This window comes from Cydia strobilella, chromosome 18, assembly GCF_947568885.1.
Source record: "Cydia strobilella chromosome 18, ilCydStro3.1, whole genome shotgun sequence".
NCBI lineage: Eukaryota > Metazoa > Arthropoda > Insecta > Lepidoptera > Tortricidae > Cydia > Cydia strobilella.
In genome coordinates this window covers 5833669-6268376 of record NC_086058.1, presented here as the reverse complement: position 1 = coordinate 6268376, position 434708 = coordinate 5833669, and the positions used below count along the sequence as shown (strand labels likewise).

General features: G+C 36.7%; 22 protein-coding genes, 1 long non-coding RNA gene and 4 other non-coding genes across 36 annotated transcripts; 13 read left to right on the top strand and 14 right to left on the bottom strand.

The window, feature by feature from the left end:
- Positions 1–15075: 15075 nt before the first annotated feature.
- LOC134749585 (actin-related protein 3) lies at positions 15076–16816 on the bottom strand. Its single transcript, XM_063684586.1, has one exon. It carries the CDS (start codon positions 16637–16639, stop codon positions 15383–15385), a length of 1257 nt encoding a protein of 418 aa, XP_063540656.1. The 5' UTR covers positions 16640–16816; the 3' UTR covers positions 15076–15382.
- A 2793-nt stretch (positions 16817–19609) lies between these two features.
- LOC134749441 (leptin receptor gene-related protein) lies at positions 19610–24275 on the bottom strand. Its single transcript, XM_063684376.1, has 4 exons — positions 24172–24275; positions 23106–23181; positions 22532–22718; positions 19610–21953 (listed from the first exon to the last, which is right to left on the bottom strand). Exons 1-4 carry the CDS (start codon positions 24185–24187, stop codon positions 21840–21842), a joined length of 393 nt encoding a protein of 130 aa, XP_063540446.1. The 5' UTR covers positions 24188–24275; the 3' UTR covers positions 19610–21839.
- A 291-nt stretch (positions 24276–24566) lies between these two features.
- Positions 24567–240014, top strand: LOC134749439 (DNA-directed RNA polymerases I, II, and III subunit RPABC1). 3 transcript variants are annotated; one of them, XM_063684375.1, is made up of 7 exons: positions 24567–24733; positions 24925–25013; positions 26691–26869; positions 27241–27403; positions 27695–27773; positions 28212–28280; positions 240004–240014. In XM_063684375.1, the coding sequence occupies exons 1-6, from the start codon at positions 24677–24679 to the stop codon at positions 28275–28277; spliced, it is 633 nt and encodes a 210-aa protein (XP_063540445.1). In that variant the 5' UTR covers positions 24567–24676; the 3' UTR covers positions 28278–28280; positions 240004–240014. The 3 variants fall into 3 exon arrangements, with proteins under 3 accessions (XP_063540445.1, XP_063540443.1, XP_063540444.1); XM_063684373.1 differs by lacking the exon at positions 240004–240014 and adding an exon at positions 40551–40563 and having other exon boundaries at positions 28212–28299; XM_063684374.1 differs by lacking the exon at positions 240004–240014 and having other exon boundaries at positions 28212–28305.
- LOC134749407 (uncharacterized) lies at positions 93037–105693 on the top strand. Its single transcript, XM_063684325.1, has 9 exons — positions 93037–93292; positions 94953–95096; positions 95630–95740; positions 96176–96309; positions 100015–100153; positions 100937–101202; positions 101604–101717; positions 101926–102219; positions 102299–105693. Exons 1-9 carry the CDS (start codon positions 93175–93177, stop codon positions 104672–104674), a joined length of 3696 nt encoding a protein of 1231 aa, XP_063540395.1. The 5' UTR covers positions 93037–93174; the 3' UTR covers positions 104675–105693.
- On the bottom strand, positions 96068–96139 carry Trnae-cuc (transfer RNA glutamic acid (anticodon CUC)). The gene has a single exon. It is a non-coding gene; the product is annotated as a tRNA-Glu (tRNA).
- On the bottom strand, positions 123915–124614 carry LOC134749452 (uncharacterized). The gene is made up of 2 exons (XR_010128491.1): positions 124375–124614; positions 123915–124139 (listed from the first exon to the last, which is right to left on the bottom strand). It is a non-coding gene; the product is annotated as an uncharacterized LOC134749452 (long non-coding RNA).
- On the bottom strand, positions 125630–125703 carry Trnai-aau (transfer RNA isoleucine (anticodon AAU)). The gene has a single exon. It is a non-coding gene; the product is annotated as a tRNA-Ile (tRNA).
- Trnai-aau (transfer RNA isoleucine (anticodon AAU)) lies at positions 126836–126909 on the top strand. The gene has a single exon. It is a non-coding gene; the product is annotated as a tRNA-Ile (tRNA).
- Positions 133689–133770, top strand: Trnal-aag (transfer RNA leucine (anticodon AAG)). Its single transcript has one exon. It is a non-coding gene; the product is annotated as a tRNA-Leu (tRNA).
- On the top strand, positions 135050–239981 carry LOC134749445 (uncharacterized). Its single transcript, XM_063684381.1, has 10 exons — positions 135050–135348; positions 164175–164211; positions 223961–224111; positions 224599–224730; positions 230905–231015; positions 231551–231684; positions 233082–233250; positions 233482–233936; positions 234072–234293; positions 235455–239981. The coding sequence occupies exons 3-10, from the start codon at positions 224015–224017 to the stop codon at positions 238008–238010; spliced, it is 3876 nt and encodes a 1291-aa protein (XP_063540451.1). The 5' UTR covers positions 135050–135348; positions 164175–164211; positions 223961–224014; the 3' UTR covers positions 238011–239981.
- Positions 174270–180337, bottom strand: LOC134749659 (uncharacterized). Its single transcript, XM_063684675.1, has 2 exons — positions 179433–180337; positions 174270–174351 (listed from the first exon to the last, which is right to left on the bottom strand). The coding sequence occupies exons 1-2, from the start codon at positions 180335–180337 to the stop codon at positions 174270–174272; spliced, it is 987 nt and encodes a 328-aa protein (XP_063540745.1).
- Positions 180596–206306, top strand: LOC134749658 (uncharacterized). Its single transcript, XM_063684673.1, has 2 exons — positions 180596–181722; positions 206291–206306. Exons 1-2 carry the CDS (start codon positions 180596–180598, stop codon positions 206304–206306), a joined length of 1143 nt encoding a protein of 380 aa, XP_063540743.1.
- Positions 206297–208248, top strand: LOC134749657 (protein FAM200B-like). Its single transcript, XM_063684672.1, has one exon. It carries the CDS (start codon positions 206662–206664, stop codon positions 208246–208248), a length of 1587 nt encoding a protein of 528 aa, XP_063540742.1. The 5' UTR covers positions 206297–206661.
- Positions 213801–218880, bottom strand: LOC134749496 (uncharacterized). The gene is made up of 4 exons (XM_063684436.1): positions 216104–218880; positions 214794–214931; positions 214490–214710; positions 213801–214210 (listed from the first exon to the last, which is right to left on the bottom strand). Exons 1-4 carry the CDS (start codon positions 216231–216233, stop codon positions 214124–214126), a joined length of 576 nt encoding a protein of 191 aa, XP_063540506.1. The 5' UTR covers positions 216234–218880; the 3' UTR covers positions 213801–214123.
- A 1078-nt stretch (positions 240015–241092) lies between the features above and the next one.
- LOC134749345 (uncharacterized) lies at positions 241093–254960 on the bottom strand. Its single transcript, XM_063684264.1, has 5 exons — positions 254219–254960; positions 245223–245320; positions 244251–244561; positions 243447–243690; positions 241093–241916 (listed from the first exon to the last, which is right to left on the bottom strand). The coding sequence occupies exons 1-5, from the start codon at positions 254882–254884 to the stop codon at positions 241496–241498; spliced, it is 1740 nt and encodes a 579-aa protein (XP_063540334.1). The 5' UTR covers positions 254885–254960; the 3' UTR covers positions 241093–241495.
- Positions 254961–275747: 20787 nt separating this feature from the next.
- Positions 275748–345434, top strand: LOC134749423 (carbohydrate sulfotransferase 13). 2 transcript variants are annotated; one of them, XM_063684347.1, is made up of 8 exons: positions 275748–275977; positions 301113–301358; positions 304429–304500; positions 332044–332231; positions 333294–333594; positions 335308–335481; positions 337395–337549; positions 339804–345434. In XM_063684347.1, the coding sequence occupies exons 2-8, from the start codon at positions 301206–301208 to the stop codon at positions 339880–339882; spliced, it is 1122 nt and encodes a 373-aa protein (XP_063540417.1). In that variant the 5' UTR covers positions 275748–275977; positions 301113–301205; the 3' UTR covers positions 339883–345434. The 2 variants fall into 2 exon arrangements, with proteins under 2 accessions (XP_063540417.1, XP_063540418.1); XM_063684348.1 differs by lacking the exon at positions 304429–304500.
- A 533-nt stretch (positions 345435–345967) lies between these two features.
- Positions 345968–355315, bottom strand: LOC134749428 (putative GPI-anchor transamidase). Its single transcript, XM_063684354.1, has 7 exons — positions 355158–355315; positions 354803–355081; positions 353820–354028; positions 352835–352952; positions 352384–352494; positions 351221–351402; positions 345968–346095 (listed from the first exon to the last, which is right to left on the bottom strand). Exons 1-7 carry the CDS (start codon positions 355227–355229, stop codon positions 346023–346025), a joined length of 1044 nt encoding a protein of 347 aa, XP_063540424.1. The 5' UTR covers positions 355230–355315; the 3' UTR covers positions 345968–346022.
- A 330-nt stretch (positions 355316–355645) lies between these two features.
- On the top strand, positions 355646–357496 carry LOC134749437 (ras-related protein Rab-43). Its single transcript, XM_063684371.1, has 4 exons — positions 355646–355927; positions 356004–356088; positions 356193–356449; positions 357217–357496. Exons 1-4 carry the CDS (start codon positions 355718–355720, stop codon positions 357316–357318), a joined length of 654 nt encoding a protein of 217 aa, XP_063540441.1. The 5' UTR covers positions 355646–355717; the 3' UTR covers positions 357319–357496.
- On the top strand, positions 357247–402199 carry LOC134749433 (uncharacterized). 4 transcript variants are annotated; one of them, XM_063684362.1, is made up of 7 exons: positions 357247–357330; positions 396317–396582; positions 397980–398009; positions 398883–399090; positions 400208–400354; positions 400688–400825; positions 401324–402199. In XM_063684362.1, the coding sequence occupies exons 2-7, from the start codon at positions 396324–396326 to the stop codon at positions 401406–401408; spliced, it is 867 nt and encodes a 288-aa protein (XP_063540432.1). In that variant the 5' UTR covers positions 357247–357330; positions 396317–396323; the 3' UTR covers positions 401409–402199. The 4 variants fall into 4 exon arrangements, with proteins under 4 accessions (XP_063540432.1, XP_063540433.1, XP_063540431.1 ...); XM_063684363.1 differs by lacking the exon at positions 357247–357330 and adding an exon at positions 369905–369965; XM_063684361.1 differs by lacking the exon at positions 357247–357330 and adding an exon at positions 385075–385575.
- On the bottom strand, positions 360950–369787 carry LOC134749414 (RING finger protein nhl-1-like). Of its 3 annotated transcripts, XM_063684337.1 has the most exons (10): positions 369280–369551; positions 368618–368742; positions 368034–368305; positions 366595–366714; positions 366140–366355; positions 365643–365857; positions 364186–364346; positions 363954–364019; positions 363223–363389; positions 360950–362990 (listed from the first exon to the last, which is right to left on the bottom strand). In XM_063684337.1, exons 1-10 carry the CDS (start codon positions 369453–369455, stop codon positions 362514–362516), a joined length of 1995 nt encoding a protein of 664 aa, XP_063540407.1. In that variant the 5' UTR covers positions 369456–369551; the 3' UTR covers positions 360950–362513. The 3 variants fall into 3 exon arrangements, with proteins under 3 accessions (XP_063540407.1, XP_063540408.1, XP_063540406.1); XM_063684338.1 differs by lacking the exons at positions 363954–364019; positions 369280–369551 and adding an exon at positions 369644–369787 and having other exon boundaries at positions 364120–364346; XM_063684336.1 differs by lacking the exon at positions 363954–364019 and having other exon boundaries at positions 364120–364346; positions 369280–369550.
- Positions 393619–395552, bottom strand: LOC134749656 (uncharacterized). The gene has a single exon (XM_063684671.1). The coding sequence runs from the start codon at positions 395539–395541 to the stop codon at positions 393625–393627; it is 1917 nt and encodes a 638-aa protein (XP_063540741.1). The 5' UTR covers positions 395542–395552; the 3' UTR covers positions 393619–393624.
- A 260-nt stretch (positions 402200–402459) lies between the features above and the next one.
- On the top strand, positions 402460–403470 carry LOC134749443 (uncharacterized). Its single transcript, XM_063684379.1, has 3 exons — positions 402460–402588; positions 402667–402774; positions 403075–403470. Exons 1-3 carry the CDS (start codon positions 402580–402582, stop codon positions 403246–403248), a joined length of 291 nt encoding a protein of 96 aa, XP_063540449.1. The 5' UTR covers positions 402460–402579; the 3' UTR covers positions 403249–403470.
- Positions 403471–403573: 103 nt separating this feature from the next.
- LOC134749424 (peptidyl-alpha-hydroxyglycine alpha-amidating lyase 2-like) lies at positions 403574–409500 on the top strand. Its single transcript, XM_063684349.1, has 5 exons — positions 403574–403772; positions 403851–403996; positions 404347–404545; positions 405034–405549; positions 405966–409500. The coding sequence occupies exons 1-5, from the start codon at positions 403641–403643 to the stop codon at positions 406080–406082; spliced, it is 1110 nt and encodes a 369-aa protein (XP_063540419.1). The 5' UTR covers positions 403574–403640; the 3' UTR covers positions 406083–409500.
- Positions 409485–413650, bottom strand: LOC134749435 (vesicle transport protein USE1). 2 transcript variants are annotated; one of them, XM_063684368.1, is made up of 6 exons: positions 413352–413650; positions 413051–413147; positions 412648–412774; positions 411644–411846; positions 410579–410720; positions 409485–409764 (listed from the first exon to the last, which is right to left on the bottom strand). In XM_063684368.1, the coding sequence occupies exons 1-6, from the start codon at positions 413543–413545 to the stop codon at positions 409715–409717; spliced, it is 813 nt and encodes a 270-aa protein (XP_063540438.1). In that variant the 5' UTR covers positions 413546–413650; the 3' UTR covers positions 409485–409714. The 2 variants fall into 2 exon arrangements, with proteins under 2 accessions (XP_063540438.1, XP_063540437.1); XM_063684367.1 differs by having other exon boundaries at positions 411644–411849; positions 413352–413635.
- A 1582-nt stretch (positions 413651–415232) lies between these two features.
- LOC134749263 (proteasome subunit alpha type-4) lies at positions 415233–418042 on the bottom strand. The gene is made up of 6 exons (XM_063684155.1): positions 417886–418042; positions 417743–417785; positions 417337–417666; positions 416616–416746; positions 416222–416345; positions 415233–415430 (listed from the first exon to the last, which is right to left on the bottom strand). Exons 1-6 carry the CDS (start codon positions 417886–417888, stop codon positions 415288–415290), a joined length of 774 nt encoding a protein of 257 aa, XP_063540225.1. The 5' UTR covers positions 417889–418042; the 3' UTR covers positions 415233–415287.
- An 843-nt stretch (positions 418043–418885) lies between these two features.
- LOC134749343 (probable peptidoglycan muropeptide transporter SLC46) lies at positions 418886–425912 on the top strand. Its single transcript, XM_063684262.1, has 8 exons — positions 418886–419172; positions 420492–420752; positions 420920–421094; positions 421429–421606; positions 421987–422218; positions 423008–423154; positions 424343–424583; positions 425760–425912. Exons 1-8 carry the CDS (start codon positions 419034–419036, stop codon positions 425845–425847), a joined length of 1461 nt encoding a protein of 486 aa, XP_063540332.1. The 5' UTR covers positions 418886–419033; the 3' UTR covers positions 425848–425912.
- A 1436-nt stretch (positions 425913–427348) lies between these two features.
- On the bottom strand, positions 427349–430832 carry LOC134749344 (uncharacterized). The gene is made up of 3 exons (XM_063684263.1): positions 430166–430832; positions 428700–428892; positions 427349–427876 (listed from the first exon to the last, which is right to left on the bottom strand). The coding sequence occupies exons 1-3, from the start codon at positions 430517–430519 to the stop codon at positions 427578–427580; spliced, it is 846 nt and encodes a 281-aa protein (XP_063540333.1). The 5' UTR covers positions 430520–430832; the 3' UTR covers positions 427349–427577.
- Between the last annotated feature and the right edge of the window lie 3876 nt (positions 430833–434708).

Sequence of the window (434708 nt, the reverse complement as noted above, 5' to 3'; positions counted from 1 at the left end):
CAGAGTGCCCCTGCCTAATGCGCACTCGTGACTTGATCCTGGGTGGACATATATTGCGCCCGGAGGAGTTAAAGTCTCTCGAAACCAGAAAAATCCTGCAGCTGTTTGAAGTTGCAGGTTTGGATCGAGAGTTCTAGTAGGTGGCGATCACAATAGATCAGAGATGGTCGCAGTGATACATAGGCTCTGGAGCCTTACATAGCCCCTAGAAAAAGAAGAAGAAGAAGGGGGTGCACTACATATATGCCTACATTCAAGTGAATGCAATTTAAGGGACGATTGACATTTATTTCATTAAATAATTGTTTTTATTGATCTTTCAATCTGCCTCTTCAGACATGAGAAAATAACAGAGTAAATTCCTTAATTATGAAAACATTTCATTATGTACCAGCCACCGCCCGTGATTTCGCCATTACGTCATCTCATCTGATTATTAAAACCCCGAAATTTTTCATTTGACCGAACGCGTTTTTTCTAAAAACCGTTGAGTTTTTAGAGGGGTCACCAATCTTACCTAACCTAAGCCAATGGCTTCGACGGGATACCTTTGTCAAGTTTGGAAAATTTTACTGTTTTTGAAAGAAACCGTGTTCGATCAAATAAAAAATCGTCAAATGAAACATCGGGCAAACGTATTTCGAAGTTGCGACATGTTAACCAAAATAATGTTTTCAGCGGAGATCTATAACACATAAAGAATATAATTTCAAATTTCAAGGTCCTACCTTCAACGGTTCGGTTTTGCGGGTTTTGCATTAGGGCAATTATAACTTTCTTCATATTTTTTGTCGCCCAGATTCGTAGTATCCAGTTTTAGTTTGGAGGGGCTTGAACTAAAACCTACCCTGGTTTAGGTAGGGACCTAAATATCTTTATGGAAGTACATAGATGTTTTTGGGTGGGCTTGAGCCTTTTAGGTACCCCCCTAAATCTGCCTGACTGGTTGGAGCTGTTGTGTAATCCATGTCAGCTCCTAAAACAATTGATCCAATCAACCAATAACAGTAACAAGTTTGTACTAAAATAACAGTTCTGAAATTGGAACAATCGAACCACCATTTAACTATCTAAAATATAAAAAACAGGGATAAGGTACCTATACAATTTCAAATTATCGAACTTTTTTATTAGAGGTAAACGCTCATATTAAATCCCTAAGGCCCACTTGCACCATTCCACTAACCCGGGGTTAACCGGTTATGCCTGGAGTTACCATGGTTACTAGTACTATTTGACACCTGGGTTAATAGTTTAACCGCTTAACCCCGGGTTAATGGGATGATGCAAGTGAGCCTAACCTAATTGTTCTTAGAGAGATTTAATTAACAAAGATACGATTCTTTGTCCGCTATAATTAGTGACTAAGTACACAAGCAGTCCAAAACAGCTGTTACTGCTGCTCTCTTAGTAATTAATCTCTTCAAGTTGTGCAAAGAAGCAAGTTAGTAAGGAGTTAACTCTACACTATTGAGAAAACTGAGCTTTCTGTACTACAATGTCGTTTTGTAAGTTCACTCCAAACCACTGTTTTAGTTTGTTGTAGGATTTTTTCACTCCTTCAGGTAAAAAAAATGTTTCCTACGTCGTCTGGATCACAAAGTAATATGCCTTTACTTTACATTATATTGATTAGAACCAAAAAAGTGAAGTAAGTACCTATTTAAAAGTAAATCCAGAAATTTTCATCAAAGGCATATTAAAACATTGATTTAAAATAGTGTCAATATTCAAAGATCCCATTAACTCCCTCTAACGATCTATTCACGGGGCGTTTTCATTTCAAGTAATTTAAAGCGTGTATCCACTTGCTAAAATTTGGGTCAACGAATGCAAAAAATCAAGTACAAAAACCCTCAGAGCCGGCTGCATCAAAATTTCACCTCGAAAATCTGCCGACGACACAGTTGCATGCCGTCACTAGGCTTTCCTTCCCCCTCTTTCCCTTCTCCCCCTTTAAAAGGGGGGGGAGTCATTGTGCTGTCACAGGTGAGAGCAGACGGGTCGCGGAGCCCTATTCTGGGGGGATAGCGACCGCGAAAAGGTTTGCTTTCTGAAAAATAGACAGTCATTAATTTTATAGCATCTCAGAAAGGTGATTATGACTCGTTTTCGTCGAGCTTAAGTCGTTTTTGCAGCTTGAAGTCATTGTAGCTTCGTAAAAAGAAATCTAAAAATGGAGGCCGTTAGCAGAAAAAATACGTTTTTTTTCCTTTATCAATCATAGTTCCATAAAATATGAGTCTTGTTCATCGTTAAGCTAATTTTACGGTGTAACTCACGTACTTTTACTCACTGGCGCGACATGTTTCGTGAGTTAAACCGTAAAATTTGCTAATGTTAGTATAACTCACGACAGTTTAAATTCAATTGTTTGTCATTGTCGTGAAATTAATAATTATTTCGTTTAGGTACTTACGTATTATATTATATCTCGCGTTGATTAAAAGTGATGACATCTTTCATATTTTGAATAGATTATTAATATTTATTCCGAAGTCTGATAAAAGTTATAAAAGGTACCCACACAAAAGGCTAAGTAGGTAATATGTACGATGCGTTTATTAATTTTCAGAATACGTATATATAATAGGTTGTACCTAGTCTACGAAGTTTGAAACCTGTCCGCCTCGACACTCGATGGCACAAACGGGGAAATTGGCGCTCAAACAATAATTTAATACCCACAACAAAGTTAGCACGTCATAAGGTGCAGCATGAAATTCGCATTAGGTACCTATGTTGTACAACATTCAGTTTAATAATTGTGCTTTGACGGCCTTGCTTGGCTTGAAGTTGGCTGTAGTTGGTTGTGATGCCTTTGATTAGAGGTTTCAGGAGACGAGGCAGCGGGAGAAAAACCCTAATATGATGAACGGATAATACCTATTGGATTAGAGCAGCATCCAATTTATCTTTATGGAGATTATTGAAGGTTATTGTCCGGCAGAGGAGGTTTGGTACTGATACGATTATGATGTTGAGATATTCCCGTTATAAAAAGCTTAGCAGAAAGGAAATAACAACACGTTTTTGTTCTTTACTAAGAAAGTCAACCAGGTATTACGCATTTCCAATATGAAATATCTAAAACGAGAAAACTGAAGCAATTTTTCAGACGGTAACACCAATATTTGGCAAAAGCTTTTTTTTATCTACTAAGGGAAGTGAAATGTAAGACTAAGATTAGTTAAGCTAATTCAATAATCAGTAATATAGATTATTCACTGTTCCTTTTATACCTATACAAATACCTAAATTGTACCTACTTGCGACAAGGGTAACAGGTACCTTTTAATGTTATAAATCATAATAAAGTAAGTTGCACGAAACTCATTTTTGTACAACATTCAATCTAATTAGAGCGGTTTGTCGACATTAGAATTACAAATAACATCCTAAAAAGTCATCAAATCGTCTAAATAGTTTTAAGTTCAGTGGTTTAAGGATGACTCACGTTAGACCGGGCCGTGACCGGGCCGGAGCTTCCGGCGCTTCGTTTTCGATGGAAAGCATCACGTGATCACCTGTCATGTCATAGAAAAGTAAGCGCCGGAAGCTCCAGCCCGGTCACGGCCCGGTCTAACGTGAGTCATCCTTTAAGCGTGAATTTAAGAGGTAGCAGATAGACAGACAGAGATATTTTCGCAAATTATAATATTAGAAAAGATAGTAGGGATGAACTGAAGTGAGTATTTTTTTTAAAGTAAATTTTGAATTTGAAAATATATCATTCATAGACAAATAAGCCCGATTCTGTAATAGGGGGTATTACTGCAATGTTCTGCCACCAGAGTGCAGCACTAGCCCGTATAGTAAACCATAGAGTAACTTATACATAATGTAACCTTTAACAGGTTTTTGACAAGTTTTCAGACATAATAAAATAATATGACATTGATGCATCAAATCAAGGCGGTTTACAGAGGACCTACCGAGAAACGCGAATCCGAAATTTCACTATCTGCCTCTTTATCGCTCGAATATGCAAAAGTGACAGAGATGTTAGATAACGAAATTTAGATTTTCTTGTTTCGCGATGGACCCTCAGATTGTGGTAGTGGCGCCCCCCACGCAGAGTTTCGCGTTATATTCCTTATTATCCTATAGTAAAATGCGGATAAAAATTTCTACCTATTTTTGGGCCATCTATGTTGCTAAAAGTGTGAAAACTATAAAAGCCAATGAAAATGTCCTAAAGCCCCGATAGCCTGATATAGAATGCAATTTATCTGGCTAAGTGCATTAAGCTAGTGGAATAATATTCAAGCGTAACCCTAGAGAGATATGTGGGTTTAGGTACAAACCGTGGTTGTTGTGGAAGACCTAAACTTTATCTTGAGCTGTTTACGAGTACATACGATACGAGTCATACACATTTTATTGTATACTTAATGTCCTTCACGTCATTCCTGTATACATCGCAGTTAAGAGAAAACCGACAACAAAGTTAGTACCTACCACGTCATATAGCCAGGACAAAACATAAACATTTTGATGTTTTGACCACAGACGTGATCTTTCTCTGAAATGTGTTTGACCCATACTTAATAAATAAGCAACTAGCTGTTACAGTTTTTGAACTACTCAGGCCCCAAAAATGGTACACGATACTGTACTATTCAGGCGTCTGGCAGTTGTTGATCGGTGGAGGTCAGAGAATAATAATAATAATATAATGTAAATAATACAGGTCACTTGAAGGATGCAAGTTTTAGAGTCGTCTGGATTCAGTAATAAGGATAGTACTTATATATAGCAAATTAACTGTCAAGTTTCTTTGTTCTCATTATCATATACCTACAATTTTCCGGAGTTAGGTCCGGTCCTAAAAGCTACATTGTAAGTTTAGCTCAATCTTGCATATACATATAAAAACTCGTATAGCGGTTAACGGCTATGTATGATAAACCCTCGTGAACGTCAGCTGCCGCTCCGTTGGTGGGATGAGGAATGGAATGGCAGCCTCCGAAACGCGTAACACGGTCTTTCCACCGCGATACAACCGGCTGACGATTTGTTTTATTACCAAAAGCATCGAAACTACCATCTGACAAAGTATCAAACGGGAGGCGATGACGCCGATGACTGAAAATAATTTTCTTTTTTTCATGTTCATGTGACCAGCTGACGGTCTTTCCACAGCGATACAATCGGCTGACGATTTTGTTTATTCATAATAGCATCTAAACTATCATCGGACAAAGTATCAAGCGGGAGGCGATGACTAATTTTTTTTATAGACTTTATTTGCTGCCATTCCTCAACCCACCAACGGAGCGGCAGCTGACGTTCACGAGGGGTTATCATACATAGCTATTAATCGCTATACCAGTTTTCGCCCGGGAGGCGATTGGTCATGAAATCTGTTCCTGGCCCGCGGTCTAGTACAACATCAACAAAATGTGTTTCATTTACAAGACCAGTCCAAATAATTATAACTTTATAAGCAAGCAAAGACGCGGGTACGTGAGTAAATGGGTAGGTACGTACCGAAATTATTATTAATCTTCGTAAGTTTGTTCAGGACTCAGGCCCATCAATCAGAACGTCTCTTGCAGATTCCGACGCTGATACGTGTTTATAGGTAACTTTAAGAATCTTGTTTGCCGGTAAACTTGTTGTTTATTCTTGACTTGATTAAAAACGATTTTACCGAAAAAAGCTTTATGGAGAAATTGTGTTTTGTTGTTTGTTACTAATAATTAAGTAAAGTAAAATCAGCGATGTAATAAAAAGTACAAACCCTAACACAATATTATAATCACTATGTCTTATATAACAAAGTCCCCCGTCGCGTCTGTATGTTCGTGATAAACTCAAAAACGACTGAGCGGATTTTCATGCAGTTTTCTCCTATCAATTAGGTAGAGTGATTCATGAGGAAGGTTTAGGTGTACCTACAGGTCGCTAGTGGTCAATATTTAATACATTTTTTTGCATTTTGTCTCCCTGTGAATTTTAGAACTTCATTTACTATTTCTGTATGAAAATTTATAGACCTATTAATTAATAATACCTGCCGCATATTTAAATTAATATTGCAATGACATAAAGTTATAAGAAAAGAAAGATTGCGTTAATAGTGTAACTAACTAACTAACTAACTAATTATTTTGGCTCGGTGATCCAAAGAGAACCTTGGCCTCCGAAACGAGAGCGTGCCAGTGCCACCTGTCTCGATCCGATAGTGTAACTAAGTACCTAATTCTTAATATTATTAAGCTTATTGAAAGAGTACTTAATTAAAAACTTAATTCAACATGACTACTTTTTTTGGTTATCATTGCTGAGAACTGTTGGGTGAGGGCAGCGCATGAGCGGTTGTTTTGGAGATCTGGGATTTTTATGTCTTTTGAAGTTTTGACTGATATTTTTATTATTAGTTTAATTCATTCACGAAAACGCTTTTAATTTTACACAAAAGTTTTTATGAAACGACTACCTATTAACTTTAGTGATCTAAGTAACGGTAGAACGGTACACATATCTAGGTGCCAGGCAAGCACAGCTCACTGCCCAGATATTTAGTAACAAACGTTTTCACAGATTCAGCAACACAATGTTTTTATTGTTTTATTTATTTGATAAAGGACACTCCAACTCAATTCATCTGCATCTCACTTCGAATAAAGCTTAAATTCAAACAAAACGAACACCTCCATAAACCAAACATGATTTCACCGCTCGGAAGTGAGCCTTTATGGCCATAGCCGTTGGCCGTTACTGCACATTGTTCATAGTCGCCACTTTAATCAATCCACCCCTCTCCTCTCTCCCCTTCACAAATATATATAAACAGGGGCTCATCTAACGCTCCTAAGAGCTCCAGTAACACTGGTCAGGTTATGAGCGTGCTACGTTTAAGCCCCCATTTTATTTAAGGCAGCCTGCCAATGAGCAGGCGCGAGATAACGGCCCATGTTCGGAAAACTAGCGCCAAGGCAATTAACCAGAAACTACGGTATTACGATACACGAGTATAACACCTTTTCTGCGCGAACAACAGGCTAATGAAGTGGAATTTGAGTGGGTCTACCAGTTATGAAGGTATCTTGAGAGGTGTAAACAGCTGGCGTAATCCACGCCAATAATGAGTTAGTCACGCATGAGTTGGGTGCAGGTAGTTGGTGTTATGTGAATTCAAGATTTCTGGTTTACATAGGCTAGTTTTTTTTCAGAAGTTCCATGTCTGAGAAGTGCCTCAAAAATACCTAAATAACTTCATAGCACACTTCCTCACCTTTCGCATTTGCCCTATTTTTCTAAGTAATTTAGACGTACCCAACATATAACAATGTCTGACTTGCTTTGAAAATTAAACAGTCATCAAACATTATATAATATGTAATTACTTGTAAGCTAATACGTGGATTTCGGAATCTTAAACATATAAGTATTATAAAAGAAGGAACAGTACCCAATCCTTGACTTGACTGAACGACATGGAATTACTGGTTCACTATGAACATTTTACGATAGAGTCGGACCAAGCTAACTCTGCATTGCATTTACAATAACAGAATGTGGCAATGTCATCATTAATGTCAAATTTCTATGAAAATATCATTTTTAGACTGACACACGTTCACCTTGTTCTGTTCAAATTGGTGCAGTGGCTATAAGGAGCTTTATTCATAGATACTTCTCGTATTGTATAATTAAGTCACATACGCTCTACATCTACAGTCACCAGCCAGCAGCTATTGATTTTAAAAGATATTTCGGTTGTGCTAAAACGAGCAGCGGAGCGGGTCGGTCATTGGGGCTCTGCGGCGGGGCTAACAAAACGTCTGTCTGTTAAACTTACGTAGATATATTCTGAATTTAATCGAAGAATTTCAGATACGAAATGATCATTATATCGTCATACCTAAACCTACATGCCAAATTTTGTATTTTAGTATTAATGTTTCATCCCGGATTGCTTCGAAATGGGAACCACCGTTTTCTAAAAACCTAAGTTAAAACATTGCGATTATAACTATAGAAAAAACAGGACATATGTTTGAAACTTCAGAAAAATGATTATTTCCGGTAATGAAACCTACCTCAATCAAATTAACAGCCCTTATAGTCCCTATACCCACCTAAAACTTCTTTGAAATCGTATCGTTTTACAATTATTTCTTTGATTTATTTGATTCTAATTTAATTAATTAATTGATTTAGTCTTCCTTATGTTACATAATTAAATTTTTCATTTTTATTTCTAATTTGACGTGTCCTTACTAACATTAGCATATTAAGATTAATTTTATTGCATTACTAACAAATAGTATGGGCTGATGTCTAAAATAAATGATTAAATTTAAATTAATTTAATTCATCAGGTTAAATTGTATATTATTATGTAACCTTGTGTACAAAGTTGATAAAAAACTTCTGTGTTCTTCCACCTCGATATTATATCCAAGCAGACATTTTGCGTCTTGTACTGGTAGGTATGGAGGTATATAGCTAATTGCAGAGTGCAAGCATTGTTGTCGCGCCCCAGGAATTACCCCGCCATGGGTTTTAATTATTCTGTGTGACTTTTTGCGTTTCTGTATTTGTAAAGGTACTTAGTGGGGTATGTTGCTGCTAATGAGTGATGCTGATTACTTTGCTTTTCTTATGAAAATTTACGTAACTGATACAGTTGGTGATATGTATCTAAAGTTTTCGTGCAGTCTTGTATTATAATTTTCTAATATTCCGCATATATATCACGAGCGAATCCTTTGACAGTTATCACACTGATAAGGTTTCTGGGTGTGGTGACTATGTAGTAATTGTAGTAACCGCCTTATTCTTCGAAAGCTTCATGCTGTCACCAACGCATGAAAAACATATAATATTCCACAGGCCACAGGAAAACTGAATTCAATCATTAGAGCGGCCTAAAGCGGAGCAGTAAAATTAAGTACAAATTTTCAAATCTTAATTTGTAGCATTATTATTAACGTCAGCCTAATTATTATTTACAGCTCTTTGCATTCCAATATTACCTTACTCGTATTCCGTTTTATGGCGTCTATGTACAATTCAAACAGGTATGACTTATAGCCCGTTCTCAATCGGTTTTTAGAAGGCATTAAGTCTTTACCATTGCAACGTCACTTAGGCTGTTTTTAAATAAATTTTCAGAGGAAATGCTACGCATTTCTCGACTGAGTAATGCCTCCCGGCGCACCTGTGCCTGAAAATGTTACGTACAGCGGGTGATATGGCAGATTGCAGTAACTGTGTGACGTTTAGCGTCGCATAAAGTAGGGTTAGGTAGGTTAAAAAGAAGTACAAAGATAAATTTACAAAAGATATTTAAATCACCAAAAATTTAAATTTAGACAACCGGCCAGCACAAAGCGCCAATCGCGAACGAGGTTTTATAGCAAACCGTTACAGCTAAGAGTTATTAATTTATAACTAATTTCAGTATTTCAGGACGACTTCATTGTTTTGTGTTGAAAATCTAAACTAAATCGTTATTAAAAGAGTAAAGGGGCCCACTGATTACCAGTCCACCGGACGATATCGGCCTGTCAGTTGTTCGGAACTGTCAAACTTTTGTTCTAATTGACAGGCCGATATCGTCTGGCGGACTGATAATCTGTGGGCCCCTTAAAATAAGAAAAACAGGTAGGTATCTATACTGAGGATTCATATAAGGTGCGTTGGGGTAAGATTGAAAGGGTTTTTCATGAGGGTTAAGACAAAAAATCGTCCGTATGCCGAAGCATTACGGGCGACTTTTCACCTTACTCCGCATGAAAAACCCTTTCAATCTTATCCCAACACACCTTACCTCTAACAGTCGAGCCCGTAGGTAGAAAATTCGGGTGTTCTTCTAGAAGCACTTAGGTAAGTAACGCTAAGAAAGCAGATGCTTTCCAATAAAATTACACGATAATTTCACTAAATTACTTTTTTATAAGTAGTGGGTATCCACTCAATCCGAACTCATAACGCAGCACTACTGAAGGCTATAACTAGTTCCATTTCAAATATCTACCACCAAAACCAATTGAGTGGGATGTAATGGAACCTTTACCCGTACCATAACTCACTGACAGTGTCAAAACTGACATATACTCTAACGTCTACGTAATTTACTTTCTATACATCTCGCTCGCACTAATATGTCAGTACGAGCGAGATGCATAGAAAGTAATTTACGTTTACGCTAGCGTTTATGTCAGTACCGAACTGGTACCGAACTACCCCGTACTTGTAATACAAAACTAGTTTCACAAATCACTAAGCTAACGCGAATTTTATCTGACTACGAGCCCTGAACATGGTGCAGTGAACAAGCACACACATAATGTACACCATACGATTATAAGTTATTATGTTTCATATCAAGTGGTAAAGAGCTTCTTATTTAGGTACAATGTGCAAAATATGATTTGATATCTACAAATGGCTCGTGGCAGAAAAACATCGTGATGAAACTAGTCCCATTAAGGCCTAGTTCTCTTATGGGTTGGAAGGTCACATAGCAGTCGTTTTTATTTAAAAACTAGTGCTCTAGGGATGAGATCGCGGACCCCTGGCATCCCAAATGAGCCGTAGCATAATGCCGGGACAACGCTAGGAGGGTGGATGATCAGCCAAAAGTCGTGACCTGCTGGATAAAGGACTTCCTTAAGGATCTCCGTAACGTCCACTCGCTGCGCTGCCCGCATTCAACGATTTCTCGCGACTAGAAGCCCTACCGCGAGAAACCGATATTTCGCTTCAAAATAACGTTTTTCCATGCTGGCCAAAGATAGATATAACTCCGTAATAGATGGATACAGTCTAAGGAAAAAACGTGCCTCGAAAATCACGTAAATTTGATTCTCGATCAGATATCGCTACTACCTTTGGCCTACTCTCGTATAGAGCGCGTTGACGGTTTCGTGTTTTTTAAAAATTTTAGCGAATATCAGTAAAAGAACATGGGTCAAAATAATAAAAATAATTAATGCAAATAAAAAAAACATTTATCCATATTTAAATACATTTTATCGTATTTTTACAAATCTTCATTTTTTAAAGTGTGTCGATAGATGGCAGTGAATTTACTGTGGTTACAAAATTTACTATGACAGTACCGCTCTATAATATTATATCCTCTTTGATGCTGGCGATAGGTCCCAGACCCAACTAGATGGTTGCCTGATGGCTTTTGTATTACTTAATATGAATGTATCTGACTCGAACAGGCGGCTTGATAGTTAGTGTAGCTTTGTACCTACTCGTATTTAGGGGTTCCCTAAAAAAATATCATACCTATAGTACAAAACCAGCAAATACTTGATTATCTAAATTCTTCTTCAATTCATCAACAAATTTTATAAACATCGAATAATACCTATACCATTCTATAAAACAATACAGTCATTCGACGAAGCCGTCCACACAGGGCAATCGTGCGCGCACCCGAGCTGCATACATTTGCCATTGTTAGTAGCTCGGTACACGTCATAGTCATCGGTCCACTGTATACTTTTTACACTGTGCCTATACTATGGGTATATATAGCTCAACATCGATTTTATATTCAGAAACCTCTGTTCTTTTTTTAATAGTTGAAAAATTGTCCCATTGCTAGACAAAGGACGCCCTTGTCATTCGATATTTGATACAATGAAAAATCTGTCAGATGGCGTCTGTGGACTCCACACGCTATTTTATTTAAGCTAAGTTTCAAACTACACTTGTTCTCAACCTTTGAAGTTGGCGGGATTTCCTACGCCTGGAAACTTATGCTTCACTTCTATTTACTTACAACTATACCTACCTATCCGTAAGCGTACTGTCAGTGAAACCACATAACTTACTTCAGTTCACTGTTATATTTAGGTAAGTAGGTATAGGTAGGTAACTTATATAAGTTCTAATATCAGTGACGCGTAAAATAAGAGGTAGTTACTAGGTATACAAAGGCGGAAAAGTGGATCGGTGCCTATATACTTTACTTAAGTATAAGTATGTTAGGGCACCGACCTGTAGGTAATTACCTACATCACGAAATAAAATGATGCTTGTAATATGCCACCGTCTTCAGCATTGTGCGTAATCTTTTAAGGACCCATAGGCACCATGATTGCGAACTAGATATTTTTTTGCAATTTTTCGGGTGGTCTGTAAATTTTCTTTAATATTTAACCTCATTATTCATTTCGTGTAGTAGGTAGTACGTAGTACCTATCTATTAGGCAAACCTCGAATAATATTCCTAAGGGCCTCCCGCTAACATCGAAAATCGTTTACCTCTCTGTCGCTCGAATAAGCAAGAGCGATAGAGATGCATAAAACGATTTTCGATGTTGGCGGGAGGCCCTCGCCCTCAGGATGTTTTCTGGCCTAAAAACCTACTCCGAAAATCGAAATTTCGTTATCTCGATCTCTCTCGCTCTCGTATTTGAGGAATAGACAGACAAATAGACGAGCGAACAAAATGGTTCGAAAATTCGAAATAGGGCCTCTGTATACATATTCCATGTCTGGTATCTGAATAGCGCCCGCTGGTAACTAATTAGGGGAGAGTGGGGGAATTGGGAACACTTAACTTCAAACGCTCTAAAAAGATATAAAAATATCATAAGCCGAATTATTTTTTATTCTCACCGTTAGTTTGGTTATCTCAATCTGTCTATCTAATTTTAACAAAATAATAATTCTTAGTTTTATCCTACAAAATTTGGGCGAAAACCAGAACCTTGCCGTTCCTTTTTATCCGAAACCGTATGGGGTAATTGGAAACAGTCCGCGGGGGAAATGGAAACACTGAAGATTTTCAATTTAGTATCACTTTTCAAGGACCTTTTTTTACCTCACAGGATACATAACAATTTACAAAGTATAAAAATATTGGATTTTTAATCAGTATGTAGTAGGAATTGGTAGGAATGCTTGAGAATGCAAGGGGTAATTGGGAACGCTCTCGTTTCCTTAGTTCCTAATTAACCCAATTGAATGATATCAATAAAAATGAGTATCACTCGTGATTGTAATCTCTAATCTAATATGTCTCACTGTGTTTATTTATCCGCCGTCCCCAATTCCCCCACTCTCCCCTACAGGAGCTTTGTAAAACCGGGATCACCGCTTAATTTTAGGCCCGGTTCGGATTCCGTATTGAATGGGGAAAACTTGGTTCGCAACTAAAATGGAAGGTGTTATGAAAGGGTAGGTAAAAAGCCGTTGAATTTAAATTTTAATTAGAAATGAATTATATTCTGTGGTTATTCGGTTCGTTAGATTTGTTTGTTTAATTTAATTTGGACATAAAGAGTAACTCACTGAAGATTTTACAAACAAAATGTTTTACCCGATTTTTCTAAATGTACAAATCTCCAGTTCCTTATCAGAGTAGATAGTACAACTGACATTATGGAGGATAATAACATTAATAACTAAATTTAGAACTGAATGACATGTTATAAAATCAGCTCGGTACCTATAACAATGTTTTACTTTCCTCATTGGTTTCCTCAAATTATTACTAAAAGCTGTATATTCCTATGAAGCCCGAAATATAAGTTGGGCAACCTTAGTAAATCTACAAGACGAAGTTACCTAGATACCTTGTGGTAAAACGAGATCTAAAATAAGGCTGGAATGAAAATAAAGACTTGCCGAGGTAGGCTCAACTCTGGATTGGGCTAAATGAAATAATTAGGTAAAACCTAGATCAATAAGTAAGTATTCGAATAACTTTTATATTTGTGTTTTTATATCCCGGATAGCAATACCTATAGCTATATATTATTGATGACGTATTGCTCATCAATAATAGGCACTCTTATTGATTACATGCGAGCAAAATTATCTTTAAATCGGCTGGTTATTGATCTATCCAATTAAGCTGAATTTACGATACTGCCTCGAGTGGATGTTGTAACTCTCGGTACAATTCGAACCTTATTGCGAAGCAATAGAGTACAAAAATATATACACATTTGCTGACAGTACAAGATTTCAATTACCTACCCCTACAGCCTGCTATTCAAGGCAATTCCATTCAAAAAATGTCAATGCTCTTTTCAGCTCCTAATTAAGTAAGCTTAGAACACGAGTTATATGTACCACATGGTAGTTGCATTAGTTATATGTATACACATAGCAACAATTAAGACGGTAAAACTGAAACTTGGAAAATAAATGTAAGTAGGTAGGTAGAGAAAGCTGTCTTAAACCCGTTAAATGGCATTGAAATCTAGGCATTAAATTATTTATCTCCCTCCTTAGATCTAAGGCTGCGTCTTATCATAGAGTAACTTATACTAGAGCGGTACTGTCATAGTAAATTTTGTAACCCCAGTAAATTCACTGCCATCTGTCGACACACTTTAAAACTAAAAATAAATATTTTTAAAAGTACGATAAAATGTATTTAGATATGGATAAATGATTTTTTTATTTGCATTAATTATTTTTATGATTTTGATTTTGACCCATGTTCTTTCACTGATATGCGTTAAAATTGTTAAATAACAAACGAAACCGTCAACGCCATCTATACGACAGTTGGCCAAAGCTAGTAGCGCCCTCTGAACGAGAATCAAATTTTCTTGATTTTCGAGGCACGATTTTTCCTTAGACTGTATCCATCTATTACGGAGTTATATCTGTCTTTGGTCTTATGTAGGCGAACGACTTGCGAACGCGAAGCGAGCGGCGCGACGCGGAGAGGAAAAAACAAACCGTTGATGCGTATGGAAGTGTCCTAGGTGAGCGTTCTTCGCGCGAACGCGGGCGGCGCGGCGCGGCGCGATACGATGGCCTTGTCCGAACTGCCCGGGACTATATCTATGCCAAATTTCAAGTAATCGGTTCAGCGGTTTAAGCATGAAGAGGTAACAGACAGACAGACAGACACATTTTCGCATTTATAAGTACACTAATCTGGATACCTCGCCCGCTTGGCTAATGTTGATGCTAACTGTATGAGAGTGAATGAATTCAATGAATGCATGTGTAAATTAAATTGCTCACAGAACAAATAAACTTGAGTTGATAAACATTGACAAATCTTTTCAAACTAATGTTTACAGCATTTTCAAGTGTCAAGAGGATGTGGTATTAAATAATAGTCCAACATAATAATAGTTCTAAGTATATTTTAAAAAGCTGGAATGCTAAAATTAAATGCGTATAATTTACAATGGTGCCTCCAGCTTAAAATAATAGAATTAAAATATCAACTAAGGAAATAGTTCAAATTAAATATCTTTGAGAACATATTTTGCAGCTATACTTCCTGTTGGTGTATAGAATAGTTATCATTTTAAAATAATGATCAAAAGTTAATAGTTACTTATAAAAACAATGGTTACTTAAAACTAATAAGTAGTAAATAAAACTGATAATACATTATTTTATTGTAATTTCATGGTGTTTGAGCACATTATGTCATGGTTCCAAAGACCGGGTTGTGCCTGCAGATGCTTGGGCCGTACTCCATGTAAGCCTGCTTAGTGTGGCACACCTGGTAGAACTCGGGGGTGGATCCCAGCATACTTCCTCCGAACCAGACCGCATACCTCTGCATGTTATGAGAGATCACCTGAACATCAATAGGCTTAGGCGTGATCCGGCCCTCAGAAAGCATAGTTGAGAGTTTTAGTCTTGCATCAACTGTGCGCTTAATGTCACGCTGCAGTCTCCTACCAAAGTCACGGAACATAGTTGAGCCACCAGATAACACAATGTTTCCATACAGACCTCTCCTCACATCGATAGGGCAGTTTTGAATCACCTCATCCACCATCTCATTCAACGGCACAGTGAAGTCTGCATTAGAAAACTCAGGGTGGAAGAAAATCTCTGGTCCCAGGAATCTTTCATAACCAACATCTACACTAAAAGGATTCTTAGTAATAGCATTAGTGCCTGTGTACTTCTTCATCCACTTTGCTGGGTCACTATCATATTTGGCAAACTCTTTGGCAATATCGGGGCAAATGTAGCTGTATCTCTCCTTAATAGCTTTTGCTGTTTCTAAGCTCTGTTCCGGTGGGATACCAACCTCGCGCTCACGCAGGAGTGACTGGATGAATGAGGTAATGTTTCTACCAGCTATAGGGATGTGTTTAATACATGATCCAATGACATATCCTTCAGCTACAGGCACTATGTGGGTGACGCCGTCGCCGCTGTCGACTACAATACCCGTGAAAGTGCGTTCCGCTGACGTACGCGACTTCCACGACGCAGCGAGCGCTAACACCGCTTGCACGGCGATATACAACCCAGGCACATTAAATGACTCAAACATAATCTCTGCCAGATATTCACGATTCTCCGGCGTGTTTAGCGGCGGCTCGGTGAGCAAGAAATGATGATCTTCGGGCTCAGCGCGGAGATATTTGAAGATGCATTGCTCTATGTAACGCTCCATGAGGTCCCAGTCCTCTACGAGACCGTGGCGCACGGGATACTTCACCGAGTACCCCGTCGCGTCGAACGCTTCATCGCCGATGAAGAAATCCAAGTCCTCGACCGCTTTCGTCATGCGCCTGGTACTCTGATCGCCGACTTTCGCCGTTTCCTTTATCGCTATGGCTGACGGAATGATAAACTGAGGTTCCTTGTTGCCGGCGAACCCCAGCTTGGTGTAGCCGGTACCCACATCGATGACACAAGCAGGCAAATGGTCTCCCATTGCGACACTGTTATTTATATTTTTTAAGAAATCAAAAATTAATAGATATTAATAATAGGGCTTAAATGGGTGCGGACTTCGATAAAATATTGCTTAGGTTCTTTGACGTATGAATGAATCACAGATGTGTCAACTTCAGCCAATGAGAAAGCACAAGTGTATTCGGAAACCTATTCATGATCGGGACTGAGCAGACTTCGAGAGTTTTGGTAAAACCAAACTTGAAGGTTTAGTGGTCACGTTAAATTTCAATATTAGAACGCATTATATGTATTTATGATTGATTTGACTACATTAAATTTTGTTTTAAATAAACGAATATAACATATGATATGATTGTGTTCTATGTCTTTGTACAATAAAGAGTTTATACATACATACATACATGATTGGGTTTCAGAACGCTTCCAAGAGTATAAAACTGTTTGAGCAGCTTGTTTAATCGTTACTTTAATACCGTGTCAGCAAAGTGTCAGTGTAAAAATATAGCACTTATTCCGTGTTAAGGGCCCTCCACACTCGTGCGCGAATCGCGGCGCGAAGTCTGGAGCGGCTTTAAGTTTTGCACTCTTCCTGAATTTCATAGACATAGTATATACAAGTAGTTATAGACATGAAACCATATATATATATAGCATAATCCTTTTTACCTATGATGCCACCCGGTCGGTGATAAGGATTCCCGTGCTGAGGATCCGGAACCACGGCTGAAGACGTCTATCTCCGAGTGCAACTTTCTGCAACGTAGTGCAGGGAAGTGACTCCTATCAAAGACTTGTTTCGCGCTAATTTACTAATCTGCTAGCTCAGAATTAGACTCACGGCCCTATCTTCCGTTTAGTTAGTTTTTAATTTAAATACATTTTGTAATTTTAATCCGGGTATTTTTCTTCAACGTATCCTATCCTACTAAATGCGACTTAAAACGTCACATTGGCATTGCACTATTTTCTCTTATAGGAATCGCAATAAAACTATCCTTCTCTGTCAAAGAGACACTAGCGCCCCTAGCGGTGAAATTAAACGCAGTAGCCCTCATTAATTAGCAGTGGCGCTAGTGAGCACGTTGATGTGCTCTTACATACTTACACTCTTTGGCCCTGATAGTCAGGGGGCCCCTTTAGCCCATTTTTTATACAGGGTCAATAACCTGTAGGGAACAAGTGCGAAAGTGACGCATGACGACAAGTGATAAAAATGCGACCATGATACCGCTCCTGTACTTTGAAGTTTGATTCAAAGTGTGTTCAAAGTTTGAACACACTTTGAATAATCCAAGGTATAGTAGCCAATAGATGGTACATACTTGCCTATATCAAAGAGGATATAATAGGATAGAGCGGTACTGTCATAGTAAATTTTGTAGCCACAGTAAATTCACTGCCATCTATCAACACACGATTAAAACTAAAGATAAAAATATAAAAAAATATATTTAATATAGATAAATGGTTTTTTTTTATTTGCAATATTTGCATTGTATATTTTTATATTATTTTGACCCATGTTCTATAACAAACGAAACCGTCAACGCCATCTATACGAGAGTAGGCCAAAGGTAGTGGCGCCATCTGATCGAGAATCAAATTTTCTTGAATTTCGAGGCACGTTTTTTCCTTACACTGTATCCATCTATTACGGAGTTATATATCTATTTTTGCCTATATGCAATAAGCTCCCTGCCAGATTGACCAGCGCTAACGCGATTTATAGTTCGAAAAATGAAACAACTGTTATGATAAAGCAGGTAATAGTTATTTAATGTGACCTGATACTAATATTATATTTACAAAATTTACATTACAGGAATGTAAAGATAGAAAGTATCTACTATTGATACTTTTGACGTTGTTTTCGACTAAATTTTATGCCAATAAAAATATTGAAAATAAACCTTCTACCTAATTAAGGAATGATACCATTAAATTGTTAGGTCTAACAAGTAGTATACATTAATAAGTATTTTTTTATGAAAGTCGCCAGCTTAGAATGCATTAAATTAAGTCTTCGTTAATAGTGATACTATCTAGTGATCATTAGCAAACCTAAGGTACTGTCAAACAAAATCCACTGGTCAGGAGTCTTCGAACCAATGGCTTTTTGGTGTAGCAAAACCTCTTAAGGAAATCTGACTAATCCCACATATCCCAATGAGCCCCAAGTATCACTGTGCATAATGACCTGCCAATGCCTGCTGTGTGCAATGTGCCTTTGACCGCCAGTCGTCAACTGACGCGCTGGGCTACAATGTAATATCAACCTAACTTGGTATAAAAGGCGTGGGGTTCAGAGTTACGGTAAGATAGTAGTCATTTTCGTAAAAAACCTAATGTATGTGCCAATCCTTGGGATTAGGTTGCCTATCAGACCCCAAATCAAATCAAATCAATTTCTTTAATGGCTTTTGGAAATAAGGGCGTGTTTATATATGTTAATTTAATAGCCGCCATCGACAGTTGATTTTGTGTAAACGAGCCCTTAGTTTACAACTAATAATGCTAACAGACGAGCGTGCCGGACCGCGACCTCCTTGGTCCGGTAAGCAGATCTCTTTCTCGCTTTCACTCAAAGCTGCTGCAGCTGCGTCCTTAACGGACATAGGTACGGCGAACCACCCGAACAGGCCTCAAACCGTACCAAGGTCACGGTCCCGTGCGCCCGTTTGTTAATGCTTTTGTAAACATTACCATATCACTTTAATATTTTATAGCCAGATTATACTTAATTACTTCCACTTTCGTTTCTAAGCTTTCACATAACGGTATTACTTTATTTAAGGCGTGTCTATCTGACAATTTACAATAAAAAAATAAAATCTGTTCGTATATATCAATTATTCAGATAGAACTTTGGTGGTTACATTGAGTGAGAAATTTCAACAGAAATAACAAAATAGGTAATATAAATAAAACATCCTGTATACTTACACTAAAATTCCTTAACCTAATATAATAATCAAACTGAGATTGATTATACTCTTTCAGAGTGAGTCTGAATAACGAAAGACGAACCTTTTAAATTCAGTTGTGGCAATACCATTGGTATCATGTATCTAGTATATAACTGGATCAGGTATGAGGGGTGGGGGGGAAATAACCGAACGGGATAGTCTTATGTATCTTTCAGTAGGAGTAGCAGGGAAAGCGTTATTATTGTTTGTCCTTGTTACAGGCTCACATATTTTTTGATTCCCCACCGTAAATTTGTATGGTTTATGGTGGGCTGCTACAAATCTATTCGACTAATCATATTGTCGCATTGCGTATGTTCTGTCCCTCACGGGCGCACGCGTATAGCACGTCTATAGGATCCTACCATCTATGATTGATATTCACCCTTTGACTGCCAAAGACGTCAACAGACGGCTACAGCCCAATATCAACCTTCGTGCATTGCGACAAGGTTCACAATCACGCGCCGCACCCCATAGGCGTGGCTTTCATATTAGTTAAATTTGCATTATTACACCCAACCTAACAGTTGTCTGGAGGAGATCGCTCTTTAAAGATAAGATCTCATCTCCTACGTTTTTAACTAAATTTTTGACTCTTTTCTTTTTGTTTTTTTACCGGGTGGCTAAAAAATAAGTGCATTCCCGCCAGGCCTGTTTTGGGATTATACTGAGCAACTTTTACTATGCGACCAACCACGAAATCGCTAAAAAAAATTTAGCCTGCCATAGAAAATGGACCAGCCAAAATGTATGAAACAGGCAAAAAAAAATTCGCGATTTCGAGGTTGGTCCCATAGTAAAAGTTGATCAGTATAATCCCAAAACCTCCATGGAAACGGGAATGCACTTATTTTTAGCCACCGTGTATATGCAACTACGAGTATTGTAATGCAAATAGTTTTCTGTGGCGCGAAATTCAATTTATAGGTTTAAACTCTCGTTATTCAGGCAACCACATGTTGTAACAAACATAAGTCAAACAAAAAAGACTTGCCAAAATTCACATGTTATATTATATGACTGTATATTATATGTTATATGACTTCATTCTAACAAAATCTAAGTGAATTCAAAAATTTGAACAGGAGCCCGATTCAAATTTAACCTTTTCGACGCCAACGACAGATATATCCGATCTAACTGCAGGTCCAACGCTGATGACGGAGCAACATAGGCCTTTTTTATTCGTAATTATGGCTTCTCTGATACCAGGGAACTTTGCCAACGTCAAGTGTATTAGATATATGTATATAGTAAGTCATCAATATTCAGTCATGCGTCGAGGCCTTCACGATGCACTGGAGGATAGCTGGAGCAGCAGTACAAGCATAATGGCGACCTAGACGACGAACCGCCGAATGATGTCCAAAAAATTTGGCATAGGCCTCTCCCATATTCCTCCACGAGTCCCTGTCTTCGCCACAAGGCTCCAGCCACCTGCCTGAACTCGTCTTCCCCATCTCATTTTTTTGTCTTCCATCATTCCTTTTTCCATGGGTAACCATGTTGTGATGTCTTTTGACCAATTTTCTCTATTGTCTCGGAGCATGTGGCCAGTCCACTTCCACTTCGACTTTAGTTTTTTGTGTGGTTTACATCAATTATTTTTGTTCTCTTTCTAATGTCGTCCAGTTTTAATCTCTAAGTTTTATATTCAACATGCTACTCCATACTATTTTGGCAGACTTGAAGAGCTTTCCTCTCCTTGACAGATTAAAACCGTAACAAGTTGATGAACTTTATCAAAATCGTAACAACTTGTTGAATTTGAATCGGGCTTCTGAAGTGTAACTGACCAATAAGCAAAGCATCTAGATTTCTCTTAGTTGAACTTATGTTTGCAATGTCTCCTGATTAAGCATATATATGTAACATTGAGATACAAATTGTAGAAAATGACACTTTCAAATTAAATATTGTCTGATTACATCAACTAACAACAATATAATCAGTATTATAATTTCTCAGACTTATAAACATAGACAAAAAACACATTTGAAGCATTCCACGGGATGTCCCGTACAAACGGATTTTATTTTATGAATTAGAACCTTTTTTTCAGTGTTTAACTTTAAAGCCAATATTTAAGAGCATTTGTCGCAGAAAATAAACTCCTATAACTGCAAATCTTCACTAAATTCGCGTTTGTACGGGACAATGGTAGGCAACTTCATGTAATGCTCCAATTCTTTTGTTAGATTTATCATTTGCCCTAACATTGTCCTCCGTGTCAATGTTCTAGATTTCTCACCACATTGCATAATCTGAGTCCTCCATGTCAAAGATTGTGAAGAATCCAAGAATGGTCAGGTACACTATTACATTGCCTGCCAGGGTCAAGTAGCATGCTCCCGCTGCAATCTGGAAAAGATCAAGACGGTTTTTGGCAATTTTGTTTATTAGGGAACCTTTTTTTGCTTTGAAGTCCGTCGGCGTCTAGTCAGCGGTATGGAAAATGGCGGCGCTGCGCGGTTGCGCCAATGTTGCGTCGAGCAGCAGCCATACAGTTGACTAGACGCCGACGCTCGAGAGACGCTAGTACGACTAGTGTGGGATTGCCCTAAATGATTTAATTGTGAGTGTAAAAAGTAATAGTGGTATAAAAATGTTAACCCCAATAAAAGCTTCATGCCCCAACAAGATAGACAATCATTCCGGTAATATTGTAAGGAACCCTTGGATGGCAGAGGGCAAAATACGGCCAGTCGTTGGTCCTTGGAGGAAGCATATGTCCCAGCAACTGCACTGAATGGTATTGTATAATTGTTACTAAATTTTGCAAGTGCGGATATCAGTTTTCAGGTTGCAAAAATAGCTTGGCCTTACTCTGCCACAAATGCAATATTTTCTTATTGAAATATCTTTATTATATAAAAGATGTAAACAGTGGTACTACTTTTAATACACATGCAAGAGAAAAACAACACTATTTTACTTACAGTGCCTACATGGGCAAGCACAATGGGTAGACCAAACGAACTGACAATTAGGCCCATGGTCAGAAAAACTGCTGTCTCCATACAGGGTGAATTACCACCCGCAGTGCTGTCTGTGTGTCTGCGTGCTATCATCGTTGGGATGGGGCACAGCACGTAAAACAGGACTACGAAGAATGGCCACCATAGTCTGAAAGTACAAACAAAATTGGAAAATTGTATGTTGTGTCATTTGGTACACATATAGTAATGACTTGGATGTGTAAAAGGTTTGGTGCATCATTTTTTTTTATCTGGATGGCTTTTTTATTAAACATTATTTCAATCACCAGTATCAATTTATCTAACGAAAAGTAAGGGTAAAATCAATATTCTTATTTGGTTCAGCTGTGAAGTAAAAAGAGGTCAAGGTTTGAAATGCTAATGCTTGTACCATAAAAAGTAGTCATGTCATAAATCAATTTAAATCTGCAATATTCTAAAACTTTTAAGGGTTTTTTTTTTATCACAACACAATCCTACTTGTAAAGTAAATAATCATAATAGTAAAGAAACCATAAAGTGCGAAAATAATTACCCGTATTTCGGTAAGGCACACGCTAGTATAACCATGGTCATACCAATGGAGCCAGCAAAAGCCAGAGCTATCAACCTGAAATCAGTTAACCAAAAAGTTATTACAATCCTAATAGAAAAATACACACAGGAAACTATAGGTCTATATTGTAATAAATTCTAGCTGTCAGCTTATTCACCTACATGTTTTATAAGACTGTTTGTTTCTAAATAAATAAAAAAATAATAAGTAACCTTTTTGAAACATCGTTTTTACTTACAGCACATGGATATAAAATAAAGCTATTCATTTTTAGAATAGGTAGGGATCCAAAGCTTGTATGGTTGGCTCGAGTAACTCCACTAGAGTTGCAAGTGCCCATAGGCTGGGGTGGCTAACACATTTATTTGCCACCGTTGTGGTACAAAAATAAAGGTACTCAGAATCAGTAGAACCGAAAGTTGTCAGAAAAAAAGTTCTGTAAGACTCGTCACTATAAAAAAATACATAGAATCTGAAGAAATCAATATATTGAAGGAAATAAATTCATTTTGCTATAAACGCTACAATCTCTATCAACAGACATATTTTAAGATACCATAAAAACACCATACTTAGTTCAGAGTACATACACTATGACGTCTATATTTATTGACATATATATATACAATAAAATACCTACACAAAGATTAATTTGAACATTTTTTGTATAGTTAATCTAAAAATGTGGAAATATTTTTTTATCGTAAGTTTGAACATCTAGTTGGCATCATTTCTTTACATAATGTTGACATAGTAGCCAAGATATTACCTATAGTGTAAAATCTCATTAGAGAAGTACCTACAGTCTGTCCTACTTAGAAACAATTTTGGTATTATCAATAAAAGCTACTGATATAAACAATGAACTTACCCTGTAGTTCATCCATGAGTAAAACATGAAAAGAGAAAAATAAACAAATTAGACTTGCGGTAAATTAAAATTAAGAACTTATTTGTAAATAATAGAAATGAGTCATTGAGACTGACTTTCATGAATTTCTTAAGATTGCAAGACTGTTATACGATATAAAATGTATCCTATTACCTTTAACTCCTGCCATTGTTGTAAATTACACTCACTACAAAGTGGACAATCAAGTGTTTGGAATTGCTAAATTTTACAAGGGCAGAACAAGTCGAGTACACATACCATGCAAATCATGCAATTTATGTACGAAGAAAAATTAGATACAGACTACAGATTAGCTAGAGAAGATAGATATTAGAAATTCACCACAGAGCAAGCAAATTCATATTCTAACTTTGTAATGTTGGCTGACTTGTTTATGCGTTGAAATTAATACTAACAAACCAATAATAAATTAATAATTTTATTAAATCTACGCGTTTTTACTGATGTATCAAACAGAACCATGTTTTGACATTTTGCTTGGCTGTTGCTATTGCTATTGCTTTTCAGTCAGTCGGTTTTGGTAATTTTGGTTGGACTTAGTTAGGGACACTAGCTTTGATTAACGTTTATTTGCCGTAATAATTGAAATTAACAATAATACATAATCCGTACAGAAGTATATTTTATTTTATTCATAATGGATGATGATGCGGAAACCTACAAATTATGGCGTATAAGAAAAACTGTAATGCAAGTAAGTTTATAGGTTATATTTAATGTTTTCTGCAGTAAATGTTTGTATTTTTCCTGACAATAGTTAATCGATGTGCTTACTGCCTTTGATAATTTGTTTAAATCGCCACACTTCTTTTTTTCATTTCATTTGGAATTGTTATTTACATGGGGTTTACTCATGGTTTACTGGAATGTAATGATATTTTTCAGTTGTGCCACGACCGTGGATACTTGGTTACACAAGATGAATTGGATCAAACTCTCGATCAGTTTAAAGAGCAGTTTGGTGATAAACCCAGGTTTGTCCTCCCTTTATAATAATTCAATAGTGTTACTTCTTGCCTAATCATAATTTAAAAATAATAAATTTGTTTTACTTTTGATTTTATACGTAGTTTTTATTTTTATACAGAACAGTACATAACTCATACTAGTATAGTGTAACCAACTAAACTATAAAATTGTTTACATTCATACTTTAAACTTTAAATGTAGTGAGTATTGAACTCTGGGGAAACATCTATCAGTATAATAGTAACAGAGCTCATAAGAGCTCTGAATACAAAAGAGAGCAGTTTATTTATTTATTTAATCTTTATTGCACAAAAGAAAATACAATCGTACAAAAGGCGGACTTAATGCTATGATGCATTCTCTACCAGTCAACCTTCGGGCAAAGCAGAGAATTTGTAGGCGGCAGTTCATACTATAGTTCACATACCTCCATGGGTTTTGTAAAGACATTTTTTCAAAGAATTAGGAATTCTTGCAGTACCCAGTTTGTATGTCTTGGTGCTGCTCACAAAGCCTCTTAAAAACGAGTCTCGTAATGAATGCTTACTTACATGCACCAAAACTATGAGTTAAGTTTTGTCCTAGACTCGAGGTTGCTGCACACTCCGCTGGTCCCCAAGCCATAAGCTTTTATAACAGATTGCCTACTGAATAATTTTGATAATGTTTAAGATTTAGGCTTATTATATTATGATCTTCTCATCTCACTAAGTTATTAATAGTTTTAGTTTTAAGGCATGTATTTCATCAGACACAATACCTGTATTGTTTTTTTGAATAAATGTATGACTGACTAGTACAAGTAATATTGATAAACTAGTGTTTTCCTACAATATTAGTTAAATAATAATAATAAATAATATTAGTTAAATGTAAATAAATACAAACTCATAAATGTTACTTACCCAAGTGCAATCTTGTGTTGTCTGACAATGTTTGGTTTATTAATGCATTTTTAACTTTCTCATCTAATACTTGTAATACAGTAGGCTGCATTGTTTAAACAGTTTACTTGTGATTTGTGCAAAATATTACCTAGCAAAACTTATATACTCTCCATGAGCAAAACAAATCTGAATCTGATTGCCAGAGACAAGACATGTCATACACATGTCAGTGTTTGATATGTTGACAGTATATGCCAGTGATACTTGTTGTAATTGAAAAGTTATAGAGTAGGTCATAAATAAGTAAAATAAGTGATAATATACCTTTGGGTGTTATAGGAATTTCAATACTTCAACTCATTTTCTGATTTCTAGTCTAGAAATGTATTGGTTTGGGCATAGACTTATATGACTGTATAAAATGAATAGTCTAAGGAAAAAACGTGCCTCAGAAATATACCAACCTTGGCCTATTCTCGGATAGATGGCGTTGACGGTTTCGTTTGTTTAACAATTTGAACACATCAGTGAAAGAACATGGGTCAAAATCATATAATAAATACTAATAAAAAAAATATTTATCCATATATACATTTTTTGATATTTTTATTTTTAGTTTTAATTGTGTGTCGATAGATGGCAGTAAATTTACTGTGACAACAAAAGTTACTATGACAGTAGCCCTCTATCCTATATGTATATATTCTCTTTGGTTTGGGTAACGTGATATTTAGTGACCACAAATCTCGAACTCAGTACCGAACATGACTCATCATAAACTTTTTATATTTCAAGTGAAAAGCGGCCAGCTAGGAGTGATCTGATTGTGCTGGTGGCCCATAATGATGACCCCACTGATCAGATGTTTGTGTTCTTCCCTGACGAACCCAAGATTGGCATCAAGACCATCAAGACTTATTGTACTAGGATGCAGGAAGAGAATATTCACAGAGCAATTGTAGTGGTGCAAGCAGGTAACATTCATTTATTTATTTTATTTTTATTTCATACATGGAAAACCAACAGCTACATTCATATTTCATGCTGTGTTAGTAGGCATTTTAACTTAAAAGTGTACCGTTTACTTTTTACGAAAATCCAAACACTATAAATTATAAACTGAAATAAATGTCATATACTAAGAAAAAGTGACAAAGGCGTCCAGTGCCCTAGGCTGGAATCGACCTATGCCTCTGTGGCCTGGTGGCCTAGTGGCACAGGCACCTGCCGCGATAGCAGAGAATGCTGGTTCGATTTCAGCCTGGGGCACTGGAGGCCTTGGTCACTTTTTCTTAGTATATGAAGTTTACTTCAGTTTGTTATACTAACTGTTATCATTTTCCAGGAATGACCCCATCAGCCAAGCAGTCGCTAGTGGACATGGCTCCCAAGTACATTCTTGAGCAGTTCCTTGAGTCGGAGCTGCTCATCAATATCACTGAGCACGAGCTGGTCCCGGAGCATATTGTGCTCACCCCGGATGAGAAGCAGGAGTTGCTGGCGAGATAGTATCCTTTACTAACTGAAACAAGTTTTAAAAGATCAAAGGTTTAATGTATTGGGCTGTTTTCTAGGTTTGTTAAGAGTTGCAAGAACCTAACTACCGCGTACAGACGCATTATTGCAAAATATTGTAAGATTTGACAACTTAAGTACAGCACTAACTATTTCAGCAGTCAAATTTGTAGCTCCAATATTTTGCAATACTTTAAAATTTATTGTGCAACTACTTCTTCTATTGTTACAAGATTATTCCAGAATTAGGGTTCTAATCTAAGTTCCTTAACCCACTCTCTCAGTAAATTGAAAGAGAACATGTTAATGAGAATACAGGCTGGCGACCCCGTCGCACGGTACTTCGGGTTGAAGAGAGGACAGGTATGTCAAATAGTAATTTTGAATAAAATACAGTATACAAAAAAACACCATGTCTTATACAAAAACGTGACTCATGCGCCAAGATCATAGGCGCAAGGGAGCTAATATAAATCTTATTTGAAAATATGAAGGTTACAACAAATATATAAACGATTTTAAGCGTCGGGGGCACTTCTCACCACGACAATTCCTACACAAAGATAATCCGTTCAAATATCGAGCCTACAAAAGGTCCTAGAAAAGAAAACTGAATATTTTATAATTTTTTTCGGGTTTAAGCATGTTGAAACTTTTGCGTAGACAGTGGCGCCGCGCTCACTTTTGTAATCAGTGACAGTGTACGGTTAACTTTATAATGGAGGGTGTCAATGATTATCCATAGATGGCGCTATTGGTCGTAAAGGCAAGTTTATTTATTTGATTAACATTTTTTTTCAGGTAGTGAAAATCATCCGATCTTCAGAAACAGCGGGAAGATACATTTCCTATAGATTAGTTTGTTAGATATAAAAAAGTAATTAAATAAGTTTCTAAAATCTCCAGTGTTTCATTTGTTTACACCCTTAGCCGAATCGCCAAACGATAGGTACGATCGACTTCGGTTTATTTCATTTAGAATAATAGTAAAGACTTCTGCGTACCTTGCAAAAACTGGCATGCAATTTGAGATCATTGCTTGCTAAGTAGGAGTAACGAATTTAATCAATCGGTGGAACGGCGCAATGTATCGCAGATCGCTTGCGATTATCGGCGACGTTTGGAAAGGCCATAACGTTCAACCAAACCAACGTACTGCCAGCGGATTTAAAATTTAACTGCAAGAAGCCGCTATCAGGTCATGTTTTGACCTTTGTAACCTGTGTAGTCGGGCCGTTATTACTACAACCAGAGAATGAAGAAGACATAGAGTGCTCACTCCATATATATGGGTTTGGTTACGATTATATTCGTAGTCTACATCTAGCGTCAAGTAGCGGAACCCTTAGTACTGCTACTCGACAATAGATGTCGCGGCAAATGGAAAGTCTAATGATCAACGATTTTCAGCTAATATTATAACCGGATTAACCGGAACTCTATTTTCAACTCCTGCTTATAATATTAGTTATAATTTGTTGTTTCTTGTCGCGACACATGTGACATCTAGTGTCGAGTAGCAGTACTAATAGTTCCGCTACTTGACGCTGGATGTAGACTACGAAAATAATAGTCTTGGTAACAAAACTGATTTATGGACTGAGCATTCTATGTCTTCTTAATTCTCTTTGCTACAACCGTAACATATAATAATCGTTTAAAGCGCCAGTGAGCCGAAAATTGGTAACTTTTAGAATGACTAACGCTACGCGTAACAATATGTAACTTGCGCACGCAATGCTATCGTAACTGCGAGCAATTCTGACAAACAAGATTAGTGCAGGTGCTTAAGAGGATAGTCGACGACCGCTATCGATGTACAAATGTAGTCTTGTGTTCAAAAGTGCTCCAAAAGTTTGCCGATTCCTGGTTAAGTGATAGGCTAACAATACGTTTCAGTTGGAGAAAAGAATGTGGGTATTTAACTGATCACCAGATATAGTAAATTGAAACATCAAAAAATCCTTTTTTCCACCAAAAATAGTAAATGATCACTAAAATTAGAACTCCATTTTTATTAGGGTTCCGTACCCAAAGGGTAAAAACGGGACCCCATTACTAAGACTCCGCTGTCCGTCTGTCTGTCTGTCACCAGGCTGTATCTCATGAACCGTGATAGATAGACAGTCGAAATTTTCACAGATGATGTATTTCTGTTGCCGCTATAACAACAAATACAAAAAAAAGTACGGAACCCTCGGTGCGCAAGTCCGACTCGCACTTGGCCGGTTTATAAATTTTACTCTTCTATTAAAGAGAATGACACCAAACTAATCATTGTTAACCCAAAATTAGTAAATGATCACCAAATTTGAAAACCAAATTTTTTACATCTTGCTATCTTATTAAAGAAAATGACACTAAACTAATAAGTACCTAATTGTTAACCCAAAAATAGTAAATGATCACTAAAATTCAAACTCCATTTTAATGTAAAATTGTAACCAAAATTTTATCATCTTGCTATCCTATGAAATAAATAACTGAATAAATAAATAAATAAAAGCAAATAACTCCAAACTAATCACTGTTAACCCAAAAATAGTCAATAATCACATTTCATTATAATTATTTGGTTTTTAATACAATTTGAAGTGATTGAAACAGCTGGCACTTTTGTAATTTTAGACCTTTTTTTTTGGTAAGATTTTTTTATTTAAGGTACCAAAGTATTTTTTGGTGGTCATTATCTTTGTAGCCGAAAAGAAATGGCAACATTATTGCGAAAAAAAACCGCAGGCGTTGACTATGAATGACCTTGTTGCCGGACCGGCTTTGTCCTTTGTCATATTTTTAACAAATTTTACACTTTGTCTTAGTAAGCGAACGCAAACGCGGGTGCGGCGGGCCCTCGGCGTTCGCGTTCGCAACGAAATCGCCCACGTAGGGCACTTCTATAGGTATCAAAGGATTGATTCACCCTGCGCCACATCGCTTCGTTTCGCGTTCGCGTGTTGTTCGCTTAACGAGCAAATGCCATGAGTTAAATAGCTTGGTCCGACTCTATTACACGGTAATGAAGTTCTTCCTTAAATCAAGGGCAAATCGTAAGAAAACGGAGTGAAATTTGGTTGCACCTAAGTACCACGCCTGTTTAAATACCTATTGTGCATCGATTACCGCGTGCCTTATATGTAGGTAATATTAGCTTATTCGGTAGGATATCCTGATGACTAATTAACTTTTTCAAGGAATGCACATGATGAACAGTCTGAGCTAGGCGCCATTCATTTATTACGTAAGACGATCTAGGGGTGGAGGGGGATCCAAGATGTCTTATTTTTTCTTACAAGGGGGTGGGGGGAGTCTTAATGGTTCTTACGTAAGATCACAAATATGCGAACATTTTCAAATTTCTATGAAGTTATGACGTTTAAAATAATACTTCCGTACTATGCTGTGAAACACGGTGCAGAGTTAGCTTAGACGAACTTTAGTACCTCTGTTAAGGTATGAATAAACGTTTAAAAATATATTTTTTTAAAGTAAAAACTAATAAATCAAACCAAACGTGCAAGTATTCGTTTTTCCTTTAGATTCTTGCGTAATAAACGTACCTAGGGGCGCGAGGGGGTCAAAACCTCAGAATAATGACTAAAGCAAAGAAGCCGGGCAAAAATAAAAGCTTGGTAAAAGATATCGTATTCACAACACGTTATTACTTTTTGTCTATGAGTGAGTGAGACAACAATCCGCAAGTTCTTTCGTTTTGTTCAGTATTGTCATAAGATAAACTGAGGGAAATGTCAAATGGTCCTATGTGGTTCTATAATATAATCCAGCCAAATAAAATATATGTTCGTTATTTCACAGGTAGGTGTCAACTGTAACAACTTGACATAGTCGTATTATTTTAGTTGAAATATTTCGGGATGTTTCAGCGGTCATCTTGGTTTATTTTAATTATATTTTTGCTATTCCTGAAAGATTGTTGGAATACGTGCTGAGTTTTTATTTGTAATGGTTTGAAGTTCCCTTTGTGATAATGTCTTGTGTGATCGAGGGCTGTAAATCGCATACAGGAAGAAAAGAAAATACGCACGAACCGATAACCTTTAATCGGTGAGTTTTGTTCAATTTTGAAGAAATTTATTTATAGGACCTGACCCTAAACATAGAAATCGATATGTTGTTTATGTAATTATTACTTGCATTCAAGTCTATATAGATTTTTGCATATATTTTCGAACTTTTCTGCTAAGTATGAAAGGTTATATTTTTGGCATAGTGATGTATCGACCTCAGATCAATAACCTATCGACATTTACAGCTTTCTTATAGTTTGGCCCAGGACTGTCTCATTTTAATTGATGAGTACAGTCAAGGGCATAAATATATATACATTCCCAGTCTCAAAAATATGTGTACGCTCAGACAATAAAATCGTGTTCACATATTTTTAAGCCATTTGTCTGGATCGATATTTTTGCCTTCGACTGTACCTATAGTTTTCTTTGTTCTTACTTACTGACAGATTGTGTTTGCCAGACTATAGTTTAATACTAAAAACCGGTCAAGTGCGGGTCGGACGCGCGCACCAAGGGGACCGTACTTTTTAGTATTTGTTGTTGTAGCGGCAACAGAAATACATCATCTGTGAAAATTTCAACTGTCTAGCTATCACGGTTCATGAGATACAGCCTGGTGACAGACAGACGGACAGCGAAGTATTAGTAATAGGGTCCCGTTTTTACCCTTTGGGTACGGAACCCTAATAAAAAAGACATTAATGATCATTGATGAATGTTCCTTTTATTAATATTGTTGGTCACAAAACTCAACTTTTTATTTCAGATTTCCAAAGGACGAGGAATAGGGGATATTACTGCAATGTTCTGCCACCAGAGTGCAGCACTAGCTTTTTTAGTGCACCGTAGAGTAACTTGTTCATACTGTACCTTTAACAGGTTTTTGACAAGTTTTCAGGGGACCTACCGGAAAACTCGAATCCGAAATTTCGTTATCTAGCTGCCTCTTTATCGCTCGAATACGCAAGAGTGACAGAGATGTTAGATAACGAAAGTTCGATTTTCTTGTTTCGCGATAGACCCTCAGATTGTGATAGTGGCGCCACCTACGCCAAGTTTCGCGTAATATTCCCTATTATTAAATAATAAAAAAATATTACACGAACGTTTTTTTTATTATTTCCTATTTGGTACAGTCAGCTGCAGAGAAAAGGTACCCCACGTCCATACTAATTTACAGAACTTTGTATGCAGGGGGGTGCCTTTTCTCTGCAGCTGACTGTACATGACTAGAAACTATACTTAGTCTTTTAGCATTAGAAAAAACGGTAAACCATTTCCACGTGTCTTTTTATTGACAAGTTTTTTTATAAATATAACAATATTTTACTTATGAAAGCAAAAGTATGTAAATGATCGTATATTATATTTGTTGTGACTTATTTTCAAAGTGTTTTTCGATAAAACGACACGTTAAGATCGCTCGCCTTCTTTCTAATGATAAAAAAACGAGAGGTATAGTTAGACGGTTCTGTAGACTGCAAATGAGATAAAAGCTATATTAGGTACATGCATTAATCCTCATATCAGGCGGCTCTTGGATTCCAAGGATTGCATAATTTTTATACTTTTTAATGATTTTTAGAATATGAAAATTATAAAAAGTGTAAAAGTTATGCAATCCTTGTATTCCACGCATTTCATTTCAACGAGCCGCCTGCTACAGATTTCTTGAAATTGCCGCGTTTTTTCAGGTTCAACTTTCATTAGCCAGCTATTATCAATTTGCCAATTTCGTGATTATTATTTTACACGGCACATAAACTTATGCATAATTTATCGATATAAAAAGTCGACACAGTTACATCCCTAGCAAATTATCAGACTTATGACACCGTACGTAAATGAGAAATAACAAGCATATATGCATCTCTTTTCGGCACATTATCTAATTCGTAAGGAAGTAAAGTACGGGTATACATATTTGCGAAGCATTTTTGCCCGACTTCTATGCTTTAGTCATTATTCTGAGGTCAAAACTGGCAAAAATCGTCTTACGTAATAAATGAATGGCGCCCTAGCGAATCAGCCTATGCTTCAAAAGTATCTACCATTCTCTATTCAATCAATCTCGAAATGCAGACCTACCTACTTACTTTATTACTCTTTGATGCAGACTTACAGCAATTAGACTGTGACAGATAGGTACCTAACTACCTACTTCTAAACGCGAACCTACCTACCTATATGTATCTCTATTTGGAAAAGTATTACCACCCTGGGTAGATTCTTTTGGAGCGTTGCTTCATCCGTTACTATTGATGCTGGCTGTAGGTATTTACCTACTTATAGTTTTTTTACTCCACACTTCACCAACTCAAGCCGAAAAGATCAGGTGAACTTTTCGGTATAGTAGAAGATAACTGCTATAGGTACCGAGGTGCGTAATATTTAATTTTCGTAGCAAATGGCAAATACGTCGATCTCAATGTGCCCATGAATGAAACATTCCAAACTGACGTTTCTTATCTCCGCAGAGGTATGTTTCAGTCTCACTGTTCATTAACTACAAAAAATCTTAGATTAAACTCTCAAGCATGAGCATCATGCAAACCCGTGCGTACGCACGCGACGCGCTATTTCACACGTCTTGCGCGCATCTCGCTCGGTGCACGTCGCGAAAACAACACATTCTCAATAGCAATAACCGGCAACGAAAACTAACTACCTAAGCGTTTGACGCTGGCTGAAAATTAACTCTTCAGAAAAAGTTAAAAGCGCGAGAAAATTTTAGAACATTGTTTTAAAAGTTTTCCACTTTTTAGTTCAGTTCTGTTGTTATTTCCGTTTTTTTTTTTCGTAATCGCTTAAGACTGAATTGTGTTTTGTGTCCTAGTTCTGCCCCCCCAAACCACCACCTTGTACCAAATGGTTCAAATTAAATAGGTTTTAACCTGGTAAGTACCTAAACATTATTTCTTTTAGGTTCGAGTTTGACGTCCTTTCAATTTTATTGTTGTGTTTACAACCAACCAAGCCTCTATTACTTGACTAGGGAACAAACCAAATTATTTTATGAAATATTTTTTGATTTGTTTTTTTAAGTAGTCACTACTATATATAAATTACAAACTGAAATACACTAAAGAAAAAGTGACCAAGTTCACCGGTGGCCGAGGCGGGAATCAAACATGCGTCTTCAGCTTACGCGGCTAACGTCCTGACCACTAGACCAGCCGGCCACACTACTATTTAGCTGTAGGTGTTGGTATCTAAAACGCAAAATAAAGTTTGTATAAGCCATCTTACTGAAAAAATAAATGAGTTCTTTAAAATCACCTCCGTCCTTTTGATACCAACATGATTAAACTTAAAGGAAGAATATGAGATCAATGGCATTATACAGAAAAAAGAAAAGCCAACCATCGAAGAAGATTCAAACGTATAATTTTTTAGTGGTAAAAACGTGAAAACGAATTGTACTATAATAATTTAATGGGATTGAAAGTTTATAAACTGAACGAAGTCGCGCGGGAGGAGGCTTAAGTTTAATAATATAAGCTTATAATAAGGTAGGTAAGGTACCTATAGATAGGTAGGTATCACGTTTTTATGCGATATCCATATCCACGTACAATCTTTTTTATTTTATGGACGTCGCATAAAAACCCAAGGTATCCCACTTATTTACTTACCTACCTACGTCGTTCGTTCGTACTATACAGTAATGTTCCCAATAATATTTAATTTCAAAACACAAATTACTTACCTACTCGACCACGATCAAAGCAGTTTTACTTACAAACTTTCGTTTAACTCCAACACGTCGTAAAATAGTTATCTTTTAATCTATGAACGCTTGTGCTTTTTTAGGGCTCCGTTATAAAATTAATGCTTATTTAATCCATTAGAAGCAACCGTACTTACTAAAGTTCAGTAGTACGTTTTTAGTATCGTTAAATGTTCAATTTTATGGTAGTTTTCTCAGTACAAAGCAAGAAGGTCATATGTATAGTATAAACGTCTTGCTGCTTGGTTCAATTTAGTTGAACCATATAGTTCTAACAGGGGTCAAATTGGAAGAAATAAGTAAGGTTTACTAACCACTGTTGTACTCTTAGGCGATGGACATTGATGGGTATGCAGCATGGTGGACAGCATTTATTGCACCAACCTACTTTTATAAGTACCGTGTACTACGTTAATGTATACCTACGGTTATTAGGGTTCCGTACCCAAAGGGTAACAACGGGACCCTATTACTGAGACTCCTCTGTCCGTCTGTCTGTCACCAGGCTGTATTTCAAATCGTGATAGCTAGACAGTTGAAATTTTTAGATGATGTATTTCTGCTGCCGCTATAACAACAAATACTAAAAAGTACGGAACCCTCGGTGGGCGAGTCCGATTCGCACTTGTCCGGTTTTTTCTTATACTTACCTTACGACGTAAATAACATCACTGGTACCCCGAGTCGTGAATATTCGATTTAAATTCTATTTAGTTTTCTTAAAACATAATTAGTTGGGTAGGATTGACGTCCTTGCTCTTTAAAAACTGGAAATATCACCGATTCTGTCAGAATGGAGACGCGATAATATTTATATCGGTGTCTTCCTCCAAAAAAACTAGTCTGCATTAATTCATGCATTATTAATTACTTAATTCCAAATTACTTAATAGCTGCATATAAATATCAATAAAAATGGTTCACATTGCAATAAGTAAGTAAGTAAGTAAGTAAGTAAGTATTTATTTGCAAAGAATAAGTAGGTACAATACAATAGTGTCTTAGGTGGTAAGTGACAATTGGTTGCTTATTCTGCTATTTGCTAGCACCTACCTACTTATGTATATATGTTATGTATGTAGTTTTATTGTACGTACTAACATTTTATGAGCCACGAGCTTGAAATAAACGTTAATTTAATTTAATTTTAATTTTATGTAGCAAATTAATAACGCGATTCAAATATTAACCTGACAGAGTTAGACCAAATAAGTCTGCAGCGTTTTTGATAGCGCAGACTGTGCAAGTGTTATTTATAAGTACGTCACAATTTCATAGAAGATAGACGTTTAAAATAAGACTTGCAAAGTCTGGGATATTAAAATAGCTGCAGACTTACTATCTTGTTGTAACTCTACCACAAGGAGAAGGTTTTTAATGACTAATATAGATTACCTAAAGATGTGCAAAACTTTCAATAAGTTGGAGAATTTCTTTCTGATTTTTTTGGTATAATAGGTATATAATGTTTCCACTTTAGAAATATACATACCTAAATTGTGACAAGCTTGTCATATTAAAAAAAACCGCAATGAGACATGAAATTATGTAGGCCAACCAAGAAACAGGAAAGGAAGCGTTGGCTCGCCCAAAAAAAAATCCATTATCTAATCAGCCAAAATGTTAGAAAGGGTAAATTTTTTCGCACGTTCAAGTTATAATTAAAGTTATTTAATATACCTACATTATATCACATATATAGGTACATTCACCTCTCTTGGGTAATGAATGGCTAAGGGTTGAAAAAAAAAAGCACTGAAGAGAGAGATACTCGTATGCTAATTTAGCTGTGCGAATAGGGTTACATACTCGGCATAAACATATATTATGACCTATATATTTTATGCTCGTTTCATTTATGCAAGATATTGCAAGTACGTAATATAGTGTATGATAAAATTGATAATGGCTGTCGCTTTCGACAAATTGCATAAATAGGTGTAAGGTGGCTCTAACGTAGGGCTATAATGTATGAAAATTTGAAATGCGTGTTGTCGATATCACACGAAAGATAACGAACACTTAGGTATAGATACCTAGGTACTCCAATCAAACAGTTCTTGTAAGTGCAGTTTGAAATAAACCAGTGACCAGAGGGCTGGCCAGTATTTTGCTCAAAGGATAAGCATTGCCATTTAACGTGGCAATGCAGCCAGCCTTCTGGGCACACTGCCCATTGGCAGTGACTTGGGGAACGTTTTTTATTTATAAAGCCTTTACTTTAGTTTATTCGTAGCTTATAATATTATTTTCACCTCAGCTCGAGCCTACTTTCCAAGTGCGACTTTCCTCACTCCAGGGAGTGAAACAATGTAGCTTTTTAAATTAGTGAAGGCCATGAACTTCATACTACGGTGCGGTGCGGTGCGGTACCGTACGTATCTCGTATCGTATCGTACATATTATAATTCTTTTTTTTTTCTGTTTATTCTGTGTAATTCGAAATACATTTTAACCTTTAATATGTTCTCACTACTGAGGTGAAAAATTATGTGTGCAACACGAGAGCAAAGTTATTTTACATCTCGTGTTTTTGAGTCCCTCGCTACGCTCAAGATTCTACCTTAGGATCACTCGCTTCGCTCGTGATTCAATTATAGAATCTTTCGCTTTCTCGGGACTCAAAATAAACACTCGCAAGAAAAACCAACTTTCCTCTCTTGTTGCACAAATAACTATTTTAAGTTTATTTATAGTTTACTGTTAATGTGATGTCCTAATGTGTAATCTTGTTTGAAATAAATAAATACTTAGTTACTAACTTATAATAAATAATAATAAAATGATAGGTATTTAATTTGGGTGTTAAGTTTTTTGAAATAATTTTGGGTTATGGACCAGAAATTGTTAATAAATCTTATAGCGAGGAATATGTTGGTTCTTTCTTAACATAGCGATGTAATAGATAGAATAAGAATAAGTACTATTTACAACTCTTTACAAGACAACTGGCAGTCTTTTATTTTTTACACAGATTTATCGAGCTTAGCTGTAGAACATAAGCCTATCGTTTGTTATGACTTGGGAAAACGAATGAAAAACGATGAAATAATGCTATAAACGCTGATGGATGCTTGACTTCTTTCTTCTTACGTTACGAAGTTACGATCTCCTACCGGGCTGAGCTAAGCGATCGTCAATGCATATTCCACTTTGTTTTCTCTAAACAGAGACCGTGAACTAATCCTAAATTATTACGAAATTATTTGCCATCGCGAAAATATTGTTTGTCTCCAATTGCCTCCATTTATTGGACTAATGGAAGGACAGTAAGTAATTCAATCAGGAAAATATTCTTAGCCGTAACTGCTCCTTTCATTAGACTAAATAATAGTAGCTAAGCGTTCTCATATTAACTTACGACCTCACTTAGCATACACAATATTCACAGGCAATCAACTCCCTTGCATATGGCTGAATACCTACCGTCTGAAACACTATAGCCACGACCACAACACACTTTCACCAAATGAGATTCTCTAAAAACAAAGCGGATGCTACTGCATGATAATATTCAATTTCAATACTTTGTTGGAGCTTGGAGTTTCCTTAGAATTCTTGTTGTTTGTAATCTTTAATATACAGGATGGTTTTAAAAGTCGGACACCTATTCTATCGGAGAGACAATTAAATGATACGTCTTAACTTAGAGATTTAGTGTATTATTAAATCTTTAGCTTTGACATTATAGCGTATAAAGCGTATGACATTGACATTGCTATTGTTATCAACGGGTCAAAAACGTTCGGGAAAACCGGCGTCTTTTCAGTGGGTACATTACAAAAATTAATGATTTGGCTACATTTTTAAAAGACTTTTATTGTACAATTTAAACAAGTGGGATATCTAGTACGAACATTAGGCTTTTTAGTCCGTATATTTTATGATGCCCACAGGAAATTCGCACATTAGGTATAAGTTAAGTACCTACTAAATAAGTTTATACCCAAATATTTTATATACATTTAACCTGAAAACTGGCTGAGTTTCAAACAGCTCTGTGAGTGAGTGCACTCGCTCTTAAATCGCAGCCACATACATAATAGCTACACAAATACATTTTAACTGATTGCTATTAAATTTTTCAATTATAAAATATATAGGTAAGGTCCCTGACCCTGGTCCCTGAATATTTCTGAATCCGTCGTTATTTCATTATATTAGCCTTAGTTCATCCTGTATGAATGCATTGCAAGTTGCAAAGGTGTGCTCGAATGTGCTCGGGTATAATTATGTAAAACCCGGTCAAGTGTCAGGTTATGAACTTGTGGAGAATAAGATCAAATTTTATCGGGTTATTGAGCGTGCACTTATAAACGGTACGTAATAATGGTAAGATGTTACGAGATCGTATTGAAATTTGAAACTTCACAAGCTTTTCCGTGTTTATCATTGGATTTTAACCTCATAATGTACCTATGTAAGAACCCTGTCTTCTGTCTTCATACCCGCATACTAAACTTGTGCAATCTAGTTTTTAACTGAAAGGGGGAAAATGATAGGCACCTACCTAGTTAAATCGTTTAAAAACCGCTATGAGATTTCTTATGAGGTCATGAAGTATTTACAATTAGAAGGACTAGTACTTAAAACTTAAGGGAATATATTTTTAAGTTAGGATATACATAGATACAGTCGCCATCAGATATATTGGAGCGGCCAAGGTGCTCAAAAATATCTGAACAAGCACTCTAACGCCTTGACAATAGGGGCGTTTGCAGATATTTGTGAGCGCCTTGGCCGCTTCTATATATCTGATGACGACTGTACCTAGAGCGCTCGTGGTGACATAATGTTTGTTTCAGTTCTGACCGTTTCTATGTAAAAGCTAAAAGAATTGCTATGAAAGCCTCATAAAGTTTGCATTTTTCTTGGCTATTTTCTGACATAGAAAGCATCATTGACAAAAAGAAAGAATAAAGAATAAAGATCATTTATTTTCAGCTAAGGTTACAGACATTCCAGGGGTCTCCGCACTAGGCAGTGCCTGTATCGCGGGGAACCAATTACAATTTAAATATCAGACTTTGTTACAATTAAAAACTATCATTTAGTAAGAAACTACTAACTACAAACTAAGGCTTAATCTACAACACAAGTACGTTATGTTATGATATGCAGGCCAGAAGTCCTATCCTCATGTGAAATCAGAGAGTAGTTTCTTCGATAGCTAAATAAACAAAGAAGTTGTAAATGACCCGTTAACCCGTTATCAATCAATACCTATGTGCTAATTGTATACTATAAAATTAAAATTTTAATACAGTATCATAATAATAATAAATTATAGAAAGTAGTAGTAGTTATAGGTCTTATATTTAGACTGACTGACTTTGGAAAGTTCATGGACATACCTACCTATTTCAGCAAGTAGGTAAAAAGTTCTATAAAAAAACAGCACGGCTACTGCGAGTTGGCGTTTGACATTTACGTTAGCATCTGCGTGAACTCGATCGCATTCCCTCTCTATTGCACCAAATCACCAATACATCAGTGCGAGAGGGATTGACTGCGATCGAGTTTACGCAGGCGCTAGCGTAAACGTCATGTGTCAACTCGTGGGACGGCTACAGGACTATGAAAACATTGCTGCTTCAAAAATATATTATATTTAAATTGAAATAATATTATATTTTAAAATTTAATCGGCCAAGGTAATGAAGGTAACTCTGCAGCTATTTTGATAGCACAGACTGTGCAAGTGTTATTTAAACGTCAAACTTCTATGAAATTATGACGTTTAAAATAACACTTGCAGTGTGCTAGTGGCTAGTGCAGAGTTAGCTTGGTCTGACGCTAGCAATATTTTCATTGAATGGTACTGCCGGCCTAGCTAAGGTGGCAATCGCTATCGCTACGGCAACGAAACGCTTTGTGTCTTCCTATCACTCTTCTATATTAGTGCGACAGTGACAGTTGCGTTTCGATCGCTACGGAGCGTAAGCGATTGGCATGTTCTAATTATAGGAGCGCATGTAACTAACAATGTACTTAATATGTGAAACTAATTTATAAGGGTAGACGAGTGTCAGGTCGTCCACGATCGGTCACGGAATTCGAGTTAGAAAGTTAGTTCGTGATACTGTTTAATATTACTATAAATATTTAAATCAGACCGGTTGGCACATCGCAACGAAATAGTAATTAATTATTTAAAAAGTTTCGATTTATAATAAATTCTAATTCTGAAATAGGGTAGGACGGGGACAATTGAAACACGTTATGATTGAAACAAGTCAAATTTCTTAAAAATGACAATACCTATGAATGTGACAAGTAGCCTCATGCATGAAGTTTACATTTGAACGAAATATGTTTTATTCGGATGTTTGTTACCGTTATGTCATGTTACAAATGCATTTCCGTTTTTAAATTACCATTTAATTACTTAAAATTATAAATAAAAAGTACAAAAATTTGCCCGCGAAAAGCTAGTGAGCGAAACGCTCGAAACGCCACGTGACGTTGCGCGTTCGACAGATTAGTGTCATTAGTAGCAAACGTCAGTTGGGCCGCCCAACGTGTGACGTCATCACGCTCTGTCGAATTCGCGCCAAAAATTATGAGCGTTTCAACAGCTCAAAAATTTTCAACATTTTAAATATTTTTTAATAAAATAATGTTAAGGTTTACAAAAGTATTTTTATTATTTCCGGTATTCCAAAGATATAAATTATGAATCCAAAAATAAAAATAAATTCATGCATGGAGCTAATTGTGTCACATTCATAGGTATTTAAGAATGAGTGACCGCATAGCCTGAGTATTGACTCAGGCTATGCGGTCACTCATTCTTAAATCCTGGACCAATAGCGCACGAGTGCGCGAGCAACGCAGTATAGTCTTGGGGAGCCGTTCAAAAAATTCGCGGTATAAAGTGAAGGACCTGTGTTCGCATACTTTTCCGTTTATTTATTTTTTTATTAGGTATTTTGACTACTTGAATTCTTTTGGTGTTTTGGATGGGAATTATGGAATATTTTAACTGCCATTAAACAGCGATGGAGTGTAGTCTGTAAAAAATATTGGTCCTTGAAGTAAAACATGTGACGCGGGGACGGTTGAAACAACGTACTTGGGGCGATTGAAACGTTTCAAACGTCCCCGCGTTTTTCACAAGCCTTACAAATAGTTGATTATTGATATTTAGCCCTTTACCTACGGGGACTTTGAACACCCAGTTACCGCTCAATACGGGCATGTATTGGCGAGAGTCAGCGGTTGGACATAATTTCACTTACTTGTAACTTTTGAAGTACTACAGCTACGTGCTTGAAATTTCACACACACATTAAGTATAATATGTTTAATTAATAACTAATCACTTGGTGTATTTATATTCACTAATATTTCTTATTTCACGCTTAATATTAATCACTAAGAAATTGAAGAATTTTAAGTTACTATTAGCGAATTTCTCAAGATTAAGTTTTAAATTATTAGTTTATTATATATGTAACACAACTAAATACTTAAATGATGATAATTATTGAAATATTGCAAAAACTCAATTACTTGAAATGTTGCATAGAAACAAATCTCTGCTACTGACGAAAAATAGTGATGTACGCATATCGATACAACTGTCGATATTTCTGTAAGTACGGGATAGAAGCTCAGCAAGTTATGTTTTTAGTAAAAAAAATATTATTTTCCAATTTTGTAACTTTTTGGATAAAGAAAATTCAAAAACTAAAAATAACATTCAAAACACTCACACGTATCACTCCTACAACAAGTCGATGAAATATTAAACAACACTAGGACGGCCATATTGAGTTCAATTATTTGCGCTTCTGCAGTACGGGTGTCAACCCCAGTTGACAGCAAAAAAGCGGTAATTTTAAAAATATGTTTATGTCAGAGCCATCTACCGAAACATTATGATATTTTTTTATTTGCACCTATATTAATCCCAATGCATAATGTTACCGCTATTACCAAGACACAAGGTCTCGTTTTGATTAAAAAAAATATTGAACATGAACATATCTTCGATCAACTATAGTTGACACCCGTACTGCAGCGGTGTTGCCTTACTGGCAACTCTGGTTGACACCCGTAGGTAAAGGGTTAGACTTCTTTTTTTTTTTCAAATTATACATGCTTTGTGAAAAAGGGAGTGAGTGATTTTATTATTGTCATGATTGAAACATTGTTATAATTGAAACTTTTGACTTATGTATGAAACATAATTATGTATTTCTACTAAAATTCCTTATCGTCATATCCTGTTGTTGTATTAAAACACATTTGATTAAGCTATATGTATAAGGTAGTCAGAACAAAGAAGTCTAGAAGTCTTACAATTTTTTTTTGCAACTTTCTTTGATTAAAGTTCAAGATCTTCAGACGCAAATAAATTGTGAAATGTTTGTAATTTCTTTGCGTACTTTAGTTGATCTCATGGATTACCGTGATAGTTAGAAATAACAAAATATCTTTCATTTAGCCGAATATATTTAGGTGTTTCAAACGTCCCCACAGTGTTTCAATTAACACACATTTGGGATCAATTGAACCACTCTTCCACATGCTCTTTAATTCTCTATCATTACGTAACCATGGGCGATAGGCTTTTTAAACACATTCTATTTAAAAACTAATAATAATACAGGCACATACCCTTCTAACTGTAAAAATTAAATAGTTACAGACGGTTAAACATAGTGTTACAAACGTCCCCGTCCTACTCTACTTACGTGTTTTAGACGTGGCGCAGAGGTGATATCTCATCATTGATTAGGTATAGTAACGGGATTCGTTGATTTGTGATTGTGGCTACGCCACGGCTACGCCCTCGGATCGATGATATCGGCGGCTTTGCGTTTAAAATGCTATAAGTAAGTAAAACTGCGATTTAAAAGTGGTGACCAGTAGGTAGTAACCAATTACTCTTAGTAGCACATAAGGATGCTAAATATTTGTAAACAAGAATGTCACTCTAAATTGATTATACCTAATAGAGTAATAATAATAATAAAACAGTTCTAAGATCTAAATTCTAGTCCTTTTTTACGCAGCAGAATAGACCGCATTTATTATAGTGCGTTCACAAGGCGGTGTGGGCGTAAATTGTATAATAAACATAACGTGTCTGCATCTAATTTTCAGATCCTTGGACGGCAGGCGATGTCAATTTCGTTTAGTTTTGACGAAAAATATATCAAGTGTATTGTCTAAAACTCTAGAATGGTTTAATATTTATTCAGCCGATTACCAAACGTTAGTGCAGAAAGTAGCATTTATTAACAATGGTGGATATTGTTTTTGGAAGGTCATAGTGTTCTTTAAAAAATAAACGGTTTCCAATAGAAAAAAAAAATAACAGTTTCTTGGTAACATCGATAGGTACCCACTTTTACAAAATGTCACTAAAGTTCGTTATGTTAAGAACTGTTATTAAAATGAGTTTTTTTAATACTACGTCGGTGGCAAACAAGCATATGGCCCGCCTGATGTTAAGCAGCCTCCGTAGCCTATGTAGGCCTGCAACTCCAGAGGAATTACATGCGCGTTGCCGACCCTAACACTCCGCCCGCATCCTCGTTGAGTCAAATTTGTTTCTAAGCTATTATACAAGGTGGCTAAAAATAAGTGCTTTCCCGTTGCCAGGGAGGTTTTGGGATTATACTGAGCAACTTTTACTATAGGACCAACCACGAAATCGCGAAAAAATAATTTACCCCCCCCCCCATAGAAAATGGACCAGTCAAAATGTATGAAACAGCCAAAATTTTTTTCGCGATTTCGGGATTAGCCACCGTGTATATGACAAGTCTATTGAACACGGTAATTTGATACCAAACATTGTTGTCTCCATTAGTTATTAAAAATGGCCGTTGTCGAAAAATATTAAAAGGAACATTAAACACTTCAAACTCTCGCATTCTCTGTGCCGGTTCTATACGTTAGTAATTTCAATGCAGCAACATGGCAAAGTAAAATTCCAGAAATTGGGATTGGGCGTAGTAAGCGATCCATATAGATTTTTTTATACTACGTCGGTGGCAAACAAGCATACGGCCCGCCTGATGTTAAGCAGTCTCCGTAGTCCGTAGCCTATGTAAATATATATCTAAGATGTCTAATTACACTAATAGATATATGTTCTTTCTAAAATTCGACCGTACTATACTCTAATGTTCTTAAAAAGCGTTTTACCGTTCACTCCACCAGTCTGGTGTACTGGTCTTATATCCATGATTAGCTTGATCTGATGAGATGATCTGGAGATAAGGTGAAAATGCTAGCAATTCCACAGTGAAGTTGACACATAATCGAGTCGCAAAGCAGCAGGCATCCGTCACGGCGGTGCTCGCGCCCACCTTGCCATGCGATGCGAATGATTAAAAACCAAACGTTCGAAAAACACGAAAAATATATGCACTTACCACCTTCTTCCTTTAAACGCATATGTTGAAAAAGGCTGTAAGTACATGTGAAACTCGTGCGCATTTATTGCGTTGTTCTGTTGATTGGTTCAGCAATTCTATTAGCATCTATGAAAGCAATTAATTCTTATACGATGTCAGAATTTTAAACCGTTCAGTAGAACTTGTTGAGTTATGTATTGAGTTAGCAAAAACGGATGTGATTGGACAGGCAGTGCCAGTGGATAACATGACTATGTGTACTGATACATTAAGTAAATACATACCTATGTACAGTCGAAGGCAAAAATATGTGAACACCACTTTATTGTCTAAGGTGTAAGAGCGTACACATATTTTTGAAACTTTGGGAATGTATATATATTTATGCCCTTGACTGTACCTGCATTTACTTACATTAACATGGTAAGAAAAGCGTCTACGAGTATGCATCTGGTAATCTATATAAACTTATGTGACTTGTGTGAAAGACGCAATAATCGTTGCATAATCACAACGCGATATATTTGCATTAGGAGTTCATTGCGTGAGTTTGGACTATTAGTCTTCCCTTGATTATGTTCGAGCGTCTTCAGTAAACGTATTCGATGATCGGATTATGGGCTTATATCGCATATCATTACTTGAAAATTTCAAACATCTTATCAAATACTTAGTTTCATAGTAAGTAGGTTTTATAGCTGCATTTGTCACGAATAAAGCAAACCCATGTATGCATGTTCAGATTAACATAAGTAAAGTAGCTCCAACGCTATAGGTATATCCCCAATGCAAGTTATTTCGAAAATGTGGTAAGTAATTTGAAATTTTAAATAAGAAGTTTTTTTTTTCAATTACCTATAAAATTGTAAACTCGTGTCATAAAAACCGAGGAGCGCAGAGTCCTCACACCTCCTTATTTGCACTAGTAAACTTAAGTGCAAGCATCTTTGCATACAAATATGTATGTAGGTGCGATAAGTTGCTAGTTTTGCTGACTGTACCTACTATTACACTATTACCACGTAACCTTAAAACTACTTGTAAGTACTTGTATGTATCTTCACACATTAATTTCATTTATTATCCATCTAGCAGTAAAAATCGTAATTACAATGATTACAGCATTAAATAACAATCATAGGTCAACGATTTTAAATACGTCGAGTGACCAACTACAATAGATTGATTCTAAAAAAAATATTAATACAGTTAGTGCGCGTAAAAGTGTAAGGAACACCATTCGATTATCGATCAGATTTATGTGTCAATATTTACGGGTTTCTAGGTTGCTTTGTGTTCGATTAATTTCTTAAAATTTTATGTCATCGTCTGTAATTGAATTGTTGATGGTAAAGTCCTATTTAAAAACCCTCATAGTGGCAGGCGGTAGAATAACGGTCGATTAAGTTAATCGAAGTTAAAATTATCGTAACTATTCAAACACGATGTACCGTACCGTACCGGGTTACTTTGATTTGCGGGTCGCCTTTGATATCAACTTCTATCCACTACTAAAGTGCTTGTTTTAACGAGTTGAACAACACCTTAGCAGTTATTTTTAGGGTTCCGTACCTCAAAAGGAAAAAGCGGAACCCTTATAGGATCACTCCTATTTTTTTTTTCTTTAAAGGGGGGAGGGAGGCCTTTGCCCAGCAGTGGGACACTATAGGCTCATATAAATAAAATTATTATAAGAGTTAGGACATTTAAAAATTTATATGAAATCTGTTTTTCACTCATAATTTTTACACAAACAAGAAAATCGAAAAAAGTCAAACATAGGGGCATAGCTATCTATGGTTAATATACTAACATCAGACAGATACTTGAATTCTAGTACTTATAACAGTTATTAATATGTAGCATGTATATAGCTACAAAAATAATTCATCAAAATTTGGTGCACTGATTTAATATTCATTTCGTTCCGTCATAATAGCGATGTTTCCTGTATTTATAATAAAATATTTCACACCATACACGCAATAAAACAACAGAAAATTATTAGAAAAACGTAGACAGTAGTTCTTTTTGACACGAATTTCTATTGAATAAATCAGATAGAACTATAACGAGTAACTTGGCCGTGAAGCCACCTGTTCTGTGTTTCATATGCCTATATTCCATAGTGGCTAATCGCTTTAACAGTTCAAATAAATTTACTGATTTGACTAATCAGTCAAATGCCTTAGTCAACGTGAAGTTCAATTTTGATATGCATGGACACATTTTTATTTCTTCAACTTTTACTAGCCGTGACAGTGTCGGCGCCAAAACCGCGACATTTGGCAAAGAACCATAAACACCATAATGCCGCACGTTCCGGATGCTTATCAGAGCGTCCGTCTAATGACAGCGACGTGATTGAGCATCGGACACCGCTGAGCTGTTCACTATTACCGATTGCTTCGCTACAGGCAGACCAGTGTAAGCTCACCCTTCGATTACAGACAGTTTTTTGCACAAGGAACCTTTAGATCGGTATAGTTTTGCTATGCCCGCGACAACTTTTCGCCTGTCCTCGGCTTAGCATAGCTACTTTTAATACTAGAAAGCTGTAATTTGGCGAAAAAGGTTAAATAATATCTTGAAAATTAGAGTAAGTATATATCTAGTACTTACACGTAAAGTAGGGCGTCTTGTCGTAGGATACATGGGTTATATAGACAAGAATGTTGTTCAATTCAGGTAGGTCATTTAAGAAATAAAATACCCTTTAAAAGCTCACTGGCTATTATCGGACACGTCAATTGCCTCGTTGATTACCTAGGCACCTGTTTTTGTCACGAATCTTGAGGTCAGCTTATACTGTGATGATCTCTTTGATCTCACAGTCGAGACAGTGTTTGCTGAATAGGAGAGCGGCTTAGGATGAAAGATGGCCTATGATTTACTTTCTTTCTTTATCATAGTAAGTCCTGAGTCCCGCCACATAGGGTGTCAACAAATTATAACGGCTCTTTAGAACAAGGAATTCAATGTTCCAAACATAAGATTCATATGTAATCAACGTTGTGATTTATGGCTTATGGATGTACCTAACATATATTATATAGTAAATGAAATGCCTGTGTGTCGTTTAAATTCGACTGTTATGATTATGATACCATAATTAACTTATAGTTAAATTCATATGTATTATTTGCTTTCAGGTACGATCGTTTAACAATAACCTGAACTGCACATATTAGTAAAACGAAGGAATTAAGCATCATCATCATCAACATCCGTTTTTACCATGAGGGCACACGGCCCAGGGCCCCCATCCTCAAGGGGCCCCGAAGGACAGACAGTAACAGTATATTTGATTAGGTACCCATAATAAATAGAAGATCATAGTAGAAAAAAAATTTGTTTACCGACCAAGAGCCCAGCATAGTTTAAAAATAAAATAAAAATAAAAATCAAAATGAAGTTTAAGACGGCCTTGTCAACATCAGCTCATCAACTGAGTCACCAGACATCTCTGATTATATGTGTATCCATAATTTACCTGTGAAGGCAATCCATAGCTCGACGTTAGCCCTTTCCCATCTTCTGACCGAACCATCACTTATTCTTTACCTGCGGCGGCCGGCCCTAACCGCAATTTTATGTCAATAATAGGGTCTACGGTTTGCCGGTCACAGATCCGGTGATTTTCACAATAAAGACATTCTAGATTCGGATCACAAAGGAATTTGTTCAAATGCATACAATTTACGACATTACAGGGTTGTGGAGACGTGCCGATTTGTTACTTATAGGGGAGATGATCTTAATGTGTCGTAGGTATCAGATCAAATCGGTTGACAATAAGGAAGTGTACTAGATGTTTCTATCGGCAACAGAAACAAAGTTTTATTTTAGTTTATTTCAAAACAATAGGTATTACTTTTCAAACCAAGCGACTACTGCGTTGTTCGTGCGCATAGCGCTATTGGTCCAGGATTTAAGAATGAAAAATGAAAATGAAAATGAAAAAAGTTTATTGTGCAAATTTGAGTATACAATAAATCACTTGTTATTATTATTATTATATATTGGTACAAATTGTACAGAGAGTTACTTTGAAACTTACAGATAGCTGTGCATACTTTAACATATATGTTATTATGACTGACTGCATAGCTTTATCTATCTATTTATCTATCTATTGCGTCACATGTATTGTAATTTTCAAGAAATTTGACTTGTTTCAATTGTCCCCGTCCTACCTAGTTTATGTCATGCCCATAAGTATTATATTGTATTATATGTATATAGAAAAAAAATCTATTGTCGTTCACGATTTTTTCAATTATGATGTAGGTAACTGATGAGAAAATAAAGTAATTGCAACGCAAAGAGGTACAGAAACTTCTGGGCCTTTCAGGTAGGTATCATCGCGTTACGTACGAGAGAATGGTCACGTAAACCTTATTTGTAAGAAACAAGGTCTCTTAATAGTCAGTTAAGTGTGTTACTGTTAGTATACCTGATTTTATAGCAAGCTGGTTCCGTAAGCGGTCATCTATATAAATCGTTATATCACAGTTTGATACATCACCTACCTTATCGTGTCATTCGTGTTCTATTAAAATCATTCAACATCAAACTAGGTCTTCATTGCGTCACCGTAATACAACATCAACACGAATTCAATTACAAACTCATGGGTTTTTGATGTGAAATGAAGATGAAGTTATTAAAATGTCGTTTTGTGTTCTAGTGCAATTTGGGCATCATTTGTCGGGTAAAACAGTAAATCATCACTTTCACTGGTTTCATAACGAATCCCCGGTCTAATTGGTGCTGTCGGATGTTACCAGTTATTACACTGTTGTACGTAGTGTAGATCATTAACGTGTTAGATGGAGCATATGAGATACTACTGATACTAGCGAAGCCGCAGGTCGAGCTTGCCTAGGTATATTCTTTTAAAACTGTCCAGGAGTGAAAAGGTAAATAGACATTTACTTTTTCATGTTATCACGGAATGGTATGGATGTAGGAGATGTACCTATCTGTGCCTCGCATTCATTACCTACCTATGTTATGGATACCGTTTTCATCAAATGCGAGGCGTCCATGAAGCTCATTTCACACCGATTTAATTTGATGAAGACAAACAAATAATTAAACATCTTACCACAACTTTCCGGAAGAAAACCTCAATCAAATTAAGCTTTCGTTTGACAAAGATACCTAAAACATGTTAAAACCTTTTTTTTACTAGCCTATTATAGTGTCCCACTGATGGGCAAAGGCTCTAGTCTTCCACAACCCCTCTTCCCGTCAGTTGTTGACAAAGGTGTTTAGGTCATCCCGCCATTACCGTCTGGGCCTGCCGCGTCCGCGCCCTTTTCCTGGCCACCTATCCACTAGCCCATCTGTCTGGATGCATACCGCAGAAGAGACCGGCCAGGTCCCATTAAATACATACGTCGCGCTGTAGGTATTTAGTACATACTTAATGAATTCTACAGCTCTACTATTCTTGTGCTCATGAATAGCGCAAACCTCCATAAATTCCTTACAATGCGGAGTCTACGCGAGGTAATCTGTATTTCTACGTCTAGAACAATCTGCGTGCTGCTATTTACATTCATACACGTCAATATTTACGATGGATTTGTAAACAGTAATTAATTATTCAAGTTGTTGCAAATGTTTGTTTATTTACAGCCCTTCGCTTGATTGATTTCTTTATTCATGAAGCTAATGTTACTATTAGAACAAATTACATAAATTATTTTTGAAAATATTTTAATTCGCGTTATTTCGCATATTTAATGACGTTTTTTAAATGATGTAGCAAAATAGTTATTTGTTATACAAGTGTTTCAACACACGAGAAGTAAAATACATTTGCGCCCGTGTGTAACACAAAACTTTTCACCTCACTATAGCGAGGAAAGTGCAACATCCACAGGCGTTAGATCATCTTCATCACTGGAATCGCTCATTTCTTTAGATATTATAACAGAAAACTCTGCAAGTTGTGCCGCGAGTCGGTGAGAAAAGGTTTTAAGTAAAAAAATTGTTGACAATGTTGACATTTCTGATGTATGAAATGTCAACGATGCGTTTTGAAATTGCATCGACTCAACTTGTGCGTTCAGAATTATATTTAACATCATTATAAAAAAACAAACTTTTCTTATGGAATTTTAAGGTTTATGACTTAAAATCATTAAATAAAGCTAAATTTGGTATTTTTTATTAGATTCTCAAACCATTTATTTAATGATAATTAATATCGAACGAACCATTATCATGAGCGTTTTACGTTTTGTTATCTGTCAAGCTACTTAAACACGCTCCATCCAAGGTCAAATTACTTTCCCCACTAGTAGATAAAACGCGTTTTTCGCCGCTTGTATTGAAGGATAAACGACAACTTTCCGAGCTAGTGAGGGGAAAATAAATTTCTATATGTCAAACATCTTGCCCAGCATTACAATATTTATTAGATATCAGCTGCGCACATTACTTCTGAGTCACTCGTGGCAGTCGTGCACCATATACGTGGATGTCTGGTCATTTTTGAGCTTTTGTCAGACATCTACAGATATTGTAGTTCGTTAATTCGGACAGACAACGTGAACTGAGTAATAAAAGGTAACTAACGACCTATTTTTGGCTGCTTCAATGACAGATTCTCGGCTCCGTAATTAAAATTTACTTTCATTGCTGACGAAATACCAAGTAACAAATCCGTGAAACATTTCCAAACTTTGCCTGAATTACTGTATGTTAAAATTAATTAGCTACCAATATGGCAAAGACACAGAGATTGCTGAAATTAGGCCACATTAACAATTTAACACTCGATTCGATTCCAGTATTTGCTCTGTACTCTTATAGGCACAAGCGCATGTGAGTCGATTTCTTGGATGATCCCGTGTAGGTAAAGAAAGAACGCTTGGCACGACGAATTTCGTACACTGTTCCTATCTCTTTTGCTTGCGCGTAATTATATTGCTATCCCGTCTTTTAATATGAGATAGCCGTACATATTTTTCGTTCTAACTATATCTGTCTGTCAATGGTTGTTTTGACAAATTAACGTTTTGCCTCCTCCTTTTTGGTACGGACGGCTAAGGAATGGAATGCGCTCCCGCCATCTGTATTCCCTGATCAATATGACCTCGGTCTCTTTAAAACAAGAGTGAATAGGCTGTTACTGAACCGGTGAGCTCCATCTTAGGCCCTGTCTTCACTTTCCATCAGGTGTGACTAGGGCCAATCGCCGATCAGTTTATAAAAAAAAAAAAAAATTTAGTGTTCAATGCGTAACGTAACCTTGAGCTCACAAGTTTATTTAAATCAGTGCGTGTGCACATATAAATTATCATCAATCTTATCAGTCTAAATTGTCGACTGCTATACAAATACTTGCTAATTAATAAGGGTCTCCAAAGCGACCGGGGGGCGTAAATAACAGGTTATATGAATTGGATCGATTTGTTATGATATGATCTATCAGTGTCAAAAGTGGCATATCTTTAACTTCATAACTTGTTATTACAATTAGAATATGCGTTCTGTCGTGTGCTGCCTTCGTCCAAACATTTTCTGCGATCTTGACCATCGTCGGTTTTACATCTATCCCGCCTATAGCCACTCAAATCTGGTAACCCTGTCCACATCCTCAATTTTGCGGATTTACTCAAAATATTTTACCACATCCTAGACAAAAAAATTAAGTGCACTGAGCGAACTGAAGTAGGTTTACTGGTTTGTTCGACTCGCATTCTCTGTATTGTATACGAATGGAACATTATTAAATGCTTGTTAAGACGATAGTCGCTGATGTGTCCTTGAGTGTCTCAGCGTCTCTGTACCCGCACCCCGCTCACTGCGATCGCTATAAAATTGACTTTTATTGCCACGCCAGTATTCTTTAGTGTATTATCTTTTCGAACAAAGTATTACCTAATGAATTTAGCGTAGGTAGCCTTGAAGGGATCCAGTTTTCTCCTTTCCAAATGTTTTACTTGCTTTGGCATTTTAATTAATTAATTAATGTGCCAATTTGACCGCTTTATGTTTATTTTTAAAAAGGCATTGTACCTTTCATGTTACTTGCAATTTGGTATTACTTTGTTTGGGCTATACTGATATATTAGTATAAATATTTATTTGGAGGTTACTTCGCAAACCGTTTATTTCTTTTACAGTTTATTTTTGAGATCTTAAACTTGTTGCACAATGCAAGTCCATGCGTGGAAGACCGGCATACTTTATTTACTTAAAATAAAGTTTGACTAGATAAAACTAAGGTATTATATAAGTCTAGGATAAACGACATTGTGTAAAAAGTATTATACTTTACGATGTTGTTATAATAAATTGACAAAATAAGGTAAATTTACGTTAAAAAAGGTTTTTTTTAAACTCGGCGGCAAGGTGGTCTTCTCGCGCTAAGTAAGGTAAGACCGTCTGGTGCTCATTGATGCGTAATTTGATAGATTAATAGGTGTTGCTGCTAGGGGATTTTTTCTTTCTCTAATACCTGTGAAAAGTATGTTTGCTATTCAGGGAAATAACGTTGCAATTTTAATATTTGAGCATTTTTCTGTTTTTAAGGTAAGATCGGCATATGTCTCTTAAATGGGATTCGAAACACGAATACGGAAAAACTGCTATACCAACCGAGTTGTAAGTGGCGTACGTATATAAACATAAAAGTTATAGTGAGTAGACGGACTTGCCTGACAAACGGTCTAAGACTCCGCATTGACCAACAACAAAACACATTATTGAAACAGAGAAAGGCAAAATCATACCCCTTAAGGGTTTCTTCCCGCTAACCTATAATTATATTCTTCAAGTCTTATAAAATGTGGTTTGTTAGTTAATATTTGTGTTAACAATAAAATAAAATGAAAAACCACAGTTTCAAAAGAACAAAACATCATGTGGTAAAAACTGTTACAGTTACACCCACCAATCGGCAGTAAGGCGCCATTCATTTATTACGTTAGACGATTTTTGCCAGTTTTTGACCCCCTCCCACCCCTATGTAAGAAAAAATAAGAAAAGGCTGACCCCTTCCCCCTATGTTGGCTATATTATGTAAAAAGTTAATAAGTACACGTTTGGTTTGTTTCAGTTTATTCTTCAAAAAAAAAAAAAACATTTTTGTAACGTTTATTTGTACCTTCAAAGGTACTGGAGCCCATTTAAGTTATCTCTGCACCGTGTTTGATAGTTCAGTGTTATTTTAAACGTCATAATTTCACAGAAATGAAAAAAAAAATCGATCTTAGTGATCGTACGATTCGTACGTAAGAACTATGAAAACCCCCTCCCACCCCCTTGCAAGAAAAAACAAGATATTACGTTCGACCCTCCTCCTCTTCTAAATCGTCTTACGTAATAAATTAATAGCCCCTAGGTATACCAATTTCTCCCGCTTTCGAACTTGAAATCGTGGGTAAAGCCTTAAAACCAATGCGTCATGATATTAATTTCAATATATTATTGCATGTCATGATACTCACAATATGACAGTGTGGGTGCCTCTGCCTCGTTCGTCAAAAATTAAGAACAACGCGCATTTATTTTTATTTTTATTAACAAGTATTTAAAGTCATAATAATACACTTTTTGATCGTCATTATCATCAAATATAAGTGGACTTGACGGATAATCTTTAGCTTGATACCTAATACATGTATAATATATGTACATACTTACCTACTTTATTTAAGTGATATTTAAAATGTCTTCTTCTTCTTCTTCCTCCTTGACCTTTTTCCCATTTACTTGGGGTCGGCCTTTCTTGCCCTTTTCTTCCATAATACACGGTTTTTGGCTATTTCAGCGTCTGTATTAACATCTTTCATGTCTTTTTCGACTGTCGTCAGCCAAGTGGCAGGTGGTCTTCCACTTCCTCTCCTTTGTGTCGGTAAATTTAAGGCTAACTTGACCATATGATCTTCTGGGCGACGTAGGATATGCCCGTACCACCGGAGACGATTTTCTTTAAGTTTCTCGGATATAGGCGCGACTTTAAAACTTCCTCGTATATAGTCGTTGCGGATTTTATCCAACAGTGTGACTCCTCCCGACCAACGCAACATGCGCATTTCTGTGACATGCATTTTGTTTATGTGTTGTTTGCATGTTGCCCAACATTCCGAGCCGTACAAAAGAGCGGGTCTTATTGCACTTTTATAGATTTTTGAAACAGATGATATTTAAAATGTCGTCAAATAAAATTTATCATGCAAATATTTTTGTCAATATACGCCATGGCACAGAAATACATAGGTTGGTTGTTGGTTGTAGGTAGGTTGTTGTACAATTGTTGTTTATCCTCTCGTGCTAATATTGATACCCGAGCAAGCGAAAACTGGGAATCTTGAGCGTTGCGAGGGTTTCAAGGCACGAAGGATAAACAAATTTTGCCACCGAGTGAAACAACATTTTTCACCACACCAACGCAAGGAAAATACTAACTGAAAAAATATCAATCAAAATCAAACCAAATCAATTCAAAATGAATGTCATTCAAACTCATAATTTAAGTCAATTCTACATTCAAAATTTGCATTCGATTACTTTGCCACTAGTTTTTGAACAATCAAGAGACAATTCAAAACATAACTATCGCCTTCCCATATTAGTCAAAGATATTGAAGAAGTCGTGGTCAACCCTCGGACTCGGTACGTCATCAAGAATCGGCATTACTCGTAACTTCTCGAAAAGCAGCAAGCAGTAACGTTTATCATCTTTTATGGTTAATCTATCGAGCTGTGCTTTTTGCCCGGTAATCGTATGATTTCTAGGATGTTAATGCGTGTGGGGAAACATTTCCGTGTCATCGCCGGATGGAAATTGTTTGCAAAAAGCATTCTCATCGGCATTACATGGTAATGTTGACAGTTTAGATTGATTGTCATCATATTGATTGTTGTTGTTGTTAAGACAAGTAATTATGTTGTTCCTTCATAAACAGATAGATATCAAAATGATTTTTTATAAGTAGAATTTCTCTACATTTGTAGTAATGTGCCTAATTTACATAAATTAAAACGACTGAGATCTTTTTTTATTCTATGCCTTAGTTATATTGTGATCTCTCATAAAATGTGTGCGCTAGTTTCAAATATTATTATTTTTGTTCACCCAAATAATTTATCCAATAATACATACAAGTATTTAGATACATATCAAAGGAGTTATTCGGCTCCATAACATATATCAAATGATTTCTAGAACTATCCAAATGTCAAGGAAATACTTCTCACACCATTATTAATACTGTTTAATGTGGTTATCTTATAGTAGTTATGATAATGTTCTCTTGTAGCCATAATTGCTTGCCGGTTGAGATTGCTTCTTCGAGAGGCTGATTCTGTTTCAAAATTTTGAAATTATTTTTATCTTGTTTTGACATGACATTGACAGTGTGCACCAATCAGCGTTAGAGGCTCACGCTGATTGGTGCTGACAAAAGGCAATTAGGAGTCGTCTCATAAGGCATTTCGCTCAACCAAAAAACCATATCAATTTGTTAAAGCAAAGTCGGCTCTGAGCCTATTTTAATTTAATGCACCTCTAGTTTAAAATCGTTTAACCACTGTAACTGTCACAAAGATAATTAGTATAATTACGCTAAGTATAGAGCGTGAGAATTTCGTCAAGTAGGAAAAGATTTTTTAATTTTAGTAGAACAATAAGTCGGTAAAAGATTTAGTGACCAGTGTTTTCGACCTGAATTAAACAATTTAACCAATATTATAAATAAATTGTGATGAAAATTCAATATGAATCAGGTAAACTTAAGTAAATTATAGTGCAACAGACTTAATCTCTAAGACGTTGAAGTTTTAATTTCACAGCAATTAGGTTCACAATTCTCATTATGCAAAGTTAAGGGCTAAGAAGCTTAATCTATTAACCTGCAAGATATAACCATTACTATAATTATATATGCACATAAGCTGTTTACTGTTGTTCACAGGACCGAATGACAGATTTTGTTCAAAAGTCTGGTTGACCCTTAAACGATATGAATACGGTTAGTTTTAGCTAGTAAATAATTTATATTATATAATCTTGTGGCATTTCATGAACGATGTGTTGTATGATGTGGTGTGGTCAAAACATTTAACTACACATTCAACAAAAATGTAACTTTCTTTTAATGATTTCTAGCACACACCTACTATATAAAATGTAATTATAGTAATTTAAATTGTTTGGGCGTGGTTCTTTAAACTTATAAACAACAAAATGTTAAAAGCAACGCAGTGTGAAATTAAAAGTCAACATTAGTTTCTTTATAACAGTATTAAATACTCATATAAAAAAGTATATTTACAGGAAATAAATACAAATGGAGCATAAACGTCTTTATACCTATAAATATAGCAAATTTTATAGATACGGGTTACACTAATGGATTTGAAATCATTATTTCGAACTAAATTCTTACAAATATGGTTTTGCTAAAAATATTAGTCATAATTTACTCCGAATTATACTTAATTGATTTTTCTTCAAGTGGAACGATAGTACGAAGTCTCATTTGCAAGCAAAACACTTCATGTTTTCCCATAGTTAGGAAGGCATTTAATTTACGCGATCGACAAAGAATGTTGCTGGATACCGACTTCCTTCGCGCTGTGTGAATTTTTACCAGGAAGTATTGTGTGTGTTACGTGCATAGATTTGGAAGTCATGAGTCGAATAATGATAGGTTATGAGGTACATACTATCGCTACTAATTCACAGCATGTAAAGTCGGTAAATTTCATTATACTTGAAACATTTACAGCTAATAACTAAGCACGTTCATGGTCTCGATCGAGATGTGATTTGTGATGATTAAATCTCTTTATGGTATTTTTACTGTATTAGTATTAAAACAAGTACAAAAACAAGAAAGTACGTACTTTTGCTTTTAATAGAAATATTGCTTTTAAATATTTTTTTTATCGATCGCTACCTATTGTTTAATTTTTTTCTGGGATACAAAATGCAAAACCATCTCCACCGCTTCACGTTTCTGTGTTTCTATGCGATGCTTGTGAAATTTATTCAGTGTCTTGTCTGTCAAGCCATTTTCTCAAGGGCCTTTTAATATAGGTAAAGTTTTTTGTTAAATGCAAAATAATACTTGCCCTTGTTTATAAACCGGACTACGAACTCATCCTACTCGACCGTAGCTAATAATTTCAATTTAAGTCAATACTTTGTGGATGCTGGAGATCGTCGGATTCTCTTGGATGATATTATTATGATGCCGTAAATCGTTAATAGAATATTATCTTTCGCTGCGAGGACAGATCATGGCCCGAGGGAGTTTTTCACTAATGAATAGTTGCTTTGAAATGCAACTTTCTTAGAATTTGTGTCCCTTATTTCTACTTAGAAGAATAAGAAAACATCGAAACCGGCAATATACCTATAGTAACTAATAATGCTCAAAATTTTAAACCTCAAATCTGCATATCTATAGGACTACCATATATAATCATTAATCAAAACCAATCACTTCTCATAAATCATTATCAGTGATGCATACAAACTGCATAGGTACCTTCTAATAAATAGAGTACCTAATTAATTGGACGTGCCAGTCCGATCCCTTATTTTAATAGTTTATAATTACAAATAATAGTGAATCACAGCAAGAAATGTTTTCTTAATAAAGAAAACGTGGTAATAAAGTTCATGACTTAAATAAAAAAAAATGACTTATTAAATCTCGATGGTTTAAAGAAGCCAGCAAATTATTAAATCTATTAAGTGGTTTACTCATGCGAGGATTACGAGTACAATAGCAAAAACGGACATGTACAGAGGCATTATATCATCATCACTGAACCGCAACATTATGATAAGTTGATACGAAAAGTCGTTGTACAACATGCGCCATTGACGGCGCGTCTTGCAAAAACTGGAAGTTCATTATAATCTGCAATGCACATGTTGTATGTAAACTTATTTAGTCAACTTTGGACTTGTATATAGTGCTAGGACAAAAAGTGGTACGACCTTCTGGCTTAAGTGTAAGGCCTGAGTGGACGCTCAAAGCGGAGCGTTCGGCGGGGCGTGCAGCGTGGCGTCGGGCTCACAAGTGATGTGAGCAGCGTGCACTAAGGCCGCTCTTATACGTTTGCATTTGTTTAACATGCACGCCGCACGCCCCGCCCCGCTGCACGCCCAACTCGAGCGTCCACTCAGGCCTTACACTAAGACGGCGGTGTATCTAATGTTTGTATAAACACATGTAGTTATCAGAGACAGAAACTAATGAAGATTGGTAATCACAGTCAACAGTCAGTACTGTGCATTCATTTAAAATTGGCATTTGTTGAGCATGACCCCGTGAAGAGCGTAAAGATAGTTACAACAGGTAGAGGGCCCCCTTACCTTACCCTGCCTTATTTTGTATCATAGAGTAACTTATACTAGAGCGGTACTGTCATAGTAAATTTTGTAACCCCAGTAAATTCACTGCCATCTGTCGACACACTTTAAAACTAAAATTGAAGATTTGTAAAAATACGATAAAATGTATATAAATATAGATAAATGATTTTTTTTATTTGCATTAATTATTTTGATGATTTTGACCCATGTTCTTTCACTGATATGCGTTAAAATTGTTAAATAACAAACGAAACCGTCAACGCCATCTATACGACTGTAGGCCAAAACTAGTAGCGCCCTCTGAACGAGAATCAAATTTTCTTGATTTTCGAGGCACGTATTTCCTTAGACTGTATCCATCTATTACGGAGTTATATCTATCTTTGTTTTGTATACAAAAAAAGATGTAGAGACATATTTGTAAATAACACGAAGTGAACTACCATATCATACGAGCTTCGTAACCAGCACGCTATGAAGATTGACAGTCTTTACTATTTAATATTCCTACAGTTATAATCGTACGCCTACGTACAGCCAATCAAGTGTTAGATAACGATCGTTCGTATTTTATATAATCACAAAACGCATTTTTCCGGAACACAACATTACTAGCGCATGGCATCACTTGAGTTATGGATTTGGGTTTAAAAACATTAGCATTTTGATTTAAATCTGAAATCGTAAAATATTTTTTTAAACACAATTTAGGTGACAAATTAATTATAGCTTTATGGATATTCGTATTTAGCCTCATTATGTGACTTTGCCCCCATAGCGATTTTCCAATTTTTATTTTATCTATCAGGACTGTTAATGAATTTAATATGAAGTACCTAAATCTTTCAAACAACATTCTAAGTAAGTAGGTATAAACGATTTTTAACAGGAGTTTCAAGCAGTTGATGGTATAGTTAGTAGTTTACCATCTTTGACAAATTAAAATCTACTCGTTATCAAAATTACGAAAATTTCCAATAAAAAGTTAGGCGCAAAAAATCCTATCTCTACGTAAAGTCTCCTTGTTCTAGTACTTACCAATTAATTCATTTGATCTACATAAAATGTTCCCAAGATGATCAAATCAATTGTTATTTAAATTTATGCTATATATCTACATCAGTAACGATCCTAATTCAAGTACCATGATTGCAATTGCCTCGGTCAAACAAAGATACATTATACCATTGTACCCTATTTTGTACCATTTGGCGTTGAAACTACTTAGTTCCATGGGGTCCCCGCGCGCACAAGTTTTTTGCAGAAATCGCGAAATATCTGGTTGATGTAACTGGTGACCGAAAAGCTGGCGGCTTCCTCGCACAACGTATCAGCATAAAACTAAGAAATGCCGCCAGCATCCATGGTACAATGCCTCTAGGGCCTATTTTAGATTTAAGCTAGTTATTAATTTAGGTTAGTATTTAGTTTAGTTTTCCTCTGCAAATATCTTTTATGTAAATAAAGAGTCCAACATAAAAAAAATTGCGTTAATTTTAAACTCCATATGTCATAATCATAACGCTGATGGTTATTAGGCAGTCAAATTGATTAAAAGTTACTGTAACATTTTAGGGTATTAGGCAAGTATACATTCGTAAAAGATAGACATTTATAAAAAACTTGGCGTAATTTGTAATGTTCCTACAGCTCAGCTCAATTTTAACTTGTACTTAGTTACTTATTGTTTTTAGTAAAGGCGTCTTTCTTAAATTTTCTTTTATTTCACGTCAGGTATAATGTTATGTGTTGTCGCAACAAGCCTAAAGGGGCCCACTGACTATCAGTCCGCCGGACGATATCGGCCTGTCAGTTAGAACAAAAATTTGACAGTTCCGAACAACTGACAGGCCGATATCGTCCGGCGGACTGATAGTCAGTGGGCCCCTTAATACTGATACAGAAACGCGATCTAGAGCCTAATTTTATAAAGCCAACAATATTACAATTCTAAACCGGCAGTATAGGCTAAAAGGTCTCTTATCATTGGTCAAACGCATGTCGACGTCATTAATGATAAACAACTTTGACTAATATGACATCAGTCCTATTAGTTAAAGAGTGCTACTATTCTTATAGTATTATGGTAAACATAAATCATGAACATTCACATAATAAACTTATTGAATGTTATTAGCCATAACTAAAAAATAAAGAATCATTAATTGGTATCATATTTTACTATCACAGCTTGAGATATAGGGTCAAGCAATAAACCGCGAAACAAGACAATCCGCTCGTCAGTTCGATTGTTGCTGCGATCTCCCTTGGAGATAACGAAGGTCATTAAGATTCTTCGCTAAACAGCGGTTTAGTTAATTATTTAAAAGAAAATTCCTCATCTAGCAGTAGTGATGTGCCATTCAGAGGAATGTTACTGCCACAAGTGAATGTAGGAAAATATTGAAACGTTTTGATGTTTATTCGCTAATATACTTTATTTAGATACATACTTACTCATTAGATGCGCATATATTATTATTATTATCAAATTTCGGAATTATACAGGGGTTATGGGATGACGAGCAAGAGATGAGGACATCTCTAGCTTTAGGTATAGGTAAAAATAAGTATAAAACTGAAAGTAAATTTTAAGCAATTGTAACGTCTTTTAGAGCAGTCTTTCTATAACCTGTTTTGACCCTTATTATTAGATCAGTAAAGTTGCCTTTCGCCAGTTTTAATACTTTCTGAAGTGTTCGCGACACTAATCACCTGGAAACTCGTTCGAGAATGATAGTTACATAATAAAATACTGTTACATATAAACATAGTTCCATCATGAACATGTTTCAATAACAATTAAAAATACTTAAACAGTTATGTTAAAGATTATTAAAAATAATATGGCTATTAATTAAACCACAAACAAATTATAATATAGTTGTAATAATAACGAGGTAGGCCTCCAACGAGAGGGAGCGACGACCTGGTGAAGGTCGCGGGAATTCGGTGGATGCGAGCGGCACAGGATCGGTCGGAGTGGCGAGCCTTGGGGGAGGCCTATGTCCAGCAGTGGACGTCTATTGGCTGACATGATGATGATGATGATGTAATAATAACGTATTCGTTGCAACGTTTTGTACGATCACAGTACGTACGTTCCCGTGGAATGTGTCTGACGCACATCACTAATATAAGCGACCCTCTATAATTCTTAGATTTCTCTATAATAGTGTGTAAGTGGCTTTTAATAGTCTTACATAGATTATCGACAACCTACCTACTTTACTGACATATAGTTAATTCGATTCAAAACCTTAGCCGATTAAACGTTAATAAAACGAGTGATAAAATTTGGGTACACATTGTCTTAACATCAATAAGAAAATAATGAATAATTTTCAGGGCCTAAAAAATACTGATTGAAACTACGGGTGACCCAGGGCTGGCTCATTCCTACGCCAAAGAATAGGCATAGCGTCCCATATGGGAATGTAGTATAGCCAGCCTTATGGGCACCCTTCCGCAGGGGACAGATTTAGGGGACTTAAGATAGGTGGGTAAGTTTTATTTATTTTTTTAGTTTTAATTTACTTGGTTTATACTTAATTTTAATAATAGTTTATAAGTATTGTTATTGTATTTATACCTCATTCCTTTAAATAAATACTTCAGATACGAAAATTATTTATTCTGATAGTATAGAAAGAAAGTTTATATATGGGTACGTAGAAATTTGGTACCATACCGAATCTACATATTTCATTAATGCGTATCGTTACAAACCTTTATAAAGAAAGGATCCCACACATAGCAATTAGAGGCAGATTTTCTCTCGGTTGCTTTACTTTTAAATTATATTAGGTATCTACGTTGCAATTGAATTCCAAACCTTTTCCGAAAAGAAAGGCGGCGGTGACCAGCATTGGTTGTAAAGGTTGGTAATTACGATGATAATTCCACTTTGTGTTTCCTGATCATGAATTGCCACCAAGTAGCACCAAGCCAGGCATAAAATTGTGTATAAATCTTTCGAGGTCTTGTTGCTTTCTCTTGGTGTCATACCAGCTTATAAGGTATATACAATTTTCTTGTTATGTCAATTGCGTCTTCTAACTCCGCGGAATCCGTGGTACGAGTAAACGTGGCAGCAACGGTGGCCATACGACAAGTCAGTGTATTTGTTTGTTTCGTAAATATGTGAATAACCGTCGAATGTAAAGGAAATGGTCTGCAAAGTTATGAGAAAAACACTTTCCGGGAAGTCATAGCCGACACCGTAATCAATGGAATAGCTGCATTGTTCTCATACAACAATCTTCACAAAACGAGTGTCGAATGTAAGCTGGTATCCAATATAACTAGAACTCTGTAACACTAACAATTATGTGTAAAAGAAGATCTCACTTATTTAGTTTGCTCCTTTCCGTTGCCCAGTAAACCCTCAATAATAGCCAAGCGTCAAAACTTCGAGGAAAACATATTATCTCTATTTTATCTACATAAGTTGTTCCATGCTATGCCATATGATAGTATGGAAAAAAGTATAAGTTATAATGTAATAATTATATCGAAATGGCAATGACAACCGACACATACCTAACGGTTAACCTCACGTATTTTCAGTCACTCGAAATGTTTCTGAGCATTTCACATTTTCAAGCACTAACAGTGCGGAGTACGGACAACGTGAACCGGTGCTCAGCCTTATTTCTGCTTGAAAATGGAGGCTTTGACTCCTAAACACGTCGCACGATTGACTTAAATATGTACTAAAATATAGCTCGAAAATACCTGTTTCACGAAAGTTTAAATTGGATAAGTTAGTTGAATCGTAAAATAAGCTTAAGTATGATTAATTATAGTTTAAACTTTAAGCGCCACTTGCAACATCCCACTAACCCGGGGTTAAGCAGTTAAACCGTTAACCCAGTGTCAAATTGTATTGGTAACCATGGTAACTCCAGGTTTAATCGGTTACCCCGTGTTAGTGAATGGTGCAAGTGACCCTAAGTAAACCTATTTATACAACAGATATGCCCAGAATGACTATGATATTTATTGGTCCAAGTTTCGAAGTAGCGAGTAGCGACAATAGCATAACTAGCGCATAGCATAATAAAGCTTGCTCAATAGAAAACATATTAGAAACTGCGTAACATGTTCTAACTCGTATAAAAAAATATACACGTAGTAGCATTATGCAAATTTCATTAGCCAAGTGTAAAGTGCGCAAATGTATCAAAACTTCAAAACACCTTTACGCAATGAATTTATACGGCTCATGCAAGCTTAATGATGTTTTCCGATAAATTATGAGCTGTTAATAATTGATCCAACCACAATTCAACACATGTAACTGAGAATAGGTTAGGTTTTTATAATGTGTTTATATATTTTTTTGTGTTTTTATATTGTTACTTTTGTACGCACATTGTAAAACCCTAACCCTAACCTAAGACCCAAGTTAAATAAAGGAAATAATAATAACTCCACGGCCGATTCGGCATCGGTGACTGCTATCAACTCCGTTGCTGTCTCTGGTGTGCTCGCAAGTGGCTGACGTAGCCGATCTTGTTTCCAAAAGTTCGTTGGTTCGTGTACATTGCGGGCATGTGAGCCCACCATTTGTGTAATTATAATGTTTTGCCGCAGGTTGCTGGCTTTTATTTCGTTGCGCTTGGAATCCAGCTCTAAGCGCCGTCGCGATTCAAATTCAGTTATCAACCTCTATTAAATACAGGCAGGGTAATTTTGAATAATATTTAACTACCACAAGATGCATAAGATGATAATCTTGAAATTAACAAGGATGTTAATTACGACTGTAAAAAAATTAATATTATCACTAATTATAGAAATGTAATTATTAATTTAGGAAGCAATTCATTTATCGATATATGTGACGTGCTCGAGCAAAATGTACCACTTTGTCGTTTGCTATAAGGATGCTCTGACAGGTTATCCGTATGAAAATACAAGCAACTTTCGTCCTTATATTTTCTTCTTAAATGCAATACTTCTCCGTGCGGCACCATAATCATAATAATACAAGAAATCAAATATTCTCATATTAGTTTCATCTTAACAAGTATTTATAACATTTCTCATTAATCAGTATTAGAAAACATGAAGGGCAATGAGATGCATTCGTTGGCGCAGGGTTCTTATATTATCATGGGTTTCCGAGATAGTCCTCTCAGGTCTTGGGAAAACCAGTATAATAAGGCAATTTGGCTGTGCTGTGTCGGTGGATTATATGTAAAAGAAGGCATATTAACATCATACTGACCACGTGATTTTTGATTTAGCGCATATGAGTCTAGACAATACTGTTACTGCACAAATAGATCTCCCAAGAAATTCCATATACTTATTATCAGTTGGTCGTCTGCTCATCCAACGGTAAAATGTGATCTTGACAAAATCGCTAATACATGCACCTAGCTGGACCTTGTTCGAGCGCCTTACAGAAGTTGATTTATTAGAACAATATACGTGTCCCACCCACTCCCTTCTTATTGTAGTAGATATATTCTTATATATCTACTACAATACCAACCAGAAATACAGGGCGTCGAGTTCATTACTGATGAAACGGAGGCTAATGATCAATGAACTTATATGCTACCGATACCCTAGGGCAATAGGGTATGCTACGATTTGACTCCCATTCAGCGAAAATTTACAGTGTCAGAAAAATCGTCGATTTTGTATTCTTAAGGTAAATTAGAACACAAAATATACCGACGATCGAATACGAGTATATTAATATGGTATACCTGCCCGAGGAGTATGCATGAATCTTTTCAAATGATTTTTATATCTAAGACCCTAATCTGTTAAACAAAAGCCATTGTTTCTTTTATGTGAGTGGCCAAAGCAACAATGTCGTTTAAAAAGCGGCTGTATCGTGGTGGTTTTAAGGTTCAAATTTAAGTACACGTAACATGTTTTGGTAATGTAGGTAGGACCATCGACCACCTCAATGTAAGCGAGCGCTCATATTATTACATGTATTTTTGTATTTGTATTTGAACCTTAAAACCACCACGATACAGCCGCTATTTAAACGACATTGTTGCTTTGGCATCCGTTCAGACACGGTAGCCCACAGCTCACACAAAGGAAACAATGGCTTTAGTTTAACAGATTAGGGTCTTAGGCGTAAAAATCATTTGAGAAAATTCATACTATACCTTCGCCTGCCTCGCTACGCTGTGACAACACAGGTTCTAGATCTAGAGCTTAGTTTTTGCGCACGCCATCATTTGTAGACGCTGATGGCCCCCTTGATGGATGGCGGTAATGACGGCGCTCGAGAGTAATTGAAATTATACTTTATTGTTCAACCAGTTGTTAGGTGTTGATGGTTGATGGTGATTTTTGTAAAAAGGTTGAGGACTCGTGTCTAAGTGATCATACATTTTTTATCATCATCGGACCCAGTGTGTAGGTGGACCAAAAGTCAGGTACAAGTGGGTAGGTACTTGTGGTAGCCCTACCTAGCGGTACTATTACCTAGTGGTAGTCCTCATTATAGAAAACCTTATATACCTAATAAGTCTAAGGTATCTTCAACTAAGCTTTTTTGAAATGTCTATGCTAATTTTGGTCTGTTGCGATGGGGCCTTTTAAGTTAACTCATGTACTGTCATGTGGCTTAAGGCGAAAATGGCTCTTAGTTAACAGTTTAACTGTTGAGCTATTATCGCAAACCCAATTTTTGTGAACTTAAACGTTGAATAACTTCCGACGCTGACACGAGGTTTCCAGTAACTGAAGATAACTTTTAGACGCCACAATGAAACATACTAGTTTTAAGCTCTCTCTCTCATAGCGAGGTGACACCCTTTATTTGACTGGGTTATTTATACTGACAGATGTAATATATTTTATTACTTTTAATTATAGTTAGTGACAGGGGAAATCTTGCAGACTCCTGCATAGACTGACGATAAAAGAGGTACCTATTCATAATAATTTATTTAGATATTCTGAATGTCCTTTCAGCACAGCCCGGCACCCACTAGACGAAGTACGCGTACTCGAGACCAGTAGGTACACATAATTGCTTAGGAGGCAGTCCTCAATTGTGCGTTTCTCTAGAAACTTCCTGCCTCGCATAAGTAAATTATGGAATGAACTGTTACCCGCGGTATTTCCGCAGTATTTATATTAAGAAAAGGCGCGTAGGCACTCCCATCTTTGATGCCGGTAACGCACCGCCAACCGCTTTGGTGTTACGACGTTTGCTTCATATTATCATAAAAAAAAAAATATAGTCAAAAACGAAGTAAGAATAAGCCTCATGCTTCGAGGATCAGCAATAATATGAGCAACATTTGAACGCGTGTATTAGCTTTTGGCAATCCCTAATAAACTGATTCATTGCGGAGTCTTTCGGAGGTAGGTATAGTTAAAGTCGTCGTCAATAGAAGTTGCAAATAATGTAAACAAACCATTTTACCTTCATTACTTCATAATCTCGCTCTTTAAAAGGACAACCATGGCCTTATCAACAATCTGTATACTGAAATATTATATTTATATATTTTTTAGTTAAATTAAATGTTAATTATTAATATTCTTATTCTTGTTTCCTTCAAGAATCTAAAGCCACTTAAGGCACCAAGCGGAGAGTGCACAGCACCAACCAGCGTTAGGTAGGTATCTAACGCTGATGTAGCAGTAGGGACTGCTACAGCAAAAATGAAATTTTATCAAGATATTTATATAAGAACTTGACGTTTTCTGCCGTAATGCAGTCGGCTACATTACTGGTACAGTATTGAAGCGCGACATCGCTGCTACTTGCATTGCTGCTGTAAAGGGACATTTTTATCGGTCGGTTAGCAATCGTCACAAAACTGTCGGTCAATGTCAAACCTCAAACTTTTCGTCACAAGATTGACAGCTAAACGTTACATAAACAGAACTTAAGGTCCCGTAAGATTGTGTTCTTCTCTCACACTCAGACTCACTGAGCTTAAGCGTGAGCGAGATGGATGTTCGTGATCGGGACCGCGGATATCATGTTTTTTTTTATTTGTTGTGTGTTAACAAAACAAAATGTAATCGATGAGTTCCCGCAACAATAAAATTGCGCATTTTTTGAAACAATGTTCATATTTTTAAGCCTGTTGCATAAATTGTTACAAATTTTTAAAGTGCGTTTTAGACCTATGTTCGTGATTTTTTTCTATCGTGCGAAAGCCAAATAATCAGGCCGCGTAGCCAACACGCCAATCGTAAGCTCCGTAGCGATCGAAACGCAACTGTCACTGTCGCACTAATTTGGAAGGTTTGGAAGAGTGATAGAGAGACACAAAGCGTTTCGTTGTAGAAGCGATAGCCATTGTCACCTTGGCTAGGCCGGCAGGGTTCAAATCGATGAAGTCACTAGAGAAAATCCTCAAGATTGGTAATAATTTTTTTGGCAACCCTATTGTGATCGAAAAAAGCGGTACGTTAAGCAGCGCCTTAAAATTGAAGTTAAAATGAAAATGCAGTAATGTCGTGCCGCAATACTGCAGCAGTAACGAAACGCTGTCCTTAGCTTGATATTTTATTTTTATTTATTTATTTAATGCTTTAGCGTAATGAAGCTAAAGTTTAGCTTCATTACGTTTGGATGTGCATCAGGCTAATATCACGTTTTCTCTTAGTATGGTAACGTGATCTTTTACGACTAGATTATGTCTATTAAGGGAAGGTCACAGTCACATGATCCAATCCAATCGCCATTTTCAAGTAGGTATATGGTTATTGGATTGTAAAGAAAGTGGCAAACAACAAACAGCGGTTTAAAAGGTCTTTAACACCTTTTAAATATAGGTAAATAGATAGAGGTTTATAGATAGGTAAATACTTATTAACGTTGTAACGTTCATATGTTATTATTTACGCCACAGTATGAAAGTGTTGGAGAAAATTACAGTTTTTTTTTTTCACGAAATTATCTTACGTATGTTTACTGAAGCACCAACATTCACTTACTGCGATAATTATTGGATTACCATATTAAAGTTGGCTATATCCGGATAGACAAACAAATTAAAAGGAACGTTGTTCTCTGTAGATATCCTTCGACTTATACCTATATAACTCTAGGTATGTAGCGACAGAAGAAGGTTGAACTGTAAAATTTTGCAAAACCATTATTTTATTATTATTAGGAGCCTATAATGTCCCACTGCTGGGCAGAGGCCTCCCCCACTTTTTCCAGTCTTCCCGCTCCTGTGCAGTCTGGCCATTCCTTTAAAAAGGAGTCTAATTCGTCTCGCCATCGCCGTGGTCTGCCAAATCCTCGTTTTGAGCTGGGATTTTGGCCCACAGCTCGCTCGGCATTCGGCAGACATGACCAGCCCAGTCCCACTTTAGCCGGGCCGCTTTCCGAGCTACGTCGACTACTTTTGTTCTGGAGCGCAGCGTGGTGTTCCGGATACGATCCATTAATTTCACACCTATTATGCTGCGCTCCATAGCTCGCTGGCAAACCCTTGGTTTGGACCTCTGACACGCCGTCAAAAAACAAGTTTGTGCACCGTAGGTGAGAATTGGAAGTATGCACTTGTCCATGAGTCTCCGCTTAAGTGAAGTCTCTGCACATGAAGCATAAGGACCCTTCTCTGATGGAACACCACATATCGCCTTATTAGCTTTCTCGAGTCTAATCGGGCCGCTTCAAGCGCAAATTATCTATCCGGTATAAACATTTTGGAGTTAAAACTTATTATTTACCTATTTGAACATCAATGCAATATAAAAACAATACATCATTGTCATATATATTTTGACGACCGGTCTGGCCTAGTGGGCAGTGACCCTGCCTGTGAATCCGATGGTCCTGGGTTTGAATCCCGGTAACGGCATTTATTTGTGTGATGAGCACAGATATTTGTTCCTGAGTCATGGGTGTTTTCTATGTATTTAAGTATTTATATATCGTTGTCTGAGTACCCATAACACTAGCCTCCTTGGGCTTACCGTGGGACTTAGTCAATCTGTGTAAGAATGTCCTATAATATTTATTTTATTTTAAAAGAAAGTACAAATTGCAAACATGTTCAACCGTGGGCGAACTTATTCTTACAAAAAATACTGTGTACGAATTTATAGTAAGACAGTATCTTATTTCTAAGAACGACGAAGCAGTTTTTTTTATCAAGTATCTACCAAAATTAAACCATGAATTATGTATGAAAGAAATGCATATTACTTATTAAAAAATACTTTCACAATTCACATGTGTCACTTAATCAATAAAACATGTCATCAAACTCTACCATGTTTCTCCTCGTATACCTTCTTGAAATTCACATACGTTTACGAACATCCATCTAACGTAGTCAATATAAGGCATTTACATAATATGATAATCAAATCAATAGGCTACTTCATAAACTTACCGTTTATTTAATACCTACATTACGCTGGGAATCAAGAGAAATCAATTTTTTTTAATCACTGTGATGAAACGTAAAAGCATTAATGATAAAATTGATAAATGAAAGTAATATGCGTATGAGTAATGTAATATTTTTGTTGTAAAGCCCAATACAGAAAACATTACTACAACTAAAGAGTCAAATGATTTTACATTAGCGAGTATAATTAGATCAAGAACAGCTCATTGACTTAATGAATTCAGCATTGATAATATATAAACTCAAACTCAGACATTTATTTAGTAATAACTTATGTACATAAAAGCAATAAAAAAAACGGAAAACAAAAAAATACTCCAGACCCTTGATCACCACTCTTATTTTTTTTAAGTTAAATTAACCGTGTAGGTATGTACAACAGTTTGAATCCAGTCCAATATATTGTATTTATTATGTATTTGTAAAAAATATGCAAAATAGTATCCGTAAGAACACTAAACTTGAAGACTCAAATTGTATTGAGGATCACCAGTAAAAATGCTCTATCCCATAGTATAGTATAGTAGCTACAATATTTATTTGATTTTTCATTAATCAGATTTTAAGCATATTATGGGCTGATCCTATAGTTTCAATTTCCTTAAATTCCAGGAACCATATCGCCAGGTGAGTACTACGAGGAAAGAATATTCTTTTTATCATTTGTATTTTGTATCACTACTTTTACAAAGTTAAATTAAATATACCTACTTACAATTTTATTTAAACCTATCATAAGAAAGTGACACGTCGCAAATAGCCTCCAAGCAATACTAGTATGTACGATGGCGGGACGTGGGCAATATGATTGGATAAATGAAATATAGGCAAATAATAGGTTGAAGTTACGTGATTAGAAATATGTTATAAATAATATCCGGTGAGTCTCAACTAGTAATAAATCAGTAAGTACTAATTATAATCTATTCTACTACCTGTACAAATTAATTTTTTACGCATTTCGCGATTTATTAAAATTACAGAACAGGGGCCCATTCCTCGAGGCCCATTTTGCAGGGAACGATATTAGTCTAATATTATTAGTTTGTTGTCATGGCAACCCATAGTCTAATATCTTTCGAGAAATGGACCCCAGTTACCTTGCGTCCATGCTTGAGTCGCTTGACGGATAATATCTACGTCCATCCTACCGTTTCATCGTCTAATGTTTTTTTTTAATTAGCTTTCTGAGTGTCTAACAGCAGCTAATTTCCATATTAGCAATAAAATATACAGTGAATTAGCATGCAGTTGTATGCAACTTTATGACGAATACCGTCCTTCCGCATCAAGTGTGACTAGTATTAATTATGCGTCATTTAAGATAGATGAGTCTGAAATGTAGACGCAGCATTTGGTTACATGTGTGAGATGCATCTGACATATGTGTCGCTTAACTTAAAACTGGTAAATCCACCCTCTCAGCACAAATCTACCCTAATACCTTTTGTTAATACCAAAATCACATAATCTGACAGTTGGATTTACCCGAGTTTGAAGTTAAGCTACTCATATACACTAGTGCTTTCAATATACCTATGAAGAGAAGGCAATTTCTTATGCTTCATTCCTAATGCACATCAGTCGAGAGGACATGACCTACAGGTATGTAGCACGGACTTCACTAAATACATATCTACCTAATATAATAAATAACTTGAAATGGAGAATTAATTTCGGTTGTTAATATTGGCTTGATCATGAGAAAGCAGTATACTCATTAACAAAATTGATGACTAACTTACTGACTGGTACAAAGCAAATTCGACTTGTTTTAATGACAGCTCGTGACATTGGCATCTGGCCTGAGGGCCTACCGCGAATCACGTTCGACGTGTTGCCTCCCTGTCACACTTACGTACGAATTTACAAGTGCGACAGAGAGGCAACACGTCGAACGTGGTTCGCGGTAGGCCTTCTGACTCCGACCAGAACTTACAGCTTTTGCTACTAGAAATAATTTTAAAAACATTTTCAGTAAGCTCGGCAAACTTTGTCCGCAGAAGGATATTAATAACATCTTTTATCGAATAAATCGAATTTACAAGTACGAACGTCACTCATTAACCTTATGCTTACAGGAAAAGTACCCGAGGACGTTATCGATATCCTGTACGGCGCAAACCTATGCGCCCTACAAAATAAAAGACGGCGGTATCCGACCAATCGCTGTTGGATGCACTTTTCGCCGCCTAACTGCGAAAATTGCCTGCCGTGCCATTCTCGAAAAATTAGGCAGAGAATTTAGCCCCTTCCAACTCGGTTTTGGATCCAAAAGCGGTTGTGAAGCCGCCGTCCACGCCGTGCGTACTTACGTGGAGCGTCGGGCTGGTGAGGTGCTGCTGAAGGTGGATGTGGCTAACGCTTTCAACTCCGTGGACCGTAGCGCCCTGCTGACCCAAATCAAAGAAAAAATCCCGGAAACTTACAATTATTATCTATGGCAATGTTACAGCTCACCTACGAAACTTTTATATAAATCAAACCTTTTGGCCTCCTCCGTTGGTTGTCAGCAGGGTGATCCTTTAGGCCTAGCCATTTTCAGTCTCGCCATTCATCCTATCATAAAAAATCTAAATTCTAAATTAAATATCTGGTACCTGGACGACGGAACCCTTGGAGGTGAAGCTGTATATGAATGAATACTGTTTTAGACGATTTAAAAAAACTAACATCTGAGTTGAAATCTATCGGCCTAACTCTGAACTTTTCGAAGTGCGAACTCTTAATTTTGAACCCTTCCTCCGATCGCAAAATTATAGAGGACAGCTTTGGTATGATAGCCCCTGGAATAAAAATTATTAGTGGAAATCAGCTCCACCTTCTTGGCTGTTCTATTTTAGATCAATCTTTCGACGAATATGTCAATACCAAAATTCAAAATTTCAGTTCTGTTTCGGAACGCCTACTGAAAATTAACATGCATACCGCCTTTACCATCATTCGATACTGCCTTTTCGTACCCAAATTTACTTATGTTCTCCGCTGTAGTCACCTCTGGAAGCATCCCACCCTACTTTTAAAACTTGACTCCTTAATTCAGGATACTCTGTCATCTGTACTCAACGTACGTTTTGAAGAAAGGTCCTGGATCCAGGCCACTCTACCTATTCGGCACGGTGGCCTGGGTATCCGAAAGATTTCCAGTGTGTCGCTGCCTGCCTTCTTGTCCTCGGTGCATAGTGCTCAAAACCTGATTGGAGGTATTTTATCTCGCTCTCTCGGGGCCATAGGGGCAGCGCATTGCACCGAGGCCAAGAATGTTTGGTCACTAACCTGTGGCAACGCAGACCCGCCTGCCAATCCTTGCTCGCAGAGGCAATGGCACGAGCCCGTAGCCCGTAGGTCTGGCTAGGGACGATGGCAAGAGGCCTGACGGTATGACGTTGGTGCCTTGGAGGATGGGACGGCCTCTAGTCTGGGATGCCACATGCGTTGACACCCTCGCGCCGTCCCACCTTCCGGGCACCAGCAGTGATGCTGGTCGTGCCGCGTCCATGGCAGAAGACCTCAAACGCCGCAAATATGCCACCCTTGGCAGCAGTTATATTTTTGAGGCGTTTGGGGTCGAAACGCTGGGGCCGTGGGGGCCAAGCGCGCGCCGGGTATACAAAGAGATAGCGGCGCGCCTTATAGACGCCACAAGGGACCAGAAGGCTGGCCAGTATTTTGCTCAACGCATTAGCATTGCCATTCAACGTGGCAATGCAGCCAGCCTTCTGGGCACACTGCCCATCGGCAGTGACTTGGAGGACGTGTTTTATTTATAGGGCCTTTATTTTAAGTTTATTTATACCTAGTTTGTATTATTATTTTTAAGCCTATTTGTATTTGTATATTCATAGCTTTGTTATTAAAATGATTTGCTGATCCTTTATGAAACTCAAAAAAAAAGTACGAAGTATGTAGCCACATAAAACCTGATAAAGTTTATTAAACCCACTAAATATTTCCGAACATACATCAAAGTCATTATAGCAAAAATATAATTAAATCCTATTGAGTCCAGCAATTAACTGTCCGAGTTTGACAAAATAGTTTCTAATACCTTTAAGAAATTAACAAAGATAAATATAGAAGTTGCTAATAGAAAACATTAATATTTCTAACCGGCAGTTTGGACCTCGTTTGGGCACAACATGGAATTATTTATGACTACATTTACCTAAGATGAGATTTTTACATCTTACCGAGACGATAGGGAAAATACTTCCCGTCTTTTTATTACACATTTTCAATTAATAGTAAAGTATATATAAGTAGTTATGTAGTTAACCAAGGACTAAGTTTTGCATGGCTTACTAATAAAAATAAATTTATGACTTATTAAAATACAGTGTTCAAAATTAAGTTTAGGGTTAGAGTTAGACCAAGCTAAGTTGGCAGCGATTTTGATAGCACAGACTGTGTAAGTTTTATTTTAAACATCATAAACTTCTATGAAATTATGACGTACATATTCAGTAAGTAAATACACTTAATGAACGGTATTCATTTTTAATTACTTACCAAATTGTATTTTACTACCTATTTGCTGTATTTTACCAACTAAAGTGCGAAAAAATTATGAAAATTAACCATTCGTAAACACATTTCGATTTTCAGAAAAACTCACGACCTTTACAGGACGAGCGAGACATTTAACGACCTAGAAATGCGTAACGCATGCAGCAGAAATAGTTATAATTTAAGCAAATCTGTCCCCGAAGCCATTACATATTTATGTCAATAGATCACGCTTTAACCGTGATTCATTTCATTAATTTCGTGATCCGAAAGGTCCGGATTGTGTTAAGCGATATGGCGTTGCCGCGCGGTGCGCTTCTATGTAGATTGAAAACTTTACGGCCGTAGGGCGGTCGTGTCGGACACGAACGCGGGAATCGCGGGAAATCGGGCTGTCTATGATCGTTCTGAAGTGTTTTTTTTCTGTGAACGGATTATGGATTGGATTGAATTTTAGTGGAGTTTTAGAATAACGGAGTTAAATGCGATGCTTAGGTGAGTGTAAATTTCAAATGCACTGATCCTTTATTCGCTGTGAAAAATACTAACTTATTATTTCAAGAACTTTCGACAACTACTCTGTGAATAATTTATTAGGTACTGTTATATGTATACCCTGATAACAATTAAGGATAACAGTAAAAAGGTTTAATTGTCGCATTTATTTATGTATATGTCAACATTAACATCATCATTCATCGTCATCATTTATCACCATAAGACATTAGCAATCGCATGAATCGAATAATCTTTGCACTTTTCAAAATAGAATAAGTTTTCTATAGGCAAAGATAGATATAACTCCGTAATAGATGGATACAGTCTAAGGAAAAAACGTGCCTCGAAAATCAAGAAAATTTGATTCTCGTTCAGAGGGCGCTACTAGTTTTGGCCTACAGTCGTATAGATGGCGTTGACGGTTTCGTTTGTTATTTAACAATTTTAACGCATATCAGTGAAAGAACATGGGTCAAAATCATAAAAATAATTAATGCAAATAAAAAAAAACATTTATCTATATTTAAATACATTCTATCATATTTTTATAAATCTTCATTTTTAGTTTATAAAGTTTTAAAGTGTGTCGACAGATGGCAGTGAATTTACTGGGGTTACAAAATTTACTATGACAGTACCGCTCTAGTATAAGTTACTCTATGCTATAGGTAACCATAAATCTTCTTATTCACCTTTCAGTCTTTCAGTTAGTAAGACTTGCTTTATTTGTCTGCCCAAGCTTGTTTTGCTATATGACGTATTATTTAGAATGTTTACAACCTTTTTGTTAATAATAATGTTAACTTTATTTTCTCATTGTGTTGTATCGGAAAACTACATTTCTTGCATGGTATATGAACAACTATGACAGATCATAAAAATAATTGCAACTCGTTAACAAGTACTCAATTAATCCGTGTATACAGTAAAACATAAGTTATTAGCTTATTTATATAGTGTATCTATTTCATCTATTATCTATTTGATCTATGTACTTACCTATTTTCTTTTAATAACCTATCAATTTCCTACCCTGTGATTTACCTATGTAATTATGTTTTTTTATTGACTAAACCCGGTTTGTGAGCAAAGAAGAGTATTTAATATTTTTCGGGTGTATATTTAATAATATTTTCAACACACTTGCTTAAAACGACGTTTTTATTCCACCGATTTTTGGCTCATAATCCTAGATATTAAACACGCGTGCTCTTTCAGTGTATTATTCCACTCGTGCTTTTTCATTATATTATCCGACTGAGTTAAGAAGCTAACTGATTGCTAATAATATGCATGGAAAGGGAGCCTTCTTTAATTGGTCGGACTGGCGGGCACGGGCGCGCCCGCCCGCCGCGCCGCCCGCGGCCGGGGCGAGCGAGGGCCGGCCGGCAGCACGAGTATGACAGATGAACTAACTGTTTTAACTATTAACTGTTTTAACACAATACTAACTATTTTAACTATTAAAATTTGATTAATATGAAAGTTTCTTTTTTTCGCAAGTGTGTTGAAAAACGTCGTATGAAACACGTGTGCATTGGTCATTACACACATCGGCTTTCTTATTGCGCGCTCGCTTACAGCTCGCGTGCATAATATGGCCTCGTGTGTAATGACCAACTTAGCACACTTGTATCATAATGTACTTCATTTATTTCATGTCATTGTAAGTAGTTATCATTTTGAACCTCCTAGATCATATTATATATATCTATATTTACGACTTATTGTTTACACAACTATCAAGCACTCCTATTGTTTGTTTTTTTTAACTAAATAAATCAGTATTATACCCTGTATCAGTTTCCTAATATAATTAAATCTAAAGTCTTGCATAATATATTTTTTAATACAGTTGCTCAAAAAGTGCTACTTTACGTGGCTGTTTAGCGTGCGGAAAGTTGGTTTTCGCGAACTAGTGCTTTTTACTTTTCCAATTTTTTTAAATTTATACTTGTAACAATTCATGACTACTTATTGTATTAGTTTCCTTTAAACGTCGTAATCAACATAAACTCGCCTACGGCTCGTGGCAAGATGTCTCGGTACTCGTGAAGTAATGACATACTTTCCGCACTAGCATCGAAATGTACTATTACAGTACATATGGTGCTACTTTACCGCACTAGTGCGATTGCACATTACGCAACTATGTCGAAAATTTAAAGGACCATATGTACTGTACTGTAAAACGTTGTACGATACATGTGCGAATTTCCTATTTTTCGCAATGCACTATTCTCTTTACAATTTTATTATGTTCCATTTGACTTGTCAAGAGCTAAGGTAGCCTACAAAAAGGCGTTATATCGCAAAATATAATAACTGCATCTTCAGCTCGTGCGTGCGAAAAACGGAATAGATTCCTACGTGTAAAACCTGAATTCTTTATATTATATTATACTGCACAAGGTGTGCATTGAACTATTAAAAACGTTATTAAGCAATTGCCTCGGAGCAATTAGTTCTCGAGAAAGGGGATTATGCGTTTTTGCACTATAAACTCGATAGGCGCTGTAATTCTATTATGGCTTTCTTTACATAGTTCTCACCTCTCATTTATCTTCCGCGTGCCGGTTGTCAACGGTTTTGTGTCTTGCCTTATTTTTGTACGCTATTTTAAAACACCAAATCATATAGAGCGTTCTAAAATTCTTGTCATTAGTATATATTTAATTATCGCTATCGCGAATTAACTTAAGTGAATGTCCTAAATGTTTCACAGCCTGAGTCCAATAGTTGTTGCCAAGCAATGGCATGTTGTCTACTACAAAATATAAAGTATAAAGTGTGCTCAGTAATTAATAAAGACTGTAATGAATTGTTGAGTAAATTCCTACTATAGTATATGATTTTTTTTTATGAATGGTATCAGTCGATCAGGTTTGTTTTGAGGATCAAAATGTCTGAATGGGACCCATTGTCTTAAAGCAATACAAAAGTCACAAATGATAATTCTTATGCAAGTAACAACTGTAAAACTGTTAGAATTAAGTAAATGGGCCAAACACATTTTATAAAAAAGGTCACTTCTGTGGACAATACTATAAAAGTTAACGAGTCTGGTATATATACGTAATAACTATATATCCCGTGTTTTTTTACTTGAGTCTCAAGAACTGGAAAAATGTATCGCGCTGGGTGCAGCTTAAATTTCCTTCATTAGCTTTAGATTCCCTTAACCTTGCGATGTCTACAGGAAAGACGCCAATGAGGCAACCATGCTATACAATGTGTATGACCCAAATAGGTTAAGTTATTAGCATAAAAAAGAGCGTACCTCTCGTCATCAAACTTCACAGTTTGGCGAGTATTATGTAATAAAATTTATAAAATGTATTTGATTTTTCATGAAACAAATAATAATAGTTATGTTATACTTATATTCGTATTCTCTATGTCGCAGGAAAAAGCGAAACGCATCATTCCCACGTTTCTGGAAGCGTAGGCTCCTAACAAGTGACAGTCACGTGTGTCCTCAGGCTAGACGAATGCGTGAAGTTTCACAGTAATACCTGCCAATTTATTCTCAGAAGTGCTTATTAGACCTTATCATATTTTAATAGTTTCTGAATGGTCAGTAACAAATGTCGCCTATACTTGTACATTTTGCCATTATGTAGTTTTACTGTAAGTATCACAATCACTGATGATCAATTGGGGGTCGACATCGATATACACTGGTAGTACTGGTACATACCTGTGTCTGCGAAATGGTCGACCACTTTTTGATAATTTTGCTGATCATGAAAACATGCGACTAAACCTTTAAAAAGTTATTTGATAACTAAAATAAAAAGCCAATTTTTATTTTATTTTAACGATCGATTGATCAAATTAAACAACCAGTAATTCTGTAATGTATTTAGACTAAATTAAAACACCTTTTTATTTTGCTTTTATCGGCTATCATGCACTGCAAAATATCGACATGTTGGATGTCGTTTTCTGAGAAATTGATCATTAGAGAGTCGTCGGTGTTAATATTGCAATCTGGAAGTCTAGGCTATTTGTTATCTTTTCGCTCCGTTGAACCAAAAACGTATTTGTTAAATAGATGCAAAGACACATCCGAGAAGAGATCATTTAGAGAGGCAACCATTTATTACCAATGTCGTGCAGTTAAAAATAATGTATACTGCCGAATCTGCACAGTGTTGTGCATTCACCGGGGCGCCTTAATTAAAATTAGCTACAGCTACATTCACATATTTCGCCGTTAACCTTTTGACTTTTAATTACCTATAGTCTTATTGCCACAAAAGTTCTGCACAAGGAAAAAATATATAAAACTACGATGTTCTATGACGTTTTTATACCTACTTAAGTACAATATAGATTACCTATGTATACCTACCGTATAAAAGGGTTAATTAACTTATCGTGTCTCTTGCGTGATTTAGATTGAAACACCGGATGAGTATGACTATTGACCTACGGTAGCCGACACAAGTTGTAGCGTAATTCATTATTTATGATTTATGAGCTACCTTATTAATTTTAGTTTAGGCGCTGATTAATGTTGAGACCCATTTTTTGAAAACAACGATGAGAGTGAACGTGTCATTCATTACTTTCATTAGAAACTGCTAGGTAGGTAACAATGGAACTGTTAAAATACAACATCGGAAGTGAATATGAATGTCATTACCTCTAAAAGTTGAAACTGTAAAATGGAATCAATGGCATGCTTTGCTTATTGCTTACCCATACTCATTTCGTTCCGGCACATCATGGGCACATCCAAGGCAATTTCAAAGCGACGTGACGCAATCTCCAATTTACAGTACGGTTTGCTACACGACAACGTTAAAAAGTTTATAAAGATGTAAAAAAAGATGTATTTTTTTTCTTTACGTAGAATACGCAGTTCTGTATATTTTATTTACCACTGCTTGCTTAGAAATATTAATAGACCTAATCCCAATGAAAACCGTTAGGGACCATTTTTATTACACGACAGCGCAACGCAATGAAAGTAAAGAGTTTACTAGTCTATGTATGTATGTTTATTGTTCCTTCGTGGTACTCTAGAGACCAACCACTTGTGGTGATTTTGATGATTCTAATGATATAAAAGTAAGAAATAAACAACATTGCTACAATCAGACGCTTGTATTGTGAAAAAGAAAAAAAATCCCGGGTAACATATTGTAGGAATTTCAAAATCATCTTTAGTTTTCATTGGTTGTTTTTACTTAGTTTTAAAACTTTTGAAGGACCATTTGGGATCTAAGTATAGCGATTTTATGTTTACCTATCTTTGTCATGTTTATTTTATTTGACAATACAATTTTACTTGTCTCGAAAAAAAGGGCTATCTGATCATCAAAGCCAGTGGCGAAAAAGGAATCGTCGGGATTATTCCGAGCTCATCATTCCAGTTTTCTTTCATAGAAACAGAGCCGAGGATCGAAGCACGACCTTTGATTTGTAAGTCGAACGCATCACTGCTCGGCTACGGGTAGAAATATATACCTCTTTATATATATATATACGACTATAAGAAATTGATATATTTATTACCGCCATAAATTTCTGTGGCATATCGCCAAATTAAAGCAACGTATTTGTAGCCTATGCAAATTTTGGCATAGTTTGCGGAATTCTACCAATATTTCACCATATACGCATATTTGACACACTTTTACTGATCATTCCGTATTAAGATCGAAATTTAAATGTTTCATAGGTAATTATGCAAAGATCTAGCCGGGCGGGCGCCATGTTGGATCGATATCCGTAGATCATTAGAACGCTGGAATTCGTGTGTTTGAAATAACGCCTCTAAATCGATTTCCTTCATCAATGCAAAATTGCTATTTGGCCAAACTTCTATTTTTAAATTAATTTATCTTTAAACCTTCAGAATTATCTTTATATCGCTGCTAACTATAGGTGCCTATATTTTATAAATACCTATTAATAATATGGCAAAACCTCGGTGCGACCCTCGGTCCGGATCGTACCTGGTCCAACAGATTTCGTTGGCCATTCAGCGCTGTAACGCTGCCAGCGTAATGGGGACATTTGAGCCAGGTACGATTCGTGACGGTTATTTAATTTAAACAAAAAAATGACGAAGCCTGTTGCGGATATCATCATTGGTATTTTTGGGACGAAGCATGTTGCTGATTTGCATTTGTAGCCACCTGACGAAGCCTGCGTTGCGGATTTTTTACATGTTACTATATTATTTTTTAAGATTTTCTCAAATTCTGTATTGTATTTTTAATGTAGTGTGCAAATAAATATTTCATAAGTGTTGTTATTAAAGATATACATGTAAATGTAAAAAAAAGGCAAAAATATTTATCACCTACACACAACATAATCTTTTTGTTTTGTTCTTATGCAGAATTTTTGGACTTTAAGAAGGATATGAGGCTTGAATCGTGTATCTTGTTAATTTTGACTTAATGAATAAACTCGATGGGCGTTCATTTTTTTCTTTTTTTTTAGATTATCGACATAGTTTCGTTCAAAATAAAAAGTCATCAAAAAAGTGATATTGATCTGATATTGCAGAATTTCCATCTCGTGACATTAAGCATTTTTAAGGATTACAAGTTGTATTGTCATATAATGTAAGTATTTAATAATGGCAAATATAATAGTTCCTACTGGGTCACTGATTCCCGCTCTGTTACCGGTTCACTTAAAAATACAACTTTATTCTTTTGTCTATGAATTTCATTAGATACGATTACCACAACAGTTACATAAAGATGTAATCGGTACGCACAGTTTTAGGTACCACTCGTCAGACAAGTAAGTTAACGCTCCACATAGTTAAAACTCCTCCTATTGTCTCGTAACTATGCTATGCCATTATAGGCACATGTTTCCTAAGTCTGGAAAAACTGGTTCTTCACTAAATATAGGTACACATCTATATATTTACTATTTAGTGAACGAAAATTTTATGAACTATCAAAAGTCATTGTAAACAGTAATATTCTTGCATTTAACGTGAGGTCGATCTAGGTAAATGTTTCATATTTTTGAGGGAATTATATACAACTAGTCGCTCTAATATATAGGTATGCTCACAAATAGAGCCATAGCTATTTAATTACCCTAAGGCAGTAACGTTCCATCGGTGTGCTGCTATCACTGTCACATTTCGCAAGAAAGAACGGGAAAGACCGTGCGCGCCAAGTGTAAATTTTGATCTAATTTTTTCGATTTTTATTTATTTTAAAAACGTTACCTTACAATATCGAAATTTGAATGCTGTCAAATTACTAGTTAAGTTAAGATTGTTTTTTCTTCTTTTTTTGTTTATAGTGTCACATAATAAATAATAGAGTAAAGTTTGATTAACAGTCCGAGTTAGAGGTTACTTTGGGAATTAATTGTATCGAGCGAAGTTTAATAATTCGTGTATCGGAAGCTGTGTTATTAAAGATAATATAATCGAGAACTACATATATTTTTTCCACGTCTACGAATATCAACGTCTCTTAGAAAAATATGATTATATGAGGAGATTTCTCGCCTTCTGGCTCAGGGAACAGCAGGGTTAAGATTACATGAAGCTCGTTAATTAAAATCGAAGCAAAAAATTTACATACCAAGTGTCATGGGCAAACACACCTTGTATTCTAAACATTGCTGTTCAAGTTACATTTTCCTTTTTTTTTATTCCCTCCGTTTCGAACTTAATATATTCAAAGCATTATGTTTTTCATTATAGGTAGTTTAAGAGCCCATCAATCAGTAACGCCACTGCTAAATAATTGTGATTATTTAAAATTAACGATAGATATTTTAAAAAACCGGCCAAGTGCGAGTCGGACTCGCGCACTAAGGGTTCCGTACCATTACGGAAAAAAACAGCAAAAAAAATCACGTTTGTTGTATGGGAGCCCCACTTAAATATTTATATTATTCTGTTTTTAGTATTTGTTGTTATAGCGGTAACAGAAATACACCATCACGGTTCATGAGATACAGCCTGGTGACAGACGGACAGACAGACGGACAGACGGACAGTGGAGTCTTAGTAATTGGGTCCCGTTTTTACCCTTTGGGTACGGAACCCTAAAAAGGGCCGCCAAGTACTGTATTTTGTATTTAAGTAGGTACCTTTTGAATACATCAAACTACTTTTTATGTTGCTGGATTCTTTGGCCGCATAGATTGACGAATCCAGCAACGTAAAAACTATTGTAATGTATTTAAAAGGTACCTAAATACAAAATACAGTAGAGGCCCCCTTTTTTGAATATCTATCGTTCAATTTAAATAATCACAATTATTTACCAGTGGCGCTAGTGAGCACGTTGATGGGCTCTTAATAGTCGAACCACTGCTGAGTTTGATGGCAATCTTAGTGGTTTTATAGTCAGTATCGCGTGTCTTACCAAGCGCCGCTGTTACCTATTTACATGTTTAACACATTGTTGTGCATTGGTTGTAGTATACAACCAACTTAGTATATAGAAAAGGTCTTTATAATGATTTCGAATACGTGTTATAAATGTTACTGATGTAACGAAACTGGCCATACACGCTAGAGTAGGCCTGCGCAGTTTTACCTGTACAAACTGCACAGGTACACAACTGAGAGTTTGTGCAGGTTTACCGCTGCCGTGTGTGCTCCACCAAGCTAGGGTTTACCTGTGCAGTTTAACTGAACAGGTAAAACTTTACCTGTGCAGTTTAACTGAACAGGTAAAACTGCGCAGGCGTACCCTAGCGTGTATGGCCAGCTTTAAAAATCCGTAAACAATGGCCAACATTAAGATAAACTGTTTTGTTACAGCAATTTTCTTTTGAGGTTATTGAGGCTTGTAAAGTTTTATCAAAGATAGATATAACTCCGTAATAGATGGATACAGTCTAAGGAAAAAACGTGCCTCGAAAATCACGAAAATTTGATTCTCGATCAGATGGCGCCACTAGTTTTGGCCTACACTCGTATAGAGGGCGTTGACTGTTTCGTTTGTTATTTATAATTTTAACGCATACCAGTGAAAGAACATGGGTCAAAATCATATAAAAATAATTAATGCAAATAAAAAAATAATTTATCTATATTTAAATACATTTTATCGTATTTTTATAAATATTTATTATTAGTTTTAAAGTGTGTCGACAGATGGCAGTGAATTTACTGTGGTTACAAAATTTACTATGACAGTACCGCTCTAGTATAAGTTACTCTATGGTTTTATGAATAAGAGGGTATCAAACTCGGGACTCGTATCAAATTAGATCTTAGTAAACAAGTTTCAATATAAATATAACTACCTATATCACATTATTTCTTATAATACTTACAGATCAACATTGCACAAGAATGCACAATTAGCAATTCATATAATTATTATTACAACCTCATTCGATTGGACTAAAATATCAAATATTTACGTAATGGCGCATCCAAACATCCGCGGCACGGAAAAAAATTACGTGTAAGAAATAAACAGTCGTTTAAGGGTAATTCAGAACTGGTGCACTTTCCTTTTGACTTTATTCTGTTGCAATCTGCAAGTTTATCACTAGAGTATTTCTAAAAACATTGGCAAAATCAAACATGTAAAAAATTGGATCTGAAAACTTTTCTAATCTTGTTTACACACAGGAAAGTATTTGATCATGAAATCTACTTTTCTAATGTTATTAAAAATAGTATTAACAAAATTTTACGGAGTAAAACAGTGGTTGAGAATTTTCTCACTTGATAAATGCCTAATATGAGAACTCTACCTATATTTAATTTTACATTACAATATCGAGTATTATTTATTTTCTTTGTTTTATTCTGCGGATTGTGTACTTAAGGAGAGTAGTAGTTTGTGCTGAAAACACGCTAGTTAGGTATAATTAAAATAGAGTTGGAGGTGCTTTCCTTCAGTCAACCGGACTAGGCTCTGAGAATATTTCATTTACTGTATGAATAACTTGACACAGCCAACCTTTACGATGTGAATAGGTGAAATTAGCAACTCACAATCGCGTTTACGGCCAATATAAAATTATTACATGGGTCCAAACGTAAACTATTTAATTTATAGCATTTTCAGTTACCTGCCAAAAGCAGCTGTAAAGTGATGGTTTATTATTATAGCGTCTGAATCTGCGACTAGCTTCAACCTCTGAACTTTTTAAGTACCCCTATAGATAAGTCACTATTAAAGGAATATTAAGATTTATCACACCTGGTTGACCTAACGGATCCCAAATTGCTAAACGTTGAATATTCTTACCACTTTCTTTTATATAATATTCATTGAAAGTTCTACTTTTGATAGGCTCTAGATAATGTAAAAGTTGACTTATACCAAAACTATGTGATGTATGAGAGCACGAAAGTGTCGATTTAGATGTCAAATATATTATTATAGTTATTTACATATTTTTCTCATAGAGATACCTGGCGGTGCTGGTACATTTCTAATTAATACATTCAACGAATCCATAAAATTACGAGGTTTCGGGTTCTATATATATAGGTATATATTGATGACAAAAGTTCGGCGTATTAAAATTCTAAAGGTGCTTTTAAACTTGTTTTGTGAAACTAATCTGTAGGTGGCCAAGGTATGTTCAGTTCAATTTAAGTTTCATTAAATTCAACAAATTAGATATAGCTACATCTACATTTTCAATAACATGTATGTTAAATAGGTACCTGAGATATTTATTTAACGATACAATATGTATGTACTCGTATGTACCTACAAAATTTTTATTTTTAAGTTCTACAACAAGTTTTTACAGACGTGTAAGAATTGTAATTTACAAAATCCTTACTTATTTATGCATTGTCTTCTTATCACGTTATTCTTACCTATAATTATTTTTATAATATTATTTTATTATTTATTACAAAGTAGATAACAGAGTAAACCTAAAATGCATCATTAACGAATATTAGGTGGTCAAAGTTCACGGCGTTATAAATTTGTGTTAATTATTAGCGGTGAGGAGTTCAGTCGGGTTTTTTAAAAGTGAAAACACAGAGAGATGTATATAATATTAGTGCGAAGTAATTTATTACTACCCGGATCGACATCTTAAAACGACGGTGGTTAATTACGAAGAGGTATTGATAAATAGTCTAATAAATACTTTGCCTGCCAATGCCTGAGTGGTTTGGGCGGTACGGACGCAAATACAGGCATATTCACATGAATTACTGGTTCTCAATTGGTGGTTTCCATCAAACGCGTCTGTAAATACGACCGTTGATGCGTGTGTAATATTTCGATTAAAAGTGAAAATAGATGGTGTGGTCGTTGAAAATTAATGCTGATTTTAAATAATAAAGTAAGGTATGATGCCGTATATTAATTTAAGCTTTCCTAATCTGACGCGGAACGGTAATTTGGCTTGGCAGAGATTCTGTAGGATTTAACGGAACATAGCTGTTCCTGCGAATTCTTTGCAAGCTCAGTAAAGTACTGTAGCGTCAAGCATCTTTGTATTACGAATAAGGAGCGCGTACGACGTCTGAGTGCAGAAAGCGGAAGGATATGCTCAGGAGCGGGAATGTGAGGGTTAAGCGGAGCAATTCTTTTATAATGGGGGAAACTTGAGTCCCGGTTAGGTAATGTCCCCGAAGATGGTAATAACACTTAACCTGTTCATGCCTCGAAAGCTGCTTACGAGCAACGCTGCTCTCATTAAAAAAATAATTATGTGATCTTTGACCCCGTGAGATTGTTTTAGCGAATAAAAACGGCCTCTGACCCCAATTAAAACGAAACTACAATGTTTATTGACCTTTTGATCAACGAAGCAGATTATCTATAATGCAAGATAGAAAAGGGTGTTCTTTGTTTAGAGTTGACGACGCATACGACATTTTATACGAGGAAAACAAGGATAGAGATAATTATGAAGGTTGCGCGTTTTTAATTTTAAAATAATAGGTACCCAAAATACCGACTAGTGTAAATTAAGAAATTAAGACAACGGAAACTATAAGATATAATTTATAAAGATCACTATCTTTATAAATTATATCTTATAGTTTCCGTTGTGGGAAGCAAGGGAAGTATGTTTTGTTAGTTCTTTAGGGCTATTCATTAATTACGTCTAGACAATCTTGGCGGGTTTTGACCCCACTAGTCCAGTGTAAACTACGTAAAGTATCTTAAGGGGCCCACTGACTATCAGTCCGCCGGACGATATCGGCCTGTCAGTTGTTCGGAACTGTCAAATTTTTGTTCAAACTGACAGGCCGATATCGTCCGGCGGACTAATAGTCAGTGGGCCCCTTTAGACCTCAACTCGCGTTATCCCGGCATTTTTACCACGGCGCCTGGGAGCCTGGGGTCCGCTTGGCAACTAATCACGAGAATTGGCGTAGGCACTAGTTTTTTTATCATCCATTTCCAACAAAGTTCTTAAATAGCTACAGTGAATAGCAGAAGTATTGTAGCCGAGCAAGCGGACTTCACGCTACTTTTTATAACTTTTACATTCTCCTCGCAGATTTAGTTTATTACTCATTTGAACTTCTTAACCTCTTAGGTCCACTTGCACCGTTCCACTAACCCGGGGTTAACCGGTTAAACCTGGAGTTACCATGGTTACCAGTACAAATTTACACTGGGTTAGCGGTTTAACCGCTTAACCCCGGGTTAGTGGGATGGTGCAAGTGGGCCTTAATGACTCCGGCTACTTGCTGCTAATCAATTATTTTTAGATTTAACCTGCATAAGCTGTCGAGAGTTGAATGATATAACGAAACTTTAATGAGCTGCCCTAAAATCGATAGAGATATAAAAAATAGTTTTAACGTCTATATAAATGATGATGAAGCCAATAATTAATCGTAATCATCGATTTAAATTTCAATAAAAAATAACGGTCTGCAAAATAGGGAAATAAAACGAAATGTATGGCTGACTACTTCAAAATCTTCGCAGTTTACTCAAAAATACTGGGTAACAGAAACAAGAAGAGAAAGATTATATTTCAAAAACAGGTATAAACGAAATCTAAAATTTACAATTAAGACTTATCTAACGAACGAAACCTTATAGGTAAGTACATTAAAACCCGGCAAGTCATTTGAAAGGAATACATAAAAAACATGTAAGTATAAACAATCATTAGGTACACTACAGTGCAAACACAAAAAACCGGCCAAGTGCGAGTCGGACTCGCGCACCGAGGGTTCCGTACTTTTTAGTATTTGTTGTTATAATAATAATAATAATAATGCCTGCTGCGACCGGTTCATGGGTGTCTATTGTTGCGCCTGTGAACGGGTTCCAGCAGGCGTTCTACATGACATTAAAGCTCTCCAAGGGGCCTCTACGTGTTGGATCTATATCCCCACGCAAGCCTATCAAAAGACCGGGATTTATAGACCCGTGATATCCAAGGAGATACAAATAATAATAATAATAATAAAGCCATTTATTCCCACAAAAACATAAAATTTAGGCAAAACAATTACAACCAAAAGAAAAATTAAAAGAAATTTTATAAAATCGATTATCATCAATTACCTAAAGCTACTTAATCATAACTTATCTACTTATATTATATCATGCAATTTTTCAAAATATTATTGATTCCTTTTTTTTTTTTTTTTATACAATCTATGTACAAATTAATAATTACACATTTAAAACAATTTAATGATTAAACATTTTATATAGGTACTTTTGCATAGTTTTACTTTGAGAATTATCAATTACTTTAGATTATAATTTATTCAAGCATCTTTATTTTCATTTTGCTTTTAATTTATTCGTGTAAATAAACATAGTTGTTAAGTTTTGAAATAAATTATTATAGTTATGTATTTCATTATATAAGCATATTAAAATTTACATTAAATTATGTTATGTACTTACTAAGAATGAATATTAGTAATATTATTTAATCAGTACATCAAGAATTGCAATAGGAATATAAAGTTAAAATTGCAAAATAATTAAAATAAATTATAACAAATAAGTACTAATTATTTTAAAACGTAAAATATAAAAATAAAATTAACTAAAGTTTTTGGGGACCCAATTCTGGGTAAAGGCCTCCTCCATGCATGACCTTTACCCAGGCCTTTACCCAGAATTTGTTGTTATAGCGGCAACAGAAATACATCATCTGTGAAACTTTCAACTGTCTAGCTATCACGGTTCATGAGATACAGCCTGGTGACAGACAGACGGACCGACGAACAGCGGAGTCTTAGTAATAAGGTCCCGTTTTTACCCTTTGGGTACGGAACCCTAAAAAGAATCACAACCACCGATTTAATCACGTTTGAGATGCCTAAGCGCATCAGACAAGATTATCTAAATAAATTAGATAAATAAAAAACAGTATCCACGATCAATCTTGTCATCAATGAATTAAATTGTATCCACTGATTAATGTGAAGGCGTCAAAGGTTTAAAGAATAAAACAATAAAGACAACAATGCAGTAGCTCGACTCGTGACCGGGGTCGTAAATATCGGTGTTCGAACAACAAATCGACGAGATTAGTGTTAATGTATGCGCGGCGATTCTTTCTGTCAACGCTTCGTGTTTCTAAAGCAAGATGAACTTAAGCTACTAAATTGTAATAAAACTGTATTTATGGGATCCCATTCGAACTTGAGCATCGAAATGATGTTTATGCGTGTGGTGCGTGGGTTTCCTTGTTTTAAACGCACCTTTTTAAAGTTTAATGTGTTATAATAAAATTTATTTCCACTGTTTCCGTATCTATGTGGTCTGCATAGACAAATTATAAAATTTTATTGTAGGCGTGCAAGATGTTTTGGCACAGTTTTAGGAAATAAGAACCGGAGTAGTGTTGAGATTTTTTGCATTGTGTTGATCAAAAAAAATCGACTTAAAAAAACAATTCTGTATAATTTTACATACTTTGGTTTATTTTGTTGTTTTAATCTACCATTTCTAAAATTATGTACCGGTTGATAAGGAGTTATTTATGCAAATGTGCTCCTTGAAGATATGCGTTCAATTAGTCAAAATGTACCTATAGGTAATATAACTAAAAAGCATGTTTAGATATAGTTGCAGTTCTGTACAATTTACAGATCTACATCTATTGTAAAGTAACCATTATGTAATATGTATGGGTAGTCAAAATCATCAACCACTAAACATAACTTTAATTCTTCAAAATAATCACTGAAATTTATTTCTACATATTTGCAAGTCACGATATCCTATTGGCATAAAAATAACACTAATAATTTTCTGCGCCGCGCCGGGGATCCTAATTACCTATATCGCACAAATTATGCGTGGTCTATGGATTTGACACACCTACCAAATCTAGAAAAACTTGAATTTTATTTAATTTAGCATCGAAAACGCTACAGATGTTCATTATATATCATGCATTATTCATATTTCATAGGCTAGCCGATTTGTATAAGTTTTCGAAAGTAGCGTATCTATGTGATAACTGAATTTTTCGCGCACATGAATATTGATTAGCCGTATGAATTTGTGTTTAATTTTTATTTATTCACCTGGGTCACCCGTTAGCATAAATAAACCGTTTTTATATGTCTAACCGAATATAAATGAGAAGTATAAATTATAAACTGAAATAGATATCACACACTAAAGAAAAGTGACCAAGTCCACCGGTGGCCGAATAATTCATAAAAATAATGTGATTTATTCCCTAGTTGGAGAAGCATAAAGTTTAAAGTTCGTATCGGATTACATGGTCGGATCTCATGTAACTCAATGAGTACTTCCAGCAAATGTAGTTTTAAACCTCATAGTTAAAACAAAATCATTTGAATGAAACCGTAGGATTTTAATCAAGGAAATTGCTAGGATTTTAAACTGATATTGGAATAATTAACAGCAACAAAATAAAAAATAATAATTTTGCTGAGGAATGGAAGGTCGGGGGCAGGTACCTAATTATCGAATCTTTTTCAAGTGCTTGTATGCTATGTTATTGGAGCACTAATTTATAAATTATTTGCTATACCGACTTATTTATGTCACTTATGCTGAACTAGTGTCGGATAGACACCGTGACTATAAATAAAAACAATAATTGAAACCCAATTTAGGACATGTGCAACACACATGACATTAAGTGCAAATAAAATAATGTTATGATTACGATTATTATAATAAAGAGCTAATATGATACCTAATTAAACAATTCTGGTTAAAGGAATGTCATTTTTGACACTGACGGATCATAGAGGTATATCTATAACAAAAACTCGGGTAAATCTATTTGACCCTCTCAGCAAATATCTACCCTATTACCTCTTCTTAATACCAAAATCGCATAGGTAATCTGACAGATGGATTTAGCCGAGTTTGAAGTTAAGCGACTCAAGTTCATATCAACTGTGATATTTAACCTGTTATTATATACAATCAGAATAAGCCTCCCTGTCGCCTAGTGGCGTTATTCATTTAGTCATTTATTCAATATTGCATTGTCATGTACATAATAAGGTGTTACATTTTATATAGCCAGTTCATGACACCCGCATTCATAAACGCGTTACTGGCCTGAATTAGGTATGAATCGTTTGTCTTTATGTGTAATTTTGTCTTATGTATTTGTAAGAAAGGGATAAAACATAATTTAACTAAATCAGGCCCGTAGTTTTATGAATAAGGGGGTAAATGCTTGCTTGACGGGTTGTAGAGTAGATAGGATAGGAGTGTCGTTTAAAATAATTTCAATAGTATGAGTGACAATGGATCTATTATTTAAGAAAATAGTTCAACAATATTATAATATGATAAAGTAGTCTGATAAACAAAATTTTCTCTCACAGATTGGGCTGGAATACGAAGATGATTGAGCACGAAAATTTAAAACTTCCACAAGATGCGATTCCAAAACTCGGAAGCCACCTAGTGACAAGCAGAGAATGACTGACCGAGCGTATCTGTGAATTAGTTGCGCGTACTCCAACAGAGATGGCGCTGGTATTGCTTCTGGTGCTGGCGGTCGGTGCTGGCGCTTCCACGCCGGGCGGAGAGGTGGCGCTGGCGAACGTTACGAGATTCGCTACCGGAGATGCCTTTGCCCTCGTCAGTAAGTATCAAAACAAAATTGTAATAATATCTTGCATGCAATTTACGTTGCACTGCCGACTACTAAGGCAAACTGCATTCAAAATGTTTATCAGATACCGCAATGTAATGAAAATTGCATGCAAGTTCTTGCTAGTCTAAACCTCGCTTAACATTTAAAACCTTCGCGCTTTGAATACATATATAAAATCACATTAAATTTGTAATTGGGTCTATCGCGAATTTATTTTGTTACCTTTATTTAACGTCGGTAAATAAAGGTAACAAAATAAATTCGCGATAAACCCAAATAAAAATGTGATTTAAAATTAAATGGTGATTTTATTTATTTTTAAATATATTGCGTCTATTGCGGATGCCTATAGGTCACTTTCACTTTGACCCACATGTTTAACTGTTTTTTCTAGGGCTGATTTATCGGTGAAAGGCTGTTAAGTATCTAAATAAAATTTGAATACTTTATTTATTTATTTTATGTATTTTTGTAGAGGCTGCGAAAAAAGTTTTCATTAAATTATTTTTTTAGTTTAGGTAACTACTTACATACCTATTATTATTAAGTAGGTATTAGCAAATTATTTTATTAGGTACGGCCAATTTTTCTAACTTCAAAAATATACCTAATATTATGTTGAAAAACTGCAAAATGGGACACTAGACCAAGCAATAAGAAGGTATTGAAGGAAATGCTATAACTTTGTTTGGACTAGTTAGGTGAACATATCAAAAGTCCCCAGCCCTAACCCTGATGCCGGAGGAGGGGGGGTTTGAAGGTCCCATTTTTCGGTTTTTCACATATCTTGGAAACTTTGCGTCTTAGCGACATGACTAAGTAGTCATAAGTCAGTCGTCAGTCATGAGTAAGTAAGTCAGCCATTAGTAGTGTATAAGTATACAAAATGAAAAGTGATTTAATTTGTTACAAGTTTTAAATAAGTAGTTCTTCGATATCTTGTAGTGTTTGAGATATGCGCACTTGAAGGTTTCTTTAGGGCTCTCGTTTTATCCTGATCTCTATCTATCTCAAAAACTGTACAAGATACTGAAAAACTTGACTTAATAAAATTTGTAACAAATTAAATCACTTTTCATTTTGTATAAGTGGTCATATCGCTCAGACGCATAGTTTCCGAGATATATTTAATCGAAAAACCGAAAACTGGAACCTTCAAACCCCCCTCTCCCCCCCCCCCACTCCGCTCCGCAATAGGGTTACGGCCAGGGACTTTTGATATGTTCACCTAACTATGAGCTCCCTGCCGAGGTTTTCCCGAGGGGCTACAGTATGGGGTTCTTCAAAAAAGGAGTGTACAGGTTTTTAAAGGGTCGGCAACGCGCGTGTAATATCTCCGGTGTTGCAGGCGGGCCGTATGCTTGATTGCCACCGACGTGGTATAAAAAAAAAACTAGTCCAAACAAAGCTACGAAGTCAAAATTTTTGTTCCAAGCATTTCCCTCTATAACTTTTTTTGAGCATTCATTTCCTGGGCTACACGGAAAAGGGGGGAAAAACATTACAATTTGTTTCCACTTCTATTATTTTTTTCTGACATGACCTACATGCATGCCCACTTGCCCAGTTTCACTTTAAAAGTCGGGCCATATAATATGGCTCCTAATGGTCCAGTATAATTTCGGTCCTATATATTTTTGTATTCCAGGTTCCGACTGCGGAATGACGCGCTGCATGGAGGAGTCTCACGGCACCGCGCTGCCCATGGGCGGCCAGGGCTGCGTGTGTCAATGTGGCCAAGATACACCCGCGTTTCGCGAGGACCAGAGGACGTGTGTCGGCCATATAGACGGTATGATCTGTGCGGGTTTGTGCGTGTATAATGCGGCCAAGATAAAATTGAATTGGTCTCAATATCACTCGTTGCGAATTTACTACTTTTTCCACTTGTATCGTACTAAGTATTACGTGCTTAGCTTACTTATAAATACTCTCGCACTGCCCCATTTGTATTAAACAGTGTAAAAATAAATCGAACTGCTTCGTCGTTTCCTAGCTCTAGCTAGTTTTATCTTTACCTATCTACTACACTTAGGCCCACTTGCACCATTCCACTATCTCGGGGTTAACCCGTTAAACCTAGAGTTACCATGGTTACCAGTACAATTCGACACTTGGTTAACCGGGTTAGTGGATGATGCAAGTCGGTCTTACAAAATGACGGAAGAGCAGAGGAGCGAAGAGCAAACCTCTTCCTTGCTGACTGTGTCTGAGCGAAGTACACGCATTCAAATACGAGAGTTCTTGCCCTATGAAGGTCTTCGCGACCAAAACTTTTATATCCCGGTCTTCTCCACATTCAACTTAACCGCGATATATTTTCAGAATGCGTGATGGCGAGCTTCGGCCGCGGCGCGACGAAGCCTCAGATCCCGCTGGTGTTTCTTCCGATGAAGGGACAAATCATGTACCCTTCGAAAGAAATTATTTTTACGGGTAAGTTTATTTCTTACTATTTTAATGTTTAGAAGTTTTTATCTTATTAAATAACTATTTTTTGTAATTGTAGGTACAATTTCAATTCAAAACAATGATACACGTTTGAAAGAAAGTAGGTATGCACCTAGAACATGATTGATGAATATAATGTTGTATCCGTTGATGAAGACGTATATTAGTCGTATTCTGTAATTAGTTCACTCATAAAAAATAGCAAAATTTCAGGCAGCGAACGTTAAAAGCAATCACTGATTTCAAGTCAATTTAAAATTAGAATGTTCTGGCACTGGAATATTTATGTCATTGAAAACTAGCAAAAGACAATTCCGGTACCGGGAATCGAACCCGAGCCTCCTGGGTGAGAGCCAGGTATCCTAGCCACTAGACCATACCGGACTTGTCGAAGCTGCTGAAATTATCCTTCTATTTTAGACGTGGAAGACGCAGTGTGCGCAGTAACCAGTGCGCAGTACCTGTCGCCGTCTGGGTGGGTGACGCTGCGAGATCACCTCGACAATGATGTGCCGTTTGGGCTATATCGGGACGAGGGAAGCACTTTTTTGCAGGTGAGATTTTTAAACAAAAACTGAGAATTTATGAAGTTCATACAATAAAATATTCAATAGAAAACCTGCTAAAGAGACGCTTTCCACAAAGCTTTTCGTCGTACATTGACCCGCCTGTTGCTATCTCTTTCATTCATTCATTCTTTTAAGATTATGGCTTCAGTCTAGTGGGACTATTTCGCCAGTATCAAGGTCTTAGGAGCTTTAGATACGACTAAAATTGTACGGTTAGTACAAGACAGTGTACGGTGAATTTATTAGCTCTTGTAAGGCGGTAGCTGGACTTTACAAGGGCCACGTGCTACTTGGCGACTGGCGTTGGCGCCAGAACGGTGCTTAAACTCGTATCAAGATTAATTCGTCTTTATCACTTCCACATTAGTTTACTACATAATAAGCTATCAATATTACACTTTAAACAACATTAATGAGCAAAAAGAAAGAAATTAATCACGACCCGATATCACCAAGATGGCGGTCGACAAACAACTTCCGTTGCTATCTCTCTCATGCTCGCACAATGACATTGACAACCGGCATCATGGGCGATAATAGAGATAACCTCACGCGGGTCAATGTACGAAAATCTATGTGGAAAGTGTCTCTGCTTTAGCTATTAGGCTATGCTGATTTTAGGCTATTGTTGACGATAAATTTACGTGGTGAATAAAATTTACGTGGTGAATTAAAGCTTGTGTGGTGGGCGTCTCGGAAATCGTCATAGCCATGGATTTCGTACCTACTAAAAGCAGTCCTATTGATAATATACTTATTTAAAAACAGAGCGCTGAGTTTCCCAACATCTTGAATAAATCGATATCGATATCGATAAATAATCCAGTAACTTTGTCGCCTTTTGTAATGGGGTTCGTTTGCGTCAAATCCGGTAGTTCTGATTTTTTTCAGACTTGTTTATGATGTTGGCTCAATAAATAATCCAAGTTAGAGACCTCGAGCGCCGAACGCAACTCGAAAAAACCGCAAAAATTTCGGTCATTTAGATTTGGGCGATTATAACCCTAAAGGACTAGTTTTTGATGGTAACTTCTCAAGACGTTTTTAAAGTAGACTAAATTTGCTACAATACTTGTATTCGTAGGCTAACTATGTAAGTTGAGTATGCACTTTTGTCTCAGGCGATGCTGCTTATTGGCATGATTGTTTCTAAGGGCAAACAAAGCTGATTTGGCCCGGTAGCCATGAGATCGTACCGTGCCTAACCCCCAAAAAGGAGGGGGGGGGGGTCGGCTCCCCAGGTCCAATCTATGCTATATTTCTTCCTGTTCTTAGAAAGCCTACGAATACAAGTTCAAAAAATTATAAATTTTGAAAAGCTTTAAGTATCTCAGAAACTATTAAATATACAGAGATAACTCTAGCCGTCTCGTATCTTCTTCTTGCCCTTATCCCACGTTATGTGGGGTAGGCACAATGTTTTTCTCTTCTATTCTCCTCTATCTTTCGTCACCTCAGCACACTCCTTTCTTTCTCATATCCTCTTTAAAAATAGGCTGATATGGATTGATAGATTCTGATGTTTAAATCATTTTCAAGTACCTACATATTAGTATGGTTTATCTTGGAAACGAATATCGACTGTAAAAAAGTGCAATTTAAATTTGAATACTTACCGAACAAATATAGACAAAGATTAAATTAACAGAATAAACCATTAGATTACAATTATATATCTACTTTTCATCCAGCGTTTACTAAAATGTACCTACGGGTCTATAGAATTATGGAATGTACATAAAGTAAATGTGTTTCTTGCCATGGTACGTGCTTTTCGGTGATCTAACTCAATTATGTGTCTGTTATGTGAAATGGATGGCACACATTTAAAATTTAAAAATTCATAACATACAAATGACTGCTTAAGTCATTTGTATGTTATGATTTTTTTAATTTTAAATATGTGCCATCCAAATTAACTGCCAAACGAGTTGGTTTCTGGTTCAAGATTATTTTCGAATGTCGATAATTATCTCAATAAAAAGGAAAATTTATATTCCTATTTCATGGAATTAAGACTTTCTTTAAGATCCAGTCCAATCCATGAGAAAATCAAAGACGTATCAGGAATGTGTTTTTAATAAGACATGTCCTGAAAATATGGTTACAGAGTTTAAGCGTGCAACGAGCAGGGGGCCCATTCGACTTATTATATAGAGTAACAGAGGTCATTTGAGTAGTGGCTACCATTATGTCTACTTTTCTCATTCATTTCCACAAAATAATAAATATGCGAGACACGTCACGTGGTGTCAAATACCCTAGTTATTTTTGAAAACTGTGTCGGAGAAAGATCCAATTTTTTTATAAAATTAACGCAAAAAGAAAGTAACGAGTAAGTAATTTACCCTTACGCTGTCTTACCTAAGCAAACAACTCGCGAACGCGAAGCGAAGCGCTAAGGTATCTAAGGATTGATTCACTCCGCGCCGCATCGCTTCGCTTCGCGTTCGCGTGTTGTAAGGCTACATACAGTACAATATAATAAGTTAAACATGGACCAAACAAACTATCACGCAGTAGACTTTTTACTCATATAATCGTTACATACACATGTTTTTATGATCAGATCTAAAGTCAATGAAATACTCGTACAACTCCTTGAGTTTTTGTACCGCAAAAAACGTGTAGGGTCCTCATAAAATCTGCTGCAATTAATAACGTTGTAATATTAATGTCATCGCAGCCGTTTAATATCACTTATGTGGCCAAAAAAGTTGCGAACATTCGTTTGATACCTACTCGTTGATCTTTAAGTTGAAGTTGCTATTCTACATGCCTCGCCAAGGGCAGCAAGTGGACCAGTTTATTTAGTTTAGAATAATAAAGGCTAAAATGCGAGTCCATGTAACATCGCAGCGAGTTTGTCAAAAAAACTGTATAAGTTCGGCGTCCTTCCTTTTTGTAAATGCCTGATCCCAGTGATCTTACTTATTACTTAATTTTATTGCAGGCTTATAACGTGTTTAATTAATACGTTGTCTTAACCATGATCTGTCTGGGATTGTAGCTAATTAAAGTTCTGACCTAGCCAAACTCGTCATCAATTCACCGTCATTAATTTCTCGCTTTAAGGTTACACTTAAGCTGGTTGGTTCTTACAAGACAAATATTCGCCTGCATTTGGGAAGCCCCGGCAGTAAGACTCCTGATACGGTCACATATTTTATCGCGGTGCAGACATCTAAATGCCGTATATTTGGAAGGATTGTACAAATTGCTCCTTCACGCCTTGTGTTTATCTAAAAGTTCATCAGCGCTGCATTTCAACGCCCGACGTTCTGACCGCTGTCCGATTGATGCCACAATGGTTTGCTAAAGCCGCCCGAAAAGGAATAAAATTTTCCCCGAAGATACCATCTTCACACTTTCAAATATTTGCCAGCATAGCCTAATTTGTAAAAAATCTTTTAAGTCTGCTTTCTTGGTCTAACTCTAAACTCTAATCCAACTAAACTCGATTCGTGTGTAAATGAGAAAAAATATCAGACTAATTATTACATGTGAGCCTAACACATTGCATAGTTTTGCTATGTAATAAGCACGACCTTGGCTTAATTTTGCTCCTAGTATTTTCCGGCTCCACATTCAGGGTCCGCTTGAATAACTAGTGATCCACCATATCGTGTCTAATCGGCGCCTAATCTGTAACCGTTGACGATACTGATAATGGCATTATTTTTTCACCAGTGGCGAGGCTCGACAACGCTTCACAACCGTCTGGAGGGCCGGCTGGTGGCAGTTCACGTGCTGTGCTCGGCCCCGACACCAACCCGCCTGGCTGCCTCCTGTGCGGCCTTCCGCGTGGCTGGCGCTTCACATAACATCGGTCAGTATCTTCAAATAATACAATTGTCTTTAAACCAGCGGGCAAGGGATACTCCTCGGCCTTTCAGTTAAGCTCTTGAAAGAGCTATTTTCCAGATAAGTTCTTTTAAGACTCAATATGATAAATCACATCTCCATCACCTAGATGAGCTCTTCAAGAATGTGTATGTCCAACACTGGTGTGATAACTACCTAACATACCACGGTAGTCCCACCTACCTACCTACCTATCAGCCACACGGACGTCCACTGCTGGACATAGGCCTCCCCCATAGATCGCCAACGGGAGCGATCTCTAGCAGACTGTAGCCACCGGCTCCCAGCGAGGCGTACGAGATCATTCGTCCATCTAACTTTGTGGGTGTCCGACACTGCGCTTACCCATCCGTGGCCGTCACTCTAGGACTTTCCTGCCCCAGCGGCCATCGACTCTTCGGGCTATGTGGCCTGTCCACTTCAACTGTGCAATTCTGCGGGCTATGTCGGTTACTTTGGTTCTTCTACACGGATATCCTCATTTCTGATTCTATCACGTAGAGACAATCCCACTACTCCGAGCACTCGACACGGTAGTCCACCACCACGCTACTACGCTAGTCTTGCCAGCTGCATTGCTGAGTGGAGACTATTTCGGATTCAGATCTCTATTTCGACTGTTTTGTGTAGCTTTGTTTTAAATTTGCTATGTGTGTTATTTGTATTGATGTGTTGTCTGAATAAATGATTTCTATTCTATAACTCGGTTCTATTCTAACTTAGGTATCTCTTGTTTCTTTTTTCACAGACGTCCGTTCGATACCGTTCCATGCCGGAGAAGTTGTAACAGCAGAGCCTGCGACACAAAGCCAAGGTCTAAGCGTTCTGGAATCCTTAGCCATCGGAGTTTGTGTCTTAATGCTGGTCTTCGTCTACGCAGCAGGCATTGTTTTCTATGTTCATTATAAACAGAGGCAGAAAAGAAAGGAGAAGGACCCTGAAATGAACTACTCATCGACCATGTCCACTGATAATGGTTCTACGTTAGATTCTAGAATAGGATTGGATAGCATGGTAAGTAAATTAAAAGATTTTATCTTTGATTCATTAACTAACACTTCTATAAAATTATATATCGACTAGTAGTCTACCGAGTACCTTACGATTGCGTTATTAGACCACTTAGAAATCTACGGAAATTTATTAATCAAAATATTTAGATCAGTACGGTTTTTACTCACTATTATTTTTAGTCGCTTTTGGCGACATGTTTCGGATTCTTTGGGAAATTTATTAATGCACAAATTAGCGAATTAAACTGAAATCTAATCTTAATTTTACATGTAAGACACTATAAGTTAACTAAATAAGATCAGATAGGGCAAGAGAAAAACTTGTAAGGAATTCTCACACTGCCACTAGAAAAATAAATTATGTACCTCTTACCCATCACCTTACCTATTTTGTCGTTTCAGAGAATGAAAACAAATCCCTTAATGAAAATGGATGGAGATTTCCTAAATGACGCTGGACTCTCAGATGTTAGTGAACGCACTGAAGAAACAATGGATTCATATACTTCAGAAAAGGTAAACAAGACTGACCCCCGCAGAAGTTAGTGAACCCAAAACGCAGCAAGCGTCCTGGGGACGAAACCCCATGCAACTTTAGGTTTTTAATGTGTTTAATTTATCTTGTAAATAATTATTTGAAAATCTAAGGAATAAATAAATAACAAAAGACTGATCTAAATTGATCACTATTATATACAACACATTACTAATAATGCTTTATTAGTTCCAGAAAATGAACCCCAACGTGGTGTCTGCGATGGTTCACAATAGTCGTATGAAGAAAAAGCCCATTCGGCCTTCAGTGCGAACCACCACGACATCGGAGCGCGTGACAGAACGATTGCAAAGACGTTCTGCGTCTCCGGACACCTTCGAGCGAGCTCCGCATTCGGACTTGTCTATTGTGGACTATCGAGTAGAAAATGCGACGAATCAACCGCCCCAATCGAATGGTGAACCGGCCATTAGAAGGAAGTTATACTTTAATCCTGTATTCTTTGAAACAGAACATTTGAAGGTACTTGAATCGTTATTTTAATTGAGATAAATATTGTACGAATATTAACAGAACATTAACACCTGTTTCCTTTTTTCAGAATCCGCCTCCAGCTGCTCTTGAATTCCTCGTGAAAATCCGAGAAGTCATGTCCATAGCCAAAGAGAAGATGACATCTAAAAGATTTATCCCGATTTTGTCAGATATTCCAGAGGAAGAATTGTATCATACTATTGACCTAGGTTGGGATATTCCATGCGCGAGGCGTGGGCGTCGATTCAGTGCTATTAGTTTGAAACGAGAAAATAGTCGAAGAGCCGTCCACTGCGGTGGATGTCCAGGATGCAATAGTAGCGAGAAAGAACAGAAAGCCAAAGTTGATTTGGCTCGATCTAACTCGTGCAAAACGTGCGTTAGTGATGACTACAAGCAGAAGATTGTGCGTAAATGGTTAGATGATGTACCTTTACCGCCAAATTCAACAAAATCCGTTAAACCAGTTGCTGTAGCTAAAGTGAGTGGAACTCCGAGAGTTAGTGAACCCAAAACTCCTGAGCTACATCGTCAAAACCCAGAACCAATCAGGATTGAGGTACCTAAGCCTATCAAGGTCATGGAAACCAATTTAAAGGAAGCTTTACATGCTATTTCCCATGTGCACTTAGACAGTAGAAAAGAAGTTAGACGGGGGTCTGATCAAAATATTACTAAAGAGGATGATGCGATAGACAGTGCAAAAGAAGAACCAAAAACAAAAGCTCCTACAATGGTTACACTAGATAAACGAAGTCCATCTAGTCACGCTACTCGACGTGTCCGAAAAAGATTACCGCCACCGCCTCCGCCTCCTGATATGGCACCACCCATTCCGAAAACTGAAGAAGAACCTGTCGCCCCTGAAGTAAAAGCTAAAATGCAGGCCGTTATACAGGAACTAAATCGGTGTCGTCGAGGCGAGCCCAAAGAACTAGAAGAGCTAAAAAGTGAAACGATTGCTCCAATTGCCCCCAAAATTGTTATTCCAGTTTTAGCAGCTGACTCGCATTATTTCAGTGACGATAATCTCTTAGAAACGAGGCGACGTGAACCATTCATCGATTTTGACAGTTTAGAGCGCAATAATTTATTGAAAAAGAGGAGGTTCTCGTTAGCTTGCGGTCCTGAAATATCAATGAAAGATATAACACCATACCAGCCACATTTATCTACCCCTAAACAGAGATTGTCACAAAGCTGGCGCGATGTCAGAAAAGCGGTGGAAGGTTATCAAGTATCAAGCGCGGCCTCAATTGATTCTGAATATGAAAACCGAAGTCTACCAGTGAGCGAAGTCTTTATAAATACCATGGAGCCTTTGTATAATAACTTACCAAAACCCGGGGCATTGACTATTCAAGTGAGTGGCTCTCCAGTAGAGAAGAGGCGTAACCTAAATGACGACTTTGATCCTGATACACTAGACAGAAAGCCAAGGCGCGAAATCAAGAAGCGCGTGGACAAGATTCTTCTGAAATCTGGAGGAAGCTTCAAGCACAAATTTACGGAGATAGATAGTAAAGACAGTAAATCTCCCGATATTGGGTTCACGAGAAAGATTGGCAGCCTGAGACAAATCTATGAAGCTAAAACAAAGGTACAAGATGATTCATTACGCTTGTCGTTCTATGAAAGGCGAGGTAGTGTACCTTATGGAAGCGAAGAAGTATCAAGATTCGTAGCTGCTCTTAAGACCCCTGATCTAATAAGGCAAGTCAATGTGCAAGACGTTAGGCCACCGGTGCCACCAAAACAGCGGCAGCCAAATCTTTCTCCTAAATTTTCCACTCCAACCCGAGAAAGTCCACCAGGTGAAAGGAGAAGAGCTTTAGAAGAGAGGGATCGATTCCCTCCATATTCGAGAGCCGAGAACCTTAACGCCCGACGATCCGGACGCAGACTACCCCGAACCAGATCGCGTCGAACCGATCTGAGAAAACTTTACAAAACCGAAGACTCTGGATACATGAGCACAGACTCAAACGAATCCAAGCGCAGAGCCAGATACTTGATGCAACTGCGACCACCAAAAACTGTTGTACCTGAACATACAATGCTGCCATCTATAACCGTAACTAATAAGACACCGCCTCTACAAATCGAGTCTGATACTGATGATTTAGAGTCGCTTTGCGACGGTCGTAGTGAATCTGGAGGAGAGAGCGTTGAGACAGATTCAGTTTTCTTCGGTAACTTTGACGAATCCAAACAAATGCTGGCTGAGTTAGGAATGTACAGTTATGAAGATCAGAAAAGGATACAAAGTCAAGAGCAGATTGACTCCGGGTTCATGGGTGAGACGAATATAATTTTAAGTGGAGACAGTGACTCGGAGCACCGAAGTGTTATTTCGATAATAGCGGGTCGCGACGGGCGCGCCTCGGCCGCCTCCATTGCACAATTAGATGACCCCCCATTCGTTCACTCTGTTGAATGTTAATGAACACCAGAGATGAGTAAATATTAAAGATTGCTAATCTGTAAATTCTGACGTTGAGTTTACTAACAGGGATTTAATTTATGAGCAAAGTTTTAATCCAACGCTATACAAAAAGGTAGGTAGGTACAGCCACCTCGCTTGGTGTCAATTAAATCAATTGGTGTCATTTAGCCAACTCTATACTCAGCAGTTAGAAGTATGCGGATTAGGAGTCATTATGTTCTTTACTTTTTCGTGTCACAATTATGTACAGAATACTCAATGTCTAAATGTAAATAATGTTGTAATGTAAGTGTCAAGTAGGTATGAGATTATTTGTGTCATCATTTTTATTCATCATTTCATTATTTTTGTTTTATTTATTATATTGTTGTTAACAGAACTTAAATAAGTGCCTAGTGAAGGAATAGATAAAGTTCGACTTTACCTCAATATACGTACGTGGTTCTGGTTTGGAAGAGTACTCAAAATAATCAATGAAATTGTATAAAATATTAGTTTATAATCATACAGCCCACCATTGACGTAATTGTATGTTCTTGTTTAAACATAATTAAATAAATAAATTATATCATCGAAATCGGAGATTGTCATAAAATTACTTATAGTTTTCTTTTTAATTTTAAAATTAATTGTTTACCTTAGTTGTCTATGTTGTTGATAATGATGTATGTATATTCAATAACCGGCCGGTTGTGCAATTAAATTATATTTTATATCTAGCGGATCCGAGATGGAAATTATTGGGTGGATTTAAAAACTATTGTGCATTGTTAAGACCCTTTCTTCAATTTCGATAAATCCTTTGAGCAACGCAAAAATAGTCATACATTTCAATAGGTCTTTCGTTTTTCAGTGTAATTTAAATTATAGATAAAGACAAAAAGACAGTTCTGTACTATGTAAAATATTTTTTAAATTCATGTTTGATGGATTGTTCTTCGGTGTTTGGTACGGACTAGAGGCTCAAATATTTATTAGATTTATTACGTTTAAACAGTTGTTAATTATTTAGGGATAAATACTATTAAATACGTAGGTTAGAAAGATGAATACTTTCGTACTTGCTGTGCTTTTCTAGAAAGCAATTTTGAAAATATTGTTGTACGAATAAATGGTTTTATTTTTTATGATTTTAATTGTTTCTACTTACATATCCCGATACTCCGATACCTAATAGGTGGCCTCTGTACAGTCAGCAAAACTATTTAGCTTAACACTCCTGCAGCATATTGTATGCAGGCATAGAGTAACTTATACTAGAGCGGTACTGTCATAGTAAATTTTGTAACCCCAGTAAATTCACTGCCATCTGTCGACACACTTTGAAACTAAAAATGAAGATTTATAAAAAATACGATAGAATGTATTTAAATATAGAAAAATGATTTTTTTTATTTGCATTAATTATTTTTATGATTTTGACCCATGTTCTTTCACTGATATGCGTTAAAATTGTTAAATAACAAACGAAACCGTCAACGCCATCTATACGACTGTAGGCCAAAACTAGTAGCGCCCTCTGAACGAGAATCAAATTTTCTTGATTATTGAGGCACGTTTTTTCCTTAGACTGTATCCATCTATTACGGAGTTATATCTATCTTTGATGCAGGGGTGCTACGCTGACAGTTTTGCTGACTCTACCTGCAAAGCTCGCAAAATGAAGAATCTCATTAGTTTGTTCAGTCTACCTACATCTCGTCAGTCGGCTAAAATGCAGAATTTTTATATAGCTACTTAGTTTAGCATATCGTCTGAAAAACGGTAACACACTCAGCATTATCATAACGCAATATTTGCAAGCACGCCAGTAATTTTGCCTGTAATCTCAAGTAGCAAATGGCTTAGCCTTCCAGTCTTACTGGTTCTCAAACTTGTCACTTTTGGCTGCGTATACAGTGGCCAAAATACATGTTTGTTACTGTCACCATGAAAGTTAGGCTGCTTTCTCACCAGTGATGTACCTAGGTACGAAAGCTATAAGCTGCTACATGTTTTGCATATTACATGTGTGCCACAGTAGCGCTCTCCTTGTTGTTTGTCAATTGACAGGTGTCAATTATTATGAATATTGTAATTTTCTTATTCAACGTAATTTTACACTATTGCCACGTTAAGCGCGATCGTCGCATATAGTCTCTACTAAAGTAAGATGTGCTATGATGAATGGTGAGGCGCTAAAGAACTGTACGTAAAAGGGGAAGTTTATTCGAGTTGCCTGCTTGTTCTTCTAGAACTAATGTGCGTAAGTTGATGACTTTAGAATGGGTATATATCAACCGATAATGCCGTAAATTCAGGGAATGGGTACCTTTCATTACAATAAATATACTGACAAAAATCATAAGTTTCTAACAAACAAAGTAAACTAACAAATCCTATAAAACAAGGCGATGAATTGTTTAATTAACGGGTTTAATTTTCGGATGTCATTTCAATATTGAGTAAATTAGTGTAAAGGCAATCAATTTGTATGAATGTATCAAAACTGCTTTGGGCTCGCATCCAGAAATTCCATGCTTATGCATAACTCTGACATATCTAATAAACATATAAGACAAAATAAACTCAATTATGGAGATCTCTAATGGATAAGGGGCCTTAAGACCTTGCTTATCGGAATGCTATTACACGAGATATCCGCAAGTCTCCGAGTATTTTCGACTTATTTAAGCCAATGTTAGGCCCGAGCTGCGTACAAAGAACTACCATTAAGGTTGGGCGCATTATCGTAAAAAGAATGATTGTACTCAAATGAACTGGTCCGGGTCTAATTTCGCTTAATGAAGCAAAACGCCATTTATTAAGTATTGAGTTTACGAAAATATCCACTGTTTTCGATAACAACCATGTACATGCAGGGTGTATATTTTACAGGCGAATATTATTTTCCACGTCTAAAATAGAGGTATGGGCACTGTGAATGTCATCTCGCTTTGTGTGGTAGGGCACAGGACAGCGGATGTCGTTCCAAATCTAGAGCAGAGCCCAACTGGGGAAGTACCTCCACCTGACAGAAAACCGCAGCCAAATAACACTAGACCCTACTCATAGTGTTGTCTTCCTGCCGGTGAGTAAGTTTGCCAGAGCTCAACGAGGGTGCGGAGTGTTAGGGTCGCCGGTAACGCGCATGATGTAACTCCTCTGTAGTTGCAGGCGTACATAGGCTACGGAGACTGCCTAACATCAGGCGGGACGTAAACTTGTTTGCCACCGACGTAATATAAAAATAAAATATAAACCATAGTTAGTAAAAGTAAGAACAAAACACTACCTACTTACTTAAATAAATAAAAATAATTTTATAAGAAACAAGGGCTTTTTTGATTGGTCGAGTTTACAAACATCTGTATTCTTTATTAAGGTATTATAATTTATATTAAAGTAATATATATATATACCTACACTACCTTAATATATGGACAATAAGGTTGTGTATACATATTTTTGGCACTTTTTTGTATTGATATTTTCAGACGTGATACACGAACTTTTTTAGGGTTCCGTACCCAAAGGGTAAAAACGGGACCCTATTACTAAAACTCCGCAGTCCGTCTGTTGTCTGTTCGTCTGTCTGTCTGTCACCAGGCTGTGTATCTCATGAACCGTGATAGCTAGACAGTTGAAATTTTCACAGATGATGTTTTTTTGTTGCCGCTATAACAACAAATACTTAAAAGTACGGAACCCTCGGTGGGCGAGTCCGACTCGCACTTGGCCGGTTTTTTAGTCTTAGGGGCGTGTGGATATCTGTGGAACTTTGGCAAAGATGTTCGTGTCGACTGTAAATTCGATACCTACTAGTTCACTATTTAGTAAAAAACGATTTTATAAGGCATATTTGACTTAAAAAGCGTAAGCTATGAGCATATTAACATTTAATTATTTAAGCCTCCTGTAGAGGAACGGATCAAAACATGTCGAGCGATTATTTTACTAAAATTTCGTGTCCCGTTTAAAAAAAGTAATTAATTAATTTCAACATGTTCGAATTTCACGATACGCTATTTAACGGAAGTCGGTGAGAAACAGTAATCATTGCTGATAACACCAAATTGAAAGGTTAAACTCAAGGATTAAAAGAATCTTGACAAATAGAAACTGTAACTGAATAAATCGATATCGATGGTCCCCGTAGTCTTTGATTGCGCCGCCTGTGTACGCATTAAATTAAATTTTCACCATACCAGCTGATAATCTCTTGATTGTTCAAAAACTGATAAGTAAGTTGCATTTTATCCACATGTGGGGCAAAGTAATCAGATGCAAATTTTGAGTTGTGTCCTTATGTTAGCTGGTAGAATAATTGATATTTAAGTGATGATTTTGAATAGAATAGAATAGTTTTTGTCTTTCACTCGGGGGCAAATTTTGTTTAACCCTCGTGCTTTGAAACCCTCCCCTCCCTCTGAAACCCGTGTAAAACAAATTAACTTTTATCGCTTACAATCAATATGTGGGCCGATTTATATTTTTTGGTGATTTTTCTCGCAAGAATTAGTTAATTATATTGGTAAGAAGGCCTACTAATTCTGGGCATAGAATATAATGTTTAATAAGTAACCTATAGATATTCTAGACCTTATAATAAATCTTGAAATATTGTAGACGTACTACTATCTTCCCCATCGAGTTACAAAAATTTGATAATTACATACTTACGTTGTTGTTTTTTGTAATTTAGTGAAGGAATTTTAGGATAGGGGAAAATTATCCTTGTATAATGTACCTACGTTTGTTGGATGAACATAATTTGTTATGGGTTTCATATTTACTGCCATAAACATCAACAATATGGCTTCAACTCTCACAACTGAAATGAACAGCTGAATCTAGTGATATCTTGCAAAATTAAATCCGCCAAGTTACTAAGTTACAATGTTCATACAGCAACAAGCAAACAAATGTACTCAAAAACATATTGTCCGGTAAAAAAAGCAAAAAAATAATAAATTTATAAATGGCGCAGGAATTCAAATGCTGTCTAAAAAGGGAGCATTTCTGAAGTGAGTTAAGAACCCGCCTAAAGGTAGACACTCTTATTCAATAAGCATTAACATTAAAGATTATGATACCGAGCACACCACGAGGTGGCAAAGCCGGTTATTAAGTCTCTTAATTCATTACATCAAAATCATTATGCGCGAAAATTCAACAATTAAGTCTTATCCATAATGATATTCGTACTCGTAACTCTTATTCGAAAGGAATTGTGATCGTAATACCGTCACGATCGTAATGAGGGGAGGGCAAAACAGGCCTAAAGAGTTTTCTAGTTTTTTAATAGAATCAGGTATGCAGTAAAACTCTGCGATTTTTGATATAAATCCTTCGGCTAGAATAGCTTAACATCGGTAAGTTTCAAGATACGTTACATTGGTATTTTTGTTATTGATCTAGTAGTAAGGTAGGAACTTAACTTTTGTTTCATTGAAAATACTGCACAACGTGTCTGCAACAATCTATGTATCTGCATTTGTGCATATTTCTCTGTCTAAACAGAACATATAAATTATGAAGCAGATCATTTCGGACTTTTAGACTGATATGTCCTTACATTCCATAAAAGGTGTACTTTGTCGGGGACGCGTATGGCAGCTCTGTTAATATCCTGCAGAAGTTTGTTATATGTATACCTAATGTTGAATTTTAAGCTAAGTTATCAAATGTTATTATGCCAAATATCGGCTTCTTAGCGTTATTAAAAGTGTTAAAAAAAGTGTTATTAAAAGCGTTACGTAGGTACCGGACACTTTTCCGGGAAAATAAAGTGATAAATGGAATCAATGTAGTAGTGATCATCTAGACTGCTCAAGCTGTTAAACGGTTTGATGGATAAGATGGATTACTAATCATTTCAGCACAATTCAATCCCGCAGCTATCGAAAGGTATAAACAAATCTCAAACTAGACAAAAATCAACCGCGTTTCGATCGACGTGTGAATTCTAATGAGTATATACTAACTACCCAGTTAATCTTCATTACGCCGACGCGCTGTTTGTCTGTCTGTCTGACTAACGCCCCAACAACTAACTAAATCTAGCTGTCTTTTGAGTAGAGGCTTTAAACGTGCTATGTTTTATTTCACCGCAAGGCAAATGTATCGGGGGTCTTTCGATTGCTAGCAATACAACCTGCTGACCACTGCTGACGTAATTTTGTTGCACACCGACAAGAGTCCAAATATAACCCAAATAAAAAATACCAAACGCATTAACCTTAGTATCTACTGATACATAAAATTATAAAATAAATCTGGTTAAATAAACAGTCACACAATAGGTACATACACAGATAAAAAAGATATCTTAACTCAAAACGCAAAACTCTCTTGCGCACGGTTGCTTAAAGAAAATAATAAATTGCTTGGTCCAATAAATATGTCTCGAGTTAAAAACATCATGATTTTTTAAAGCAGAATAAAAATTATTTAGTTTTATCTTTACACATTTTTGAAGCTAAAGGTAGTGATTTGAGTTAAGATATTAATTATTCGCCGCAATAAAAAAACGTCTTAGCAAGAGATATTGCACGCTCTTAAAAAACGGTTTTAGCTTGAGTAACTCTTCATCAAACCAAAAATATTACCCAATTCCAAAGAAGAAGCACCAAAATTTTCCTTTGAGACTTTTAAGTTTTTAGGCAAGAGCGATTAATTCTTGATTTGATGTTTTCAACCTATAGTCAAGAGCCAAAGCTATTTCAAAGAAGAAGCACCAAAGTTTTGCTTTGAGACTTTTAAGTTTTTAGGCAAGAGCGATTAACTCTTGGTTTGACATATACATTCTACAGTCGAGATATAAGAAGTTCAAATAAAAAAATACACGGTTTTACGCCAAGATTTAGTTAATTCTTGGCTTGATTTTAATAATTCTTGGTTTGATGCTTAAAAACTCTATTCAAAATTCAAGTAGCTCTTAAATCAAAACTTAACACAGGTTTACGTCAAGATTTATTAGATTCTTGGCTTCATATCCCAAATTCTTGATTTAATGTCTACAAGATCCATTCGAAAATCAACACGTTTAAATCGAATAATAACAAAGTTTTGCGTCCAGAGCTAATACATTCTTGGCTTGATTTTAACAACTTTTGGTTTGATGCTTATAAACTCCTTTTAAAATTCAAAGAGCTCTTAAATCAAAAATTAACACGGATTTACGTCAAGATTTATTACATTCTTGGCTTCATATCCCATATTCTTGATTTAATGTCTACAATCTCCACTCGAGAATCAACAAGTTAAAATCGAATAATAACAAAGTTTTGCGTCAAGAGTTAATACGTTCTTGGCTTGATTTTACTAATTCTTGGTTTGATATTCTTGAAACTACATTGAAGATTCAAGATATTTAAATAAAAGAATAATACGCCATATAAAAAAGTCATATCTTAAACGGAATATTAAAAACATTAGAGTTTCTTACACTTTTCGTGGTGTTGCCACTGCACAAAAAATGTCTTTAAATTGGTAATTGTGATTATCCGTTTAGTTTGTATAGTTTGTTAAAGGACTGTCTCATTTCAAACATAGACAGAGAGAATCATACTATCTTAGTCTTACACCAGTACAAGCACCGAAAAGAAAAGGATGAGTATAGATTTTAGGGTTCCGTACCGAAAGGGTAAAAACGGGACCCTATTACTAAGACTTCGCTGTCCGTCCGTCTGTCCGTCCGTCCGTCCGTCTGTCACCAGGCTGTATCTCGTGATCTGTGATAGCTAGACAGCTGAAATTTTCACAGATGATGTACCTATTTCTGTTGCCGCTATAACAACAAATACTAAAAACAAAATAAAATAAATATTTCTTTCCAATCTCGAGGTTCTCGTCCAATCACCGAAGTTAAGCAACGTCGGGCGAGGTCTGTACTTAGATGGGTGACCGTTTTCATAGATAATGATACGGAACCCTTCGTGTGCGAGTCCGACTCGCACTGGCCGGCTTTTTAGGGGTCCGTACCCAAAGGGACCTATTACTAAGACTTCGCTGCCCGTCTGTCCGTCCGTCTGTCATCAGGCTGTATCTTATGACCCGTGATAGCTAGACAGTTGAAATTTTCACAGATGATGTATTTCTGTTGCTGCTCGGCTATAACTACAAATACTAAAATCTCGAGGTTCACGTTCAATCACCGAAGTTAAGCAACGTCGAGCGGGGTCAGTATTTGGACCGTTTTTATAGATAATGGTACGGAACCCTTCGTGTGCGAGTCCGACTCGCATTTGGCCGATTTTTTTGTTTTTATTTACTGACAATTTGGTTTGACCAACTAATTTGTGTTTGCCAGACTATAATATATATAGTTTGGTCAAGCCAGGCTGTCTCATTTCAAGCATATAGACAGAGAGAATCATACTGTCTTTGTCTTACGCTAGTACTAGCACCCTAAAGAAGGGGATCAGTATAGTTTTCATTGTTCTTACATACTGACAGTGACAAGTTGCGTTTGACAACGCGCGTTAAAAAGCGCTTTAATCCGTCCGCACGTTAAATTCGATTTAACGACCAGCGCTTAAAGTCGAAAATCCAACAACGCTTAATAAAAAGCGCCACCGCCATCGTGTGAATACTAGTTAATAATCTGTGGTGTGAATAAATACACATTCCACACACATTACACACACATTACACACACACACACACACACACACACACACACACACATTTTCACATGTATCCATTTGTGTCATTTAAACGCTTTTTTTTTTAAAAGCGATCGTGCTAATGAGGCCTTATATTGAAATATGGTTAGTCAAAAATCTTCAGTACACTGTCTTGTTATTTAATATAGAATGTCTTTGGCCTTAAGGCCCCAGTACACAATGGCCCAGCGTCGGCCAGTCTAAGGGACGCATTTATGCGTTAGAGGGAGCAAGTGATATTGCTATCTCAATCCACCGCATAGCTGCGTCACTTAGACTGGCCTACGCTGGACCATTGTGTAGAGGAGCCTTTAAAGTTCTTATTTTGACAAAAAAATAGGCCCCTTAATAAAAAGACTTCCCGGGAACCGGGAAATAAAATTTGTAAATTGGCAACACTCAACTGATAGTATCCTTTCCTATCGTTATTTTTTTCTCTCCAATCTCTTCCGGAACATATTCAACGCTTGCGCCGCTTACCGTTTATCTGTTTATGGATATCACGATTATCACGATAGTAGTTTATTATTATTTGTGTGTGATCTGCTGCTGTACGTGGCCACAGGGGACTCGAGTGCATTACAAGAGATAATGGAAGAAACGAGCGTGTTACTTCATTCGTGGGGCATGCCACCCGAAGTGGTGAAAAGTTTTCTTGGTAAGTACCTAGTCAGTTATTCAAGTAATTATAAATTCATTTACGAGTAGTAGTAAGTAAGTATTATTATAAATAATTATATCTAAATGTCACCCGATCTGTTTGGACGAAAGTTTTAGGTTGTGCCTATCAACTATCAATGGCGTGGGCGGCGTGGATATTTCCGTGGTAAAGCCTAAGCAAAGATAGATTACCTATATTTTTCTTTAATCTTGTGTGTCTTGTTGTCCTATTTTGTAAATATTGGACAAGCCGGCCCCCCTTTGGTATAGTCTGACCCATATTTCCCAATCTCGAGGTTCTCGTCCAATCACCGAAGTTAGCAACGTCGGGCGAGGTCACTACTTGGATGGGTGACCGTTTTCATAGATAATGGTACGGAACCCTTTGTGTGCCGTGTGCTACCACTGGTGCCGTTACTTAATGTTATTTTGTATTTTAGATAATGATCTTTCAATCGAAAAATTTAAAGACTTGACTGATGCATATCTCAAAGAACTGTGTCCTCATATTGGACAAAGAATAACATTAAAGACCCACATCCACGAGTTGCTGGATTCTTTTGCTGAAACAGAAACAACAGATACTACTATGGACATGAATAAGGATGCTAATTCTCCCAAGAGTAACTTAGGATTAGACGACTCAAATTTAAGTCTTTCATTACTCAATGACATCACTAATATTTTTGAAGATACAAATAGACCCCCGCTGCCTGAGTTTGATATGCACACATTGTTGCAAACATCGGCCCATGGCAATAGCGTGCTTAATTATTATAAGTCATTCAAGATACTCAATGCAAAGAAGCGCAATATACTGGTGGACATTATCATCAAACACATATATACATATATTGTCAACAAGTAAATACAAATTTTAATTAGTTTGTATGTAGTGCTTTGTAGATCATTAATCGCCAAGTAGTCAAAACTTTTGGTTTACTTTAGAGCAAACAAAAGATTTTTATATTTCAACCTAAACTGGTGAATATTATCATCAAACACATCATTATTTTAGTAGTTTTAAGTGGTTATTTATTTTATTTTTACTGTATTTCTTCTTGTCTTTTAAATTTATTGTATTTGTATTGTAAAATTATGTAATGGGTCTATTGCCAGAATAAATAAACATTCATTCATTCATTATAATATTATAAATGCGAAAGTGTGTCTGTCTGTCTATCTTTTATCATAGTGAAATTTATTATAGAGATAGTTTAGTATATTAAACCTATAGTATATTAAAATGGTTTAGTAAAAGTAAATTTCTCACAGAGCCCCTACAGAAGCTAGGGCTCCGCGGAGCACATTTTGAGAATGCCTAGTATATTATATACATAAATTGACAACAAGTAAAAATATAAATTTTAATTAGAATGTATGTAGTGCTTTGTAGATTATTAAAGGCTTAGTTAGTAGTCAAGTCTTAGTTTAGAGCAAACAATTCTTTTTAATATTTAAACCTCTGATGCCCAAACCGATGCCTCTTTCTAACAATCTTTCCTGGGTTATTTGGCATATTACGATTTTTGGCCCATCTTTGTAAAAAAAACACATTTTACTTTAACTGGATGGCATATAGCCGGAGAGCTGGCTACTAGGGCGGGTCATTTTTACTTTTTATTTTATTTTATAAAAAGTAAAAATGCCAAGACGAGACAAAGGGCAAAAGGCAGTGCATTTTAATATATTTCCAGAAGTTTCTGTTGGGAGGAAGTAGTGCCAAATGGCTCACCTCCTGTATTGGATTCTGAAATAATATGCAATGTTTTTTGTTACAATGGGAAAATATAGGCCGTCCTATATAAATAAGACTTTTTCCAAACTTATTTTTTTTTGTCTGTTATTCTGACCTCCACCCATTAAAAGCTTCCAGGTTTCCGAATCTAGTATTAAGGACAGTATAGTAATCTAACTATACGGGTTTGGTTGCTCTCATTGTTATGTCATTTCTGACGTAGCCAGCTCTTAGTCTAAAATAGTATAAGAGATAAGTTCCCCTTTGTGCATGTTAAATCAGTACAAAATACATATTTATTTAATAATAATATTATTATGTTACCTTTGTTTGTTTTGCCATTATTAACTGTGTTTTACTTAAACATATAAAAATGTTGCTTTCAGCAAATTGAAACCCGAGGACTACAATATACTCGGTGCCAAAATAATATCACTTTTTCCATGTGAGACTCTAGAAACTTACTACGTGAAAGCCATCCCCACTTGTAAGTCGCTTACAGGAAAATACGTTCCTGCAAAAGGAAAGCTAGTTGATAAAGTACGAAACCTTTTGTTCATTTCTGGAGAAAAACGAAGGAGTTCTGCTACTAAAATTGACACATTAACTGCGAGTGGAGAAGAATTAATTGAAACTGAATGTTTAGGTTTGTGATAAATTCTTATTCAATATATTCTACTTAGGTATCTCTCGGGAGACTCCAATTTATTATTTTATTACTTACATTAGTTAAGAAAAAAAAAAATGCAATGACTACAATATTTTGTATTATTTGTATTGTAAGTATGACAGGTTGATTTATAAAATGTGGTGTTTGTTTTCAGATGACGATGACGTTTTATGGTTGAATAATAATAACGAGCCTTGGGAAGATGTCATTAGCAAATGGAAGAAAACATTCAGACTGAGAAGGAGGCACACCAATTCATCTACAGTCCATGATTTTCTTGAAAATTGGAGCATTTTAAAAAGTGATAGAGGACATGTCCTGGTAAGTCCTTTATGCATTTTGAACTCAAACAAAACTGTTTTCAACTGACTTCAAAATTTCAAGAGGAGGAGGAAATGTTTTTTATGTTTGTTACCGATTAAAAAAAAATGGTTCCAGATTAGGCCCATTTTATTGTTGAGCGTACCTTACCTACTGTCATTGACACGCTGGGCTGGGCTGACATGTTGAAGTCGGTTTTTTTTTTTTTCATAAAATTATTTTCTCTTCTTCCTCGGTCCCTCACTGCTGAGGATTGCGACCATGTATGCTCCATCTCCATAGTGTGTGAATTGGTTCTGAAGTTACTTAATAGTTAATAAATTTTTTTTTAGATTAATTCCGATTTTGAAGAACTGTTCAAAGAAAAGTCGTTGAATTTCCATAAGAATTGGCATGACTTTTTTCAGAAGCTTCTTATAGCAAAGAAGGGCCAAATAAATAATAAAAATGCACTCTCTCTAATCGAAACATTGAGTGCCATAACAGATGAAGGTAAGCGGTTCCCTTTACCTTTTCGTGTAATATTATTAGGTACATTATTAATATAACATCAGGTATTATAATTCTGAAAGAGTTTAAAGTTTGTATTGTAAGATGTATGATGTAAAGCTGTATGATGTACGAATGTATTGCCACATATCAGCTCCTTTAATATTAATAGTTTTCTCCAAATTCTAATTCTATATTTTGTTAATAGATAAAAGGATTCCGGTACAAATAAGCTTATTGGCGTACTTAATCCCTCCAAAAGGCAGACTTTCAAGAACTGTCAAATACTCATCGACGGAAGCAACTGAAGGCATCATCGTACAAACAGACGTAAGTTACCTATGTGTATTATCAAAGATAGATATAACTCCGTAATAGATAGATACAGTCTAAGGAAAAAACGTGCCTCGAAAATCAAGAAAATTTGATTCTCGTTCAGAGGGCGCTACTAGTTTTGGCCTACAGTCGTATAGATGGCGTTGACGGTTTCGTTTTGTTATTTAACAATTTTTAACCGTACCGTACCGTACCGTAGTATGAAGTTCATGGCCTTCACTAAATTAAAAAGCTACATTGTTTCACTCCCTGGAGTGAGGAAAGTCGCACTTTCCTCACTCCAGGGAGTGACGAAAGTAGGCTTGTTCGAGCTGCTGAGGTGAAAAACTAATTTCAGACCTCATGTCATTGTATGTGCAAAGTTTCATTACAATCCAACACGTAACCTCTTCTCTACTGTATTCTTTGTATTGTTTCCTGTAATGAAGTGTACAATAAAGAGTATTTGTAGTATTGTATTGTATTTTTAAAATGAGAACGGAACTTCGTTTGTATGGGAAGGTGAAATTCGGCCGAGCTTGCCGGAGACTCTTAAGCCAACTTACTTGGGATTAGCCGGTTAAACCTGAAGTGGCTGGAGTTACCATGGTTTCTAGTATAATTTGACACTGGGTTAACGGTTTAACCGGTTAGCCCGGGTTAGTGGGATGGTGCAAGTGGCACTCATAATGCGTTTGTTTCTATTTATGCGTATTAATTTGAGTACTTTTTTATGTGGTATGTTATAGAAAGACCTCTCAATAATAGAAATATCAGTTAAAAAAATTACTTCTATATCATATCATGGGAGTTGTATTACTGGTAATTTGAACTTTATAGCAAACTTGTTATTCAAACGAATTGTTTAACTAATAATTCTTACTATCGCCGCTACTGTACGTCGTCTGCTTAGCATATCACTTATAATGTATTTGATTTCAGACCGCCGGAGATATCGACAAGAAGATACAAGAACAGAAATCTAAGAACTTGGCGCGGAAACTGTCAGTGCAGCCGTACGTCTTACTACAGGGCAGCTTACATAATTTCACCTGTTTGTACATGGTCATTGATGACATAAAGTATGTATTCGATTGCGCAAGCAAAGCATTTGACCTACTATTTAAAATGTATCATGTATTTCATGTGCGATACCCAAATGCTTCTGAATATTTATATTTAACAATACAAAGGAAAGTTTACGGAATAGTAACCAAGTATGATAGGGTTCCTCCACATGTTGTAGAAATTTTAAACATGAAATAGCAGGTCTGCTTTAAAATATTTCTTCTTTAAAATTGATATATTATATAAGCAAGCACATTGTATTGCTGAGAATCGTGCAAACCTGTCATTATGTTGTGTCCTAAATGTAAGCTAGACATCCAAAACTTCAAAAGGTATATTTTACACTTGGAATTAATTCATAGCATCACGAATTATTTTGTTTGTCCTATAGAAAATTGTAACCGGACTTATGATACAAAATATAATCTGAAAGATCATTTGTTTGGTTTTCACAAATTATTTAAAGAGCGTAAGCTCGACAGTAATGAAACGAATGAAGTAGTGACCTTAAGATCACAAGGCACGCAGAGCCAATCAGATGCCGCGTCTTCGTCGACTCAACACGACAAAGATAATTCTGACATAAAAGAAACACAGTCAACTTACAATGTCAGTAGCAATGCAGACGATAAATTACTAGAAATTCAAATTGTTAAATAACAAACGAAACCGTCAACGCCATCTATACGACTGTAGGCCAAAACTAGTAGCGCCCTCTGGACGAGAATCAAATTTTCTTGATTTTCGAGGCACGTTTTTTCCTTAGACTGTATCTATCTATTACGGAGTTATATCTATCTTTGATAATACACATAGGTAACTGCCTTCAGTTGCTTCCGTCGATGAGTATTTGACAGTTCTGGAAAGTCTGCCTTTTGGAGGGATTAAGTACGCCAATAAGCTTATTTGTACCGGAATCCTTTTATCTATTAACAAAATATAGAATTAGAATTTGGAGAAAACTATTAATATTAAAGGAGCTGATATGTGGCAATACATTCGTACATCATACAGCTTTACATCATACATCTTACAATACAAACTTTAAACTCTTTCAGAATTATAATACCTGATGTTATATTAATAATGTACCTAATAATATTACACGAAAAGGTAAAGGGAACCGCATACCTTCATCTGTTATGGCACTCAATGTTTCGATTAGAGAGAGTGCATTTTTATTATTTTTTTGGCCCTTCTTTGCTATAAGAAGCTTCTGAAAAAAGTCATGCCAATTCTTATGGAAATTCAACGACTTTTCTTTGAACAGTTCTTCAAAATCGGAATTAATCTAAAAAAAAAAATTATTAACTATTAAGTAACTTCAGAACCAATTCACACACTATGGAGATGGAGCATACATGGTCGCAATCCTCAGCAGTGAGGGACCGAGGAAGAAGAGAAAATAATTTTATGAAAAAAAAAACCGACTTCAACATGTCAGCCCAGCCCAGCGTGTCAATGACAGTAGGTAAGGTACGCTCAACAATAAAATGGGCCTAATCTGGAACCATTTTTTTTTAATCGGTAACAAACATAAAAAACATTTCCTCCTCCTTTTGAAATTTTGAAGTCAGTTGATAACAGTTTTGTTTGAGTTCAAAATGCATAAAGGACTTACCAGGACATGTCCTCTATCACTTTTTAAAATGCTCCAATTTTCAAGAAAATCATGGACTGTAGATGAATTGGTGTGCCTCCTTCTCAGTCTGAATGTTTTCTTCCATTTGCTAATGACATCTTCCCAAGGCTCGTTATTATTATTCAACCATAAAACGTCATCGTCATCTGAAAACAAACACCACATTTTATAAATCAACCTGTCATACTTACAATACAAATAATACAAAATATTGTAGTCATTGCATTTTTTTTTTCTTAACTAATGTAAGTAATAAAATAATAAATTGGAGTCTCCCGAGAGATACCTAAGTAGAATATATTGAATAAGAATTTATCACAAACCTAAACATTCAGTTTCAATTAATTCTTCTCCACTCGCAGTTAATGTGTCAATTTTAGTAGCAGAACTCCTTCGTTTTTCTCCAGAAAAAATTTCATAAAGTTTTTCACTAGAACAACTAAATTCGAGAATTAAGTATTTTAATTACAGCAGTTCGGAAGATAATCATCCACCGCCAATTAATAACAAACATTTAACTAATGGATCAATCATTATGTCAGCTTCCGAAATGCTATGTTTAGTAAGAAATTTTCGGTATATAATTGGTGACCTGATCGCTGATAACGATGAGATATGGAAATACTATTTGATGTTGCTTAGAAATAACTGATGTGTTAACAAGTCAAGTAATTTCCTTAGAACATTTACAAAATTTAAAAGAAGTTATCAAAGAACATCACGAAATGTATTGTCAATTATTCCAGACTCACTTGAAGCCGAAATATCACTTCTTGTTACATTATCCTTCAGTAATCAAAAAATGCGGTCCACCTATTTTTTACTCTGCATTCAAATTCGAAGCTAAACATAAAGATTTGAAACGAGTGGCCCAGTCTATAACATGTCGCAAAAATTTGTGTTATTCAATCGCGTTGCGGTGTGAATTGAAAACCAGCTCAAGATATATAACGAAAATTGGCTTTAACGACGCTATCAATGTTGGTAAAACGAGCCGTCTTAACATTCCAAAAGCATTAGAGGATGATTATCTTTCAGTTCCAACTTATGAAATCAACGGCATTATTTACAACACAAATAGTGTATTGCTCTTTGACTGCGTAGACGATAACCCGGATTTTTTAATGGTTAATAACATTTTTGTGAAAAACAATGATTTGAACTCGGTATTATTTTCTTGCAAAAAAAATACAAGTTTATGGTTATAGCAACCATTTTAAAGCTTATCAGGTCGAACGAGACTATGATCATTATAACTGTAAGTTAGTGTCCCTGACCGATTGTCATAGCCAATTGCCTATGACACTCCGCTCAGTTGGCGAAAGATTGTACATTTCATTGTATAAATAGTTGTATCAAGGTTCGACCATGCCGCTTCTTAAGTGACGCAGATGCACCGTAAATTGAGCTGTAAACTGAGTAAACCCACAACCACGAGTTGCTGAATTCTTTTGCTGAAACAGAAACAACAGACACTACTATGGACATGAATAAGGATGCCAATTCTCCCAAGAGTAACTTAGGATTAGACGACTCAAATTTAAGTCTTTCATTACTCAATGACATCACTAATATTTTCGAAGATATAAATGTCTACCCCCGCTGCCTGAGTTTGATATGCACACATTGTTGCAAACATCGGCCCATGGCAATAGTGTGCTTAATTATTATAAGTCATTTAAGATACTCAATGCAAAGAAGCGCAATATACTGGTGGACATTATCATCAAACACATATACACGTATATAAATACAAATTTTAATTAGGTATGTAGTGCTTTGTATATTATTAATGGCCAATTAGTCAAAACTCTTGGTTTACTTTAGAGAGGGCAAGGGCATGCGATAAAATCGTTACGCTTACGACGCGTCACTGCGATTCCGTACCCTCACCGTTTTTTAAGCAGCGGTGTGGTCGAACCTTTAGGTGATTACTGATTAAGTATTTAAATTAAGTATTTGAGGCCTGAGAGACGTTTATGGTTACTTTGTAAGTTTAATTTTATGTTGTGAATTTTTAAATTGTAATAAGTACAAACTTAATGAGGCAAAATAAATGTATATTCATGAGACTTTTAATAAATAAATAAATTGTACATTTCATTGTATAAATACATAGTTGTATTAGATGATTAAGTATATGACCTAATATGGCAGGTGCCTAACACCCTATACATATTTAAGTATACGTACAGTAAATTACTTTAAATTAAATATGACACTTTGTAGTTATAAAATTAGGGGTTTCTGCACAGAGGGAGCAACCTCGCGAGGAAATTGCCGCGCGAAGCAAACGACCCATCCTCGCGCGGCAGTTTGCTCGCTAAAATGGCGTCACTCTGTCAGCTGTTTATGGTTAAGGTCGACTGGGACAAATGCGTCAGTTGAGGTAAGTGAGTCTTTTTAGAATTACAAGAAGATGGATAGGTTTCGACGAAATTTTACCAAGGCGACAATTAGGCCATTTCAGGCATCGATGAAAGACCGCTTTTAGTATAATTAATTTCCTTTACACTTAAATAACATTTTCTTGTAATTGTAAAAAGACGCATTTACCTCAACTGGCGCAATTATTCCGGTTCACCTTAAATAGGTACCTACTTGAATATACTTACCCCCTTATAAACTTCTTTCCTGCCTCAATTAGTTAATTTATGTTTTGTCCTTATCTCTCACTTCGACAGTTGTCTTTATTAAAACGACACAAAGCATAAATTAAGTAATTGAGACCTGAGAGACTTATGAATGAGGGGGTTACTTTAGAAGTTTAATTTTATGTTGTGAATTTTTAAATTGCAATAGGTACAACCTTGATAGAGGCAAAATAATATTATGACTTTTAATAAATAAATACATGTTAATTATTTTGGATATTATTTATTAGGGTTACCCACTTTTCCTACATAAAATAATAAAAAAGTAGGTAGAGGTTGTGTACGTTAACATTATAATCTGGGTTTTTTGTTTGTCCTTGTGTGCCCTTGAGTCATGTTAACGTAGACAAGATTTTTGATGTAAAGGATTATTTTTTATAAACCAACATGACTATTGTAATTCGTTGAAGATGTAATGTTTGTTGTTTATTTGAATACAAAGAGATGTAACCACTTTTTGCGTTGTAATAAGGTCCAAAAGTGGATACATCTCTTTGTAGTCTACTGTTTCTATGTTTTAGAGCGAGATACTAATATTGCTTACGTCAATTCAGAAGTTACTTGAAATAAATGTTTATAATTAATTAAATCACATATTGTCTTAATCAAGGATAATTATTTTATGTAAAAGCTTGAATTTTTTTATCAAGATGTTTTACTGATAAACAAAACAGTATTGTATCGAAATACGCCATATGATTACGTACTTGAAGGAAAACCGACATTATATGCCTAAATAACAAACAAGCGTACTTATGATGTATTTATTAAAACTAATCATAAACAATGGCCTATTTCGAACAAAGCTGTTTTGTTTATCAGTTAAACATATCTTAATTAAAATATTCAAGCTTTTACATGAAATAATATTAATATCTTTGATGAAGAGGACAACTTTTGATTTAAAACATTCTAATTATTAACCTCAAGTAACTTTTGAATTGTCATAAGCAACAGTAGTATCTCGCTTCAAAATATGGAAAAGTTTAGAACTACAAACATTACATCTTCAACGAATCACGAAAATCATCTTGGTTTAAGAAAATTAATTCTTTATTCAAAACATACTAAACTTTGCGCTAAGAAATTTCTACTCTAGATATAAATAATATCATATTTTACATTGAGTAACGTACTCTTGAACCAATGCTTTTTCTTGTTTTCATGGAGAAATATAATTCTCAATTCAATTATGAGTATCTAACCCCAAGAAACAAAGTTTCTTGGCACAAGTTCTTTAAGTATTGCCCTGAGACACTTAAGATTCAATTCAGAAAATACTATGATTTGACTTAAGTTACCGGTTTCATACGCTAAGAAATTTCGGCTCTTCGTGTGAAAAAATAAAAAAATTACATTGAGTAACATACTCTTAAGCCAATGCGTTTTCTTGTTTTCGTGGAGAAATGCAATTCTCGATTGAAATTATGAGTCTATACCCCAAGAAACAAAGTTTCTTGACACAAGTTCTTTAAGTATTGCACTAAGACACTTAGGTTCAATTTCAAAAAATACAATACATAAAACAAAACGCAAACGCTCTTGGTGGGAATATTGAGCTTTTTAAAAAAAAAACTTTTTATAGCTCGGATAAAGTATTGATTTTTTTACCTTAAATAATAAAATTTGAAACCTTTTATATCTTGACGCAAGAATTTTATTGTTTCCTTATATAGGAAACACAAAATATCTTGACACAAGAGGATTTACTTGGCTGGAGAACTATTTTTTTTCTGTGTAGTTATATCCGTTTTTATAGTAATATACAAATGCGGATAAATTGAGACTCAGTCAAAGCCTATATTTATTTAAACATTATAACACAGTACATGAAAGTACAAATAGCGGACTTAATGCTAGAAGGAATTATCTACCAGTCAACCATGTAAGCCTTCACCATGTAAGTACCAACTTATTTTTCCAATTCACCCCTTCAGCTAAAATGATTACTTACCTAAGTATTTAAAGCTTAAAGAAAGGCCATTAAACTTGAGAGCTATGAACTATCTTTTTGAAGGTAAACAAAGAAGCAACATTGTTACTCTTGTTCCGACAACTATATAAACTACCATCGTGCGTGCGATTAGATTGACTACTTAATCAATTCATTAGTTTCATTACCAGCAGAGCTGACTACAGACGCTTCACACCGTATCTCTGCTTGACTGCTTTACTAGCTATGATATCCAAGAATGGATTATTCAGAAGCTCATTATCTTTGTATAGAGCCGTAGTAGACAATAAATTAAATGACTACTAAACAATTTTAAAAATATTAGAAGTACCTAGCATAATTTTGTATCGATATTTATAGCAGGACGGAGAAACGTTAATATTTACGAGTAAGAACAGCTAAAATAATGATAGACTTACTTTATAAGACCTGAAATAAAGACTTTCAATTTCAATAAAAATCAGACAGAAATTATGCAAAATTGAACCCTACCTATCACTTTGAAATTAAGTTCAAAATCAGGTGGAAAATATGTTCCCTCTGTTCGTATTTGAAGGATAAGGAGAAGCTGAAAATCTTAGCAACATATAGGTACTATAACGATGAGGATGAGGAATAAAGGGGGCTAAAATGGAATTATGAGAATGATGAGATCATTTAAGAATTCTAAAATGAAGTTCTAGAATTAATTTGAAATTGGGAATTGAAAAGGGTTTATTTGAAAAGCTTGCAAGATTTGTACTGCAAGACTGCACAACACAAACCGTTATAAAATAAAAAGCAAAAAGACGAGTGGCCCATGAGGGGATCGAACCCGCGACCTTCGCGTTATTAGCACGACGCTCTAACCAACTGAGCTAATGGGCCGGCGGGAGAGCGGCCGAAATACGCGACCCCTACCTGTGCTCGCGTTTTCTATGTGATAACAACCATGGTATTTAACTATTTATTAGACTATGATAACAACATAAAGTTGAAACAAAAGATCAATCAGCGTTTATGAAGATTAATTTTGTTTGTGCTGAATATTGCTTTGGCCTTGTTTTCTGATTTAAATTTTAAATAAATATGTTAACATTTTTATGTTGTAGGAATGTTAACATGCTGGTGTAGGTACCTAACATGTAGGTAGGTATAAAATATGCTAAGAAACATTCACACCGGCAAGTACTTACTAGATACTTTTTTTGACGGAGCGTTAGCGAAGGTCTCCGTTTCAGCTTGGGCAACAATGCTTTCGTATATCCGGATGTTCTGGAATAAATGGCCGAGCGAAAGCGAAGGTGTCAGTTTCAGCTTGGGAAAAAATGCTCTACAGCTCGCAATTCTCAACCGATTTTCCTGAAATGATATGAGCAGGTTTAATATATAATTAATATTTATAATTACACGTTGACGTAACTGGTGACCGAAGAGCTGGCGGCTTCCTCGCACAACGTATCAGCATTGCGATACAGCGAGGAAATGCCGCCAGCATCCTTGGTACAATGCCTCAAGGGCCTATTTTAGATTTAAGCTAGTTATTAATTTCGTTTACGTAGTACCACTGTATAGATCTTGATGTAAATAAAGCGTATTAAAAAAAAAATTAAATATACTTACAAAATTTATTGTGGATTCAGTTTTTAGATTTTTTTTTTCAAAATGGCGGTCATACATTTATTCAATTTTAAGGTCTGCTCGCGAGGTCTACAGCTCACAGGGCCACAAGCATAATATGTAAAAGCCCAACAATGACTATAGTAAGCCAAACAGCTCAATTCTTTAAAAAAGTAGGAAAATCGATTAGATCGAGTTCTAATAGACAACCGCCACTGTAATCTATACAAAGATCATTATTTCAGCCCGATATTTATACGCACTAATTATACAGCTCAAGTAGTACCAAAAAAATTATCTGTGTCTTGTATTAATTTATTATATTAGGGGTTTAAAAATATCTAGATGTAGATCACATTAAAAATAAATATATTATCAGATTTCGAACAATGTCAGCAACGGCCCATTAGCTCAGTTGGTTAGAGCGTCGTGTTAATAACGCGAAGGTCGCGGGTTCGATCCCCTCATGGGCCAAAATATTTTTTATTAATAACCGGCTTCAGAAGTCGGATACCTACCCATACATTTTTACGAAAATCGGTTGAGAAATGCGAGCTGTAGAGCATTTTATCCCAAGCTGAAACTGACACCTTCGCTTTCGCTCGGCCATTTATTGCCAAGCTACAACAGTAATATCAAGATGTTTTCGCGAAACTTTCTCAACACTTATTCCGTTTGTTTTGCTTTCATTTAGATGACTGATGTGTGTCTTATATTGACTTTTCACTACGTAACAACAACTTAATCATGTCAAGTCATCGCATTTCTTATAGACAATTGGCAAAACATTGATTGGACGTCATTAATAACACATTAGTAGGCATTTCCTACATTAGTAATATTTTCATCAGGCAGGTAACATGTAACCCTCCCATAATTATCTGAAAAAGTTGCTTTAAGGAGCATAATACATGAAAATTGCAATTAAAGTCGATAAATGTCTACTTATAATATATGTACAATATATATATATTAGTGTCTACTTAGCGACTTTAATTTCAATTTTCATTAAATTTTAACCGAATTTACCTACATTTTGCAGAGGCCGGGAAATGGCAATTCGTGTATTAGATTCGGTTTTATGATACGAAGCCGAGTCCGAAATAGACGACGAATCCACGAATTAGTATTCCCGCCGAGACATACAGGGTGTCCCAGAAGTACCACGTCACAGTCACACCGGAGGTAGGTCAACTTAAGAGGAACCTAACCAGCCTAACATTACGTCAGTAAAAGTTGCACGGTTTTCGAGTTATTACCGAAAAAAAAAAATCAGAATTTTTTTGATAACTCGAAAAATATGCAACTTTTACTGGGGTCATGTTTCGCTGGGTAGAATACCTAACTAACTAACTAATAGTAAACATATAAAAAAAGTCGTTAAAATGCACTTATTAAAAACTAACGACACAAGCTATGTATACTAAGAATCATACTTATGATAAGATATAGGATATAATATTGTTTTTTTTTTAATATTATTCTCGAACTCCCCATCGGCACACAAACCTCCATAAGGTTTTGCCTACGATGGGTCTTGTAATAATCTAATAAACTGTAATTTGTTTCCTTATTGAATAACAAAAAAACTACCATGGAGAAAAAAAGCTGGTTTGGTTCCTCTTCAGTTGACCTACCTCCGGTGTCACTGTGACGTGGTTGTTCTGGGACATCCTGTATATTGTACAGATGTAGTGATCAATCCTTTGGAAATTATTATATATTTGTCATCCTACTTTAGTCAACCTCAGTAGTTTTTGTACTGAGACTGACTGAAATAGCATAACACGTTCGCGCGTTTCCGCGAAAATACGATGGTATAGGGTTATGACATTGGACATGACATTTTATTTTGTATTTTGTATATTTTATTGACATTGCTTCATATTATTCCCGATTTTTTTTGTTTCCTAGCGTGCAAGTAAATTTGCAATTAGAATTTGTTTTGACATTTTTATGCGCATGTTTTTATAAGTATTTATGTTAAGGTTAGTTTTGGTTAGTTTCCATGTTCCTACTCATATCTGTATTCCTAGCATGTAAGTGAATTGGTTTTAAACTGTAAACTTACATTGTTTCAAAAAAAAAAAAAAATATGTAATTTTCTCCAAACATGCGAGGAAATAAGGTTAAATAATGACTTAAGCATCAAGCGAATCAAACTTTCACATCAAAAAAATCAAATAAATCAAGAATTGAATTGCTATTGAGTGTTGATTTCAGATTAGTAATACGATGGGATGGGCGAGTAAAGTATCAGCTTATTGCCTAGTGTGGATTAATAGTTATATTTTTAATGTGTGCTTGGTGAGCCTAATTGTACATCTAAAGTAAAACAAACGATAGCCTTTGATTAAATCATGTTAAAACAACAGTATCTTTTTAACCAAAGTGGCTGTTAAGACAAGAGATAAGGCGTGTTATTTTGTTTTTTGTCGGTAGCTAACTCCGCCCCGCGGTTGGTCCATCACGTTCCGAATCACGTAGAGTTGGCAGCGATACAAATTATTTGTAGAGCTATGTTCATGTTGTTCATGTAGACATGCTTACGCAACGTACACATGTAGGTACCTACCTGCACCAAAAACGTAGTACTTGGATCAACCCATTAAAGACGGTAGAAAAAAAAATCTTTTAATTTTAAATCTTTTTTTTGTCCACGAATGGATTTTTAATCTAAAAAAGGAAAAATGCTTTTTTTTGTATCTGATGACTAGTATTAGTCATTAATGGTCCTATTTCTATCTATTCATTTTAAGACGACAATTGAGATACCTATTTGATTTGAAATCAGTAATCAGAATGATTATAAACCAAAAGTATGTGTGTAACGATAAAGTATGCAATTATAAAGTATTTAATAAAGTATAACCAGTGGTGGTAAGTACCTCCAAAAAAAGCTTACCACAACGATCACCTACTTGTTTGATTTTCGGCCCATAATAACAAGGCAAGCGGACAACTATGTGATAATTTTTACCTGTCAGTAAGTTGATAACCATTTAGTTAACACATTTATTAAAGCCGGCTTTATACAGAGTTCCGATTACAATAATCGGCCAGCATGTAGTGCGTGGGAAGATACAGACTGGCCACTGTCAAACCGAAAACTTTTTATCACACGTACGTATTGAAATTTTGAGAATAATGGAAAAATTTGTTCAAAGAACGGAAACGTACACTGCTTAAAAATAGCATGACGAATTATTAAACAAAACGACGCTGACAGTTTCATGTTTAATTACATACTCGGTCGAAAATAATGATCATGGAAAACTGTATCTTTCCTTCCTACCCGAACTCAATCGTCTGCTATAAGTAGCTTTTTTCTCTAAACTGACAAGTTTGACAAGTCTGCCATATTTAGGGGAGAGCGGAGCTAAACGGTCCGCGTGGCGGTTAAAAAGATTCATTAGGCGTTTTTACTTCGAAAAAAGTCCGGTTACTGAATTGAATATTATGCGTTCAAGCCGTTCATGGTGGTCAGTAATATATACCGTGAAAGTCACTACCGGGTTGACAAGTAACCCAATTTTATTTCAATTAAGCTATTAAAAGTGATATCCCTTCTAAAATCTCAACCCAGTAGCTAATTGACTATAGTTGCGAGTGTTCTTAATTGTTGTAAAGTTATAGAAATAATGTTGATTTTTCAAATAGTATTTGAAAGATAAATGTTTACGGTGTAAGCGTCGGCCAACCAAAACACGTGCACATAATGTATAAATAATTATAAAGAAGCCGCTGATCAGTCCCGAGCAGCTAAATAATTTGAAAAAAATCACTAGGTCTGATCCAAAAAGGGCGTAACCGCCTTAGTAACGCGAAGACTTAATAAATTTTTCAAGAACACATTACAATAAAAAGGAATTAAGTGTCAAACTATGGTCTCGTTGCGCTTAAGACTCTCATTGTCAAGATTTTCTAAGCTTACGCTAGAGAAGATGGACCGTGTTACGCTGTAATTTAATTAAGATTACGGGTTCTGATACAGACCAGCTTCTTGGGCTATTAGCTTATAAAGTAAATTATTGTAAAATGATTAAGCACAAGAGAGTGACGCAATAAGGATATATGTTTTGCAGTGGTATAGAATCCCTAAAAATACAAGTAAGTAAACTGATTTTTTTCTTTTGTGGGCATTCGCATTAAATAATTATTCTATAACGACTATAACGCATTAGATAACAGCAATATTTCTATAGTGTTGCTGCCGGCAATGTAGGAACTTTACTTACATTACTTTTTGACAGCATGATAAGAAATGACAGAAATGGCACAAAATCCACATTATTATTGAGTTTGTGTAAGATTGTCCATATTATTTATTTCTACTTAATTATAAATTAAGTTCCTGAAATTCCATTGGTTAACGGTGTATATGTATACGATAGGTAAGTATAGCTACTTATGCTTTTTGTTAATATCCTAAGGCTACATTGTATACATTGACCTTCAAATTAATGTATATTTGAGAGTAATTGATTTTTAAACACGGGTACTTATCTCAATAAATATTCGACTTAATTTTGATTTAATAATACTTTTCTAGGCCCGTGTCAAATTAATTCCAGGAACGAAAGTGCTAATAAAATAAGTAAAATTATAAAGATTTTATATAAAGGAAAGACAATAATATATTTATTATTGTGTAGGTATGCACTAAGAATATATTAGGTGGACCCTAGGTACCATCACTCATCATACTACTCTTCTCATCAATCTACAATATTGACCAGTGTAAAAAAATATATATGTAAATAGGAACTTATAATATTGTAATTTTTTTTATTATATACTTCACTAATATTAAAAAAAATATTAGGAACAAGTTAGAAACTTCATTATTTTAATAGAAACTCTATTGTTGAAACGCAGCCGTTTCTACGTTTGAGGAACTTTTACTAGTAAACTAGGCCAAGTTTTAGTGGGAATGAATATTATAAAAATTTCTCTAAGCGCGTTCGTACTTACAAAACATAAATCTCTAAATTCAAACTAGGCACAGGTTACGTATAATGACTGTAATTTTGCATCAATGTGGCCACTGGCCACTATATTGACGCAACATTAACGGGTCCTGACAGCGCGGAAATTACCCCAATGCCGTCCAAGATCGGCTACCGTAAACTCGGTTTATGACGAGCTATCAATTATGTACCTAATATGATAGGTACAATGTAATGTTGCCAATATAATGATGGAGTGGATAAAACTCCGCTCACCTTTGAGAGTTAAAAAGTTTAGCTATAAAAGTATTCGTTCTGTGCATGACTTTGGCGCCGCTCTAGCGTCCTAGACCCATTTGAAGATAGGGGGTACCTATGTTCAAATGGGTCTAAGGGTTGAATATTAATTTAGTTCATATTGTAATCAAGATTACAATATTGCAAATTTGTAGAATTACGTAACGGTGGTATGACAATTTTTATTTGACCTCGCACTACACGTCAAACGAAAATTATTTCCTCCGTCAGACCGGGGTATGCCCATTTCATACTATTTGACCGTTAACATCCTTTAAATAGTATGAAATGTCCTACGAAAGTTCACACTTTTTCAGTCATTCGTTGTCTTCGCTTGTACGTATTGCCACCACTGACATGGCAAATGCTGCATTCATATCTAAGGTCCTGGCTTGGCAAAAATGACTGCGACATTATAACTCCTACCTGATCTATTATTTACTGTACAACTAACCCACTAGTGGACAAGGCCGTAAGGCTTAGGCATACTTTATTTCGTTCTCTACTTAAGTACCGTGAAACCACCCAAATTATAGCTTAATGCTGTAGCTACTACGACAGTCACAAATTCAATCAATACCAATATTGCTTTAAGTTTTGTCTGTGTTTTTTCTTCTATTTATAAAAATATTTTGCCTTCGAACTACGACATTCAGATAAGAATCACACCTGACCGAAAAATTGTAGTTTTTATGTTGAATTTTTACACGTTTTAGTCACGAGCAAAGTCATGAAAAAAATCACACGGAAAGTAGACTATAATTTAAGGACAGAATTCAAACCAAACCTTTTAGAAAGTTAAAGTTGGCTCGATTCGATAGAAAAAAAAAAAACACTAAGGCATATTATTATTACAACATCATATACCTATATATTCAGCTGTATATCGTTACCCTGCATACCATAGTAATATCATTTTAATATAAAATAGCTAGCGACATTGCCAAGGGATCTGAAGCGCAAAATTTGACTGAAATAAAAGGTAAAAATTCGCGCTACGGTCATATTCATATCTTTTTCACACCACCTTCTTTCTTCCCTGATAGGAGGGAACAAAATGGCACAATTTTGTTCTAAGACATTTTAGAACAGTATTAACACAATGAAATATGAAAAAACATACAGGTACAACTTAATATAGAGATGAAACGGGGGAGGGGCCAGATGACCGAACGAGATGCACATGGAACTTTGAGTAAGAGTATAACACTTTAAACTCTCGCGTTTTGAACACATATTTAATTATACGAACGGGTCTACCGCGATTTCATTTCATTGTTTTTACCTTAAATTCCGACGTTTCAGCTGAGTTGCACCAGCTGTGGTCACGGAAAGACTGACGTACCAACAAAATACCTATAGGATAAATGGTATAGCATCTATGATGAAAATATTATGCACATATTGATTACAATTTCTTTATTAATCGATTACCTACGAGCATACAATTTTTCCGCCCACACAATTTACTCTACTTTTGACAAAATCTACTATTGTTTCCTGCCTTTACGCCCCTTCTATTGCTGTTCGTAAAGCGCGAAGTCGCACATGCGCGTTTACAGCTTTCCACAGAAAACGACGTGTGCGCACTGATTCCGAGAATTATCGATACTGTAGGCTGTGTTTGACTTATTTCTATGAGAGCTTGTTACATGTCACTTATTATGACATGCATAGGTAGGTACTCCATGGTTTTCCTGAACCCGTTACATGTTATTCGACCGAAATCAGAATGGAATTCGAAAGAAACGTTAGCAAAACATTAAATACCTACTTATAATTTGTCGATGACACCTTGTTGTATTTAAATTTTTATACCTATGACATTTTAAATTACCAATTAAATAAATAAATGAAGAAAAATTATTTACATGTTCATTTATAGCAAGTACAAAACAGAAGAGAGCTAATCTATTATCGGATTTATCGGGTTCATTCAAAATGGGGTCAGACAAAGATAGAATGATCAAAGGCAACTGAACGCCTATTTCGACAAAGCTCGCAATAGGTAGCGTGGCCGAGCGGTCTAAGGCGCTGGTTTAAGGCACCAGTCTCTTCGGAGGCGTGGGTTCGAATCCCACCGCTGCCATAATGCTTTTGTATTTTTTTTTCTTTTTTATTACAGTATGTCTGAACTTTGTGGCCAAAATATATGTATGAAACGTAATATTTTGTTTAAACTTTGAACCGTGAACCTTTTATAAGTTAAGTACCTAACTAAATACCTGTTTTAAGTGCTTTCCTTATAAAAATATCGTGAGGATGCGGTATTTTTTTTATACACTTTTTTAGGGTTCCGTACCCAAAGGGTAAAAACGGGACCCTATTACTATGACTCCGCTGTCCGTCTGTCCGTCTGGCCGTCTGGCCGTCTGTCCGTCTGTCCGTCCGTTTGTCACCAGGCTGTATCTCATGAACCGTGATATCTAGACAGTTGAAATTTTCACAGATGATGTATTTCTGTTGCCGCTATAACAACAAATACAAAAAAGTACGGAACCCTCGGCGCGCGAGTCCGACTCGTAATTGTCTGGTTTTTTCTTACTATTGACAGGCATGGCACACTCCGCGATTTCGTCACGTCGCTACAAGTACATGCGGCTTACACCAATTTTGGTGTCTAGCCATAGTAGTTGCCGCGCACCGCTACGGAAGTTACGGAACGGACGCCTGCTGGCGCTTGCGCCCCCTAACCGTCACATCTGTAGTAATAAACGCGTTTTGTTAGAGAGTAAAGCTTCTGTACCAAGTACTATATTATTTATTCTGTGCTATTGAACAGAAACTAAATGCGCTGTCTACTAAATCTTTTTTTTTTATCCGACTACACTAATGCGTAAATCTAAGATCTAAGTTTCAAATTAATTTTATCGATAGCTAAAGGCTCAAAAGCTATAAAGTATATGCACTGTATGAACTGTATCTAGTTTTAAACGAGGACACATAGAAGTTATGAATGTTACCGTAGGTATATTTAATACGGCGACCGGCCCTTCAATCATGTTGTAATTACACTTTCTGACAGAAGAAGACATCAAACCTTGACAGCGTCAGATATGAATCTACTTACGTTTACACAAAGCGCTAATAACACAAATTGAATGTTGCTAGTTCGATTTTAATCCCGAATCGATCGCGCATTAATCATAATCAAATAGAGTTTTTTATTCGCCGCTGGCTAAATTGAATTACATTGTAATCGCAGTATTCCCGTGCCGTACTACACACGCTTGCTAATGTCATCGCTTGGCAAACGCATACGTACAGGGAAAACCGGTGACACAGTGATTTTTAGATCTGAAACCACTATGCGTACCTGGAAATCCAACTTATATTGGTCACTTTATGGGTATGAGTTAGGTAGGGTTAGGAATGAGAGACCGGCGAATGCACAGGTGCTTTCTGTGGCGCGGCATTTACACGACACACGCGACGCGAGCCACGCGCTCTCCCGGGACTTTCGCGAAAACCGCGAATCCGCACGAAAAATAAGCGCGTTCCGTTTTCAAATTATTATTTTTTGTATTTTTTTTAATGGATGAGTGTTTTTCAGTAATTAATAGTGTAACCAATTAACCATTTAAAATGTGTTATTAATTTGCTAGGACAACCAGAACAATGCGGTATTGTAATATTTGAAAAGTTCACACGCGGCGCTCGAGTCTGGGTAAGCCAATGCATATTATTTTGATTTACTTTAGTAGTAATATATGTTATATATCTATTATAGCTTTTGAATCTACCGCACATCGCGTTTGTAGTCTATAATGCTATTAACCTATGAATACTAATGTGACTTTTATTATTTTCGAGTCTTGAATACTATTAAATTTAAAATATTCAAATGGCCGGTGAATGTTCGGTAGCAGAGTATTAATTACGTATAGTAATATGACAAAGGGTGTTATAGAATATCAAGATAAATGACGATAAATATAATGAGCAGAAGGGAGAGTAATATTACTAGAATATGTGATCACTTTCTGACCCTTCTCACAACACTGAAATGGCTTGACGAGTTTGGGAAACGTGAGTGATTTGTCTTTGTTTTAGGTATGGTCATTTTCATATTCTTTAATTTGCCTTGGTAAAGTAATAAACAATTATGGCTCAAAGATAGACACATTTTCAGCTACTTCGCTGATGACACTGGTATTAAAGTATACCTCAACCTTAAGTTCAATATACTTTTAAAATATTCACAATCGCATAAATATTATAATTACTTAATCAAAGTCTATGTTTACGAATGTTTTCCGTGAAAGTTACCAATCCAACCCCGTTTGGAATATCATAGCGCCATTTCACTTTTATAAATATGCTTACTAATAATAAATCTGCCAATAGCAACAAAAATGTCACATTTTTTTAAAGATTGACGTGTTCCAATACGTCACGCTTATGCCGGTTTTGGTACGGAATAGGAAAAAGTTATAGTAAAAATCGCCAAAAGGCTAGGCGATCATTTAAATCTCTTTTAATAACGACTGCTATACGATGCATATAATTTATACAATAGACACAATAGTGTAAATCCAAAAGCGCAGTCCATTTTTTATGCATAAACGAAAAAACTTGCTTCTAAAACCATTTTTGGCCGTCGAAAGATATAGGCATGATTGCTCAAATCAAAATTGATGGAACGGTTATCTTAAGCTCAGCAGGAAACTATACTCTACAATGCAAACTACAATACAATTTTAGCAAGTCCCTGCTAATATTAACAACGCGAAAGTAACTTTCTGGGTGTCTGCCTGTTACTTCTTCACGCTTAAACCGCGAAACTTTAGATTAAGAGTATGGAGATACTTCGAGGGCCGGGGAAGGACATACATAGTACGGTAGTTTTATCAATTATTATCATCCACTTATCATCATTCCAAACAGATAAAGTCGCGGGCACAAGCTGTATATGTAATTAAGGTTGCAGACATTTTGTTGGAACCCTATATGGATCTAAATATTGAATGAATGAATGAATGATTTTTTTATTTGCTAGAGAAAGTTGTTAAGTAAGCTAGCCGTAAGCCGTAGCTAGGCTGTTTGCTAGGGTAAGTTGTTTGCTAGTAGTTTGTTTTTTTATTTGAAAGTTGTAATCACATGATTCACAGACAATCAATAAAGCTATGTGTGTACCTAGAACCCTTGCGAGCAGCCGGCGGAGAATGCTTCCGATAATATTGTTCCGGCGCGTTCCCACCCGCCGCAATAAAAAGGAGAGCTCTCGATAATAAGCAGAGATAATTGACACACACACTGCAATATACTCGTACGTACACCTGTGGTGTTTTAATAAGAATAAGGTTTTTGCCGGTCATTTGAAACGATCTCGTAATAAAAATTCCTTCGACATATCAAAACTTACTTAAGCCGAAATTGATTCCATCGTATCGTGAATTCAATTACTTATGTGACTATTATGCGTTAACTTGAGCATTTTTAATAAGAATAGACACAATAGACTTTATATTTATTTATTTATTTTAAACTTTATTGTACAAGAACAAGTAAAAAGTACAAAAGGCGAACTTAATGCCTTGAGGCATTCTCTACCAGTCAACCACTGGGCTAAACAGAAATTAGATAAGGTGGGTGCAGTGCGAATAAAAAATGGATATAATGTATGTGTATGTGTAATATATATTATAATATATACATATATCAAATTAATGTTATTTAATTTTTAAGTAAATACAATTGTTTGACGTCATAAAGAGATTGTAAAATCCTATTATGAAAATAAACGATATGATATGATGATATGATAGAATTATACGTCACCCGCTCCAAAAGTGTTTACAGTTCAAGAGAAATGTTTAGCGCCTTAATTTTAATTGCGGCAACGTGTCGAAGTATCGAAAATTAGCAATAACCAGTAATAATTAATTCTAATGGTCACTATTTAATTGTTCCAATTAGCACTGTTGCCCGCCGTTTTGAAGTCCATTTTAGATCAGAATTTCAAAAGATCTTAAAATTAACAATAGTAAAACAGGCACTAAAACAAAAGTAAAGTCTTGTATGAGCTCTTCTGTCACTTACCTTTACAATAGAGAAATAAGCTTAGGTACTTACTTATTGCTTTATGTCTTTACAAAACAACCAGTGATAATATTGATTTACTCGTACGTTATTGATTCATTATTGTTATACGAAAGCTTAATAATACGCACTGTATCTTATTTAACTATTGTGTTAGGTTCAAGTACCATAGCGTAAAGTGACTTTATGTGTGTAGTACGGACCAAATGTAAATAATATAAGACTTTTAGAGCCTGTTATAACAATACTAGTGCGTACACTGTTTTATGAAAATTACTTCATTTTTATTTGCATTGTACTAGTACATACTTACACGTTAAATTTATATGATGATCCATGCTTAATTTTAACAGAGTAGGTAGTTACTTACTCATTATTCATTTAAGAGTTATGACTCCGGTAAATAAATAGCGACTCGCTCATACTTAATGACTACATTTTCTATTAAACTACCTATATTATGATAAAAGCCTATAGCCGCTTATGTATATCTTTAAGTAAATCGTATGATTTCCCTCACGGGACAGGCTTTGCCTAGTGTGGGGGTCAGTATAAATTGTAAATGCTCTAATGTTTCTGGAAATAAACTATTTGTATTATTTGTATTTGTTGAAAAATTTTACGAAAATAGTTCGACCATGGTGTGATTTCGGTGGTTTTATTATTGAACTGTTTAACAATTAAAGATAATTATTAATTTATCGAATAAAACCAGAATCGTCGTTGAGATATAAGGCAGATATATTTTTTAGAATAGAATAGAATAGTTTATTTCAAAAACAGATTTACAAAATATATATAATAGCAAAATATATAAATATATAGCATATACCTATAGGTATTTCAACAGCTATTTACTCCTGTTTTTAATAATATACCTACATATTTATATAATAACTGATATGTTGTGTCTCAACAATCAATATAAAATCGTTACATCCATATGACTAATGCAATTCATGTAAGTATTTAAAATTTATGGACATTTTTATACAAATTACATTTACACCAACTTACTTAGTAAGTACTCTGCAAATGTCTCGTACTGTGTAATTAACACTAACGCAAACAGCTCTTAGCAATTTATCAACATGAAATCAGCTAATGCATTCCCAATTACATTTGAAACTGTGCTGAAACGGGGCCGACGAGAGAGCAAAGAAAGCGGGGAAATCAATGCGACGAGAACGTGCAAATGAAACTGATTTGAAGGATTGGTCCTAGTTGTAATAGTTGCTTAAATTTAAAAGAGACTTGTGATAAGTGATCTCTAATCTCTAAACATAATTCTAAACTACGGACCGCTGATGGCCTGCGAATTCATCATCATCATCTTCTTAGCGTTGTCCCGGCATTTTGCCACGGCTCATGGGAGCCTGCGATCCGCTTGGCAATTAATCCCAAGAATTGGCGTAGGCACTACTTTTTACGAAAGCGACTGCCATCTGACCTTCCAACCCAGAGGGTAAACTAGGCCTTATTGGGATTAGTTTCCTTACGATGTTTTCCTTCACCGAAAAGCGACTGGTAAATATCAAATGATATTTCGTACATACTCGTAAGTTCCGAAAAATGCATTGGTACGAGCCGGGGTTTGAATCCGCGTCCTCCGGATCGCAAGCCGGCTCTTACCGCTGGGCCACCTTCAAAGTCTGCTAATTCGGCCCGCGAAAATTGCCAAATTCCATACAATCCGAAAAGTAAGCATAGGCCTAGCTGCGGCTCTCGTGACAAAAAGCTTGGAGAACCCTGTTGTGCAAGATGTGCCCGAATAATCCGCCAATGCCAGTACCATGCTGAAATGAGGCCATTCGTGTCACTTTACCCGTTTTTTTACCTTACTATTTTATTATTCGTAAATCTTGTACAAACATTATTTTATTGATATAATTTAACATCAAGTAACTATGAAGCGATCATGCTCAGTCAAACCCAAGTAGCGTCGAATGCCTGTATATTTTATTACGGCTCGTAGCGCCCAGTGGGCAATGCATGGTAATAAAGAACTAACTGGGCTTGTATTGTCACTGCGCGAAGTGAGCGAGCACATCCGACAAGTCTTGCCCACACCCCACACCAGTGTAGCGTGAGCTTGACATGGATCCGTGACAGTAGGGTGCATTTTCAATTATAAGTTAATTTTGTCCTTTAGTATTAAACAGACTTTAGATAGATTTTTTAATTGATTGTGTGTGATATTTAAAACGATATTTGATTATTTTTTTTACAAAATTACAGGTTTAATGTAAGTACATATATGATTTGACGTCTAGTTAACATTAAGTGAAAATGCTTAATGAATCTTAATAAGGGAAACAAAAAAAAAATGTAGATGTAGTGTTAACATTTTACTCCGATATTTACGTACTTACATAGTAAAATATGCTAATTAAAATTAATATGCTTTTAAGAAAGTTCCCTTACACGATCCCTTACATAGGTTCAGCGATCAAATCGCAAGCGTTTGGAACAAGACACTAGTCAATAAAAACCCTCCATGTTCCGGTCCATCAAATAAGAGCAATCGACGTATACCTACTTTAGTATTTTTACTTAATAGGTACATTAATTATCCCTCGATTTTTTAGGGTTCCGTACCCAAAGGATAAAAACGGGACCCTATTACTAAGACCGCTGTCCGTCTGTCCGTCTGTCTATCTGTCTGTTTGTCCGTCTGTCTGTCACCAGGCTTTATCTCGCGCATAAATTTTTTCACAGATGATGTATTTCTGTTGCCACTATAACAACAAATACTAAAAACAGAATAAAATAAATATTTAAGTGGGGCTCGAAACCCTTCGTGCGCGATTCCGACTCGCACTTGGCCAGTTTTTATCACTAACCCATACATATTTATATTGTTTTACTTCCGCGCCTGCCTTTTAGTTTTTCAGTTGCAAAGGGCAATGCCCGAGTGCAGTATCATTTTATGAGCGCTGATTATAATCTGCATACTAATTTACTGCTGTTATTTCTATTATTCCTGCCTGTGGTAAATTGAGATTAATCATATGGCGGTAAACATGTTAGATAGTAACTAGACTTTGGAACCAAGTGAGTGAATGACTAATATAATAAGTACTGTTTTTAAGTGAAATTTACTGACGTTACTTTTATAAATGGGTACAAAATAAAATTAAGTGCAGAATGCAGACCGACAAAGTGGTCGACTATTATTTCACAGTGGTCGACTATTATTTCGAAAAAAAATATTTGCAAATGGCAATTTTACACAACTCACAACAATACATTTCTCAAAAACACAATTCGCAAGTGTTTTAAAAATTTTGTAAACGACATCTACAATATAAAATAAACAATTTATTTTGAGGTACCCAATGTTAACGTTCTTTGAAGAAAAGCAAAGACTGTTAAAATCTTTAACTACTTATATATGATCAAATAGTTGGTAGATACATATCATATGTAAGTAATAATATGTAGTCAGTTACTAATCCCTGCATACAAATTCCTATGCATTGGGTCAAATGTTTCTCAAATACAAAACAATTTCTTTACAGCTAAATGAATTCTTGGTAGCATAGCAACCTACTGAATGCCGTAAGGAGTTGTGTAAAATGGCAGTTTGGTGGAAATCATTGATGCCAATGAGTGTTTCAAACATTTTGTTCCGTTCCTGTCCATCCCTGGTTCAATTGAATGCGTAATTTATAAGAAACAATTGCTGTTGACATGTGAGATTCTAAAATTTAAATATTTCGCATAAAGGCACTCAGTTTGCCAGTCGAAACTGCCCACAGAATACAGCTAAATGAAATGTCGAGGGTCGAATAAAATCCGTCAGTGAATCTGTCAATCAATTAGGTCAATATCTTGATGTTTAATTTTGTAATTGCAAACAAATATATAAACATGTATAAATTATTTTTAACTTGAATCAAGAATTCTAGTACCTAGTAGGTATAAGTGTTAGGTGGCTTTTAATACCGAATATAACGTAATTAATTCCCAGCCTTTCTTGCCAATCAAAAACCAAGGTTTATGATATATTGGTTCTTTGGTAAGTAAGTAAGTATTTAAGTAAATACGCTTTATTGCACCACAAAAAAAAACATTTAATAACAGATTTACAATACGTACATAGTTTACTCCAAGAATCTTTATGTGATTGTGACCATTAACATACAGCAACCAAACAATGAAGTATAGAGTATACCTACCGTTTGAATTAAAGTGAGTGAGTAAGTGCCCTAAAGTTTGCGATAAACGGTATAATTTGTCATCGGCACCGCCTCCATCAAGGCGGTGCGGAGTCCGGCCAATGTGGACGAACGAACATAACGGTGCCTATGTAGGTCCCCTCCTTAACTATATCTACGGCTTTTTCGATTTTATTTTTTGTTTTAAGGTGGATAGAATAGTTTTTGTTAGAAACCTGTTTTGTAAGGATCAATCAATATACCTTATATACTTACATATTATTCACCATTCATAAGTGCTTGTTGCTAGGTCTAAATAAATAAAGTGTATTTAAACTTTGAACTTTGGCATCGTATATTTGGGCCACCTTGTACAGAATTTGTGGTTTATGTTTCATTATGGTGTTACGTCCATTATTGAGGTGCTAACCCCATATAGTTTATTTATGTTGCATACTAACAAATGCTAATATCAAGACTAAATAAAAGCATATAGGTAGAACTGCATATAGTGTATAAACACACACATAAGCTTAGAAATAAATGAAAAGTGGAATAATTTACTGTCTAGGGGTTCGAACCATTTCCACTTTTATTATAATTTATTCCTAAATCCTAAGCTTAACAGCACGTTTGCAGTTTGTTCTTAAGACGGTTCCCTGAGCCAGAAGACGAAAAATCTCCTTATATGATCATATTTTTCTAAGAGACGTTGATATTCGTAGACGTGAAAAAAATATGTAGTTCTTGATAACATTATCTTTAATTTATAAGCTACCGATACACGAATTATGACACTTCGCTCAATACAATTAATTCCCAAAGTAACCTCTAACTAGGACTTTTAATTTTTAATCCAACTTTACTCGGTTATTTAATTATGTGACACTATAAACAAAAAAAAAAAGGAAAAAAACAATCTTAACTTAAATAATAATTTGACCGCTTTCAAATTTCGATTTTTTAAGGCAACGTTTTTAAAATAAATAAAAATCGACAAAATTCGATCAATATTGACACTTGGCGCGCATGGTCTTTCCCGTTCTTTCTTGCGAAATGTGACAGTGATAGCGGCAAACCGATGAAACGGCCTTGCCAGAAAAAAGGAAGCAATATTTTCGACCAAGGGCTGAAAAAAAATCCAAATCAGATCAACAAACCCATTACTTAATAATAAAATTAAAATCCGAGCACGCGCCGTTATTTCGGTTTTCGTATGGTCACCGTAACGGAACCATACTCGTAACGAGTAACGGAGAACAATTATAACACGCGATGTATGTAGATCACTTATCCGAAGAGTGCCTTAAGTACCTATTCGTTTACTATTTTTGTACCACGTTGGTGGCAAATAGGTGTAAGACCCGATTGGAAAGGAGCGGATATCATGGGCATATAGGTATATAGGTGTTGTGGGTCATACACATCAACTAGGTTCACGTCTTTCCAGTGGACTAACGCATATTTTAAAATTAAATGATACATTAAAAACTCACCGTTTCGGGCAAAATTCGAACTTGCTACCTTGTGGAACACCGGTCCAATAGCTCTTAAGACTCTTAACTTACTGAGCTTACCACCGAAGAGCTCCGAATCGAATCGAATCAAATCAAATCGAATCGGGTAGGATGTAAGAACTTCTTGTAATATTTAATATCTTTCGTACCTACTACATGTATGCAATTATGAAAAAATAAAGAGCTTACAGAAGATATTTATCAGTACGGTTTTTACTCACTATTATTTACAGAAGCTTAATACCAGAAACGTGCGAATTTCGTAAGTATCGCCACAGGGCGGACACGCCATCAAAAATCACTTTGGTTTCTATGTGTACACGCGGCATGCGTCATTGTGTAAGTTGCTTAAAAACAGTACTGAGCGGTCGGCAAAAGGTCGTCAATCTGCTGTCACGGGGCGAGGTAATTCGAATCGGGGCGGGGCGGTGCGTGGCCGTTCTGTATTTTAAACATGGGGGCCACTTTTGGGAGGTAAATCAGAAAATTTAAAAATTAAGTTTCCAAACTATTCCGTGTTACATATCAAATGAAAGAGTGTGAGAATCGAATATATTTTTTATAAATATCTCAAATACCTATATATACTTTACAATTAGAGTTTTGAATGATTCACGGTTAGTTTCACTAGACTTATATTGACCGGGATATAGACCGTGATTACCTTTGGTATTATTTGTGAGCTCCCGATATTTCGACGCAGTTACATGCATCATGTTCACGGGTGACTGAAGATAGCGGGTGGGTGTCAAAGTTGTGTAGACAGCGCTCTGTCTACCCTCATTCTTGCGCGTCGGTTGCGTTCACTTTCAACGTTACTACGTGTATATTCTTTACAGATTTAGGATATACAGTTTAGAAGTTATTCAAGAAAATAAGCAAAAAATTACCCTTGACTTTAGAAGTTATTCAAGAAAATAAGCAAAAAAGGAGATAAGGGGGGGGGCTTTATCTCAGAAACTACTAGGTCTAAAATTTTGAAAAAAAATACACAAAATAGTTCTTTACCTATAGATGACAAGAAAACCTATTAGATGTGCTGATTATAATGTGCAGTCAAGCGTGAGTCGGACTTAATTACTTAGTTTTTGATCTACGCATTTAAATAAAAAGACATTTCACTCACGTTTCACATATAAAAAAATACATTGTTAAAAATTGTGTAATGTACGAAACCCTTGGAACGCGAGTCCGACTCGCACTTGGCCGGTTTTTTGCATACATGCCGTTCACTAATGTCGCAACTTTTGTCTGTCTATTTTTGTATTACCCGCGTACACTTCTTTTTTCTGCTTAGGTATCTACACCACACATATACATTTCCTAGCTTCAACAGTCAGTATCAAAATATTAGTAACAATGTAGTAACAATTGACAAATAAAGGAATTCTCATCATTCCCATTAATCATTAGCACAGTATTTCCTTGCGCGTTAACTACGTTATTTCTCATACAGATTGCTGATGGTACACCACAGCAGTCATTAAAAATACAATTAATATAGCTGATTAGTAGCGAGTATCCATGAGAATTGTTTTCAATACAACGGGAGTTCTAGGGAGCACTTTTTCTGGTACTTTATATGAATGTGTATAAATGAATTGTAATCAGTAGATTAAGCAATGCGCGTAGTCAAAGACTTAATTAATATTTACATAAAAACATCATATCATCAACCAGTTAAGATTTTTTTCTTAATACTTGCCATAAAAGTGGCACAGATTATATAATACTAGTACAGATACCCAATCCCATAGTAAAAAAGCGCACCGTCCTAAGTAGCATATACTTGTAGGCTATTTTTTAGTTCACAGTAACGAACTAGATGGCGCACGGAGCTAATACAACTCTTACGACTAACATGCGTTGAAACACCTCTCTTGCGACATCTGTTGTAGCTTCCACGCAATAAACCAATACGTCACATTCACTTTTAAGGTAAATTATTACTAGATGGCGTTTCAGATATCAGCGACAAAATTAAAATTTATTTGCATGATTTTGAAGTTTGATTGGGTACTTTAGTAAGGCGTCAAAGTTTCGTTACAAACACTAATTAATAAACTAGTGGATGCGAAATGACTGCTTTTAGTATAAAAACCAGTGTCGCTAAACTCACACATTCATAGCCACGTTAAAATACGTTACACACTTACACAATTGCTTTGATTCGTAGCAACTTTCCATACCAATAGGTTATTACCGGTTGACATTTCTCGAACGGTTATCAACTGTAGGCTACACGAGCGACGGTCTAAGATATAATGTCAAAGTTATAAGACATACGACTCTTTAATTATCTCATTCATCTCACAAAAGCTCGCTCATCGTTCACCTAATACAACTACTGAACACCAGATGGCGCTATTTTTTTATAGTTTTAAAATCACTTACTTATTATAGGCGAGAAAAGGGCTAAAGAAACCAGTATAAGTAAGATCTAATTACGCATGATTTGTTACGGATCTCACGGTCACGTTACACTGGTGTTTTCGAGATCTCTACACGCCTGCGAGTAGCTAACCGTTGGGAACTTCTTTCATTCGATGTAGGGAGGGGACAGTGTAATCCGAGTGTTTTATCGATATTTGTGTGTTCGGTTAGGAATTGATATTTCATTACCGTATGTTTTATAACATTTAGATTATATTTTATTTATGATTATAATATAGGTAGTGATAATCGTGATTGTATGAAAAATAATATGTAGTACAGTACAACAAATATCTAACTAAAAATTTGTTTCTTATTTATTGACCAACTAGGTTGTTAATGTAAACATTAAATATATCTTAAGGTTAAATAGATAAAATCATAGTTCTTTAAAGTCTATTAACTCGGTATTGTTGTTATTTTTGCAATCACAAATCTGCAATTACCTATGTCAGTATTCGTCTTTAATAATTTGTAGCAGCATTTAAGCCCAATCTAGACGGGACAACCTGATTCAATTGTCAAATTAATTGTATGGTGTGTAAGCAAACATTAAACTGGATCACCGATCCCATGCCTATCAAATCAGGAAGGGGCGCTGCAAAATTCCAATATTTGACGCTAGTTTGCGTGGTAAGATACACTTTTTATTAATTTAGTGAGCCCGAATGTCACTAATAATTACTAAATTAATAATTAAGTTTTAGGCGTGTGGACGCTAGATGAGATCAGATGTATGTCAATTTTATCCCCAGAAATCTTTCTCTAAGAAATGCTGCGAGCAAATGGTGCTTTATTTTTGGGGAAACTAATTTTCTTGCCCAGTAGAATTAAACCATTTATTTTTAATATCGGCATCTTTTGGAAATCTAAAACATTTAATAATAAAGAAATGGAAAATATAAATCGTTTATTCATGGCACGTTGCATGCATTGTACGCATAAGTACATTAAGTACCTAGTCTAATTATATTAACGATGAAAATATGATGGGTGTAAAAAACAAGAACAAATAAATGTATATAAAGGAATACAAAGGTTTGAAAGGTTGCCATGAAATGACCCCGACTTAACTTAGTGCTTGATGACCAGAGCTGCCATATTTACTTATAGACATTGATTATCCCAAATAATAATTTATTACCTACTAACCAAACATCAAACTTGAAATATCGTAACAGTAAGCTTTAACTTTATCGATATAAATATCGACATTGCGCAGCATTTAAGTAGCGAAGTTATTTGACATTTAGGATAGCGAATATTCCAGATAAACGTAAAGAATAGTGACAAAGGATTATGAACTCTTAAGTTCAAACAAATAAAATATAGTTTTACTTAACGAACATTCGTAAATAATGCAAAATAAACAGATTTTTCGTATTTATCGGATTATATTGAAAGAAATAACCACCGGTGATAGGAAATACCTCCACGTGAAAGGTTTTTTTAAACCGCTGTGATTTCTGCAGCTTAAGACTGCACAATATGGCATTTTAAATTGAATTAGGTATAAATTTTTGTTAGACGAGCGTACGTATGACGTGAATGTCATTCGAGCATGAAGTTTACACAACAAACTGAGCATAGTCTGTGCGTCTGTGCATAAAGTGAGTCGGCCGCTCGCTACTATTACAATTGTGGTATTTTCTATAAAAAGGGACCTTATTGTCGATGGCGCTTACGCCATTATTAACGATGCTCCGATATAAATGCAATGCCGCGCGACGTAAGCGCCATCGACAATAAGGTCCCTTTTCATAGAAAATGCCCCAATTATCGGTCGGTGTCGGTACCTACTACCTAGTACCTACCCATCGTTTCATCGTCTTAATTTGTGCAGTAGACACGCGAGAGTCAATTAGCGTGACTCGCGCCATAGAATATTGTGCTAGCCTCGGGCCTCGCCGCACTTGCCGCTCTCGCTCTCGCTGGGCGATCGGACGAACGGGTGTTGCTTTGCGTGGTTTTAACTCTAAGATTGCATTAAAAAATGAAACGCAGAAAACTTTTTTTTAGGATTTATGGATTTTATGGACTAGGTACCTAAGCGTGTTTTGTGGCTTATTCAGTGCGGCTACCATGAGTTGACATTAGAAGTTTATGCCGATCGCGGTCTATTAAGCTCGTACCCCTATAATATATTTTTTAATACAGTTGCTCAAAAAGTGCTACTTTACGTAGCTGTTTAGCGTGCGGAAAGTTGGTATTCGCTTCGCTTTTTACTTTTCCAATTTTTGAAATTAATACTTGTTTTAATTCATGACTACTTATTGATGAGTGTTAATATTAGTTTCCTACGTCGTAACCAACATAAAAACCTACTGTTAATGTAAGAATACGAAAAATATACATATTTCATTACTTACCTCTTTATCATTATAACACGTTTATTTTTTAATATTGAAAATTGAAAAACCGTTCTTAATAAGTTGTCTGTATGGAACGGAATAGCTCTGGAAGGTAGAGGTAGGAATAGCTGCCGAAACGCCTGTCAAAGAAGAAGCGTATTTTCTTACTGTTTCCAAAGGCAACATGCGATATTGTTTTCATTCCTTACTTGTTGTTTTTCTTATTTGCGCTTTCAACCAAAAGGGTAGTTATTGTCGGTTGTCAATAACGTTGGTTCTTCCCATAAAGCTTCAATTTGAAATCAACCTTATCGGCAACCGACAATGTGGTACCTTTTAGTTGAAAACGTCACATTTTATCGCAACTGTATTAAAAAAACGTCGTTCGATACACGTGCGGAAATGTCATTCTTCACTCGTCCCGAGTCTTGCCACTCGCCTACGGCTCTTGGCAAGATATCTCGGTACTCGTAATGACCTACTTTCCGCACTAGCATCGAAATGTACTATAAAGGCTCCGTCACACACGCGCGTTTTGCGGACGAAGCGGACGCCGGCGCGACGGGAGCGCTTTCATTGCGCTCCGCTCACGCTCCGCCCGCAAAACGCGCGTGTGTGACGGAGCCTTTATGCGGTTTTCACCTATGAAAAAGTAGGGTCATTCTCGAGGAAAGTTAAGGGTGGTTATGGCGTATAGTTTGTTAAGGTTTTGTGTAAATTGGTTGAAATATGAAGATATTTGCTAATGAAGTCAGCTTTCATTGGTTTATCTACTAAAAAGTCCGCGATGGCACGCGATGATATATGTCTATCTTTTAAGGATAACTTACTAAGTATACCCATTCTTATCTTCTACCAACAGAAACAGATTTCATAGTATGTGGTATTTGCAAAGCTATTTACACGGATACAGTATTAATAATTATCAAATTAAATACTTTAGTTCTATTAAGCATTTCATACAGATTACAATGGTCCCTTACAAGATACAATTAAAATGAATATCTCAGGAGTAATCGTAAATTAAAGTTTCATTTCGACCCATAAGTATAACTTGTATGAAATGTTAAAGACGCTAACGTCCGTTAGTTGCCATTTTTTACCACCTTATGCGCTGCGATCGTTTTACTTACCCCCACCATAATCTTCGCACGGTGCCAGTTAGCCAACATGAGGAAACAACTCAAAATTTGCATCAAATGCTTTGCCACTTTGCTCAGTAGATAAATAAAATACAACTGTCCCATATGTTTCTTAAATATATATAGAGCCTTCAGAACTGGTATGTCAAAAAAAATATCCCTACCTACTTTTAAAAAACCGGACAAGTGCGAGTCGGACTCGCCCACCGAGGGCTTCGTACTTTTTAGTATTTGTTGTTATAGCGGCAACAGAAATACATCATCTGTGAAAATTTCAACTGCCTAGCTATCACGGTTGATGAGATGCAGCATGGTGACAGACAGACGGACAGAGGAGTCTTAGTAATAGGGTCTCGTTTTTACCCTTTGGGTACGGAACCCTAAAAAAGCAAAACATGATAATATCAGGTTCTGTGTGATTCTATTTCTTAAAGATAAACACAAATTGTATTCCTATAAGTAAATTGCTAAAACATAGAGTTAAATAAAAACAACAACAAGAAGTTAAGGAGGATATGTTTATTTTTGATAGCTAAAGATAACCGTGGAGAAGACAACCTGTCATTTAATGCCTCAAATCCCTTATAAGCATTTGATTACCTTATTTGTGTTATAGGCTCGCTCGCTCACTGAATACATTGCAGGTTCAATATAATGACGCATTCAGGGTGCTGTTGCGGCTGCCGCGGCAGCACCCTGAACGTCTGGCATGTTTGCGCACGCGCACGTGGACGGCTGGACGGTTTCCATGCGACGCCACACAAGCGCTGCGCCGCGACGCTCTACAAAGTCTGCGTCAGCCGCCACACTCATAGCCTCCTGAGCGTAGTAGCGGGTAGGTGGGACAGTGGCATAGTCAGGAACTGGGCCTCGCTTCACAGACGCACAGCTGTCCATAGCCAAGACACGACAACGGATGATCGCCCTACACGGTGAGGCGCGACAGTCTCCAAAGCAGAAATGCGGACGAGAACTCTCACATGCACCCTTCCACAGGAAGGGTGTCGAATGATTAGGAATAGATTTAGCGCTTAAATTTATTAATTTCTTATTTTGAATTTTTTTCTGCGATCGCCTATGCTTCATTCTTTCTTTCTTTGGTATCTTCAATAACAGTTTTTAATCTTTTACAATTCGGTGTGTCGCTATCGGCTGGTCGCTTGCGTTTTTTCGGTGTCATAATATTTCTGTGTCATATAAATCGCCTTCCTCCTCATTTTTTTCTTGATTTTTAACACCAGGGTAAACTTTTTTGGTGTTAATACTTTTAATTCTGTCGGTCCTTGGCCTAGAAAAAAAATAGGTACATAATATTGTAACGAACTGCTATATAATAATATACCTACTATTTTTTAGGGTTCCGTACCTCTAACGGAAAAAACGGAACCCTTATAGGATCACTCGTGCATCTGTCTGTCTGTCTGTCCGTCTGTTACAGCCTATTTTCTCCGAAACTACAGGACCAATTAAGTTGAAATTTGGTATACATATGGAAGTTTGTGACCCAAAGACGGGCATGAAACGTAAACAAATACATTTTAAACACGGCGGCTTTTGGGGGGTAAATGAGAAAATAAAAACAAAAAAGTTTTCAAACTATATCGTGTTACATACCAAATGGAAGAAAGAGAAGAAATATTTCTTTATAATTTTAAGATAAACAGTTTAGAAGTTATTCAAGAAACGACCATTCCCTCCCTTTATCTCCGAAACAACTGGGTCAAAAATGTTGATAAAAAATACACAAAATAGATCTTTACACGCACATAGGAAAACCTATTATACATGTGCAGTCAAGCGTGAGTCGGACTTAATTACTTAGTTTTTGATCCGACCCCTACGGGTTTTTTAAAGACATTTCACATAAAAAAACATTGTTTAAATTGTGTAATGTACGGGACCCTTGGAGCGCGAGTTCGACTCGCACTTGGCCGGTTTTTTTTATTAGCGTAATTTAGTGTCCCACTGCTGGCTGGCCAAGTGCGAGTCGAACTCAAAGGCAAAGGCCTCCCCAAAACGCTGCAAATTGTGTTAAAGTTATGAAAATCGGCAAGATTGATCTTTAGTCCATATAAATAAATTTGACCCGAAGCACCAGAAAAAAAACAGGAGTAGAGTCCTATCGTAACGTGTGTAGTATTCAATAAAAGGGCATCTTGAGCCGGTTCTAAAAATATATCACATCATTACATTGCAGTGACGATAATTTTCAAAACATACCAAGTTTGGGCTCCTTCAGATACGATACCGTTGAATAATTTTTGATAAAATGTATCTCAAATAATACCTAATATCCAAGAAAGTAATTTTGAAAATAATTTCATTCCTTCTTTTTTTAAACTGGACAAGTGCGAGTCGGACTCGCCCACCGAGGGTTCCGTACTTTTTAGTATTTGTTGTTATAGCGGCAACAGAATACATCATCTCTAAAAATTTCAACTGTCTAGCTATCACGGTTCATGAGATACAGCCTGGTGACAGACAGACGGACAGACAGACAGACAGCGAAGTCTTAGTAATAGGGAACGAGACTTTTGGCACAGAATAACTAATAGTATGCTTATGGAAAGTCTCGTAAAATAGGTACTGAAGTAGAACTGTGTTACTTTGTAATATTGAAAATAAATAAAAAAAACAATGGAATTATTTTCAAAATTGCGTTCTTGGGGTTAGATATGAGGGTATCACGTATGATTTGTAGTATAGTATACAAAAAAAAACTGCCATATCGTATCTGCAGTATCGTATCGTATCGTATCTGGGAGGAGGAGGACTTGGTAGGTATTGAAAATTATTTTTATTTTTATTTAAAACACGTGACTAAAATGTAATGACGAGACATATTTTTAGAACCGGCTTAGAATGCCCTTTCATTTAATACCATACACGATATAATAGGTTTCTAAACAAAAACAAATTTCTCCTGTTTTTTTTGGTGCTTCGAGTCAAATTGATTTATACAGGGTGTCCCTAGCCATTGGACACAGCCGAAATATACATATGCATTAGGGTATTTAGAACCAGTATACTCGTACAAAGTAGGTATCATAACAACCGGTGTAGCGGTTACGAAGAAATTAACAAATTACGATTTTTTACTTTGGAGCAGCCTGTATGTGTTAGTAGCTCCTGAGGTAATAAATAGTATGAAACCTTCTTCGACCTTTGTGATTATCTTTTTTATTTATGACACTAATACGATTCTGACTTTTGACAAATGTCATCATTGCCTCACATTTTCGAACAAATTGGCAACAGCACTGCCAATGATTAATACAGTATGTTTATTTTTGTTGTCGATTATTGGAAATAACTTTTGTTTGAACATTTATTTTTTTATCTTTTGTTCTAATTAAAAAAATATTAACGTTATAGAGCATTAACAAGTTTTGGGAACAAATCAAATAATTTTATTAAATATTTTGATTTTGTGTTTTTTTAAGTAGTCACACTACTATATATAAATTAAGAACTGTAATAGATGTCATATATTTAAGAAAAAGTGACGAAGCCCTCCAGTGGTGAAGGCCGGATTCGAACCGGCGTCTTTAGCTATCGCGGCTAACGTGCGCCCGTCCGAATTTCTCGACTATATGCCATCTTAGTAAGACTAGGCGTCTTTAACCAGCTCTAAGGGCAAGCAGTGCGCGCTTGCACCTCCTAAACGAACTCCTTACGGATTTACGTTGTAGCGAGAGAGACTGGTGCCGCCATCTATCAACAAGTTTTGGAAGTTATATATATAACCCTACGTGGGATTTCAGGGTCTGTCAAATGGCTAAGGTCACTCTGTATAGACTAAATATCAATCATGCCGATGTTCATAGCTTTAACACAATTTGCAGCATTTTACTGAATTTCGAGGTGAACCGCCAGGACTATACCGCGAACATCGAAGTTCGCAAACGGGCATCTTTTTTCACATCACCAACAAAGACACTGAATATATACATACGATAGGTATAGGTAACGATATGCACGATCTAATTAATTACAGGTAATCACATACCTTCTGATGTTGATGCAACTGGTGAATCTGGGAAGTTCTCTGTCGATTGATCTCCTTTGTAATGGACAGGTACGGCTAACTTATTCAATGTTTACCATCTTCCTGTTGAATGAACCGCTTTTCGAAATGATCAATGCAGATATATTTGTGTCGAAGAGCATCTCGAGACAAGTGGGCAATGGTCATAATGTTACCTGAAAATTATATTTATTTAATCTCTATTTTTAGTTTTTTGTCAAAAATTTCATTTTTGATACAAACTTTTATTGCTGACTGTAAGTACTTCTCTTGCGTTGCCTGTGAAAAGCCCAAACCCAAACACAATTAGGTGGCGTTGTTTTATCTCAGAGTTCCAATGGCCACCTCCTGTCTCCATCATCAGATCAGCTCGATGGTACCACAATATTGCATTGTCACCCTTCTTACATATGTATGCAAATTTTCGGCTTCATTGGAAACCGGGAAGTGGGCCTGGGCCTAAGCCTAACTTGCAATACTTGAATACAGACGTCCACCAGACGTCTGTCTGTGTCTACACTACACAGGCAGCAACTAGACAGGTGAAACTAAAAGCTTGTATTAAAGAGGATTTAATGCAAAAAGGTATTTACTACTACTTATGCAAGGCAAACATTGTGTCAGCAAACAATTATTAAATTATAAGAACAAGAACTTTTCACTGGTATATGTAAATATCAATATAAACCAACTAAAATATGGCTACATACTTTACATATAGTATACAAAATATCAACTAATATTATTTCCATATAAATAACCGCTGGTAGCCTAGCGCTAAGAGCATGCCATTTTCCATCCGGAGGTTGCAGGTTCAACCCCCGGCTTGTACCAATGAGTTTTTTATAAGTTATGTAACTAACTAGCTCTTCGTTGAAGGACAATATTTATGTGATCTGTGACAATATTATGAGAATCAGCGGGATTGGAAAATCAGCGGGAAATCACTTTCATTAAAACTAGTGCCTATGCCAATAGTTAGAATTAGCTGCCAAATGTACATAATTTCCATTGTTTTTAAGGCTAAATTAGATGCTTGTAAAATGATGTAGGTGGGTATTTGGAAAACTTGATTTCCTAAACATCTATCCGTGTTGAATTATGTTCCATACTTAAAGTTTAACTGCCCATAATTAATACTTTCCAAGACAAAAGACAAAACTAAAATTTTAAAATGCAATGGATTGGAACACAACGATACACTAGGATTGTATGATCTGTGACAATAACATTATTTGTCACTGTATCTCTGTAATATGTAACATACCTGTTACACAAAAAATTATAATTTATTGAAACAAAATCTGTTTAGGTATATTTTATATCAATAGACAAATATGTACATTGTCAATACAACATACCTAAACTGCAAACACTTTTTAAGAGAAAAGGGGATGGCCGTATCTCCATACTATGTTAGTCCCCATTTTCCTCTCTGGATATTGACATTATGGAAAATATTTTTATATAATTGGATGTACATATGTATATTAACCATAGCTATGCCCCTATGTTTGACTATTTTGAAAATTAGGAGCGAAAACAGATTTCATACAAATTATTAAAAGCTTTTAACTCTTATAATAATTAAATATTCGAAAAAATCTAACATAGCTGTGGTTTATATACAAAAAATTGTGTCAAAATATTCTCAATAATGTTAATATCCAGAGAGGAAAATGAGGACTACGTTTGTATAAAAAGGCGATTTCGCGCGGGTCCTCCACTTTCGTCTTAAATCAATTATTGAATTGGTTAGAGGAAAGTTTAATGTAAGAAAGCTTTAAGAAAGTAGTAAAGACTTACCACAGTTGTCAATCCAAGTTTGCAATCGAGCACTGTCGCCAGTTGAGAAGCGGAACATCGACTTCTGACCGGTCAATTGCATTGGTAATACGAACACGTGGGCGACATTTTTCTGCATTACTTCTGTTTTCGAAAGCGTACGGTACAGCGTATCAAATCGTAGCGGATTTTCGAGTCCAAATCCAAGCCAGGTCGTCGTGAGTGCTGCAGTAATTGTCGGAGTCCTATTAATTGCCAGTCGCGTATGTGGAATGTCCGTCAAAAGTCCGTTTGAATGCCAGGTCGTCGATTGCAATTATTGGTTGCAGGAAATTAGTAAATAAAAAGGTACTTAAGGTGCGCGTTTGACTCGGAAACCAAGCGAAGTGAAAACTCCAATAACTTGGATTCTGTTTACAAACAAAGTATTCTTGCGTTTTGATAATGCAGTAGTGAAAGACATTGCGCTTTGCGTTTTTAATTTGTATTTTAACATCAGGCCTACTTTAAAACACCCATTTAGATTATATGTATTCACCGGTCCCTTTTTTACATTTTGTGATAATTTTCGTAATTTATAACTTATACGTAATTATTTGAAATCAAACATAACATCACACCTTAAAAACGAGATAACGAGAAACAAAACGCAGGATAGATGGATGAAACGGAACGCGAACGCACACACTCGTCCCGTTTTGATGAACATAAAAAGAGGACCTACCGCGAAGCACGTTCGACGTGTTGCCTCTCTGTCGCACTTGTAAATTCGTATGTAAGTGTGACAGGGAGGCAACACGTCGAACGTGGTTCGCGGTAGGCCCTCAGGGCAAAGTATGTTATCTTCATGCAAGGTGATACAACGCACCGCGCGCGGTTTGTATGTGTGCGCGACTTGTATCTATGGTCGCCGCACGCACACTCAAACAAAATCTCGACCCGCGTTTCTCAGTGCGCAGGTCGGCTCCATCTAGTGACAATATTCAATATTATTTGGAAAGCCCAAAAACTGTCGCATGCTGTTACTTATGTGTGTTTACGTCGAAGACGGTCGCCATATAGTTGTGATTTATAACTTTCTAAAATAATGCATTGAATTCGTGCTTTTATTGATGTTTGTATTTAATTTATAATGTTTTGAATTAATGACACTCTAAATACCATTAATTAAGTCTTAATCTGTAGGATAAAAATTTCGTAATGGTCGATCGTGACAGTTGGCGCCATCTATTGATATCGATTTGAAAATAATTATAACGCCTTCGGGATGGGAGGGCATGACCCCAGTTAGGTAAAGTTTCGATGCTATGTCTCACAGCAAAACGTAGCTAGTTACTCATGAAATACAACTATGAAAACGGATTCAATATAGGCGATATAATCCGTTTTCATAGTTTTAGACCTTATCCTATTGTAACAAGACTTACCAATAGTCAACAGTGTCCACGATGGTTCTAACATTACACAGTGAAACAGCTAGTTATATTTTAGCAAACATGTTGTTACGATCGTTCACGACGTGTGTTTAACTTCCAAGTGCCAAGTATAATGTGCGATCACGTATAGGACAAACAGCACTAGGTACATGATATTTTTTGTTGATTCATCCTGTTCCTTAATTGTGAGGACAAAACGGGCTAATTTGAATAATGATCTAGATATCAACTAGATATCCACTAGCTATGAAACAGAAACGATAACGACATATTTAAGAAAGTCATGCCAAATTTGACATTTTCGCGATTCCGAATGTCCTCTTGAACGATCTCTTAGACATCCAATGGATATCAAATGGATATCCCAAAACGTCACAATAATTGTAGCGTGAAATGGCAATTAGTTTCTCGAGTCGAACTGCAAAAGAGTTCTAGTTGAGAACTAAACTATAACGTGTCTATTAGATTTCGTATTGTTCTCTTATCTAGTAATTATCACGTTGTTCGAATTGACCGAAAAGTGTCCATACGGGACCAATTTCATTAAAGCAATACAAAAGTCAAAAATTACATTATTATATTTTTTTTACATTCTTAAAACATCCAAATATGGAAATACGAATCTTCCGCTAATTTGCGCGCTGTGGTTATTTTTCCATTCCGCACGCCCGTCCCCCGGGTGAAGAGGCCACTCCGTCTCACCCACGGTCTCGGTCTGCTAGTGTGATGGGGACCTTTGGACCCGGCATGGCTAAGAACGGGTTTTAGTTTCTAATTTTTTATATTTCTTGTATTATAAAATAAGATTCTTTCAAAGTATTAAATTTCAATAATTAATGAACTAAAAAATTATATGTACCTATTACTTTCATAGTTAAAATCTGAGATCCGTACTTCCTACTCCGGCTTGAAAACGCTTCTTATTACTAAATGAATAAAATGATACATAACGTGCCGTCATCACGCCTAACTATAGCTGTGTGTAAAATTACAAGAAAATTGATATTTTAACTTTAAAATAGTTTTGCGTTTAGACTGTATGATAAGATAAACACTATTACGGGGGATACGGGGTGTTTACCATGTATATTTGTTTTGGAATTATTCCGTGTAGATACGTGCAACTGTGCCAAAATATCGGGAACTCGTTAAAACAAATATACAAGGTAAATAGCCCGTATTCAATAGAATTTATAGTGTAAATGACCATATATTATTAGCTCGAAATAGTAGAAATATATGGTGGTTTATTTTTTAATAAAAGTAATTCGTTACATTTTTTTATTTTTAAGTTAAAAAAAAAATTGCCTTGTATTTTTTAATAATTTCCATATTGGTTTATCTTTTCCATTTTATTGTGATGTCTATTTATAGGCCCGCTTTAGATTATTTAAGTTATATTAATGTTTTTTTTTTTTAATTTTTATATTAAGTCAAGTCCCCGGCAAGCTCGGCTGAATTGCACCTTCCCATACAAACGTAGTTCCGCTCTCATTTTAAAACTACGTGTTGGATTGTAATGAAACTTTGGACATACGATGACATGAGGTACATATATCTAGGTCTGATACTAGTTTATATAGCTCCAGTTTATGAAACAAACGAAATAAAGCAAAAACAAGCTTTGTATGAAAAACTTAAATTAGCTGTATTTTTTTAACTATGGTATCTGAAGCTACATAAACTAATTACAGACATATACTTTATCCTATTGTAAGTTTCAGAGCAAACTAGCTACTCGTTTTAAAATAAGAGCATAACTACGTTTGTATGGAGAACCGAGCTTGCCGGGGACCCTTAATAAATAAATGAAAATTTGCCTTGTAATTTTTAATTTTTTTTATGTGGGAGGTCAAGCCGCTCACGCATCGGCCGCCACAGTCACCAAACCCGCTGTCTAAACAGCAATGCATAAACCGTCTGCAATAGACGCAAAGGCCTGTGATGTTGAATTTTTTATTCCAATATTGGTTTTTCATTTTCACTTTATTACGATGCCTAATTTTATGCCCACTTTAGCTTATGTATGTTATAATATTCAGCATGACTCATCATCCCTTTTCTGTAGACATGCAGTTTGTTCGAACCCTTCGAACAATGAAGTGATTCTAAGGTCCGCGGAACCTGGAACCTTGACAAGACAATATGTGCTTACGCAAGAACAAATTGTATATCATCATCATCTTCCTCGCGTTATCCCGGCATTGCATCCACGGCTCATGGGACCCTGGGGTCCGCTTGACAACTAATCCTAAGAACTGACGTAGGCACTAGTTTTTACGAAAGCGACTGCCATATCTGACCTTCCAACCCAGAGGGGGAACTAGGCCTTGTTAGGATTAGTCCGGTTTCCTCACGGTGTTTTCCTTCACCGAAAAGCGACTGGTAAATATCAAATGATATTTCGTATATGTTCCGAAAAACTTTCTTACAATTTGCAAGAACAAATTGTAAATAGGTAATTACTGAAGTGACCCTTCGAAGTATTTAATCTGGCAACAGACAGTAAACAAGTCAAATTATTAGGAATTTAGAAACCTCGACCAAGAAAGCTCACTTAAGAGCACCCAATTACTTCAGTATTTAAAATAATTAAGGTAATTACCGTCAAGTATCGGCAGTCAACACGTACATAATCGAACATATTTTTTCTATAAGACGTGTTTCCAGTAAGTCATATTATTATACTTATTTCCCAACACTTAAGAAGCAACCGCCGCCATAGGTAGTAAACTTCCAAAGCTTTAACTATATTTTAAATATGTTCAGTTTTATGCTAAGTAAATACCGCCGCCGAGTTCAAACACTATACTTACAATTTACATATGAAGCAAACCGCAGAATTAGTGTGTCTCGCTTAGTCTTTAAAATACCTAAAACTGCCCATAACATAATGTTAAGCATAATATGGCCATCTTTGAAAATGGTGAAGGTTGAAGTTACAAAACACAGTCAAAGGCAGCATAAAGTACCTGTGAAGATACATGTTACATCGGTACTAGTATAGTACATCCGCCAGTGATTATTTCTTGAACTATGTATGCCTAACTTACCTAAGAGTAAAAAGCTAGGTCATGTAAAAGAATACACTGCTGAAAGCAAAACGGCAATTTCACTGTATAGGGTTTTAAATTTTCGCACAGAGTTCAATAGTTTCTATACCTAATTCACTTTTTATGGGTCAGTCAGGTCAGTATGTTAGTTACAGGGTTCTTCTACTGTATCTCTTCTTCTTCTGTAAAGAACGGTCGTGCTTACTAGAAATTGCTACATTCAAAGGACGAAAACGCCGGAAAACCTCGTACCGAAACTGGTTGCGCAATATTTGATATAGTATTAGATAGTTGGTTTGATACTAAAAAGAGACGCTTTACAGTCACCCTGCAATCGATAATACAAAGTTCGGTAGTGCGCCCGAAGAGGCATCCCATTTAAAAAAGTATGAAGGGTCGCATTCGTTGGTGTCATGAAGACATGATTCTCCTTCATTGGTCTCCATAAATCATGAACATTGGCGTCAGTCAAGATTTTATATACGACTGTAATAAAAGGCACTGGTTTTTGGAGAAACAAAATGTAATGCCTTTTGAAATAAAACTATGAAAACGGATTATATCGCGTATATTGAATTTATAATACATCCCGACGTTTCGAACTCTTTACATCATTTCTCTTTACATTATTTTCGTTTTTTGTTTTTAAAGAGTTCGAAACGTCGGGATGTATTATAAATTCAATATACGCGATATAATCCGTTTTCATAGTTTTATTTCATGAGTAACTATCGCGGTAACCGAAGACAATATTATGTAATGCCTTTTATTAAGTCTGCCCATTTAGTTGGCAATCGACCACCGTGTTCTGCCTATAATTGCCATACCTATGTATCTCTACTCTGCAGTAAATGAGTGCAGTCATGCAGTTAAAGTTCAGCTCAAATCAAAACAACCAATTGTACAGTAAAATCGTGGCACGCCTCTGTTGTAACGATCGTGATGTGATTGCTCCATCGGCCGATATCACCAAATATCACGAACAGAAACATCTCTTGCGCATACGAATTCGTCAATTAAGGACTAACATATGTTTTACGTGAATAAGTGAAATTTTAAACGATTTTATCGACTGTACTCTGTACTACGAGTAGCATTAAAAGTAGCCAAAAAATCTATAGTAGAGTCTGGCCACAGCATCATGTTTACAAGTTTTTATTTAATTGGCCCGCTTTACATCCAAGTTTTTTGGCTCAGTTTTTGCTGTTCACTTAAGCTAATAAAATTGCATAGATACGTAACTGTGAAAGTTGGATGACAATGCAATAACATGACGACATTAAGGCGGTCTGACGGTGAATTCGGAAAATAGATATAGGAACTTTTTAATGACAACGTAATTCTATAGTTTCGGCTCATAGAATAGGAATATTTAGAATGGTTAATATATTTTTTTATAAAAACCTTTATAAATAAATACGTTTAACCCGTGAGTGAATGAATAATGAAAGTGCACAGCGTCTTCTTTGGCAGACTGTTTGCACCTACTGCTGTAAAATACGCACTATCAAATATATATACTTAATAAGATACCCATATACATAATATGAAGATTGAAGGGCCAATATTATATATATTAAAATTGGCATTAACTATAGAGGGCTTTATGTCATCATATGTTATTAATGTTTATGTATAAATTGGGTAAATGCTAAAGTGGCCCAATGTCTAGAAAAAAACACAATAAGTACAAATAAAATATACCTAATAGAAATGACAACATATATAAATATTATTTGGTGATGATGCAATTAACTTTTTCGCTACGCGACTATCATCTGACATCTAATCGGAAGGTTGATATCTGCGTTAGAAAACAAAACCCAAAGGGGAAACCAGCCCTTTTTGTGAATAATCGGGTCAGCTCTTACTCTATGATTCATTATTCATTGCAAACCAACACATTATTACATACACGATCATTACATTAAAAGCAATCTCTAAATCATTCCACGTGCGTGTAACTCGTGACCTGCTGTTCCCCTCACAGGAACTACGAACGGGTCAGACTGTCTGCTATTAGCATTTTAGTTGTCACTTGATCTCATTATGCAAAACGTGTTCATTTCAATATTAATTCAATTCAATTCAATTCAATTATTTAATTCGAATCATTTTGATCCATATAGTGTTAGTAAGTACAACAAGACTTAAAATTAATTAGGGTTAGTGACATACAATTTCAATAAAAAAAAATATATATGAAATAAATAAAAAGTTTGCCCTGTGTTTAAATGTTTCAGTATATTGTATTTAAAATATGTGGAGTAAAGTATTGGAACCGAGACTAAACTAGGTTTGGGGTATCATACACAATTTGGATTCAAAACAGTTCCGTCATCTGTCTTAAATACTTACCAAATTGTTTTTTTTCTGCATACAAGTCAATCATTATGGCAAAGGGTAAGTACCTTAAAAGCGTGGATCTAACACACCGACCTTAGTTTGGAATTACATACTTGTCGCACTTATTTACAAGTTATCTTGTTAAATCTTAAGGGACAAATATAGAAAAAACTTATCTTCTATTTCACTTAGGCACTACTCACATTGCGCCGCAATATCCAACTTCTGAGTCAAGACGTCACATAATCACGTAATTACCAGTGACATACGGCTTTCTGGCCTAGGCCTGCAATATTTTAAACGGTTTAGTGCACCGACGTTGCACGGCCGCTCATTACATCATATTAGCTGCGATGCGTTGCCCTTTGCGTCGCGTCGGTGCGGTTTGTGAATTTACTCAACTGTGGGGATGGCCACGTTGTCGGTTTTTCGTCCGCACTTCAAAGGTAGTGTGCCAGCGATAATGAGTACGCATCTAATAGTTAATCGCAGGGTCAAACACAAAACTATGTTCGTGTGTGTACAGTTCTGACGAACTCAAAAGTTTCTCATGTGGACAATAGTTAACAGCTCGTGGGCATATAGGTAATGATTTTATCATACTTATCCAAATAAAAGGAGTACCTTTTCATGTGGATAAGGGACAAATAAGAAAATTAACCTTTATAGCCCTTAACTTTTGGGTATGTCTACAAGAAAGACGTGAACACAGTTTTGTGTTAGACCCAGCATGTCGACATGGCGAATGGCAACCATAAATAATGTGTGAAATGTGTCACATAATTTGCAATTCGCAGACAAGTGGCCGTCCTTACAACGTAGTGTCAGGATTTTTTTAACTCTACCTATGTAGCTTCGTAATATGTATGTTTAATTTAAGTTCCTAGAGATAGCTCGAAAAATGTATACATGTTTATGATACTGACTATTTGTATTAACAGTTTAAGTGTCTTGGCATAAGTTGCTGTAAACTTATACTTGTGTTTGTTTGAATAAAGAATGTAAGAGTAACCTAATTATTATCTACACGCCTAGGTCCTATAATACCTGAAATTATTTCGTATTTTAATTTAAATATAACAAGCACGTCTTATTTATAATTTTGGTCAATAACCCAAATGTTTTTGACGTTTTGCTCACAAAATAAAAATCTAATTTTCTGCTACCTGATCTCCTCGAGCTAAAACGCATTCTTATTTTTCGTAACTTAGTTATATCACTTGCCTACTGGAGCGAGCTAATTAAGCCTGTGTTATTAAAAAAACTATGTATCTTAACAAAGACCTATGATTGTATAGATTAACAATTAATCTCGTTTCCGTTCTATAATAAGGAAGCAAAGCAACCTTAGCCACGCAAGCTTAGCAAAGTAATTCTTGGGCAGTTATTAGCACGGTCGAGCGGCCACCATCCTACCATATCGCACCGGCCAGCAATCATAAAGCACACGACGTTACTTTCCAACGTTAAAACACCTCTAAATACTAAGAAATAAGACACAAACGAAGAGCAAAAGCTTAATATCCATCATCGCTTTTTAAGTGAATGAACTATACAAATACTTAATGTATTTGTTCTAAGTAAATTACTTCAGGTATTGCTGATTATATCGAATGGAAGGATTCATTTTGAGAGCAAACATAAACTTTTTAAATGTCAAATATGACACGAAAGCGCAATTACAGTAGTGGACATCGTTTGCGTACCCAAGAGGTGTGTAGAAGAAAAAATATAGACACAGGAGTTATAATAGACATTTCTACTATTTTCAGACGACGCATATATGACGTTTTTGGTTAAATAACGACCGAAAAGTCAATAGAGATGTTTGTTGTTAGTAAAGTACCATGAATGGCTTGTGGGTACAACTGCCATTGGATTTCAATTAAGCATGGATAAGTTTTATTACAATGAATGGAACACACATGTCATGCTAAAAGCTCTAAACTGTTTACCTGAATATTAATGAAAAGGTATTGAAGTGTTTACTCTTACTGTTTATATAAATATTAATGAAATTTGATTCCATTGTTTTGAAAGGGATGGAAATTAAACATAATGAGATGGATGTTAGTCCATTTAAAAAAGATGAGACTTAAATTAGTCTTGTTGAGATTTGGCACAAGCCATGGAATTCTCCTAATTTTACATAGCTACTTAAATACGTAAGTATATTAATTACATATCCGTTTCTTTTACAGATCGCAGCGACCATGACACCTACAAGAAAGTATTAAGGTAAAACCCACTTATTCGTATGTGTACAGTGTACACTGAATCCAGTTATACAGATAAGAAAAATATTATTGTAATATGGACAAAAAAGACGAATCGGACTCGCATATGCACGATAGAGGTGTCAATTGTCCAAAGTATGGTTCTTTATAACAAGCTACTGGTGGCATTCATATATTATTATTTGTAAGTACCAACTCCAACAACAATTTTGTAGTCGATATTGAAATTAATATAATATATTATGTCATGCAGCTAAGTAGTTAATTTGTATTTATAAACCAAGGAGCAGAAGCAATCAAATTATAATCCGTTATAAAGTGCTCAATGTTCATTATCTTCAAAAGCTGGGTTTTTATATCTACAACACCCGCATACCATTATTGTTAACAAAAAAATCTTAAATCCTCATTAAATTTAATTAAGAGTTAAACGATAATGGTTTCTAATTAAAATTAAGAACACGAGATAGCATTGATGCAAAAAAATTGTTCATTTTTTTTTCTGGATGGTCAAGTGAACTGTCTTCTTAAACCACACCTTTGTATAGTGGTATTTTGTATGACCCCATATAATTAGGATAAGTAATCAATTATGTAATATTGTTCAATACAGAAAAATAACAAAAAATACAACAATAAATTATTAACAAAAGATTAATATTTAACAATCATACAGAGCAGATGTTATAAAACCTTAATAATCATTTTCCTTTTTTTTTTAATTGTTAATATCTATTTATTTATCAAAAATCTAAAATGTATATTGGCCGTGTGCATGAGACTGGCATCCACCTGACGGCCGGTAGAGCTTATTGAATATTGGAAAGATGTCATATGGTATACACATAAAATTGAGGTTACGAAACATATTTTTGCCGCATTTAACGCAATCATCGTTATAAATTCTCCCACCACGCATTTCGCATTTAGCCAATAATAACAAAGAAAATCAAATAAAGTTACAGTACAAATTAGAGCCTGATATGTAAAGTTATAGTTCGTATTTCAATTACCAACGATGTTTTATTGCATGCGATGCGTCCCACAAAATGATAGTTTTTAGGGTTCCGTACCCAAAGGGTAAAAACGGGACCCTATTACTAAGACTCCGCTGTCCGTCTGTCACCAGGCTGTATCTCATGAACCGTGATAGCTAGACAGTTGAAATTTTCACCGATGATGTTTTTCCGTTGCCGCTATAACAACAAATACTAAAAACAGAATAATATAAATATTTTAAGTGGGGCTCCCATACAACAAACGTGATTTTTTTGCTGTTTTTTTCGTAATGGTACGGAACCCTTCGTGCGCGAGTCCGACTCGCACTTGGCCGGTTTTTTAATACAAAGATTGCAAGAGATAAGACGACACATGATGTCACCAAGCACGCACGCGTCGGTCGCGTCGTGGCTATCACTACGGATTGTAACTTGCAGCATGCACACGACACGACGCATGCTTTCACCATGCATCGGTACACAACGACAGCTCATCTATTCTGAAGGTACCTTTGCCACGAATTGCTATCGAAAACTCGAAATAAGTACGTTATTATACTTAGTTGATACTCGTATCGAATAAACAGCTTACCATAATTTTGCGTCGATATACAACGTTTTTCGATTACATCTGTCTGAATTGTGGTACCGTAGAATTGTTCAAAATTGCCTACAATAGTATTTTTCAAAAAGCATGGGTACGGTAACAGATGTAATCTCCACACAATGTTTAACCTTAAAGCGCAAAATCTTGCAATATTATAGGACTCTTTGAAAAATACTACATGTCAAACATTGCCTGGGTTAAAAAACAGTTGTCTATATTTAGTTAAGTACTATTAAGTTTAATCAGATTCGCCGAAAAATGGAACATCACAGTGTTGGCGAAGGATGCTCAAAAGCAGCTGGACAGAAAAGCGCACCAACCATAAAGTTCTAGAGAAGGCAAAAGAGAAAATACAAATTACAAATTTATAGGTCCATACTCATACTCATACTCATTTATTTATAATAATATTTCATATTACACGTCACGACATCATACTCATATCGTCGTCATACTCCGACACGAAGGTAGGTATGGTCTATTGGGTGTCTCACACTTGTTTAGTAAAGAATCAGTTTTTTTTCAAGCCAGGCAATGTATGGCACGGTAGGCAAGCAAAGTATGGTAGTGGCTTAGTTTTATCGCCTTACATGGGTCTCTGAGCAGCTGTATAAAAGACAAACGAAGACTTACGCGTTCACTTGATGCTCGCGAAGGAATACAAAGTCGAGATTTAGTGATGCACAAACGATTCTCACTTACTTGCCTTTATATTCATTTTGAAATACTGCTGTTATTCATAAACGCCCTCAAATGGCTATACTTAACTCTTTTATCCTTATCTGTCACTATGAGATTTGTGTCTGTAATGTTGTAAAAAGATTACCCATAAATTAACTCTGTAGTAAAAAGTAACGATTGAATGAATACAAGTGTACTTAAAATTACGAGAACGCCTTTATATTTTCAGTAATTAAGGAAAGAAAAATTAGAACGAAATACTTTTAGGGTTCTGTTGGGGCATTTCACAAAAAGGTTTACTTTGTCGGGGACGTGACGCGTATGGCACCTTCATAACCCGCAGAAATCTGTATTATATACCATTAAATTTAAAGCTAAGTTATCAAACGGTATTATGCCAAATATCGGCTTCTTAGCTTAAGTAATCAGAAGAGTTAAAAAATAGCGTCAACGTACTAGACACTTTTCTGGAATGCCCCTGATATGCGTTAATTTAACTAAATTCGATGATGGTATCAGTTGATCATTAGATAATCCGATCAATCCTCAACATCAAATCGTCGATGTCAACTACACCGATGCACTTTATTCAATTGTAATAGAGCGTAAAATAAATTTTAACAGCAACCATAAAAATAGCGCCCGTGGCGACGAGCCATAATAGGCCATGTAATTGATACGGTCAGCTATGTATTTATCCCTTTATTAATTCATTTCGCGCGCAGTTTACTGTGTATTGAAAGCAATTATAACCAGGCATCGTAAACTGCGAGCGACATCGATTGAAGTACAAGGGTTGTTGTCAAGTCACAGTACGTCATTTCAATGGATTTCGCTCGCAGTTTACGATGCCTGACTATAACACTGCCCGAGGATCTGATAATAAGCGTCGGGTCTAATCCTGCTTGGCTGTGCATTGTGGCCCTTGGGCGAGCGCACGCGAGCGAGCCGAGTTCACTGGCAACTGGTCGTGCATCTCCAATATGTCTCTATCGTTCTTGCGTTAGAGTGAAAGAGGTGGAGATACAGTTTAGAGTAGTTATACGACAGTTAACATCTGTCAATATTTAGTACGAAAATTTAGGCCCATGTGTGTAAGAATGGCAAGTGGGCGTTCCCGTCTATCCGACAGTTAGTAGCGACCGACTCACTTTATGCACAGACTATGCTCAGTTGTTGTGTAAACTTCATGCTCGAATGACATTCACGTACGTACGCTCGTCTAACAAAAATTGATAATTAAATTTAAAATGCCGTATTGTGCAGTATTAAGCTGCAGAAATCACAGCGGTTTAAAAAATCTTTCACGTGGAGGTATTTCCTATCACCGGTGGTTATTTATTTAAATATAATCCGATAAATACGAAAAATCTGTTTCTATTGCATTATTTACGAATGTTCGTTAAGTAAATCTATATTTTATCAGTTAGAACTTAGAGTTCACAATCCTTTGTCACTATTCTTTACGTTTATCTGGAATATTCGCTATCCTAAATGTCAAATAACTTCGCTACTCAGATGCTGCGCAATGTCGATATTTATATCGATAAAGTTAAAGTTACGATATTTCAAGTTTGATGTTTGGTAGTTCGGTAATAAATTATTATTTTAGACACGTTTCTAATTATTATTTGGGATAATCAATGTCTTAGTAAATATGGCAGCTCTGGTCATCAAGCACTAAGTTAAGTCGGGGTCATTTCATGGCAACCTTTCAAACCTTCGTATTCCTTTATATAAGTTTTTGTTTTTTACACCTATCATATTTTCATCGTTAATATAATTAGACTAGGTACTTAATGCACTTATGCGTACAATGCATGCAATGTGCCATGAATAAACGTTTTATATTTTCTATTTCTTTATTATTAATTATTGTAGGTTACCACAAGATGCCGATATTAAAAATAAATGGGTCAATGCTACTGGGCAAGAAAATTAGTTTCCGCAAAAATATAGCACCATTTGCTAGGAGCATTTCTTAGAGAAAGATTTCTGGGGATAAAATTGCCATACATCTCATCTAGCGTCCACACGCCTAAAACTTAGTTACTAATTTAGTAATTATTAGTGACATTCGGGCTCACTTAATTAATAAAAAGTGTTCCGTACCACGCAAACTAGCGTGAAATATTGGAATTTTGCCGCCCCCCTTCCTGATTTGATAGGTCACAATCTTACAATCAAATCAAGTGGGATCGATGAGCCAGTTTCATGTGCTTTCACACCATACAATTAATTTGACAATTTAATCAGGTTGTCCCGTCTAGATTGGCCTTAAATGCTGCTACAAGTAAATATATTGTTAAAGACGAATACTTACCTATGTAAGTAATTGCAGATTTGTGATCACAAAATAACAGCAATACCGAGTTAATAGACCTTTAAAGAACTATGATTTTATCTGTTTGACTTTAAGATATATTTAATGTTCACATTAACAACCTAGTTGGTCAATTAATAAGAAACAAATTTCTAGTTAGATATTTGTTGTACTGTACTACATATTATTTTTCATACAATCACGATTATCACTACCTATATTATAATCATAAATAAAGTATCATCTAAATGTGTATATGTGTATGTGTACATACGGTAATGAAATATCAATACCTAACTGAACACACAAATATCGATAAAACACTCCGATTACACTGTCCCCTCCCTATATCGAATGGAACGATGTTCCAACGGTTAGCTACTCGCAGGCGTGTAGAGATCTCGAAAACACCAGTGTAACGTGACCGTGAGATCCGTAACAAACCATGCGTAATTAGACCTTACTTATACTGGTTTTTTAGCCCTTTTCTCGCCTGTAATAAGTAAGTGATTTTAAAACTATAAAATAACGCCATCTGGTGTTGAGTAGTTGTATTAGGTGAACGTTGAGCGAGCTTTTGTGAGATGAATGAGATAATGAAAGAGTCGTATGTCATATAGCTTTGACATTATAATTTAAACCGTCACTCATGTAGCCTACAGTTGATATTCGTTCGAGAAATGTTCACCGGTAATAACTTTTTGGTATGGAAAGTTGCTACGAATCAGAGCAATTTTGTAAGTGTGTGACGTATTTTAACGTGGCTATGAATGTGTGAGTTTAGCGACACTGGTTTTCATACTAAATAGGAGTCATTTCACATCCACTAGTTTATTAATTCGTGGTGTAAGACAACAATTTTTCCACCCGGTTATCGTTACTTTTAAATCCCCCACCACTTACTTCATGCAAGTGATAATGGGATACATTAGTTTATGACAGGTGCCAATAGCATACAAATGTGGACCTACGAAATATCCCATTTTTCCCACGCCGGATGTTGTCGTAGCTATAATACAATTTATAACCTTAAAACGAAAATTGTCATGAGATGACAGTTGTCAGTGTACCCAAACTATGTAAACAATACTACCTATACACACTTTTAACAATTGCCAATATTGGTTTTCCGGAGCTTTTGACTCGCCGACGCTCGTCAAGCGTTAGGAATGGCGCTGGTTATTCGTAGGTACATTTAATTGTAGCCTACCGTTTCTCGTAATGCTACGTTGAGGTCTCTATCTCTAGAACGAGTTGTGAAGTGGAATACGAGTGTTTATACGGAAATAAAATTAACTTACCGAAGTCATACAATAATGAAATCATAATCTGTCCTAATGTTATGCAAGCATGTTATTTTAATTTGGATTTATAAAGAGACTCTACATAAGGGTTCATCCAAAAAGTACGTCACAGCAACAGGGGGGGGGGGGGTGTGCCTATGAAAAAGTGTGACAGGGGCGGGCGGGGGTCTAAAAAATAAAATAAAAATGACTGAAATAGAGATTAATCTTTATCTATCAAATTATTTAACTTTATTACAACACCCTTACCCGTTGACACGTTGAAAATAAAATAATCCATAACTAAAAAAACTCGCCCGTCGCTTCTATAGCACTAGCACACAGTCACCGGTATAATAAACTTATGTTTTTTAACAAAATTCACCATTCACATTTTCCAAATACCTACGAGAACTGCGTAATTCTAACATACCAGAGATCAGTATCAAAACCAGGCATATCTAACGGTGATTGACGTAGGTGCTTACTTTTACAGCTTTTGCTGACCATATGGCCATAACTGTCAAAGTCAGTGACATGCCCGTTATCAGGGCGAGATCACGATACGCCTACCATTATAACTTAACCTCTATCTTAGTTATATGTATACGTGATTGAAGGTCAAACTTAGACTGGCTTGATGTGTGATGTGCTTAATCGTTGTGAATCGGTTTGATGATTCAGCGGTTTTAGGGGAGTAATAAATAGCTGTATCATGGTATAATGACATGTCACTCGAAGATCTTGTGGGGGTGATCTGTGTGACATGCATGTACAGTCAGCAAATTTAATTCGTAGGCCACTATACCTATAGAACCATGTCATAATGAATCAATTTGTTCACCTTCTATGACAGTGCTTATTTTGTCATGTACATAAATATGTCATGTTGAAGCGACAAGATTATATAGTGGCAGTAGGAATCAAATAGGTTGACTGTACCTAGTACTAACTGGCTACATAGTGACTCCAGGTCCTAAGTCCTAATCCGCGAAATAATTATTTTTTTACCACACCAGCTGGTAAAGGCTCTCTTGATTGTACAAAAACTGATAAGAAAGTTGCATTTTATTCACATGTGAGGCAAAGTAATCAAATGAAAATCTTGAGTTGTTTTCTTATGTTTGCTGGATAAATATTTAATAACATTCATTTTGATTCGATTTCCTTTGATTATGTTTGATATTTACAGTTATTATTTTCCTTGTGTTGGCGTGGTGAAAAAAATTGTTTCCCTCGGTGGCAAAATTTGTTAAACCCTTGAAACCCTCGCAACGCTCAAGATTCCATTTTTCGAACCACTCGCTACGCTCGTGGTTTAATTTTCGTTCCTTCGCTTGCTCTGCTATCAATATACACGAGAGGTTAAACAACAAATTTGCCCCCTTGTAAAACAAATGCCTATTGTTTGTTTCTTATTTAACTCTGATAAAATATTGGCTGTACCTATGTTAATTTATGTTATTGAATTGAGTTTTTTCAAAGGCAGGCGCATAATGTTTCTTTTAATCCTAGTTTTCATGCAATGTTACTGAAATCTGGGCGATTTACATGAACGTTACCAAAATTCATATTTTTTTATAAGATCAATATTTGTTTCGTCAGACTAAAAGCACGTACATGCAATTTTTCAGAGCACACGGATACAAGACTAATAGGATTAATTAATACAAGACTTGATAAGATTCAATACGGTATTAATAATCCCTACATTGTATAAAATCACATTTATAGTATAATTCCCTACAAGTATAAAATCATATTTATAGTATAATTCCCTACAAAAGGTGTACTTCCCTATTTTGTAATAAAATCTTAGAGGAAATTACTACGTACTTACAGTTGATTATTTTGCGACAGTGTTGCTTAGTTGCTACTAATAAAATCTAAATTAATTTATAGGCACTCGCATCTTGCACGGGATTAATAGATTATTGTTGTTAAAGCTAAAGTTAAATAAATACATTTATATGTATATTCTTACATTCGATCAAAATAAAAATATTAATACAGGCAATTACTAGTGACACCTAATCGAAGATAGTTATCAGTTAATTAATTGTTAGATTTACAAGCCATAGTTAAGAGCTTTTAATGTCATTGGAAGGTCTATATTAGTCCGCAGACACTCATTAATATGTCAACACCAGCATAAAGGTCCAATAAACCTTAGTGCGATGCGCGGGAAAAGTGGCAGATGGCAGATGTTAGAACTGAGAAGACCATTTATAAACCTTGGTACGATGCGCCGGAAAAAGTGGCAGATGGCAGATGTTAGAACTGAGAATACCATTAATAAAAACCGGCCAAGTGCGAGTCAGACTCGCGCACGTAGGGTTCCGTACCATTACGTAAAAATCGGCAAAAAATCACGTTTGTTTGTATGGGAGCCCACTTAAATATTTATTTTATTCTGTTTTTAGTATTTGTTGTTATAGCGGCAACAGATTTTTTTTTCTAATGCCGGCACTTCGTGCAATTGAGATAGGTAATTGTGATATTGTGCAGTGGATTTGGAGAAGTCATTCAATTTCAATCCGAGCGTTACATGAGAGAATGTGACATTTGATTACTATGTCATAATATATGGTTGTAAAATGGTAGACTAAGCCTAAGGCAAATTAAATACTGAAAAAGACGTGGGTGGTATATAACAAGGCGTCGTCGCGACAAAATAGTTACAATATTATATTATAACTTATAACGCGTTTTGAAGTAGAATACCTACTATATTTTTGCTGGATGATCTTCATTAAGTCATACAAACGATTGACCGATCAAGTGTTAAAAAAAGCCTAGCAAAAAATCAATAAGGCTCAAAATATAGAATCGCTGATTAAAAAATAAGCAGCCGTTAGGTGCTGGATTAATTCAGACTTACCTGTAAAAAATATAAAATAAATATATAGTAAGTATCTAGTATGGCAAAAACAGTAGAAGTTGTCGAGATGATAATTACTTTAAAATCGTAAATAATAATTCATTTAAAACAGCTATTCTCGTATTTTGTATAGTTGTGATTATAGTTTAATTATGGCTAGACTTTTTTATGACGTTCAAAACTAAGTATTTAGAAGAAGAGATTATTAGTCGTGATATTTTATGGTATATTTACGTTGTACTTCCATTTGGATTGTTTTATGATATCTATCAATTGATGCAGTTTTATATCTAAAACATGAATATTATAATATCACAACAAAAACATACCTGTGAAATAAGAGCCAAGTTCAATATTTAAGAATATGTGTCGTTGTTGACTCGCCGACAAGAGAATGGGGATCTATATGGGTGGCATGGGTGCCAAGTTCTGTGCTGTGTAGAAAATCCTGAAATTATAAAGGGTTCGACTTGGCTAGTTTTAAAAATTTTAGAAAAGTAACCAAATATAAATTAAATAAAAACGAAACAAAAAATAAGTTTAATTTGTACGGAACCCTCGGTTTTTTTTTATATACTACGTCGGTGGCAAACAAGCATACGGCCCGCCTGATGTTAAGCAGTCTCCGTAGCCTATGTACGCCTGCAACTCCAGAGGAGTTACATGCGCGTTGCCGACCCTGACACTCCTCTCCCTCGAGCTCTGGCAACCTTACTCACCGGCAGGAACACAACACTATGAGTAGGGTTTAGTGTTATTTGGCTGCGGTTTTCTGTAAGGTGGAGGTACTTCCCCAGTTGGACTCTGCTCTAGATCTGGAATGACATCCGCTGTCCTGTGCCCTACCACACAAAGCGAGAGGTCATTACAGTGCCCATGCCTCTCTTTTGGACGTAGTTTAAGGACATACCCGGTGGGCGAGTCCGACTCGCACTTGTCCGGTTTTTTTTAATTATGTATGGAGGACACTTTGTGATCTTGCGAATCATCATATCTTCGCGTCATTCTAGATACACTAAAATAAAGAGCGGAAACATAATATCTGGGTCCTGGGATGCGTCAATCAATATCAATCCGAGCGCCGTCGAACTTGCTCGTACGTACAAGTGAAATCACTTAGTTACCTGCATTGTACTTTGGTGCTAATCAAATATCACTTACTACATCTTAATTTATTCAGAAGCTTGATTGAATTTCATTCTCAACAATTACGTGGATAATTACGGTTTTCGGGAAACCCGTGTCAATATTGGCTCCACTTGATATCTCCATTCGATCGCTTGATGTCATAATCTATTTGATTTGTATTTGCGTTTAGAAACCGCGTGGTTGAAAGCCGTGTAGGAATCGAACGTACGATCCGGGTAACTGTAACGGAAAATCAGATATAATCACGCAAAATAACGAATATAAGAAAGAGTATGTAACAACTCAAATTAGCCCTTTTATAATCGAGTTTTGATTTTTAGGAAAAAAATCACAGCAGGCAGGCAAGGCATAAGTCGTCAATTCACATTTCTGTACCAATAGTACAAAAAAAAAACAATACCACCAATACCAATAGTAATAAAGCCATATATGTCATTTGGAAACATTATTTTTGTCTATAGTCAACCTGACAATAAATAGACTATTTAGCTTCCAAGTAATACAATGCTATACCTACTTAAGCACCCGCCCCGACCACAAGCCGGCTCGTTCGACAAAGGCATTGCATTCATCGGTCTCGCACATATGGAGCATCACCAATCGCATTTTTTCGCCACATGCATTACCGCACAATCCATTACGTTACCGAGATAATGCCGGCATTGCATTCCCGTTGCCAACCAGTCAAACCAGTGTAAATGTGACTAAGATCCGTAACTACTACATGTAATCAGAGAGCGCAGTTATTCTGGCCGGCTTGAACGTTCAACGCATCTGCGCTTCGAAGTAACATCCCTGGCACTGGCAGTGTATCCAACCACAAATGTGGACCATTAGCTGCGCATGATTCCGAGCACGCGATCTAAGTATGTCGTCGGGCGTGTGCGCAAGGTATGCGGTTTTTTACATCACATCTGATTGACCAGAAGCCCTGTCATATTTCTGCGAGGAAATGACTAGAGGTAGATTCGCATGTCTGCGTTTGGAAAGTTTTATAATGGTATGTAAGTTAGGCGTAAAGAAATGTCATGGTTGTATATTTATTTTGTTGTGTGTGATGGAGGTACCGAAAAAAGCCTCAGGAACGAGAATTCCCATGATCGTGTAAAGAGTAGAAGCAAGTACAAATGCAAATACTGGCCAGGATACGATGATGGGTACACAAATATTATTTTATATTGGTATTATATTAACGTAACTGAATACGGCCTGTAGGTTATACGTGATTCACTCAGATTTAGATCGGAAGATAAGTTTGTTCCGTGCTCAATCTTCTTGTAAGTAGCTGGTATTCTTTTTTGTAATTTATTTTCCTTATTCTAATCCAAACACACAGGTGTTATCATAAGTACTATTATGGCTTTATGTGTTTGAAATGTACGTCAAATTACCAACCTAAATTGAGATTGATTTACTATAAATTCCTAATCACGATTTTAAAACAGCTTATCAAAATTTTGCAAGTGAAGAAAGAACTCTAATGATATGTGCATCTTAGCATTAAAGACGCCGCGTCGACTTTCAATAGATAACCTTAATTTAAAGCCTATGCCATCTGATGTATAAGTCACTAGACAAAAAACAGGTGAAGGCAGGTCTTTTCATAAGCCACAGCAATATATTACATCCCACTAATAGATATTTGATTAACAAGTGTGATAAATCATAGTTTTACTCACCTACTTGATGCATAACTTGTTAGCTATTATTTTGCAATCTAACTTTTTTTGTTATGCCTTTCATTGAATATTCATTCAAACATTCAAAGTAGTTGTCTATCACTCTTATTTTTCTTTAAATATCTATCATTTGTGGAGAAAACGAGGGGAGGCATTTGTCCAGCAGTGGGACATCAAAGTAGGCTAGTAAAAAATAAAATAAAATCGACCAAAAAAGATGAAGGAGGTAATACCTCCGAGATATTAAATAGTCACTAATTTTTATGGCTTTTGAGAGGCTTGTCATATTAATGTCTGTCTTATTTTATGTTAATTTAATCGGCTAATATATCGAATGATTGTCGATTACTTGAAGCATTATCGACGGGATATTGTTATTGTAGCCCGGTACCATGCTCGCAAAATGACAGTTTTTTACGATAACGTTAGAAGACAGCAGTCCTATCACGCGCAATATGATAATAACCATTTCACGCGCAATATGACAAAAACCGTGCTAAGCCCGCTGGTCGCGATTTGGCAGTCTTTTAATATAGCATCTAAATAGTTGCCGTCGGAATATCGCGGAAATGAGCGACGCCCGTGTGTGTGCTAATAGAAAATATGTTTCAGAAACTTACAATTTAAAATAATCTGTCTACAAATTGACGATACATCAGAGGTACGTTTAGTGGTACGGATTGTACACTTGAAAGACGCTCGTGTGTTTAAATAGTGTAAAAAGTGTCTAGACTTTGACCACGCTAACTTTGCAAAAACTTGACAGTAAAAATGCATACATATCCCTATAAGCTCCATACTTGACGTATAGCACTTGGCATGAAAACTTAGCGTGATCCGACTCTAAGAAAGGTCCAATTTAAAAGTCTTTCTACAAATTGTCGTTCAAGCATCAGAGGGTGGCGTGATGTGATTACAGAGCCTGTGGCTGGCTATAAACACTTATTGTATATAGCATATAGCCTAGCCTGTGGATCGTTCAGAGGCTCAATTACGGCTGCACCGCGTCGCCATGTGACAGATACGGAATTGCAGCAAATTGCGTCTAAAACCGCCGTCTTCGCACACGAACGCCACATGTCGGCGACATTACTGTGATTGTGGCAATAGTATAAAATTGTCGCACTGCTTTCTCTTAAAAACCTCGAACGTGCGTGATTTCGCAGCTAAATTAAAACAAGTACTTTGTTAGAGGTTGAAAATTCGCGCGCCAGTTCTAGTCCGGCTAGAATTTCAGAATCAGCCGTGCCAAAATAAAATATTGCATTGTGTGAAATTGTAAAAAATGCTAATTGTTATCCGTAGCGTTTCTAAAGACCTAAGTGGGGTTGTTCTACATTTTTATTAGTTAACCGTTTATAAAGTACGCGGCGCGACTTTGTTATATTTTATCATGACTGTGGAATATTAGCTTTGTTATATGTTTAAATAAATAAATAAAAATAAAAATTAGGGGACATCTTACCTCAACCTAGCCCCAAACTAAGCAAAGCTCATACTATGTTAGAAAAAAAATTGTGTTCTACACACAAATAAATGCCCTTACCTAGATTCGAACCCAAGACCATCGCATCGGCTTCACAGGCAGGGTCATTGTCACTACTCACTAGGCCAGACCGGTCGTCGTTTATTCTCGAATTCAGAGTACTATTAACAAACTATTAAGTACTAATATAACATTTAAAACTTTCGCGGTTTAAACACATATTAAATCACATTTATTCACATTCGCGATAGACCCGTTTCTAAATGTGATTTAATATGTATTAAGTACTAAACCGTAGAGTTAGGTATAAACAAAAGTGACTGATCTTGTCAAATTCTTCTATAGTTGATCAAAATATTTAGTTTTTTGGGTCATTTGTAATACATAGATAACAATCACAATAGCAATCGACAAATGCGTACACTAGGCCTGGCATTAGGAGAAAAACTTATTTATGTTGAATGGGCAATTACTAATTGACTATTGTATTAGGAAACAAATTAAACAATGACGTCTCCTGAACATAATGCTTGTCTCGTTATGTGCATACGTTGATATTTTTATTGAGTATTAACTTGTCATTGTTGTTAATAAAGACTTAACCTTTAACTACTGGGGTCGTTGCAAAAATATTTTTATGACAGTTTCAATAAAGTTCAAATTTCTTCTAAAGTCTAAGAGCCGTAGAAATCATTGACTTTAAGATTGTATTGTCTATAACTACATACCTTATGTTTGTCTGATTGACGGTCAATGCGAATAGGTACAGCTAATCCGTGACTAATGAATCTAATGATACTTATCAGTATCGTCATCATGGTATCTAAACAAAAGAATGTAATGTCAAGGTGCTTATTGAGTGACATATTATCTACTTTTACAATTACATTGGGTTTGGTTACTTTCTTTTAGGTAAAAAACCGGCCATGAGTATTTCGGACCATGCTGAGTTTATGGTTTTGTAGTTGCCCGGTGATCACCACAGATAGACGTAAAAGGTGTTTTTGTAGATAACTATGGATATAATAAGCAAAAGGGGTCACGGTCTTTTTCTAGAGATTGGGTAGCAAAGCAACTTTGTCATATTTTCTGTGTAACTATATGATCCATTTAAGAGGTAGATACCTAGTGTGCTGTGTAAATTATGGAAGCGACAAAAAACACAATATTTGATTTAAACTTTCACGATTTTTACTCATTATTATTTACAACGACGGGACTTAATCGCGTAAAATAAGTATTAAACCCACCTCCGACGTTTCGAGGACGGCGTTGTCCCCGTGGTCTCGGAGAAGACTGGCTAAAGTTGACATCAACATCTTCTAGGCGCGCGAGTTTTTCGAACTACCCGCACTTGGTCTTGTTTATTAACTTGAACGTTTTGCGCACTAGGGATGTTACCGGGTCGACACACAACACTCACAATATTCGATTTTTCAACTTTCGATATTTGGTTTCGCTTACACTTACTAATGACTGGGTTCCATGTGGATGAGATCTTAAAACCTTCGTCTCGATTGAAATTTCTATGTTTCTTGATTTCAATGGCTTCACGGATTTTTCTACTATAAAACCCACGATCTGTAGAAAGTATTCTAGGGTTGTGAAGCTCAATCCAGTGGTTTGGCCCTGACTCTAGTAAATGCTCAGCAACAGCAGACTTGTTCACCTGACGGTTCTTGACAGCTGCGATATGTTCCTTAACTCGCTCCGCAATGGTACGTTTCGTTTCCCCGATGTAGGAACTACCACAACTGCAATCGATCTTATAAACGCCAGGTGACTGGAACGGGATAACGTCCTTCGGTGACCTCAGGTTTCCTGCAATTTTGGATAAAGGAGTGTATACCGTCTTTATAGAGTACCCCTCAAGTACTGTGCCAACCTTATCCGTTATTCCTTTCACATAAGGTAAAAATGCCGGTTGCCTGGAGACATCAGGACGCTTCACTCTTGCTTTTCGTCTGGGTTGCCACTTTCTCACCTTATACCCGTTCCACCTAAGTACCTCCTGAATATGCGACATCTCGCTCTTTAAATATTCAGGGTCACACAGATCTTGTGCTCTGTTCACCAGCGAGCTGACAACTGATTGTAAGTGTCGGGGATGGTGGTGAGAAAAAGCGCTCAAATACCTATCCGTGTGAGTTGGCTTCCTGTATACAGTATGCGTCAGGGTTCCGTCGACTCGACCAATCACTTTGACATCCAGAAAAGGCAAACTGCGCTGTGATTCTAATTCATACGTGAATCTTATCTTAGGATGAATTGAATTCAAATATTGGAGTAGTTGCTCCACTTCCTGCTTTCCACCTTTCATAACACAGAAAACATCATCAACACATCTCTTCCACAACTTTACTGCCCATGGCTGCAGGTCTATACTGGCTTCGATATGCTCCATCCAGATATTTGCCAAAACCGGTGCTACAGGGCTACCCATGGCCACACCATCGATCTGGAGGTAATGCTTCCCATTATACAAAAAATAGCTACCTTCTAAGCAGTTTCTCAGCAACACCATGACCGACTCCGATATTCCACCATCGCTCAGTTTCCCTCTGACCACTTCAAGGCACTCCTTTACGGGAACATTGGTAAAGAGCGACTCAACGTCGAAACTCACCATGATGTCGTCCGGTTCCAGCGTTATACCCTTGAGAATGTCTATAAAGTGACGAGAATCCTTCACAAAAGATGGCGTCCCACCTACAATTGGTTGCAATACCGACGCAACATGCTTCGCAAGATCGTAAGTAGGAGATGAGATTTGACTTACGATAGGCCGCAAAGGCACGTTCGTTTTATGTACCTTCGGCAATCCGTACAATTTAGGTGGTTGTACAATCTTAGGTTTGTACAAACGATTGAAGACATCTTCCTCGAACAATCCTCTGTTGTCTCTGATAACAGCCCTGATGCGACGAGTGACCCTGGCAGTAGGATTGTATGACACAGACTTGTAAACGAGACCGTCATCCAGTAAGTGTCGTATCTTGCTATCGTAGTCCGTTGAGTCCATCACTACAGTGGCGTTCATTGTATGTGTAGTGCAGTGTTGTCCCGTGATGATTTTGATTTACTCGATCGGATAACCTTTGAGCAAGCGGATCGTATTTTTGAGTCGAGTAGTGTTGTGCACAACAAGAAATATGACAGACTGTCTTGTCGATATGGGAAAAACGTGAGTGCGAGTAATTATCACGGCGACAAAACTACCACCACAGTTGTAAATTTATCAAGTGCTACCTTGGAGAATGCAACTGTCAGGGTACTGGAAAAAGGATTAAACTTTGCAATGACGCCTAAACGGGTTCCGTACGAAACTGTTATCTGTGGTGTTGAGGAGGCAATAACGCGTAACAAGGTGCCGTCGTGTGACGCGGATACGTTAAGACAGGATGTTGCCGTTATTCTAAGGAAAGCCAAACTGCCAAAGAGTAACATCACCGCGGAGGAGCGATCAGCCCTTGGGGATCTGAGGAAAAATGAGGACATCCTGGTTCTTAAGGCTGACAAGGGGAACGCCACTGTAGTGATGGACTCAACGGACTACGATAGCAAGATACGACACTTACTGGATGACGGTCTCGTTTACAAGTCTGTGTCATACAATCCTACTGCCAGGGTCACTCGTCGCATCAGGGCTGTTATCAGAGACAACAGAGGATTGTTCGAGGAAGATGTCTTCAATCGTTTGTACAAACCTAAGATTGTACAACCACCTAAATTGTACGGATTGCCGAAGGTACATAAAACGAACGTGCCTTTGCGGCCTATCGTAAGTCAAATCTCATCTCCTACTTACGATCTTGCGAAGCATGTTGCGTCGGTATTGCAACCGCTTGTAGGTGGGACGCCATCTTTTGTGAAGGATTCTCGTCACTTTATAGACATTCTCAAGGGTATAACGCTGGAACCGGACGACATCATGGTGAGTTTCGACGTTGAGTCGCTCTTTACCAATGTTCCCGTAAAGGAGTGCCTTGAAGTGGTCAGAGGGAAACTGAGCGATGGTGGAATATCGGAGTCGGTCATGGTGTTGCTGAGAAACTGCTTAGAAGGTAGCTATTTTTTGTATAATGGGAAGCATTACCTCCAGATCGATGGTGTGGCCATGGGTAGCCCTGTAGCACCGGTTTTGGCAAATATCTGGATGGAGCATATCGAAGCCAGTATAGACCTGCAGCCATGGGCAGTAAAGTTGTGGAAGAGATATGTTGATGATGTTTTCTGTGTTATGAAAGGTGGAAAGCAGGAAGTGGAGCAACTACTCCAATATTTGAATTCAATTCATCCTAAGATAAGATTCACGTATGAATTAGAATCACAGCGCAGTTTGCCTTTTCTGGATGTCAAAGTGATTGGTCGAGTCGACGGAACCCTGACGCATACTGTATACAGGAAGCCAACTCACACGGATAGGTATTTGAGCGCTTTTTCTCACCACCATCCCCGACACTTACAATCAGTTGTCAGCTCGCTGGTGAACAGAGCACAAGATCTGTGTGACCCTGAATATTTAAAGAGCGAGATGTCGCATATTCAGGAGGTACTTAGGTGGAACGGGTATAAGGTGAGAAAGTGGCAACCCAGACGAAAAGCAAGAGTGAAGCGTCCTGATGTCTCCAGGCAACCGGCATTTTTACCTTATGTGAAAGGAATAACGGATAAGGTTGGCACAGTACTTGAGAGGTACTCTATAAAGACGGTATACACTCCTTTATCCAAAATTGCAGGAAACCTGAGGTCACCGAAGGACGTTATCCCGTTCCAGTCACCTGGCGTTTATAAGATCGATTGCAGTTGTGGTAGTTCCTACATCGGGGAAACGAAACGTACCATTGCGGAGCGAGTTAAGGAACATATCGCAGCTGTCAAGAACCGTCAGGTGAACAAGTCTGCTGTTGCTGAGCATTTACTAGAGTCAGGGCCAAACCACTGGATTGAGCTTCACAACCCTAGAATACTTTCTACAGATCGTGGGTTTTATAGTAGAAAAATCCGTGAAGCCATTGAAATCAAGAAACATAGAAATTTCAATCGAGACGAAGGTTTTAAGATCTCATCCACATGGAACCCAGTCATTAGTAAGTGTAAGCGAAACCAAATATCGAAAGTTGAAAAATCGAATATTGTGAGTGTTGTGTGTCGACCCGGTAACATCCCTAGTGCGCAAAACGTTCAAGTTAATAAACAAGACCAAGTGCGGGTAGTTCGAAAAACTCGCGCGCCTAGAAGATGTTGATGTCAACTTTAGCCAGTCTTCTCCGAGACCACGGGGACAACGCCGTCCTCGAAACGTCGGAGGTGGGTTTAATACTTATTTTACGCGATTAAGTCCCGTCGTTGTAAATAATAATGAACACAATATTTTTTCCAATCAGTCAGGTTTACTTTCGATGTGACTTGTTCAGCGTGTCAAGTATTTGGCTTGAACGTCAATAAAGCCTGTTATAGACAGGAACGCTGTTTTAAATGAATATTACTCAAGACAGCTTTCAATAGAGCACACTCGTTTCCATATCGGGGTTTGTCTGGAAACGGACTTGATGTTACAAATAAAGGCAAGTAAAGGACGTGAAAGAAAGTAAATCAACAAGACGAGATTTTATTTTAACAAGGGCGTGTTGCAATTTGCTTAACTAATGAGCGTTAGATAACCAAAATAAATAAATACCTACCTAATAATAAAAAAATTAACTCAACACGTCGAGTGCGATTATCGCTTTTATTAATTGAAAATTAATAAAGATTAGTTATGTGCCTAAAGTTCTTAAAAACTTTTATACAATAAACTAGCGACCCGGCCCGGCTTCGCACGGGTAGCTCAACTAATTTACACAAAAACTTTACAAATTATATATATAAACCTTCCTCTTGAATCACTATCTTATAAAAAAGACCGCATCAAAATCCGTTGCGTAGTTTAAAGATCTAAGCATACATAGGGACAGACGGATAGGCAGACAGCGGAAAGCGACTTTGTTTTATACTATGTAGTGATAATATTGACCACTGGTGAATAGTAACTTGTTGGTTGCAAATTCACTGAACTAACTATTAGCTAATCAAAATACTGGTAGGCATATACTACTGGTGTGACCTAGAGATCTGTATCAACTAAGTAAATAGGTATGCGTAAACGGACATCACACACTGATTCGCGCGAGTCGACACGCTTGATTTCATGAGAGGAATAATTAGCACCAGCACTGATATGTTTTTACATTTCTATTAACCTCGTATCTACATCCCACCTTTCGATGATTTCAAGTTAGTAAATGTTTTCTAGTTCTCTAGTTACATATTTGCAGAAAACTCGTTTTCAACTGCATATTGAAGTGTAGGCATAGAATATTAGGTATTTATAGGATTCGAATAACATGTAATTAGATCATAAGGATCATATAGCTTAGCGGTACCATATACGGAGTCATGTAAGATGACTTTCTTCTATACAAGGAATGGAATTTAGGTAAACAACCATTTGACACCTTCCACGTGTAGACCTCCCAAGTAGATTCATAGTTAACCTAGATAATTTAGTATATAAAGAATTGTATCTTTTAAATTAAGGCATTATATCTTTAGTTTATACTCGACAGTCTTGTGTTTTACTTCTGTCTTGGGTCCCATCCTTACAATATGCTAGTAGTTTATAGAAAAGCACAGAAAATAAGCACAAATCGCGTGAATACTTAGCAGCACTTATTGTCTCGTTAAGTAGCGTTAACGTTAGCCATATTACCTTTTATATTCTAAAGAACTCTAAATTCCTAGTCATTATCAGCTATAACAAAAACCTATTTACATGTACAAAGCTACGGGTGCTCCATTTGCTTCAAAGTGTCTTTCCGTGCGTAAAAACTGAGAAGCTCGTTGTGGATTGCAGGGTCTCATGTGAAAAAGTTGACATCGAAATTGTAGACGACTCAGACGCCGACGGCGGCGGTTGTACAGGCAAACTATACAGTAGAGCTTCGGTAAAAGGAATCTTACGGAAAGCGTATAAAACGGCACGGTTAAAATAACGTGACTTAAGGTATGGACTATGGAGGCTTCAAACGATTATAAATATAATTAAAATACATATTACAGAAGAAATCTATAAGATACAAACTATGTAGTTAGACCAAGCTAAGTTGGCAGCGATTTTGATAGCACAAATTGTGCAAGTGTTATTTTAAATGTCAAAGTTCTATGAAATTATGAATTTAAAATAACACTTGCACAGTCTGTGCTATCATAATCACTGTCAATTTAGCTTTGTCTAACTCTAGTTAGGTTTGATTTGAGATTATGTTGTCTTAGATGATATTGACACGCAGTCAAATATAACGACTTCGAGTTAAGGAGAAAATTGGTATTGAAATAATTGATTGATTACTTCCATATTTTGAGTAGGTGTTGAAAAAGTACGAAATGTTTTTTGTGTAAACAAGTAATTAGTATCAAAGAAGTCCCTCTTATCCTGGTTCTACTGTATAAAGTTTTTGCTTTAAGCAAAAAACGCGTGTGCAAACGCGTTGATAATGAATGCACTATTGTGTGTTCAATACTACACATTAACTCGCAACATTACCGTTGTAAACGCACTCGGTTTAACAAAGTTTATGCGAACACTTAATACAAATATTACTAGTAGTTGGCACGAACTAAGAATACTTCACAGTTAGCATAAAAAGTGCAACAAACAAACGTAGTAATATTCATAAAACGTGCAAAAATGAAAAGAACATTAAGGGAAAGTCACTTTAAAAAAACTGGCCAAGTGCGAGTCAGTACCATTACGCAAAAAACGGTAAAAAAATCACGTTTGTTTTATGGGAGCCCCACATAAATATTTATTTTATTCTATTTTTAGTATTTGTTGTTATAGCGGCAACAGAAATACATCATCTGTGAAAATTTCAACTGTATAGCTATCACGGTTCATGAGATACAGCCTGGTGACAGACGGACAGACAGACAGACAGCGGAGTCTTAGTCCCGTCCCTTTGGGTCCCTTTGGGTACGGAACCCTAAAAAATGAAGATTTGACAATAAATTTAAGACTATACTCAGTTCTCAAATTACTATATGCAAGCCTTTTATGAAGGTACCTGGTGTTCAACAGAAGGTAAATCCTCAGCATTGAGGACTAAATAAAAACACGCATCCTGGTGCTTTCTGGTCTGGTTGTATGCTATTTTCAATACGATCAATCTTTGAATTCTATGATACGTCAACATCTGTCCGTATAGTTAGATTACGGTGAAGATAATGACAAATCCAAATTAAATTAATCAGGATGTAACCCTACACCAAGATGGATACAAACCTGTACGTTCATTGATAAATAAAAATCTAAACTTCCTCAATGTTGCCTAGGTACTTACTCATATTATGGCAATGATTGCATGGCTTCACAAAACAGTGATTCTCTGTCAAACAGCTGTCTAGTAGTTGTCATGTTGTCAATAATAGGAGAAATGCGGCTATTATTACAAATTAGAAACTGACCGCTGATTGGTGGAGAATCTTCACTGTTTTTTTTAAACTTGCCTAGTTTACGGTAGATAAGCTCATACGGTACAGTAACAATAGCAATCAGCAACCAACTTTACTCAATTAAAAACCAATATTGTACTATAAGATAAAATATTGCCTATACTTGTTAGTAGCGCTTTACAAACGTTATTCCTTACGAAATCAACGCTTATTCTGTAGTAATTGGGTAGATCACTGGGAGAGACATACATATTAGCAGGAACAACTTTTTGATATTTGAACCTTAAATAAACGCAATAGGTTTGCTAATTGATTGCCGTTTTGCAGAATAGACTGCTAGTTGTATGATTCACGCTATTCGCAATTCACAGATTCTCAATGACCGGAAATGTAAAGAACCAGAGTAAAAAAAAAAAAAAACTTTTTTTTAAAGATTTTATTTGTCACAGTTTATTTTATAGGTAAGTCATCTTTTTTATACAAAGCTACATATCCTAGTGAGTTTGGGAGTAAGTAACTCTTAATATTCTATGTAAGTAAAGAAGAAGGTTTTAATACGCAATAAAAAGCTAACGGATTTGATTTTAATTCGGGTTTTATTACTTGTGATTCATGGTCATTTGTTTGTTAATGCTGGGTCATTTTTGTCATAATGATGTTATTATACATTTTCAATCTGAACTAATTAGATTATCGAAATAACTGATGACATTTAAAAGAAGTATTTGCGCTTCCTTATCATCAAGTATAATAAATCAAAAATGAACTGCAAACATGAATAGGTTTCTGATGCAAAATAACCGGAACATTGATGTTGTTTAAATTAGATTTACGATTACGTTATTACACTGACTAAATTATTGACGCCTGGGGTTTATAAGTACCGATAAGAGATAATTATTGACATAAGGCGATCAGCTACCGAAAGGTTGTTCATGGTTCGGCTTGGCACCGAGTTCAAACATCAAACATATAGTATTTTATTTATGCTTTCTAAAGGCCGTTTTTTCTTGTTTTAAAGTATTTAATGTAGTTTACTCTTAATTACGTAACTATTTATTAGTTTAACCTACATTTTATAGGGAAGTCATTTGCAATTAAGAAGTAAAACTAGTGTAAATCTCTTAATCCCACGCTATCTAAGATAAGATCTTAGGTAACTAATGGATCTAATTTACTATCAATTAGCTACTTTAGGTACATCGTCCGCGTCAATATTTTTAATGGTAGTATTTACACGAACATTTCAACCCGTCAAATACTATTCGTAATCATGCAACAGCTAAACTTTGTCTGACAACTAATTACCATCAAAAGCCTTATTAGTAGCAAAATAAGGGTGATTTTTGTTTGATTATTTTGTAGTAATTAATGAGTTATGGTTGTCACCTGACGAATCGTATTCGAATTAGTTTTGGTTTTGAATTTGTCTTTCATCTATAATAATTTTTAGGGTTCCGTACCCAAAGGTTAAAACGGGACCCTATTATTAAGACTCCGCTGTCCGTCTGTCTGTATCTCATGAACCGTGACAGCTAGACAGTTGAAATTTACAGAGATGATGTATTTCTGTAGCCGCTATAACAATAAATACTAAAAAGTACGGAACCCTTGTTGCGCGAGTCCGAATAGCACTTGGCCGGTTTCTTATTGATTTACATGGTAAATACATATTAGGTCGGTAGGTACATGGGTACCTAACCTTATATGAGAGAAATAAACAAGATTGAAAATGAAATGAGTCTTAGACGTTTGTACTACTTTATTCTTTATGTTACAGTAAAGGTCACACCCGTAACTTAACAGCCTATATTCAGATTCAAAGGATGCCTTGCCAATTAAGATGTAAACATACGGCGTACATTGGAATAACACCTCGTTTGCCTAGCTGATCTATTCACAATACTATACTGGATTATAGTACTGAATTCTAGTAATTAAGATGACCCGCAGTTCAGAGGGAATGCATACACTGTTCTGTCTACGTTAAAGTAACCAATCAAATCTTTGGAACTTGCCAAACCCATCAGCGCATCGTTTACACGGTTGGAAACCAGCAAGTTGACCTCGGTGGGATTGTTGGCATCCGTATAGAAACCTGTATGGTTTAGTTGGTTCGGTGGTTGTTTCAGTAAGTGTTGGGAATACGCATGGGTTTGTTTGCATAGCCGGCCCTTTGTGAGCAAATAAGGCGTTAAAGGTTGTCGGCATGAGTTGAAAGTAGGCCCAATTTATGGACACAATTCAATTGATGTTCTGCTTGCGGAATACTGAGCAAGGAGGCGACAATGCGTTTTAACGCCAATGCAAGCCTTGGGAAGGGAACTCTGTTGCTGATGTGTTCATTTCCAATCCGGTGGCAGGCTAGTTAGTTTAAATAATTATAATATTTAAAAAAGCACGACCGCTTTTAAATTATAATTAATACAAGTCCAGTTATAACGAATAAAATGGGACTGGGCTGGTCACGTCTGCCGAATGCCGAACGAGTTGTGGGGCAAAATCGCTACAGAAGTAGTACAGAGTTGATCCCGAAAACTCAAATCGGGGATTTAGCAGACCCCGCCGGCGATGGCGGAATGAACTAAGTAAACTCCTTTTTGAAGGAGTGACCAGACACAGCATTGGAAAGAGATCTGAGGAGAAATTGGGGGGGAGGCCTTTGCCCAGCAGTGGAACACGTAGCAACAATAATAATAATATTAACAAGTCCAGTGATTTTATAAAGTCTAAAATTACTGCTACAATACGCAGTTCATAAAACGTTTGCGTTGTTTTTTTTTACATTTAGTGTCTACTAACGTAACTTGAATTTGGGGTATAATAATAAGGTACCGGCCAATAATATATCACTTTTGTGTTTTTTTGTATGACCATGTATAGAGTAAACAATATAGGTTAGTTTGTAGATTTCATATTTTACTAATCATTTTATACAAATTCATGATTAATACTGCAATGAAATACTGTGAATTACAATAGGAGACTTAGCATATTACTAAAAAACTCTAATAATAAAAAAATAAGCAGACTGCAGATTTTATTAAAAAAAAACCTCTATGAAAATCCATTGCATGAGACCAATTTTTCTCATCGCTCGTACAAAGGAATAAGTCTAGTACCTAAAGTAGTGAGGTGGAAATCATTTACAAATATAAAGAAAAAGTTCTACCGTAAAAACATGGTGATATATTATTGACCGGTACTGTAGATTTTTTTCCTGACAAGTGAGTAGTTATTGTACGTACGAGCGTGACTATGAGCCCATGTGTTTAATACAAACACATGGGCTCATAGTCATTATCATACACTCGACAGGTTAACTATTTAGTTTTTATTTAGTCCCGATGTAACCAATTCACGTTTATCTATTTTTAATTAAGTAGTTAGGAGTTACGGTGTATGCCGAGGTGTTAATGCTTTTAAAAAGTTTTTTGGGTTCCATACCCAACAAGTAACGATCCTTTCGTTTCGTCCGTCTGTCAGCGAGCTGTGCTACGTGATATATTAAATAGAGAATTAACTAAATTTAAATAATAACGGTTACACAAGAAACGGCGATTAAAAGTAAATTCTACCAGCCAACAAGAGAAAACAACTCAAAATTTGCATCAGATTACTTATATAAAGAGAGCCTTTACGAGCTGATGTGGTGAAAAAATTATAGGAAAATTTAAACCACAATTATTTATTTATTTAAACTTTATTGCACAAGCAAAGAAAAATGTACAAATGGCGGACTTAATGCCAAAAGGCATCCTCTACCAGTCAACCATTAGGTCAAACAGAGACATAAATGTTGGTGCAGGATAGATTCATGAATTATGACGAGAAATAGAACCAAAAAAAGTCAAATAATATGTATATATATATATATATATATATATATATATATATATAAACATAATAAAGTAAACTAACAAAATTATGATTTAATACTAATACTTATATGATATACAAAAAATAAACTAATACATATTAGTACATACAAGATAGAGAACATTATTTAAATTCTTCTGACAGAAGATGCTTGCGGAGTAGACGCACATTGTCTGAGTCCGATTCGCACTTGGACCGTTTTTTGTCGATATTTGTTTATCAAATACGAATAGTTCGACAGGATTGTATGACAGTAATTACGGGACCACGAAATTACTACCGAATCACGTACAGAAATCATTACTAATCAGAGTAGGCAGTTTTTGGAGTCATTACGCGGCATGATTTGATACAAACATTCACTTAATGCTAGTTTCGATTATTAATGACAGCTGTAGAACTCGCCTTATTTAATGATCGGCGATTAAATGTGCCCACTACACTAGCGTCTTATTTGCTTGAGCGATCACTTTAATGGTGGTTTTTACTACACTTTATTTCCGAATAGTATGTGCGGCTCCGTGGTTTCTCATCGGGCCATCGCCCAAACACGCGTGTAGTATCTCTTTCCTTTATATGGTGAACGAAAGTAACGCGAACTCTAGTAAATAACTCTTTTATTGACATAGTAACTATAATTATGCGAACCCAAACCACAAAATGAATTGCCGATATTATTGCACTTGGCGTAAATATGGCAAAGGCAAGGGTTTTCTTTACGTGTTCTTCTTCGATATCTGAGCACTTTTCGAGCTACATCCTGCTTATGGTTCGCTTTTAGGCAATTTAGTTATTGCAGCAGCTTGCAGTACCGACCCCGCTTGATAAAAGCCGGCGTCGCTTTAATGAAAATATGGAAGTTGATATCAAGCCACGAAGTGATTGGTCGGGGTAAAGGCGAGCGAAATTTTCAAGCGAATTCGCTCAAAACAATTTTTGTGGCCCCAAGTTAGTGGCGGACGAATACCGCGAGAGTGTAGCGAGCGCCATATTTACAAAATCGATAATTGTATGTGAGACGCGTGCCGACGATGGGTAAGTTGCAGCTTAACGTCACTATTAAATATGAGTGAAATGTTGATGTTTTAATGTCAATCTAATGAGTTTTAATGAGTATAAAGAACATCAAATATATATTTCTTATATTGTATGATGTATTGAAAGACATATAATATATTGGACAGCCCATCGTACAGGCTGGTCAAAAACGTTCCGTGAAATGTGTAGGTATTGGGTACATTTCCTAATGCATTCATCATACCCACAGCTTTAAAGAAGTAACAGTTTTAAACAATGCCTATATGGGTCCAAGAAGAAAATTTGGCTTTACTAATGATGTATGATGGAATATCTCCCTTACTCTGTTTTCCGTTGTTTTTTGACAGCGTTTCTGCTGCAAGTTCTACGACCTACAGTGCGACCGGGAAGAAGTCTAGAAAAGTAACGTTATCTCTGCCATCAGAATTTCCCGAGCCAATTCTCTGTTTTGTGATTATGATTTAGAACCTATTACCTATTATCAGAGACCGGAAAATAACACAGACTGTCAATATACATACCATTCCTTCAGTGTCGCATTCCTTATAATTATTGTACTTTACTATCTAGTTGTAGTACTTAATAACACGTCATTTAACAACAAAAATACATACTTATGAGCTATCAGACAAAGGGCTAAAAGAATATGGCACTTTATAAAATCCTATACTAAGCGCCTAGTTAAGTCATTAGCCATACGCCATCTACATGGATGATGATAACTAAGGGCCAGGAACATGGAAATGACAATGAAACACTTGTAATGTCACATTTCTACTATTTATGAAATAAGGTCTTAAGTTGCGTCCAGATCTATTAACAAATGCGCAACTAGCACAAATGATTGCTTTAGTTTAGATTGCGCCTAATTAGCGCCACCCACATCCAGGGCTTGCATAAAGTGGGCAGCAAACATACATTCCGCATTCGTTTTATTGGACGGGCCTTTAGAGAAGTCTTTATTATTAACTTGGTACCTACCTATTATCCACAGGAGCGGCCACCAGCGTCCGCGCAATGTCACGTCGGCACAGTGCGTGTGTAATCTAATCCAAATTATACTTCATCTAAAACAAGACCTAAGACTTATCCCTTCCAAATAGGGTCCATTGTCGGTTGATCAGATAGGTGTGCGATTCAGGATCACCGTTGCACAACTAATATCGACACGTAAATGCGTAGCAAATTTATCATGTCTACTGGTCTGTACCATACGCGGATTGTTAAGACTTCCTGGTCATTAGTTGCTGTTATTTGGAAGTATTTTATTTATTTATTTATTTATTATTATTATTTATTTGATACACTAGCAGCTCTTGGAGCTGATGCGTGTATTTTATTTTGCACTTTTCAAAGTTCTAAAATGTGTATCTAGTCTATTTTTGAAAGTGTTGTCTGACGGAGCATCGTTTATATCGGAGCATCAAATCAATAGTTAAAAACCAAAGATCATTTCAGGGGGGAGCCTGGTTAGTTTTCAGTCTTTTCACTAAGAGTAAACTACTGAGAGAAAAACGCTCCGGGAACTTCAAGGGAACCACTTTTCAGCCTGCCAACATCGGGTTTCTTGAAGCCTAGGAACACCACTACAAGGATTAGTATTCAAACTGCGGGCTTATAATTTTGTAAACGACATTATGTCGGCCGATATATAACTAAAAACATCGAAATTCTTCTGTCTTTGATTCGCTACACTATGTACGGGCTGACCTGTATGCTTGACCTTTTATTCTATAATTTATAGTCGAAATAAAAAAGGAGCTTAATAGGAATAATTAATAATATTGTAAGATAGATATAAGATATTATCTTAAAAAATATATTTTTATATAAGTGCATTTACCGCGCATTGTATAAAATAGACAGCAATCTCAATCTCAATGAGACTGAACTCGATATAGGTACCTATCTAAGCCAGTTTGCAAAAGCACAATAAAATACGCCCATCCCGGCTTTCGTTGGGAGTTTTATTGTTTCAGATAAAAATCTAAGGCTTCACCTTCACATACTGGTTTGACGACCAGAAGTCGTATGACGGCTACTAAAATGTTTAGCTCTATTTGGATTTTATTGACGTTTTGTAGCAGACTACTGGCCAATAGAATGTTTATGAGTTAAAGATTTAAGAAAACCCTTAAATAATTTGGAACTTTTATCGTTCCCAAGAAACATGACCCCAGAGCATGTGCCCTTAAATCATAATAGCATTTACATAGGCATAATACTCGAGCAAAAATGTAAAGCATGTCGTAAAAACCGAAGCTAGTTTCTCCAGTTCCCGGATCTTAGCATTAACAAAAAAATAAAACTTTGGGTCAGCGGGGCATGGCCGGCGTTATAGCTGCCTCGGCGGCTAACGATGGTCATTGTCCAGAACAATTTGACAAAATTCGTGCCAGTCCAGGCAAAAAACATGTGTCGTTCTAAGTTTACTAAGAAATCGTAAACGCCTGTTGTACACTGCCTGACCGGCTGTCTTACGAGTAGGTGCCTAGGTGGGCATCGAAAACAACGAGAATACGCGACGCAAAGAGACACTACCATCATCCACTTTATGAACTGGTTGACACTTCGTAAACTTTATTGCAAAGACATAAGAATCATCAGTGGTTCGTTAACAGTGTTATTATTAGCAGGTTTTATACTTGTCTACAAGGAACGAAGACCTTGTTATTGTCACTGCTGATGAAATCGCACTGTCGAGTTTCCCACTTTAGTTTAGAATTAGATTCAGAGTTGTTAGGTTGTTACATAACATAAATGTCTTCCTGCATAGAAAAGTAGAGGTCCTATATAGAGTATACATAATCTATTAAATATATTAATAACAGGTCACTCACGTGTTCACGTGCTCACGGAAGTTTTGTTATTAAAATATACATAATCTGTTTCTATTGTACTCACCCAAGTCACCCTTTTTGGTCTATGTCGGTTTGAATAAGGTTGTCCCATGATCTTTTAATTCCATTTTCATTTTAATCGTAAACCGTGCGGGACTGTTGTAAAATTAGTCTAATTTGATGACCGTTAATCTTTATTTGACTACAACCACTAACTAGTTTTATGCGGCGAGGTGAACATACAGCTTGTTTCCCACCCAGGGGACGAAAGTGTAAGTCGAATTTTCTGCGGTTAACCATGGATATATGCCACTGCTATCTACTGTACATATGTTAATACAGGCAAATTAACTATTGTACTGTCTATGTATAAATTGTAGATTAAGTTAAGTATACATCTTTTTTTTATATTGAGATCATTATAATGTAAGTACTTCGAATAACCAATGCCCCATAATGGTTTAGTTACATACAAATTTATGTAAAAGTAAAAAAACTAGCTGCTTTTGTGAGTGTCGAGCTGACAATCAATGCAATTAAAACGTAACGAATATGTTGGTGTGGGTTCGATGATGAATAAGATTATTTCTAATTTGCCTATTGAAAGAAGCGTTGGAAGTAAAATTATGACAGTTACGTCTTTAAAATTCATGTTAACCAATGTAAACTTTTTATAGCAGTCGCTACTGACTTTTTTCTTTACACGATTTTATGATTATTATGATCACGGTCATAGGTGATGTATTTGTAGAATCTGCATGTTAATACAAATTAAAATTATTTGTGGTCTTTCTACGTGTAAGATTTTTTTGAAATTCGATTTAGATGATTAATATTTCATATTTATTTATTTTGTATATGCACGGATACATTAATAATATAATTCAATTGTATATGGACATGGTCTGAATTAAAGAATATTAATTCATTCATTCATTCATTCATTACACGTCAAACCATTTTAAAGATAATATTAACACTTATTATTAATACATTTTCCATCATTGATAATGAGCAAATACATTCAAATCATACCATGTCAGATTAACTAGAATAATAAATAATAATAAATTTAAAAATTAAATTAAAGTAGATTAAAATTAAATTAAAATTAAAATTAAATGTCACAGAATTCGCGAATGTCATAAAATGCATTATTAATTAGCAAGTACAAAACGGCTATAAAAATACGAGTATTTTATATCTTTATTCAATTATCTTTTATGTTAAATCCATAAAATCTATATCACAACATAAATTTATTGGGTTTAACATTTGACGACCTAATAAGAACCTGGACAAATTAAGAAATAAAACTGAACATCGTAAATAACTAAAGTAACTTTAGCCACCTACACCACTTTTCCTTAGTCATTAGCGGTAATCTTTCTAAAAAGTTACGAGAAATATAAATAACACAGTTATCAATAATATAATAACTATAATGTACCAAATACTGCAGAATTGAAAACCGAAACGCAATTATTCGTCAGTTCGTAATTTTACTATACCTATACCAAAATATTTATGTATTATCCTAATACTTATAGGAAGTTATAACACACAAATTGCGAAGTGAGATTTTAACATTTGTATAAGAACAAGCGACAAATAACCAGATTCAATTACATCTAAATAAGAATTTGAATAGTCCCTAGACCGTGGAAAGACCGAAGCACCGACACACATAGCAAAATTTTAAGGAATCCTTTTTGACTACGGCGGAGCACGGAGCCCTAAAACGGTACCCTTAAAAGTCGAACGCGGATCTCTAAAAAAAGTAAACAAGATTAAATTGTCAACGATACGCCACAATAAAATGTCAACGGCAACGGTTTACCTTTTACGACCCGGTGGCTGACAGCTGAATGACATAAAAGCATTCCTACGTGACACTTACACACTTGATCTTTGTTAAACCTTATCTCCTTACACTAAGATTCACGAATAATCAGTTGAAACGACGATATTTTATTAATGTGTAGGTATTAAATTCGTTCTGTGATTTACAAGTGTTTAATTTATCTAATAGGGGTTGCTCCTGTAGGCTTATCTTTTGTGTACGGGGCGGGGTAGCCTATCGCAGTGGGAGGCACTATAATTTGCCTGACAGGCATACAATCAACTACAAAAATATAATCATAAAGCAATATACATGTATTGGAATAAACACTATTTTTAATTTGTATATACATGCATGCATGCATTACAAGCATGGGTGTTAAGTTAAGCTAGTAAAAATACTGAACCAGATAGTATTATTTTTAATAAAACTTGGCAAATATTGGGTAAAATTTGTCTCTGACAAACACAAATGTCAAAAGAATAAGAATAAACGAGAGAAAAGTTAATTTTATCTTACCTTTCCCATTGCGAAGTCTGGGGTGCAACGTGCAACATGTACCCGTACCATGAGTGACAGTGTCAACACTGACATATACCTACGCTAACGTCTACGTAATTTACTTTCTATACATCTCGCTCGCACTAATATAATGCGAGTACGAGCGAGATGCATAGAAAGATTATAAAGTAAGTTAGGTTTTCGATAGCGTTTATGTCAGTGACAAACTGGTGGTAGCCACAATGTTGTCTTAAAAGTATCATGTTTATTAACAATTTAACTTACTTATATCTTATATTTCCTGCCCATTTGATTCATATTGTTCTTATACACGTTAAGTATGAGAATCAACAATGCCTTTTCACTATTTAGGTTTATAGTAAGTCTAGTACTACATATCGTGCTCGCGCGAAATGCTTTCGGCGCTATCACGGGAAGGGAACCACAGACATATTTAATAAGTAAATACTGCATCCACCAATTTTATAAACACTAAGCTTTTTCATTCCTTACTTAGTCACATATTTGGATTAAATTTTGCCAGACATTTTGCTACTTTTAACTTTAGCATGTGTATCGAACAATTTCTTATTGAATTTTCAAACGGATTTAAATCTAATCTTGTTAAACAGATATATAATAATAGACATAGAAATAGATATGTTCATTTAGTTATGAAACAACCCATGTTTTGTCAATGCAAGGAATATACGATTTGATCACCATTGGAACAATGTTTGCATAAAGTTTGTTATTATTTGTTAGGACAAATGGCATGACGATGATGATTGTGAGGAAAGCAATTGTATTACAAGAATAACTGCCAAAATTAGGATAAATCGTGTTCAATAGGCTCATAATGAAGTGTGAGGACGCATGGTATATGTTTGCGAGGTCTAACATTGAAGTCTGTGATGGGAACTCCGTTCCACCAGTATCCCAACGGCAGCCGATTGACAATTGACGTGCCCCCATTCGACATACGATGAGACCGACGTTCACACGGCACCTCACAACACTTAACATACCATATCTGAACCTTATATCATTGAAATAGGGATTAGCTATAGTCAGGTGACAGTGTACACGGTACACGCTATCATCTATGACAGAAGCCAATTAAATATTTGGTATTCGAATAGATTGTTAGCTTACAAAATGGGTGGTACGGAGGTTGAATGATCCCTTTCATTATTATTGGGAGACAAATAAGTTTTTTGTAGGTGTATCGTAGGTAGTTTGTTATGACCTTATGGGTCAAGCTCTCGGGAAAAGCCAGATTGTAAACATGAGATTTTTGGGCATAATCAGTACTTCGACGCATGTCAAATCAGAGAATAAGATAATGGTTATGATTATTCAGATATTTTATTTAAGTCGAAGCCATGGAGGGTCGGAGTTCGTTATATCTTTTGAGACCAAATCAAGATGATAATCGTACAATCGACAAACGCCAAACGAAAGGTAATTGTTTTTTAATTTACCGGGATGACAGATGTCATGTGACTAATTCCATACATCTATTAACGAGTGTCATCTTGACTAGACCCCTTGGTACATACATATACGGTTTTACGAATGGTGTTAGGATTGCAGAGCGTGACAATGCAATACGCGACACATTTTATGTATAAGATACAATAAAAATATCACTCGTGTACCAACACAAAGACATCTTTCGCTGATCAATGACTGTCACTACAAATTATTTCTTAATAATATATGCCTAACAGTATATTAATAATGCAAAACACTTAACAACGGGGAACAAGATTTGCGATACCGACCTACTTAATACTTAAGTAGGTGACGTAAATATGTGTGCCAAATTAAATTTATAAAACACAATGCCACACTATTTAAAATGACAAAGAATTCTCCAAGCATATTTAATAATCCAGTAATTGTAATTAGACGTCTCTAGTGATTGATTCTAATTACTTTTGGCGAATGCGGCTGCTTACATGTAATCAATGTCTATTTGTGGTATGATTGATTGATTGAATGGTTAAAAAGAAATTATACCACTCTTCCGTGGGGCGCGTAAGGTTCTAAATGATTTGTCTTATTTGTCGTGGCATGCACACCTACCGGAATAAGCTTTGTAATGTCGGAAAATTACAAAAATCACTATTAATGGGAGTATCACTATACAGGAACAGATCTTTTAAATCTTCAAAATCAATTTGAGTAAATGAGTGGCTTTCTGAGTGTGGCTTTTGAAGAGTGATGTAAACTAGGACGCGTATTTGTTTCGCATCAAATTATAACGCGTCATTAGCGCAAGCGAGAGCATATGCTGAGCCCGCTCCTTTTGTCGCGCATGCCAATTTTTTTTTTTTTTGGTTATTTGTTTCCTGTAATTTCTCTTTTGTCGTGTGGCAATAAATGTTTTCTTATTCTTATTCTTATTCTAATTTTTTACTTTCTATGAAGTTTCTGTACAAGTGTAAAAAATCCACAAATTAATTAATATTGTTGCTTACATATAATTATCGTTCTCATCATCTTCATGTAAAAATCGTCAAGACGTTTTGACGGTAAGGTGTGCAAAAAAATAGACTTCCAATCATACACACACTGAAAGAACGTTGACACCGTACCGCAAATTTACCCAACATTCTACTTGTGACAAAATTAAATGATTTTGTCAGTATTTTTTACGACATATTTTGTTGGCGTTTTAAAACTTTTATGTTAACGATCGTCGCATCTCACAGCCCAAACTTATTATAACATCGATAAACTTTACAACCCATTACATTTTACTGCAATTTTAAGGGATTCCAATATAGAATTACTGCATGTTTAATTATGTCGCAAGTCGCAACGCAATTGACCAAAACCTCTTCATATGGAAAACATCAAATACGCAAGAACCCTGGGGGTTATTCAGATTTACCAATTCGGATTAGACTAATTGAGAATTCAGTAAGCCTAGAGTGCTCACTCCATACTTATACATAGGTTCCTGTTCTTACTTAATTATAATGCATGATGGCTTTTAAATATTTATGTAAGGAGTAAGGATTTGTTTAGCTACTCTATTAAGTTTGCTTGTTTCTCTATGACAGACCAACAGTCAGGATAACAGAACAAATACGCGTAGGTAAATTTTCATGAATTTATTATTATTTTACTTTTACTGATTTTCATCTTGATTTAGAATTATATTGTTATTGAATGTTCGTTTCCGAATACGAGTTCGGTATTCGATACCCATTGACATCAAGCCGTGAAAAATGATTAGCCGTTACCCATAATTACTGTTCCGCTTATTAACACGTACAGAGGTGCGAATAGGCACTAAATCGAACTCAGCAACGTGTTATTTAACTAAATTTTAAATTTGGAATTTGACTGCGGTAAAATTAGCTTAAGCAAGGCTGTAAGGTGGAAAGAAAGTTGATGACAAGGAAAACTGTACACGTATTCTAATTGGGTAAATTAAGATTTTAATAATGTATATACCATAAGGCCTTAACTACCAGTCTACCATATCGTAGGGCTAATTATAACATTTGGAGGAGGCATTCGAACTTTACTAGTTCTTATTAGATGAGATCTTTTTATGATTTGAGGTCGAATTGTTTACAACATAACAAACAGACTTAGGACTCGAAAGTAGAAGCTGACAATGCTATAATGAATTTAACGAGACAATAAATCAAAAACCTTTATAAAATTTATTTGGATTTTCCAAATATTCGAAGTAAAAATTCCTCTTCGGTAGGTAGGTCGGAGTCGTTACTCCCATTTTGTTCCAAATTGAGCTACACGGACGTAGTATCTTGCTCGGATAACAGGCTACAACTTAGTTTTTTACCATTTGCATCGTCTTGCTGGTTATGTACTAAGAATAAGACGAACGAAGGTGCCTCGACCTATCCTATCTCAAGGATGATCGATGAACGCACGACAATATCATAATATTATTAGCAGCAAAGAGGATATAATAAGATAGAGCGGTACTGTCATAGTACATTTTGTAACCACTGTAAATTCACTGCCATCTATCGACACACGATTAAAACTAAAGATAAAAATATAAAAAAAAATATTTAATATAGATGTTTTTTTTTTAATTTGCATTATTTGCATTAATTATTTTTATATTATTTTGACCCATGTTCTATAACAAACGAAACCGTCAACGACATCTATAGAGAGTAGTTAAAATGTATATGGATAAATGATTTTTTAATTTTCATTAATTATTTTTATATGATTTTGACCCATTTTCTTTCACTGATATGCGTTAAAATTATAAATAACAAACGAAACTGTCAACGCCCTCTATACGAGAGTAGGCCAAAGCTAGTGGCGCCATCTGATCGAGAATCAAATTTTCGTGATTTTCGAGGCACGTTTTTTCCTAAGACTGTATCCATCTATTACGGAGTTATATCTATCTTTGTTAGCAGCTACCGTAATCCTAATCTCGCTAACTCGCTGTTCATCAAGGTGGCATTAAGCTAACGCGGGTTTAATAAGTTGTCGAGCCTAATGGATGATAGAGGCAATACACAGGCAATATTAGCATACGCTATTAATTTGTTCGACGCCCACCCAGATGATTGTGGTGACGAAGTAATCGGGTTTTAATTGAGTGCGCTTCGTGATGCACTTATATGTACAAGATAGGTTATTTATACAAAGAAACCTCGACAAATGGAATCTCGGGAGATAATAATATTGTGTATGGAATTAGTAATGGTTTTATACTGCCTGCGTTTATACTGCCTTGACTTTTATATAAATATTTTATTTTTTTCAGGCAAGATACTTGTATCAGAAGTGTAAGTAAGACGGTATAGTATTATATATAACGGGTCACTCACGTATTTGAAGTCGAAAATGATACTTCTCGGTACGGAGTGAAACATTTCGAGCGATTTTCGGCTCACAGAAGTTTTGCTATTAAGACCGTGTATGTAGCAAATAATCTGAATAAGTTAGTAGTTTATTTAATCCTAAAGGACCTATCGAATATAGGTATTCAAAATATTCAAATAATTAAGGTTACTACTCATTGAGACCGTATATTTTCAGCATTCATGCTGCGGATAGAAAATAAGTAGGTACAAATAAAATATGTTTCTTTAGAAATTGACTGTCAACTTTTTCGCTCTAACGTGACAAGTGACAATTGCCATAAGCCCAGACAGGCCATAGACTCAACTGACTGGAATGTATTATTTAAATAGTCGGCTGCTTTTATTTGCATTCTCTTATAATTAGTGTTGAACAAAACTAGTTGGCCTTAACTAATGGTTTCTATGACTGTTTTAATACAGCTAGACTCTAGAGTAGTCTAGAGTAGGAAACATTTGCAAATATTGGGCCAAACACTTGGCACGGGCTCCTGTGTTGAACTTACAAACAAGCTCATATTTTATACTAATTTATTTGGGAAATCAATTGTGACCTCTTTGGCATTGAAATAAAGTCTACAAACGGGAGTATGTGTGCTCAGATAAGTCGTTATCTGCACGAACAGCGGTAACTCATAAGTACAAGTCATACAGATCAAGCGATGACCTGGTATTGGATAGTTTTTAGGGTTCCGTACCCAAAGGGTAAAAACGGGACCCTATTACTAAGACTCCGCTGTCTGTCTGTCTGTCGGTCTGTATGTCTGTCTGTCCGTCTGTCACCGTCTATCACGGTTCACACATGAACCGTGATAGCTAGACAGTTAAAATTTTCACAGATGATGTATTTCTGTTACCGCTATAGCAACATTAACAACAAATACTAAAAACAGAATAAAATAAATATTTAAGTGGGGTCCCATACAAGAAACGTGACTTTTTTGCCGTTTTTAGGGTTCCGTACCTCGAAAGGAAAAAACGGAACCCTTATAGGATCACTCGTGCGTCTGTCTGTCTGTCTGTCCGTCTGTCTGTCTGTCCGTCTGTCACAGCCTATTTTCTCCGAAACTACTGGACCAATTAAGTTGAAATTTGGTGTACATATGTAAGTTTGTGACCCAAAGATGGACATGTAACGTAAACATATTAATTTTAAACACGGGGGCCACTTTTGGGGGGTAAATGAGAAAATTAAAAAATAAAGTTTGTCAAACTATATCGTGTTACATATCAAATGGAAGAGCTCATAGTGAGAATCTCAAATATATATTTTTTATAATTTTAAAGTAAATAGTTTAGAAGTTATTCAAGAAAATAGGCAAAAAATGACCATTCCCCCCTTTATCTCCGAAACTACTGGGTCAAAAATTAAGAAAAAAATACACAAAATAGATCACCGGAAAACCTATTAGAAATGTGCAGTCAAGCGTGAGTCGGACTTAATTACTTAGTTTTTGATCCGACCCCTACGGGTTTTTTTAAAGATATTTCACATAAAAAATACATTGTTTAAATTGTGTAGGTAATGTACGGAACCCTTGGAACGCGAGTCCGACTCGCAATTGGCCGGTATTTTGCATAATGGTACGGAACCCTTCGTGCGCGAGTCCGACTCGCACTTGGCCGGTTTTTTACTTTAATTTAGTTGGTAAGTATTAAAAATAAATGGTTACAGTTTTCTTAAAATGACATTATTTTCATAAAAAGCAGTTTTCATAAAAAATCTGGCTTCTCAATTCGCCGGGTCTGTTTTTAGGGTTCCGTACCCAAAGGGTAAAAACGGCACCCTATTACTAAGACTCCGCTGTCCATCTGTCTGTCACCAGGCTGTATCTCATGAACCGTGATAGCTAAGACAGTTGAAATTTTCACAGATGATGTTGCCGCTATAATTACTAAAAAGTACGGAACCCTCGGTGGGCGAGTCCCACTCGAACTTGTCCGGTATATTTTTTAATAAATTCCCCGTATATTTCTCGGTTCCTTGACGGTGAAAACGCGACTTAAACGTAATAGTAGGTATGGTACCTAACAGGGGAAACATACTGCATCAATGTTTAAAGAGAACGACAAAAACGACTTCAACCCATAATGTCATGCATCATTAGGATCCTCAAATAAAATTTTGATTGTTTGTGTATAAACATAAACAGACGGATTGACAAAGCTTTAAACACACGCGCCATTGAAACCAAAGTAGACAGTTTGCTTTTATAAATTCTCATCCCGATAGAACAAGGCGCGTTGTGTCTAGTACGAGTAAGCATCGGAATTTCGGTATTTATCAAACAGGGCGGATTTCATTAAATACTGAAAGCGTATAGGATATAGGCGCGAGATGCCAGACCTGCTAGCATGAGTTGCGTTCTTGCGCGCGACACCATACATCTTGCGCGACTTCAAGTACCTGTGGACTCGCGCGCGAGAACGCAACTGATGCTAGACGGTCTGATGATGATAAGACTCAAGGTCGTATCAAAATGAGAATAAAATCATATCAACTTATTAAAGCACAATCGGCCTCATGTACGTTTGCTCTCTGTCACGCACCATTAAGTATGAACGGGATGGTCAAGAATCTTTTTTATTTCGATGGATTGTCATCCGCGCGTGCGCCGTTACTTGCACAAAATGGCGTATATCCATAGCCATATGGCGTCATTTCCGTCTCTGTAGGCCGTAGGTCAACAAGCGCACTTAAGAGCAGTTGTCGTTACTCAATTTTAAAATGATTTTTGGTTGACTGGTTTTCTAATTGTATAATAACTTTAAATCAGATGTATTTTAGGTATCACTTAACAAGGAACTCTAGGTATAGTTAGCTTATGTCCGTGTATCTGTCCACCCGTTATCCGTCCAAGTTTTTTTTAGGCCCGGCGCCCAGTATCGGCATTACACGGCAAGGGATCCTTCGAAATATTGCAAAGGCGTCCTCAGGCATGCCGAGGTATGCTTGGGGATGCCCAGGCATCCCTCAAGTGTTCTCAAGCATAACAAGGTGTCTTTGACATGACAAACATGCTAGGAACGCCTCGGCATACCTGAGGGCGCCTGGGGACACCTCGGGAATATGCCGAAGGATCGATCCCTTGTCGTGCTATACCGATAGTGGGCGCCGGGCCTTAGTTCTGCCATCATTGATGCACAGCTCGGCATACCTGAGGGCGCCTCGGCATGCCTGGGGACACCTCGGGAATATGCCGAAGGATCGATCCCTTGTCGTGCTATACCGATAGTGGGCGCCGGGCCTTAGTTCTGCCATCATTGATGCTAGAAAGATGTGTTGTATACATAATACATATACATTTTAATTAGATACGCCGATAGTTGTATTATAAAATATTGTATTAAGCTATTAAGAGTAATGCGCTAGGCTACCACGTGAAAAGATTTTTTTAAGTAGGTTTAAATGGTATGGATGTACTTAACCCTATACCAAGCAAGGCCTGACATGCTCCTAGCCGGTTTTGTATTCGGGTGACCTTACATAAAAACAAATTTGTTACTTCGGTGTTTATACAAATGTATTCAAATATGTAGTCCATTGTTTTGCAAAAGTAATTTATTTTTAATAAAAGGGTTCATTTTTGAGACGTTAACGATTCGTAACATTGGTCAATTTAGGATCATTTATCATAAAAAAGCGCGGATTAAATCTAAAGACCACGAGAGATAATGGGGCAAATAATACAAGATAAGAGCATGAGATGGGATCAGGAGTTCGGGACATTCATTAAAAAATCGATCGTATATGTATGTACTATCGGCCAAAGCCAGAGTCGACCACTTTCAAAACAGTATCGCTTGCAAACGTTGATTTTTGACTTGACCCGCCCCTAATTTGTTGACCAATGAGAAACAAAGATCCTTTTTTTTGTAAAGTAGCTGTCATTGTTCACAATCTTTACGTAGCTTGCACGTGTTTTGTCTAGCAGTGATGACAACTTAGGGGTTTTACCCCTAAATTTGGGGGGAGGAAACATAAACAGGGGCAGATTTAGGGGTAGAATTTCTTTAGGGGTATTTTTGGGGGGCCTGACAAAACAAAACTTGCAATTTAACAAAGCCTGCGTGACGTCTGTCTCGTGCGTAGAACGTAACGGCCGACACGAAACGTACAAATATCACGCATGTATTGCAGATGCAGTCATTCGTACAAACTTCACATCGTACGGTCCGTCCCTCTCATTCAAATGGTGAATAACAGGTCAGTGAGAGAGATGGCATGATACGACTGCCGACAACGTAATTTGTTTATGTTTTGTTTTGTACTAGTACTACTTAGTCTACTTATTAATCTGTGGTTCTTCTGTTATGAAAACAGTGTTTTCTGTGCTTACTTTCACTGACTTCACTGTTCCGTTTAAGAAAAAAATATAAGTTATTAGTGACAACGATGCCGAAAGTAACTGAAAAAAAGCATCAGCAGAAGTATACTAAACTATGGGAGGCCGATCCCGCATTAAGAGGTTAGTGTTGTTTTTAATAATTAACCCTGTTTTTCATACAGTTAGTTATGCGTAGTTAATTTCGTTACAATTCACTACAATTACACAGGATGTCGGATGTCCTGGCAAATGCTCAATCAGCTTAAATACATATGCATACCCAGGATAACGATGATGACTGATGACTTTAAAGCGGCGAAACGGCGAAGCGGTACGGATGTACGGATGTTTTTCTGCCATAAAACTAAAGTACGTATCAATTTTGATGATGACTGTCTAGTGGTCTTGTCTTGGGTCATGGTATTGTGTTGGCGTGTTTCCTGTCGGGTGATATAATATTTATGAATTTATGTGTTATGGTGGTTGTTTTGGTTGCACTAACGGTCTTTGTTATTGTCGCATCTTTTTTTTCTAATGCCTCAATTTTTGTTTGTGAGCGTGTGAGGGCGGGGGCAAAGATAAGATACTAATACACCTTGTAACAAATTCTAAATACCTACCTCTGTGTGCCAGATACTAAAATAGCAGTTCGATTTCGATTATCCAATTTCATGAGGCTACCTGAGGCCCTACCGGAAACCATTTCTACTGCTATTCTATTTGCCTCTTTATTGCTCAAACAAGAGCGATAGAGAGACAAATAGGCGAACGAACGAAGTGGTTTCGAAATTGCATGCTGTTTATAGAGCCCTTAAAGTACCTATAACCCAACCAAGTAAAGTCAGACTGATTCGGAAGAAAAGCTATAGAACTTTTTTGCCTACTTGACTTGGTTGGTTTGTTGGTGTTGCCACTACTAAATTAATGTTACTATAATAGGGTGTCTGTATCTACTAAAATGAATTGTTCTTGTATTATTTATTTATTTATTACTTATTGCACAATACAAAGGTAAAATACAAATAGCGGACTTAATGCCAAAGGCATTATCCACCAGTCAACCACTGACCTAAAAAAAAAAAAATATTGTTTGCTATATAAATAAAGAAACGATATATTTTGTTTGTCTACTTATCTTGATCGACGAATACCAGGATTAGATAAAAAAATGTATCCTCTAATTTTTTTTTTTTTCAGATTGGATTGCACCTGATCTAAATAGCGATGTTTATGCTACCTGTAAATACTGTCGTGTAGCTTTAAAAGCGCATAAAAAAGATCTTTTAGAACATGGAAAAACCCGTAAACATTCAAGATCGGTAGAATTGAGTCAGACAGCTAAATCATGCAAAAAAATAACAACTGTTATTAAACCAGTCTTATCAGAGGCAACAAAGATAGCAGAATTAAAAATTGCCGCCTTCATTGCAGAACATACCGCAATATTAACTGTTGATCATTTAATGTTAGTAGTTCCTCAGTTAGATCCTCAGTCAGATATATTGAAAAGTTTAAAACTTCATCGCACCAAGTGTTCCATGTTAATTAAGAATGTGCTAGGCCCATGTATGCTTAATGATTTACTTAAAGAAATTGGCGCTACTCCATTTTCGTTGATAATAGATGAGAGTACTGATTTATCAACACAGAAAGTACTATGTGTTATGATTCGATTTTTTTCTATCAAGGAAAAACAAGTTGTATCAACTTTTTACAGAGTAATACAATTAGTAAATTGTGACGCAATAAGTGTTTACAACGCAATTAAGACTCAACTAGAAGAAGATGGCTTAAATTATCAAAATATGGTTGGGATTGGCGCTGACGGCGCAAGTGTAATGGTCGGCAAACACAATTCGGTCACTGCGTTGTTTAAAAGAGATTTAGGAGATTTAATTGTAGTGAAGTGTGTGTGTCACTCTCTACATTTGTGTGCGGAGAAAGCTGCAGAGGAACTACCTCGTCAGTTGGAGTTCCTGGTTCGAGAAACACATAATTGGTTTTCCTATAGCACCAAACGTTTAGAACAATATAGAGACTTGTATGAAACTATAAACGAAGGAAATCGAAATCCTAATAAAATTCAAGGGCTAAGCGGCACTCGCTGGCTTGCGCGGTATGCAGCTATTGACACTATTTTGAAACAGTGGGATGAATTGCAATTGCTTTTTTCTTTAGCGAAAACCCAAGATAAATGTTTTATGGCTGAGCAATTGCATGACATAATGAGACGACCTGCGTTTAAGGCATACTTGGTTTTTTTGAGAGACGAATTAAAACATGTTACTCAAATTAATATGCTCTTTCAAAGCGAGCACTGCGAACCAACCAAATTATTGGAAGATTTGTTTCTGTTATACAAGAAGATACTCCAAAAGCTTGTTGTACCATCTCAGTTGCAGAAAATACATGACAGTGAATTAGCTGAATTTAATTTTCAGCTATACTTAATGCATACAGCATCTTTAAATCTTGGATATGACTTTGAAGAAGTTGCCAAAAATCTGGTAGAAAATGAGTTATTAGATGTTAAGGAGAGATGCAAAAAATTTCTGTGTACTTTGGCTATGGAGATGCAACAAAGATTGCCAGAAAATTTGTCCACCCTGAAAATGATAACTGTTCTCAAACCCGAAGTTGCGACATCGCAAGTAAAGCCTAGTTTAAATAATATTTTGCAGAGATTCCACCGAAATTCTGTATACGGAAACAAAAATGACATTGAAGCAGAATGGAACCAACTACAAAACAAACTATGGACAAACACGTCTGGGTCATCTGCAGAATTTTATGCTGAAGTTTACAATGACTGCGACGCGGGGAATCGGAAACGCTTCGAAAATATTTCTAAATTTGCAATGGCGTTATTGACGCTGCCTGTATCCAACGCATCAGTAGAACGTGCTTTCTCCACCTATGCAATTATAAAAAATAAGCTGAGGAACAGGTTATCACTGAAAATGTGTCAAAACATCATGATGGTCCGATTTTCCTTGCAGCGAGATTATAAATCCTGTGTAAATTTCTCACCAACGAGCGACATGATAAAAAACTTCAACGTGCGAATGTACGAGTACAACAAAAAATCGTCACATGAAGAAGACGATCTCGATGACGATACAGTGCTCGAAATAATGAACAATATTGTCTGTTAATTATTACAAGCACTGTTAGTCTGTTACTCCTAACCTAACGATTTGGATGCCGTTTTTTTTCTTAGTAAAATTGTATTTTCAACATGAATGTGTTTTATTTTATGAAAGGCTTTTCCAAATAAGCAATTGAAAGAAATGCAAGCATAGGTTAAAAATACATACTTAGACATAGCTGCGTGCGTTTCTATTGGCTGTTGTAATAATTTGCAACGTGGAAGGCCTTGATGGGCACCACAATACATAAAATACAGTTCTAAACTGTATACTATGTCTATATAAAAAAATAGAGACTTTATTTACAATGCATACAAATGAAAATTAGGAAAAAAAATTTACTTAGGGCTTTTTAGGGGGATTTGAAAAAATAATTGGGGGCAAAATTGGGCATGGGTTGGCAACACTGTTGTCTAGTCTAGTCAGTTGCATCTTGCGCATCTAAAACGCACCACGTGTCTTAACCGTCGCAATTATGAATCACGGCAATTTGTCAACGTATGTGCGAAACCGTATAATTTCTTTAAGAGAAGAAGGATATAATATTAGTCAAATCTCGGAAGAATTACAAATTACGGTAAGTGAATATTTTTTTATTTATACAACTAACTACGCTGTGCAAAGATAAATAAAAAGTATTTATAGTATTATTAGGTTATTAAGATTTAGTTTTTTTTATTCATATATCCTGCTGTTTTAAGTTAAAAATTGGTTTTCAGTATACATGTGATCGATTACCTCACAATACTTCAACTACTTAATTATTAAAATTTTAAATAATATTATTCGTTGACTTATAGAGTAGAATTGTGTTATTTACATATACGCTTTATCACCTTGTAGCAGAAAACATTTTAGCTGTTTACATGGAGTGTTTAAACATGTAGTAGATATTAGTTCAATACGCAAAGGAGGGTTGCAAGCAACATATTTTGATCATTACATTTCTTTTTTTTAGAGAAATTCAGCACGCCGCTGGATTAAACGCTACGACGGAGAAGCAAGTTTAGAAAATCAACCCCGTCCCCAACCGCAACGCATTATTGCTGGCCAGCGTTTGGACCAACTGATCACCACCTATGAAGAGCATCCATTTACGCCTATTCGGCACTTTGCGGCGGCATTTGATTGTTCTCCGCAAACCGTGCGAAACGCTCTTCATAGGGTCGGCATCCACCACCGAAAGCCGGCAAAAAAAATTGTTTTGACAGATGTTCAAAAAGCAGCGCGCCTCAATTTCGCTCGAGATATGAGGGATTTTGATTTTTCACATGCCATATTTTCCGACGAGAAGTCTTTTAAGTCGAGCCAGGTGGGTCGCAAGAATTTATGGCGTGTGGATAATACACGATACGACCCGCGGAATGTGGTCCCATGTTTAGAGTCAGGAAGAGTTGTAGTTAACATGTGGGCGTGGATGAGTGCAGCTGGGCCGGGAGAGCTCGTATATTTACCCGAGAGGGCCAATGGCGCGAGTTATCTGGAGGTTCTGCAGGACACAATGGTGCCGTCAGTGAGGACAGTGTATCCGGAAGAAGACGTGCCTGAAGTAATATTCATACACGACAACTGCCCTATACACAAATGTCGCCTGGTGCAAAATTGGCTTCAACAGAAACCCAGTGGCATTAAAGCAATACCATGGCCCTCGCGCTCTCCGGATCTCAATCCCATTGAAAATCTTTGGTCCGTAATGGTCCAACGCTGGGATACGAGATCCGAAAGGACCAAAAACGCACTCGTCGCACATGTTAACGAGGTGTGGGACTCGTTGCGCGGATCAAATTTGTGCGAAAACCTTGTAGCCTCGATGCGGAGGAGATTGGATGCAGTCATAGACGCTGACGGGGCACTAACAAAATATTAACCGTGCTTTGCACAAAGCATTGAGGTAACTTTGTTTAAACAACGGTTAATATCAACGGTTAGTGGTTCATCGGTGTTTTACGCTATAGTCTTAAGTCACCTATGTTATTTACGTGTCAATATATTTATTTACGTTCATGCTAAAAATATTTGTTTAAAATGTCAGTTTTGTGTTATTGAGTATTAATTTGTTTTTTTTTTCTTGACGAACTTGAGACATGTGTTTGTTACCGACTGTCTTTCATGTGACCGTGTGTTGACTTTCATGTGTTGTTTACACTACGATTCATAAGAAAATTTGTGCAGTGGTTCATAGGTGTTAGTAATCTTGGCTGTAAGTATAAGTAATGTAGGGTTTAAGATCACTTAATTAATAACGTGTCAAGAAATTTAATTATGTGTATTTTTATATATAATTAGCATAAGTAGTATTATTAGATTAATTAGGTTAACTAGAATATATATTAGCTCAGGGTAAAATTTGGTTATATTTTGTTTCGAGTTGATGTTAATAGTGAGTGTGATAGTAACTTTAGTATAGTAACATAACTTAGTATAAGGGTATATAACTAAGTATAAGGCGAAAACAAGATACACTAGCTGATTCAATCTTACAAATTTTACAATATAATATTTTACGCCATTTATTCATTTTTTTATTCGACCCGATAATGCTCGATAGCAACGCAAAGGGCCCACATTGTATAGTGATTACGGTGTATCTGGGTTCTTTTTGCCGCCTTGCCCCGACTCGTAACCCATATTTTACTTGTTTAACCACATTTTAAGTTCGACACGCTGTAACAATCGGTATGATCAACACGTGCAATATGTTCACTTGGATTACTTGGATAGTTATAGATACAGTGATAATATGTGCTAGTGTGTGTTCTTCTTCAAATATTGTTGATTTATATTAATTTACTTTCTCTCATTTAATTTGGTGAAATTAATTAAATTAAATGTCATGTAAAATAAAAACAATATATATATAACTAAATAAGCCTACCCATTTCCTAATAAATAAAATCTTACATTTAAGACTTATATCTATAACCTATTTACTAATCGACTGAAGTACTGACATGTACTGAAGTAGGTCCATTTCCGCCACCGAGGGAAGACGATATTTTCATTGATATAGTAAATCTGAACCGTATTTCTGCATGGAATAGAGTCTACATAGCTCGCACATTTGCACGAGATGAACCACTCTATGCAGCAATACGGTTGCAAAATGCCCCAATTGGTCAAGATTGATGCTAGTAGTATTCGCTCATTTTGGAGTTTTAGCGAAGGAAATGGTGGTGACACAAATAACGTAACGTTTACATTTATTAAGTCATCTACGGCCTGTTTATATTTAAGTAGGTATATTATTTAAGTTGTTTTTGTTAAGTATTATTGTTAATATTAGTCTAGTTTATATTATTCTTGTATATAATAAATGTATAAAAATAAATACTTTGTATTTTTTTTGTTGGACCAAATTACGTAAGAAAGTAACTCATTTATTTGATAATAAGTGTTATAAAATAAATATTAAAACTAAAACTAACTACAATTATAATAACTAAAGCTAAAAATTCAAAATACCTAACAAAAATTTGTGCCCTTGGTAGGGTGCCCATCACGCAGGCAGCGTTCCCGCGCTGGATTGCTATGATTTTACCATTTTTTGCTAGAACTAAATATTGATTATTTGATCAGCAAAGTAAAAAACGATATAAGACTTGCATCGTATAAAATTTCAGTAATCGAACTATTTGAGTACTTATGAACAGACGGGGTATAGTTAAAAAAATAGTCGCGGCTAATACTCGCGGCATTTTAGTTTGGTGTGAATCTATTGTCTCATATTTTTCTTTGACAGCATGCCGGCACTATAACTTGCCTAACATAGCAAACACCTGCAGAACAATTACGCCGTGCACCAATTACTGCTTGCCTGATGAATGCAGCCCGGACCTAATATTCGAAACCTAAGCAATAAACTAACCCAAATGGCAGTTTAATGCGTTCCAGATGCGTCTCTTTTTCTTAATAGTACGCAACAAAGTATTGCTGCGTAAATGCGAGCGCTTAGTTTTTTCTTTTGTCTCTCCTGAGTCCTTACTCCTTATCCTTAAACCTTGTCGGCTAGCTTTGAGATAGCTAATAACGTGAAATTTATCACAATACAATAGAATAAAAATAGTTTGCCGGGAGTAAAATAAAAATAGTCCATATAAAATGATTCAAATTTATTAATAACTTAAACATATACCTATCATGCAATACAGTAAATTAAAATAAATTAACCTATAAGTAAAATTAAGGTGTCGGCATGGTCGCTGTGACAACTGAAAATAAAAATTAATCGTTTAATGAAGATGATGGTGTGAACGTAGTAATAGGGTCCCGTTTTCACCCTTTGGCTACACAGGCTACACTACACGGTACACGGTAGCACGGCATTGAGGATCGGCCATAGATAAGTTTTCGAACGTAAAAAACTCAACACGGACCCCACCAGAATTATGCGGTTCTCATAAGATATTACATATTTGATATGAGAAACCACATATGTTTATCTTACCCTGTGTTCACATTCCTTCTTGACCATCTCTGTATGCTGGTTTGTATACAGGCTGGCTAAAAAATAAGTGCATTCCCGTTGCCAGGGAGGTTTTGGGATTATACTGAGCATCTTTTACTATGGGACCAACCCCGAAATCGCGAAAAAAATTTGACTGTTCCATACATTTTGGCTGGTCCATTTTTTATGGGAGGTATATATAATTTATAATATTATAATTTATAATATAATAATTTATCATATTTATATTTGATATGTTGCATCTTGAATAAATATCTGGGCATGCCATTTTCATATTTATATATGCCATACGGGGACCAACATATTTTGAGCTTTCTGTTCCAACAGTTGGTATACTAGTCTAGGGCTCAAAAATATTATGGTTCTCGCATAGACTGTTCAAACAAAGGGCTGTTTGTTCTTTGAACGAACCTAATATTTATATATGTATCAATATTCAACACTGGCTTACTATAATCTAATACTTAGTATAAGCCCATTGTTGTAGACTCTCAAAACGCAAAGGCAGTTGCTTGAGGACTTTGAGAGAGACAGGCAAGGCAGTGAGATGCTGTAAAGAGTAGGTAAATGTAACATTAGTAAATTAGGATAGTGACTTTCTAGTTTCAAAATGGTGATATTTATGGACGTAGAACGTGTTTTAGATAGGTATGATTATATTTTTATGTTAGATATTGGACTTATTTGGCCGTGGGACCTTACACATTTTGTTTTGAGGCGAGAGTGTTATTGTGGATTAGAAATCGAGCGACAAGGACAATTGGATCATTTTATTGTTGACATTAGTTTTGGAGTTAATGTTTTAATTTTAGTTGACCAACCGTACTTTTGGTGTAGTGTGTGTCGAAGGTGCATATACGACCACCATTTACCGGAGGAGTGCGAAGTGTGTGAAGAAAAAAGTAAGGGCTAAACTGCGTTTACCGGGTGCGTATATATATATTTAAATGTATGTATTTATTTATTGGACCAATAAACTATCCTACCTATTTCCTAATAAATAAAATCTTGCGTGTTCAGATCACGTCGGGGTCACCAATGTGGCAGTCGGGGTTTGGTAATGTGTTGGGATTGTTAGAAATAAAAGTCCATACGCGGTAACAATAATTAATCTATATTAAAAACTAAAAACTAAACTTACACAAATAACACAAACAAATTACACTTACACAAGTCGCATTTAACACTTATATCTAAAACCATAAGCCATTATAACAGATTGCCTACTGAACTAAAAATCATTACGGATCACTCGGTGTTTCATAGGGAATTGAAAATATTTTTATTGAGAGGTTGCTTTTACAAAGTGGATGAAATTTTTGATAATATTTAAGATTTAGGCTTATTATATTATGATTACACTAAGTTTTTAATAATTATAATTTTTTGAATAAATGTATGACTATAAGGTTATACTCATACATTTATTAAAAAAATATAATAATAAGTAGGCTTATTTACTAATTTAATACGTGATGGCCGCGGCTTCACGGCGGCGGCTGTCTGCAATAACAAAATATATAGGTTAACATTGATGCTATAGTAGTATTCGCTCATTTTGTAGTTTTAGCGAAGGAAGTGGTTATTTACGTTGCCAAATTTAAAGCATAGACCTTCACTCACTTTCGTTCGCTTCGGTCCAATTTTTTTGTCGAGATAGTTTTAGGAAATTATTTAAAATGGCGGAGTTGACACAAATGACGTAGGTGCCATTGGCATCTATTCTAAGACGCATAGAACCATTGCGGCTCGTTACAAAAACGATCGTGAATATCAACATACCCTAGTAGGGTTTTCTGCAAAGCATGCACCCTGGCGCCGCGCAGGGTAATGCTGCGGTCGGCGGCCGGGTGCGTCGGTCTTGACGCCCCGGAATAGCAACCGGCCGCGACCTGGTCCGCCCCGAGCCCGGCCTTGAGGGTCGAATACGGCGCGCAACCCCAACCGGGGTCGGTGGCGGGGTCGGCGGTATTGAAGCCGCCGAGGGTTCCATCTGAGGCCCTCTAACAAAAAGCGAAACAAAATGAAAATTTCAACGATAATGTCACGCAAGGGGAAACTAAGACTTAGTACTGAACGTTCTTACCTAAGGCAAAGGCGCAGGGGCATGCCGCACCCCCAGCATGTTTCAGCTGCCGGCGACGACGCCGGCTGCTCTGCTGCTTGTGCCTCTGCGCCCTCCGCCTCGTCCTCCGCACCCTCTCGCTGTCTTCGTGTCCTGAAGCTTCAAGCAAACATATCCCATTATGAATTTGTAAATTTACATAACTCGAATATGTATTATATAGTTACAGAACTTACCTAAGGCATTGAAAAATGTCTCTCAAAAAATCCATTATTTTATTTAGTTATATATGTTCGGTTCGGGCCTCGTCACTGAACTGAACAAGAGCATCGTAGAGATCGAGCTTACAGTTTACCAATTATCATTTTGTTTATTATATCATATTTCTCAAAGAGTTGTTTTGGGAACTCTCAACACCGCCGAATAACGAAATAGGAAACCCTTTAAGGTCCGCCACACCGCCATCTTAATACTTACAACAACATAAGGGTCAGCATAAATTATAATCAAACTAGCAGTTTCCCGCGACTCGTCTGCGTGGAATAACCCTTTAAAAGCTTCCAACTTTTCTGGGATAAAAACTATGCTATGTCCATTCCCGGGACTCCAACTATATACGAAATTTCAACTTAATCGGTTTAGCTAGCGCTAACGAGTGCGGCCGAGTCAAACAGACATTCAGTAAACAGAGTTATTACGTAACTTACTAATAAAACTTAAGCCTAAATAATGGGTTAAAGGCGCGGGCGCTGTATCCTAGAACTCATTATGGCTTGTTTAAAAAAAGCTTCCAAGTATGGTCGAACAATTATTTAACGGCCACCAGATGTGTATCTTTCTATCATAGAATGACTTTTACCTGACCCATAATTATTATTTGCAAACAGTTATTTTAGTCATGGTTATTTTTTTTACCAAGACACAAACAGATATGCTCTTCTTAATTATGCTATATTTTAAAGAAATAGTTATAATTATACGATTATTATATTTACCCATGATTATTTTAGTACAAAGTTCATTTTTTATTTTATTTTAAATGTTTATCAAGTCTGTTCTTAAAACTGTTCACAGAGGGAGCACTTATAACTGTCTTTATTACCTTAAACGTTAAACTTATTTATTACCGATCCTCAATACCGTGTAGCATTCATATACACTTTTTTTTAACATCATTTTCACAAGTAATTTTCCACCCATTGGAACCATATTAGCGGATTATCACAAACAAGAAGCATTTACTATTACAGTAATAATAAAATAACTAGGCAACATTAGAAAACAAATTGACTTAACTACAATAGGTAAGTAACTAATTATTTAAAACAAACCTCGTGTGCTCTTCCGATGCGTTATCTCCTTCCTGCTAGAGTCCTTCAGTCCACTTTCGCAAACAAAAAAAGGTCCTCGCGCCGTGATCATAATATTTTTTATAGCCATTGCTTCGTGTTTCAGAGTCATCTACAATAAATAAGTGATAAATATTAAGTAGTCTTTATAGTTAACATTATCGACTACCATCAGCATCACGTGTCGAATAATTTACTTACCATGAAATATCACAAATTCACAAGACAGCGGAGTATTAGTAATAGGGTCCCGTTTTTACCCTTTGGGTACGGAACCCTAAAAACGTGATTTTTTTGCCGTTTTTTGCGTAATGTTATGGAACCCATCGTCGGTTTTTATTGTAGTTTCGATGTTATTACTCACATATAAATGTAAAAGAAAATTGACATCTTTTACACGACTGCCCGAAAAAGGAGAAAATTGTAATCATGGCATGTCATACTAACATATAACATAAGTCAGAGTCCCTAGACTACAAGAAAAAATAGCTATTACAGAAAAGCGCGTTATTGTTATGCAAAAGAGAATTGTGGTAAACATTTCACTCTTATGTTGCAGAGGGAATTGATTTGTTAGCTGTTATCGACTGAACTTGAGAGTGCCAGAACTAAAGTGGCTAAAACTTAAATTTATTAACACTTCGAACAATCCAAAATATTTTAACATCGTCTCGACGTCATTTGGTCTTGTGAGATCTTACGTGAAACAGGAGACTTGTGTTTGTGTTCTAAAATGGAAAGAAAGTAAGTACTCATGGAATAATATTGTATTTAAAAATAAAGTTAAATCACCAATTTTGGATATTGATACCCTAGTGCCCATATGACTGTGCGGAAGTTCCGAAAAAAGTTAAGATTTCAGTGAAATGGTGATTACACTATAGTATGCTCACTGGTGCAAAGATATTTATTTTTCTACAAAATAAGTCACAATTGACCACTAGGGTATCGATATACGTAGTATTAATACCTTATCATTTGCACATATTAGGATTTAGACATAGTGATTTAGTTCTAATTAATGACGTGATATTGGAAGATCAAAATTAAGATAACAACTAACTGCCACTGTCAAATCTGTTCTAATTTTATTCTAGATCGGTTATATTTTTGGTCTCTATTTCTGAGCGCTCCCCAGCGCTTACACATTTCTGTTTGGCGTAATGGTTGACTGGGAGAGAATACGTTAAGGCATGCCTTTTGAACTCTTTTTGTGTGCATTGTGCAATAAAGTTTAAAATAAGTAATAAACTGTTTATTCTGTTTGCAGCGGAATTAATACGCCACCACCGTCATCGCCGGACGGTGTAACACCACCGCCGACACCGGAGGCGTCGACTTCGTCGGCGAGCGAACTGGACTCGCCGCCGAGGTCACCTACACTGCCGCCAACACCACCACCTGACCTTGTGGCGGCTGTTATATGGTGGCCACCGGCTCCTCTGCAGGAGCGGAGGCACAGCGCTCCTTTTTAATTTACTATGGGACCACAATTAAATAATAAAACAGTTCTATAGTAGTATTATTTCTAATTCTTTGTTGAACTTGTTCCTCCATTGTTGTTGCTCCATTATTTTTTTTTGAAATTTTCAACCTAACCAGTCAGTAAGATAAAAAGGTGGCTCGACAAAAGGCAAATACACACCAGAGTTCTTTAGATTTAAATTTACAACGTTTGTTGTATGGGAGCCCCACTTAAATATTTATTTTATTCTGTTTTTAGGATTTGTTGTTATAGCGGCAACAGAAATACATCATCTGTGAAAATTACAACTGTCTAGCTATCACGGTTCATGAGATACAGCCTGGTGATAGACGGACAGACAGACGGACGGACAGCGGAGTCTTAGTAATAGGATCCCGTTTTTTATTACTGTTTGGGTAAGGAACCCTAACAATTGAATTTTTAATGAAATGTTTTATTTCATGTTTTATAGATGTTTGTAAAATTTGGTAAGTAATTACCTACAATTATCATGAGTGCTATAGAGAACTTGAAACGTCGAAATTGAATATTCCAATAATATTCAAATATGTAATACGGATAGTAATCCGTGACACAATCTATTTATTTATTTAATTTTATATTGAGGTATGGTGGCATATTAAAATGATGTAACAATCCTTTCCAGGGCCACCGTAAGATATCATGATATAAAGAAAAATAAAACCCATCGCGGCTCAAAGGATCGAAAGCCAGATGGGTAAAGCCGTCGAGATTGTTAATTTTTGTCTGAACCAAATCTTCCAGTTCGTTTTCATCGAATATGTAAGCACTACTGGCGTTGTTGTTAGTTGATTCTATAAAGCAATGCTTGTTTCCCCATTTCGCAAACTTAATAAAAGTTGGTGTTTCTATAACATTTTTGCATTTTCATCAAACCCTCCTAATTTTGGTTAAAAATGCCGTGGCCGTATTCTCCGAGTGCTTTTAAACTATCAATTATTTTCATATTTAAACATTTACAAAAATACGTTTAAAACGTTTGAAAGATTAGACACACTATCATTTTATTCAATTTGTAATACGCATTTGTAATACGTATTAATATATTTATAACATTTTGCTGTTATTCTTATTGGACCACTGTTTACATTCTGACAGAAAATCACAAAAAACTTCAAAAGAAATTCTAGTGGTCCGCCCCCAAATTTCATTGGTGGACAAAAGCTGACGAGCCTCGGGCAGATGTTCCCGCTTCAAACAAAATGCGCCTTTAAGGTGGTCGACTCTGGCTTTGGCCGATAGTACCTATACTTACGTACGTACGTATTTTCTGAATGGTACCGGAAAGCGCTCATATCCTAGTTCCACGTAGGAATCCGCCTAATTGCAAGAACTAGCAAGCCCTAACCACTCATTAATCTTCATAAGACGAACTAGAAACAAATACTAGGCATTAACCAGTCAGACCGGTGTCACTTGCGCCCTGGGCCTTTCCCACAAATACCGTAATCCCCTTAACACATGACAAATATATGGGAGGATTTGGGTCAACCTTAATACCGTGGGATTGAAACTAGGATCACATAAACTACGTGTCATTTTAAGTTTGTAAAGACACGACGTAAACTGATCTTATTTCAATCCCTAGCAACAGCATAGGTCGTCGAAACCGGTTTTTTTACTTTCAGTACTTAAAGGCGTGAAAATTCGGGAAAACCAAGTTTCATGGCAATAGAATATTGCTAAAACTATTAACTAGATCGATAAGCCTACGTAGTCACTAAAAGCCGCGTTTATAAGCTCTAAATTTTCGAACGGGTGCAATGGTTCGTTGGAAATACTGAATCGATTGAAACCATAAACATATGTTTTCCGTACTCATACGAGTCCTAAGCAACTGAATTGTCTCAGTATCTGCACGCCGCATCTGACAGTACAGATCTAGTTGCATTGGTCGTTATGCATCAATTATTATCTTTACGTTGGATATCGACGGATAGATCAGAGCAGGCCCGTTTCCGGGGCGGGCTAGTAACAGCACCCTGCAAAGACAGGTATTTGCCGTGCCGTATATGACTGTCCATATTTGCTATATTGAATATTGAAATGCGATCGCGCCGCCGTGATAAGGCTATCGATTTGTAGAGCCAAGGGAAATATATTGAGGTTTAACTTTGTTTTGACTTTTATTGCTTATAGTAAGTAGTAATAGAAAATATATGAACGTCTGATTCCATCCGGACATTATGTTTTCTGAGACAAATAATTAAAAGTTAAAAATAACATAAAGTTTTTTATATATGTCCCATAATATTTAGTTAGTTTGCTGTTATTTATTTATGGATTCCATTCTTCAGTTAAATGTTAAATTCAAAAAAGAACCGTTCAAGAGGTTTAGGCAGCGGAACAAAAAACTAAAAACAGTTCAAGTTGGTCTACAAGAAGTTACAAATTAAAAAAAACTTACTAGTTGCCTCAGTCACTATATAGTCACTTTTATTAACTAGTTACTAAAATGATTAAATCTGCATACGCTAAACGTCACCAACACTTGCATCCTTCGCTTCTCAGGCTTAACAAGCTTAGCATTCTCGACAACCTCAAACTAGAAGATTATCTTCATCTAAGCAGTTATACCTGTGTTAGGAGTGATAAGACCTTAATATTGTAAGATGGATCGTGTGCTTTCATATCAAGTTAGTGCAAAGACGTGCGAGATGTCATGGGGGTCCAGGGTATCTTCCACTTGAGTTAAGAGATATTTCGCATGATATTGATATTGATTCTCTCGCTCACGCTTACGCAGCATAAGTGAGAGTAAGAAAGACGAACTAACTATGGGAAGTACCCCGATCCGATTAAGTAAGCGATTCCTCGGACCAGCCAGTATAAGTGCGATCTTAGATTGCTCATAGTCGACAGATCAAAGTTACGCTGGCGTTCGACTAAGCTCAGTAATATCATATGATATGACCAGTTACAGAGAAGATGCCCACCGCCGTGTGCGTCGCGTCGAGTTAGCCCAAGTCATTAGTTAACACCGTGGAAAATTAACACTTCAATAATATATAAAGCCGTTGAGTTAGAGCGTGTTTGCGCGAGACAGTTAGGCAAATCTGTGGTAGGATTTACAAAAAGTCAACAATTTGACGTGTGCCTTGACAGTGAGAGGGCTAGTCCATTGACATTGCCACCACTCTTATTCCTGTTTGGACTGGGTAAACTATAGATCGATATGTTCCTTTTGGTCGGATTTGACATATTGGGAAATGTATCAATGAAGTAAGTTAAGTACCGGTTGGTTTGTACCTTTTGATGGCCTATTGTGAGTGACCTGAGTAAATATCTATTAAGTATTGTGGGTTAAGTTTTTGACACACTGAGATTTCAAAGATTTTGTGACCCATCGACATCGGGGACCAATATGGAAGTTTTTTAGTACAAAGGTAGACAAGTGCTCATCGCATCTCTAAACTTCGCATCTCTAACTGTCAATAGTGGCAGCAGTAGGTGTCAGTGTCAGCTAATGGGTAATAGCTTAATAGGAGCATTTCACAAGGTCTTCTATGTCGGGGACTTTACGCGTGCGGCAGCTATTATCAAACGTTATCATGCCAAATATTGTGTTCTTAGCTTTATCAGAAGTGTTTAAAAAACTTTCTGCAATGGTTGTTTTATTTTACGCCTATTGATTGCATTGGACAAAAACGAGGAATGCATTGTTTTTTATAGTATTTATAACAATTATTATTTACTTAGTACCTACGTAAAAATAGTTATCGCAAGGCAGTCTCCAGCACTTTATGACTTTGTTCTACCAAGTTTAGAGATTTATACTCTGGCTATTCCGATCACTTCTTCTTTTAAAATTATGGCTTCAGCCCAGTGGGCTATTTCGCCAGTATCAAGGTATTAAGAGGTTTAAAAACGACAAAAATTGTACGGTTGTACAAGACAGTGTACGGTGATTTGTTAGCTCTTGTAAATCGATAGCTAGACTTTACAAGAAGCACGTGGACTACCGGCCGTTGACTCCAAGATGGTGGTTAAATGCGCTTCAAAATTAATTCTCCATTCACTGCACACTACCACATTAGTTTACTGTATAATAAGCTATCGATATTACACTTTAAACAATATTAATGAGCAAAAAACAAAGTAATTAATCACGATGCTAACTATCAAGATGGCGCTCGAACCGGAAGTCCTCTATTCCGATCACTGGATATTACATTTATGAACTGTCATATCAAAGCGTACGGGTTTACATAACATTACACACTTATAATATTTAATAGTCTAATACCGTTCTAGGTTAAAGGGTAAAATGGGTTTATCCTGTAAGCCATACGCAAATAATTTAATGAGGTATTGTGGTAATAAAACACCAACGTGTATACCGTATACCTCTTTTCGGAATAGATAAGCTTTTATTTGACAGCCACTTAAGTGCACGGGTAATCAAATTTTACTAACCTGTACCCTAACCTATTAGGCATATTAACTGCCAATAAAGGGAGCTAACCATATAACAAAGTAATTTTATTTATTTTTCTAATCTCAGGGATCACACTCGAGTCGAACGTAGGTAAACCACTACAGATTATGCGCGAAATACTTGGTTCTGAATTTTTTTCTTGCTAACATCCCAGATCCCATTCCATCACATACTTATAGTACCTGTAGTTAGGCAATAGACCTTTGTCAAACGAGCATAGGCAGAAATAATCATACTTTCTTTTCCTTGTGCTAGTATTGTAACGCCAAAAAGAGGGATGAGAATAGGTAGTTTATTTCATTTTTCTGTTGCTGACAAAACTTGTTTTTCTGACTATATATGTCCTATCCTATAGCTAGTATAGTATGCGGGCAAGTTACGCGGGTTTAGAAATGTTTGGCTATATCCCTGTCGCCTTGACCCGGCGGGATTAAAAGACGAAAGCCCTATTTGGTGATTGAAAACAGGATACTGAAAAACCGTGCGAATTGCTTGATCCGGTGCGGATCCCTGTCTCCGAAGCAGTAACTGGGATAAACGGTAATGGCGTTGTTCATAAACGCCAAGGGCCTGACACTCTTTGATAGAGAAAGATGGTCTTATTGCGATTCCTATAAGAGGAATGAGATAATCAATCAATCAATATTTTTATTTCAGGCAAAAAACCCATAGATAAAAATAAAAATAACCCATAATAATTGTGCCATGCTTTGTCCTTGTCACCGACCGGGTGGCATCATAGTTAGGAGGCGATGGCGAAATACCGAAATTTATAAGAGTGAAAGAGAAAAAATCCTATTCTGCCCAAATTTTATATGAATATTCTTTCTCTTACCCCCGGTGGCCCCGGTCGCTCGGTGGCGCGTCTATAACTGGGTACTTGTTAATACTATGTCTATGATAAACGCGTTACTTGCCTGAATTAGCTATGTATCTTTTGTCTTTATCTGTCATTTTGACTTACGTATTTGGAAGAAAGGGATAAATCATAATTGAACTGATCAGGCCCGTAAAGTTTTATGAATAAGGGGGAAACATGACCCAGACGTAGATAAGTCCGACCGTCAAATCTGCGCCTACTGATAAGCAGATTTTTTACCTATCTCAAAGCCATATTTGACGAGTTTCCGACTCGCCTACGCTAAGTAGCAAATTGGAACATACGGCTAAGTGATCAAGAAAATAATTACCCACCACAGCTCCCATATCCAAGGTAGAGGAAATCATGTGAACCGAGTGAAATCGCCCATCAACAATGAATGAATTTTTGCGACGTTGCGAGCTTTCACTCACTTCTTTTTACCTTTTACTTCGCTTCAGCGCTTGTTTTCACTTATTTAGCCTATTCAGATGTCATGCAAAATATTAACTTTGATTCCAACGGAAAGTGATCGTTAAGTGTATGGGATACATACTTAGTTGCGGTAGGAAAACAGTTGAATTTATTTTAATCATAACAGGTTAGGGTTAGATAATGCTAAGATGAAGCTTACATACTATTTTGGTTTACCTAATAAAAAAACTTACAATTAATTTATATAAACACATATCTACATAACACGTGTCTAATAAAAGAGTTTCAAGTTGAAGAGAGCGGTGCATTTTCACACTTTTACAAAATAGAATATAACTTTTGAGATGTGTAAACTAATTAATAAACAGGTTGCGAATAGATTTACTGGTTACTAGACTTACTAGTTTACATTAAAAGATACAGTCAAATGGTTCCAACATGACAATTGCATTGCCTAAGTATATATAATATTTTGAGCAAACACTCGTTATTATCGATTCGCCAAGGAACTGTATGGAAAATGTGTTCGTTTTATATATAAATGGTAGACTTTTGGTCATAAAGGTACAAAGATACTCAAAGGTTATTTATTGTTTACAGAAGCGGAGTGAGCGATGCGATTGGTCGAATGGCCGGGCGCGAGCGGGGGCTAGCATGCTGCCGCTGGTGCTGCTGGCGCTAGCGAGCGCGGTCGGCGCCAGCGTGAACGAGCTAGCGCGCCGGGACACTGGCGACGTGTTCTCGATCACTGGTAATGCTTGTCTATTTTTGGTATTATAGTACATTTTTGCCAAGGGATGGAAAGAAAATGCATGTTTCCACCGGGGTATACATAGTGCTTTTCTAAAACATGTAAGGAAATACTGAAATATATAATACCTATATATTTAGCGAATGTGGCATTATGTACACGTTCGTTCCGCGTAGTTGCGCGCACCGCGTCCCCGGCAGCGGCACCGCGCGCAGGACGCGCCGACTGCGCGGACCAAAATGAAATTTGTATTGGTTATTTTACCCCTAAGAGTAAAATGAATCATACGAATTTAATTTTAACCCGCTGCGTCCGCGCCGGGCGCGCGGAGGCCGTGCTTTGTCGTCGCTGGGCTAACAATTAGGCACTTTGCGTTTTCTATTTACGAACAAAATGCGACCATTTCCGAGCATGTTTGAGAAAAATATATAAGTATTCCTCTCACAGCAGTTTCCGCTCGTCAACATTTAATTTCCTCATATTTCAGGTGTAGAATGCGGACCCGCACAATGCGCAGAGCACGGCGCGCGCGTCGCCGACGTGGCGTGCACTTGCGCGTGCCCGCACCGAGCGCCGCTCTTCAGGGAGGACCGGGAACTGTGTGTCGACGACTTGCCAGGTACGTATTTCGTCATCTCACCCAACATGTACAGCCGTATTTCTTTATTGTCCTCTTTTCTAGCTTCCGGGTATCGAGAACTTCTTTCATTCAGGTTATTTTGAAGCTTCCCCGTATGCGCACTCGTCACCACTTTCTATCTTCGCTGGCTATTTGGGCTGGGCTGACATATACCATACCTTGTTTGTTATTTTTTTCACCATTATTTTGTCACTTACGGGGACCAAGAAATAAAATTAACCAACAGCTTAATTTTAGAATCTAAGCGTAGGATCCTGAGTGGACGTAATAAATAAAATTTCATCTGTTTAGAAAGAAATCACCTTATTTTTAGCGAGCTAACGTCAAATGACCGAACGTTCACACTAATTTCTAGTTACGAACAAAAAACAAGAAAGTGCGTCATAATCGAAGTCGCGTTACGGGTGATGTCATCTCATCTACTTAGATGCTTGTCTCACGAGCACGTCTCCAACGCCAAGACACCTGCTTTTTAGGGTTCCGTAGTTAACTGCTCCTACTTTCCGAGATGTATCCCTTCCGTTAACCGACCATCTTGAGCTGCTCGGAATCTCGCTGACCTCGAAACTCAACTTCGGCCCGCATATCGAGTCGAAGGCACAGTTAGCGGCAAAAAAGCTAGGCATCCTCAACAAGGTGAGGCAGTATTTTACATCTAGGCAGCTGCTCGACCTTTACCAAGCACAAGTCCGATCGTGTGTAGAATACTGTTCTCATCTGTGGGATGGCTCTGCAAAGTACCAGCTTGAGGCGCTCGAGTCAGTTGAGAGGAGGGCCAAGAGAATCATAAATGACAGCAATCTGACGAATGCTCGACTCCAAAGTCTGGAGCATCGTCGCAAGGTTGCCAGCCTGTCGATCTTTTATAGGATACATTTCGGAGAGTGTGCCGAGGAACTGCACAACCTTATTCCTCCGTCCCATTTTTACCATCGGACCACACGACAAACGGCACTCCGGCATCGCTTCATGGTAGGAATTCCAAAAATACGCACGAAGCGTTTTGCTTCCACATTTCTTATGCGAACTGCCAAGGAGTGGAACGCCCTGCCCGAGTCTGTGTTTCCGCATGAGTACAATTTGGAGCTCTTCAAGGCAAGAGTTAATAGGTATCTCATAGGTAAGCGTGCTCCACCGTAGACCACATCATCACTTACCATCAGGTGGGATCGTGGTCAAACGCCTGCCTATTCATCATAAAAAAAAAAAAAAAAAAAAAAAAAACTAGGAACCTTATAGTTTCGCCATATCCGTCTGTCCGAGAAGCTGAAATTTGGCATGGATATGTAAATCAACCAATCCGGAAAAGTCGTAAAATAAAATCGTCAAACAAAAGCTTAATAAATTACTTTCTATTAAAACTATAGCGAATAAAATCGGTCCAGCCGTTTTTGAGTTATTGCAAAAAGACTTCTCTTAGTAAAAAGACGTACAAAGCGCTGCCAAAGTATACTTCCTTTTGCTTGTAATGTACATGATAGGTACTTACTAATAACCCCCGATAAGCCTATTCTGACAGAATGGTAACTACGGAACCCTACGCTGAGCATGGCTCGACATGCTCTTGGGCAATTTTTCTTAAATAGACACAGTTGAAAGTCTCAGTTTGCTTTAAAGACCCGTATTTACTCACCGTCTCAAAATACTCGAGTCATTTAGGTGTTGGCCAAACATTGGGATACTCAAAAATCCGGCAAACATAGAATTTTAGAGTAACAACTCACTTCGACGCCCATCGATGTCGTTAAGTAAATAAGTTTAGGTAAAAATTACGGTTTTTAAATGGAGTGTTTATGATTATTGCATTGTCATCGTACTCATCGTAGTTGCGATCAGTAGGGCTAAGATGGTCGGCTCTTTATCATTTGTCACCATGCCTGTCACGTTCTAACAAGTATATAAGTGCGAAAGCGACGCATGACAAGACAGGTGATAAAAATGCGACCATGATACCGCTGCAGGTGTCGAAACGAACGTTAAACGGATAAACAGAATGGGGTCGATGATGATGTTGTTGTTTAATGGCTCCTCTACACGATGAGCACTAAGATGTGCCAGCATGTACCTAGAGAGGGTAGTGGTCTCGGATGGCTCAACCATCGCATGGCCATCTCGCTGGTCCAGCGCTGGGCCATCGTGTAGAGGAGCCATAAAAAGATCCAAAGCATTGGTATGTTACTGAATTGCGCGCGCATTTGACTCCCGACTGCTCCTACAGTCGGACCAAGCTAACTCTGCATGGTATTTGCAATGACAAAGTATGGAGATGTCATCATAAACTCCCTCACTTTGCTCTATTCATGTTGGTGCAAAGTTACCTTAGACGGATTCTACCAGTCATTAAGGCAAAAATCAATACGGTGCGTTGGAGTAAGATTGAACGATGATTCAATGGGTTTTTCATGCGGTGTAAGATGAAAAGTCGCCCGTAATGCTTTGGCATATGGACGATTTTTCGTCTTACCCCTCATGAAAAACCCGTTCAATCTTCCCCGAACTCACCCTATTGCAATGAGCAAGAAAGACAAAGCATCGGGGGAACAGGCAACTCATACGTTAAAGCTTTGAATTGAAACAAGAGTTTTGTTTTTGTTGGACAGTGAGAATCCTGTACTTATCCTGTGACCATTGCTTTAACCCTTTTCCAGGCATAGTTCGATTTTCGAATTTTAACTAGTAGGTATTCCTGTTTAAGGTTCAAATTAGATTGCACTTTCGGGAAATGTGACTTGTTTTCAAATGAATCATCAAAGATGGATTAATTGGAATATATTTGGATTGTTTGGGAATACCTTGTAGATTATTTATTTATTTATTCATTTTAAACTTTATTGCACATAAAAATAGTACACAGGCGGACTTAATGCCATTATAGGCATTATCTAGATTGGTGCGGTGCGGGTTGAAAAATGGTTAAAAATAGCTGAAATATATTTTGTAACCGAGTAAATATATTTTCATAACAATAAGAATTAACATTGGAAATTCGTGGTATCTGCCTACCCCTCCGGGAAATAGGCGTGATTATATGTATGTATGTATGTATGTAAGAATTAACATTTAATAAACTCAATAACGAAACTCCAAGGTGGCCGAAATGTATTTAAATATCTAACCGACCGCATAAAAAAAAAACATCCTCGGAATATCACAACACCTAAATTTGCACACGGAAATTGATAAAAATATTTATGAACCGGATGAATTATGTATCTGCGTTGAGACGCACAGTGGCTGTTTTTGATAAGCAAGAAATACAAAGATTGAAAATTCATTTACAAAATAATGTTTTTTACATTAAAAAAACGGACAAGTGCGAGTCGGACTCGCCCACCGAGGATTCCGTACTTTTTAGTATTTGTTATTATAGCGGCAACAGAAATACATCATCTGTGTGAACATTTCAACTGTCAAGCTATCACGGTTCATGAGATAAAGCCTGGTGACAGACAGGCGAACAGACAGACAGACAGACGGACAGAGGAGTCTAGTAATAGGGTCCCGTATTTACCCTTTGGGTACGAAACTCTAAAAATTATAACCTTTTGTAGGTATTTTGTGCATTATTTGTGGGGAATTGATTTAGTAGTACTGATTGATATATTACATGTGTAAATATACCTACTTATACAAAATCTACTTATAAATATATTGTAATGGAACGAACTTGTTGTCACAAAATTAGGACCATTAAAGTGCATCCATACCACAGTTAACCTTTATCAAAGATAGATATAACTCCGTAATAGATGGATACAGTCTAAGGAAAAAACGTGCCTCGAAAATCAAGAAAATTTTGATTCTCGTTCAGAGGGCGCTACTAGCTTTGGCCTACTGTCGTATAGATGGCGTTGACGGTTTCGTTTGTTATTTAACAATTTTAACGAATATCAGTGAAAGAACATGGGTCAAAATCATAAAAATAATAAATGCAAATAAAAAAAAACATTTATCCATATTTAAATACATTTTATCGTATTTTTATAAAATTTCATTTTTAGTTTTAAAGTGTGTCGACAGATGGCAGTGAATTTACTGGGGTTACAAAATTTACTATGACAGTACCGCTCTAGTATAAGTTACTCTATGACCTTTATGGAGCAACACTGTGTAACACGTTAACATTAGGTAGGTAACAGTTTTGAATGATTCACGGTTAGTTTCAGTAAACAGTTAAGTTTTACAAAAGGTAATCACGGTCCATACCCCGGTCGATTAATGTTTCACAGTGGTACTCCATTAAAGTTAACTGCAATGAGGGTGCAATGCAACCTTTACCTATACCTATTCAGCCAACAAAATAGACACATCTATATTTAGACCAACTACCGACGGTATTAGTTAGACACATGAAGGCTCTGCTCGACTTGTGCGTTGCCTCCCGCTGTGATATCTATTATCAAATGCCCTGCGGCATAGGTTGTATGTGAAACATTACTACACGTTCCGTTCGCCCACATTATCGAACCCTTCCGTGTTACCCTTCAAACTGTCCATTATAAACCCGTCTACGGTACAGTCAGTTGCCATTAGATATATCGAAGCGGCCAAGGTGCTCAAATATCTGAGCACGCCTCTATTGTCAAGGCGTAAGAGTGCTTGTTCAGATATTGTGAACACCTTGGCCGCTCCGATATATCTGATGGCGACTGTACGCAAAGCACTAATGAAAATCTTGACCTTATTTTATAAAGCTACACGGTTAGCCTTGTAGCCACAATTAACAGGACCGAACTGTACTTAGTCAGGTCATAAGTTCTCACAAAGATTTTTTCTGATAAAAAAGTTATATTAAGTAGGTACAGATCCCTTATTATTCATGTATATGGGTTAGAAGCTTATTTAATACAGAATTACATACAATATAATTTAACGTAAATTGCTGTCTCAGTTTTGCATAATTCTATGTAATATTCGGAAAAAAATTATAAACAAAACATGTAAAAAATACGCGACCTGTTAGGTTAGGTAAGGTTGGGACCTGAGGTGATTTTGATCCCTATTTATTTATTTTTCTTTTTTACATAGTTGAAACTTACATAAAACAAAAGCTGGATCTTTTATCTTTCTTAAAATATATAATTATTGTGTACTGGACTGCCAAAATTGCAACTGTTCATGTTTTACCAAACCTACTCGTTGGATGATCAAAAATAGGCGTGTTACTGAAAAGTACCCTAAGTTTAAAGGGTAAGCTGAAGTAGTAATGCTGGTGATAAAATAACGTTCTAATAAAGTAGGTTCATACAAATAAACAATTGTACCTATTTTATTAATGTGACGCTGATTTTTACTCCCTTTTGTAAAGTATAATTTTTCACAATCCAGCCGCGTATTTACAATAATTCCAAAGTAAACGAGTATGTAGCAAATAAAGTCGCGATCTAAATTTTAAAATAATTAATTATATTACGTTTTCATCAGTATAAAACAAGCTTTCAAATCATGGCTAACTTTGTTTTATTATAAGCTTCGTCATTTTATTAGTCAAAATCAAAACCTTTGTGACAAAACTTATGACCTGACTAAGTAACTTTGATGCGAATGACACACGCTTGATTAATGACCGGAGGCCTTTTAACCAATGTCGCTGGTGTAGATTTTCATAAAGAGGCAACAGTAAAATTGCCACTATATGAAATATGTAGGGCCCTCTTCGAAAATATTTTAATGCATACGATAAGACACCACAATAAATTGTATCATAATAAAAGATAAAGCTTTTATAGGACATTTTAATAGCACACTCCCAAGTATTTGTCCAGTGTTTCGGCGGGACACTTTTAAAGCTCGCGATAAAAAATATTTTTAATCTGCATAAATTAGAGTCGTAATCGCATCAACTACCTTACCGGATCCCGTAAAATATATGCTTTAATTTATACCATTAATAACACTGAATTTCGGAAATAAGCTTATCTTCTGCAAGGTCAGGTATTAGTCTTAATTCCATTACAAATGAGGAGCTTAATAAGCGAAGACATCAAAAAACAACGCCATAAGCGACTGTATACTCTTAAGGTTTTGTGTCATTGAATTTTATGTGTATATTTAGTAAAGCGCAAAAAATTGGTAGCTTAATCGGCTTCGACAATTACATGTGTTGAATACGAGCCTGAGCCTTTGTTATGAAGGGATTCATTTCATTTGCAGAATGTTCGCTGGCGAGCTTCGGGACGGGCGTGGGCGTGCAGCGGATACCGTTCGTGTATCTGCCGCTGAAAGGACAAATCATTCATCCGTCGAGGGATATTACGTTTCAAGGTGAGGATTTATGGCGTTATTCATAAACGCGTTACTGGCCTGAATTAGCTATGAATCGTTTGTCTTTATCTGTCATTTTGACTTATGTATTTGTAAGAAAGTAAAGTAACGTAAAGTTTTATGAATAAGGGGGTTATTAGTCTTTATTTGTGTGACAGCGCTCATGCGTTGAACTCTGCGCTAAGCCTGCCGTACCAAGCTTAAACCTTAGAACGTTCTTCAGTGCATATGTGTTTCTTAACTAAGCCTAAGTTTATTAAATAGGTGATATGTACCATAGGTACCTATAGACAAAAGAACTTTGGTTACTACAAGTTGAATCACATGTACATCTAGCTTGATAGCTGAACTAGATTTCACTGCATACTTTTTAATTCCTATGTAAGATGTAAGTATTTAGGTTATATATTATATAGCCTCCTTGGGCTTACCGTGGGATTTAGTCAATCTGAGTAAGAATGTCCTATAATATTTATTTATTTATTATTTATTTATAGCACATTCGAAATGATTATATTTAAATTATGATTGACAGGTGTCAAGACTCCTATATGCGCAGTGTCTGGTGCTCAGTTCCTAACTCCAAAAGGCTTCGTAGATCTTCGCAACACGCTTGACGCAGACGTACCTTTCAGTCTTTTTCGCGATGAGGGACGGACTTTTCTACAGGTAATCAATTTACATGTGATACACTTTTGCAAGCAAAATAGGCAGCTAAATGTCATAGTGTAATACACCGGCCACATACTCGACGAGAGGTATGGGAAGTAGGCAGAGATGTAGTGTGGCCGTTTTACTCGTCATGCCGCTCGTCACGCTCCTCGTCGTGCCCACCGCTCCCTATTTTGTCGGTTTTTTGACGCGAGTCAAAGGACCGGCAATATCAAGTATGGAGCGTCGCGATTAATCGCGCGAGTAGGGCAGTGTGTGGCTGGAGCGGGCAACATCGCGGCAGCACGAGGAGCAGAGCAAGAAGCAGAGCGAGGAGCAGAGCGAAAAGCAGAGCGAGGATCAGAGCGAGAAGCAGAGCGAGGAGCAGAGCGAGGAGCAGAGCGAGGAGCAGAGCGAGAAGCAGAGCGAGGAGCAGAGCGAGAAACAGAGCGAGGAGCAGAGCGAGGAACAACGCGATGAGTATAGTCTGGCCGAGGTAACAAACAGTAGGATAACCTCTATCTATTAAAGATGACTTTACTTCACTCTTGCATTTAACATATAAATGGAGAATCGGTGACACGAAATAACCTCCTCAGATAAGATAACGACGGCAAATTGACAAATAATGTAATTGGGCCAAAATTATTTTCGTTGTCTTGTTTCTGACCACTCTGTCACATTTCTATTTTTGTCTTTTTGTCAAAAAAAGTTGAGTGCTATTGTGTGTTCTTTTTAACTGTAGATTATTATTATCTTGAGAAAAATTAATAACTAGATTTCATCCCATACAAAAAGCACCACTCCGTTACATTTTTTGGGAACAAAAAACAAGACTACAATAGTTATTTGTTTTACAAGGGGGCAAAGTTGTTGTTTAACCGCTCGTGCTAATATTGATACACAAGCAAGCGAAAAAAGAAGTGGAATCTTGAGCGTTGCGAGTGTTTCAAAGCACGAGGATTAAACAAATTTTGCCCCCGAGTGAAACACAAATTTTTTTACCACACTAGCCCAAAGAAGATAACGGTAAGATATCAAACAAAATCAAACCAAATCAAATCGAAATGAACGTCATTAAATATTTAATTTATCAAATAATTCATTCATAATCATCATTTAACAGTCAATTCTACCAACATTCTACTAACACAAGGAATCAACTCAAAAGTTTTTAATTAATCAAGAGAGCCTTTACCAGCTGGTGTGGTGAAAAAGAATTGTGACCCAATTGGCGTGATGACGTCGGTTTTTATTTTTAACCATATATCATAAAGATCTTTATAAAAGCCCCGAGCCGATGGAAACTAACTGTCCCAAAAATATTTAGCAATGCGAATTTTAATTTTTTTGTCCCTTCACGCAAAGAAAGTGAATAAGAATAAGAATAAACGGACCAACTATTATATTTCCAGTGGAGCGGTGAGGACGACGTGCGAGCGAGCATGTCGGGCCGAATGATGGTGGTGCGCCTGCTGTGCCGAGATGTTGCCGCAGCTCCCGCCTCCCCTCTCGACTTGAGGGGTGTTTTCACGCCGTGCGTCGCTTTCAGGGTGCAAGGGACCGCTCCTAAACCACTCTCAAGTAAGTACAAACTATTCAAATATATAAAATTATTCTGCCAGAGCATAGAACAAGATTCAAGGATGACGTTAAAGTTCGTACGTTAGCAGTAGCACGAATGATGGCAGTGCACCTCCTGGACTTGTTTCACGAAGTGCGTCGCTTTTATAGTACACACTATTATAAAACCTAGAGAAAACATAGCTGAGAATCGAAAAAACAGTATGAATACACGTTTTATATCTATTTCAGATGTAACTGAAGTCCAATTTGCTCCAAACGCGCAGACATCACAAGCAACCACCACCTCAGGACTAACTGTCACAGAATATGTTGCGATCGGCATCAGCTCTCTCCTTCTCGGTCTAATCTATATTGCATCAGTCTTCCTTTACCTACACATACGGAAAAGAAAGAAAGGTTCTGAAGCAACCGAAGCGAGCTCGAGACGATTGAAAAGTTTGAAGAATAAAAATGGTTCTATCATAACTGAACGCGACATAGTTCGAATCAACAATGAAAGAGTACAGTCCATACCGACTTCTTTGGATACGGATGATGGTGTAGTCAAAAATAATCCATTGATAGGAATGAGTAGATCGTTTCATCAGATCAAGCATAGCTTTCCAAGTGATTCTGGTAGTACCATGTCTGATTCGGAAGACTTTGCTGAGAGTAGCGTTAGAAGCGAAGATCATACTTTCAACGTAAGTAGGAAAAAGAGATAAGAAAGTTATTCCCGCTTGTCTCCCAGAATGAACTCTTACGAACAAAAAAACGTTAAAACAATTCAACTAAATAAACGTATGCTTAAAAGGTTTAATGGTACGTTTTTTTTTCAGGATCAGACGTCAGCTCTTATACATTCCCACTATTCAGAAGTCAAGATTAGAAATAGTTGCTCCGACGTAACTCACCGAGATGAGTCGGGAATTGAACGCCTTCCAGACGAACATGTATCCATCGTGGAAACAACTGACGACCGGGAAATAGCACGGCCAGTCGGCACTACGAGAAGAAAGCTATACTTCAATCCGGCTTATTTTGAACCACACCTCATGGCGGTCAGTATCATTTTTAGAGTTCCATACTCAAAGGGTAAAAACGGGACCCTATTACTAAGACTCCGCTGTCCGTCTGTCTGTCTGTCAACAGGCCGTATCTCATGAACCGTGATAGCTAGACAGTTGAAATTTTTCACAGATGATGTATTTCTGTTGCCGCTATAACAACAAATACTAAAAAGTACGGAACCCTCGGCGCGCGAGTCCAACTCGCACTTGGCCGGTTTTTCTAATGTTTCAGATTGGAGGTTTTTTAAATGTTGAAGATTTAGAGTTAGATTCAAGATTCAAAGATTTATTTGTTCAACATAGGTAAGTTACAAGATGTTAAATACATATTTCAGTATCACTATGTCGTGCCTATTGGCATACAAATGGAATAAAAATACACGGTAATCATAATATCACAGAAAAACAATAATAGTCAAAACAGGGTTATGTCATGCAGTAAATCTTAATTAGGTAATTCAGTCAAAAATTCTATAATAGAGTAATATGCTTTCTCGGTAAGAAAAGCTTTTAGGTTTTTTTTAAAAACATTATTCTTGTCTTTACATGCAATTATATTCGCCGGTAACTTGTTATATATTTTGTGAGCCATTCCAAGTATGCTTTTTTGTAAAAATGCCGTTTTATTTAGTACTTTTTGCATAGACTTTAGTTTGTTTTGAAGGCGAACGCTTTTAAACTTACTAAATAGGCTGTGGTTTGTATTTACAAAATTGGCCATTTCGTATATATACAAACATGGCAATGTAAGAATTTTGAGACTCTTGAAAAATGGTTTACATGGCTCACTTTCTTGGACACCGCAAATTGTTCGTATGCATTTCTTCTGAGCCTTAAATATAAATTCTTTATTGGTGGAGTTTCCCCAAAAAAGGATACCATATCTTAAATTAGATGTGACATAAGCATGATAGGCGGTTAAAAGTGTCGATTCGTTTGCGATTTTTTTCAAATTGTACAACGCGTATGAATATTTACTTAATTTATTACATATATTGTCAGTTTGTGTTTTCCATGTCAACTTATTATATATACTTAATCCTAGAAATTTCGTTATGTCCGTTTCATTCACTTTATGTCCCTTATAAACTATGTTTAAACTAGTAGATTTGGTTCTTTGCTTAGAAAACTAAATTAAATTTTCTTTTACAGGAGCCACCACCTGCTGCGTTAGAATTCCTGACTAAAATTAGAGAAGTCATCTCAGTCGCTAAACATAAAATGGCAGCAAAAAGATTCCAGCCAGTTCTAAATGAGATACCAGAAGAAGAGACCTATCCCTCTCATGGAAACAGTTTAGACATATACCAAGGCCTAGGCAGTCAGAGAAGTGAAAGCGTTGTCAGCCTTAAGAGGGAAAATAGTAGAAAAAGGTCTATAAATTGCGTAGGATGTCCAGGTTGTAAAACGGAAAATGGCAGCGAAGTACATAATTTTATAAAATATAACATACCTGCCTGCTCAAGCTGCCTAAGTAGTAAAGGAGACAAGCAAAACAGCATTCGCAAGTGGCTAGAAAACATTCCTACTGGAAAACAATCGTTCTATAATGATTTTCAACCAGCAAGCCAGAATGGTCTAGTCAACTCTCTTTTATCTCTTCCAAGTGCGGAAACAAATAGTAAATTAAGAAAACAAAACAGTTTTACAGCGTCTAATCCTATGAATTTAACAGAAAACATTACAAAAATTAAAAAAACATCAACTATGTCTGTGAGATCTGAACCACCATTGAGAACATATAGCTATAATCTACCTTTACCTGAATTTGACAAAATTACACATAATAACAACAGGAGCTATTATGGACAGACTATTTCCAGAATAGATGATATCAGACCAATTGGGTTGTGCGACTATCGTACCAGGAGTCTAAGGAGTAACCCTATCACTAATCAACACAAAAATAAGTTTATAACCAATAAGAATTCTCTACCTGATATGGTAAATGAAGCTATAGCTCTTGAAAACTGTAGCAAATCCTACAACCACAACAGTTCTGACGAAGAAAGAGTCGGTCAGGAAATTAAGAACACTGCTAGAAAGAACTCTGAAAGCCCACCCATTAATGACTATGAAACTGATAGTTTAGAGAGAACATCTACCAAAAAGGGGCTGGCAACTCCACCTGAATACCCTGACGTGCCGTCTTCTCAAGCTAGTCCAAGCTTGAGCAATGCTTTACCATTAGAAGAAGAACTTACAATGACTAATGCAGTTTATAAGACGCATTCGAGAAGCAACAGCAACACTCCATCCCCACAAAGAGATGTATGCATCGAACAAAATCATTATGAAATAATAGAGTCCAAGAAAGTAATAAACAACGTCAGTAACATAGAAACTAACAACAACAGCTATAGTTTAGTAAGCGAGGTATATGTTAACAATAATTACAACTTTGGTAGTACTCCTACTTCACCAAGTGGGTCAGATTGTTCAATGGGAAGTAGAAAATTACGTGGCGCAGGAAATAACTCCGAGGAAAAACCGGGCTGTCTTACGATTGAAGTTAAAGATCCTCCTGAAAATTACATAAAGATTCATGAATCAGATGGATTTGAACCCGATACATTGGATCGCAAACATCCCAAATATAAACAGACAGACGAAAATAGCCAATTCAGTAGAAAGGACCTCATTAAAAACATTGATATCGACGGTAGTCCTGTCAATCAACGCAGTCAATTACGGAGCAGCGGGACGTTCAAAAAATCAGAAGCAATGGTCAGTGCGTCAAAATTCAATAGTTTAAGAAACGATTGCGAATCTCGAAAAAATATTTATGAACGCCCTAGACTATGTCCGGCCACATTCAATGATTCTAAAAGTCTAGATGATACATCGGAAACTTGGGAAGAGGTCGCAGCGGACTGGGCTACAGAAGAAGGCCGTATCCTTACTCTAGAACTCAGGCACTCGAAGAGGCAACGGCAATGTACACCGCCAACTGTAAAGCAAGTGAAAAGTCTAGCGAGACCAGATATTCTGCCTCCACTTCCACCAACAAATGACCATCCAATATATGAACAACCCACCTTTCCACCCCGGAGGGTAGAAAGTGCAAGGTTACCACAAGAAAATCTATCAAAAAACTTGAATGGCAGAAGCCTCAGTCCGAGAACATTTACGAAGAATACGACAACTGACATTAGCTTTAGAAATGGTAACGTTCGTAAATCTAGTATAGGACATCCTTGCCGTCCAACGAGAGCTTCTGCCCAAATGCCATTCTCGGACTACGAAAACATTGACACTGTCGACGCGTGTGAAGGAGGAGCAAGCCAGGCTGAAGATTTATGTAGGATATCTATTAGAAGACGGACAGACGGAAGATACAGCAGCAATTCAATAAACACCAACACATTTTTGAAAGAACCTAAAGAAACTTCTGGTAAAACTTTTAGGATGAAACGCAAAAAAGGACATGTTGAAGACTCAGGATATCTCAGCAGTGACTCCGCTGGCTCAAGGCAAGTTCAAAGGAAATTAGTGATAGCTAAAATAGTGAGTTGTAGTGAAAGTGATGACACTGAAAACGAGGCTAGAAGTGAATCAGGTGCGGAGAGCGTAGAGACACATTCGGTGTATTTCGATAGCTATAGAAAGCAAGAAGTAAACGTTGTAGAAAGTGACAATAAATTGCTAACGTATGACAAATGTGCAAGAAGTAGTGGAAGACGTTTTAAAAACAATTTTCAATTATAACAACACGCAATAAATAATATTTGTGCAATATAATGTGCAATATCAATTTGTAAGTAATTATAAAATATATTTCTAATTAAATTTTACTTTTATGTTTGTAAAATATACAAGTACTGATACACGATACCTCTCCTCAGAGTTGTTAATAGTTATTATTTATTTACGTTGCTAATAAGCAATAGTATTTAGGTAGTTATAATGTAGATAATTAATTGGCCGGTTGTGCAATGCAATAATAGAATAAGCTTGTTATTATGATGTTGTAAACAGGGTTCTCATCTGATTCCTATTCTTACTTTTGTGAAAGTAAACACAAGTGTGTGTTTTTCGAAGTGAAACTTTAAAATAATGTATTATAAGTAGGTATGTTGGCGCCCATACAATTGCCAATTTAAACTTATTTCAAGGTAATTATTGTATCAATCCTGTATTGGGTGTCAATCACTGGTGTTTGTGACTAATTAATAGATTTCTTTACAAGTCCATTTATAACAAGTTCTTAAATAACGAGTATAAAGTCGATCGTGATAAAATATTAAAGATTTCACCTTTCTGGCATTAAAATAAATTTAATACATATTTAATTATTTATTGGAAATAGGTTCGCGCGGGCGCCTTTAAACAAAAGATTAATAGTTGCTTAAGGATAAAATGTACAGTCAGCAAAAGTATTAGCTTTGAAACTTTGAACTACAAAAAGCTAATACTATTGCTGTCTGTACAAGTGTACATTACTCGTAGCGCAGGTAGCCAAGCCCGTAAGCTGGCTATCAAACCAGACCAATGTGTTTCTAGGAAGTTTTGTAAGGAAGGAAAGCATAGGCATAAATCTGCGAATAAAATTCAAATGCGTGTGTGTGTGTGTGTATGTGTGTGTAAAGTCCGCATTAGGCATGCGTAGCATGGATGGGAACAAAAGTCCAAATCCCTTTGGTATTAATGAAAGACCTTTGCCCAGCAGTGGGACATACATAGGGTGGTGATGATGAATTTTTAAACTCCATAGCATAATGGAAATAATAATTAAATACATAGATAGAACACAAAGGGCGATTGCAATTTTCACCCCGACCGAACATAGGCGGTATATCCTTTGTTGGTGCGCACGAATGGATCTTCCCATCTGTCTCCAAAATCTCTTTTATTTGGAAAGCAAACAGAAATAAGTGAGCAGGAGATGAGTTTACAAATACACATTAAGGACATTCACTTATTTCCTTAACAGCTCTCACTAAAACATGTAATGGAAATATACTACACTTAAACTACTCCGGCCTCTTGGCCCAGTTAATTGCAGTTTTTCAAATAAATTACAGAACAGGTAAAATTTCAAAGGTACGTTCGAAATTGCTACATCACATGTTCGGATACATAGATATTACAGGTTACATGATAGTTTTTAATCAAGTTTTAACGATATTCACGGTTTTTAAACGAAACATTTAATCCGAAATGTAATTCGGACTTTTAAACGTTTTCACGCTATTATTATATATAAGTTTAGCTAAGCAATTGAAAGAGTCAGGCAGCTAATGCTTCCTAGTACCTGACATAAATTGGTGCTCCGGAGCGGGAGCCAATCCTTAAAGGAATGGATAGTCCCCTCTGTAGGTTAGAGCACAATGGGTTTTGGTTATGTTGTTGGCAACAACTAATATTGTTCTTTGAACCTGATAGGTGTTTAAGGTGCAGTGAGTTCAGGTCCTTCTCCGAACGCAGCTCGCTGAGCACTAAGCGGACCGCCGTGCGTGCCCGCGTTATTGAATTGTTATTTTTAGTTACCTAAATTGAACAAAAAAAGTAAGTTCAATCAAAATTAATAGTGCGTTTTAGACCTTTATCAGGTTTCGAAACGATGAAGTTACTAAAGAAAGGCCTCAAGATTTATATTCTTTGCCAACCGAATACGGTTTAATAAAAGCTGTACGATTTTTCAAAAAACCTGCTGGCTGAACCCACTGCACCTTAAGAACGACATTGAAGAAAATCGGACAAAATTTAATTTACTTACCTCCTGATATCTCATGACATGATTATAGGTCCCTCGATAGAAAATGACACTGAAAATACCTCGAAAATATAGGAAGCATCTAAACAAACAACAAAAGTTTTTATAACCTTAGTTGTTGCCAATAGTTGCTATAGTCAGTTATTTTAGGTATTTATTGAAACGTATAGAAACAAAACCACGTGACTCGTTCTATGGCTATATGTAAAAACTGAATGGACTAAAAAATACCACACATTTATCGAACTTGCTCACAAAATTTCACCAGAATTCGAAACGTGTAACGCTAACCTGTAGAAGAGAATAGCCAGACACAGACAGGCATACGAAAGAAATTTTGCCCGAGCTGAAAAACTAAAACGATTCGCTCGCGCGTCGCGTTCTTTCGGTCAATAATACTATGATTGGCTGAATAAACGAGTCCTGTGGTTTAATAAACTAAAATGCACATTCTGGGGCCTATTGCATAATAAAATACACGCTAATACTATTACTAATTTTGTATGTGAAATTACTAATAGTATTACCTTGTATTTTATTATGCAATAGGCCCCTGTTTGTTGCAATATTATTGTTTTACCTAAAATAATACACTATAGATATTTTTTTCGGTTGTGGGTTGTTTAATTTATTGATATTTTAGTTTGTATTTAGTGAATTAATTTTGTACAGTTTATTTGTTATACTGTTACTTAAAAAGCTGATGTTATGGTGCTAATCTAATGAGAACAAAGGTAAAACCGGGTACTTAGTATACTTAAACAATTATGCAAGTTGTTCTTGTGTATTTTGTATTATAAAATTTATAAGGATATTGTTTAATTTTAATAAATAATTTTAAAATAGGTAGTAGAATATGTGAACATTTAATGCTCAAAACAAGAAATCTGTTGTTATAATTTTAATGAAGTTTTTATTGTAAAATATTTTTGTATTCTAGTTAAAGGTTAAATTTTATAAGTAGAAATGAAACAATATTACAATGCTTCCGTTTTTATTGTCTGACTGTAAGATTTAATGTATGTTAATGTACAGTCGAAGGCTAAAATATCGATCCAGACAAATGGCTCAAAAGTATGTGAACACGACTTTATTGTCTAAGGTGTAAGAGCGTACACATATTTTTGAAACACTGGAAATGTATATATATTTATGCCCTTGACTGTATCAACAAATCCTAATTAGAATTTTAAGCATTTTTGTATTTATTATGTTATGTAACATAATTTTAAATAGGTTATTATTCGAAACAGTGATGAACAAGAATTAAAATTTATTAAACATACCTTTCTTTTATTTTAACTTAGAAAACTATTATCATGTTTTTAACTTCATTTATTATAAAAATAAACCGACTCATAGTCAGATTTATAGTAGGTAATTCTTAAGTATAATATCACAGGCTACATGCAAAATCGACAATACAATTACGCTATTCTAAACCTTACTCCGATCAATATAAGGTATCAAATTAAACTCACTCAGTATCCAGAAACATGCTCTCACTATCCACTGGTTTCATTTCACACTGTTTCAAACACTTGGCACCTTTGCTTGATTCGGTCAGCAATTCACTTCTAAACTCCGTAAATAATCCTAATCCTCCGGCAAATAAATCAATCTCTTTCCCTATTTTGCTTTGCACTTTAGCATCTTTGCTTTCATTCATTTTGACTATACAACTATCTAAATACTCTAAAATCGTAGCCGTTTGGCGTAGCATAGACGGAGCGTAGCTCGCATAGTCTAATTTTTCTTTCTTTTCTGTAATTTCTTCATTATATTTGCTTAGGGAATGTTCGGTGGCTGTTATTTTGTGATTCGGTGGTGTGATTATGATGCGATGTGGAATAGCTTCGTGGATGTAGTGTATTAGTGGTAGCACCTGATTATGTGACCTGAAATAAATATACATAATAAAGATTATTCATGTACATATAACGGTAAAAAAAATAGTTTGAGTTAGCGTTATGCGTCTTTCGTGGACATCATACAATAAATGGACTTTAAAGCCTAATTTTCTTACTGGACCATAGCAGGCATGTTTAAATCTACTTCTTAAAAGCCGAACGTATTAGTAAAATGTACCAAAATGTTGATGTTGGCAAATAAATAAATGAGATAAAAACGAAACGACAAATGTGACAAGGAAAAGACCGTGACGAAAAACGTATAAGACAGATATTAATAAGTTACCGACTATGAACAAAGAAGATGATGACAAAAAAGAAAAAGACAAACAAAGAACAAAAACAGAACATGTTACAAAATAAACGAAAACGAATGAGACGACCGAGCAATGATAATACCATCTTAACACTCTACTCTATAAGTATATATATACACGGTGGCTACAAAATAAGTGCATTCATGCCAGGGAGGTTTTGGGATTATACTGACCAACTTTTACTATGGGACCAACCACGAAATCGCGAAAATGCCCATGAGGAAAGGGAAAAAGTTTAACCACGCATTCCTGGGGTCATAAGGAGTAACAAATGTTATACAACCTAGATCGAATTATGCTTTTAATTTTTTAGGGTTCCGTACCCAAAGGGTAAAAACGGGACCCTATTACTAAGACTCCGCTGTCCGTCTGTCTGTCTGTCACCAGGCTGTATCTCATGAACCGTGATAGCTAGAATTGAATTTTCACAGATGATGTATTTCTGTTGCCGCTATAACAACAAATACTAAAAACAGAATAATATAAATATTTAAATGGGGCTCCCATACAACAAACGTGATTTTTTTGCTGTTTTTTTCCATAATGGTACGGAACCCTTCGTGCGCGAGTCCGACTCGCACTTGGCCGGTTTTTATACATAATAAATACATAACGTATGCTTCTCTAGTATGAAAGTGCCTTAGGGTGAGCTGGCAACGTTTATTAATGCTATCTCTTTTTATAGTCACTAAGCAATGTCATGAAGACTTTTTTGGGCATAGATTATTCAAAGCCGGGTCTAGATCCTTCGATATTTAAACCGCAACAAGTAGCGCACTGAATATTAAAGATAAGATATTTTCAAGCAGTTCATTGTAAAAGAAATGAATACCAGATACAGGCGACTGCAAACTGGAATATGTGCACCCCCGTGACCCCCGTCACAGACACGGAATAAATAACAATAGGTACAGAAGATTCACTCTCTAACAAAACGCGTCTATTACGCCAGATATGACCACTAGGTGGCGCAAGCGCGAGCAGGCGTCCGTTCCGTAGCGGTGCGCGGCAACTATTATGGCGAGACACCAAAATTGGTGTGGGCCGCATGTACTTGTAGCGACGCGACGAAATTGCGGAGTAAGCCACGCCTGACCCCGTCAACTGACGCGCGCGGCTAAAGCCCAATATCAACCTTCCTGCATTCCGACAATATTCACGATGAAGTTTAGCGTTGAAAGTATATAAAAGTACAATTTACCTGACATTCACTGCTATAGGTGTACAAACAGCATTCTCATCCTCAAACACCACCATCACACCATTCAGCACATGAAATGGAGACATCTTATGTATAACAGCATTGCTTACTCCAGCCACACATTCCATTGCCATGTGTTGACAGAAAATGTCTGACAATGTCAGTCCTGACGTGTTGTCTATTATTCTTAATGTCAGATCTAACTTTTTAGTGGTGGCCAGAACTGCAAGGATGCTAGTGTCACCTGAAAAAGGATGAAAAAGAATTTTAAAGAAAATTTTTTCGTTTATGAGCTTAGAGGATATAACCAAACGGAGACGCATTGTCTGTGTACAAAAAAAGTCTGCCGATTTTTGCGGGGCAGGGGAACGTCAAATGTATACGTAAAGTAAAAATAGCCATGTCAGATAAACGTCAGTCCATACATTGTGTATGACCATTGGCCGACTATTTTCGACAGAGGGGAACGCCTGTTAATGGCTACTCTGTTTGGTTATATCCCTTTAAGTTTATGAGGGTTAAAATAAAATGCTATTGGAACCCAGAGCCATCGCCTTTGTAGGTAGGTTTAAAGCTACGTTTCCACCAGAGATGTGCGAAGAAGAACCAATAGAATATTGGTCAATAGAGCTTCGCTGAGCCCAATACGGAGTTCTTAACAAACACATTCCTCACTCGCTACACATCCTCGCACATCTCTATTGGAAACGCAGCATTATAATGACGAAATAGGCTAAACTGGTCATCATAAAAGTATGAATGATGATTTTTATTATTAACTACTTATCATTAAAATATACTTACTAATTTCATTAGCTAGCACATCATACTGTTTCCCCATAAACTCAGAATATGACAACACCATAGAATCAAACGGCATCAAATAATCTTTCCCCTCTCTTTTATACGAAATTACTCCATTAAAATCTAATCTACTTGTGCTATATTGCAGTTCAGTTAAATCAACAACAGCTACTATAGCTGTTTGTATATTTGGTTGTAGCTTGTGTACTTCTTTCCAACGGGGACTGACGGTTGTGTGTTGGTATAGGTGGGTTGTGTAGACTGTTGATGGTTGTTTGGAGTGAAGGAGTATGGCAACATCGTGGAGGGGCCTGAAAATGTAATGGTGTGGATATAAAAATATGTTAAATTTTGTGATAACATTATAAATGTGATAATTAGACAGTGTATAACCTAGATTAAATTAACATAATGTAAAATATTTTTACCCCTGGAATCAGGAAATAGGGGGCAAAAATTATGTAAGGTAGTACTAAAGTTAGGGGGTGTAGATTCCTATGCGGAAAGTCATGAGACTAGTCTACCAGTGGGCAATACTAATATTTAACAATTCTTTCTATATTTTAGTAAATTAAAAATCACAACTAATGAAAGTACTAGTTACTAAGGGTATGAATATTAGTAAGTGGCCTAGATTGAATTCAGTTGAGATTACAAAGGAATGTTAAAGGTTAACTGGAAGAGATCCCTCAAAGGGATAAGTTCGCCTTTGTACATCTTATTATTTGTACCATGTAATTTTTAATATGTATATTTGTACAATAAAGAGTTTACTACTACTACTACTACTATTACCCCTTTCATGGGCATAAGGGGCTCAGAATTTATGCAAAATTGAACCCTATCACTTTGAAACAAAGTTCAAAATCACTGTGCGAAATATATTTACCCTGTCATAAAAATATATACTTCACTTTTCCCAAAAAATAATCCTGGCAATTTTTTTTATAGAAAATGATGGTTCATACTTACATTTCACCCTTATTGATAATATTCAGTGTGATTACTAATTTTTTATTACAAACTGCAACACTTGGAGTCCGTGATATCAGTTTCAGCTGCTCAGAAACCTGGAAATTGAGTCATTTATAGCTATAAGATAAGATATATCTAGCAGCAAGTTGTATGACATAGTTTCAAGAGACATAAATTATGTCACATAATGCAGGTCCTTGTTTATTATCTTATAAGGTGCATCCACACCGCAGTTAACAACAGTAAGTAATAAGGTAAGTTACCTAATGTTAGTGTTGGCAGTGTTGCTCCGCAAAAGTAAACTGCAGTGTGGTTGCATCTATAGGGCCCTCCAAACAAACTATTATGTTAAATTTTGGCAGAAACATTCTCATATGAAGTTTGCTTCATCTTTACAATGGCGTTTCAATCAATCAATGTCAATGTCATGTCAGTTTTGGGATTATAAATTCAGGCATTTATTTACAAACATAGACATATATATTACTTCATATAGACTGGCCTTACGAGCACTACGAATGGGGCTGATACATTGGAGTCAAAATCGCATTTAGTTACACCAGCGCGCTGTCGTGTGGCGATTTGCGCAGTGGATATCTGTTGTGGAGGAGTGGTTTTCAGAGGTCGGACATTTTTTTTTCAGGAGGCTATTGAAATGCTGGAGCACCGATGGAATAAGTGTATTAGTGTTGAGAGAGAGACTATGTAGAAAAATAAAAAATAAATCTTGAATGTAGTATTGTATTGTATTGTATTGTAGTTCGGGCGATTTTCCGCAACTCGACGACTGGCGCCTATTTTGCGTGACATGGGGGTGGGCTAGTCCTGCCAGCCCAGCTCCTCGAGGAAACCTATCAAACCTTTGATGTTGAGTAGGACCTCGGGGAGGTCTCTCGGGGATCCGAGATGTTTTGCCCTGTATGGGGCCACTCCGCTGCACTCCAGCACCACGTGAGAGGCTGTTTCTTCTGTCTCCATGCATCCTCTGCATAGGGGACTGTCTGTGACACCTGTTATAAAAAGATGTTTGTTAAATAGTCCATGACCTGTTATGACACTGGTTACCATGCTCAGTCGGGTCTTTCCTAATTGAAGGAGCACCCTTGTGAGCTTTCCGTTGATGCCAGGCATGGCTTGTTTGGCCTGTCTGCATCCAGTCTGGTTTAGCCAATGTTCTGTGTGTAGTTTCCCTGTACGTGCCAGCAGCATTGAACGTACCTTGCTAAACGGTATCGGGAGGATCGGTTCTGGGCCAATCGCTCCCGCACTCGATCCTTGCCTGGCAAGCTCGTCCGCAGCATCGTTACCCCGGGATCCGCTGTGTCCTTTGATCCATTGTAGGGTGATCTTATTGTTATGACATACCTCCATTAGTCGTTCGTGGCATTCGTGTATAAGTTTGGATGTGACTATATGGCTTTTTAGAGCCATCAAGACTGCTCTACTGTCGGAGAGTATGCGGATGGAGGATCCTACTACCTTCCTTGCAGTAATGGCAGCCGCCGCGTTTATGATGCCCATGCACTCAGCCTGGAATACCGAGTTATGGGCTCCTAGCGGAGTGGTGATTGACATGTTCAGGTCTTCTGAGAAGGTTCCAGAGCCCGATCCGCTGTCTGTTTTGGACCCATCAGTGAAGATTCTGAGCTCCCGAGGATTGAGTCCTTCGTAATTGTCGTCCTCGTATAACTGTATTTTGTACCTTTTGTCGAAGATAGCTTGTTTATGAATCCGATCCGTGCCCGAATTGAGCACTGGAAATTCGTCATATACCTTATCCAGGCAAGTTGTGTGAAGAGCTCCTATGATGTTGGACCATATGTTAAGGGCTCGCAGCCTTACCGCTGAGAGACTGGCCTCTTGTTGTATGTGTAGGTGCAGCGGTGGAAGGCTTAACATGACCTCCATGGCTGCAGTCGGTGTGGACCTCGTACAGCCAGTGGTGGCCGCGCATGCGAGCCTTTGGAGTCTTTGTAGCTTGTCTCGTACGTTGCCTAGGTTTGTTCTTGGCCACCAAACCAGAGCACCGTAACAGAGTAAGGGGCGGATTATGGTCTTATAGAGCCAGAGAGTAATTTTTGGGTTGAGTCCCCACCTCTTACCAATCATCCTTCTGCATTGCCAAAAGACAACTCCCGCCTTGTCTATACGTTTGTTGATGTGATTGTTCCAGTTGAGTTTACTGTCGAGAGTTAGCCCTAAGTACTTAACTTCATCGGTCAGCTGTAGCTCGGTTTGGAAAAGTGTTGGTCTGGTAAAGTTGCCAAGCGCTCTTTTATTGGTGAACATTACCATTTCTGTTTTGGTGGGGTTGACTGATAGGTCGAATTCTCTACACCAGCGTTCTACAATCCGAAGAGCAGCCTGGGTGAGATCGCAGACTGTACTGGCAAATTTACCTGATATTAATATTGCCAGATCATCAGCGTAGCCTATTGTGTAGAAGTGTTTCTCGTTCAGTTTGGTTATAAGGTTGTTGACTACTAGGTTCCACAGCAGAGGTGACAGGACTCCCCCTTGAGGGCATCCTCGCACCGCCGCCACGGCCTGCGGTTCACCTGCATACCTTATAGTTCTTTTGTTTAGCATGTTCATAATCCACTTTGTTAGTCCGGGTTCCAATGTCAATGTCATGTCAGTTTTGGGATTATAAATTCAGGCATGGAAGAATTGGATGAGGAGTAGCGCGCTGAGTGAGTGGTTCGTTTTGAGGTTATATTCCCATAAATAAAACAACTTTCCTTATTTACTAATCAGGTGGTGGAATATTTTAATATAGGCGTTTAGATGGATGGTAACGAGAAGGAGAAGCCTCCAGATGAGGCTGATGATAATGACATGAACTGGGAGAACGTCTCACGTAAGCGTAACTTAGATTTATCACCGACCAAGCTGGAGCCTTCCCCTAAAAAAATTGTAATTTACACGACAGAGGCCGACAAGCAGTCGGGTAATACAAATAATACAGTCGAGCCTAATAATAGTCATGTGGTCGAATTAAATAAAAATAATCCAATGGAGGTAAGTCAAAATACTACAGTCGATTTAAACAAAAACAATCCAGTCGAGTTCAACCCACATTTATACAAACACCCCAGTCTGGACAGCAAATACCGAGAGTACAATGCCGAAGATGGTGGACCATTTATAGTTCACGTCTCTAGAGAGTCTGTACCATCTTCCAATGCTTCCCTAAAACCCATCAATGTAGGCCTTTTGCTTACTCAAGCAAAGGTTAACAACATCCAAAAAGAAGGTGGTATTAAGTCAGTAGGTCGCAACAGAGTAGCAGTTACTTTCACCACAGCAGCTGATGCAAATAGCCTCTTAAAACACCCGCTACTAGCCCAAAATAAGTTTATAGCTGATATTCCCTCATACCATGTATCGCGTATGGGAGTTATACGGGGAGTTCCTTCGGATTGGACTATGGAGGATTTAGTCAACGGTACAAACCTCAAAGAAGGCAAAGGAAAAATCCTTAAGGCTCGCCGTCTGCAGCGGAAAGTGACAAAAGATGATGGATCCCCATCCTGGGCACCAACCCAGTCGGTGGTGGTTACCTTTGAAGGACAATCCTTACCGTCAAAAATTTTCGCCTACTACACCTCACTAGTTGTAGAAGTATATCAACTGCCAATTATTCAATGCAGAAAGTGCCTTAGGTTCGGACATATTCAAACACAGTGCCGGTCTGATGCTAGATGTTATAAGTGTGCACAAAAACACCCCGGTGATGGATGCAATGTAGCTCCAGAACATGTGACGTGTATATTCTGTTCAGGCAGACACTTTGCTACAGACAAAGTATGCAATGAATATGGTCGACAAAAGTCCATTAAACTTGCCATGTCTGAGCAGAATGTCTCATACGCAGAAGCAGCAATACAGTTCTCAGCGGTTCGTAAGCCATATTCAGATGTAGCAAGAATCATGTTTGAACAGGTTACAGACTCTTCCCGATCTTCACAGCCCCCATGCGACCCTAATACTTTCAGGCCATCTCCTTCTCCTCCGCCCACCACTTCATATCGTAAAACCGTATATCGAGCGCCCCGAACGAGGGTCTCTCTCTCTCCGGGTTATGATAGAGAAGCCCACAACAATATTGTCCGAACTCCCCCACCTCAACTCCCCAATGGCCAAGCTCTGAATAGTTCTTACAATAGAATCACCCACAATGAAGACCTAATGGAGCTCTGTTTAAAATTTTTAACAAACATAATCGCTAAGTGGAGCGATTGCCTACCGAACGACGTTGCGCCCTTAATGATCACACTCGCTGAAAGACTTACATTTCACAACAACGGCCCCCCCGGTCACATTTCTACAATGGAATAGCCGAAGCATTGTCCCAAAAAAACCTGACCTTATTCAGCTCATCAACACCTATGCTGTGTCTGTTGCGGCTATTTCGGAGACGTGGTTACGTCCCGGCACTCTTCTCAGAGTGCCGGGCTTCTCATGTCTCCGGGAGGACCGTAATGATGGACACGCCGGATGTGCGTTGTTGATCAAGCGCAGTTACCCTTTCTCCCAAATTCATATCCCCCCTCACTCGGATGGGATTAATGCCGTAGCTGCCAGGGTTATGGGCATTAATTTCATCTCTATATATATCCCCCATCCTGAAGTAGTTAATATGCATGAATTACAATCTATTCTCAAATCGATTCCACCTCCTCTTATGATTTTAGGGGACTTTAATTGTCACAATATGTCCTGGGGGTCATACCATTCGGATGCGTTTTCATCAGCCCTGCTGGATTTGTTCGATGAAATCAATGTAGGAGTTGTTAATGACGGAACTCCCACGCATCGGGTATACCCAGGCCAGAACCCCCAATCAGTTCCCGATTTATCTGTCTGTTCCCCGAGTTTGTCTTCTTTACTATCCTGGAGGGTATTACGCCAGTCGTTTGGCAGTGACCATTTCCCGATTATTATCACCAAGCCTTCTTCTATTCTTCCATCTCCTTCCCCCGAACCTCTTCTGAAACACAAAATTCAATCAGCAGACTGGCCCAATTATGCATTATTTATAGAGGAACATATGAAAGAGTGGGACACGAGCGAAATAAGTCAGGATGAAAAATATATAAAATTTAAAAATGTGTTAATAGAGTCCGCCGATAAATATATACCAAAAAAGAAACCTGCTAAACTCAAAATCCCATCACCCCCGTGGTGGAACGCAGACTGTACGGCAGCCGTTAAAAAAAGAGATGCCGCTGAGCAGGATTTCAACAATACAGGAAATTTGGAAGACTACATTTCTTTCAAAAAAATCTCGGCCCGTACAAAACGCTTCCTAGCAAAGGCAAAAAAGAGGGGATGGAAGGGGTTCTGCGAGAATTTATCTCCTAGAACCCCTACATCACTTATATGGCGGAATATAAGGAGGTTCAGGGGTTCGTTTAATCCAGAATCTATGGCCACCACAGATTCTTCCTGGCTGTCAGACTTTGCAGATAAACTTGCCCCGCCAACTGTCCCTGAAGCATCCTGTTTGTTACTTCCCCCGCTGCCAGGCACCGGGAGCTCTCTAGACATGCCTTTCTCATTCTCAGAGCTTAGTCTAGTGCTTAGTGGATTGAGAGATACTACACCGGGAGAGGATGGCATACCATACTGTTTCCTATCTAAGTTAAATACATCCTCACAGGAGTACCTGCTTGGTATTCTAAACCATGCCTTTGGCACGGGAGAGATCCCTGTTGACTGGAAGACCCAGGTCATTATTCCAATCCTAAAACCGTCTAAAAACCCAGACGAGGCTAGCTCATATCGCCCGATTGCCCTGTCCGCGACAATGGGAAAGATACTGGAACATCTGGTTAAAAACAGACTCGAATGGTTTGTGGAAAACAAAGGTATTCTAGCTGACACGCAGTTTGGCTTCCGAAAGGGCCGTAGTACAATGGACAGTTTAAACATTTTAGCAACTGATATCCGACTAAGCTTTTCGAAAAACGAATATCTTCTGGGATGTTTCCTAGATATCTCTGCGGCCTACGACAATGTCCTTCTTCCGGTGCTCAGGGCAAAAATGCTTCATCTGAGCATTCCCGCGAAGATTGTACATATTGTCACCAACTTATTCATGGGTAGGTCAATTAAAATTAGAAATGGTAATTCCTATTACCCGCCTCGGACTTTGTGGCGAGGTCTCCCGCAAGGATCTGTACTCAGCCCCCTGCTTTACAGTATCTACACCTACGACTTGGAACAATCTGTCCTTTCCTTCTGTAATGTCTTGCAGTATGCTGATGATCTGGTCTTATACACCTCAGCAAACTCAATGGACAAAGCCACTGCTAGTCTGAATACAGCGCTGGGTTACCTCAAAGATTGGCTTGATGAACATGGTCTTACCCTATCGCCAACAAAAAGTTGTTTAGTGACTTTCAGTCGCAGAAGGATCATGCCTCCTGCAGATGTCCGTTATGGTGGTGTCATGATACCAAGTAAAGAGTCAGTAAAATTTCTAGGTGTTATTTTAGACCACAAAATGTCGGCCTCCTCACATCACAAATATGTACTGAGTAAATGTGAAAAAAATATTAATATTCTGCGAGCATTATCAGGTGTTTGGTGGGGCTCTCACCCTTATTGCCAGAAGCTACTATACAATGCCATCATACGCAGCCATATAGACTATGGGTCATTTCTAATGGAACCTTGCAATAAGGATGGCCTAGATAAATTAGACCTCATACAGGCAAAATGTTTAAGGATCATACTGGGTGCTATGCTTCCTTCTCCCAAAAATGGCATGCAGGTAGAAGCTGTTGAACCTCCTTTGTCTCTCCGCAGACAATATCTTGCCGACAGGTTCTTGATCAAAGCCAGCTCTTACAACAACCACTTGTTGCTTCCACGCTTGCGGGCACTGGCACTGGAGGTCACTGAAAACCGATATTGGACATATAAAGCCTTTCCAAGAATAATAATGTCTTTTTCAAAACTGTCTAATATTAACCCCAGTCTATATAAATCCGGCGCTAACCCTTTATTTGAGGTGGCATTTGAGACCTTAATATATTCACCTAAAGTTCTATTAGATATAGGAATTTTCAAAAATGATCCAGGAGCAAACAACAAGTTCAATAAATTTTTAGATAAATGGCAAGATTACTTACCGGTTTTTACTGACGCTTCAAAGGTGGATCCTACAAAATGTGTGGGAGCAGCGGTGTGGATTCCTCGGTACAATATTGCCCTCCCATTTAAATGTCCTCCTCAAGCATCCATTTTCACAGGCGAGGCAGTTGCTATTCTTGAGGCTGTCAAATATGCAGAGACCCACAATATTAAAAACACCATTATCATCACTGATAGTAGGAGTTGCCTGCAGGCTATTGTAGGCAACCAATTCAAATTCAAAGCAAAATTTCCATTGATTCTCGAAATCAAAGCTTTGCTACGTAGGTGTGAATCAAGGGGCCTACATATTGTTCTCGGGTGGGTTCCAAGCCACTGTGGTATTAACGGCAATGAGATGGCTGATATGTGGGCAAAACGAGCGATTGACATCGGATCAATGAAGCAGGAAATTTACGGTACTGACCTATTGAGTTGTGCGCTATCCAATATGTTTAATACATGGCAGAAGCAATGGGATACCTCTAGAATACAGACAGGTAAACATTATGGCTGTGTACAACCTCGAATTACTCGAAAACCGTGGTTCTATCGTTTTCGTACTTCTCCGAAATGGGTAATATCGACCATTTGTCGTTTACGCTTAGGTAAAGTATGTACTCCGTTATTTCTGGCTATGATTGGTGTCCGTGCGAACTCATTGTGTGAATGCGGGTTGGATGAGGGTAACTTGGACCACATCTTCTTTGCTTGTTCAGGGTGTAGTTATTCACTGTACGATGTATTACCCGAAAATGTTCCACGACCTATATGCTTTAGCTCACTGCTTTGTCACATGGATACTAGGCTTACTTCTATACTCATTAAATATTTACAAACGAACAACATTAAACTCTAAATAGCGTCTTATCTTTTATAATCTAATGCGTCTAATTATTTATGTTTTATTCTATACTTCATATTTATTTTATATATCGTTTTCTTCTCTTCCACTTCCTTCATGTTGGCACTATTAACGTTCTGTCACCCACTTCCCGCTTTTTTTCTACTAATTTTTGTATTCGTCATGTGTTTGTCTGTGATGTTCATAACAATTATTCGTTTTTAGGTCTTCCCAACCACAACCTCCCAGACTACCGAACATTCTCCTCACGTGTGAAAGTCAAAAACCGACATTGGCAAATTCACCCCGTGCAAAATTGCGGGGAGTAAAAGCCAGATAGGATAAAAAAAAAAAAAAAAAAAAAAAAAAAATTCAGGCATTTATTTACAAACATAGACATATATATTACTTCATATAGACTGGCCTTACGAGCACTACGAATGGGGCTGATACATTGGAGTCAAAATCGCATTTAGTTACACCAGCGCGCTGTCGTGTGGCGATTTGCGCAGTGGATATCTGTTGTGGAGGAGTGGTTTTCAGAGGTCGGACATTTTTTTTTCAGGAGGCTATTGAAATGCTGGAGCACCGATGGAATAAGTGTATTAGTGTTGAGAGAGAGACTATGTAGAAAAATAAAAAATAAATCTTGAATGTAGTTTCATTGTAAGAGGGTTAGGAGTGGTGCATACGGATCAACACTCGTATATGTCTATGTTTACAAAGAATTCTTAAGTCACACAAACCACTGCCAAACAACCACTCTCATACAATCAAGTTCCACACTCATTTTAAAATGGCATGATTAAATTACATGAAGCTTGGCATTGTTTGAAACTGAAAGCATAACTTTATTGTATGGCAGTGGCTAGGTTTGTGATTCTTAACAAACTGTGGACATCAGCCTGCAAATTTGCATGGACATATTATGGATATATTCATTCATAGTGGCCATGCAATTTCACAGCTGGGTGTATATGCGTAAAAAATATATGATATTAAATACCTGATTATAGCTTTCAGTTATCATGGAATCATCTAAGTTTGGGTGCAGTTTCTTAGATACAGCAAAAGCTGTAAGTTTTCGCAGATCCATAAATTCTCTCCGAGTTTTCTCATTGCATTGTATACTATATCGAGCCTGACTGAGTTTCCTCTTCAATTGTGTGAGAATCGGTAAAGATTCGTCTACATGCATTCCACTTAAAGCTGCAGCTCTTTCACCTAAATTCTCAAAGTTATCATCAAATATTAAAGGCACTGCATCATCTTTTAAGACAACTTTAAGGCACGCTTCACCTCTACAAGCGCAATCATTAAAATCGTAATAATCAACGTTTGACACTTTTTTATGAACTGCAAGTTTGTCTTTTCTGGATAAAATTATCACTTCATTCTGTGACGCTAACAGGTAGAAAAGCTGTCCTTGGCTATTCCTAAGGAAGTACATCTTTGTAAATTGAATCTCAGTGCCAAGAAACAGGGACGATACTTCTTCACACTTGTAGTATTCTTTAATTTCTCCATACTTTGTACATATTGTGATATCGCATATCCTACTTTGTGCCGGGTGGTCGTCGTAAAATACGAAACATGCTATTTCGTTCAGCACACATGATGGCACAAGATCATTTATTATTTCTTGTAGTCCAAAGTCCGAAATGTTCAACATTTCTATTTTCTTCACAGTTTATTATTTTACTTGAGAACTTTACCCGCGAAGTTCTCCAATCCAATCTCTCCTGTGCGTCTCCTGTCAAATAATAAAATATCATTGTCAACGTCAAAAACAAGAAGCCGTTCCAAAGCTAAACACTTTTTAATAGTGTAACTAATATAAGTGAAAGTATTATATTTTGGAATTTTTTTGTCGAATAAAAAATATTATTTGCATTTTAGAATATGTTGATATAAAAACGGTCACTGCCCTATTCTATTCATTACTCGCAAGTGCGGGGTCAAACTGAGGGGTTTGAATATTTTATTTTTATTATTTCGGAACGTCCCACAATCTCGGAGACTGTTTGAGTAAATTAATGAGGGCTAACGCGTATGAATTCGCCGCTAGGGGCGCTAGTGTAGAAGGTGGTCTTTTCCATAGTTCGAAATGTCAAATGTCACTTGTCACTTCAATGACTGACAGCTTTTCTATAGTCTTTTGGACCACCAACAACAGAGGCGCCAACTGGTGAGCAAAAAAACGATAGCCCTCATTAAACGCAGGACATACGCAGGACGAGAGATGGTATCGTACGTCATTTTTTGTCGTCGGGACCATGTCGGGACGTCGCTCTACTGCATTAGCGCTATCTCGCTTGCACGTGTCATTCCGTACTAACAACTCCGAACATCTGCGGCCAGGATATATCCTGTTGCCTCTCTGTCGCACTTGTAAATTCGTATGTAAGTGTGACAGGGAGGCAACACGTCGAACGTGGTTCGCGGTAGGCCCTCAGATCCTACGGCGAAAACCGCTCCGCTAGGTTTAAAAATATAACAAGTTAAAGACAAAATATTCATAAAAGTCCTAGTTTACAGCTCTTCGACTAGGTATATAGTGCTTTATGTACAGTCAGCTGCAGAAATGTCTGTCTGACTGACTCCGCTTCCATAAAAAGTTTGGAGTCAAGATCGTCTATCAACTAAGATATAAGATATAAGGGATAAACATAGGATAAACTATGGACTTACAGAGGGCCCACCGCGAACATCGAAGAATTAAATTTCGTTATCTTTCTCTCTTTCACTCGAAATGATGCAGGTGCGAAAGAGACGGAGATAGCGCAATTTCCGTTTTCTATGTTCTTGAGGGACCCTCAGATCTCTCTGCGGCTGACTACGTACAGGTTGACCTAAAAATACGTTAATAAGATAAAGATTTATTTTGTGTGCTGTATGTGCATAATATTGTTTATATAAATAAAAAACCAAAAGAAAATATGTATTTTGAAGATAGCATTTCTTGTTTTAGTTAAATGATTGTCGATTAAATTTTTAATTATACATATTCCGAAAAAGTTTTAGTCAACGTATTTTTGAGTCAACCTGTACACTTATATTAAGGGTGTTTAAGGGTAAGTTTACTCCTAGCAGGTAAGTTCACACATTCTCAATGATAATAATATGCTATGTTAGGTAACGCCCTGAACAATTGGATCAATTGCACTGTGATTATTTTGAATTGCCTTTGCGTGAATGAATGGTACCTATTAAAGCGACACTACAGTGTATTGTACACAATATCGTCAATAATTATGAACTTCATTCTACTCCAATCAATTCTTTTACCTATTTATACCCATAAAAGTAATTGTCACGACTCCATATGGTAATTACCCGTGGATAGGAATAAAGCTGAAGCGCTGGTGGCCTAGCGGTAAGAGCGTGCGACTTTCAATCCGGAGGTCGCAGGTTCAAACCCCCGGCTCGTACCAATGAGTTTTTCGGAACTTATGTACGAGATATCATTTGATATTTAATACCAGTCGCTTTTCGGTGAAGGAAAACATCGTGAGGAAACCGGACTAATCCTAACAAGGCCTAGTTTCCCCCTCTGGGTTGGAAGGTCAGATGGCAATCGCTTTCGTAAAAACTAGTGCCTACGTCAATTCTTAGGATTAGTTGTCAAGCGGACCCCAGGCTCCCATAAGCCGTGGCAAAATGCCGGGATAACGCGAGGAAGATGATGAGGAATAAAGCTGAATCCTGAAATCGAAATGTACTAGTTGTATAAAAAAGCGAAGCGTCTGGTTGACGTAACTGGTGACCGAAGAGCTGGCGGCTTTCTCGCACAACGTATCAGCATTGCGATACAGCGGGGAAATGCCGCCAGCATCCTTGGTACAATGCCTCAAGGGCCTATTTTAGATTTAAGCTAGTTATTAATTTCGTTTACGTAGTACCACTGTATATATCTTGTAAGTTGTATATATTTTCTCAACAAGTCAATTGATAAAATGACAGAGTGACTCAACGCAACAAACCACGGAATGAGTTGTGGCATTAAAATCAAAGGAATTTAGAGTAAGGACTTAAGTATACAGCGTAATCTTAAAATCCTTACACATAACTATATACTTATTACCTACTCAACTCGCATTTCGACCACACTATCAAGCGAGCAGACTCACGGTATAAGCACCCTGTGCTTTTACGCTGCGTCTTACGTAAGCGAACAACTCGCGAACGCGAAGCGGCGCGGCGCGGTGCGGCTGCGGCGGGCCTACGGCGGCGTTCGCGTTCGCAACGAGATCGCCAACGTAGGGGACACTTCTATAGGTATCAAAATATTGATTCACCCCGCGCCGCATCGCGTCGCTTCGCCTTTGCGTGTTGTTCGCCTACGTAGTACGCTGCGTTATTTTACATACTAGTGAAATACTTTGCCACGAGTATAATGAGGCGCGAAACTCAAAATTTGTATGTGAGATCGATCCTGTGCGCCTGCATTTTTCAAATTTGCCTCCGTTTTTTTCTGACAAAGACGGCTTACCAGAGTATATATACTCATTGAGCTTTGAGAATTATTATTGTAACAAGAAAGTCAGGCGTTGAAGTTCGGAGGAAGAAATCTAACATAATTTTACCTTCTCAATTGGACTTCATAGCTGCTGTATTCTGCAATGACTAATGAGATTCCCATCTCACGCTGCAATGTCGCGGCCTGTGGTGACAGCTGAATGGAACTGCGACAACAATACACGCAACTTGTATCGAACCGTCATTTACATTGTGCTACCAGTGATTAAAAAGTCTACTAAAACTTCTCTACGCTATTCTAATTTCAACCATAAGCTGGTTATAATAGGGTTGCAATTCTTACTCGATAGTTGTAAGATCTTTTTAGTTTCAGAATGTGAGCTTTGTCAGATCCACAATTTACATGTAGCGGAAGCTTTAATTACAGCCTAGACATTTTTTTAGCAACTCGACGACTGGCGCCTATTTTGCGTGACATGGGGGTGGGCTAGTCCTGCCAGCCCAGCTCCTCGAGGAAACCTATCAGTCCTTTGATGTTGAGTAGGACCTCGGGGAGGTCTCTCGGGGATCCGAGATGTTTTGCCCTGTATGGGGCCACTCCGCTGCACTCCAGCACCACGTGAGAGGCTGTTTCTTCTGTCTCCATGCATCCTCTGCATAGGGGACTGTCTGTGACACCTGTTATAAAAAGATGTTTGTTAAATGGTCCATGACCTGTTATGACACTGGTTACCATGCTCAGTCGGGTCTTTCCTAATTGAAGGAGCACCCTTGTGAGCTTTCCGTTGATGCCAGGCATAGCTTGTTTGGCCTGTCTGCATCCAGTCTGGTTTAGCCAATGTTCTGTGTGTAGTTTCCCTGTACGTGCCAGCAGCATTGAGCGTATATACCTATTAGGTACCTTATGATGTAATACTTATCAATCAATATTATATGTTGGCTTGATATAGTATAGTGTAGATAGGTACCTATGCTGCGTATCTGAGCATCAATCGATCTTGCTACATAATAAATGCGTTACCGGCAACTACTTTACATTAAAGTAGATGGCGCATCCGTACTTGAGACAATGGGACTGGAGTGCCAAGAGCGAATGTCGCGGACGGCGCGGTGCCGGCGCGGGCGGCATGTGCGGCCCGATACCGGCGCGGGCGGCGCGATACCGGCGCGGGCGGCGCAGTGCCGGCGCATGCACGTGCGTTTTGTTATTAATTATTATGTATTTATGATACCACATTTGTGTTAACTTGTGTGTAAAGTTTAATAAATAACATAAAAAAAAATAAAGTTCCATGTAATTTAAGCATGACGTTATAAAATAAAGGGGCCCACTGACTATCAGTCCGCCGGACGATATGGGCCTGTCAGTTGTTCGGAAATGTCAAATTTTTGTTCTAACTGACAGGCCGATATCGTCCGGCGGACTGATAGTCAGTGGCCCCCTTAAGAGCTTAATTTCTACTCTTTTTTGCCAGACTGTAAACTCTTTGACTGTACATACAACGTAGGTAGTATAGGTACAGTCAATTGTAAAAGTATGGTTGCATAAAACTTGCTTACTCAAAAATATGTCACAGTTCTTAATTCGCCGACATAAGAGCATATATTATATTATTTTTGAGTAAGGTACACTTATACTTTTACACTTGACTGTACCTACATAATAACACATTTTATATAAAATATCGCACAAATGGTCCATATGGATACTGTAACCATCAAACAGCCATTACCGTTGAAGCCCACATTACAACAGCAGCCGCATTCCGACTTTCACAACCTTAACTTGATTTGATAATAACTTGACAGTTAAACGGTCACAGATGGAGCGATAACATATCGGCAGATACTGTAAGATACCGACAGATATATAGTTGGTCAAGCAAATCTTTTCAGTAGAAAAAGGCGCGAAATTAAAATTTTCTATGGGACGATAATCCTTTGCGCCTACATTTTTTATATTTGCCGCCTTTTTCTACTGACAGATTTGCTTGATCAACTATGTCGTAGAGTATCACACGCCAACGATACCAAAATATGTATCGCTCTCTGTCAAGCACCTACATAGTGAGAGAGACGAAATATGTATACCAAAATATATCGTAATATACCGAGCAGATGTTTTGCGATAAGACATCGTTATACCAAAATACATATTATAGATTCATGTGTGGACGTTAAATAGTACGTAAAAGATATCGTAAGATGCCGTATCTTACGGTATCTGCCGATATATTATCGCTCCGTCTGTGACAGACTTTACTCTACCACGAAAAACGAAAATAGAAATTTCGTTTGCTCTTGCATATTCGAGCATAGAGAGACATTGCATGTATCAAAAACTAATTTTTTAAAGAAAAAAAAAAATGGTTGTAAAGTCGCTTTACGGACAATTAATTTTGCGTGATGTGATAACGCCATAAGAAAACATTGATGAAAAATTGCATACATTTATTTATGAATTGAATTGAATTATTATCACTGAATTATCATTATTTTGTACAATACAAAATAGTTAATTGAAAATTAAAAAAATTTCGACAAATTAACATTTATTTGCTTTTGGCCGTAACGTTACCATGGAGATCTGTCCACAGCGTGACACTTTTTCGTGCATGCTAGGTGTTCATCGATTGATTATCACGCCAAAAACTTATTAACAAATCAAGTTGATATTTTGATAGTTCAAATGCAGCTTCAGCGCTGTTGACAACCACCATATCCACAAAACGCTTTACCGCACGTAAAAGCTCCCAACCGCAAAGATGGGAATCGGAGATAAAATATATGAGGCCGTTACTTTCAAATGGACTGTCGAACACCTTTTGCCTCTCACAATCTCGACAATTCGGTGTAAAAGTTTTCTGTCCTTTATTTTATGTTTCTGAAAGGGATTTGTTGGGATAATTCTAGAGTCGGACCAAGCTAATTTTGCAATTTGCAATGACAAAGTGTGGTAATGTCATGATTAATGTCAAATTTCTATGAAAATATGACTTATTCAAGTTGGCGATAAGTTGAATCCATTTAAAAAACTTCTTTAATTAATAGTATAAGTACCTATGTACCTATGTACCTGCTAAACTGGGCTGCCGAGCAGTTAGGGATGCAATGGCAAGCTATCTGCAGCCAGTACAGATTGGGTTCGGGACTAGCCAAGGATGTGAGGCAGCCATACATGCCACCAGAACTTTTGCGCTTGAGAATGACGGTAAGGATGCGGTTATTCTCAAGATTGACATCAAAAATGCGTTCAATAGCGTAGAGAGGGACACGATTCTTGAGGAAGTATTAGACCGAGTGCCATCTCTGTATCCGTTCCTTCGTCAATGTTACCACACATCCAGCAATTTATTTTTCAACGAAATTTCGATAACCTCACGAGTCGGGGCTCAGCAGGGCGATCCGTTGGGACCCTTAATATTTTGTCTGGCGATACAAAAGGTTATTGCTTCGCTGAGTTCTCCCCTGAATGTGTGGTATCTAGATGATGGAACCCTAGGTGGTAGTCCGCAGGCGGTGCTGGAAGATTTAAAGAAGCTCTTGCCAGGCTTGAAAGCGTTTGGTTTAGAGGTTAATCCAAGCAAATGCGAGCTCTTTTGCTGTGGTACCGTGAATAGTGGTTTGTTGTCCGAGTTGGAAGGGTTATTGCCGGGCTTACGATTTTTGCACAGGTCATCCTTACGCTTGCTGGGCGCTCCCATTTTCCAGGAAGGGATTAGCTCTGCTCTTGAGGAGAAAAGGTTGGCGTTTGTAAGGGCACAAGAGCATTTAAAAAATTTGTCAGCCCACGTGTCGCTTGTCCTGCTGCGGAGCTGTTTTGGCATGCCACGTATGCTGTACGTTCTAAGAACATCTCCTACTTGGCTATGTGAAAATGATGTTTTAAGGTTGGACGATACTCTTAGATCCTCTTTGCAAACCATTATAAATGTGAATTTGAGCGATTCACAGTGGTGTCAGGCGTCTCTTCCGGTGCGCCATGGCGGGCTGGGCATACGGCGTTGTCAGGAAGTGGGTGTAGTGGCATTCCTTGCCTCGGCTCATGGAACTTTGGGGCTTGTTGCTCGCATCTTGTCCTGTAATGGTGACAATACCCAAATACCTTTTGTAGCTGAGGCTTTTTCTAGGTGGTCCACGATTTGCCAGAGTAACGAGCGTCCTGACAACCCCGGCTCCCAAAGAGCATGGGATGATATCTTGTGCAAAGATATTTGTGCAACTTTAGTAGGCAGCGCGGCCGGATCGGACTTAGCGCGTCTCAAGGCCGCAGCGAGGCCTGAATCGGGGGCGTGGCTGCAGGCTTTGCCTTCCCCTCAGTTGGGTACCCTGCTCGATAATGACTCCCTGAGAATAGCGGTTGCCTTGCGGTTGGGTAGTAAAGTCTGCGAGCCGCACCGGTGCGTTTGTGGAGCCATGGTCGAGGAGGATGGTCACCATGGACTTAGTTGCCTGAGATGTGCAGGGCGTTTTTCGAGGCATCATTCAATCAATGATGCGGTCCGCCGGGCTCTGATATCAGCCAATATTCCTTGTGTTTTAGAGCCTCCAGGGTTGTCTCGTACGGATGGCAAAAGGCCAGACGGTCTCACATTGGTTCCATGGCAGAAGGGTCGGTGCCTCTTGTGGGACGCCACGTGTGTCAGTACATTTGCACCGTCCCACCTTAGCCTCACGCTTAGGTCTGCTGGGTCAGCCGCTGAATACGCGGCAAAACTCAAGCACACTAAGTATAATGCCCTGGAACCAATGTACGAGTTTGTGCCGATTGCAGTGGAGACTGCGGGACCCTGGGGAATGGAGGCTAAAGCGTTCATTAAGGAACTTGGTCGTCGGCTTAGAGAGAGGGGCTGCGATCCACGCTCCGGGTCGTATCTGGTACAGGGGATTTCGTTGGCTATACAACGTGGAAACGCTGCTAGCGTGATGGGAACTTTTGGGCCCGATGCGATTCGGGGCGGTCCTTTAAAATGACTTTGTAATAATTATTATCATAAGGGATATTGACGAAGCCTGTTGCGGATAGCTTTATTGTTTGTGTGTAATGACGACGCCTGTTGCCGATTTATGGTTGTACCCATGACGAAGCCTACGTTGCGGATGTGAATTTGTCAACCCTGTATTACTTAATTCTAATGTTGTTTTGTGGAATTAATTTAATAAAATATATAGCATTTAGCATAAAAAAAAAAAAAAAAAAAAAAAAAAAAAAAAAAAAAAAAATCTATAATTAATATTATCTATATTGCTCTAATAGGCAAGAGCGACAGGGAGGCTGATAAAAATTTTCGATTTTGGCGGTAGCAGGGGTACGAACATGGTGCAAATCTCCTCAGCAAGCATTGCTCCGAGCAATTATTAGGGTTGGCACAACTTGACGTCCCTTTGCGTGCACGTCCACAGATAAGATAATGACTTGAATTTTGACAACCCTAAATAGCCGAAAGGGATAGTACCATATATTAGAAAGGGATAGCATGATTCGACCCTGAACCGCTGACAAACTTCGGTTTTGTAGGAAGTTTCCTTTCTGTACGGTAGTACTATTATTTATTCTATTCTGTGGCTGTACGCCCTCGTCTCGCCCCGGCAGATGGAACGATTAATGAAGGAGTGGAGTTAAACACTCAGGTAAAATAAGTATGTAATACGTTGCAAGACGTGTGTACGTCTTCCTTTTTTGTGTTTAATATTTATAATTTTATATCATAAACGAAAGCAACGAAACCATAAAAATGCAAAAGAAACCACGAAGTGAATTTCTGGCATTAGGTTCACTCTTGGTACCTACACTAAAGGGGCCCACCCATTATCAGTTCGCCGGACGATATCAGCCTGTCAGTTAGAACAAAAATTTGACACATCCGAACAACTGACAGGCCGATATCGTCCGGCGGACTGATAATAGACATGTGTAGTAGGGAGCCCGCGTTGCTCGAAGGTATTCGTACTTTCATTCAATCACGTTCTCCGCGTCAACGACAGCGACAGGTTCTCGAGAAAACCCCGCGATACGTGCCAGTATTTTTAATCGCCCTGATAAAACAATTCAAGGGCATGGTTCTGACATAGTTCTGGGTTGGTCCCATAGTAAAAGTTGCTCAGTATAATCCCAAAACCTCCCTGGCAACGGGAATGCACTTATTTTTTAGCCACCGTGTATATTATTGACTTTAAAATATTTGTATGGAATTTGTTTCATGCTCCTTATTGTTATAATCAAAATAGCGAAAAAAAAGTCAAACGACCCCTTCGTTTCGTCATAGCTATGGTTAATATACAATAAATTGTGTAATAGTAGATTGTGTTACAAGGGAGCAAAATGACATATTTACGGCGAGGGCGTACATTGAATCCTAAACGTAGCGAAGGATTCTATAATATAATCCCGAGAATAACGCGGGATTCCAAAGTAGAATCCTGAGCGTAGTGAGGGATTCAAGGGTGTTACGCCCAAGATGGAAATAATTTTGCTACCATGTGACACATACTGCTTTTCACATCATCTATAAGGTAATTATGATGTTTGAGGATTCTATAATATAATCCCGAGAGTAACGCGGGATTCTAAAGTAGAATCCTGAGCGTAGTGAGGGATTCAAGGGTGTTACGCCCAAGATGGAAATAATTTTGCTACCATGTGACACATACTGCTTTTCACATCATCTATAAGGTATGTATGATGTTTAAAAATATTATATAAGCTAAAAAAATAATGTGCAATTTTTTTTTAAATAGTGTCGTAGAACAGAAAAGTGTTACTTTGATCCCTTCTAGCAGGGAAGAAAAGTGCCACTTTGATCCCTCCTAGCAGGGAAGAAAAACCCCTTTTTCGAGTTGGTTATGTGAAAAAATATTTTCCATAATGTTATCCAGGGAGGAAAAATGGGGACTATGCTTGTATCGAGAAGTACATGTACCTAGAGTTAGACCAAGAAAAATCTGCAGAGATTTTGACAGCACACGCAGTGCCAGTGTTATTTATACGTCATAATTTAAGCCCTACTTACTGTTACTGTTGGTTCTGCAATTGTGAACATGTAAATAAATAATATGCAACACTTAGTTATAAATTATATCAACTTAGTTATAAGATATTGACGTGTAAACTGTATTTAATGTATGTTTATAAATAAATAATCTGAATCTGAATCTGAATTTCATAGAAATTTGACGTTTAAAATAACACCTGCAGTCGTCATTTCGTCAACTATCGTTTTAATCATAGAGTTTGTGCGGAAAGAGAAGCTTCGTGGAATATATGGGAACCACTACATTCTATGACTTCTCTTTTCGCACAAACTCTACGAGATGCGATTTTCTAGTTTGACTTCTCTTTCGATCACACCTTGCTGTCAAAGTACTCAATACGGATTCTATACAGTTCTATGACTTCTGTGGCGGAGGAAGGTCACATTTATTCTAATGGATCGCACAGGCATCGCACGGTTGAACGCTTCTTTTTGAATTGACAGGAAATTGTGCTACGGTCCACGGTGTTGTTAAAGTAAGTATTGAAACCAGCATTTTGACTCTGTGTAAGTATAAAAAATGATAATGTCGATCGGATAGTCGTATATTTCGATTTTGAAGGATTTTTTCCTGTCCTGGTCTACGTAGGACACGGTATGCGTACGATCGAGTCAATGGAGAATTATGTGACCAATTGCTGGAATATCTGTGTTTGAGACAGCTCTATTAGACAAACTGAGAAAATATGTGTTAATAAGGCCTAAAGATAAAAGCCTCTCATTGACCGTACAATAAAGCCCCATTTAGACGCTTCTCCTAAATGAATTAAAACTTTTTAAACTAGAAATAAAAAACGTTAATCTTAGTAACACTGGTATACTAAACAAACAGTTGCTTAAGATGTACTGCGCAGAGTTGATCCTGCTCACGTCTCCTGAATCACCCTGTATGCAGGTAACATCGCAATCGTTTACTGACTCAGAAAAAAAGGGTTGGGATCACGACCCCGAAATCACCCTGTATACAAGTATGTCGTAGTATTTCTGTTTCATAATATATAACCAAAGAGTTTGGAAAATGAAGAGATACGTCCTACTAAAGAGGTATGGGTGGGTATGGGTATGTAATAGCGGCTAATCATTTTTACTGTTCGAAAAAAAAACTAATTTGATTTATCAGTCAAACAGCCTATTGTCAATTTAAATTTTATGAGCCTGCAAGCAATACATTAAAATATGAATTGAATATTTAAAGAATCAAAATCGAAATGAAGTTTGCAATTATATTGCGACATACAAGTAAGTTTATACGATGTTTTTAAAAATATTATTTTTGCGGTGGCGTAAATTTAGGATAGCAAAGTGAACCACAGTTCCCCTGGCCCGAAAGGGGCCCGGTTTTAACCATAAAGTACGGTCTGCTTATAACGCCACGGACGGCGTGCCGTACACCGTAAACGTACACGACAGGCGACTTACACGCTGCCCACCGCGGGGTTCGCGGGTGCCAGAGGATCTACCGCGAAAAACGAAAGTAGAAATTTCCTCATCTATCGCTCTTGTATATTCCAGCCATCTTCGGGAAATGGGGGACATGCATATAAATACAAGATTCCGATTGAAAACCTTCAAAAACTAAAGTCGGTTAAATAAAATCAGTTCTTTCCTTTTTCTAGCCTGGTAAGATCTACGTTTTAATGCTGACAGTGCTTGTTATTGGTTATTTGCTGGGCACACTGCGACTACACTACCCCCTATACGAAGCGTGCATCGATGGAAGATATCACTCACGGAGGTACATACTCCCTGGATCCATAACAGATCAACTGGCTATTGACCGCAAGAACAACATCCATTATCTGCAGTTTACCGACATCTGGAACATGGCTAGCTTTCTGGATAATCGGAAGCGACGGCAACGGCTGGTTAACAGGTAAAAAGACTAATAGTGCAATGACCGTTGACTACATTTCGTCGCTATTGTTTTTGGGTACAAAATAATAATAATACATAATATAATTTTGTTAGTAACACGACAAGAGTACAGACCTTTGGTGGTTCGGCGGACGCCAAGCCAGACAAAATGAGTCATACATTACCCATATTTCATAGATAAAAATAGTACAAGTCGTTGTCGTTATAATACAACTAGTGATTTTATTTTCAGAACTGGGCCTTTAATGGCCTACGTAATTAATGATATAGCTGTTGTTACACCGAGAAATACGGTTTTTGTAAGCAATGACACTGTTTACCACTACCGCCGTGACACTCTACCTACTTAAAATACTAGTAATCGCAAGAAAAAAACCTTGTCCTATCTATGGATAAAAACGATGATATATTTTTACCACATCCAACTAAAACGATAATTTTTAAATATGACCCAATAAAGGAAAACCAATCACTGTACGCTTCTTACAGATCTGCCTTCATAAAGGACTTTGTGTTAGACAAAAACAACAGTATGTGTTCCGTGACGCCAACGGCAGAGTGTCGCAGTGGGTGTCGCGAGCTGAGTACCTACCGCGAACACCGAAGTTTGCAAATTGCGGGCATCATTCTCTGTCACCCTAATTACGCCTTAACTGGAGTAAAAGAGATAGATGCCGCAATTTGTGGACTTCGGTGTTCGCGTGAAACCCTCTGCAACTAAAGGAGCCGCGGCCCCAAAACTAAACCCAGCCAGCCTAACCCAGCATGCAAAAACTGGTAAAGAATAAGTAGTCAATTTTACAATTTGGTGCTGATATTGGTGAGCGAGCGTGAGGATGGCTAGTGGACCACTTAAATATTACCACTCAAATTAGAGGCTGACTGCTCGCTCTGTGTGGAATGGACCCACATAATGGGTCATATCTAAAAATTATCTTTTTAGTAGGATGTGCCAAAACTAAAGATGTGCAAGTTGCGGAAAGTTTCCAAAAAGTTGGAAAAGTTCTCTAATATAAGAATTTTCCATTTTATGTTTCGGAAATTTTCAATCCCTATACAAAAATGTGAAGTTTCTAAAACTTACCTATGTCACGTCGAAAGTTTCGCAATTTTGGAAAGTTTCCTTAGGCACATCAGTAGCTAAAACTACATCGTTATTTTTATCCATTGACAGCACAAAGTTTTTTCTTGCAATTACTACTAAAAGTTGAGTAGAGTGTCATGGCGGTAGTGGTAAACAGTGTCATTGCCGCTTTGCTTACAAAAACTGTATTTCTCCGTGTAACAACAGCTATATCATTAATTTCTTAGGCCATTAAGTCTTTGTGATCAGTTTCCAATCGCTAATAAGAATATTAAGAGCAAAACAATTTTTTTGGTAAGTAAACTAGGTATTAGATAATTAAAATTGTATTAATTATTGTTCTTGTTTTGACCGTACTTAAATTAAATAATTTTTTTTTCGACCAACTAGGATCATAAAATATAACAAACGATACAATACGAGTAATATATTACTATAAATTTAGATTAAATTAAATATAAACTTACCAAAATTACTGTTAGTATTACTATTATTATTATAAGTCTTATAACATTATACATGCACACAAATTATATGGAGCGCACTGCAGTGGTTAAGATACGCACCATCCAACCTGCTTGCAAGCATTGCTAAGATGCTGTTGGTGCTGTCCCTCACCCTGCATAACATCGAAGCGGCTCTTTTACGAATAATGGCCGCGAAACTATCCACCCGTGCCTCCGCAAACATTATTGACGCGCTGCAATAGCGGGGAAACCCCATCAGCACCCTTAAACGCCTTATTATATTGTACCCGCAGGGCACTGCACTGTCTTTGAGTGTAGTTCACCCAAAGACTACTGGTATAAAAATATGTACAAAAGGCTCGGAATAAAGTTAGATTTACTGCCGGAGAGCTACGAGCGAACCTGCGGGCCATCATGTTTGCCCTTACAGCAAGCGCCTTGCGCTCCCTTTCGACGTCGGCAGTTCGGCACCGTCCTGAGGTCAAAAGTGATCATATGTCCCAGGTATTTCAAATTATCTACTAACTGAAGCGGATAGTCGTTTAGTTTTAATAATGGGTAAATTTAAGTAAACTCGTTAAATATAAGATATTATGCTTAACCCACGTACCTACGTAGCATTTTTCTCGTACCAGTATGCAATACACGGTCGTCGTGAACGCTGCTCGCACTATTAGTGCTTGAGAAAGGAGACCTAGGCTCTCCGAAACATGTCGCGCGAGTGACTAAAACAAGTGAGTCTAAACCGTAAAATGATTTATCTATTCTGTTGTTTTTGTCAAACACAGTCCTTAATCAAGGCAGATTTGTAAGTAGCGTACAGTGTTTAGTTTTCCTTTATTAGGTCATATTTAAAAAAAATATCTTTTAAGTTGGATGTGCTAAAAATACATCATCGTTTTTATCCATAGATAGGACAAGGTTTTTTCTTGCAATAACTACTATTTTGAGTAGTGTCACGGCGGTAATGGTAAACAGTTTTATTGCTTACAAAAATCGTATTCCTCCGTATAACAATAGGTATATCATTAATTACGTAGGCCATTAAAGTCCCATTTCTGAGCATTAAACCACTAGTTGTATTATAACGATAACGACTTGTACTATTTTTATCTATGAAATATGGGTAATATTTATGACTCAATTGGTCTGGATTGGTGACTGCTGAACCACGAAAGGTCTGTTCTGTTGTCGTGTTACTAACAAAATTGCATATGGGTAATGTTCTATTTAGTTCTTTTGTACCCAAAAATGAAAGCGACGAAATTTGGTCAACGCGGTCACTGCATTAGTCTTTATCCTATTAACCAGCCGTCGCCGTCGCTTCGGATTATCTAGAAATATAGTCATGTTCCAGATGTCGTTAAATTGTAGATAAAGGATATTGTTCTTGCGGTCAATAGCCAGTTTATCTGTTATGGATCCAGGGAGTATGTGCCTACGTGAGTGATATCCTCCATCGATGCTGGCTTCGTATTCGGGGTAGCGAAGTCACAGGTTGCCCAGCAAATAACCAATCATACGTACCGCCAGCATTAACACGTATATCTTACAGGCTAGAAGAAGAAAGGACAGAGTTTATTCAACCGACTTCAGAGAGTTCAGTGTTTGGATGAGGAGGGTTCTTGTAAGCAGTTTCAGACCTGGTTTTCAGCAAATGGGCTCCTACTAAATTGTTCCAAGTCAAAAGTGATGCTGTTCCTGGGCGGAAGATTCCACTGCCACCATGCATGACCAGCTGTCCGATACCAATTTGCAATGTGTAGACCTAGACATTTTCCTAGCACAAACGAGGTAACGCTAGTGACTTCCTTACGATCTTTAGTCCATCGATATCTTATAGGCAACTGTCATAATAATGTTATTAACAAATGATTAATAACTAAACGAAAAAATGAAACTCGATTTACAATTTTTTAGCCTATTAAAGTTCTGCGGTGTCAGCATGGTTGCATTTTTATCACTTGTCACTATGCCTGTCACTTTCGCACTTACATACTTGTTAGAACGTGACAGGCGATAAAAATCCCGCTGGTGAGAAATGTGCTTTTACTTAACACATAATACGAAACAGGAATAATTAAATAAAAACTAAGGTAGCATTAAATACAAGTTTTTAAAAATTCAATTATTCTCGCCTTAAGCCTCTCTCTCTCTCGCCGGCGTGTTAGGTACTAGGCTTAAATAATTAATGTACATTATTGTAATTGGTAAAGTACTTATATAAATAAACCACATAGATACTGTACTGCACTGGTTTTATTAATAAACATTGCTCACTTGATGTACAAATGGATCAGAGGTATAGGTAGAGCAAAAAACCAATGAATTGTATTAAGTCATTTCGTATAAAGACGCTCTTCAAAATTCTCGGAATTCTCGGAAAGCACTTATTTTGCGTGAACATGTTCTTAATGATGTTTGCATAATAAGCTAGGTTTTTTATGTTCTTATTTTAAACCCTTCCATGAACCATGTGTTCCTCATTTTGGAAATAACTTTTATGCAATACCAACGTTTTAACTTCTCTAAATTATATGGACTCTTTGACAGAGAAAGATAGTCTTATTGCGATTCATATAACAGGAAAGAGAAAATAGTGCCATGCTTTGTCCTTATCACCGACCGGGTGGCATCTTAGGTAGGAGGCTATGGCGAAATACCGAAATTTATAAGAGTGAAAGAGAAAAAATCCTATGCTGCCCAAATTTTATATGAATATTCTTTTTCTTACCTCCGGTCTTTCGGTGGCGCGTCTATAAGTACTTGTATATACTATGTCTATGCCAATAACATACTTTTCGACGTCGTGTCAAACACAAAAGTTGTCACTCGGACGCCACGTCACCGAAGTGTCAAAACTGAAATTGAACTTTATGCACATGCACGTAGGTCTATGTTGCTCTGTGGTCTGTGACGGATTAATCAGTCTTTGACATTGGGAACTGCGGTGCCGATATATCCGTCATTGGCGTCCAAAAGGTTAACTTCACGGTAACTATAGGTAACCATGCAGCCAACAATGTAATAAAATCCTGCAAGTCGATTTTAACACTTCCGCTGCGGCAAATAGTGCCGTTAAATAGGGTCTTTCGACCCCTCGCAGATAACGTGTAGAATATACTTCTATTCTAATAGCCGTATCGATCTGAATCTTCGCAGGTAAGTTATTAGTTAAAATATAGATGACGATACAATAATTACATATATACCATCGAGCTTACATCGATACCGTCGACATTCGACAATACATGTTATTAAAAATATTTCTTTAGTTGAAATGTGTTTTGAGCCAATTATTTATTTTAATTTTTAATGTTTTATTATAGTTTTTTTTATATTAGTCAAAAAGTTACACTTATGCCCCGTATCTATTAACCTTAATGGACCGCCTACACATGTCGGTCAGTTTAAAATAGTCATCTAAATGGTGACTTCCTCCGCTCGGACTGTAATGGGGGGCAATGTCAATGTTTCTGTATGATGGACCTTGATACCGTGGTTTGAAAAGCAGTGTTTATTTACAGAACAACTGTCTAAATATGGTACATTAGGTTAGGTAGGTACGTGAGGTGACTAGGTAAGGTCCTTTTGTGCTCGACATTCTAATGATTGGATCAGCTTTTGATAAAAAAGTGTGTGCGTGTAATCTTTACGCGCGATTGAAGTAAAACGTCTTTGACGATGACGTTTATCGCTATGTTGGAACTTTGACGTGTGTCCTATTGTGCGTGTGTCACTACTGAGCGGCGTTACTTCCGTCAGAAAAAAATCTGAGACCCTCCAGTCCCGCCTAAAGAAGTTTTACTTCAATCGCGCAAAGAAGTTCTACTTCAAAAACTATCCTATATCCTTCCTCGAGCCTTAAACTATTTCAATACCAAATTTCATCTAAATCGGTTCAGCGGTTTAAGTGTGAAATGGTAACACACAGTCAAACAAACAGTTTCGTATTTATAACAATTATAGTAGGGATTTCCATGATACAATTACATTTTGTAACAACTCAATAAAGATAGACATGTGAAAGCGTAGGAGCAACCTTCAATTTGGTGTTGTTTAATTAATTAAGTATTACGAACCACGCAGCTCACGTACGTATAAGGACGTCACATTTGACATTATGTAGGTATGTACATGCTTATTTATGTATATATATTTTTAGTTCTTATGGAAGAACTTTGAATAAATTTATTTGGTTATTTTGTAAAAATAAAGTATGAAACCAAAATTAAATACAATTTAATAAAAATAAGATTTAAAATTATAGATGAAATTTAAATGAAATTTCAAATAACAAAGTATTTAAGGATGTATGATATTAATCGAGCGAGCGTCTACGGCCAAATAGGCTGTTTCAGTCCTCGCTGCCTGAGGAAGGGGACCCGTTGGGTGGTCGCGTTGCGTTGTTAGCAGTTTGCAGACTGTAGCTAACAACATAATAAAGACTGACAATCATTCAAAGTTGCGTCCATCATAGTGCGCGCTCGCGGTGAGATCGTTAGGGTGGAATCAGCATCATGCCTCATTTTATATACATATGAGAAATTGCTCGTTAGTATGAAGATGCGTACCCATGTTGCAGCTTTCCGATGCGTACGCATCTTCATACTAACGAGCGATTATATAAAATACACATAATTAGTATATAAAATGCAGCTAGATGCAATAGACGTGGTTGCGGTCGATATTTTAGTACCGAGTGGTTGTGTTAAATACTTGCCATGTCAAGGGGCTGTAAAAGTGTTTTACAAAATATAATCAATCAATAAGTACCAGGGACCGGACAACCCTTTCCGCGATAAAACCCTTTCAATGGGTGACACTTAAACACGGCTAACACATTGAAAGACTTTCCCTTTTGCACTGCAAGCCTATTCATACCCTTACCTTTGACTAACCCTTACCAAAAAGCTAACCAAAAATAAGGCTAGCTCTTAATAAGGGTTACCCTTATCTTTAAGCGCTTTTTATAAAGGTTTCCCTTTGCGTGAAAGAGACAGGATTAGTATATATCTACGGTAGTGTATGAAAAGGAAAGAAAATACGTGCCTAGTCAAAGAACGCCGCCGTCGCCGCCGACGATCGCTCGGATTCGAAGTAATGTGTGCTTTATGAACAAGGTAGACGACTTAAATTAGCACGCTTATATGCTAAAAGGGAAGCCCTTTATAAGGCTAACCCTTATAAGCAATATGCAAGGTGTTGGTGAGCGGATGATAAGGGTTTTGTAAGGGTATTTGGGCTACCGATTACTCAAATGTGGTAGCTTTATATAAGGGTTTTTAAAACCAAAACAAAGGGTTTCGTCTGACAAAGGGTATGGTGAGTTAAGCCTTATGCAATACCCTTATAAAACCCCGATAAGGGATAGCGGGCCGGTCCCTGATAAGGACCTCCGCAAATTGTTAGCACGGTAAAATATAGAAAATGAAATTTGAGACGATTTTATACATATCGATCTAAAAGCTCTATAAGTATAGGTTGTGTCGTGGCTGTCCGCTTCCAGACTAACTTTAATGCACAGCAAAACTTCCACATCTCCTGGATCACAGCTTCGTAGGCCATCTCTACACTCTCTACGGGCCAAATCGCTCATTAATACCAGTCTTTATTTTATCTCGTCTCTGCAATGACTATACAAACAACACCTAACACTCCTGTCTACCTGTCGACATTCAGCCCTTTATTCATTACGTAACCAAATGATGTAATGTAACCGATTATCATTGTTACCTAATGTAATGCAAACCGCGGCTCTTTGGAGGTATCATTGCGGTTCTTCAAGCTCGCCAAAAAAGAGTTCTTAGACCAATAAAGACAACTTGAGGATGACTTACGCTAGATGAGCTCTTTGATATTCCTAGAAGTGATGTGGTGGTGATTTCTGCTCCTCAAAAGTTTGATATGGAAATGATGTCATTTTGTAATAATTCGCACTGAGTAGATACATTTAAAAGGGATAGGTACTATTTTTTATCTTTTTGGAAGTCGGTTTCTTTAAAGGTTAATCTTATCTGAGTTACTTATTGATGTCGTCTGTGTATTTGCGAGTATAAAAAACCAAGTGCAAGTCGGACTCGCTCACCGAGGGTTCCGTACTTTTTAGTATTTGTTGTTATAGCGGCAACAGAAATACATCATCTGTGAAAATTTAAATTGTCTAACTATCACGATTCATGAGATACAGCCTGGTGACAGACAGACAGACGGACAGAGGAGTCTTAGTAATAAATAAATAAAATAAATAAATAAAAATGTTATTTATGAAATAAAACTATGGAAACGGATTATATCGCGTAAGTATATTGAATTTATAATACATCCCGACGTTTCGAATCCTTTACAGCGTTCGTGGTCAACGGGTGACGGGTAAAAATGTTATTTATTTAGGTACAACCCATTACATTAATAATAATATTATAGTAATAGGGTTCCGTTTTTACCCTTTGGGTACGGAACCCTAAAAAACCATCTTAAAAAACTGTACCTAAACCATGGGATTAGAACTAAATGCTTACCTACAGGAAAATAACTTTCAGTAATAAATTCTCATTTACCTCTGATTGTTTTAACAGACGATCAATATAATCGCCTAGAAAAAGTGCAAGAAATGATAACTAGTAAGCTAATTAGGAAATACTAGTTAATGAGTTATTTATAACCCGTTGCGTGAACAACTACCTACTCGTAAGACACTGCAAACATTAGTTAATAGTTAAGAATATTTGTCCAAGATTAGTTAACAATAAGCTATTTCAGCGTTTCCATAGAGTTATCTGTGATAACTACATATGTATAATATTGTCAACTTTAATGAATGCACCACGCAACCTTGAACGAGTGACCATGAATCTCCGCCTGCAAGATTCTGCGCCTGTGCTCGTCTTACGCATGCGCTAATCAGATTTCTATAGAACACTAAACCTTATATCGCTTACGAAAAAGCCAAAATTGTAAAACGCAAAATTTCGTCAAATGCAGGGATTCCTAACCTTTTTTGCGTCGGCCTTCTTAAAAATATTGTAATAAAAAAAACGGACAAGTGCAAATCGGACTCGCCCACCGAGGGTTCCGTACTTTTTAGTATTTGTTGTTATAGCGGCGACAGAAATACATCATCTGTGAAAATTTCAACTGTCTAGCTATCACGGTTGATGAGATACAGCCTGGTGACAGACAGACAGGCGGACAGAAAAGTCTTAGTAATAAATAAATAAATAAAAATGGTATTTATTTAGGTATAACCCATTACATTAATAATAATATTATAGTAATAGGGTTCCGTTTTTACCCTTTTGGTATGGAACCCTAAAAACAACGTAAATGTACGGGTTTTTTATTTATTAGCGTTTCTGCGCTGCGCCCCATTGTTGCCCCGCGGCACCCCCTTAGATGAAAGAACACGGAAATCCTAATGACTGATGACACGCAATATTTTAGTACAAATTATTCTAAGCCGCAATCTTCCGAACGGGGTCGCTGACTGATCCATTCGCGCTCTTGGCACGAATTCGTTTCAAACCCGGCCCGGCTTCCACTATCGGGTGCTTTGCCAAAAATAAAGCTGCAGTGCAGTAGTGGTCTTGCAGCCGAGTCTGCGGGGTCCTCTCGCATTGTTATGTCAGAGGGGGTCGATACATCACAGGGCTAGGCAGTGTCGGAGCGCCGTCCGCGAAGCGTGCACGTCCCCACGCCGCTGCTTTCGTGTTGACGTTCCTCGCACCCGGTCTATGTGAATTCGGTATAAACAAAACGGAACTTGGTGTATTATTGGTTTATGACAGACATTACAGTTATAAGAAATATCTTGGAACGCATTTGGACCAGTATGTATGCTTTCTTTAAGTATTTTAGCTCCGATTTGAGGATTACGATTATGACAATAGAGCCTGAATTAAGAAAGGCTATCTACAATTTTATAATATCGAATGCTAGGTATGGACACCAATATTATGTCACGTGGATGTCACAGTCATAAAGCAGAGGTATAATAGAATAATGGAATTGTCTAGGTAACGTTCGCAGGTTTCGGTTGTCGCTCTCCAGTCTGAAATGAGGATAATAAATTTTATTCGAGTGCAGATCCAATCTCATCATACATAAATGTTAATCAAATACCGCATTCCATTATTTACACTTATTTAGTATTCTTAAAGTTTCGTAATTTTCGGACAACTGTATATATCTAAGTAGGTACCCAATACAGAAGATGACTTAAGAATTTAGACAACGGTAAGTGATTTAGATTCCTAAAGGGTTGAATTTTTGTTCAAATAAAATATACGCAACGTATTTATATTTGCATCCTGAAAGCCGTAGCAGTAGGTAATAGATAGATAGGATGGTCGTAGAAAAAAATAAGGAGCTTTTCAAAAGATCAAACTGTTACCGTTGTCGTATCGTCGTAACAATAAAAATTTTGGTAGTTGCTTCGAAATCAACCAAAAGCAAATTCGTAAGGAAATAAATATCAAAACTTGCAACTACAACATACTGAACATACATACAATTGACAATGAGTAAGTTTGGTAGAGTCACTTACAAATAAAATAGGTATAAATAAGTACTTAGTTAAATCAAGACAAGTCTGCAACGATTTTGATAGCACACGCAGTGCAAGTATTATTTTAAACGTCAAACTTCTATAAAGTTATGATGTACAAATAACACTTGCACTGCGTACGCTATCAAAATTGTTGTAGACTTTACTTGGTCTAACTCTACCTATCTTATAATACATATTTACAAAATTCAATAAAAAAAGATTAGGTAGAGTTACACCAACACTTAAGTCGGCAACGATTTTGATAACACACGCAGTGCAAGTGTTGTTTTAAATGTCAAACTTCTGTGAAATTAAACGTATAAAAATAACACTTGTACCGCGTATGCTATCAAAATCGTTGCAGACTTTTTGTGGTCTAACTCTATTTAAGTACTAAGTCCGGTTGTTTATGCCTTGTTAATGGAATGCAAGCAAGAAAATACATATTAATAATTCATTGTTAACTTTACTTTTGATATGTTCACCTCCTAACTAGTTCAAATAAAGTTACGAAGTCAGAAATTGTGTTCCAAGCATTTCCCTCTATAGCTTTTTTTGAGCATTCATTTCCTGGCCAATATTGGTACCTAAACGGAAAAATGTGGCTACTATTTGCCGTTTAGCTGATAAAGCTAAAAACAAGCAAGATAAAACTATGTGATAAAGACCAAAAGTTGGGGGAATCAATAGCACGTCAATATTAATATACTGATTTATATATAAAGAGGTTTATATAGTAGGATGAAATGCAAAGAAGCTAAGATTTTATGGAAGGCCTGGTATTAGGTAATAGTGTTTACACTCTTTCAGAGAATTAAGCACAATAGCAACATTAGTAACACAATGTCTAAACCTTTCGTGTTTTATTTATTTATCATAGGTACAGTGTTTTGAGCCACTGTAATTCGATATGCGAATCTGAGCGAAGATGTAGTGACAAAAATTGAGAAAGGTATGTTGAGATGGTTTGGACACGTGGAAAGAATGAGTGGAAGAAGGCTAACAAAGAGAGCGTATAAGGGAGAGGTAGAAACGGGAGTTGGAAGGGGCAGACCTCGGCGGACTTTCTCTGATCAGATCGGGGAAATCCTGAAGAAAGGCCAGGTCAAGAGCACCCTAAACCGGCGAACGTGTATGAGGAATGTTATGAAAGTGAAGGAAGCGAAAGAGGTATGGTCAGGATCGTAGCAAGTGGAAATCCGTGGTCTCTGCCTACCCCTCTCGGAAATAGGCGTGATTATATGTATGTATGTATGTAATTCGATATATTGGTCTTGTACCACCAGAAATTAAAAGGGTGGCGCGTTTTTTTTTGCTTCTGACATTGACACAGGACTGGATGCAAAAAAAAGGTTTATAACCCCTGTTAGTAAAATTTTCACTTATGTTACTATACTATAACTACCTGATTACTTAGCTATTAAGTTTTGTAGAGATCTACACCTTAATCTGTGACAAAATAGTTTATTACGTAATCAATTCGAAATCTAGGACACCAATACAGACATTGTTACGTTTTTACTACCATAATTATAACTTAGGCGTATTATTGCGGATTGCCACATAACTACTATTCTCTTGTCTCAAAACTGGTGTAACAATAACAGGCGGGTAATCATTTCTCAGCGGATGTGACAACAAGATAAATTGTGCGTCTAAAAAAAGAAAATAATTATGATCAGCGTGAACTAAATTTACGATACATTGTTCGCAGTTTTGGCACGCGTAATCTCGTTTTGTTTATGTTTTTGTTATTTGAACTAGTTAAAAATTTGCATTCTGTACTAGTTAGATATGTAATGAGAGTAACTTAATTAAATAATTACGTAAGGCCAATGTGGAGAAGACCGGTACCGGTAAGAACATTTGTTGCAAGGAAGACCGTTATAAGTCAAAATCTCTCGTATTGTTGGTGCAAAGTTTAGAGATTCTTGTAGAGAGCACTTTATAAAATTGAGTATTTTAACATCTATCTCAGTTTACATAATGGAGGTAATCATGCATATGAGAAAGAACATCCACGAATTCAAGACACGATCTCAATGCAACCCTCGCCATACCAAAAGATCCCTTGATATAGTACCGAATGTGTACAGGCTGAAACTTTCAAAACGCTTGCCAAATGCAATGGGCTGTGAACTTTACAATAAACTACCTTACCATGTGAAGAATATCGAAAGTGAGAGTTCTTTTCGTATACGCCTGAAAACGCTGCTATCATCTCGCACACTGTATAGCGTTAAAGAATACCTCACAAATGACTACTCCAAATTTAACGTCGATTTAAAGAAAAAATAGAGTAAGTAGGTAAATATAATTTGTCCTTAATTTAAGTTCAAATAAATTGTAATGTACATATGTACTTATATAATTATGAATATTATGATGTTTGACGATAATTATTTTAAATACGTATAAGTTTGTGATACAAATTTGTATTGTGTTTTTATAATGAATAAACAAATTCTATTCTATTCTATTCTATTTGTATACGTACGTCGCTTAGACAAAGTCAGAAAGGAAGATGTTCACTCCTTCTGCTCTACCGACCATCAGTGTGTACAAAAAAACGCACGAGTTAAGAGCGATGAAAGAGCTTGTACTTGTAGACAGTCTTCCCTTATAGACGGTCTTCACCGTATTGACCTTATTTAGTTTCAAGTTAATTTGAATGATAGTGTTTGTCCAACAAAAGCCTCAAAGCAATGATTACGGAAACACTTGATTGGAATCTCTCTCCCCCGCTCGTGTTAGCGTTATTCCGGTTGCATCCTTCTCTTGTCTCAGGGTCCGCTTTGCTACTTTTTCACCCCCACTTCGCAGTCGCACAGTCTTCGGCATCCTCTTTAGTAAGCACGCATGTCTTCCCTCGCAACATCCTGCTAGAATCTCTAAGGCTTTGCCCTATTTATTACCGGACCCAAAAAAAAGAAAGCCTAGGTGGAGGTGGCGTTATAATGGGTAATTAAGTTTCTAGACCGCATATGAAATAAAATGCATTACCCTTAAATTAATGCATCGTGACTAAATAAATTTTATTATTCCTCGTTATTGTAAAGCTTCGTTATTCTAGTTCATTGCATAGCTAATGAGTTTTTTGAACTCCTTATAGGCAATAAAGAAAGTCGTATAAAGTCACAAAACTTGAATGGCGACATCGCGTGACGAAACCAACATCTTATTGAATTTAGGTGTTGATAAATTATTCAGCTTTAACCAAAATAAATTAGTTGATGAAATAGGTAATAGTTGGATTAGGTAACATTAATAACCAGTTTTGCTTAAAATAGACTTTTAAAACTGTATAACAGAGTAAGTTAGTTCACATCTCCGCTAAGTTGGCATCCGCTAGCAAGTTCGCAGTGCATGACACTATTATGTCAGCGCCATACTTGACGTAGCACTGGGTGCGAAAACTTAACTTGGTCGGACTCTAGGTGCATAATACCTATTGTATGTATGAAACAGAGGCATAGTTGACCTAATAATATTTATGATTGGGGAAGGCATGAGAAATGGTAGTATGCTTAGTGTATGCTTACAAGATCGCTTATTATCGGCAACATTGAGAACAAGGCAACATATGTATAATCAATTTGCTCTATCTGTGCTTTTTTCTTTTAATTATGTGTTTATATCATGATAAGAAGATAAGCATAATTTTGACATTGATGCAAATTTATAATGTAATTTTTATCCTCAAATAAATAAATCTAATCTAATCTAATAAACATTATTGCCTTCATAACAACTGGATAAAATTGAACTTCTTTAAAAATGTGTCGTTCTGTATAAAAGAGGTCTTTAGGGTGAGTAGCACTTATTTTGGGTAGCTTCGCGTTTGTTTTATACAGCAACAACAACATAAATAAATACCCAGTACAAATCTCCCTGAGACCCCTTTTTACACCAACCGACACTAACATATTTAGTATTTCAACACGCCACTGCTACCTTAGGGCTCCAAATTCAATACATCGTAAAGTTCCTAATAGGTAGTTAGTTGACATTTATCAATGACTTCATTCACATAATGGCAGCTACCGTATAATTTACCATTCGTTAGCTGCTAGATATAATAAGTAACTAGTGGTTTCAAACGTTTCTCTTCCCTAAACTGTCATTTTAGTATTTGCTAAACTGTAGTTTTAAACGCATATTCATAAAACTACTACTTAATTTAATTTTCTGGTTTAAGAAACTTTATTCTCAAAAGTAGTAAACTACTTGTATGAGAACTTCACTCATATGAATGTACTCGTTATTTAATATAAGAGTTGTTATGTATATAACTACTATGGAACGTACTAAATTATCAAAACCTTGGAGATATGACACTTAAGCTTTTTCAAAAAAAAAAAAAATTACGACTAGTTACGGATTTCAGTAGGTTTTTCGAGTATAGTTTTTTTGACCGAATTAGTTATAATTTTGAACCCATATCTGTCTGAAATACATACCTGTCGTCTACCATAGGCCTCCAAATTCAATACATCGTAAAGTTCCTAATCGGCAGTTAGTTAACATGACTTTATTCACAATGGCAGCTACCGTACCTACCTATAATTTTCCATTCGTTAGCTGTTAAGAAGAAGAGAGATATTTTCTTAGAATACAAGTTTTAAAAAGTTTTCCTTCGATAGCGGCGAGTCTTTAATGATGGTGGAGGGATTATCGACAAGATAAGACGAACGTCATCCTCAATGATCGGCTGATTGCTCAATAGCACAAGTCACTAAAGAGACGGACGCTGTATCTTATCGTGATCGCTAGATAAGGCCGGGGAACCGTAATAGACTTTTGGAAGGAAAATAACCGATGAAAAGATGAAATTGCAAACTTTTGAGTGGTGGGTGAAGACTTAATTTTTTTTATCAATTGTGTATTGTCACTGAACACAGTTTACATTTAATGAAAACAAGATTGAAATGACTAGAATATCATAGTGGAAGTGACATTGACATTCCAAACACTTGCGGTGAGATGTTCTAATTATATCAATGGAACTAAGAGTAGAAAATAGATTGTGCAATAATTTATATGCTGACGGTAGTGGTGGCAAAGTTCATTCTTAGCCTCTCGCTCGTTTAAATTTGAACTATGCGCAATTTAAAAACAAAGATTTTTTTTGTTACTATATATACGTATACCGAGCGTATTCTTCAACTCATCATCATAATAAAATTGGCCATTTAGACTCCTAAAGTACCTAAATACTTCCAGAAAAAGCTTTTTTATTTAATTGGGAATAGTTTCTAATGTACCTATAATCAGAAAAAAAAACATGACAACAAAACACAAGTAAAAACAAAAGAATTCATGTTAAAAATATTTAAATAAGTAGCTGAAATATTCCCCTTTAACTTCTAAATAAAATATCTATCCTTACAATTTATGATGCAATGTAAATACTGAGCCAGTCACAATGTCATAAATATTTAGACTGCGAGGTCAGGAATATTCCTGATAAAGTGACTACACTTTATAAAACAAAGTCCACCGCCGCATCTGTCTGTTTGTGTGTATGTATGTTTGCGATAAACTCAAAAACTACTGAACGGATTTTAATACGGTTTTCACCTATCAATAGTGTGATTATTGAGGAAGGTTTATATATATAATTAATTAAGAGTTTGTGTAACCCGTGCTAAGCCGGGGCGGGTCTCAGTAATGCATAATCTACAGAAAGTGCAGAACTAGCTAACATCGTTAGTTGACTTGGACTAGCAGTTGTGTTGTGCCTAACGAGAGGCCGAGTTAATGCAACTATGTCGGATAGTTTCGCATGGTGCAAACATCTCTGCAAAGTTAGAAGGCGGATGTTTTCCCTGACCTGACATGTGCTGCCAACTCGCTGCGACAATTACCTATAGTGGTTGTGGACAATTGCCTATGAAACACATTGTCTAGTCTTTGCCGGTAAGAAATAACTAGAGTCGAACTAAGCTAACTCTGCAAAGCATTGCAAAGACGTGTGACAATTTCATAATTAATGTAAAATTTCTAATATGAATGAATAATATTTATTTCAGATTAATAAAAATCCATATTTTTGTTAGTACACGTATTTCGAAACGTTGGTTAGTAAACAGTTTTTTTTACAGAGGATGAATTAAAATTAAAATAAATTAAATTAAATCATAAGCATGACACATAACACATAATTAAATTAAATTAAAAACTATTTAACTATACATTTCCCGGATATCAATTAGGTACCTACAACTATATTTTTGAGGTGATACAACTCGATGTTGTATGTATTTTCACCCAGAAAAATAGAATTGGGTTGTCCCATCTCTCAGCAATGACTTCCAGGAAGCTGTTGGTGCTGTTCCATACTCTGTGCATCAGGGAGGCGACTCGTTTACGAATTATTGTATAAAAACAATCCGTTCAAGCCTCCGCAAACATTCCCGATGCACTGCAGTATTTGTTCATGTTAATATGACGTTTAGGTAGGTATAATGACACTCCATCACTTTGTTCTATTCAAATCAGTTGAAAGTTAGCTTAGACGGACTCTAGCCCCTGTGGATCAGTAATTTACAGCAAATAATATGCTGATATGATATCGGAGACGCTCATATCGTAGATTAGATCAGGGGGCCTCCCGCGAACCACGTTCGACGTGTTGCCTCTCTGTCGCACTTGTAAATTCGTACGTAAGTGTGACAGGGAGAGTAAGTGTGATGTCACACCATGATAAATATATATCAAAACAATGTAGGTGTATGCAGTTGTAGTATGTGGTCTATATATGGAGGTACCTAGTCTAGTAAATTACACATAACAATTATAAATTAATAGTTGTTGAAACAAATTTTATATATCAAATAGACAAACTACTGACGAATTTTAAAAACACAATGATTATTAGGTTTTGTCATCTCTTGCATATTTACGTGCTTTTGAATGAAGTAGCAAAGTGCCTTAAAAAATCGCACATCTTTTTCACCACCTCCGTCGGGAATTTCGACCCCATAGCTTTAATTTTTTTTCTGTAACAAACTTCTTTTATGTATAGCGTAGAGCAGGCCTTGTTCTCTAAGATAATGGTAGGTATTTCGTTACACTCGTGAACGTGTATTCACTAAAATCGATCAATTTTTCGCAAAAATTGGGCTTAGTAACCCTTTTATCTGGGCCTGCTTACAAAACCATAAAATACACAAGATGATAGGTAGTCTCGGAGCACTTTGTTAACTACATCTGCCGCTTCCTTAGATCTGTGTTCAGACAAGGAATGCCATGAAAATTGTAAAAAATTTGGTCACCTCAATATTTTTTTCAGAACAAGAATGTTATATTTCCGCAAAAAATGGTGCATGAATTAGGCCCTCTTCGTGCCTCTTCGTTTGCTCCTTAAAAGGCATGTATTAAGGTGAGGGCTGGCAACATGGAATAATTATTAGGCATTTTTTATTCGTTATTAGTCCCTTTATTAGGTATACAAAAGTTTATTAAATAACTTTATAATTATAGTCTCTAGAGACAATTTACTTTGTAACAGAATTTATGGCTAGACTAGGTAGATACACGTCATTAAAAAACCTAATCTTGAAATAAAACTATGCAATCGGATTATATCGCGTATATATTGAATTTATTTTTTGAACCTAATCTTATCTTTATTGAACCTTGTACCTAATCTTATCAATGTCGTTCCAATGTCCGTTGCAACTTGGCGATTTTTATGGAATTTATAAAATGTATTTTACTTTCAAAATATTTATCAGTACGGTTTTTACTCACTATTATTTTTAGTCGCTTTTGGCGACATGTTTCGGATTCCACGACGAACAACCGCCGCGGACACTCGTGCCTGAGGATGGATTCCCAAAGAATCCGAAACATGTCGCCAAAAGCGACTAAAAATAATAGTGAGTAAAAACCGTACTGATAAATATTTTGAAATATGTCTCACGATAGTTTAAGTGTGTATTTTACTTTATCATGAAAAAAAAAGTATCAATCGCAAATTATTCTTATATAGTAAATGTAGCCTTTAAATACTTACTTAGTAACACATTTCCTTAAAATAAACATTTTGATTAGTTTATTAGCTATCACGGTTCCTGAAATATTTACATTTAAAAAAGGAGTACACTGGAAATGAATCGTCGATACAATTATAAATATTATCTCTTCAATAGATTTGCAGGTAATATTGTCTTCGGTTACCGCGATAGTTACTCATGAAATAAAACTATGAAAACGGATTATATCGCGTATATTTATATTACATCCCGACGTTTCGAACCCTTTACAGCGTTCGTGGTCAACGGGTGACTGAGGAAAAATTACAAAGTGCAAAAATACCCACATACTAAAATAATGAACAATCATAGACTACAGACTTTAAGGCTGGTTGGTACATGCAAAAACGGTTCATAAGGCTAGTTATACACTACAATTATTTTCAAGTAAAGATATATATTTATACGCGATAAAAAAAAATGTATTATAAATATACGCGATATAATCCGTTTTCATAGTTTTATTTCATGAGATTTGCAGGTGTTAACATTATTATTTATTATGCATACTAGACGCAACGCAGCGTTCAGCATTCACAAGTAATCTGATACATCATCATATGTAAACACTAGCTTGCCCGCGACTTCGTCTGCGTGGAGTTAGTAATTTGGGTAGCTTATTTTTTATCCAATCTACTTTTTATCGATTCCCCATACAAACTCCCCCCCCCCCTTTTTCACCCCCTTTAAGGATGACTTCTGGGATAAAAACTACCCTATATCCTTCCCCGGGACTCAAACTATCTCTATATTAAATTTCAACTAAATCGGTTCAGCGGTTTAAGCGCGAAGAGGTAACAGACAGACAGACAGACAGACTTTCGCATTTATAATATTAAGTAGTACAGATGATTTAAAGTAATGTCAGTCAACGATTTTGCCGAGTTTTGCAGGCTTTATGTGGGTCTGGGGCTCTAACTAAATAATGTATGAGAATGGTCACGTGACTTTTGTGCACCTGTCATACCGATATTTTTTTTCGTTTGTTTTTTGTCGATGTACGATGCACATCCAAACTGTTTTTCGTGAATTATGCCATTACTTCTTCCATTATTTCAAACATAGACAGAGAGGTTCCTACTATTTTTGTCTTACACTAGTACTAGCACCCAAAAGAAAAGGATGAGTACCTATAGTTTTTTTTGTTCTTATTTACTGACAATTTGGTTTGATCAACTATAATTATATATTTCATGATATGTTAAGCGATTACCGCCGCCATGGACACCTGCAACACCAGAGGGGTTGTAAGTGCGTTGCTGGCATTTAAGATGGGAATACGCTCTTTTCTTGAAGGTCGTATACAATAAAGTGCTACTACTACTTTTTGTTATAACAAATATTGGACATGCAATTTTAATTTCTAGTTCCACCTAACAATGCATGGAGAACATTTCTTTTGTTTCTGGATGAGAGCCGCGAGCGCGACCCTTGCCAAGGTTCCTTCACATGTAGGTCGACAGCAGAACTAGGCATTCAAGAGATAAGTATTACCTATATGACTGGATTTTCTTTTGAATTTAGGTAAATAGGATAATATGTCGCCGTAGAGTGCATTAAATAGTTGATTCCTATTTCCCTAACAAAGCATATCGTGATCAAATGTCACGCAAGATATTGTTTCATTATAACTAATATTGAAACATGGCTGGCAAATTAACCGTGAGATCCAATCAACGCGGTAGCTATATTTTTGTAGATAGCTATATGTTTCATAGTAACATTTTTTATATATTTTAAAGTACCTACTCGTAAGTTTTTTTTAAGTCCTAAAGTGCCGCAAATATGCTGGTCTCTCAAACAACCACATGTTTGCGGCGTTTGCGGTAGAGACCCTAGGGCCGTGGAGCTGCGACGCCCTTAACCTTTTCCACGAAAAAAAAAAAGTACTGGAGACCTCGGGTGACCCTAGGGCTGGCTCATTCCTAGAGCAAAGAATAGGCATAGCCATCCAGTGTAATGTAGCCAGCCTCATGGGCACCCTTCCGCAGGGGACAGATTTGGGAACCTTTCATAGGTGGGTATTTTTCTATATTACTTTAATTTTTAAGAAGTTTTATTTTAATGTTAGTTTAGTTTTAATTTGTTTAGATAATATGTAGTTTTAATGTTTTTTTTTTATATTTAGATATGTAATTTGTTATGTATGTAAATAAAATATTTTTTTAAACATTATTTGACAAGTTCTATCTCTGATATTTACTTAAGTTGGTATACAATTCCATTTAAAACTTTACAATGGAATGGCATAACCTTATAAAGATTAGACTGATTTGTTTTTAAATTAAACATACCTAAATAGTTAAATAAAAGGATCTAAACGACATAGAACATTTTGAACTTGGAATATTGAGCGCATAATAGTATATCTGAGTACTTATATGTATGTCAGCTAAGATATATGTCAGTGTTGACAATGCCAGTGACTCGAATGGTACGGGTACTTATGGCTTTTGCGTTATACCTACTCGTATAATACATAGATTACTGAGATGATGATGCTGCAACTGAGCAGTAATGTTGTTACAAAGTAATGCACCTGCAGTTGACATCCGGAAGTCACGTCACACACACAGTCACACGTTGTGGGAGTGTTTTTTTGTTTTTATTTTATTTTATTGGGAAACAAACAGCTTACAATCTTACACAATATGAATTTTAATAAAACACAAGCCAAAACAGTTTCCACTAGTTAATTAAGGCAGAAAAGCTCAAAGGGAACTTATTGAAAAACAAAATGTAAAAAAGTATTATTCAAAGCAATCAGACAAACCAAAAGCTATTTAACTTGTATTTTAGCTGAAATTTATGCTTGTTAAGTCGAGAAAAAAAAAGGTACAATACAATACTTACATAAGTATGCTAGGTAACTAGTTTTTAAGTGCTATGTTAGGTTTTTTTTATATTAACGGAAGAGAATGCCTATTTATAACACCCATCAAACAAATTCTCATCACAATTTCTTTGCCTCCATCTCTCTATTATCATAAGGCAGTTCTTTTACTCCAGTTCCTATTATTCCCTCATCATAGCTCAAACAATCGTGACAGTTACATTACACCGTCGTCTCATAGCCGCATCCGTTATCGAGCCCTAATCAATCTTGCCAATCTATCAATTGTGCCAGATACACTGTTAGTCTGATCAACAAGGTACCTACCAATATTGATAGGCATATTTTGGTATTTATTTAATTGATGGACATATTTTTTTATGCGGCGGTGTATGTCACTCATGATATCAAGGAAATATGCAGACACAGCGGCGGCAACAACGACGGCAAAGCAGTAAAGCAGCTGCAATTGATATCCGAACGTCACCATTACTGTAAATTATAATAAATGTGCCTGGGTCATAAACTGTTTTAGGAAGAGTCAGTCTCTTTTTTGATTTCACGATTCCGAATTTCACACAATAATTGGAGTTTAAAGCCTAATTTTCTTGCATGCTTACATGCATATTTCAGTCTTCTATTTCCTAACATATGTATGATGGACTCGTTAGTAAAATGTTCCCAAAACGTTTTCTAATCTGAACCGCCCCTTTACACCAAGGCTAAAAGTCACTGAGTACCGTGCTCGGTACCAGGCTATCAAAGTTTTTAATAGGCTACCCACAGAACTCAAAGCTATGTCTAACCCGTTCATATTTAAAAATAAATTGAGGTCGTTTTTGCTGGGAAAATGTTTTTATTCAGTTGAAGAGTTTTTCCAGTACAATAATGAATCTATTTAATTTTGACATGTGCATCGTAAATGAATCGTTGTTTTTTTTTATTTTTTTTTATTAAGTATTTGTTTTTTTGTATGGATTGACATGTTATCAAATAATTAATTAAATTGTATGTAGTTATTACAAATTATGAATTTTATTTTATTTGTTTTTCACTTGTCTTCACTTGTTATTTAATTTTATTATTAAAAATATATTTATTTGCTGACATGTCCCATAATTACTCAGTTTAATTTAATTAAGTTATAAGCATGTATGTAATTAGTTCGTAAGATTTCTAACACAATGCATTATTGTTAAAGAAAAAAATAAAAAAATGAAATAAATAATAAATAGGTACCTAAGTCCGCAATGATTATGTCCGCAAGAAACACGCCCGTTACTTATTCCCTAAACAGGGTTTCTTAAACTTTGCAGTCACGGACCATTTTCACAATTTAAATATTTCCACGGACCCCGGTCAAAAAATATTTTAGGAAAATAATAAAAACCCTCATCTATATATTTTTTAAATTGAGTTTCATTACACTTAGATTTCGTCAAGTTTACTACAAAATTTTCTAATACGTATATTTAAAGTAGGTAACTGACTTACTGCGGACCCCCGATAAACATGCTACGGACCCCTAAGGGGTCCGTGGACCCCACTTTAAGAAACCCTACCCTAAAATTAGGGAACGAGACATGTATCAGATCGATATATTACAATTTAATTATTATAATATATTGTGTGGGTAAGATAAGATTAGGAATATTGAATTCATTTTGTATTTTTTTAATTTACCAATGTTAGATAATGTACGGCTGTAGAAAAATCGAATGGGAAATTGATTTCTATATGAACAGGACGTCGACGTTAGCGTTTTCCTTTTTAAATCTCCGTTTGACCTATATACATATTTTTGAGTTTATTTGCTCTAATTCGTTTTTTTATACCTCTTGGCAAGGGGTGAAAAGCTTAACGCTCTTGATGCTATCCAAGCTAGTTGGCAGGACTCTTAGCACGGTTGTTGACTTCTCAGACCAATTAGGTTAGTTAAGTTCTAGCTTAGATAGACTGGAAAACTTTGCTATATAGTGTAGATATGGTTGCTAGATGAAAAACACTACCTATGTAGCTAAAATAACCTAAAAATAATGACTTATAGAAAATAAACTTAGAAATAAAATACGAGTACCTAAATAAGAATTGTATGGTAATGAAAATAGATAAGTTATAATATACCTATATGTACAATATAACTACTTATAGTACTTTACTACGTCCGATATCTATGGTTTCCAGCTGGTGCGTGTCGGCGTGGACTGTTTTATCGCCAAGGTTGCGAGCTGAATGCTACAAAATAAACTAAACTATTCCGAACTGATTGCATTCAAAACAAACATCTACATATTCAAGAGCTTTTAATGACATGGCGGTGATGTCACCGTCACCGGTCTGTCAGTAAGGTCGGTCGGTCTGTGAGAACACTAAGCTGATAATTGAGTACGTCAACATATTCTTTATCAGTTATCACAGAGGCTTCTTAAAGTTAAACCACATAGGTATCATATTCTAATTTAGTCGCATTACAATACACTGCGCTTGTAAATACCAAAATCCTATCCCCAGTTCCAAATAACACTCCGGCGCGAGAAACTCGGCGGGACTCATAATTCCCTCTATTATAGACGACTGAATAATAGGCACTGGTTTTTAGGAGAAAACAAAATGTAATGTCAAATAGTAAAAATAGACAAAACCATAAACATAAATGCGTAAAACAGGTAAATTTGTATAAAAAGGTTGTGCAGTCTTGCACACCCTCTTTTATGACAGATTGATTTTGACATTGAATTTTTTTCACGAGCTATTTAATAAAATTCGTGATGAACTGAAGACAACATATAACTTTTTTTAATAGCGGTCTTGTTGAGTTGTTGTTGATGAGAATGATACTAAGTAATGTTCTTTTAGACAACGTTTACTCGTAGGTACCTTAATTAGATATTATTATAAGTGTTTTATAATTATTATAAATTATTAAAAAACAAGTTATTTTCTTATACTTAACTGAATAATTACATACATAATATTATTATAAATGTTTTTTCTATACATGTATATGTAGTTCTTTACATACCTGATGATAAAATATCATTCTCAATAATTTTAACAAAACGAACTGTAAAAGCTTCCGCCAAATAATGACAGGAAGTAATCAGTTACTTCCATTTTGTATCACGGAATTATCAATTCGCGTCCATTTTAAAATCGCAGGTTTACTCACTTAGTTCCATTTACTGTTCCATAAATAGATCACAATGGCGCTGTATTTATGTAAAGAGTCGTAAGTACATAGGAAGGTAAATAATGAATAGACTTTTATTAATTCGTCGAGGAGAATAATGGTAGTTAAGTGGGAAATTCTCGCCGCCTATTAGCGGCGCAGTTTTCCATTTTGACACGACATGATACGGGATATGTGACATTGGTACTGTTCTACTGTTAATGTACCGCTAGGCTTTATCACTTTTATGTCCTACATAAGGTATAGAATTGGACCAAGATAAGTCTGCAACGATTTTGATAGCACACGCAGTGCAAATGTTACCTATTTTTAATAGTGTAGTTTAGTGTTATTTACCAATATCTCAAGAGAAATTGACATTTTGCTGGAACGTCAGTCTTCCGTGACCACAGCTAGTGAATCCTAGCTGAAACGTCGGAAAAAATGTAAAATAATGAAATTTTATAGCCTTAGACCCATTAATGACATTAATTATACCACAATTATACCTACTGTAGACTTATCTGGCAAATCAAAGGCAACAAAATCACCGTTACCGGTGTTTATCAACGTTATGTTACTACCTAAGCTAAGCTTCTTATTTTATTTGCATGAGGATTACATACGTTCATCGATTGATTGCAATGAGAAATATTTGTTACTTAAATCCAAAATAAAACTCCAACTTCATACTAGTTCGTTGACTTAATTGGACTTAAAGTAATAAATATTATTTACCCCCGACGCAAAAATAGGGGTATTGTACTTTATAAACTATCTATGGTTTGTGTATCTATTATATGTGTGTTTTTTAACACAAGTGTTATCTGTCGAGATATTTCTTCTTAGTCATATTTTGGTTTAAGTTATGGCTTTAGCGCACCTTCTTTAAAATCCTGACTTTAAGGTACTAAAATAACTGTGTTTAATGTAGTACCTACCTGAAGTTCGCCCGCAGCTAAATATTTCACATAAAGTAACTAAGTTTACCATTATGATTACCGAACTCCACTAATGGCCAGACTTCGATCTTGCGTCACAGCTCCCACACGCTCGTTTGTCATCAGATTTGCATATGTCTTGCGGCGCTTTTAGCTCCACTGTGTCACGCCCCATTTCACCTGACGTTACTTTATCAAGTTTTATTTGGCGAGAAGTCAGGGTGAGTCAGCGGTTCGGGAATAAGGGTGGGTTAGAATAACGGAACCAGGCGTGGCATGGCTATCCATAATAGAATATCGTTTGCTTAGGTACTCCTAGGAGTTGCTTAGGTTTTTGTATTACCATAAAATCTTGAAACTTAGTATCTAGAAGTTTCAAGATTTTCTGGAATTAGTCTTGTATTAAATTTATACATATAAAACAGTTACGTCACAAAGATGTTGACAGAAATAACCGTTGAAACATAAGCTTTACTTTGCTAAACTTTTATGTCATCTAAGATCCTACAATAAAGCACATACAATTGAAAGTTTTAATTGAGCTAACTTGATAGATGAAGCCTCGTTAGACAGGTAAACGTAACAGAAATGAGGTGATAATTGGTTACTAAGGACTACTCGTATATTTGTAAGCCTTTCGACGTGCCTTTTTGTAAGTTTGGACGTGGCCGAAGTGCTAATGTCTGAGTCCCTGTGCTTAATAATAAATGTCTACCAGCTGGCTCATGTTGAAATCTTCAAATGTGTCGGTCGTAAAGGCTTCTACAAACCTTGCAACAAATGGCATGCGATTTTAGATAATTGCCGGCTAAGTAGAAGAACAAATACCGCAATGTATCGCAAATCGCATGCTATTATCGGTGACGTTTGGACAGACCATAACATAAATCCACAAGATGGACAGTTTTTAGGGTTCCGTACCCAAAGGGTAAAAACGGGACCCTATTACTAAGACTCCGCTGTCCGTCCGTCTGTCCGTCTGTCCGTCTGTCTGTCAGTCACCAGGCTGTATCTCATGAACCGTAATAGCTAGACAGTTGAAATTTTCACAGATGATGTATTTCTGTTGCTGCTATAACAATGAATACTAAAAACAGAATAATATAAATATTTAAATGGGGCTCCCATACAACAAACGTGATTTTTTTACTGTTTTTTCCGTAATGGTACGGAACCCTTCGTGCGCGAGTCCGACTCGCGCTTAGCCGGTTTTTATCTTAAAGGCAGGGACACACTTATCCTACGTACGCAACGTATGCAATGCACTATGACAATCTGAACTGAACGCTGAAATTTTATTACTTGTCATGCGTTGCGTTGCGTATAACAAGGTTTCTAAGCATACAAATTAATAAATGTGGACCTAGCTTAATGTATCCCTCGCCCTCGTATCTGATTCCTCATTACTGAGGGTCACGATTCCCCTGATGGGAGATCAGTTTCTCGTTGATGATGCTCCTCCAGCTTGGTGTCGAGAGTTGAGCGGCTTTGATCGAACCATCTGGTTGGACCTCTTGGTCACCTTGACACGTTTCTCTTTAAATATTTTGGTAACTACATTAACTGCCAATAAAAAACGTATTTAAAAACTGCACAAAATTAAATTATTCATATAAACGTATGCCTAATTCCGCTGCATAATGAAATAAATTTGTAATCGTGTCAATAATGTATAATTTCTGTACTCGAAATCAAATAGATAGGTTACGAATAGAATCTATTGTGAATGTCCCAACTGTATAATAATAATTAATAATATACTTGATTATTAACAAATGGAGGGTTACAATAATTATACCTGGTGCCAACAATAGAGCTGTGTTGAGCTTACACCCAAGAGCAATATGTAAACGGATCGCGTTGTTTAGACATATCCACAAAAAATAACTCATTTTCATTGCAGTATAGTATAGTTTATGGTGCTGTTGCTGTGTACGACAGTCACGCGAACCTCTCGTCGCTTGTTTCCTGTATTACCAAACGGAAGTACACAATTTTGTGCTTTATTTATTATTTAATGATACCACGGTTATTATTTCTTCTATATTGTACCTGCATGTACAAAACTGAAGCCCGATTCAAATTTAAAAACTTGTTACGGTTATGATCTTGTTTTGATACGACCTTCAAGATCATTATGAAATTATAAAACGGGACTTAACCGCGTATTTAAGTTTCAAGATTTACCTCCGACGTTTTGAGGACGGCGTTGCCCGTGGTCTCGGAGAAGACTGGCTAAGTTGACATCAACATATTCTAGCCGCGCGAGTTTTTTGAACTACACGCACTTGGTCCTGTTATCAGCTTGAACGTTCTGCGCACTAGGGATGTTACTCTGTCGACACACAACACTAACGATATTCGATTTATTGACTGTCGATATTCGTTTCCGCTTACATTTACTAATGACTGGATTCCATGTGGGAATTGTGGGATCTTAAAACCCTAGTCCCGATTGAAATTGCAATGTTTTGATTGAGTTGCGATTAAGTCCCGTTTTAAATTTTAATAATGTTTAGAAATCGTGAAAGTTTAAATCAGTGACCTTCAAGATCGTTGATTAGTGCATGCAAAATTAAGTAAAAGTCGTTTTCGTGGTCGTATCAAAACCAGTTCAAACCCGTAACAAGTAGTTAAATCTGAACCGGGTTCCTAGTATTTCGTGCCAGTTATCCGCGTCCATCATCAATATCGACAGCTTATACAGGGTGAAATCGTTATCTCTGACCGTGACCATACTCTGAGCGCCACTTGCACCATCCAACTAATCCGGGGTTACGCGGTTAAACCGTTAACCCAGTGTCAAATTGTACTGGTAACCGTGGTAACTCCACGTTTAACTGGTTAACCCCGGGTTAGTGGAATGGTGCAAGCGGCCCTGAGGGGTGGATATGTAGGTCATACGTAACAACTATAAGTATGGGGCCAACCCCGAAATCGCGGAAAAAAAATCAGCTGTTCTCTAGAAAACATGATTGTTTTGACTCACCGAAATGTATGAGACGGCAGTTTTTTTCGCGATTTCGGGGCTGGTCTCATAGTAAGTTGTAAAAAGTACATACTTTTTACTTGATTGTACAATTTGAGTATTAAATGTTTTGTAACTAAATGTTGCAATAAATTTGACTAACGATCTACGATGAGGCTCTTTTGCTCCTGAGTGACTCCTGAAATGCTCTCTATAGGGGCTATCTTACTAGGGTTGAGTTTAAAAATAAGGAGTGTTGTTTAACAAAAAATGTCAACACACTAAAAGAGTTACTTTTGGGTAGGTACTACGAGTAAAAATAGCAAAGTATTAGCTTAAAATAATTTATAATGTAATTTAATATTATGAAATAAATAAATCTAAATCTTAATCTATAATTTGGAAGTTAGGTACATATTTAAATAGGTATTGGAAATTTCAAATGAATTTTTCATATTTTATTGGCTGTTTTGCTGTGCTGCTACATATTTTAGTCCCTGGTTAAAAAGTAGGTATAAAAGGGTCACACACATTTTATCGTATGCTTAACTCGTTCGTGTCTTTCCTGTAGACTTGCAAACTTAAGGGAATCTAAAGCAAAATTTTACGCTGCGCTCTTACAGGTGGGATTTTTCCGGTACCTTACTCGCGTAAAATTAAGTTTTATAAATTTACCTCCGACCGAAGGTAAACCGGACGGGAGATAAATTTAAAACAAATTTTTACCCGATTAAGTCCCGTCGTGAATTATGAGTAAAAATCGTGAAAGTTTAAATCAGTGTTTTATTGCATTGTCCAGAGAAAAACCCTTTTCTAAAATGTGTTTGACCCAAATCGGTATTTTTTAAGAAAATCCGTTTATAACATGTCTGTGTCTAAACAATACAATACAATAGTAGATTATGATACAAGTGTGCTAAGTTAGTCATTACACACGAGGCGATATTGTGCGCGCGAGCTGTAAGCGAGCGCGCAATAAGAAAGCCGATGTGTGTAATGACCAATGCACACGCGTTTCATACGACGTTTTTCAACACACTTGCGAGAAAAAAAAGAAACTCATATTAATCAAATTTGAATAGTTAAAACAGTTAGTATTGTGTGTTGCATCTGTCATACTGCCGGCCGTTCCTCGCCCCGGCCGCGGGCGGCGCGGCGGGCGGGCCGGCCGGCCCGCGCGCCGCGCTGGCGGTCGGGCGCGCCCGTGCCCGCCAGTCCGACCAATTAAAGAAGGCTCCCTTTCCATGCATATTATTAGCTTCTTAACTCAGTCGGATAATATAATGAAAAAGCACGAGTGGAATAATACAATGAAAGAGCACGCGTGTTTAATATCTAGGATTATGAGCCAAAAATCGGTGGAATAAAAACGTCGTTTTGAGCAAGTGTGTTGAAAATACTCTTTATTGCATACCTCACAGTTTACAAAACATGTATAACAACTTGTTTAAACTAAACGTTTGCACTTTGCAAAGCCTTATTTGGATGACATTTAGATCCGGTTTTTGTATTTAGATGCTATGTAAACATTCATGTATGTTATGAACTTACATACCTGTAATATTTACATAGGTAGGTAAATATTAGGTAATAGGAAGTTGTATTGTGCAAAAACGAAGCGTTACGTTTACACACTACTCCAAGTAGAGTAGATGACCTAGTGAAGTGAGATAGATCTGATCAACAGCTTTATACCTATAGTGAGAGTAAGTACTTATAGCGTTATTCATAAACGCGTTACTAACCTGAATTAGCTATGAATCGTTTGTCTTTTCTGTCATTTTGACTTATGTATTTGTAAGAAAGGGATAAACATAATTTAACTAAATCAGGCACGTAAAGTTGTATGAATAAGGGCAAAGATAGATATAACTCCGTAATAGATGGATACAGTCTTAAGGAAAAAATGTGCCTCGAAAATCAGGAAAATTTGATTCTCGATCAGAGGGCGCTACTAGCTTTGGCCTACTGTCGTATAGATGGCGTTGACGGTTTCGTTTGTTATTTAACAATTTTAACGCATATCAGTGAAAGGACATGGGTCAAAATCATAAAAATAATTAATGCAAATAAAAAAAATCATTTATCCATATTTAAATGCATTTTATCGTATTTTTATAAATCTTCATTTTTAGTTTTAAAGTGTGTCGACAGATGGCAGTGAATTTACTGTGGTTACAAAATCTACTATGACAGTACCGCTTGATAAGGGTAATCTATAAATGACCGAAACATTAAAAAAATACATATCTACGTGTAGATGTAAATAATTACTCCCTTATTTATAAAACTTAGCAAACCTGTATAGAATCGAATATCACTATTGATAATCGATGCTATTGAATCTAATATCGATTTATCAAAGCCTCATTAGACTACGTAGCTTGCTTGGGTTGCTGATTTAATATTGGATACGAAACCCCATGTACAAACAAGAACACTAAAAACCGGCCAATTTGCATATCCCTAAGCAAACCTAAGCTTCCACACAAAATGACCTATTTTATTTCCTATTGAGTGTAGAAAGCGCGGTTGAATATTTATTACCCTTTTGGCTAATGGCTACCACAAATTACTTCCTATCGACTTGTTTGCGGACTTTGTTTTTCTAACCATTATAGACATTTACCAATCGAGAATCGTGCATCGCATTTGTGCATGCCTTCTCTCTCGGTCACGATCTGGCGAACTTTGGACGTGACTTGGTCATTTGTTGCTACAAAAAATATGTATACGCGACCGAGTCGGATAAGTGGTAAAATAAACAGATTAAGAAATAAGGAAAATTTTAGGAAATTATACAAGCTAAATTCAATCAATAACAGGTAAATACTCGTAAGTAGGTAAATTGGTTTACTTATGTCAACTCTCCTTGTAAATGTAAAGTACCGGTAAACTGGGGTTACTCTGATTCGTGCGGTAGCATTGATAATCGATTTTAAACTATAAGAATATTTCTGAACGCTTTCATCATGTATTTTCATTAAGGTTGCCAACTACATCATAAAATTCTTAAGCGTGCGTTAAAAAATTAACTAACTGTTCCACAAAAATCGTTACTCAATGATACCCCACTATAAAAGTTTGTAAGGAGTGGACAAATTTTTACTTATTTTATCTGTGTACGTCTTTCGAAAAGCCTGACTTTCGAAAACCTTTAATGACAAGCGTAGTACCGTATACTTAAAATACTTATATCTGTCAACGTAAAATTGCAAACACCCGATAGTTCACAATGGTTAGTTAAATTATACTGACGGTAGGAAGATTACAAACTATCTTAACCTAACCTATTTTAGATTGTAAACATTGGGTTTTACAACCTTGCTGTGAGGGACATATTTTGTCCAAAGGATTAGAATAGGTACCTACCAAATGGCGATAATAGTGTCAACATCATGTTTAGTTTATCAAGTCGTACTAAAATACGACATTATCTATTATACGGTATCTACAGATAATAATATAATAATAAAACAAAACACGCGCTTAAATGTCAACGTTTTGCGTGTGCATATTTTAACACACTCTGATGACTTAAATAGACGTAATAAGCACATTTCAATTCAATGCCACTTAAATGTCATTTTAGTTTTAGTAGTGTGACTTACAACCGTGTAACGAAAGTGCACTGATTTGAAACTATCAAACTATCAGTAATGTAACGGATACTAAACGAATCTTTAACAGTTAGTAGGCAAGGTAGCCGCCCTAAAGTTTGACACCCTCATTCTAATAGTTGACACCCTGTTTGTCACTTTAACTAATGAAATTATGAAATTATTCATATTTAGAGTGCCAACTAAGAGCGTGTTTACATTGTCCGATCCGATATTGGATGTCAGATGACCCTTGGAGAAAGCCAGCTGCTGCAGCAGCGTGCCGTATGGCATTAAGTAGCATTAAATGCTTCATTTTTGGGTTAGGTAAATATTTCTTTTGAACAGTAAACATTTAATCATTTAACAAATTAATGTGTAAGTATATAAAAAGACTGCAAATAATGCGGTCGCAAATGCCGGTCTCGCATTGGTTAATACAGACTGGGGAGACGTTGTCCCTTGCGTACCTACAGACGCTGCTTAAATCATTTGTCAAGATGTTAAAGGTCTCATGATGATATGAAAGGGATCTCTTTGTTTCACATAAAGTTTTAAGTCATAATGTATTGTTTGTCATATTATCATTAGTCCTAAAACTGAAACTTCAGGATTTTCGTAAGGTTATCCTATAGATAGGTTAGATTAGGTTTGTTTTATGGCAATCTTAAGTTCTCTTACTTCTAAAAAGTTAAGCGTTTCTGAACCAAATAAATTATGACTAACGAAAATGCGCACAAACAATACATTATGACTTAAAACTTTTTGGGAAACAATAGACGCCCGATATAAAAAGAAACTTTTTTACATTTCACCTCTTTGTAGTCGTATTGGAGATCCGACAATGTGAACACGCTCCAGTAGTAGTGTCAAGCACTTGAATACCTGTAGGTACTTACATTAAACCTAGGTATTTTAAAAACGACCTGAAGTTAGCATCGGAAGTTTTATCATTGAACCATATCCCTTTTTAATAATAATATGAGTTGTTCTTATTGGCCTTTGTTAAATGATTTGTCTTGCTTAAGAGGCCGGTGTCGATTTTAGTCGCAAAAATGTAAAATTGATAGATTTAGTCCGTGAAATTTTACACCTTTTGTTACCTAATTGAAATAACAAGTACTAGTTTCTATTAGCACGTCTTCTTATCTTACCTTTTATCAGATCAGTTTTTTGAAAACATACTCACTAAATTAGTAATGTTTGCTTTTCTGATGGACGTTTAGGTAAACGCGCGTAAAGCACTGATTTTGTCGCTCTTATTTGTAAATTTCGTAAAGTTTGGACGGCTAAACATGGTAATTTTGTATTACACATATCCTGTACTTGACGTTTATCAGACTACATTTTTATAATTATGACTTTGAAGTAGTGTAAATGAAAATTAGACGAAATCGATTTTCTCCAGAAATTACTTCAAAACAAGTGACAATTTCTCTGAAAATCGAATTAATTTCAACGTAATTTTGATACTTAAACAATCTACAACATTTGCTGAAACTATTCTTATACATGAATTTGTATAATTTACCACCATGATTTTTTGATGAATTTTTAAAAACTGCCCCTTCTCTTCATGCATTACCGGTGACGCACGCTCGCGACCTCATTATTAAAAGGCAAGATGAGAAGACGTGCTAATAGAAATCAATACTTGTTATTTAGATATTACGTAACAAAACGTGTATAATTTCAACGACTAAATCTATCAATTTTAAATTTTTGCTCCAAAATCGACTACGGCCTCTTAACATACAAATACCGTACTCAAGTGTCCAAAAATGAGCTCGTCAAAGGTTCTCAGAATTTTACCGAATGACTCATTGGCGTTATCCGGTGCCTGCAACCTTGGAATTTTGACGCGTCCGGTCCTGAGAGCCTACTGCCAATATAGCAGAAACGAAAATTGTTATCTGCCTCTCTATCGCACTTACATATTCGAGCGATAGAGTCAGAATTAATTTTCGTTTTTCGATGTTGTTGGTAGGCCCTATTCACAAACTTTCGTATTTATTATTTAATGAATCCTTGCTTGGTTTTGTTTGAACTTGAACTCGAGATTTGTAACTTTTTACGAATGACTCGTTTGGAGTAAATTTTTTAGATGAGCGTCCTGTTGTGCTGTGTTGTGAACAGATGCAGCTAGCTTTTTTTTAAATTACGCAACTAAAAAGTAGAAAAATTCGGTAAACATATGTTCAATATATAATTAAATATAAATTGAATAAATTGCAGGACAGGTATGTCGTTTAACTAGATATTTATGCTATAGATAGACGATATCATTGTTATATTAAGGAATAAAAATAATTCTTATCGACAACGCTGATTCGTCGTTCTTTTTAATGAAATACATGATCTTTCGGTCCAGATGTATTTATATACTAGTAAATACGCTGAATTAGGTACATTTTAGATTCAATACCAAACAAAGCATAACAGACATGCTTACTCCAAAATTATTCAAAAATTTCCTTTTTCCAACCAATAGCTCGCTTGCTTGACTCGAAATTATTACAAATACGAGGTCTCAACGTAATGCGAAAGTAATGATCGTTTTATCAAGTAATTACGCCGACGTAATAATAACCTTGAAACAAGTAAATTGGTTCCTCTTTACAACATCCGTGACTGCCGACCTTGCATCATTACATTATTTGGTGACAAATTAGTTGCATAGTCATCATTCATTAGGTACCTACTATAAAAATGGACTGGCATAGCTAAATTTGCAATTCTTATTGTTGTATTAATGCCTAAATTTTTCAACTTTTACTAGTAGGCATAGGTACATGCAAAGTAAAAATGATGATAATATATAAAACCAAACAGCGCGCAATTCTTCAACCACCTCTTTCTTGTTACAGAACACTCGCTTATACCAACCTCAGAGCTCCAACTACCCGAATGAAGTGTAACAATACGCGCCCTGTAATGAGGAGCTGCGTGAAATAGTGAGGATGGGACGAAGGAACGTGAGCATGATGCGGCTGGGGAGGTGCGTGGCCTTCCTGGCTGCGGCCGCCTTCCTGTTGCCCTTTACTATACTTCTGATGGTCGCTGACCAACAGTACAACCTCACCTACAACTCTAAACGAGTCTTCTATCAAGAGGTAAGATAACAACACATATAGTGTTAAACCATAAGTCATATTAATTCTATTGTTCTTGAAAGTTTCCGGATTTGAAGTAAGGTAGGCCGGGGGGATGTGCGCTGCAAGTGCAACTTCACTCTTTACAATTGTATTAGTAGGCCCAATACGTTGTGTTCAGAAAGGAAGTCTGATTTGTTTTGTAGCTTCGGTACAATAAGAATGAATTACTTCGGAAGCGTTATAGGTACCATCGCCCACACTGTTAACTGTCTATCAGTGGACTTTATGCTTTTTGTAATAAGGTTCACCGATGTACAGTTAAGAGTGTTGCTGATTGTACCTACTATGTCCCTGAAATCATAATGCGCTTCCGAAGTAAAAAGTCCTGATTGAGGACATAAAGCAATGTAACTTCGGGCACAGAATAAATAATAGTACTAAGTACAGAAGGTTCACTCTCTAACAAAACACGTCTATTACGATAAATATGACCGCAAGGCGTCCGTTTCGTATGGCTAGACACCAAAATTGGTGTGGGTCGCATGTACTTGTAGCGACGCGACGAAACCGCGGAGTGAGCCACGCCTGCTTTAAATAAAAATTCTTCAATGTCCTCAATCAGAAAAAGGTCAATAATAATATACCTATACCTAATCTAAATATATGAATTTTAGTGTAGTTCGCCTAACTCAATCGCAGATACACAAAATGTTACCAACTGTATCTAATCTCATTTCTATTCAGTTGCTAGGTCCATTCTAACACCGCTAAGAACCGCTTTGTGGCGTTTTTTCTTTCAACCGTTAAGCGTACGCGACCTTTTTACGTAGTTTTTACGGCAACGGAATGGACCCAGCAGGCTAGCGACCGTTGGTGGTTCTGGACCTACGAAACCACAAATATGCCGGTCATCTCTAGGTGGTATACATTGTTTTGCAAAAAATTGTTTCATAGAATTTTTTCACAAAGGGTCGCAGTTCCAACCTAACCTATTTAACCTACTTTTCTGGCTTCTACACAATGACCGTTTAGCTGTACCTAAAAAGTTAACGGTCTTTGAAAAAAAAAAGTTTCTATGAAATAAATTTTTTGCGAAACATTACATTCTATGAAACAATTTTCTGTGAAAGAAGCGAACACCAGTCTAGGTAATATAAGATAGGTAGGTACTGGTTAATATGTCACCTTGGTTTTGTTTGAAAGCAACAATTTTATTTAATTATCAGACATTATCATCTAACTTCCTTGAATATTTTTAGTACAACACGAGATACTTAAAGTCAATTTTGTACACTTATTTGAAGGACGCGAAGAACGCCATAAGTACCTATTTACTCGAATGTAAAATTTTATACACGGTGGCTAAAAAATAAGTGCATTCCCGTTGCCAGGGAGGTTTTGGGATTATAGATAGCCACGGCCTGTATAAGATTACTTTCGTTTCGAGTTTTTTTGTCTCTTTGAGATCGGCCATGATATGTTTTTGAACACGTAAACTACTGACATATTCATTTATTGACCGTAAAGGATGACTCACGTTAGACCGGGCCGTGTCCGGGCAGGAGCTTCCGGCGCTTCGTTTTCTATGGAAAGCATCACGTGATTACCTGTCATGTCACAGAAAAGTAAGCGCCGGAAGCTCCGGCCCGGACACGGCCCGGTCTACCGTGAGTCATCCTTAACTGTGCTTTCGTTTAATTTTAGCGTAATTAGGAGAGGGAAGAATTTTAACGTGTACTTACCTACAGTCGCGTCAAAGATATGTTTATACTTTTTCCCCTCACTAGCTCGGAAAGCCGTCTTTTATCCTTTAAAACAAGCGGGGAAAAACGCATTTTATCCACTAGTGGGGAAAGTAATTTGACCTTGGATGGAGCGTGTTTAAGTAGCTTGACAGATAACAAAACGTAAAACGCTCATAATAATGGTTCGTTCGATATTAATTATCATTAGATAAATGATTTGAAAATCTAATAAAAAATACCAGATTTAGCTTTATTTAATGATCTTAAGTCATAAACCTTAAAATTCCATAATAAACGTTTGTTTTTTAATAATTATGTTAAATATAATTCTGAACGCACAAGTTAAGTCGAGGCAATTTCAAAACGCATCATTGACATTTCATACGTCAGAAATGTCAACATTGACAACAAAAATTTTGCTTTAAAACTTCTCACGTAAAAGTACAGAATTTCGAGAGTTTTTTGTTATAATATCGTAAAAAAATGAGTGATTCCAGTTGATGAAGATGATCTAACGCCTGTGGATGTTGCACTTTCCTCGCTATAGTGAGGGGAAAAGTTTTGTGTTACACACGGGTGCAAATGTATTTTACTTCTCGTGTGTTAAAACACTCGCTACGCACAGGATTCTCTTTTAGAACCACTCGCTTCGCTCGTGCTTCAACTATAGAATCCTTTCGCTTGCTCGTGTTTCAATTCCACACTCGCGGGTAAAATACAACTTTGCACCCTTGTATAACAAATAACTATTTTACCTTACTCCTTTGTCATATGGCGAAAAATGTAAACATATCTTTGACGTCGACTTTAGTAAATACTGATGTTGCTACTTGCTAGGCTGGGTATTAGAGGTAACAAGTAAAAACTGAACTAAAATACCTCTACATAACGATGTTAATTTAAGAGATTTACGGTGTACTTATGGCAATCATCACGTATATATTCGACGTGAATCGCGATGAGCGTAATACGAACAATAACGAGTAATTTGGGCGTTTAACACGTGCAAAGTCGAGACGATTGATCTGTCTTTAAAGGCGTTCTAAAATCTGTAGAGTTATACCAAGACAACTCTGCAGCGATTTTGATAGGCCAGACTGTGCAAGTCTTACTTTTTAAAACGTGAAAGTTCTATGAAATTTTGACATAAATAACACTTGCACAGTCTGTGCTATCTTAATCGTTGCAGAGTTATATTGGTCTAACTCGACATTTTACATTTTTTTTTCAGAGATTTGAAATATTTGTGTCTTGTGTTGTCGATTAGAAGAATAAGTACACTTTTTTGTAAAACATCACTTGATGAAATCTTCTTTCGATACAGCCAACTTCTTCTTTTCCAGAGTAACTTCTATAAAATAAATGGCTCGTATTACATGCCCGCATACGCGGGTACATCGTTGTCACGGACACAGGTAACAGACATACATATGACATATCGATGTGAACCACCCAATCCGACGAAACGTTTGAGGCTCGATTCGACTTGTTGTATCGGCAGTTCGTGACATGGCTATCACAAATATTTATGAAAGTCGTGATATAAATTCGTTTAGTGTTGAAGTCTATCTGGCATGTCACGAAGTGTCGTTTAAACTTGTGAAATATAGCCCTTGCACCCACGCTTTACTGACAGTCCTGAACAATCGGGGGCAATTTTACATACGTTTGGACTACGGAACTTAGTTATAGGTTACTACGGTTGTGATTGTGAAAATGAAAAAATGGCATGTCGGACGCGTCGGCCCGGGCCCGGCCCGGTCTAGTGTGAGTCATCCTTAACTCTTGTTAACTTAGCATTTTTAAACATAAAATTAAAGGTAGGTATCTAAATATCTTGTATTTTAAATAAGACCACAATAAGTAAGATATGGACGTCGGCCGTTAACCGTCTGATTGGAGGTTAAAAAAGGCATAATTTCCACCTTATTTTCTTATTTAAATAATGCCTATAATGTAACTACAGATGTGCATCTTGCGGAAGGTTTCCAAAAAATTGGATAAGTTTCCGGAAATTTCAGACGGAATTTTATTTTATATGCAGTTTTGGAAACTTTCCGACGGCATGATGTGCGGCATAAATAACTAAGTTCCCGTCTCAAAATTGCACTCCTAACCCCCTAACGGTCTGAAGACGACTCTGCACGATTGTTTTACACCTGCAATGTTGACACAACGACCTCGCTTTACACTTGGGCGATGAAAGGGTTATAGTAGAAGTTGGGCAAGTTGATCAATGAGGTTGGACCCTGTAACCTCCTGTGTGCGACGGGCTCTTATGAATTTAATGCAAAAATCAAATTTTTGAGTAGCTAGGTACCATTTTTTTTTCTAAATTGAACAAAAAATATATAAAAGAATATGAGATTTTTTGGGTAGGTACCTACTTTACTAATATTCAAACGACTCAGTAATAATAATAACCTTTTGGATAATACTTACTTCCATGCGTCTCGCTAAAGAAAACAGCCAGGCTAGCACATGATTGGCGCGAGAGTATCTCGCCGCGACATAGACTACCCGTCCCCCTTTAATTGATACAGTAAGTAAAAGTCGGGTAGTCTATCTCGCGGCGAGATACTGTCGCGTCAATCATGTGCTCGGCCTGCAGAGTACAGACATTCTACCGAAGGACCTCTATTTCATAACCATCGTGATAATTATAATAAAATACTGTGATTGTAAAAAGATATTATAGTGACATCACAAAAAAAAATTGGTAAAAATAGTCCCGATTAAAGAACGTTTCAAATTCATAAGGCCTAAAGTTACAACAGGACAGCTGTTATGAGTATCCGTTCAAAACTATATTCGTTGTGTATGTGTAGAGATGTGTTAAATTTAGTACATGTTCAGTGTTAGATAGTACAAAATTAAATGTATAAGTACATATAAGGTTTGTGAACGTATCTAAATGGTTGACAACATGCAAAATATTAGAGTCAGACCAAGCTAGCTCTGCATGGCATTTGCAATGACAAAGTGTGGCCATATCATAATTAATGTCAAATTTCTATGAAAATATGATGTTTATAATGAATCTACCTCACTATGTGTTATTCAAGTTGGTGCAAAGCTTGCTTAGGCAGACTCTATTTTGTTGTTTAAGTTAATTTAATGAATATTGTTAAACAATTGATGATGATTTATTTATTTGATTTGGTATTTCTGGCTCACCCGAGTCATTTTAACTTTTTCAAATGGATCGAGTACTAAACTTGTTCCTACGCTGTAAGGTCTAGTTCAAGAAAATTATATTTACTCGTGGAAATTGACTACCACTATATATATATGCGTGAAATTGGGTATCACGGATATGTGCGTGATACGTTAATGTCCGAGTTTACCCTATCGGCCTGATTCAAACTTTAAGATACGTCAAAAATTTGCTAAAGATACGATATGGATCGGATATGTCAGTGTCAAAAATGAAGTTATGTTTGAAGAAATCGTATCCTTAGCAAATTTTTGACGTATATTAAAGTTCGAATCAGGTCGTTTGTTTAATGATGTGTACGAATCTATACTTTTCTAGTACCTACTGGTACGGGTGGGCCCTGCAAAATTACACAGTTACCCAAAGAATACCTACATGCAAAACATGTATAAGAATTGCTTAACATGAGCAGGTACTTCTGAAACACACTTACCTAATTACATTATGATTGATGGCCTAGCTTGTTTGCCGACTACGATAACTGAAACTGCCGACGACCCAGGGTATGTTCTTGCTAAACTTCTTAGCAAAAAAGCATATACAGTAACTCAGTAAATATTTAACCGTTACTTATACCGCCTTAAATAATATGGAGCCAATTTCTCGAACGATATTGCATTTATTACTCCACGAACTGTCAAATCGTATTGGATTCAATGTAAATGACGCGCTACAGTCGGAGTAAGGTAAGAAGGAAATGTTGACAGTTATGAATTGATCCACAAATATTATTATTAATTATCGTTTGAGAAATGGTTTCCTGCTCTGGCGGTCTGTGTGATCTGTGTCATTCTTTCTGACATTGAGAGTATGTGTATAGGTAGGTAAGGTACATAAGGTGAGTTTGACTAAGATCGGACACCGGGCAAGATCGTATGATTCAAATTTCCGACTGTTTTTTAAAATGCTGGCAAGGTGATGCTATGCGATGCGCTATTTTGTCCCGCACCCCCTTCAGTCCACACTTGTTGCTCCGACTAACAAGTCGCGTGATATACATTCCATATCCACAAGTTGAGGAAAAAAAAACCAACATCATCTCAACCCACCTAAAAACGTCCATAACTTTGCCGAACTCACCTTAGTGGCAGTCAACCAAAGAGAATTTATATATGCTATAATTTAACATTCTTGCTTTGATCATACAAGTGTGAAAGGAGAAGTTTTTCGATAATTGCCATCCCAATTAGGGTCCGCCTAAGATTGTCCGCTCTTTGCCCATCCTACTCACACAAATTCAAAATTTAATAATTAAATAATTTTATTTAATATCTTTTTAACCATTTAGAATTAATAACGATTCGTGGACATTAGACGCACAATAACATTCTTATACCATGAGTTCACCGAAATAAAACAAGCGCCGAACAAAATTAGTTTGTAAATGTTTACATGCGGCTGGAATGTGCAAACAAAGATTTACACAAGTTTTGACCGCTGGTTATTTCTGGGGGTTGGGCGGCAAAAGGACGTGAGAAGAAACATATGTAAATGTATTTTCAACAGTTGCCAGAATCAGCATCAGATGTTGATACATCGCGGTCATGGTATCATAAATATCTGAACACGCCCCTGTTGTAAAAGTGCAGGTCCAAATATTTTTATCAGATGGGGCTTGTAATTTAAAAACTGAAATGTATATATAAGTAAAAGTAGTAGGTACGGCGATAGGTACTCAAAGGTACCAGTTAAACTTAGATTTTCTTCTGTCAATAACTTAGGTCATATAACTTGTACAAACAGCAACACTGTACATCGGTGGACCTTATTGTTCATCGGTGGACCTTATTACAAAAAGCATAAGGTCCACCGATGTACAGTTAACAGTGTGGGCAATGGTACTTTTAGGCACCTATAGTTGGTCAAGCAAATCTTGTCAGTAGAAAAAGGCGCGAAATAAAATTTTCTATGGGACGATATCCCTTCGCGTCTAAATATTTTTTTTAATTTGCCGCCTTTTTCTACTGACAAGAGCTGCTTGACCAACTATAGTTATATACTTGTCTTATCGTACGGTAAAATGAAATAGAAGTCGTATATGAAACAAAAAAACCGGCCAAGTGCGAGTCGGACTCGCCCGCCGAGGGTTCCGTACTTTTTAGTATTTGTTGTTACAGCGGCAACAGAAATACATCATCTGTGAAAATTACAACTGTCTAGCTATCACGGTTCATGAGATACAGCCTGGTGACAGACGGACAGACGGACAGCGGAGTCTTAGTAATAGGGTCCCGTTTTTACCCTTTGGGTACGGAACCCTAAAAAGCAACGTCTTCAGCTTTCGCGGCTGGCGCACAAATATTGTCACTGTCTTCATATTTTTTAGTGCATTCATGCTCTTTAAAAATATTTACCTACTATATTTATTATTTTTATGCTTTGGTTGTGTTCCGACCATGACTTATTGCCTAGATATTAAATAAATAATACTTAATGGACGAACTTTTTGGAAGGCAAGTTTTAATAATTGACTATAGGTAGCTTAGCTATACCTAATTACCTTATTACATTTAATGTCGCCCATAATGACCATGTCCGGTAATGGTTAAACTTGTGTACATTAACTAATGGCCGATAGCAATCGGAGTTAATTGGGAATGTAAATATATTTCCGAATACACTGAGGTTTTAATTTAATAATACACTTTATTGCTTATTTTGGAGAGTTTAATGTCCTTGATAGAAATAATGCAACATTAATTTACTAAGTTAATTACCGGAACTTTTTGATTTAACTTCCGAATTCTGCCCAATATTCTTTATTAATCTCATTCATTTAGTCGAATTTACTGCTTTGTTATATGTTCTAAACCATGATTTAGTTAATATCTATTTATTTTATGTGTCAAGCCGATGAGAGATGAGGAAATTTCCTGGTAAACAGTTCCGGGGTCCGGAAAACTGAGTAATTTCACTGAGCACCGTATGTGCAAGGTGCTGAATGTCTATGAAAATATACTCAAAAGGAAATTCTCGCACGAATAAACATACATTTCTACACATCTACCTATAGATTTTATTGCTGTGTTGAGTTATCCGTTCTGAGATGCTTCTCACAAATAAAAATTGTAGAGGTGTTATTTTCCACAAAAAAGTAACGTTGAAACTATATTTCTTAAAATAGGCGGTACTTGTGGCTACTTAGGAACGTCATGCCAAATTATTCCTAATCTCTACAAGCTATTACTAGACCTTGTCTTATTCAATTTAATATTTAAGCACGGACCTAATTTTCGTCGTAGGCAAGTAACTGAACGCTACTCACCTTTGATATTGTTACGCTCCGAAAAACAACATAAAATATTCAAGTTATTCAACGCGGACGTCCTAACAATGACCGAAAAAGACCCAGAAATATTGAATTTGTATTCGAGACCGCCTGGGGTCAATAGCATAACGGTGAAATAGACTAGTAAGTATTGTTTTAAAAGCATATAAAAAACGCTATTATAGAATGGTATGTAAAAAACTTTTTGTGAATGGATTTTTGATGTAATGAGCACTTGGGCTTATGGATTTTAATAGGTAGGATTACCTTTTTCTAGCGTGTGCTATTTTCAAAATACTAGAAGCTTATTAGTACCCGTTAAATACGTATTATACTTACAGGTGCCAATATGTAATTTGGCACATAGTGTACTTTTACATTTGATGTCATTGGTACCCTAATACTACAGAAAGCTAAGCCTGCTATTAGCTGAACATAGCAGAGTACAAACACAAAGTAAACTACATAGGCGTAGGTTAGCCTAGTGTTATTGAACGACCTGGTACGGCGTACACTATGGAATATTAACCTAGCTGCTTTTGGATTAGCTTTGCTACAATGCCTTACCGCACATAACAACCGTAAGTGACATTCCGATCAGTTTGAACTCTGTATTTATTTGCGTGCTGAACATTTCACTTCCCGTAGCTCAGCGTGTAGGTGCTATCAACAAAATAGTCGACCACAATCGACTGATGATTCTAAACCTTACTACAACGACATAAAGTCTAATAGACGCTTCTACGAGTCTTTTTCTACAAAATTACAGTACATAAAAGATGCACAGCACGTGTATACCCGTCGTGTGTCGTGACACGGCACAGTTATTGGATAGTTTCAATTACCGGTCGTTCCTACGGGCGATTATCTAAACCCCCATTTCGCTAGAACACTAAAATACTGACTTTCATATCTGCTAATACCTAACTATTGAGTATAGACTGAAATAGATATCATACACTAAATAAAAAGTGACCAAGTCCACCGGTGGCCGAGACGGGAATCGAACCCGCGTCTTCAGCTTACGCGGCTAACGTCCTCAGTATAGGTTTACTAGGTATCTAACAATAAATTATTGTTGAAGGTTTGACGCTAAAGGAATTTGATCATTGTCAAATTGTTTGATAGCATAGCAACTCTATTAGAATTACAGATATGCAAGTTGCGGAAAGTTTACAAAAAGTTCGAAAAGTTCTCCGAAATTTCAGAAAAAATCACAGGAAATAGAAGAAAATTTCATTTTGGAAATAGAAAATTTCAATTCCCATACAAAAATATGAGAAGTTTACGAAATTTTACCATGTGAAAATTTCGCCATTTTGGAAAGTCTCCGACGGCATATCAGTAATTAGAATAGACTTCCAGCAGACTGCTTACAAAAGACCGCAGACCACTGATAACTACTAACTACTTATTATGGAATTTGTGCTGCGTTCCTTTAGTTATGTAGTCGCCATAGAGTGTGTGATAATGTTATGTTGTGGTGAAGAATCAAAAGGTCGCTAAGCGTCCTCAGGTTGCGGTACTTTCCATAATGCGGGCCATAAACTTGTTTACTACTATTATCTTGGTATTAATAGTTACCTATTTTTTAACAGACTTCATAAAGAAGGGAGGACGTCAATAAAATTCCTCCGAAAAATCCCCAACGACACGTATTTCGCGTTTGGCGATTCGTTTTTCGCGTCAGGTAGACCTTAAAATGGTCAACGGATCTCCACACGGTGTCCTAGGACTCCTAGATAAATTTGGGCTAATTTTCACGTAATTGCAATAATTGTTTTTTTATGATTATTCTTGAGTTAGATTATATAATCACAGATAGGAAAATATTGTTGCAGTAACTTTTATATAATGAAACTAGCAAGGCAGAGGCACCCACGCTACGAGGGCGCAAAGGTAAGGATCGTGCTGATAGCTAATGCGTAGGCCCGGCCGTGACATTACTGCTTTGATAAAGGGTAGGTGTATGTATAGCTTTTTCAGCATTATTAGAGCGAAATAAACTTGAGGAGAAATAATCGTTTTCGACCTTTTAAGTAATCCCCCTAGATCTTTAGCGCATTTGACATTTACGAATATACTTTTATATGAAAATAATATTTAATCAATGACCAGATCTATTTAAAACGCATAGCAGGTTTTGTCCAAAGTGCACAATAAGAGCGTCTGTAAGAAAACTTCGTCCAATATTTTACAAAAGTTATATTCAGCCAGAAGCTATGAGACAGGCAATAAAGGCACTATTGTATCTAGGCAAAATAAGTACCCATATATGAACTCTTAAAACAGAACTCTAATCACCTCAAAATCAAAACCGATTACATTCTCAAAATCCGTTACTTAAATAATACAAATTACCTACTGGGTTCTGCTCGAATCAGTTGCCTCAAGTTCTATGGACGCTCTTTAAAACCGCCCGCAACAGGTGCAACCAGATGGTGCGTTCAGCGAAGCGGCGGTTTATTCATCAAAATGTAACCTCATCTTCCATGGCTAATGTTTGGAAGTTTCTGAAGTCTCTAGGTTTGGGCAAACCTGTAAGTCAATTTGATAGTACCTCTTTCTCCCTTTCTGACCTTAACAAGCATTTCTCGTCTGCCCTCTCCGTTGATGACAATGTCAAAATTAACACCCTTTTTGAAGTTTTGTCCCTACCTTCGATTGGCGCGGTCTCTTTCTCTTTCTCACTCACTACCCAATCAGAGGTTAAGGCTATCATTAAGTCAATTCAATCCAAGGCAGTTGGTTGTGATGATATCGGCCGGTATATGATAGTATCTGTCCTTGACTGCGTGCTTCCTATACTGACTGATATCATCAACTTCTCGCTTTCTAACGGCGAATTTCCATCTCTCTGGCGCAGGGCGTTCGTCATACCTCTACCAAAAATCAATAACCCCTCTTTAGTAAGTCATTTCCGGCCCATTTCCATACTCCCGTTTCTGTCGAAGATCGCTGAAGCGGTGGCTCACAAGCAGCTGTCTAGGTTTATTTTCTCAAACAAACTTCTGAGCCCCTTTCAGTCAGGTTTTCGGCCGGGACATAGCACCTGTACTGCGCTGCTTAAGGTGACTGAGGACATCAGACGTGGCATGGAGAATCAAATGGTCACTGTACTTATCCTTGTAGATTTTTCAAACGCATTCAACACTGTTGACCATCAGATTCTCCTTGGCCTTCTTGAGCACCTCAATGTGTCGCCTGGTGCGCGAAATTGGTTCTCGGCTTATCTTTGCGGACGTCAGCAAGCGGTACGAGTTGATCGCGCTTTGTCGGAATGGTGTGACCTAGCCACTGGCGTGCCTCAAGGAGGTATCCTTTCACCACTACTGTTCTCCATATTTATTAATTTTATTACTCCTGACCTTCGCTGCTCGTACCATCTTTACGCCGACGACCTGCAACTCTATGACCATTGTAGCGTTACTGACCTAGCTGCTACTGTTGACAAATTAAATCTAGACCTCTTACATATCCAGCGATGGTCTGAGAAGTTCGGTCTGTTTGTCAATCCGTCTAAGTGTCAGGCCATTGTCATAGGTAGCGAACGCCAGCTCGCGAAAATAGATTCTACACCCCCCGTATATTTTAATGGCACTCCGATTCCTTACAGCCAGAGTGTAAAAGACCTAGGCGTCTATTTAGACAGCACCCTGAGTTGGAAGATACAGGTAGCTGAAATTTGCCGAAAAGTCACTGGATCTCTACATGCCCTTAACAGACTTAAACACTTTTTACCCGTTAAAACAAAAATATTATTAGCACAGACATTAATCCTACCTATAATTGACTACGGTGATGTGTGTTATCCAGACTTAAATGAAGAGCTCTTGAACAAGTTAGATCGTTTACTAAATAACTGCATTCGTTTCATTTTCTGTCTTCGTAAATACGACCATGTCTCCTCTTTCCGCTCTAAACTCGGCTGGTTTCCTATACGTGTTCGTCGAAATATTCGCATGCTTTGCACCCTCTTTTCTGTTATTAATGATCCCCAATCTCCCGAATATCTCAAATCTTTCTTCAACTACTATGGTGTTTCTCGTGTCCGTCAACTTCGCTCTACTGGCAACCTTTCTTTGTCCATACCATCTCACCGAACAGGTTTCATGTCCTATTCTTTCTCTATTCAGGCAGCTCGCCTTTGGAATAGTCTCCCTGTTAAAATTAGACAGTGTCCGAATAGATTTGCATTTAAAAAATCCTTACGTGAGTACTTTGCTGGCAGAACGATGAATTCTTAGTGTTTCTGTTTTGAAAGTTTCATCTGATATCTTATGTATTTGTATGTATGTATATTGTATGTATTTATATGAATATTATATATACAGATATATATGTCTATGCCTGTCCATTATTTAACTATACTTGTATATATATATGTAATCACTATGTTGCACCGCCTACAAATTATCTGCTTTGCCCGAAGGTTGACTGGTAGAGAATGCCTCATAGCATTAAGTCCGCCTTTTGTACGATTGTATTTTCTTTTGTGCAATAAAGATTAAATAAATAAATAAATATGGCACTATTCTCCCACTTAGATCCAAAACACCGTAATTTCATTAAACAGTCAGGATAATTCAGTCTTTTTAGTATTTACACCGAATCCCATTCGCCACGAGCACGATTCGACCATTAAAAAAAACGATTTGAGTATCTCCTCAAACTACCTCTTGTCACGCTATACTTCATTTGGGCAACCCGTCTGATACAGACGAGACGCTTTATTAACACGATACACGGGCCTTTAAATTAGTTAGTAAGTGGAGAAAGGCAAGTAGGAAAGCGGACCCTGGCAAAAGCCGGGATAAAGCTAGGTAGAAGAAGGAGTAATTTATCAATGACCTGGCCCCGTAGACAACATGCCAATCGCTAACGCTCCGTAGCGAACGAAACGCAACTGTCACTGTCACACTAATATGGAAGAGTGATAGAGAGACACAAAGCGATTCGATGTCGAAGCGCAAGCGATTGTCACCTTGGCTAGGCCATCTGATCCGAAAATAAGATCTAAATTGCCCAACTAGTAATTAATTAATTAAGTAAAATTTATTACTTTACTTTACTTTTATAGTAAATGATGGATGAGACTAATATTTGTTTTAAATAATTATTAAACTGGCAAATAATAATAATAATTTGACATCAAACTAATTGGCTAGAAGAAGACCAGCACTCATTAAAGCTGCCAAAACTCATTAGTTTAACGATAAACATAAAACGCAACAAGACAATGAAATATGCGTCTTGTGTTTCAGATATTTATGGTGCAAATGTCTAGTCGCATTAATTTTCTATAATAACTTGCACATTCTGTAATACGTTATGTAAGTGCACTAAACCACTTTTTCTTTGGTGGTAACCCCAAGTTAACCAGGGGAGTTAACCAGGAGGCCAATTCAAACATTTCAAACTTACATTCGACATCAAAATGATATCATTTAAGTAGTTATCTTTCGGCCGTGCGACGCTCACTCTAATAAGTGTACGGACGAGTAAGAACGAAATGCATTGCGCGAATAAATGAATGATGAAGAATGAAAGATATCAAAACATACGTTTGAATTGGCCTCCAGGGTCCTACGGACCACTACTGATCCTTGAAAGCACCTGAACCTGCAAACTCATAAATAGTTAAATTTTCGTTGATTTTAGTATTTGGGTCTAAAAATTGCGTTTTTGTCCCCAAAAAATGTGAAGGAGTGGAGAGCTTTTTGTATCGGTCACCCGATTTTAATTTCGTTTTTAATTTTTCTCAAGAGAATTATAATCTACAGCTAGAAAGACGTGCAATGGCACTCAACTTTTATTATTCATTTGATAAAAGACAAAAATAGAAGCGTGATAGAGTGGTCAGAGACAAGACAACGAAAATAATTTTGACCCACTTGTCATAGGTACTCGTAAGGTTCCGTGGCAGGCTCTCTGACACTGCGGGGTTGCGAACTGCATCGCAGCCATAATTGTGTGTTTTTAGTTTTAGGATATGTTTTAAAATAATATGTATGTAGTTTTAAGGTATTTATCTGTGGGCCAATAGTTGCCTGAAAATAAAGATTTTCATTTAATTTCATTTACTTCTAAACAATTATTAGTTGGCGTTTCCTATTAAGCTTAACAGTATGTCGTATGAACGAGATCTTGAGAAGCCAAATTGATTAAAAATAGTTATATAAATTGTGACTTTATGTATGTTTATTTTAGTGTTTAGTTACATCTCTTATAAATTAAAATATCACGGCACAGTCGGCACTACACTACGAGTAGCTTGCTTAAGTAGCTAACCTACTGTCAACTTAAAATACACGTAGGTATAATAATCATTTGCATATTATGAAATCACACTATATTCACACTTACTTATTGGTGATGCAACGCAAAATACCTGTATTAAATGTCAAGAGACCGGCGACGAATCGTAAATAAGGTTGTTTTAATCGATTTTCTTTTTTTCCGTTTTTCCCCAACTGACACACATGCCCTTCTATTCAGATGTCAGTATTATTATCTGATTCAATTCGACTTTCATGTATAAAAACTTACTAAATTGACTTACTTTTATATTATACACATAGATTTAAGATTAGATCCTATGCATGTAATATTGCTATGCCCTCACAGGTTCCATGTGGAACTATAACGATCATAGTTATTTATTTATTGCAACCATGGTGGGTATAAAGTATGAATTTTCTCAAATGATGTTTAGGCCTCAGACCCCCGTGGCAAAGCAACCATGTCGTTAAAAAGCTACTATCGTGATAGTATTAAGGTTCAAAATGTAACAGTTCATTACGAGATAATGAGTTTGGGTAATGGAGGACGAACGGTTGCCTGTGTGTGGCCTCAAAATACAGAGCTGCTACATAAATTTGAACCATATAAATGTCCTATTTCTATTTAAATGAGCTTGTTTCCGTTCAGTCAGTAGCGGTAGCATTGATAACCGCTGAAGAAAAGAAATAAAGGCTTTTGTTTAACAGATTAGGGTGTGAAGCGTAAAAATAATTTGAGAAAATTCATACTATACCATGGTTGCAGTAAATAAATATGAAGATGAATATGAATAAGTATTTATTTTTCTTAGTCCGTCTAAACTAACTCTGCACCGACATTGACGTGAATAAGTATGGTAGAGCCACAAGAACCGTCATATTTCCATAGACATTTTACGTTCATGATGTAATTACCACACTTTGTCATTGTAATATTAATGTAGAGTTAGCTTGGTCAGACTCCACTTTTCTTCTATCGTTTTAAGTTGTTATTAATAGCTGTAGACGTATTTTGACATTTTGAATCATTAATCATAGTCGACGTTAAATATAACTTACTCAAATTATCGTCCAACAGGCCACCACTAAGGTCATGTTTGATATTTTTAGTTGAATTGGTTTATTAGATTAAAAAAAGAATGAACGTTACGTTACTTAGTTTTGTCTCCTAATAGGCAAAAAGAAACTATCGATATTAGCAATAGAGACATATTTCTTTAACTATATAATAATACAGTTAAAGAAATATGTCTTTATTGCTATTATCAGATCAAGATCGTATTTAACAAGTTGATTCGAACAATCACCTGCGCTGCAAGCGATGAGAACACAAAGGGGAGAAAGAGTAGCTAAAGGGGAAATGAGTCCTCGGTGCAGCGCAGTGCGGCAGCCTTGTGCTATTACCGTTCCATCCCCACTGTCCCCAGAAGGTCGGTACCAGTCGACTGATTACGCCGTGTTTATCTCTCTTTGATGCTTTGAAACGTATTCAGTTTTTATATTTGGAATAGAATATGCATTCTGTTTTTTTTTAATTGAATCCAAAACTGATTATAAGTTTGATCGCAAAGATAGGTACGGGTTTACGTATACGGATACGAAAGTATTCAGGAAAAACAAGATTGAAATTATATTATATAAACAGATGAACTTTAACTGACTTTAATTCAAATAGAGTTTTTAGAAACCTTAACTCTTTATACCTATAAGTAGGTTTGTTTATACGATTCGAGATGTTGTACATCTAGTAGACTAAAACTAGTTAGGTTTTAGACGGGTCTTTAGGATTCTAGTTTGATAACGGTGAAATAAAGTAACAGTCAGATTACAAATAAAATTATAGCTACCAGCCCGACAAGTTCTTAATGGAGATTACGTGAAAATTGTTAATATACATTATTTAAAGCTTCGCTGTCTGAAACCCCTCTGAATTTTTAAAACAAAACGTTACCCTCCGCTATTCCTATCGTTCGATCAGAGGTTCATTAGTACATAATTAAGTAGGGAAAGAGGAAAACCTATGCTTGACCCGCAACGCAAACAAAATTCAATGTTTAACCAGCGCAGGTAGGCATTTATGACTGTGTTTTGGGAATCGTAGCTCTTTACATTAACCATTGATAATAAATCAAATTATTTATACGCTTAGGGTTAAACCGCATGTTGTGTGCCTCTACCTGCACCTTAACTTATCGTTATGTGGGCCGTGGGGCTAACAAATATAAAGAGATATAATTTCAAAATATTTAGATCAGTACGGTTTTACGACACGACGTACAACCGCCGCGGACACTCGAGCCTGAGGAATGATTCCCAAAGAATCCGAAACATGTCGCCAAAAGCGACTAAAAATAATAGTGAGTAAAAACCGTACTGATCTAAATATTTTGAAATATGTCTCACGATAGTTTAAGTGAGATATAATTTCATTTAAATCCTTTAAATAATAGGATTATAACCGATTGTAATTTCACCAAATGTGGTTGTATACTTGTGTTTATGTAGGTATGTAGCTGTAGCATAGAGACGCGAAAGACAGATAGCAGTAAAATAGTGTCGTGTACGGCTATAATTTTCACCTGGCGGTCCCGCACGGTTTGAAGTTATTTACATCTTCATGTGAATTAACTTTACGCGGTTATCACACTGCGCTATACCTACGTGTAAATACCGATGTCCCGTTCGCTCACCAGAGCGACGTGCGGAAATATCCTTTTTCGTACCCTAAGAGGTGAAAACGGGACCCTATTACTAAGACTCCGCTGTCCGTCTGTCTGTCTGTCACCAGGCTGTATCTCATGAACCGTGATAGCTAGACAGCTGAAATTTTCACAGATTATGTATTTCTGTTGCCGCTATACTATAACAACAAATTTTAATACTAAAAAGTACGGAACCCTCGGTGCGCGAGTCCGACTCGCACTTGGCCGGTTTTTATGTAATATATAGGAAGCAAACGAGCAGACTAGCCGCCTGATGGGAAGCAGTCATCGCCACCAATGGACATAAGCAACACCAGAGGAGTCACTTATGCGTTGCCAACCTTTGAGAACCCTAAATACCTGCTTTTTGAAGAACCCCAATCCAATAAGGGTGTTTCCAATGTAAACAGCCTTAATGCGCACCTCCAGTTTGAGAACTTGGTTCACTTACTTACGCCACTTAGCTTTCTCTGTTTTTTACCTTACATATAAAAAATAATGGCAACCATTTGCTCCAAATTAAGTACGTTGCACGCCTACCGGCTTCGCTTTCCTAAAACATTGAAATGAAATTTTATTTTCGATATTAACACGAATTCGAAATTAAGATACCTAATATCTACCGTTAAACCATTATAGAATAGAATAGAATAGAATAGAAGATGCTTTATTCAAAAACGTTTAATTTAAACTTAACTAATGACGCTAACATAGATTGCTTATCAAATTATCAACTTCTTCTCATGTTGTAATTGTCTTCAAGGGGCCTAGATAAGATGGCAATCGTACATCGATAAACGTTAAACGAAAATAAAAAATGTATCGCGATAACAGATGCTTCGAAAAGTCACGTGACTATATTTAGGGCAAACCTTGGCTTATCGGTGATACTTGGTAATTCGGTGATACTGCGTTATTATCTTACGCTGAGCTCACAATGGTGAAAATTAAGCAATTAATATTTCTTAAGGGTGCTTTCAGTTAACAATTTAGGCAAAAGTATCGTTATTTATGGAATGGAGAGTCAAATGTCAGAATGGAAATTGTATAACAAATCCATTTAAACTCAAATTTCAATTGCTTATTGTAAAAAAATTACAAAAATTGTACTTTGAACGTAAAATGCTCTCGTGCAGACACGTACCTATAATTTTCTGCACACCTTTTAGAACAACATACCCTCTTTCAGAGCATGAGAAATGAAAATAGCTCTTTACGCACGTGTATCATACAATGTTCTACTATGCATTGTGCGAGTAAATAAAAAAAAACATTTAATGGCAAATAGGTTTAATTATTAAAAAAATTGAAAACAAAAAGCACTAGTGCGGAAAAGTGCGTTTTTCCGCACTAGTCCGAGAAAGTAGCACCATATGTACTGTAAAAAAAAATTGAAAACAAAAAGCACTAGTGCGGAAAAGTAGTACTTTCCGCATGATATGGCTCCGTAGGAAACGCACTTTTCGAGCACATGCATTGTAAATACATTTTCCAACCCTTTTCCTCGAAAACAACACTGCTAAATCGGTGACACGCTATTAATGTTATTGTGCAGTTAATTTATATACCGCCGGCTGCCCGCTGAAACAAAAATGTACGAGAATGCTCCACTTTATCGCTACATCCTGGCTTATGCAGGCGGTTATAGCGTATATGTTTAGCGAGATTATGCTCAAGTAAGCAAAACCTATATAATTATGTATGCTAACATACACGTAGCCCGCCACGCATAATAGCTGTAATTGCAAAACCAGTTAAAATTTGAAACTGGCTACAAAAATAGGGTAGGTAAAAAAGTATGGTAGGCTTGGCACCGACTTCAAACGTATCAGTTGAAGTCGGTTTTACTTTTTTTTTAAAGATTAATTTTATCTTTCCATTTTTAGTGTTTCTTCATCTGTCCGGCCAAACTGTCACTAAACATTTTTGCACTTCGGGTAAGTTTCATGTTTCAAGGTCTGGATCTAAACTATCAAGATTTGAGGAGTTGGACCTCATGGAACCCATCATCAGAACTAGACCTTAATACAAATGTTCCTTCAGAACTTACTTGTGCTTAACAAATAAAACGAAGAGGACTTAAATCGCCAAAATTGAAATATGCGTTGTTAAAGAGTCCCGTTCTGGTCATCATCACTAGTTCCACTTCAACAAATGGTACTGTTTTGGGTGAAAGTGCTTGGTTTGTTGATGAAAATACTAAAACCGATATATAAGATAAGCCTATAAGATTTGAGGAGTTCCCTAGATTCCTAATGGATCCCTTGATCAAAATCGGGTTTTTTACCAAAAACGGGACCAACTACATATACATTCAAACAAAAAAATAATTTTCCAAATCGGCTCAGAAATGACGGAGTTCTGAGGTAACATACATACAAAAAAAATACGGTCGAATTGATAACCTCCTCTTTTTTTTTAAGTCTGTTAAAAATAAAAACCGGCCAAGTGCGAGTCGGACTCGCGCACCGAGGGTTCCGCGTACATTACACAATTTAAACAATGTATTTTTTATGTGAAACGTAAGTGAAAGGTAAATTGCGGTTTACGATTTATGACGTATTAAAAAAACTACTTACTAGATCTCGTTCAAACCAATTTTCGGTGGAATTTTGCATGGTAATGTATATCATATATTTTTTTATTTTTAACATTCTCTTATTTTAGAAGTTACAGGGGGGGCACACATTTAACCACTTTGGAAGTGTCTCTCGCGCAAACTATTCAGTTTAGAAAAAAAATTATATTAGAAACCTCAATATCATTTTTGAAGACCTATATGGATAGATATATGGATCTATGGAGATAACCCACGCTTATGGGTTTATTGAAAAAAAATTTTTTTAGTTTCAGTTCTAAGTATGGGGAACCCCCAAAATTTATTGTTTTTTTCTAATTTTGTGTGAAACTCTTCATGCGGTTCACAGAATACATCTACTTACCAAGTTTCAACAGTATAGCTCTCATAGTTTCGGAAAAAAGTGGCTGTGACATACGGACGGACAGACAGACATGGCGAATCCATAAGGGTTCCGTTTTTTGCCATTTGACTACGGAACCCTAAAAAGCGTCTGCAATTTTACTCTCGTGTTAGTTCAAAAATAGTTCACCGTTACCAACGTTACCTATCATTGGTCGGTGGACTGAACTGTTCATTCAAACATTACAAACTTTCCAGTTTATTCTGCAAACTCCGGTACGATAATAAAACAATGAATGGACCAGAGAGCTCCATTCGAAGTCATTCACGAACGAATGAACGGAAACTGAAGTTTGACAGTTCGGCAAACTGGGCGGTATACCTAGTTTCAACCGAGTATTAACCTTAGGTATGAGCATGAGTATACTTTTAAAGTAAATGAAAACAAAAGAAGAACTCTGTAAAACTAATTCGGATTGACAAGAAACTCACGTTTTGAATACAAAATTTTACTATTTAGAATAGCAATAATTACTTTGCATGACCTAATGTGAATTTACATTCTCAAAAACTATTCTCGCATCGCAGACGATCTTCGCAATTTTCACGAGTTACCTAGGATGTTTCTTGAGTATACGGATTTGATGTTTTCCTCAACTAGTTACGACTCGCAGGTAACAGTGTAAAATGTAACGGTGCATTAATTAAAAAACAGTTCAACATATTAGAGGCTAATCTGCAGGCTACTTACACGCATTAGGCTAGGGGTCTTCAAAAAGCGGCGCACGAGGCCCTTTTGAGGTACAATAGGGAGTATTACGCAAAACTCGCTACGCGAAACACGAAAATGGAAAGTTAGGTTTCTGCCTCTCTATCACTCAGATAAAGAAATTTCGATTTTCGTGTTTCGCGGTAGGCCACCTGTAAACAAACCGCCTTGATGCATCAATGTCATAGTGAAACCTTGTCATAAAACTGTTTAAGGCATAGTATGTATAAGTTACTCTATACATACGGCACTTGTAGCTTTGCAAAGTGGAAGTTCTAGATCGTTTAAAAAAATTATATTGGTCTGTATCTCTTGAAATCCCAGAACCTGCTATTTTTTAATATCGGACACGGTGGCTGGCTAACAAAATCCTTTCTCATAAAATAGAGCTGGAGTGGCCATAATTTTTATGATTTTTTATTGATGCAAAAAATTACACAGCATTACAGCGAACTAATACACTGTGAAATTTAAAACAGACAGTATAATACAGACTAGGTACATTATACGGTTTTAAGTAGAGGACAAACAGTAGGTAGAAATGCAGAAATTAAAAACTAATACAAAACAGAAGATTTACGTGTATCCATCCTCTCACAGAACTGATCTGAATGATCATCAAACCCCGTTATCAATGTAACAGTTCATTGAAAATAAGTCACTAAAAATTTTCGCTACCATGCTAATTTGGTATGAAAGCGCGAATGCTTGCGTCCGCATTATTAGATCCAGTGAGGATAGAATAAGATAGAGCGGTACTGTTATAGTAAATTTTGTAACCACTGTAAATTCACTGCCATCTATCGATATACTTTAAAACTAAAAATGAAGATTTAAAAAAATACGTTAAAATGTATTTAAATATGGATAAATTATTTTTTTATTTGCATTAATTATTTTTATATGATTTTGACCCATGTTCTTTCACTGGTATGTGTTAAAATTATAAATAACAAACGAAACAGTCAACGCCCTCTATACGAGTGTAGGCCAAAACTAGTGGCGCCATCTGATCGAGAATCAAATTTTCGTGATTTTCGAGGCACGTTTTTTTCTTAGACTGTATCCATCTATTACGGAGTTATATCTATCTTTGTTAGATCTAAACGGTTTTTTTTAACTCCGTTAACTTGGGGGTATGGCTAAGTACATTCAAAGAAACTGAATGGCACATTTTTTTTGTAACGGATAATTAATAGCGTTGTTATAACACGCACATTATATTTAAATCCACCAAACAATTAAAATCTATGACATATCAATGCCATATCCTATATCGATCGTCCGAGATAGTACTTGCGTTTAGTAGCAAATGTATAAACTCATACTAAACACTAATCAATATGTAGGTAATTTGGGTCTAAGGCAAGTGTATACGCTCGTAGGGGCCTTAACAGATAAAAATAAATCAATGATTATCTCCAAAATGGAGTTAATTAGAATACCGGTTTCTTTGAGAAGGTTAATTAATTTAAGCTCAGGAATGCACCCTTGAAATTGACGAACTTTAATAAAAACACCTCATTTAAATTCCAAAAAAAAATCTAGAACTTAGGAACAAATCAAGCTATTTTATTAAATATATGTAATTTGATTTGAGTTTTTAAAGCAGTCGAACATAAAATATAAGCTGAAATAGATATCATAATATACAAAAGAAAGTTGCCGTCCAGCCACGGCGGTACCCGTCCCAAATTCTCAAGTAGGTATATACAATCCTTAAAAGGGTATCCACTTATCCAGTGCACATGCACCGAACACGTTAACACGTGACAGCCGCCCGCGACCCAGTTTAGTTTGGCGATGCGGCCGTCTGTCCAAATCAATGTACTTTTCGGGACCATCGCGACCGGGTGCATTCGAAACAAATAACATTTACTATTTTTACTAACATTATCACATTTTATACTTATTTAACATTGTAATACAATAAACATTCCACTACTCGTTTCCAAAAAGTTGGAAAGTTCTCGGTTTCCGGAAAATTAAACAGGAAACACAGAAAACTTTCATTTTTGAAATGGAAAATTTCGATTCCTATACAATTCCTATTTCCTATATATGATAAATTTCCGGAAATTTTCCTAGTGGAAATTTTGCAACTTAAGAAACTTTAAAGTTTTCCGATCCCTGCATTAAGCTAATCTGCAGCATATTCGTGCGCAGGTTTCACGACCACAGCCAATCACGACGCGAATATCAACAGACGCCTAATGTCTAATAGATACTTAAATCAGTTCATTGAAGTGTCAGAAGTTAATTGATATGCATGATTGTATCCATGCACTCAAATATATCTAGGCGTCGACTCTTTTGTCGTTGAAACAGACATAATATTTTTGAGCGCGTTTTTCGCATGCACAGGTAATATGTTGGTAAAATCTCAACAGCTGTGTGCAATATTATAATACCCATGTACTAGAATACGTAGATATAGCTTTAAATAATATAGTATAACTCTCTGCCTGTGCTCCACGGCCAAGCAACCTTTGCCAAACTAGTGCTGGTAGCATCAAATACCTACATGGTCATATATATATATAGTGACGGCGAAAGTGGCCAAATATATCGTTATTTGTTACCATATAAATAAGATTATATTTCATGCTGACTGTACACGGACAATCTTGGTAGTAAAGCACGATCGTCTGCGCAGCGCTTTAGAATTAATTCGCTAAGCGATAAACACTTTTAAAATTATAAACTGAAATAAAATAATAATAACAACAACAAATCAAATAATTAGATTTGTTCCCTAGTTGGATTTACCTTAAAACTTGAACACGTCTGTAGAGTTAGACCAAGTAAAGTCTGCAACGGTTTTGATAGCATACGCAGTGCAAGTGTTATTTTATAATTTCATAGAAGTTTGACGTTTAAAAAACCACTTGCACTGCGTGTGTTATCAAAATCGTTGCAGACTTTTCTTAGTCTGACTCAGCCCCTATTTGTTTTTATAGAGCCATAAACGAGAAATCCTGGCTACAGACCGACCGTAAACCCTAATTATAGCCGTAAAACTCAACCGCATTTACTGTGCGATTAACGGATTCAATTAAAAACAGCTTGTCTTTAATCTTTAATGAAACCGTTTTGAGGAGCATCAATTAGCGCTTTATCTTTTTAGTTCGACGACATTGAACTATTATTACTAACGCATAGGACCGACACAGAGAACAAGTATTTTGCGCCATGCATGAGTTGCTGCCTTTTTGGCATCAACCCATAGTAGCGGAGAGTGAATCTCGCGACCTAAACGCGTAAGCGCCATGAATTTTACAGCGATTACGACGTTTTGGTCGCGTGGCGCAGATTGTGATTGCGACAATTTCATTGTTTGGTATCTCGTCTCTATAGTAATAATAACTCGGTGTTCGACGAGATAGCATTTCGTTTTTATCGCATCTACCGCTCAAGAAGCTAATCTACCTCTGTGCTGACGGAAAGTTTCCGACAATGCGAAATTTTAAAGTTTAAAATTTTAATTGTACACTTCTTACATTATAGTATGGCAACATGGGCAACTTTGCTAACAAAGGGAAATTTTCATTTCCAGTTTCTAGTGAATTTGCTTTGCCATTTACTTTTTATGCACTACATTGTTTAGGCATTTACACTAATGTAATAGTAGATTGTTAACCAAGGGATGAAAGGCACTCATTTCTGCCGAGGTATTTTGGTGCTCGAACACAGTGAGAGCGCCAACAGTCCGAGGCTGAAATGATGCCTTTCACCCGAGTTAAACACTCTACTTTTCATTTCGAATACGAGGAAAGTAAAATGCATGTGTTTTTTTTAAAACATGACCAAGTATACATTTTTATAGTATTTCTTAAGGGTACTTTCGGTTAGCAATTTAGGCAAAAGTATCATTATTTATGGAATGGAGAGTCAAATATCAGAATGGAAATTGTATAACAAATCCATTTAAACTCAAATTTGAATTGCTTATCGTAAAAAAATCAAAAAAATCGTACTTCGAACGTAAAATGCTCTAGTGCAGACGCGTATCATTTTCTGCACACCTTTTAGAACAACAATGACCCTCTTTCAGAGCATGAGAAATGAAAAGTACATTTACATATGCCCTGTAAATGACATTTGAAACCTTGAAAACTAATGCCTGCCCTGGGTCGGGCTAGAATTGAACCGCCTCGTCTAGAAATAATCAAACCAATACTTAATAAGTAGCAATGGACGGCGGTCACTTTATATTAAAGTTTCCACACAAAGTATCCCATTTTAAGGGTTTTTTAGTGTACCTATGTTGACGTTTCTAGACTTGACGGCACAGAACATAGATACCTAGGTAAGTAATTAAAATGCTATCATTCTGACTATTAAGCTAACATTTGTTCGCATGTCATCGCGGCATTGTATGTTAATGATAACAATTAGTCCTATCGTAGGATCGTAATCGTATCAGCTTAAAGTGTGAATTCGACTTAAGATTTAAGGGTTCCGTTGTCACAGGTTTTTTTATGTATATTTTTCTTGCGGAGTAGCAAAAAATGACGAACAACTAGGACGATGTATTTGTTTTTTCCTTATTACTTAAAAGTTCTATTCAAAGGTTAACATATGAACATTAAGTGGTCAAGTTAAAAAAAAACCGTTTCGGACGGTAACAAAGGAGGATAAGAAGGGTTTAGTTTTTCAACCTGCGAACACAGAACCCCAAAGATGGGCTATTAAGATCATTAGATAACTATCTTTAATGGTGATTACCTTTACCTATCTATCATTATTTTGATCAGTAATATTGCTGCAAACACAAAATTGTTTGAACATTACACGAGTTAAACAAAACTGTCTGATAAGGTCTTCATTAACTATTTATACTACACACAATCATATTTTTTGTTAGTATGTATGTATGTATAAACTCGTTATTGTACAAAACACAAATATGGCCTAGGATTATGGTTATGGTTAGTTAGGATCATAGCAAATTTAAAATGTTAACTTTATTTGTGTAGATTTGTATTAGGTATCTTTTTTTTTTCGCAGGCATTTTCGCATCTCACCCCCGGGCTGGGGAAGCCCATTGGGGGGTAGTATGTGGGACTCGCTCCTCTCAAACATTTACCTAATAGATATACATACAAACCTACACAAATAACGTTACCATTTTAGATAGAATATATGTCGCAAGCGATCCCATGGCGCTCCCCTAACGGCAAAGAGGCTGACGGACGCCGCAGTCCTCCCCTTCCTCTGGCTAGCAGTGAATATTACGGGAGGACCTCCGTTCAGCCTCTCTTAATTAATTAATTTTTAACTTTAATATCTATCAAAGTAGGTACAACATTATCTATTTTTAAAAATAGATTTAGCAAGTTTAAACTCTTAGCCAACGTTGTTTTATAATCTTGATCAGCGAACGTTGTCCAATTTGGCATACTAATTAAGTACTTTACAGATTTGATTAATCTTATGTTATGTGTAAAGTTCTTCTTTAAGAATGTATCGTAATATTTGAATTTGACCTACTTGTAAGATCGTAAACGAAACGAATCGTCGTAAAATATTAATCAACGCAAACTTACCCACATAAACCGAAACTTATCTTGTCAAACTGGCAGCAAAACTCTCGTAACAACAGTAAAATGTTCATAAACGGGGCATACGCTGTCGTATGGATTTGATTAAAGTCGTTGTCCGAAGACTCGATCGAGTTGCTGATCGAAACAGGAGATTGAAATACGTAGGAAAAGCAGGGACTTTATTTTTATTGAAATTGCCTCTATCACAGACCACGTACTGTGTGTAAAAGATACGTCACTCTCATAGCATCTTTTACCTAAATTATTTCAACGTGAGTAAAGTGATTTCAGCTCAGACATAAGTAGAGTTACATGAACCCGCCGCCACAAAGCCACTCCCATACTATGTTACAATCTTACTCCCATAAAAAGTTACGCTCTCATTTCAAAATGACGTGCTTCAATTACATGAAATTTGGCATGAATATATACGTAACATAAGAAATATATTTTGACATGAATATTTACGTAACAAGATTGTCGGGTACTAGTTTTCGTTGCTTAAACTGTTAAAAAAAAAACTAGAGCGAATAGATGTTTTGTATGTAAAAATTATAAAACTCTGCTCACTCTAATTGTTTTGTATTCCAAGTTCCAGCAACGAAGGACAGGAACACACTAAAACTAGTTTTTGTACTGGAGAACTCCTATTTGTAGATTAAATGACTGATGCTAGTGAGATAGAAAGAATAAGAAGCGCGGCGCCCCTGTCTGTAGGATCCTAAAAGCAGTGTCCGTAGGAATATTATACAACTGTTGTTTTTTTTATTCCGAATTGTAGGCAAATATCTACAAACGAATATTTTATTTTATGTATAATTTTGGGTGTTAGCTGCCTTAGAAAAAATATTGTGTGCAACGGTACATAATTAGGTCTTAAAATTCTCGGGCCTGCGTGTCTTTACTAAACTCAGGTTAGTTTCGTTTTGTAACTTCGGCCCTTGAATTTAAGGAACCCGAATTATGTACCTGTTGCACAAAATACTATAGTGCCACCCTTGTCTTCTCGCCGGCGCGTAGTGGAATCCTGGAGGTTTATTCTAATTTAATAATTGTTTATGCTTTTGAATTGGTTTTGATACGACCATGTTAATCGTCTTGGTGATTGGCGCGCATCTCACGCACGACTTTCACTTCATTTCGCATGCACCAATCAGCGTGAGCGATCTTCAAAGTCGTGTCAAAATAAGATCAAAACCATAACAAGTTCTTAAATTAGAATCGGGCTCCGAGTATAAACACCAGTCGACTTTTTACAACTATTTTACTTTTTGTATGAAAGTGGCGTATCTGGAATTATATAATCCTGGCAATCTCAAGACGAGTGCAGCCGCCAGCCGGAATGGGATCGCACTCCGCTCAGGTTCTTACGGGAAAGTGGATAAAGTTAGGTACTAAACCTAAGTTTAGTTTAGTCTAGAGACTGGAAAGTGAAATGAAAACTCGTATGTACGACTGTTACGTGGTACTACAGAATAAACGCGTAGAGAAGGCGAAGTTTGACAGCGGAAGGTCGCGAGTCGTGTTGTCAGCCATTGAACTATCGTTACTAAGTATAGATAGAACCGACACAGAGAACCAGTATTTTGCGCCATGAGGCGATCGATGTTGTTTTGACAACAAACCATAGCAGCGGAGCGTGAATCTCGCGACCTAAACGCGTAAGCGCCATGAAATTTACGGCGCTTGGTCGTGTCGCGTGGTACAGGTTGCGATTGTGACAATTACATTGTTTGGTATATATGGCTTCTCTATAGTTATAATTGCCGACAACTATTTTATCCACAAATGTATGCCACTGTGGCAGGCAATCAATCGTAAATCATAAGTTATCCAGCTCATAAAGTTTGTTGAGTCTGTTTGCGTTTTGCTTCCGGAAACATTTGGTTAATAATTTAACGTTGGATTTAGCAAAAAAAATACATAGTTTATAAACACGACAAAACCGTCGTATTTGAAACACAATAGTTAACGCTAAGCCATTAGTAAATTCCAAATTCATAAAAAGTTACTTGTATCTCCTAAATAATAAAATATGGCCTAGGACCAGAACGGCCATAGGAGTCAAAAATACATTATATTATTATATCCCGTACATATATAACGTCCCTTGTTGTCATACGCATAAATTAAATAATTCTCTAATTCAAATGGAAAGCCATAATACACATTAGTAAACAGCACTTTAAACAATTACAACTTTTAATAGCTTACAGTAAAATAATAACAGGCAGTATAGTGACTTTGCCTAAAATTACCTGCTACTTAAAAAGGTTAAAAGGTTGTCTGGAAGAGATCGCTTTTTAGCGATAAGACCGCCTGTTGTTACCTGGTTCTATTTTTCTTTAAATATTTCTTTGTAGTTTTACATTTATGTAAAATGTATAATTTTGGTGCAATAAAGAATATTTACTTACTTACAAATAAATTCAAAAAGTATTTTTTATAGTGTAGGTAACGAATTTTTGTGTATGGTTGATGCGAGACATCTAAAAGCGTATCGATAATGATCTGAATTTACAACACTGCACTGATGTCTATTGTTGTAATATTTTGAGTTCCAATTTTGCACAAATGAAAGCCATGTAATAAAGGGATAGACTTGCTATTTTTACCACGTTTTCAGCACTTAAGTAAGGTTAAACTATTACAATTCATGAAGTTATGAATGTTATGATACTGATGAATTTGTTGACTGTGGCGGTAGTGATTAATTAGTATAACTATGTTAATTAACACCATTATACAAGGTCACTACTATGAAATTTCACTCTTTGCTTATGTAGGTATGCTGCGTATGCAACGTCACGTATCAACTTTATGATCTTACTAAAATATATAAAGAAAGTAAAAACTAACAGGCCAATTCGAACGTACACTGACATCAAAATGATGTCATTCAGTTATCGTGCATGTCGCTCGTACTTGTCCGTACATGTATTGATTGGCGCAGGCGAGACGCACGGTGACAAAATGACATCATTCAGATATCATCCTGATGTCAGTGTATGTTCAGATTGGCCTGTCAATCAAAATCAATTTGCAGTAAATACGGTACGTATACCCTACGTGTACCTATTCACTCATATAAATTCATGCTCCATGCGGTTGTCTAACCCAAAATATATTAAGCGCTCAAAGGCAAGTTTATTTATTTATTTATTAAATAGGTACTTAACTAGACTACAGAAGAGAAATTTCTTCCATGTAAATGTAATCTATATATATAAACGTAAAAGTCCTGACTGACTGACTGACTCACTTAAATCAACGCCCAGCCCAAACCGTTGGACCTAGAGAGCTGAATTTTTCACAATAGGTAGTTTTCATAACGTTAGTATCCACTAAGAAGGGATTTTTCAAAATTCATCCAAATTAATTGTTTGTGAAAGACAAATTTCATGCGCTGTATAATGATTAACAAATGCTTTACCGTCCCTACTGATATCTTTTGCTGCATAATGTTCTATGCTCATTTAAAATATATAACCACCAACATACAAATCCACGCGTACGAAGTCGCGGGCAACAGCTAGTACTTACATACATTTAAGTGAATTGAGTAGAAGGCATTTCTCGCAGATTTAAGCACCATCAAACAGTAATATGTCCTGCACCAAACTAACTGTCTCTGTTTAGCCCAATGGTTGACTGGTAGAGAATGCCTCAAAGCGTTAAGTATGCCATTTGTAATCTTTTTGTGTAAATTTGTGCAATAGTTTAAATGAATAAATATGTTTACCACTCGCCTGTGTATATCACACTGTGTACATCACTGTTTTAAAGTGTGTTTCTGTTCAAACGTTTGTATGTTGGGTTTCTGCTATGCACTACACATACTACATAGTTTGTGTCCACTTTCCACCGAGCCTAAGTTGGCCGCCGTTTCATAGTTTGTCGACGTGAATGTCACGTTATAGTCCAAGGTACATGCGCATCAGGGGTGTTGTTCCTTGGACACTTTTCCCTTTTTTTTTCGTCAACCTATCCTATCAAAATAAATAACCCAATCCTTTAATATAATATCGTATTAGATAGTTTATTAATGTAACTTATAATATTCGGATAAGCAACAATTCTGTAGCCCTTAGTTCTTTTTCTAAAAATCATAAAATAAAAAAACTGTCTGAGGTAAAACAGTTTCTCCTACATATTACGCGCGATGTCGGAAAGTGCCGTAAACTTTTCATAGTGTCAAAGGCGATAAAAACGCGCTAGCAGCAACTTTAGACACTAATTTAACTCATTGTTACAGTACATGTACGAAAATGGGACAAACGACGACGGCCTCTTAACCCGAGACAAATTTATGGAGGTGAATGCGCGGATGGAGGCGCGGCGGCGGTTCCTGAGGAGCGAGTGCTCGCGGCTCGGTCTGGACAGCTCGCGGAACAAAGCCTACGCTTGGGAGTACCTCATCAACCGCCAGTACCATGTTATTTGGTAAGAACTCATTTCCTTGTCGCTACTTCCTTTTCTTTCGTACGTACTTCTCTCCTGCACTTTTCCGGATGTATCCTAAGGAAAAGCGGGGCTAGCTTCTAGTGCGTGCACCAGAACTGGGGGCCTAGCGAAGATGACGATCGTTTGCAGACAACGAAACGCTATCTTTTCCATACATTATTTACGTTTATCATAGCATTTTCATGCACCAATTCTTGCGATCAAGATACAAGCTCTGAGATGAGAAGACAGTAAGTAGGTATGTTTTTGTGTGAAAAGTATTGCCCGGCCGAAGTTTCAGTTTCGGCAGGTTTCGACATAAAAACTGCCGAACCATTCAGTAATAAAAATCATGATTCGGCCGAAGGTTCGGTCTCAACCATTTATTCAATCCCTGTTTCAAATCCCAACTTGTGCTTCTGCAACGCAGAATGCATTGCTGTAATGCCGTGTCACCATAATCCAGCAAACACCTTAAATGACCTATTAAAGGCGCCTAAACTGGGTCGTTATACTTATCACACGGCAAATAATGGGTAACGTATAATTTAAACAACGGAAATGTCACTGAAGTGCTAATTCTCGTCGTTGCAATTAAACTGTTGTTCCAGTTTCATGTAGGTAACGAGTAACGACGACTAATTGCATTGCTTTTGTATGCCATGTGGCAAAAAACTTACGGCGGCTTTGCTATGTAAATATATAGTTATACATATAGCAACGTAGCAACAATGATACATATACCTACTACCCTAAAAGGGAAGGTACTTACTCACGTTTCAATAAGATTCTGTTAAAATAAGCAGTTACCTATGCAAGATTTCTTTTTCATGTGATATTGAACAAATTTTACTACAGAATCAGCCCCAAAATCGCAAAAAAGTTTTGTTTCAAGGAAAACATTAGCACTTAATATCTTTTAATATTTAATCAGCCGATATGTATCACATTACTATTATACTTCTGCAGTTACTAGGCATATTATACGGGGTTGTAAAAACACTAGTCGTGTAGTGCAAGTACTAAATTTTACAGTAGATCAATATATATTTTTTGTTTCAGGTGTAACATATTCAAAGCGGCCTCCACGTCATGGATGTACAACTTCAATCTAATGGCGAACTACACGGCTGCTTTCTTAGACAAAACCAAAGAAGTGCCTTTAGGACTGGCCCGAAAGAAATACGCCAGGCCATCAGCCGAAATGGTCAAGAAAGCCCAAGTCGACTCCATATCATTCCTGATCGTGAGACATCCTTTAGAAAGGCTAGCTTCGGCGTACAACGACAAAATCGCCCACGCGTGGCCTAAGTCGTTTCACGACAAGATGGGATACAGGATTATTCAAAAGTATAGGAAAAAGGTAAGTAAGCTGAAATGGAAATTCAATTACGTTGAAAGCTTTCCATTTCGTTACAGCTTCACTTTGCTGATTGTTTCGCGGTTCTGTCGTTCGCTAATGATCGAATACTTAAAATGACATGACATGCGCTTGAGAAATTAAAACAAATGGCAAACGGAGTTCGAATTGCTTCTGAATTTTAGCTGTTTTGTAATTACTTCGGTATATCTTATTTTATTACACATTTTTTTTATACTACGTCGGTGGCAAACAAGCATACGGCCCGCCTGATGTTAAGCAGTCTCCGTAGCCTATGTACGCCTGCAACTCCAGAGGAGTTACATGCGCGTTGCCGACCCTAACACTCCTCTCCCTCGAGCTCTGGCAACCTTACTCACCGGCAGGAACACAACACTATTAGTAGGGTCTAGTGTTATTTGGCTGCGGTTTTCTGTAAGGTGGAGGTACCTCCCCAGTTGGGCTCTGCTCTACATCTGGAATGACATCCGCTGTCCTGTGCCCTACCACACAAAGCGAGATGTCATTCACAGTGCCCATACCTCTCTTTTGGACGTAGTTTAAGGTCATACCCGGGTCCAAAACATTCAATTTAATGCCTGCTTAAATTTTGTAAAGCAGTCAGTCCTCCTTCGGACTAAGAGTAGTGGATAGATCATACTTCATTATTAAAATCAAAGTTAGTTTACCATAAGCAGTGTCTGAGTAGCAGTGACTATTTAATTTTTATTGTCACTAAAGTGAGTATGTAATAAGGGGTAATTAATTAATGAAAAAAAAAAACAACAACTATAACCACAGCTATAACTTTAACTTACTATCATTTTTCATTTATGCTCTGGCCTCTGACCATCCTAAATAAAACTGTAGGTACTGTTATTATTTGGTCATAATCGTGACCTAGTTCATTTGACACGACATATGACAATCAAGGCCCTTGCAAGCCTTCGAATAATTGATGACAGAACCACAATATTTGCTATTGCTATTGTTACCTCGTCAGGCAACGGTGACTAACGTTAAGGGGTTGAAAGGGGGCGGAAAAGGGGTGAAACGCGTGTAATCCCTCGACGTGAATAATCATGAAGGCAATTCATAAATTCATAACAAATGAGGGGCCTTGTTTTATATGACATACCATAGGCAATGCTCTCTTTGTGAAACTGCTTTAGTTTGCGTGGCCTAAATCTACTTCATACATAGTATAATTAATATTTTGTACTGAATAAAGCTTTCATACTTTTCATAGTTTTTTTGAGTGTTGGTCTACGGTTAAGCTGCTATGTACAGCGCCACCTCTTTTGGGTAGACAACATCATTTCTATAGAATGTGACGCTACGAATTATAATGTATGTTTAATTATTCTTCCTCGTATTAAGTAACCTTAGTGTACCAAGTTGTAAATATTATGTATTTTTGAGTGACTGACCCCAACTCACGAATATATTTTGAAAGACTAACAGAACCCCGCCAGTGCTGATAACTACCAATAAAATTTTGGTAGGTAGTCAGTAAAACTAATCGCTAAACGTAAAAATAAACGAATGTGTATGCAGGATTGCCATAAGCTAATACAGTTATAGTGCGTGTTATTTTAAACGACAAACTTCTATGAAATTATGACTACGTGTGCTATCAAAATCGTTGCATATTTATCTTTGCTGACTGTACATACTTATTTCTTTATTATATTATAATCTGTTTTTTTTTTTCAGAAATCCCCAGACGCGCCACATTCGCCGCACCCCATGTTCGAAGAGTTCGTCTCCTACGTACTGGACGAAGCCCGGGCGAAGCGGACGCTCGACATGCACTGGACGCCATATACGGACTTCTGCACGCCGTGCAAGTTCGACTTCGACGTCGTGCTTAAGTTCGAGACTTTGGACGTGAGTATACCATTCCTCATAAATGTTCTCGAAGCCAAACACATTCAAAAACTGTCTCTTATGTGGACGAAGCCCGGTCTAAGCGGACGCTCGACACGCACTGGGCGCCATATACGGACTTCTGCATGCCGTGCAAGTTCAACTTCGACGTCGTGCTTAAATTCGAGACTTTGGACGTGAGTAGCCTATTATTTCAACGCTAAAATGTTATGGTGACATTCTGGTGTAGCGTTGCTGCAACGGGTAATGGAGGAAGGTTATTGTCACTTTCCTTGACATAGTGTGTGACGAATTGAACGTTCTAATTGCAACAGCAATGCAGCAGCAGATATATGCGCTAACTTCAACACTAACACATAGTTCGTTTTCTAGACTTTCAATGTGAGTAGACTTTGTTTGTGGAGTGGATGTCGTTATGTACCAATTGATATCTACTTACTTATCTAAGTATATAAAGCTTCGTCGTCGAATACCTAGGTACAAGGTACAACACAAAAGTTATTGAGGTTAGTGTAGCAGTAAACAGCAAACATTATTTTAACATCATTTATATTATAAATATAATTAATTTTATAACAGTCTCATAGCTCCCTAGGGAAAAGGGGAGGTTATGACGTCATTTTATATATAAGAACGACTCTACCGAGCTCAACCACAAAAATTTCGTACGTAAATGGAAAAAGATTTCCCCGATTCCGTTGCAAACAACAGGAAATGTTAATGTCGCGATGCTTCGACAGTCGCGGCTTGGGAGTACTTCCACTAGCACTTCCGTGTTTCGTTTTGTTAGTTATCGTGACGTAACAAACAGAGAAAATAATATTACTAATGTGCAAATCGAAATCATTCCCGTCATATTTGGCCTAATACTAACGAAATTAAATTGACAATTTAGTCAAGACACTGTAGAAGGGCTGACACGAAATCAAAATAAGACCCTCATTTTAGCTTTATTACCATGATGACCTGTCGGTACGGCCATTTGATGCGAAGATCAAAGACATACCAAATTAATTACTTCCGCTGTCATGGCGGTTCTGGACCATCAGGAAATGACTTTTTTTCGTGCTTTAATCTTTGTACGCCAGGAAGAAGCCAAAAAATCGTGGTTTATATTTGCATAGGTATTTTATTGCTATTTCTTGAATATTTATAAAAACATGTAGTTTTAATTGTACATTGTTAATCGATTTTAAATTATTAAAGTAGCGGTTCCAATTTAAAAAAAACCTATTTAAAGTCTGTTACCAGGTAAATTTACACAATTAAACTTATGTTCACGTTCCTTATCCAACCTGCCGTTACCCATTCCTAATGATTTTGTACTTATTTTTACACGACTGCCCAAAGAAAAGAGTGTAATGTTTTATGTAATGAAACGGTACTTTTCGACCGGCAAACGTGAGACAAAGCAAGAAATAATAAGTAGGTACCCCATTAAAAATGTCTGTTCGCAAGCAAACTTTTATCGCCAATCGCATCAATATTCTTACCTCGTCTTGCCTTGCCAATGGAAAAATATATTTAATCATGAAGGTTCAAATCTGTACCTATTGACGAACAATTTGTTACACAAACAATGACTCCCACAAACATGTTTTATTTATGTTGAAAGTATCCCTTCCTGCACCTTCATCCTGTTTGCACCTTCAGTCATACATAGTTTCATAGTTTTTATAGTTATTATGTAGAATTGGAGACGGCAATAGAGAGATTGCCCTCCAAGCGGGTGTAGTGCCTAGACAGTACCGTGCAGTACCGGGACAAGTATGGGCGCTTTAAACAAGTTGCATTCGTGTATGGCAAGTGATCCTAATGCCATCTGTTGATAGCTTGTGGCATCATGCCTGAATTGGCGGCTGGCAGAAAAGACACTACAATGGAATATAAGTGATCATGTTCGTGTTTGACAGGAGGACCAAAGGTACCTGATTCAGCTAGCGCGGCTGCAAGACGTGGTGAAGCCAGAGTGGCGGAACAGCGGCAAGGGCAAGACCCAGCAGAGCATCAACCACCTCTACTCGCGGCTGCGACGGCAGCAGCTGGTCGGCCTGTATAACCTTTACAAGTAAGTATATACACAAGCGCGAAACTGACGGGGTGTAGCCAGAGTGGCGGAACAGCGGCAAGGGCAAGACCCAGCAGAGTATCAACCACCTCTACTCGCGACTGCGGCGGGAGCAGCTGTTGGCCCCTATATACTTTACAAGTGAGTTTACTGTTTACATACACACGCAAATCTGATAGCGCTAGGTATTTCTTTTGTGTGACAAGTAATTTAAAGTCTGAAGAACCCTCCACCAAAAACCCGCCCCATACAACCGAAGTTACGCTCTCATTCTAAAACGACACGCTTGTCGACATAGTTGGCAAGCGGACCCCAGGCACCTATGAGGGCCATGAGCCGTAGCAAATGCCGGGGCAGTTATTTATACATCTTTCTTTCAGCAGAAAGAAAGATGCTCAATTAACTTGAAATTTGGTATGAACATTCAAATAACAACTATGTTTGGTATTAGTTTTCGTTGCTAGATATTATAAATTACCTATAATACAACAAAAAATTAGAGCGAGTCGAAATTTTGTATATTTGTAAAAAGTAAGTGACGTATTTCTTTTATACGAAGGCGATTAGTTCCAGGGGAGATGTTAGTAATGCTATAATATTCCTAAGGTGATTGTGATTGGTGACTAACGGTAATTGTGGAACATTATCTAAATCACGTACGAGTATAAGAACCAACTATTGTTGAAGCAATATCCCAGTAGAAAAATTGTGGGTCATATTATTTTGTCACATAGGACGCAGTTGTGGTGGTTGTGACGAAACTTATCCACTCTTATAAAAACGGACGGGAAATACCAAGTCCCGTTGCAAAAAAGTTTGTATTTTGAAATCCCCAGTGGGACCGCCCGCAGAACCGTATTTCTCAAACGGATTAGCAAAACTGCCGGAATAGGAATAGGAGCCGTTTTTAGCTGTTTGCTTGAAATGGGTCGGCTGTTTCTTACTTGTCAGTTTTTACTGCTTCGTCGATGTTTGTTGGCCAGAAGTGTACCTACTTAATACCTACCGTTCTCTTCCAAAAATGGATAGGTCAGACAACTTTTGTAAACAATAAGGTCTTATTCATATTTCTCGTTGGTCTCTTTTGTATACGAGTACACATATAGTATTGGATAATACGTTGGTACCTACAGTTAATAGGTAATTACGATTTGGAACTTTTATAAAGTATCTCATCTCAAAAAAAAAAAAAATGCCAACATATTTGTGGGACCTACTCACATCCACATGAATTTTTTTATAAGTAGGTACACATCAAGTACAGAGTAAATCAGTGCAGACTATACTGCAAGGTTTAGGGCCGGTACAGACGGACTGCAATCCGACTGCATTTGTATGGTAACTGCACGCCGACTGCACGCCAACTGCACCGTCGGCGAGCAGTTCCCATACAAGTTGCAGTCAGGTTGCAGTCCGTCTGTACCGGCCCTTAGGTGCCAAGGAAACGTATGTATTACTCTACAGTCTGAGTAAAAGATCGCTTTCATCGTTGCTCATCACATCTTGCATGCAGGAAAATGTAAAACTGCAATAATGGGCCGAGCCGAGCCCTTTACGACCTCATTCGGTGATCCAATTACTTTGCGAAGTGTTCGGGGTTCACCCAAAATAAGGAGTGTAATGTTTACCTGCAGATATTTTTTTGTCAGTCATCGCAAAGTTTAACCCTTCGTGCAAAAGAAACGCGAAACTTAGGATAAAATAAGTATATATGAATGACTAGCTTCTGTCCGCGACTTGATCTGCGTGGAATGATGACGATGATTCATCTAAAAATGTTCAGTGGTATAAGAGCGAGGAGATAACAGACAGACAGACAGAGTTAGGTACTTTCGCATTTATAATGTTAAGTAGGGATTGCTAAAAAGCTTACCTTAAAATGAAGTTATTGGTTCGGTATTTGAAAAAGTACCTATTGTGGGATAACGGATTGAAGTCAGTGAACGGAGTGAATTCAGACTTCAGATTTTCAGAACATCCCTGAAATTACTCAAAATCGCTTAACATAGTACCTACCTGTATTACTGTATACTGATATGTGTATGTAGGTATACACGGGCTCAATCTTATAATACGAAATGCTATACCAGTTATCGCCATATTACCTATAGGTAGTTGGAGAGACGCCCTGTATAATAAGTATAGAGCGAGCTAATAAGGGTTAGCCGACAGCACAAAGTAGAATACTTAACACGAACTCTCTTCATTTGTGATTACTTGCAAAACGTGACTAACTTACACATTTCTTTCGCAGATACGACTTTCAACTCTTCAACTACACCATAGACAGCTATTTCGAAATCGTGCAACCCGACGACCCGAGCCACGGATGAGCGTAATTATATATTTTGGCTTAGTCATTTATACTTAATGCGCACATTGTTAAAGGGCGTAAACGACTAGGAGGTCCTAGAAAGATACAACCTTTGTAAAGACATTGACGGTGTACCGACCAAGGCATGTGAGCGATGGAAATTAGACACAGTGTCTGTGGATTAAGGATCATGTGGACTGTTTGTGGTTATACCAGCGATGGGTGAAGACTGATTGTTTCGAATCGATTCGATAGAAGTTGTCAATTCGGTCTTTAGTTTATGGGCTAAAGCTTTTGTTACTTTTTGATATCAATGTTTGTTACAAGTACTATTTGATATGCTTAATAATTCGTATATGTACAAATTAGGACTATAATTTTAATTCTGTTTAGTACATACGTTTGTCACATACAAGCCTCTATTTTGTAAACCTCTAATTTCAGGTCATATTTAAGTTGATTTAAGTGCAATATCGCTGTAACGAAATATTAGAAAACTAAATAAATTGTTTAACCAGCGTTCACTGAGCCCGAGTGGGCTCAGTTTCGTTCCGTGAGTACCTTGCAACAAATCACTTGCGATTTTCGATATACCCTTATAAAACCCCGATAAGGGATAGCGGGCCGGTCCCTGCAGTTACATTGCGTCATTTGACCGATCGATTGAATTTGTTGCACCGACTTAGTCGGCAATGCATCGTAAATCGCATGCGATTTGCTGCTAAGCCTGTGGGGTACTTAACATGGACGTCGCACCGGACGCCCAGCTGGTCATCGCCGCTCAAGCGGAATATTTTCACTAATCATTTTTCTCTCATGCAGCTAATTGGTCTGTTAATGTTTGCCGATACAATATCTCTTAATGGACGCAAGCAGGCTCGATATTTGATACTGTTGGTCGGAACGAACTTAACCTCGATAAGGTTAAGGGATCGTATTAAATGTAACTGTACATATGAGTAGGTACATAATAATACCTACTACTGAGTAATTGGAGTCATTCGACTCACAGTTCTAAATAAAACGTGCCTACCTACGTCACAGATCTCGTGCTTTATTGTTTTTGCAAGATATTTATATTGATTTAATTTAACTTGTTTATTTTAATGTTTGTTAGTTTGTTTACGTAAGACTTCGCAAGCAGACAAGCAACAATTGAATTAGATGCCAATGCGAGCTGAAACTGACTGTGGAGTCCAACATTACATACATATACATTGTAGACCGAAAGTTGCCATAAGAAATAGTAACTTTTTAAGTTGGGGTCGTTAAAAGCGGCCGTGATTCTACAAAAATATAAATTAAATTAAATTTAAAGTAGCCCACGCTGTGCTTATGAGAAGTCCGTATTTGATTAAATGAACACAGAAATGATATAATTTATAATGAGTTAAATGATGAAGAGTTTAAATGAATTGTTGAACTGATAGTTTGTAGTGATAGCAAAGTTTAGCTAATACGCGTAGAGTACATACGTTGTTTTAATTTTGTATTGTACTGCTGATGCTGAATACAAAATTCTTAGTGCTTCCATAATATAGGTTTATGGAAATAGATGTATTTAATATGTATCTAAATTATTTGTTTAAAGATGTCAATAGATAAGGGATATGTACGGGTTTCTCTGGTAGATGTGTCTGGCAAGAATTTAATGAAGCACAAATGTGGCTGCCGGAGATCTGTCCTCTGACACATGTGCCATGAAAATGCCAGATACATTTGCCGAATAAATGTGAAGGACAAATCTAATACCTATCCCTAGTTATTATCGATTGAATATGGGAGATTTAGTATACCTACCGTATAACCACCCAACCAGAGTCCCAAATCTTCCAACTTAGGTCCATAACTAACTCGAAAGTCTTGGTTTAAGTGTGACTATTATTTGAATTACCTACTTAGTTCTGAGATAATATCATCGTTTCATAAATGGCGGAAAATACTTAGTAAATACTGAATATAACATTGGTAAGTGGCACTTAATTAAATGTTGAACTTATGGACCAGTTACAGTAAGTACAGATGTAGTACATAAATTGTTTTCCATCGTATTTTCCTGGAAACGTTTGTATTTGTCATGCCATTTCAGTCAACCTCAGTACTTTTTGCACCAAGACTGACTGAAATAGCAAGACACGTTCGTACGTTTCCGTGAAAATACGATGGAAAATAATTATGCACTACAACTGTACCTACTCGAGTATACTTAGTTGGGTTGTTATACGGTACTCACAATAGATGACAAATATCTTTAATATAAGGTAAAAGTGGCATCGAATGATGGTTGTTTGGCGTAAGGAACAAATAAAGTACCAATAGAAAGGCCTTGTAAGTATCATCTCGCTTGTTTTGCCCAGCAATAGATAAAATTGTAAAACCAGTGAGAAGAAGTAGGGATAAACCATTTTTAAAGTGCGCGCAACTCGTAGACGCAACGCACACAAACACGACAGTACCAACTTTGGTCTTGATTGTGTACGACGCGTCTATAAAATGTAACAGACGGGCGTACCGGACCGCGACCTTGGTCTGGTCAGCGTATCTCTTTCTCGCTCTCACTTATTGCTGCGTCCTTAACGGACATACGGCGGACCACCTTCTATACGACCAACCACGGTCCGGTACGCCCGTCTGTGAAAGCCATAACATTATTACCTTCGACGTAAGTGCTTTAGAATGGCACGCGGTTTTAAAATGGTTAAAAGATAAAAAACGATTTCCTAAACTACATAGGATTTATCTTTTAAGATTTCATAGCTACCGTAGTAATGTTGAATAGGTATACTAGTATTTTACGATCCAGAAATTTTGTCAAGGATTTTTATCAATTTGTAAATATTTTGTATCTTAATAATATGAATTGTTACATAGCCATGTTGTTAAAATATTTCATTCTCGTAAGCTTGAACCCGAACCCTAGATGCCCTAGATTAGAACAGTTTTTTAATGTTTGTTATTTATAATATTCATATATTATCATAAATAATGTCCAATACATAACTAAGTATGAATACATTAGAGTTTAGAATTTTTGAAATATGTAATGCGATTACAGACCATCGATCGTCCTTTTATATTTTTTTAGTCTTAACTTTGTTCATGTGGCAGCTGTTATTAAATTACAAATTATAATCTTACAATTTAAGTAGTTAAAAAAATTGAAAGCAACCTTTTTTATGGATATGAAGAGGATAAACTGTGCTGTATTCGGTTTTCTTCATAACTAGCCATCTAATCCAATAAGAAATAGTAAAATAGCTTACGTAGAACCTTGACATTGAAATAATGAGGACTAAATTACGTTAACGTGGTTATCACAATAATGTGAATACGCACGTCTAACCGGTGTGTGAGCAAGACAGCGCTATGCATGTTTATAGCAATGTCCCGCTCGCACACCGGAGCGGCGTGCGAATCCCCGTTCAATGTGGAGACCGTCTTATTCAACACATAACCTACGGCTAAGGAGCATTTGAGCCAAATAAACTAGTTACTTATCCGATAAGAAATAGTTTAATTTTAGGAGTTAGATCATTTATTTAGACAAAGTAATTAATAAGTACGCACTAAGACGCGTCACGTGGTGCAAAATATTTTAGTCGCAGTTTCGACTGCTCAAGTAAATTGAGCTGAGTTTGACAATAAGGTTACTACTAATTAACGTATTTCTTCGTAAAATTGTCATTCACTGCAACTGCAATTTTATTATTAATTTTGCAATACTTTACGCGTCTTAGATATTAATTTTCATATAAAATGTATACTTGAACCTTATTTTCTTTGAACGAAATGGAAATACATATAAGAACAATAAATACATAATTATACGACCTTTTCATACTTACTAGTTAATAATTTTGTGAATTGTAGATGTATTGTTTGATTTACGTTTATATTTAACGTGTTTTAATACATGTAGGTACAGCTAAAGAAAATATACGCTAGGTAATATTTAAGGACCGTTTGAGTATAGATATTTATGTTATCTGAATGCAACTTTTAGTGTTATGAGTACAATATTTCAGAGTTTTGCCTGTACTTATGTACAATTTGTAAAATATTATTTTTAAGTTGTTCCATAGGTATCAAAGTCTGCCTAGTCATAGGGCTAAATAATTATTTAAGCTTGTTAGACTAAAAGTTCTACCGGTCAGTAATAAACTAAATCCCCAATTTCAATTTATAACATGTATCACCGCCCCAGTTTATGTAAAATTTAATATAGAAAGTATCTAAAATTGTAAATCTACTGGCTTTTCTAATTTATTAATAGTTTTATATTAAGAGTCCCCGGAAAGTTCGGCCAAATTTTACCTTCCTTCCCATACAAACGGAGTTTCGTTCTAATTTTAAAACTACGTGTTGAATTGTAATGAAACTTTGCACATAAAATGACATGAGATATATATAGGTATGTAATTAGTTTATATAGCTCTAGTATATAAAACAAACGAAATAGAGCAAAAACAAGTTTTGTATGAAAAACTTAAATTCGCTGTATTTTTTAACTATTGTATCAGAACCTACGAGTACATAAACGAATTACAGACCTAGATATAGCTTATCCTATTGTAAGTATGAAATTTCAGAGCAATCTAGCTCGTCGTTTTAAAATGAGAGCGTAACTAAGTTTGTATGGAGAACCGAGCTTGCCGGACTCTTAACTGTTTATTTGCTAAATGGATGTTTTTAAATTTTACTTGTCTCGAACTAAAAAAAAAATTGTATCTTGCAGAATATAGGCCCCGGTCAAAATAAATTGATATTACCGACATTAAATAAACCATATCTAGCTGAAATTCACTTGGCTACATGCGGAAATACATATTTTAGTAACATTGCATGGTAAACTTTTTCAAAACATGCCCAACTGACTATTTCTGTAAATTTCAAAATAAGAGACGGTGAAGATTATTTTGTGGTGCCAAGATATAGTTTGAATCTTGTCAAATGATTTTTACGGCAAAGGCCCTAATCTGTTAAACAAAAGCCATTGTTTCTTTTGGGTGAACGTGTGGCCATTGTTACTGAGCGCGTGGCCATTGTGCCTGAGCGCGTGCCACGCACTGAGACATCAAACTATACTCACCTACCTACCATTTTACTGATTTAATACGCCGATAAGTTTAGGCGCAATTATCATTATCAATAGCGCTAGCTACGCGCTAACGAGGGAAAACCGTATGTAGCTAAAAGCGCTTATGCTGGCAGTAAATGTGTTAAGCATACTAAACGTAGTCATATCTAAAACGGCCTTTACTTTTCCACCCTACATAGCCAAATGAATTACAGCAGATGGTAATACCAGATACAAAAAGAAAGCATGGCGCTATTTCTCTCTTTTCCCTTCTGCTTGTATAGTGAATATGGGATGGATAGTAGGTAAATTAGACCAAAAAGACATGGCCTATGATCGTAACTGAAATGGTGCTATAGTCGTGTAGATGATCTCATATCAGATTGTGAGAGACGTGCTTGAGTTGTAGGTTTGCGGTAATGAATCGGTTGTGTTACGTAATGTTACAGAAAATTATTCTTAGTATTTTTAGATAATTAAATTATTTAATATTTCCTTGTGTTTTATTTCCTAGCTCCCCATAAAATGCCCTCATAACGCTAAAAGGTTAAATAGGGAATATTACGCAAAACTCTGCGTAGAGGGCACTACTAGCACAAATAACATCAACGACATTATTTATACGTAACAAATTATTCGTGAAAACTTGTTAAAAATGTTGTTTACGGTTTAGTAAATATAAGTTACTCTAAGTTTTACGGTGTGTGCTAGTGCTGCACTCTGGCGGCGGAACATTGCAGTAATACTCCCTATTAGATAGAGTGGAATTACACCAGTTTAAACATATTAAAACGAATCACTCACAAGTCTTCATAAAGTCGAATGTTGCTCGACATGTTGCGCTCCAGGACGAGGAGCTTTATCTAGAGCCATTCATATTGACTAACCTACGCAAACCGCGTTGGTTTCTATTACATATTAGTCTAAGTTGGGTTGCCAGCGCTCCTTTGCCAAGTTAAAGTTTTGAATAAAATAGGAAATCAGGTTTAAACTGTCAAAATTTGGTTATTAAAAATGCCACACATACAAAATTAATATAAGTTTATTAATACCTTTGTTCATGTGTAGTTACACTCTTTGGACTAGTTAGTTTCCACCAGATGCACAGGGAACTGCGGCAAGTAACTCCGCTTCTCTGGTAATACAGGTTTCAGTCTGAAATACAAGAAATATAACTTACAAAAAAATTATCTAAACTTTCTCAGCATTGGCTACCTCGCCAATCATTGCCTGGATTGAAAAGACAATCATTCTCTAAGATTTTAAAAACCAAATATCAAAAGCGCCGAAAGTCAATCATCACCATGACCATGGGATAGTGGGATTCTCCCATCAGCCATACGGGAATATTAATTTATTTATCATTTATTGCAGACAACATTGGTCCATATACATAATAAGCATAACACAATAAGATAACAGTTGCAATTATAATAAGAATTAAAATAAAATTATAAAATTAAAATTATGTTAAAATTAATAATAAATAAATCTTGACATTTAAATTTAATAGATTGATCATAACAATGGATACTGGTACTAATAATAATAGACTAATTAAATTCTGATTAAAAAATAATAATAATAATAATACTAAAATTAAGATTAAAAATTAATAGTAATTCATTATGCGCAGTCAAAAATAAATTTAAATGTCAACGCTAAAATTAAGTTTAAATATTAACATGCAGACTATGCCAGTGTCCAGCTATCGGACAATCTAGCCTGTCTGCCACCAGACTCAGGATGCTGTTGGAGCTCCCACGCACTCGGCGCATAATGGAAGCTGTTCGTTTCCGGATTATGGCTTGGAAGCCATCTATTTGTGAAACCGCAAACATCCCAGAAGCGCTACAGTACCTGGGAAGACCCAACAGCATCCTCAGTATGTTATTATACAGAACGCGCAAGGCGCTGATTGCCTTCTGAGTATGGTTGACCCACAGGCTGCACGTGTACAAGGACTGGCAATATGCCTTAAATAGGGTTATCTTAACGTCCCTTGAACAACGTGCAAACCTGCGCGCCACCATGTTACCCCTGACAGCCAACGCCCTGCGCTCCCTCTCAATGTCTGGATCGTCCGAGAGGCACTCCGTGACCCAATGACCCAGGTACTTGAATTTCTTGGTTCTGTTTAGAGGTATACCATACAGCAAGATTTCCGGTACCCTATCCACCTTATGCTCGCGCGGCTGGAAAACTAGAATCTCACTCTTAGCCACATTGTACCTGAGTCCGTGAGCCACGGCATACTCCTCACACATGCTCAGAAGTTTTCTGACTGCACAAACAGAGGGCCCCAGCAGCACCATATCGTCCGCGTAACTAATATTGTTTACCATATCCCCGGCAATAGCGCAACCAACCCTGGTACTACTGAGACTCTCTATGAGCGCATTAATGTACAGGTTGAAGAGACGCGGAGAGGTTAACCCACCCTGTCTCACCCCGCACCTCAACCTGTACTCATCAGAAAAAACGTTGCCCCACTTGACAACATTCGTTTGGTTGTTGTACCAATAATCAAAAATACCTATTACCTCCTCCGGGACGTCTGTCTCTGTACGCAGCTTATGCCAAAGTAGGTCGTAAGACACCATATCAAAGGCTTTAGATAGGTCAAGAAAACACCCGTAAACCGGTGTTTTCCTATCGGTGTAATATCGGACAGTGTGCTTGAGACTAAGAATTGCTGTTTCAGTCGATAACCCAGCTCGGAAACCAAACTGGGCATCATGCAGCTTGAGGTATTTACACAGCTGTCGATCAAGCAAACTGTCCAACACCTTGGCTACCGTGGTCGCTAGTGATATGGGTCTATAGTTGGCTTTATCCGTCGGATCACCAGTTTTGTTCTTGATTATTGGCACAACCACCGTTTTCATACATTCGCCAGGCAGATACGAGTGACGAACCGCCACTGTGTAAAACATCGCTAACACACGCGGCAGGTGCACTCCAGCGTACTTAAGGTGTTCAATACTAATTCCATCGTGACCAGGAGATTTGCCCCTGGTCATATTACGTACGACTGAAGCTACCCCTGCCGCGTCGAACTTAATAGGCGATCCAGACCCACCGGTGACACTATTCACCGCCCGACGAGTACTTGCCTGACTATTTAGCGGCTTAACCAAAAACGTGTCCTTGAACATATTCGCTATGTCAGCGGGCTTGCTGCAACCATCGACACTGAGAGGGACAGACGATCTAGGGTTTAGTTTATTCGTCTGTTTCCAAAAACTTTTAAAATCTTTCCTATTATGGTGCGTGGCTAAAACATCCATCCTTATCCGCTCAGCATTATCCTGGCACCATTTCAGCCTAGACTTAAAAATGCGCCTAGTTTCTGCCATCCGTTCATAAAAGGGCCCATTCGATGGTTTGCCATGCGATACCCATAACAAGAAATGGTGCCTGGCCTCTTTGTGAGCAGGATACACATGCCTGTTCCAGCCCACCACACACTTTCTTTTCCTGTTTTTGCAACTAGACACAGAAGCACTAGCCTCACTCGCATATTTCATCGTATTAACAATCTTTTTATATAAACGGTCTATCACTACTCTGTGTTCACAGTTGCCACAGAAACCATCACAACATTCGGTTAATTCCGTCGGGAAGTCTATACATTTAAGACCCTCATTACATAAATAATGGTATTTTTCAATTTGAGTAGCATCCCTATGACCCCACAATACATTATTATACACATTGCTAGGCGGAACACGAACAGGTTTCAAAATATTTATGTCACAGCTGACTTCCAAGGCTAAGTGGTCAGACCAGTCTGGTCCGTAATGTACCTTAACGTCCGTCACTGATTGCATCGCTGCCTCGGTCACTAAACAATGGTCAAGCCAGCGCGTACAACCGTATGCATCACTCACGTACGTAAAAGTATCGGATGCTACTCCTAATTTAACAATATCCGCGCACAACCAAGACTGGTCCTCACAAAACTTTAGTAACTCCCGGCCAAACAAGCTATCGGGATGCGCATTGAAATCACCTAGAACATAAACTGAGCATAACTCGACGCTCTCAACGATAGCACACACTTCACTCAGGCACTCTGTAAACTCACTCAAATTGTCAGCATGGTTTACGGGCATGTACATCGAAAACACTAAAAACGAACGATCACAAACTTGCACTTTAATTGCTACGAGCCGATCACTAGCACAGTCAATCACGGACACTGAGTCGAACGCACTTTTCTTCCATAATAACGCTACACCTCCATATGGCCTGCCGCGTATTATACCTACAGTGTCATCGATACTAGACTTGCCCGCAAATCCAAAGCTGTCATCAATACTGCCTAAATATGCCAAGCTATGATTGAAAAGCCAATGTTCCTGCAAAGCTATTATGTGAGCATGTTTACATAAAGATCTAACATAGTCAACAGAGCGCGTGACTGATTTACAATTATAACTAACAATATTACATCTACTGATATTTCTATTATCCATTTAAAAATATTGTATGATTTATTTACCTAACAACTGAGTCTATCTGCCTATTTTTAAAATAAATGAAACGCCTGAATGAAATATTCTTAGGCCATAGCGCTTCATTCATAAAAACATCCAGACTTTGCCTAGGCACAAACATCTTATAGGCATCATACTCCTTATCTTGCTTCATAGCTACTTTTACAAGTGTGACTTTTATGTTAGTTTTTTCCCGTATGTAATCAACAATATCCTCCGGCAACGTACTCCTGTCCACATTGTTTATAAACAACGGAATCCTAGGCTCGGCTGCTCTAAATTTGCAATTGTTGATTGTTGTTGCCGTTCCCTTATCGCCGATAAACCGGTTCTTGTAACGCTTATTCTGCACAGTAACCCACTCAGAGTTTATTTCCTCTCGCTTCCACTCCCCCGGGGCTTTAACTACACATGCGAAAGACTTATCTTGCGCCTGAGAAACGTTGCACAACAATGCTTCCCTACTCGGCTCGACTCGACTTGGCGGGTCCCCGCTGGATTCTCGATCTAAGTGACTCGCGACAGTAGCATGGTCCGCATCGCTATTCGGCCGCACCTGCGCTGTCGATACAGAAGGCGCAGTATTGTCTGCGCGCTGATCACAGAGCACCTCGGCCGATGAAGTAGATGCTACGGAGCTTGTACGTACGCGCGAGCGAGACGGCAACGCGTTGCAGCCGGTATCGCCCGCTCGGTGACTCACCTCGTCGTTATCTGTAAGCGACCGAAATGACAAGTGCGGCGGTAGGCCTATTGGTCCGCTATTCAAATTTAAATGTACGTTACGCGCACCTCGCCGGTTATTTATATTGGATTTTTGCGAAAAGTTAAAATCCACTTCTTGATGACTATCGTAAACCACGGTGTCGTGTTTGTTACACAATAATTCTTGTTTCACCTGTTGCACAAGTATTTTGGTAGCATACGTGTCCTTTATGCCTTCCAACTCCTGTTTAAGAACCGTGATGTCCTTAAGAAATCTTGATACGTCCAAGTGATCCCATGTTACAGGAGGCAGCTTGTTTAGGTCACAGGCCACGAACACGGGTAACTTTTCACTGTCCGTTACTTTGAAAACATTGATGATGTCAAATAAATCCTTACTACCTTTTCCCTCCTTGCTCTTGGCCTTGCGTTTTATATTGCGTAGGTCTGTCGAAATAGAGTGAAAAAGCAAAGATTTAGCCTTCTCGATGTCTTCTACACTAAAAGCTGAAGAGCAGATTTTCACTAAACTGTCACTTTCCATAATCATGTGTTTATTTTGGATAAAACACAGCGCCTCGTTTACAACTAAATTGCAGTTATTGCACTTCAATAAATTAACACTCGACATTTTAAAACACGTAACAGGCAGAGCGCCTACCGTCCGTTGCATGCGCGCATACACATCAGGCGCACGGCGCAGACTGATTAAGATTTATATTAAGATTTTGGTTGACTGTTTAAAAAATAAGTCCGCTTTTTTGTATGATAAGACTTTCTTTATTGAAATTAAATTAAATGGTATAACGTTATAACTTATGGAAAGGATCCATCAAAACTTGACGTCGAAGTACGACGTAACGGCCCGGCCACGACATCGCGCGGCGGCCATAGGTGGGAACGAAAGGTCCGATCGCTGTGTCTCGCTTCAACCTACGACCGCCGCTCGCCGCTGCCGCCGCCGCGCGATGTCGTGGCCGGGCCGTTACGTAAGCCGGGCCGTAAGGGTAATTAGTTAGGGACATCATCATCTTTGGAACCACTTATATTTAACTTTATCATTATGAACTTACTCTGGCTCAGTCTTTCTCTTCCTCTTAGGTATATCCAGTATATCTATAGGGTCGGTGGTGACGACGACGGGTCTCACGGACCCGAAGAAGTCCGTGATGGGCACCCGGCTCGGGTCGCGCTTGAACAGGTCGCGGCGGACGCCCACCGTCGACAGGCACGCGCTTTTAGGGCATACGGCTAGCTGTAACAAGTAAACAGTACAACGTAAAGCAGGATTGTAAACATCTATAAAACAATCTTGTAAATAATAAATGTGGCATTTTCTATAAAAAGGGACCTTATTGTCGATGGCGCTTACGCCATTATTAACGATGGCCCGATATAAATAATATGCGCTGACGCTGTGCGGCGTAAACGCCATCGACAATAAGGTCACTTTTCATAGAAAATGCCCCAAATAGTGTTGTTAGCAAACGAAATGTCGTGTTTTCCACCTTGGTACCAGGGAAGCTAATTGAGGACACAGAACTTTAAAGCTGGTAGTTCCTGATGCACCCGTCAATATGCGGGCGGCAGGTGGCCCTACATTGTCACTGTCAAGATTTCCAAATTAGTGCAAACTTACCATTGTTCGAGTGGTAGAATTTTTTGAACAGTGGACACTTAAATAAATACATAGTTAACAAAAGAACCCTATGAGATAAAGAACATTACAGCCCAAAGAATCTGGAATTTTCTGGACTCAACGGGCATTAGTAATGAACTTTAAAGGGCAGTCACAATAGATCACAGATTGGTCGAAGTGACACTCAAAGCCCCGTATCAACCCAATAATAATAATAACAAAAGAACGCGCTGCGCTAGTTAACAGAAGAGTGCGCTGGTGGCCTAGCGGTAAGAGCGTGCGACTTTCAATCCGGTCGCGGGTTCAAACCCCCGCTCCTACCAATGAGTTTTTCGAATTTATGTACGAAATATCATTTGATATTTACCAGTCGCTTCTCGGTGAAGGAAAAAGTCGTGAGGAAACCGGACTAATCCTAACAAGGACTAGTCCCCCCTCTGGGTTGGAAGGTCAGATGGCAGTCGCTTTCGTAAAAACTAGTGCCTAGGTCAATTCATTGGATTAGTTGCCAAGCGGACCCCAAGCTCCCTGCATGAGCCGTGGCAAAATGCCGGGATAACGCAAGGAAAATTATAGTTAACAAAAGAAAGTACTTACAAATTCTGACATAGTTCTGTGTGTGTTAGGATGCACATTCTCAAGGAACTCCAGCACATAGTATGTGTATCTGTCTATGATGTACACGCCAATCGCGGAGTCCACATGATGCTAAAAAACGAAATGACAGATAATTTAACTAACATCAGTATACAATAAGACAAAAGCCACAGATTATAATTGAAAACAAATAAAAGTATGTAATATATGTGATTTGTTTCTTTGTATTTGGCATAGTTTTATTCTTACGCAATTGCAGCGCCACCTGTGTTACATGCTTTGAATTGCTTTGTGAGTTTATTGTTAGCTTGGGTGTACATCATCCCCGCCTCTAATTTACAAAAGAATCATGTCAATATTGATAAAGATTAAGACTTTTTCTACATCTATCTACTTTAGAAAGATTGATAACTTGTAAGTTCTTACTGAAATATCATATCTGGATACTTACAGAAAGTGAATCTTCACCAACTAAACTGCTAGCAGTGGCTAAAATGTTTGGAGAATAGAACTTCTCATACATAGATGATGCTTGACATGTGTCTATTATGAAGAAAATCTCATTGTACCTGAAAAATAAAGAAAATATCTTTATATCGACTTAAGAGGAAAGGGGACGGCCGCTTCTCCACACAAACATAGTCCCCATTTTCCTCTCTGGATATTGACATTATGGAAAATATTTTTACCTACTTTGATGTATATATTGTATATTAACCATAGCTATGCTCCTATTGTCCTGACACCCACCTATCCAAAGTGGCCCTGACCTGGAAGATGCCCGGCAAGCGGAAACATGGTCGCCCTAAATCCACTTGGCGTCGTTCTGTGGAGCAAGAGCTGGGTGTATTGGGGATGGGGTGGGAGGAGGTTACCCAAGCTGCCCAAGACCGTAGTCAATGGAAAAAACAAGATTCGAGCCCTACACCCCAGCAGGGGGTAACAGGAAAAGAAGAAGAAGAGATGCTCCTATTGTTGTAAAAAATAGGAGCGCAAAAGAGATCTTATACAAATTTTTAAACGCTTCTAACACTTATAATAATTAAAAATTCGAAAAAATCAAACATAACAAAAGGGGCATAGCTATGGTTGATATACTTACAACAAATTGCGTCAAAATATTTTCATCAAATTTGTATATCCAGAGAGGAAAATGAGAACGGTTTGTATGAAAAGGTGATTTCGCGCAGGTCCTCCACTTTCGTCTTAATATAGACACAATAGTGTAGTTTGAGAGTTGGGAGAATCAGTGCCCACTCAGCAGTCAGTGGTAACAAAACATTCACAAAGTAGCACCGCATAACCATCAGCAACTAGCACAGATAGATTGATCAACAAATGCAGGGTCTAGTACAGTCAGCAATACTATTTGCTTAGCACCTCTGCATACAAACTTCTATGCAGGGGGGGTACCCTTTTTCTGCAGCTGACTGTACCTTCTCTTCTGCCACATCTGCTCAAGAGCATCAGCCAGCTCCTGGCTGGTCACCTCCTCCGAGTCCTGGAACTTGAGGAACCCATCCCCACCATGTCCTGTGAGGTAGATCAGTATGTTGCTGCCCTCGTCGGTGAGCAGGCGCTTGGAGCGAGGGGTGTCAGGGGGCAGGCGTCCGGTGAGGAGACGGACAAAGTTCTCAACCGAAACCTAAAAATAAAAAATAGAAATATTTGTATGGTGATGTTGTTCATTCAAATTTAAAACTCCATTAAAAGACTTTCAGGCTAAAGAAAAGGTGAACGATATAATTTTAGCTTCGTAAAATTAGGCTACAGTGACACATCATGGACATGGGCATGGGACATGAAGTAATATTAATACTCACACAAGGCAAAAACTGTTTTTTGCCTACAATAGCTATATTTTTCCTTCTGCTATAATAGTTTAAATGTGGTCAATAAAATAGATATGAAGAAAAAAGAAGAACCGTTCAAAAATGTTTTACTTTAAAAAGATGATTGAAATAGTTTTGCTGCTTCCGTTATAAGTCTCCAAAGTTTGCTCAAAAAAGTTTCCCACCACATAGCATACGACTAAAAGATCATAAATTTGTGATGAGTGTTTAGGTAATGAAGCTAGCTGAATTGCCTAAGTGAGGCACGAGATTGAAAAGCTTTTGAAAAGCTAAAATAATACTTTTTTTAATATAAAACCTAAATAAGTAATGAAAATTGGTACTACAAAAATGTAGTACAAAAAACATAAACGCGCGACTTTTTAATGGGAGCGCGGCAGCACGTGATTGGTAATTTTTTTTTATAATTGACTACAGCATATCCAAATAAATATTTTAGTTGGGAGCCCATACATGACAAGGATTCAATTATAGTTTGGTATACGAAATCTTAATTCAACCATTACAGTTGATGAGTAGAAAAAATTATAACTATGATATGAAGATCAATGTCTGTAAATTCTTACCTCATAACCTCTATAATCCACTTCAACATCATCTCCATACACATTGATTTGCTCATGAGCATTATTGAATATGGTCGCCGGGCGCGGGTTCCGCGGGTTACACGCCATGTCGTCCGATATCATGAGGATAATCTGACTGTCCGGGATCCCGAGACGCTTGACGCTCCGATAGATAGACAACACGTTCGCTACATGCCGGTAGTTGAACCAAAACCTGCTCGTGTCTACTAACACGGCCCAGTTGTTAGTGTGGTTCGACTTTTGGAACTTTTCCGGAATCTGGAAATAACGTTTTTTTATTGAAAAAACTTTTTCCTGTTGGAGGACGGCGTAGGAACAAATATTTTGTAAATACCTCTATTGCAAATATACATGGTACAGCAGTTATGATAGTAAGGATGAAGGACAATGTTTTTGATATCAACATTCTGTGCACATTAGCACGAGTATTAATTCATTAAATTAATAAAACAGGAAAAACTACGGCAAATCGATAAGATTAGTTTTTATATTTAGCTGTCAATGTCAAATGTCATTGTCAGCCCGCCCATGTTGTCATCTTGACAATTTGTTTGGGCCTATTATAAAACGGCCGTCACTAATAACACTTCTATCAATTAGAAAGAAGACTTCAATAGCTCTCAAAATTTATTTTGCTATAGTTGTATCTCGCTTTAATAAATAGCTGCGTCTCTCTTATCGACTTTTCTTTGCTATGTTTGAGATACAAATAAAAACGTAATTAAAAATGAGATTCCGATGTCCAGAGAGATTATACCGAGATGTCATTCAACGAAATGACATTTCTAGTATTTCAGTCAAACGTCAAACTGAGCGTCAAACTGAAAAAGAAATGGAATGGACGTAAACAGAAATTTACAATAAATTTAATTAAAATAATATACCTCTTTAATCATGAGTACCCGTAATCCAAATACATTGATGAGTGTCCCAGACGAACAGTTTGACTATCTATTTAAAATTGTGTTAATCGGAGACTGTGGCACTGGGAAAACATGCATTGTGCAACGATTGAAATCAGGGAATTTTATCGAAAGACACGGGAATACGATAGGCGTTGACTTTTCTATGAAAACACTAATAGTAGACGGAAAGAAGGTCAAGGTTAGTGAATCTAATTTAATTTCTGTAGCGTAAAATTCTTTAAATGTAATAGACTCGTACTTATTTGGTGTTTTAGCTGCAAATATGGGATACGGCCGGTCAGGAGCGCTTCAGGACAATCACCCAGAGCTATTATCGTTCCGCTAATGGAGTAATTATTGGTAATTATTCTGATAAAGTAATGACGATTGCATGTTATACCTATTCATGCATATGAAACAGAATAAAAAAGGAAACATTCTAAGAATTCTAACTATTATTTCAGTATATGACATTACGAAGCGTTCGACATTCTTATCCCTCCAAAAATGGATTGAAGAGGTGAGACGGTATACATCGTCAAATGTGATAGTGTCACTGATCGGAAACAAATGTGATTTGGCGGAGCAACGGGAGGTAGAGCCAGATGAGCCAAAATCTTTTTGCCGCTATGTGCCAGAGATTATGTTTGTATTGGAGACATCGGCAAAAGACAACACCAATGTTGAGGACACATTCCGGAGCTTAGCCACAGAATTAAAGGTATTTTTTTAAATATTATTGTTTTAAAATCATGAACCTAAAATATGAATGATAGAATAAGATTATTAACTTTAATTGAGAAAATTATTTTGTCATAAATATGTGTTAATCATGCCTCTAAGTAAAAAATAAAAACTATTTCTTTAATCATTTTTCGTAATACCACCAGGTTTGTTCTGCCATACAATCACTATACGCCACTTGCACTATCCCACTAACCTGGGGTTAACCGGTTAAACCTGAAGTTTCCATGGTTACCAGTACAATTCGACACTGGGTTAACGGTTTAACTGCTTAACCCTGGGTTAGTGGGATGGTGCAATTGCCGCTAAAAGGCCACTACAGTATTTCGGGCTAGGACACTTTAGAGAGTATTTAATTAGAAAATTCAAATGTTGCAAATATGTATGACCTCCATATTATTATGACCATAAAAAACTACATTCTGTCCACACAATAGATGACCAAAAAATGCTCTTTGATAAGTGAATTTCAAGTCTACTTTATTGTACTTCAAGGTCTTGTGAGTAAAATTTAACAAACAAGCCATTCAAGTGGGACTTCACAATATTAGTGACATAGTTTTTTTTTGTTTATCTCCAGTTGGGTCAAAGACAGATTTGACCTTTACCTTTTGAATTGTTTTTGAACTTGAAAACATTACAAAAGGTAATCACAGTCCATGAATCATTCAAAAAGAAACTAACCGTGAATCATTCAAAACTTATTATTGGCATTTGTTATTATGAACCAACTGTATGTTTCAGAGGCAACATGACAACAGTGAAGGGCCGCCGGCAGAGTCCGACTCAGTAGTCCTCGGAGAGAGTCATTCAGTAAGCAGATGTCAACCTTGTCGCTCATCTTAGACGAGTAGTCAGGTATTTTATAACAAAACATTGTCACAATCTAGGCTATGTAATTTGATACCGCTAAATATTCAGGCCTCACTTCTTAATTATTATTTATTTATTATTTTACTTATTTCCCTTAGATTTTTGTTCATAAAAAAGTTTTAGTAGTGCATCACGCACATGCACATAAATAAGTACCGTCAACAGGGGTGAATAGGGATGGCTGGGGTGAATAGGGACAAGTCTAAAAATGTGATTTACCTTACAATTTCCTAAAAAATACCCACACTAACTGTATCATACAAAATCTACTATTTATTTTCAATCAAATGATACAATTTGTGTGTATTTTTTAAGAAATTGTCAGGTAAATCACATTATAAATTTTGTCCCTATTCAGCCCAGCCATCCCTATTCACCCCCGTTGACGGTAATGACTAAAATGCTACTACATTTTTATCGTGCAGCGCTAAAAATTCTAAGTAAGAATAACACAAAAAGAAATTCAGTTAAAAAAGAATTGTACAGTAAAAGGCACCGACAACTGAAATCTTGATAATTCAGTTCAGTAACTAAACATAATTAAATGCAATCATATGACACTGATTCTTGAGAAAACAATGATCAATAAGTCAGCACTTAGTGTTATTACTTTCTGATACCTGTGGGTTGCTACGTCGGTAATGTTGAGGCCTGATGTTGACATCGTTTTGAGATTTACACACCTTTACAGTATTTGTTTATTCTTCTAATGTGCCTTTAGTCGAGAAATACGATAGTTAAAATTGTAGATGGATTTTTTAATCAGTTCTTGTACGCTTAGCCACCTGGAATATGCACTCCTATTCCTTATAAATGGTATAATTAACTCGAGTTTAATTTAGGAAAATACATCAATTGATGATTTTTTTTGTATATAAAATTTACTTTCCTCTCCTCCTCTACTTATTTTTACATTATTTTTGTAAAAATCTTTATTATGACTAGGTACACAATCTTGTATTAAAAAGATTATGGACGATAATCCAGCAGCTAATAAATCATATGAAGTCAAGCATGGCAAGTGTTGCACTTCACACTTTCTCTGGGAAAGTAAATTCCTAGCTAATTGGTTTTAGATAGATGTTTATGTAGGCAGCCATAAAACTCGATTTCCACCAGCTTGCCATTGTTAAGGTGAATCACATCTTAATGGTGTGATTTATATGTAATTCAAATTAATATGTTCCGGTTTGCCTACCGATAATTCAAACATATAAATGTACAATTTAAAAAAGTATATTAAAGTTAAATAACAACTTTTATTGACATTTTGTAATCTCATTTTTTGATATATTTACTTACTTTATTTTTTATAGTCACTGTTTAATTTTTAGTTGGTGCTCATAATAATGATCTTATAGTTTCTATAGTGAATCAATTTATGTATATGTAGATGGGCTCATTGAGTGGTAACATTAGGGTTAAGATAATGACCACCATCAGTTTCGATACTGTAAATTAATAGATAATGTAATTATACCACCTAGTCGAGACTGATATAAGCCATATATTAGTATTGATTGTAATCCCAGATTTATATGCATAATTATTTAACAAGTAAGTTAAATCGTAGAGCATGTAATACTCAGTATGGATTAATCAAAATTAAGCCCTTTTCCATTGTATGAAGACTCAATTTGCTTTAACCTCATGTTATAACGGATAAGTGGTTTTATAACATGTAATATGCCAAGTATTGCTATAACAGTTTCATGCAAGACGGCGTAACAAAATTTTACGACTACAGAATGTTTTGTATTTTTTATTCTGTTATATGATGTATGCATACGAAATCTTAGAGTCAGACCAAGCAAAGTTGAAGCCTGTTATTCAATTATTGTACATCGTTACAAACGGGCGTTTTTATGGATGTTAGCAGTGACGCGCCTTCAAAGTTATTTTCTGTCAAGCCTTGTGAACTGGCTGGCCTGTCGTTTCGTGATTCTCTGGGAATGTCACCGTACCTCCTAAGGGCCTTGGGGGCCACGCTCCCCAGTTTGAAAATATATGTGAAGAGTTGTCTTGCTGCCCTGCCGATTTTATCTACCTATATAAAGACTGTGCAATGCAAAATCGTGGTTGCCTAATAGTTACACGTGTGATATATTGCGTGCGCAAAATATGTTAGAACATCGCATGTTGTGCTTCACTAACCGCCGTCCGCGACGGCCCTAAATTTTGCGAAGCATTGCATGTGTTCAATATTGAGGCAAATTCAATTAGTAGTTGCTTATGTAATAAATCAAATAAACGTTATTATTTAGACCTATAGAGCAAATTTCCGTAAAAAAGCCAATGTAAATAGCCCATAATTCGTCGTTTGTGCTTTTGAAATGAAATCAAATGAAATTCTTTATTTTCAGGCAACTATTGGCCCATAGATAAATACCTTAAAATTGGCATATATGTATTTAGCTTTTGTAAGTAGGTAAGTACTTAGAGATACCTCTCTAAATACCCCACCTAGGACCTTAGGACCTATAAATATAATCTCGTAGTCGTTATAGAAAAAGTGAGTCCTTGATGCACACGTGTGGTTAGAAGTGTTTTTTCGGCGGGGCGTTATGCAACTGCCCGATCGCAGATAAGCTAGTAGCGATTTTCTCTTAAAAAAAGTTCTCGCCGGCAGTGAGTGAGAGAAGCAGCATATACCTATATTATAAAAATAATCACTAATATATGCTTCTCTTTCATTCACATGGGAGCTAAGCTACATCTTTATTCTTCGGCGCCTCCCTTTCTTACGCGAAATCATAGTCGAACGCTCGTCGCTGGTTCCGACCTTCACGCTGGGTACTCCCCAATATAGTTCCAACGAACTGATACTTTCTGTCCGAACATGAACACTATTTTTTTAAGAATCTTACTGTTTTATAGAATAAATGAGGAGTATCCGCGTGTGGAGGTATATTATTAGTACCTATGTATTGGCTATGGCGTGGTGGGGCAACTACAAGCGATGACAATGCACATCATGGCAAAGATGTGAATGTGAGCCCAAATTGTCAATTAGGCAAACAATGTGATCTTTAACTAATTGGCTTCCTAGTCGTGCTCATAGACAATATGTATAAGTATTTTATTTATATAAAATGCATATAATGCCGCGTACAACTCTTATTGCGAACCGAGAGCACTGCCGTGCGTGCCAAATGGAACACTTATACCTACTTACACGTAAGGTTTAAAAATTGAAATTGGCTATGATATTTTGGTTGAAATAATGTTAGAAGAGTTGCCCTATTTAATCAAAAAATATTTACAATTGAAATCATGATGTTTTATTAAATCACATTTACAAACGGGTCTATCGCGAATTTATTTTGTTACCTTTATTTACCGACGTTTCGACACAGGTTTCACTGGTCGTGGTCGCGGCTAACTGACGTCCCAGCAAAATGTCAAAACAGAGATTTGTGTGACTACCCCACGATGTGATTTAATATGTGTTCAAACCGCGAAAGTTTAAAATGTTATATCATGATGTTTTGTAAACACATGTGAAACTATTGCAAGTGTCGGCCGTATCTTGTAATTGTAATGATCTTTTAGTAAAATAAAATACAATTTGTATTATATATCAATATATTTTTATTAGTTCTAATCTAAATGTTAGCGGTCACGTGGTTTGCTGTAGGTAGGTACTTATAACTAGAGAGAGGTCCAAAATTTTCATTTATCCTTTTAAGTACCTTTTTCTTATAAAAGGAGCAATATGTTTTGAGTTTTTAAAACAAATATAAAACAGTCGACATGCACGATTGTGTGGCATAAGATATAAATGTTAGAGCAAGACATTAGTCTGTCTCTTAATTATTATACAGTACCTATCTGACGGTTATGCAGACCATGTAGAAAACCCTTTAGATATTTACATGAATCAGAATTGTAGAACTGTCGTCCAAACATATTAAGTAACTAAAGTTGCTGTCAATAGCGAGTTAGCGAGGCGTCATATTGACTTCAAAAAAGCTACAAAAATTGGCTATTGCTATTACATTCCTTGTGGTCAATTTTTACGTAAGAAATGAATTTCAATATGGACGCCCCGCCACTGCGGGTACTTCCCTATAGTTCCACAGAATATATATGATTTACCCAATTATCAGCTCTATCCTCCAAGTCCCAATGTCCTTTTAAACGTACAAAATTAGATCGAATTTGGAACTATGATGGAATAAAAGAAGGTTCCAAATTAAAAAATGACTGGAATTTAGGAGGCTATTAAAGATTTCTCAGCATGGAACAATACCGGTCTCAAAATCATCTGTAGTACTTATATCGGATCTATCGCTCACACTTAACCGGCTAAGTAAGTCATCTCTCTCTATTACTTCACCAGATAGTTTTGATTCAGGTATAACTGGAAGTACCTTAAGATTATTAATATAGTCGAATTATATAACATTAGTCACGTTAAATAAAATTATATCGTTTAAATTAAGCCTAAGGGCCTAAATTTATAGATAATTTAGTTACTTATAAGTCGAATCTCTGTGATTTTGTTTCTCAGTGCATCTATTTTAAGTCTTTTTTAGTTGTGTTAATGTCTCCTTTAGTCAATTTTGATTGTATGACCCTCATCATAATATTAATAATGAGTATATTTTAACTATTAATTTACTAAAGGCATCAAATCCCACTTATTAAACATTATTTTTAAGATTAATGAAAATTTATTTTCTGTACACGTTTCCACATGATATAAAAATATTGTTATACATACACAAAACAACTTTTTACTTGTATATTTCCATTTGAATGTAAAACCTATTCCGGACCTAGCAGTTATAGCTGTTATTGCCATCTCACTCTAACAGCTAGTTGTCTCCTGCTCTTGTAGGACTGCAAACACGATCATTATAAGTACTATGTAAATTCAATGTGGAAAGAAAAGACCCTCTATCAGATAAGACCGTTCACAGGTTCTTTTGTCGCTTCTAACTCTTGCGTTTTTACACATACTCCACTTATAGAAGGTCGGTAGAGCAGAAGGAGCGAAGCTCTTCCTTTCTATGTCTGAGCGAAGTACGTATACAAATACGAGAGTTCTTGTCCTATGACGGTCTTCCCAACCAAAAATGTTATATGCCGGTCTTCTCCACATTGATCTTAGGTTGGGTTTATTAGCATTATGAATTAGGCGATAACATCGATACCTACAAGAATTAAATAAAATGGACGCTATGATTCTTCGTATCACTAACGATTATATCCAACTGTTTACTGACAGTGATCCCCGAAATCCATCCAAACTTCCCCGCCTCCGTGCCCAACCCTCCAAAAGCCCGCACCAGTTGACCATTCTGCTTGAACACCTGCACTCTACAGTTCCCAGAATCTCCTACAAGAATGAAGCCCATCGGATCCACGGCTAGGACTTCAGGCTGCCTGAACTGTCCTTTCCTCTGACCTACAGAACCAAATTCCTTAATCTTACTCTTATCAGCTTTGTTATAAACTTTGACTCTCCTATTTCCACTGTCTAGTATGACAACTCGATCGCTGGTTACAGCCACGCTGGTTGGTGCATTCAGCTCTGTAACTGTTACTTCTTTGGTCTCCAAGTTTTTGGTCGTGTAGACGGTTTGGAGCTTGGTCATGACGCCGATTTGATCGACGAATTTTCCGTCGGGTTGCAGGATCTAGTAAAGAAAAAAATTCTTAATGATGTGAAAGTTGACACAGAAAGAAATTGTCGCGTGAAGCATCTCAGTTCGGTCTGAAAAGACATAACGTGCCTGACACCATCAGAGGCGTTAGGCGGGGTGTGCGTTAGCTTTGGGCGAGGTACGCACTAACACTGCTTCGCACCTGGCGTGGTAGCTCGTTCTGTTTGGACCCGCCTAATCGCAAATGGTCTTTTACAATAGGTACCTGAACTCTATCATTTCCAGTGTCCACCACATACAGCAGCTGACTAGCGTTGTCTGCTGCGATGCCTTCAGGAGACCGGAACATGCCGACTCGGCTGCCCTTCTGCCCGATGGAGCGGGCGTACTCGCCGTCCTTCGTAAACACGTGGACACAGTGCTTCCATTTGTCTGAAAAATATAAATATACGTTGTGAAATGGAATCCCAACTTTTTGATCTTGATGCAACAGCATAGTGGCACTGATAACTAAACGTAGCAAGCTTTAGGAGTGAGTCTTAGAGGTAGTTGTCTAATATTAACGTTAAGTCCATATCTGATTTCAAGAAGACCTCCTCCTCCTTGCCCAGGGTGGTGGTTTCAAGAAGACAAGTGAAGAATAATAACAACTCTAAAATCTGATATTGTAATATGACTGAATCTGGAACCCGGGCACAATACTCTTTACACGTCAATCTGGTAACTATCTTGGTTTGAGTAAGTTCCACTACTTAAACGCTGTGGGTATCCCTCACACACGTAGAGGTGGTTGTTCAAAGGCTCATGCCCAGGTCTCACGGATTAAACATTTAAGGGACCCACTCCTATCAGTCAGCCTGACGATATCGGCCTGTCAGTTGTTCGGAACTGTCAAATGTTTGTTCTAACTGACAGGCCGATATCGTCCGGCGGACTAATAGTCAGTGGGCCCCTTTACAGACCTTATAGTTTTGCTTTGAGATTTAAAACAATTACCTGTGACATAAATCTCTCCCAAGCTCTTCATACAGGCAATATGCACTGGGCACAGCATCTCTTCACCTAACCATCTTAGCCTGGGTATGTTCCACTACCAACACGCTGTGTGTCCACAGGATTTTAAATCTAACAGACCTTATGTACAGTTTTACTTTGTGATTACCTGTGACGTAAATCTCTCCCCAGCTCTTCATAAAGGCGATGTGCACAGGACACAGCATCTCGTCACAAGTCAGTCTGGTCACTATCTTCGCCTGGGTACGTTCCACGACCAATACGCTGTGGGTGTCCATCCCGCACACGTAAAGATGGTTGTTCCATGGGCTGATGCCCACGCCGCATGGGCGCGCGGTTTTGCGCCAGACGTAGTGTGGGATAAAGCTACGGGATCTGCAAAGGACAATCAAAAGTAATTTAAGACAAGGGTAACCTCTTAAACATTTTGGTCACACCTTGCTTGTCACAAAAACTGGACTATCTATGTATATTTGAAGCCTTTCAAAACACAATAGCAAATATTAAGGTGTAGTATATTGTGGAGGGACAATTAGCAGCAGGCGCGTAGAAAATTAAGTTATTTCTTTTTGTAAATACATTTTAAGTTACAGTAGCAAACAAGTTTACTTATATTAGATCAAAAGGTAAAGATAGACATCAAAAACTGACATTTATTTGTTATTTTGAGTAGTTTCGTTGGACTGGGTACCTACCCCAGTCCAACGAAACAGGTAGTGGAAAGGCCACACTATTTTTTGAATAATACCTAATGAACATTTTCTTGCATGCACCATTTAAATGTGGTAAAACGGTGGCAACCAATTTGATATTTACAGTATTGGTGTCGTAAACCCGAGCGTTAGCCATTTAAAGGGTAGTAAAATTTTCATTTGTCTACCTACCTTTCGTTTGTAAAGTTTATAATGCTTCACCTGACCTTGGTTAACTCGTCAATGGTTTTTAAGGTAAGGATTTGAAATTGTTGGCATAAGTATACAAAATGCTAATATTTCATCTATCTGTTTATTGCGGTTGGATTATTTGTTAAGTGAAGCGAAAGTCTTGCGACGGACGAATAAATCTTGAGTCCTTTTAACCTTAATCTCAGGTAACCCTACATATATATTATACGCAAAGGCGATTTAATCAGGAAGAACAGGTTAATGACCGTTATTTCTATAATCGCATAGCGGAAATGGAGATGAGCGGACCACATTACACATACGCATGGAGTAGTTATATACTTATATAGGATAGGATCAAGCTGTGAAACGTGCGGACATGACTGTAACAACCACCACCGAATAACAATGTGAACAGCTTTTGAGTCCAAACAGCATAGGTATCCTGAGGATTTCTGACTACGGGTTGAGAAGAGGCCCGAGAAGTTTGAAACTACAGCAATAACAAGGATAAAGGAACTAGGGAACAAATCAAATTATTTTATGATATAATTAGATTTGTGTTTTTTACGTAGTCACATTAGTCCTGGGCCGGGTGGTCTAGTGGTCAGGACGTTAGCCGCGTAAGCTGAAGACGCTGGTTCGATTCCCGCCTCGGCAACCGGTGGACTTGGTCACTTTTTCTTTAGTGTATGATATCTTTCAGTAAGGATAAAGTAAATTTCGATGTCAACTCCACATAAGAGGCTATCTATTTATCGAAACGTGGGGTCAAGAAATGATTTACCTGTAGTGTAACGTCAAGCTCTCTTCACTCTCCAACGGGTCGTTCTGCCGACCAGCAGCGGGCAGCGGCTCATCTGACTCAGCCTCCAACGGAGTAGCGGAGTCCAACTCAATGCGGAAGTTCTCTTTGTCGAACACGAATCGCTCTGAGTCCCATTTGGAAACGTCCGAGAGAAGCTGGACGGCGTTCTGATGTAGGTTTATGTAGGTGGATATCTGAGAAACGGCCAAGGGAAGTTTTAAAGATGTTTAAGAGTGTTGGAGACTCTTTATCACCACTCGTTGCGTAGGTATTACGCGTACTTGATTAAATACGCATACCGAACGCAACGCCTCAAGTGGACCGTATGTGCAATCTAATCTCTGATTACGCATTATTATTACGGATCTTATAGCTATGCTTAAAACCCACGCTCGGTAAGCAGTATATAATAAAAGGCTTGATATCGCGAAACAGGTTGAGCATAATAAGATAATAACGTTGGTGGGTCAACAAACCTTTGTATTTTCCTCCACATGCTCCTTAAGTGACATGGTTTTCTTTGCTACTTGCCGGGCCTCTTCCAAAGAGCTTTTAAGGGCTAAAGCTGACATTTCCCCGCATTTTTGAAGTTCTGAAGCTTCCTTTAGCAGCTTGTCTTTGTTTTCGATGATGGCGTTGATTTTTTCGTCGGCAGTGATGACTATTTGTTCTGTTATGCGTTCACAGCGGTCCTTGATTAAGATAGAAGGAGTAATTTAAAAAAAAAACAGCCTAATAAGTGACTTACGAGGTAGTTTCAAGTAAGATTTTAGGACCACGTTTTGTAATTTATAATAGATGTACCTACTAGAACTTAAATATTGAACAGTAACTCTTGTCTGTGGTATTCCTAGGTTAAATGACTGAATCCTAAATACAAATGAGCAATAGTGATGTATAAATATATACACCATAACTACCTATACTTTACCTTGTAATATTCCACTTTGTGTTCCATCCTTTCAGAGGCCGCTTCCAGTTGCTTAAGAATAGATTCCACTTGGGTCCGCATGTCGTCCAAATGCTGAGACCAGCAGACGCGGCAGAAATTCTGGAGGAAGCAATTGAAGGTAAATAATATACCGTCAGCCGGGATGAATAGGGACAAAATTTAGAATGCGATTTTCCTGACAATTTCTTAAAAAATACTTACACAAATTGTAAATTGAAATTGTCAGGAAAATCACATTTAAAGTTTTGTCCCTATTCACCCTGTTTGACGGTACTTATACATTGGCAGTATTGGCACTCACTTGATTTGTTTATTCGCTATAGTAGAGACAACTCGGTCTTGGTCATTTAATTATTTAGATTTCATTACGTTCATTTGTTGATTACCATAAAAGTTTGAAAAACAAACACACGCAGAAAAACCAAAGTTAAAGATACCCATTGTTAGAACCTAATTAAATTTTGTTTGTAAGTAAGATTAAACTTATAAAACTTAAAACTACTCCTGACGTAGTTTTGAGCTCTACCACCAACAAATGATCTTAAGTTTTTGATACAGGAACGACAAACTAGAACCTAATCTGTATAGTCCATATACTCATATTAGAATTGCGATACGGAAAATGATACACCGTACAAATCAGGACCCAGATAGCACGAAACCTGTCTTACTTTATACCTACTTAACTAGCAAGGAAAATACCTTATCGTACTTTTAAAGTGGGCTATGCCTCAACATTACCTACATGTAGGAAAATAGTAACTTAATATTTTGCATGTCGATGGCGTTTAACATATTCAGTGCTGCTGCTGGCTGCGTCTACCTCAAATATATATCACGCGCCTCCTAGAGGCGCATAATGACAATAACATAAGTATCGGTGAAGGGTTAAACTCGTAATTTTCCGCGAGAATATTTGACTATTGGGTGGAAACAGTGAGTGCTGTTTAGTTAGATAAACATCAGATCGCACGCTCTTATTTAAAAGCATGAATTGGTATAAGGTTCTAAATAATTAAATGTAGGCACCTAATCCACTATTTAATTAGTTACCAGAAATGCTTCAATTTATGTCCTATATGACCCCCACTATAATTATTGTCTCTGAGAGCTCTGTATCGGACTGATTTTGTAGTAGACATTACTGTAGACAATCGCTAGTGTTAGCTCTCTAATTACCTAATGATAAGATTTCTTTAACAAATATCACTGTTTATTAATTTTTTCTATTCGCGCGAGACTGAAAATTACAATTCCGGATTCCGGGAACAACCAGCCCTCCGTTATATCATCTGAACAACCCTACAAGACTTCTATCGGCAGCGATCCTAATATCCTTATAATATGCACGTTGAAGAGCCGCCTAGCCATTCCATTTTCCTTTTTTTCAAAGGTAATGTATAATTGTAGGTACTTACCAGCTTGCAATGTTCACACGCAGTAACATCTACGCTGTCGCACATAGTCTGACACTGTGTGCACCTCACTCCCGCCGCAAAAAGTTCCACACTCTGCATTCCTGGCACCAAAGGCGTTTGTGGAGGAGTGGCAACCTTCTCGCTCCCATTACTGATGCCGACTAGTTGCAGCAGCGAGTCTATGTACAAGTTTGAAGGCAGGTCTCTGATGAAGTTCGGGCCGATGACTTGAATTTTCGTTCGGCAAATTGGGCACTCTAGGATAGGCGATTCTGCAAGTAAGCATTAGTTTCTTTTAATTCAATTTATTCTTTTTTTCTATTTATGCGAGAAATGGAGATTTATTCAGGCGTCAATGCGGAAGGTAAAAGGAATGTAGGCAGAGTTGGTTCTCTTGCCAACAAAAGCCCTTACTATAGTGTGATGAGTGAGGATGCAATCAAATAATAATGAATCGCAGGTTCTTTAACGCCAAGTCATTCTAGGCGTTCGTCTAAAGCTATTAGATCTTCAAATCCAAACAGGGCATCGAAACAATGCATGACCATGAAGATAAGAGTTTTGGTGTGTGTGTTTATACGCACTTCCAGCATAGACTGCCAAGCAAGCCATGCAGAACGTGTGCTGACACGGCAGCATCTTCGGGTTGTGGAGCACCTCCAGACATAACGCGCATTGAACCAACTCCTTGATCCCAGCCGCCGATGACCTATGACATCAGACAATTAAATCCAAGAAATAACCCATTGCAAGTACGAGTATCAGACGAGGTATGGAAAAATAATCGCATAATTTGGAAAATATACAATGCTCAGCGCCAGATCATCGTGGGCTTTAAAAGTGCTGGTGCAGGTTATTTTTGTTGTTAGGTATATGGGCGGAATATCTCCTTTTTCGATGACTGTAAAACATCTTGAAGAATTTCTATGTACCTTAGATCTGCGAAGAAATTGTTAAGGGGTCCATAACTATCAGTCCGCCGGACGATATCGGCCTGTCAGTTAGAACAAAAATTTGACAGTTCCGAACAACTGACAGGCCGATATCGTCCGGCGGACTGATAGTCAGTGGGCCCCTTAACAATGTCATGCCCAATATGTACAGAGCTTAAAAGTTAAGTTCCCCATTCCATTTCGTCCAGCGAAAGCCTGTGGCAATCAGTTGTACGGAAGAAGGAAGGTTGATGATGATGATGTGAGAACTTATATTGAATAAAACATAACTCAGCAAAGTAGAAAAAACTTACGATCGAGGCCGTGGCTCCTGACTTTGCGCATATTTATTAACAGAATTTGATGGGAAAAACTTCACTTCCTGTCCGTTAGGTGTCGGTGGGGTCTTAGGTCTTATATTACCATCTTTGGCACTCCTAAAGCTTTTCAATGAGAAAAGGGCATGTTTTTTCTTTGTTTTCTCCGCCATTTTGCAAATGAACTGCTTCAATAATTGACAATCGTAAACTGACTCCTTTGAATTAGTGATTACTGATTACTATTATCGCTAATTGTTGTTTCAATTGATATCATTTGATAATACGAATAATTTTACCTAAGGCATTGCTTTGTTAATAATAAATAAAGGGAGATAGAATTATCATTGTCCATACTTACCATAGGTAGATGCTATCTATACACGTTATGCTGCACCACACTTCGCTGTATTTGGCAAATATTCGTGTTGCATCCCTTTTGTTTTGTATGTCAAAGGAAAGAGATGCAACACGAATCCAGCATTAAGTACATGTAGGTATTAAATCACATTTATAATCGGGTCTATCGCGAATTTATTTAGTTACCTTTATGGTTTGTCTACCCCAAACTTTTCCATACACTTTTCGTCGGGTAGTCAAACAAATCGTTTTGTCATTTTTCTGGGACGTCAGTTAGCCGCGACCACGACCAGTGAAACCTGTCGAAACGTCGGTAAATTAAGGTAACAAAATAAATTCGCGATAGACACCCGATTATAAATGTGATTTCATATGTGTTCAAAGCGCGAAGGTTTTACACGTTACATATTTTGTAAAACTTCATAGTACAGTCGCCATCAGATATATCGGAGTGGCCGAGGCGTTCACAAATATCTGAACACGCCTCTATTGTCAAGGCGTTAGGTGCGTGTTCAGATATTTTTGAGCACCTTGGCCGCTCCGATATATCTGATGGCGACTGTACACTGGTTATCAGTTGATTAGAATGATTAGATTGCAACTTACTAAAGATTAGATTATTATATGCAAAGATAACTATAAATAATGACTTCCCTAAGTTCCCTATATTAACAAGGCAACTGTTTAATATGAATGTGACTTAAGTCTTGTATGTAATAGAAGATTAGTTTTATATTAAGAAAAGTCCCTAATCAACCTATTAACTTTAAGTAGGTATAGTCTAGTAACTTAATTTTTCCAATTTAATCCGGGTAAGTAACAATTGTACATTTCGATGCTAGTGCGGAAAGTATGTCATTACTCCACGAGTACCGAGATATCTTGCCACGAGCCGTAGGCGAGTGGCAAGACATGGGACGAGTGAAGATTGACATTTCCGCACTAGCATCGAAATGTACTATTGTTACTTACCCGGATTAAATTATTACCTAAATATCGTTATTTATGATTATTTGTGTATCGTATATTTATAAAAACAATATCGAATGTTGCCTTTGGAAACTTAAAACATTCTTGCAGTAAGACAATACGCCTCTTCTTTGACAGGCGTTCCGTTCCATTCAGACAACTTATTAAGAACGGTTTTTCAACATTAAAAAATAAACGTGGACTTCCGGTTCGAGCGCCATCTTGATAGTTAGCATCGTGATTAATTACTTTGTTTTTTGCTCATTAATATTGTTTAAAGTGTAATATCGATAGCGTATTATACAGTAAACTAATGTGGTAGTGTGCAGTGAATGGAGAATTAATTTTGAAGCGCGTTTAACCACCATCTTGGAGTCAACGGCCGGTAGTCCACGTGCTTCTTGTAAAGTCTAGCTATCGATTTACAAGAGCTAACAAATCACCGTACACTGTCTTGTACAACCGTACAATTTTTGTCGTTTTTAAACCTCTTAATACCTTGATACTGGCGAAATAGTCCCACTGGGGCTGAAGCCATAATTTTAAAAGAAGAAGAAGAAGAAAAAAAATAAACGTGTTATAATACTTATAATGATGAAGAGGTAAGTAATAAAATATGAAATATGCATATTTTTCGTATTCTTACATTAACATTAGGTTTTTATGTTGATTACGACGTTTAAAGGAAACTAATATTAACACTCATCAATAAGTAGTCATGAATTGGAACAAGTATAAATTAAAAAAAATTGGAAAAGTAAAAAGCACTAGTTCGCGAAAACCAACTTTCCGCACGCTAAACAGCCACGAAAAGTAGCACTTTTTGAGCAACTGTATTAAAAATGTTATTTAATGCGATAGTTAAATTTGAACATCGCAATTTCTTTATCGTAAAAAATATGAATAAACAAAATACGAACCCATCCATATATTGCATCTTCACTAATCTTCAGTCGATTATGATCACAAATGACCAAGGATTTTAACGTTTCTTTAAACATTTGTCAGCAATATATTTATAACGTTTATAAGTAACTAAATTGAACAAAGTCACAAATGCCCAAATGTTTTATCATAACATACGTCATTTCTCTACCAATTTCAGATGAACTCTGGTCGAGAAAGTAATCGAAGCATGCAGACATCGAGGCTGCGATATTTTAGGGACGGTAACGGTAAAAACAGGTGAACTTAAATGCAATATTGCGATGGCATGGCTTCCCGTGGTTCCTATAGTTTATGACATTGACAGACACATTTTTGTTCGCGGATTTCTGACCATGAGCTCGTGCCCATGTACGCTTAGGCTATGTGCGTGTTGGAAATATAAAAAGACGACAAAGCACAGCGTGAGAAAAATATGAACTTCTGCGGGGCTAAGATGTATGGATGGTATAGAAAGGATCGCAATTTCTTATGGCAGAATTGTTGTAAAAGTGACCGCGTTAAGCTTTAAATAATAGTTCCTAATCTCTCCGGTGGCGCTAGTTAGGCTTTGGGACATGAATATAACATGAACCATATAAGGCAACAAATAACCCGACCAAATTACGTAGGTTGTTTTTGGTAGTATTTCGGTGTATGGTGGCGCCGCCTAATTACTGTTTTTTGATGGACACTTTTCATACATAGAGATTTGGTTCCTTTATACAGTCTCCATGCTAAGATGGACGGCTGTCTATCATTTGTCACCATACCTGTCACGCTCTAACAAGTGCGTAAGTGCGAAAGTGACGCATGATATGACAAGTGACAAAAAGGCGACCATGATACCGCTGCAGAGCGAATAGACTCGTGTAGCTTTAAGCTACTTAGATAACACTTCATTATGATATGATAAGCAAGCATCGTAAACTGCGAGCGAAATCCATTGAAGTACTAGGGTTGTTACCTAGTCAAGTCAAGTCAAAGTACGTCATTTCAATGGATTTCGCTCGCAGTTTACGATGCCTGATGATAAGTAGAGGTAGGTACGAACAGAGATGGGCATTAATCGATTAATTTTTTAGTTAACTAATCAATCGATTAAAAATATCAATCGTCATTTTTTAATCGCGATTAATTTAGTTGCGATTAAATTAGTTGTGAGAATGTTCGACTAACAACTAAATTAGTTTTAGTTTCAATCGACTAAATTTCACGATTAAATCTATATTAAAACTACGTAGTCGCCCGTTTTTGCATTTTTTATCTTGCAATATGTAACTACAAGTACGTATGTATGTAACATACGGAGGTACTCGTATGGTATAACTATGTTAGTTTGGGTAGAATTTTGCGACTTATTTTGAAGCAGATATCTTCATCCGATTGAGCTAAAATTATGTATACACGTTTAATTTGATATGCTTGAATGACAATGCAAATAATGCCATAATATTATTATAACGATATATTGGTAATAACGACAAATAGCGAAAAACTGCATTGTTTACAAATCGCAAACAATAAAGTAGGTTGGTGCATTATTAATACTTTGAATTATACGATACTGAGTAAATCTTAGACATAGAAACTATCAATATTTTGCTGTCTGACAATAGTAAAACTCTTTTTAGTGTCACGCGGTGACAAAACAATGGGATAATCCTACTTACCTGGAAGTTGTTTGTTGCATTTTGGTGCAAGTGCCGACGCATCTTCTAAAAATAACACGTTCTATTGAATGACACATCTGCATGTTGTTTATTATCTACGCGGTCTATTTTGTTATCAACGTGTGGTCATTAAAAATATTTAAACCTCTTTGTAAAGAATTCTCAGCGTTAACTATTGTACATTTTCCTTGCGTCATTCTACATTCAAATATATCAATCATCATACATATTTTATTTATTACCGCTATTGCCAATATATTGGACCGGTAGCGAATTGGTCGATCAGCCGCTATTCGATGTAAGGCTCATACTTCATAAATTCATACTCATAGATGGTTTGAGGTTTCTAGGTCATATTATATTACATACTCGTATTGAACATGTTGTCATGAATCATTTTAGATTCTAGGTGCTTACTTATTACGGAAATATAATACTGAAATAATAAAAAATAAATACTGGATGGTTATTACTTATATGGGGTTAAGAAAAAGGAGTGCAGGTAAAAAAATAGAAAGAGAACAATGTATGAAAGAGCGAGACAGCTACTTTACTCATCCGTCTTATCAGTTGTTTACTAGTTAAGTTTTAGTTGAAAATGCAATAATTTCTAATTAGTCACTAAACTTCACTCGAACCGAATGCAACGTTCAAACCCTTTCGCGACAAAAAACTTGTGTATAAAACTGTTTTAAAATGAGTTCCATCAGTGACGATGAGGATTCTAGTGGGAAGAGCTCTTCAAATTCCTCAGATCAATTTAGTGTTTCTGAAGAAAGAAATAAGTCAGCATTGACCATATTATAACTGTATTTTTAAAATCTTATCACATATAAACATGTTACTGTATAAACAGCGTTGATTTTTTGATACTTTTTGCTTTGAATGTTTCATATACAAAGTTTGATTTATTATAACTGTGTTTTTTAATGTTTTATCTTATCACATATAAACATCTTACTGTATAAACAGCGTTGATTTTTTTGATACTTTTTGCTTTGAATGTTTCATATACCTACAAAGTTTGATTTATTATAACTGTGTTTTTTAATGTTTTATCTTATCACATATGAACATGTTATTGTATAAACAACGTTGATTTGTTGATAATTTTTGCTTTTAATTATTATTTTTACGATTGCAAGACTAACCTCATATAGTTTAACTAAATACATATCATGGTTGCTTTTATATTTAATATGCAAAGTTTGATTTATATAATTGTGTTTTTTTAAGTGTTATTTTACTAATGCACAAAGTACCCAGTTCTTATTTACCCTTAGATAAGAGAAATTTAATCCAATTTCAGAGAGATGCACTACTTTAGTAGCAAAATAATAGTGAGAACAGATCTCGCTCCTTAGAAACGGTCAAAATATCGTAAGTAATACATGACTATTTTATTTTTAAACATCCGTTAAGATGTCCTAATCAGTCTGTCAACATAGCCATACAGAGGTATTCTATTCAATTTGCTTCTAACATTAGTCGCGAGAAAATAGTCTAACTAATTAGTCGATTACAAAATTTAGTTGTCCGAAATCAATCGGCAACTAATTTAGTTGCAACTAAATTAGTTGCACTCTATACAACTAAGATTGATCAATCGTCGTTTTCAATCGTCAGTCGCAATTAATTCTTGTAATCTTAATCGTTAATCGTTAGTCGATTACATTTTGCCCATCTCTGGGTACGAAGAGGTGTTAATAAAAATTTTTTTCCTTCAACTTGCATTTCATAAGTCGGGCTTTAGGGCAAAAAATAGGTAGGGATACCTACCTGACCTGGTTGATAAACCACGATAACGTGGGTACTTCTCAAGTCCCTATTTCTTACTTACCATACCAACTGCTGTTAAAATAGTCGCCCACGGGCCCACATTCCCTTTCATCAATAACGGATCCGTAGCCTCCGACCTCTGAACCAAGTCTAGCTCGCAGGGATTTTAGCTTTTTAGGACTATGCTATTTATGTCCTAAAAGACTCGTAAGTGCAAAGTCCAGTATTTTCAAGATAAGGAAATAAGTACCTACTACCTACTAAGTAATATCGTTTAAAACGTGTCCCGCTATCTTCGCTGATGCGCAGTCGGTTAATAATAATTAAACCCAAACTCCTTATTGGATTAGGTACTTTGTTGTCCGTCCGTCTGCCTGTCTGTCAAGACCCTTTATCTCGGGAACGCGTGGAGGTATCGACTTGAAATTAAAATCATATAGGTAGGTACTCAGGTCTACAGTCCCTTGAAGCTGTAAAAAAACGTAAGTTAACGTAAAAATGAGATACGGCCCTTAATGCCGCAAAAAACGTATATTTCGACACTCTCAAGAGAATCAAAATTTATAGGGTGCTTCCCGTTGCAAGTAATATTATCTTACACTAAAAGTAGGAAAAATCTGAAAACTATAAATTTGGGCGAGTCCGACTCACTTGTTCGGTTTTTTTCTTTTAATTTGGCGTTTGTCGATGTACAGTCGAAGGCAAAAATGTCAGTCGAAGGGACAAATGGAGCGTACACATAATTTTGAAACTTTGGAAATGTATATATATTTATGCCCTTGACTGTACTATTGTCATCTTTGGCCCCCAGATTTATCTTAGGTAGTTAGGTCTTCTAGACCCAAAACAAATACAATCTTGATCACAACACACATTCGATCACGAGTATAGTAAAATAAATATGAAATTACTCTCTTAATAGGATATTACGCAGGCGAGTCACATTTATAATCGTGAACGCACAGATCTTGTCTCATGCGAAATGTTCGCGAAATTAGACAATGTGCACTTTTAACCTTTCGCACATGACTCGACTGTGTAACTTATTATATGTATATTAAGCTTGCAATGTTTATCATAGTGGAAGTAGAAAAATTCACATTATTTTTGGCAGTTGGTGACGACAGTTTAATAGTTGCTAATATTTTACAATACTACTACAATACCTACACAACTGATATTTACTCGTACCTAAGTAAGAATTTGCTCCCCATTTTCAGTTTTTTTTTTTGTTAAATAACCACACGTTACATTACAACACGTCGGAGATGAATGAAAGAAATCTTGACATTTACTTAATTAAGTTCGTCATGCTAAGTATGACTCGCTCGTGTGGTTTGGTTGGTATTTTTAAGTTAGTATGTCATGTCATATATTTTAGGTTTTTGGGGTCGCTCTTTTTATTTCATAGGTACTAAGTTTAGTCTTATAGAGAATACGCGATACAAAAAATGAAAACGCGATATAAAAAAAAAACAGAAATCAGATCCTCGTAATGCCTAAGCAGTTTCCTTAATCTGCTCATTTTATATCTCAATACGAAACGTGACTCAATTTTATAATCAAAATCTTTTGATGAACTGAGTTTTTTGAGGGTTAAGTAGATATAACTATGCACTTAGGTATTTTGTATTTATAAGTACATCCGCGAAAATAATAGCACCATTCAACAAATAATATTAATTTCCTATATGTACATTCTACAGTCAGCATGAATATAGTAGCGGATGAAACTGATCGCTTTACATATAAAGACACATCTCTTTTTATAGAGATATAGGGTGGGCCAGTGATAAATTCTCTTTTCGTATTGACGTCTTTCGTTATAATGCATTTATCATTGGCCCACCCTATATTAGAGAGTAAATAGAGGATACTATTGATGCTAACTGTACTTAAATAAAAGAGGGTCAGTGTTGTAGAGTTATAACTAATTATAATGTCAAAACTATTTCGTAATACAACACATAGTCTAATAGTAAAATATTAAAATACTCATGTAAAATGATTACAATAGTTAAATTTAAGTCCTCTGCGTAGAACTGTGCCTAGTTTCATTTGAAACAGGTCATGCCGTGACCCACACTGCCTCCGACAAAGCCTACTTACCATTTACTTAGTTATGAACCATTTGTATTGACAGATGTCGACATTTCAGTTTACTACTCGTCTCAACAAACACACATAATTTAGTTTCAGTCGAAAGTCACGGCAATATGTATTGAGTAGGTATTTAAATGCAGGTTTAATCACCTCGACCTTTTACAACAATGGTCACTTTAAGACAGAGGTGTTTAAACGGGAAACCTAGTCTTGACGAATTTCCGTGTAAATAATATACAGGGTATTGGGTTTTGAGTTTTTACTTCAATAATTTATAATATAAATTACCCTAATTAGGTAGTCGTATACTAATTTATACTACTTTAAGGAGCCCACTGACTATCAGTCCGCCGCACGATATCGGCCTGTCAGTTGTTTGGAACTGTCAAATTTTTGTTCTAACTGACAGGCCGATGGACTTCCGGTTCGAGCGTCATCTTGATAGTTAGCATCGTGATTAATTACTTTGTTTTTTGCTCATTAATATTGTTTAAAGTGTAATATCGATAGCTTATTATACAGTAAACTAATGTGGTAGTGTGCAGTGAATGGAGAATTAATTTTGAAGCGCGTTTAACCATCATCTTGGAGTCAACGGCCGGTAGTCCACGTGCTTCTTGTAAAGTCTAACTATAGATTTACAAGAGTTAACAAATCACCGTACACTGTCTTGTACAACCGTACAATTTTTGTCGTTTTTAAACCTCTTAATACCTTGACACTAGCGAAATAGTCCCACTGGGCTGAAGCCATAATTTTAAAAGAAGAAGAAGAAGACAGGCCGATATCGTCCGGCGGACTGATAGTCAGTGGGCTCCTTTTTATACATAGCTAGATGACAATTGTGCCGTTTTCAACCAAAAGGGTACTTATTGTCGGTTGTCAATAAGATGCTATTTCCATAAAGGTTCATTTGAAATCGACCTTATCAACAACTGAAAAATGGGGTGGTACTTTATAACAACCCCTTAATATACATTCTTACTAACTTAACCAGCCTATTGATACTCAACACAACAGCCCAATTACGCAGACGCCCATCGCCTAAACTAACTTAATTAATACATAATTACCCGTCTACCCCAGTATCAAAGATGCAAACCCATGACCCCAAAAAAAAATGTAATTTACCTCTGCTTAGATTAAATTAAATTGGCCTCAAATAAAACGTTGTGATCGTCTAGATAATGGCAGGACACTACCGCTATGTGTAATAACCCAGAAACTTTTTACATTAGAAGGATAAGTATAGCCATTACAAAACACAAGATATCTAAATATTTCTTATTGAAAACTATTAGAATTTAGAGAAACAAACTTAAAGGAATCAGGACAGTTATTTATAGATAAATTTATTATGATGATGCTGAAAGAGATCAGATTAATAAGTAAATTAAAAGAAAATCTAATGATCTAAATGAAATTAATAATGATATTTTTATAAAATGGGGTTAAATCCTTCTACCCATCGGAAACATGTTCATAGGTATATATATCTTCTATAACATTCCTCCGACTGAACCGTTCGAACAAATAGAGCTATAGCCTCAATCTATATATCTTTAGATTGAATCTCAAGTTCCTTAGAACAAATTTATTAGAAATATTACAAGTGTCATAACACTTTTGTAAGTACTAAAATTTCAGTACTGCAAAAACTAAAATAAGGAACACTTGATCCCTTGTATAATATTAAATCGTGGGATTTTACATGCTTTAGCTATATTATCTATCATCGGGGTGAAGGTCTGGTTCAAAAACCTAGTTTTGCACTATCAAAGAAAGCGAGCTCCTTAAGGACACTCAAGATTGGACCTTTATCATACAGTCATCTTTTAATTCTAATCAAATTATCTCCTTAGAGTACAATTCCATCAAATGGCAAGTCCATAGACTCTAATACCTTCAAATATTATAAAGATGAATAAGACCTTAGCCTAAAGAATTTATTCAAAATTCTGAACTATAAATTCAATTTGCTTGCAGTGAATCCACATTCAAAGTATAGTAGAACACCACACGACCTTGCGTTTCACTTAGTCGTTGCTTGAATTGCCCATAATTCTGAACATCTTTACATCTATTCAGTTTGATTTAATAATTGGAATTATAGATTCCATTACTTGCCATTATCAAGCAATTGTACTGACTATAAGCTTCTTTCAGCAGCTTAAATACTAATTACACAAATCTTTCAGTGATGGTCAACAAAACCCTACCAAACTTAATTGGCCTATGCTTGGAGAGTCATGATCTTTCTGATCACTAAAGAATTTAATTAATTCCTTATAGTAATCAAATTGATTAGAAAAATGCTAATTTATTTAAATCAATCATTTCTAAAGTAATTATGTAATTATTATCATCTAAAATAGAACATTTCCCATTGATTAATTTTAACCAATACAAAATTCCAGAATTCTACAATATATCTATAAAAAGGTAAAAATGTAAATGTAACTGTAAAAATATCAAATTGGACTTTCAGAAGCTACATAGACTCTGTTATTTGTTTAAATTTCAGAATCTAGAGGCTACACCCCTCATGCTAAAATGATTGCTACGGGATGAAACATATACTTGTAAATTTAAATAAATAATACAGATGATATTAATAAATATTACATAAATATCAAAATATAGTTAAAATTGTATAAAAATGCTTTACAGAGTTTTTATATGGATTAAGTTTCCTTATCGCTGATTTTAGTTTTAGACTGAAAAACAGATTAATGACTAGATTAAATTATAGGATCTTCCTGAAAATTTACTTAAACACATAATAATGACTTGTGGAATAAACACATAATGTCCTGAAAATTTACACAACACATAAAATAACCTGTGGAATAAACACATAATATCCTGAAAATTTACACAGTCAATCACACTGTAATGAAAATCCACTTACCAAGGCTCGAGCTTTTCTTTCTTCATACTTTAAAATTTACAGACTTCCCTACTCAAACTATGGCATCTGCCTGACTCACTTCGACACAAATGCACTCACAAACCTAAATCACTGAAAAACTTATGGGCTTGGTTGGCACGGTTAACGTTTCAACCCATAAGATGTTCAATGCCATCAAAATTGATTAGTACACACATATGCAATAAGGAATTATTGGATCTATAAACTGAAACTCTCAGGTCTAGTTACTCAATAAAATTAATTAATAACTATTATCAAACAATTTAAAACTTCCAGGTATTTATTTTTAAGATTTAAATATAATTGAATTTACTCGATTTTATCTATTTGTAATGAAAGTTGACTATTTATTTTGTTACTTGACTCCTATCTTAGTAAAAACATGATTCCACTCACCACCCCGACGATCTTATTCTCTCTCCTACTGCTGCTCTTTACTGCTACTGCTTCTACTGCTCGTTCCGCCTCTACTTTTGTGAACTTTAATACGCGCTCTATGTCAACGACGAACTGGCAGAGCCTCCTCCGAAGAAATAGGTATTCTAATAGGTATCCCGAACTTTGGTCTAGGGTTAAGCTCTTGCTCGGGCAGAGGTTCACTTTACACGTCTGAAATTCCGAAATTGAATCCCCCACCTACAATCATCTACATCTATTTATAGTAAAATATTTGACCAAATTACTTTTTCCCTCCGCTTAATCGAAATTCAACCTTATTTTTATCAAGTTTATAACTTTCCCTACCTGATTTAATGACTTTAATAAATTTCATTCATTTCCAATATTCCATTCATTCCTGACCAATAAGACAATTACGAACATTCCGAGGAACAATATGACATGCGCAATGGAAGCTAATATAAAATGAGACGCCTTCAATCAAAAGACACCGCATTGCCGCCCGTCGATAAGGTTGATTTTGAACTGAAACTATATGGAAATAGCGTCTTATTGACAATCGACAACAAACTCCCCTTTTTAATGAAACCGGCACACATAAATAACGTGGTGATACCAGCTACAAATTTTAATTACCTCATAATATATCAGTGATATAGATTTTAATTGATCCTAAGTTTGTGCACTTAGTGAACATTTGACTTTATTAATATTAATAAATATTCTGAGAATATTTTTTTACATTAATTGTAATTCATTTAAAGATGAGTCCCTTTTGTTCTTCAGTGGTAATTCTGTCTTTTTTATTTACCCCTCTGATTTTAGTCTTTATTTTTATTATGGATTACTTTTAGTACTGTCACAGTAAAGAATTTATTAATTTATTATATACTTGACTGTGTTTTAGCAAGATTTGTATTATGGATGCTTGACAATGCTCTGTACATACATGTTGTAAAATTTACATACATAGGAATCACCTCATCAAATATCTGTTCCTCCCTTACAGGGTCCCTTCTCATGTTGACCTTATGTCACCTAATTACTTGATTTTATTTAACATTATGACAATCTCTTTTGTTATTTCTATCTTTATTTTGCTTGAGTTAAAATGTAAGTAACTAAAATGGTATATTAAGATAAATTACTCTAGTTTCAAATCTCCTTTATATTTCATCCCTTCTCCTAATTGCATGATAAATTTTCCTGACTTTTCGGGTAATCTCTTGTCATCTGGCCACCCCATTCGCATAGATCTGGATTTCTTGGAATTTTTGCCAGGTGCGTCGGCCAAGGTCACATTTCTTTTAAAACAATTTATTATTGCTAATTTCTTGGAATTATGTAATGTTGTTGATTTTATCGTATTGTTTCCATGCTGACTTGTTTATATTTTTTTTAAGGGTATTTATGTATGCAAGGTTATTTACTGTATGTTACTGATATTTTCTAGACATTAAAACAAAGTTATCTATTTAATTGCAGTTCTCTTAATCATAATGGAATGTTTAATCTACACATATGCTTAAATATGTCTAATAAGTATATACTATATTTAATATCTGTACAAGAGCACATGCGATCGGTTACAACTTTTTAGTTGAAAACTTCACAATTAATTACATTAATACACTTACGTCCATAACGGCAACATACTTGCCATCATACTTAAAACAAAAAAGCATCTATCTCTACGATAAAAATTACTGCTCGAAATCGAATGACTAGAAAGGAATGTCAAATGGTTTAACCCTTAAATGCATATTGTTGCCAAATGTATACAAAGCATTGGACAGCTCACAGATTCAACAGAAAAAAGCTTAACCCTTAAATGCATAATGATGTATATATGCATCGTATATTTGATGGTCCGTGGCTCAATATGCAGCTATCCAAAATCACATTTATTTATTTTATACAGCATGACACATCTATTTCAATTTATTAAAAAGTTATACAAAAAATCATGCATTTAAGGGTTAAGTTTCTGAACGCACATTTAAACTAAACCAAAAATAAAAAATCATGCATTTAAGGGGGGTTCGACATTTGATTTTCTTCATTGTCCGTCTAGTTATTCGTTGTCAAATGTTTCCTATGTTTGTGTTGTACTTATAGAAAAAAATATTATGAAAGGTTCATTTAGGTACAATATTCACTATAGGTAACAGGATTCATAAGATTTATGAAATAGTTTCTCATGAAAATAATAAAATATGATGAGCATGTAAAAATATCTACAGCTACGTTTATGTATTGCAAAGCTCAATGTTTTACCGAAATGATTGGGATTAAACAAATGCACCCTGTATGTTTTAATAGAGAACAGTCCCAGTTTCCGCTACCCTTTGTCCAAGTGCATACAAATCACCTGCAGTTTTCCCTCTACCGGAACTGGGCTAATTTAATTACCACAACAAAGGTATGTAAAATGTATTATTTATGGAAGAGGCACCCTTTTGCATGTAGGTTTAGACTTACGGCGGACGATGGAGTTTTAACAAATAGCCTTAAAGATATTGTGAAACAAAACACTATCTGTGACGTTTTCAGGCCAAAGACACACACATATTTCCAATAAGGAAGATTTCTAATTGCATCTTTATGATAATAGGGCCTTAAGTTATTTATGATCGGCAAATGCTGAAATCTGAACACACTGATTACATATTTAAGCAATTAAGTATCAGTGCAAATTAGAAATCATCCGGTGGTCTGTGTCCAGGAGTAATTTGTTTCCATCAACATTGGTTTACATTATATCTAACGTTCTATTGTGTTTTGGAGACAGCGAAGAACGAAGCAACATGCACGTTAATTTGTTTCTAAACCTAATACTGTTAGTACGTGTAGTAGGTTTTAATTAAACTTAGAAACAAAGGCTTCTGGACTAAAGACATAATTATTTGTATCTTAAATACCTTTAAACGAGCAATTCTTGTATATACGGGGATCTCGGAAACTGCTCCAACGATTCGATTAAATTTGCTATATTAGGTATGGGGGTTTTCAGGGGCGAAAAATCGATCTAGCTAGGTCTTATCTTAGCTAGACTTGCTGGGAAAACGCGCATTTTAGAGTTTTTATATGTTTTCCGAGTAAAGCTCCGTCTCCCAAATATTTCAACCCTAATATAATAGTAGACATTTAGGTAGGTATGTGTTCTTGGTTTGCCCGAAAGACTATAATTGGCTGAAAACCCACGCTATCCGGAAATGAAGGTTGGCTACAAAACTGGTTAAAATCCTCGACATACTGACTTCGCTTCGGGATGCCTACGAAGACACCAGGAAGTTGCTGCGCTTCTTGATGGCGTTAAATTGGCCACCAGAACCCTGTGTATTATATATTTAATATATCACATACAAGCCCCGTACAATGGCCTGACATTTACGGATTATTTAAGTGCGGGTTGTGCAGCCCAATATTAATAAATACGAGTAGGTACTACATACATCTAATAAAGCTTCTGGCATAAGCGGGAATCATCTGTTTTGTATTAGTTTTTCTTTCTTACATTTGTTCTGTTGTCCTTTCTAGACTGTATCATGTACCTAGTTGTATAGATACTTTCTATTATAAATTTATCAGTGTATTAGTTCGCTGTAATGCTGTGTAAATTTTTTGAATTAATAAAAAATTAAAAATAAATAAGTTCCTGCCGAAATTTTGAGATTTAAATTAAATTAAACCAGATGGCCGTTTAAACACACCTAATTGCCGATAATCATCAAGAGCCGTTGCGCGTTTAATTAAACGAATACCTGCATGGTATGTATATACCTCCGGCTAAAGCTAATTTATAATGAATCGATAATAACTGACCAGTGCTATGTTCCTTCATTTACGTTACCTATTTGATTTTATAGTTTCAAATCAAACCAATATGATTGTTTTTTCTACTCCAACGGCATGGGAATATGTACTCGGAATTTCGGACACAGTTACTTCCGTAAATTGCAGCTACCACTCTGTTATTATATTGTTTTTCAAACCCTCACCAGAATAAAGGCACATGTGTATATCTGACCCATCCACAACCGCCTTTCTGGTTATTACAGTACCAATTATTGGGCACATTTGCGAAACCCCGGCTCACGACTGTTCCGTCCCAGTTCTGCCGTACAATCCTCTTATTGATGTGACGTATCTTCGTAGCTTTATTTAGTGTTTTCGCTTTCGTTTTATTACGTGGACTGTATCTGTAATTAGTATAATCTAGACACAAGTCTTACGTTTTATTATCAGTGTCAAAGTATCCGGCATCTTATGATACTTTTGCGTATTACGTGCTGCATTTATTGTTGGCAAGGAAACATTGCCGCGGGCGTTCAATAAAATGACTGCACATTTAAATATATAAACGGGACAGGGTAACCTAAAGAATAAGGGTAATAAAATAAGTGTCTTCTTCATTTATTATAACTTTCTTTTATTGCATTGCTATGACGAAAGAAATAATATCTTGAAACTGTATTTATAAACCTTGATTACGTATTTGCAAAATAAAAATATTAGTGAAGAAACCGTACGATTAATGATTAATATTTTTTGCGGCTTGATTTTCTGGAGGTCGAAAAATCCTCAAAATTATTTTTTGTATGAAAAACAATCAGCTCAGTTAAAAGATTGGAATTAAACAATGCGACCATCAGATGCGTATAGGTATACCTTCCAAGTATGTTACCTATTAAGAGGTGTAGCAGGAAAAGGAACGCCGCTAACCCAGTGGCCAACTGAGAGGTGACATCGAACGATTACGCCCGCCGAGCCTCCATTCCGTACCGGTATCTGCGCTAACGCACACCGCGACCAGACCACGCGCTCGCGCACTTATACCACCCGGGCTATAGGTACGATGCTTGCACCCAGGGGTGAGCTCTATTGTCTTTCAAAACGAAACGCAATGGACGCGTGCTGCATCTCAATCAGTGTAGAGAGTTTTGGCGGTATGTGAATACAAAGTCGTTGTCGATAACGCATCGGACGGACAAATTACTGAAGCAAGGACTATTGGCTGATGAAGACGTCAGTCAGACAATTGAAGTGTTTGTGTATTTGTGGATGACCCGGCTGTGATATCCGTACATTTTGTGCCCAAGTGAGCTAAGGATCTGCAATTAAATGAATCTATAAACCTGTTGATATAACGGGGTAAGTAGTTTTTTACTTGCAATTAACTCTGGTATCTGGTGTGTTGTTCAATTAATGCTATTTATTGTCTTAGTACCGTTATTAAGAACAATAACTAGTCAATATGTGAGACAGGAATAGTACCTATATCGTATTTTGTTTAAAGTTACTGAACATCCCTCACAAGACTTCTTTAGCTGAAATCGTTTACTTACAGATACATAATGCAATGCAAATACCTAAACATAAAAATTTACCTATTCCTTGCTACAAATGTAAAAAGTATTTGGTTTAGGAACTCAAAAGGTTAGAAACGGAAATATACATAATTCTATATTATCAAATCTTTTATCGGTGCGTTTAAAGATATATCAGCAGGTCGCTAGTTCAGATCCGGCTCGAAGGACCATAAAGTATGTTAAATGCAAATGAAATATTTTCAGCATGGTTTGGAAGCACTATACCTATTTCCACTCATATTAACTATAACTACTTTACATATTGGACTTGGTTTTATCCAATAAGCGCTGTGTTAACCCGAAGTTTGTTCAGTGGGTTCATTACATTCACACCAATTAGGTTCACATCTCTCCTGTGGACTTACCTAAAGTTAAGGGATATACTTAAAGGCCTATTTTCTGTTTGAATTTGTGTGTGACCCCTGACTAGACTAAATTTACATTATAACATTAACTGGTGTCAAAGAATACTTGACCTCTAGCGTCCCAGCATAAAATAAAAATAGCCAGACCAAATTCCAGGCCAAAAAGAGACTAGCGTCATCAGACGTTACATCGTTGACGTTGTATCTTATTACTTAGTTAGGTTTTGAAATTTTTAAATTCAAATATGAACGCAAACGTTTGGAAGTACGAGTTATAGTGATGTGACCCCTTGGATTATGTTGTTACAAGTATATACATAAGAGTCAAATTAAGACTATACATTCCACCGAAGCTAAGTGCCTTATATTAATGAATGAAATGCTAAGCCTAATGGCACCTACATTCTAGAGTTCCCCGACGGATTGATGTGCGCACCTATACAAATTTAAACATTAATGCGCATTAAGTATAGACTACATAGACTACTTCCAATAGACTTCGCGTTGTGTTGTTAATTTTTAAAGTACTACGCCACGAGCCGCCTTCTGTTGCATTTGATATCTTTGTATACCACATATTAGCATCACAGCGCAGTTGGTGACGGACACAATGGCTAAAAATATTTTAACATTTGTAACACGTCATTACAGGAGTAAGGACGTATTGCAAATTGCTGAATGTACCAAGTTAGGAAACCCGCCTACTCTTTTTGATTAATTGTTTTTGTTTCCGCTTCCCAAAGGTCCACTAGACTTATATTGACCGGGATATAGACCGTGATTACCTTTTGTATTATTTGTGAGCTCCCGAAGGTTGTCTGGAAGAGATCGCTCTTTAACGATAAGACCGCCTGTTGTCTGCGTCTCATTAATCAATTGTTTTTCCTTAAGTTGTACCTTATACCTACTGAGGTGTGTCAATAAATAATATTCTACTCGTATCTATAATCTCTATCTATCTACGTGTCGTCGTATGCTCCATCTAGTACGGTACTAAAGCGATCTGCGTCTGCAAGTGAATCGCGCGCATATAAAATGGTCATACAAGGATTACACTCAACCCGTCCAGCCTGTTCCAAGTGTCACGATAAACCTCTTCTGTATTCGTCCTCCTTTTGAACCTATTTATTTTTCACTTGCTCATTTTATACCTCGTTATTTATGCTTATGCTTTCTAAGTATGTTTTTGGGTTAATGTTTTTGCAAAATATTTGTAGGTACGTAGGTTTATTAAAGTTTCAGTTGTCTTTTTTCGTGGGTTGGTGGTTGTCCAGTGAATAAGCTGTTTTAAAGACACTTATTAATTATTTTTGTGCTCAAATGCCTCAAATATCAATGTCCTAGCCTTTGCGATTAAACCTCAGAGTGTAGGTTAAATTGTTTATGTTCTGTGGGAAACAAATAAAGTAACAAGTACCTATTGTCAGGGAATATTTACTTTCAATTAGTTTTAATTAGGTACGCTTAACTTTTCATACCAATGTGCGCGGTGGTCAAAAATCGTGGGTTCAAACCTCGATAGAGCAGAAAAACTTGTTCTCGAAAAAACTGCAAAAAGATAACTAAAAATTCTGTCAGGATCCTTATCATACACATACAAGAGGTTAATAACATGACGACTGTATTAGATTCTATGCATCTCGTAATACGTGGAGTCGACCATCTATTATAAAAGGTAGTACCTACCTGTCAATCATTCGGTAGCTTACCTGTCGATGCCAATGATTGATAAGTAGTATAGCGTTTCCTATAAGATTTATGAAATGACAGTTAACAGTGTGGACATCGTAATTGGTATCACAAAGGTGAATCAGATTCACCAAGGCAGTATGTAAATGTAAATATCATTCGTCAATAACAACACAGCCGGAAAGATTCGTTTAAAATGCTACATCCTGAGTTATTTATTCCTTCCTTACTTCTAACACCTATTTAAAAATTAACGCGACACGTGAAACACTGAACTTTAAGGCATTCCACGTAAAGCATTAGGCACGGAGCTGAAGCCACTTGACATGCGTCGTACGCAGAGTAGTGTTCATTTGTGGTACGTGCTTGGTGACCACCCGTACGGCGGTGTTAGATAACAGGGAATTACTTAGCTTTTTAGTAAATGTTTCGATCCCATAGATACGGTGGATCATTACTTTTTATGCTGCATCAAGTTCCGGTGTCTTTAAATGTTGTATACGAGGTTAAAACACAGAACAAACAGGTTACAAGACAAAAATAACAACAGGAAAAACAAAATTAATTCTGAGTCGATGATGTGACATTAGGTGGTAGCTACCCGTCTAGGTAAATACTCTAGTAATTTGAGTACTAAGAGCAATTGGGTAGTTAACATTTTTTTAATGATATCAGTCGATCAGGTTTGTTATGAGGATCAAATGTCTGTATGGGACCTAATTATTGACTTAAAGAGGATTACATAAGTCACATATGATGGTCAAAGTCTGGCACCCGCACTTTTCTGACGAAACGCTCTAACAAAATGGCAACACATCGTGACCTCACTGTGTCACTTTGCTTAGAAGCCGTTTCGATGTCTGAAAAACAAGGAAATTCCGATTTTGTCGGTGAAATGTTGCGTTTATGTATATTGTTGCTATAACATTTTTTTTTAAATAAAATGTAAGGAATCGAATGGTACCGTTATTTTTTCCTGTTTGAAACTTAAACAAAGTTTTTTTTAGAAACTGGTCATATTTTTTTAGTATTCCCATATATTTTTTAAGTTTCCAATTTATTCTGATAAATTGCTCATTTTCTATCTATATAACTAGATTTAGTTATAAAATTCAACATGTGTCGTTTACCCTATTGGAGGAATAACTGAACTAACCCATTACTCAGGCGAAATAATAATAATGATGATAGAGCCATATTAAGTTGACCATTTTCTTACATTCCTAGCACGAAAAAAGATTACATATAACTAGAACTCTAGCTAAAACCAATTTAATTTACGCACAAACATTACATTTGCGAACTCAAACTGGCACACGCCAGCCGCCGTCAATTCTAGGTAATAAACGCCACTGCAGGCCTATAAAGACACCACAGGTTAAAACAATAACACATTTAGCTGAGATGGATGGCTGCGATTCGCATCGCAAACCTGCGAATGCTGAGCAAAATGCGTAATGATTTGGCAGTGCGAAACAATTTTCGCGAATTGCTTGGGGTCTATAGTCTAGTGGTTGACTAGTCCGTTGTGGAAGATATCAGTCCGTTACGTTACTTTAGCTACATCAAAGAGAATATAATGTATAGAGGGTTATTGTCATAGTGAATTTTGTAGTCGCAGTAAATTTACTGCCATCTAATATGGACACAGATTAAAACTAAAAATGAAAATGTATAAAAATATTAAAAATTATGGATTAATGATTTTTGAAGTAAAACTTCTTTAGGCGCGACTAGAGGGTAGCTCAGATATTTTTTTTGACGGAAGTAACGCTCAGTAGTGACACACGCACAATAGGACATACGTCAAAGTGCCAACATAGCGATAAACGTCATCATCAAAGAAGTTTTACTTACATGCTGTTTTTTTTTAGAACGCCATATGACTTAGACCCATGTTCTTTCACTGATATGTTTTAAAATTATTAAATATCAAACGGTGACCATCTACACGAGTATAGGCCAAAGGTATGGCGCCATCTATTCGAGCATTCATTTTTCTTGACTTTCCGAGGCACGTTTTTTTCTTAGACTACTTAAATATGGAGTTACATTATATATCTTTGACCTACATATTCTATTTACCTATTTTTTACGAGCCTTTAAAATCGGAAACATCCGAATAGAATAGATGATGATAAATTTGGTAAAATAATAAGCTTATTGTGTACGTATATTTCATGTGCTTCGATACATAAATAATAGGTATACCTATAATATCAACAACGCAGATATCAAACCATTCGTAAAATATTCGTTATAACAAGATTAAAAAGGTCTATAGTTAGATTTTCTAAGATATCTTAAGCAGTCTACTTAACTACCTATACTAAGTTAAGAGTAGTAAGAGTTTAACTAGATCAAAATATTTCAAAAAAACCGGCCAAGTGCGTGTCGGACTCGCGCACGAAGGGTTCGGTACCATTACGCAAAAAACGGCAAAAAAATCACGTGTTGTATGGGAGCCCCATTCTGTTTTTAGTATTTGTTGTTATAGCGGCAACAAAAATACATCATCTGTGAAAATTTCAACTGTCTAGCTATCACGGTTCATGAGATACAGCCTGGTGACAGATGGACAGACAGATAAGACAGACAGACCGACAGCGGAGTCTTAGTAATGGGGTCCCGTTTTTACCCTTTGGGTACGGAACCCTAAAAACGAAAAAAAAAATGAATGAAATGTACTGAATATTGTAATAGAATAGATTGCAAAACTGAAATGACACTACTATCAGTTTAATCTACGGTCTAGAATCCAGTGCCTTTAGGTCAGCACAAGCCGTCGGACGGGTCCCACGAGGTTAACTGGCGACTAAACTCATCGCCGGCCCGTTTAATGAAACCGGTAGCTAATGAGTCTAATGACAGATTCGTAATGAGAAAAAAGATGGATCACAGTTAACTGACCGTTTGTATACCTTGTTGCAACGAGATAATATCCATAAATTGGTAATCAGTTAACTTAGCTCTTAAAGTTGCGTGAACAAAATCTAGTGCCCAGTGCCACAAAATACGTGTAACCCTTTATAGGAGGATGTGGGGTCTATGGGAATAGATAAGACCTGAAATTAGTGTTATAAGTTAAATGATTATTTTATCGCATTATCAAAATCCGCTTTTAATTATTTAAAAAAATTGTTACCTACATGCATGTTAGTGGGTTGGCGTAAGCTGTAAGGCTGTAAGCTATGTATTTATATTATAAGTACACAATAATTTTATTAAATTCAGACGGAATTAATTTCTTAATGAATCTTTCTTATCCGTTGTTAAGACTTAAAATAAAGCAATTATATCAATAGGTCACAATTTAACGATGTTAAATTTAATTAATTAAGGTAAGTAATTAATCTCCGGTTGGCGCAGAAATAAGTATGGTATGATTATTAATTGTGCATAATCTGCACTTTATGAACTGGCTTTGTTAAATGAAACATATTTGGTATATTTTATGTTAAACATAGCACGTAATGTTCATTTTGCGGACAAAGATTAAATCATTTACCTTAATTTCCAAAAACAGACTTTCTAAATGACAAACATCCCACGGCAGGATTAAGTTGGATAAGATCCAATAAGTTTCAAAACTCAATTACACCCGAATTCAAATCTCGTGCCAACTTTTCCAATCCGAATTCGCCAAAACCTTTATCCTCAAATTCAAATTCTTCGTGAAAGTGATTGTCCGGAATGAATGTCAATCATTGTGGAAATAATCGGATCTGAGTTATCGAGTCATAATCATAATATCGTTTATTGCACCATGGTAAAAAGTTGTTACAAAAAAATACAGAGTATATAAGTATCACATGGACCCCAGAAGGGTGTTGCAAACATTTTCTTAAGCTAAAGTAACATATATGCAGTATCGATAATCACTTGACGAGGGAATATTACGTGAAACTCTGCGTAGGGGGCGCCGCTACTATAATCGGAGGGTATCTACCACGAAATACTTAAAATAGCTTAAGAAGTTCATTAGTGTCTAGGTTTTCATATGTAGGTAATGTTTGGTCTTATTAGCGTAGCTAGGCATATATGGCTCTTGAGTCGTCAACAAGGCTATTAGCCTATATAAATAATCACATTTTACGAAGTTGATATTCGTGACGGCTTACTGATTGTTGCCGAGACAATACCCAACTCATTGTAACGGAGGAAAGCCTGCAGCGGACGCCGGGAAATCATAACCTTTAGTGAAAATAATGGCGTATGTTTTATTAAAATCTTGTGTAAATACGGCCTTTTCTTAAAAGAGAAATGTATTATTCAGCACGGTCGGGCTGTGACGAACCGCGAACAAAATCTTGAAATGAACCATTGACCACCGCGTTAAATATACGTAAATGCGGATAGGTACGTATACGCCTTAAATTATGTACAATGCGAGGTCTTTAAGGCACTAAGTTTCTTGTTTCGCGTGCGTTTGTTTTCCAGGGGTAAAAAACGCCCTACTGGTAATTGATATGGGTTGAAAGGCAGCCCACCGGTAATAAAATAGAGTCCTCCATTTAATTTTGACGAAAATGTGGCATGTTGTGACAAGGGGGTGGGGGGGAGTCACAAACTTTGTGACGTCACATTAACTTATTTAAATTATTTTATTCGCTGTACAGTTTAATAACAAGTCTTTGGAACGATAATCGTTTTTAAACCTTTAATTTTCTTTCCTAATAAATAATCTTTCATAATTTTGGGTTATAAAATTACAAAATATTAAATATTTATAATAGCCAAACCCACAAACCCATTTGCCGATTTCATTGCAAAATGTGACGTCACATCAGAGGGGGGAGGGGTTTGCCAATGAAATGTGACCAAGTGTGACAAGGAGGGGGAGAGGGGTCAAAAACCACGAAACTCGTGTGACGTAATTAATGGATGAACCCTAACAAGTACTCTTGTACACAATACAGGGCCTTATTAGAAGAAGTCAGATAATACAAAGGTTCAACCAAAAAGAATATTGAGATAATCCGGTCAAATCGAGGAATGGTGTTTATTTTGCAGAATTTAACGACTGTATTAAGGCTACAATGTGCATGATTCATGTCAATTTTAGATTTATTACCGATTGTGGCTGTAAACTAGTTCAGACTGGTTCAATGACTGTGGCATTGTACAATCAGCATCAAAAAGATAGTGACGGTCAAAGTAGCCTAATATATCGGTATACATCCTTAATTATATTGAAACAAAGGTGTGTTATATTTGGCCGTCACTAGTCAGACCATGCTAAGTTGGCAGCGATTTTAATAGCCCAAACTGTGCAAATGTTATTTAAACGTCATAATTTGGTAAAATTAAAGAGAATCGTTGTGAATAATAATGAGTAAAAATCGTGAAAGTTTAAATCAGAATTTTATAGAAGTTTGAAATTTAAAATAACACTTGCCTGTGCAATTCGAGATCTTGATAGCCCAGAACAGTCTGGGCGCTGCTAACTTAGCTTGATCTAACTCTATCTATTTGATGCTGACTGTACGAGTCGTTGTCACAATCAGCCATATATGAACTCGTAAAATATGAAAATAGGATTTTCAAAATCAACTCAAAATATGTCAAATATGTATATCAAAACTTATAGAACCAACCACAATTAAAAAAACATTACAGTGGAATTATCGAAAATTGAATTAAAATAGAAGATACTTATGTTATAAAATATAATTATTTTAATTATTAAAATCATAGGTAGCATACAAGCCTGTGATGTTAACGTGAAAATACAAATAACATAATAGGTGCATCAAAGTAAATAGATATACAAAATATTAATCACAAAATTTGTACAATTTCACAAATTCTGATGAACAAGGTGCTAAAATCTCATAATATATTGGTGGCACATTACGATACACCGACTTATCTCCGATCACAATAATTTTAATTGTCAGATGTACAAAATCTTCTTTTATATTTTTATTTAGATCTCTAGAACAGAAACCCACTACAAAACTGACATGCGTGTCAATAGGTATTGAAGTTTCCATGGGAGTTATACTAATCAGCTGTTTAATTTTTGATGTAAGTTTAATTTTAATCGTTACCGGAAATCTTTTGTTACTGTTTATGATTGTAAAGCGATCTACACAACGTCCCTGAACGATAGGTGACACAGTCATATCAAGTAAACCAGGTTCAATTTGTACAGGACTCGGTAAAACTTCACCGAAAACTTTCACTGTTTTGTGCAAAACAGTTTCTTCCGTCTCAGGGTCCGTGAATTTGAACTCATAAAGACTTTGATGGAAACCTATGTGTTCGACTTTTGTTTGGTATACTTTAATAGCTTGTTTTGCAAAAGGCTCCAAAGGTAAATATATTTTTTCGAAAACAAAAACATCTAATGCCCGTTCAATGGCATCATTTATTATTAAAGTAATAAAGTTTGAAATTAAAGCTGATTCGGTTTCTTCCTGGCATTCATTCGAGGAGACGAATGTTTTACTCTGAGCTATAACTTCTTGGTCAAGATCTCTTTGAGCTATTGTTGTCGAGCTGAGAGTCATGGGCTCAATTGACAAAATATCATGTTCTAATTCTTGAACCAGATTCAAATTCCGTTTGGTTATATACAAGTTGTAGCAATGTTTATCAGGCACTTTTATAGTAACATCACTAAAGGGAAAACCACAGTTTGCATTGATGTGCCAAAAGTACGTAGGTGGTATATTTATTACTTCGGTAACATGTATGGCCTCAGGTTTTATAAAAAAAGCACCGACTACTGGCAAGCTAAATCCTTCCACAGGAGCTTCGGCCAAAACTTTTTGGCCTACTTTAAAAAATAAATTAACCGCAAAATCTTCTGGATTCGGTTTAAGTTTAAAAACAAACTTAAAATTTACTGCTAAACCTGGAAATAATTTTACCGGAGTACATGGAAGAATTTTTGCTCGTCTAAATGCCGTGTTATCAGTTAATCCCTTGAACCGCAGATTTAAATACGGGTATTCACTACTGAAGGTAATCAATGAAAACGATATGGTTTGTTCGTTTAGAGACAGGTTTTCAATAGTGATCGTATTTGGAACGCTAATTATATTTGTGCTTTGGGGTAAAACTGACCATTCATCAGGCTTCACACAATTTATAGGCATTACTGCTGGACTTGAATCTGCAAGGCTTAAAGAACTTTGATCAGACTTTAACGATGATATACGTGTGTGCGGATTTATGCAGATATGAGCAGGTAAGTGTGAGTTTGAACTTGTACCAGGTTCATCTTTCCCTATAGTTGTGTCCTGGAATGCAATAACTTCGGTATTTGGGTGTCCTAAACTTTCTTCACCCAGTATTTCACCATAGCCAGTTTCATCATGTAAACTGCTATGAACCGATTCTGTTAAATTCAAAATAAATTCTTTTTTCATCTTCAAATTGGCTTCCATTGCTTTCCATATCTTAGAAGTCCTAGCCAATTCGTTCGTAAGGTCAAAGGGTGACGGCCTACATGATTCCATGCATAGTTTGTCGATGATAGTGGCTTTGCGACGTTTTGAATCTTGTATTTTTCTCTTGCAGTCTGTAATTGCAAGATGCATTCGTTGTACAAGTTTTTGCCATTGGGGTAAAGTTCGGAAATCTATCTGGTAAAGGTCTTCTAACTGTTTTATTGTTCGCTCCACGTTCATTCTATAATTATTGCCATCTCTTATTCTTATATGATTGCATTCTGCAATATTCATTTTAAAGTGTATGTTTATTGTTTAAGCAATAAGTTATACTAATTATAAATTTGTTTCATGTACTCAGTGTATTTACAAACGTGTACAAAAGTGACGTCTGACAGTCCTGACACTGACAGTTTCGTATTTCGTATATAACGCAAATCCATTGACATTTAATTACTACCTCTATGGTGGAAAAGGCGTGCCACTATCGCAAATAATATAATACTCACTAGGAGCACTATCGTAAAAATCATGTAGGTAATATACCCCAGTAAAATAAAAATGTTTTCAATTTTCATAAACGAAGGGAGAGGGCCCCGCTCCGAGTCGTTTCTAGTCAATTCCTAATGCAAAGGCTGGTCCATGGTAATCCAGCGTAGAAATGCTGCGAGCATCATGGGCACCTTCGCACCGGGGACGGCGGCGGGGAGCGGTTTGTTTGTGTAAATTTTTAGTTGTAATTTTTAAGTTATTTCATAAATTGAGGCTGTTTTAACTAAAAATGGGTTACTTACGTAATGTACAGTCAGTTGCTGAGAAAAGGTACCTCCCCCCCCCCTGTTGCTAAGCTACTAGTATTGCTCGAATTATTCTAGACATATTTCATTCCGTTTAGTCTCTGTGGGGATTTTGCTACAGATGGCGCTTTAGTCATGCATCTTCGTAACAGTTCGAAACATGGCGCGCGAGATTCTAACTTAATTGCGCCCATTCACGAACACAAAGTCCTAATTACAACAAACATTTACTTATTTGGCAGGGTTTAAGTAGTTTATCTAATTTTTTACAGTTTCGCAATGGACTCAACGATACCACGCGTCATTCTCAGCATAGTTCTGGCCGCATTGCTACCAATGGCGTCTCCTCACGAAGGCCAGGCCAAGGAGAACATCCCCCACTCCCGGCAGAAGAGGATACTCTGGATCACCAACGATGGCCGGCTGGCATTGCCTCCTGGCACGACCATGACGATAACGCCTTCTTTGTCGATGCCGTTTGTAAGGCATCCGCCGAAGGGGTTTTTGTCTAACGTCTCAATTAATTTTCCTTTTACAAGTAAGTTATCTTCTTATTATTTTATGGTTGTAGATGATTAATTACGCATATTTTGAGAAACTACCCTCGTTTTCGCGTTTTCGAGTTAAAATACGTGAGTGACCCGTTAATATGTTTAATTTTAATACAATTTATTAACCTCACCGCATGTCATCCACACGAAGACGAATCTAATAAAATAACACCTCTTACATTGACCCTCACATTAATTAGTCAGACGGCTCCGGCATAGGCTAGGCCGTGCCAAGGAATTAGAAATGATTAAACGAATTGTAAAAGAAAAAACCGGCAAAGTGCGAGTTCGTTTAACTCGCGCACCGAGGGTTCCGTACAAACTTTAAATTTTCTTATGTGTACGAAAGAACTTTTGACCAGAATCATAAGTAATAAGCGTAATTGTGTATAGCCCCATCTATCGGCAAATGGCGTTCCAAGGGTTCCGTACATTACACAATTTTTAACAATGTATTTTTATGTGAAACGTGAGTCTTCAAAAACCCGTAGGGTCGCATCAAAAACTAAGTAATTAAGTCTGACTCACGCTTGACTGCACATTTTTAATAGGTTTTCCTGTCATCTATAGGTAAAGAACTATTTTGTATATTTTTCAGAATTTTAGACTATAGTTTCGGAGATAAAGGGGGGAATTACTAAACTTTTTATTTTAAAATTACAAAAAAAATATATTTGAGATTCTCAAAATATTCATTTGATATGTAACACGATATAGTTTGAAAAACTTTATTTTTTAATTTTCTCATTTACCTCCCAAAAGTGGCCCCCATGTTTAAAATTCATTTGTTTACGTTACATGTCCGTCTTTGGGTTACAAAGTTAGATAGGTGTATCAAATTTCAACTAAATGGGTCCAGTAGTTTTGGAGAAAATAGGCTGTAACAGACGGACAGACAGACAGACAGACGCACGAGTGATCCTATAAGGGTTCCGTATTTTCCTTTTGAGGTACGGACCTCTAAAAATATTAAAAAATTACACTTTCAATGTGTTTGAGTTAGCGCTCATGAGTATTCCAAATTTCAAATCGATAGCGTAATTAGTTCTCGAGACATTTAGCAATGTGACAGACAGACGGACGGACAGAGTCGCACGTCGCACCATAAGGGTTCCTTTTGTACCTTTTTGGTACGGAACTCTAAAAATGAAAAATTATGGGATACATAAGATGTTGATGGCATCACTTTTTTAGTTGTATTGTACGAGTACGTCTTTTACAGGTATTTTTGTGTAGTTTCTGTTTTATCTTGTAGACTATTATCCTAATGTGTTACGGACAGATGTTATAACAGCAGTAACAACATTAACGCGACCATTATCACGGTTAGCATTTATGAAAAGGTAATAAAAGTCGAGTTATCACCCTTGTTCACGATTCGCAGGTACACTAAAGTACGAGGTGGAGTTTAAGAGTCAGTACCTATAATAAGTTTTATAAGTAGAGAAGTAGACGTTAATAGTAGAGTAGTAGATGTAGCATCAGTCGGTAGTTTGGTAAGTAACTGTAACGCTTTTGTAATTACAATATTAAGATGAACTTGGACTAGTTATTATAGACTAGATATAATACATTTTAGATTTAGATTAGTAATTTTATTGTTAAATTTAGTAGCAGATGTAAGTTTAAGTTAATTAATAGTTTGTAGAAGTATCGTTGTGTTGTCGTTAATATGTAGAAATTGTTGTAGGCAGTTGACTAAACCGTTTTATAGATTATATAGATATAGACCGATACTGATTTAACAATTTATTACGGTATGATATTGTTTTGATACGACTTTGAAAATCGCTCACGGTAATTGGTGCATGCGAAATGCAATTAAAGTCGTACATAAGGTGCGCACCACACACCAAGACGATCGTCAGAGGCGTATCAAAACAAGATCAAAACCATAAAAAATATGAAATTAGAATCGACCCACTGCTTGCTATGCTAATTTATTTGTGTTTTCATATTTGGTACGTATTTGCCAAATACTTACTGAGTATTATTGTACGTAAAAACGAAATACAAAACTACTACTTATTTTAACATGTTTTTCGTAAAATTGCATTATTTTATGAATTTATTTTATATTTATTCTCTGCAAATTCGGCGGTTTATAAACGAATTATTTTAAGTTTTAAGCGCTTTTTAAATATTTTTAAAATTTAAATCTATTCACGTTTTTTTCTGTGGAACTTAGTAACATAACTGTTTGCATGTATTTGTTTTAAACATTATGTAACATAATAGCGGCAGTTTACATGTAAACAATTTATCTAACTAAAAACCTTTTCCGCAGTTGATTTCGACAAATTGGGTCTCACGGACAACGAGAATCCCTACGGCACGCTGCCGCCGGTCCTAGCTCGGTCCATGGGGAGCGCTGCAGCATCAATGATGGCGCAATATGTGGGGCAGTACTTGGAGAAGAGAAGGGGGAAAAGAGCAGCAGATGTGCCTCCGGAGGTGGAGACGGTGATATTAGACCGATTGCATGGAGGAGAGAGGTAAGACTTGACTATGTCTACTACAAGTATCTTGATAAAATATGACTCTCCGTCAATCGGGAGAGCTGCAGCATCAATGATGGCGCAATATGTGAGGCAGTATGCAGTATCTAGAGAGAAGACGGGGGAAGAGGGCGGCAGGATGTGCCCCCGGAGGTGGAAACGGCAATATTGGATCGAATGCATGGAGGAGAGAGGTAAGACTTGATTTATGTTATGTAGAACTAATAAGTATACGATACGAACGTCACATTTAGGTGAATCCGGTAAGGTAAAGGTGAAAGAGACAAGAGAAGGACGAGAGACAAAACGTTTTCTTAGGAATACATTTTAAAGGTGAGGCTGTATCGCACGTCTTTAATTCTTCAAATTAAATTCATGTCTCGAAACATAAAATATCCTCACATGAATCTCACCAAATAAGGCATATGCGCCATAAATTATTAATAAACAATCTCACAAGAAAGGGAACGCAATTACAAAAAAAAATCCCGATACACTTGACCAAAGGAGCCTCTATAGTCCTGTTGTCACGTCACGTCCTACTGATTGGATACAAGTGCTTAGTTATTGGCCATTACTTTCACCTTTAGTTAAGGAAGACATCAGGCATTCTAAGCACGAAAGGGAATCTAGCGGTCACAAATGTTTGAAACATTTCGCGATTCGAAAACTGTTACGCAAATTCAGTGTCTGGTTTTCTGACTTATTTCGAACAATTAGTACCACTTTGGCTTATGTGGAGTTTATGTGACATAATCTTTACAAAGTTGTTAAGTACGTACTTACATTTGTAAAATTAATTAATCATTTCCGTAAAAAGTAAATTAATTTTTTTTTTACCAAACATTGCGCTGGCAAACATTTTTACATAGGTAGGTATCCTATTCGTGTTGAAATACCGTATGTTAAAGGGAATGTAGGGCTAGTAATGCTACATATCGTTGTCCTCCTAATTAGGTATTCTTATTAATTTTTGAGATGACTCATTCTTGAGAGTCAAAAAAGAACTCATATGATTATTTGTGCCCATCGACCACGAACCATAAAATGCCTCAACCGATTACCTACTAGATTTTTTCTCGTCCAGCACTAACATAATGCGTTGACATTTCAGAGCCATAATGTACAGCATCGCAGAGGACATGTTCACGAACTTTGGAATGGAAGGCCGGGAGTGCCTCCTGCGCGCCATCTGCGAGATCCACGCGCACCCTCTCACCAACTTCGGCTTCCTCGGAGAAGTCATGAAGCTATTCTTTACGTTTGTATTTTTAGTTTGTTGTAACTGCTCGTTTGGTTTGAAGACTTTGAAGTTAAGACAAATACAAAGATTCGCTGATTTAATCCGTTTGCACACATGATATACGTAAGATTAGTACCGGAAAGAGATCAAACCTAGACTTGCTTGGCATAAATAAATACCAAATGTAAGACATCGGTCATCTTAAAAAATCTGAATCCTAAACAATCCTGTCGAATTTTTTTAATTAACGGGACGAGACATATGCCGTACCTATCTTGCAATCCAACCTTCACAAAGCAACAAATCTATGCAATTAAACCTGTAAATAAAATATGTGTATGTGTGTTTCAGGCCAAGCAAATCCCCGTATGCAACTCTGCTATCAGAGTATGTAGAAGCCCAGAAAGCAGGTGAAAAGGGCGGCGAATGTTGGCCATACTACCGGCTCTGCCCTCGGAGTATCTTTCAACCCTCACCCAACAAATACTCGTAAGTGTTACTCTGATAATTATAGCTCTAACACTGCCACGAATCCTCTTTAGCGGTATTGTAAGTAGAGGCACAAAAAGCTGTCAAATGCTGATTTTACTCTACCAACTTCCGACCACCGGTCACGAGTTATTCGCTGAAGACCCTAACTAAGTTCGCAAATATTCGAGCGTTAGTGCTTTTAATGTTTAGCTCTCCAAATCAACTAAGAAATAAACTCGACAAGCTCGATATTTGTATAAGATCATACATACCAGGATAGATAATGGTGGTTGGATTACTTTCCTTAAAATGCTGTCTGCAAGTTCTTGAGGATACCTAATGATAGCGATTCGAATGCTCCAATAGCCCCTCTGTCTCCCTAAACACTGTCTGAGAGCCTGCAAAGGTTAAAACCTTTTTACGAGTACATGCCCTTTGGTCTGTGAGGAGTGAGGACTCCAAGATATTCACCCATTTTCCATTTATTTATCTAATTTCCGCATTTTATTATTCCAGGAAAAACGCAGAGGATCTACACAGGCGGCAAGAACACGACAATATAGACAACAATGTTGATATAGACGGAATACGAGCGATGTAGTGAACGGGCGAAACCAGGATCGGATCTAGACAAAAGTTTTATCTAGGCAGTGGTTCATTGTAAAACCAATCATCGGATTTTATTGGAGATTTATGAAAGATTTTGCGATAAACCTTTTGACCAAAGTACCAGTACCATGTAAAGTACTACTTATGCGTGGAACTTAGATAAAGAAGAAAGGAATCGAAAAGATTAGCATAATAGTCCAAAGAGGTGTGAGATATGGTGCTCACCTAATCTCATATTTTAAAATTTTTATACCAAGGCTACAGCATATATGATGGTATCTGTGATGCCTCCCTTAGAAAAATTACTCCGCTAGGTTCTAGATCCGGTCTTGGATAAAGTGCCAGTAAATTGTCCCAAAATTAGTGTAGTCTCCGACCAAAGTTGATCGTAATTAGTCTAAATTATTTATTCATTAGTGCCATTCCGTGATGCATTTATCTCGACACTCTTTACAGTTTTGTCGACCGTTTTGATATTACATATATCTTCATGTAACTATGAATCTCTAAATGATCTTTATAAACCTAGGTGCTTATCAATTTGTGTTTTAATATCACACAAGTTCGTGCTATCTTTGTATTGTAAAACTGAAGCTCTTAATGAATGAGGTTTTGAATTTCAATCTATCTTTGTGTTAAGTATGTTTTAGTATTCAAATGTGTTACTGTTGAATTTTAAGTAAGAATGTCAAGTCCTACGTAGCTAGTGATTTTTGTAAATTGAATATGTTTAAGTCATTAAATAAAAATAAGAGTATAATAAATGTTATTAGTAAATTTTTATTTCTCTGTTTTTATTTATAATGTATATTTCTGGATAATATGTAGGAACTACTAATAGTAATTAGGGGGGGGGGGGGGGGGGTTCTGAAACTGCTTAAAATTACAAGTAAGTAATAATTTTTTTTTTTTTAAACTCGACAATAATAAATTTTATAGCGACATACATCCCACTATCCATCGAAGGGTTAAACAGTTAAACGCATATCATCTCGCGTACATACTATGATCAACATCAACCGCGTGACCCATTCAATCGGAATGATTCATTCACCGGGACACCGCAGACGCGACGGGCGACAGGGCGGCGCGTATCTACCGCGCCTGCCTCCGTCAAAAGGTTACGCGACCAAAAAATACTATTTTAAGCCCCAAACTCTGCTATGAATAAGGTACCTACCACAAAATTAGCTAACCTACGCGTGTGTGCGTTTATATGAGTTTATTGTGTGTTAATTTTAACATTCCAGGCGCAATATGTAACGATCGCGATTCTTCTATTCGGTGCAATGCTGGGGACGGCTTCTGTAAGCAAAAGGAGCTACTCCGACCAATCGGTCAAGGAATATGTCACGGAGGTACGTGCGATTTTTATTTGATTAACTTAAAAATACGCTAACCTGGATCCTGGACATGATTGATCGTTAACAACCTGTTGCTTCTCAAGTAATGTTTCTTTAGAATTTGACTCGATACATCTCTCAAATTGACGAAGAAGATTTATTTGATAGGTATTCCTTGTTGGCGCATATTCTTGTAGTGCTATCGAACAAGATTCCGTAGAGATTAAATAAATAAAGGTCTTTCGTAGACATTATGAATTATGACGTAAACAAAACAAATGACTGAAGTTAATCGTCTGTAAAACAATGTTTCAGCGCACTTGCTGGTGGAACGAGGTTTGCAAGGAAGAGTTTCAGACGCTCTTTAGATGCAAGTGCCCCTCCTGGTCCTACTGCCGGAGCCCTGGACGGTATTACAACGCCGTCTGCTCCATGACGGAGACGGGCTACATCTGGGACCAACCTAACTCAGACTTCAGACCACAATAACAACACCTAGATAGACCCAGCTTCTAGAATTTAATTTGCATTATCGGTCCTTACAACGATTCTAATCTGAGACTGAGCCAGAACGGAAATTATGCCTTCTATTTTCGAAATTAGACTAAGAAAATAGCTTGCCTAATTTCGGAGAAAATACAATGTGATGCGTGTTCGACCAAATTGTTGGAGGTTCTTGTTGTGAGAAATAAACGAATATTTCCTTATACATATTCGATTTTTATTACGTTTACGTCCTTGAGAAGTATGATGGATGGTTGTTCTTGACCCTAAGAGCCAAATCCACTGCCGAATCGCGCACGCGCGTTGGTCTCGATATCAAGCAATCAATAGTCAGGGTAGTGCTACGTCGCCAGCAGACATCAACAAACCGCTATAAAATGTTGCCGATATTATTATTTCTCCTCGCTTTACGTGGATTAAATTGTGAACCTGAAACGGTCAGGGAAAATTTCGACTACTTCAGTTACGGCCCTGAGGATGATCTTTTGAAGAGTTTAAATTTACACTTGGTAAGTGTTGCAATAAAAATCGCTAAATAAACTTCTGATCGTAGGTACTATTTATATATAATAATTCCGTATTTTCAGCCTAAGGAGGAGATAGTGCTAAGACCCCAAGAAGTGAAGGACTGGTCGCAACAGTCTCTGAACGTGGGTCAGATTACGGCTGTTTCTATTAACTCTTTGGGACAGCCGGTTATTTTCCATAGAGCTGAGAGAATATGGGACGAAAGGTACATAGATCTACTTTCTTTAATAAGGATTTTAGAAATGTCTTCGCGATTGACGGCGCTTTCCGACGGATCATAATCATGAAAATAACATCGCCACAAATTTTAAGAAGAGTTTACCGCAGCTGAAATCGGATGTTTCTGGATTCTCAAAGAACCAAAATAACGTCAGCACTTTACCAATTGTAATGTTCAAACGATTTTTTGGGAGCCTAATAATAATGTATCGGCTATAAAGATGTAGGTACGTCCAAAAAGCAAGCCCCGGTTTGCCCCAAACTAGACCCCATAAGGAAAGGAAACGAGTGTTTAAGGTAGTGTTCCAATATTGACTAGCCATTGTTTTCTTTCAGTACATTCAACGAGTCAAATGTATATCAGAACCTGGACAAAGGGCCGATAGTAGAGGACACTATCCTAGTTCTGGACCCACATACCGGCTCCGTACTTCACAGCTGGGGCGCCAATGCGTTTTACATGCCGCACGGGCTTACCGTTGACCATCACGACAACGTTTGGGTAACGGATGTGGCTAAACATCAAGTATTTAAGGTACTATTTAAAATTATGCATCTTTCATCCTATCTAAATGCTAATTTAATAATCATACTACCTATTGCCTATTTGTACATACTCTAGCTCCTGTTTTCTGGTGGGTATAAAAAGTTAGGCCTTTATCACATTCGCGCCGCATCGGGAAAGCCTATAAGTGCAATAACCGCCTGACCTCTTTCAATTTAACCTTATGATTTTTTTAGTAGGTAACATAGAGGTTCAGATTCATAATTTAAGATCACGTAGGGTGCCCTCAAGCAAAGCCGACTTTGCCACTTAACAAGATCCCATCTGTTTAATAAGATCCCATTAAACAGGTTTAAAGTACTTTCACAACAATAAACATTCATTCGCTACCTATCGCATTGACTTGAATTTTCTTTATAACTTCTCGACTTAGGTAGATTTATCCTTTCGTCGTACACACTCTAATTAATTACCCTACCAGCACTTCTCGTTTATCTTAAAAACTGTATCTCTTTCAGTACACCCCACTGAACCACAAATACCCCACCCTGACAATCGGTGAAGCCTTCACAGCGGGCTACCCCTACCGCCGCCGAGTCCTCCTCTGCATGCCTACATCAGTCGCCGTCGCAACCACGGGCGAAATCTTCGTCGCTGACGGCTATTGCAACAACCAGATCCTCAAATTCAACGCAGCAGGAAAACTCCTACTAGAAATCCCCATGTACTCGGACACGCTTACCTTAAATCTTCCACACAGTATTACTCTATTGGAACATCTTGATTTGGTCTGTGTCGCTGATAGAGAAAACATGAGGATCGTCTGCCCGAAAGCTGGATTGAAGAGCTACATCAAAATGTTGGATCCTGCTACGATTATTGAAGATCCGACTTTGGGCAGAGTTTTCGCTGTCGCGTCGCATGGAGATACGATTTACGCTGTGAATGGGCCGACGTCACAGAATATTGCTGTGAGAGGATTTACCGTGAATGCTATGACAGGGAATATTTTGGATACTTGGGAACCTACTGCGGTGAGTTTTTTTTATTAAACCAATTTTGGCGATTTCTGGCAGGCTGCCAACATAGAGGTCGCTATACATTAAAGTTTAAAGACTTGAGGTGTAATGAGTAGGTATGCAAATGTAGGTCAAGCTTCAATGGTCTGGCAATTTAACCTCATTATATTATCCGTTTCTTTTCAAAACACACATTTACAGGAGAACTTAGTTTTAACGGTGAAATTTAATATAATATCGAGTATATGAAAGTATAAGTTTAAAGACGCATATCTGAATAGCTAACACAAGGAAAATAGGCTAGCTTTATTAAAATATAATTTCTCTGCAATAAACTTAGACGTAAGATCTTTGTAATAAAGTAGATATGGACTACTCAATTTACCCAAGAAAAATACTTTTTAGATACCTACAACTTAATTTATTTTCAGGGATTCACCAACCCCCACTCTCTTGCCGTGACCAGAAACGGATCCCATCTCTACGTCACGGAAATCGGACCCAACAAAATATGGAAATTCGAGTTGACCGACGTATACGACAAGTAGGAAAATTACGTTGAAATTAACATAGTGCTATGCAACATACTTCGCCTATTTGCTTAAATATTCGTGTTGCAGCAGCCATTTTTGCGCACATAGCGCGAAGTGTGTTGCCGGTAGGGTGGTGCTTATTTCGTCGAAGTTAAAATAAAAAGATACGAACATAAAACGATTAAAAAAAACATCTTGTATGAAGGATCCTAATTTTCAAAATTCGGAAGCGACCCCTATACTAAAACGTAATTAAAAATTCTGAAAAAAACCCGCATTTGTGTTAAAATAAGCGGGGCATAAATTAAGCGGGTGAGACATGGAACATTTCAACTTCGACGAAATAAGCAACAACCTACTAGTCCGTAGTTGCCGGCATTACATTATTTAACGAAATTCAAATACCCAGAATATAATAAAAAGCGCGAATAAGATTCGCTTATTAACTTAACTTAAGTGAGATGGTATAATATATAATTGAGTGCGTTAAAAGTTTAAGACAGATGGAGATCTAGGTAATATTTTTAATTTGTTAAACTATTCCTTAATGGAACTAAAAGCTATGAAACTCCAAAAAGTACCTACGGCTATTTAGTTCCTAAAACTCCCATTTATCAGTATTATACAGTGATTCAGGGACGTGAGCAGGATTAAGCCTACACATTTAGTAACTTATAAGCAACTGTTTCGTATCAATATTAGTGAGATTAACGTAAATGTTTTAATCGTATTGAAAAAAAAAGTTAATAATTGATTTACAACATGCATGGTCGCCCTACAATTAGAAAGTACTAAACTACCGATATTCTGTGTCAAATTGAGTGTTATCACTGTCATCAGAGTCTAGTTACTTTTGAAAACTCGTATCTCACTCAAGTTTGACAGATTTTCTTCATAATAAAAATGCTGTCATTGCGGTTAAAGAGGTTTAATGTTTATTAATTAGGTGTTGTAAGGTAACCATGCTTGTAGAGAATTACATTTGTCCTTACCTAAAAGTTGAAAAAATAAGAAAAAATGTGGTATGTTTCAACTAAATACGACGGTGATCGATCAGTGAACAGTTACCGAGTGTGCAGGATTAGTCCTGCTCACGTCTCATGAATCACCCAATATAACTGTTACTAAATAGAATATAACGCTTGAATCTTTAACTTCTTGTAGTGTTATTGTGTTGGAATTATCCTACCATAGCCACCATAGCCATATATTGTATAGTCACCGTTATTTGTAGAAGATATATCGCGTTTGAACTAGGTTCGACTTCGACGATATGCGCACAGAGTTCAATATATTTAGACATGACTAAGGGCCACTTGCACCATTCACTAACCCGGGGTTAACCGGTTAAACCTGGAGTTACCATGGTTACTAGTACAATTTGACACTGGGTTAACGGTTTAACCAGTTAACCCCGGGTTAGACGGATGGTGCAAGTGGCGCTAAGAGTATTTTATAAAGTCTTCGCATAGGTTAAGCTACATAAGGTTCCTTGGGAACATTCCTTTTTCACAACTATACCCTCATTAGCTTTCTCTGTAGTTTCTCTACCTTTTCTATAGCCTATTTCTTCTAAATCTAGTAATCAGTTAGAAATAAGCTTACAGCAAAAAATTGTCAAAGAAAAAAAGTATGCTGAAAAGAGAAAAATACTCAACAATGTATAGCGCTATAAACAGGTGCTATAAATTTGTTATAAAAATTACTCTCCAGATTATTATCCATATGTTTCAAAGTTATATTAAACGCATTGTTTGTAACCCTTATGCTTTCTAAAACAAAAATAGTTATGAGGTAACGAGTACGTTGTGGGATGAAAATTTATCTCTTTTAGAACTGATCATAACATTTTCAGATTAAGAACAACAAATGTATCTTTCATGTACATAAGTACCTACACTACAACCGGGCTATAGAACGTTAATTACTTACTGCTATCGTTGTGGGATGAAAATTTATCTCTTTTAGAACTGATCATAACATTTTCAGATTAAGAACAACAAATGTATCTTTCATGTACATAAGTACCTACACTACAACCGGGCTATAGAACGTTAATTACTTACTGCTATCCAATTTTATAATTCAATCAAAATGGTTGCAAGAAGTAAGACTTTGTATTTGTAGCTACCGACACACAGGGAGAGAAGATTGCGTCAAATATCATATGAAGAATCCAGGGCAGATCATTTATTCTTAGGCCCACTTGCACAATCCCACTATTCCGGGGTTAAAGGGGTTAACCGTTAACCTAGTGTCAAATTGTACTGGTAACCATGCTAACTCCAGGTTTAACCGGTTAGTAGAATGGTGCAAGTGGGCCTTAGACTACACACCTCTTCTACAATCAATAATTCTTTGGTATCTACGTGCATTCTACGGTAACCGCTTACATCGGACGGGCGGTGTGCTTGTTTGCCACCAACATTTTAATAATAAAAAAACTCCATTATATCGCCAATAAATAAGTACCTACTTATTTTGCGAAGCTAATGACAATTGTCACAAGAAACACGACAATTGTCACGAAATTACGACACAGAACTCATTTCCTAATAATTACAATTCTTTTAAATCTTGTGACAATTGTCGTCATCATCATCATAAACTTCGCAAGAGAAGTACCTGTTTTTTGCCGATATAAGTAATAGTTTTTATAAATAATACAATGATGGTGGCAAACAGGAATACGGCCCGCCCTATGGTAAGCGGTAACCGTAGCACATGGATGCCTGTGACGTCAGCAACAGTGATGTTTTATAACTGTCGCACCTGTCACCGTGGTGAAATAGGGGCCTGACTCCATATTTATTGACCTTGGCTTCGACTACGTGTCTTGTATATAGGTTGGTATATCAAACTCCATGTCGAGTCAAGGTCTTCCCCTATCGTGTATTTGCAAATGCGTCGTAAGCACGCAAACTGGAGAGCCAAAGTGACCAAAGTCTATTTTGACTCACAAGTGATTGTAGTACTAACTGTTAAAAGCTTAAAGGCTGTAATGGCGTAAACTTGCCAAGCCATTGTGATTGAGTAGGTACCTAAGGGTACCGCAAAAAAAGAAAATCGAAATTCCGTTATCTGCCTCTCCATCGCACGAATACGCAAGAGCGATAGAGAGGCAGATACCTAACGGATATTTCGTAAGTAGTCGCAATGTGTAATGACGTACCTAAGCGAAAATTAAATTTAGTAGGTAATAGCTCGATACAAGACCCAGTATGGTCTTGTCTAAACGAAAAGCTTTTATTTTATATTTAGACTTGAAATTAATTGTTCCCCTCTTTTTCTTAGATTAAATGTAAAGAACAATGGACCAAATCTGGATTTGGTATTATATTGGTAAAACCACGTTTTCGACATATACTTAGTTACTTATAAAAATCTCAAAGTTTCGTAGGTTTTAAAACAATGTAATAAATTGGGAAAATGATGGCGTTTTTTATTTCAACCTTCAAAACCCCGTGTAAATGTAATCTGATTTAGAATGAATGATATTTCGTAAAACGTCTAAAATAACATTTATTTTCAATATATTTACAAGTCATGTCTTAGTTTATAATAAACAGTCACATATAATTTAAACCATTTGATAATATAAATAACATATATTATGATATTGAGTTGATTTACTTACATCCATTTATTTACAATTCTACTCTTCGTTTCTTCATAACTTTCATGAATAACACCATATCTGTAACAAAAAAAAGAACGTATAGCGCGAACATTACCCAGTGTATCGAACACAGAGGGGCTACCGCGAAAACCGAAATTCGCAAATTGCGGGGATCTTTCTCTTTTACTCCAATACGGCGTAGAGTGACAGAGAAAAATGCCCGCAATTTGCAAACTTCGATTTTCGCGGTTATAGCCCTGTAAATTCCATCTGTACGCTGATATACCTTCAAATTTATTTGTCGTTTAAGACATCTGATACAAATGAAGCAGTTTCAAAAATTGATATTTTAATTTTTTCAAGGATAAGGACCTAGAACAGATAAATACATGGGCCACCAAAAACTGTTTAGTCCTAAACCCACTGAAGTCCAAATTTGTGATTTTAGGATCGAATAAACAAATTGAAAAAAAAAAAATAACAGTGTGGACTCTAAACTACAATACAAACAATAACAGGAAAACCCTGATGTATGCCAGCTCCACTAAAATGCCACTGTTATAAAGTCACTAATAAATATGCAGGTGACTATAGCGAGCATGATCTAGAGCTAACACTTCCAGGCGTACCTGATACTGTGCTCCTACAGCCTTTCTGACTCCACTTTCAAAACAGAAGTATCCAGGATTTACTCTCTAAAGTAGGACAATTCAATGTTGAAATATACTCACTAATAAATATGCAGGTGACTATAGCGAGCACGATCTAGAGCCAACACTTCCAGGCATACCTGATGCTGTGCTCCTACAGCCTTTCTGACTCCACTTTCAAAACAGAAGTATCCAGGATTTACTCTCTAAAGTAGGACAATTCAATGTTGAAATATACTCACTAATAAATATGCAGGTGACTATAGCGAGCATGATCCAGAGCCAGCACTTCCAGGCATTCCTGCTGTGCTCCTGCAGCCTTTCTGACTCCACTTTCAAAGAGTCCACGTTGCGGTCCGTCATATCTGATGATTTCTTCAATGCCTGAAATAAAATATGAAAACAATAACTTGGGAAACTTAGCAGGCTACAGATTATCGTCGACGTCCATGCCATTCGCACTATGAACTTTACTGTCCACCACATTAATTAGAGTCGAACAAATGAGTTGGACGAATTTGTCTCAAGTTGAATCTAATACCAAAGATAGATATAACTCCGTAATAGATAGATACAGTCTAAGGAAAAAACGTGCCTCGAAAATCAAGAAAATTTGATTCTCGTTCAGAGGGCGCTACTAGTTTTGGCCTACAGTCGAATAGATGGCGTTGACGGTTTCGTTTGTTATTTAACAATTTTAACGCATATCAGTGAAAGAACATGGGTCAAAATCATAAAAATAATTAATGCAAATAAAAAAATCATTTATCTATATTTTTAAATACATTCTATCGTATTTTTATAAATCTTAATTTTTAGTTTTAAAGTGTGTCGACAGATGGCAGTGAATTTACTGGGGTTACAAAATTTACTATGACAGTACCGCTCTAGTATAAGTTACTCTATGCTAATACAAATTCGTCCTTCAAACGACGCTGTATGGCGCTGTACTGCTCTGATGGGGTAACTATGGCTGTCAAAATCTGATGTTTGGCAAATTCAGTTACCACATAACATACAGTGCCATCTAGTTCAGCTTTCAAACTCGGAGGCACGATTTTTTATTACACTTTACATTGCTACTACTCTCTACTTTGATAATACTAAGGCCTAGGGCCACAATATTCTCTATCTACATAATGGCTGAGTAGTAGTAGTTCAGACATTTAAAATAAGAAATCTGGGCTAGAATCTGTGTTGGCATAAACCGGAGAACAATGCAATCAAAAATTAGTAAATTTTAGAACCCTACTAATTTATGAAAATAAGAAACTATATTAATGCATCTACCAGAGGATGACATTTACCTCAGTATCATTCTTTATAATAGTACTGGCGATCTGTGACTGCTCTTTCAGGCTCTTAGTCAGCAGCACCATGTTCTCCGCAACCTTCTCCTGCATGTTCTGATGGTATTTTAGCAGCGAGTCCATGTCTTCCTGGCTGCTACTAGTGCTTGTGAAGTTGGGAGCTTTAATGATGTTGCGTTTGCGGAGAGTGTCATCATTGTCTTCTGGAAATGGTATGAAAGAGTCTTGAATGATTCACGGTTAGTTTCACTAGACACTACAAATACAAAACACTAGACTATATACTACACACACACTACACTACACTAGATTATAGACTTTTACAAAAGGTCTATATCCCGGTCAATATAAGTCTAATGGTATGAAAGTTGATGAATTAACAAAAGTATACTACAATGGACGTAGGGTGTGGTCCTCCAGCATTTGGGGGGTTGTGCGACAGTTAATGCGCCACTCATGTAAAAAGACCATTTGTTACGAAACCGACAACAGAAGAACAAAAGTGTAAGATGATTACAAATTCGGCAAACACTTTATTGCAAACCGAGTAGTAAAGGCTTGGAACAAATTACCCTCAGAAGTTGTGAACTCTGCAAGTGTTAATCAATTTAAAAATAGACTAGACAAACTATGCTAACTGTGCTAAGTGAACTATGATTTAGACGTACCAGCATCAGCTGCCTGTCTAAAATGAAATAATAATAATAAATTGCATACAAAAAATTACAAAATCAAACTAATTTTTATCTGATAACTCAAGTACTTTTATTGCAAAAGTTTATTTGCATGCACAACATACAAATTTTTATGCAGTCTGTATTATGTTTGTCTGTTTTTAGACAGCTACATTGATGAATGGCACTGCATAAATACAATTGTATGGCATATAGTTGAATGGAATAATTTATACATGTAAACATTTTGTTGATACTGGTTGTAAACATAATTTTTAGGGTGCCAAAATTTTTAATATTTGAAATAGGACCTGCATAAATACTAACCTAGTCCAAAAAGCTCAGACCTCAACTCATTGCCGTACTTGGCAACTGTCTTCTGGTGTATTTCCTGAGCCGCCTCATCAGTGCATAGTGTAGCAGCACCATGAGATAGCAACTGAACTGCTTCCAACTAAAATGAGAAAATGGCAAATGTTATTAAACAAGAACAATACTTTGTCTATTTAATATATTTACTAAGACATTTGGTAATTTAAGTGAGTCCCTTACAAATACTTTCAAGATGCTGTTTGGACTCACTATCAACCTACCGAGCAAGGTAGCACAGCGTTTCCTTATAATTGCATGGAAGCCATCAACGCTTGCCTCCACAAACATACCCCATTGCACTGCACCTCCAACGAAGACCGAGCAACATCCTGAAGGCGTCATTATGAGACCAACTTACCTTTTCAGTTGGACTATTTAATGTAGCCGTTTGTATTAAACCTTTCAAGAAACCAGCTCTTTTTGTGTACTCTATGAGGATATCTTTAGAAGGCTTTCTGTAAAATAAATATATTTATGAGATGTTTCAAAACATTTCTAAACAAAACAACGTAAAGGTATTAAATATTCTAAAAACATAGAACTAGCGCGTGGTACCGTGGTTGATCAAGGGTCTAATATCATACAGCCTAAGAACCGTTAAGTTTCTTTGTACCTGGTACTGTCAGGGCTTATACAAAATACCAAACAGATTTACTTACTCTGGCCCTGTCCTAAGTTCAGTCAACATCTCATCCAATGAATCAACGTATTTCTTAAGTCTCCAGTTGCCTTCAACAGCCTCCTGCTTTGCAATAAGCTCACATCTGTTCAATAGTAGCCGCACATTCATTTCTAATCTGGACTTTTTTGGCGCAGTTGGTTGTGAAGGAGTCGTTCTTCTTTCGACCGCCATTATTAGTTGTACCCTTAAGGTGAAGTGATGTTAGTTATAATGTTGAAAATGCAATAGTAATAAATAGGAAATCCACGACTAATTGATTTCGAATTCGAAACCAAAAGTTGAGGACACAACAAAACGTCAGTTAGATACGCGTCAAAAATGTCAATGTTACCTAATTATTCCTTTCTACGCATATTTTGTTCACTCCCGTTCTTTACAATAAATGAAGTTGCAAACTTCATTTGAAACGAAACGACAAAATCTATTTAAGCCGTAGATTAAAACGCTCAATAACTTCACATACTTAAATAGTTAGTCAAACCCATAGACCTAGCATTACATAGATGCGGCCTACCGCGTGCGCCCGTAAGGGATAGACATAGATGACGTCATAAACGTGGGGATACCATATTGGTAAAAATTACCCCAATATTTGATATCACGTTGGGGCGATTACCCTGGAGGCAAAGTTTGACGGTATTAAAATTGTTGAATAAAATGTCAATGGGCCGTTCTTTTTAGGCGTATGAACAATGAAATACCTCCTATAATTCGCGCAGGTGGTACAAAACTAAACATATTTAGTAAATAAAACGTAAAATAAAATGTATTATGAGTTTTAATTTTATGAAATCACTAATCACAATCACATTATTCACACCAATTTTTTTTTTTTCGATAAACATTTTATAATAAATAATTGAATATAGTGAATTTATTTATAAAGAAAATTTAAAAAATAATAATATTTAGTTACATGTAAAAAATCCGCAACGCAGGCTTCGTCAGGTGGCCACAAATGCAAATCAGCAACATGCTTCGTCCCAAAAATACCAATGATGATATCCGCAACAGGCTTCGTCACTTTTTTTTTTTTTTGTTTAAATAAAATAACCGTCACGAACACCAATTAATGTACACCACATTTAATATTCACAACATTTGTTTATTTTATTTTTTGGAATTTGAAATACGAAAAAACTTCGAGGTCAAAATTACCCATAAAATTATGATATTTTCATCTGGTATCCCTAACATGATTGGTATGCAGCTAAATTAAGAAGAAGATTAAAAACGGCTGACCTCAGACTCGTCTGAGTAGCTGACAAGGCTGACATATTACCACAAACAACCTACGTAATTTGGGATAATGTTTTGTTAATTTGCGTAAATAATTGTGATATTTTTATTGAAATCGTTTGATTCTACATTGCTTTGAGTGTAACGTAATTTTACGATGTTATTCCCAGATTTTGCGTTAAGAGGAAGGTGTAAAATGCCGTACTTACGTGTGAAAGGATGTTCTCATATTTTTGCTCAGAGCGGCTATTACAGCCGATTACAGAACAATTCACCATTACTTTATCAATTCAAAACGCTAACCATCACTATGTTTTATAAGAGAAAAAAGCACAATTTCATAGAAAACAACAATAATTAAACAAGCAACGAACAAGCATGACATGTCACGTACTTATTTGTTTGCCACAATTTCGGTTGTGGCAGCGGTGGAAAAGTGAAACTATGACAAAGACAAAAAGTAATATATTGCTCTCTGTCACTACTACTGAAAGATACATAAGACTATCCCGTTCGGTCATTTCGCCCCACCCCTCATGACCGATCCATGTTATACTAGATTGCAACCAGTTTACTGTTTAAATCAAAACAACTTTTGGGAAATAAAGTAACAAAACAATATTACCGCAAATCATTTAATGGACCAGTAAACGAGCTCTTATAACAAAAGATAATTAAGATTTAGTAGGCTGCTTCTTAGCCGCTTCGGCTTCAGCTTCACTCTTCTCGAAGGCAGAAATCAGCGCCTCTACTTCAGTGTTTGTTAGCACTCGGATCACCGTCTTGTTGTCTTGGCGGGTTAGTGTTGCCATCTCAACTGAAATAATGAGAACCAAATCAAAACCAAATTGAATTACTTACTTAAGTAATCCTTCTTTTAAAGTAAAATATTTTATTATCTCTTGTGAATGATGGCGTCTCTATGACAGTTCATTTCTAGTGTCCCGTACAAAACTTTGTTCACGAAACACTTATAATTATATATGGAGTAAAGTAGCTGTCACATGGAGCATAGCACATTAATTGATTTTAAAATTTAACTTAAGTACTTAATAAAAATACGGTAAAAACATATTTATTAGATTATTTTTTTAAATTAGACCCACTGAAAAGAGACTAGAAGGAACTGTCATAGGTATAAGGACCATTATTCGACGCAAGGATTAGATACATTTATGTGACAGTTTCAAGCAAACAGTACCAAATGGTTGGTTGTCCAATTAGGATGACTTTTGAAAATGTGGTATCATTCGTCTGAATATAAATATAACACATGACACACATGGTAAATTTGTAACATTTCAATTACTTTCTTGAATGTGGTAGTGCTTAGACATAATAAATATACAGGGGCAGTATAAATATCTTATGTTAGAACCTGAACTAGAATAAAGAAGTCTTCGTATTGGATGCAAATCAGATCAAAGCTATGCATATGTGTCACTAAACTTCAAACTCGGGTAAATCCATTCCACCCTCTCAGGAAACATCTACCCTATTACCTTTTCTTAATACCAAAATCGCATAATCCGACAGACGGACATATTTGCAGCTTCCTGTATGATAATTCATTAGATCTACCATCTCAACAAATTAACCATCTTTTACCTTTCTCTGGAGTCAGCTTGGTCATGTCAAGGGTCTTGCTCAGAACTTTAATTGCAAGGGCTTCCGCCTCGGCCAGTGTGGTCTCGTTCTCCTTGTACTCCTGCTTCAAGCTGGATACTGCAGCCTGGATTTAAAACATTTGGTTGGTTTTTTGATTAAACTTATACTTACTATGAATACCTTTTAAAATGAAAAATAGGTGTTCGGGCTTGAATATTAAACAACTTTGTGTGTGTTACTATTCTTTTAGCTTGTAACTTGTAATACATTTAGAAGTCTCTTTTGAACTCCTTTCATTAAATACAGGCTTTTGCTTGTCTTACAAGTTTCCTTAAATAAGCCTCTGGTAATTTGTTACTGTATTATTAGTGAATATAAGAGAAAAACAACTCACAGCACTGTTGCTACCAATGCATGTAGCCTTCCATCCTCCATAGTTGCCGCTGGGGTCTGACTGGTAGAGCTGGTAACCGTAGTGCTTGTCCCAGCCCATGTACAGGATAGAAACACCAAAAGGCCTTTTACCTTGAAAGAAAGAAAATTTTAGCATGGAATATAGAAGTTTGGAGAGCAACTAGGAATGAAAAATTGTGATGGGAACCAGTGAAAGCCACAAGTGGAAGCATAGTACCTATGAATTTCGTGCCATCATAATTGTACATTTATCTAATGCCACTCCTGTTAAATAGATAGGAGATGGATAGGATATACTAATCGGAGAGGGGAAACAAATAACATCACTTTGATGAAAGTGATGTTATTCGGCCGGAAGCTGTGGTCATATGCGACCTGCTCACTCTTGGCAGCGGTCTATCATGAGTGAGCTACGAGCGGTTGGGTTGAGCTGGAGCGAGGCCAGAGGGTCGCTGAAGATAGGAAGGCGTGGCGCGAGCTTGTGAAGGCCCTTTGCACCTCTGGGGTGCCATAGGACAACAACAACACTCCTGTTAAATATAGTCATGGCCCAAATGATTTTAAGGTTCCAAAATTTCTCAAACGATACCTACATATATATTTTGCATAAGCCAACTTAACCTACAGGCTGCCAGATACCAACAATAAACCACACTTTTATTCATAGTTAATATATTTTCGAAATAAAAGCGAAATCTCACCTCCGTACTGTGTGTAAGCTTGCTTAACATCACACAACCAAGACACCAGTTGTTCACAAGGGATAGATTCCCCATACTGCAGCAGGTACCTCTGGGCAATCAGCCTCAGCTCATTAGTAAGCACATTAGCGTCAGAAGTAATCCCAGCTACCGAACAGACCATGTCATCATTCAGCTTGTAAATTTTTTCAGAGAAAAATACTTCATCAAGAAGTTTGTTCGTGTTTCTACGCTCCGCGGCTAGTAGAATGCCGTCTGTTGCTAAAATGCCCAGTGATGTGCCAGCATGACTGATGGCTTCCATTGCATACTCGACCTGGTACAGCCGACCTGTAAAATAAAACTGTGTTCAAAAGTACTGGATTTATGCATATTGCGATTAAACTGACTGACTAGTAATACTTACCCTCCGGCGAGAATATTGTGGTACGTGTATCATAACGACGGGCCTGTAAATAAAGCCGAAATAAGTGTTTATAACAGGAATGACCAAGCAAGTTGTTTGTGGTAACCTAACACAAATCGTGAAATACAGGTTTTGTGACTTACCATGTTTGTGAATTGCACTCAATTATCACTGAATTTGATTTAGTAAACTACCGCAAGTCTAATAAACTAATATATAGTACAAAATCTTCCTTTTCAACAAACACTATTCTTTTACCGGACGATGACAGCTAACATTTCATGTTTTTTTTTTAAAGCTTGATGTCACGTTTTAGTAACAACTGTATACGAACAGCCACTTAAATATATGTCTGTTTTATTTTTATTGAAATACGTGAAATTCTAAAGTAGCAGAAAAAAAAGAGAAAAAAAATAAAATATTCAATTTTATTGGTTAAAGGTTTTTTGGTAAGATTTAAGCGCTAGCGCCATCTTTTGTCAGGTGGACAAAACAACTAAGACGAAAAGATTAGCAAAACGCATAATAGATGGCACTAATATCAACAATCAACTTTCGAAAAAACTACATTTGGGGCATGGAGACTATATAAAGGAGCCAAATCTCTATGTATGAAAAGTGTCCATCAAAAAACAGTAATTAGGCGGCGCCACCATACACCGAAATACTACCAAAAACAACCTACGTAATGTGGTCGGGTTATTTGTTGCCTTATATGGTTCATGTTATACCAATTTTCGCATTTGATCAAAGCCCGGTTGAGGAAACCACATTTGACCATCCCGACCTCTGATCGTAAATTCAATACCATACCATAATAATAGGTGTTTATTTATCTTAGATCCATTAATTTCATTATCGAACGAGCGAGCGAAGCGAAGCGAAGTTCTTACATTAAACAAGAGAACACACGGCTAATAACTGTGGTCAAAATACTTTTTCAATTGCACGTTTTTGGCGAATAACGAGTTCTCAGGTCGTTGGGGCGAACTACCTAGTATTTTTTTTTAATCCTGCATGCAAAGAACTTGGAAGAACTAAGCCGTCTAATGGCTACGTGTTTATTTTCAATAAAACATATCTGATAAAACGCTAAGTCAAGGTTTAACAGACAGCTGTTGTTATTGTTATTGCCCGCCGCGCGAAAATTAAAATGCTCAGTCCGTAAAACGCCTCAGACGGGTTGCGTCGACCCGCTTTTTACTCGCGCTAAAATTGCAGAAATCTGTATGTTTGTCTATGACAAAAGAAACGCGAGATACAAGTATGTTCAGTTTTTTAACTGGCCAGGATGTCGGTAAATTTTAATAATAATGCGGAGTTGGAGCCTCTTATACGGTCCAGCCATGGACCTGATGGACCGCGTCGTTCCGTGTGGCTGGCCGTTGAACTGCCACTTTTTCTTTTGCTATTCAGTTCATCTCTCACAGGTAAGTAAAATTTATGAAATTATCTTACATTACCTACTTAAGAAGTCAAAGTCTCGCGATTGAACAACTGTGAAGTGTTGTTTTTTTTACACAACAAGCAAAAAGTTGTTGGCATTGACCTTACAAGGAAGGAATGCATAAGTACCTATAGCAGTAGGTACCTATCTATCTAACATGGATCAAGTGTTCAAAAGTTTTAATGTTTTGAACACAAATTAATTTAACGTAGTCCAAAATAAAATATAGTTTAGGTCGGTTTATTAAGTTTTCTCTTGTATATTTAGGTTCAGGTAAATTCACTACCTATCACGAAAGTAAGTGAAATTCAAAACTTATTAGGGATCCAAAGAATAGCAAACTTAAGGATCGAAAGAATAAAAAAGTACTAGCCTACATAAGCTGACTGTAAGACAGGATATAAATTGAGCGAAGATGTATAATTTTCTCGTAAAATTCACACGCAATTTTTAAACATATTTTAAAATCTGATATAGGTATTTATCTCGATTAAATATTAAATATAAATAATCTTCGTAAACCTATAATTTTGCAGTCATTGACCTAACATCCGACACCCAACAAACCTATCTAACCACGGAGGCCACATAAACAAAGGCATGTCCTTGCCAGATTCATTACGCTGACATAATTACTAATCAGTGCAGCTGCAAAGTCAAACATGCAAGCTTGAGCCTTATTCCACAAATCATAGAGCTCTTCAACTTGTGGCTGGCTGGCATATTATTATGTTTATTATACAATTGCATGGCTGTATTAAGTTAATTGCATTGCGTCTCCTTATAATTACCTATCTATACCTAAGTACCAAATATTAACTAGGTATAATTAATAGGCGCATTTTCTGTTCCATATTGGAAACCGAAAATTACCTCACGGGGAATCGGGGATACGAATGCTGCCGTTACCTATCCTTAAACTTGGTCAGGGTAGTTTACATAATCCTCATTGATATACTTATTTTAGTTGTCTTTCGATGGCGCTACAAGTCTGTTGTTCTTAGCTTCCTAGCTACCTTCTTGGCCATCTTTCTCTTTTTATGATTTTTTAAGCCACCTTTTTCCAGTCGGTGTCACTTCTTTATCTTCATAAAGTCATCCTCACACAGTGTATAGTAGATATAATCTAGATTTATCGATCTATGTTGGACTTGCAGCTTGTTCAGGTTGATAGTTAAGTACGTTCTAAAATCTAAGATAATTGGCTCTATCACAGATCCTATTAAACTATTCTACGAATAACAATCGTATTCGAGCAATATGAAGGATTAATTCAGTAGTATTGTATTATTTTGATTTTAGATACCGTAACATACAACTTACTTCTATACCGCACCTGCATAATCGAGCTAGACCACAACTCAACAAAATGCGCGCTACTCAACATCCTAAACAAGACCGGCGAAGCCAAAGACCTGGAGACTGAGGTCCAATCTGAAGCGTCTATTCTGGTGACTACTATATCAGTGTTTAGCAGCATCATGCCGGCTATACTGGCTGTGTTTTTAGGGTCCTGGTCTGATAAGTATGGAAGGAAGCCGTTGGTGGTCTGGCCACTTTTTGGTAAGTTTATGTGATTTTATTGTATTATTATATCTAAGAACCACAATCATTTTTCTGCTGAAGAGTATCTATAGTAAGTAAATAGTGCACGGTCTACGAAGATGACGGTACTGAATTTAACCAGTTATGTTTACGTGATTTTTCTAAATAGGAATGTTGTTTTTCAGGACAGTTTGTAACTGCTGTATTAACAGTTGTATTTAGCGCAGAGCAGTCTTTAAGTGCATATTGGTTTATTTTATGCATTATGCCGCTTGCCATGCTTGGTGGATTCAGCACAATCATGTTGGGAGCTAATCTGATTACTACAGATATCACTACTGAGGAGGATAGAACCTTCAGGTGAGTTGGAGATAGGATCTCGTCTTCTTCGTCTTCTTGTTTGTTATCTTCACCTTAATCACCCACTTTCACGATCATCGCGGTCAAAAATGACCTACTACAGGCTCCATACGAATATATCTACTCCCGTTCTCTCTTGTCCGATATGTAACCGGAGTGAAATTCTCCGGGACCCTTTTCATGATATACGACTTTGGCCGCAAAAATGACATGCAGTCTAATGCCAAAAGTTTCATATCGTGGTTTTTTTGTCAAGTAAGGGTCAAAGAAGATGAAAAAAGAGAATGCGATTAGTGAATTTCCTGCATGATATAGAAAACTCCGTGTTTTTCAGGTTAGCACTTATACAGGGATGCGGCTTTGCCGGTGTTCTCACAGGAACCATAGCTTCAAGCTACGTGTACGACTTCATGGGCTATGTTCCCTTGTTTACGTTATCAGCTGCCATTTATTTCTTCACATTGTTATACACCATCGTGTTGGTGGAAGAGACTTTGGTTATAGCTGAGAGAGTGAGTATTAATGTCGTTATTTTCAATATTGTTTACACTAATTTATAAACATCATTCATATAATCACTCACAAAAAAAATATAGTCTAGGAAATCCTAAACTGTTATCGTACCGTTCATCTTATTACTTCAAGCACAGATTATATAAGCTTCAAGGAACAGAGATTTGATGCCTTTTGGTGTATGTATACAGGCATGGCTTAGTAACTCGACTAAGAATTTAAACACTAAAGTATAGGTAGATTTGGCACTAACAGTGTCAAGGAGCGTCATAGGTAATACCTAAAACTTGGCTCGAATACTTCACGTGGTCGGACTCTGGTATATCATTGGATTGATACTTATATGTAGTTTGACCAATATTTTTTTGTCTGCTTACAGGGAGGTCTTTGCAAAATCTTCAACTGTGACCTAATCAAAGACATGGGGCGCACATGTTTCAAGAAGAGAGATCTAAGAATCACTGCTATATTGACCCTCCTTATTACCGCTTTTGGGATCACTATGTTCTGTATATTCGGGATTAGTGCCGTGGACTATTTATTCACGAGACAGAAGTTCCAGTGGCTTCTTAAGGAGTATTCCACATTCTGTGCTGTTAACATCATTATAGGTAGGTATTATGATTTTAAAGCCATGGAATCATCTGAACGGTTTTATTAATAACTCCATAAATATTACTACATGCATGGGTCCTAGCGGCAATTGTAGATCTAAAGTATTTTAATGGGACCATGGGTTCTCTAACCCCCCGAACAATTTCATGTGAAATTTCCGTTGCAATTGCCTTGCAGGTGATATGTCTTTCGCTACAAATGATAAATAATCATAGTAGAATCGGTAGACGGTAATGTACCAGGACCAGGACTTATTGACCGAAGCGTTTGCGAAGGTCTCCATTTTGACTCGGGCAAACTGCTTTCGTATGTGTAAGCGATTCCCGTGAAATTTTGTGAGCAAGTTTAGTTGTTTGATATTATTTTCAGTAGTTTTAATTTAGTTTTAAGTGTTCATTGTATACCCGAATTGGGTTACCGTTGAAACTCACATGTATCACACCACATAACACCTCTGTAACACGGTTGTACAATAAAGAAATATCTTATCTTTTCTGTCGTTTCGTTTTTTGGAAAAGGTTCAAAATAATAGAATTTGGCATAAAGGACTTAAGCGACATTGCTTGAGGCCATGGTGTGGCCGTTTAAGAAGTGAAACGCTCTTACGGTAGATATCGCTAGGGTCCCCTAGACCCATATAGTGGGAAGATTTGCTGACTATGGATGAGGTCTTGGTGGCTCAGTTGGCAGGCGCTGGAGTATCGATCCAGAGGCCGTGAGTTCAAGTCTCACCCAAGGCAGTAATTTGTAAATTTATTCTAAGCTTAATTATTGTATCATTACAGGTCTTATGGGAATGTATATTGGGATGTCGTTTTTCCAATCCTACTGCAAGATGTCGGATGGTATGCTTCTCATTTTGTCCTACGTGTCGTCCATTTGCGATGCGACTGGTAGAAGCTTGTCCCAAAAATCCTGGCACTTGTATCTCGGTAAGTCGATTTTTTTTTCAGTCAGGGCCTCGCTTTCTTAAAGACCATTCTTATTTAGTATTCCTATCTTAGATGACGGCAACGCACTTGCAATCCCTTTGATATTTCAGGTATCCATGGGCAACGGTGACTGGTTGATTGCTACATTCATCTTCCTCGCGTTGTCCCGGCATTTTGCCACGGCTCATGGGAGCCGCTTGGCAACTAATCCCAAGAATTGGCGTAGGCACTAGTTTTTACGAAAGCGACTTCGATCTGACCTTCCAACCCAGAGGGTAAACTAGGCCTTATTGGGATTAGTCCAGTTTCATCACGATGTTTTCCTTCACCGAAAAGCGACTGGATAATCAATATCAAATGATATTTCGTACATAAGTCCCGAAAAACTCATTGGTATTTTATAGAATGAAGGCACTGGTCCCATTAGGGGCTCTTATTAGTTGACATCGTTACTACTACTAGTATGATACCGAATGCTTAGGACTTTAGGACCTTTTAAGAGCAGAACTGAGACCCTCAAGTTCGAGCTAGTCATTTTAATGAAATAAAGTTCAATTGTACGTAATGATTGTATAATTTATTGTCTAGAGAAGAAGTTTGCTTTTACTGTAGTACCTTATACTTAATATACTTAAGTAATTAAATTAGTGTTTCTATACAGGATGGCTAAAAAATAAGTGCATTCCCGTTCCCTACCATACCTGTATGAACCAGCCAAATTTTTTTTCGAGATTTCGAGGTTGGTCCAATAGTAAAAGCTGCTCAGTATAATCCAGTATAATCCCAAAACCTCCCTGGCAACGGGAATGCACTTATTTTTTAGCCACCCTATATAAACTTATTCCGCAACAAAGGGCCATCGGGCCCATGTTGTTTTAAATGCAAGAAGTGATTTTTTTACTGACAGCGCTCTACAGGAACCTCTGAAGATCCGAACATCATGAATAATCAGACACAACAATTAACAAACAATTACTTAATAAAAATCTATTTTTACAACTTCGTCACAGAGACAGTTATTGAGTTTCTAGTTCTAGGTATTAATGTTGATAGTGTTTGTAGGTACTCCTAATGTAACATCAACGACTATGTTTATCAACTTAGGTACCTTGGTTTTACAATTTTTGCTATCGAAAATCTACGGCGCGTTTGGAACAGAATAAATGCATTTACTCACCTTATTTTCAGCGGGAATGATGTCCATACTAGGAAGTTTGTCCCCTCCACTAATCCGCTCCCAGATCTCCAAAGTGCTGCCCAAAGACGAAGTAGCCAAGATGTATTCTCTAGTCAGTTGCGTAGAAGCGGCCATGCCCATATTTGCCCCTGTTCTGTTCAATTGGGCGTATTACTGTACATTAGCAGTGTTCCCTGGGTTTATTTACGTCATATCTGGAGGATTGTTCATGGTGTGTCTTATACTCGTAATGTAAGTATTAATTGTTAGTTTTATTTTATTTTATAGAATAATAACACTTACTGCATTAGTAGAGGAGCATCGCTCGTTATACCTTCTTTCGTGTAAAAACATATTTTTTTTGAGTTGGCATTTAGTATTTATCTACCTGCATCTTGTTTTAGGATCGATTCTATTTATTTATACAGGGTGACCTTAGCCATTGGACAAACCCTGAAATTCCACGTTGGGTTACTTCTCAGGAATGCTCTAACGTTAATATATTAATATATATAATATGTTAATATGTTAATATATATTTTTTTAATTAGAACAAAAGATAAAAAAAAATAAAACAAAAATTAATTCCTATGATCGACAACAAAAGCAATCATTCTGTATTAATTATTGGCAGTGTTTTTGACAATTTGTCCGAAAATGTGCGGCAATGATAACATTTGTCAAAAGTCAGAATTATGGAAGGTAGAGGTAACGAAATGAATCTTCATGTATCAAAAAGTTACCGTAAAAAACAGTAAATAGGCGGCGCCACCATACACTGAAGTACCTAGACTATACACCTAGCATTTTATATAGATGTGCACCCGTGCGACCGTGAGGGACAGAACATACGCAATGCGACAAAATTAAAAACACGTTTTATCATTCTTGACAACATACCAGAAACAACCTACGTAATTTAGTCGGGTTATTTACTGCCCTTCCCCCATTTCATCTCTACATTATTATACCTCTATGGTTCATGTCATAGAGTCTCCTGTATATTAAAATACTCTTTGGTCTCAGAGCCTACCTAGCGCCACCGGAGAGATTAGGAACTATTATTTACAGCTAAAAGCTGGTCACTTTTGCAACAATTCTGCCATAAGAGATTGTCATCCTTTCTATACCATCCATAGTCAGAATCTTATTAATGACATAAATAAAAAAGAGAATCAATAAGGTCGAAGAAGATTTCATACTATTTATTACCTCAGGAGCTATTAACACATACAGGCTGCTCCAAAGTAAAAAATCGTAATTCGTTAATTTCTTCGTAACCGCTACACCGGTTGTTATGATACTTGGTATACTGATTCTAAATACCTTAATGCATATGTACATTTCGGCTTTGTCCAATGGCTTAGGACACCCAGTGGCCTGTATACATAGACCAAGCTTTTGAAGATTGTTATCTTTTTTTTTCAGAAACGCCAATATTCTTTACTACAGAGTGGTGAAAAATCGAAGTCAAATCAACCCCCTCCTTGAAGAAGATGTTTGTACTGAAAATTAATAATGATATAAGATCAATTTGAATGCATGTGTATCATAAGAACGGTTTACATACAATATATCTCGTATCCTTATGATGCAGTTCGATACAATTAGGTAACTCAACACGAAAAATTTATATCTTTAATAGTCGTGATAAAACTGGTAGATAAACTGAATCATTTGTGATATTTTAAGATTTTTAAGATATAGATGCTCATGTGTAAATGAATAAACTTATAGTTCATTCATATAAGTATCAAACTTGGGAAGCTACTTATAGTAATTAAGTAAACTGTGATATAAAATCGGTAAATATCAGGAACCTTATATTATAAGTATAAGTAGAGATTTAAGTAGATAGGAAACTATAGTTGGTGAAACCAAATTGTCAGTAGGTAAATAAGTACAAAAAAAACTATAGTCATCCCTTTCTTTTGGGAGCTAGTACTAGTGTAAGACAAAGATAGTATGATTATCTTTGTCTATGTTTGAAATGACACAGTCCTTTGAGAAACTATAACTACTACTACCACTATTCGATAACAACATACTATATGTAAAAGCCCCTTCTTGTGTATGTAGTAGTCAATGTAAATTTAGCTAATGTTTTTTTTTGTAAACTGATCATAACTTTAGAGGCTTTAACTAAGTTTTTTACCCAGAAGAATCTAGTTTTAGGATATTGAATAAGACAACTAATATTATAAAACCATAAATGTATTAATACAATCACACAGACAAACATACACATTGACTTAATATTATTATACTCACAATAACAATACAAGTAACACCACGTCTAAACCATAAAAATACATTAAAAACTTTGTACAGAAGTAAGATTTTCGACAAAAAATGTTACCGGGATCAAGTATAAAGTCTGGGGCTCAAGTATTTGTTTTACAGTAGGTATGATATGTACCTAATGTATGGTCAATTGTGTGTAAAAGTACATATATATTTATTAATAAAATTATTATTTTCATACGTAAAAATCAATTTACACATGAAAATGTAACGTAATCCTCATTTGCGCCACATTTACTCAATCAATGAATTTTCGGCATATAATTTTTGATTATTTAAATCTTTATATATTATAATTAAGTAGTAAACAAAATCCAAAAGCAATAAGTAAAAACTTAAAAATAAACGCGTTTGGTTTATGTTAGGTACCTTACATCAACCGATTTATTATTAATAAATAAATGTAATACTAAATTAATGTAATCTATTAAAGTAACTATTAAAGGGCGTGGAAATGAGTATTATTTTATTCACAATTAAATTCAATAACGAAAATAATAAAGAAAACTCAGTTGACCACAATAAAGATGTATGTAATATCGTAATATGAATTTAATATTTCTATTACTTTTAAAATCTTTGATTACGACGCCAATGTCACCCTGTATGAATGTATGATGCTTGATTTTGGAGTTCCCGGTTGCGTTCAAGTCCAAGTCCAAGTAGAATCGGTTTAATTCTCAGGGATTCATAAGAAAGATGAAGCAGAAGTTTTCATAATGTGCGATTAATCAAAGAACTTATGATCTCTTTTAGTCTATAAAACTACAAATAAGTCCGGACGTCACTGAGCTTAGCGATTCTGGTTTTAGTTCTTGTAGACTGCTAATAATGTGAAAAAATAGACAAAATCATTATCCCACGCCCCTTTTTTTTCTCCACTTAAACCTACAGCCTGCTTACCATACTCTCACCGTCCGAAGACCCTGCCTTTTTACTTAGTCACAGGGCTTTCCTAGTAGTCGATATCAAGTTGATAATCGGCTGAACAATAATATAGAGTAGGGTGAACACCACAAAACACATGAGAGCCGTGGATAACCCAGGGTTTGCGGCGCTAAAGTAATCCATATTAAACCCTATGGCTATCGTGATAAGGCCCATGGAGAGAGCAATTAAACCAAGCGCGATGTGGAGGATCTTGACGGGTCCGCTCCTGATCATCAAACGTACTTTCGAGGAGAAAAGTGCTATGATACCGGAGATGAAGCTTGCTAGGGAGAACGCCAGTGCGATAACGCCTGAAATAGATAAGATTTGATGTAGATAACTGTACATTCATGTCGCCAAAATTTATCTCATCGCGTACCTATCTTGACGAGTGTTGCTGTACAGAAGTAGGCAATTTTTATAAAGCTTAGGTCATTATTGTGGAAAGTATGATTCATCATTGCAAGGGCATTTATTTCAATTGCTTGGAGTCAGTTGCACCAAACCGTCTGTCACCGCTAACTTTTATTGTACCTATGAGTTAATTAATAGTTCACTGCTGAGTGACGTTGATCATCAGTCCTTCCAGCGTGGTTGGTACAACTAGCCTTTAAAGTTTGAGCTTAATCCAGTATTCTGATACATTCATGTCATTCAACCGCAGGATTTTCGTTGCTTAGTGCATCGAAATGCAGTATAAATTGATAACTTTAGATAAATGGGTACACAGTCAAGGTCTAATATTTATTAGTACGTGTTACAGGTACCCACTACTAAATATGATTTTGCAAGTTTTTCGTTTTGTTAATGGGTTTTGACTTCTGAAAACTAAGTACTAGTAAATAATAAAAAAGTACTAGTCAACTTAAAGTGCTTAATTTAAGTTACCAAAGTTAATTATGGGTTGGATATTAAGGCATTTTAACAAATACAGCCGTGCCTTTGGTCAGGCAATGAATGCTCAAAAATGTTATAGCGGGAAATGCTTGGAACACATTTTTTGACTTCGTAACTTTATTTGGACTAGTTAGGAGTTGAACATATCAAAAGTACCCGGCCGTATGTTCCAAGCATTTCCTTCTATACTTTCTTGTTGCTTGGCATATAAAGAAAGTATTATAAATATAAAATTACCGCAATATCCATGAGGTGTGTTAACAACCATGTTAGTCTCAGCCAGAGCCAGGAAAGAGCCCACAATGACGAACAAGGAGCCGATGAGCTGGAGGCAGCCGTGGACGACTCGCTTGCCATCCTGGGATAGTTGGAAGGACCAGGAGTTGTGCCTGTGGAGCGTCAGGACCGCTTCTACTAGGAACAGTTGGTACTGAAACATGAAAGGAAGCGCCTATAGTTACTCAATAGCAATTTTGCATTGTAATAAAAGTAGAAGCGTGTTGTAAACCTACTTTCGACACCTTTAACTAAGAATCATCTTCCGATTGTACACAAAAGTTTCATGAAATGGACTCCTGGTGCTTTGGTGATGGCGTGGTGATGGTGACAATTCAATAAGTAAAAGTTTTGAAAAATGGTCTATGCTTGTTCATTGCATCATTCACTACAATCTCAATTTACAGGTGCTTTCAAGTAGATACAATTTCAATACTTTCAATATGTACGAGTACCAATATACGATATTCTATATTCGTGTTCATTATCGTCCGACCGAAGTTTTGGTTTCAGCAGGTTTTGGCACAAACATCATGTTTCAGCCAAAGGTTCGTTTTCACCCGAAACTAGAGCAAAACCAAACCTTCGGTTTCGGTCGGACGCTAGTTTTCATAAACGAGACGATTTATTTTAAGCTGAGGTTTTAGGATTAGCTCTATCGGATCATACCGCACAATTGTTAAAATGTTCAATAATAAATTACAATATACCTAGATACAAACATTACATTAAAATTAACTATAAACCTAACAAAAAACACACCTTAAACCTTAAACAAAACAAAAATCCTTAAAAATCCTTTAATAAAAAAACTACACAGCTATTTTAGGCTGTGTAGTTTTTTACCCATCGTACCTGTATCAAAGTTCCCCATAAGCATTCCCCCGCTGAACTGCTATGGAGTTGGAGACCTGTTGGACCAAATACGACCCAGAATGAGGATCACCACCCCTCTCCCGCAAACGCCGGCCTAATTCCCTAAATAATTGTCGGGCTTCCATACTCCACGCCCTCACGGTCTCTACAACCACCGGCACAAAGTCGTACGCCGATGCCAGTGCGGAGTATTTAGCGTGCTTCTGAGCTTGAGAAACATGGCTGCCAACTATTGGAATTAGGCTGTCACGCCATTGCATTTTTTGAACAACACTCGAGATATTTGTTCAAATATAATTTGCATTTAGTAAAATTTGCATATTTATTTGTAAGTATTCTTTTAGACAAGCACGGTTTAGTAATTTACTTACATGACATTCAGTTAGGTTATTTACACTCATAGCAATATACCTACTCGTACAGCACTGATGTAATATAAATCTAGACACTAACTGCGGTTAGTATTAAGTACATATTTGTCCTTTTTATCGTGTTTCAAGAGATTAAGAGTCACTACAGCTTTATACTCTCACAAAACACAGAATACGTACGCCAGTTCCCGCGAAAATTATATGGAGTTGAAGATTGCTGATGGTCCCGCTGGGTTCTACAGTCAACGCGAAGTGCCACATGCAGAACACGACGATGGCCACCTGCATATGGTGAAGGAGGTTTAACAATTGGCAAATGGCCAACCACGCGGAATCCCAGGAGTTGGTATACACGTCACCGCTCTCCGCGTCATAAGCGCCTGGTGCACGAGTGACCTCCGCTTGATACGGCACATGCTCCCTCACTTCGAACATTTCAACCTTATCCACAGACTGCGTAGAACTCGTCGGGAGTTTATCTAGTCTGGGCACAGAATATTTCTCCGACTGCTGGCTCGTGCTAGGTCTATCCATTTTGGCTATTCTAGATACAGCGTAGACCCTCCGAACCGTTCTCGAGCGGTGACACGGTCACATGGACACTTCGCGAATTACGTACTGAAACTTGGTCCTACAGATCTGCTTGAGATAGCGGTATTGAGATAACACGGGAGAATTCGATCGGAAGGTATCGTAGAAAATTGACAGTTTTAAGATTAGGGAGTTGTGCAACTTTCGATAATGCAGAGATATTAGTTTAATCTTGTTCGCGTTTGTGCAATGTTGAAATTCCTTTGCTTCTTTAGGAGTATTTGCTTGTATGAGTGGTGATGTTTTGACCTAAATGTCGAGTCTTGTATTATCTTACGGGCCTGTCTTACATTAAACAATTCTGTGTAATAGGTAGTCTGGATTAAGTATTCATATCAGTGTGTAGTTTTCTGAAAATGTGACGAACATACTCGTATAATATCCAAATTACTTAATTTTAAAATACTGGATGCAGTGCAATATAACATTGTAAAATTGTAAAGAAAGTATGGATCAAAACGAAATCAGAAACAGAGAGAGAGTATTTATTTCAGTTTATAATATATATAGTATATAGTATTTATTTCAATTTATATAGTAGTGTTTCTACTTAAAATAAAAACAAATTAAAGTATTTTCTGTAAATAATTTAATTTGTTTTAATACTTCTAACAGTAAGACGAAATCAGGTTTAAAACATTAGGTAATAGTACATAATATGACAATAATAGGTAAAATCTGAACTCATTCATTTTAAATATTGTTCTATCATGCACAGTCTTAAGTATATTTTATGGCATGTCGAGTCGTCTGATTGATTCGTTAGGTTAGGTTAGACTTTTGATGACCTTTATATAATTGAAATTAATAAATAATAAAAACATTTATTCAAACTCAATTGGACATTAAGAATGTTATAGTTCCGCCGCTACATACTAAATGGCGTCACTACAAGTTACGCATGCAGCGCTATACAATAAAAATATTAGTTCTCCTACTCATCGACAGATGGCATAGACTGTACCATTTCAAAACATTTCCCTATTGGAATTGGAAATACTCGTACAAACGATTATGAGTTTATTTTTCTCCAAGTTTACACAAATCATTGAGTATTCGTACCTACCGAATGGGATTACCTAGGTACTTTCTATAAGAATTGATAATTATGATAAATCGAAGCCTATTTCTAGAGAGAAGAAAGTTCAAAGAACTTTCGCAATTTATGATGTATACCTATACAAAAGGTCATCTGTTTTTATGACATGTGGTTGCATAGTTGTCTAGAAAATAGTTTTAGAACATTAGGAAAATTGAAATAAATATCGACTGTAAAATTTTACAACAACCCAATGGAGTTGGCTGGTCGAGGTATTTTACAGATGGCGCCAGCATAGCTTGCCCTGTCAATCCTTAGAATTGTGTCAAATTGTTTTTATTTTTATTTTTTATTTTATGCCCTCTGGAAGTCAGCCCTGTAAGCCAAATCTCATAGAACAAAACTAAATAATATGCATCTATGCAAACCTTTGACAGTTGCCAACCCCATTGGTTTGGTATTGAAACTAATGAAATAAGTAATTGACAACAAATATTACACAAATAATTACAATATACAAAGAGTTATTTTACACCATGGTCAGGCGTGACTCACTCCGCGATTTCGTCGCGCCGCTACAAGTACATGCTGCGGCCGCCCCCAATTCTGGGGTTTAAACCATATTAATTGCCGCGCACCGCTACGGAATGGACGCCTGTACGCGCTTGCGCCACCTAGCGGTCACATCTGTCATAATAGACGCGTTTTGTTAGAGCGTGAACCTTCTGTATCTAGTACTATTATTTATTCTGTGCCATGGTCTAGCTAGATTCTAGATTGTACTTTAGCTATGATAAGTTGCTGCGTGGTACATTTCATACGTCCAAGCCCTGACATCTGACCACCTACTCGCACCATACCTCTTTAAAATTACAGGCGAGGCGTATATACAACTATTTAGACGCTGCTAGCAATTAATTACGTACAAAGAATGCACCGCCTCTATCACGCCGCTGCAGGGGCAGCCGCCCCCTATTAATAAGATCTAATGACCCAAGGCGGGACCCATTTGTCACCTGATTTGATAACGAGGGGTGAGAAAAAAAAGGATTTATTGGGTTGTATGAGAGAAATAATTAACTTTAGTAAAAAGACGTACGTGCTATTAATTTTTGAGCGCCACTGATGACTTGAGTGTAAATTGTACAGGTATACGATATCAAAGTACCTATATCTATATGAAGTCTGACAGCTGCATTAAGAAGTGACATCACTTTTCAGTGTTGAAAAACTGCAACACTGAAAAGTGATGTTACTTATATAAATGTCATGTTAGGTAGGTACCTTACATTTTGACTAGTGCTTACGTTTTTTAAATAATTTTCTTTTACATCCCACCTTTCAGTGTACAGTGTACATATTCATGCTACATATTTTAATTAGAATTTAATTCTAGGTTTTGACATATCTCATAGAATAATAATGGATTTTTTCAAAAAACTGTAATTTGGGTCTTAATTAAGTTATTTGAGTAATGTCACCAAAATGAGTAGATTTCTTTGTCCTAGACCTCGGCAACTACCTATTTAGAATGAAAGTAGGTACTTTATATTTTTTGTCAAGTAAACAGTATCAAATCCTTTCTAAATGCAATAAAATAGGTTTGTATTATTCCGCATTACTATTTTATTTCCACAGGAATTCAAGTCTAAAACAGGATAATGCGAACTAAATAACCATAAGACTGACGTCGACGTCGGTCGGTCATTACTCGGATCGCATGTAACATTACACTCACCGCCGATTATAAATCGATGGCGGCGTGTATCGATTATGGACGATTCGATTCTGATTTATAGTGCCGCGGACGGCGAGTATTTTTTTTAATTTTTACTTTTTATGTCGTTTCGTTGTTAGGTTAGGTTATTGATGTTGTGGGAAAACTATTATTTCAAGTTGTGGAGTGAAGCTGCTGGGATGAAACCATGTCCATCTTAATAATACCTACTACTATGTTTAAGATATAGGTTATAATATATTAAATTTCATTTTACGATCTTTTTAAACTTTTTTTTGCAAAAATCGGTACTTAAATAGCGAGCGACAGTTCATTTTTATATGGAGTTGCTGTTACGCAAAATGTTTATAAACAGTTTTTGAAAGTCACATCCACTTATTTAGAAAAACTGGACAAATGCGAGTCGGACTTCCCCACCGAGGGTTCCGTACTTTTTTGTATTTGTTGTTGTAGCGGCAACAGAAATACATCATCTCTGAAAATTTCAACTGTCTAGCTATTACGGTTCATGAGATACAGCCTGGTGACCGACAGACGGACAGACGGACATCGGAGTCTTAGTAATAGGGTCCCGTTTTTACCCTTTGGGTACGGAACCCTAAAAAGTAATATTTAAGTAATAAAAATACGATAGAAGTTAGACCAAGAAGTGCAACGATTTTGATAATGCAAGTGTTATTTTTACGTCATAATTTCATAGAAGTTTAACGTTTAAAATAACACTTGTATTGCGTGTGTTATTAAATTTGTTGCAGACTTTTCTTGATCTAACTCTAAAAACATATTTCGTTAATTTCGTAACTAAACTACAGGAAAGACCCAACTGAGCATGGTAACCAGTGTCATAACAGGTCATGGACTATTTAACAAACATCTTTTTATAACAGGTGTCACAGACAGTCCCCTATGCAGAGGATGCATGGAGACAGAAGAAACAGCCTCTCACGTGGTGCTGGAGTGCAGCGGAGTGGCCCCATACAGGGCAAAACATCTCGGATCCCCGAGAGACCTCCCCGAGGTCCTACTCAACATCAAAGGTTTGATAGGTTTCCTCGAGGAGCTGGGCTGGCAGGACTAGCCCACCCCCATGTCACGCAAAATAGGCGCCAGTCGTCGAGTTGCGGAAAATCGCCCGAACTACAATACAATACAACATATTTCGTCGATTATTTTTAAATTAAGCCTATTCAAAGGACACTTGAAGGAACTGTCAAATATGAGGGACCACTATTCGGCGCGAGATCGACGTGAGAGGTATAAAACAAGCAGCGTTGTACGGAGGTTAATTAATCTTGAATAATGTACCCTGATGGCTAATATGGGTCTTAGCATCTAAGAAAAGCATCACAAAACAA

Coding starts and splice junctions, on each gene's coding strand:
- LOC134749263 (XM_063684155.1), bottom strand. Junction 416,747..417,336: donor AGCTTACACACAGTACGGAG/GTGAGATTTCGC, acceptor CTTTCTTTCAAG/GTAAAAGGCCTTTTGGTGTT. Junction 416,346..416,615: donor GCATTGGTAGCAACAGTGCT/GTGAGTTGTTTT, acceptor TTTTAAATCCAG/GCTGCAGTATCCAGCTTGAA.
- LOC134749658 (XM_063684673.1), top strand. CDS start 180,596: ATGACGCCTAAACGGGTTCCGTACGAAACTGTTATCTGTGGTGTTGAG.
- LOC134749585 (XM_063684586.1), bottom strand. CDS start 16,639: ATGGGAGACCATTTGCCTGCTTGTGTCATCGATGTGGGTACCGGCTAC.
- LOC134749414 (XM_063684337.1), bottom strand. CDS start 369,455: ATGGCGGAGAAAACAAAGAAAAAACATGCCCTTTTCTCATTGAAAAGC. Junction 366,356..366,594: donor ACAAAGTGGAATATTACAAG/GTAAAGTATAGG, acceptor ATCTTAATCAAG/GACCGCTGTGAACGCATAAC. Junction 364,347..365,642: donor AGCTTGACGTTACACTACAG/GTAAATCATTTC, acceptor TGTCCTTTGCAG/ATCCCGTAGCTTTATCCCAC.
- LOC134749424 (XM_063684349.1), top strand. CDS start 403,641: ATGTTGCCGATATTATTATTTCTCCTCGCTTTACGTGGATTAAATTGT. Junction 403,997..404,346: donor GAGAGAATATGGGACGAAAG/GTACATAGATCT, acceptor GTTTTCTTTCAG/TACATTCAACGAGTCAAATG. Junction 405,550..405,965: donor ATACTTGGGAACCTACTGCG/GTGAGTTTTTTT, acceptor ATTTATTTTCAG/GGATTCACCAACCCCCACTC.
- LOC134749496 (XM_063684436.1), bottom strand. CDS start 216,233: ATGACTCTGAAACACGAAGCAATGGCTATAAAAAATATTATGATCACG. Junction 214,932..216,103: donor GCATCGGAAGAGCACACGAG/GTTTGTTTTAAA, acceptor GTTTGCTTGAAG/CTTCAGGACACGAAGACAGC. Junction 214,711..214,793: donor CCCCTGCGCCTTTGCCTTAG/GTAAGAACGTTC, acceptor GCTTTTTGTTAG/AGGGCCTCAGATGGAACCCT.
- LOC134749659 (XM_063684675.1), bottom strand. CDS start 180,337: ATGAACGCCACTGTAGTGATGGACTCAACGGACTACGATAGCAAGATA. Junction 174,352..179,432: donor AAGCCAACTCACACGGATAG/GTATTTGAGCGC, acceptor TTTCCGTTACAG/TTACCCGGATCGTACGTTCG.
- LOC134749423 (XM_063684347.1), top strand. CDS start 301,206: ATGGGACGAAGGAACGTGAGCATGATGCGGCTGGGGAGGTGCGTGGCC. Junction 332,232..333,293: donor CGCCAGTACCATGTTATTTG/GTAAGAACTCAT, acceptor TTTTTGTTTCAG/GTGTAACATATTCAAAGCGG. Junction 335,482..337,394: donor TTAAGTTCGAGACTTTGGAC/GTGAGTATACCA, acceptor CGTGTTTGACAG/GAGGACCAAAGGTACCTGAT.
- LOC134749428 (XM_063684354.1), bottom strand. CDS start 355,229: ATGTTGATATCAAAAACATTGTCCTTCATCCTTACTATCATAACTGCT. Junction 352,495..352,834: donor TTGGTGAAGATTCACTTTCT/GTAAGTATCCAG, acceptor TTCGTTTTTTAG/CATCATGTGGACTCCGCGAT. Junction 346,096..351,220: donor AAGAGAAAGACTGAGCCAGA/GTAAGTTCATAA, acceptor CTTGTATTTCAG/ACTGAAACCTGTATTACCAG.
- LOC134749437 (XM_063684371.1), top strand. CDS start 355,718: ATGAGTACCCGTAATCCAAATACATTGATGAGTGTCCCAGACGAACAG. Junction 355,928..356,003: donor TAGACGGAAAGAAGGTCAAG/GTTAGTGAATCT, acceptor TTGGTGTTTTAG/CTGCAAATATGGGATACGGC. Junction 356,450..357,216: donor GCTTAGCCACAGAATTAAAG/GTATTTTTTTAA, acceptor TGTATGTTTCAG/AGGCAACATGACAACAGTGA.
- LOC134749657 (XM_063684672.1), top strand. CDS start 206,662: ATGCTTAATGATTTACTTAAAGAAATTGGCGCTACTCCATTTTCGTTG.
- LOC134749656 (XM_063684671.1), bottom strand. CDS start 395,541: ATGAATATTGCAGAATGCAATCATATAAGAATAAGAGATGGCAATAAT.
- LOC134749443 (XM_063684379.1), top strand. Junction 402,775..403,074: donor TCAAGGAATATGTCACGGAG/GTACGTGCGATT, acceptor ACAATGTTTCAG/CGCACTTGCTGGTGGAACGA.
- LOC134749345 (XM_063684264.1), bottom strand. CDS start 254,884: ATGTTGAACATTTCGGACTTTGGACTACAAGAAATAATAAATGATCTT. Junction 244,562..245,222: donor ATTATCAATAAGGGTGAAAT/GTAAGTATGAAC, acceptor TTACATTTTCAG/GCCCCTCCACGATGTTGCCA. Junction 243,691..244,250: donor TGTGCTAGCTAATGAAATTA/GTAAGTATATTT, acceptor ATCCTTTTTCAG/GTGACACTAGCATCCTTGCA.
- LOC134749435 (XM_063684367.1), bottom strand. CDS start 413,545: ATGGCGGTCGAAAGAAGAACGACTCCTTCACAACCAACTGCGCCAAAA. Junction 412,775..413,050: donor TAAATAGTCCAACTGAAAAG/GTAAGTTGGTCT, acceptor TTCTCATTTTAG/TTGGAAGCAGTTCAGTTGCT. Junction 410,721..411,643: donor TTATAAAGAATGATACTGAG/GTAAATGTCATC, acceptor ATTTTATTTCAG/GCATTGAAGAAATCATCAGA.
- LOC134749441 (XM_063684376.1), bottom strand. Junction 22,719..23,105: donor TGTGCCTTACCGAAATACGG/GTAATTATTTTC, acceptor TTGTACTTTCAG/ACTATGGTGGCCATTCTTCG. Junction 21,954..22,531: donor TGCTTGCCCATGTAGGCACT/GTAAGTAAAATA, acceptor GATCTTTTCCAG/ATTGCAGCGGGAGCATGCTA.
- LOC134749343 (XM_063684262.1), top strand. CDS start 419,034: ATGTCGGTAAATTTTAATAATAATGCGGAGTTGGAGCCTCTTATACGG. Junction 420,753..420,919: donor GGTGGTCTGGCCACTTTTTG/GTAAGTTTATGT, acceptor GTTGTTTTTCAG/GACAGTTTGTAACTGCTGTA. Junction 424,584..425,759: donor GTGTGTCTTATACTCGTAAT/GTAAGTATTAAT, acceptor TTTTTTTTTCAG/AAACGCCAATATTCTTTACT.
- LOC134749407 (XM_063684325.1), top strand. CDS start 93,175: ATGGCGCTGGTATTGCTTCTGGTGCTGGCGGTCGGTGCTGGCGCTTCC. Junction 93,293..94,952: donor AGATGCCTTTGCCCTCGTCA/GTAAGTATCAAA, acceptor TTTGTATTCCAG/GTTCCGACTGCGGAATGACG. Junction 102,220..102,298: donor TTGAAACAGAACATTTGAAG/GTACTTGAATCG, acceptor TCCTTTTTTCAG/AATCCGCCTCCAGCTGCTCT.
- LOC134749433 (XM_063684362.1), top strand. CDS start 396,324: ATGGACTCAACGATACCACGCGTCATTCTCAGCATAGTTCTGGCCGCA. Junction 396,583..397,979: donor AATTAATTTTCCTTTTACAA/GTAAGTTATCTT, acceptor CACGATTCGCAG/GTACACTAAAGTACGAGGTG. Junction 398,010..398,882: donor GTACGAGGTGGAGTTTAAGA/GTCAGTACCTAT, acceptor CCTTTTCCGCAG/TTGATTTCGACAAATTGGGT.
- LOC134749344 (XM_063684263.1), bottom strand. CDS start 430,519: ATGGATAGACCTAGCACGAGCCAGCAGTCGGAGAAATATTCTGTGCCC. Junction 428,893..430,165: donor TAATTTTCGCGGGAACTGGC/GTACGTATTCTG, acceptor TTCATGTTTCAG/TACCAACTGTTCCTAGTAGA. Junction 427,877..428,699: donor CACACCTCATGGATATTGCG/GTAATTTTATAT, acceptor TATCTATTTCAG/GCGTTATCGCACTGGCGTTC.
- LOC134749445 (XM_063684381.1), top strand. CDS start 224,015: ATGCTGCCGCTGGTGCTGCTGGCGCTAGCGAGCGCGGTCGGCGCCAGC. Junction 224,112..224,598: donor CGACGTGTTCTCGATCACTG/GTAATGCTTGTC, acceptor CTCATATTTCAG/GTGTAGAATGCGGACCCGCA. Junction 231,016..231,550: donor GAGGGATATTACGTTTCAAG/GTGAGGATTTAT, acceptor TATGATTGACAG/GTGTCAAGACTCCTATATGC.
- LOC134749439 (XM_063684375.1), top strand. CDS start 24,677: ATGGATGATGATGCGGAAACCTACAAATTATGGCGTATAAGAAAAACT. Junction 24,734..24,924: donor TAAGAAAAACTGTAATGCAA/GTAAGTTTATAG, acceptor GATATTTTTCAG/TTGTGCCACGACCGTGGATA. Junction 25,014..26,690: donor CAGTTTGGTGATAAACCCAG/GTTTGTCCTCCC, acceptor TTATATTTCAAG/TGAAAAGCGGCCAGCTAGGA.